Raw genomic sequence first — 576,716 nt, forward strand, 5'->3', positions numbered from 1 at the left:
AAAGCTGGACCCTCTTGCAAGTTTCTATGACTGTCTGAAATAACAGATGTGGACCTGGATTTAGAGCAGACCCAGCTCTCCTCAACTCCCTCACCCTTTCAGTTTTCTTTTACCGATAATGGAAATCCCACATTTCTCTCGGATTCTGCATCATCTCTCTCTGATTCTTCCCCGAAACACTCCTCTCCCAAAAACAACAGAAACAACTCCCTTTTCCCTCAAGAGCCTTCTGTTTGAGATCCCAGGTATTTCCAGTTAGGGGAGTCAGCTATCAAGCTAGCTCCTATCTTCCTCCCTCATTGAATCAGTTCTTACTCCAGTCTGTCAAAGAGTTCTTTAGCTGCAGGGGAGGGGGGAACAGAGTTGGGGATCATGGAGGTATGGGGACAACAGGTGTGGCGATCTGCTATGGCGCGTCTTTTTAGGTTAAAGAGCAAACCGACTAAGATGCCCAGTGATGGCAATCTTTTGATTTGTCCCCAGGGCAGAGTTCACAATTTAGAAAGCTACAAAAAGAAAGGAGTACTGATTGTTCACATCTGGGGTGAATATGGGTAAAGGTGAGGAAGCCGGGGACTGGACCAACTCCTAATAAACCAGAGGAGGAGGACCAAGATGGGGTTTGGTATTTTTAGGGGTGACAGAACACTTCCGGCCTGTTCACGCTTGAGATGTTAATTATAGGACCTGCGGATGTCAGCAAAGATCTTTTCAAAGAATAACTTCAGTGCCTAAAATCCCCCCAAGAATACAGAGCCCGTTTTAGAAATGGCCGTCAAAGACAACAAAAGCCAAATGCGCAAATGCCTTCTACGCAGAGTGGTGCCCAGCAACCAGCTCGCTCTCCAGCCTCCCCCCCCTTCCACGCTGTTGCTAGGAAACCAAAGGGCTATACTTCCATCATCTCCATATTTGCTGGGAGATTGAGTAATTGGTCTCTGGATATGCGTGTGCTGCTTCCCAAAATATCTCTTTTAAAAAGACGTGAGAGGCATGCGGAGCCAGTTGGTAGGATGGTGGAGGACGGACTGTTTCCCAAGAGGGCAAGGGGTTCCAAAAGCTAGACTGAAGCGAGGAGGTGGAGGAGGGGAGGACCCGCAGGGGGCCTGGAAATCGGGAACTGTTGACAGCTTTCCCAGCTCCGTTTCCATCCTCAGCCTTCTTATTTGGGACTGATCCCCTAAGTGGAATCTGGACGTGGGTGATGACAACTAAAATCTAAGGGAGCCATGGGGTTTGCCTTTCATTCATTCGTACTATTGACACAGCAAGGCTAGGAGAAATAGCTTACTTGAATTTTGTAGATAAGAATGCCCCCTCTTTCTTATGCTTGATTATGGAGGTTGAACCTTGCTCTGTGGGGCACAGAAGGGGGGATAAGAAGCAGAGCATGCTGCGGACACACACTCAGGCATGTGTGCACACTGACCACCGAGCTGAAAATGCCTGCTTCCACTGCAGGGAGCCAAAGAGGCAGGACATTCAAGCTCCACCTCAGAGCTGAGGGCCTCTGAAAATTAGGAAACTCCAGGGATGAGACTTGGCCTGCTCCTCACAGCTACCTGACTGTTGGTGATCCTTCGGTGCCTCTCTTTCCTCATCTGTAAGCCGACAGGGTTGAGCTAGTCCATCCCCAAAGCACACTCCATATCTGCAACGTTATCAGAGCCTCCCTCTAGTCCCCGCTTCTCCCACAGCTCAGGGACTTGTCATAGCATTTCTTTGTGGGGGGGTCTTCAGTCCTTCCCTGTAATTAATGGGACTGGTTAATTCCTGCGTTTTGTATTTGTCCAGTGTCTACTCAAATTACCTGTTGCTGGAAGTCTTGAAAAGTAGATTTCCCCAAGGGAAGTAACTGGCTTTTCAATTTTATTATTGCCCTTTTTGTTATACTTTTCATGTAGTACCGAATGTGTTCAAAAATCCACTTTGAATAGCATCATTTTAGTTTTTTCTTTCTTTCTTTTTTCCCCCACTCTCACACTTCCCCTTCCTCTCTCCGCTTCCTTCCTCCGCCTCTTCCTCCTGCCTTCCCTCTCTCCTTTCTTCTTCCCGTCTTCCTTTAGCCATGCTTCTCAACAGCTTTCTTTCTTGGATGGGGGAGAGAGTGTCTGGTTTTGCCCACCATGGTTTGCTTTAAAGAGAAATGAGACTGAGAAAGCACACACGTCATTCTTCAGGACTTAAACTTGAACTGTTACTCAGCATCCTGTCCTGTACAACCCAAGTCCTGTCCTTATGCGGGATTCTCCCTACGCGTGTTTTCCTTTTTCTTCTGAACATCTAAAATTCATTTGAATGTGAGCTCTCTCTCTCCCTCCCTCCATCCTTCCTTCTTCCCCTCGCTCACCCTTTCTCTTTCTCCTTCCTCCCTCCCTCTTTTCCTTGCTCTCTGGCATCATTTTTTTTTTTTTTAACCAAAGGAGGAGGATGGAAGGAGGCAGGGGGTTCAGGATATATTGACAATATATCTTGATCTTATAAGAACTAAGAATCTGGGGAGTGTTCCTTAAAATCCCTGGCTAGGAGTTCCCATTGTGGCACAGCAGAAACGAATCCGATTAGGAATCATGAGGTTGCAGGTTCGATCCCTGGCCTTGCTCAGTGGGTTAAGGATCTGGTGTTGCCATGAGCTGTGGTGTGGTTTGAAGACGTGGCTCGGATCTGGCGTTGCTGTGGCTGTGGTGTAGGCCGGCAGCAACAGCACTCTGACTAGACCCCTAGCTTGGGAACCTCCATGTGCCACTGGTGCAGCCCTAAAAAAAAAAAAAAAAAAAAAAAAAGGCAAAAAAACCCCAAACACACACACACACACACACAAATCCCTGGCTAGATGATTAAGTGTTCTAAAATTCTGTCAAGAATTGGGAAACTCACTATCTAGTTCTGCGTCTTTCTCCAACTCCTGGGACCATGACCAGACCCTTCTCTGTAAAACGGTAAAAGGAGGGAAAAGCCTGTGCGCCAGTCCTATGGGAATGTTAGGAAACAAAATGCCATAATGTATGTAAATGCACTCTGGAATGTGGAAAGGGTGCACAGAATGTCCTGCATTCTTTCCACTGTGTGCCTGAGAAATGTATTCATTTATTCAGCAGGCATTTTTCGGAGATGCTGCTGCCACCAGGCCCTCATTAAGCATCGATTCACGTGGTACATACCCCCGGTCAATGGCATCCATCATTTGTCCTGGCCTGCAGTTCCAGGAAGAGTGACCCTCAGTTATTACAGACAGCTGACAATTATTCTCAACAACCGCACCCCCTGGGCACCAGAACTTCTCCCAGACTGAACCTTTGGCCCAGCGGGAAAAAGGCTCTTAAAATCACTGGCGCAAGGGTCTGTGTTCTCCAACATTCCCAGTGACACAGACCTCAGACACTTTACTTCCTGTGTTAATCAATGCCAGTGCCTCATCATTGTACCAGCAGATGTTCCTTCATGAAAACAAATAAAATTAAGCCTATCTTTAGGTTAGCAAACACCCCCCGCCACTCTTGGCTGAGCAGGCAAAGAAGCAATGCTTTCCACCTGTTTTGTTTTTTTGTTTTTTTTTTTTGTCATCAGAGACGGCAAAGCTCGATGTCCAAACTCCCTCGTTTACCTTGTTTTTGAAGAGCCCCTTGGGAGGTTTGGGATGGACCTCAGGGAGCAGGGATGTGAGGAACATTAGTTGTCTTGAGATCACTGATAAATTGTTTTATCAGTGGAGAGGAGGAGACCCACCTCATTTGTAATCATTCCGATCCCATGAAAAGTTACTTTCTCCTTGTGCCAAGAATGAGCTGAAGCCTGGAGAACAGGAGCAGAAAAGTGGGACATTAGCTTTACCAGGCAGAGCTGGGTTCCTTCTCCTTTTGTCCTGGGTATTTGGCAACCATTCTAGAGTTTTCTGTACGGGGATGGATGTGGGAGGAGAGCACAAGGGAGTCCTAAAGGGATGCCAAGTAATAATGAATAAGAGTTATTCTGTGCACTCCCAGGAGATCTGAGCCCATGGGAGGCAGATGTTGGTTGAGCGGCAGGAAGTGCTTGCTAAAGAGGAGCTTTATAAAATGCAAATGGCCTGGGAGTTTGTGGTCAGGGGAGGCTGGGGTGGGGTGGGGGGAGGAGGAGGTGTTCAAATAAGCTCCTTTCACTAGGACTGGACCCCCTGGCGCGGATATCCTCAAGACCGCCCTCTGTGGCTCCTCCAGCCCCGTGGATGATGCTGAAGGAGGTCCAGGAGATGCAGTCTTGATCCATAATCACCCCTCTACCTTAATGCCAGAAAGACTATTTCTTCCCCGAATAAAGAAAGTCTTAAATCACTTGGCAAAGGGATTTTTCCAAGCCCACTATAGAAAAGTCCCCAGGGCAGGCTGATGTGAACACAGATAACTATCATCCTAAAGATGCCCCAGAATTATTTTGATGCTTTTTCATTTGCCGTAATTGCCTGATTTCCAGCAAGCTCCAAGGGCTTCCTTTCTGAAGAATAGTCCATCTCCTACTTCTGCAGATGGGGAGTCTTTTTAAAAGGGAAAATGGCTCAGGTGTGCAATTGAAAACAAAAGCCTAGCCATTCTTATTTTTACTCATGGTAGCCTTGCTTCTTCTGGAGTCTTGACAGGGGCCCCTAAACCAAATCAAGACGAAAACTCCGCAGGGCACTATTTCTAGTCACTTGTGATGGAACATGATGGAGGATAAGGTGAGGAAAAGAAAGTATATATATACGTGTGACTTGGCCACTTTGCTATACGGTAGGAAATTGACAGAACACTGCAAAGCAACTGTAATGGAAAAAATAAAAATCATTAAAAAAAAGAAGAAATCTCATTTTCCTCTCATATGGGAACATTTGGAGTCATTCATACTCATAACTTACTTTACGGTTTCAAAATATGGATTAACTCACTTGAACCTAGAGAAAAAGCCCATATTAGATATTACTATTAGTAGCCCATATTAGAAGTTATTTATAAACAATATAAACTGTCATATAAATATATTTCAATGGTTCTAAGGCTTAGGAAGGTTAAAATGACTTGCCTAGGGTCACACTCCTTATTCTCAGCATCAGTCTATCATTACTACCTGTCTAGTTTCCTGACCTCTTACCTCAAGCTCCTCAAATTCATTCATTCATTCTTCTATTCATCCACTCACTGATTTGAAAATTACTGAGCACGACTTATGTGTCAAGAGTCATTTTAGACAGTGAGTCAAAGCCTCCAAAATCTCTGCCTACGTTAAATTCATGTTCTAGTTGTAGAAAATGGCCAACAAACAAGGGCAAATAGCTAGATATTGCATCCGGCACACCTGCTGGAGTATTGTGGTTTGGGAGAGGACTCATGGGGACAGAGTCAGTAGCCGGCTGGTGTCCTCCCCAGCTCAGCTGCCCATCATTCTCTGGGATGACACATGGCAATCTCATAGGACTGAAATTAGACCCCTGAAGAGGGATCCTGACCTTTGGGCTGTGGGACTTTTAAGTTGCATGATTAAGGAAGAGCTGGCCACTCTTCTGTAGTGATCTAGTGTGGGCACTGAATAGCAATATGGCAGAATGTATCCAGCCAACTCAGTTTTCACGGTCACAGGATGGGTCCAAGCTTTCTGGTTGCTCTGCCTGTTACAGTGAGCCAATAGTAGGATTCTCTTCATTAGAATCCATGGTTGGAGAACCGCCATGTTCTTCTAGCATAATGGGGAGCTGGAGCCCCAGCCTTTCAGCTGATCAGCACTGATTGATTGATTGATAGATCAATTGCCTTCAATGATTGATTGGTTGGTTGATCGATTGCCTTCAATGGGATCGATCGCCTTCAATACTATGCCATAACTGGTTTCCAGGGAGCTTTGCAGGAAACTTATTTTCTGAGAGAACGTGTGGTTCACTACTCAACTCCTTGGATACCAGTTACCTGGTTCTCAAATCTGTCTAGTGCTCTATTTCTCATCCTTGAAAGGTCTAGGCCCTTCTCAGTCTGGCCTATTCTCTGTTGGGTCAAGTCCTAGGACTATCACCAGGTATTTCTATTTGGATGGTTGACATTCTGGGGTCGAGCTTTATCATCTTCTAGAACAATAATTCTCTCTTTTAGCTACACATTAGAAACTTCTAGAGAATTTGCACACATGCACAAACACACATGCACACACAAGACAGCCTATGTCATGCTCAACTCAGACTAACAGAAATTAATTCCTTCAGGAGAAAGCTTTGGCTTCTACATTTTTCAAAGTTCTCCAAGTGATTCTGACCTACAACAAAAACTACTCATGCCAGAAAAATAGGACATTGTAAAGAGAACCCTCATCTACATTAGGGAAGAAATTACTGAGATTTCCAGGGAAGACGGAAGGCAGAGCAATGCACAAATGCTTCCATGTTGTTCACATACAAAGGTTTGGTAAGATATAACACAATAGAAAAAGAGACAGAAAAATCTCCACAAGCCAAATGAAATTCGAAGCCCAATTAATGTCTTGTGACTCATTTTGAGTGTAGATAGCTATGATACCTAGTGGACCAAGGGTCAGGCGGTAGTGGTGGACCAGGAGGGGGCTGTAGTGTGTCTGAGGGTGTCTGTCCTAGATGCAGGGCTCTTGGCTCTGGAACCAGAGAAACTGGATTGTGATGGGCCGTGAATTAGCAGTCCTTCTCATGTTTCCTGGTATCAGTGACCCTTGGGATGCAAAGGAAAGGAAGGCACACCCAGTCCTTGCTGAGATTGATTTTTGCCCTTGCAGGGTGTGGACTTGAGTCAAAGATAGCCTGATTTAAAAGCAGTGAAGAAAGGGGTATTTGCCACACTTAGGTTGGCATCTATCAATCCATCCACAGCCTAGTACAGGAGAAGAGGCTCTCCTTATCCATAGGGGCATTGTTATAGCATCAGTGTGACCTTGAAATCAGTGTATATGATGTGATGTGTGTGTACAAGTCAAGTCTAGCCTATACACTAGAAATGACTAGACATCATGACATATTGAATGACACATAAATGTCCTATAGATGCCATTTGTGGAGCCCATGTGAGAAGAGACCTAGGTAGTTAATTTAAAATATTCTTATCTCTATCTGACAGTTTGCTAATTAGGATAAGGGACATGACAGATTTTTGTATGTATATGAAGTGACTGATTCCAAAGACAGGATTTCTTAGAGGTATTGTGCAAATGTCATCATTCCTGCAAGAAGGAGGCAGAAGAATCTGGCAAAGCCCAACTGTCCGATACCAGGAATACAATTTTCAGTGACCCAAGCTCAGGGGTCTTTCGTTGTCCTCCCTGTCACCTGATCTGAACAGAGGCCAGATGGGTTGCATCTGTGACTTGCAAGTGAGGACGAGAAAGGGAATCTCTTGGAGTTCCCATCGTGGCTCAGTGGTTAGTGAACCCAACTAGCATCCATGAGGACGCGGGTTCGATCCCTGGCCTCGCTCAGTGGGTTAAGGATCTGTGTTGCCATGAGCTGTGGTGTAGGCAGGCAGCTATAGCTCGGATTGGACCCCTAGCCTGGGAACCTACATATGCTGCAGATGTGGCCCTAAAAAGATAAAAGACCAAAAAAAAAAAAAAAAAAAGAAAAAGAAATCCTTGGCTTATGTAGCAGGCTTGGAGTCAGTAATCTTTGCTAGTTGGATGAATTGATCCACACCCTGCAGTCACAGGGAAACAGCACTCATAGAGCTCCCCTCCTGGGAGCTACCAATGGCCAGATTTGCTGAATTATTCTCACATCACCGCAAGCCTCCCTGCTAGGCAGCTGCCTCCACTGCAGCCTCCCCCTTCCCCAAGACTGGTGCATGAAGAGAAGGGGGGAGAAGGAGCCCTGGGTCTAGGAAGGCACCCCCAAGACTCTTACATGCCAGGGGGCTTTGGCTTGGTGCCAAGTTCTTAGCTTGTCCCTAATGACCAAAGTCCTCACACCCCAGGTTTAACCTTCCCAGAAACTCTCTCATTTCCTGGAACCTTGACTGTTGGCATTAGCTCCCACTGACAACCCCATCCCTCCAGGGCTGGGATGCTGAATTGCTTTTACCAGGTTCTGGGGAGCCTGGAGCCCAGATCCTAAACACCATGCCACATGGTCAGCCCAGCCCCTACCTGCAGGCTTCCAAAGCTCAGCCAGATGCTTGCATTTCTGCCCAGTTGTCTGGGGTAGGACCCCCTGAGGTCCTCCCTTGTTTGGGGGATTAAATGACTACCTCGTGGGTAAAGAGTCAGTGCTATATTCGCTGGTCAATTTCTTGTCTAAATTCTGGGCAAGTTTCTGAATGCTCAGTGCCCCAGTTTTCTCATCTGTTAGCTGAGGGCAGTAACAGTACCTGCCCCCAGGGTTGATGTAAGAGTTGGTATGTGAACATCCTACAAAGGTTTAAATGGTGGCCTCCAAAAAATAAGCCCATGTGGTCATCCCTGAAACCCATGCACATGAACTTCTAAGGACAGAGAATGAGGAAGAGTGTTTCCTGGATCATCCAGGCAGGCCTCGAATGCAATCACAGGACCCTTATAAGACACAGAGGAGACAACAGAGGAAGAGGAGGATGAGGAGGCAACGTGGCTGCCCAGGCAGGGGTTGGAATGATGCCACCACAAGCCAAGGAGCAGTTGGAGCCGCCAGAGGTTGGAACAGGCAGGGAGAAGATTCTCTCTGAGTCTTCAGAGGAAGTGTGGCCCCCCAGACATCTCCATTTCAGACTTTTAGCCCCTAGTCTGTGAGACAAGACATTTCCATTTTTTAACCCATTCCATTTGTGGTACTTTGTTACAGCAGCCACAGGAAACTAACACACAGAGTGCCCTGATGTGTAGGAAGCACTTATTTTTATGAGTCAGGTTATTCTAAAGGTTCAGATGCCTATTTGAACGAAGGAAGTTGGGTTTTTTTGTTTGTTTGTTTTTTTCTTTTAAAAGTCTCACCTGCAGCATGGGGAAGTTCCCAGGCTGGGGTCAAATCAGAACTGCAGCTGCGTCCTGTGCCACAGCCACAGCAACACCAGCTCTGAGCTGTATCTGCAACCTACCTATGCCGCAGCCTGTGGCAACACCAGATACTTAACCCACTGAGCGAGGCCAAGGATCAAACCTGCATCCTCACAGAGACAGCATCGGCTCCTTAACCTGAGGAGCCACAATGGGAACTCCAGTGAATGAGGGCATTGATCACAATACTTCAGAAGTGTTGTTTCCAGCCAAGAAATTAGGTGTTCTTAAGAGTGAACTGAAGGAGTGTATTTGATGGAGAGAATGAGATGGGATCTACAAAACAGCAGGTGAGGGCTCTGGAAAACTAGACTTTAGGTTTGCAAGTTAAAGTGGTTACTAGTTATACATGTACAAATAATGGGAACATAAAAATGTAGTCTGGGAGTTCCCTTGTGGCACCATGTGCTAAAGACCCAGCATTGGCACTGCCTTGGCTCTGGTCACTGCTGTGGCCCAGGTTCGATCCCTGGCCAGGGGACTTCTGTATGGCTTGCGTGTGGCCAAAAAATTGTAGTCTGGTAAAGGAGTGGCTTGTTAATAATTCAAATGGGTTGGTTATATCTGGCCAAGGCATCAGTGGTTTAACTTTCATTCTTTAATCCTGTTTCTTTGAGTGGGATATACACCTCCAATCCCAAAGAGACAAATGTTCATATGTGGATTTTTGGACTAGTTGTTTTTCTTCCTTACATAGCTTTGAATTCCCCAAGTCTCCGCTGAGTTTTAACCTGGTTGTATATTTTTTCGGCTGCGTCCGGGCATGTGGAAGTTCCTGGGTTAGGGATTGAACTTCCTCCTCCCACCCCCCACACCACAGAAGAAACCCAAGCTGCTGCAGTGACAATGCCAGATCCTTAACCTGCTGCACCACAAGGGAGCTCCTTAGGTTAGCTGTAGGTTTTTTTTTTTTTCTTTTTTCTTTTTTTCTTTTTAGGGATGCACCCACAGCACATGGAGGTTCCCAGGCTAGGGGTCGAATTGGAGCTGTAGCCCCCAGCCTCCACCACAGCCACAGCAACGCTGGATCCAAGCCGCATCTGTGATCTCCACTGCAACTTGTGGCAAAGCCAGATCCTTAACCCACTGAGCGAGGCCAGGGATTGAAGCTGTATCCTCAAGGACACTGTGTCAGGTCCCTAACCCACTGAACCACAACAAGAACTCCATATCCTTTTTATTTTTAGTCAAGGGAAACATATATGCATCAGTGAGAGGGGTCTTCAGGAGGCAAAGTTCCTGCAGAGCTGGTTCTGGGGACAGCCCACTGCCAACCTCTATGTCTGAGAAGCCTCCATGAGGAACCTTCCCAGATGCTGCCTGTGCCGCAGAGGAGCTGAAAGGGAGGCAGACAGAGAGTGAGGAATACCAGCTCAGCGCTATGAAGAACAAGTGTAGGTGGATGGTTCTGATCGCCAGGAAGAGGCACGCTACCAGCTTCCGGCCAAACCACCCTTCTTTTGTCACCTCTGGATTGAGGAAAACACTGGTTAGCAGAGAGGCCGAGAGGATGTGGCATTTTCTGCTTGGCTATTTCTGTGCCTGGGTCATTAGGATTCTCAAAGCTGCCCCAATCCTAGGCCTTGATACACATTTCTCTTATGGTAGCTTCCTTGGGTCTGATCTATTAGAAATCATGGTGATTTTCTGTTGTTGCACACAGGAGCCAAGAACCACGCATGCTATTTAAATATAAACTAATTGAAATGAAATCAAATTGAGAATTCAGCTCTTCCGTCACATTGAACACGTGTCACATGCCGACTAGCTGTATTGGACAGAGCAGATAGAACATTTCTCTCGGAGTTCCCATTGTGGCTCAGCAGAAACGAATCTGACTAACATCCATGAGGACGCAGGTTCGACCCCTGGCCTTGCTCAGTGGGTTAAGGATCCGGCACTGCCATGAGCTGTGGTGTAGGTCACAGACTCGGCTCAGATCCCGAGTTGCTGTGGCTGTGGTGTAAGCTTGCAGCTGTTGCTCTGATTCCATCCCTAGCCTGGGAACCTCCATATGCTGTGAGTGCTGCTCTAAAAAGCAAAAAAAAAAAAAAAAAAAAAGTCTTTCATTGCAGAAAGTTCTCTGGGACAGTGATATTCTACGTATCCAAGAAATATGTTGAAAGTGTCAGGTTATGGAGGGATCAGCCAGGGCCCTGGTACTCTCATTGTCTTCATCTGATGCCCACGGAAGAGATCTGCAGTGACCGTATCTGAAACACACACGTACATACAGTCCGACAGACAGAGAACACGCCATGCCTCGTGAACATTCTAGGAATCAGCATGTCACTTTTAGTGTCTCTTTTGGAGGATGTTATTTATTGTAAGACATCATTTTTATTAAATACACTGTAGTACAAGAGACTTTCCATGTCAGGTTGAGAGAAGCTGGTCACATGATTTACAAACAAAACTTTTTTGTTTTTGTTTTTAAACACTGAGATTCTGGTGTCACTTTGAAATCAGCCAAGATGCAGAGGGGCTTAATAAAGCAACGGACCTCAAAACAGATTGCAAAACAAGAACCAGTAAGTATCAGCACAGAAACATCACATTAAAAGGAAAGGAAAGCAAATAAAGAGAGAGTTTCAAATACCAGGTCACAATTTAAGGGGCAATATATCTTCAGAGAGATATTGAAATATGTGTGTGGATACGGCCCGGGTATATACAAACATCTCTCCATGTACAGAAGCAAATGCATAGAGTGTCCACATCTCTAGGCAGATTTGTAAGTGACAGGTCATGATCAATGAACGCAGGGAGCGAGAGTTCATAATTTGGTCATTTGTCAAGGGATTATATATTTAAAATCCACATTTAATTCAAAGACCTTGTATTGAAAACATTTCCAGCTGTTTTAATACATTTTTTTTAAAGCAGTAGTAAGATATACAAGCTGCAAGATGTAGGCCTTTACATTTCATTTTCTCCGAATTTCTTTTTTTCCAGTTCAAACCTGTGGCGATTAGCAGCTTTTATTCCGCTGGCTCCAGTATGTTGGGCCTTCAGCCAACCTTCACTCAGGATCATTTTCATTAATGCACAGACCAAAGAAATAAAACAAACACAGACCCGGCCTAGAATGCATAGACTAAAAAAATAACATCCCATGTTTTCCCATTGCGTCTCCTGAGACGTTATGTTAAGATGGCAAAAGAGTTGCTTGGTTGCTGTTGTGAAATTCACAGTGTTTTGCCTGCAACACGTATACATATATATATATATATATATTTTTTTTTTTTTTTGCTTTGCTTTGTGTTTGTGATGAATGGAGCAAAAAAATATATATGTATATAAATAAATAAATACATAAATAAATAAAGGGAAAAGGGGAAAAAAAAAAGGGAAAACTACAAAAACTAAGGATATATCGGAGAACCTTTGACTCATAGCAGCAGCGATTCATTCCAGCCCTGACCACAAGAATATACCCCTTCCTATGCTGTCATAGTTAATTACTCACCCCTCCCACCCCTAATTCTTTAGAAAACCATTGGTTGTCTTCACCTCGGAGTCTCTGCAGCCTACCATTATGGATTGTGAAGAACTTTCTTTCATGCTCCCTTCGACATCTGAGGAGTTGGGTCCCGGACCATCCTCCTTTTGGTGAGATTTTTCTGCCACAGTGATAGAGGGCCAAACAAAAGCTCAACGTTGGAAACAAAAGTCCTCGAATGGGAAAAAAAAAAAAAAAAAAAAAAAAAAAAAAAAAAAAAGGAGAGAGAGCAAGAGAATTGAGAATTGGTATGTGTGTCTGCAGTCATTTAATTGGACAGACAATTTACTGTTGTTGACATGATAGGTGGTCCCATTGACAAAAGGAAACATTAAAAAAAAAAAAAAAAAGTCTATTCCTGACCAGGGGATCCTGTGGTGGTGGCTCTTTGCAAAGAAGAGCATTTTACATCCTTGTCTCTTGCATTCTGCTAAGATACGGGAATTACCCAAGCATCGCCTGCCTTGCCATGGGGTCTCGGAATCTCATCATTGGCCTTCAGGGCCCTGGGCTCCCAACACTCCAGGTCTCTGCTGGAATACTTGGGCTCTAAATACAAGTGCAAAGGGGTCACAGTGGGACAAGATGAGTGTGATACTAATAAATGTGTGAAACGATTTTTTTTTTAATCAATTTTCCTTTTTTGGGTCTTTACACAAGGAGATCTATTTCAGGCTGCATTTCCCTTTGTAAGGAGCCAGAGAAAGGACTCGATGTCGTGGGATGGCTTTGATTCAGTTGTTTGGGGGAAGCGCATCATTTTCAATATATCTTCCCCCCGGGCGGTACTTTGCAGACTTGAAAAGTGTGACGGAGTGTTACCCACAGGGAGAATGGAAGCACTAACAGCAACATAACCTTAAAAGGTTTTGGTGATTTAGCAGATTTTTTTCCCCCTTTTTTTTTTTTTTTTTTAAGGGCCGCACCCTTGGCCTATGCAAGTTTCCAGGCTAAGGGTCACACTGGGGCTGTAGCTGCTGGTGTACCACAGCCACAGCAACCTCAGATCTGAGCATCATCTGTGACCTACACCGCAGTTCAGGGGAATGCCGGATCCTTAACCCACTGAGCAGGGATCGAACCCTCAACCTCGTGGATACCAGTCAGATTCGTTTCTGCTGCACCACAATGGGAAATTCTATTTAGCAGATTTGAAGCAAATTATTCATATTGCACCCTATGTATGATGATCTCTATTAATCTGTGTGCCTATACATTTATACATAAGCTCACACACTATACATGTGTGTTTGTCTATGTATAAATCAAGTATTTATAACACTTATGTGGATATATGGAAACACCACAGGGAGCGCCCATGGGAGCACATAATATGAATGCTGATATAATCTTTTATAGCATAGTTCAAAATGCTCTCTAAAGAAGCCTGATGATGCCAGGGTAGGGGACAAGAATTTAGCTGAAGCCGTGATCACGATTACACAGCATGACATCTCAACTGCTTGTCATCTCACATATTGCATTCTGCTCTTCCAACCTCATATTCTGCTTTAGGAATTTGTTAGCGTGCTTGCTTTCCTGGACTGTGTGTTTGTATATGTTTGAGGGTAAGAGGACCCAGATTAAGTCCCAGAGGTGCCTGGAGAGTTCTAGCATGTTTAATTTCTCTGCATCTCAATGTCCTCACCTGTAAAAAAATGGGAACGATGTGCCACCATATGTGAAAAGTGTTCGGAAAACTATTAAACAGGATATATAAATGGAAACAACTGTCAGACTGAGTTTGGGCTGGAGAGTTAGGTGTATCACCACCACTCCCGTTGTAGTTCTTAACGCATTTGATGGCAGGTCCTATCCTGTGATCTTTACATTGCAGAACAACGATGCCCCTTTTCTGAAAATTACAAGAGCATGAGGAAGAGAGGGAGTTGTGGTGGAGCAGGGATGGAGACTTGAAGATAGTCTGTGGTTCGCTCGGCTCCTTTCAAAGCGATCTGGGGTGTTTTGAATGCAAAACATCTCTGCAATCAGTGCATACGCTTGAGACAACAGAGGGGAAAAAATTAATAGTAATCAGCAATATAAATAACTATAAAACTTTGCACTTGCGTAGAACCTTTGATTTCAAGACCTTGAGGGACTTGTCAGAAGGTAGAGAATTTTTTTTTTTTTTTTTTTTTTTTTGCCTTCAGAGGAAAAGATAACACCGGGATAGGGAGTAGTCTCATTCCCTCATAAACAAATCCTTGCTCTAAAACTGCACAGTCCTCCTTGAATGTGATCCCTTAGAGTATTATCTCCTTTGCTCTCTGCGAAAACAAATAACTTGCAGCTTCTTCCCCCAGAGCAGCTGGCCCGTCGCACAGAAGGACGAACCTGCGTGGGTTTTCAGGTTGTCACTTATGGAAACGAAAAAGTTGTGTACAAATCTGCCTCTTCTTACTGCTTCACAGGGTGCCAAGGTGTTTTAGCAGTACCATGGGTCCTTAATAGGATATATACGTGCAGGTATATATCATGGAAATATGGCTTTCGTTAGATTATTATGTATACTCTGGAGGATTTTTTTTTTTCCCCACCAACCAAGGAAACAATTCAACACACATATCTCAGAGGCCAGGACAGAACTCAAAAGGACTACAGAGTTCATCTTCTTGGTCCAACCCCCTTCACTTGACAGCAGATGCGAATGGATCTCCTTTTGTTCTCTGTTAATGGACACTTTTTGTTTTTGTTTTTGTTTTTTTTTGTTTTGTTTTGTTTTGAGAACTGGCTTTCCCTGCCTAGAATGGAAACTAAGGTGCTCCAGTAATTCAGGACGCAGGCCAAACCCAAATAGAGCCATTGCACCTTCAGAAACAAATAGGAAATAAAATGACCTAAGTTGAATTCGAATCACTCCCTTTCAATCTGGCTCATGTTAGAAAGATGTCCGGTTAGCAAAATTCCCCTCACAGAGGGTAGCAAGTTTTCTTGAGGAACAGAAAAACATTGTTTCTTCCTTGGTAGAACTGATCACCCAGATAATGATAAATTTCTAGTTAAATTTACAACCTCTTTTCCCCAAACCCATGACTATGCCCAGAAGCACACCTCTAACGCTTGGTCTGGGCGTAGCCTCCCATTGGTAGGCTGTGTCTCATTTTTTTTATTTTTCCTTTTTTTAAATGGAGTGAAGAAAACAAAACAGCGGATTGACAACGGAGTACACTTGGTATGAAACCACTCTGCCAACCAGAGCCCAGAGCAAGGTCTTGGCCTGTGTACACTGAACATCGATGCAGGTGAGACCCCTTGGGGGGCGGCGAGGTTTCCTTTCCCTCCAGGGGGTTGATTTGGCCCTTCCCACAGTCCCTCAGTGGGCGAGACGTGGGCGAGGATATCCAGGTTTCAGGGTCCCTATTCGTTAAAACCCATCACCACCATATGACCCAGAGACATTTCTACTCAGCTAATGAATTCCATTAGCTTCCCCTAATTATATAAGGTATACCTTTTTATGGGATCTGCTCTACATAACAGGGGCACGACGTCTGGAGCGGTAGTTTCTGCACACAAGGTATTAAATCGACGAAGACCATGCACAATTTTGCTTGCACAGTTAAGGGGACCGGTGGGGTGGAGGGCGGGGTCGGAGGGACGCGCTATCTGAAAAGTCCAAGGTGAGAGACACTTGCCTCCCAATGGATAGCGCGTCCTACTGTTTCCAAGTCCTTGGCTTTCCCACCTGACCCTGAAATGATCGCTGGACCAGATTCCACCTATTTTTCGACGGAACCTGCCAAAGGCTCAGGGGATGACACCTGGAAAATCGAACCAGGGCCATCACCACGGCCTCCAAAGACAAGACGCTCGGAACGTGTGGTGCGCCCTCCTGCCTCCCGGAAGCCATCCTTTGGCCGTCATTCACACCAGTGTTTCCAGTGATGGGAAAGAAGAGTCCACCGTACAGAGGTCCACAGTCTTGGGACTCCTCAGAAAGGTCTCAGGGAAGGTGCTGAACACACTCCTGCCAGCCAACAGTCGCTGGCTTTTCCTTAGGTTGGGATCAACACCAGCCGATCCCAAGGGTGGTCTTTGTTCCTCCCAGACTGTGGTTTATCATAAATCCTCTCTCTCTCTCTCTCTCTCTCTGGTTTTCATCTCCCACAGATAAAAGTCTTCCCAGATGGAACACCAGTCTTCCTTGTTCATACCCAGGCTTAAGCCATCCCCAAACAAGAAGAACAGTAATAAGTATAAATAAATAGAAGTGAATCCATAGAAACGCTCGATGTCTGTACAGCAAGAAGTGACAAAGTTGAAGTCCAATATGTGTTTTCCCTTTTTTTCATCCACATCAAAGGCAGGAATACAACAAGGCATTGTTAGTTGTGGTGGGCAAACCGGCGTGTCTGCTGATATAACAAATTAGGTTTGTTAAGGCCTTTGTCTATGCAGAGTTCATAGTAATGCAGAAGCCAGATTGATTTTAAAAAAAGAAGAAGAAGAAGAAGAAGAAGAAAGGGTAAGGGCTGTGAAGCAGAGAAGACAAAAAAAGAAGGAAAGAAAAATTAGGGGATAAACCCAGGGAGATGGAAAAAGAGAAAGAGAGAATGCCAAAAAGAAGTCCAGACTGTGTCTACGGGTGGAGAACACGTTGCTTCCCTCGGAAAGCTTCTCGGTGTCTTTGCAGTTAATACTGTCAAGAGTGAAGAACAGCAGGTTGATGGCATCCAGCGGCACTTACACGACGTGCGTCCTCTCGGCCCATCTGAGGAGGTGCTTTGGGAAGGATGGGTGTGGGGAGAGGGCCCTAACCTAGAATATCCAGGTAGACGGGAGATGCCTTGGCCAAGTTCTGAAGGAGCGTGTGGATGCCCTTGATGTTTTTCCTCATGTGGGGCTCTCGCTGCCAGCACCCCAGCATCAGCTCGTAGACTTCCTGGGGGCATGTTCGAGGTCGCTGCAAGACTCGGCCCTGAGTGATGCATTCAATCACCTGGATGGACAGAGAGCAGACACAGGATCGGAATAAAAGAGGAATAAAAGTGCAGATACCATAAATGCCCGTGCCCAGAGAGCGCTGCTTTGAAGAACCTCACTCCCAGAGTTCCTGTCGTGGCTCAGCACAAACAAATCTGACTAGTACCCATGAGGACGCAGGTTCGATCCCTGGCCTCAAGCAGTGGGTTAAGGATCCAGTGTTGCCGGGAGCTGTGGTGTAGGTCGTAGATGTGGCTCGGATCCCACATTGCTGTGGCTGGGGTGTAGGCCAGTGGCTACAGCTCCAATTCAACCCCTTGCCTGGGCACCTCCATATGCCATGGGTGTGGCCCTAAAAAGACAAAAGAAGAACCATCCCAAAACAAAACAAAACAATAAAGTGAACCCCACTCCCTGTTTACTTTTTTTTTTTTTTTTTTTTTTTTTTCAGAAGGAAGAGAGCAGTTGTTCTGGGCTGATTTATCATGGTTAATGTCAGGGGTTTCTATCCATTTTTCAAGCCACACTAATGTCACCAAACTGGCGGAGAAATAATTTATCTACACGGAACACTCCCAAACCACACCCTGGAATCCCACTGTGTGTTTCGTTTTCCTGGCCTGAGATGGAACCCGGGTCACTTTTGTGTCAGGGCGCTGACTGGCCGGGGAACCCCAGGCTACAGAAATGAGCGGTCACTTTAGATGATGGAATTGAGTAAAAGACCAGGGTGAGCCTTGAGGGAATAAGGTGTCTGACCAAGACGTGACACCTTAGATGGAGACATATTTGCAAAACGATTAGAAAAGGAAAACAAAAAGGCACGAGCTAGAAGTAAATGTTCTAGTGCAATGTGCTGAGAAAAGGAGAGACCCTGGAAAACTTCTTGGAATAATACCCAAAACCCAGCTGGATGCCAAGGGCACCAGGACGCCACATCTGCTCTCAATGTCCTAGATAAGCAGCACAAAAATGATCTCTGGGTCCCTTTGCTGGAGAATCACTGGCGCGACCACCCATGCTGTGCTTTTCTTTCTAGGACACTTCTGTTTGTAGAGTGACTCTCCTTTGGCCATGACCTTTAGGTACCCGGAGGCATCCGGGCGCTACAAGTCAAGACACCATCTCACGTGGCTTCATTGGAAGCATCCCTTCCCGAGGTGTTGGTCCACGAGGGGGTCTTGTCGCCGCCTGCCACCCACCTCATTGTTGGACAGCTGGTACCAGGGCTGTTTGCCGTATGTGAAGATCTCCCACAACACGACCCCCAGGCTCCAGACGTCACTCTCTGTGGTGAACTTCCTGTACATGATGCTCTCTGGAGGCATCCAGCGGATGGGCAGCATCGTGTGGCCACCGACCTGGCGGAAAAGGGGTAAACGCGGTGTCATCAGTCACCCAGAAAGCAGGTGCCCACCGTCAAGGGGTAAAGATGTGGAAGGGACATGTGGGGAGCATTTTTTTTTAAATTACTCAATGAATTTTATTACATTTATAGTTAGACAACCACCATCACAGGGGGGAGCATTTTTTCCCACCTTTCCTTTGTTTGTATTCACTCCTTTTAACTGTTTATAAACATAAGGGAAATATGATTGGTGTCTCACCTCCAGCAAAAGAGACAGAGGCAGAGAAGGGTCATGTGATGTTTTCCACGTTATTTGCGTTATCTCTGTTTCTCAAAACTAGCCAGGGGGAGAGACGACAATTGGGTGGATGTTCGTCTTGTAAAACACAGACACGCATACTTTCTGCTGTGAGGATGACCTGATCTTCCAATGCTCATGATCACTTTGGCGAGAGTAACAAGTGAGGGTGTTGCATCCCCAATGAGCCACCGAGTGACTGCTTCCTTAGCAAGGCCACAGCTTCTTTCTCCTTTAAAGCATCAGGAGAGGAGTTCCCGTCGTGGTTCAGGGGTAACGAACTTGACTAGGATCCATGAGGACGTAGGTTCGATCCCTGGTCTCCCTCAGTGGGTTAAGTATCCGGCGTTGCTGTGAGCTGTGATGTAGGTCACAGGTGCAGCTCGGATCCCGAGGTGCTGAGGCTGTGGTAGGTCAGCAGCTGTAGCTCCAATTAGATCTCTAGCCTGGGAACTTTCATATGCCGAGGGTGCGGCCCTAAAGAAAGAAAGAAAGAAAAAAGTGTCAGGAAAGTGAGCAGAGCTCCCTGGAACTTCCTCATCACCACCCAGAAACAGTCTGGGCAGTGATGGTTATTCCCATTTTACAGAGGAGGCCCCCGAGGTTCAGGGTGGACACAAAGCAGTCAGGCCTTTGAGTCAAGACTTTTATCTACTGTAGGCCACTTCAGCAAAGTTTAAATAAATCAAGAAAATAAACAAAGTTTTGGAAAAGCCCATTTTAGTAAAAACACCCAGGGTGAGGCTCTAGATGGCAACAGCATTAGCACAGGCAAAGAAAGCTTTGACCAAAGAGACTTGTTTAGGCTTTCCCACTTCTTGGAGAAAAATCAAAGAATTCCACGAGTTCCCTGGTGGCCTGGGGATTAAGAATCCAGCACTACAAGACAAGGAAACAACCCAAATGTCCATCAACAGATGACTAGATTAGGAAGATGTGGTATATATACACAGTGGAATACTACTCAGGCATAAAAAAGAACAAAATAATGCCCTTTCCACCAACATGGATGGAACTAGAGACTCTCATACTGCAAGTCAAATACCATATGATATCACTTATATCTGGAATCTAATATACTGCACAAATGAACCTTTCCACAAAAAAGAAAATCATGGACTTGGAGAATAGACGTGTGATTGCCAAGGGGGAGAGGAGAGAGTGGGGTGGATTGGGAGCTTGGGGTTAATAGATGCAAACTATTGCCTTTGGAATGGACTAGCAATGAGATCCTGCTGTGTAGCACTGGGAACTATGTCTAGTCACTTATGACGGAGCATGATAATGGGAGAAAAAAGAATATGTACATGTATGTGAAACTGGGTCACCATGCTGTACAGTAGGAAAAAAAATTGTATTGGGGAAATAACAACTAAAAAAAAAAAAGAATCTGGCACTGTCACTGCTGTGGCTCAGGTCACTGCTGTGGCATAGGTTGGATTCCTGGGCTGGGGAATTTTGCATACAGCAGGCGAATATAATAATAATAATAATATAAAATAAATAAAAATAAAATAAACCCAATAATTCTATGAACAGGTTTATAGCCCATCAAGGCTGTCTAATTCTCAAACAAAGATTGGATTTCTGCACAGGAGCCCAGGGGGTGGCAGGTCCCACTGGTGACCCCAGCACTACCAGCCCAAATACTGTGCTGACACCAGGGCAGTGAGTGAGCACACACGACAACAGCAGGAGTAAGACTCCCCAACAACTCCCAGCCCCGGAATTCTGAGACCGATGCCACAGAGAGAGAGTTTCTGCTAAATTAGACTCCTCTGTATCCATTTCTGACTCATTAACGGAAGGAAATGGACTAATGAAAAATGCTGCTCAACTCCAGAACCCAAGGAGAGATGTTTAATGTGTTCAGTGATGTCAGATGATGCTCTTAGCATCCAAGAAAGCACGCATGGAAGGGATGGGCAATGGGGCCCTACTGTACAGCACAGAGAACTGTGTAGACCTGGGTCACTTTGCTGTACAGCAGCAATGGAAGATATATTGTAAATCAACTATACTTTAAGAAAAAATGTTGGCGTTCCCGTCGTGGCACAGCAAAGATGAATCTGACTAGGAACCATGAGGTTGCAGCTTCGATCCCTGGCCTCACTCAGTGGGTTAAGGTTCCGGCATTGCCATGAGCTATGGTGTAGGTCACAGCTGTAGCTTGGATCCCAAGTTTCTGTGGCTGTGGTGTAGGCCAGCAGCTGTAGTTCTGCTGTGACCCCTAGCCTGGGAACCTCCACATGCCTCTAGTGTGGCCCTAAAAAAAAAAAAAAAAAAAAAAAAAAAAAAGTTAAAAAAAAATAAAATAAAATAAAAAGAAAGCCTGCCTGTGAAAGAATGCTCTCCTCCCCATTCTTCTCTGTTCGAGGAATCCAAATTTGACAAGTTGAGACATAACTTGCTGGCTAACGGTTAAGGACCCCTGTCTCTTTACTTTTCAGCTTTTTTTTTTTTTTTTTTTTTTAAGGGCCGCAGATGCAGCTTGGATCCATATGGAGATTCCCAGGCTAGGGGTTGCATTGGAGCTGCAGCTGCCAGCCTATGCCTCAGCCACAGCAACTCCAAATCTGAGCCATGTCTGCTACCTACACCAGAGCTCACAGCAATGCTGGATCCTTAACCCACTGAGCAAGGCCAGGGATCGAACCCGCATCCTCATGGATCCTAGTCAGATTCATTACCACTGAGCCACAACGAAACTCCTACTCTTCAGCTTTGAATACACCAAAAGCTCATGCACTAGGTGCAGGCTCATGGCCTTCCATCAGTTTTCAGGATCCTCACTCACTCCTCGCTCTGTGGGGACAGGTAGTCACTGCTCAAGGAGCACCGATTTCCCTTACGGAGCTGTCTTGACTTGCCTGAAGGCGATGCCCATATTTACCATCAGAGTCAATATTCAAAACACAACCTGGGTGACATGGGCACTGACTGGAAAGGGCTCTGGTGGTCAAACAGACACAGCCATATGGGAATATTTCTGGCTGGCTGGACACCTGACTGGGTAACAAACCTGTAACCCCAGGTACCCAGGATTTTGGGTAAGGTGGTCTGCAACACACATGTTTTCAGATACTGACACTCAGGGCACCGAGGTGGAATGGTCCCAGGGTGCTGACAGCTACACCCCAGGACCCAGGGGAGGCTTTGTGGAAGTGCAGGGAGCTACATGATCCCGGTTACGTGGAGTGAGAGTTCTCTGCCTGGGTTTTTAGTGAAAGAGACATAATTCTTTTTTTAAAAATTTTTTTGTTGTCTTTTTAGGGCCGTACCCATGGCATATGGAGGTTCCCAGGCTAGGGGTCCAATCGGAGCTACAGCTGCTGGCCTACACCACAGCCACAGCAATGCCAAATCTGAGCCGTGTCTGTGAGCTACACCACAGCTCATGGCAACAATGGATCCTTAACCCCCTGAGCGAGGCCCAGGATCGAACCTATGTCCTCGTGGATACTAGTTGGGTTCTTAACCCACGGAGCCACAAAAAGACCTCCTATGAGTCCCTTTAATGTACAGCAGCTTAATGTGGGATCTCAATTCCCAGACCAGGGATTGAACCCCAGCCACAGTAGTCAAAATGTCGAGTCCTAACAACTAGACCACCAGGGCCCTCTCAATATAATTAATTCTTTGGTGGGAATAGCAACAATAATAATTTCAATAATGGAAATTGAAATAGTGATGTCACAATTAGAAAAATATTGAAACTAGATTGTATATCTAGAGGTATCATCAATATATAGTTGGTCTCTGGTAGTGAAGGGAAGACCAGGGTATTCTGGTGTCTTTTGGATACCAGGCCCTCAAAATCTTAAGCGCTAGCTCTCCACATGTGGTGCCCGGTCAAAGGTGTCAAATACACCATTACCTGAACCCTCTTCATTTCTTGGAGATTCTTCTTTTTTTTTTTTAATGATTTTTATTTTTTCCATTATAGTTGGTTTATAGTGTTCTGTCAATTTTCTACTGTCCAGCAAATTAACCCAGTCACACATACATGTATACATTCTTTTTCTCACATTATCCTCCATCATGTTCCATCAGAATTGACTAGATACAGTTCCCAGTGCTACACAGCAGGATCTCATTGCTTATCCATTCCAGAGGCAATAGTTTGCATCTATTAACCCCAGTCCATCCCACTCCCTCTCCCTCCCCCTTGGCAACCTCAGGTCTGTTCTTCTTGGAGATTCTTAATGCCAGAATTCCCTCGAAGGGTCTCAGGAGCTTGGCAAAAAGAAGAGATTTAACTTTAACATAGTGAATTAAATGAATTTTGTGTGTTCGTGAAGAGGGAGAGAGATGGAGAACCACTTACATATATTGGTAGAACCGGACAGTAAAAAAAACCCACTTGGGGACATGTTAACCTATGGAGGCGCCAGGCTTTCCTTATTCTTTGTGCATTTCCAGCTGCTGTGCAGTGGACAACGCTCAATTTAGAAGAGTGCCAAAGGTATACATTTCCAGTTGAAAAATAAGTAAGTCCTGGGAATGAAACGCACTGGGTGGTAACTGTGGTTAATGATACTGTATTGCATATTTGAAAGTAGATCCTAAAAGTTTTCATCACAACAAAAATATTGTAGCATGTGAGGTGACAGATGTCAACTTGTCTCAGAGATCAATTTGCAATATATATAAATATCCAATCACGTTGCATATGTGAAACAAATATAACGTTATATGTCCTTATATGTCTATTATACCTCCATTAAAAAACCCAACAGGCATTGCCATTGTAGCTCAGCTGGTTAAGAACCCAACATCGTTGCAGGTTTGATATCTGGACTCGCTCAATGGATTAAGGATCTAGTGTTGCTGCAAGCTGCGGTGTAGGTTGCAGATGCAGCTTGGATCCAGTGTTGCCTTGGCTGTGGCACAGACTGGCAGCTGCAGCTCTGATTTGACTACCCTGAGAACTTCCGTATGTCACAGGTATGGCCATAAAAAAACAAACCAAACCAAACAACAAAATTCTGCATTGCATACTCCATTGCACTATTTCCTATTTGGGTTAAACTCACTAGTTGCCAGAAGTCTCAGTGTCCTAGTTTTTCCAACAATAAACTGTGAGTAAACAATATATACCTCCCAGGGTTATCACAAGCTAAATACTCAGTGAAAGCCCTTTATGAATTTTTGTTTTTTGTTTTCCTTTTTGGGGCCACACCTGCAGCATATGGAAATTCCCAGGCCAGATCCTTAGGCCACTGAGCGGGGCCAGGGATCAAACCCACATCTTCATGGATCCTAGTCAGTTTGTTAACCTGCTGAGCCACAATGGGAACTCCCCCTTTATGAATTTTAATAAACTGAATGCTTTCTAGGTGTTGCTTCTTTCTCTGCAGACTTTATTATCTTACTTTCTTTCTTCTTCTTCTTTTTTTTTTTTTTTTTGTCTTTTTGCCTTGTTTAGGGCCGCTCCTGCAGCATATGGAGGTTCCCAGGCTAGGGGTCTAATCGGAGCTGTAGTCACCGGCCTACACCACAGCCACAGCAACACGGGATCTGAGCCACATCTGCAACCTACACCACAGCTCATGGCAATGCCGGATCCTCAACCCACTGAGCAAGGCCAGGGATCGAACCTGCAACTTCATGGTTCCTAGTTGGATTCGTTAACCACAGCGCCACGACAGGAGCTTCCTATTATCTTACTTTCTCAATGGGAAGAGTCCACCCTGTAACTCTCCCCCGCGCCTCACTCTGCAATGACAAGTACTCTGGGGGCCTCTGCTTAGAACACATCCTCTTCCTGGTCCTCTGCCTTGCAGTGCTAAAGGCCAGAGAAAAAGCCTGTGTGTCCTTTAAAGGAGGAAAAAAATAAAGATTCAAATTTGGATTTACATGTTTTCCCATCTGATCCTTTACTTTATGTTTGCAGTCTCTTTGGGACAGATTTTTCACTCTAATTCTTTCTAGAATCTCCTCCGGGGTTTCACACATGCTGTTATAAATAATGCGTTGCTTGTTCTGATGTCAAAAGGGCGAGCAGTGGGGGAATCTAATACAAGTTCAGGCAGGGTTCACAAGTTTTCTAAACCTGCTTAGAACATTTCTTTTTTAACTTTTTTTTTTTTTTCTTTTTATGGCCACTCCCAAGGTATATGGAGGTTCCCAGGCTAGGGGTTGGGAACGGCTGCCAGCCTACACCACAGCCACATCAATGCAGGCTCCGAGCCGCGTCTGGGACCTACGCCACAGCTCATAGCAACACCAGATCCTTAACCCACTGAGTGAGGCCAGGCATAGAACCTGCATCCTTATCGATACTAGTTGGGTTCCTTAGCGCTGAGCCACGGAATTCTCTAGAACGTTTCTGAATGTTTCCTTTGCAGCCCTGTCTCAGGATTTTGGAGTATGTCACAGAAGTAGACCCAAAAAGTAAAAGTAAAAAAAAAAAAAAAAGCCACCCTTGTTACAAATGACTGTCACATTCCATTCACTGGATGGTTTCTGGACCTCATGAAACCACATACTGTGCGGTGACAAACACAATGAGATATTTGTTTTGTATGGTGCCACTTGGCAATTGGCCCTGACACTCTTGCTTAAATATCTGTGAGGTGGAATGTAATCCCAAGAATGACACTGGGAGTCAGCACTGCTGCTCTAATGGCCAGCTATGCCAGGGTGCCAGCATAGATGCCACGGTGATCAACTTGGCTTGGACACATGCTCTTCACTAAATTTACCAGAAGGAACTGATGCCACCTGGGATATCTACTTAGCTGGGGAGTTAACTTGGACTCTCAATTTTTATATTCCTCAACCCAACAGACTGGTCTTCTAGCTCTGTAATGACCCACTTGCCACCATGCTGCCCCATCATCATCGGTCAACACATAGCAATTTACAAAGAATTTCTACTCAATGATCTCACGATCTCACTTGAACCCAATAATTACCCTCTTGGGTAGACATTGGCTTGCCTTCATGTTACAAAGGATGGTGCCCGAATTCCGAGTTTAAGTAGCGTATCTAAAGCCCTAACCCCCGGCCACTGGCCATCCTGTACTCTCTCTAATGGGGCACTCCGCTCCTGGCTTCTGCAGTCTCCATTCATTTCCTGCAGTCAGCCACCAAACTTAGTTGTGGCACCTCACCCACAACTTTTCCCCTTGGAAAGTTTGATCTCATTTTTTTTTTTTCTACCTACTTCTGGAAGGTCTCCCAAAGGCAAGCTCAAGTTCTGACACTTCAAGGAACTTACCTTCCCTGCCAGAGCTCAGAGACCTTTCTAAGCGCCAGGAAGCCCAGCACCGCTTGGTACAGCTCTCTTAACACTGCAGGCACCCCCTATTTTGTGCTAATGAATCACAGGCCTCAAGAAGGATGGATGCTACTCAATTATGTCTGGAGGGGCACCGAGGGGGTTGGCTGGCAGGAAGACCATGTCTTGAAGTTTCTTCTGAGTGCAGATATTTGGGGGAGAATTCTCAATGTGTTCCTTAGGAAAGACCAGCCTTCACTATCTCCTCATCCATCTTCCAATAGCTTCTCTAAATGCTTCAGAGAACCAATGTTAGATTAATTGGAAGGTAACTGGCTTACCTAGTCAATGCTACAAATAAGAATCATTTGATGGAATTAAAAACTTCTGAATAATATGCAGTCAAAGGTACTGGGGTTCACATGGAGCATAAAAGGTCTCTAGGAGTTCCCATCGTTGCTCAGCAGTTAGCAAACCCGACTAGGAACCATGAGGTTGCGGGTTCGATCCCTGGCCTTGCTCAGTGGGTTAAGATCTGGTGTTGCCATGAGCTGTGGTGTGGGTGGCAGATGCGGCTCGGATCCTGCGTTGCTGTAGCTCTGGTGCAGGCCAGGTGGCTACAGCTCTGATTAGACCCCTAGCCTGGGAACCTCCACATGCCGTGGGTGTGGCCCTAAAAGACAAACAAACAAACAAAAAAACAAAAAAAGGTCTCTAAGTTGTGTGAGAAATCCCATTCATTCCTCAGTTTATCATCCATGCAGTAGATGGGGGAGTTTATGGTGCAGCAGACTTGGAACTATTCCATCGAGGGAGAGAAGTTTAGGAAGATGTCATAATGCATGAAATGAGAGAGTAATGCTCTACAGATCGAGACTCTGAGGCTGGAAAAAAAGGACAGAGACTAACGACGAAAGTTAAACCATGAAAATGGAGAAATCTTGCTGGGCTTTGGGGCAGCTACTCATTGTGACTGACATAAATCAGCGAAGCTAATCCGAACAATGTCTGGGGCCAGTGGCCAAAAAGAAATTCCATAGTGTCTACAATAAAGCAAGTTGCGGAAAACAAGGGATTCTGTTTTTAAAATATCTCACAAAAAGGACTGTTGTTTAGCTCTTAATGTTTATTTTTCCATGACACCCCAAATGTTGATGGTGACATGTATAAGACAATTTGGTTAGAAACAAAATAACAACTGTGTTCTAATTAGGGCTGAGCAGTTCTTATTTTTATCTATTCATTTCTTTGGCTGTGCCTGTAGTATGTAGAAGTTCCTGGGCCAGGGATCAAACCCGAGCCACAGAAGCAACTGAAGCCACTGCAGTGACAATGCTCACTCTTAACCCACTGCACCACAAGGGACCTCTGGCCTGAGCATCCTTTCAATCTACCTGTTTGAAAGGTGTTAAGACAATCAATCCTGGAAAGACTACAAAAAGACCCTCGGTAAAACTTTCTTATCTCAGAAATCAAAGATTTTATTATTTTTAAATTGAATCGACACATCTAATTAGTTCAACTACAGTATTTATTTCTTACCCAAGAAATATGCTTTGGGTACATGCTATTTTTTTTTTTTTTTTTTTGCTCTTTTTTTAGGGCCGAACTCATGACACATGGAGGTTCCCGGGCTAGGGGTCTAATTGGAGCTATAGCTGCCAGCCTACACCACAGCCACAGCAACACAAGATCCTCAATCCACTGAGCAAGGCCAGGGATCAAACCCGCATCCTCGTGGATCCTAGTCGGGTTCTTTAACCACTCAGCCATGAAGGGAACTCCAGATATTTGGTCACTTGGCTATAAATTGTGACATTTTCCCATGGCTTGACAGACAGTACAGTTTATTTTTCTACATGGGGAAAAGGAGTTTTGAGGCAAGTTAAGGAACTTCCTGAGCAAGTGCAGATCCAAGTCAGAGACCAGCAGCATTAAAGACGGCTCTCTATTTGGCTCTTATTCATGCCGGGAGCCTAGGTTCTTACTCACTTTTTACAAATACACCATGCATCTTCCTCCCTGGTACCAGTTTATGAGGAAGGCACAACCCATTTTCCAGGTGCACAGGGCTTGCTCCCTCCTTTTCGTCTCTTACCACCTCACCCCTTTCCGTGTGGACTCTTCCAGTCCTGTCTCAATTCCCTTTCTTTGAAGCTCCTCTCAAATCTCACTTGTCCAGTGTCATTTCAAATACCAGCATTGCCTGTTGCCCTGCCAGATTCTCTGATCCCCCCAGACGATGATGCTCAGCTTCCCACCACTCATTCCCCATCCATGGCGTTGCCTCGTCTCCCTTCTGTGCATCTGAGAGGCACGATGGCAGGCTGGAGCCTTTCCATGGATCCAAAGCAAACACCTCGCTGACGTGGAAAACACTGATGACTTAAAGGTAGAGGAATGCTAAGCTGGGACCTTCTAAACTCAAGTGGCAAAGACCGATGATGCCTGGGAGGCCATTTGCAGTTTGTGGTATTTACTGAGTGAGTGAGTGATAACTTGTTTGGAAGCCAAACATTTTCATCCCTTAGAAACATGCAGGCCAAAGGGCAAGCCGCATTAAGAAATGATGAGCTGTCAGAGGCTTTTGGCCCCATTAAATATTAAAGAGGCTCCTAGCCCTCCTGGTCACACCCTACAACCTGCATGCTCCTATTCCTTAAAAATTCATGATAGCTGTAAAGTTGAAGACACAGCTTGACCTTATTTACTTATGTATTATGTGTGGCATCTGTAAGATGAAGTGTCAAAAAGGAGAGAGAAACAATTTATGCAAAATCCTCTCCTTGGAGAACCTAGAACCCCTGTGGTCAGACTGTGGGCACTTTAGCGCCACATCCAGGCAGATCAGAGTTCTCCCATTATAAAGAGCGATGGGGTGCTTCCATGGTGTGTGTGTCTCCTGAACCAGGGGACATTTCCTGGGAAGTAATTCAGCCCTTCCTGCCTTGTCTAGAAGCCCTGAATGAAAGGAGCTCCATGAACGCAGTCATGAACCAGATCAGGAGGAGGGCTGGTGACAGCCAGGTCACCTTCTCTTGTACAGTGGGAAATGCCTATCATCACCCCTGAAACTGCTGTTATTTGGAGCCTAGAAAATCTTCCATTATCTTTTATTTACCATTACCAGTCTGGTCATAGACGTAAGGATTGTCACTTACTAACTTCAAGGCAAGTGTTTCTGGACCAGTCGGTATGCCAGACCTTACGCCTAACAATATTTTGTATATATTTTGTTCCACTGAGAATTGATTTCGTCTTTATTCTACACCATTAAATAACAACCTAAACAATGAAAAGAATAATAATACCTCATGTATATATATATTTTTTGTTTTTTCATAGCATTTCTACCTCTATTCATTCTATAAGCATTGTCCCTACCTCAGAATAATGGTGTGAAGATGAGATGAGTTGATATTAGAAAAACTCTGAGGTTGCCATGGTGTGATGTCATTTATTTGACACCCTTGGGAAGGCAGAACTATAGGTTGAGAAAACCCATGGTTTTCAGGGTCTGGGAATTGGGGGGTAAGGGCTTTTGTCTTATAGAGGCATGGTGGAATGTTCTAAATCTTAATTGTGGTAGCAGTTCAATGCCCGTGTTTGCCAAAACTCAGGACTGTACACTAAAAAAGGTGAATTTTATGATATGTAATAAAGCTCTTGGAAGAACACCTGGTACATAACAAATATATTAGCTGTTGTTGTCAGGCTAAATGTTGGATTCCTCAGTAATCCTCTGGGGTGAGTCAGGTATCTTCTTACATCTCAGTTGAAGAGATGAGGACTTTCCAGGCCAGAGACAGAGTGACTTACCCAAGACCACACAGCTTAGAAGTGGTACCCTCTATACCTGGACCCATCTCTCCGAATGCATTCTGCCTCCAGTTGGACTCAGGATAGGAAAGGCTCTCTGCATTCTTTTGCTCGGGCTGCTATAAGAAAATACCATAGCCTGGGTGGCCAAAACAACAGACATTTATTTTCTCACGGTTCTAGAGGCCAGAAGTCCAAGATCAAGGTTTCAGCTGGTTGGGTTTCTGGTGAGAGCTCTCTTCCTGACTTATAGATGATCTTATGTAGCTTGTGTGCAGAGAGCTGGTGAGCTTATGGCATCTCTTCTTTTAAGGACACTAATCCTATTGGATTGGGGCCCCATCCTATGATCTCATTTAACTTTAATTACTTCCTTATAGTTCCTCCCATCTTTTTTCCCCACATTTCTAGATCCCAATGTGATTCTCTTTTTTTTTAAGGCTGCGCCTGTGACATATGAAAGTTCCCGGGCTAGGGGTCAAATTGGAGCTGCAGCTGCCAGCCACAGCCACAGCAAAGCTAGATCTGAGCTACATCTATGACCTACACTGCAGCTTGCAACAAAGTCAGATCCTTAACCCACTGAGCGAGGCCAGGGATCTAACCTTCATCCTCATGGATCCTAGTTGGGTTCTTAACCTGCTGAGCCACAACAGGAACTCTGAGACAACCCCCCCACCCCCAATCTTTAAATGAAGCCACCATTGGAAATTAGGGCTTCAAGATCTGAATTGGGTGTCGGTGGGTAGGGCATGGAACTAAACATTCGGTCCATAATATTCTTCTTGTCAGGGCTCCCCTTTCTGATTCCAGCACACCCCAAGGAGGAGCAAGAACAGCTCCAGATCTATGAGCTGTGCAATTCTGGTCCAGAATGCAGAATGTCAGCATTTTGAGGTCCCCAGTTGAAGGCTCAGTGCAACCATTCTCTTCCCTTCTCAGGTAACTCTTGAGGTTTCCCTAATATCAATTCATGCCAGGGCTCAGCAAATGCTATTGTTCCACAGCAGCCCCAGATTCAGCTTATTTCCACTGAAAACCTTAGTGCAATCTCAGTCCTCACTCTATCCTCCCACTCCATCCCAGCTCCCCTGGGGGGTAGCTAAGGGTGAGGAAGCAGACACTGGAACTCCCCCATTGATATGTAGATAGAAGCAGAAGAACCTCCTGAACTCCTGTCACCTCAAGTGACATCCTTTGTGGGTCCTGTTGTCCCCTGCTTGTACACTGTATAAAATTTCAAAAGCCAGGAGCCCCACTCTTAGAAGTGATTAGAGTTTTACCTTATTTTATATTTGCTCTACTCAGGAGCAACTAAGTCTTCTTTCAGGAAAGCCTAAAACTGCAATCACACTAATGTTTAAGAATCGCATCAGAGAGTTCCCGTGGTGGCCCAGAGGTAATGAACCCGACTAGGTATCCATGAGGATGTGGGTTCGGATCCCTGGCCTTGCTCAGTGGGTTAAGTATTCAGCATTGCCATGAGCTGTGGTCCTGCATTGCTTGGATCCTGCATGGCTGTGGCTGTGGCTTAGGCTCCAGCTGCAGCTCAGGCTCCAGCTGCAGCTCTGATTCGTCCCCTGCCCTGGAAATTTCCCTATGCTGCAGGTGTGGCCTTAAAAAGCAAAAAAAAAAAAAAAAAAAAAAAAAGAATCACATTGGGATCTAGAAATGAGGAGCCTTCATTTTAACAATAAAGTGAAATTAAGCAGTGACAACATCAGCCTCCCCCTGACTGACTCCCTCTCTTCACCCCATTAACTCAGCCGTTTTGATGGGGAGTTTCCCACGTGGAGCAATGGGAGGGAGAAGCATCTGGAAAGAACTAAGACAGCATGCTGCCTTGCGTGTGGTCCTGTATTCATACATCGCTCAGCAACTGGAAGTTGTCCATTCCAACAATACACATGTCATCAAGCTGCCATTCCCTTAATGTTCAATATTGCTGAGCTTTTTATGGCCTCCTGGCATTATGATTTTTAATCCAAGAGATCATCTGACTCTTCAGCATTTGAGTCCATCCTTTCAGAGTGAAAAACCATAGGGACGGACACATGACAAGCCCAGGCAATGAGGAACTTAAGAGCAGTACAGATTCGTGTCACAGTCTATGCTGAAGTGACTGCACGGTGTTGGTTTAGGATGAAAATTCCAGTGTGAAATTGTTTCTATGGAAATTTCTCAGAAAGGTTGATATTCCAGGTAGCTTTAAGGAAAGAAAGAGATCAGTGATTTGCCAACAGAGTAGGGGGGAAAGAAGGTTCTCAGTATCAGAATTCTCACTCTCCATACCAGCTCTGATGACCGTGATTCCTTTTGCCCTGGAGACGCCATGTTCAGGAAGGGAACAGATCAGGTTTCCGGAGGGACACCACTTATCTGTCCCACCATTAACCCCAGCTTCTTAGTTAACACTGAAGATCCTGCCAGAATGTGCACCCCACCATTCACCCAAGATGAGGACTTCGTATAGCAGAGCTCCTTAAACATGAACAAAGCTGCCTCTCTTCCCTGTTCATTCTGATCCCAAAACGGATGTCTGAGTCCATGTGAGTGACACATGAGTGGGAACTCTGCTCCCTCCAGGGAGCTCTGAGTGCCTACCTGGCATCATTCTGGTCCTTTACTGCTATATCTGTGATATATGGACTGTGACCTTGGTTATAAAGGGCATGATGTTTTCTGAGGATGACGGTGAGAACTGAGGCGTCCTATAATACAGGTAACTCTCAATTACTGAACACCTAGGCCATGTGCCATGTTCTGTGCTAAAGACATTACCTACCCTCAAAACTCATTTTCCCGTACCTACAGATAAAATATACCTATAGGAAGTGCACATACTACAGAGGGGACTGTTTTGCAAGGAAGAAACTGAAACTCAGTCTGGGATCAGGGGCTTTCCTCTGCAGAGTGGACCATAGCGAACCACCCTGGCAGCTCAGTGTTATGGAAACCAGGGTGCTGTCGCTGGGTGCCTCTCAAACTATTCTGCCAAAGCACCCACAATTGTGGAAGGAAAGAAAACCTCGAGAAGGAGAGGAGGAATTGGAACTGTGTCTGTGGGTCTAGCTCAAGGTGCTTGCAGCAGGTGTGGAATTTCTTTATTTTTTTATTTTTATTTTTGTCTTTTTAGGGCGCACCCGCAGCCCATGGAGGTTCCCAGGCTAGAGGTCAAATTGGAGCTGTAGCTGCCAGCCCACACCACAGCCACAGCAACTTGGGATGCTAGTTGGGTTTATTAACCACTGAGCCATGACAGGAACTCCTGGAATTTCTTTAAAGCCTTCTATTTCATCTTTAACATCTAACAAAATTGTTGTATAAGATTCCACGGAATGTTATGAAAAGTCATGATTTTTGACAAATCATGTATTAAAATTGATGCTGTAGAAACCTGGGCCATGTTGATTTGGTGGCTCATGAGTCTCTGGTCTGGACACACCCACCTGTGTTCAAAGTCCACCCAGATTCCTGTTTGAGAGGCACTTGTATCAAATCAATGACTCTCCAATGACTTCCCATAGGCTTTGGGATAAAATTAAAAGTCACTGGCATGGCTGAGAACGCCTTGGTTGATCTTGTGTCTCCCTCTCCAGCCTCCGTTTCCCCTCTTTCCTTGAAGTAACTCATCCATTCTGATCTTAAATGTCCTTAGCGCTTTCTCACCATCGGTCCCTTACACACACAGCTCTTCAATCTTTACCTGGCTAACTTCTACTTATCAGGACTAAATTTTATGTATGTATGTATGTATTGGCATCTTAGGGCCGCACCTGCAGCATAGGGAAGTTCCTGGGCTAGGGGTCGAATCAGAGCTACAGCTCCCAGCCTACGCCATGGGCACAGCAATGCCAGATCTGAGCTGTGTCTGTGACCTACACCACAGTTCATGGCAACACTGGATCCTGAACCACTGATCCAGGCCAGGGATTGAACCTGCATCCTCATGAATACTAGTTGGGTTTGTAACCCACTGAGCCACAATGGGGACTCCAAGGACTAAGTTTAAATACTGTATATCTAGCCATCAAAGGAAGTTAGACTCTCAGGGAGCATTCCTTGCCTTCCCCTCTCAGCACCAGTCAGTAGCAATGATGTGCTATGTGTGCGGTTTTGTGTTTGCTCTCTTCCTCTGCCTCTGCCTACAAACTTCAGGATGGATGTACCAGCCAGTGTTTGGATGCTCAACAGATTATTTGTCAAATAAAACAATAGCATCTGGCTGCCCAAGGGCATGGTCTTGGTGGATAGGTAATACCGCATTAAATAAATGTGGAAGAAGAAAGGACTAAAGCCCTTCTTTAGTCCCTCCTGCCAGCCCTCCTTGGGGAGCTGTCAGCACAGATCCCTTGGGGCCAGGAGGAATCAAGAGAGGGGGACCAGGTAAGGACTGACAGTAGCCAACTTGCTGTGGAGAGTGACACCCGTTTCTAATTTAAACTGTAAATAAGCAGGAGCTCCCGTTGTGGCTCAGCAGGTTAAGAACCCAACTCGTACCCATGAGGATGTGGGTTTGATCCCTGGTCTTGCTCAGTGGGTTAAAGATCTAGCAGTGCCGTGAGCTGTGGTGTAGGTTGTAGATGTGGCTCAGATCCTGTGTTGCTGTGGCTGTGGTGTAGGCCAGAAGCTGCAGCTCCGATTTGACCCCAGTTCTGGGAACTTCCATATGCTGTGGGTGCAGCCCTAAAAAGACAAAAACCAAAAACCAAAACAAAACCCTGTAAATAAGCAATGGAAACAGACATGTGTTGTACACAGAATAACCAACATATGGGATCAGTTACCAAGAAAAGTTGTCGAAGCTGAAGATTAATGAGCTGAAGTGACCTCGCTGGAGAAGAGGGTGTGGGGGTGTGGGGAGGAGTTAGAGAATAGAAGGGCTGGGTGTTCTGTCCCAGGGGTTCCTGTGTCTGTGCTTGTCCTGTGGTAGGTCCCATTGGCCTTCCCAACTTCCCATCCCACTTCTAGTGGCCCCATGTGGTCTCATCAGAACCTCCCCATGGGAGGGGTTCAGGCTGTGGGGGTGGAAGAGGCTTGTTCTGAATTGGTTTCAGGTGGCACCACCGATGCTGGAGAAGTAAAGGGGGAAGACGGAGATTCATGTCAGGGAGTCTAAAGCCCCCAAACCTTCACTCAACCTCACCTCACTTCCTGTATCAGCTATGCTCTGACTCACACCGACCACCTAGCACCACAGCCTGAGATTCTGACCAGAGAGCTTGGAGTCTCTAAGTCTGGAGAAATTTAGCTAAAAGCCAAGAACCCATCTTCAAAGGGCTATGCATTTCCATCTTCCCAGATACTAAGTAAAGCTATTTTAACATTTTTGGATCCTCAAGCCCTCGTTGCAAGAGTATAGATTAATCTCTTTCTTCAATGAGTCAGTAGTTATTTGTTTGTTTGGTGTCATTCACTCATTCAGCAAAAACATGCTGAACTGCCTCCTGGGTGCAGGGCCTCGTCCTGGGCCCTGGGGATGTGGACAGGAATCAGTTCCATGTTCTCATGAAGCTCTCATGTTAGTGAGAGATGCAAACTATACATAAATAAACATAGATGCCTGCAGGATCACACCAGATGGTGATAAATACTATGAGGAAAAGGAGGTGAGTAGGTGGAAAGGCTAGAGGGGCAGTGCTATTTCAGACAGAGGATGATCAGCAAAGCCTTTCCTAAGCAGGTGAAATCTAAGCAGAGATCTGAATAAAGCAAAAGAGGAAAACATGGCAAACATCAGGAAGATGTTCCTGGCACGGGGGTCAGCAGGTGCAAAGGCCCTGAGGTGGGAACAATCTTGATGTGTTTGGACAGTAAGGGGACCAGTGTGGCTGTAGTGACTGTAGCAGGGGGTGACAGGTAGGAGAGGATGTGGAATGCTACCTGGGGCCATCATTGCTGGGGTTTTGTGTAATGTCACAGCTGCCATGGGATGGGGGGGGGTTGTCTACAGCTGTATATCTGTATCTATATTTATATCTTAATGTATACCTAAATATAACCCAGACAGTGTTTTCATTTTTTAATCCAGAAGGTGTTTAATCTGGACAGTGATTTAAAGCTACTTTATAAGTGTCTTTTTTTTTTAATTTTCATTTTTTTTTGGCTGCCCCTGAAGCTTTTGGAAGTTCGTGGGCCAAGGATAGAATCTGTACAGGAGCTGCAACCTACACCACAGCTGCAGCAACACTGGATCCCAAACCCACAGTGCCCAGCTGGGAATTGAACCCATGCCTCCAAGGACTGTGCCATAGCAGGGAACTCCTTAATATGTCTTTTCAAACAAACATGTAATCAATGGCCTAACTATCATTACTAAGTAGAGAAACTAAGACGTAGAAACCCAAGACCGTAATCAGAATCAGGGTCTGCGGTGACAATGGAAGACCCCAAATCCACAATCTTGCTTCCTTCTCTTTGATTTTTGCCCCTCATTTAGCATCCCTTCCCCTCATCCCCCTGGCAGAATGACCAGTCGTACTGGCCAGCTAAAGCCATCATCAGCCACTTCCTCTGAGTCCCCTTCTGGAGGAAATCCCTTCTTCCCTGATCCTGACAAGTCAATGATGACATCATGGCATGCAGCAATAACCAACGCTTTCTTGTGCTGGACGTGATGGATTTAGGAGACCAAGTGAGTCTGACGATGTGGGTCCCACACTTTCTTTCAGTGGAAGGAGGAAGGGGTGGGAGAGGGATCCTATCATTTCTAGTCCCTTAAGTAGCACAGATGCATTCCTGACATTCTCAGGATGGTTAGTTACAGCCCCCTTGGTATTTAGCTTTAGGATTTATGCTGATGGTCCCTGCTTATCCCTCTCCATCAGTACCTACAGAGGAAGCTCCCTCCACATTGCTTTGCTGTTCCTTTTATCCCCCCAACATCCCATCAGTTACATGACCACTGCTGAGGTCACCCCCTGACTCCTAAAACAATTTGAGTTTCCTTTGAGGAGGAGAGCTGCCCTTGTGGTATCCCAGGGGAGAAGAGGAAAGATTCCACAGCCCCAGGGTCCTTAATGCTGGTCTATTAGACTTTTTTCTTTGTGCATCTTTCTGCCTGTTCCTCTATATCAATCCCTATGACTTTTTTTTTTTTTTTTCCTCTCGAACTTCCTCCCAAGGTCTCCATCCCTGGCAATTAGATTCTGTTGATACCAAATCATGATTTTACATACAGCTCATTGGCATTTAGGATACTATGTTCACTGGTTAATGTCAGCTTGACTCCGTTTAGGGAAATAGCTTGCAAGAAATCCATAAAGGTCTTGAGGCACTAGTGTCTACTCTCTGAACCCAGACTCAGGATAATCATTCTCTTTAGCCCTGAATTTGTCTTTGGAGATGAAGCCAAGAACGCTTCAGAGAAGGGCAAGGTTTCGACGGAACAAACAAGCTACTGCAAATAAACTGAACACTGTAGGAAAAGGCAGAAATAATTCCCAATTTAAGAACATTGAACTTTCAAACAATCTGTCCCTTTCCAAGGGCGGGGAGTCCTCTGCTGACCCCCAAGGGTAAATGTCCCTCAAAGGCCCTCCCCCTCTTGGGTCCCCTTTCCTTCCTCCAACTTCCTTGGCCCCCTAAGCAGCACCACCTTCCCCACCGAGCATCACTATTTTTGCGCAAATCTAAAAACCTAGCAGTCACCATTGAATTCTTATTCTCCTTCATCCTTCACAGCCGAGTGCTCACCAGGTTCCTTCAGCTCTGCAAAACATGCCCCGAATGCACCCACTTTCCCATTTCCAATGTTACCACTTAGTCCAAGCCATCATCGGCATGTTACCCGGACCGTTGCAGTAGCCTTCTCTGAATTCTTCTGGTTCTATCCTCCAAGTGTTGTCTGAACTCAGTGAGCAATTGACCTAGGTTCCTCTCATCCTAGCCTGGCCTGCCCTGATGTTGAGGGCATCCTTTGAAGGAAACCTTATCCTGCTCCAGAAACTCCTTCCTGGTCTCAGCAGTCTGTTCCTGCCACCTCTGCCCCCTCGGAAGGACTCACTGAATAACCTCTCTCTTTGCCCTGGGGTCATATTTTATTTTTGCCCATCACCATAACTGGATTTGAATAAAATTGTATCTTGGAGCCGTCAAATAACAAAAAGTATATGCTCAGATGGTTAGTGCTTTATGGGCTGTATTTGGTAAAACTTTTAGAAACCTGGGATTTTTTTCCTTTTCTTTTTCTTTTTAGGAATTTGTGAGAGGTTCTTTATCCATGGGCTAAACGTGTTAATGGTCACTTCATCGCCTCTCAAAATTAAATCACTCAAGATGCACCATTATTTTCAAGTGGGAAAAGTGGTTACCCCGGGAGGGAAAAAAATTAGGTTCAGCAGAAAAGGAACCCAAAGTGATCTTTATAAAGTAAAACACCATGGAGAAACAACAGCAACTAATAGCATCTGGGAAGCCCCGCACACCCACACGTCTGAGGCTCACACCAGCCGTGAACCGCAAGCCTCACGGGTCAGGCTCTTAACGATCTCTGCTAATGAAAACTCAGCCAGTCGGAACAGGTTTCATTCTGAGAGGTATCCTCTTGGGGTCTTCAGAAATTATGGCCAGGCTTGCTTTGCTTTTCTGTTGCCTGCGTCCTGGTCAGGAAAACCAGGAGCTGGCTGGGCTATGGGGGTAGGAGCTTATTCAGCTGGAGGGAAGCAGACTAAGGTGTGGCCAAACCCCGTCTTCAAGGGAGGAGGCAGGATCATCCAGAGAATCATGTCTCCACCGGCAGGTCCAGAAAAGATGAATGTGAGTTTTAGCCCAAGCAGCTCATGTTTCATATAATCAGCTGTTGGACATGAATGCCAACAGGTCATTAACTGCTTGGATGCCCGGATGAGGGCAGCTGTGAAGTTCCCCTCTCTGCATCCCTCTGATGCTCTCCACTGAGATACCCAGTGGGAGTTTCCCAGCTGTCCCCTGATTTAAAAACTGAGGCCTTCAGTTGAGGGAAGAGCTCTGGGTACTCCATATTCTAGAGAAAGTCTCTGAGTCAATCAGGGTCCAGTGCACTGTACCTGGAAGCTGGACCAGACTCCTGCCCCACAACAGAATAAGCCCTTTCAGTAACCATCCACCACCCTCAAGTCACATCCCACCCTCCTACCTCTCAGTCTGTGTAGGGAGAGAACTGGGGAGGGGAGTAAGAAAGAGTAGTCCATTGGTGAAATGCTTCTGAACAGAGGTCATTTCCTTCTCTTCTCCTCTCTGCTCCCTCCCATCCTCAACCTGAAATCAAGTAAAAGACTTCAAGAGAATTCCTCTTAAAGACTGGGAGGCTTTAAGAAGAGGGACTGGTACCTGAGTTTGCATTTGAACTTCTATCTAGGCAGCACACTGTGTGCCCTGCAAAGGAAAAGGGAAAAGGATGGAGAAAGGGAAGATGATGGTAGGTGACAAAAGAGCCTGCTCTCCCATCCTTTGGAAGGATAAAGACGTGCAAAGTTCTCAGCCATGAGTGGACATTCTTTCACACTTCTTGTCTGTACCTTAGCTGCCCATGAGTGACCCCTGCCCCCCCCCAGAGGTGTTAGCAGAGAAATAGCGATGACAAAAGAGATGGCAAATTTGAAGTAAATCCCTCCTCCCAGCCCCTAACCTTGAACTAGAGAGAAGATGAAGGGAGACATTCAACTAGTGATCTCAGAAGGAGAAGCTTTGCATCTGAAAGAAGAATGAAGTTGTATACTGGGTTCAACTGGCTTCATAACTGAAAGTGAACAGAAAGTTTTACTGTCTATCCAAGATGCTCCTAAGTGGAAGGAAATACTGGCTTCAAATGAAGCATTAGAATGCACACCATTCCACACCTACTAGAATGATGAAATCCAAAACACTGACAACACCAAATGCTGATGAAGATGTGGAGCAACAGGAACTCTCATTCACTGCTGGTGGGAATGGAAACCACAGCCATTTGGGAAGACTAGCAGTTTCTGACAAAACTAACATATCCTGATCATGTAATCTGGCAAGGATGCTTCTTGGTTTTTACTCCAGATTAGCTGAAAACTAACATCCATCGGGAAATCTACACATTGATGTTAATAGCAGCTTGATTCGCCATTTTCCAACATGGAAGCAACCAAAATATCCTTCAGTAGGTGAGTGGATAACCTGCGGTATATCTAGATGGTGAAATATTACTCAGCACTGAAAAGTCAAAGCCATGAAAAGACAAGAATCTTAAGAGCACACTGCTAAGTGAAAGAGGCCAATCTGAAAAGTTTAAAGGGTGTATGATACCAACTAAATGACATTCTGGAAAAGTCAACACTGTGGATACAGTAACAAGATCAGTGGCACAGGGGCTGGGGTGGGAGGGATGAAGAGGTAGAGCCAAGAGGATACTGAGGGCAGTGACACTACTCTGTATGATGCTAGAATGGTGGCTACGTGCCAACATACATTTATCAAAACCCATAGAATGTACAACACCAAGTGTGAATGCTCAGTGAAACGATGGACTTCAGGTGATAATGATGTGTCCAGTGTAGGTTCCTGATTGTAACAAACGTCCACGCTGGTGGGAGATTTGATTGCAGGGGCAGCTGTGCATGTGTGGGGTTAGAAGGTGTGGAAACTCTACTTTCTGCTCAATTTTGCTCTGAGCCTAAAACTACTCTAAAAGAGAATGTGTATTTAACATTTTTTATTTGCTTTTATCTCTCGCTTTTTGAAATTTAATTGAAATAGAGTTGATTTACCATGTTGTGATAATTTCTTCCATACAACAAAGTGACTCAGTTATACATGTACGCACATCCATTCTCTCTCTCTCTCTCTCTTTTTTTTTTTTGTCTTTTTAGGGCCCCACCCACAGCATATGGAGGTTCCCAGGCTAAGGGTCGAATTGGAGCCATAGCTGTCATCCAACACCACAGCCATAGCAATGTAGGGTCTGAACCTTGTCTGCGGCCTACACCACAGCTCACAGGAATGCTGGATCCTTAACCCACTGAGTGAGGCCAGAGATTGAACCCACAACCTCATGGATACTAGTCAGATTCATTTCTGCTGAGCCAGATGGAAACTCCACACAAATCCATTCTCTTTCAGATTCTTTTCCCACATAGATGATCACAGAATATGGGGTAGAATTCCCTGTGCTGTACAGCAGGGCGCTGTTAGCCAGTTATTCCACATACCACAGTGGACAATGAGGACATGGGCTGTGGCAGTGACAGAGGCTCTGTTGCTCACTTAGCACCCATGCCATCTAAAATTTCTGCAAAAGAGGTTGCCAGCCCTGCCTGGCCCTCACTTGGATCGGCTGTCATTCACTGGGGGGCAGAGGTCGTTCTGCAGGAACTGAGACCCTGAGCTGTGAACACAGAAGTGTGGCTGGGAGGAAAGCAACAGAGAGCACAGCACAGTGGAGGCTGGCGTGGAGCAGTCCACCCACCCAGCCCTGGGGCGGAAGTTGCTATGGCTGGAAATCCACTCTCCACAGGAAACAGGAAGCCGAGCTGCCCAGAAATCTTGGACCTGGGGATGCTTGGGAAATGCATGAAGGCTTGGGAAAGAGGCAAAGAGAATTTGGGGCAGGACCATTCATACGAAAATGAAATGAAGTTTCCTGGGGGCCATACACACTGTTTCCCCCACATAGAACTTGGGAGAAAAAATTCTTTTTTGGCTTAATTTTGAGAATTTGAAAGCTAAACTTGCCAAAGATGATTACAAGGATGTTGGGCATATCAGAATAACAAGGAGGCTGGGCTAGAACAAATTAGGACAAGGAAGAACTGAAGGATATTAGTGAGAAGCATCTTGAGCTGTGGTGATTTGTGCCTTAATGGCTCAGTATGTTGTCAATTTCATAAGCTGAAGATATGAGTATGATTTTCATCCTGATAGATCTCTTTTAAGGATACTGGAGTCTTTATTTTTATTTATTTATTTTTTAAAATTATTTTTATTTTTTGCATTTTAGGGCCACACCCATGGAACATGGAGGTTCTCAGACTAGGGGTCAAATCGGAGCTGCAGCTGCCAGCCTACACCGCAACCACAGCAACTCGGGATCCAAGCTGAGTCTTCAACCTATACAACAGCTCACGGCAACGCCAGATCCTAAACCCACTGAGCGAAGCCGGGATGGAACCCACATCCTCATGGATACCAGTTGGGTTTGTTACTGCTGAGTCACAAAGGGAACTCCAGATACTGGAGTCTTAACAGACAATACAAACTGGGTTTCCATAACCTCCTGATGGAGGGAGTCTCAATGCTGAACAGTGCATGTCTTATGACTATTCTGACAAGCTTCAGCAGACTTGGCGGGAGGAGGGTGGGTTGTGAAAGAGAAAACTCCTATATTGGGTTACGAAGGGTTTCCAGTAGGAGATGAATAAAACAAATGGCTGAAATGGACTTGGTGGGCTGGCTGGGTATGCAACCTTGTCCCCCCATACTTACAAATGAGTGATTGGATTCTCTAATGTGAACCAAGGAGAGGGGCCCCAGGAGACATTCAGGAAAAAAAGTACTCAAAGAAAGGACCAAGAACTCAAGGACAAAGGACAAGAGGTTCCCTGGCTGAGTGGAAAGGAAAGGCTGCTGGGGTGGTGATGGGGGGGGCTCAAAAAAAGAACAGACACACCTCAGCTATGAGGCTGAGGGTCCACTGGGGACAAACTCTCACGCACCGGGGCATCACTAAAATGATATCATCTTTGTCTGGGTTGCAGAACCTTGTCAAGGGTGACATTGTATCATGTATGAAAAAGGTCCTGCCTATAGAAAATTCCCATTTGCAGAGCTGAGCTTTGCAGATGCCTCTGGGCATCTGTTCTTTGCCCACCAGCCCATAGTCACCAGGGGGCAGCATCACTATCTCGCTCTAGCTTATACTCCTGACAAGACGCCCTATGGCTTCTTTGGTAAACTTGGTGGAGTAAGAAACCATGACGGAGGCCACTGCTGAGTCTCATCACAGTTCTGTCTGTCTAATTATTTATTAATGCCGCATTAATAAATTTCAAATGCTGAATCACCCACATTAATGGGAAGGGGGTGACATCTTTAGAAATGCTTTTTTCTCAAGGTTCATATTTCATGCTTGATCTAGTCACTCTTTTGACATTATTATGACCCGTGTCCAGCCATCTCATCTGTTCACATTAATGTTCAGATTGAGAGTGGATGATGCTCACTACACGATATAAAAAGTGCGCTCTGTGAAGTCAATATTAAGCAATCCTGTTATATTTGAGACTTGCATCCAATCAGATACCTGCCTTTGAAAGCTCTGCCTCCTTTATTTTCCCAAGATTGTAACAACTTTGAAAGGCTAGGAAGAGAATGCTGACTTCTCTGAGGATCTCCAGTGTCCATGTGTTTCTTGTCCCCTCTTAAGGGCTAATTACCTTTATACAAGGGAATGTGCTCTCTAGAGTTAAAGACTTTACGAGTCTGGAATTGTTAGCTGAAATCTGGACCGGATCTCCCGTTTTCTGTTTAGTTGGCTTGGTAAAGGTGGTATGTTCCAGTGTTGGAAACATCACCAAGGCGGGTTCCAGGCCATATGCTGGTTCTTTACAGACGTCAATTTATTTAATTCTTGCAACCATCCAGCAAGCCAGGCACTATGAGGTCCAATTCCCAGAAAAAGAAACTGGGGCTCAGAGAGGATAAAAGACTTGTTCAAGTGTATGGCACAATCACTCGAGCAGCGCCTTGACTCCGGGGCCAGCATCATCGCTCATCTGATGGAATTCTCAGGATGCCTCAGAGTTAGTTCAGAACCTACTCACTAGCTCTAGCATTTGAGATGCCTTGGAACCTGATGGGGCATAGTGAGACATAGAGGCCACCTCAATGCAAAAAAAAAAAAAAAAAAAAGAAGCAAGGGATAAGAAATGCTCTTTCCTTACATTCTACCAACATTGTAATTATTTGGGGCAGGGAGCATCTCACAGCTACTGTATTCTCGAATAAGCCTTTCTGAAGCCCAGCAGGCTTTGCACAGCTGTTCTTGCTGACAGGGGACCAGGGGCTGCCTGCATCTCAGTAGGAACCTATGGGCTGCATTTCTTAGGGAGGAATCTGCAAGGAAAAACAAAATCAAAATTTTCTAAGACTCTTCTGTTTCTAAGGACGTACATGGAATGTATCCTTCACGTTGCTATTGTTAAGATGATCTAAGGCTACCTCTCAGCCCTGACCACAATATCCGGTGCCTTTTCTCAGGGACAAGCCTCAGCTCTGGTCGGAGCATGTTGCACGCATTGTGACCGGGCCCTCGGCACACACATGCTTCTGCACGCTAGTGGTTCGTCTGGGTCTAATTTAGGCCCCAGCACACACCAGGCAGGAACTCTTCAATTCCATGTTCCCTTCAATGTTCAGCAGATTTTGTTCACTCCACAAATGTCAAATGCCAGTAATAACTAACAAATCAAGCACTATTATGAGACCATATTACATGACCATTCTGATTGCATCTTTTATTTAGAGAACAGGGAAGGAAAGCCACATACAGATTCTGTCAGCAATGCTTGAGTTTCAAAGTCTAAAACTGGGTCATCCTAAGGGGATGGAGGATACAGGATGCTGGAGAGCCTGGAAGCAGCAGTGAAATTGATAGGGAAGGAGGAGGCACAGGTAGTTATAGAAGTCCTGATAAAGGACCGTATTTAAAGAGGGAAACTTCAGGGACATTGGGAGATCACTGTAAGTTAATAAACTGCTCAAGAAAGCCATATGCATGAGGCAGGCTTGCTCCCTTAGTGGAGCCTTGAGAATTAATTGCCTCAGGGCATTGGGTGGGGGATGGGATTAAGCCTGCATTCATATTCAGACCAAGGGCAAGAGTTTGAGGACCACCCCTTCTGCGAATTTGAATACAAACCTTACCTGACACCAAGGAGGAGCTACTACTGCCAGAAAGAGGCAGGACTTTCCAACCCCCACTCCCCTTGGAGGATAAAACTGTAGCCCACTGGATCCCTGCGGCTGAGCTTCCCTGCCCACTTGCATCTCTCATGAGCTTTCTATCCTAATAAATCTGTTTCTTGCCTATCACTTTGTCGCTTGCTGAATTCCTTCTGTGCAGAGGCATAAAGAACCTGAACCTCAGTAAGTCCAGACATGAGGTGAATGAAAACGTGGGTTCAAGTTCCATTCTGGGTTTAGGCTGGGTTTGAGTCCCAATCTGGGTTTAGGCCAGGTTCAAGTTCCGGCATGTGGGTTCAAGTCCCAGTCTGTGTTCTGGCTTGGTTCAGGCTGTTAGTGCTGTCAGTTTCAAAATGATCTAAGGATGGTACTAATAAAAGGTGTCTTCTGTGAAGCTCCATGAAGGAGACAGGGTGGGAGGGTAGAAAGAGCACTGGAGGAGAACCTGCCACTGAGCCAGGGTGCTCTCTTTATTTATTTACTTTTTTTTGTCTTTTTGTCTTTTCTAGGGCCACACCTGTGGCATATGGAGATTCCCAGGCTAGGGGTCCAATCGGAGCTGTAGCCACTGGCCTACACCAGAGCCACAGCAACTCGGGATTGGAGCCACGTCTGCGACCTACACCACAGCTCACGGCAACACCGGATCCTTAACCCACTGAGCAAGGCCAGGGATCGAACCCACAATCTGATGGTTCCTAGTCAGATTTGTTAACCACTGAGCCACGAGGGGAACTCCATAGGGTGTTCTATTTAGCTGGCAGCTTCTTCTTTGTAAGACCTGGGCATCAAAGTGGGTGACACTTGAGAACAAGGTCTGCTCACTCACTTACATTATTCATTCATTGGGCACATACGCATTGGATGTCTACTCTGTATTCAGTATGGAAGAAATACTGGCAAAGATGGTCCTCATTCTTACAGAACTTAGATCCTCGTCAAATCACCTCAAAATAAGTATGAAATTCAAGTGTAAAAAACCCTGTAGAGGAGAAGTACATGATGCACAAAAATAGGAGAGAGTCAAACTATGAACAGGCACCGCCCAAAGGTAACCTACATAGAGTTTGGTGCCTGAAGGCTCCATGTGGTGCCTGCAGGCATCGCTTTAGTGGCTGAAGGACGTGGACAGGGGTGGTGGCTATTTGCCAACTTGTGGAGAAATATTTCAAATTTTGCAACTAGGGTTTTGGCTGGACACGGGCATTGCCTAAGAGCTTCTAATAGAAGGATTTGCTCTGGGCTGGAAGCCCTGGTAAAAGGCTGCCTGTGGGGGTGACATTCAAGCCAAGACCTGAAAGATATGCATTAACTTAGAGAAGAGAGAAGGAAAACTCTTCTAGGCATAGTGAGTGGAGCATGTACCAAGGCCCTGTGGCCCGTGATGGGAGGGACCAAAATGCGTCTGAGGAGCTTAAAAATGTCCGAAGAACTATTAAGAAATGGGCAGTGATTAGGGGATGGGGGTGGGGATTTGGATAAGAACTGGAACTCGCAGGATATTGCTGGTCAGTGGAAAGATTTTATTTTTTTTCCTCCTCTGAGCAATGTGAAGTCATTAAAGAGTTTAAGCTGAGAAGGACATGGCCAGATTTGCATTTTACAAAGAATGCTCATGTTGCTGTATAGAGCACGGGTGGCCTGGGGTTGGGGGGGAGTTGAAAGGCTGCTGAGGTCATCCAGGGAGAGGCTGGTGGTTCAGATCAGGATACTGCAGATAAGGGTGGAGAAAGTATAGAGTGTGTGGCTTGCTAAATTGGTAGATGAGGAGTTCCTATTGTGGCGCAGCAGTAACGAGCCTGACCAGAATCCATGAGGACGTGGGTTCGATCCCTGGCCTCGATCAGTGGGTTAAGGATCCAGTGATGCTGTGAGCTGTGGTGTAGGTCACAGACGCAGCTTGGATCCGCGTTGCTCTGGCTGTGGCGTAGGCCGGCAGCTACAGCTCCGATTGGCCCCCTAGCCTGGGACCCTCCATCTGCTACGAGTGCGGCCCTAAAAAGACAAGACAAAACAAAACAAAAAAAAGTCTGCATTGGTAGATGAGTGTTATTCACTGAGCTGGGAACCCTGCAGTAGGTCTGAGGTGTGCTGAAGCAGGGAGCCTGAGAGAGACTGCTAGAAGGGACGGAGCCGACCCTGTTCTGACGGAGGGGCTCCTGTGGTATCTGAGAGGAAGCTGGGTGCGGGAGAACGGTCTGGACTGGAGGTGCACAGTTGCAAGTCATCCTGGCGGCAGTGGTCACGGATATCAGACTGTACGAGAAGCTTGGGGAAGAGCAGCGGGCCGAAGAGGGGGCCTTGAGAAATTCCAACAGTTCAAGGCTGGCCCTCTCTCTGTGAAGACTAAGAAAGAGTATCTAGAGCAGATGGGGAAAACAAATGGTCCAGGATCTCTGGGAAGCCAAGGAGAGAGAAGATTATAAGAGGGTGTAAACCATAGGGGTCAAATAGATTGAGGACTGAAAAGGCCCATCAGCTTGATCTCCTAAGAGATTCCACGGAAGGTTTAGTGAGAGCTGCTGCATTGTTCTTTTCACCTTTCCCACTTTGAACTAAGTATTGACTCACAAAGAATTGCCAGTGGCACAGTCTTTAAGTCTTTTTAGTCTGCTGTGGCCCCCTTTGCCTGGCAAAGCAATAAAGCTACCATTTTCACCTTTAACCCCCCCCCCAAAAAAAACTCCCAAATAATCGCCACATAGTGCAGAGAGATCCCAGGGACCCTCATCCAGCTCCCCACAATGTAACTTCTCAAACGGCTACAATATCAAAATCAGGAAACTGACGTTGGCACCCTGCAATGAACTGGACAATGAACTCCACTACAGACCTTCATCTTATCACGGTAAAAGCTGCTCTGATGGAATAGTGAGGACGGAAGTCAGATTGCAGTGGGCAGGGCAGAGATGAAAAGGTGGGGGGACAGAGGCACCCTAGGAAGTAAATATTTACAGTATTCTGCTCTGCGCGGAGCACAAGACCAGATACCGGGTACAGACTGGAGCCCTGCGGAAAACTTGATCCACAGGATCTGGACAAGGAGTCAGGGGAAGAGGGATGCTGAGGGTAAAAAATTTATCCCTGGCAGTGGGCACCAATGCCAGCGGCCACAGCGGGCCAGGGAGCAGGAACCCTAGTGGTGAGTCATTGAGAAGAGGAGAAAGTACACTCGCACACAGACAGAGCATCAAGGCTCATCCTTTAGGACAGATTTTCTGGGGAGGCTGTCATCTCAATGTCTCTCAGATTTGACAACTTGTAAGAGCTATTCTGCAGCGGGGTCCAAAACATTTTATATCGCTTACATTTTCTTTTTCCTTTTCTTTCTTTTTTTTTTTTTTGTGGTGGAGGAGAGATGGGGTCAGTGATGAACAGTCTAAATATTACACACGGTTGAGGCAGGAAGGAACAAGTCTCTCAAAACGGGTGGAGTGCTTCAGTAACAAAAGTTTGTTTTTTTTTTCTTTTTAGGGCCACACTCACGTTATATGGAAGTTCCCAGGCTAGGGGTCGAATCAGAGCTGCAACTGTTGGCCTACACCACAGCCATGGCAACGCCAGACCCGAGCCTCATCTGCGACCTACACTGCAGCTCATGGCAACACCGGATCCTTAACCCACTGAGTGAGGCCAGGGATCAAACCCACATCCTCATGGATACTAGTTGGATTTGTTTCCACTGCACCACAACTGGAACTTCCACAAAAGCATTTTTTAATCTACTACACATGTCTGTCTCCCGAGCAAAGAGCGAGCTTGTTAAGGGCAGAGGAAATGTCTTATTGTCCCTGTAGATTCTTATTAGCCTTGTGCCTTACACTCCCAGTGCCTCACACTCACGGAGCCTCCGTAAATAACCAATGAATGGGTGAGTGTGACCCAGGACCAACAAGCCTGAAGCATCCTCTCCTCTCCCCAAGGCCACCTGGAACCCCACAGTTTGAAACAGAAGTCCCCCAGTGGGTCCCAGATGAGTGAGTGGGAAATGAAGGAAGGGGCTTTTGACTGCTTTCTGCATTGATGGGGCCCCTTTGGAGGACAAGTGTGACCATCACCCAAAGCACTGGGTAGAAGGGCAGTGCTCAGAACTCTGCCCCCATTGAGCTTGGCTGACTCCACCAAGGCTACTGCCACTCTCATTCTGCCCAGCAGTTTATGGGACAGAGCAGGGGACCAACTTATTTGCTTTCATTTCACAGCTTGGGGAAATGTGACCCATCTTTCAAAGAGTCCCCCAATCCCACTCTCTTCAGCATCAATACCATCACTAGGAAGGCACACACACAAAGAAGGAAAGAAAAGAAGGAAGGAAGGAAGGAAGGAAGGAAGGAAGGAAGGAAAGAAAGAAAGAAAGAAAGAAAGAAAGAAAGAAAGAAAGAAAGAAAAGAAAGAAAGGAGGGAAGAAAAGAAAGAAAGAAAGGAGGGAAGAAAAAAAGGCACATATCTTAGATTTTCTACTTGACTTTTAGAAGGAAACTTAGGTAGTGGGTTAGAGTAATGTTTTCCTAAAAAGCCCACTTACAGATCAATGCACCGAACCCCAAGATGCAGGGGAGTTCACGTCGCCCAACCACATAGCAACGTCCTTCCTAGATCTTGGAGTTCTGACCTGATGACCGTTCCATTCCATTGCTCTAGAGGTCCCTCCTTCCTGCTTTGCCCTCTCCCAAGAAACAGATTCTACTGAGTTCTGTAAGTAGTCATTGCCTCCTATGAAAGCTTGAACATTTTCTTTTCTCTAATATCACGCAAGTGGGCATCACACAGCCCAGGTATCAAACAGCCAACAATATCATAGGATGCGTGATATCTTTGTCCCTCGTCCTGGCTGATGGATGGCCAACCCACCAAAGAAATATGGATATGAATGTTTGAGGATAGAATTGACTGCTGCTCTGCATCCCAACTCCTCTCCCACGGGCGTTGTTCCCGGAAGCACTCTTCTTGGGATGGAAGGAGGCAAAGGAGAGGAAGTCAAAGGAGGAGCTGCACGTGGGATGTGGCAGCGAAACCTGGATCCCCCCAGGGCTGGGGCTGCGGTCAGCCTCATTCGGACAGGTGCGATGGGAGGTGCCTCTCGCCTGCCTCGTTCCATCTCAGCCAGCGGGACTTAAAGAGCAGTGACTGTGGCTGTGAGAGAAGCTGTAACAGGAGGTCCTGGTCCCGCATACTAATTGGCCTACTTTAATGACTTTGCATCCCCTTCGCTCCAACCACAACAATCCCCTCTTCGAAATCGGCCTGCTCCTAGTGGAGAAGGCTGCTGCCATGGCAACCAAGCCTTCCAAGGCTGGGAACCCTCACCATAGAGATGTGGGGAGAAAAATTCCACTGTTGAATTTCCCAAGAAGAAGGGCACAAAGGGGAGGGAGAAAGAGAACAAAGGTTTCAGGGGATGCTGTGACTGGAGACAGGGAGCTTTCCTGGCTAAGAGCTGGGGGGACACACTATGCAAACGCATCTCCAGACACATAGATCCATGGAGATAAGACCAGAGGGGGCCTGACTCTGGGAGATGCTCTCCACATATGCTAATGCTCAAATCACCTCACCCCTGGGGTGCCCAGGACAGAAGAGCAAACACAGGATCACGCCCGCCTGCAATGGCCTACCTTGTTAAGAAAATGCTCCCTACCCACTCAGTAAAATACAGTACAGAGTTCAAATGTGCCCTGAACAAAATGGGGACTCTGCTACAGAGCGGGTCTGCTACTGTGTTTGCTCTGCTAGAAAATCATTTTTTTAATTTAATTTTTTATTGACGTAGAGTTGATTAACGATGTTGTGCCCATTTCTGCTGTATCCAGGCATACACATATATACATTCTTTTTCTCATCATGTTCTATCCCAAGAGACTGGATATAGTTCCCCATGCAGTAGGATCTCATTGCTTACCCACTCTTTTTTTTTTTTTTTTTTTTTTTTTGCCTTTCCTAGGGCCGCACCCGCGGCATATGGAGGGTCCCAGGCTAAGGGTCCAATTGGAGCTGTAGCCACTGGCCTACGCCACAGCCACAGCAACGTGGGACCGGAGCCTCATCTGTGACCTACACCTCAGCTCATGGCAACGCCAGATCCTTAACTGAGCGAGGCCAGGGATCGAACCCGTGTCCTCATGGATACTGGTCAGATTCGTTAACCGCTGAGCCACGACAGGAACTCCTCCTGTTTATTCATTCTAAATGCTATAGTTTGCATCTACTGACCCCAAGTGCCCAGTCCATCCCACTCCCTCCCCTTCCCCTTTGAAACATATTTGAAATCATGTCTTTGCTGAAAAGAGAGGAAATCTATATGATACAATGTGTATGTAGCTGGTTTGCTTGGAGGCAGCCTGCTCCCAGACAATGTGACCCAAGACTTTTTGATGTTGCTGCAGGGAGAGAAGGCAGGCCAACAGAACTTGGAGCCTCTGCTTCCTTTTTAATAAGAGAAAAAAAAAAAAAAAAAAAGGCAACAGACTGGGGTGTTGGGTGATGCCCTCTAATGCCAGGGTCCCCCTTAGCATTGTCTGAAGATCAGTCCTTCCTGAAATACTCGCATCCACTCCCCTCTGTTCTTTAAAGCGCCCCTTCAGAATCCCTTCTCTTCCTGTGTCTAAAGCGAGGCAGTGCCGTTTGCGTCATGAGCCCCTGGCATCATTTCCGAAACACCCCAGTGTGAAGGAGCTGGCACGCACAATGTCAAAAGGGGTGTTTAGTTCTCCAAACCAAAGCAAACACACACACAAACGTTCTCTCTGGGACCAACGTGGGAGAGCGTTTCTAAAGGCTGACCACAAGCTGACTGCATTTCTGACAGTCCCTTTCTTCTCAAAGGGACAGGGCAAATTCCCCCACGCCTTTCTCTGTGCCTGACAACTTCCAGAAGCAAGCCAGGGCTGGGAGCTCGCTTCAGAGCCAAGCCCGAAAGCCTGGAGAACAGGAGAAGGCCTGCATTTGGAGAAAGAAGCATTGGAAACCACACAAAAGCAGGAGGGACTTGGTTTTCAGATGGAGCAGAGGAAAGCCTTCTTTGGTTATATTAAATAAGATACACAACCACATCCAATTTACTTTTGCCTCTCTGATGTCATTTTGGACACAAAGGCTCAGCAACATGCTTGACTCCCAAGCTCTGGCTTTCAATGTGACAGTCAATAAATCTTTCCTGCATTTCTGTTGACAAATATTTATTGAACAAACTCTGCTAGAGGCCAGAAACACAAAGATGAGTATCGTCCTGGCCTCCTTTTAGAGGGTATTGGAGATAACAGCAAACTCTTAGACTTATAGACTACTTCCAGGTTCCAAAGCACTTTGCACACAGCATCTAAATTAATCCTGGGGAACCAGCCTGGCAGAGTATAGATGAAAGCCTGGGGTAGGAGAAATGAGAGGCAGGACACTCTTGACAAAAGATGCCACCAGGGTTGGCAGGCATTATCTTGATATTACCAACTCACTTTGCACCTAGGATATTTAGGTGCTAAAAGTGCGTGTTCTCTGGGTACCGAGGTTCAAGCCTGTTCTGGGCATGAAGCATCTCTGGGCAGATTAAGTTATCATTCAAAGAAATCTTTGAGAGTGAGGACACTTTTTTTTCAGAAAGAAAATTGGCTTTACTCTCAAAGAAGACCTGCAAAGAAGATATTTTCAAAGTGATGGCTTAATGAGGTAGAAAGAATACTGAACAAGGCATTGCAGTTCTCTGGTCCTACTTGGTGGCTTTTGGAAAATGGGGAAATTGGGCCAGATTATTTCCAAACTGTAGGTCCAAAATTCTGCATGATTGATCAGACAGGTTTGCCATGACAAATGTTGTTCAGTGGTCCCTGAAAGAGGTTTGACTGAATGCAGTTTTAGAAATGATGCAATTATTGTTACTTAAATGTGTATTTATTTCATTGCTGAGACTGGTCCAATGGCAAGGTCTAAAGAGCATTTTCAAGGTCCTCTTATTTCGGGGTCTCTTGTCTCACTAACTGTAGGAAGTACGAGGATGGAAAGCAAAGTGCCTGGAACAATACAGATATTCCATCAGTATTTGCTTCATAAATACATGAAGACATAGATGAATTAATGAGTGAATGAGGACTTTGGGAGCCAAGAACAGACTTTTGTCATGGTGACAACCTGAAGAATGTGCAAGGATTTGGTTCTGAGATGTGTACCAGTGTCTTGTGCCAAAAAGAAAAAAAAAAAAAAAGCCACATAACAAGTAAACAAAATAGTGCCTTATGGGTGTGGGGGTGGGTCCCTCTGTACAAGAAGTATTAACTTTGCTACTTTAGTCCTACTATTGTTTTCTCAAGGTGAGTTTGGTGATTTAAGTAGCCTAGTTGCCTGTGTTCTCTGATCTCAGATGCCTGCATTTGGAAAATGAGGTTACTCTCATTCCAGCTCCAAGCCAACACTGTTCCGTGCAGATCCAAGCAGCAGATTTAAGTTCAGAGTCCCAGCTTATAGCAAAGAGTCTTGGATATTTGTCACTTTATATCATCTTCTGCCATCAGATAAGGCACTTTTGGTACCCTGAGCTCCCTGGCATTTTGCCTGTGGGATCACACTAACAGTGCCCCCAAGGGTATATCCTGTCTACTGTGTAGGTCCACCCTGAAGGACCTGACACCTCTAGGCATCTCGCTCTCCAAAGAACCCTTTGGCTCCAGCCATGGTGGTCTGTCTGCAGCCCCTCCTGTGCCTCCGTTTGCTGTGGCCTTGTCTCCCAGGAAATGTGCTCACTCTTCTTCTGGATCTTGTCAACTCCCTTCAACCAACACACAAGAGCATTTAGCATTTACTCTTTTTTTTTTTTTTTTTTTGCTTTTGCTTTTTAGGGCCACACTCATGGCCTATGGAGGTTTCCAGGCTTAGGGGTCCAATTGGAGCTACAGCTGCTGGCCTACACCACAGACACAGCAACGCCAGATCTGAGCTGAGTCTGCAACCTGCACCACAGCTCACCACAATGCCCGATCCTTAACCCACTGAGCGAGGCCAGGGATTGGACCCTCATTCTCATGTATCCTAGTTGGGTTCGTTAACCACTGAGCCATGACCGGAACTCCTAGCATTTACTCCTTCTGATAAAACTACTTGAATGAAACCTTGTGGTGCTATCACTTTCCATGTAACTCTTGTCTTTCCAACTAGATTAAACACGTGGAGCGTGGAAACTGTATTTGGTGCACATCTATGACCCCACGGTGCCCAAGGGCTTAAATAAGCATTTGCTGATGGATGGTGATGACAAGCTGACATTATAATCACAGTTCAGGCACCCAAAAATGGACTTAGGTGGCCATTGAGGTTTTGGTCTCAGATACGTCTCTGCACCACTGAAAACTTGAACTTCCTTTGAATGGGACTAGACCCAAGGACACCACTAGCCTTGTTCTGAACAACACCTGCTGGCAGCAGGTGTTATGATCACCAACCTTATGATCTCAAGCTTTCCTCTTGTAATCATGCAACCATTCCAGGCCCCAGCCAATCCTTAACAAGCATCCTTACTTCCTGCCAGCTCCAATTATCATTCCAATTATAATAAACATTTCATAGAACTAACTGTAACGTTTCTGTGTTTGCCTTTATAAACACCCCCCATTTTGCTGTCTGGAAAAACACAATTCAAGTGCCTCTTAAATCTGTGTCTTCCTGGAGTTCCCACTGTGGCATAGCAGAAACGAATCCCACTAGTATTCATGAGGATGTGGGTTTCATCCCTGACCTCACTTAGTGAATTAATATCGGGCATTGCTGTGAGCTGTGTAGGTCACAGATGAGGCTTGGATCCTGAGTTGCTGTGGCTTCGGACAACGGCTGCAGCTCCCATTTGACCCTAGCCCGAAAAACTTCATAAGCCATGGGCGCAGCCCTAAAAAGCAAAAAACAAAACAAAACAAGCCTTCCAGGCTACAATCCTAAAAACCCCAAATCCCAAATAAACACCTTTTTATTTCAGTCAGGTCTCATGTCTAAATTTTTGGTTAACAATGGAACAGTAAATACACTATGGAATGCATAATAAATATACAAAGGAAGTAACTATAGCATTTGAAAAGTGTCAAATTAGAAATTCATGACTTTGAAATACAGGCAAATATACAGCATTAATTATATGTGGACCAGAATTGTAAAAAAGAATTTTTTTTTTCTTTTTCGGCTGCCCTGTGGCATGTGGAGTTCCCAGACTAGGGATCATATCTGAGCCACAGCTGTGACCTATACCTCAGCTGCGGCGACACCAGATCCTTAACCCACTGTGTTGGGCTGGGGATTGAACCTGTGTCCCCTCAGCTCCAGAGACACTGCTGATCCCACTGCACCACAGCAGGAACTCCAAAAAAAATTTTTTTTTTCTTTTTAGGGCGGCATCCGTGGCATATGGAGGTTCCCAGGTTAGGGGTCTAATCAGAGCTACAGCTGCCAGGCTACGCCACAGCCACAGCAATGCCAGATCCGAGCCACGTCTGCGACCCACACCTCAGCTCATGGCAACGCCAGATCCTTAACCCACTAAGTGAGGCCAGGGATCGAACCCACAACCTCATGGTTCCTAGTCAGATTGCTTTCTGCTTCTCCATGATGGGAACGTCCAAAAAATTTTTCAGTACAATAAAAGTTCAGAAGTGCCACCATCAAAATTTTATTGTAAAAATAAAATGTCTATTTTCTGCATCATAAGCAGAATTTAGTAGTGGCAAGGTAAGGAATCAAGAAGAAATCATTTAAAGAGAAAAGAAGGAAGAGAAATATCTCTTCCCATGGGCCCTTGCCTAGTTAATGCATCTGCTCAGAAAAATAAACTTACATTGTGCAATTGGTGTTACTGCTTTTTCCGTCTTAATGCTTCTTACCCTTTGATTCCTCAAAAATGAATCATGAGCTTTGCGCATTTGTGATGCTGAGGAGGGATAGAGAGAGAAGGAAAGGAAAGGAGTTTAAATGATCAAGGAAAGAAAACTTTATTCCCTGCTATCCTCAAAGACATGTGTTTTCCTCTCTGCCAGAGCAAACAATTCTACTTGCATTTTCCTAACTGAAAAAAGAAAACAGCAGTGGGATGTCTTATCTATGTGTTTTGTAAAACTACATCACAATCTCTGTGCTGAGTCACCTAAATACAGTCACTGGGTTATTTCTCCTTCCACCCAAATCAGTTATTGACCAGATATTGATGACAGCCTACCCAATGTAAACCTGGGTGCTCTATGAACAAAAATCTGAAATAACTCCGTTTCCGCGGAGAATTATGCTGCACGGCTCAATTTCCTAACCATTTTCTTTTACTTTGGAATACATTTTGGGTCTCAAACGTTCATGTTTTCAAATAAAAAGCTAACAAGGAGTTTCTGCAGAGGCACAATGGGTTAAGAATCTGACTACAGAGGCTTGGGTTGCTACGGAGGCATGGGTTTGATCCCTGGTCCCAGGACAGTGGGTGAAAGGATCTGGTGTTGCCTCAGTTGTGGCTCAGATTCAATGCCTGGCCGAGGAACTTCCATGTGCCGAGAGTGCAGCCATTAAAAAAAAAAAAAAGATACCAAATCTATGATCTTGCTAACAGGAGAAAATGTGACTTTTCTCTCTTACTCTCATCAGAAACAGCCCCAGCTGACTTCACATTTCTTTGTGTTTTAAAACCCAGTTATCAGATAATCCCTTCTGATTTAACGATACTTTAACAGGGTATTTGAATATACCTTAGATTGTCCTTTCAGCCTTGTAGCCTAATACTCCACTGTTCTGTTTTTTAAAAAATTTTTATTAATTTTTTTTGCTTTTTAGGGCCACACCCATGAGATATGGTCAGGCTAGGGGTCTAATGGGAGCTGCAGCTGCTGGCCTGCACCACAGCCACAGCCACAGCCACATAGGATCTGAGCCACATCTGCAACCTACACCACAGCTCATGGCAACCCTGGATCCTTAACCCACTGAGTGAGGCCAGGGATCAAATCCACATCCTCATGAATCCTAGCCAGGTTCATTAACCACTGAGCCATGAAGGGAACTACCTCCACTGTCCTGTTTGGGATAGATCTTAGACTGGTCCTGAGTGGAATGGTTAAAATTGAAATCACCTTTGTAGACTGAAACACAATGATCCCAGGGATGAGGACAAGGTCTCTATGTCCCCCCTCAGTCTGCCTCTCTATCTCTTTTGCTCCTTCTCTTCAATAATGTATCAAATAGTTTCAGAAGAGCCAAAGGAATTGAGTCTCCCAACAAATGAGATGTAGACATGACTGTGAAACTTGTTAACACTGTAAGTGGAGGAAGTTTTGAGGGTGGCATAGTTTCAGTGGTGACCAGAGCAATCCCTTTAAAGATTTCTATCAGTCCGTCTGACCAAGGAGGGCTTGAGAGCCTTATCATTTGGCTTGAGGACCCTGTGGCCAAGGGCAGTCATCTCTGGCTTTCAAATAGTGGTCAATTAAGAGCTGTAATTTAACCTACTCATGCCTTACTGTCTAGCAGCCACCTTTTCAACTATGGTGGTTCCACGAAGAACACAGAGCACATTTCCCTGTAATTAAAGTTCCAGCTGCATGGATCTGCTCATTAGAAAGTCAAAGAATCCTGAAGACTGGTTTTGCCGAGCCTTCCCTGCCCCCACCACATCCTATCTTGTTTCCTCCTCTTTCCCACCCTTTCTGATTTTTAATTCATCTCTGAAACTGCAGCAGAAAAACTGCACCGCGCCTCAGAGTCTCACTTCCTAACTAAATCCAGTGCTCCTTGAAGGCGTATCCTTTTTGTCTTAACACAGAGCCTTCAAACATGTTGGCAGGATTCATGGAAGTTCCCTTTGGCCATAATGATGCTGGTGAGACTATTACTTCCATGCAAATGAATCATGCCTCTTAAAGTCTTCAAGCCTACTTTAAATTGTGCTTAATCAATTCAAGGAGGGTGGATTTTATTTTTCAAGATACCACAAAACATGTATCCATATTTATAGCAAACAGTAAGCTTAAATATTCATTAGGCATCTCTCTTAACAAGTCAGTTGCATGGCTGAAATGGCTGGCTACCCACACTGAGCTTTATGGTAAGGAGTGGTTGAGATCTTGGGCTGTGCAGTGAGCACGTAGCAGGTCCACATCCTGGCTTTCAGTATTTATGGATAGTATGAAGATCAGCTAAATCTCTCTGCATTTACAACAGAGCCCTGTGTACACACGGAGTTATTGGCCAAATTTGATGAGTAGCACCTATAAAAGACTCAGAACGGTTTGTCCTTATTAAGGCCCAATAAACTTTAGTTACCACCCAGCTGATGATGGCACGATTCTTTCTAGTAGAGATACAAATAATGGGGTTTTATTTATTCGTCTTTTTTTTTTTAGGGCCACACCCTTGGCATATGGAGGTTCCCAGGCTAGGGGTCTTATCAGAGCTACAGCTGCCGGCCTACACCACAGCCACAGCAATGGCAGATCCTGAACCCACTAAGCGAGGCCAGGGATTGAACCCAAAACCTCATGGTTCTAGTCAGATTCATTTCCGCTGCGTCATGACGGGAGCTCCAATAATGGGGTTTTGGAAAGGGCAACTTCACTCTGTTTCCGCTATAGAAAAGGGACATGAAAATAACATCCAGAGATTGGTTTGTACCTGATTGCTATTTCCCTCTGTGCCTGATTTATCTAAATAAAAATCATACATTAACAAGGGGTGTGGCTGGTGGCTGTTTCTACAAACACCCTTGCAAGAACAGATAAGAGATTTTTTATTCTCGCTCTCAATCTCTCTTTTTTTTTTTATTTTCCTAAGGAGACACAGTTTTGGACTGGTAGCTTTAGTTAAAGGCATTTCTATGACAGGAACACAAAGGCAGGCTCACAGCCCATGATAAGAGCGCAACTCTCCCATTCTGCTGGTTAACACGCTAATACTGCTGGACGTGTCACGGAGGTACATTCATTCATATGATCACAACCATCTACCGAAGACACAGAAGAAAGACAATCAAAATGAGAGGTGAAGAGGATTTTCTGTGGCAACGCAATGTATTAACGGCAACTAGGAGACTGGAACCCACGTACCTGGACTCAACACAAGCTCTTTTTAGTTTCACATGAAATACTTATTCAGGAAAGGTAGTTAATTTTTTAAAATTCGAGTACAGGCAGGAAATACTTTGTAATACCAGGTGGTGGTGGTTTGCAGCAAAAGAGTCCCTGCCCAACAATATCTGCTTTGCCTGAGAACTTGTTAGTTGTATACATTCTTGGGGTCCATAGACCATCACAGAATACTGAGACCATCACAGAATACTGAGCAGAGCTCTCTGCACTTGGATCACTGAGCTCTTCAAATGGTTGGCCCTTATTTTCTAAGGGAATAAAAATGTAATTGACTTTAAATTCCATAACTAGAACAGGCTCGAGGACACAAAGAGAGCTGTTTGTAGTCGGGCAAAGAGTGAAAACAATGGCGAAGCCCTGAGTGAGCGGAGGAAACCCCCTATGGACCTCTTGACAGCTCTCCATTGAAATACTTCTCAAAGATCAGCAAACAGGTGCTCTGTGGTTTTTGTCCTGGAATCTGTGGATGCTGATCCCAGGACAGGGCCTGTGCTGAAGAGGTTGCCTATTTCATTTAATGATGCTTCTCTCTCCATCAATCTGACCTTAGCGTCATTAAGGTTTCAGGGAGCCATGGGAACGAAACAGACTATAAGCTTAGGTCACTAAGCTTGATTATAAACTAAAAGGACAGCAATTTGGCATGACAACGCTGTCAAAGGGCAGAGAGGTAGTCATTTTTTAAGACTGGAATGGGGAACACTTAAGGGGACTTTTCCCCTTAGCTCATGCATCCACGAAACCCCTAGCAAGAACTAATTGACAAGGGTGAGAAGAGCAAGAGCCCTTTCCCACTTCCTTCACCTTGCTTCCCCCAACAAAAGTAGGGTAGAGCAAGTGGGAGACAGGAGAAAGAATTTGCCATGGCTCTAAGAAAGATAATCTCTGCAATCTACTCAACTGCAGGTTGACTCCCCTTTGACTGATAATCATACATTATTATATTTTGTTTGCACATCTTTGTGAAATGGAGATCTACTTAGGATATGTCCTATCTTTGAAATAATTCTTTTTTTTTTTTTTTTTTTTTTTTGGTCTTTTTGTCCTTTTAGGGCCACATCCACGGCATATGGAGGTTCCCAGGCTAGGGATCGAATCGGAGCTGTAGCCACCAGCTTACGCCAGAGCCACAGCAACGTGGGATTTGAGCCGTGTCTGGGACCTACACCTCAGCTCATGGCAATGCCGGATCCTGAAACCACTAAGCGAGGCCAGGGATTGAATCTACAACCTCATGGTTCCTAGTCGCATTTGTTTCTGCTGTACCACGACGGGACCTCCTGAAATCAAAGCATATAACTTGCTTCCTTGAAACCGAATGGTCATGTGAATATCAGACAAGTAGCTATGTTGTGCACTAAGAGATGTGTGTAACTCCACACTTTTATCCACCCTTTGGGGCATGTGCACAAAAAATGTACTTTTGTCATTAGCATGTTGGTTTGTAGGTAGGAGGTAAAATAAATGGAGACATTGGGCTAAAAAGAATAAGGTGGATCTGAGAAAAGCATAAGGATTTTTGTGAGGATGGCATGACATTAGGAGGCAGTGGGAGAGAGGCACTTGGCCACCATGTGGATTCTTTTTTTTTTTTTTTTGCTTTTTAGGGCCGTACCCAAGGCATATGGAGGTTCCCAGGCTAGGGGTTGAATCGGAGCTACAGTTGCCAGACTACACAATGGCCACATGGGATCTGAGCTGCAGCTATGACCTATACCACAGCTCATGGCAGTGCCAGATCCTTAATCCATTGAGCAAGGCCAGGGATAGAACCCTCGTACTCAGGGATCCTAGTCAGGTTCCTTAACTGATGAGCCACGAAGGGAACTCACACCATGTGGATTTAGATTCGATGCCCCCTTCAATATAATTTAAGGTCAAGGTCCTGCTGAGAAAGACTCCTGGTCAAAGCTTTGCTAGTCCTCAGTCAGTAAGAGCCACCAGGGAACCTGCCACGTGTCCTGGTCCTCGCAGTGTGGCCATGGATGGGTTTTCCTAAAGCCATCTTGACTAAAGACCACCAAACTCTGCTCCCTTTCCTAAACCTTTAATACTGACATCACAGAGACTTCCCGTCGTGGCTCAGTGGTTAACGAATCCAACTAGGAACCATGAGGTTGCAGGTTCGATCCCTGCTCTCGCTCAGTGGGTTAAGGATCAGGCATGGCTGTGAACTGTGGTGTAGGTCAAAGACGTGGCTCAGATCCCACATTGTTGTGGCTCTGGCGTAGGCCGGTGGCTATAGCTCCGATTGGACCCCTAGCCTAGGAACCTCCATATGCCACGGGAAGTGGCCCTAGAAAAGGCAAAAAGACAAAAAAAAAAAAAAAATACTGACATCACATACTAAAACTTTGTACCATGGGGAGTATAGTTCATAACTTAACCCAATCAAAAGGAAAAATGCTATTGTATGTAAGAATGAGAAAATGCAACAAATCACTATGCAGTTTACATCTGCACTAATCAGAATGTCTATGCAATAACAAAGGCATTAGGTAAAAATGCAGGAATCAGATCTCTTGGTTAATTATTCCACATGATGCCAATCCATCAGTCGGATTGTTATACCCCTTGCCCACTGAATTAGCTAATTTTTTTTTTTGTCTTTTTGCCTTTTCTAGGGATGCTCCCACAGCATATGGAGGTTCCCAGGCTAGGGGTCGAATCAGAGCTGTAGCCACCGGCCTACGCCACAGCCACAGCAAGGCGGGATCTGAGCCACATCTGCAACCTACACCATAGCTCAAGGCAGCACCGGAGCCTTAACCCACTGAGCAAGAGCAGGTATCGAACCCTCAACCTCATGGTTCCTAGATGGATTCATTAACCACTGCGCCACGAAGGGAACTACTGAATTAGCTAATTTTTTGACAAAGCCAATTTAATTCTTTTGGCCGCAGAGATTCCTCTTCAGACTAATCAATAAAAATCCAGAAACTATCATTTTAAAGGTTAAACTGCTACGTGATTCAAAACTAAAGCATTTCAAAACAATTTCTCCCTCTAACTCTCCTTCCTTTTTATCCTGTGGACATAATGACTGTAGCATAATGCTATTTTTAAAAAAAATATATAATTCCTCCACTTTTGGGGAAAAAAGACATTGGAGTATCATGCTTCCATGATGGACTTAAGAAAGCAATGAAAAAAATCTGTAGGTTCCAATGATTATGCAATTTGAACTGTAAGTTAAATAAATCATGTTTTGTTTCCAAAGTAAAATGGAAAACAATGGATTAGGAAAGATATTTTCTTAATTGCATATACGTGAGTAATCACACACACACACACACACACACACACATTCACATCTCAGATATTTTAAGGAATTACTCACTTTAAAGAAAAAAAACAACAAGATCTTGAAATGTAAAAAAAAGCACACAGGCAGAACATCTACATAAGAGAAAACAAGAACAGGTTTAAAAATAAAAACAAAAACCAAACTGGGGAGTGGCTGACTTTGCCATTTGTCCTTTCCAGCCTCTTTAGAAAGGTCTTTCTCTGCCTATGATGGCCATCACCTAAATTCATATAAAAGCCTGGCATGGGTAGCTGAACAATTTATTTCCATTTCTCACCCACTAAATCTTGCTTTCATCATCCCAGTTTCTTCATTACGTTTACTCTTAGGCACATGTTCGGCATGGCATGTTTGATGTCCCATCTCACACATACGACCTTAGCTGGACCTGGCATGCCCTCCTTCAGATTCATATTCACCCTCTGCCCTTTGTATGGGATGGTGGGGGAGGGACCTTCTTGGCTACTGAATTCCTGCCTTGCGCTAAAGGAAATAATCCATCAACAGCCAAAGGGCCAGAAATCATGCACCAATAACCAAAGGAATCCATATTCACACCCAGGAGACAGTGTTTTCTTTAAGATGTTGCCAAATGTTTCATTTAATCATCAGTCTTCTTGGGCTTGGATGCAACTGAGACGCCCGGAGAATAGTGGTGAGCAACATTCAAACCCTGGTATACCTTGTGCAACTGTTTTGAAAGCAGGATGACCATATAGACTGATAATCATAATGACATGAGTCTGTGAGTCCACTACTGGAACTTATCCTAAGTAAATATTCAAAAGAAGAAAAACATTCTGCATGCAGTCTTGCTCTTTGCACAGTTATTTAAAATAGTAAGAAAAGGAAAAATGTAGAAATCCAACCATAAAGAACAAGTAGGCTCATGATGGTAACTCAACTAGATGGAATACTACTTAGTTATCAAAAAGGATCACTGTGCAATGATCATTCGCTATAACAAGAAAAATGCTTGTAATAAAAGACTAAACAGGAGTTCCCGTCATGGCACAGCAGAAACAAATCCGACTAGGAACCATGAGGTTGTGGGTTCAATCCATGGCCTCACTCAGTGGGTTAAGGATCCGGCGTTGCTGTGGCTGTGGCATAGGCCGGCAGCCATAGCTCTAATTTGACCCCTAGCCTGGGAACTTCCATGTGCCGAGAGTGCTGCCCTAAAAAAGCAAAAACAAACAAACAAACAAAAAAACTAAACACAAAAACTGAATAAGAATTCAAGTTCAAAGTGATTATAGTTATATAATGTGTGTGTGTGTGTGTGTGTGTGTGTGTGTACACAATGCATATGCTATAGAGCCTCATTAATCATTGATTCCATATTTGCAAATTCGCCTCTCCCACAAAGTATCTGTAACCCCTCCAATCAATACTTGAGGTGCTTTCGTAGTCATTCACAGGCATGTGCAGAGCAGTGAAAATTTTGGGTCATCTGATGAGCATGTTCCCAGTTAAGGTGGAAAAAGGCTACCTTCTGCCTTCTTGCTTTAGTTCTCGCACTGTAAATAAGCTTCCTTTTCACTGTCTGTTGAGTGCCGTGTTTTTTGCACTTTTATGATTTTCGTTGGTGATTTCACTTGCAGATAAAATGACCTGCAAATATAACGCTGAAGTGCTGTTTACTGTTCCTCGGGGCAAGAAGTATGTGACATACCTTACAGGGAAAAAATGTGTGCAGGATAAGCTGCCTTCGGGCATGAGTTATAGTCCTGTTGGCCATGAGTTCAATGTTAACGGATTGACAATATGTATTAAACAAGGTGTCTTTAAACAGAAACACACATAAAACATGGGTATGTATTGTTCAGCTGACAAAAATGTCATGACCAGAGGTTCCCAGGAACCTACCCTGTATCCCCCCTGGGAGCAAAGGTTCAGTATTTACTAACTCAGTACTTGCAGAACATAACTATTGCTAATAAAAAGAACTGAATGTATACATCAACCATATATATAAAATACAAACCTACACATATTGCACATGCAACATAAGAGATAAGCATGTACAGATACACATATGGATAAGTATGTGGACTTAGGGATATTTTTCTCTTAATATGTTAAAGATGTTTTTATAACACTGCTCTTACCATGAAAACATTTAAAATGGACTGAAGCCAAAGAACCCCTACTGACTGATAACAGAGTTCTCTGGTCACATGTACAGGTTTCTTCGAATCAGTGCCTGACAGCCTCTGTCAAAGCACGTTGGCCACCATGGGTCCTTCATGCTCATCTCCTAGACCTGTGGCCTGAACTCAATGTTTTAGTGAGTTCCACTAAGCAGTAAGAATAATCTCCGGCCTTGCATGAATGTATACATTAAAAGCTTGCAGTAACTTTCCCAGGGAGATATTCTGATTCTCTTAGGTCTCCATCATCGCAGTCATCAGAGCACCTGTTCTAAAACATTAGCTGGTGCTCTGTGCCAGTTTTCTCTTCCAAAATTCCTAAATTGAACCCTAATCCCCAAGGGGATGGTATTAAGAGGTGGGAGCTTTGGGAGACAGTTAGAATTTGATGCAGCCATGAGTGCGGGGCCCTCATGATAGGATTAATGCCCTTATAAAAAGAGGAGGCAACACAAAACACCTCTCTCTTTCTCTCTTTCTCTTTATCTCTGTGTTCATATGCCAAGGAAGGCCATGTGAAGACATAACCCACACCAGTGAGCTGAGTGTGCTGGCACCCTGACCTTCAGACTGTGAGAAATAAGTTCCCTTCGTTTACGCCACCTGGTCTGTGGCATTTTGTCAGGATACCTGGAGCTGATTCATGCACTTGGGTTCAGTCCCCTTGACCTCAGGCTTCCCGTGGGTTCAGAGGGCAGGATATTGCATGTGGAGGCATTACAGGCTGGCTACACCCTTCTACCAAAAGTCACAGCTCCAGCCAGGTGGCCCTCTCCAGGTAGCTATCCTTCCTGGATTCAGGTAACTACTCCTTCCTCCTGTCATTTCAGACCAAAAGGCAATAGGGTCGTACACTTGTGATGTCCCTCAAGCCTATCCACATAAATCTACCCACATAAATCGTCCTTTTATTCGAATGTTTCTATTACTCAATTTCAGTTTGTTACCTATTTCTTATCTGAGCTCTGACAGGATCCAACAAAACATGGGAATTGCTAAAAAGATTGTTTTAAAAATATATATATATATATAATTCCAAACATTGTTTCAGGGAGTTCTCATCATGGCTCAGTGGTAACAGACCCAATTCGTAGCCATGAAGACTTGGTTCCATTGCTGGCCTCACTCAGTGGGTTAAGGATCCGGCGTTGCTGTGAGCTGTGGTGTAGATTGCAGACTCGATTCGGATCCTGATTGCTGGGCTGTGGTGGAGGCTGGCAACTGCAGCTCCAATTGGACCCCTCGTCTGGGAACCTCCATATGCTGTGGGTGCGGCCCTAAAAAGACAAAACAAAAACAATAAATAATAAATACACCATTATTTCACTGATAAAGAGGCTGAGACCCAAGAACTCCCAATTAACTGGTAATAACTCCTCAGAGTCGCCTGAGTCACCACGAATGGGATCACACAGGACAGTGGCTGCTGCATTGCTTATAGTAGTTGGCTTGTGATGACAACGCCAGGGTGATGGTAAGAAACGAAATCTCTTTTGGGCTTTCTAGAGCTCAGCTTATTCCTATTACATTTTTCTTCCCATACTCTGTGAGCCAGGCCTTCCTTCATCTCTGGTTCCATTTTCAGTTGGTTCCACTCGCTGAAAAGTCTCCATTGTTCTCGGGGTCAGGAAACACGGGCAGGGGGAGAGCTTGTTGAGAAGTCATTGCCTAGCAACCCATCTTCCTTATTCCAAGGACAGAGGCTATTTGCATTTTGGGAAAGAGAAAAAAGCTCCCCTTCTCATGAGTCCTGGGCTAAGAATGTCTTGCTGACCGTTCCTTAAGGGAACCTTCCTTCCTCTGAGAGCTTCCCCTGGGTGGCCTTTCTTTGCCTGCTGCCGCTGTGCGTATCCCCCTTGGGGTGGGTGCCATCTTCCAAGGTGTCCCCAGAGCTGCCTAGGGCAATGAGTGCCTCTGGCACCGCCAAGCTGCAGCCCCGGGTGGGAGAGGCAGGCAGCACCGGGCTGGGGCTCAGAACATCCTGATCTCATTCCAGTGGATGTTGCTTTCCCACACTTCTTTCCTTTGGTAAAGCTTTCTTTCTTGGAAATGTGCCCCACCCAGGGGATGTGTTTTTAACCCCAACCTGCCAGCGAGTTCCTTGAACTTGCTTAGGGGAGGATGAAGCCGGCAGGGACATGGAAAGGGGAGGCGCCACGTCCTCCACTCAAAAGCTCTTAGCCAACCTCCAGGAGGAGGGAACCAAGGGAAGAGAAACTGGTCTTCTCCTCATTTGAGAAACTGAGCTGGGTTTATAGATGGAAAAGTCATCCTTCCCAACTAGAGACCTCCTACCAAACACATCACATTCTTCATCCTGCTAGGTCTTCAAGCTGAAGGGATAAAGGATGGTTGTCTCATAAGTGAGATGTGAAGAGTGATGAGATTGGAATCTGCCTTGTTTTATGCCTTAAAGAGGTAAAGAAAATCTGGCTTCAGGTTGGGCAAGACCTTGCATCTTCTGCAGCTCAGAAATGCCATCTATAAGAACTGAGGTCTTGAAGAATTACCTTGACACCTGTTGACAATGTTTAACTTATTTGAACAGCGCACAAGGCATGTACCTTGGGGTGTACCATTTCCTGAAAACCATCTCATGTCTGTGGCTATGTTGGTTCCTGGGCCTCTCTGAGATAATCCTCTTGGGGAGAAGCCCTGGCTATCCACAGATCATGCTAATCTACAACACGATAGCAGATATGGCTGGTATGAAGAGAAATGTCAGGTTTTCCATAACTTCGCATTCCTCTGTCCATTTTATGCATTTCCTTGCATACATCCAACCCAAGACAAAGAAGCCATGCAAGTCTGCATAAGGCTAATAAATAAAGAAACTTTTTTGACCACTAGAGGGATATTCCTCCAAGAGAGAAAAGGTAGAAGAAAATACCACCTAATCAATCCTCTTATCTGTAAGGCCAGGAGATGAATGCATCCAGAAGAAAATCCTGAATGATTCATGGGAGTTGATCTATGAGAAGAAAACAAAGAAACACATTGAAAAAAAAAAAAGAGCGCTCACCAAAAATTTACCTCCTGTGCAAGAACCTAAGTGCAGCTTTGTTTATATTTATTTTCATCAGACTTGTAAGTTCTCGAAGACTTGATCTCAAGTCTTCTCTGTGCAGAAAATATTCAATTCAGTGGAAGTGACTTGAGCTTAGAATGCTAGGGCTAGGAAGACGATAGAAGTCATCTGACTCATCTCCCTCATTTCACAATCGAGGCCCACACACAGAGGCCCAAGGAGGTTGGTTCGGCTTTGCCCAGATGACATGCAGACCACACAGGTGGTACTGAATGCACAGAAATTACTCATGACACTGGGTTCTTGTAACCAGAAGCAGCTGACTTGGTTAATAATGGGAATACTATGCTTGTTAGCAAGCCAATTTTGCTTCTCATCTGAAAGGGTTTTGAGGTACATAACGTTTGGGAATGAAAAACCCAGAATGTAAAGAAAGGGGTTGACAACTAGTATCCATGAGGATGTGGGTTCGCTCCCTGGCTACGTTCAGTGGGTTAAGGATCCAGCAATGCCGCAAGCTGCAGTGTAGTTTGCAGATGTGGCTCAGATCTGGTGTTGCCATGGTTGTGGTGTAGGCTGGCAGCTGAAGCTCCAATTTGACCCCTAGCCTGGGAACTTCCATATATTGTAGTTGTGGCCATAAAAAGGAAAAAAAAAAAAAAAGCAAACAAACAAAAAAAGAAAGGGGTTAAAATAGGTCACCATATTCCTATTTTCTCATTCATTGCACTGGGAGTATTTTGGACACACTGGGTATTTTACCACTGGATGGGCCACTAAGGAAGATGGTTACAGCAAGGGTGTCCTCGGGGAAATGTCCTCTCTACTGCCAAGTTGGTGAGTTTTGCTGAGAGTCTAGAGAATAGCAATGCAGTCGTCTGGTAAAAAGTTTAATCCAACATTCTCTGGGTTTCTCAGGGATCTGCTTACCATGCTCCCTTTTTTTCTCTTTAACTACTGCCACTTCATTATTCACTTTATTCACTTTGTTATTCAGTTGTGCTTCCAAGCTGTGAACATTCGGGCATTCTCTTTTCTGTGACATGGAGAGACTTTGGGCATGATCTTAACACTATTTAATACTTATGTCATAAGTATAATGAGATACCGAGCCTCAGACTTTTTAGAATAGTCCATGCACACATAATCGATGCCCTTGAAAGCTCAGCTGAAGGTTGGCAAGTTTGTTTCTGGTTTTCGTCTTTTTTAGGGTTGCACCCAGGGCATGTGCAAGTCCCAGGCTAGGGGTCCAATCAAAGCGTTAGCCACTACCTACACCACAGTCGCAGCAACTCGGGGTCTGAGCTGCATCTGAGACCTACACCACAGTTCATGGCAATGCCAGATCCTTAACCCACTGAGCGAGGCCAGGGATAAAACCCACAACCTCATGGTTACTAGTCAGGCTCGTTTTAATGACTGAGCCACAATGGGAACTCCAAAGGTTGGCAAGTTTGAAAGAGGCAAGGCGAGTGTAGACAGAGGGCTTACTGGAGACTGCTGAGTGAGTCGGAACCATAGTTGATTCTGGCAGTAAAGAGTTTCATAAATTTCTCCCTTTATCAAGTCATATCCTTTTTGTATGAGCTCAAATAATTGCTATAAATGAGAAATATGGCCACTGATTTTGATTGTCAGGATAAACCCTTGAATTCTTTGAGTTCTAAAGAACTTAAGAAGTTTTCTACCTCACATACATTCTTAAGACAACACACCGAACATAAAAGTCACATAAAAATGCATCAGATCAGGATGAATTTACTACAAGTTAGTACATTTATGTATTAGAAATCATGCCACAAAGACAGGAAAGTTTTGCTGTTTCTCAGTGTGTTAAAATCATATATACACCCATCTGAGACTCCCAGCTTCCCTTAGTTTTTTCCTAAGGGTTAAAATGCACTTAGGAGTCATAGTTATATTCATGGTTATAACACCCACAAGCAGATAACCTTCAAATAAAGGGTTTATAGAACTAATCATGGAAGACCCTCCACCAAATCAGTGGGTTCTACAGAACACAGTTTACAAAACCCTGAGCCCTTTTCCACAGCATCGTGGAAGGTGGAAGCCTGTGCTTAGACACTTCCTTCAAGAGCCAAGGAGCTCATCTCTTGACAAGGTGGTTTATGTCCCAATTCTCCCACTCGGGCAGGTCCTCTTTACCATGGGGGCCAAATCTGTCTCATGAAACGATCCCCCCAACCATCCCCGTTCTGGCTCCTGGAAGTTCTGTGCTCATCTTTGGGGCAGAAGACAGCTGCTGAGTTTACATCTAGGTCTTCCTTTCTCTTGCCCCATGCTCCCCATTTCCTCATTGGCCCATCCTACGGCATGGCCCCAGCCTCTGTGCTCACCCTCCTCAGTGTGTTCTCTTGCTTGTTAGAGCAAGAAATATACACCCTAGAAATAGAGTCGACTTGGAGTTCCCGTCGTGGCGCAGTGGTTAACGAATCTGACTAGGAACCATGAGGTTCTGGGTTCGATCCCTGGCCTTGCTCAGTGGATTAAGGATCTGGCATTGCTGTGAGCTGTGGTGTGGGTCGAAGACGCGGCTCAAATCCCGAGTTGCTGTGGCTCTGGCGTAGGTCGGTGGCTACAGCTCTCATTAGACCCCAAGCCTGGGAACCTCCACATGCCGCGGGAGCAGCTCAAGAAAAGGCAAAAACAAAAAAAAAAAAGACCAAAAAAAAAAAAAAAAAGAAAAAGAAAAAGAAACAGCGTCGGCTTAAAATTACCTCTATGTCAACATGTACCAACCGAGTCCATTGCTCTCTGCCCAACCAGGGGAATGATGCCACTGTCTGTCCAGTTATGCAGTCAGACATCCAATCTATTTCACACCCTTGACTTCCTAGGCTTGGCACTTTCCATACCCATGCCACCACTAAGCCCTACAATTCTGCTTTTTTTTTTTTTTTTTTTTTTTTTTTTTTTTTTTGTCTTTTCTAGGATAGCCCTCACGGCATATGGAGGTTCCCAGGCTAGGGGTCAAATTGGAGCTGTAGCCGCTGGCCTACGCCAGAGCCACAGCAATGCGGGATCCAAGCCACGTCTGAGACCCACACCACAGCTCACGGCCACGCTGGATCCTTAACCCACTGAGCGAGGCCAGGGATCGAACCCTCAACCTTATGGTTCCTATTGGGATTTGTTAACCACTGAGCCATGACGGGAACTCCCCCAGACTGAATTTTAATAGCAACTCTTTAAAGATGGTTTCAAAGCCCTTGGCAAAGGAAGCACTGATGACCAGGAGCAAAGACAGGTTCATCAAGATTAAGTCATAGCTGGTGATCATCCAGTTCCTGTTAGGTGACCTTAGGAGATGGGAGATGGGAGAATGTCATGAGCATGAAGTGTATTATTTCATCAAGACCCTTGGCAAAGACCCCGGCAGTATCCTTGACAGGTAGAGAAATGCAGGTTAAACTCGCAGCTACTCAAACACCAGCATGTGCATCCCCAGCTTAACGGTGCCCTGGGCAGGGCCGATTCATTCCAATGTTATTTATTTTTGAGGTGTTCTCTTTTATTTTATTTATTCATTTATTTTTGTCTTTTTGCCATTTCTTGGGCCGCTCTTGTGGCATATGGAGGTTCCCAGGCTAGGGGTCTAATCGGAGCTATAGCCACTGACATACACCAGAGCCACAGCAACGTGGGATCCGAGCCACGTCTGCAACCTACACCACAGCTCATGGAAACGCTGGATCCTTAACCCGCTGAGCAAGGCCAGGGATCGAACCCGCAACCTCATGGTTCCTAGTCAGATTCATGAACCACTGCACCATGATGGGAACTCCCTGAGGTGTTCTCTTTTAAAATGTGCATGTATAATTATAATAATGATAACTGACACCTAAAATACCCACTATGAGGCAGGCACAGTTTAAAGTGTGTTTAATCCTTACAACAGCAATTTGGAAAGGTGTTATATGGTTGGGGCCATTTAACAGTTGAAGAGATTGAGTATTGAGAGGTTAAGTAACTGGCTCAAGATCACAGAGTTGGTAAGAGGCCGAGCTGGAATTTGAACTCAGGAAACCTGGCCCAGCATGGAAGCTCTTTATACTAACCCCAACCCCAACCCTACGTCTTTCTTCAGAGGGTCTAGAATGTTCTCAGGCAGCAGGACTTGACTGTACCTGACTGATGACCATTTCTGCGTTATTCTGCAATGTACTCAAGGAAGGGTTTTCTACCTGTAACACACAGGCCCTCGAGGGATCCATGGATAGAATCCACATAAACATGGTTTGCACCTAATTTTCACTAACCCCGCAACAAGTCAGCGTTTCCAATGATTAATACCACAACAAACCAGAGTAGATCAGTAGCATATGTGAAGCTGTCGCCCATAGAAAGCAGATATTTTCATATTACATTGTTGTTGTTGCAGAGATCTCAAAACATCATTTATGCTCCTCACTTTGAAATTACAGGGGTTATTAGATCTGCCACCACATCTCATTACCGAATGTTTCAGCAAAAACACGTGCGTTATTATGTCACATTTCAAACATGTTCTAACCGTAATGCAATGCAACTCCTGTAATGCAGTACAGTGCTCCTTTTTAGTCTTGTGTGTATTTCATTTTATGCCTTTAAAGCCTTATTGGGGGAAGGAGTTCCCTAGCCTTCACCACACTGCTAAAGGGCAGAGCTATTTGACGCTATGGAAGTCAAGTCGTGCTGCAGTGCGTGTGGTTTAGGCCATGATGACTTCCCTCTATGACTTGTGTTTCACGCTCAAGCCAATAGTTAGGACTCATAATAGCTGACAAAAGGGAAGCAGGTGCTGGACCAACCACAGAGAGACACAAGAAGCCTGTCATCCAGAATATACGATGTGCTCTCTGGGAGTTCCCGTTGTAGTGCAGTGGAAAGGAATCTGACTCTCATCCATGAGGTTGCAGGTTTGATCCCTGGCCTTGCTCAGTGCATCAGAGAATCCGACATTGCCGTGAGCTGCAGTGTAGGTCACAGACTCAGCTTGGATCCTGCGTTGCTGTGGCGGTGGTGTAGGCCGGCAGCTGCAGCTCCAGTTCGACCCCTAGCCTGGGAACCTCCATGTGTCATGGGTGTGGCCCTAAAAAAGGAAAAAAAAAAAGTGCCTTATGAAAATCATGGACATGGAGAACAGACCTGAGGTTTCCAAGGGGGAGGGGGATTGGGAATTTGGGGTTCGCAGATGCAAACTATTGCCTTTGGGATAGATTAGCAATGAGATCCTGCTGTGTAGCACTGGGAACGATGTCTAGTCACTTATGATGGAGCATGATAATGTGAGAAAAAAAGAATGTATACATGTATGTGTAACTAGGTCACCTTGCTGTACAGTAGAAAATTGACAGAACACTGAAACCAACTATAATGGAAAAAATAAAAATCATTATTATTATTACTTTTTTAAAAAGTGCTTTCCGTGATGACAGCTAAAGTTGCCTTTCAGGATAGAGGGGAAGAAACAGAGTGCAGATCAACAGGCAGAGAGGGTCAAGGAAGTCCTGCGACTTTCCCAAGACCTCAGAAACATCACTCTAGCCTGGGAGAGGTGTCGAAGAATGGCTGGAGAACACTCGTGGGAGGTACGCCATCAACACAGGAGGCAAGAACTAAAGGAAAGAGTGATGGCCTATGTCCGTGCCCCAAGGCGACACCCTGAGATCACCCCATAAAGAGCTGGCTGCTTATACTTCTAGGAACCCCTCCCAGATTCAGAGATGTTTATCTAAAGAGACCATTCCTCCAAACTCAGAAGGTAGAGCCCAACATATGTCACAGGATTCTGCAGTGTCCTGTTCACAGAGGACTAACTCAGGCATTTCCTCCACACCTTCCATGGTGGCTTCATGTCAGCACCAAGGAGCAGGCAGAACGGACTTTTTCACTGTTTCATTAGATGGTACATGAGGGGAGTTCCCATCGTGGCTCAGTGGGAATGAATCTGACCAGCATCCATTAGGTTGAGGGTTGGATCCCTGGCCTCGCTCAGTGGGTCAGGGGATCCAGCGTTGCTGGGAGCTGTGGTATAGGTCGCAGACGTGGCTCAGATCTGGAGTTGCTGTGGCTGTGGCGTAGGGCATCGGCTACAACTCTAAGTCAACCCTAGCCTGGGAACCTCCGTGAGCCACGAGAGTGGCCCTAAAAAGACCAAAAAAAAAAAAAAAAAAAAAAAAAAAGGACAGTGAGGTCAGAGAAGTGAAATGAGTTCTCAAAGCCACACACCACATACATACTGCAAGTGAGAATGGATCCGGCTCTGTTCTGTCTGCTGGTTCCATGTTTTGTGGGGCCTTTTTTTTTTTTTTTTTGCTTTTTAGGGCTGCACCTGTGGCATATGGAGGGTCCCAGGCTAGGGGTCAAATCAGAGCTGTAGCCGCCGGCCTATGCCACAGCCATAGCAATGCAGGATCCGAGCCACATCTGTGACCTACACCACAGCTCATGGCAACACCGGATCCTTAACCCACTGAATGAGCCGGGATTGAACCCACACCTCATGGATCCTGGTTGGGGTCATTATCGCTGAGCCAGGAGAGGAGCTCCTCTTTGTCTGTGTTGTTCAAAATGGCTGAGAAGGTGACATGTCAAGCTGCGATAGAAAAGGATGACAATACATGTCAAGTCTTCCTTACAAGACACAACATCCACCCTCTAAGACATCCACGGGGATTTTTTTAAGATCACATCTGTTTCCTACAATGAAACTGAATGGTTTTCCAGAAGAAACTCACCACTGGCCCTAAAGAGCTGGGAAGAATTCAAACACCGACGGTAGCCCCGGTAGCCTGAAAGCCCTGAGGGGGATGAAAATGCTGATATTGGAATTAACTCACTGTGCAACTTCACCTTGGAGTTAAATTCTCCCTCCGGGCCCTGAAACGTGGGCCACCGATCTCATCCTCCTCTGCCCTCGCAAAAGGTTTCTGTGCTCCTGCGGATTCTGAGGCAGGAGCCTCCAAGCCTCCTCAGCCTCCGCTGCCGTATTCCCGTCATCCGCAGCATGTGAATGAACCAAATTAACTCTGGGGCTGAGGGCGTGGGCCACACCACCGTCAAAGGAGCCCAGCGTCATGCTCTCCACCCCCTTAGGAGATGGCTGTGCTGTCGTAGGGCTGTGAGGGAGGAAGCCAGCCTGGAAATGCCATGTAGGGAAGAAACTGTTCCATTTCGGTGTTAGGATTCTAAAATAGCTGCTAATAAAAAGCCTTCATACTGTGACACTTCAATACAGACACCCACAAGGATACCTTGACAAGCTGTTTGACGGACTCCTCACAAGCCGTTTCTTGCTTTTCCTGCGCAGGGCCCCCACCCATCACCCACACGGATATACAACCTTGCAGTGACAGGGAAGGCCAGCAGGGGTCTGCCTAGACTGCGGGACCAGCCCGGGAGCCTGGGTGCCTCCCAGGAGGGAGGTGTCCCTGCTCGGATGTTGGCGTGTCCAGGTGCATGTCACAGCGCATGGAACCTGCTGCGTCTTCTGTCTGTCTGCCTCTCCTCCTCTTGCCTTTGTCAATACTTCCTCAGACAGGGAGCCATGCTCACCTCCTAGGACGAGCCTCAGCGAATATTTCATTTACCAATTCAGAAATGCCATACTTCAGTGAATCCGGGCTCTAAAGATAAGCAGAGTAGGATGGGACTGCATGATGGTAATTAAAATTTGAAGAGGTTTTTTTTTTTTTTTTTTTTTTCCCATCCCACTGGAAGTCCTAAAAATCTATTAATTACCAGAGCACTATCTCCATCAGGAAAGTAATGGGTCAAGTTGGAGAGAATTTTTAACAGCACCTATTCTATTTTTGAAGCTTGATAATAATTAAGATCTTTTTATATGGGTGCTATTTGAATCTTAGCACCGATGAGACCATGTTAGCTACTTTCCGTAAATGCTGTTGAGAAGGACCCGTATGAGTCTTTTTTTTTTCTTTTTTTTTTTGTGAAAGTTCCCAGGCTAGGGGGTTGAATCAGAGCTGTAGCTGCCGGCCTATACCACAGTCACAGCAATGCCAGATCTGAGCCGAGTCTGTGACCTATACCACAGCTTACTGCAATGCCGGATCTTTCACCCACTAAGCGAGGCCAGGGGTTGAACCTGCATCCTCATGGATATTAGCTGGGCTTGTTAACCACTGAGTCATGACAGGAATTCCTAATTCTATACTGGCTGTACGTCAACTCACCTAAGAAGCTTTTTAAAAATACAAATTCAGTCCCACTCTTGGGCATATATCTGGACAAAACTTTCCTTGAAAAAGACACATGCACCTGTATGTTCACTGCAGCACTGTTCACAATAGCCAAGACATGGAAACAACCTAAATGTCCATCGACAGATGGATGCATTAAGAAGACGTGGTATATATACCCAACGGAATACTACTCAGCCATTAAAAAGAACAAAATAATGCCATTTGAAGCAACATGGATGGAACTAGAGACTCTCATACTAAGTGAAGTAAGTCAGAAAGACAAATACCATATGATATCACTTATATCTGGAATCTAATATGCAGCACACATGAACCTTTCCACAGAAAAGAAAATCATAGCCTTGGAGAAAAGACTTGTGGTTGCCAAGGGGGAGGGGGAGGGAGTAGGATGGATTGGGAATTTGGGGTTCATAGATGCAAAGTATAGCCTTTGGAATGGATTAGCAATGAGATCCTGCTGTATAGCACTCGGAACTGTAGCTAGTCACTTATGATGCAGCATGATAATGTGAGAAAAAAGAATGTACATACGTATGTGTGCCTGGGTCACCTTGCTATACAGTAGAAAATTGACGGAATACTGTAAACCAGCTATAATGGAAAAAAAAATCATTATAAAAAATACAAATTCACAATTCTCATCTTCAGAGATGCTGAATCAGTATATCAAAGGCAAGGTGCAGTAATCAAGACTTTGAAGAAAGCACTTTGCTATTCAGATATATGGACTAGCTTGGGAGGCTATATAGTGGGGAACACGACGGAACCAGGTAAGGAAACTCTGCAATGCCTTTACTTGTGTGAAAAGAACTTGTCTCACAGGTGGATATCACAAAGCAACTTTATGTTTGACAATCTTTTTAGTAGAGCCCAATTTGGAGTTTTATTTATTTATTTATTTTTTTAATTTGCTAAGTAGAATTCTTCAGGTTTTAGGCCTGTACTAAGTTCCTGTGACCATTGGTGGAACTGTCACCAAGAGATCCTGCAACTATGTACAGGGACCAATTCCAGAGTTTTTTACATCTTCACATGTACACAGGATGAGGTTAGATTGTCATCCCAATCTCCTCTAGTTGTCTAATTTTTATTTATTTATTTATTTTTGTCTTTTTGCCATTTCTTGGGCTGCTTCCATGGCATATGGAGGTTCCCAGGCTAAGGGTCTAATCGGAGCTCTAGCCGTCGGCCTAGGCCAGAGCCACAGCGACGAAGGATCCGAGCCACGTCTGCAACCTACTCCACAGCTCATCGCAACGCTGATCCTTAACCCACTGAGCAAGGCCAGGGATCGAACCCGAAACTTCATGGTTCCTAGTCGGATTCGTTAACCACTGAGCCATGACGGGAACGCCTGTATAATTTTTAAAATCTGGACAAATAGACCGAAGAGGAATGTGAACTTTCTGCCAGAGGAAAGAATTCTAAGAAAGTTTTATGGAGGGTTGAGAGATGGAGGTCAAATCCAACTTGTACTCAGGAGCTATTTCTATCCTGAAGATCCACTATGGTGGATAGCATTTTCATTCTTAAAGACTTCCATGGAGAAGAGAATACAGTCTTTCTTGGACCTTCCTTTTAGGCAATTATCATAATCAGTAAAAACCCAATAAGTGCCTAGCTCTATGTGAGGCATTTGGGAAGTCAATAACAGAAGAGGCACATTCTAGCAGTTTTCTTTTGGTGCAATGGGTTAAGGCTTTGACATGGTCAGTGCAGCGGCTTGGGTTGCTGCTGTGGTGTGGGTTCGATCCCTGGCCGGGGAATCTCCACATGCTGTAGGAACAGCCAAAAAAAGAGGCACAGTCTGCCCAAGAAGCACTTGTAATGAGGTCACCTAGTCTTAACTATAACTCTATCATCTGCAATAGTTGCTAATTTTAACAACGCCTTCATCTGTTATTCCTCTTTTAAGACCCAAGTCAAATCATATTTCTACCAGAGAACTTACCAGATTTCATCCCACATCCCAATAAAAACCTACTTATCTCTATTCTTCACAACAGGTATCATATTACCTAGCATCAGAGTGATTCACTTACATTTCTTTTGCCCAGGAGATCTGTGATTTCCTTTAGGGAACAGAGCATGTCTCACTCAGAATCTACGTGTTGACAAGGCATGGCTAAGAATTATATATATATATATGGTACCACCTTGGACTAATTCAGTCATTTATCCATCCAAGGTATTTGGTCCCTGACCAAAGGACAGAGACTGCGGGAAAATGTGTAAAGTGTGGCATAGTCTTTTTTTTTTTTTTTTTTTTGTCTTTTTGCTATTTCTTTGGGCCACTTCTGCAGCATATGGAGGTTCCCAGGCTAGGGGTCTAATCGGAGCTGTAGCCACTGGCCTATGCCACAGCCACAGCAACGCGGGATCCGAGCCGCGTCTGCAACCTACACCACAGCTCACGGCAATGCCAGATCATCAACCCACTGAGCAAGAGGAGGGACCGAACCCGCAAACTTATGGTTCCTAGTCGGAGTCATTAACCACTGCGCCACGACGGGAACTCCTGGCATAGTCTTAATATTCTGCCCAAACGTCTTTTCCCAAAGCCTCCTTGAACCCGTTCACATTTTGAGCCTGAGACTCAGTCAGAGGTAACGGGGAAGCTGAGATAATTTCCCCTTGCTCAATACTCACTGGAGATGGAGAAAATCTACTCTCCTACTAAAGTAATAATCTTGTGTAGGCAGGAAAACTTTAATTGTAGAAGAAGTATTATGTAAATGTAAGTTATTTAATTAAAAAGGAAAAAAAAAACCTTCACAGGAAGTAGCTGTTCTAAAGAAGTGGGAGAACTTGTTTGCTTTGCTGCAGCTTATAAGTGGTTCACTGACTTAAAAAAAAAAAAAAGACATATTAATCAAAAGAGATGGTAACTGTCTTCTACTCTAGGCAAGGTGGAGTTGCAGGGATAAAATGTGCTTTCTCAACTGAAAACAACCAAAAAATGGCTTAAATATATGTATATGAACACTTATTTTCAAGACACTAGATAACAGGCAAGGAGGCATAATGATTCTTGAGCTATGAAACACAAAGACCATAGTGCATCTTATGGTTGTCAAGCTTAATTCATAGAAAGAGACAGAGGGCTCCAGGAGGAACCCATCATGCTCTCTGAGTTGAGAAGATGGAGCTGAGAGCCTGTGGAGATCAAGGTGACTCGAGTGGAAAGGCAGAATTCCAGAGAAGAGAGAACTGCACACAGAGAAAACCCTTGAAGATCTACAGAGGGTACCCTCAACCCCTCAAGTATTCAGGTGAGTATTTATTGGTGCATGCATGTAAGCACACTATCAATGGCTGGGGGAGAATAATCTAAAAGGATCAGTGCCCAGTGCTCACATAGGACCAAGAATACAGCCAGTTCCCATGAAGCAGAGTGAAAACATCATGATCCATGGTGAATTAGGTACTGTTCCTAGTAGATCTTGCCTCAGATGTGGGGAATGATTAGCTCTACAGGAAATACTGGTCTGGTACTGCCTAATAAATCTTAACAGCAATGCACAAAGGCATCAAACTGTTTCAAGGCAATATAACCACTTTACAGAACAAAGCCCAAAAATAGTTTTAGGAAGGCAAAATACCTAGCATCCAATAAGACAAAAGTCACAATGTCTGGTGAACAATCTAAAATTACCAGCCATACAAAGCAGTAGGAAAACGTGACCCTAGATAAGGAGAGAAATCAACCAATAGTCGTTAATCCAGGACTGACGCACATGATAGAGTTATAGACAAATACACTGAAACACTTATTATAAATGCATTCCACGTGTTTCAAAAGTTAACTAGAGGAATGGAAGGTTTAAAAAAGGGTCTATACTGAACTTTCAAGAATGAAAACTTCAATATGTGAGATGAAAAATACATTGGATGGGAATAATGCAAAATTAGACTCTGCAGAAGAAAAGACTAAGGAAGTTGAAGCTAGAGTAACAGAAACTATCCAAAGTGAAACAAAGAAAAGAGAATCCAAAAATATGAAAATAGCTCACTGAGCCATGAGACAGCTTTAAGCTGTTTAATAAAAGTGAAGTTGGAGTCCCTAACAGGTAAGTAGGGGGAACAGAAGAATATTTGAACAAATAATGGTCAAAACATTTCAGACTGATGAAAACAAATCCAGGAAATCCAATGGACCTAAGAGAAAATCTTAAAAATAGCTTAAAAAAAAAAAAAAAAGAAGCATGACATATAGAAGAATAAAGACTGCCTACTGAAAAATGCCAACACTTTAATTTTTTAGCAGTGATTATGTGCCACTTTGCTTATTTTCCTTAACAACCTTTAAGGGAAGGTTTATTGAGAATGAAGAAACAGAGGCCATGATGGTGCAAAAGGTGAGGATGGCATGGTTTTCTTGGCTCTCTCCAAAGCCATTCAGTTCATTTGCTTTTCACCTGTGGTGGAATCATAGTTTGTCTAGGTCTTCGGAAAGCCATTGATTCTGCAAGTGACTTCAGTCCTCAGTCTTGGCCCACATGTGGCTAGCGAGGTCTAAGAAGGAGATTTTACAGAGGAGGTGTTTTGGGAAAGACTTACTTCCTGACAAGAGGAAAGCATGTAGGTAGGAACTCTTTTCTTTTCTGCCATCTTGCACCCTTCCTTCTCCAACTGCAGTTTTGACACGTTCGGAGTGGTTGCAACCTTCTTTTAGCCATGAGGAAAAGATCAAGAAGATGTCAAGTGCCAATAAAGTGCTCTGACACTGGAAAGCTTCTGAACCAGTGAGAAACTGCCCACCTGTAAACACCCTGTCATGCAAACAGGAGCTGCTGTCTGCTTAGGCCACTGCTAGTAGCTAAACGCTAGATGCATTCCTAACTGATAGAACTAGAGTTAGAAAAAGGAAATCAGAGATTCAAATCTTTGCCTTTAGGACCATGATCTGATGTTCTTTCATCTATACCCAGTTAACTTTTTGTTGTCAGCTTCCTTTTTAAGGGGCTTTGGTCTCAGCCATGTAAAGATATGGACTGTCACAGGCAGGAGAAAGCTGAGGTCCGATTACTTCAAAAATGGGTGAAAAGGGGAGAAAGTATCTGCTGACAATGTTTCTCAGGACCCTGACGAATCAGAATCCTTCTGGCTCATCCGAGTCCATGGGCTATGGCCTATCTTCCTTCCCAGGGCATCTGAAAGAACACTTACTTTCCACAGGTAGTATCTCTGTGTACAGGTGGATGGCTCTTGATTTCTGGAATCAAGAGACTCAGAAGACTGGAACACAAGAGGATTTATCCCACCTCCTGCTAGCAGACTTTACTAGTTGGCAAACTGATGGGACCAGGAACCTTGGACAAAGTCAACTCTTCAGTGTGGGATCTGACCACCTTCTACAGCCCTCTTAAAAGGCCACAAGTCCCAATAACAGATTAAAGGCTCTGAGGAGTTCGACAGCAAGGAAATGATTGCTTACCTTAGTGATCATGGATCTCTTTTACTGATGAACACTCTCTGACAACTCATGGATCCAGTTTGAGAGATGCAGCTCTAGGCCTATGTACAGCAGTGGAGATGTGGGGATCTGTTGGGTGGATCTATTTTTCCAAGCTGCCAGAAGGCAATCTGACATGTCACTTTCTGGCATCAAAACTCTCATGGAGGAGTTCCCATTGTGGCGCAGTGGTTAATGAATCCGACTAGGAACCATGAGGTTGCGGGTTCGGTCCCTGCCCTTGCTCAGTGGGTTAACGATCCGGCGTTGCCGTGAGCTGTGGTGTAGGTTGCAGATGCGGCTCGGATCCTGCGTTGCTGTGGCTCTGGTGTAGGCCGGTGGCTACAGCTCTGATTCGACCCCTAGCCTGGGAACCTCCATGTGCCGAGGGAGCGGCCCAAGAAATAGCAACAACAACAACAACAACAACAAAAAAAAAAAAAAAAAAAAAAAAAACCTCTCAGTGGCTTCCCACTGACAGAAGGACAAAGTCATTAGCATGGTAAACAGGCCCCTGTGAAATCTGATAATAGCCTAAATGGCTTACCTTTTCAGCAAAGGGGTAGCCCATTCTCTGGCCACACATCTCTCTTCATATGCTACCTCCTATGCCAAGAATTCCTCCCTCCCTCCTGGTCCACAGTCTCCAATAAATTCATATCCTTTTTTTGTCTTTTGTCCTTTTAGGGCCACACCCATGGCATATGAAGGTTCCCAGGCTAGGGGTCTAATCAGAGCTACAGCCGCCAGCCACAGTCACAGCCACAGCAATGCAGGATCTAAGGTGCATCTGTGACCTACACCCACAGCTCACGGCAACGCCGGATCCTTAACCCAATGAGCAAGGCCAGGGATTGAACCCACAACCTCGTGGTTCCTAGTCGGATTTGTTTCCACTGTGCCATGGCAGGAACTCCTCAAGTTCATATGTTAAATACCAGCTCAAATGTCATGTCTTTACAAACCCTTCTCTGATATCCCCAAAGCAGACCGACAGCTTCCTCTCTGGGGTTCCCAGTACATATTTCTATTACAGAATTGATTATATTATCTTATGTCCAAAAACTCCTCCTTTATTATTTAGTATCCTCTCTGGGGTTCCCAGTACATATTTCCATTACAGCATTGATCACATAATCTTATGCCCCCAAACTCCTCCTTTATTATGTAGTACAGTATCTAGCACATAGCAGCTGCTTCATTAATGCGGGTTGAATGAATAAATGGACACTCACCCACCCTGTAGCAACTGCAAAGCATATGGAAAAGGTTCTTAAGGAGGCTTGAATACAAATGAAGCCAATTTTGAACCTTGAAACAATTTATGCAAATCTACTTTAATATAGACTTAGTCTGAACTCAATGTTCTGATTTCTCTCCAACAGACAGGTTCCTCTGAACGGCGCTCTCTCTAACTGCTATACAAGGCATACATTGAAGATGATTTTATAGAATCAACAACCTCTTATGTTTCTGGGTCTACTTTAATCAAAAGAACCCAACCCCGAAGATCTATAATTGTTCATGGGAATGTTAAGAGTCATTGTGTGAGTACACATTAAAGAGGAAAACAAGGAAATGGTATATGCAAAAGAGACTTGATGACATAGGGACATTCTTCTCTCAGGAAGGGGGTATGTCGCCTTTTAAAATGAATGCTGTGCCTGGTTTTAAGGGTTCTACACAAAACATATCGGTGGATGTTTTCCTACCAATAGTATTAATGTGAATAATAAATAATATAAATAGTTGTAGCTCTGGGCATTCTACTGAGTAAGTTTGAGATAAGGCTGTCTCAACATATCTAGCTTTACTTCCTAAAGTCAGGGCACCTAGACTCAGAGCTAGACCTATTGGAAAATCTGAATCTCTTCTGTATTCATTGACAGGGTTAAAGAGACACACTCATGAAGGTTTAAATGTATTCTGTTCAGCATACTTAGTATGTGCCGTGCATGGTGCCAGTTTGCACAGATACAAAGATGTGTAAGACCTGTCCCCTCTCTGCTTTCTTATCAGTGAGAAGATTTCCATGATGGAATGGGTTCTATGCTGTAATGCTTATTTCTGTGAAGTCTTGAGGGATCATGGATTTGGGAGCCACTGTTCTGCTTGGAGGAAGTCAGAGAGTAGGTGAAGCTAGAACAGTCTCGAGAATCAGCAGGCACCATCAGGTAGATGCAGTCCTGCTCCTCATAGCAGGAATGATCTGGCCATTTTACACAACAGTAAAAGCATCTGTGGAAGGAGCCAAGATCTATTTATCTATTCTATTTCTCTCTCCTTCTCTGTCTCCCTATTTATCTATCTAGAGATGTTCACATTATATTCAAATATTCCTTAAAAAATAAACACATTATTTTCAAGGACCAAGGTATGAAGTTAACCCTTGATTATTTCTGATGTACTTATCTAGTTCTTAAATTACCTGAGCCACCTTCTCTCCTCTATGGTTCAAGACTTTATTTTCCAGTTTATCACCCCTCCCTCCAGGGCGGACAGGGTAAGGACAAAGAACTGATTCAAAACACTTACTTGTCATATCAACTTATTAAAAAAAATCTTTTTTTCTCTCAGCTGTTCATAAACTGGATTGAGCACTAGAAGATTATTTCTGGACTTGTTGCTGATATTCTAACACTTTAGGATACTGACCATGGCCTTACTTAGTCAAGTTACATTAATTTCCTTTTTTAAATGCCCACCATTAATCAAGTTGCCTATTCTGCTTCCTTCTCTTTTCTTCTTAAGTGAAAGATGAATTAAAGGATGGGATTTCTTACCCCTTGCCACCATAAAACTAAGGCTCACCGGGGAAAAAGACTTAAAAGCTAGGATTTCAGATGTTTGGGGCTCTCTGCTCACTGATGGATCACATTCATCTGAAATACATGTTGGACTCAAATGGTAGAAAATACCAAAGTGCATATTAAAAAAAAAAATCTAGTGGATCCAGTGTGGTATAGTAATGACCAAGCAGAGTGAGATCCTAGGTTTCCAACAGGCAGACTATGACAGAAATCTGGTTCAGATGCTTCCTAAGTGCCAAGCTTTGCCAGTGGAGGGAAGGAATAAAGACGAAATAAAAGACTGGTACTGCAGAGCTGCTAATTAAAACAATTCAGAGAACATAAATGCTAGAGTAATTTTGGACCTGCCATATCAGGCTGGTTTCAATGCAAATGCAGTGTTCCGATTTCTTCCTTCTTTGGGAAGATATAATTAGCTCAGCTGCAACAGGGTGGAAGCCCTGAGGCAGCCGTTTTCTGGTGCTGCCAGCTCCCCCAGGATGGAGGAACAGCTGCCACCCGCCCCTCCTGCCATGGGTGGTGGAGAGCTGGGGCCACCCCGCAAAGCAGCTCACAAGCCACCATGAGCAGAAGGCTCAGGCTGCCAGAGGAATTGGTTCTTGCTTAAAGATAAGAGACATGCTACCCCTCAATGTAGTTAATTCCAGGCCCAGCCGCCATCTTTCTGTGTCAAAGAGCCTAGGTGAACGCCAAAATCCTCCTCTCCCATTACTGTGGTGGGAAGGAAAGGCTATTTAACCTTGGTGATGACAGCAGCTCCCCACCTTGGAGTGTGCAGGCTCTTGGAGAATCTAGGAAAGGAATTATGAAGAACATGTGCTCACAAATGAGAAACTCCCGATTCCCCAGCTACTGTGACAGAGACCATGAAGAATGCCATGATATGGGGTAGGTGGGGGGGTTCAACACTAAGATTATAGATGATCCAACCAATGGGTCATTCATGTCAAAGTGAGAGTATCCTAGGGAATAGCCACTGCTTGCAAGGGGTGCTGGGGTCCCCTACAAATCTAACTGTCCATTTGACAACCTCAACAGAGTGGCCTCTACTGATGGACTTTTGAAACCTGAATAAGCAAAGGTATTCTCCCAATGAGGTCTATGACAACAAACACTTTCATGGAACCCAAAAGTGGACCACCATTTTGAAATCTTAGAGAAAGCAAGATAAAATGCAAAATGTCTTGGTTTTCCTCAGCTACTATCAAATTGTCAAGTTCTTATATCCATCATCCACTTTCTTCCCAGCTTCCACCCATGTCCACCTACCACAGAGGCCAACATAAGGCTGGTTCTTTCTCCTCATCCTCAGTGGGTTCAAACAAGTAAGTGAACATACAAACCCTGCTGCCGCAATGAGTAGACTGGGGTTGGGGGGCGGGGTGTAAATCAATGGGGCATCCGAAGCACATTTCTTTCCTTATTTTTTTGGCTGTGCCCAGGGTATGTGGAAATTACTGGGCCAGGGATTGAATCCATGCCACCGCAGCAGTGACCCAAGCCACAGCAGTGACAACGCCAGATTTTTAAGCCACGAGGCCACCAGGGAGCTTTCTGAAGCACATTTCTTAATGACTAGGATAGTTCCATGAAAAACACATAACAAATAAAGGAACTGGGAATCATCATTTCCTCCAATCAATTCAGAAGGAACTTCTTCAGGAAAAAGTCACCGAAGTGGAGGATTTTCTTTTTAACAAATCAGAATATATGGTAGATGACCAGCCACAGTGTTTTCACAATGTGTCAATGACCAAGGCTAACTTCTTTATGTCCGAGTGATGGTCACTGTTTCGCTCGTATTTTTTAAGCTTTCTATTGAGATATAATTCATATACTATAATGCTTGTCCTTTTAAAGTACACATTCAATGGTTTTTAGTATCTGTACACATACACTAAACAACCATCACACTATACAATTATCAAGCATTTTCATCACCCCCTAAAGAAAATCCATGCCCAGGACCGATCATGCCTCATTCTCCACTACCCCTGGCTGCTGGCAATAACTAATCTATCCTCTGTCTGTGTGGATTTGCCTATTCTCAACAGTCCATAGAAATGGAGTCATATAGTATATGATCTTTTGCACTTGGCTTCTTTCACTTACCATGATGTTTTCAAGGTGCATCCACGTTGTAGCACAAAACAGTACTCAGTCCTTTTAAATGATGAGTAATACTCCATCATATGGATGATCACAATTTGTTTATTTGTTCACCAGCTGATGAATACTTGCATTGTCTCCACTTTTTTTTTTTTTTTTTTTTTTTTGCCTTTTTGCCCTTTTCTTGGGCCGCTATTGCGGCATATGGAGTTCCCAGGCTATGGGTCCAATTGGAGCTATAGCCACTGGCCTACGCCAGAGCCACAGCAACACGGGATCCGAGCCGCATCTGCAACCTACACCACAGCTCACGGCAACGCCGGATCATCAACCCACTGAGCAAGGGCAGGGACCAAACCCACAACCTCATGATTCCTAGTCGGATTCGTTAACCACTGCGCCACAACGGGAACTCCTCCACTTTTTAGCTATTATGACTAATGCTGCTATTTCATTCTTGTACAAGTTGTGTGTGTGTACATATGATTTCACTTCTCCTGGGTATATATCTAGGAGTGGAATTGCTGGGTTATATGATGACTCCTTGTTGAACAGTTTGAGGAACTGCCAAATTGTTTCCAAAGCAGCTGCACCATTTGCATTCCCACCAACCCTTTATGAGAGCTCCCATTTCCCCACATCCCTGTGAACACTTCTTATTGTCTGTTTTGCCCAGTGGAGGTGAAGTGGTACCTCTTTGCAGTTTTGATTTATATTTTCCTAATGGCTACCGACACGGAGCAACATTTTATGAGTTCATTGGCCATGTCTACCTTTTCTTTAGGGACACCCAAAGAAACTGAAATCCTCTACCTATTTGATACTTGGGTAATTTATCTTCACATTGTTGAGACTATCAGTATTTTCCCTCTGAATTATTTTTCTAGAGATGGTAGAAAAGGACCTTGAGTTCTACCTGGTTCAGTTCCAGCTTCGAGAATGAAGTGGAACTCTATCGATTTGGATAATAATAAGGTTGAAACCATTTACTGAGCCCTTATTTTGTGCCAGGCACTCTGCAACCTTTACCTTAGAGTGCAAGGGAGAGATGTTGCTTAGGCCACATGTTTCTTCCTGGGGATACTCATCAAGATCAGCAAAGGTTTTCCTTAGGGAAGTACCCATATGTTCGTTGGTCTCCTGAGAGAGAGAAAGGTCCCCACCCCTACTTCCCACCAAGGGAGCGGAGCCAACAGAAAAGCCGCATCCCTTGGTAGGTAACGTCCCACCCATGTCCCACCGTGTCTGAGCTCTCTAGAACAAACTACTCATCTCCAGACTCAGCACAGGTGCTTGGCAGCTCTGTTTTGAACTCTTGCAGTTAAGACTATGCCCGTGTTCCCTGCAAATACACCCAAGAACATCCTTTTCAGTTAGATTCCCACCCTTTCTTGCTATACCAAATGTGGACACTGCTTTTCAAGGTGAAAATGGAAAAAAAAATCCACAAAACAATCTATAGAAGACTATGCAGCAAGGTAATGGATTCACTGTCTTAGAGTAACTGTAGCAAAATCAGCTCAGATCAAGGGTAGAGGCATTGGCGGTGAGAGAGGGTGCAGGAAGAGTACAGGAGACAAACTGAGAAGGCTCCTCCTCAAACATAAACCATAAAGGGCAGAGCAAAGGCGAGGACAGGCATCTTTTTCACTGGCCCTACTCTATTACGAGCGTTAGTCCAGTTATATGTTTTCTCCTCTTAGGCTATACATTTCTAGCACATTAATTTTTTCCCTCCTATATCCTCTCCCCTTAAAAATCAAACAGAACAAGAAAAAAAAATTGGGGTTGGGGGGGGGTGAAAGAACACTACCCCAAACCTTCACTTTCACGATCATGACTTCCCGGTTTCCAGAAATGACCCTTTCCTTTCATACCCAAGTTCTGAGGTCTCGGGTTACAAATCTAACATGTCAAGGGGACCGACTCCAGATAATCAGTGGATTTACATCATTGTCTATAACTCTAGCCGTTGGTGCATCAAATAGTGGAGCCCCAGGCAGGCTCGGCAGACAGAACCCCTTACCAAGAGGGCCACCGGCCAGTCCACTTTCAACCAAGAGTGTTCTGAGCGGGAACTTCCAAGGTCTCAGTGTACTCGAATTATTTACGTGATTAGGTCAAGCCTCCAACAAAGGCTCCAGGCAGAATTTCACAGAATCCAGTCCAAACCTCAAAATCCTTTAACCTCATGCCCTCCAGGAATTTCCCTAAGACCCCAGGTTCCCCTGGCAGAACTCCCATGCTGCGAACTCTTCTCTTGGAAATATCACACAGAGCTCTGGAAAGAGCGGGATGGTGTGGGATCCACCCAACCCCACATTTATATGTAGAAGCCCTAACCCCTAGTATCCCAGAATACACCCGCACTTGGAGATAGGGCCTTTACAGAGGTGATTAAGCTGAAATGAGGTTGTTAGTCACTTTGGGCTCTCATCCAGTCGGACTGGTGTTCTTACAAGATGAGGAAATTAGACACGAGAGAGACCTGAGGGATGCGTGTGCATAGAGAAAGGAGGATGCGAGGACCCACTGGGTGGGTATTTGTGAGCCAAGCAGAGAAGCCTTAGAAGAAACCAGCCTCACCAGCCTCTTGATCTTGGACTTCTAGCCTCCAGAACTGTGACAAAATCAATTTCTATTGTGTAAGCCCCTCAGGGTCCTGGGGTCCGCTGGCAGGTGCGACCCAGTACTCACCCGGTAGTAGTCAGTGCTATACACGTCCCGGGACATGCCAAAGTCCCCGATCTTCACCAGGAGGTTCTCACCCACCAGGCAGTTCCGGGTGGCCAGGTCTCGGTGCACAAAATGCTGGGACGCCAGATAGACCATGCCCGCGGCGATCTGCTGGGCGATGTGCAGCATCTGTGACTGTGTCAGCTCCGTCGGCGGGTTGCCTTCGGCCATCAGCACGGCATCAGGTCCGTGTGCCCTGGGGAAGGACACAGAGGGCATTGCTGGAGCCTCTGCTCTTTGCCTCCAGGGAGAGGGAAGCTCTGTCCCACATCAGCGCTGGTGTGGGAAGAGGCTGCCTGACTTGGCAAAAGGAAGGATGCTCCCAGCCCAGTGTTACCTCAAAAGCCTCCAGAGCACCTGGGCTTCATTTCCCAGAAATTCTGGCATTCCCAGGGCCCTGTGGGCCTGAATGGAGCCCCCCTCAACACACAGACAGGTTTATTGAACTATGTTGGGGTCAGGCAGTGGCTAGACCCCCAGGACCCTGAAAAGCAGTGGGTGGCTGGAGCCAAACAAAAACAAAAACAAAAGCAAAAAAAACACTATACTTTAACTAAGAAAAGAAAAGAAAATAATACAAAAAACACCCAAATCGAAATAATACACTGGGGGAGAGTTTCGCTCTCCTGGCACGATGGAGGCACAGCTTCCCAGTGGGACCCCACCCTCACCCACCCAGGTAAGTCCCTCCAGACTGCAACTCTGGTCTCTCCATTCCACCTGCTCTGTAGCCTGACTTGGTTTCAACTGCCCTTATTATTCCCAAGTCCAACTCAGCCTCATCACGGGGCATCCTTGCCTTGGATCCTCGCTCCCAGTGAAAAGTACCATCTGCTTCAGCCCCGCCACGTCCCTGCCCTCCAGCTCAACACGTGCACTGGCCACCCGGCCAGAGAGCTCTTTTGAATCACAACACATTTATTCTTTTACTGGGGCAAGTTTTATTCCCTACATTACGAAGCGGAGTGGTGAAGTATGGTGTTTTATATCTTCTTTATCTCCTATCTTACACACCCAGACTTTTCCTGGCTGTGTGACAACGTAAGACATCTTAAGCCTGGCCTGTTCTTCAGGGAGGGAGGGTCCCAGTCTTAGGAAGCCATCATTGGCCCCAGCATTCCCCACCCAGAACTGGGCTTAGGGAGGCAAGATTGGAGTCATTGTACCTGACGACCTAAGGGGGCGCTGCAGGGCAAGGAGTAAAGGTGCCCTTTGCGGCTGTGCTTCTCCCTCCTCAAAGGCAAACAAGACAGTTGGAAGGACATAAACAGAGAGGATTCTAAATAAATCATAAAGTGGGTGACCCCACCAACAGGGTTCCAGAGTTTGTGTGCTTTTTCGAAAAGGGATTCGCATATGCACATGGAGGTATATGAAATGATTGGTCAGCGGGGACCTGCTGTATAGCACAGGGGACTCGACCCAATGTTCTGCGATCATCTATGTGGGAAAAGGATGGATGGTGTACAGGTATAAATGAATCACTCTGTTGTTCAGCAGAAATGATCACAACCTAGTCTATCAACTATACTTTAAAAAAAGACTTTAAAAACGAAGAAAAGAAGAAAATCAGAGGGTTGGAGTTAGCCAAGAACATCCAGGCTGTGTGGCCCCCTCCCTTCTCCCAGCCCCACCCTGGATGAGCTTTCAGAACTGTAGACACACAGCCCCTCCCATCACGGCTCCAGCCACAGTGGTTCCCCAAACACACCCTCATCATATATTCATTCTCGTATTTTCAGAGACCAAGCACTGGACAAGGAGGTGGGCTGTTTCCCAGTCCTGACAGTGTCTATCGCCATGATCTGGGGAAAACTTTTAATTGTCCAGTCTATAATTTCCCCATTAGTTGGAAATCCAAAGGGGTATTATGTTGAGCTATCATTTAGGTTCGTTTTATCACTTTTTTTTTTGCAAGTTATCTCTCTCTCTCTCTCTCTTTTTTTTTTTTTTTTTTTTTTTGCCTTTTTAGGGCTGCACCCACAGCATAGGTTCCCAGGCTAGGAGTCAAATCAGAGCTGTAGCCACCAGTATACACCACAGCCAGAGCAATGCGGGATCTGCGCCACATCTGCGACCTATACCCTGGCTCATGGCAACACTGGATCCTTAACCCACTGAGCAAGGCCAGGAATCGAACCTGTGTCCTTGTGGTCGCTAGTCGGGTTCACTAACCGCTGAGCTACGACAGAAGCTCCACAAGTTATCTTTAAATATCTGCATTTAATCATTCCTGTTTTTGCACAAGGCAAAGTCCTAACACATTTATGTCACCTCCATTCAAACCACAGCCCCTGCTGCTCACTGTCACCTGGAGGAAGATACAGGAAAAGCCTTGGGGAGGCTCTCCCTCAGCATCTCTCACTAAAATAAAAAGTCTGGCAGTGCAGTGGCCAAGGCTCTGGATTATTAGAACTGAACTGGACCTCCTTCTAACATGCTAGCTGCGACCTCAGATGGGCTACCGATGTCTCAGGGCCTGTTTCGTCATTCAGTAAAGTGGGGGAATTGACCGCATCTGCCTAATAAGCCTGCTGATGGTGGGTGATGGGGGGGTGAGACCTTGCTGGCACGTGGTGGACATTCACTGGAACACCAGAGAAAAGGTTTTGCAAACAAAGTTGACTTGACAATGAAATGGAGCGATGCGAGGTAAACAGGAGCCGTCCTCCATGCATTTCTTTCTGTGACTGGCCTGTGACGAGACTCTCAGGACCAGCCTCATCCACTTCACCAAAGGTTACTCCAAACCCAACACTTCCTAGCGCGGAGGGGGCAGAGGCAGGGATGATGTTTTTACTCAACATAGGACACAAAGCTCTATGTGACCTCAATACCAGGAGAGGGACCTAAACGTGTATGTAAATTATGGGAAATCCTGAAACACCCAGAGAATGGGGGCCAGAGTGAAATCTTCACAGGTTCGGTTCAAAGAGTGAAATAAGTCCTTGACTTGCTGCAGCCTCATGTGAGCCCCAGAAACCCAGACTCCTCTAAGTATCAGTCTGTTGCAAAGACTCCAGGAAAGAGGACAAGTTAGAGGGCAGTGCAAAAGGCCACCTCTGTGCAAAGCCCCCATCCTCCCGCCTCGCTCTCTGCAACACCAGAAAGCTGGAGGCCTCAGGGCCTGCCACACTGTCCACCATCCCTGGCCAGGGATCAGATCTGAGCCACATCCGCCACCTACACCACAGCTCATGGCAATGCTGGATCCTTAACCCACTGAGCGAGGCCAGGGATCAAATCTGCATGCTCATGAATACTAGTCAGATTCGTTTCTATTGAGCCACAACAGTACCTCCAGATAGCACCTTTCTTAATTAGGGACATAGGTTAGAACATGGGGACAAGGGGCAATTAATTTTCCTCAAAGCAGCTAGACCTCAACCAAATTCAGCTTTTCTTCCTTTCACCTTAGACAATGTATGAAAGCTCCCATTGTCCTCTCTCCTATCACCTGCGCATGTGGATTCATGAGGCTAGAGATGGTCAAAGTGACCCAGACGCTACAAACCATATGATGCCATCTGTCTGCAACTGAGTTATTCTTTAAACTGTGCAATTCCTTATTCCTTAATTCCTGAACCTTCCAGTAGCTACTGTGGTCAATTTCTGTGGAAAGCCCTCTTCGGTGCCCGCAGAAACTGGAGGAGGACCGAGCGGTCTAGATGATGCTCTAATGCAAAAGGTGTCACTTCCCTGGGATTACAGATCCCTCGCCCAAAATGAAGAGGAAAATGTGTCAAAGAAGAAGGGTTGTGGGGACACCATCTAGACATTACCTCTCATGGCAACAGTCCTGACCTTAGTTCTTGATATGGATGTTATTATACCCATTCTACAGGGGAGGAAAACTGAGGCCAGGGAGGAACCCCTTTCCTATTTCTCCTAAATCATACTATGGATCAATAAGTCATGGCCAGCAATTTGCTAATCTTTTGAAGACTAGTTATGTTTGAAAGAAAACAGCATGTAAGAGCCCGACACGACTTCAAAAGGATCTAAATCAGACCCAAAGGAAACTGAGGCAAAGTGGGCTGGGAACCCACCCAAGGGACCCAAGCAGGGGAGGCCGAATAGGAAGGAGAAGCCAGATCTTCCAGCCCTGCGTATCGAGACCTCTCACTCTCTCCATTGTTTGAGACCTTAAATGTGTGTCTGCCCCTGGTGCCTCTGCTGAATGGGAATGAACACATCACTTAGTTTCCTTCGCCAAGGAGTGTCTGGATCGGCACATATCTTCTCTCCCTTGGCGGGTTCAGGATACGAACACTCACTGTGGGCTCCAGCAAGATGATCACCAATTTCCTCCATCTCATCAAACTCAGCAATTCTTGCGACGTCTCTCACAGAGGCAGCTGGCATAGAGATCAGTCCTAGCAGAATTCAAGCTTCTGCCTGTCGCCAACTTCCCCCTCACTCCTATGCTATGAGTGTTCTACTTATTCGAATTCAGCCCCTCATGCCTACCCTCCTGGTTTGATATTCTCATCAGCACCGCTATGAGACTTGCCCAAGGTCATTCAGCTAATAAGTGCCTGAGCTGAGATTCAGCTTCAGCTGAACATCCTGTCTTCTCAAGATTCCGTTCACTTCGGGCATTATCCGCGTTGCTTCAAAGCAGTTCTACCAGGAGATATGGCTTCTCTTTCCTATTTAGCCTTACCTGCTTGGGTCCCTTGGGGGAAGCTCAGTCCAAGCTGTCTCTCACTTGCTATATCTTGTGGCCCCTCCTGGGCCCCTGAACCCAGTGACCCAAGCAAGGGGCTTCCTGAGAACCCGATTTGGCCAAAGCTAGAAATCCAAGGGACAGCCCTATTTAACAGCCCAATGACTCTCTTTTATATTCAACGTTTCCCTTTTCCTGGATTTGCCACCTATCAGCGACCCTCGCTGGCCACAAAACCCCTCCAGTTGAAGCTGGCCATCTTTTCCTGACCTCAGAAATGCAATAAGAGCCCCCGTCCTGAGCCCTCAACGACCCTGTCCAGTGTCGTTTTCCTCCTTCCTTCTAGATGATTTGCTCTTTTGATTCAGGATTCTGTCCTTTGCATTCAAGCCTTTCACCTCCTGACCTCCTGGTTCTCCTTTCTGTCCTCAGAATAAAGACTAGATTTTCCAGCTGTGCCTCCTTCTTTTGTGTGTGTGTGTGTCCTTTGTCTTTTGAGGGCCACACCCACGGCACATGGAGGGTTCCAGGCTGAGGGTCCAATTGGATCCTTAACCCACTGAGCAAGGCCAGGGATTGAACCTGCAACCTCATGGTTATTAGTCGGGTTCTTTAACCACTGAGCCACGATGGGAACTCCCTGTGCCTCCTTCTATCCTCTTATCTACCTTCCATCGACCCTATTTCTTACATTGTCCAGCATCTCCAGACTCTCCACTCTCGCCAGACTGAGACTTTCCCTGCAACAGCTCGGTGTCTGAGCTCCTCCTGTTTCTTCTGCCCCCAGATCAGTCTTCCTTCATCCACCTGCAAACTCCTACAGACCCTGAGGCCCATCTTAAGTGTCCGTGTCTTATACCATGTGAGGAGCCAACGCTCAGGAGACACAGGTGGAATGGAGTGGAATCATTGGTATTGCATCAGGTCAAGATCGTTGATTAAGGAAAAGGAGCCACAAAGTGGCCTCAGGTTCTGCCTCCGTGGCCAGTGGCGGTGTTGTCCCTGGGACAGGCTGTTTCAGAGAAAGATCCGGGGGCCCCTTGGTCCTTCCCAGGGACCCTCCATCCTCAGCCTCAGGCTGCCTGGAGCCCACCGCCCACCTGGTCCCTGGCACTCCGTGTACCTGAGGAACTTGTTGAGGTCCCCGTGCTTCATGTACTCAAAGACCATGATGAGCGGGTCGTCCTCCACGCAGACGCCATAGAACTTGACGATGTGCTCGTGCTGGAGGTTGGTGAGCAGCTCAGCCTCGCGGTGGAAGTCCTTGCGGGCGTTGTCACTGGCATCCTTCAGCGTCTGGGGACGAGGGGCAGAGAGGGGAGAAAAGCAACATATCTTACATTGAGGGCGTGAAAGGCAAGTCACGTCGAGAAGGAATTCCTTCAGTGGGCTTTGAGGTTCCTGGATGGGAAGGAAATTCATCATGTGTGTCACACTAAAGATTGACAAAGGGGTCCAGGAGTTCCCATTGGGGCTCAGTGGTTAATGAATCCGACTAGGACCCATGAGGATGCGGGTTCAATCCCTGGCCTCACTCAGTGGGTTAAGGATCCGGCATTGCTGTGAGCTGTGGTGTAGGTCGCAGACGTGGCTCAGATCCCGCATTGTCATGGATGTGGTATAGGCCAGCGGCTACAGCTCCGATTGGACCCCCAGCCTGGGAACCTCCATATGCTACGGGTGCAGCCCTAGAAAAAAAGACAAAAAGACAAAAAAAGAAAAGAAAAGAAAAAGGGGTCTAATTCCTGAGGAAATATGAGTATGTATGAATAACAGAGGAGGAGTTCCTTCTGAGTGTGCAAAGCTTTAGAGTTCAAATCTGAGCATTTGCACAGATGTTCTCTCATTAAGTGGCGGAGGTGAACTTTTTATCATTTTCATCCTTTTTAACCCTGGTCCGGTCTCAGTTATTCCCTTGGATGTCTCTCCCATGTGGGTGCCTGTTGTGCTTTCTTGGATGTTCTGTGTACCTCACCTCTGCTCATGTCAACTTTGTAAAGCTTTCTATTATGGAAATATTCAGTAGAGAGGAGAGAGTGATGAATGCTCATGTGCCCACCTTGCAGCTTTGACAATGATGGCTTTGCCTGTTCTTTATTAGGAAGCCCTTCCCAAAGCCTCCCCCACCTTGCACCCCCACACACTGCTGGCTCAGGAGATGGCCCTGCCAGCCAGCTCAGGAAGGTGAGGTCCAGCAGTGTGCCAGCCAGGGTCTGGTGCCTCTAGTTGTCTGCTCAATCCACTCGGCCACCCACATCGCAGGGCATCATAGCAGGGTCAGCTGGTCTTTGTGGATGCCACACAGTGTACTGAGTGCCTGTCCTGTGCCAGCCACTGATCAAAGGCGTGGTGGCATCAGGAAAACACTGATCCAGATCGTGGATCACTTAGACACCAGTGGGCAAATAGGAAGAGAAGTCATATACACAATTAGGTCATTATAATTCAAGCTTAAAACACAATGTTTGGAATGAACCAGCTCCCCTGCATCTTTGTCCAGCCTCGACATGCCTGTCTTAAAAACTTAGACTTCTAGAGTTCCCATTGTGGTTCAGTGGGTTAAGAACCTGACATTGTGTATGTGAGGATGTGGGGTCCATCCTGGCCTCAGTGGGTTAAGGATCTGGTGTTGCCTCAAGCTGTGGTGTAGGTCGCAGATGTGGCTCAGATCCCGCATTGGCTGTGGCATGTGCAGGCAGCTGTGGCTCCTATTCAGTCCCTAGCCTGGGAACTTCCATATGCCACAGGAGTGGCCCTAAAAAGACACACACACACACACACACACACACACACACACACACAAGTTAGATGGCATATATGAACACTCACAGTCACTTTAATTGGAGCCTGGAATAGAATGAAAGCACAAAACACTGTCACCCACGAGATGGGTGCTGAGTGCAAGGTCAGTACAGTGTCCAATGTCCAAGAACATTGCCAGGTCCCTAATGGTCCCTCCCTGTGGCAATGGATAACTTAGAGACCTCGGGACATGCCACAGGTCAAATTCCCGGGGTAGCAGACTCTGAGATGGAGACTGGCAGGCAGGACCTTTGTTAAGATATGCTCTTGGGATTAGCACCTGTGGGAGGGGTTGGGCGGAGGGTGAACCTGAGCTTGATGCTGTCGACAGATGCCTCATCTGTCCTAGAGGAGAAGCCTTCAGAATTGTCTTGAGTTGGGCCAAAGGGGCTGGGCTTTTCTAGCCCCTTAACCATCAGTCATGGGATGGGGGCTGCCCCAGGAAGGGAGTGTGAGCTTGAGTGGACTTGCTGAGCCCCTACGGTTTGCTGGCAGTGGAGGACTGTCTGTTGCAGCTTTCCCAGCAACTCGGGGAGCAAGTCCTTCATTCCCAGGGGATCCAGGTCGTTTGTCATTTTGTTTCCAGAGGATGAGCTTGCAATATGCAATGAACCCCGCCTAAGACTGCTCTCCACTCAGGCCTCAATGAATATGCCAGGCCCGCCCCATGCCAGCAACAGGAAACATTAGTCGCTGCAAGATCCCAAACATCTTTTCTGCTATAACCTTTATGGAGACCAGGATTTTCACAAACTGCCTTTAGCAGGATTTGAAGTTTTCTCCTCAATGACCTGACCTGAGACAGGAAAGCTAGAGGCAGTTGTTTCTTATGCCTCATTCTGGAGAGTCTGGAAATACTATTCCCAAAAAGGGTCTAGTAATGGGGTTCACTGTTCCCACTTTCGAATAGAGCCTTCTGAGAAGTGCCCTTAAAAGCGCCATTAGTTCTGCTTTGAAAAATGAGCAGATTTGGGCCAGTCGGTGCTCAGGGAAACCATAAAGCTTTGATGGGACCTTTGCCATGGAAACCAAATACTTCTTTTTGGTCTTTTTCAGGGCTGCACGTACAGCAAATATATGGAAGTTTCCAGGCTAGGGGTCCAATTAGGGCTGCAGCTGCCAGCCTATACCACAGCCACAGCAATGCCTACACCATAGCCACAGCAATGCCAGATCCAAGACATGTCTGTGACCCACACCACAGCTCACAGCAACTCCAGATCCTTAATCCACTGAGCGAGGCCAGGGATAGAACCTGCATCCTCATGGATACTAGTTGGGTTTGTAACTACTAAGCCACAATGGAACTCTCACACATTTCTTAGTAACAAAATGAGCCATGGCCAAAAACCTGGGGTCTAGGGCTCTGTTCTCTTGCAGCTCAGGAAACTGGGCTTGTACCCATTCAAACTAAACTCCTCTCCTCGCTGTTGCGTTGAAGGAGTGAAACACTTATCTTGGCGATTCGTTTAGGTTGCTTTTATGCAGAATGTACTCTTAGGCATTTGCTGTTGTTGTTGTTGTTTTAATTCCCCCACTATTTTGTTGTGCTGAGCTTCTAAGTGAAAAAACAGTAGCTGAGGTGACATGGAGGGATGGAAGTTGTCATCAGCTGGGTCCTACCCTTTGGGCTCAGGGCAAAACAAACACAACAGAGCATTTCTCACACCTGGACATTCATTACGATTTTGACTTCGTGTCTGTCTTCCCTATGGCCTTTGACAGCAGAAATGGTCTCTGTTCACCTGTTTCTCACTGGCTGCCTCTCCCAGCCTCGTGCAACTCAAAGAAGCCCTGACCCACGAGGTCTGTGCAAACTAGAGCCCTAAGACCACTGGAGAGGAATGAAAAGGGAAGGCACATCTGAAAAGACAGAGCCTGGAGCCAAGTAAGGAACAAAAGTGAAGGAAGGGCCAGGAAGAGCAAGCAGGTGCGGGAACGCAGGGCTGAGGGAAAGTCTGCTCAACGTGTGCTGCCTGGACAGCTGGCCCCCCGCATCTGCGCTCTCCTTGCAGTCAAAAGGCAGATCCTCACACTGCTGGTACCCCAAGGGGGAGGAGATAACTCTGAAGATCTGGGTTCAAACCCCAGCTTTGCTCTGAACCTCTCTGAACCCTGGTTTCCTCTTCTGCAGGGTTAGGGTAATAGCACATCTACCTCACAGGGACCCTGGGAGGATGAAGGGGCCTAAGTTGAGATGCCTCCTGGGGTCCCTGGCAGAAGCTGATCTTTGAGCAATTTGAATTTGCAGCTGCAATCAGGTCACATTCAGTTTGCTCACACTAGGATCCAAAAAGGCCAAAAGATGCATGGTTAAGGCACGGGGCCAGCCTGAGGCAGGAAAGAAGCAGTGCTTCTGAGGCTGCCACTCTTTCCCTCCCCAAATTCCCTGAAGCCTGCAGAGTGTTCTCAGAGATCCAGCCTTTTTTTTTTTTTTCTTTCCCTCTTTAGAGCTGCACCTGCAGCATATTTTTGGAAATTCCTGGCTAGAGGTTGAATCAGCGCTACAGCTGCGAGCCTACACCACAGTCACAGCAATGCAGTAGTCAAGCCGTGTCTGCCATCTACACCACAGCTCATGGCAACGCTGGATCCTTGACCCAACTGAGGGAGGCCAGGAATCAAACCTGAATCCTCATAGATGCTAGGCAGGTTCTTAACAGGCTGAACCACAACAGGAACTCCCAGAGATCCAGAGTTTTTACTCAGAAGCTGCTCTCAGCTACTCAGCTAACTTATTTCTAAGGCCTTAAACGAGCTGGAGAAGTCATTTGAGTCTTGCAGGTCATTGTCATAAGTCACGGACAAATTCTGCATGTAAAAATTTTTCTCGGGTTTCAGCTATGTGGGTTGATTCAAGAATGCTAGACTCTGTGTGTGTGTGTGTGTGTGTGTGTGTGTGTTGGGGGAGTGGAAATGTCAGCCAGCAGGGTAGAGGGGTAGAGCGGGAGAGAAGAGAGGATTTTCTTTGGGGGGAGACACCAAACTGAAAGAATAGCAACCATCCCCGATTTCCATTTCCCCAAAGCAAAACCTGCAGGAGGAGACTGTAATGTCAAAAGCTGTGCTTCGGTAACATTTCCGAATTTAAGAGAGGCAACTTCACTATTTGTGGGACAAATGCATTTCACAAACCTGGCCTCATCCGAGGGGCCCACCCATTTTGACATGTTGAGTTCTTTTTCTCAATTTTGATTCAGTTCTATTTTGAGCGATTCCGAAAATATGGCAGTAACAAGTTGGGCAAAATCATCTTCTGAATTTGGCACTCCAAGGACGGAATGTTTCTAAGGGCAGAACCATAGCCAGAGAGCAATCAGAAGCTGGAAAAATCCTGCTCCCAAGCCCAGTTATAAAGTTCCTCTGTGTTTGAACACCATGGCTGATTGTCATTTTCCTCAATTCAGGGAGGCGTGGCCCAGTCCCTGAGTCCCCTGGCAATGGACATGAGGTGGCAGCTTCCATCTCTGCCGATTCCCTCCACTTCAGTTTCACTTTGACAGGCATATTTGCCCCATCATTGGGCACTGCTATTTTCTTACTCCTGGTGTCTGCTCTGTAGCTTCACTTCCTCTTCTTCCCGGTGAATTTCCTGACACTCCAAAGCTGCCATCCTTTCCAAAGGCCTTCTCAAGGGAGAGGTCTTATCCAGAGCTACAGCGAGTAGCTGCCTGGAGTCTACACTTGGAAAAGTGGATTAGCGTGAAATAAACCATAGCACGTAACTAAAGAAACTAGTGATGGTAAAAGAGAATAAAAACAAAAGGAGGATGAATGTCATGCTTCAGAATAATATTCAGGCTAATGGGAAGCTGGTAGGAGAGGCAAGAGGGCTTATTTGAAATCACTGGTGTGACTGGATGTTGTGGAATGTGACAAATTGTGCATTTCAAGGTATAGGTGGCTTAGGAGACACGAGGGAAAATGAAGAGAGTGTGCTTTGTGAAATATCGATCAGGTGTTCTTCTCATGCTTTCTAGAGAGCACAGAAACAGTGACGTGAAAGATTATAAAAAGAAGAAGAGATTATGATGGCAAAACCTTACGATGCCCAATGCACACCATTGTGCTTAAAGCCTAGAGGGCCATGAGTAAACTCTCATAGGAGGTAACCAAGACAAGTGGGAATGGTTGTCAACATGCCTCAGTGCTTCTGGGTCAAGATGTGTTGCTAATGCAGACAGCTGACGCCTCTGAAATCTCCTAGGCCTGCCCTGTCCAATATGGTGGCCCAAGCCACCTGTGGCTAGTGAATATTTGATATACCAGCTGGTCCAAATTGAGATGGGCTATAAGGGTAAAATACAGATTTCGGATTGGGAAAACTGGGTGTGCCTAAAATCTCTCAAAATTTTTATGTCTATTTTTGTAAATGTGGCATGCAGAAGTTCCTGGGCCAAAGATGGAACCAGAGCCAAAGTAGAGACAACACTGAATCCTTAACCTCTAGGCCACCAGGGAACTTCCTCAATATTTTTATATTAATGATACGTTGAAAGGATAGTACTTTAGATATGTCGAGTTAAATAAAATACATTAACAAAATTTTAATTTGTTTCCTTTTTCTTTTTTAATGTGCAGACTAGGCAATTTTAAACACAAATGTGGCTTCCTTTTGTGGCTCATGTTATATTTCTCTTGGACAGATCTGTTTTATAAAAGCCATCTTAGGAGGCTACTAATGGGTCAACCTGCTTCTTGGGAATGTTGAAAAACAATGCTAAACTGAAAGAGAATAAAAGCAGACATCCTTTTTATAAGGTCCTTATAGCCAATGATTACTTTAGAGTCAGCCGAGTCACAGAGTCAAGAATGCTATGTGATTTTTTAAAATTCTTCGGCTTCTCCAAAGAAAGGTAGAGGAAGCTTCTATCAAATTCTTACAAAAGAGCACTTTGGAGGAGTATGTCCTAATAAATTCAGAGCTAGGAAAAGCTTGATAGGAATAAAATCTTAGAGACTAAGGAGAGTGCAATAGGTGGCTCCTCAATATTCCTACAAATGTAGAAGCTAATTAGATGAATGTATGAAAATACTAATGACCACCAACTCAGAAAGTGCTCACTGCACCAGAAACCATACTCTGTGCATAGTATCAGCTCAGTCATCCATACCTGGCTTTGGCCAGGACTTTGCAGTCCAAGTGATAGCCTCAAATAGAAGATTCATAGCCAGTGTGTTGTTTGTTGCTCTATTTACTTTCACAACCATGCTTTTATGGTTCCACATATAACATGTCAACTATACAATGGGAAACATGAGGCTCGTTTTTTTTTGTTTGTTTGTTTGTTTGTCTTTTTGCTATTTCTTGGGCCGCTCCCGCGGCATATGGAGGTTCCCAGGCTAGGGGTCCAATCGGAGCTGTAGCCACCGGCCTACGCCACAGCCACAGCAACGTGGGATCCGAGCCGCGTCTGCAACCTACACCACAGCTCACGGCAACGCCGGATCGTCAACCCACTGAGCAAGGGCAGGGACCGAACCCCGCAACCTCATGGTTCCTAGTCAGATTCATTAACCACTGAGCCACGACGGGAACTCCCATGAGGCTCATTTCTAATTCACATACTTGAAAATACCTGCAATCATTTGGAGGATAAAATTGATGGTTTGTGCATGCACATTACACCAAGCTGCATGTAAAAAATGCTAAGTCTTTGAAAGACAGGAAACGAATTCATAGCAACTGTCATCCTAGAGAAATATGGACTCAGAAGAGTGAATTAGAAGTTGGCCTCCAGTATGGAGAACTGCAATGTACACGCACCAACACGCAATTATCTGAGACGATTCCACTAGATATAAAGGAGCTGGTGGATCATAGTTGATCATGACTTGATGGTGAGTTGGGCTATTATGGGAAAGTCAATTAAAAAGCAGCCCATCCACCACAATGCGTATGTTCTGGAGATTCAGAGGAGTGAGATGAATACTTCAGCTATGCTTGGAATCAGAAGAGTCCTCATTAGAATAAAATGTAGAGTTCGGTTTTAGCATTTTGGAAAAGATGTAGATAAACTGGAGAAAAACCAGGGTGGGGGAAAGGGGTTAAGGAGACAAATTAATAAGACAAAAACCAGATCTACCTTCAAAGCTTAAAAGTTGAAGTCACTGGGAAAAGGACATTGATGGAGCAACTTTATAACTAGGGCCTCAGGGACTCGAGCACTCAGGGGGACTCTTACAAGGAAAATGTTACTGTGCATCCTACAGCACATGTAAGTGTGCGTGAGTACACACACACACACACACACACACACACACACACATATCAGGAAAGAATGCTCTTCCACTAAAGAACAATAGAAATCTATTAAGCAATGTTCAGAGAGTAAAGATGATTAAACCTTTTAACAAGCCACTGTTAAATGTTCTCCAATTTCTGTGCCCAGAGACATGCAGAGATGGAATCAATAGTGCTTTGTGCACCATTATGTTCTGTTGAGGAAAACAAACTATTTTTTTAGGGCAACACTGACAAACGCTCCCTTAAATACACTAGCCTCATCAACACAATTTCTATTTTGTGGGAACAGGGATTTCATGGACCACATAAATGGAGAAATCATGGGAAAAGGAAGGGATGGCCGAGGGACTTCACAATTAATCAAGGTGTGAGGGCTGATGAAGGAAGGAAATAGGGAAGAAAGAAAAGAAGGAAGGAGGAAAGGAAGGGAGGAAGGGAGGGGGAGAAGGAGAGAGGGAGGGAGGAAGGGAAGGAAGGAAGGAAAGAAAATAGTCATCTGTCTTAGAAATGAACTTGCTGGGATAGAGCACTCAAATCGATGAACTCTTGATGCTCTTTCTCATCTATTAATTGTTTTTTGTTCCAGAACAGGAGGAGAAGCTTTCCTTTTCGAGTTCTTCTACGGCCCTTCCACATACTCTGAGACAACTGGCTCCAGATGCTTCCTGCCCAAGAGTGGCCTCCTTTGTGCCATGTGACCACCTTGGATGCTGGGACCACCAGCAGGTGCCTGACATGAACACTGAGTGAAGTAACTGGACACATGGAATTTCCTTCTTAAGGAGCCTGAAGGTGAGTGATGGAGACCAGGGGAGCAGCAGCTGGCAGGAAGTAGCAGCCCCCCGCCAGCGAGCAGTGGAGGGAGAGACAGCTGCGCCATCCCAGCAGGGGCCTGGAGGAGAGCCCTGATACCTCCTGAGAGAGGATGACAAAGGGACCATCAAAAGGGCTACCTCAGACCCTAGTGAGCTTCCAGATCCTAGCTGCTCCACTCACAGTGAGGTGGTCAGTCCTGCGGGTCCTACCTGAGCTGGCCATCTTTCCCTGTGTCCTATCAAATCCCTTTCCCCCTGTTTTTTAAGGGCTGCACTCATGACATATGGAGGTTCCCAGGCTAGGGGTCCAATTGGAGCTCTAGCTGCTGGCTACACCACAGCCACAGCAACGCCCCATCCGAGCCACATCTGTGACCTACACCACAGCTCACGGCAACGCCGGGTCCTTAACCCACTGAGCAAGGCCAGGGATCAAACCCACATCCTCATGGATGCTAGTCGGGTTCGCTAACCACTGAGCCACGACAGGAACTCCTCTTTCCCTCTTATTTTGGCCACTGTACTTCTAATATTCTTTCAGGGAACTAGTGCCCTCCACCCTGTCCCTGTGTGTGGGTAGAACTGGCCTCATTTTCCATTTGCAGGGATATGCACGTGTCTGGATAATCAACATATCCTATTCCCTTGGCTGGAGGGCCTGGTGACACAACTCAAGACAAGCCAATAGGAGCTGGTCCTTTGACTTCGCCATAATTGTTGAGAAGGAGGAGCTCTCTCCGGGTTTGCAGGATGACAGCATCTAGGTCCAGGGCCAGTGCTGCCAGGTCTTTAGTGTAGTGTGGGAAGAACCTGTCTGAGAATGCAGTCAGCAGAGAAGAAAGCAGAGCCAAGGGATGGAGAGAGATGGGGAGGAGAGGGGGAGAGAGAGGGAGGGAATTGCCGCTGCCCTGGAACTAGCAGGGTCTGAAGCCAGGACAGTGGCAGCAGCAGCAAGGTTTACCAGTAGCTTGGGCAAATAAATTCCCTTTTTCTGCATAAGCCAGCTTGAGTTGGGTTTCCAATGGACATTACCCTCTTCTTATGACCAAAGGCAATTATGATATTGGACTCGTATTCCCCCAAGTCCAAAGCACTCACTCCAGAATCATTTTCCTTGTTTCCACCTGGTCTCTTGAATTACATTTCTATTCAGGAAAATGGGAAAATCTCTCTCATCATTCCATATAAATAAGCACAATGACATGCTCCTTTGTATTACTTGATAAGTGGCATTATGTTGAATTTCCTCAGTTTTTGGTTTATCAGGGCATCTGTAAAACTTGATAGGTGAAAATGTGCACAGCAAGCGTGGGGCTGGTGAGGAGGTCGGAGTTTTAGTTTGAGGTCTGATATTCAGTGACCTTGCTCAAGGGATGAAGTTTTGGATGGGTCATTTATCCTCTCTGGGTCCCATGTCTGTTACCTCATTGGAAAATGTACGAGTTAAGCTAAGGAATTTCAGTAATAGCTCTATATATCTGCATAGCGATTCAATCATTTCTAAAAAGATTTCTCATTATATATGTATGTATGTGTGTGTGTGTGTGTGTGTGTATACATATACATTGCTTTTCAGAGCCACACCCGTGGCATATGGAATTTCCCAGGCTAGGGGTTGAACTTGAGCTACAGCTGCCAGCCTATGCCACAGTCACAGCAGCTCCAGATCTGAGCCACAATGGCCACCTACACTACAGCTCACAGAAATGCTCGATCCTTAACCCACTCAGTGAGGCCAGGAATCGAACCTGCATCCTCATGGATATTAGACGGGTTTGTTTCTACTGAGCCCAAACGGGAACTCTTTATGATTTCTCTCAGCTATACAATTCTATGACTATCAATAGCTCATCAAATAATTTTCTTACCTAGAAATGCCAATTGCCAACTTTCACTTTTTTCAAAAGGCTACTCTTTCAATCATCCATCCATCCATCCAACAAACATTTATTGTCTGTTGCTACACATTAGGCAATGTCCTTAAAGGTATGGTACCCACCCTGAAGAATATGCCACTCTAATGGAGAAGAGAGACATTCATGTCATTCATTAAATACACTGAGGAATCCATGTATAAGGAACAACCCTGACAAACGCTAAAGGGCAAGCACAGATGCCTTAATAACATGGAACCGAGAGGTGTGACCTAAACAGGGGAGCCGAGGGGGAGGGTTCCTTGGAGAGGAGCAGCCTGAGCAGAGAGCTGACAGATAGGTGGGAACTCTGTGGACCCAGAGGCTGGGCTGAGCCTCTCCATGCACAGAGATGGCCACGGTGTATTGGATGCCATACTGGGCTGGCTCACAGGGTTTCAGCCAACTCTGCCAAAACCCTCGGTGGAGAAGTCATCACCATTTCCTCTGTTGACGAGCAAATATTCCGAAACATGAAAAGTAATGAAAGCCCTAAGGAGACGCTAGAGAAAGTGCCTGCTGAACTCAGATGTCACCATCTCTCATCTAGCCAAGTCTTCCTGTGCTGCCTCTCTGATGTGCTTTAACTTGCACCTTGAGGAAGTCACCGACTTCCCTGGACCTCGTTTTGTCATCTATAAAACATGAGATGTAGGACATAGATATGATTCCTAAGGTCTCTCTTATGCTCAACATTTTACATTTCTAGAAATATACCTGAGTTAGGGGAGAGGAGGAAGAGAGGTCCTGAATCCTACAAAGCCCACTTGTGGCTATATGTAAAAAAAAAAAACCCAAATCAGGGTACGTTCAGGGTACAAGGAAGTGGTGGAGGGATAGTAGCTATGGAAATGCAGGTTGGATAGAGCCAAAAATATTAATGCATCCATAGCTGATGCAGGGAAACTGCGATGAAATGTTTCCTTGGCAATTGAGTTACTTAAAGATAAAGGAACTCATTTTGATCAAAGACTGGTTTCTCTGCTTCTCTTCCTCTCTATGGTTCTTCAGCTGTAATTCAATGGAAGGGGACAAATCCATTTCACCAAAAAATAAAGGGCATCCAGAAAGATCGAGGAAAGAGCAATCCAGTTGGAAGCAAACAAGCAGATACTCCAATGCGAGAGACCTGCTCAGTCCCTTTACTCCTGGGAACGGCCTGTCCAGGCCTTAGGATCTCTTCCATCTTAAACTGCTTTCTATGGATCCCTCAAGTCTTAAATCATTTGAGGCAGGCGACACCAGAATTTACAGGAACCTGACATCTGTCAGTCTGAATGCAAACCCTCAGATTTCAAACCAGTCAGCTCCATCTAGAGAAGGAAGGACAAGAGCTGCTATTTCTTAGCATGCATAATCAATGCTGCAGGGGTTGCTAGGCAACGGGCAGGAAGAGTGTCAAACATCCCTGGGTGCCTCCAATGGAAGTAGAGCAGCCCTGGCAGCCACTCCTCAGAGGTGACAGGCTCTGGGCTCTTCAGGCCCTGGAAATCACATTTAGTCTCATTCCTTAAAAAAAAAAAAATCCCTTTATTGTGGTCAGGGTGGAACTATAGACATTTTCCTCTCAGGCCTATGAGATCGCTTTTGAATACACTTTCAATCAGCCCAGACCCCTAAAAATGAGCAGGTCAGGCTGCTGAGAGGCAGCCCTGTGAAAAGTCCACGTGTTATTCTCATCCAATTCGTCCCGGATGCCGTGAAAGATCAGACTTGTTTCTTGTGCAGCTGTGGCCTCTGGATTCTAGAAAGTGATAATGGGCCTCCTCTCTGAAGCTTGAAATCATTCTGGCAAACCTAAGCCAAGCCTCTGACTTCCACAAAAGTTCACCATCAAGGTCACTGAGATGAGTTTTCTTTTTTATCTTTAGGTGTGAGACCTTGAAGTTGAAATGAATTTTTAAGCTGTCAGGCCCTTTGTTCTGTCTACTTGAGATCAAGGGACAGATTTGTTTTGTTTTAGTTTTATTTTTTTAGTAGGGTGGATTAAAGAACAAACAGCCCTCCTGGGTCATTAATTTGCAAACACTTATTTGGCAAAGCTGGGAGGTTTACAGGGACTTGGGTTGGGATTAGGGTTATGATTGGGATTTAAACCAGAAAGAAGCCTCATTGACGGTAAGTGCTGGGGAGCATGCTGTGGGCAGGTCAACTGGCTCCACAAAGCTGCAGCTGGCTAACCCTTCGCCATTACTAGCCCAAGCGATGAAATCCTGGGTTAGCATGAGTGTGGAAGGAAACGTAAAATATGAGCAAGGATGCTCTGGATTGAGTCCTGTCTCCTTAAGAGCACTGCAAGTACAGAGGTGAGTGTACAATAAGGAATAATGCAAGGATGAAAGGCAATACCCCCTGACCAAGGTCTTTCGGCTACTCCCGCACTGTCCTCTAGGATAGATTCCCTACTCTCCCAGGCTTGTCTCATATTCAAAGATTTCACCCTGTGACTCCATGAAGTGAGTTTCCTAAGGCCTGACTTAGCTCCCTGAACGGGCTCCAAATATCAGTGGGAAACGTGGCCCAAGACATGGACCCATAGTTTTCAAGCCTCTTTGTCTATGACACAGGCTGGATCAGGATCACATGTTCCCTAAGCATCTTCCAACTCTGACACTGTCTCAGGCTATTAAGTTACAAAAATAGAGGCACCTTTGGGTCCCATTTTTCCAAAAGGGTGGGGTGGGGGGGAGATAGCAGCAAAAGAAAGCAAAGACTGCAGATATAACACTGCCAAAATGTTCTGAACATTTTGTGCTTCAAAAAAAAAAAAAATAACAAACTTTGGGAGGAAATGAAAGAAAAGAGGAAGCAATCGCAGCAGCAGGAATGAAACATCTCCAGCGACCCCGCAGGATTCTCACTCTACATCACTCACCGCACCTGACCTGGCATCTCTCCAGCATGTCCCTTCCTTCCCCCTTCTCGCCTCTGCTTCACTGTCCCCTGCCATTTGTTTATCTCAGTGAGACGATGTTTATTTGATAGGTTGTATATGCATCATCCCTAAAAAGCTCCAAAGAGGAGCTTTTTCGGAGCCTAGCTGAGAGTCTAAGAGTCTCCGTGTCACCGGCTTACTTACTTCTGATGACAAGGAAAGCAAACGCACGGTTTTTCATTTGGATGAACTTTCACAGAAACTGTGTTTAGTCTGCAAGTTGGGTAAGTTCAAGATTCATATGATTTCTCTCCCCAGGCACTCCTACCACAGATACTGATGTATTTTAACGCTAAGTGCAACAGGAACAGAATCTGCATCTCTTTGCAAAAAAATGGAAAGTGGTCCTGGTTATAACGAAAAAATAAATGCCATTCATGCAAACATGCCATGTTTGGCTAAAACAAACAAACAAAAAGGCGAAATTCGATCATCTTATCTTAAGCCAAGAAGTTACAGTTTATTATATTAGCCATGTCCAGATTCATTTCGCACTTATTTCACTTTATAAATATACACCTCTTTGGAGGGTTTTATGTGTATCATCCAATACCTTGGTGAGTCCTTTTTTTTTTTAAAATTTTGACCACGCATAGCAAAAGATCTGTGGAAGGCTTCAGTGCTGTTTTGTTAATTCTTCTGTTTTACAGGCACTCAGGGGAAATTTTAGCCCTTTCAATAATGTTTACCTTCCTGAAGACCTAGTCTCCTTTTTGACTTTATGGCTACGACAAAGGACTTGCACATTTCTCTACTTCAGCAAAACCTTGTGTCTCCTAAGGTGGTGGGATCCACCAGAGATGCCACCCACCTTGGGATGGAAGGGTGCCTTGGAGACATCGGGGAGGGATGAAATAAGGACTAACATCCATTCTTAGCACCACAGAGGCTGAGAGAAGTGAAAACCAGAGTCTCCCTGCTAGACCCTTTGAAGACGAGACAGGCCCCAGCGGAGCTTGGACAAGCGCTGAGCCATCTGAGGAGACAGGGGGGCCTCCAAGGCTTGGCTGGTTGGATTCTGCTTGGCCCCACTGACCTCCATGCAGAATTTCGTTAACATGGACTGTGAAGGGTGGCTCAGAGCCATTCCCAGCCTGCAGACTGATAGGCTGTCTCTGAGAAGAACCTCTGCCAATGGGATAGGCCCCCAAACATCCTTCCCACAGTCCGTCCAGGTAGAGGTATCTGAACCCATCCGCCAGAGCAGACGTGCTCTGCTCCCGAATCAGCCACCACAATGAAATAAAGCGACCCTCACACACATGCAGGTGGCCACAGATAATGAGACATTCTGGAGCGTTCTCTTACCTTCACGGCCACCAAGATCTTGTCCTGCTCAGGACAGAGGTTATAGCATTCAGCTAGGAACACTTTTCCAAAGGCTCCTTCGCCTAGCTCCCTTTTCAGAACAATGTTATGTCGCTTGATGTGCTGAACAACTGTAAAACAAAGACAGAATGGACATTGGAATCGAGGCATGCGGAGGTGAAGGCAAGAGGGCTGGGGAGTCAGTGGGCTGCACCCTGACCTTGCAGGCCCCAGAGTCTCTCTTTGCACACAGAGAACCAAAGGAGAAGCCCAGTGTCCTGCCGTGGGGTCCACCCCAAAGAGCTGGAAGGCGATGGCATCACTTGCTCTTCAGAGTGGAATCATTGTTTCTTTTTTTGTTTGTTTTTGTCTTTTCAGGGCAAACCCATGGCACATGGAGGTTCACAGGCTAGGGGTCCATTTGGAGCTATAGCCGCTGGCTTACGCCACTGCCACAGCCACAGCCACAGCAATACCGGATCTGAGGCCGAGTCTGCGACCGATACCATAGCTCATGGCAATGCCGGATCCCAGACCCACTGAGCAGGGCCAGGGATGGAAGCTGCATCCTCTTGGATGCTAGCTGGGTTCGTTACCCACTAAGCCACAATGGGAACTCCTGGAATCATTGTTGTTGATAGAACAAAAGTAACCGCCTTGCATTTGGCGGCAGGATGTCACTTATAAGCTTTCCAGACTAGGAAAGGGGAGAAATGAGAAGGGGATGGATGTCAATGGCAGGCCTCTCACAAGGCAGAGGCTTTTCTTGTGTTTCTCAGTTATGTGTCTAGAGGAAAAGGCAGAGAGCTAGGCTGGAATCCTTATGTCTCTGTTAAGCCCCCTCGCCTCCCAAGGCAGAAAAGATGAGAGGACACAGTGGCCAAAGGGAAGATCTCTGTGCTGCTGATTAAAGCTGTGTCCTCATAGCTGACTTTTATCCTTCTGGTGATGTGGGCACCATGGCTGAGCCTCAGTGACTCCTTTGGTTCAGACCAGAAATGCCAAGAACATCTGTGCTAAGGGCTGGCTTCCTTAGCTCCTTCCTTCCTTCCTTCCTGTCTTTCTGTCTCTTTAGGGCCGAACCCGTGGCATATGGAGGTTCCCAGGCTAGGCGTAAAATTGGAGCTCCAGCTGCCAGCCTACGCCACAGCCACAGTAACACCAGATCTGAGCCACACTGGCCACCTACACCACAGCTTGCAGCCACACCAGAACCTTAACCCACTGAGTGAGGCCAAGGATCGAACCCTCATCCTCATGGATACTAGTTGGGTTTGATACCACTGAGCCATGATGGGAACTCCCCCCAAATGACAGAATTTAAAAGACTGTGACTCCTTCTAGAGCTTGCAAGTTGTTGCCACTGATGTCTTTCCTTTGCCCCTCACCCCCCTGGAAAGCATCCTTTCCTGCCTCTATACTTGGGGAAACTGAGTCTGTAGGAATTTCAGTGATTCACATCTCGGGGGTGGAGATGCTAGGATTGGAACGTAGGTCTGCCTGAATACAGACTCCATGATTTCTTCTCTACACCACAATATTTCTCTTCAATTGCACATCTTGTTAAGCCTGACAAGAGAAATAGACATATGCAAGGAATAGAGTAAAAAGTACAAATAAGCTCCCAGCTTCCTCTCTGTTTCCTTGACTCTTCAAAGGCCAGTTCAAATTCTCAGCCATTTGGAAGTTCAAAAGAAAATACAAAGCGTCTCTCTGTAGTTTTAATCACAATAGGAAAATGAATACTCGTGACCTTACTATGACATTTAAGAAACAATGCCACTAGGGAGTTCTCCTTATGGCTCAGCGGGTCAGGAACTCGACTCGTATCCATAAGGATGTGGGTTCGATCCCTGGCCCCCCTCAGGGGGTTAAGGATCCGACATTGCGGTGAGCTGTGGTGTAGGTTGTAGATATGGCATGGATCTGGCTGTGGCATAGGCTGGCAGCTGCAGCTCTGATGAACTTCCATATGCTGCACGCGTGGCCCTAAAAAGCCAAAAAAAAAAAAAAAGTCAAACAAACACCCCCTGCAAAATACCACAATATCACTAGTACTTTTTTTTCTGTCTTTCTGTCTTTTCTAGGGCCCCACCCACAGCATATGGAGGTTCCCAGGCTAGTGGTCTAATCAGAGCTGTAGCCACCAGCCTACACCACAGCCACAGCAACACCAGATTCGAGCCACATCTGTGACCTACACCACAACTCACGGCAATGCCAGATCCTTAACCTACTGAGCAAGGCCAGGGATTGAACCTGCAACCTCATGGTTCCTAGTCGGATTCATTTCCACTGAGCCACGATGGGAACTCCTATCACCAGTACTTTTGAATCACCACTGTGTTCCTTCTTGGTTGTAACCACTCCCTGCTGACCTCCAAAGGACAGCCTGGATATTGTGTTAATCATTTCCCTTATTGGCTTCCTACAAATGACATATCCCTAATGAGAGAGTGTTGGCCTTGGCCTGTTGTGCACCTGCAAATGCATCCTACAATGTGCATCCTTCCAGGTTCTGCATCCCTCGCTCAACACTGTCCTTGAGACTGGGTTCCACTGTGTGTGTAGTAGTAATTCCTTTGCTTTGACTACTTTATAAGAGTCTGTGGAAGGTCTGTAACACCGTTTCCATATCCATTTTGTGTTGATGGATATGTTATACAGTTTCTTTTTAGACACAACTCGCTATAAAATACAAGCGATGATGAAGGGTTTGCTTTAATAGGATGTTCCCCCTGATAATTCATGTGGTTTGGAGCTATGGCTGCTTCCATGGGCCTCTGGGAACTCAGGGTGATAAAAATCAAAAGGTCTTTTATGAGCCACATTATTAATGAATGTAGGAATGTATATGAATTTCTCATGCTCCAGTAGCCATGCCTGAATTTAAGAGGGGAGAAATGTGTTCATTAGGTAGAGTGCCCATATAAAGAGACGAATGTAATTCTTGCAGAGAATTAGCTGCCCTATTTAAATCTAATATTTAACTCCATGGTTGTCATATGGTCATTGGGAATTAAACTGCCACTTGATTTACTTTACACTCTAAGCACATTTAGGCGAGTATTTAACTTTTTTTTTTTGCATTTGGTTTACACTTTTTCTTTCTCCTTTCCTCCTCTTTCTTTCCTTCTTCTTTCTTTCTTTCTTTCTTTCTTTCTTTCTTTCTTTCTTTCTTTCTTTCTTTTCTTTCTTTCTCTTTCTTTCTTGCCTCTCCTCTCCTCCTCCCTCCTTCCCCCCTCCCTCCCTCTCTCTCTTCCTTCCTTCTTTCCTTCCTTCCTTTCCAAGCAGTTAAAAAAAAAAAGTTGGTGGAAAATAAATTGACAAAGCTATGGCACAATTTCACCCTCTTCAAAACTAAAATTGATGAGACCAGTTTTCCCATGCCAACCCTGAAAACGGTAAAGGCACCTTTTCTTGAAGAAATGGGCTCTTTTGCATTAATTTGTTACTTTGGGATATAACAGATTACATTAATGGTGGTTTTTGCCCATGCACTCTCTAAATAAAGTGAATCTGTGCCACTCAGGGGCACAGATAACAGTTTTGTGTTTGTATTTACAGTCTTGCCAGGGCCTCAGAGTGTTTGCACACAGCTGGTACTATCTAAATATTTGTTGGAAAATGTGCTGAATGAGAATAAAAACAATAGCCAGATACTGTTTTGTTTATCCTTTCAGTTAACTGACAACAACCCTATTGAGCACGTAGGCCATAAAGCAGCATGATTCTCCATGTGGAGAGTAAGGGGAACAACCTTGAAGCTATCACGTTCTCGAGCTAAGAATTTTTCCTCCTCTCTTCCAGGAGAGCCTCAGCACTTATCCCAACAGGCCTCACTTCCTGTTTCCCTCAATCACCACAGGAAGTCCTCTGCACCCTCCAGAGGCATCCCTCTTTTTCTGGCCTCACACCTCCAAATTGCTCACAAAGCCATAGCTTCTTCTTGGCAGAACCAAGGCTAGCCCCTCACCTCCCTCACATGCCTTTCCTTGGTTGGGTCCCTCTGGGCTCTCTCCCATAATCCCTGATCTCTCCTTAAACTTCCCTTTACCTTCCTGACTCAAATAAAACCTTGGCTATGCCTGAGGACACCCATGCTTTCCCCCTGCAGCAACTCCTGAATGAAAGCCACACCCACTGCACCACCCCCCCCACCAGGGCCACCAAGGCCTGGGTACCTGACCTTGTGGTAATTACTCCTCTTCTCTTGCTGGAGCCCCAGCCACCTGAAAGCATCTGTCTGAGGAAGCCGTCAGCCTGTACCACTTCTGCCTAGCTATGCCCCTCACCCACTGAGCCCCTGGCTCACACTTTCCCTCTCCACTGGCCCAGCTCCATCATCCCCAGGGCTCGAGGCACAGAGGAATGGAGAAGCTTGCCCAAGCTGTACAAACATACAGTTTAAAAAATTTTTTTATTATAGTTGATTTACAATGTTCTGTCCATTTCTGCTATATAGCAAAGTGACCCAGTTATGCATGTATATACATTCTTTTTCTCATATAATCTTCTATCATGCTCTATCACAAGGGATTGGATATAGTTTCCTGTGCTGTCCAGCAGGATCTCACTGCTTATCCATTCTAAAGGCAATAGTTTGCATCTACTAACCTCATACTCTTCTGTCTTTCAATAGTTAATAGCTAAAAGACAAGGTACTGGGAGATCTGAGTTGGTTGTTTTCATGTTGGCATTAACTTAACTTTTTCTAGAAGCAAGACTTTCTTTCTTTGTTTTTATTTTGGGATGGGGGGAAGAGCACCTACAGCATATGGAAGTTCAGCAGTGACAATGCAGGATCCTGAACAGCTGAACCACTAGGGAGCTCCTAGGAGCAAGACTTTCTTAATGAAGGAAGCAATGCACTGATTCCTCTTCTGGACAATCTCATTGTTTGTTTGCTTTTGCTTTTTAGGGCCACCCTTGTGGCATATGGAAGTTCCCAGACTAGGGGTTAAATCAGAGCTTCAGCTGCTAGCCTACATCACAGCTCACGGCAATGACGGATCCTTAACCCACATAGTGAGGCCAAGGATCCGTGTCCTCACAGATACTAGTCCAGTTTGTTACTGCTGAGCCACGACAGGAACTCCCTGGACTAGCACTTTGAATAACACTGCCTTCAAGGGCCCCAGGAACCTTTGGATTCATTTGATGCAAACTATTCTGTGTGAAGTGAGTATAAGATTCCATGATAAATAATCTATCCAGGAAGCATGTTGCAATGTTTACATGCTTCCTTTCTCTGAGGTCAGTCAGTTCTCTGGCTCTTAACGTTGGAGACTCAAATAAAATAACCTCAAACCCAACCCGATAACTAATAAAAAATAAATGAGGAGTTCTCATCGTAGCTCAGTGGAAATGAATCTGACTAGTATCCATGAAGACAAAGATTCGATCCCTGGCCTTGCTCAGTGGGTTAAGGATCCAGCATTGCTGTGAGCTGTGGAGTAGGTTGAAGATGCGGCTCGGATCTGGTGTTGCTGTGGTTGTGATGTAGGCTGCCAGCTGTAGCTCTGATTTGACCCCTAGCCTAGGAACCTCCATATGTCACGGACTGGGACCTAAAAAGCCGTAAATAAATAAATAAATAAATAAATAAATAAATAAATAAATAACAAAAAATCTGAAACTCTATTTTAAATGGCTTCTTTGATTTGGAGCAAAACTTAGCCAAAAAAAAAAAAAAAAAGAAAGAAAGAAAAAGAAGAAGAAGTATCAAGACAAGGTTTAGGTGGTGTGGTGGAAATTACACCACCAAACTCCTGTGGTCTGCAGACTGATCTAGGTATGTTCATAGAGTTAAAACAAAGTGTGTGATTAGATTATTGTGCAAATAAATCTACTCTGTGGAATAAGGGAGAAAGTAACGACCAGCAATAGCAACCAAAATGAGGGTAAAAACTGTCCAGATTTTTTTTTTTTTTTTTGTCTTTCAAGGATGACAACTACAGCATATGGAGATTAACCCACTGATCAAGGCCAGGGATCAAACCTGCAACCTCATGGTTCCTAGTCAGATTTGTTTCCACTGTGCCACAACGAGAACTCCAAAACTGGATATTTTTATTGTCAATGGAATTTTCCAGAGTGGAAATTTGGTACCTTTGGTCATTTGCTTCCTGAGTACCAGAACTGACTCGATTTCTGGTTTTGTATTAGCATCACTTTACAGCCACAGAAAAATGCACTTTGTCACAAAGTAGCTGCAGTAGTTTATAGAGATGCTTGCAGTTTCAGATGGTTTAAATCAAATTCTCAGTATCAATATCTCCCAGAAATAAATAGTCTACGCATACACATAGGCTATAGTATCAATCCATGTCTATATCCCTTGATGCTCAATCTAAAACTAATAAAACAAATAAATATAACTTTACTCGCTTAAGGTTAAAAGAGAAAATATATCCTCCCATATTCTCAGTAATGGGGTTTCATAGAGACCCTTAGCCCCATGGATATATCCTGCTTGGCACATGGATTTTAACTTGAGACATTTATTGAATCTCTAATACATGCCAAATACCCAGTAATCTGCAGTTAAAAAGGAAGATATTTTAAAGTTTTGAGTAGGATGGTAAAAGTTGATATACCCTAGAAGATAATATTCCATATTGGGAGCAATTTCTCTGTTTCCCTACAGACCTAAATGGAGGGGCTGTTTTAGCAGTTCACCGTCACAGAGGATCAGATGCTGTGATGGGGGGAGAAGTTCAAGATCTCTGAGGCTGACTCCCTTATGTTTGCTTTTTTGTTTGTTTTTGTTGTTGTTGTTGTTTCTGTTTGCTTGTTTTTGTTTGTTTGTTTTTTTCTTTTTAGGGCTGCACCCTCAGCATATGGAAATTCCCAGGCTAGGGGTTGAATCAGAGCTACAGCTGCCAGCCTACACCTAGCCACAGCAATGTGGGATCTGAGCCCCATCCATTACCTATACCACAGCTCATGGCAATGCTGGATCCCTAACCCACTGAGTGAGGCAAGGGATCGAACCACATCCTCATGGAGATTAATCGGGCTTGTTATCACCGAGCCACAATGGGAACTTCCTGATTCTCTTATGTTTGACAGTCAGCCAGTGAGTCTCAGAGAGGTGAAGTGACTTCCCCAGGTACACACAGCTATAAGGTGACCAAGCTTGGACTCAGATCCCCGGACTAGGAAGAGCAACCCTTGGTCTCCATAACATAAGCCCCTATTTGAGACTACAGGAGGTGTGCATTTCTTGACAGTAATGTGAAAACAGGTATTTCATTTAGTAAATTATCTCTTCAACTAGAAATACTTGAAACATTTACGTTTATCATCTGAAATGGATCAAGCATCTCATAATGAAGAGTTTCACTAGAAAATAGCCAATAAACATAAAATATGAATGCAAAAATCAAAATGTCAAACGTATGGAAGATGCTTGACTTTACATGCAATTAACAAAATTATTTACTAAATATCTTAATGTCTATTTCACCGGGAACATATTCAAGCAAGGTGTAATCATTCACCATTCACCTTGTAAAAATAAATTTGTATGAAAGACAGGTACTATGTTTTGAATATTTCATCTCTGTTTTTATTAAGATATAACTTGGGACTAAATGGAAAGGAAAAGATGCAGTTAAAACCAGAGATGTAAAACACTCCAAGACAAGATGAAACCAAATATTCATAAATAACATTAATGATGAAATAGAACATGTAATAACATTGAGCCATTCTTAAGCACTTTTCATCAAAAAATCCCAATGTGCATTAACATCAATTAATTTTCATATCCCTCTGAATAAGGTCAATAGTCACATTTATTTTACAGATGACACCACCATTAATTGACTAACTTGTGGTCATAGAGCAACCCACTTATCCTTTCCAAGTGCAATTTCCAATGAAATGAGGAAATAGGGAGGGAAGAGAGGGGCCCGAACATGTGCTGATTGCTATTATGGGCCAGAAAATGTGCTGAGAGGTTTACAAGGGTTATCAATCTTCGTAGCAATCCAGTAGGGTATCCTTATTTCCATTTTCAGGTTTAAGTAAAAAGAAGAGGATCGTATAAGCTAAATAACTCATCCCAGTTTGTACAATTGCTAACAGGCAAAGTTTAAATTCTTTCCATTACTATATTCTACCTTTCCTTAGCCTTCTGACAGAAGAAAAGGGAAAGAGAAAGTGTGCTTGGCTTTGCCCAGCTAGCGAGTCATGGGTCAAGTTTTAGTTCAACAAACCTCTAATTAGCACCTGCTATAGCCTGGGTCCTAGTAAAAAGGATGCACAAGATAATCCTTGTCCTCAAGGAACTCACAACCTAAAAGGGCAGAAAACCACACATGATGTTACCTATCATAACTTTTATTACTTATGCCTTGGCTTCATTCACAAAAGATTCCATGTACTTTGTGTGATCATGCAAAGGAAAACAAAAAGTTCAAAAAGAATTCAAGTTAAAAACAAACAAACAAACAAACAAACAAAACAGAAAAGAAGTCTAAAACAAGAGGCTAAGTTAGAGAAAATAGAAAAGAAGGCTAAAACAAGAGGTTAAGCAAATGTGGGAGTTCTCCTCACGGCTCAAAGGTTAACGAACCCAACTAGGATCCAAGAGGATGTGGGTTCGATCCCTGGCTTTGCTCAGTGGGTTAAGGATCTGGCGTGGCCGTGAGCTGTGGAGTAGGTCACAGATGCAGCTGGGATCCGGAGTTGCTGTGGCTGTGGTGTAGTTGCTGTGGCTGTGGTGTAGGCTAGCAGCTGTAGCTCCGATTGGACCCCTAACTCGGGAACTGCCATATGCGACGGGTTCAGCCCTAAAAAGCAAAAGCCGAAAAAAAAAAAAAAAGAAAGAAAGAAAGAAAGAAAAGAAAAAAGAAAAAGAAATGCTAACATGAAGATTCTAGGGTCCGATGTGGTTATTAAACTTAAGTCATAATTTGACTCTGAGTTTCTCCGCAGCAGAAGCCAGGAGAGAAACACAATAAACATATACAATATTGATGACCCATAAGTAAGAGCACAGAAATTCCTTATGGTAAGTAAGATTCTTCACAGCATCTAGTTTGGAAAAGAATATATTGGATGGATTTTACACAGGAGATCAACGTCCTTAACAATGCCTGTAGAGTAAATAGTGTATTTCCTAAGACTATTTCTTATGATAGAACTCAATAAGAAATAAACATATGACGCAAAAGTCACCCTTTCGTTAAACATCACACAGGGAGTCCACGGCACTTATCATCATAATGGCATAAAAATCAATGGGCTTCCTCAAGAATGCTTTGGGGATGGGGTTAAAGAAGAGACGTAATTTCCCACACCCACTGCTGGGCCTGGAACATATTAGGCAATCAATACTATTTTATGAATAAATAATAACATGAACATGTAAAAATAAATGAGTGATTGAACAAGAGATGAGAATGGTGGGAAAGAGGGCTTTTAAGGTGGGGTGAGAGAAAAAATACGGATCAAGAGGAGGAAAAGTCCAGTTACCATGCTAAGTGAAGTAAATCAGAGAAAGACATACACCATATGATATCACTTATGTGTGGAATCTAAAAAAAATGATAAAAATTAACTTATCTGCAAAACAGAAATAGACACACAGATACAGAAAACAAACTTCTGATTACCAAAGGGGAAAGGAGGGGAGAGGGAAAACTTAGGAGTTTGAGATGAATATATATACACTGCCATATATAAAATAAAAGACTAACAAGGACCTACTGTATAGCACAGGGACCGACAGTCAATATCTTATAATAACCTATAATGGAAAAGAATTTGAAAAAGAATATATATGTGTGTGTGTGTGTGTGTGTGTGTGTATATATTCAGTTATATATACATAACTGAGTCACTTTGCTATACACCTGAAGCTAACACAACATTGTAAATCAACTGTACTTCAATAAAATTAAAAAAAAATGTGATTTATCTTGTTTTTTTTCCTGAAGAGAAAGAGCAGGCTACATGCAACAGAAGGAGGATGAGGGTGGATGACAGAGGGCTTTGAACACCACACTAACTAGTTTAAACAAGCTCAGGCCCTAGTAAGCATGGACTCTTGCACAAAGGACTTCCCTGACTCTTGCCTTCCTTTCATCGTCTTTAAAGGAAGGCGTCTGCTCCAGCACATACATTCCATGATAGGTGAGTCCATGGCTTTGTTTTGTAGTCTTATGTAGAAGACTGTTGAGCGTGGAAGAAAAGTGACAAGGACAGATTAGATTATTCTGCCAGTGGCCAAATTGGAGGCAGAGAGGCCAGTAACAGATGGAACTGTAGAACCTCATTCTCGCAGAGTCCCATGCTGAGCAGGGGGTGTGGGGGTGTCGGAGGGTGTGGGAGTGTGGGGGTGCCGGGGGGGGTGGCCTCCATCTAGTTACTGACCCACCTTTCTTCTCCAGTCCCTTGCGCATCAAATGCACACCGCTTAGTGTGACAGGCCCCAGGGAAGCTGAGGTCATGTCCATGACCCCAAAGGGAACAGAGGCTGTCACCAAGGATTGATCCTGATATTTTTAGGCAAGAGCAGAAAACAAGGAGCCTTAGCACAAGACCAAAATGGACAAACGAGAGAAGCAGGAGAACGGGCCATGGATGGGCATGAGGAGAGCAGAGGTCAGACTTCCTGGGGTAGAGGAGGCAGTGGGAGGTGAAGAGGTGGAGAACGTGGGTGGAGACCCCCTGAGTGGGAGGTCAAGGGCAAACGGGAGCCTGGATAGGGCAGGGACAGACAGGTCAGTCTAAGGATGGAGTAGTGACTCTAGAGAGATGGGGGCTGGGGGGATTTTGAGGAACGAGAGATCTTAGGGTGTTTGTAAGTTAAGGGGAAATGGTAAAAAGTAAGAAATTAAAAAGACATCAAAGAAGGGAAGGAAGGAAGGAAAGGGAGGGAGAGAGAGAGGGAGGGAGGGAGAGAGGGAGAGGAGAAGGAAGGAAAAGAAAATTGGTGGGACAGATTTCCAGGAAAGCCACTGAAAATGCGGTGGGGTGGGGGATGCAGAAAACTTCTGAAGCAGAGAGGAAAGGTTTTGCGCAAACCACCTTCTAAAAAAGTCACCTTTGATGCACATCACAGCAGGGGGCCACTGAAGGAGGAAGTGGATTTTGAGGGACTCCCTAGAGCCTCGGGGTGAACCTTCAGGCCAAGCCTGGCATTGGGTCGCTCCAGGGATGGACAAGATAAACTCTTGCCAGGTGACTCTGCACCGCTGGGAGGGCACCAGGCACCCACCTGGATGCACTGTACAACATCCAAGGGCAGCCAAGGACCTTTTCCTTCTCAGCCCAATTTTAATACCCAGTTTGAGGGAGAGCAGAGCAGCTATGAGGAGGTGAGGGAAGACAGGATAGGGCTACATCTAATCTGCACATCCCATGAGATAAATGACTTGCGTTCTTGGAAGTTAAAATTCCCCAAACTTCTTGCAGAAAACATCCAGGGAGGGGAGGAAAGCCCCAGAAATCTTTCAAGCTGTTAGACTGAAGGGAACACCACACTTCAAAATACACATACGGCACATCCTTCGCTTTGACAGCCCCTAACAGCCAAAATTATATCTGTTCTACACACTGGCATGTGGTAGAGTTGGATTGATTTGCCCTGACAGCCCTCCCTGCTGGAACAATACTTGTCAGTCAGCCCCGGCAATGTTTGTATTTTCAAGAATAATTATGCAGAGTGACGGTACAAGATCCTGGCAGGTGGGCCAGGCAGTCTTATCCGTCTACCTCTTCTAACCCTGTGTCCCTGAGCCCCCAAGCGCTTCCTGCTCCCGAGGAGGGAAAGCACCCCTTCAACACCCTGCTTCCCCCCTCCCAAGCTGGGTGTATCGACTTCCCTTTGAGGGTTCTAGGCTGGCTTCAGTTTTATCACCTAGGGCCCTCCACTCCCATGCCCTCTAAGCCAAAACCATCCTTCCTTCAATCATTTCAACTGGTAGACACTAGGGTCTCCTGATTGACTTCTTCAAGTCCATGGGCCTTGACCAAGGTGCTTCTGAATGAATGCTCCTGTCGTGAAAGAAATATTTGTCTTTGGTGGGGATACGTCGCAAACCACACAGGCCAGGGTGCATCAGGGGCTTTCCTAGCCCGTGTCTTAAGTTAGTAAACAGTTGATACAAGCATAAAGATCGTGAATATCTTCTGTGTGGGCACACTCTAGTGAGGGGGCGGGACTAGGTAAGAGCAACGCAGATGGAACAATAATGTGATCAGGATATGATTAAATGCTGCTGAGCCAGCAAAGTGCTCGGTAAGCGGGCCACTCAGCAAAGGCTCCGTGGAATCACCGAGACAGCTCTAGAAAAGCAGGTTGGCGTCTTGATGAGGAAAGCTCTGGACACAAGAGAAAGGAGTGAGCACTTAGCATAAGAAGCAGTGGAGAGCCAGTGGGTCCTTCATGAGGTCTAGAATTCCGTGCCAGCTTCCCTGCTGCTTTCTATGGCTGTATGCTCTGCCCCAGTTCCACAGAAAGGCAATGCTCAGTAGAGCTCATAACCAAGATATGTGGTGAATGAAAACTATAAGGGCACAGATAATATTTGGGGGAGCATCTCAAGCGTTTTCCATCCCTGGATGGCTCTCTGAACAATGAAGATACCAGGCAGAGTACAATGATAGTTCCTCTTCAATATGGTTATTTGAGAACTCGTAGGGCTAGTGTGTATTTTTAAAGGATTTTGCCATAGTTTCAGCATCTTTCAATCCAACATCTTATTTTTCTTTCTCATTTCACTGTAAAAGCATTTATGGGTAAAGAATTGTCTCTGATGCTGTGGAAGGTTCAAGGGGGGATAAGGGCAAGAGGAGGTCAATGTCATTCATGGCACATCTGCTGGGTACTTATGTCAAGCATTGTGCATGCAATCTTGTCTTCAGACATCCTGCTGGACCTAGAAAGAGACATCACTGTCTCCATGTGGAGAATGGGGTGAGTCTTGGAGATGCTACGTGATTTGCCCAAAGTCACACAGTTGGAAAGTGGGCAAGGTAAGTTAGAAGTGGCTTCAAAACCATGCAGTCTGTATGTAGAGAAAACCTTAATCCAAAAAGAGACTAGCACCTCAGTGTTCATAGCAGCTGCGCAATAGCCAAGACATGGAAGCAAACTAAATGCCCATTGACAGATAAGTGGATAAAGATGTGAATAATATATAATAGAATAAATAATATTATATATATGAATAAATATAATGGAATGAATAATATTCAGCCATAAGAAAGAATGAAAGAAGGCCATTTGCAGCAACATGGATGGATCTAGAAATTACCATATTAAGTGAAATAAGAGAGAGAAAGATAACTATTACATATCACTTAGATGTGAAGTCTAAAAAAAATGACGCAAATGAACTTAATTACAAAAGAGATTCACAGACTTTGACAACAAACTTATGGTTACCAAGAAACATAATGAGGACTGGGGGCAGAGATAAATTGGGACTTTGGGATTAACATACACACACTGCTATAACATGAAATAAGTAAACAACAAGGACCTACTGTATAGCACAGAGAACTATATCCATATCTTAAAATAACATACAATGGAAAAGCAGCTGAAAAAGAAAAAAAAAAAATATATATATATATAACATGTGTGTATAACTGACTCGCTGTACAATTGAAACTAACACAACATTGGAAAATAACTATACTTCAATTTAAAAATAAATAAATAAACATTCAAAGAATTAAAAAAAAAAATAAAACCAACCTCACAGTCTCTTCCAATAGAACACAAATCTTCACTGTAAAGGAAGTGCAGTCGAATAGGGAGATGGAGACATAAGTACACACATAACATTTGTCAAAGGCAGAATGTAAAAAACTGCCATGCCAGATGTTAAAAATAAAGGGTTGAGGATGTTTAGAAGGAAAAAGAAATTCTTTGCATACAGGGTTTGGGGGTGGAGGGTGTGCCATTTGTCTCCCGTCAGTTAAGCAGGGCTTGAAATGTCCATTGGAAAGAAGCGCAGTGTTGAATATAATGAATTATGACATTTCCAAACAGCCAGGATGTCACTGATATGATCATGAACTGGACCTTCATGTTAAGACATATCTGCATTAAAATCTAAAATCCGAAACCTAAACCAAATGAAATTTCCATTTGTGCAGGTCCAAAAGAGACAAATACATCAGCTATCTTGTATGACTCGATATTCGGTTATATCCTCACAAGCAGAACTTCTGTATGTCAGAGGAGAAGCCATCTCTTTCAATGTCCAAAAAAAAAAAAAAAAAAAAGGAAAGCAACACATGCACATGGTAACAAGCCAAGAGCCTTAATATAGAGAGATGTCCCTTTCCATACACTTCCCTGTCCTTGGTCCTACGCTCCTGGTAAACCAATGCCATACAATTTGAATCTTGGTTTTCCAGGGATTATCTCCATAACTCTAATCAATATGCTATTCCTCCTGGTCCTGTTTTCAGATGATTATTGATTCTCACTATATAAGAGGAGGATTTTGCTCATACCATCTCCCCCCTCCTCCCAGTGACTGGAGGCTATATTAATGTGTAGCTCTTCTATATATTATCTGTTATACTGTACCTCTATTTCAGCCAGTATCCTGACACTCTTCTGTATATGATGAGCATACTAGCATCTTCCCTATGTCCCATAAACACATTGGGGTATATCTTTTGAGCTTGACCTTTACCGCATCTGCATCAATATTATCGTCATGTACATTCAATTCACAATATGAAACAGTTAATTGTCTAATGTTTCTAAAAACTGAAAAGCAATAAGCAGAATTTATGTTAACATATCCACCTTAATACTGTACACTAGAAGACTAAGTGGATGCCAGGATTACATTTGCTTTTCTGCATGCCTGATGTCATGCACAGAGCTTCTGAGCTACTCGAAGGAGAAGGTTCATGGTATCAAGATCCAAAGACTTCTCTTTCCCAAGCATCGAGATTGTTCCAGCATCACAAACTCTTACATTTAGAAGGGTGAGCAATGAGGTCCTGCTGTACAGCACAGGGAACTACATCCAATCACTTGTGATAGAACATGATGGAAGATAATATGAGAAAAAGAATATATACATATAGGTCACTTTGCTGTACACCAGAAATTGACAAAACATTGTAAATCAACTACATTTTATTTATTTATTTATTTATTTATTAGTCTTTGATCTTTTTCGGGCTGCACTCGCAGCATATGGAGGTTCCCAGGCTAGGGGTCGATTCAGAGCTACAGTCGCCGGCCCACACCACAGCCACAGCAACGTGGGATCTGAGCTGCATCTTCTACCTACACCACAGATCACGATAAAGCAGGATCCTCAACCCACTGAGGGAGGCCAGGGATCGATCCTGCGTCCTCATGGCTACTAGTTGGGTTTGTTAAACACTGAGTCACAACGGGAACGCCTCAACTATATTCTTTGTTCCAGCATCAAATTCAAGTAAATATATTTTTCATTTCCTCAGGCGGCACTTAGTAGATTTCTCAAAGTGCAGTCTAGGGTGCTTCATCAACACTGAGAAATCATCTTCATTTTTTTTCTTTGATAATTGTCTCCCTACCATTTTTCTCTCTGTTCCCATTATGATTTGGAAGCCTTAATGATCATATGTCACCTCTCAGGATACAATCAAACTATACGAATTCCCTCGCATGAATTGGCCATCTCTTTCTCCCCTCTTTTCTTCTCCAGCACTGTTTCTCTCTGCCTTTTTGCTCTTTATGCTAGAAAACTTTCTTGTCTCTCTTTCAGACCTGTGATGGAAACCTTTATTTCAGCCATTATATAGTTAACTTTTGAGTTCCTTATCTTATAATTCCTTTTTCATAGCTACCTAACGTTGATTTATGGGTATAAAAATCTCACATCGAAGAATAATTTTCTTTTCCCCTTAAATTTTTTTCCTCTCCCTAAAAAATTTCTGTCCTTCTCAGGGTCAGTTTTTCTCTTTGGACCTTCTTGTTCAGGTGCTTATTGGCCTCTCATGTGGAATAAATCTTGAATCCTGTTCATATCGAAGAAAGATTGGATAGCTAGGAAGGGTTTCCTGTGTTCTTACATCAGTAATGCTGACGTCAGGTAGGAAGTTTGGTTAGGAACTGAGCCATTGGTAGAACACAATGGAAGGCCTTACTTTAGGATGAATAAGCAGAGAATGGAGCATTCAGCTGGAGTATAAACATGCCAGAGTAAGAGGACAGTACTCTGGGGTCCCACTACCCAGCCTACTACTAGCCCTCATCCTCTAGGACAACCCAGCAATTCCTGCACAAGAGCATTTTAGACTTTCTTTCCATATGAGGATCAATAATGGGCTACCTGCTTTTCTGCCCAATTGGAGGTGAGAGTACATACCACTCATGCAGTTGGCACTCTTTTATTTTAAGCCCTTTCCCATTGTTTCTTTCTACCGAACCTGCTACACTTGCTGGCCCTAAGCCTAGAGCTATTCCAAGTTCCACTGAATGGGGCCCTCCTGCCCCAACTGCAGGCCCCCCATAGCATATTCTGAGATGAAGATTCTTCCACTATGTTTCATGCATCAACACAGTAACCATGCACCATCCCTCTTCCAGAAATCTATTGAAAAATCTCAGCCATGAAAGATTCAGCCTCTTTTTCACTTCCCTCTTACCAATAAGGGGCAAACAGATAAGCTCCACTTAGGGATCTGGATGGCATGTCTTCACTATCTTACCAGGGAAGTGCTCCTTGGAGTCTTCACATAGCAGGAATGTTCACCAAGAGCTTAGCCAAGATGCCTGAAGAACTTAAAGAATCTTTTCATTTTACAAATGAGGACAGCAACGGAGTTCCCATTGTGGCTCAGCACTAATGAATCTGACTAGTATCTATGAGGACTTGGGTTCAATTCCTGGGTTCACTCAGTGGATTAAGGATCCGGCATTGCCACATTGCCATGAGCTGTGGTGCAGGTGGCAGACGTGGCTCGGATCTGGCATTGCTGTGGCTGTGATGTAGGCTGGCAGCTGCAGTTCTGATTCCACTCCAGCCCAGGAACTTTCATATGATACAGGTTTGGCCTTAAAAAAGAAAAAAGAAAAAAAAAATGAGGACAGCAAGGCATAGCAAAAGTGCTCATTTCCCAGAGCTGAGCCAGGACCCAAAACCCATTTTCTGGCCTTCAAATCCAATACTATTTTCATTATACCTCAATTGTTCTCATTACAGACTTTTATCAACCAAACACTACATTTAATTCAAAAGTGTAAGAACAGGGGAAGGCAGGGAAGATAAAGGCTATATGAAATGAGCAGAAGATCACTAAAGCCTGGACCTGAAAGTCAAATCACCCTTCTTCTGTCGCCACCAGATTTACCCCTTTTGTCCTCTGCCTATTCACATGCTCCATCTTTGAGAAGCTGCAAAGCCTTGGGTGTGAACTCATGTCAAGAAGTGTGGTGTTGAAGGCAGTTTATGAGCTGAGGGCAGATTTATAACGTGAGAGGCGTAGCTCTTGGGTTCCTTTCTTGCTGGCTTAGTCCTTAGCATAAGGACTTGTTTGGTGTGCTCCCATCAGCTGGGACACTTCCAAACTTTGGCGTCAATGCTCCAGACTCAGTTTTTTGGAGAACAGTTATAAAAAGCACACAACTAAGTCACATTTCCTAATCACAGTGCTTTAGAGAGAAGAGAGCTATTCGAACCCATTGGGCTTGGATCTTGTTGGGGTTCTTGTAGGGGGTCGGACAATTCTGGCTCCTGCTATTTCCTGAGTTATAATGAAGTCTCTTCTAGAAATTGCCTTCTCCGAAGAGAGTGTCAATGCGACTATTACAAAGGGAACTACTTATGCTGGGTGATTAAAAGTTCTGTTGTTTTATGTTAATAGGAACCATTCACAACTGGGATTAGCTTGGTCTAAAGTATTTAAATGACATTAAATATTCAGAGTAGATTATATCAAACTCATTCAAGAAAAACGATGTGACTGGCAAGGGATTAATTAAACAGTTCATACAGCTCGGTATCAAAAAAACAAAACAATACAATCGAAAAATGGGCAAAAGAAATTTCTCCAAAGACATACAGATGGCCAACAGGCTCATGAAAAGATGCTCAACATAACATTACTAATTATTAGAGAGACGCAAATCAAAACTACAAGGAGGTATCACCTCACACTGGTCAGAAGGGCCAGAATCAAAAAGTCTACAAATAATAAGTGCTAGAGGGTGTGGAGAGAAGGGAACCCTCCTACACTGTTGCAGGAATGTACATTGGTGTAGCCATTATAGAGAACAGAAAGGAGCTTCCTTTAAAAACTCAAAACAGAGTTACCATGTGATCCAGCAATTCCTCTTGTGGGCATAGATATGGAAAAGAGGAAAACTCTGATTCAAAAAAATACATGCGGTCTCCGGAGGAGACAGTTTGGGGGGTGGGGGTGTGTGCTTGGGTTATGAAATCCTCTGAAATTGGATTGTTACGATCATTATATAACTACAGATATGATCAATTCATTTGAGTAATAAAAAAAAATAAAAGTGGGTTATTGCACACACACAAAAATACATGCACCCTAATGTTCACAGCAGTGCTATTGACAATAGCCAAGAGATGGAAACAATGCAAATGCCCATCAAGAGAGGAAGGGATAAAGACCACGTGACATAGACACACAATAGAATACTACTCGGCCATAGAAAGGAATGAAACAATTCCACTTGCAGATGGATGGATCTAGAGATTATCATACCAAAGAAAGTTAGACAGAAAGAGCAAGACAAATACCATACAATATCACTTATACATCGAATCTATTAAAACTGCTGCCAATGAACTTATTTACAAAACAGAAACAGACTCACCAACATAGAAACGAAACTTATGGTTTGTTTTCCAAAGGGGAAAGGAACAGGGAATAAATTGGGAGACAGAATGAACAGATACACACTACTGTATACAAAATAGATACACAAGGACCTGCTGTATAGTACCGGTAACTATACTCGATTGTCTATTAAAAACTATAACGGAAAAGAATCTGAAAAAGTATATATATTTATATATATATGTGTGTGTGTATATATAAGTATACATAAGTATATATATATATATACATATAATTGAATCTTATTGAATCTTTGCTGTATACCTGAAACTAACACAACATTCTAAATCAAGTATACTTCAATAAAAAATTAAATAAGATGAAAATAATAAGCCAATGTTAAATCACATGTCATGCTGAAGTGAAGACACTAAGCAGCTGATGGCATTTTGTCTCCATAAGTGGGACTAAACAATGTCCAGCCCTGCCTTTTAGCCCCACCTGGGGCCTGCGTGGACAAGTCTCCAGGGAGAACCTGATCCCTCAGGAGGACTGAAATCTGCCGAGTTAAACTGATTGTTAGGACCTAACATCAGACTCAGGCCCCCTATCTGATCCCGGTTCCTCTACCTCAAAATACTTGCATGAACCAGCAGCATTTGCAAGGAACAATAAAATATTCTTAGATTACCCACCACCACCACCACCACCACTTTATGGATGTGCACAGGACGATACTGAAGGGGAGTGAGATCCCTATGAGCCCAGGTGGAACCCCCATAGCCACATAAGGAGCCAGGGAAAGCCTGGGAGGAAAATGTCCATTGAGAAAGAAAAGCGTGAAAAGAGGAAGAAAGTGTCCTCTGGTCAAGGCCCAGGGTGGTGATGGGGGAAGCGGTGAGTGAAAATGACCATAATTTGCAGGCAGGGAATTAAGAGGCAGAAAGGAAGTCTCTGTACCATCGTGGCTAATAACTACATAACTTACAGCAATTCACTTAATGGGTCTGTCCACCTTCGATTTCTCTCCTTCAGCTGGAAAATGGGAAGAGAAATGCCTGACCCCCTGCATCCTCGCGAGAACAATATGATATTCTAAATAAAAAGCACTCAGAAAAATACAATGTACTATAAATGTTACATGGTGTGACCACTGCTCTGGAGCAGTTTGACCCTCAAGATGACGCAGTGCCTTACTGACGCATTTTATGGGTTCCATTTAACATTACATATTATAGACAAAGGACAATAACAATGGGGCCTTACGGTTCATAAAGTACACTCACGCGTTATTTTATTTCGGCAGGAAAACAGCTCTGTGAAGTGGGCTGTGAACATTTCCCGAGTTCCATTTTACAGCTGAGGAAGCAGAGGCTCAGAGAGGCCGAGGGGCTCATTCAACGTTGCCGAGCTGGACAGCTATAGAACCAGACCCCAAGCTTGGCCTTTTGATTCCAAGTTCAATGTTCTTTTACAAATTTTTTTATTACAGTTGATTTACAATGCCCTGTCAATTTCTGTTGTACAGAAAAAGTGACCCAGTTATATATATATATATATATATACACACATTCTTTTCCTCACAGTATCTTTGATCATGTTGCATCACAAGTGATTGGATATAGTTCCTTATGTTACATAGCAGGAGCTCATTGCTTACCCACTCCAAATGCAGTAGTTTGCATCTACTAAGCAAGTTCAATGTTCTTTTTACCAGAGTGGTATAGTGGGCATTGTGGAGACTAATGATGATAAAAGTGAAGAATTCATGCTAGAGATAAGACTTGTTGATAAGATGCTAAGATCGATGCAAGATGCTAATGCGAGATTAGTGCCGTGCATTTGCCAATTAGATGGATAGGAACTCGAGAAGGGAGAAGACAATGTGGATAGTAATTACAGGAAAGGATTTACAGATTTAAAAAGGTCTGGGTTTCCATGTGAAAATGGTTTTCTTTGAATAGTTGGAGATAAAGGAGAAGAAGCAAAAGCATGAAGTCATGATAATGGGAAGAGAATTGCTTTGTGGTTTCTGTTTTTTTGGGTTTTTTGTTTCGTTTTGTTTTGTCTTCTTTATGGTCGCACTTGTGGCATATGGAGATTCCCAGGCTAGGGGTCAGATCAGAGCTGTAGCTGCTGGCCTATGCCACAGCCAGATCCGAGTCATGTCTGCAACCTACACCACAGCTCATGGCAATGCTGGATCCTTAGCCCACTGAGTGAGGCCAGAGACCATACCTGCATCCTCATGGTTACTAGCCATATTCGTTTCCACTGAGCCATGATGGGAACTCCAAGGATTGCTCTGTTTAATCAGGGGTGTATAAGATATGGTGGGCTAGAAGTTTCTGTAGACATTCTGATCTGGGACTGGATGGGAGAGCCCAAAATTTATGAGGGGGTCTAACTTTGATCCTACAAGCCAGGGGGAGCTATTGTTTCCTTGACAAGGGAGTGGCATTATTCTTGTAGTACATTGTCTGGTAGGGAGATGCATCATGTATTAAATGCACCCAGAAACACAGAGAGTAGCTAGGGGATTGTTGCATTAATACCAACATAATCCTGAAGTCGAGGTCACAGCAGTGACAGTGAAAATAGAAGGAAAGCTACAAATCCTAACAGCCAAATCACTGGGTCATCAGAGCTAAAGAATCATTCACTCAGTAACTATACTCTACATGAGTCTCAGAACCATAGTTTTCTTCATCATGTTTTCCCTAACCATGGTGCCAACTTAAGTGATCCAAAGTTGCCAGAGCAAAGAGTTCATTCGAAATTGCCAGAATTTGTCAAAAAGGTTCCTTATTGCATTCCCTGGTCTTCTATCCAAGAAGACTTCTCAGAAATGATATGGTTACACACATGTGCAAACACCACCGGGGTCCCCTCGAGGTCTTCCCAATGCCTTGAACTGGTGATTCATATGAATCTCTGCATCTAATGTCAGAAGATGTTGCCAAGTGTCACCTTTCATTGGACCCATTACAGCTCCAAGGAGGTGAGGTGGAGATGGGGAGAAGAAGCAGGCGCAAAGGAAGGAGCCCCAAGTGTGGAGCAGAGAAGGAGGAAGAGATGGACAGGAAGACATGGACCAGTATGATACTGTGGGTGGAGAGCCTGGATCCTAGTAGCATGGTTGCCTGGTCCAGCCAGGGCTCGGTGCTTGAGTCTGCCTTTCCAGCACCTATTACCTGAACCCTGCCCCAAAGCAAAACAGGTTAACAATTGAAATCAGTTCCCTTTCTTTGGTTGGCAGGTGGGTTCACAGATTTGGTCAGATCTGAACAATCTCCATTTTCCTGAGGGGATTTTACTAAAGACATACTTTCTCTTTAAATCTCAGCAGCACTGCTGTGTTTTCCATTCCCTCTTCATTTCAGCATGTGGGCATCACACACACACACTCACACACACACACACACGCATCTCACACACTGCACCGACAGATGCTTGCCAGTCAATGAAGTGACGTTACTCTGCCATGGGGATGTGTGAAATCAGGAGGTGGGCAGAGGCACCACGGCACAATCGATGTAAATGGGATTCTTCTCTCTCCTGTGCCTGTTTTGTTGGCTCACAGAGCATAGGAGTGAATGAGCTTCATTGGGGACAGAACCATATGTAGGAAAACCCTTTTCTTTTTATGGTCATTCTATGTTATGACTATATATATATATATATAATGACTTCATGGGACTGTCACCTTTAGAGTCATCCTGGTTGGAAGAATTGGGCTCCTTGCTCTCAGAAAAATCCAACCGAAGTGACCTTTCTCCCATAAAAATGTCAACAATGTACAAACAGCACTCCCTAGAAAAAAGCAGAGCAGAGGCCCTCCTATGGCCTCAAGGCTGGGTACAAGCTCCATCGCTGTCATGATCGCTTCAGTACCTCAAAGCAGCTCCCTTAGAGCTGATGATGACAATGCTCCATGCTAGGCAGCTGTCACTGCTGCCAAGGAACTGTCAGCCCAGCCTCCCCCCAACTCCTGGCTGCACACATATTCGTGGGTCATTCCAGCAGAATGACCAGCAGCCCAGACTCTGGCAACCCAGAAATCGATGACGTACACCAAGTACCTGAGAGCATAATTTTATGATTCCATGGGGATTTTTATCCTGCCTGGAAAGAACTTAGGAAAGACAGATGTTTATTTTGGGTCAGACACATTTACATCATGCCCGATGGTGTGTGAAAAATGATTTGTCTCACCTGACGTGGTTAGACTCCCCACAAGAACTTCCCTGACCCCAAAGTCACACCTCTTTCCAAAACCAACCAACACCAACAAGCCAGTTTCCTTGTTTAAATATGAAATGTATGGTGGAAGGCAAGTTCCAGGACACTGGGAGAGGATGAGACGCCGGAAGGCTAATTAACAGGACTGGGGAAGGGAGTGTGACAGACTCTCACACACAAGTGAGCTGGCAGCCCTAACTAATTAGCAACAATTAATTTTACAGTAGGAGCAAGAACACATGTATTATGTTCTATAAAAGCTTAATAGATGTCACCGTAAATCACTCCCATCTCTCCCCTGAAATTCAACTTGTAAGCAGACTGCCTTTTGCAACCTTCAGGAATGAACAATCTAGAGCTTCCCGCTCTCTCTTGGATCTTCCTAGGAAAGCAAGATGGCTTCTTCTCTGCCACTCGGCCCTTGGCAAATCTCAGCTGTAGTAACTGAGGTTGGCATCAGCAGGCTCCGCCCTGATCCAGCCTGGAACCAATTCTCATTAAAGAAATGAGCAGCCTGGGAGTTCCTGGGAGGATCGGGGTCCATGGCGCTGCTCCAGACCAGATGTTCCCAGAAGGAGCTTCTTGCCTGAGACAGAGAACAGATTTCTTCATCTATGTCTCCTCCTATCAATTGGAAACGCCTGCAACAGAACCCTATGCAGAGAGGCTGGGGCTTGGTGGGAAAGAGTGCTGGGAGCAACCAGTCATGTCTGCTAGGCGCTGGGACTAGAAGCACTGTTAGTTTTGTTTCTTCTGTTTTGTTTTCATTTTCCACCATTTTTTAAAATGGTGGTAAAATACACAGAACACAATATTTACCATTTTAAAGTATCCTGTTCAGCGGCATTAAGCACATCATAACGTTGTGCAACCATCAGTACCAGCTATCTAGTTCCAGATTTTTGTCTATCACCCTGAATGGAAAGTGAAGTACTCACCTCTCATCTTCCTATCCCACAGCCCCTGACAATCAATAATCTGTTTTTTCTCTCTATGGATTTACCTCTTCTGGATATTTCATATGGATGGAAGCATACAGGACATGTCCTTTTGTGCCTGGCAGCTTTTCCCTTAATGTTTTCAAGGTTTGTTGTGTTGGAGCAGGTATCAGCACTGCTGTTTTTGATCACCTTGACTAGTCAGTCCCATCTTTGGCCAGGATTCTCCTTCCATTTCCTTAACAGCATCTCAGTTCTCCTTTAAGTCAAGAACCCACTACAAAGCCCAGCCAAGTCGTTTTTTTTTTTTTTTTTTTTTTTTTTCCCTTCAGGCCAGGGGTCACACAGGCGCTGCAGCTGCCGGCCTTCATCACAGCCCACAGCAATGCCAGATCCGAGCACGTGTCCATGACCTACACCACAGTTCACAGCAAAGCCGGATCCTTAACCCACTGAGTGAGGCCAGGGATCAACCCCTCCTCCTCATGGATAGTAATTGAGTTTGTAACCTGCTGAGCCACCATGGGAACTTCCCGGCCAAGCCTTTCGAGGCCTCTTTGTCAAATGGTGGCACTTTATGTTTCATCTTCCCAGGCACTTGGTGGGACTCTGAGAGGGCGGATGAATGGAAACTAAGACTCTGCTGTTTATTATACAGCTGTTGCCACCATGCTCCACAACCAGACTGGACTCCCTTAGAATGGAGGTAGACCTGATCCATTCTTCATAATACTGCACATTGCTTTCTTACGACTGATAGGTTTCAAATGCCAAATATTAGCCAGGTGAGTTCCTCTAATCCCGAATCTACACTGGAGCAGCTTCATTAATTTTACAGAAAGCTCAAAGGAAAGCTTGAGATGTCTAGTGGTGTGGATGTGACCTCTGCTTCCAGGATGATGGAGTAGATACACTCTTCTCAACATTTCCCTCTAAGCACTACTGAGAACCCTTAACAATATATATAAAGCTGACATCAGAAGACTCAAAAGGTGGAGAAAGGGCAGATTCACTAGAAACCTTGCAATGCCATGATGATAGGTTCCTTGAATTTTTACTTTTGCTTCCTATATCCATACCCTGGAGCTGAAGAAGCCTGCAACCTGAAAACGCCAATGGACACAGACAGAAAAATCCCCAGCAAAAGGCTGCTCTCTCCTTCTAGAGGATAAGCAGAGGGACAGCCTAGCAATATGGAAAACTCATAAACAGGAACTTGTCTACGCCTGCCAAATTCCATATAGAAATTGTCATACCACCCCGAGCTGTACCAGCAAAGGCCAAGTGGGGAGCTGAGACTCTCATCCCTACCCTGCAGCAACCAAGCACTGCATTCTTCCCTGGAGGGGTGGTGTCCAGCCAAGTGAAGAGTCAGGACTTTTGCCACCACCTGTAGGAAAGAGGACACTCCTCCTGCCCTGTCTCCCAGCCCATACACAGTGGTGTCCATGAAGACATACACAAGGAGATGTAAGGAGCATTCCCACGCCTCCCAAACAAGGAGGTACCAGTGCAGGTCTACTGAGGTACTGGAACTTCCACCAATCCAACAGAAGTGAGGAGACCACCCCTTTTGGTGTTTAGTAGAGATCAAGTGAACAACCTAGATGTTTACCTTCACCTCCAGAAACAAGGCAGAGTCCCCTTCTTCTTGTTAGGGTGTTATCAGAGGAAGCTAGTTAAAACAGAAGCTTTTAAGAACTGAGTCTTAGGACAAAATACTTCAAATAGTCAGTTTTCAATCAAAAACCACTCATCACACTAAGGACCAAGAAGTTCTCAAACTAAATGTAAAAAACAATCAGTAGATGCCAATGCCAGGATGACAGTGATATTAGTTATATGACAAAGATTTTATTTATTTTTTGTCTTTTCTAGGGCTGCACCCGTGGCATATGGAGGTTCCCAGGCTAGGGGTCAAATCAGAGCTGTAACTGCCAGCCTACACCGCAGCCACAGCAATGCGGGTTCTGAGCCAAGTCTGCAAGCTATACCACAGCTCGCAGCAACACTGGATCCTTAACCCACTGAGCAAGGCCAGGGATCGAACCCGAAACCTCATGGTTCCTAGTCGGATTTGTTAACCACTGAGCCATGACGGGAACTCCTATATGACAAAGATTTTAAAGCAATCACCATTAAAAAATGCTTCAGTGGACAATTATAAACACATGTGAAATAAATGAGGGACAAAAATAAGTCACAAGAAAGACAGAGGATCCAAAGGAATATGGGAATTTTAGAACTGAATAAAGCAAAACCAAACTTAAAAACTTATTAAATGGGCTCAACTGCAGAGTGGAGGAGACAGTGAAAAAGAGTGAATAAACCTGAAGAAAGAACTACAAAATTATCAGATCTGAACAATAGTTTAAAAATTACTGAAAACAAACAAAGATAGAGCCTGAGACACTGTGTGGAACTATAACAAAAGTTGTAACACTCGTGTTATTGGAATCCCAGAAAAGGCCAAAGAAAACATGGCCAAAAAAGTAGTTGAAGAAATAATGATTGAAACTTCTCAAATCTAACAAAAGACATAAACCTGAAGCTTTAAGAAATTAACCCCAAACAGGATAAACCCAAAGATATATACATTATGAAGATTATAATCAAACTTCTGAAAACTAAAGATGAAATCTTGAAGGCAGTGAGAAAGAAACTATTTGAATGGTAATGAATTTCTCATATGAAACCATGGAGGCCAGAAGAAAGTCACACGTCCTTATTCAAGTGATCAGAGAAAGGTAAGTACCATCGACTCAGAATCATAAATCCAGTGAAAATAACCTTTAGAACAAGGGAAGAAAAAAAAAATCATTGGCAAATATAATTCATTTGCCTTCTCTTTTTTGAATTTTCTAATTTATGTTTGGTGGCAAAACAAAAATTATAACATTGTTTTACTGTAAATGTATGTATGAAAAATATTGAAGATAATTAAATTATAAATGGAAAAGGGAATGTAAGGGGGAGTAACGTTTCTACATTTCATTTGAACTGGTAAAATATCAAAACAGTAGACTATGAGAAGTTATATTAATATAATACCACGAGAAAGCACTAAAAAGGTGTACAAAGGGGCACATTCAAAAATACTATACATACATCAAAATGGAACTATAAAAAATGTTCAAGTGACATTGACCAGAAGAAGGCAGGAAGAAGAAGAAAGAGGACTAAAATCAGCAACAAAAGAGAATAAACAGAAAATAAAAAATAAAACGAGAGACTTAAACCCTAAGATATTAATAATTACCTTAAACGGAAGGCTCTAAGTATTCCAATTAAAAAAACAGAAAGGGAGATATGGATCAGAAACACGACCCAACTGTATGGCATCTATAAGAAAGTCACTTCAACTATTACAATATGGGTAAGCTGAAAATAAAAGGGTGCATGGAAGATGATCATGAAATGCATCAATTTAAAGAAAGCAGAAATGATTAAATTAATATTCGATAAAGGAAACTTCAGAGAAAGACAATTACCAGAGAGGGATATTATATAATTGATAAAATGATCAATCCACCAAAAAGGCATAGCAGTTCTAAATGTGATTGCACCAAGAGGGTGGGAAAATTTGTAAGAAAAAAGTGAGGTAAACTGAAAGGAGAAATAAACAATTTCACAATTATCACTGGAGACTTCAATATCTCTCTTTCAATAATTGATAAAACTACTAGACCGATGAAGGATGAAGACGACCTGAAAACACCATTAACCAATAGACTCTAAATGACATTGACAAGACATTCAACTCAACAACTTTCCAAGTACCCACAGAACACGTACCAGGATAGATCATGTTGAACAAATGACAACACACTTAAATGAGTTGAAATCATGTAGTGTGTATTCTCTGACCACGATGGAGTCAAAATAGAAATCACGACGGAATGAAAATATAAGACACTAGAGACATGCAAATTAAACAACATCTGTGTAAATAATCCATGGATCAACAAGGATATTTCAAGGACATTTTAAAGAAATACATTGAACTGAATGAAAATGAAAACACAACATATTAACATTTATAAACCTCAGATCAAGAAACGCCAAGAGGAAAATCTGCAGCATGAAATGTTTACATTAGGAAGAAAAAACCCCTTCAAATTAATGTGCTAAGCTGCCACAAGAAACTAGAAGTACAAAATAAGCACAAAACAAGCAAAGGCATTTTAAAGGATAAGAACAGAAAGCAATGAAATTGAAAACAAAAACGATAGAGAAAAACCCTGATCCAAAAATTTGGTTCTTTGAAAAGATCAATAAAATTGACAAGTCGCTGGGAAAAAAAAAAAAAAAAAAAAAAACTGACAAAGACAATAAGAGAAGACAGAAATTACCCAAATCAGGAATGAAACCCTATAGACACTACAGACATGGAAAGGATAATAATAGAGTATTATGAGCAGCTCTACACACATAAGATCAGTGTGGATGAGATAACACAATTCTTTGAAAAGCAGAAACTACAATTCACCCAATATAAGAGATAGAAAATTTGAACAGCCCTATGTCTTCCAAGGAAATTTAAAAACTCCTCAAAAGGAAATCTCCAGCTCCAGATGGTTTCACTGGAGACATCTACCAAACATTTAGAGATTTAATTCCAATTCCACATAATTCCTTCCAGAAAATAGATGAGAATTTCTTTCTTTCTTTCTTCCTTTCCTTTCCTTCCTTCCTCTTCCTTCTTTCCTCCCTCCCTCCCTCTCTCTCTCTCTCTCCCTCCCTCCTCCTCCCTCCCTCCCTCCCTCCCTCCCTCTCCTCTCTCTCTCTCTCTTTCTCTTTCTTTCTTTCTTTCTTCTATTTAGGGCTGCCCTGGCCGCATATGGAGGTTCCCAGGCTAGGGGTTGAATTAGAGCTGCAGCTGCAGGTCTATTCCACAGCCACAGCAATATTGGGTCCGAGCCGCATCTATCACCTACACCACAGCTCACGGCAACACCAGATCCTTAACCCACTGAGTGAGGCTGAGAATTGAACCCACATTCTCATGGATACTAGTCAGGTTCATAACCTGCTGCTCCACAAAGGGAACTCTGAAGAGAGAGTATTTCTAAATTCATTTTTAAAGCTATTATTACCCTGCTACCAAAGCAGATGAAGATAGTGCAACAAAGAAATCTACAAATAAATATCCTTCATAAATACAGAAGTAAAAATTCTTAACAAAATACTAACAAATAGAATTCTTTAATATATAAAAAGAACTATACACCATGACCAAGTAGAATTTATTTCTGGGATGGAAAATTGGTTCAATATTCAAAAGCCAATCAGTGCAATCCACTGTATTAACAGGCTTAAGAATAAAAATCACCTGATTTTTACCAACTTATGAAGAAAAAGCATTTGACAATTTTCCACACTTGTTCATGACGGATACTCTCAAAACACTGAGAACAGAGGGAAACGTCCTCAACTTGGTGTGAACATACACAAAAAACCTACAGATAACATTATACTTAATTGTAAAAAGCAATATATTTACAATGTATTTACTTCCCTTTAAGATCAGAATGAGGCAAGGATTTCGGCTCTCTCTCCTTATTCAACACAGTAGTGGACGTTCTAACCAGTGCAACAAAGCAAAAAAGGAAATAACAAGAATACATATGGGACAAGAAGAAATAAAAGTATCTCTATTTGAAAAGGCCATGACAGTCTATATATAAAATTCCACACAATCTACCAAAAAAACCCTGCCTAAAGAAAATGAGTTCAGCAAGGGTGCAGGATACAAAATAAACATGAAGTCAATTTTATTTCTCTAAGCTAACAATGAATGTGTGGACATCAACATTAAAAAGGCAATGCCAGGAGTTCCCGTCATGGCTCAGCAGTTAACAAACCTGCCTAGAATCTATGAGGATGCGGGTTTGATCCCTGGCCAGTGGGTTAAAGGATCCAGCATTGCCGTGAGCTGGGGTGTAGGTCAAAGATGTTGCTTGGATCCTGCATTGCTTTGGCTATGGCATAGGCCAGCAGCTGCAGCTCCGATTCGACCCCTCGCCTGGGAACTTCCATATGCCATGGGTGCAGCCCTAAAAACAAACAAAAAATGCACTATGATTTAAAATTGCTCCAAAGATACGCAATACTTAGGTGAACTCTAACATGATACATGTTCCGAACTTGTACGTTGAAAACGACAATGCTGATGAAAGACATTAAAGATCTAAATAAATGGAGAGAAATACTATGTTCAAGGGCCTTTGGAGGCAACAAGGCTCTGTTGACATTGCTTTCAGACTTCTGGCCTCTAGAAATATGACAGAATATGTTTCTGTTGCTTTAAACCATCACATTTGTGGTAATTTTTCATGGCAGCTGTAAGGAGCTAATACAATAGCCTTTCAGCAAATGGTACTTCAGCAGCTGGACATCCTTGGGTGAAAATCTGAACCATGACCTACGTCTCACACCTGAAACAAAAACTAACTAAGAAATAAATTAAGCTTAAATGTAAACCATAAAACTCTAGAACTCTTAAGAGACAAAGAAACATAAGACAATCTTCAGTATTTAGGGCTAGGCAAAGCATTCCTGGATTTGATTCTGAAAGCATGATACATGAAAAGAAAAATTAATAAAATTAACCTAATCAAAAGTAAAAGTTTTTACTAAAGATTCTATTAAGGGGATGAAAAGACCCCCAAAAAACACTGGAAGAAAATATTTGCAACCACATATTTGACAAAGTATCTAGAATACATACAAACTCTCAAAACTCAGTTTTTTTGTTTTTGCTTTTTTAGGGCCGCACCTACAGCATATGGAGGTTCCCAGGCTAGGGGTCAAATTGGAACTGTAGCCACAGCCACAGCAATGTCAGATCTGAGCTGCACCTGCGACCTACACTACATCTCACGGCAACACTGGATCCTTAGCCCACTGAGCAAGGCCAGGGATTGAACCTCCGTCCTCATGGATGCCAGTCAGATTCATTTCCGCAGAGCTTCAATGGGAACTCCTCAAAACTTAGTTGTTAAGAAAACAACAACCAACCCAATTAGAAGTTGGACACGAAGAGATATTTCACTGAAAAGCATCTCCAGATGGCATGGCAGATAAGGACATGAAAAGATGTTTGAGATAATTAGCCATTCAGGAAATGCAAAGTAAATCTGCAATGAGTGTCACCACACACCTATGGGAACAGCTAAAGTAAAAATCGTGACACCACCAAATGCTGACAAGGGTGAAGAACTGGGTCTCTCATACGTCGCTGATGGAAATGTAAAATGGTCCAGCCATTCTGCAAAACATGTTGGAAGTTTCTTAAAAAAAAAAAAAAAAAAAAAAAAGCAACACAAACCACAACTACATATGCGACGACCACACCACCCAGCAATTGCACTTCTGGGCATTTATCTTAGAGGAATGAAAACTTACCTTCATACAGTGTACACACATCTTTATAGCAGCTTTTGATGTAATAGCCCCAAACTGGGGACAATCCACATGTCCTTCAGCAGGGGAATGGATAAACAAGCTGTGACACATCTGTAGCGTGGACTATAACTCAGCAATAAATAGAAACTAATTGTTTTTTGGCCTCACCAGTTGCATGTGTAAGTTCTGGGGCTGGGGATTGAACCTACGCTGTAGCAGTGACAACCCCAGATCCTTAACCCACTGAGCTACCAAGGAATTTCAAAACAAATTGTTGATACACACAAAAACCTGGATGGACTTCTGGGGAATTATGCTGAGTGGAAAAAAAAAAAAACAAAAAACAGAAACTTTGAATGGTTGTATCCTTTATGACTCCATATATGCGACATTCTTGAAATGAAAAATTTGTAGAAATAGATAGCAGATGAGTGGTTGTGAAGGGGTTATGGAAGAGGGAACCCGGGACCGGGGAATGAGTGTAGCTATAAAACAGCATGGGGACAAAGGACATATCAGATATTAAACTGATAAGAACAGATATTATACTTGATCTTAGCCAAGAGGCTGGTAAGTGATCAACTCTACTTCAATAAAAACTTTAAAAAAAATGAAAAAAAAGGGGAGGGGGGAGTTCCCACTGTGGCCCAGTGGGTTAAGAACCCAGCGTAGTCTCTGTAAGGATCTGGATTCAAACCCTGGCCTTGCTCAGTTGGTTAAAGATCTGGCTTTGGCACAAGCCAAGTGTGGCTCAGATCTGGTGTTGCCATGGCTGCAGGGGAGGCCTCAGCTGCAACTCCAATTGGATCTCTAACCTGGGTAATTCCATATGCATCAGTTGCAGCCGTATAAAGAAAAAGAAAAAAAGAAAAAGAAAAGAAAGCAGGGGACAGCATGGGGAATTCTGGTGATGAAAATGCTCTACATCTTGACTGCATCCACGTCACTATTCCAGCTATGTCACTATCCCGTAGTTTTACAAGATGTTACCATTGGGAAACTGAGTAAAAGAGACATGGGCTTATCTCTAACCACTGCCTGTGAATCGACTATTCTCTCAAAGTAAAAAAGTTTAGTTTAAAAATATCAGAGGCAGGCCTCCTGGCCCTGGATAAGTTTTTAATATGGACGAAGCACTTTCCTTGCTTGTAAGGAACAGTTTGCCACTAAAAGCTACCATTCATTATGAACAGTTCTGGCTGTGGTCCCACCTGCATCATAAGTGAGCTCCTTGAGGGCCTGACTCACGCATTATTTATCCATAAATACCCCACAGCGCATAGAAAGCCCCCTGCTATGTAGTAAGTGCTCAATAAAGGTGTGTTGACTTAATGTTTTTATCAGTAATGCCCTGAGTATGTTAGTATGTGCCTGGTGCACTGTTAAAGCATCCACTGCTAAAGCATCACTTGCTGCAAATGAGGAAAACATTAAAGGAATGTGTCATGGAATAAATTAATGCCATCCTCAAAAAAGCAATTAGATCTCTCTGTGTTTTCACTAGTCTTCTGTTGATTTATTTTTCTTTGTTTTCATCAGGTTACAAACATGATCGATGCTCATCTTAGGAGAGTTTTAACGTCTAGGGAAAAAAGGCGGAGGAGTTCCCGCTGTGGCTCAGTGGGTTAAGAACTGAGGGTTGCGAAAAGGCCTTGCACTGTACTATTTTCATGAACAGACGAGTCACTTCTAACTTGACATGTTGTACTTCCCAAGTGCTTGAGCTCTAGTTTCTTGTTCATTGAGTCATCCCTTCATCAGACTTCTGCCGAGGATCTGCCAAAGGCAGGCAGGCAGACCCAGAGGTAAACTGGCTCCCTGCATTCTCCTACAAATAAAATGGACCACGCAGTTGAAGGGTCCAGTCAGAGGAAGCCTAGTTCTCTTTTCTGGTGGCTGGCATCAGAATAGCCTGTTTCCTGTATTTTGACAGCTTAAAAGGATAGTGCTCCCTGGTTAATGATATACACAGTTGAGTATTTCCCCAGTAGTAAAGGCTTCCAGAGGGCATCTCCAGGGGACAGGCGCCACAATCAATAGAGAAGGTAAGAACCAGCCAAAAGCTATCGACTGGCCTTAAATAAAAGGTTCAGAAACTGTCAACTTGGGCAAAATTCTGAATGGTTTCAAATGCATCAGAAATAGAACAAAGCAAAAAGAAACACAAGACAAGATGCTAGGAGTCCACGACCATATTATTTTATACCAAATTCATATTCTTGAAAAAACTAGGAAAAGGAAAGCAAATATTAATCGCTTTTTTTGGCTGCACCCATGGCATCATGGAAGTTTCAGGGCCAAAGATTGAATCTAAGCCGCCAATGTGACCTATGCCACAGCTACAGCAATGCTGGATTTAAAAAAAAAAATTTTTTTTATTATTTTAGGGCCCCACCTGTGGCATATGGAGGTTCCCAGGCTAGGGGTCGGTCCAATTGGAGCTCTAGCTGCAGCCAGAGCAACACCAGATCTGAGCTGCATCCGTGATCTACACCACAGCTCATAGCAGCCAGATCTTTAACCCACTGAGCAAGGCCGGGGATCGAACCTGCATCCTCATGGATCCTCGGCAGATTCATTTCTGCTGAGCCACAATGGGATCTTTAACCCACTGCTCCAGGCCAGGGATTGAACCTGCACCTCAATCAGCAACCGCAGCCCAAGCTGCGGCAGAGACAATACCAGATCCATACAGGAACGCCAGCAAGTAAGTGGTCATCTTTCAAGGGAAAAAAGTAATACCTCCAAAGACAACCAGGCCAAATCTGTTACTTTATCAGATTACTTCACAGATTTCCTGGTACTTTATTATTTTCACGCCCGCCCCCCCCCCCCAATATTTGTTGCTGGTAGAAATCTTATCTACCAGGCTGAGAAGAATTAAAGTAAAGCTTTTGCAATTTTTGCCAGACAGGTCCAAAAAAATCTGTGTGGTATTGTTTGTTCCACATTTTGAAAGCAAAGTAAACTCAGAATGTGTTTCTGTTTGTTTATTGCTCCTGTTAATAATAACGGGGATCCAAAGAACACAGACTTTTACCAAAATACTGAGTGGGATGTTAAATGCAACACGCCTTTCAGTTCATTTTCTGAAAAATATTCTGTCACTATGGAAATGGCTGCACAACTTATCCAAACGAAACCCATCCTTCCCAGATGAGGACCATCTGACTGGGTTTACCAGATGTCCTCATCTTTCACATATGACGATCTAGCAAAACCTGCATTAGAAATGGTCCTGCCAGCGACACACAGAGTGCTAGGTGTCAGGTTCACATTCATCACCACTTATTATGAGTGGTAGGTGATGCTAAATATAGGTTTTGGGTGGTTTGAAGGAGATTCTCACGTTTCAGTTCAACAAAGATTGATTCAACACTTGCTCCAGGGCTGTTGCAGGTGACCTAACCCCCATTGTATTTTACAGAAATGCTTCAAATTTCCCCCAAAACATACTGGATATTCCCAAGCCACATAACTGGTTAAGGTTTTCCTTATTTTTAAGAGAAAGAACACCCAGAGTTCCCACTGTGGCTCAGTGGGTTCAGAACCTGACATAATATCCATGAGGATGCATGTTTGATCCCTGGCCTCATTCAGTGGGTTAAGGATCCAGAGTTGCCATGAACTGCAGTGTAGGTTGCAAATGAGGTTTGGTGTTGCCATGGTTGTAGTTTAGGCCTGCAACTGCAGCTACGATTCGACCCCTAGCCCAGGAACCTCCATATGCCTTATGCGGCAGGTGTGGCTGTAAAAAGAAAAAAATAAATCAGATAAAATAAAAAATAAAAAAAGAACACACATTTAAACATTACATTTACAAAAGGAAAAAGATATAGAATAAGTCCAGGCAGGTGTCAGGAAGAGCCAGATGCCGCTGTTTATTGAATAGGTACACTTTACAAAAGAAATAAACAGACCCCATGAAAGCAAAGCAGTCTGTCCACAGGGGCGGTGTGGCAGCTGCCTACATGAGTTCTCAAGAACACCAAGGATCCTTCTGCCTGAAAATTTCCCTAAGCAGCTCTAAAAGCAGCTCTGTCGGTCCTAGGATGACCTATAGTCTTCATGGACCTGGATGTTATGTGACTGGATGGGGCTCACGATTGTTCACCAATCCTAGGCAGGGGTGGAATGGGTCCATTTAGACATACTAATATTTGAACATAGTGAGGTGTTTCCATATTGATGGAAAATACACAAGTTTAGCAAAGGCCACTGATGTAAGGGCGGCAGAAGTGGGAAGAACCAGGCAACTGGAAAAGCCGAAGCAAATCTATCTCTCTCTCTGCGTCTGCGGTTCTCATTTGCCTTAGGGCCTCACTACCAGACCACAGAGCCACAGTCCCCACCCAAGGTGGTCCCTCTGCCCATCGGAGCTGGTGAAACTGTCCTCCAAGGCTACTGATTGGCTCCATCTCTTGAATCCAGTTTTTCTCTCTGCCTTCATCTTCTTTGTCCTCTCATATTTTTTCTCCCATGACACTGGTTTTCTTGTTTCCTCTCTTCCCTATTTTCTTTTTGTTTTGGCTCTTCCTGAATTCCACACATTCCATGCCTTGAATTTTGTAATTGGTGGTCTCCCTTTTTTTCCCACCCTCGTAACACATTCTCTCCAACTACAACCAGCCATTTGTCTCAAAGCTCAAATCCTCTTCCCACACAGATCTCTCTTCATCAACATCTCTAGTCCTGTGGCTCTCTGAAGTGTGTTTCCAGGAAACTTTTCACTGAACGTCTTTCCTACTCTTCAAAGCAAAGCATTCCCATTGAAAGAACATTGTAAATCAACTATACTTTCTTTAAAAATTTTTTTTAAATTAAAAAAAAAAATTGAATGCATCTTTGGCTTCCCCAACCTGGTGCTTCCGTGTGTCCTTCATATCTCTTCTCTCACACACACAGTGATTTAGAATTTCCCCCGGTCCTCACAGTATATAGCCAATCAGTAGCTAGATCTCACCTGCCTACCTCTGTCATTTCCCCCACATCTGCCTGTCTTCATTCATTCCTTTCCCTGCCATCACCGGACAAGACCCTTCCTCCTTTAATCTGTGTTAATAATCACCCATGCAGGAGTTCCTGTCGTGGCACAGCAGAAACAAATCAGACTTGGAACCATGAGGTTGCAGGTTCGATCCCTGGCCTCACTCAGTGGCTTAAGGATCCAGTGTTGCTGTGAGCTGTGGTGTAGGTCACAGACACGGCTCAGATCTGGTGTGGCTGTGGCATAGACCAGCAGCTACAGCTCCGATTCGACCCCTCGCCTGGGAACCTCCATATGCTGTGGGTATGGCCCTAAGGAGACAAAAAGACCAAAAACAAAACAAAACTAAAAAATATCACTTATGCAGAACCCACCCACCTGACACTCCCAGTTAACTATCTTCAGGCACCAGGCAGATAAGATCATTCCCTGATTTTGATGGCAATCCAAAGAAGACATGTTTTTACATAGTACACATAAACCAGTGTTCACCTAAAATTTTATAAAGCCAATCTGCTCTCAATAAGGTAATACACTTTAAAAAAATCCAACTTAATTCAATTTGATTTTAATGTCTTTTTAAAAAGGACTAATATGAACTGAAACATGCAGTTTTGAAAGCACTGGTTTATAAGACAATTTGGTAGAAACTCCTTTTTTTTTTTTTTTTTTGGCCGCACCTGTGGCATGCAGAAGGTTAGGGATAAAACTCGAGCCACAGCAGTGACAACACCAGATCCTTAACCACTAGGCAACCAGAGAACTCCATAATTTGGTAGGAACTTGTTTTTCTCTCATCACCTCTGGTATTCTACCTTCTACCATTCAGGTGAAGCAGAAAACTTCACTGTTCTTTCATTATGCCCGACACTTTTTTTTTTAACCATGATAGATTACACACAGCACAAAATCTAGCATCTTAACCATTTCTAAGTGTACAGTTCAGTGGCCTTAAGCACATTCACACTGTTGTGCAACCACCCTCTCACCCATCTTCAAGCTCATTTCTTTCTTTTTTCTTTTTCTTTTTTTTTTTTTTTTTTGTCTTTTTGCCTTTTCTAGGGCCGATTCCATGGCATATGGAGATTCCCAGGCTAGGGGTCGAATCGGAGCTGTAGATGCCGGCCTACACCACAGCCACAGCAATGCAGGATCCGAGCCACGTCTGCAAGCTACACCACAGCTCACGGCAACGCCGGATCGTTAACCCACTGAGCAAGGCCAGGGATCGAACCCGCAACCTCATGGTTCCTAGTCGGATTCGTTAACCACTGTGCCACAACAGGAACTCCCAAGCTCGTTTCTTAAAAAACTTCGTACCCATTAAAAATAAGAACTCCCCACTCCCCTGGCCCACAGCCATTGACAACAACCATTCTATGTCTTGTCTCTATGAATTTGACTCCTGCATGTACCTCGTGTAAGGAGAACCATACAGTATTTGTCCTTTTGTGGCTGGCTTATTTCACTCAGCATATAGTCCTTCAAGTTTCTCCATGTTGTGCGTGTCAGAATTCCCTTCCTTTTTTTTTTTTTTCGTCTTTTTTAGGGCTGTACCCATGGCATATGGAGGTTCCCAGGCTAGGGGTCCAATCAGAGCTGTAGGCGCCAGCTTATATCACAGGCACAGCAACACCAGATCTGAGCTGCATCTGCGACCTACACCACAGCTCATGACAACACTGGATCCTTAACCCACTGAGCGAAGCCAGGGATCGAACCCATGTCCTCATGGATGCAAGTCAGGTTTGTTAACTGCTAAGCCATGACAGGAACTCTGAGAATGCCCTTCTTTTTTAAGGCTGACTACCAGTTCACTGTAGGTACACACATTTTGTTTGTTTATCCATCCATCGAAGGATACGTCACCTTGTACTTTGAAAGCCCTGCTTCTATGCCCATATCGTGACCCTGCACATTCCTAGGTTCTATTACACACACACACACCCCTTTGAAAACCCCGCCATGACGTTGGCACGGGGCTAACAGTGCCACCCAGTGTTTTACTTGAGGAAACTACCCTTCCCCGGACAAGTCCACCATCTCCCTTCTTCCCCTTTGCACTACCCCTCTCTATTCCCCACCTGTATTGTACCTTCGAGAATAAAGATAACTGCATTTGGAGTTCCCGTCGTGGCACAGTGGTTAACGAATCCGACTAGGAACCATGAGGTTGCGGGTTCGGTCCCTGCCCTTGCTCAGTGGGTTAACGATCCGGCGTTGCCGTGAGCTGTGGTGTAGGTTGCAGACACGGCTCGGATCCCGCGTTGCTGTGGCTCTGGCGTAGGCCGGCGGCTACAGCTCCGATTCAACCCCTAGCCTGGGAACCTCCATATGCCGCGGGAGCAGCCCAAGAAATGGCAAAAAAAAGACAAAAAAAAAAAAAAGAGCACATACATCATCCCAAGCCATATGCCTTTTTCACCTAATGCTATATAGTTACAGCACCCTCATGTCACGATCCACCTTTCTTTTTTCCTTTTCCTTAAAGGAAAAAATATATCTTTAATGCTCTTTGAGGTTGACAAGCCTTAGCAAGGCTAGGAAAATACCGCTATAAAGAAGAAGAAAAGCCAGTGATTTATAAACTAAAATGGAGATGTCTTTTCTATCTCATGGAAATATTTGGATTAAGACCAGCCTTACTTTCCATTAGTTTTCATGGCAAAACTCGAGATCTGACTTGAGGGAGATAGACATCTGCGAGTGAGCCTCATCTTCTAACCCCCACTTAGGAAATTGTTCCTGTAACAGTAGCGCTTTCAAAACGCTGGCTTTATAGTCAGCAAGCATATGTAAGAAGAGGAAACTACCTCCTTTTTCTTCACAGGCTACCTTGTGACTTAAAGTGACATCCCTAAATTTTCATCTCTGATATCCCAAGAGAAAAGAGAGCTTGAATGCAAACATTTATAGAAAATTCAGATGCCCTTTTTAGCACTGGCTTCCACTTTCTCAACAACTATGGTTGTGATAAGAGAAAATATGAGGGGGGTGGATGACAGTAGAAAACAGCCTCCGAGGTGAAGGTATGAAGAGGAGAGACAGCAAAGCATGTGATCAAACCAGAAGGTAGAAGCCATGTTTAAAGACTAAATGGCTGCCTCGCTGAGAACTTATTAAAATTCAAAGGTATTTATAAAGATTAAAAATTAAGATTGGCTGAAGTTCTACAGCTAGGCAAGTTCTCTGCAAATTCCATTAATAATTAAAGCTCTTACAGCATTCCATGTGATTCCTAGAGGAATGCATTAAAGACGTGGTGTGTCCTCTGCCCAAGGTTAGGCAAGAAGCCAACTCAATGATGAGGATTAGAATTCATGAATTCTTAGTTCAGAACACCATGTGCCCAGCGTACAGGGGAGGAGAAAATAACCCATAATAACTTCTGATTAAGAAAGGGAGGCCAGAGAAGGTATTTTGAAGTAAGGGCATTTCTAGAGTTAAGCTGTTTTGCAGCACCTATCAGATTTTGTTCTCGCTTCTTGTCTTTGGCATGGTAGGTACCATGCATCTAGATTCATTAATTCTGAACAGCCTGAAGCAGCTTCTCAGTAACAGTCAACCTGCTTAGTAATACTCTAGGGAGGGAGTTCTATAGATTCACGGATGAAGAATACCCTTGATTCAGTAAAAAAAAGACCATGGCTCCCAGGTCAGATCATGTCTTCTGGAAGGAAGGAAGGAAAGAAGGAAAAGAGGGAGGGAAGGAGAGAAGGAGGACAGAAAGAAAGATGAAAAGAAGGAAGGAAAGAAGGAAAGAAAAGAGAAATGAGCGAACAAATGGAGGTCAGGACAGACAAGGAAAGATTTTCCTGCCTACCAAGAGTACACTGCTTTGCAGTTCCCATCATGGCGCAGCAGAAATGAATCCAACTAGTATCCGTGAGGATTCGGGTTTGATCCCTGGCCTCGCTCAGTGGGTTAAGGGTCTGGTGTTGCCATGAGTTGTGGTGTAGGTCCCAGATGGGGCTCATATCTGGCATTGCTGTGGCTGTGGTGCAACAGCAGCTACAGCTCCAATTCAATCCCTGGCCTGGGAACCTCCATATGCCATGGGTCACAGCCCTAGGAAATAAAAAAGAAAAAAAAAAAAAAGAGTACACTGCTTTTTCTAACTGTCCTCTTACCCATCAGAAAAACCATGACGCATTGAGATCAAAAACTGCCCAATTTAAGAAAGAGGTAGTATTTTAGTGCTGGAATGATTATAACACGGGAATGGGAAAGACAAAGCAGTAAAAATACGAATAAGTGTAGTGGACCTCTAAACGATCGGCTCTCAATTATCTCTCCAGTCCATCCCCATAGCTTCCATCCTCAAAGTCACCTGGGTCACAACACTGACCCTGCATCTGCAGCTGCCCTCCAAGAAGCTTTACCCCAGGGGATTTGGTTTATATTTATTGGCCAGAATGCCACACACCTACAGCTGTGAGAAAGTCACAAGAGCCAACCAATAAACCTTTCACCAATAATGGAAACGGTCTCTCTGTGCTGGCCTATGTCAGAGCCATTTGAAATAAGGAACTGAAATTTTTCGTTTGATTTCATTTTAATTAATTTAACTTGAAGTAGCTGTAGGTATAGATTTTCAGCTGGACAGTCGAATAGAATCAGCATATTCCCTTGTCCCCAAGTTCCATGGTGACTGCCATGAGGAGGGCTGGGGTGAGGAAAAGGCTAAAGGATCATTGAGCTAATTTGTAAACATGTGAGGGAGTTCCCCTAGTGGCTCAGCAGTAAGGAACTCGACTAGTATCCCATGAGGATGTGGGTTTAATCCCTGGCCTTGATCAGTGGGTTAAGGATCCAGTGTTGTCATGAGCTGTGGTGTAGGTCGCAGACATGCCTCAGATCCTGGGTTGCTGTGGCTGTGGCGCAGGCCGGCAACTGCAGCTCCGATTTGACCCCTAGCCTGAGAACTTCCATAATCTGCGGGTGGGGTCCTAAAAGGAAAAAAAAAACCCAAAACAGACAAGAGGAAATATCTACTTCACTAAAGGTATGGTCCTGAGCCCCAGGCAGACCCAACATTTTCTATCACAGCATCACTTGGACAACACAAACATCTACAGGCATATGTCAGAGATACTGTGGGTTTAGGTCCAGGTCACTGTAACAAAGTGAAGATCAAAATAAAGGGAGTTACACACATTTTTTTTGTTTTGTTTTCCAGGGCGTGTAAAAGTTAGGTTTACACCCTACTGTATAGTCTATTCAGTGTGCGATAGCATTATGTCTAAAAAAAGCAATGTGCCTACCTTCAATTAAAACATTTCGTTGCTAAAAATAATAATAATCACCCTATGAGCCTTCAGTGACTCACAGGAGTCACATCAGAGATCAATGGGGGCAGATCACCATCACAAAGAGAGTACTGATGGCAAAACTTGAAATCTCGTGAGAATTACCAAAGTAAGCAAACGCTGTTGGAAAAATGGTGCCAATAGACTTGTTCAATGCAAGGTTGCCAGAGACCCTTCAATGTGTAAAAAAAAAAAAAAAGGAACACAGTAGGTTGTTGGTTCTTTTTTTTTTTTTTTTGGCTGTGCCCATGGCACGTGGAAGTTTCCAGGCAGGGGACTGAACCCAAGCCACAACAGCAACCTGAGCCACTGCCATGACAACACTGGATCCGTAACCCTCTGTGGCACAAGGCAACTCCAAAACTGCAGTATCTTTGATGCACAATAAAAGGAAGTGCAGTAGTTCCCGTTGTGGCACAGTGGTTAACGAATCTGACTAGGAACCATGAGGTTGCCAGTTCGATCCCTGCCCTTGCTCAGTGAGTTAACGATCCGGTGTTGCCGTGAGCTGTGGTGTAGCTTGCAGACGCGGCTTGGATCCTGCATTGCTGTGGCTGTGGTGTAGGCCGGCATCTACAGCTCCGATTCGACCCCTAGCCTGGGAACCTCCATATGCCGAGGGAGTGGCCCAAGAAATGACAAAAAGCCAAAAAGCCAAAAAGCCAAAAAAAAAAAAAAAAAAAACAAACAAAAAAAAAGGAAGTGCAATAAAATGTGACTGGGGTAAAATGGAGACATTCTTCTGAGACAGTGCTGGCCCTAGGAATGCCAGCTTCGAGAGAGAAGCAGACTCCCACAGGCCAGGATCAGACATCGCCCAGCCACTCTTCTGGGACTTTAACACATCGCATCAGCTACAGTGACTTCCTACTAAGGCATCCATCGGAGGCTGTCGCATTTCCATGACAGATGAATCTGTCTCATAAAGGTGGTTTTCAAAGCCAGTTGCGGCTATCACAGAAAGAATAAACAGTAGCACACAGAACCCCTCGTCTTTGATGTATGGGCTTTTCCCCTTCTGGGTTTCCCTGAAAGTCAAAGGCAGCACTGCACACAGGACAGTGAGCCTGGCCTTCTACCTCCTCCAGGGTTAGGCTGCAGTTGCCATGGCTACAAAGATAAGACCATCCCTAGGTCTTTCCCTCACTAGTCTTTTCAGTTGGCATTTTGTACATTTCGTGGATCCCCGTGTGACAGGAGTGAAATGGAATTGGCCACTGCCCCAGCTAACGGGGGTGACAACCAACCCATGTGCCATGGAACACAAGCCCCCTGAGGAAGTGGTTTGGGAAAGTGTTGACCTAGGGCCTGCTTCTGTGCCCTGCCCTTCTGGGTCCTAAGGCCCTGATCACACATGGGTTCAGGCATCGTTTGCAGCCTCATGCTGATTTTGTCCAGGGACAGGACTAGAGGGGCCAGACAAGGGACTCCTGGGCCAGAACAGGCTGTGGTGGCTGGTCTTAGAGGCTCCAGAGCAGAAGTCAGAACCACAGCATAAACACTGTCACAGCCATACTTGTAAGTACAGGGTCCTGAGGGATGTAGGGCATGGTGGTTAAGAACTTGGGCTCAAGAGTTCCCATCATGGCTCAGTGGTTAATGAATCTGACTAGGAACCATGATTGGTTGCCTGTTCGATCCCTGACCTTGCTTGGTGGGTTAAGGATCCAGTGTTGCCGTGAGCTGTGGTGTAGGTCACAGACATGGCTTGGATCCCAAGTTGCTGAGCCTCTGGTGTAGGCCAGTGGCTACAGCTCCGATTGGAGCCCTAGCCTGGGAACCTCCATGTGCTGTGGGAGCAGCCCAAGAAAATGGCAAAAAAAAAAAAAAAAAAAAAGAGATAAGAACTTGGGCTCAGAAGGGTCTTGCTCAACTCTTCTACTGGCCAAGCGTCTAGCGAGGAGAAGCCACAATCCCCCTGGGGGCTTGTTGGCCTCATGTGTGGAATGCAGATACTGGTATAAATAACAATACATCTTTCCTTTATATATGTGCCTATGACTCCAGAGTCCCAATGAGCAGCTCTAGGAACCAAGGTGGCCCCCTCACCCCCTGCATGACACCCACTCCTCCTGCTCCTAATCTCCAGCTACTGTCATGGAATTCCCGAGGGATTTTGGAGTCTTCACCAACCCACGTCTGCTCTCCTAGCCGTCATCCTGCCCACCCTTCTTAGCAGGAGCCACTCCTGGAGAATGGCAGAGGGACAAGCGTTTTGGTACCTGGGACGTCCTGATGGTGGGGCTTTAAAATACCTCATTTAAAAATTGTAATCCCACCTCCTAAAATGTATGGTAGGGGGTCATGTATGTAAAAGTATCGCCAAAAGCAATGAAGAGAAAAACAGGCATTAAAAAAAAAAAAATCAGTTTCTTTTAAGCAAGAAGACCCTTCGAATGCACTTAGGCTTTGCTACTTTCTTTTCAGAGATGTGTTCAAAGAGCTAGACAGCCCAAGATCCTGCAGGATGCTAAATCACTTTAGAGACCAACCATGGAGGCCTGACATGAAATTACTTCTTTCCTTCCAATTCTAGGGGACTCCACAAGTCATTCCAACTGGGTTAGTCTTGGGGAGGAAAATACGTGATTTCAATTCCTATCACTGCAGGCTCCATCCCAACATGTCACCGAGCACCTCCGAGGTCCCAGGCTGTGTTTCAGACACTGAGGATACACCCATAGGTAAAGGAGACCAGTCCCCAGCTTCACGGAGCTTACATTCTCATACAGTGCTTTCTGCATGGATGCATGCATGCACCTGCACCCTAGCAACCGGGTCATCCTGCTAGGTCTAAAGTAGCCGTATAATTTCTTCAACAAGCATAGCCATACACATAACCAAAGTTGCCATTGTTCAGAAAAAAAATATTAAACAAACCAACAAACTTTGAATCACTTCACAGCAAATCTATCTCAACTGGACAACAACAAAACAAAAAACAGAGAAAGAGGGCAGGGAAGGGGAGACGTTTCTGCAATTGTGGGCAGCCTAAGAATCCCAGAAAAATGCTATAAAGATGGTTGGAACCAGAGATTCTCATACTAAGTGAAGTAAATCAGAAAGAGAAAGACAAATATCATATGATGTCACTTATATGTGGAATCTAAAATATGACACAAGTGAACCTATCTACAGAACAGAAACAAACTCATGGACACAGAGAACAGACTTGTGGTTGCCAAGTAGGAGGAAGTGGGATGGATGGGGAATTTGGGGTTGTAGATGCAAATTATTGCATTTGGAGTGGATAAACAATAAGATCCTGCTGTATTGCACAGGGAACTATATCCAATCCCTTGTGATGGAACATGATAGAAGACATTAAAAAAAAAAAAGAAAGTATATATACATATGACTGGGTCACTTTGCTGTATAGCAGAAATTAGCAGAACATTGTAAATCAACTATAAGAAAAACTAAATTAAAAAGAAAGAACTCAACATAGCTTTTGAAAGAGAACTACATATCACAGCCTTTAAAAATCTCATTGAGGGAGTTCCCATCATGGCTCGGCGAAAACGAATCTGACAAGCATCCATGAGGACATGGGTTCAATCCTTGGCCTGCTCAGTGGGATAAGGATCCAGCATTGCCATGGCTGTGGTGTAGGCTGTAGACACAGCTCGGATCCTGTGTTGGTATGGCTCTGGCATAGGCCGGCCGGCTATAGCTCCAATTAGACCCCTAGCCAGGGAACTTCATATGCCACAAATGTAGCCCTAAAATGCAAAACAAACAAACAAACAAACAAAAAACCAAAAACAAAACAAACCTCATCCGATGAGTTAAAGATCTCGGGCACCATCCATCCTTTATTGTTAGATAATAATTCCCCAAAAGGTCTCCAGCCAGCAAACAAGCCTCTTATAAACAAGCTTCTCCAGCGAGGACATGTGAGAAGCAAGAAAAAGGAAACTGGCAAAGACCAGCCTTCTCAGATTTATGTTCCTTCTCTGCAATACACTATTGATTGGCTCACACTCCCCAAAGATTTGAGACATTTTATAACCATGACCATAATTGAATGCCATCAGGGGTTCAAGGGGACTTGCCTCTTTAACATTTAAAGAGGCAATAAGCATCTGCTTAAAAGCCATAAACCTTACCGAGAAGCCAAGGCAGCCCCACAGATGGACCCTGCCTGCCCACCTCTGCTTTCTTTCTTTTTTTTTTCCTTTTTTAAAATTACTATTAGAGTATAGTTGATTTACAATGCTTTGTCAAGTTCTGTTGTACAATGAAGTGACCCAATCACACACAGTTCCCTGTGCTGTACAGTAGGATCCCATTGCCATCCATTCCAGATACAACAGTTTGTATCCAAAAAACCCCCCAAAGGCCCATCCCTCCCACTCCCTCCCCTTCTGCCCACTGAACCTCAAGTCTGTTCTTCTTGGCCATGCTCTGTTTTTCGTTTGTTTGTTTGTTATTTTTTAGATAGGATCATCTGTTCCATATTTTAGACTCCACAAATAAGTGATATCATATGGTATTTGTCTTTTTCTTTCCAGCTTACTTCACTTAGTATGAGAGTCTCTAGCTCCATCCACGTTGCTGCAAATGGCATTAGTTTGTCTTTTTTATGGCTGAGTAATATTCCACGTATATATATGTACCACATCTTCTTAATCCGTTCATCTGTCAATGGACATTTAGGTTGTTTCCATGTCCTGGCTATTGTTAAGAGTGCCTCAGGAAATGAAATAAAGAGCTACCATATGATCCAGCAATTCCACTGCTGGACATTTATCCAGACAAAACTTTCATTGAAAAAGATACATGCACTGCTATGTTCTGATCTCTGCTTTCTTAACTGTGACCCGGCCACGGGCCCCAGAGACATGGAGAAAACTCTTGTCCCTCCTCTAGGATCCCAAAGTCTGACTGCCAGGACAGGACCAGGTGCAAGAGAAGAGAAGGAGAGCTGTTTGAATAATTTCCAGGGAAAAGCAATTTAAAAAGCCTTTCATCAAAAACCGCTGAGTGAATAAGACAGACAACAAATGGATCAGATGTGCCAGGCGCTCCCCAACCTAGCCACCTCTAAGCTCCCATCTAGGCAGCATCCTTGGATTCAGAGAAAGTGGAAGTCTCTGTATCAAAATCATGAACATGATGGAAGATAGTATGAGAAAAAGAATGTGTGTGTGTATATATATGTGTGTGTTTGTATATGTATGTATATATGTATATGACTGGGTCACAGCAAAAATTGACACAACACTGTCAATCAACTATACCCTCATAAAAATTCTAAAAAATTTTAAAAAATCATTGCTTCAAAGTTAGAGCTAAAAAGTTGCAAAGGATCTCCTTAAAATTGTAAAGACATTCAAAACTAGATAACAGTAACGGCTGCTCGATATTTTTTTTTTCTTGTCTTTTTGCCTTTTTTTTTTCTAGGGCCACTCCTGCGGCATATGGAGGTTCCCAGGCTAGGGGTCGAATCGGAGCTGTAGCCACCGGCCTACGCCAGAGCCACAGCAACGCCAGATCCGAGCCATGTCTGCGACCTACACCACTGCTCATGGCAACGCCGGATCCTCAATCCACTGAGCAAGGCCAGGGACTGAACCCGCAACTTCATGGTTCCTAGTTGGGTTCCTTAACCACTGAGCCACGATGGGAACTCCTCAATATTGTTGATGTATTGAAGATCACTCATGGTTAATTTTATGTTATGTGTAATTTACTGCAATAAATAAAAGCCAGTAAGTGAATGAATAAATAAATAAATAAATAAATAACAAATAAATAAAATATATTTAAAAGAGTATAAAGTCTGGGAATTCCCATCGTGGCGCAGTGGTTAATGAATCCGACTAGGAACCTTGAGGTTGCCAGTTCGATCCCTGGCCTCACTCAGTGGGTTAAGGATCCAGTGTTGCCGTGAGCTATGGTGTAGGTTGTAGCTCGGATCCCGCGTTACTGTGGCTGTGGCGTAGGCTGGCAGCTACAGCTCCTATTTGACCCCTAGCCTGGGAACCTCCATATTCCGCGGGAGCGGCCCTAGAAAAGGCAAAAAAACAAAAAAGAAAAAAAAAGAATATAAAGTCTGAGCTTCCTGTCCTTTTGTCTGTCTTAGGGCCAATCCCCTGCCATTTCCCCACCCTTCACTTCCTCCTCCACCCTGAGCTCGCACGATATTGTCTCAGTGGCCTTGTTATCTAAGCATTATATTTTCCCCATGATTCTTGGATGCACTTGAATCAGAGATCTCTCTATCTTTCTGGAATTTTATTCCAGCCAAGTTGCACATGCCGTCTGCCTTATCTTCTCTGATGCCTGTCCAATTTCCCTCTATCTATAAGCTCTGTCTGCAGCTAATTAGAGGTAAGGCTTATGCATTGTGTACCCAACTCTGCACGGTTTCATTTTGAAGTCATCATAGACAATATTTAGAGATGATTGATAGTATCTGTTGTTTTGAGGTGCATCTGGCACTTTATTAATTCGATGTCTGTCATCACTCATGTTTCCATATATTTGTAAATAAGGCTTCACGGTAAGATTTTTGTAAGGGACTATGGCCTGGATGAGACTTTTACAGGATCACAATATTTCCAGACTGGAAAACTCAAGGAAGTTTCTCACTCTTGGCCAGCCTTAAGCAAGGCACATAGAAGTTTAGATAGGATGCTATTTTGGTGGAGGTGGGGGTATACAGGGTATCTTCCTGTAACATGCTGAGGATAATCTGATTGATCCATGACATGAGATAGAAAAGAAAGGTGGAACAACTAAACTGCCATAAGCAAAAAAAAAAAAAAAAAAAAAAAAAATTACTTGACTTTGCCTTAGCTCAATAGACAATGATCCATTAAAGTACAAAGCTAAATAAAAAAATCATCTGTTGGTGGAGATAAGCTTGATAGCTGCTGGTCTGGTTATCCAAAGTGTGTCCCATGAAATGAAGCATGTGAGATGCAAAACAGAGAGAACCAGCTCACAGCTGGCACGTGATCAAGGTACTGGAGTGGCAGCTTTCTTAGATTAATGTGGGTGCATGATGCAGACTATTAAAACCCCTCCAAGGGTGGGGTCTGACCCGTGCATGTGATCGCCAGGCACCTGTAAGACCCTTCCTGTATCCAAAAAACACTGAGTGGTTCGGCCTCAGGAGCCTCCCTGCTGCACAGCCTGGCCCTCTGGATTTCACTGCCTAATGGTACCTTCTTGTGGCACTTGGATGGAGAGGCCTCCAAGGGTACATTTCATCTGGGAAGCTCCCTCTTAGTTTCTGAATGTATCACATCTACCTTGGAAAGTAGGGTGACCTCTGCCTTGCGGTCCAAAGAGTCCCATGGCTTTGGAAAAGCTGCAAAGATAACGTCAGCTCCTTTTTCTACCTTGGAGGCAGAGCAGGCAGCATCTGACTGGTTGGCCAAGAATCCTCACCCTGCTTGGGAGATAGACACAGGTCTTGCCCCCACCCTGGGTCGCATGGCATGCTTTGAGGCACATGATCTCCTCTTTGTCTGGAACAATCAGAATCAAATCAACACAGAGCTGATTCACAGACCAAAGGCAGACCCAGTGATAAACATAGTCGCTTCCAGGATTCTCAGTGTCTTGCATGGGCATGTTCTATAAATAAAGGAAACCTGCCAGGCAACCCCCATCCTCATCCACCTTCTCAAGGAGAAGCTACTGCTGCAGGCTTGGAGGGACCAAAATCAGGACACAGGGTCGACTACCTCAAAATTGCTCAGTCAAGAACGATTCCCAGAGTAGAGCAGTTGGTGGTAACTACAGGTGAGCGTAGCTGCCTCCAAAAATGACTCCCGGAGCACAAATTCGTGCTTCTATGAGGCAGCAAAAGAATCTGTGCCTTTTAGAGCACAAAGAAGATGTGCACTTCCAAGGTTTAAGGATTTTTTTTTTAAGTATTGGATAAAGAAGCCCAGCTCTCGCCCAGAATATATATGAAGCTCTAGAACAGGCAAGATATAAATAAGGCTTAAAAAGCCAGAACAGTGATTGGAGGGTGGGTGGAGGGGACTGACTGGTGATGCACAGGAGGAAATTTTATGGGGTGATGGTATCACTCTGGGTCTTGATAGAGGTTTGGTTACATGGAGTCTGTGTTTATCGCAGCTCAGAGAATGGGACATTTAGGAGCAGTGTATTTCGTTGCATGCAGCTTTCATCTCAAAGAGAGAAAAAAGGAGAAAGAGCGGGAAGAAAAATAGGAAACAAGAGAGGAAGGAAGGAAGAAAAGAAGGAAGGATGGAAGGGAGGTAGGGAGAGACAGATACTGTCTATTACTGTGTATTACAACCCAGCAGAGTTGAATGAGAGAAAGAAAGAAAGAGAAGCGAGAGCGCACGCAAACAAATACTGAACCCCAAATTATGCCTGTTGAAGTACTTAGGGCTGAAGGGTCCCGTTGGCTGCAGCTTACTTGGACATGCTTCTAAAAATGGTTGGATGAATGATAATAAAGAGATCATTTCGATTAATTACAGATGGGTATATGGGTGTTCACTGAATCATACTTTCAGCTTTTCCGTATGTTTGAAGGGTTTTATTAATAAAATACAGGAGTAGGAAGGAAGACGTTCAATTCTACTTTGTAGAAGTCAGGTTTCCAAGTTAATTTGGGGGACGTGCCAGATGGAATCTCTCACCCAGAAAGTCTTAAGATGGGAGAGGCTGGGCTAACAATGACGGCACACACAGCTCTTCTATTTTGTGTGGATTCTAGTGGTTGGGACTTCTCTCTCTCTCCCTCCCTCTCTGTCTTCCTCTCTCTCTCTCAACTCACTCAACTCTGGACTGTAAAATACAATTCTGCTTGGCAGCAGAGCTCAGATAACTTAAGCAAGAAAAATGTCCTTTGGATAATTTGCAGACTTTGACCTGAAGTGAGGGCAGATACATTTAGATATATGATTTGTTTTCTGGCTGCTGTGCTATTTCAAAGTATCCTTGTTACTGCTTGTGGTGAAAAACTCCCCCACCATCAGGGAAATGAATCAGATGCAGCTACAAAAACCTACAGCTCTCCTAGCCTATATCCATCTTACCATCATACTGACCCAAGTTCACCTCTTTACAAAAATTCTTTTAGGGTAATATATGCCAGAAAAGTTTTGTTTTGTTTTGTTTTTTAAAGCAAGATATATTGGCTGACCCAAACAAGTGAAGTTACATCCTTGGACATCTTAACAAAGCAGGGTCCTTTCTAAATTTCTGTACGTTCCCATTTATAACTCTCAATTATAAGGACTCAAAGATGAAAACAAAGACATGCCTAGCCATAAAAATTACTGGCATATATGCTATGGGATCCAGTCCTAGATGCTTACTAAGCGAGATAAATACATGAACTAACCACCTAGGCTGTATCCCACTTTCCTCCCAGATCAGCCCTCTTGCTCGGTTCCAAGATCCAACAAGACAGCCAAGAAAAAAACAAAACAAAACAAAACAAAACCCTGGAACTCCCTTTCCCAAGTGGCATGTCCATGGTAATGTGCCAAGGTGAATTAAAACCATGGAATGAATAGTACCGTCCCTTTCATCAGAGTTCATTTTACTTGACTATCTGGGAGAATATATTTTTATACTAAAATACAACACATAAGATAATCTATTGGGGGTCAGTGTTTGCAAAATCGCCATGTTGTAGTAGACGCTCACATTGGTGGCCTCAATAAACTAGGATTCCCTATTTTCATGTTCTTGTGTAAGAGCCTCACTCTTTTGGGGGGCAGGGGTGCATCCTCGGCATATGGAAGTTCCCAGGCCAGGGAGGAAATCCAACCCACTCTTCTACAGTGGGCGCTCCTGTAAGCCCCTCACATTGAATCCAGGCTGGCCCTCAGGATCTGCTTTAACAGACAGAATGTGGTGAAAGGGAGACCGTGCTGATACTAGGCCTTAAAGACTTAAGAAGGCCTTTCAGCTTTCACTGTTGTGCTTTTTAAAATAAGTTTCACTACCTTGAGTCTTTCATGCTGTGAGAGGGCACAAGTGTCCCTGCAAAGGAGTCCACGTGGATATGAACTACATCCTTGGGCTGAATTCCCAGTAGGCAATCACCAACTTCCTGCCATGGGCCAGAGACCAACGTGGACCTTTACTCAAGTCCAAGCCGACACCGTAGGAGGTAGAAAACTGCCTGGTCCACACACAGAACTGTGAGAAATGATCAGCTGTTCCTATTTAAAACTGCTAAATGTGAGGGAGGTTTATTACACAGAATTGGAAAACCAAAGTTTATGTTTAAAGTCAAATTTGTGGAGTTCCCGTCATGGCTCAGTGGTTAACGAATCTGACTAGGAACCACGAGTTACGGGTTTGATCCCTGGCCTCGCTTGGCGGGTTAAGGATCTGGTGTTGCCGTGAGCTGTGGTGTAGGTCGCAGATGCGGCTCGGATCCTGCGTTGCTTTGTGTAGCTCTGGTGTAGGCTGGTGGCTACATCTCTGATTCGACCCCTAGCCTGGGAACCCCTCCATATGCCATGGGAGCAGCCCTAGAAAAGGTGAAAAGACAATAATAATAAAGTCAAATTCATGATTTCAAAGAACTTTTACCATGGAAAAAGCATCTTACTTGGCGTTATCCCCTGAGACCTCTACTAGTAGGCAGGGTGTTTTATTCCCTTAGAATATAATTCACAAGAAGGTAATTCCCCCAGATTCAGGTATATTTCCTAGCTGCTCTATGATCAAGAAGCACCTCGTGTCCTATGTCTTTGGCAGATGATCAGAGGTAAGTATTTTTTAATCATTCCCGTTTATACCAAGGGGATTGCTAATGGGATCAATTCAAGGCATTATGGAAGTAAGAATCTCATATCAGGCACTCTCTTTGAGATTTCTTAATTAGTCTTCTGTCAAATTCCTGCTCTTGTCGCTGAGAGTCTCTAACCATATGGCCAGTTACATAGAGGGTGAAAAAAATATCAGTGAAGTCCAGTCTATATCTACCCAGGACCAAGCACCGGAAGCAAAGCCTAAGAAATGGACCCTCCCTCTAGCCGTTCATCAAATGGCCCCTCTATTGCGAGATCCTCAGCACCTTCCCACCGGATTCAATCTCTGAAGTAACATAATGAATAAGCCCTGGCCTGGGTCAGGACCTGTCACAGGAGGACGATAAGGGTCACAGCCATTAGCGCTGATCAGTCACATCCATGGATGCACTATTGCCCAGCACCAGAATCTGAGTGCCTGCGGACCTGATGCCACCCACGATGAAGATGAGAAGGAGACGGAGACACAAGAGAACAGGCCTGATATCTATGGACCACAATGAGCCGCGAACTGTGTGTTATACCGAGTGCAAGAATGCAGCAAGAATGCAGAAGAGTCAGAGCAGGTGGGCTCTATGGTCCTTATGTGGACTGAGACGATGTCAGCAAGGGACTTACTACAGCAAGCAGCTGGCTTTTAATAAGCACCCCCAAATAGTAGCCATTGGTATTTTTTACAATAACTACCAAATGAACGACATTGTCAATCTCACTTAGCAGCGTGGAAACTGAGGCTGATGGAAGTTATGTGACTTGCCCAAGGTCACACAAGAGCCACAGTGTGGGGCCAAGATTAAAGCCCAAATCTGCCTGGTGCCACTGTCTCCATACTAGTGATGGCTGTAAGGACGGTTGTTTCCTCCTGGCAATGGCTGAAAAATAATACTCTTAGACTATGCTCTAATAATATGTTAAAGTTATATACAAATTTAAAATACAGGAGTTCCCATTGGGGTGCAGTGGAAACGAGTCTGACGAGTAACCATGAGGGTGTGGGTTCGAACCCTGGCCTTGCTCACTGGGTTAAGGATCTGGTGTTGCTGTGAGCTGTGGTGTAGGTCGCAGATGCGGCTCGGACCCTGCGTTGCTATGGCTGTATGTAGGCTGGCTCCGGTAAGAGCTGGTTCCGAGCCTGAGAACCTCCATATGCAGCGGGTGCTGCCCTAATAAAAAAAAAATAAAATAAAATAAAATAAAATAAATTGCAAAAACACCCCAGGCCCTACTTCAAGCATCAAGAGTGTTTTAGATTTATAGAAAGGAAAAAAAAATGTTTTAAAAGAGCTATCTTAAAAAGTCATTGCAACCAGTAATAACAAACAAAGGAAGTTCATCCATGAGGCAATCAGCCAACAGATAAGGGCTAAGGATTTCAACCAAAGCAGATTTTGTCACCAGTGATTTGAGATTTGATGATGAACTCCATCTCCTGCTATTACGGTTGAAGTGAGTGTCTAGGGTCAGGTCAACCTCACTGTTTGTGACACTCTAAGGACGGGGGCTCCATCCCCTAGGGATTTCCAGAGGGTCATTGGCCAGGTGATGGGAGGTGGAGGCAGAAGTCTTTATGTGGCTTTGAGGAGGGAGAATCTGGGTTTCTACTTGTCTCGGCCACTTTCCACCTAGACCACGAGTCTTAAATTCTCCAAGTCTCACTTTCCTCATCCATAAGAAATTGCCCAAATGCAAACTTCAGCTGAGATAATGTATTTGGAAACACTTAGCTCATGGTAATTCTCAAAAAAAAAAAAAAAAAGTTTTCTTTCCTCTTCCCTTTCCAGAACTGGTTAAGTTCATGGCTAACATTGGAACCCAAGAATAACATTTTCTTCTGAGTTCTTTGTCCTGGCTGACTTGTGTTTGCCTTATTAACTACTTGGAAAGTAATGAGGCAGAATTCATTTTGTTTTCTGTTCTACTCTGTGGTTTGTTGAGAAGCCATGTACCTTAAAAAACGGGTTTTGTCACTTCTTATAAAATGAATTTGAATCCTAAGCAAATAGGACACAAAATAAGCTCATGTGTCCCTCTTATCTCCCATTATATCAAGAAAGTAACGCGTGACCTTGACTAACACTAATAAATAATCTTTCCCTTAAGTAAAAAAAAAAAAAAAAAATGCAGACTGAGCCCTTCTTCCAATCACAAATTAAGAGATTTTTTGTTACTGGGATCCAATCCATAAATCTATATAACAAAGCAAAGCTGAGAATGGATACCGCCGTCTTGTTGGAGATGGTTAACTAACATCCCCAGAGGCAATGCCTGGAGATGCCAGAAAGAGAAACAGCCTCTGGGACCACATTCTGGACTAGAGCTTATACATCACTGATCTATTTGGTCTGATTGGGTGAGGACCTCTGGTACAGCTTATAGTCAATATCCAGAGAGGCTGCCATTTTTGTTGTTGGCTAGCAAATGATTTTCTTCTGGAATCTCCCATCTTTGCCTCCAAGCCTTTACCAGCTGTCCTTAGTGATGCTGGAGTGCCATTTTTAAAATTCCTTTGACAACAGGAAAACATCCCCTCCAGGGGGCACTTAATTTCTGGCTCGACCCTTGGTGATGAATAGGTCTCAAGGCCTTTGGCAGCTGTTGGCCAGATTGACATCACCAGGGGCGGATACAGGGTGATGAGAGATAACCTTAAGTCAATCCTGAAAAATTCCTTCGCCTTGAAAGCTGACTTAGGGAAAGCGCCTGGCTTAAGGGGATGAGAAGAAAACGAGCAACACTTGGTTACAAAATACGTTTTGGCCTTTGCAAGAACCTCATTCATTTCTGGAACTATGATCTATTCTCCTAAAATAAAATGCATGAAGTGACACAAGTCATTGAGGTTTTGTTTTGTTTTGTTTTTTTCCACATACCTTCCGCCCAAGCAAAACTTATTCTCAGGAACAGAGTCCAAACCCACACAGAATCTTTTGTTCAAACCCCATACTTGTTTTACCCCTCAGGGAGTTAAGGCAGAAACTGATAACTAATGCTTTTCATTAAGCCAGTCAAGAAAAATTGCTTACCAGGTTTTACTCCTTCATCAGCCTGACTAATTAATTATACCCATTCACTGCTTCTTTCATACAGAGATTTCAAATTCCAACTCTCAAAGACACCCACCACCCAAGAGACATCTGCTTCCTGGCTTGCTCGGTCTCCTTATAATATTAACCAGTGAAAAATCCTTGGTGGCCCAGAAAACACCGGCTAAGCAAAAATTGGGAATTGAAAGCCAGTTTCAAGCTGGGGAAGGGTCAGGTGAAAGAGACGGTATTGAGATAAAGGAAATGAGAGACGGTGAGATTAAAAGAAGGGGTGGAATCTTCTCATTCAGCACATTCAGGGAGAGGCATTCAGCCTACAGACTTCAGGGACTGGCCTCAGATACGCCTGCCTGGCCGCAGAAGAATCAGAATGTGCACATGTTATGAAGACAAAGTTGGTCTGAAATAGCCTGGGGTACCAAGTTGGAGTGGGGGCTCCAGGGGTGGTAGTGGCATGAGGTTTGGATGCTAATAACTAAGGCTGAACTTGAACGCCAAGCCTAAGTTGTGCTCAGGTAGCAATGACATTTCTCCAAACCATCCAGTGTTGGACTTTGTAGAGGTTAGGGGTCCAAGAGCTCCACAAGTTTGGGGAGAAGTTCCCCACGGATCCATAGTCCCTACTAAAATTTCACCTTTCAAAGAAAACAGAGGGATAGAACTTCAACCTCATAAAGTTTGCGAACCTTAAAGTTCTTTGCACAGGAACTGCTTTCAGTGAGTCCTCATCAAATTCTACAAAATGATACCAAAAGGGTGACGATCCCATTTCCCATCTGTAGGGTCTTCTGAGTTCTTTGAAGACCTGTCTTTCTGGCTAAGTCATCTGTTAGTAGAAACAATGCAAAGAAGCACAGCATTTTCAAAATTGTTGTTGGAAAACCAGTTTGACTATTGAGTTTTGGAAAACCTCATAGGAAACAGGTCCCCCTGATACCTTTTTCTTTTGCAGTTGCCAAAGCTAACTGTTGTTTATGGTTTCAGCTTGGGGCTTTCTTAAGTGCATGACATAATGCTTCTCTAGATTATTAAAAGCCAAGGGGAAAAAAAAAAAAAGGATAACTTCCATGCTACCACAAGTTCATTTCACATATTCGAGTTATTACAGCACACAGAACACCAGATGTGGTTCACATTTCAATTGCATCTCTAACAGAATAGATCTAGGGCATGGAAATTGGGCATGTATGAGAGCCAAACTTCAAAGAGTGGTTTCATAGCTGAAGATCATGTTTCGAGGGCTCGACTTCACTATTTATTTATTTATCTTATTTTTTATTTATTTATTTATTTTTGCTTTTTAGGGCCACACCCACCACATATGGAGGTTCCCAGGCTGGGGGTCCAATTGGAGCTATAGCTGCTGGCCTACACCACAGCCACAGCAACTGGGGATCAGAGCCACATCTGCGACCTACACTACAGCTCATGGCAATGCCAGATCCTTAACCCAGGGAGCGAGGCTGGGGATCGAACCCACACCCTCATGGTTTCTAGTCAGATTCGTTTCCGCAGTGCCACGACGGGAACTCCCAACCTCACTATTTAGAACTTGATTCCCTTTCTATGATTTTGTCCCTTGAACCTCACTGTTAAGGGATGATCACAAAGCAAATTCTGGCCTTTCAGTCTTCCAGTTAGTGAGTTCATATAGAAAATGAATGCTTAAAAATTTTTGACCCATGAGGCTTAATTAGATCACAGATTTCTGAATGGAGGAGCTTGAAAGGGGTTCAGTGAACATCTCCACCCCAGAGGTTTGGGGTTAGTAGATGCAAACTGTTGCATTTGGAATGGATAAGCAATGAGATCCTACTGTATAGCACAGGTTTATATCTCATTTCTTGTAATGGAACAGGATGGAGGATACTGTGAAAAAAGAATGTATATAAATGTATGACTGGGTCACTTTGCTGTACAGAAGAAATTAACAGAATATTGTAAGTCAACTATAATGAAAAATTTAAGAAGAATAATATATACTATCACTACAATATGTAATATATGCAATCATATAATATAGTATATATGGTAGATAGAGTATTCCTTATATATGTATAGGTACATATATATAAATTAAACAGTTCCTGGCTACAAAAACAAAGTATTAGTTAGTACAGGTGACGCTTTTCAGGCCAGTCAATGTCCTGCTTTTTTCCACTGTCCTTGGGCTAAACTGGGAATCGAGAGAACAGGCATTCCCATCAGTGTCTTCACTTCTCAGCTGCATCTGGTACATATTTTATACATTGTATGTTTAGCTTTGTGGCCATATCTTCTACATTTAACTTTTTTTTTCTTTTTTAATGATCCTTATTTTTTCCATTATAGTTGGTTTACAGTGTTTTGTCAATTTCTACTGCATAGCAAAGTGACCCAGTCATGTATGTATGTATGTGTGTGTGTGTGTGTGTGTGTGTATATATATATATATATATATATTCTTTTTCTCACATCATCCTCCATCATGTTTCATCATAAGTGACTAGCTATAGCTCCCTGTGCTGTACAGAAGGATCTCATTGCTTATCTACTCCACATACAATAGTTTGCACCTATTAACCCCAGGCCATCCTACTCGCTCCCTCTCCCCCTTGGCAAACACAAGTCTGTTCTCCAAGTCCATGAGTTCCTTTTCATGGAAAGGTTCATTTGTGTCATATATTAGATTCCAGATATAAGTGATATCATATGGTATTTGTCTTTCTCTTTCTGACTTACTTCACTTAGTATGAGAGTCTCTAGTTCCATCCGTGTTGCTGCAAATGGCATTATTTTGGGTTTTTTTAATGGATGAGTAGTATTCCATTGGGTATATATACCACATCTTAATCCATTCAAAAATATGGAACACTTCAAGAATTTGTGTGTCATCCTTGCTCAGGGGCCATGCTAATCTTCTCTGTGTCCTTCCAATTTTAGTGTATGTGCTGCCAAAGCGAGTGCCATTTAACATTTTTGAGAAGATGCTCTGATTCTGAGAAACACAAATAATAGTGCAGTTGCGAAATACCCTGTTCTCACTGAAATAGAGCAAATAAAGGCAATATTTAAAATCACCCTTCCTGGCACTATCCACAGTAAAATTAGTGTCAAGCGTCTGGGATCAATTGTGCCTAACAAATTGCTCAAGCATCATAAGCATTATGAGAAGACCACAGTTTTATTAAACACTGAAAATTGTATTTTTCCCAGTGGTTGTACTGCAAGATAATGAACTCCCTGCGAGTGGCGGCAGAGATGCAAATTCAATTTTGCACAAGATTCACAAATACCTTGATATATTATGCTGATGGAGACACAGCCTCTGTCTAGACAAAATGAAAAAAATGTCCTCGTGTTCAGTAGATGTGGATAATTAAGAAAATATGAAAAACAGCTAATCATCAATATTGCATGCGTGTCTGTATCCGTGGTCTTGTTGTTCCAAAAAAAATTCTGTTAAAAGTCGAACCCCACTCTCCTGGGTTTCAGGTTTCAGTTTTCAAAGGGACTCTTGATATTGATGAAACCAGAAGGCACCCTAATCAGGCCCCTAAATGTTCTACCTTTTCCTTAAATTTTTGCTTTCAACCAAGTGGGATGCCTGGGTTTTAATTTATAAGAGCAGGTTATATTATACAAATAAGCAGACACTGTCTGGGGGACAAAATTGAAGCAGCTCTGATAGTTTTATTAATTTATTTGATTTACTTCTGGTTTCCCTTTACCCAATCTTATTTATGTCAAACTACGTTGAAGCAGAATTCATTACACAGTGAAATCCAATTTGAACACTTTTTATTGGGACATGGTGATTCAATCATTTCTCTCCCTAAATCCTATTATCGCTTCTCACATTATTTTGTACAGATCACATCACAGATGATGAAATTCCAAAAGAAACTTAAGAATTTGTGGAGAGGGATGAAATAATATACAAATAATTCCTTGTACTGTGAATACTAAGTTATATAACCATTAACATTCTTATCATCTTGCATTATAGTAGCATATTTTCTCTGAAGAAAATTAACTGGGTTATTTAGTGAACTTGACTTTTTTAAGTCAACTAATTGTTTTGATATAGAAACATCAGATGCACTGAATCGAATCTGACCCAGTTTGGGCACGTCGATATTTTGTTTCTTAAATGTGAATCACAAAATTTGCCAAATTTACTACCAGATCTTTTCCTCTTCAAATAGGAGAGTTTAGGAATTCTCAAAGTTTGGTAACTTTATGAAGCGTTTGTGAAAAACTACTTACCTGTTTCATTGCGTTAGCTATATTATTAGTACCTAGAGACTTCTCAGGTCATAAATGAATCTAGTCACCAAAGTCTATTTCATGCTGATTATTTAGGAGTCATTTTCTCATGAACATGTTGCACTTGTATACTTAGAATGACAAGACTATCTCCTAAATGCCTCATTTTTTTTCTTTAAAAAATTTTGAAAATTTTTACACCTGCATCTGTGGCATATGGAAGTTCCGGCTAGGAGTGAATCAGAACTGCAGTTCCCGGCCTACACCACAGCCATAGCAATGCCATGTCCAAGCCACATCTGCAACCTACACCGTAGCTCATGGCAACATTGGATCCTTAACCCAGTGAGCGATGCCAGGGATTGAACCTGAAACCTCATGGATATGGGTTCGTTACTGCTCAGCCATAATGGGAAGACCCTAAAAATGCTTTTTAAAGCCCTGTGCTACCATATGCTCCAAATCATAATTGCTATGTCTTAACCCATCATGAGTGAACTACTTCCATGTTTAGAGACGGTACGAGTTCTATGCAGACCAGAGAGGTAGCCACAGACAGCAATTCCAATGGAAAAGCTTGCCTAACTTCTCCTAACAGGATCTGAGGGGAGTTTAACTTATTAGCCAGGTCTGATGCTCGTGAAGTAGGGATGTATTCCCCCCCCCCCAAAGCTACAGGAAGACCACAAGTACAGCAAGTACAATTATCCATTCATGGATTCATTCAGCTATTCTTCATCCCAGGTTTATGATGCACCTACAATGTCCTGAATCTAGGAGCTGGAGATGCCAAAGCACATGTTTGTCTATTGAACTTACAAAACTGTCAGTAAGTATTTCCCTCTGTGATTTTCCATGTCATTCAATGACTGCTGTCACTCAGTTCCCGGGTCAGACATGACTTCCTGATGACACATTCATCATCTGCCAGAGATATACGATCACACACGCTGAGCTTAACCTGAACGTTCACTTGCATCCCCTCTATTTCTCTCCATCCTGGAATTTCTTTGTTAAAAATTCCAGATAGTGTTATTAATTGGAGATTTATTTCATTTCATTAGGAAAATTTTCCATACTGGCAAATAGCAGGTACATGCAAAACACACCCAACGCTTCTTCCAGGGTAAGCAAAAGATTCATCAAGCTCTCTTTGGAAATATTTCAACTCTACGTCTCTGAAGTCTCATCCGATTTAAGTCTCTCCAAGCTGCTCCTGGGCTGGACCTTCACCAACACCAAAGGGCTGCCTAAGCTTTGCAGCTTTGTACTGATACAGGCACTGGGGTTCAGGGGGCCTAGAAATCTCCAACAAGCAACAGTTTGATTGTATCGTATTTGTTATGATGACCTTCGAACTGCAACTGAATAATTCATACCCCAAACCTTAGTCTTTTCTAAGCAGTTGAGATAATCAAGAGAGGAGTCCCCCTTGTGGTACAGAGGAAACAAACCTGACTAGTAACCATGAGGTTGCGGGTTGGATCCCTGGCCTTGCTCAGTGGGTTAAGGATCTGGCGTTGCTATGAACTGTGAGGTAGGTTGCAGATGCGATGCTGCTCAGCTCCTGCGTTGCTGTTGCTGTGGCTGTGGTGTAGGCCAGCAGCGGTGGCGCCTGTTCTGCCTCTAGCCTGGGAACCTCCATATGCCGCAGGTGCGGCCCTAAAAAAAAAGCACACACACACACACACACACACACAAAAGAGAGACCTTCTGAAGTTGCTGATGCACAGGCTTCTCAGGGAAGAAATGTTATTTATCAGGAGTGTCCATCATGGCTCGGCAGTAACAAACCTGACTGATGTGCATAGTGATGTGGTTTCAATCCCTGGCATCAGTCAGTGGGTTAAGGATCTGGCGTTGCTGTAAGCTGTGGTATAGGTTGCAGACATGGCTGGGATTTGGCATCCCTGTGGCTAGGTTGTAGACTGGCTGCTGCAGCTCCACTTTGACCCCTAGCCTGGAAACTTCCATACACCACAGCTGCGATCCTAAAAAAAAAAAAAAAAGAGAGAGAGAGAGAGAGAAAGAAAAGAAAAAAGAAATGCCATTTATCAATGCTGATTCATGTTTTCTAAAAAGGGTCCTTAAAGGCCAAATATCTACAAGAATCTTGACCCCTTTTGAGCAGACAATTTGGGAACATGGAAAATGAAACCATGAGTCATAGCAGGTGAGCCAGAAAAGTGACCTGTCTGTCCTACAAGTTGTTCACACATGGCTGGCATTGAAGTTGGTGGCCTGTAGAAAGGTTATGGAGAAGCCATTATTAGCCTGTGTCCCCTTGGTCTCCCTGGAACAGGGTGAACCAAGAAGGTGCTGTGGGTGCATTGACCCTTGCAACATTGCTTAAGAAAACTCATCAGTGTGGGCACCTCCATTTATCCCAAAACTTGACACTTTTGAAACTTTATCTTTGGAAGACAGACATCAAGTTCACCTAGGAAAAGGGATATGTTTATCTCCAGGAAGAGAAGATGTTCAAGAAAGAGGCAGAGATTTACGGTAGAGGAATCTTTTCTAGGGTTTTGTGACATAAAACAAAAAGGCAACTTTTTAGAGGGGGTTGGAAGTGGGGTTTTACATGGTTTTAATTAGCAAAACAGAGACACAGCGTTTATTATTCATGATTATGTGGTCTTTCTGGTAATGAATGCCCTTGAGAAAACTTCACTACTGCCTCAGTGGACCCAATGTCAACCCTTACTTTAGAGACTGGGCCTGGGGTCAGTCTACTCTTGGCTCCTTTCTCCTCTAATACTAGGAAGCTCACCAGCTACCATCAGGCATTCTGCGCTGCCTTCATGGTCAAGCCCACATGAAAGGTACAATACCAACACTACAATTCCTCTGGCAGAGTTAGAAAATTGCTGGATTTTATTTTGGGAAAAGTTCAGCAGCCGCACTCAGCTGGAGAGAGCTCCAGACTTCAAGGAGGCCGACTGGGGACTGAACAGAAACTCCCACATTGGAGATGTAATTTGGGTTCATTATTTTCCCTCCTAACCTCTCTGGGCCTCGGTTTTCTCATCTATAAAACAGAGTAATAATATCTATCCTGCAGCGCTGACCGGGAATTTTTTTTTTTTTTTAAACTGTGAAAATGCAACTCACAGGGCCTGGCACATAAAAGGCATTCAATATTGGTTGTTCGAAATAATAAAAAATGCACGCATTACAAAAAAGGCCCACGACATTAAGGAGTAGGCTGAGTGCAAATGGAATATTTTAAATCTCAAAGAGTATACCTTTAATTTAGCAAATCTAATACTAAAACTCCACATGTGGGAAAATAAAGCAAAACCTAGTAATTCTTTTTTTTTTTTTGTCTTTTTAGTTTTTCTAGGGCCATACCCGCGGCATATGGAGGTTCCCAGGCTAGGGGGTCGAATAGGAGCTGTTGCTGCTGGCCTACGCCACAGCCACAGCAATGCAGGATCTGAGCCATATCTGTGACCTACACCGAAGCTCACGGCAATGCCAGATCCTTAACCCACTGAGCGAGGCCAGGGGTCAAACCCGAAACCTCAGGGTTCCTAGTCAGATTCATTAACCACTGAGCCACAATGGGAACTCCCCTAGTAATTTTATAAAAGAATTTCACTTATACTTTAACATTTTATCCAATTTTTTCCCCCAGATTAATTCTCAAATTTGCTGAGAAGGTCCCTTGACCTCCTATTTATTTCTACCGTTTAAAAAGAATCTCTCTGTGTCTCTCCTTTTCTTTTCTTTCTTTCTTTCTTTTTCTTTTTCTTTTTCTTTTTTTTTTTTTTTTTTTTTTGTGGCCATCTTCATTTCCTCACTCTGGAGAATCAATCAGATACAAAAGAAAGAAAGTCTGTAAGAAGAGATGAGAGCACAGGACTGTAGGTTCTGGGGATTCTGGGGCTGGCTGAGCCAAAGGGAGTCAGAGAAATGAACCTCCCTGGGCAGACAGGTGGGGTGAGGAGGTGGGGAGGACAATTAGACCAGGAATCCAGGAAGGGAGAGAAGACCCAGAGCTAACTGGCCCAGCAGCTAAAGTATGTAAAACAGAGCTTTGCAGAGGCCAGAGCTTTACGGACCTGAGTCCAGGCCCCAGCTAAAGTGAGAGGTGGGAGATTCTTGCCTTGCACCCCAAATTTAAGGGAACACCCCAAATTCAGTAAGTGACATAGTGTTTTCTTTCTTCCCTTTTTAATTTTTAAAAAATTGTTCTTGGCCACACCCATAGCGCGTGGAGGTTCCCAGGCAGGGATCAAATCTAAGCCACAGATGCAACCTCTGCCACAGCTGCAACAACACCAGATCCTTAACCCACTGCACCACGAGGGGACTTCCTATATTTTTTTTTATTTGAGGTATAGTTAATGTATAATATTATATGTTTCAGGTGTGCGATATAATGATTCACAAATTTTAAAGGTTATATTCCATTTATGGTCAGTATAAATATTACAAATATTAAAACATGACGAATGATACCTTCATGCAATATTTTAAACAAGAGCAATTAACAAAAACATCTGCGAAGAAAATATATTGACATTATAAATAAAGATAGGATCTGATCTTGAATCTGGAGTTCTCGCCTCACTCTAATCCCTGCCTCCTTGAGCCTGTCTTTATTAAAAAATTTGAGGAGTTCCTGTCGTGGCTCAGTGAAAATGAATCTGACCAACATCCGTAAGGACTCAGGTTCGATCCCTGTCCTCCCTCAGTGGATTAAGGATCCGGCATTGCTGTGAGCTATGGTGTAGGCTGAAGACACGGCTCTGATCCCTCATTGCTCTGGCTGTGGCTGTGGTGTAGGCCAGCAGATGCACCTCTGATTCAACTCCTAGCCTGAGAACTTCCATATGCCGCAGGTGCGGTCTTAAAAAAAAAGAGAGACAAAGATACTTTTCCATTCATTTTTGCCTTTTCCAATTCAATATTGCATTGAAATAGGAGTTACTTTGCTGGCTGAGATTGTTGATGCCCCTTTAAATCCTGCACTTTAACTAAGGGCCTCACCCTCATTGTCCTAGTCCTAGCCCTGCCAGATGCAGAGGGGGCTGGCTGAAAGTTTAATGGGAACCTTCCAGAGGGCGGTTGGTGGTGCTTTCAGGAATTCCAAGACTGAATGATGTTCTCAAGTCCATGTGAGAATAATTATCATAGGTGACAAGAAAGTAGGCAACGGAGACCATGACTCTAACACTCTTGTCTTTATTGGTGTACAAGTTTGGCTCTGAACGATCAACTACATCACAAATTCCAATACAACAGATCTCATTTCCACAAACGTGTCAGTAAAATAAAGATTCCCAAGCTCCATTTGCATTCAAACATATGTGTGGACAAGCCCTAGAGGTTCTGGACATAGTAAAAGACTGCAAGTCACATTTCAGGGCCACTCTCTTCAGATGTAAGAGAGGGAAATCAAGTTAAGCAACATGTAGCCCCATCCACAGAGACCCCCTCCCTCTCCCACCTCTGCAGATTATGGTGTAGCATCAAGGGCAAGCAGTGGAGACCAGGGCTGTGGGGCAGCAGGAGCCCAGCAGGTGCATCATGGGGAGGCAGGAAGCCCTGGGAGAGAGGACCATTCAGACACCCAGACTGGATGCCCATTCGCAGAAGAGTCTCCTTGGGGAACATCATCCATACCAATCCACACCAGCCCCATCTTTCCAAAAGTGGGAAGAGGTTTGCCATGAATTCATCCCCAACCCAACAACCCCTTCCCGTAGCTTGGCCCACACACAGAAGCTTGGCCCCTCGATATACAGATCTCTTCTAAGAGAACAAAAGAGGGTGCTGGAATATTAATGCCAAGGTCTGTACCCATGTATCTGCTATTAGACCCCAATCTGGCTCAGATCCACTTTAATTGAAAACTTTGGATGCAATGTACAGGAAATAGCAGAGTGTACACAAGCCCAGACAGATGCATGATTCAAGAAGCGAGTGACAAGGTTATTCCCTTTGCTATTTGGCCATCGTTTCCCCCACCCAAAGCTCAGGTGTTCGGGAACCCAAGGCAGAGCTCCCCATCACCAAAATCTTACTAAGAAAATGAGTGTTCTCCTCTTCCAAAACCAGTGTTGATAAGTCAAGGTAGGGCTCGAGGAGAACTAAACCTTTTATGTACACAAAGGAATTCTACTCAAAGCAAAGGCTCTTGGGAGGGAGAGAAATACCCTAAAAGTGACAGCACTTCAAGAAGAAAACGGCCTTCTAAATATGGCTTAAGTCACAATGTGGAATCATAACTGCTTCTCTGGATGTCAGGAAGTGGCATTAATGGAACTAGGCATTGGATGAACTGTCATCATTAGCATCATGGTTCCGGACCAGAATATACAGAGAAGAGGAGGGAGGATGGCAGGACGAGATGGGCAAAAGAGTTTTTGGTTATGGGTCAGAGGAAGTGTATAAACCAGGAGAGAGACAACAGTGAGACCAGCCAGTCTGGCTGGCGGGTGCTCTACTTATCCAAAAGAATGAGTTCTGTCCCCGGGTAACCAGTTGGTTTCCCTCTTTCATTAGCAACAGACTGAAGGGCCAACTCACCTATAAGAGCAAATTCTTTTTAGGAACAAGGGTGGGGATGAGGTTCGGGGATGAGGTTTGGGCATGAGGGTATAAATGGGTCTGAAAACCTATCATTCCTGCAGGAAAACAAGCCAGGTGGCTACTCAGTGGTGTCATCTCTGCTTATTTTACAAGCAGGCGTATCATGTAATCTCCTCTAATGAAGCATTCCATAACAGGGAGACAGCTCTTTTGATATAATTAGTGTATGACTGTATCCTGTCCCTCCATGTCAACCACTTATGGGAACATTAGGAATGTGGCACTTAGAGTAAATGCCATCATTATCTAATAATGACTTGGGTTCCACTTTAATGCACCCAGAAGGTCAATGGCATGTCTAAATAAATGTGCTAAATAATAGCCACAGGGTAGAAACAATGTTGACGTCTACCCATATTCATAGCATCTAGAGTAACGAGAAGAAGATCAGTGAGACCAGGCATTATTGTTTTTCTTTCTAGAATTCTCCCCCAAATGTCATCTCTTACAAATCATAGGAATCTATGCGTTCCGAACTTATTTTTAGAACCTACCAACTTGAATATTACTGTGCAAAATACCACCACTGAAATGCTCCTGAATGCTAAGTGCCCCCCCAGAACCCCAGCGAGGTCTTGATGCCTGAGACATTAAAAGAGGAAGCCTTTCAGGAGGAGAAGACTGGAGAGGACCGGGCAGCTGATCCCACCAAGTTTAGGTAAGGCTGAATGACGACGGGGAGATCCCAACTCAGCACAGGTCCTGGCCTAGCCCAGGAATCCTGGGTGGAAGAAAAGGCATCTCTGCATCTCCGCTTAGTCGGAGACATAGCAGATGTAACCAGCCTGGCTCTTTCAGATCAGCAAGTTCGGCTCTCTGAAGGGAGCTAGCTGGCCAGGGTGAAGAACTAGGAGGTAAAGAGTGATCATCTGTGCCAGCTGAGTGGTCAACTACATTTGGAGCCATCCAGAGACCCTCTCAGAGTGCTCGGCCTGCCTCGGCAGAACGGGAGCCTCTTGCTCCCACGACACAGTCCTCATCTCCCCTGGGACTCTCCCCCTGTGAATGCTGAGCTCTTCTATTTAAGGACTCTCTAAACTCGACCTGCCATGGCCAGTCAGCTCCCCAGCTCTGCCAGGGCACCACGCAGCAAATATAAAATCTGACGCTGACCATCATACACCCAGAGAGCTTCCAACAGATTTTCCAGCATAATCCACCCAAGCCAAACCATTCCTATAGACATACAACAAAGCTGAGGGCCAATAAAGGTAAGGCTGCAAATGGTCAGACTTAAGATCACAGGCAGTGAAAAAGACTACAAATGATATTATTCATAGTTACCTTGAATTGGAGTTACAGGTGAGTGAGTTTTCATTTCATCTTTGTTTTTTATGTTTTCCAATTTTCCTACTATAAACTAGATTATTTTCATTTTAAAGAATTGCATTTTAGGGCACTTGAAGGCATTTGGGTAAATAACACTTATTTCTCCCTTATTAGTAGAAATTTTCAGGTCTATACTAAAGTTTTGCCTCTGAAGAACCTCCTCAATCCTAGGAAGTCACTGTAATGCTGACATGTCTTCTTCTTTGGGGCCACAAATACTGCCTTCTAATTTTTTCCTTCCTGAGGGAGCCCAAGCATTCAGAAACACGCAGCATCCTCTCAGCCAAAGGAGGGGGCTCAGAGGGAGGGCAGCATGGGTGCAGGAACCCTCTGGGCTGCTGCCTCCATCTCAGGAGGAGGCATCTCTCCTTCCAGAGGCTAAGCCAAGGGGTGAGACTGCCTTGGCTCTTGGCTACTGGGTTGCACCCCGAAGTAGATCTCTCTTCAGTTCTTTGCCCTCTATGGTGTGGAGCAAATTCAACTTACATGCCCTTCAAGGGAAGTAACAACAACCAAGAAAAAGAGCAAACAAATAAACAATGACAACTTAGGGAGCCAGAAGGGCAGCATGGCTGCCCTCATAAGGAGGGCTGGCAGGATGACAAAGACGAGAAGATCCCCACCAAGGTGGCTTACCCTCTCTGGCTGGCAGGATTGGCAAAGACAGAGAAAATCTGCACTTCACAAGGAGACAACCTGCACTCTGTTACATTAGCTGCCACCAAGGGCTGAGCTTTGAGTGAGCATCACATCCAAGAAAAACTCCCATCACGCCATCTCTACTTAATCACGGGGAGCACTCAGTGTTCTGAGCATCTGGGTAGCAGGAGCTCCTTCGCAACATGAGGCTCCTCTGCATATGTGTTTGATGAGCTGGTCCTGGTCCCCCATCTGCTGGCACATGCAAGAGCGACCCACTGGAAATCAAAATGGGGGCACATTTGGTACCCATCTCCAATTGGGCTGGGCCTTGGGAAATACCCAGAACAAATGCAGGAGGATCCTGCCTCTGCTGGCATGCTTCCAACACATCACTGACGATCTGGTGAAATTGGACTGAACTGTCTGATGTCGGAGGGGTGCAAAATTCCCTCTTGGTTGGCCAATGACGCGGAGGTAACAGCGCAATATCACCGTGTCTCCCAGACCTAAATCCATAATTGTTTGTCCCTTTAAGCTATTAAACATAGGATTGAGTGTTTTCTCCAAGAAGTCTAGGTATCCTATACTCTGGGGGTATTTCTTTTTGATAACAAGTAATATCCCCCCAGGGTCAAATGCTAATAGAATGATGTCCTTTATTTGACTGAGTTGGAAATGGGCTTGAAACTGATTTGCTCACAAGTCTTCTCAGTGGGATTTATAACATGGCTTAAAGTCTACATGCAATTATGCAACATGCATTCATTTTCCTTTCTTTTAGGCAACTCAAGTTGCTTTTTGAAAGCATTGCGTGATAGCTTCTTACTACTTTGTCTGGAGTTGAAAGGAGAATGTAGTATCTAGCTGTTAAAGCTAGCCATGGGAGACCAGGGCACCAAGAAATGGAACTGGACTGGGACTGCAGAGTCTGAGCAATGCGCCCTGAAGACCCCCGTGAGACAAGTCATCAGCCCCCTGTGCCCTAAAGGAAGCTATTTCTAAGGATCCTAAAATAACTTCATTTTCTCAGCCCTAACACTCATGATGGGCAGAAGACACGTAGGTTATTTTTAAAGTGCAGGTCATACATAACCTTCAAAGGGACAGAAGCAGTTCCCAAAGCAGCTATTGTTTGGCCAATTAAATACCTAGGAGAAAACATATTTTTGTTTGTTTTGTTTTGGCTGCCCATCAGCATGTGGAGTTCCCGGGCCAGGGATCAGATCCAAGCCACAGTTGCAACCCAAACCACAGCTATAGCAATGCTGGGTCCTTAACCCACTGTGCCAGGCCAGGGATCGGATCAAACCTATGTCCCAGTGCTCCCAAGAGGCCGACAATCCCACTGCGCCACAGCGGGAATGCCAAGAAAACATACTTTTGAAAGACAAAATGAGTAGCCAAAGGGCACAAGAAAGTGCTAAAGCAATTATTTCTACCTGTTGGAAAACCCTATTACTTTAAAAAATGACAAAAAAAAAAAATCCAATCAAATGGACCATCAAAAATGGACCATAGGTACAGGTGGCACCGAAGTTTGAAAATAACCTCCAATGACTCTCCAGGCCTCATCTCTTCATCTAATGAGCTCCTGGGGTCTCGAATATAATTCAGAATTTTTGCTTGTGGGCACTCAAAGTAAAGCTGGAAATATGTTCAAAACCTCTGCAGTTCTGTGAAAAGTACCACCTCCATTCCCTCCCCTGGTTGGTGACACAATGACAGAGTGGGGATGGCAGTTAATGGGAGCAAGAGGAGTCCCCCGTGTGATCTTTTCAGCTACTGTTAAAACCCTCCCTCCCTTTATCGTGTTTTATTTCCTCCGTCTTAGCTGGTCTATGAATCTGTGCTTATCTATGTAGCTGCCTAATAAGCTCATAACCAATGAGAACATACACACATACACACACACTACACACAAATGTATATACACTCGAACTACAACACCTGGAGAAGTATGGCACACTCTGCAGGAAATGCATTTCATTGGCAATAGAATCCAAATGGGAAAAAGTCAGAATTCCTTATCTGCATCTGCCGCAGGGAGTTACTAGCCCTAGGGATAAATAGAGGGCATGCTCTATAAGAACAAACACATACAGTACATATTTGAGATGATTCTCATTTAATTCAGGCCCTCAGCCTAGGATTCTAGCTAATTTACAAGGTTGCTCTAGGAAAGTTGCAATTTTAAGGATAACAATCCATCTATGGCATCTGCTTTTCCTTCAAGGGAAGCTTTAACGCATTCCCACCCTTCAAGAGAACCCAAGATTGAGGATTCAGGGATTTCGCTGGTTAGAATGTTTGGGGCATTTTGTTTTTGTTTTTCCTTTCTTTCTTTTCTTTCTTTCTTTCTTTTTTTTTTTTTCCCCCCCGCTCAGAAGGTGTTTCCATTGTACCCTGTCAAAAATGTTCTCAGCAGTCAAGAAGATAGCAGCACAGCTGCTCTTGAGCCGAGTTGGTAAATCCTACTGGGAAACCACCCGATGTGGTCAGATGACGTGGTTTTCAGACACGTCTGCACAGACTAGTTGAATTAAAGACCAACTCCAGCCTTGATGTTGCTGAGGTCCTCAGCTCCATCTCGCCATCCTGATTGATCGAGGAGATGGGTCTATAGTTAAAGTGGCATACACTTTGAGGGCTTAGTCATTAAAGCCCACTGCTTTCTCTTGGGAAGGCAACTTCTTGCTTGGCTAGGTTATGGAAGCTAAGGAGTGACGTCAAGATGGTGTCTGGCCAGAATGTGCAGATAACCATAGAACTCTTCTCCTCCATCAGGCATGGATTTAGCCTCCTTTAGTTCCTGCAGTGACATAGGAGCCTCCAAATACCAAATTATTATCAGGCGATCTTGGGGGAACCTCTGGGCCCTGCAATAAAGTAGACAGACTTGCTATTGCAAAGTGCTCAGGAGCAATTCAGTCCTGTTCAGCCTGTTCTAAAACCCTGCAAACCACCTCTGGAATTTGTCAATGAAAATCTCACATAGCTCCTGAGAGTAAAAAAAGTACTTTGGGAGATAGAATTTATCATCATCCTTAAATGCTCTTACACACCATTTAAAGAAATATTATTAATCATGATTTTTGTTCACTTATTGTTTTGTTTTGGAGCAAAGATACACATGTAGGGAGGCTGTATCTCTTTGGACAAGCCACTTCTGAGCATTCTCTGTGAAATGAGGTGTTGGTTTTCATTGATTTTAAGGTCACAAACAGTTGGTGGATTGTTGATCCCATCCGGTGTTGCTGTTGTGTGTTTTTTATTTTTATTTTTTAATTTTTTATGGCCACACCTGCAGCATATCGAAGTTCCTGAGGCACAGCTGTGACCTATACCACAGCTGTGGCAACCTCATATCCTTTAACCCACTGCACTGGGCTGGGGATTGAACCTGCACCTCTGCAGTCAGATTCTTAACTCACTGTACTGCAGAGGAAATTCCAACTACCCAGCATTTTAAATCTTGTAGAAATCACATAAAATAAAAAATGCCTGCTCTCTCTGAAAAAAAATTGGAGTATCCCGTAATACATGGCCTATGTTCCTTCGCTATCTTCACTGTGTCATGCCACTGTTCTGATCCAGCCTTCTTCTCACAATGACCCGCCTGATCCCTGTAAGTTATTGAGGTTTAGATCCTTGCACTAAGTTGTCATAGTGCATTGTGATTATATGATGATGCCTTTAACCACTGGCCTTCTCAATGAGACCACTTGAGAGCAAGAACCATGCTGTCATTATCACCGAATTTCCAATTCTTAGCATTGTAGGAATATTGTAGGTAGTCAATAAATATGTAATAAATTGAACTTCACCTTCTATATGAGATTCTTACAATTCAGTGAAATAAGCTGGTCCCATTCTTTGTAAGATCACACATATATCCTAAAGTCAACATCTTTGAATAGCAGGCGGTTTTAGGAAAGAGAAGTAAACATGCTGGTTTGTGACCTAAACCTCTGATGAGTCAAGAGATTGGTGGTGCACGTGATATTTTGCTTTAGGCATATGGGAAAAGTTGTTCTATACTTTTTCTGAGAGTTTCTTAAATTTGCTTTTCAGATGTAACCTCTCCAACTTCTTGGAAGAGCCCTTTAGAGGTTCTTTAGAGGTTAGTTGTAAACATATTTGATGGGAATAATTTAACTGGAAGCTAAGCTCCCAAAATTTCATGGGTCCATAGCAGCAGATGTTTCTGTATGTCAGATCTATGCATCTTGAAATATTCTGATTTCTGAATGACCACAATTAGAATCTTCAAAGAAAGGATTTTTTACTAAAGGCTTATTTCTGCTAAAATTGCTATTTAATCTATTTAAACTGGCTAGTATGTTGTTTAAAATACATCTAACAAATAAATTACATAGGCAAGTTTAACAGTAATAGAGCCTATGTAAAAGGCTCAATGAAAATGGTCATCTTTACTTACTACAAGTCTGTTGTAATTAATATTTACATCACCATATCTGATCAATGTATGGCCAACATCAAAGGCACATCACATCCCATCCTATGAAGAAGTAGTTCAACAAGCATCATTTCTGCTCTCTAGGAGCTTACAATCTAACCTAACTAAGACTACAGAAACATACACAAGCATGGTCATACTTAGGACTTCACAAAGGGCAATGGATACACTGATGATAAAGGAAAAAATTATGGTGCAAAGAATAGAAAGACATTTAAGAAAAGGTAAAGGGAAGGAGAGAAGTAAATTGTTTCCTCACTCTTGTTTCTTTGAAAAAGGATTTATGGAGATGTGTTATTTTACATGTTTTAAAAATCATGAAAAAGCATAAGGCTTGATGCTTCAAAGAAATAAAATTTCTTCTGGCATAAGATGCTAAGTAACTGAGAACACTGGGCCGGTAAGGACAGCTGAGTGAAGATCCCAGCAAGATTTATCAGAAACAACCAAATAGTAAATGGTCTGGATCCCTCCGGTAGATGACAGACACTGAGGGGAAGATACAGATCTCCTCAACTCACTTCCAATTCCTTCCACGTGGGAAGAACATAGAATGGCTTAGCCACAAAATCAAGGACTCCTCCAAAATTACCAAATTTCTGAGTGTTGGAACCTTTGTAAAAACCCCCATGGGCTCTAGATCAAGGAAATGACCTTTGGAAATGATCTTGTGGGATATCTAAGGGAAGAAAGCACTTCCAGAAAGAAGGCAGACTAAGAAGCCATCTACTCCACATTATCCCACATGATCTCATTTGTTTGTTTGCTTTCTTGCTCATCAGTTCATTTTTTTCTTATTGGACTTGTGGGCTAATGCTATCTACTTGATTATTCAGCTTTATCTTTCCTCCATTGACAAAGAAAAGCAAATTTTTGAGTACAGGTTGATTTTAGTCAACCTCATTTTCAATGCAGCCTCAGGTTAATTGAAGCACATCATACAGCCTGGGACTGGTGGTGGTGACAGGGGTGTCAAAGTACTCTGTTCCTAGGAAGAACAGTCAAAATGATGACAGATTCTCTCATCAGGGTATCTTGCTTTGCTTTATTCAATATGTGACTGTTATACATGTAGGGCGTTTCAAGGACCTTTGGAGGATGCTTATCTCAACAAAAAATGCACATTTGAAGCAAAGCCTCTGCATATTTTTTTTATACCATAATACCTTGATTTAAATTATACCTATTATTTCAAGGAACTCAATATTCTTCACATGTCTTTCTATTTCTCTTGTCATATTACATAGTCAACTGAAATCTATGGTGCAGTTCAATCTCACACATTATAAGCTTGTAATACTATTATTCCTAATGATTACATCCAAATCTGTGGTTAACTACATCTCAGGACAAATTTAAATGAATAGGGGGAAATTACAGATGTTTCCTGATACTTTACAAGATACTCACTGTTGCATCTCCCTATCTATGAGCGTTCTCAGTGGAAAATCAGTCCCCCAAATCTAACTTTGAATTAGTCCGACCTAAACTGAAGGAGGGCAGGAGAAGAGTATTTAAGGTGGGATAAGAACAGGCAAATAGACAAAAGGTACCTAATTGTCAGTGGCAGGGAAACCCTGGAACCTGAGCCATCTTATACCATAGCCCTGATGGCCCCTTATTCAAGTGTAAGGGAGGATCAGGCATTCCAATGGCATAAACCTGTTTGTTTGTTTTTTTGTTGTCCTTTAGGCTGTGTTCCATTTTCCGTATTTGAACACTGGCTCAGAAGATAGAATTAGAGTCTCTGAGAAAAACTCAAAGCTTCTCAACAGAAGCTAATGGGTTAATCTGACTCAGAAATATAACTCGGTGTACTTAACAGGCACATCATATGTGGTGATATTTCTTCGGTATTGTGACATCACAACAAGTCTCATGCTGGGAACTAAGACTGAACAAAGAAAACAGAACTACCTAAATTGATACCACCTGTGTGCAACACAGAGCATTCCTGGTCACCATTTGGGTATATTTTAAGGACTTTCAATAAACCAAATTTTAATCCCACCAATTGCTTGTCTTGTGTAACTGATGTATATGCATTCTAATGACCCTCTGGTTTCTGTCTCTATCTTTTTCAAGATAAGCAAGCCTTGATTCCAACTTCATGTTGACAAATGGTTTCAGAAAACGGATCCCAAGAAAAGTCAGTATCTGCCCACAGTTCCAATCCCAGCAGGAGACACACCCCGAGAACCCACAATCAACAACCTAAATGATCTATTCCATGGGCTCAAAGCCCCAACAATCCTCAGACATTTCACTGCACCCTTCCCTCAATCATCCTTGTCAGGGACTGCGATAAACATGCTGCTCGAGACAGCTATGCAGCAAATGGGCCAATAAGTATAAACAGCTGTACTTACATGTGTCTGGCTTGAGCTGACTGTTGGTGATGCCAAAGTACTGGGGATTTTCAATGACAGGAATCTTGGTCATTCCAATAATGACAGCATCAGGACCGCCCTCTGAAGATGATGGGGTGTTACTCCCATTGGAGATGTGATGGAGAGGGCTGGCAGAGTCATCATCATTGCTGATAACCGAGGCTGGGCCTGGAGCGGGAAAAATACATTTTCTCCTGTAATCTTCCATGCTTTTGTTGAGCCATAATTCACATATTCATAATACAAAAAATTCACTCATTTAAATTGTAGAATTCAGTGAGTTTTTAACATATTCAAAGAGTTGTGAAACCATCAGTATGATCTAATTTTAGGACATGTTTATTATTCTCATTAGCAGTTACTCACCGTTCCCTCCACTTCCAGCCCTGGACATCTACAATTTTTTTTTTTTTTTTTTAGGACCACACCTGCGGCATATGGAGATTCCCAGGCTAGGGGTCCAACTGGAGCTACAGCTGCTGGCCTGTGCCACAGCCACAGCAACATCAGATCTGAGCTGCATCTACATCCCACACCACAGATCATGGTAATGCCAGATCCTTAACCCACTGAGAGAGGCCAAGGATCGAACCCGTAACTGATTCATTTCTGCTGCATCAAGATGGGAACTCCGGCATCCACGAATTTACTTTTAATTCTATGGATTTACCTCTTTTAGGCATTTCACATAAATAGAATCCTGTAATATGTGACTGTTGGGGGACTGGTTTCTTTGGCCCAGCAGGACATTTTTAAGGTTGATTCACATAGTAGCAAGTGTCATTACTTTCTTCCTTTTTATAGCCAAGAGATATTCCATTGTATGGATACACCACATTTCGTTGATCCACTGACCAATTGGTGGAAATCTGGGTTGTTTCAAATTTGGGGCTACTATGAATAATGCAGCTCTGAGCATTTGTGTACAAGTTTTTGTGGGGACCTCCCTTTTCATGTCACTTGGGCAGAACTGCTGGGTTATACTGTAGTTTTAATGTTTAACATTGTGAGGAATTGCCAAACTGTTTTCCAAAGAGGCTGCCCCACATATTTTATTTTGTTTTATTTATTTATTTTTTAATTGTTATTTCCCCAATACAATTTTTTTTCTCTTGTACAGCATGGTGACCCAGTCACACATACATATATACATTCTTTTTCTCCCATTATCATGCTCCATCATAAGTGACTAGACATAGTTCCCAGGACTACGCAGCAGGGTCTCATGGCTAATCCATTCCAAAGGCAATAGTTAGCATCTATTAACCCCAAACTCCCCAACCACCCCACTCCCACCCCTTCCCCTTGGCAACCACAAGTCTGTTCTCCGAGTCCGTAATTTTCTTTTCTGTGCACCACATATTTTATATCCCCACCAGCAATGCAGCTTCCAATTTCTTTACTTCCTTCTCCTATAATTTAATACACAGCTTTCCCTTCTGTTCTCTGAGCATCTTTAGAACACTCTCTCATGGAAACTCCCAGCATGCATCTAGGATTCCTGCTGTACAATGTACTGAAAGATGTCCTAGGAGTTGAAAGATCTGATCCTTTCTCTTCTCTTTGGACAAGTCACTTACCTTCTCTGTACCTCTCCCTCCACTTCCATTTGTAAAATACGCAAAAGGATATCTGCTTGTTTCTTTCTGAGACTAGAATGAAACTACCGATGTGAGATGTGCCTCATGAGTATGAGTTACTCCTAGGTGTTACTAAATAAACTTACAACTGGTCGATGAGAATTGCATTGAACTGTCCTCTTCGTGTTTCACTTTCTGTCTATCCTGTCAGCCGCTGGCACCACTTGTGCCCACAAAACACTTTCACAATAATGGAGCAATCCCATGGCAAAGTTACCTGCTTTGCCTTTAACCATGATATTATCTGTAGAGTGATTACATGGATGTCTTTATCCTAAGGCAATAGCCATAACATTTTTCAAACCAGGCTCAAACTTTCCAGTCCAGAGGCTCAGCATGTACATGCCCATAAAAACAGTCTACTGTGTCATTAGCAAACAATTGATCCATTGCCCACTCAACCCATAATGTTTATAACCCGAACTACATCCACAAAGATAAAAGTCTACATTCATCGAAAGGTTCACAACAATTAAGATCCCAGTGGCTCTCAACAGACACACCTTGCAAGAAAAGCAGACTAATAAGCCTCTTCGACATATATCTCACATGTTTCTCCAGCGTACTGAAGAGGTACTGGGTCCCACAAAAGCTTACCACTGGTCAGGGATACGGCAATAATTTAAGAGGAAGACAGGAAGAAAAGGAATGGAGGAAAGACAAAGAGAAGACAATGAGAAGGCAGAATCGGATGTGCAGCCAAGAGAGAAATGTGTACGAAGGAAATGAAAAGTCTGAATTGATGCTCCCTGAGCAAGGCCATGTGTATTTATCCAACCCCCCAGGGTGAATGTTTCAGCATCTCCATCCAGTCTCAACCTCCTCCCTCACATGTCACTGTTTCTGTAAGAAGCACACAAATTCTAGAAGCAGAAGTTTTTGTATCATACATTTTTGAATCCCCAGTGAAACAGCACAGGAATTCATCCCCCAACCTTTGAGATCCTTACATTGGGATTATCAGTTTGTCCAGATAACAATTGGCCATTCCCCAGTGAGCTGAATCTTAGACCATGCAGGATGCAGCCAACTGCTATTATAGGTAATTTTAAAAAGCATTCTCTCAAGGGGATGTGTATTTAAGTTGCCTTTAATGATACGCTCTGGCTCAATTCTGCAAGCAAGTCCTCACACAGCCAATTTAGAAGCCACAGAACACTCAAAGCGAAGGCAAGCTTACCTCCTGTGCTCATCTTGAGCCTGGCTCGTTGGTGTTAGCAAACACTGGAAATTCTGCCAAGAATAGCTATACAGACAAGTTCTTTCCAGTAACCACAACCATCCCCGCTTTCTGATTTGCCTCCTGACAGGCCTCCATCACCCGGAGCTTAAACCCAGAGATGGAAAATGGAAATGTGTTATGCTAACATTTCTGCCTCTTCTCAATAAAACCTTTCCAGCCAGGGGCTCCCTTGCTCTGGTCCCCAGGCAGCTGTCCCCCAAAGTAGGCTACGGCCCGAGCTCCCTCGGGGAGGGTGCAATCCAGGCCACACGTTTCTCAACCGATTCCAGGCTGCACGTGGACCCCCAGAAATGCAAGCATTGTCATGTTCAGACATTGCACAGGCTGTCAGAAGGCCAATGATATCTGCTTCTGGATTGCCTGCAACCATGAGAAACACACTGATCCCAGTTGCTTTGCCTCTGATTCCCTTTTGGCCCCGACAGGCCATCAACATTCCCGTGGCATTCAATCATTTTGGAGGAGGTGGATACTTAGAAGACAATATTGAAATTCCTACAGGCATCCAGGCTCTAAAACCTCTGCCCTGTACATCATGGAGCCTCACATAAGGAGTTCAACTGAGGGACTTGCTTCTGGCTCCTCCTCTGACCCAGAGGACACCCTTTCCTTCACCTGGAGTTACTAGTAAAACCTTCAACACCGAGGTAGCAGATCCCAAGGGTACAGGCTCTCTGTTTGGGGAGGGGAGTGTTTTTCAAGCCCAGAAGAGGTCGAAAGCACTGGAGGTAATTTTTCAAAAGCTTTTTCACTTTGCCAGAAGGTCACTGTTGACAAATCTGAGCAACATAGAAACCTCCACCATTGATCAAGCGGGATGTTAATTCAAGTGCTGTTTTCTTTATTACTGATGTTCCCCAAGCCTGGAAGATTGATCGGGCTGGCGAGCTTGCAGAGATGCAGCCATTTTGCTGTGAACATTTGATCTAATGGAGCATGGCGAAGTCGGGTGGGGGACAGCTCCCGGGGCGGGGGGGACGATGAATGTCTATATAATATGACAGCAGCCTGTCTGTGCATTTCATGGGCTGTGTCACTGTGTATCTGTGCACGTGCCTGAAGAAACACCACAAGAAGACAGACAGAAGGAGAGTCGGGGCGCATCACGGCAGGTAATACACTCAAAGGAGGGCTGGAAAAAAGTGTCTTCTAATATTAATGAAGTGTTTTCAATTGCTGGGTGTGTGCAGCTTGCCGAGTTTGGGGTAGACAGCTCTTAAGTACAGAGCTGACAAAGAGGAGCTATGCCTGGAAACATTTCTAGCCCATTTTTATCTGAATCTGCCTCATGTGCAAAGAGGCATTTTTCTCTCACCAGAGCTGCTCAGTAAGCATCCTGCACAGATGACTGTACAGACATTTGTCAGCCTGACTGAGACTTTGCCCCCCTGATAAGAACGGACATAGGTCATCTGGAGAAGGAGGTTTTTTCCCTCAAGACTAACAATGCCTTCAAGGTGAGAGAGCATTGTTTTTGTCATTCTTCAAGAGCTGAATTAACCATGGTTGTTTTTTGTTTTTGTTTTTTGCTTTTTTTTAGGGTCACACCCACTGCATATGGAAATTCCCAGGCTAGGGGTGGAATCGGAGATACAGCTGCCAGCCTGCGCCACAGCCACAGCAACACAGGATCTGTGACATACACCAGAGTTCACCAGATCCTTAACCCACCGATCAAGGCCAGGGATCGAACCCGCATCCTCGCGGATACTAGTCTGGTTTGTAACCCACTAAGCCACAATGGGAACTCCACCATGGCTTTTCTTTTTGGGGTTCTGATGCTTCAACATCTGGGGCCTTGGTGACATAGGAAGCCCAGTTCCTAGAGGTAAGAAAGTACTTGCCTGCCAGAGCATCTTTCATATACAGACTGACCAATCCATAGTCTACGCCCCCAACCACAGCCCCTATCGGACTCTCACACCCCATCATGGCATGATACGCCTGCCCCATCATCCCAGAGCCAAGTATTAGACCACTGGGATTGTCCCACACCCGAGCTCACCAACGATACACAACTCAACCAGTCCTAAACCTGCCCACTCTGCCTCACCCATTCCTTTCTGCAGAAACCACAACAAAGGCTCTTGTCAGAGTTACACTGTGGCTCAGCAGTAATGAACCCGACTAGTATCCAGTTCGATCCCTGGCCCTGCTCAGTGGGTAAAGGATCTGGTGTTGCCATGAGCTGTGGTATAGGTCACCGACATGGCTCAGATCTGGCACTGCTGTGGCTGTGGTGTAGGCCGGCAGCTGCAGCTCTGATTCAACCCTTAGCCTGGGAGCTTCCATAGGCTGAGGACACAGCCGTAAAAAGTGTGCGTGTGCGCGCGCGCGTGTGTGCGCGCGCGCGCGCACACACACAAAGGGCTCTTGTCTATGTTTCCCCTCACTCCTTCTGCCTTCTGATCAACCCTCAGCACTGTGGTCCCCACTGTGGTGTAGCCTACCCTTTTCCCTTGGGAACTGTGAATAACAAGCTACCCTTTTCTTTATTTGTTCTATCTTTTATCTTTCTTTCCTTTTTTCTTTTCTTTTCTTTTTTTCTTTTTTCTTTCTTTTTTTTTTTTTTTTTGTCTTTTCTAGGGCCAGACCTGCAGCATATGGAGGCTCCCAGGTTAGGGCTCTAAATGGAGCTATAGCCACCAACCTACACCACAGCCACAGCAATGTGGGATCCGAGCCATGTCTGCGACCTACACCACAGCTCACAGCAACGCCGGATCCTTAACCCACTGAGCGAGACCAGGGATCGAACCCACATCCTATGGTTCCTAGTCGGATTCATTAACCACTGTGCCACGACAGCAACTCCTCTTTCTTTTTCTTTCTTTTTTGGCAGCCCTGTGGCAAATGGAGTTCCCAGGCCATCTGGGATCAGGATCAGATTGGAACCACAGTTGCAACCTACACTGTACCAGAGGCAACGCCAGATCCTTTAACCCACTGTGCTGGGCTGGGGATCAAACCCACATCTTGGTGCCACACAGATGCTGTCAGTCTTATTGTAGAATGACAGGAACTCCTACAAATTACCTTTTCAGTGGCAATTGTGTCCTGACCTGTGGCCTTACCACACCTGAACAGTAATAATAATAAAACTTTGATTTTAAAGCAGTAGCACCCCAGATGAAATGTAGCTAAAACAATTCTGAAGAAGAATTCCCTGGGCTATAGCCTAAAGAGGTGAATCCCAGTTTTTAAAGCTTTCCAACACCAAGCGCCTCTCTGTAGAGCAAACTGGCCTGGAAAACTGTTAAGGGGTTGCACCGATTTGGTGTGTAGGGGAGAGAAGACCTTAGCTCCCAGTGCCGCTGTGGGAGAGTTTATCACTCAACTCCCCTTTCACCACCACCACACACAGAGCAAGCACAAAGCCTTGCAACAGGGCACCTTCAAGATTGCACAGGCAGGGCAATCTCTCTGCTATCTTGGCAAAGCGCCTATGATGATCAGCTGTATCTGAAATCTGCCCCTGGGGAGTGCAGACAAGTCCTGAACTGGTTGCGCTTAAAGTTCAAACTTGGCCACATTCCACTTTCTCTTTGCTGGTGAAGAGCTTTAGTCTTGGAATTCCAGGGGCTCATTAAGGGTCAGGGTGACTTTCCCATCTTCAGGCTCAGTGTCTGCCCCCTCTGGGCTCAGCCTGTGCCACAGTTTGGGTCATTGGACAGACACTGAGAAAGCCTGTCCAATAGGGAAAGGTCTGACATCAGGCTCAAAAAGGGAAAGGAGGAGTTTTCATTGTGGCTCAGTAGTAAGAAACCTGACTAGTACCCATGAGGACATGGGTTCAATCCCTAGCCCTGCTCAGTGGGTTAAGGATCTGGCATTGCTATGGCTGTGGTGTAGGCAGGCAGCTGCAGCTCCAATTCAGCCCTTAGCCTGAGAACTTCCATATGCCACACCTGTGTCCCTAAAAAAACTCCCCAAAAGGAGGGGAGGGGAATAGGCTCCTTTGTATGGATGGTATGAAGGTGTATGAGGTAAATGGCTCAGAACTGGAAGACTCTGTGACACTAGTACACTTCCCCTGTGTTACAATGTTCCCCAAAACCAATCTTGTGACCGAAATAAATACTAACCAACAGATGCTCAAGATGGGGCCAGATCTTGGAAATATCCAGGCAAGATGCAAAAAGAGTCTGCCTTTTCATGCCTTCTAAGCAATTCCTGTTTATTGTCTCTGTACCCACAGAAAATACGAAACAAATTGGAGGTCCCAAGAGATCACACCTGATTCCAATCCGAGTGATGAGCTGCATTATCTGCACTCATTTGGTGGCTACAAACTCTGCTTCTCAATTGTCAGCACAGAGTCTGAATGCAAGGAACAGAAATGCAATCAAGCGCAAATCACAGCGTCTGGACATTAGCCTTGTCTTGGAAGAGAAGCGGTCGTAAACGAATTGCTGATTTCCTAATTCAGAAGCATATTACTGTTTGGCCAGTGGAAGAAAGTTACCATTCAAACTTCTCCAGACATGGATGTATATGGAGTTGGAGGGGAGATTCATTTTATTTCCTTAACCTGCTTAAAAATGCAGCAACAAGCTAGTTCTGAGCGACAGTTAACACTTCCCCGTAGCGTTAAAAACCAGTGGGCGTCGAAAATACAAAACCATTTACTGAAGTCAATTGGCAACAGCCATGCCCTTTCTGGAAAATGCTAGGCCTCTTCCTTCAGCAAATCAGAAACCCAGAACACAGGAAAAGGATCAAGAGCTGACAAGGATCAAGCGGGTCAAAGCAGTTTCATCCTATTTAAGCAACACAAACTCATGACTTATCCAAAGAAGGAGGAACTACTTACCAACACCTTGTCTTGATTTTATTTTCCCAAATCCAAACCATGAGAAATCTGAAAACCACAACAAAACATAAAATAAACTTCGAAAGAGAAGCTTAAACCCAAGGCATTCAGCACCGTCCCTTGTGAAATAGCAAACTCCCCCAAAAAAGCTCCACCGGGGGCCAAAGCTTCCCCTCAAACACCTGGAAACGAACCCTTGGATTTTTATGTAAAGATTTATTTCTCATCCTGAGACCACTGAGGTTGGAATCAGATAAGAGACAGCAAGAAGCCTGTCTTGGAGAAAAAATGGCCCAAACCAGGGGCTCAAGGCTCTGAGCAGATTTCTTTCCTTCTCCCTCTCTCTCCTCCTCCTAAGTAGCGAAGCATCAAACAGGGAAGTGGCAGGAGTGAAAACACTCAGGGCATTTGACAAGCGCGCTGTGGTTCTCAACTGTGGACGTGTGGGAAAATAATCAAAGAAAACAGATCTTTTTCTGGAGCTAGGACAGGCCGTGCAAAAATGGAACGTGAAATCTTGTGGGAGAACAGACCCTGGGACTGGATGGGGATCCAAGAGGAAAAAAGGCGGGGGGAGACATCACAATTAGACCCGGATGGCACCACCGACTTTGCTGCGGGACAGTGGGCAGCTCCCAGCAGCTCTGCACCTCTTATAACACCAGCTCCACAAGGCACAAGTGGAGAGAGGTTTGCCAAATGTTTGGCGCTCCTCCAATGGATAAAGTCAGAGTGAAATGCCTATCTGTGCCCTGGGCCTGCCTGTTCCCTTCTAAGTAATTTCTGCACAGCAGGGAAAGCCCTGGATAAGAGGCTGATAAAAGGAACAGAGCCCAGGTAAGTAGTAACTGTTTCTCAGCTTCTTAGATTTGTGGCAATTGTTGCAGGCAGTTAACATAAAAAGCTAGAGAAGAGAAGAGCCCGTTGACAGGAAACAATGTATATGAAAACCTATGCCCAGGCAAAAACGCCTTCCAAAGTTGTTGTCATGATCTTTTTCAAGTACATTTAGCCTTGCCTTCCCTGGTCTTCTACATCTTCAGCTCTAAAGCTGATTTTCCCTTCCGATTGTACTCCTCTGAATGCTTTCTTCCAGGTTTTAAAAGCAGGATGATGGTCTGGACTCCATTCAACGCCAAATTAAGATCGTCTGCTCTGAAGACCTCATTCATTGGGTCCTCAGCCTAGCAATGCTGAGCCGGGCCTCTGGATTTCTTAGTTACAACTAATCCCTTTCAAAACAAAGTGTATTTTCCTACCAATCATTTTTTATTTCCTAGGTTTGATTTACATTGTCTTACTTAAATCATGGATTGACTATTAGCACTGCTTTTTTTCACTTGAGTATTTTTTTCTAAATCATGTTTCTATCTCACAGAGGCCATGGAAGGGCAAAGCTCTAGTGGCCCCTCACTGGTGACACATTTCAAAGGATTGTCCCTCATCCCCTATAATAACCACAACTGCAGTGAACATCTTTACACATCGTAGGTGCCCCCATCCCCATTTTCAGAAATCATTCCTCCCAGATAAATCCCAGAAATGGAATTACTGTGTCAAAAGGCGGAAATAGTGTTAAGGTTCTTAACATATGGTATCTAATTGTTCTCCCATGACGTGAGGTCTTGACTTTCACCAACAGCGTATGGGAGGGTGGAGTATATTTCCAATGGGTAAGCTAAGAGTAAGCCATTTCCTGTGTCCATTCTTGCCATTGGCATGTATCCACCTTACTGAACAGAGACCTGACAAATACTCCCCTCCCACCTGTGCTCCATGAAACCACTCACCACCCTCCACCCATATGTCCCAGGCTGAGGTGTGGCACAGGTGCGATAGGAACTGCAGGCATGAAAAGGACAGCAGAAAACATTTGTGTAGTCATCGTAATTCACCAATGGCCTCTTCCACCCCAGATACTTCTCGCCCTCAGTCCTCAGCCAAACCCTGGAATCCATCCAGGTTCATTAACCAGGGACTGAGACTCAGAGAGCCTGATGGGCTTTGTGAAGTCATCGTAGTGACTGAGGGAGACTCAGCCTTCTGATGCCAAATCCACTTTTTTTTTCATTCCTTCATGGTTGTCTCATGAATCCTCCAAAATATTTAGCCAAAATTAGCCAAGTTGACAATGCTACCTACCATCAGGATTCAATTTTATATAGAGAAAAGCACTAGAACTAGCCATCCATTCCTCATTTATTTATTCAGCAAGTAGAACAGAGGGTTCAGGGAGAAAGAGCTGCATGACCTGCCCTCAAGAAGGTTACAATCAAGGATTGACTCTCGGAGAAGTATGTCCAGGATGTACAGAAACTCAAAGAGGGGTATTGAGCTGAATCTGGGAGGTGGGGGTGGGGAAGCAGAGGAGAGAGTTCACTGGTTTCTAGATGATAGATTAAAATTAGCCAAGAATGGTAAAAAGCAGGGGGATGGGGTGGTGGGCTTCTCACCATAAATAGCCTGGTTATGGCTAGAGTGGGAAGCACCGCATTTGTCAAGGGGCTGATGCAGCTGGAAAGTGGAAAGAAGCTGGGAAACATATACAAGGGCCAGGGAAAGAGTTTGCACTTGACAATGACCATTGCAGGGAGCGCCCTACAAACCAACCCACCAACCAACCTCAGGCCAGGACCAAAAGTAACCTTAGAAAGTGGTTGCAGGATAGAAGCAGGATGAGGTAAGAGAAGGACTGAGGGCAAGAGGCTGGTTAAGGAGGCTTCTAGGGGCTGAGAGAACTGTGGTCTGACCTGGGTCATGGAGAGGGGGGACTGGACAAGGAGGGGATGGCTGTCAGGCATATTTAGGGGAATCTAGAGGATTTTGCAACAGATCGAAAGTTGAGGGGAGTAGCGGAGATGAGCAAGGAAGTTCTTGGGTTTGGACAACCAGGTACAGAGGGACACTGCCAGCAGTGTCTCCAAGGACCCTGGCAGGGAAATAGACTTAGGGGTTCAACCCTCAGCATGGGTGTGGGGCACACATCCCAAATAATGTGACCAGCTGGGGAAAATGTTAGAGGGAAACATCCAGGGTTGGGGCCTCGGGTCTGGAGCTCAGGACACAGGTCTAGCCCTTAATGTGGATCTGCTCGAGTTTAACCAGAACCTAGAGTTTAACTGAGAACAGAGGCTGGATATTGCACCTATGACACATTCCTCCTGGGAGCATAAAACACTCTTTTTTTTTGTTTGTTTGTTTTTTTTTTTTTTTTTTTTTTAAGGGCTAAACCCACAGCATATGGAAATTCCTGGGCTATGGGGTCGACCCAGAGCTGCAGCTGGCAGCCTACAACACAGCCATAGCCATATGGGTGACCTACATCTCAGTTCATGGCAATGCTGGATTCTTAACCCACTGATCGAGGCCAGGGATCAATCTCACGGTCTCATGGATACTAGTCAAGAGTTCTTAATTCACTGAGTCACAAGAGGAACTCCTAAAACACCACTTTTTTTTTTTTTTTTTTTTTTTTTTTTTGCAGGCATCACTAAAAGGGCACCCAGTTCAGGCTACCTTTTGACAAACCTATTCCTAAATTGCTAAGCTATTTCTAAGTTCTTTTTAACAGTAACACAATCATGACACAAGGAGAGAATATCACCTTTCTTGACCAAAGCCCCAAGTTCCTGGGAAATGGACCAAACCAGGCAGAGCACATCTGCCCTCCAAAAGCTGTCCCCTGTCACTTGTCCAACAATTTTCTCTTGATGGATTCAAGCAGTAGTCTTAGGACCGTAATACTAAATTTCACCCGCAAAATTTTAAGGCTCAAAAGAAACAATTTCTCAATTTCCTGCAATGTTTCACCCATTGGGAGTAGAGTCCTGCCAAACATTCTTTTATTTTCTACTTAATAAGAGACACTTTATTCACTGCAAAATAAAGGGCCCCTTCAAAAGCAAAAGTAGTTGCACTGAGCTTAAAGGAACTCCCCCTTTTGGAATCTAGACCAACAAAGACTCTACATTCTGAAATTAACCAATTAAATTCATCTCATTTCGAAGAAAGTTCAATCTTCCCCATCCAGAGAAGAGGAAAGTCAAAAAGAAAACAGCATATGAGCACATTAACAGCTCTAAAACGGGACTCAAACTAAGTAAAATAAATAGCAATAAAGATTGTTTTTCAGATGTCTCTCAAAGGAAATAAAGAAAATTTAGGGGGTTGAAAGGGAATATTTATGATGCAAGGGAGAGAATCAGAGGAAGGAGTGAGAAACAGGCAGTGTGGAAGAAATTTAATCTTCCCTCTGGTGCTGAATCGCACAAACACTAAATGTGATTGCTAGAAGAGTTCTGATCCCAAGAGAATGCCGTTTTTTTTTTTTGTTTTTTTTTAAGTTTTGGAAAAATTGTTTTAGTATGTTAGGAGAAAAAGCAGCTTTTCTAACTCGCAAGGAATTAAAATTTGCTGTGTTCTCAATTGAAATGTCTTTGTATTCTGCCTTTCTTTCTTTTTCTTTCTTCCTTTTTTTTTTTTTTTTTTTTAACTTTCTAGGGCTGTACCTGTAGCATTTGGAGGTTCCCAGACAGGGATCAGATCAGAGCTGCAGCTGCTGGCCTACACCACAGCCACAGCAACTTGGGATCCAGGCTGAGACCTACACTGCAGCTCACAGCAACTCCAGATCCCTAGCCCACTGAGCAAAGCCAGGGAGGGAACCTACATCCTCACAGATACTAGTCGGGTTCCTCATCACTGAGCCACAGTGGGAACTCCTTCTTTTAATTATTGAAATGTCTTTACATTTTAAGGCAAGACTCATCATCCTCCACCCCCAAGAAAAGCACCTCTACCACTGCGACGACGATGGAAAGCAACTGGGAAAATACGATTCATTGACAGAAATGCAGTTCACCTCCAACTGCTCTTGGCCCCACCCACCCCCTGAAGGGCAGGTGAGGGAGGCCCCTGGGCTGCAGGGAAAGTGCTCAGTCCAGGGCAGACTCCACAGTGCCTGGTTGAGCAGCCGCAGACCGCCTATGGCCTCACACAGAGAAGTAGGATGACGGGTCATCGCAGTGGAAAGGAAATGAATGCAAAGGACCGCTCTGTTGACAACATAATCATCTCTCTTTCCAACTGACACATAATCGGAGTGAGTAATAGTTTGCTTTAAATTAATTCCAGGTCCTCAGGGCACAGAACAATGCAGTTTGGGGCCAAGTTTCTACTTCAATTTCAACTTGATCTTTTATTTAAGGACACAACCTTTATATAAGTTCCATCTCCACAGACCAGGAAGAGGGCTTGCTTGGAGTGAAACTCTTTCTGGAAATCACCATTCAAAAGGTCCTGGGTTCTTCCTGACCAGCTTTCATTGGCCCCATTGCCCCCCCAATTTTCAGTGTGACTTATGTCCAATTTTCTTTTTTTTTCACTTTTTTTTTTTTTTTTTTTTTTTTTTTCCTTTTTAGGGCCGCACCCATGGCATATGGAAGTTCCCAGGCAGGGTCAAATCAGAACTGCAGCGGCCAGCCTAGGCCACAGCCATAGCCTCGCCAGATCCGAGCCACACTGGCAACCAAGACCACAGCTTGCAGCCACACCAGAACCTTAAGCCACTGAGAAAGGCCAAGGATCAAACCCTCATCCTCATGGATACTAGTCAGGCTCGTTACCACTGAGCTACAGCAGGAACTTCTGATTTCATTAGATTTTCAAATGGTGCTTCATTGCAAAACACTAAGAACTGTTGAAATACAGATAGTTTCAGAGAAAAAGATATAAAGGCATAGATACTCTGCATTTAAATTCTATTTAACTATATTCTCTATTAAGTGTTGAACCTGGGTGCCAAGAACCATCTATTATCTCTCACCTAGACTTCTACAGGAAACTTCTAACTAGTCTTCAGCTCCATTCTTTTTTTTTTTTGTCTTTTTGCCATTTTCTTGGATGGCTCCCATGGCATATGGAGGATCCCAGGCTAGGGGTTGAATCGGAGCTGTAGCTGCCGGCCTACACCACAGCCATAGCAATGCCGGATCCGAGCCGCGTCTGCGACCTACACCACAGCTCATGGCAACACCGGATCCTTAACCCACTGAGCAAGGCCAGGGATCGAACCTGCAACCTCATGGTTCCTGGTCGGATTCATTAACCACTGAGCCATTATGGGAACTCCTTCGGCTCCATTCTTGCCTCCCCCAAATCTCTTCTCCACGGAGCTGCCAGAGGCGTCATTTTCAAGTATAACTCAGATCACCACATCCCCCTGCTGAACATCCTTTAAAGGTTCCTTGTTGCATCTGGTGTAAACTTCTAATGATGGCTAGAGTCCCACATGACGTGGCCTCTCCCAGGCCACCCCTCCCCTCCATCTCCTATGAAATGGCCGCAGCCATCTCCACCCTGTTCCTGCTCACTCTGCACGTTATCTTGCTCCCTCCCAGAATCCTCTGCTCGGACTCTTTTCTCATGCCTTAACCACTTCTCATCCTTTAGATTTCAGGGAAACGACCACATCCCAGAGGGGCCCTGACCTTCTCAATTTAATCTAAGTCTCTTTCTGTCCCCCTCACTCGCTATCACCTCCTCCTCCTCAGCATGGACAAATGAAAGGCCTTACTCTTTTCAGGCATTCTTTCTGATCTGTATCTTTTGCTAGAACTTGAACTCCACAAAGTCACTGACTGTCTTAGAAGAGGCTCCCCCATCCCCCGCCCCCATCACCCTAGACTCTGGCACAAGGATTCAAGTGATGGCAGTTTATCAGGAAGGGATCCAGGAACACTAGACAGGCAGTGAGCTGGTGACCCTGGGAAGGAAGCCCACAGTGGATGTGTTATCCCGCTGGTTACTCTTTGAACAACTAGAGTTCAAATCCCTGGGACACCTGGGTGTACAATGCACCTCAGAGTCTTCCCAGCCCTAGTGTGAGGAGGTTGGGTGGCTTACCCTCTAACTTCCATCTGTCTCTGGCTGAGGGCTTCTGCTAAGGGGAAGCACTGGGGCAGAGTCAGGGCTGTTTGCAGTAGGATGCTGGGGGCAACACGGGGATGGTGGGAGCTGGGAGGATCTGCTGGGGCACCAACAGGATTTGCGTCGGGGATCTTTACTGTGTATCTGGTGTAAACTAGTACAGACCCTCCATAAATACGTGCCAAATGAATGAGTGAGAACCACTTTTTTCTTTTTTCCACAGCATGTGGAAGTTCCAAGAAAAGGCCTTACTCCCAGGTCAGGGATCAAACCTGTGCCACAGCAGTGACCCAAGCCACAGCTGTGACGAGGCCAGATCCTTAGCCCACTGAGCCGCCAGGGAACTCTGAGAACCATTTTTAAAAACATATGAAGTACAGCAAGTCTAATGAAAATTTCAACAGCCAATATACACTCAACATAAAAACCACTCTGTTTTTGCAAGGATCTCTGTTACCCTCTGGATTCATTTGTGGCCCTCCCAGTGGAACCTCGTGTTCCACAGCATTTATAGGAGAGAAATACCCAGAAGGCAGCATGCCAGGCAGGAGTGTGGGTGAAGATGCTGGGCGAGATGTCAGGAGTGGGTGCTCTCTAGACGCTGCCAGAAACCAACCGCATGGCCTTGAGCGAGTCACTTCCCCCGTGCTAGGTTCCGCTTCCTACTCCATGAAGACAGAGGTTGAGAAATGGCATTAAAAACCCATTTTGAGCTCTAGCAGTGTATACTACCAATCATTAGTCATATATAACGGAATAAATTGCCACATGGCCTTATATAGCTTTCCTGAGCCTGGGTATTTTAGGAATATGAGCTCAAAGGCACTCAGTCAACTGGCCTAGATTTCCTCCTGCTAAATAATATTTATACACTTTGGGGCCATTAGATTTTCATCTTCAGAGAAGGTCCTGTGCTTTGCAAAAGCAACTTTAAAAAAAAAAAAACCCAAAATATTACTTATTGAATACTGGCTAGATGCTAGGACACTGACTGGAGATTAGATGTTCCTTTAATTAGAAAAAATTGGTCAGCTTCTACTGCAACATTCAAATACTAAAATCAGACTAAAGTGATTTTTTAAATCCTACAGACTTAAAGTTCAGAAGCCTCGAGTGGGAAGAGATGAAATAGACTTCCTGGGAATGTGGCAAAATGTCCCCATTGCATATTTCAAACATTTAATCTTGAGGAAAAAATGTTGCCAATGACCTCCCTCTTGCATTTTGAACATGAGGAAGAGTTCAAAGAAGATTCATTTGGTCTGTATCTCAGCCATTCACACAATGAAGTGGTACAAAGTGTTGTTGTTTTACTCTATTTTAGTTTTTTTTTTCTTTTTTTTTTTTTTTGGTGCGTTTTTGGGCCGCACCAGCAGCACATGGAAGTTCCCAGGCTAGGGGTTGAATCGAAACTACAGCTGGCAGCCTATTCCACAGCCACAGCCACAGCAACGCAGGATCCAAACTGCATCTGTGACCTACACCACAGCTCACAGCATTGCCGGATCCTTAACCCACTGAGCGAGGCCAGGGATCGAACCCTCATCCTCATGGATCCAAGTTGGGATCGTTCACTGCTGAGCCACGAAGGGAACTCCTCTATTTTAAATTCTGAAGGCTTTTTCTTGAACCAAGGAGGTCACCCAATCTTCTCTGAGTGGGTAAAAAGAGGAAGAGGGAACTCCCAATGGTTGGTTTCTAACCTGGAACTTTGAGACAAGCAAAGCAGAGACAGCCTCTGTTGACTAATAAGAGTTGACAGACATGAGAGTCCCATGAAAGCTTTGCCCTCTACCCCCGTGAGAGCTCCAAACACTCTATAAACATTTTTTTTCACCTGTCACAGCTTCCAACGGGGAAGGCAGGTGATGTGTTTGCACACACAGAGTTTCCCTCATGCTGTCTTCACGTTGAGGGAAGGACTGCCTGAAATTCACCCCAAACTTCCCTGTCTCTGCAGAGCAATGCTGGTAGGCGCTGGGAGCAAGTCTTTGGGGAGGGAAATTGGCTGATTCTCAAAATCTGAGAAGTGATATCCATGGCCCCCAAAGAGAGTGACAAAGCCATAGCATCTGGCAAATGCTTTCTGTCAAATTCCCCTGAGCTTTCATTTCCATGGAAAACCTAAACAGTGACTCAGAGCCCTGAGCTGACATGCTCAGACCTGTCTGTCTCTCATGGCCGGTCACCAGGTGAGGCCAAAATGCGCCCTCTGCTTCTCTTCCCACAGGGATTGTCACCACGTGACATGCATTTGGAAATGCCTTGGCAGTTTTTGCTATAGATTCATAGTTATGTTCATGTTTATGTATATATGTGAATATATGAATATATATATATATACATATACATATATATATATATAAAACTTGCAAATATTTTTAGCTCCTCCAAACCAACATTTGCTGCAACTAATGCAAAGCACCATGCCATGGAGGAAATTGTTCTGTGGTTCTATTATGGAATTTTGCAAGGAGTAGGAGGATGACAGCATTTCCAGTCCTAACTCTCATTTTCAGATTTTTTTTTTTTTTTTTTTTTTTGCTTTTTAGGGCTGCATCCGCAGCATATGGAGATTCCCAGGTTAGGGGTCAAATTGGAGCTACAGCTGCAGGCCTATGCCACAGCCACAGCAACACAGGATCCGAGCCGAGTCTTCGACCTACACTACAGCTCACGGCAACGCCAGATCCTTAACCCACTGAGCAGGGCCAGGGATCGAACCTGAAACGTCATGGTTCCTAGTTGGATTCATTTGTGCTGAGCCATAATGGGAACTGCTTATTTTAGGATATTTTCAATTGGATTCAAATTCTTCCTGCCGAACTAGGAACGCGGTGACCTGCTTCATGTCACCCTTCAGCACCTCTGTCTTTCTTTCCAGTGACCCTCTGTCTCCCTCCCACCATCCCTCCCAACACTGTTGAATCCAGCCAAGGTCAGGACATGTGTGAGGCTGATACAAGGGCTAAGATGTTTATTTAACTGTGTTACTGCGTGCTCTTCTATTAGGAAGCTCCTATAATGGAATAGAGCATAATAGGATTATATACACTTATAAAGCTGAGTGCCGAGCAAAAATAATTGAATCAAATGACCATGAACAGAACAAAATGAAAACCCATTGTTGGAAATGCAATGCCAGTCACATGAATGGACTATTGCCCTGCTTAATACCACTGGACATGGTTCCACACTGTCAGTGGAAGAAACTCAAATTTGTAAGAAAAAAACTGCATTTCTTTCCTTCATATTTTCCCACTAAATGTTCAGGGTGATCTTTAAGATCCACAGCTCTTCTGGAAACTAATCAAAATCGACTGGCTAGGTCAGTGGTTCTCAACAGGGCCGATTCTGTCTCCCAGGGGAAGTTGGGCAAAGTCTGGACACATTTGGGATTATCACAGTGACGGGGGAGAGGACGGGGATTGCTACTAGCATGTGATGGGTAGAGGCCAGGGATGAAGATAAACAGCCAGCAAATACACAGGACAGTCTCTCCACAACCAAGAATTTAAGCTCCAAAGCATCAGTGATGCCAAGACTTAGAAACACTGGCCTAAGTCATAGCCCAGCAGAGGTGGAATTTATCTCCAAATTATTTATTTATTTACTTATTTAATTTTAGGGCCACACCTGGAGCATATGAAGGTTCCCAGGCTAGGGGCTGAATCACAGCTGTAGCCACTGACCTACACCACAGCCACAGCAATGTGGGATTTGAGCCACGTCTGTGACCTACACCACAGCTCATGGCAACATTGGATCTTTAACCCACTGAGAGAGGCCAGGGATCAAACCTGCATCCTCATGGATACTAGTCAGATCCGCTTCTGCCAAGCCACGATGGGAACTCCTCCTAAATCTTTTTTTTTTTTTTTAATAAATTTTATGGGAGTATAGGTGACTTAACATGCTATGTTAGTTTCAGGTGTACAGCAAAGTGAATCAGCTATTCTTTTTCAGATTCTTTCTCCATTTAGGTTATCACGAAGTATGGAACAGATTTCCCCAAGCTATAGAGTAGGTCCTTGTTACCAGTCAGCTTTTTTTTCAATTATAGTGTAGTTGATTCACAGTTTTGTGTCCATTTCTGCTGTATGTATGACTGGGTCCTTATCCCCAAATCTTTTATCTCTGTTAAAAAGACACTCTAGTCTGTCTCAGCTCACCATCACTGCAAGAGTTTAGTCTTCTCTCGTGTTATTCCCATGTTGTTATCACTGGTCCCTTTTTTTTCTTGGTTTCTCCTATCTCATAAGAAACAGCTACCATATCATCATTTCTGCTGCTCCCAAACACCAAAAAGTGCTGTTCTGCCCCAGAGCAGACAGACGGTGTAGTGTGAAGGGAGACAAACTACAGCTGGACTCCAAGTCTTGGTTTGGGTCTTGGATCCACCACCTCCTGCCAGACAGCCCGCAGTGACTTGATCTCTCTAAGTATCTTTCTCAGAGCAGAAATCGCCACCCTGCCCACTTGAAGAGGCTGTTGTAGGATCAAGAAGACTGATGCGTCTGTGAGAGTCCTGTAAGCACTCCCATGTTATATAAACATAGGTGTAAGGAAGTTCCTCCATGACATTCAAAACCTTGACCGTGCCCCAGCTTCATCATGTACGACTTGCCTTAAAAATACCTCCGTTTCCAGCTCAACTGTTAGTTTGCATTCCTTAAATGAACATGCCTTATTCTCCAATGCATTCGTTCAATCACTGGAAAACTGTTCTTTGACCTCTTGATAAATTCAAGACACAAGACAGTGCTGAGGATACAATGAAGAATATAATAAACACAGTCCCTGCATGTCCATATATGCAAATGCTTCCAGATTTTGCGTCTTTGCACCAGCTGTTTTCTTCTCCCAGAAATGTAACCTTCCAGCTCCATTTTTGATCTCTAAATCCCCTGTGTTCAACCAAATCCACCCTGAAAGTCACTCCATCATGAAGCATTTCTTCATTTCCCAAATCGGAAATACCCTTGTTGACATTTAGGTGGTTGGTCTCTTATGATAAATACCACAGTCTCCACTGTATCAATTATTTGTAAAATCTTATGGCTCCTATTAGACTTCCAGCACTCTGAGTTAAAACAGAAACCTTCTTATTCCATTCTCCCTCGTCTATAACCGTCACGATAGTTACAACAGTGTCAAGCAAGTACTTTAGGCATGGCAGGTACTCAGCCAATATCTCAAATGCTGATTAGGTCCAACTAGAAGGATTTGAAGACAGGGCACGAGACACCCACAGAAATAGTAGGGATTGAGTTGTAAAGCAAGAGACAGACACCTGTGGGAGCCCTCATTGCTGCTGACTACTGTTCTTGTGTTTCCAAGGTATGCTGTTCTTTGCCTGTCAAAGCTCATCTCACTCTGAGGTTTAATTATCTACTTACTTGTAACTTCTTCCCACTGGAAGTGTTTAAGTGCTTTATGAGCAACTGATATTTCTGCCTTGCCTCCTCATTGTCCTTCTAGCATTCAGTACAGTGCCTTGTACATTTTAGGTACTCAGTAAAGATGCACCTTTTCATTCTTCGATCAGGAGCCAAATTTGGTGTAACCTGGGATCACGGTTGTGTTGGACACGGCACTGCTCCCTCCCCTTCCTGGCCCAGCAGAGACCTGGAAACCACCCACCACGATCACCATCTCCAATCCGTGTTGCCTGCTTTTACCAATGAAAAAGGAGTAGGAATAATGTGCCACTTCTAGGCAGAAGATTTAATAGTCACTAGTAGGTCTTCCACTTCCTCTTCATGTTTGGATGAACTATGTTGCACATAGCACACAAGGAGAATAAGCTTCTCTGTTTTAAGGGATGCTTGTTTTGGCAACATATCCTAGCATATTCTGACTGATACATTAGTGAAGTTCCAAGTGAACCTTAAGAAAAGATAATTTTATCTATAAAAACATCAAGCTTTTATTTTATTAAAAGGACTCTGATATACTTGGTTAAGAGAATACATGCTCACATATGTACTCTCTAAAGCATATGCAGGTTTGTCATCAATATATAACATATAAATGTTAGTGAGAAAGGAATGCAACAAGTTTTTAAAACCTTACTGTTAACTCACATTATGAAATAAGAGTTATAACCTTGCAAGCAATCCCCATAGAAGGCCATGTCTTTGTTCTGAAGATACTGTCCCTGTTTGTCACATTTTCAGAGCTCACTGAAAGAGCTTGGGGAATTATCTTTAATTAATATACCAGAGTCTTTAAACTATGGAGATCTTCATTATTTGAGGGGATATTTTGATAGTTTAGCAGCCAAAGATTATCTGGAACCAAGTGTGAAGGAATGTGTGAGTGATTGAGCTGGACCACATCACCATTATTCAAAATGTCATGGGGTCTAATTCTGCAGTCTTAAGGCTCCACCTTTATTATGGAGCTTGTAACTTTGCACTAAAGGCACTTCTGAAAGATGAGTTCCAAAAAAGGCACAAGGTCTCTTTTCTGGTGATTCTCAAACTTTTTCATAGTTCTAGAATCATAACTAAATGTCAGTCTCCAGGAACTTTCTTGGCCCTTAATTCATGGCCATTAAATAGCTTCAACTTGATCGGATGTATGGCTGGGTGTTCTTCTCAGCATCCATTAGAAGCTACCTAAGCATATATACTCTCAGACTTTAAAGTCATAAAGACAGTTGATTCCTGGTAGATAAAAGCCCACCTAAATGAGGATTAATTAGAGATGCATAGCTAGGGATTTTTTTTTTTTTTTTTTTTGCCTGTTTTCTGAACTGAATTGTATACCTGCAATGTGCATACGCTGAAGGCCTAATCCCCAATTTGGCTATATCTGAGCCTGTAAAGAGGTAATTAAAGTTAGATGAGGTCATAAGGGTGGGGTTTTAGTCTTATAGGACTAGTGTCCTCTCTCTCTCCACAAGGAAAGGCCATGAGAGGACACAGAGAGAAGGTGGCTGTCCACAAGCCAGGAAGAGGGTCCTCATCAGGAACTTTATTGGCTGTACCTGATCTTGGACTTCTCGGCTCTGGAACTGTGAGCAAATAAAGTCTGCTGTTTCAGATACTCGACCAGTGATATTGTGCCATGGTATCCTGAGAAGACCATTCTGGTTTGTTTTGTTTATTTCTTGTTTTCACTGTTTGGATTGCCATCTTGTATCCACTTCTTCCTCCTCGACTAATCATGATTTTCATTTAGTTTTCCACCTACCCCCAGACAGCCAATGTGATTCACGATGGAACCAATGGCTCAGGCATAAAAAGTCAGCAACATTCCATTCCCTGCCACAGTGGTTGGCTCAAGAATGGGCACGTGACTAAAGCTGGTCTGATCAAAATCAGGTCTGGGATGTGTGTACAAAGGCTGACGTTAAGTGATGTCCTCATTCCTTCTGGACAGGCATCTTGGAAGGATTAGCATCAGGATTGGATGGAAGTCATCTTTGCAGCTGCCATGAGAGAAAAGTTTGTCTCCGAATCAAGCGATCTGAGAGAAGAGAGCCCCAGTGTTTGGGCCTTGGCTCCAGCCATATCCAGAGCTTGGTATTTATTCCCTGATGGTATATTTATTGTTCAAGACACTTGTAACTGTTAAGATGCCAAACTACTACAGGGCAGGCAATCGTAGTCTCATTGTTGGTAAGTCAGTCCCTGTAGCCCCGGAGGCTGGATTAAATGGGTGCCACATTCTGAAGTCCTTCCACGCACCCAGGTTTTATTAGCAGGAATGTTGAATCGGCCCATTATGGAGATGTAAATGTCCTCCTCTTCAAAGGCATGTTTGACGGGATGAAAAGCTTTGGGATTTCAATGACTTTGACTCCTCTGGAGACGGGAGGACAGCCTATTTTAGCAATTTCCATGGGAATGAATAGACATATACTTTAGCTATTCAAATATTTAACTAGCTCTTTTGTTGTTGTTTTGAATTCCAAGGAGCTGCAGCTGCCTGTTTGTGTCTGTTGTGCCTTTAAGGGGCTTGCTGATTCAGTGGGATCCCTTGAATGCGTTAATTAGCCTTCTCTCATTTTCCCAACCCAAGCCTATGAAGAAATGAGCATGTGGAGCCCTGTGAGTCTGGAGGGTACCAGTTAAATGGGGGCTCAGAATCGCCTGCTTTTGGATGGGCAGTTTTATGCTGGCAGCAGCTTGCATGGCAAGGTTTGTGTGGCTGCATGATGAATTTATTGGCGATCACTATTGGCAGGGCAAAAGAAACACAAGCCCTGGATTAAAGTGTAACGGGGTAGATGGGGCGTTAATCAGCTCAGGTACGTGAGTCAGAAAGAGGTAAGGATCCAGAGAAAATAAAATGTTGCAGGAGGCTGGAAAATGATTTATCATTTTTAATATATATCATCTAAACCCACTCTTTATAACTGCTTGTAGGCCTCCATGTGGTGAAGTCTTGGGCAATAAAACACTCCTTCCTTAAAACACTAAAGGGAAAGATGCTGGTGGGGAAAATAAAGAAGCATGAAGAGTGAACTGACTGTAAAAGAAAAAAATAGCATTTGGCCTAAAATTAAATTTCTACTCTTTTCTTTTTCAATGATTTAGAAATATAGCTTTTACTTGGGAAAAAACTGCATTCTATTGATCAGATGGAGAGGAAGATGAGAGGTCTGTCCAAGAGGGTCCATTTCTCAGATCATTTTTGAAATTATTATAATACAAGAGAATACAAGAGAATTATTATAGTACAAGAGAATGTACTTTCAAAGTGTAGGTGTCAGGGCAGGCTTCACTGTTAACCCAAATGATTAAATGACTGTCCACGCTGACCCCCTGAGCTTGGAAGCTTGGTTCTACACAATGAAGCATTCTCAAATATGGATGTTGGCAAGAAGAAAATCTAGCAGCTGAGTTGAGAATTCTGTGACATGCGAGATCCTGCTGGATAGCACTGGGAACTCTATCTAGTCACTTGTGATGGCGCATGATGGAGGATAATGTAAGAAAAAGAATGTATATGTGGATGTGTGACTGGGTCACTTTGCTGTCCAGTAGAAAATTGACAGAACACTGGAAACCAACAGTAATGGGAAAAATAAAAACCATTAAAAAAAAAATTCAACCTCCAGAAAAAAAAAAAAAAAAAAAAGAATTCTATGAAATGAGACATCACTTCCCCCATTAGTGGTTACTCGCCTTTCTTGGGTTTTTCAACCCCAGAAATGACAAAAAACCATTTTCGGGAAGGTTTCCCTTTCTGTAGTGGACAGGAACAAATAATAGCACATCCCTTAGCAATCTATAACACTTTATAGCTTCTAATAGCAACTGTTTATCTTACTTCCCCTTCAGAAAAGTCGAGTTTCTAGTCAACAGGCCAAGATCAGAGACCCAGGATTTGTGTACGTTACCCAGAACCATCAAAAGATGCTCAAGAGAAGAACATCAGGGGCTTGATGGTCTGCTTCCTCATTTTATCGCCTTTACAGAAATTCTCTGACCTTCTCTGACAGGCTGTGTTTATTTATTTACTTATTTTTTGCTTTGGGTCACGTTATTTATTTATTTATTTTTAGTTTTATTGACATATAGTTCATTTTCAAGGCTGTGATAATTTCTGCTGTACAACAACGCAACCCAGTCATATGTGGATAAACATAGAGCCCATTGCTTTTTCCCAAATGGTGGTCCATCTATGGCTGGACGAATAATAGCTGAAAGAGCCATGGCCGCTGCTCTGGTTCAGGCCTCACCACAGCTGCTGCCCTTGTTGGCGTCCTCTGGTCCACCCTCAATGTTACAGCTGGGTAGAACTTGCTAAAATGGGCTGCTCCGCCTCTTTTCCTCAATACTACTTAAAAATCAGTTGACAGCCCCACATCATGGCCTAACAGCCCAAATTCCTAATCTGGGTCTTGGCCTCAACTTCCTATCCAGACTCTTCTCTTCCAGTCTCTGTCTTTCTTCTTCTGCCCTAACAATTGCTGCCCTGAGGTGGCAATTGGTAGACTTATCCTTGAACTGGGCTAAGTCTTGCCTGTGTCTTGACTCTAAGTCTTTGCTAATCTCTCCCCAGTTTTTCCTATGCATCCTTTGCTATTCCAGGGTCACCTCCCTCACCAGGGTGTATGTCTCCCTGACCACTTCAGACGGGGCTAAACCTTTCTCTTCTCTGCTTACATGAAACTCTTCACAGATCTTAATTAAAATCATTACATACATTATAATGATCTTTCCATATATCTATGTCCTCAATTAGATGATAAATTCTTTGAGGAGAAGCCACTAGTCTTTCTTTCTTTCTTTCTTTTTTTTTGGCCACACCTGTGGCATATGGAAGTTCTCCAGGCCAGGGACTGAACCCATGCCACAACAGTGATCTGAGTTCTTGCAGTGATAACACTGGATCCTTAACCTGCAGTGCCAGGAGGGAACTCCAAACCTCTAGCCTTTCAAGTGTTTAATCCTACACAGTCCATGGCATACACCTTCTGCCCCCTGCAATAGGCTCACAGAGGGCTGAGGCATTGCACACCCCATAACTGGTGGCCCTGGAGCTGTTCAGCTCAGGGCAGGGACAAGCTGCATGTGGCCCTCAGTAGAGATTCACATTCTGAGTTTAGCTCTCTCCCTTCAAAAATCTCTGTGGAAAATGCAACCATCCCTGGCAATGAGAACACATCCAACCAGCACAGCCATGAAGACCAAGCACTGCTGGACTGAACTGCTGGCCAAGCTGTCACTAGGGCCCCGAGGAGTAAAGGACAATAGGAAGCCATTTTTACAGGAAGGAAAGTGAATAGTAACTATTTACAAAAGCCAAGACATGGAAACTACCCAAACCGTCATCAACAGATGATTGGTTTAGGAAGATATTTATGTATACATACACACATACACACAATGGACTATTACTCAGTTACAGAAAGAATAAACTATTGCCATTTGTAGAAACATGGATGGATCTAGAGGATATTACACTTAGTAAGTCAGACAAAGAAAGACAAACATCATATAACAAGGTCTATATGTGGAATCTAGAAAAACAAACAAACAAACAAAAATGATACAAACGAATCTATATACAAACAGAAACAGATTCACAGTTGTAGAAAACAAACATATGGTTACCACAGGGGAAAGGGTGGACAGAAGAGGTAAATTAGGAGTTTGGGATTAACCTATACAAACCACATAAAATAAACAAGCTACAAGGTTTTTCCTACATAGCACAGGAAACAATATTCAATATCTCGTAATAACTTATCATGGAAAATGCATATGTGGAATCTAAAATATGACAAATATGACACTGGTGAACTCAGCAATGAAACAGAAACAGACTCACAAACACAAAGAATAGACTTGAGGTTGCCAAGGGGGAGAAGAGTTGGGAGAAGAATGGATTTGGGAGTTTGGGTTTAGCAGAGGCAAACTCTTACATTTAGAATGGATAAACAACAAGATCTTCCTGTCTAGCACAGGAAACTATGGTCAATATCCTGGGATAAATCATAATGGAAAAGAACATGAAAAAGAATATAGATATATAAAACTGAGTCATTTTGCTACATAGCAGAAGTTAACAAAACATTGCAAACAAGCTACACTTCAATTTTAAAAAGTAAGGAAGAAAGAGGGCAAGGCTTAAATCAGGAGTGTGATGGGCAAGAGGTCACCGCTGGTGATCAAAGAAGCCCAGGACTTTTTCACAAGGAGCAGACCTGCACCCCAAAGTATGTCAACAGTGAGACTAAGATTACTCAGCCCTTTACTATGATTAAGTAGCTGGAAACCAAAACAGGAGGTGAAGTGGGATTCTAGGATCACCCACCTTGGTTGTGCCATCAAATTTCCGAGGAAAAGGATGAATAATTCCACCTGTTGCTTCGATGTTTTGTCTGTAAGACGCAGTGTGTCTGCAGTTGTAGGACTATCTGGGTCCCTAAAATTCTCACTTTCAGGAGAACGCTTTTCATCACAGAGCCCTGGCTTTGCTGTCCCCCAGATTCAACCCGGGACCTTAGGGCTCTCACTCACACATCCCACAAATATTTGTGAGGATGAAATAAAAATCCTAAGACAAGTAAACAAAATGAATGAAAACTTCTGCCACTGATACAGCTTACATTTTGTGGGGGAGACAGATGCTCGGCAACCATAAGGCACATGCAGCACATCTGCTAGTAAGGAAGAGGCTCTGGAGAGACATCGGGGAGGGGAGAGGACTGTCACCACCACGTAGAAGTAGGTTCCACAATTGGATAAATGGTTGGGGGAGTGATAGTTGAGCAAGGAGCTGAAGGACATAAAGAGAGCATTCCAGAAAGAGGGGACCACAAACACAGGCTGTGGGGAAAGAGTGTGTCCAGTGTGGGCTCTGAAACGTAAGAAGACCTGGGAAGAAACGAGGTTGTCTACAAGGGAAATCAGGACTGAGAGAGACACGGAGAAGTGGGGGCTCAGTGTTTGGGGTCTGGGAAGGTTGAAGGACTATTGGCTGGTGGCAGAGAGTGAGGTGGAAACCAGACTGGGAAGAAGGATTCTTGAGATGATGAAGCGGGAGGTTGGTAATGACAAAGTCAAGGAAATGTCCCAAGGAAGCATGACCCCAGGAGGACACATTTCTCACAAAGGACCAAAGAGAGTGGGAACAGGCTGTGTACTTTGCATAGCCAGGGAGAATAATCAATAGATTTTATTTATGACGTCTTTAAGAAGGAGGAATGGAGGGAAAGAGGGAGCGAGAGATGGAGGGATGTTGGTGGCAGAACGTAGCACTGGCAACATCGAATTTCTGAAAGCAGAGCTCAAGAAAAAGGAACCGGGAAACCCAACACCCTGTCGTTCAGAGCTTCCTTGAGTCCTTAGTCGGGACCTCTACTGAAGAGCAGCAACGTGTCTGCATGTTGCAAACACACCTGATGTCCTGGCAGCCTCCTAGCGCCTGCCCCTTAGTAGGGATTAGAGGGAAAGACGGGGGCAACAAGTGGAGAAAAGCCACAGGCTTGCTGGGACCTGGCCTGGAGAGGGAGCAGCTGGCTCTGTGCTGGCTCTGGGCTCTGACCTCAGCGCCACAGCAGAAAAACTCACGCATGGCCAAGTTCAGCCTAGAGCCAGGTGTGGAGCGAGTACTCTATGAATGGTCGGTGTGGTCCCGATGAAGGAAACTACCTCTTTCTGCAGTGAGAGTGCCTTCAGGTAAGGACTGGAAGGTGTTGAGACTCTGCTGGTGAAAGGAGACTCTATGGACACAAACCTACAGTGAACAACTGTTTTGTGCGAAGCTCTGTGCAACGAACTGGGGGGTCGCATGGAAATCCATCAGGTGATATATTTACTAAAGCAGATAAGAGAAAATAGAGGCCAAGGGAGGTGAAATTACAGTTTGTGCTCACCTGTGGTCTATATTGTTTCAGCTTTTAAAAAGTCTATTTTGCCTCTCCTGGTGAGAATTTATTAGACAAGATGATGAGAGCTACCTCAGGGTTTTACACACAAAAATCAAAATCACCCATGAGGTTGACTACCAAACCACAAATGGAGAGTAATAAATAATACATTGCATTCGTCAGAATCGGTACAAACATGGGTTAATTACTACAGTAATAAAGGAAGTGAGGTCATTTATTTTTCAAAGAGTTAATGCAATAGATGTCTCACCTGACTGGGCCCTCTTCTACACCCTGGCGTTTCCTTTGTTTCAGAAATTAAATCCAAATCTTGTAAGAAGACATTATGAAAAAAAAAATCATTAAGGCTTCTGTGCAAATTTTCTTTTCTTTCCCGTCTTTCTTTCTTTCTGGGCTGCACCCATGGTACATATAAGTTCCCAAGCTAGGGGTCAAAATCAGAGCTAGAGCTGCTGGTCTCTGTCAGAGACACAGCAACACCAGATCTGAGCTTTTGTCTGCAACCTACACCACAGCTCAGGGCAACACCAGATCCTTAACCCACTGAACGAGATGAAGAATCAAACCAGCATCCTCATGGGTACCAGTCAGGTTTTCTGCTGAGCCACAACACGAACTCCAAATTTTCAATTATTTTAAATCAATGAAGCAGAAGGTAAATATTATTGCTCTATATTCTTTTTTATTTTTTTAGAGCCACACCCTTGGCATATGGAAGTTCCCAAGTGAGGGGTCAAATTGGAGCTACAGGTGCCAGCCTACATCACAGCCACGGCAATGCCAGATCCGAGCTGTCTGTGACCTACGCCACAGCTCATGGCAACGCCGGATCCTTGATGCAATGAGCGAGGCCAGGGATCAAACCCACTTCTTCATGGATACCAGTCGGGTTCATTACTGCTGAGTCACGACGGGAACCCCTGATCTATATTCTAAAGATATCACCTGGCTGTTTTCTGTAAATAAGCCATTATTTATTTTACTTTAAATTATGTATCAGCAATAAAAGTCTACAACATAGCATACGTTATGGGAAGAAAAGTAATACTAGGTAGGTGAACCCATTCCTCTGGTATTAAATTTTTTTTCAAAAGCTTTTGAGTAACTTTTGCATAATAAAACGTCTGCTCGCCTTTTGTAGAAAATTTTAAAAGTGTAGAAAGTATCAAAAAGAAAATAAAAATCACCTATCATCCCATGTCTTATAATTATTAACATTCTGATGTTTTAATCTCTTTTTTCCATGTAAAAAATAAGTTTGAAATCGGGATAGGAGTTCCTGTCATGGCTCAGCAGTGACGAACACAACTGGCATCCATGAGGATGCAGATTTGATCCCTGGCCTCGCTCAGCGGGTTAAGGATCTGATGTTGCTCTGAACTGTGGTGTAGGTCACAGACACGGCTCATATTCTGAATTGCTATGGCTGTGATGTAGGCCAGTGGCTACAGCTCCAAATGGACCCCCAGTCTGGAACCTCCATATGCTGCAGGTGTGACCCTAAAAGACAAAAAGCAAAAAAGAAAAAAAAAAAAGAAAGAAAGAAAAGAAATCAGGATGCATAGAAAATCAACACTGAGTGTAGTGTAAGATTTTGAACTTTTGACTTTACCTGGTGAGCATACAAGTTAGCTTACTATCATTAGAATTCTGCCATCTTTTAATTAATCATTCTTTTTAAAAATATTTTTGATTAAAGTGTATTTGATTTGCAATGCTTCTTCAACCTCTGTTGCACAGCAAAGTGACCCGGTCACACACAGTTCCCATTGCTGTACAGTAAGACGCCATTGCCCATCCATTAATCATTCTTATATTATGGAACATTTATCGTTTATTTTTCCCATTCTTTCTTCTGTTCTTTCTTTTTTGCTATTATAAATTCTATGGAGATTACCAACTTTGTACACATGGCTTCCTCCCCATCTCTGCCCCCATTTGCTTCTGGATGAATTATAGGAATTACTGTTGTTGTCTTCCTACTCTGAGGAACTTTTTTTTACCACTTATATTGTCTAACATTATTGCTAACATATGGATGAGCTACTAAATAATCTGTTTGATATCCTGCCAGATTACGGAAACTTGAGATTCAATACTAAGTTTATAAATTCGTTCTCCACCATTTTTTAAGCACTCATAATATCTACAAATATTATATTTTTCCCCTTTCCTAAAATAAACCTCTTTTATCCATTTGATGTCTTACTCTATTAGCTAAAATTTCCAGAACACGATAACATCATAGTGATGATGGATGGATACTTGTGTTGCTTCAGATTTTAATGCAAACAGAACTGAAATTTCACTGCGGAATCCAATGGTGACTATATCGGATGTACATCTTTATCATACAAAGAGGGTATTCCTTCTTAATCTAGGAATTTTTTTTTTTTTTTGTCTTTTTAGGGTTGCACCCATGGCATATGGAGGTTCCCAGGCTAGGGGTCGAATCAGAACTGTAGCCACCGGCCTACACCACAGGCAAAGTAACGCCAGATCTGGGCTGAGTCTGTGACCCACACCACAGCTCACAGCAACACTGGATCCTTAACCCACTGGGCAAGGACAGGGATCGAACCTGCATCTTCTCAGATACCAGTCAGATTCATTTGTGCTGAACCACAACGGGAACTCCTAATCTAGGAATTATTAATAAGTTATTTAATTTTGTCAACACCTAAACCAAATGGAGATCACCAGATTTTCTTTGGTGACTTAGTCTCTGGATTCTTAGCTTATAATAGAAGCGTCAGAGTTATTCTTTTATTATTAGCTATTTATATTAATAAATATAAAAATCTAGTCAAGTTTTATCTTTTTACGTCTAAAAGCCTTCTCAGTTCCATCAGACAATATGCCATGCCACAAACTCTGCTCTCAGTGCCTCAGGTCTCGCTAACATTCACTGACAATCTCTTCAGTTCCAGGCAGTTTCTGAGTTTCCATCTCTAAGCAATCCTATAAGGCAGGTGTTATTGTTACTCTCATTTTATGATTGAGGACATGCAGGCACAGAGACATTAAGCCGTTTGTTTGAGCTCACATAGCCAGTGAGCCAGTGAGCGCCAGAATTAGGACTTGAACTTCAAAGTGTGCTCCCAGCTGCAGGGCCACACCCCCTAGTTGGGATCGCAGTTGTGTCATGTGCCACTCAGGTAGCTCTGACTTGTCTCAGAAGCCATGTCTTCACAGTTGCATGGCCATACCCCCTAGTTGGGATCACAGCTATGCCACGTGACACTCAGGTAGCTCTGACTTGTCTCAGAAGCCATGTCCTCATCTCTAAACTAAGAATGACAGTAGGAATAACAATACCTACCCCAGCATTGGTGTGAAGCTCTCTATGTCTGACATGGAATAGACACTCAATGAAATGACAATTTACACTTAACATGATTGCTTTTATGTTCTTAACAAATACTGACTGAATGCCGACTCTGTGCCAGACGTTACTTGGGGGATTTGAGAAATAACACCACCCTCATGGAACTTGCATCATCACAGATTCCAAAATTTGCTGAAATTACAGTATTCTGTATTACACTCTATCACAGCTCCCGATCCATTATCTGTGCTTCGGAAACCAAAACTGTTCCAAAGACCCAAAGCTAAACACATGGGGTGCTTAAGCTGGGGCCGGAACTGCTGTGAGGCTATTTGCAGACTTGACTTATGCCAGTTGGTGTGACTAGTCCTCAGTTTCACTGCAGAAATATCGTGGCATGTGACTACAAAGAGGTCCTGCAGGTCTCATTGGGGGTAGGGGTGACAGTCACTAGAGGAACCACACTGCCTTTCTAAAATTTAAAAAAGTCCCTGAATCCAAAGCATCTGGCTCCAAGGGGTAAAAAATGCGGTCCTGTAAAATCTGTGATAATATTAAATCAGGCCAGAAAAGAATCACACTACATTCGCGTAGAATCTAACAGTGTGATCCGTTTCTTCGCTCAATTAGAAGGCAAGTCCCTTGAAGACGCTGACTTTTCTTGTTCATCACACTGTCTCCCACGGTAACTCACATGCTTCCAAGTCCCTGATGGATTCTGATCATCGTTCCACTCAAATCAATTCAATCCAAGAGCCTCTTTGTTGATCCAAGATATTTCAGTTCCCTGCAGGGTTACTTCCCTCAGATAAAAATATCAACATAGCCATTGTTTCCTAGCCAACTGTGGGGAAAAGGGGCAGAGCAGACCATAAGAAGGGCTGCCCTTGACTTGTGCTTCTCTTACCTAGAGATGCTTCCTCGCCTCCTGTCAACATGTTTGGCCTTAAAGATCCTATCCGCAAGGTAGCTGTTGCATTAATAAAATGCTCAAAAGCTGTCAGCACATCTCACCAATTTTACTTCCACCATAAGGTTAACTCCACACGTTTTGGCAAAGAGCAGAACGACGGAGTTTGCTCAGCTGGAAAGGAGCTCTGTTTCTCTGAGGTTTCTGCTCAAAGATGGCCCCAAGATGTGACGGGATCCAGCGTTCCGCCTTGGCACAAGGCATGAGACATTCAATCCTGTCTTACACTCAACCACAAGGGCCTCCTTATGTTTCTGGAGCTGTTTCATCTTGTCAATTGTTTTGAGTTGCCTATTAGATTAGGATTTGCTAGCGTTGGCAGTGGAGATTCCAAAACTGCTTCAAGCAAGTTATACAGGCCATGAATAAGAACAAAGACTGGCATTATGTTTTTCAAAGTGCTTCCACATACCTGATTTCAGAAGAGGTTCCCACCAGCTGGCCTCCCCAGGTCAGCCTTCCATGGCTGTCACCCACAGAGCTATCTGTGGCGCCAATGGAGAAGGCAATGATTTTCCAGGATTTTACAACATAACTATTACAGCGGATGTGGGAGGAGGGTAGCTCTGATTTTTCGCCAACCTGATGAGTCATCTTGGGATTTCGGTAGGTTTATTGTTATCTCTATTTGAATCTCACTGTGGCAAATGCCAGAAAAATTATCCTGTGGTCCTAGTACCTGTTAGACACACTTTTTTTTTTTTTTTTTTTAATGTGGAGAAACTCACTGTTCCAAAGGCAACAAGGGCTGCCTTTCAAAGTCAGGCTAGTTTTCCCGACAGAAAATAGCTTAGCACACCCCATCTTGCAGTGCAGGGTCACACACAGATGGATGTTGAATACATCTACTGTGATGATTGATTAACGATGATGGGGCAAGCGAGGAAAGGTGCCTTGCATGGGGCCAGGTACTCAATAATGGCTGATTGATGAATGGTGACAGCTACTAAATGCCATGCTAAAAGATAGCTGCTCTTAAAGAGATATGTAGGTTAATTCAAGCTCCCAGATAAAATGCCTGGGAATGAACTGTGTAAGTCTTTCTCAACACAGGCATGTCTGGAACAGTGGGAAGAAGTGCGGAAGTAGGTTTCCCCTGCCAAAGGAATCCCACTTACCCAGGAGAGAAGACCAAGCCTAAATCTGCTACAAGGAATGTCAATTATTGCCTGAGCAAGAAAGGCCACTGATTTTAGTCTACTTTGCCTATGTTTTGCGGTATGAGCTGGACCCGCGACATAATCTGCGGTGTCTAGTACTAAATGAAATGTGGATCCCCTTGTTTATAAATTATTAAGGCTTTCAAAAATGTTGACAGCAGGGCATTAAACCAAGAATGCAGCCCTTCTGCAGGAGGGCCCTGTGTGAAGGCACAAGTTCACTCCTGAGAAGCTAGTCCTGAGGTTGGTATATCAGTTGGTGTGTGAAGTTACAGTTATCCTTCTCGTTACAGGTAATCGGTAGAAAACAGCTCAACAGGTGGGCAGACCTAATCACCTGAGTCAGGAATGATGAGGCCACCTGTCATATTGGCTCTACATGAAACACTTCGCTCAAACAAGAAACAGAAAATGGTAGGACAATCCGAGGGTTCCTGGAAGTACCAGGTTAAGGACTGACCTTGATAATAAAGGGGGAAATGTGATTAGGAGTCAGCTTCCCTCAACGGGATTAAATCGTCACTCCCACCCTCTGACAAGAGGCTCAGTGAACAGAGGCTGAGAAGTTAGCACTGGGGGAAGAAGTGTTAACCTTCTGGGACTCCTGTTTAATTACCCTGGAGGCAGGTGCCTGGGCCCCACAGGGCCTGCTAGCCTCGCAGCCTGTGATCAACGGCAGAATCACAAACCGGCCATTTACAAATTTGATGTGACTTAACTTCCTTTAAAGGTTGAATAAACACAGGAGCCCAGCTAAATTTGAATTTCAGACAATCAGGAAAGACTATTTTGTATAAGTATTTCCCAAACATTGCCTGGGACAAAATTCTAGTAAAGAAGTCATCTGTTGCTTACCTGAAATTCAGATTTACCTGGGCATCTTGCGTTTCCTTACTAAATCTGGCACCCTTATTGAAAGGTCTTGATAGGTCCTCCAACCATATTTTATAAAGTTCTATAAGAGAAGGTGAACTTCTCCGAGCTGAGCTAGAATTTGAGGGCAGTGACACCACAGGCAGAAGTGGCCACGACGATTGCAGCAAGCTGCCCCAGGGGAGGGGAAACTCAAAGGCACTAAGCTGAGGGGACAGCTCTGTGTCTTTCCTCATCTGTGTTCAGTCCCCAACCCTCCCTGCACACAGAGATCAATCACCCAGGAGTTTTAAAGACACTGACATCAAGGTTCTGTACCCCAGAAATCCTTATTTAATTGGACTGGGAGGGAGCCGGGAAAGATGGAGTTTTAAAGGTTCCCCAGGTGAGAACTATGACACTAAAACTCCAGTGGGTCACTGGATTTGGTTCATCAACAGACATCACCATTAAAATCTCAAAAATATGTGTGTGTGTGTGTGTGTGTGATATATCCTCCAAATCCAAGGATAAGAAATGGATTGGACATTCACTTTAATGTTTACAGAAGGGATCATTTCTTTCTTTCTTCTTTCCTTCCTTCCTTCCTCTTTCTCTCTATTTCTTTCCATATAAAGCATTAATAGCATAAGTATCACCTTAGAATCAGCTGGCACCCAGACCATATCCCCAGATATTTGCATTTAATCTGTTTGGGTCCCAGGCAGAAGTCTTTTTAAAAGCCCTCCAGGGATCCTAACACACAGGCTGAGCTGAGGACCAGCTCACAGAATGAAGACTCTCAAGCTTTCCTGCGGATCAGAAACCCAAGGGGAGTTTTTCTTTCTTTTCTTTTCTTTTCTTTTTTCTCTTCTCTTCTCTTCTCTTCTCTTCTCTTTTCTTCCTTCCTTCCTTCCTTCCTTCCTTCCTTCCTTCCTTCCTTCCTTCCTTCCTTCTTTCTTTCTTTCTTTCTTTCTTTCTTTCTTTCTTTCTTTCTTTCTTTCTTTCTTTCTTTCTTTCTTTCTTTCCTTTTAGGGCAGTACCCATGGCATAAGGAGGTTCCCAGGTTAGGGGTTGAATTGGAGCTGCAGCTGCTGGCCTACACCGCAGTCACAGCGACACCAGATCCAGGCTGAATCTGTCATCTATGCCATAGCTTGTGGCAATACCAGATTCTTAACCTACTAAGGCCAGGGATTGAACATCATCCTCACAGAGTCACCTCAGGTCCTTAACCTGCTGAGCCGCGATGGGAACTCCGAAGGGAGCATTTTAAACATGCAGATTCCAGAGTTCCTGTCGTGGCCTAATGGTTAACGAACCCGACTAGTATCCAAGAGGACGTGGGTCTGATCCCTGGCTTTGCTCAGTGAGTTAAGGATTGGGTGTTGCAGTGAGCCGTGGTGTGGATCACAGAGGCGACTCGGATTCCAAGTTGCCGTGGCTGTGGCGGAGGCAGCAACAGCAACAGCTCTGATTCCACCCCTAGCCTGCGAACTTCCATATATGGCCGTAAAAAGACAAAAACAAATAAATAAACATGCAGATTCCTCTCTCCCCAAACCAACACCCCACCATGAGAAGGCACTTTAACCAGCTGGTTCTGCTGCAGCCCGGGCAGTGGGTTCCTCCACCACGGGAGTCCTCCTCAGGCCAGCCTCGCCTTCATGGGGCCGACAGAGAGGTGAGGGGTGAGGGGGTCCACATGCACTCTATTTGGGGGCTGGACTTTACGGTCCAAACAAAGAAAACCAGGGATTGGGGCCAATTCCCCACATCCTTCCATGAAGCCGGAGTTGTAGATGACAGTGGGATGTTTTTAACGCATGGAAGGACAGTCCCTTATCACTCGCACAGCCTGGCCTTTGCTGTTTCTATATCTCCCCCCATATCTGAGATGTTCCCCCAGGATCCCCTCACCTCCATCACTCACATTTTATCCATCCTTCCAGGGCCGGCAGAAATGCCAGCTTCCCCATGAAGCCTTCTCTTGATCTCCACAAAGCAAGAAATTGTCTTTCTGTTCACTGTATCCCCATAGCTCTTTAAACCTCTCGAATGGGATCTGTTTTATTCTGCCTTGCTCGAATTGCTCGGTAAATTTAAAATTCCCCGAGAGGTTATGAACTTCTTGAAGCTATACTTCATAGGTCTGTATCCCTTTAAAATGCCAGCATCAAGGTGTGGCTGTCCAAGGCTTTCGGACTGAATTAAATTGAAATAGTTGATATAGTATCCCAAGCCCTAACTAAGAATCCACGAGAACCACTGCGTTTTAAGTTAAAGGGGGAGCAGCAGAGGGAACAAGAGAATACAGGAGTTTCGGGGTTCACTGAACCCATGTTCTGAAGATCAGCATGAAAGGAAAATGCACATGCCTCTTTCTATTTTTATTTAGTTCTTTTTATTTTTTTTTATTTCATTTTTTTTTAAGTCCACAGATGCAGCATATGGAAGTTCCCAGGCTAGGGGTCGAATCGGAGCCACTGCAAAGCCAGATCCAAGCCACATCTGCCACCTACACCACAGCTCACAGCAATGCTGAATTCTTAACCCACTGAGTGGGGCCAGGGATTGAACCCACATCCTTGTTGTGTTTGTTTCCACTGAGCCACAATGGGAACTCTGCCTCTATTTTTAAAACAACTCTATTTTCTGGACACAACCACAAATGCAATCTCTGAATCTTTTGGAGTTGAGCTGGATCTTACCATGAAGACTACTTCACAAGTTCTGTTTTCTGAGAATGTAAAAATCCTTTCTGTTGGAGCTTAAACAGCTTCCTTTCTTCCTGGTTTATCTTATTTTATAAGCCTGGGACCTGCACCTACCCTCCCATTTATAGAGAAGAGGCCTGTGAGAATCTAAGTTTTTTTGCTATCCTGTGAGCACCGGGGCTGACCACACATAATGTCACTGGGCCTAAGCCTCCCCAAATCACTTTTTATCCCCCTGCAGTAGTTGAAAGCTCTACTTTCAGAATGGTTGTGTGTAGACAGAGGGCCAGACTGAATTCTGCCTATGCCACTTAATAGCTCCGTGACCTCGGGTAAGTCAATGTGGCCTCCTTGGGCCTCAGTTTCCATGTCTGAAAAATGGGCGTATTAGTAGTATGTTACTATAAGTAGTATCTCCCACTAGCATCCTATCTCATAGGGGTGTTAGGAGGATTATAGGAGTTGCCAGAAGCACAACACTTAAAGTACTACCTAGTACATGGAAAGCTGCTTCTCTTGGCTGTGGGAGACTAGACACGTTGTTCTATCTTATGGGCAGTGAGTACACGTACACACACACACACACACACACACACACACACACACTTACTCTCAACCACATACAGATATGTACACAAAACAGCACACAGGAGTTCCCTTTGTGGCTCAGTGGGTAACTTACCGCACTAGTATCCATGAGGACTTGGGTTCGATCCCTGGCCTCGCTCAATGGGTTAAGGATCCGATGTTTCCCTGAGCTGCAGTGTAGGTCATAGACGTGGCTCAGATCTGGTGTTGCTGTGACTCTGGTGTAGGCCAGAGGGTACAGCTCTGATTCAACTGCTAGCCTGGGAACCTCCATATGTCGCAGGTGCAGCCCTAAAAAGCAAAACAAACAAACAAAAAAAAACAAACACACAAACAAAAAACAGCATACAACCACAAAAAAAAGCAAATATTGGGGGAAAAACTAACAAAGCTCAATGCTAACAAGAGGGTAAGAGATGAGCAGCCTGCATACCTTTGGCATGACTACAAATTAGCTAATATTGCCAGAAAGTAAATATTTCGAGGATCTTAAAAAAATCAAAACCTCGTGATTTAGGAACATTATGTCTGGAAATCAATCCTAAGGGAGGGAAAAACCCAAGAGATGAACCATAATTTAGGCACAAAGTTGCCCGTGTCGGTGTTATTTTTAATAAAGATATTAGAAATTACTTAAATGCCCACTACTCAGAACTGATTAATACACTATGGTTTACTAACAGGGTGAAATATTATGAAGCCATGAAAAGTTATATTTATGAGAAGTGTTAATTCCATGAAGAAATCTTTATAGTACACAGTTCAGCATATACAACAAGAAATTTGAAAATACATATATACAACTGAACAACACAGGATTGAACAGCAGGAGTCCACTTACACGTGAAGTCATTACAAGAGTAAATACTACGGTACTAGACAATCTGTGACTGGCTGAATCCAGGGATCGGGACCTTGGATATGGAGAGCTGACTATGCAGAGGGCAATTTTCCTCAGCACAGAGGGTGAATGTCTCCTAACCCTGCACTGTTGAAGAATCAGCTGTATTCAATAATGTAACATTTATATATATATGTCTTTTTTAAGACCATACCCTCAGCATATGGAGGTTCCCAGGCAAGGGGTCAAATGGGAACTGCGGCTGCCAGCCTACCCCACAGCCACAGCAATGCAGGAAGTGATCCATGTCTGTGACCTACACCACAGCTCATGGCAACGCTGGATCCTTAACCCACTGAGCGAGGCCAGGGATCAAACCTGCATCCTCATGGAGATTAGCTGGGTTTGTTACTGCTGAGCCATGATGGGAATTCCATATAGCACATATTTATATAGAGAATATATGTATATATTTATATGGTATTATATAAGATATATTGTTTAATAATTTTATATAATTATTGAATAATTTAATATAATTTAAACATACATATTATATATAAATATGTATTTATATAGAGTATATACATATATGCAGGGAGAGAGACAGGGAGAGAGAAAGGTATTGCGGGAAAAAAGTAAAATATTTCTGGACAGTAGGATTCTACTCTTCTTTCTTTGTAACTTGTAATTTTTTTAAAGACACAATACCAATATGATTTTAAAAATCATTGGGAAAGGACATAAACATAGACTAGGACATCAAAATTCATTCATTCATTGTATGGAAATTTCAAAAAAAATGTTTGTGATGTGGAGAAAAGCTTTAGAGATTAAACCGCTCCTGCCTGAAATAAAGTGTATTTTGGCAATAACCTACCTGATTTATTCCATGATCCTTCTCTCTTGTAGGCTAAGAACAGTTCAAAGAGAAATGAAGACAAAACCACACACACACACAAAACCCTCAGGCAGCTCAGTAAAGCCTAAGAAGGAGAATAGGGAGTAACAAGCAGCCTGGCTTGTGCAGCCTAAGAGATGCTTATTTGGGTATTGTTTCATCACTCTTTTAACCAGCATTGCCAACATATAAACATTCATAAAAACACCATATACCCTGCCTGGTTTAGATGAGACGAGGTGGCATAGAGCCTTCCAGGGGCTGGTCTTTTGCACACAGATGTGAAGGAAACCAGGGACTGGTAGGGCTCTCTCTCAGGAAGGCTTGATCCTAGACAGTAGGGCCCGGGAGAGGTTTGCGAAAGACAAGACGGGCAAGAGACACCTGTGGGGTCCGAAGGGCATCGAGCATCTCTTAACCTGCTCCAGCATCCAGAGCCACGGTGCGCTTCCATCTTCAGCATAATGTACACAAGTCCCACAATGCCTTCAATCCACCTGCAAGCCGGCTTGGCGAGGAGGGTCACGAAGTGCAGGACGGGGGCCCCTAAGCCACTTCTATTCTGGAGGAGTGACAGCACAGAGCAGCTCTGCCCCCACATGGTTTTGGGGGCATAGTCAAGAATTACTAGAGTTTTCTCTCATTGATAGATGAGAAACAAAACACCTTCAGATTCCGTGAGGAAAAAAAAAAAAAAAAATTCCCTGCTAGCTCTAGTGGAAAGGTGACGGCCATCCAGGAGTGCACAGTACAAAGGAAAAATATGAAGCCTACTGAAGAGGATTAAACCACCTCATCCGTCAAAGGCAAAAAGAGAGAGTCATAAATCCATGAACAATCCCAGAAGGCGTCCGATGGACCGCGCCATCCCATCCGTCTTGGGATGTCAGGGAGGCGTGCGTGACGGGTCTTTGAGATGCGCCCCTCATCACGGGCTCCTCTCACACTGGATCTGGAGCCCGACAGCTACCCAGTGTGCATAAGGGCAGAACGTCACCCCCAGGGAGGCCACCAGAAAGATTACTTAGCAAATCAGATCCCAAGAAGAGCTTGAGAGCAAAATGGGTCTAGTTGTTCAATGTGGAAGAAGGAAAGCCCTTCTAAACTGTTGGGAAACATGGCATAGGGCAGAGATGGCATCCGGGCGTTCACGGAATAACCCTGCCCTCAGATGTGCTTTGTTTGACTCTTACACTATTTTTAAAAATCTACACATGGTCTGCCAACGTTTTCTTTTTTGGTGGTATTGTTTTGGTTTTTTGTTTGTGTGTTTTTTTAGAGCTGCAGCATATGGAGGCTCCCAGGCTCAGGGCTGAATTGGAGCTGTAGCTGCTGGCCTCTGCTGTAGCCACAGCCACATGGGACCCGAGCCACATCTCTGACCTACACCACAGCTTGCGGCAACGCTGGATCCTTAACCCACTGAGCAAGGCCAGGGATGGAACCCTCGTCCCCACGGATGCTATGTTGGGTTCTTAACCCACTGAGCCACAAAGGGAATTCCCCTGCCAATGATTTAAAATCAGGACGTTTCATCTAGAAACACTGATTTCTGGCTTCTCTTTAAAAAATAAAATGAAATGGACAATCTTGTAGAATGGTCCACATTCTGTCAGCAGAAATGAAGAAGTCACACCCTTTTTACAGGGAATTATACTCAATATTTATAATAACCTATAAGAGAAAATAATCTGAAAAAGAACACACACACATATATATGTATACATACATACACATATATACACACACATATACATGTATACATATATATGTGTGTGTACATATATATTTATATGTGTGTGTGTATAACTGAATCACTTTGCTGTACACTAAAAACTAACACAACACTGTAAATCAACTACAGTTTAAAAAAAAAAAGAAAGGACACTCTTTAGACATGGTGTGCAATGGGGACGGGAGCCCACTGCACTGATTTATATATTTGCCTGGACCTACAAATAGCCACTGAGTCCACAGTCCCTGAGTCACAGGTGACACAAGTAAATATAACAACTAAACATCTCACTCTTCCCCAGCTCGTAGACGAGATTGACAGACAGTTTCTTCCTTCCCTTCCTTTGAACTTTACTAGCCAGAAAAAAAAAATCAACCAATAAAAAACTTTAACTTCACTTTTTTAAAGAAACAAAAGTCATACTGATTGAAAGACACAAGGGGGATAATTCTCCTTTTATTGTAGGGGGTTATTAATGAGTCCATTTGAGCTCTCTTTGGAATAGATAAGAGAATTCATCTGTTTGGAGGAGAAGATGGAAGGTGGAAAATTTGTCTTATTCGCTGGAAAATCTTTCCTCGAAGCTTGAATATCTCCCAACGACAGGCAGAATTAGGGAGCAGAAGCACATCTATGGAAATGCAAAATTTCCTTGTCATAAGAATAAATCCTAAAAGATAAATTTTTAGCTTCAACATAGAATGAAGTTATAGCTCCTTGACAAATGATGTTCTGGGTTGTCATGGCAACTGGGCCCATTGGAGGTGTACATAGAGAGGCCTGCCTATAAATCAGAATGCTTTAGGAAGGGGTTAAAACAAACATTTCTAGACTATTCCCAAGATGTAGTGCCAAAAATGTAATTATAGACATTTGTATCAGTCTGCCATAAAGCATGACAGCTCCAATTTTACAAAATGTTAATTACAAAAATCTATTAAACCCATGTCCCTCTGAGAGAAATTAATATCACACTTAGGGTTGGGCATCCGAGGCTGTGGAAATTGGGATGGCAGAGCCAGGAAGGGAGGCTTAAAGGCAGACTAACCCGGGTGAGATTCTGACCTTCCAGAGAAGAAATGCTCAGGGCCAGATGACAGTGCCGAGAGATTCCTGGAAGCTTGGGAGAACTTGAAAAGGAAAGATTTGGAGATGGATTTAGAAAGGAAAAGCTGAAAGATGAAGGTTAGCCACCTGGTACTACAGAGGTGAAGCCCCAAGGAATATTCAAACCCAGGGAACACAGACCGAACCTAACCATTAGCAACTCCCCTTGAGGCCAGGAAACATAAGAATTAGCTCAACACCAGACACTGCAAAAATGCTTCTTAAGGTCAAGGTCATGAGATCCAATTCCAAAGGTCAGAGATTGGCAGTTTGAAGGTCAGACTGAGTCAAGAGAGAAGTTCTGTCTGGCCTGCAGAGTATTCTTTTGAAAATATAGCATTTGCCAACATTTAAAAATCAGGAGGTCTGACATATAATTCTGACTTCTGCTCTTTAAAAAAGCAAATGATTTGGAGTTCCCGTTGTGGCTCAGCAGAAACGAATCTGACTAGCATCCATGAGGACACAGGCTTGATCCCTGGCCTCGCTCAGTGGGTTAAGGATCTGGCGTTGCTGTGGCTGTGGTGTAGGCTGGCAGCTACAGCTCCAATTTGACCCTTAGCCTGGGAACCTTCATGTGCCACAGGTGTGGCCCTAAAAAGACAAAAAAAAAAAAAAAAAAAAAAAAAAAAGCAACTGATTTGGCAGCAAGAGACCCAGATTCCCATGTGGCTGGTGAGGGGAGCAGGGTTCAGAGAGCATAAACTCCATGAGGACAGGGCTTCACCTGGTTCAATCCCATGGCCTGAGCACCCAGAGCAGTGTGGGGCACATAGAAGACACAGAAGGTACTGGATAAATAGTTGAAAGAATGAATGAGCAGAAGCTGCCTTCTTTAAATAAGAAACACACTCTCCTGGGGTGTCCAGAACCCAGACTGTTACCTGCTTGGGCCCTAAAGGCATTAGTTTTCCAGCTGGCACTGTAAGATTTTGTTTCATTGGGACACTCCATGTTACCTCTCTACGTGAATTCTCCCTGGAACCCACTCTCACGTCCACGTATGCAGGCCACTGAAGCAAAATGATAACGCAATTGTATTCTTTAAGGACTTGAATCATCCCCAAATGAGCTTCCTTTAAAGGCTTGGCATCATCCTTCATCCTGCAGGCACAAAGCAGTACTAAGAGACTTGCCGAGGCCTCTTCCAGTGATTGGAACAAGGCAAGTACCTCTGATAGGCTTCGGATCAGATCCTTCTTTTATTCATTCAACAAACACTGAACTACTTCTAAGCACTAGTGGCCATGTGCTATGTCTCTTTGATCTTGATGGCCAGAGATTCAAATTTTTATTAAAGGAATGAATGAGTATTGGGAATAATTCTAGACAAGAACTATATGGTAAATCTACTATATACCAGATATACATATATATATATTCTTTTTGTGCGTGTGTGTCTTTTGGGGGCTGCACCTGTGGCATATGGAAGTTCCCAGGCTAGGGGTCGAATCAGAGCTATAGCCACCGGCCTACACCATAGCCACAGAAATGCCAGATCCAAGCCACATCTGCAACCTACACCACAGCTCACAGAAACGCCGGATCCTTTAACCCACTGAGTGAGGCCAGGGATCGAACCTGCGTCCCCATAGAATCCTAGTCAAATTTGTTTCTGCTGAGCCATGACGGGAACTCCCCAGATATATACATTCGTAGCTAATTCTCACAACTGTGTGCTAGAAGTTATTGGTCCCTATTTTATGAAAAAGGAAGCTGAGAGTTAAACAGGTTAAGGAATGGGTCCAAGGCCTGGGCCAAATAGGGATTTGACTTCCCATCTACACGGCAGCCACATAACAGGCAATCCATTTTGCTCCCAAGCTCTCAGCAAAAGTCTATTTTCAAGGGGGGTGAAGGGTGGGTTCAGTAGTGGCCTCTCCAAAATGACATATGTTCAATTCTAACCCCTGAACCTGGGGAGGTGATGTCTCAGCAGATGTAATGAAGGATCTGGAGGTGAGATCACCCTGAAATCAGGGTGGGCATGAAATCCAGTGACTGTTATTCCTAGAAGAGGAAAAGAAGACAGGAGACAGAGAAAAAGACTCAGGTGATATGAAGAAGGAGGCCGAGATCAGAGTGAGAGTGTGTCTACAAGTCAAGGAGTACCAAGAATTGTCAGCAGCCACCAGAAGCCAGGGAAGGGGCCCTCAGATCCACCAGGATGAGCCAACCTTGCCAACACCTCAGCTTCAGCCATCTGACCTCCACAACAATGACAGAAGACATTTCTGCTGTCTGAAGCCAATGAAGTTTGTGGTCATTTGTTACAGCAGCCTTAGGAAACTCATACATTAGAATATTCCTGGTCCAGGGACTGGTGAAGCTCCCCAGAAGACTCTGCCTATACCACATTCAGGATCCGAAAACTTTATTGACATCCTTGACCTCAGAAGCTCCCTATTTCTGATCGAGCCCTTCAGCCTGACGTCCTGCACAGCTGTATCCAGAAACCAGCCCGGATCGCCACAAAAGTGAACTCAACTGAGAATTACCTCCACCTCCTTTGCTTCTTTGAAAGCACCGTGAGGACTTCTGTCAGGAAGGGCATGTGGTCCAGGGCTTTGGAGAAATTTAACGTAATGCAGCCAGAAAGGATCCAGGCTCTCCTCACCTGAGCTTCAACTATGGCGGGATGCTAGAGGACAGCAAAGAAGGTTTGTATTCTGTGTGGGCAATTTTGGGGAAGCTTCTGGGATAAAGGGTCTTCTGAGTCATGAAAAAGGACAAGCGTAAAGATAATCATCTTACTGAGTGACTACGTGCCACACGCTCTTCTACGGACTTGCCATAATTTTCCCATGGGATTCTCCCAGTCACCCCATGAGCTAGACCTTGTTTTCTTTCCTTTTTTTTTTGTCTTTTTGCCTTTTCTAGGGCCGCACCCACGGCATATGGAGGTTCCCAGGCTAGGGGTTCAATCAGAGCTGGAGCCATCAGCCTACAGCCACAGCAACGCGGGATCTGAGCCGCGTCTGCGACCTACACCAGAGCTCACAGCAACGGTGAATCCTTAACCCACTGAGCAAGGCCAGGGATGGAACCTAGTTGGATTCGTTAACCACTGAGCCACGACGGGAACTCCTAGACCTTGTTTTCTTGAGGAGGAATCTGAGACTTTGAGAGGTAAGTGCCAAGTTTAAGGTCACCCGGCAGCCAAGTGGAAGGACTCTTGACAGAAGAACGAGCAGGTGCGGGGGTTGAGGGGGGAGGAAGGGGCTCAAACCAGCTGGAGGGCATGGCCTGGGGGAGAGAACTAAAGGGGAGAAGGTGGCTGGAAAGCCAGACTGGAGGGAAGATGCCCTTTTGAGGAGCTTGGACTTGACCTCCTTAGCTCTGTGAGTTGCCAGAGGTGGTCCTTATAGTACAGGACCAACCAGCTCAAGTCCATATTTAGGAGGAAAAGGCTGGATTCCAGGATGGAAGCAAAGGGCTAGGAAGACCTGTTTGCACCTCTCAAATGGGAAGGGAGGGCAGGGGTGATGGGAGTGGAAGACACAGAGTGGGTTTGAAAGATCGGGGAGCAAGACTTGGCTGGATTTCAGGACAGCCTTCCAGAGGTGAGGGCAAGGAAGCTGTCCTGGCTCAGCTGGAGGTTTGGAAGGAGGGGCGGGGCATTAACCACAGCACAGGGCCCCCTCATGGTGCATTCAGTTAAAAAAAAAATAAATCTGATCTCTTTGGCCTCTGGGTCCCTCAAACTGCAGAGATGTCTGTTTAGTGGATGGTGCTACAGCTTCTGCCTTCTCTCCCTGCTTATGGTGGATTCCCTTCAAAGGCATATGATTGGAGTTGAAAGAGATATCTTGTTTGTTTTGTTTTTCTCTTTTTAGGGCCTCACCTGTGGCATATGGAAATTCCCAGGCTAGGGGTAGAATCGGAGCTACAGCTGCCGGCCTACCCCACAGCCACAGCAACACAGGATCCGAGCCACGTCTAGGACTTACACCACAGATCATGGCAACGCCAAATCCTTAACCCACTGAGAGAGGCTAGGGATCGAACCCATGTCCTCATGGATACTAGTCAGGTTCATTACCACCGACCCATGACGGGAAACTCCAAAAAAAAATGACATTTTAAACATTTCAGAATGTTGACCTGCTCAGTCTGTGTACTTTATTTGTTTTAATGAACAATTACAGTTGAAGCCCTTTCAACCAATGTGACTGATAGTAGGTCCCTAAAGGAAGCGAAAGTTCCCTTGAACACTGGTACCATGCCGGGGGTCCATCCAGGAGTGTCCAGGGTGCCATCAGAGGGGCAGTTTGTTTTACAGAGAGATGAGGAGAAGAGAAGACCCAGCACATTTCTTCAGAGGAAGACAAATAAAACAGCTCCTATTGCATGAGATCACCCTGCAACCCTCAACTTCGGGGACCATGATTGACTGAGCCCCAGCCACACCCTGAAAGCCAGCTGTACTCTGCAATCTATCCCCTCCTTTGCACAGAGTCTGCACCCAGCGACAAGGGCTAAGCAGGGTCAGGAATACAGAGGCAGACCCATCTCGGGAGCCAAGGAACTCTTCTGTGGCTCACAGACCCCACAGCTGGGCGCATGGTCCCTCTGAGAGAATGGCCCCTAGGATGCCTGGCCAGCCTTTCTTCTCTCTCCCCATCTCATTGGAGGAGGCTGGGCTTGCCCCCAGCCGGACCTTCCCACCCCCATCTTTATAGCGCCTTCTCCATCTTCTCCTCCACAAGAGTTTCTCCGGATGAAAATCCTTTCAGCTTTAATCCCCTCTTGGCATCTGCCTCTCCCCAAATCCCTACTGCCTACATTCAGAAAACTCTATCAGCTCTACACACTGATCAGAGGCTCCCAACTTCTGTGAGGTGACAGGAATCCAAAGACAGGACAAACAAAAGAACTGAAGACAAGTGAGCTTCCAGGAGCTGGCTATGGAGTTAGGAGAACAAGAGGGGAAGCGGGTGGGGAGAAGGAGGAAGAGGCAGCTTCTCTGACTGCCTCCCTTTGGACAATTTTTGGGTGAGAAAAGGGCCAGGGAGCGCTTCAAAACGCAGCCAGCTCACACCTCCAGGAAAAGCTCCCTGAGACCTTCCAGATCACCTGTCTTGCTCTGGGACACCCCCCCCCCTCCCCCCGCTGCTAAAGTGCCATCTGGGGAAGTGGTGTGCAGTTCCTTAAGGCACCGACTGCCACAGAGCCGTCTGTGGCCACAATGAGGACCACAAGGCTGGCACTCTCCACACCCCAGACCTCATCCTTTCCGACCGTGGCTTTGCGGAAAGGCAGAAAAAGGGAAGGGCGCCGCCTGCGTGAAAATGTAGAATGTGCCTTAAGAAGAAGAGAAGAAAGAAAACAGTAAGACACCCCCGGACCCCCAGACGCACACCGACAGACGCACTGACTCTGCTACGAGCGTTAATGTCAAAAGGAAGCCTTCAGGAGGGTTATTTCATCATTCACAGCAACGCAGAAAAGGGAGACAACATCAGCGGCATCGTTTATAAGCCCTGGAAAATGGAAGTTTCCAAGCTGTCATAAATAAGGATGGAAGCATTTGCCAAGTCAGAAATGTGGCCAAGTTTGAAATCCACTCAATCCTTCTATCTTGGAGCTCAGAATGGAACACCAACCTTTTGGGATTTGTAATAACTTCTTCTCAGCAAAACTTTTTGCTATTTATAAGGAAGTAGAAATAAAAAGTAAAAAAAATATATATACAATATGGGAAGTTTTTTTTAAGGAGAACTGAAGCACAGTGAGCAGTGGGGAGAGGATAACAGTATAAATGGTTTATGTACCGGGATTAACTTCCCATTTATTTGAACAGGGCTTAACATATGTGATATTCCTCGTGTGTGTGTGAATTATCGTGTCTTTCCTTACTGGTGCCTCTTTTTCCCTTGCGCCCACCCACACACACACAGTCTCATTTCTATGCACATATTCCAACCAAACAATTGCGAATTTAAAATTTAATTGTGAAAATTAAAGGAAGGATAAGAAGCATATTTGTATGTGTTGCTGTTGGGAGGGAAGGGAACCAGAGGGAAATAAGAGAGGGGAAAATAATATAATGAAAGGAAAAAAAGTACCAAGGGCAGTGATACCTTTCACCAGTTTATGCCAGTTTATACTGGGTCAAAAAGACTTGGAGCCACTAAGATGAAGAGCACAGAGCCGATGATTATTTTGGAGCTTGCAGCTGGGGATCCTCAAGGAGACAAAAAAAAACAAAAAAGGCACTGACCTCAGAGAGGCAGGGTCAGAAGCATGGATTTTATTGGCAGACAGATCTGACTTATGCGACCTTGGATAAGTTATTTAACTTTCCAAGCCTTTCCTTTTCTCGTGTATAAAGTATGCACATTAACAGTGTCAGCATTATAAATAGAACCTTAGTCCACGAGGCCAAAGATGGCATCTGTTTTGCTAACTGTGCTATCATTCCCATGCCTGGCTCATGAATGACCAATAATTGACAAATGACATTTACTGGATTTTGAACAGACTCCATGTAAGAAGGAACAAGATAAAGTATTAAATAATTTAGGGGTGTTTCCATTGTGGTTCAATGAAAATGAATCCGACTAGCATCCATGAGGATGCGGGTTTGAGGGTTTGATCCCTGGCCTTGCTCAGTGGGTTAAGGATCCGGCATTGCCATGAGGTGTGGTGTAGGTTGCAGATGTGGCTCGGATCTGGTGTTGCTGTGGCTGTGGTGTCGGCGGGCAGCTGCAGCTCCAATTCGACCCCTACCCTGGGAATCTCCCTATGCTTCAGGTGTGGCTCTAAAAAAAAAAAAAAAAAAATAGGAGAAGAATTTAGTATATACATATGTGTCTCAGTTGGGGCTGTATCAAGGAAAAAGCATTCACTCCACGTGATTGAAGTGAAGAGATGTGGGGACAACGTAGAGACATTTGGGCAGGTTACAGGGACACACAGAGATGGTGAGGCACTGGAGACTGACCACAGTGTGGGGCTGCTCCCACATCTAGGGATGAATGGACAGAGCCCACCAGCCTCCCCCAAATCCAGGAGGTAAGTCCAGAGAGGGACCTCTGAAGAGCCCGAGCACCCTAAGAGCCTGTCGCAGTTCACCTTAAAAACCTAGAACTCCCTCAAAAGGCAAAACAGCGCTGGTGACTCTGTACTTCCTCCCTGGGCTCAAGGGTCTTTAGTGAACTTGCCTGCACTTAATCTGAAGCTAAATTCTAATTCTTGAAGCAAACGCCTTACATTTTTATTTAGTGATTCAGCAAGACTGCATCTGTATGATGAGAATTAGTAGAGTCAGTAGAGAAGGATGGAGGGATGGCAAATCCACACCAAGGAGGCTCTGCCTTTCCTCTTTGAAAGCACGATCAAATTTTTTTTTTTTTTTTTTTTGCTTTTTAGGGCCGCACCCATGACATATGAAGGTTCCCAGGCTAGGGGTCAAAATCAAAGCTGTAGCTGCCAGCCTATACCACAGCCACAGCAACGCCAGATCCAAGCCACATCTATGACCTACACCAGGGCTCATGACAATGCGAGATCCTTAACCCACTGAGCAAGGCCAGGGATCGAACCTACATCCTCATGGTTCCTCGTCAGATTGGTTTCCACTGTGCCACAATGGGAACTCTACAATCAAATTTTTAACAGAAGAGAAAGGGAGAGCCTTTACCATTCATTAGGTTACAGTTGAGCAGAGATTTTAATTCAGTAAACACAGGCCCCAGGTCTTGCGGTGTGTGATATGGGACTGGACCAAATGACTGGAAAATCAGTACATGCCCTTGGCAATCTCCCTTAGTCACTGGCTGCAGACGGAACATTTGGAGACAGGAGAGTAGACAAGACCTCGCTGTTCACATGCTGCTCTGTCTTGTTGTGTTTCCAAGGCAAGTAGCCATTCAGGCATCTCCCAACACCTTGCTCCAAAGTCCAGACCCTCTCCATGAGGAAGGCTCAAGCAAACCTTTCCAGTGAGTCCCCCACTGGCACCCCCACCCCGGCAAGGCGGTTTCCCTGCCATCCCTCGTGGTCACTGGGGAGCAGGGACTGCTCCCTAGAAAAAGGAAGTTCTCCAGCTCAAGAGGGACTTGATAACAATCAAAACCAACAAATCCATCTTCAAGTACAATGGCCCAAGCATGCATGCTCTGGGTTTGTATTAGCTATCTGGCCACAAATACATATTGGATGCAACATCTCTGTTTCATAAGAAGAATTTTAGAAAGCGTGTGCCAAGTTCACTGCCATACCTCATACTGGCAAGGCAAGATTGGCAAAGGCTTTGTGAGTGGTACGAATTACTGGGGGTGGTGGGGGATTGTTTTCTGGGACAGTGGATGCCTCTCAGGCACTTCAGTTACTCTTACACTTCTACATCTTGACAACCATAATCTCTGCTCAACTGCTAGTGCTGCTAGGAGTGACCACAGGGCATTTGCATAGCCCTGGTGGTGCCATAGGCACCTCGCTGGCCTCACCCCAGTCCAGATCCTACTCAAGGGGCCAGCGCATACCCATTGTTCTGAGCCCCAGCGCTCAGAGCTAGTCTACCTGAGTTCAAATCCTGGTGTTACCACTTGTGAGCTAAGTAACCCAGAACAAGTTCCACAATCATTTGTTCCTCAGTTTCCTAACCTTTCAAATGAGGGCAATAGTAGCATCAGGGTTGTTGAGAAAATGCCAAAGCGCTTAAAACAATGCTTGGCACACAGTTGAAAATCAATTCCTGTCAACTATGACTGCCTTGTAGATCCTATAGTAAATATCGTTTAAAATGTGTTGGGGAGTTCCCTTTGTGGCTCAACAGTTAACGAGCCTGACTAGGATCCATGAGGATTCAGGTGCAAACCCTGGCTCCCTTAGTGGGTCGGGAATCCAGCAGTGCCGTGAGCTGCAGCATAGGTCATAGATGTGGCTCAGATCTGGCATTGCTGTGGCTGTGGCCGGCAGCTACAGCTCCGATGACCCCTAGCCTGGGAATTTTCATATGCCTTGGGTGTGGCCCTAAAAAGCAAAAAAAAAAAAAAAGTGAAAAGGAAAAACAAATGTGTTAGGAAGAGTGGTAACAACAGTAAAAGTTCTTTAAATTAAGTGCCGGTAATACTTCAGTGCCACTTCCTTAAAATGACTTAAGAAGAAAGCCCAAATTACAAAGTATTTTTAGATAAATGAAATTGTATTCCTTCAAATGTGACCAATCACGTGTGGCCTGCCAGTGCTATTATGAAAAATTACCTCATGAAGCAGAACAGTTATTTGTAGCCCATTGCCTGTAAACACTTGTTTCCAAGGCTTGAGAGAACTTGAAATGAGTCTTTCCTTTCAAACAATCTCTCAGCCAGTTGGTTTGTTATTTTTATTCCTAGCCAAAGATTTTTCAAATGGAGAATTCAAGTTAAAGTCAATGGAGACCCCATTCAGATGATTAAAAATTCTGAATGAGGAGTTCCCATTATGGCGCAGTGTTAACGAATCCGACTAGGAACCATGAGGTTGCGGGTTCGATCCCTGGTCTTGCTTAGTGGGTTAAGGATCCAGTGTTGCCGTGAGCTGTGGTGTAGCTCGCAGACGCGGCTGGGGTCCCATGTTGCTGTGGCTCTGGCATAGGTCAGCGGCTTCAGCTTCGATTAGACCCCCGGCCTGGGAACTTCCATATGCCGCGGGAAGTGGCCCTAGAAAAGGCAAAAAGACAAAAAAAAAAATTCTGAATGAGTAAAAGGAGAACAAAAGTGGAAGACCATCTCTGGGATGTGACCTTCAATGCTTTGCTTCCAGAATCCTCAAACTACAGAGCATCATTCAAACTCACTGAATAATCACAATACAGGCCCAAACAAACCTTATCCTCTTATTCGATCAAAATCATGACTGGAGTTCCCACTGTGGCTCAGTGGTCATCCACCCAACTCGTATCCATGAAGATGCAGGTTCGATCCCTGGCCTCGCTCAGTGGGTTAAGGATCCGGCATTGCCAAGAGCTGTGGTGTAGGTTGCAAATGCGGCTTGGATCTCATGTTGCTGTGGCTGTGGTGCAGGTCAGCAGCCGCAGCTCCCAATTCGACCCCTAGCCTGGAAGCTTCCATGTGCCTCGGGTGTGGCCTTATACAAGCAAAAAAATTAAACCAAAAAAATCAAATCTCATGGTGATCAATGTTCAGGAATCAGCTGGGCAGAGAGAGAGAGCCAGGTGCAGACTTAAGGAGATCGAGTCCTTAAGAAGGACTCCTGAGATAGCTCCAAAGCAGACTTCTCTGCTCGGACCACATCCAGAATGGCCCAGGAAGTGACGTCCCTCTGCCTTTGGACTCTGTTACCTGCACCCACGAAATTGCTGTATGACCAATACACTCAAGCGAGTCTGTGATTCGAGGGCATTTGCTGAAGCGCACCTGAGCCCGGTGCACACCTGACTCCTTCCAAGTATTTTTATGAACCTCCCTCCCCTACGCCCAATCTCAGATCTCATTTAACTGTCTCGGGAGGCCAGGGCGGCAGGCCCCATTCCCCTTTTCCTCACCGAGGGAGGAACAAAGCGATGAAGTCACTTTCCCAAGGTCATTAAGCCTGTGAGCAGAGATGGGATTTAAACCTGCATAGTCTGAGTCCAGTGCTCACCACCTCACATTCTCCTACATCTTTCAAAGAGTAGGTGAACCTGTTCTTAGCAAATTTAGAAGAGCATGTAGAAAAAAAATCACAAGTTGCCAGCGCTAAATAGGGTCCTTGAAGAGGGTCACCATCCTTAGCTCGATAGGACATCAGGTCACATCGTTTTTCCAATCCGCACAACCTCAATTGGGAGCAAAACCCTTGCCTGAGAAAAGGAAAGCAGTGTGGGATGAAATCAGAGCTGGGAACCTTGCTTTTAGGTGCTACCCTCAAAGGGGAAAATGAGGAAAAGACAGCGTGGCCAGGCAGGAAGTGGAGACCAAAGCGATGGGAAACATGGGTACCATTGTGAACAGTTAAGAGTCAGTGGTGCCTTTTCTCCACGCCCGTTTATCTTCCTGTCTCTTCCCTCCCATGAAGCACAAGACATCATGTCCACTTCACCACAGAGTCACTCAGGATGGAGAGACAGAGCACTGAGTCTACCTCCTGCAGGACCCGAGTCACCCCAGGTTTTTAAAAGACCAAAGGACACAGGAGTTCCCATTGTGGTGCAGCAGAAACGAATCCAACTAGTATCCATGAGGATGCAGGTTCGATCCTTGGCCTCGCTCAGTGGGTTAAGGATCCAGCGTTGCTGTGAGCTATGGGGTAGGTCGCAAATGCTGCCAGGATCTCTGGTTGCTATGGCTGCGGTGTAGGCTGGCAGCTATATCTCTGATTCGACCCCTGCCTAGCCTGGGTACTTCCATATGCCGAGGGTGCAGCCCCAAATAAAGCAAAATCAAATAAAAGACCAAAGGTCTTTTCCTACAGGATATGAGTGTTTTGTTTTCTTAATCCTTTTGAACGTTGTTGTTGTTGTTGTTTAGGATTGCCTTTTAGCCAAGGAAAATATATCCCATGCCAGGATCAGGAAATCATAAATGTTTAACTCACGCTGACGGAAATGGTAAAAGTCCTTTTTAAAAAGAGATGTATTCCAGAATGTACAGTGTGTTTGGGACTCCACTCAAACTCCCAGTGACATTTATCACACTTTCTTCTAACACCTTTAGTCTTAAACACCCACCAATGACACACGGGGTGATGGTATGTGTCTGAGGAAGGGAGGGAGATACACAAGGCCCTACAGAAAATGCAAGACACATGGAGATGAATTATAAAACTTTATTGGCTTGTTAAAAAAAAATGTATGAATTCAGCAAGTACATTTATGGTCTATCCACATTGTTAACACAGCACTTAAAAATAAAATAAAAAAACGATTATCCACTATTTACAGGAAATGTGAAAAAAAAAATGACTTAAGACCTGGAACATAATTGGAAAAAAAACAAAACAAAACAAAACACAGGGCATAAGAATGATTCACAGACGGCCTATATGGATTACAGCAAATGCATCTGAACGCAACATGAGTGAAACCCAAGGATTTGTCTTTCTCTGGAGTCTCTTGTTATTTTTTTCTTTTTTTTCCTTTTCAGCTCTGTTGAGGTATAATCAACAAAGGAAATTGCAAGCTATTTAAAATGTATAATGTGATGATTTGACACACTTGTACACTGTGAATAGAATCTCTGGCTATTTTATACTTGTCTCTAGAAGCTCCGTTCCTAAGTAGACTGTTTTAAAATAAAGGTGGTGAAAGTCTCGTTCTTTTCTTTGCCTCCCACACACTTCTTTTCCCATGAAAACTAAGACTCCTGACACGGCCGATGTCAACCCATCTCAGGCACTCACGAATGGCCAGCCCAGGGCTCTGAGCCACATTAGTATGAATTAAACTCAGGAGGCTCTCACTGTCAGAATCAGAAGGCTGGGAGTTTCTTTTGTCCCTGAAGACCCAAACAAAGACACGGGCTAACGTGAGTTGAAAACTGCCTTCTGCGACAACTGTTTTCATCTCACTTTCTGGATCGGGAATTCTGTTCACTTGATTCGGCCTGGCAGCACCCCGCAGAAAATTATTCTGTGCTCTCTCCCAGAGGGTCTTTAACCTTCCCAGGTGCCCTTGAACAACCCTGACGTGGTGTGCAGGCGCTGTAGGTGTGTGAACACAGCAGAAGCATTTAATAGAATGACTGCTTCTGTTCCAGTTTCTTGGGAGTCCAATTGGCTAAGTGGTATAAGCCCCGACCGGGGCGGGGAGGGGGGGTGGGCTCCACCCACCTTGACCAGACAGAAATGGCACAGCCAATGTGGCTGGATGCAGCAACCCTGTGAAGCCCCTGGATTTTACAGAATCCGTCTATATCTCGATAACTAGAGTATGGATAGAAGAAGAGGAAAGGGGAGTGGGAGGAAATTAGATGAAAAGCAAGGGAGGGGTTATAGACAGAAAGCACTAGAGCAGATGAAAGCATACACATCATCCATTCTCACGTGCAGGGAGAGAAAGAGTTAGTACCAGTCCCAGTTAGTATTTTAATTCCATTTTGCAGTGGAAAAACAAACCAAAGCAAAACAAACAAACAACAACAACAACAGAACAACAAAACCAGTGTGTGCAAAGCAACCTAATAAAGCAAATAAAAATAAACCCCCAGTTTGTCATGGAGTCAATTTAGAATGCTAGAGTGAGAGAAAAAAGTTAGGGATTTTAAGAGAATCAAGGGGAAAAAAAAAAAAAAAAGAGTGAGAAAAAGCCTCCATTATGCTGGTCCTCACCCTTGGCAGTGACCTGAATTCCTGCCTGTAGTCCTTGAGCTGTTTATTCCCCCAACTGCTGAATACTGGCGGTCTCTACTCTGTCTGAAGGGGAGCTGTAAGCCCCCCACCGCTCTGGGTGTAATTCAGGATTCCTTGCAGAGTTTGGCGCCAAAAGCGACTCTCTGGGTTCTGCACTGCAGGGCTGGGGCTGGGACTGTTCTGTCTCCTCTCTGCTGCCTACTCTTGGAAAGAAGCCTCAGTGGGTCCACGTGAAACCAGTCCCTGCTGGAGCCCAGGAGGGCAAACCGTTGCATCAGCTGTCTATAAAATACGTGGGGATTCATTTTTCCTGCTGCAAGATGGACCTTCTTTGGCTTCAGATGGATGGATCCTGTGATGACAGTGGGAGTTTCTCTCAGCTGCCTTGGAAGGTCTAGTGGGACCCAATTCAAGATAAAAAGGCCAGGATCACGCCTCTTGAAGATGGCACGTGTGTTTATTTACCAATGGCCATATCAGTATGGGTTTTTTTTGTTTCTTAACTTACTTAATTTTACTTTTTTTTTGTTTTAATTGTGGTTGATTTACTATGTTGTGCCAATTTCTGCAGTACTGCAAAGTGACCCCTGTCTGTATCAGTATGTTGAGGACACCTATGACCTGGGGCTGTGTGCTTTGTCATCTGAGGTGGACAAAGCAACACAGACACTGGTGAAAAGAAAGTCGCATCCAACAAAAGAGGAGTAGGACACACTCTCTTGACTCTGGCCACATGGAAGTGACCCCATGAGGCAGGGGGGTGGGGGTGGGGAGAGTTCCCAGGCAGGGTGGGTGTGAGAGTCAGGGTCCCAGCTAGCAGACTCACAGGAGAGCCCCATACTAAGGGACAGGCTGCAGATCCCCAGGTCGCTGAACTCAGGGGTAGTGACACTCACCAAGCGTGTTGGCCAAGGCAGGAGAGCAGGACATGGTGAGAGAACAAAGATCTTGCTTGAAGACGAAAGTAACAAACTGGCAGCCCACAGACATGTTGTGTTGGCCTACATACCGTTTTAAAAATAACTGAGCTCGACTTTTTTAAAAATAGGGACATTTCACAGAAAAATTCAGGTTTCAAGTTTCTCTTAAAGAAGCCCAAGGTTTGGAAAATCTGAGCCCACATTCCTGGGAGGCACGGGTTGCCTGGGCCCGGGGGATAGCTGTCCCTTTGCAGGGGAGGGTGTTCACTCGCCGGGCCCACGTTGTTCATTTAGGACACCTGCCTGGCATTGAAATGCTGCGTCCCTGTTGGAGGGTGACAGACTTGATTACAGCAGAATTGCCACCTCTCCCTCCGGAGGGCTGCACTTTCCAGCCCTTGAGGAGGCTGGAAAAAGATTTCTTAAAGGGGCCATCAAAAGCAAAGGATGAGGAGTTCCCCGTCGTGGCTCAGTGGTTAATGAATCCGACTAGGAACCATGAGGTTTGAAGGTTCGATCCCTGGCCTCGCTCAGTGAGTTAAGGATCTGGCGTTGCCATGAGCTGTTGTGTAGGCTACAGACGAGGCTCAGATCCCGCGTTGCTGTGGCTGTGGCAAAGGCTGGAGGCTACAGCTCTGATTCAACCCCTAGCCAGGAACCTCCATATGCCATGGGTGCGGCCCTAGAAAAGACAAAAAGACAAAAATAAAAGCAAAGGATGAGAGGAGCAGTCTGGAGCATAGAAATGAGACACCAGATTACTGATTGAGGTCTTCAGGGATTAACAACTGAAGAGCAGAGAACACAAGACCATCCAAAACCATTTTCTCATAGCCTGCTGTTTTCATGGTTCTCTAGATGTCAACCACTCCTTGACAGATTCAATTGCCTTATCTGTCCACTTTTCTCCCTTTAAACACAAAAATCTAGCCTGCAACTCTTTGAGCTGTTCAGTACCAATATCCCTTTTTTTTTTTTTTTTTTTTTTTTTAAACATTTTCTTGTAGGATCTGGGATACTTATAAAATAGTCCTGAAACAGTTCATTGCCTTTTTATGGCTCTAGGGAAAAGCACTGAAGCTTTTAAGAAAAATGTAGCAAATGGCCAAGATTTAAGAACCCTGGCCTCGGCAGGGCTCTCAGTTTGAATTTCATTTTGCTTTCAGGGGCCAGGATTTCAGCAATTAGCTGGCCTTTGTGTAAATCAACACCTTTGAGAAAGATCAAAATCTAAGTAGCGACAGGAACTGTCATTCAGCAGCAACAAGAAAAAGGGAAAATCCAGAGAATATTCAGACCTTCCTAGGCCAAGGGTCAGCTGCCCTCACACTCAAATATCTTTTGGGAAAGACAAGTTCTGAGAAGAGAACTTTATCCTTTGGAGAAACTGCACCTCTTTCGGGCATGGGTATAGACGGCTCAATCCAGTGCTGTAATCCATAGGCCTCTGTGAAATGTCTGCATCAAGCAATAACATATTTAGTGGCTAAAGTAAAAGATACAGTATAAAATATTCACCAGGGATCATCTTTTGCTCTCAAGTGGGGGCCTAAAAAGGATCCTGGTTGATGAAGATTAATGCCTTGGTTACACAGGATTCAAAACATTTCCAAACATGATGGACTAGTTTAAAAAAATCTAGAAAACCTTAAAGCTGAACTGCAAAACTTGAGTAACTATTCCCCCCCCCCCCCCCCCCCCCCCGCCAAAGGCTTTTTAAAAACGTCTGTTAAGTTTCCATCTCAGCCACAGCATCTATGTGCAGGCGTTATGAAGAGTCTGAGCCGACTGCGTTTTCAAACAATTGCTCCAAGCCCGGCTCTGAAGTTCCCCTAATGAGAAAGGTGCAAAGCGGAGCAGGGTCAGCCCAGCCTCTCTTCAGGACAGGGATCCTGCTCGCAAAGGCCACTGTGATGGCCGAGGGCGTGTCACAGGTGTCCTCGGGAAGAGTCAGGCAGGATGCTGTCGCTTTAAGGCTGCCCTCTCAGCACTGAAGCTGGACATCACAAAGCATATTTTCACGAGCGACCTGCCACCTCTGGGCTCCTGGGGTCAGGAAAAGCTGTCCGGCCCAGGAAAACCCAGCGGGAGCCTCGTATGTTGTAGGGGGACTACCCTTCTTAGACTCTCCTCTCTTGCTCACAGCAGGCCAGCCATTCTGCTCACAGGCCTTTGCAGAGTAGAAAAGCTACAGTTCTGTCATGGGAACAGCATGAGAGGCCATGGCCTCTTCACTCGGCAAACTTCTAAAAGGCAGGTGGTGGCAGAGGTCAAAGAAAAGGACATATGCACCGTATGTATATAGTTCTCTCTTTTCGTTGTTCGGAAACAGACTGTGCGAAACCTGAATCCCTAGCCCCTCATCAAATGGTTTCTTTTTTTTTTTTTTTCCGTTTCCTCTTTGTTTTGTTTTGTTTTTTTTTTTTTTTTGGCCTGCTGATCAACGTAAGGACATCGTGATGACTCTGGACCTTCATGGCCAGCGAAGGAAAGACCCGCACAGTGGCATCCACGAGTTCCCACGGCAACAGCGTATATGCCCTTAACGCTTTTAGTCACTGTGTTCTAGGTGGGAAAGGGGACCTTTCTGAATTCAGTAGCGATTAAACGGTAGCAGTGAGAAAGCTAAAATTTGTGTTCAGTGGATATTAGACTATGTTTAGTGTGTACTTATACCTGCCCCTACATTTTTTTTTTTTTTAACTTTGCAGTTCACCTTTAATACACAGAAAACAATGAAAAGCAACATATTTCCAGGATGGTCAAACTGTACACTTTTCGGAAGAGAAACACAATCCGGTGGCATTTCATTTCAACTTTGCATGTGAACGATTGTAAGATCAAAAGAGAAGTATTAAAATGTTTTCTTGAGTTTCTGCTTAGCTGCCTGTGAGCTGAGTCTGCCTTGGTGGCCCCTGTTCACAGCTCACAGCACCTGCAGGCTTCGAGCAGTACCTCCTGCAAACACCACCCACCTCTAGCAGAAAACCCCAGAGAAATGGCCTGTCCCGGGCGGGAGAAACCACGCCAGCCCCAAGAGTCCAGCTTACAAGGCAGCATCAACCAACAAGCACCACAGCCCCCTTCTCTGTCTTTTCCTTTATTTCAGTTACCCATCCAGTGGGATCTTATGAAACAAAACAAAACCTAAAAGAAACACAAAATAAAACATAAGTCATGCTCAAAAGAAAAATCAATGGACATAAACATGCAAATAACAATCACTTTTAAAAGAACATAATAAATAAACATCAAAATTAAGACACCACATGGAATATGCTTGAAAATGTAATAACAAAACAGAAATCGGGAGACAACGGGAGCCTCATTATTGAGCAACTTCCTTGTTTTGTTTTTTGGCTTTTTTTTTTTGCTTTTTAGGGCCGCACCTGAGGCATATGGAGGTTCCCAGCCTAGGGGTTGAATCAGAGCTACAGCTGCCAGCCACAGCCACAGCCACAGCCACAGCAACTCGGGATCCGAGCTGCATCTGCAACCTACACCATAGCTCACGGCAATGCCAGATCCTTAACCCACTAAGCAAGGCCAGGGATCAAACCTGTAACCTTATGGTTCTTAGTCAGATTTATTTCCGCTGTGCCATGATAGAACTCCCTGAGCAACTTCGTTTTAAACTTAAAACTGATGTTACGTGGCCCATACGATAGAGGAAAGAATCGCAAAGGATTTCTGAACCCAGCTCCACCCACAACTGTATCCGATGATTACATCTTGATTTGAGGAGGGGACATCTGTGCACAATGTAAAATGACCCCTGGATAGTTTGTATATATAAGGAAAGAAATAGAATTTAACCACAAATATCTACCTAAATCCTAATTTTCTTTTGCCACCTATATAGCCAAATTATTCCTAAAATAACTGATTAACTACTCAGCCTGATCAGACAACTGGTTGGCTTTCACTGGTGAAGTGCTAAGCCACACAAAGATGTATATTATTTTTCCAGAATCCTACTATTAAATAATTAACTTGGAGTTCCCACTGAGGTGCAGCAGAAACGAACCCGACTAGTATCCAGGAGGACGCAGGTTCATTCCCTAGCCTTGCTCAGTGGGTTAAGGATCCGGTGTTGTCATGAGCATAGGTCACATACAAGGCTTAGATCTGGCATTGCTGTGGTTGTGGTGTAGACAGGCAGCTGCAGCTCTGGTTTGATCCCTAGCCTAGGAACTTCCATATGCCATGAGTGCGGCCCTAAAAAAAATAAATAAAAAATAAAAGCAAAAAAAATTGACTGCCTAAGTTTTATTAAGTACCATACCATACTATACATATGATAAATATGTAGTATTCATTGTATAACACATGATATATATAGCACACAACGTGCACTATATTGTATGTATACTATTACATACACAATATGACATATATAGTACCTATAATGTTTAAAACATATAAAATACTTAATATCAATTAATTCTGCAAACATTTACTGAGCACTGACCAAATAGCAGACACTATAATACACGATAAATGAAAATGAAAAAAAAAAAGAAAGAAAATAGAGTTCTTTGACCTCAAATAGTTCATAGACCATAGATGCAGAATAGGTAATAGCTAATCAACTTCCAGCTGGACTGTCTTCTAAGTGCTCCATCCAAATCAGCTCTTTTAATATCACAATTCTATGAGACAGATTCTATCATTGTACCATCTTTACTGGTGAGAAAACTGAGGCCCAGAGAGTGAAGCAGCTCAGCTCAAGGTCCAATAACAGTATGGAGCTCAGATTCTGACCCAAGACCTCTGATGCCGTGGCCACCCTGCCATGTCCTTGTGCAGGGGGTCCAAACTCTCTCCGAACTTACCCATGAAAACCCAGCAGGAACAGGGCAGGCTCTATGACAGAGAGTTCCGAGCATAATTTGCAGGAACCTTCATCAGATTGATAAGTGACACAATAGATGGCGTCATAGTAGGACCCCCCCCAAAAACATTTCCGAGGGTTTTTCAAGTTCAACTGTGGGAGACGCGTCTAAACCCAACCCTCCAGACTCTTCGATCTTCCTCAACCTGGTGTCTGGTCTGCCAAGTGCTGGTGTCATCTGCCTCCAGAGCTGTAATTACCACCAGCAATCTGTATCATCCTTTACAACAACACAAAGAGTCTATGGAGCTTAATTTCCATGGCATTTCTCTCTCCTGCCCTTCCAAGTTCTCAGGAAAAGAACGGGGAACAGATGCCAAATATCGTTTATGGATTTAATCACCCACAAAACACCAAGAATTTAGGAAGAACACAGTGGTGCTATGAGGTCTCCTGCATATCTGTCTCAAGCCTCTTGCTACAAGTTCAGCCTCCAGGCAAACACACACAGGGCTAGTTTAAGAGCACACCTTGGCGAGGAGCTGGAAGACGCCAAACGAACTAACCAAACACCTCCGCTACGCTTTCAGGTTTTAAGAGGGTGGATCGCAAGTTCCTTCCCACTGAAACAAGAGGATTAATATGAGGATGTCAAGTTTGCCAATAAAAACAGGAAAAACTTGGTGATACAAATAGAAGACATCACCCCCAAACAAAAAAGATGTGTTGATTCAATATACCAGTTTCTCTGCCCATTCAATTTTGAAGGGTTTATTGGATTAAAATAACAGAACAGATGAAACTGCTGATGCAAACCTTATTTCCACAGGCTTTATGGCACAAGAACTCAAAGAGTTTACTGATGTCAGTGCTTGATCAGAATCAGGCCCCTCTTCCTTTGCTTCTATTTGCCACTTTCCTCTGCCATTCCTTCCTCGACCCCCGCCCCCCAAATACGGCTCTTTCATCATTACACTTGGGAGACACAATTTGCTTGGCTAAATGCAAACCCTTTGGACTCATCCCCATTCGCTCAGCCTGCAAGAGCATTTGCCCCCATTTAAGTTGATGCCCTGTCCCTCTTCAACCTTCTTTCGCTTTGCCTTTTGTGATGCATCCTTCTCAAGAACATAGACCTCAGCTCCACCCACGCCTGCGATAAAAGCAAGTGGAAGCCACCCTGAAAAACACACTTGATGTCTTTCTTGAGGAAAGAGCCAGCTTGTTCCAGTGATAAGGGACACCCAGTGTCTGCATTGAAGCCATCACTTACACAACCCCCTTCCCTCCAGAAGGCCTCATCTCCACACCCTTGATCTTGACATACTGTTGATACCCTTAAGAGACGCCACCATCTAGTGAAAAATTAGTCTGATTTAAAGACGACAATTTATAAGGAAATGCCACCCAGTGCCTTGTTGTTTCCAAGCAGCTGATAGTAAAATTCAATTAGGACCCCAACTTACCCACCAGGATCCTACAACTTGTGTCCCCCCCACGTTATAAGAAACTCACAAAAGGGGCCACAAAAATGATATAAAACAATAGACGATTATTTTCTCCTAGTGAGGGGGAAAGTTTTTAGACCACAACAAATGGCTGAACATCTTGTGGGTTTAGCAGCCAAACGAGCTGTCTAGCTTCGGAGCCTGAAATATAGATATTTTGACAATGTGACATTCCCAGGCATTTGCAGAATTCCGATGGTGCGCGGCAGTTATCTCGAAAACAGTTCCTTTATCAAAAACAACTCTAGAGAAATTCTGTCACCACTGCTTACACTAGCTGAGCTAAATAAGAACGAGCAAGAAGCAGGTGCTGAAGGAGCAATGTGATGGAAAGTTGAAAGCAGAGAAGAAAAAAACCCAGATGTGTCCTGAACCTTGGTCTCTGCTATTTGCTGATTCCGGATCTGCTCTGGACCTCTTCAAAGGGAAGGACTGGTTGGGGCTGAAGGTCAGTGGAGCTCTGTGCTTTTTTTACCACCCTCGGGCTTCCAACCCCTTTAGATTTCTTTACATTCAAACAGGCACACATTTTCCTCCTATTACTCAGAAGCAATCAGCCAGAAAATGGCAAGGATCTGAAGTACATTTAAATTAACAGCAATTTATCTGGAGCAAAAAGGAAAACTGCTGAGTCGATAGGAAGCGAGAGGGAGCGGAAGAAAAATGCAGCTGCTATCTAAAAAAGCAAATTTTATCACATTTGTCATTGGAGAGATCCTATAGAAAACTGCCGGCTTGGGCGTCTGCGGGGTATGGTGCCACTTTGGAGACAGAATGATGGCTAGCTGGGATGTCAGCAGAGCAGTTTACCTTCATCGGAAAGCAGAGAAAATGCTCCCAGAGCCTTCTAGAAAATGTTTAATGGGCAAAATCCTAGAATAAACTCCTGTGCTATCATAGTATTAGGTGCCTAGAAAGTGGTGAAGGCAAATGCTTTCCTTCACAAACTAGACGCTTTATTTCAAACCCTGGGCTTAAACCTGGATTGTCCTAAGGTGACATCCATGGACCATTTAGTACTTGCTGGTGGTTGGCATCGACCTTCCCTCGCTGGTCCACCTTTTCAATTTTATTTTACAGGTGACTCACTCAACCCACACAGCCTCTGGGATACGTCCAAGGTCACTTGGGGACAGTGAAAGCTGAAATCGAAACTCAGAACCTCTGGACAGTTGGTCCGTCCATCTTTTCAAATGGTACCACTTTCGCAAAGAACAGAAATTGCCCCAAAGGTAATTTAGGTCCTGGTACTTTCTTCTCTGCACTTAATCCAAAAGTTGCTTAACCATCCTTCAAACATCCTTTTGCTCCCCAAGGATGTTCTTTGCCTACACACCATCATCCCTCTGAAGACCTCTGTCCACCAAGCAAGTTCTCCTTATAGAAGCCCTTACCATTTGGGGGAGGAGGGGCACACCCACGCCATATGGAAGTTCCCAGGCTAGGAATCAAATTGGAGCCACTGCTGCCAGCCTACACCACAGCCACAGCAATGCCAGATCTGAGCCGCATCTGTGACCTATACGACAGCTCACAGCAACACCAGATACTTAACCCACTGAGCAAGGCCAGGGATTGAACCCACATGCTCATGGATACTAGTTGGGTTCTTAACCAGCTGAGCCACAACGGGACTTCCAGCCTTCACCATTCTTAGGTCCAAGGCAAAAGCTGTCCCCTATGAGTATTTAGTTTACTCTCTTTAACTTCTGTAGCATTCTATTAATTCACATATCCTTCTTTTGTACTTTTGCTAAACTAATATATCTTTTCTGCTTACTTCCTGCATCCCAGAATCGAAACCACAGAGACAGCCTGTCTTGCATCTCCTACGCCCTATGCTGCCTCACACAATACCAAGTCCGAATGCATTTTCAGTTTTGCATAGTCATGTCTAAACTCTGAGTTTTATCAGAGAATTTCAATGGGCTTGATAACAGAACAAAAATGGAGGAGAGGGGAGGAGGCAATCCAATGCCACTGCAGGATTCACTGCTTCCCATTGGCAACTGGGTTAATCAAATCGCTTTGAAGCTTCCTGTACCAAAATCACATGTTTGGTCAGCAGTACCCTGAAGGGTGCAGAGTTAGACACCAGAAAAACCTGTGGGTGCCTCCTAAAGCGTTTGAAGCTCCTGGGGGAAACGTGTTAGACTTAGTTCATGCTAATTCTCATGAGGATCCAAATTAGGGAGTGTGGGACTGGGACCAAGGAAGCTCTTGTCCATTTGTCAGCTGGAGATGAAAACCTAAAGTCAATGGCTGAGGATGGTCAGTGAGGCTTTCAAAGCTCCAATTTGACTTTGCAAAATGAAGTTTAGTGATGAGCTGAAACTTAAAGCAAGAAACACAAAGTTCTTGGCAAAGCCCGTAGGTGCAAGGAAAGCCAAAGCTATTGCACAATGAAAATTCAATGAGTCCAAGGAGGATGTGATCTGATCAGCAGCGCCTGATGAAAAGTGTCCAAGGGCCCAACCACTGCGTGTCAGAGGCTTCACTAGGAGTGGGAGCTCATCCAAAGACTGAGGCCATTGTCTCTACCTATGAAGTGACCTAAAATGCTATGAGCAGAGTAGGGGAAAACAGGTGGAGCTTGTGGTTTGAGAGGCATCAACATACTCAGAAGGTTTCTCACTGCAACCACATGGAGATACCCAAGTTCATCTGCTGTTCTCCGGCAGGTGTGTCTTGCCTTCCGGCTTACTACAATAAACTTGAAGAGAGGTACCTTATTGCAAAATCTATAGGGCACGTGGAATGGCATCTTCTTAATAACATTGTTTCACAATTCTCAAACCAGAGAGGCTTACCAATGACTCAAACATTCAGTACGTAAGAATGGCGTTATCAATTTTATGACAGAAGACTGTGTACTTGCTGCTGCCAATACACATTTGTGTCTAGATTTGTTTTTGCCAAAATACTCCAGCCAGTGATTCTTCTTAGTATATGAAGCCAGTATACTACAATCTAATGTCAAAGAGGAGACAAAGGGCAGAAACCTTTTGCTCAATTAACCTGTAACTACAGAAACCTGCAAGAACCTCAAATATACGCAAAGGAAGATGCTGGGCTCTGCTCAATAGCAGGTGAAACCCACAGACCAAAATGGGTCTGAAGATAAATTTCTAGAAAAGTAAATAAGGCAGAAAACAAGCAAGAGAAAACAAATGATGTGGGTCAACCAGAGCCAGTCTGATGATGGTGATGGTGGTGGTGGTGGTGGTGGTGGTGATGATGGTGGTGATGGTGGTGACAGTGGTGGCAATGATGATGATGGTGGTAGAGATGATGGTGGTGATGGTGGTAGCAGTGGTGGCAATGATGATGGTGGTGGTAGAGATGATGCTGGTGATGGTGGTAATGATGGTGGCAGTGGCAGTAATGAAATGGTGGTGGTGTAGATGATGCTGGTAGGCTGATGGTGCTGATGGTGGTGGTCATGATATTACTGGAAGGGGTGATGGTGGTGATGACGATGACAGTGGTGATAATGAAAATGAAAGCAAGAGAGGGAAGGAGGAAGAGCAGGAAGAAGAAGCCTCAAAGGAAAAGCAGTTATCGCTGATGCACCTGGACACCACAAGCGTGTAAAGAAAGGGACCCCAATTATTGGACAATGAATATAGAGATAAAAAGGTCTCAAAACAGGACTACAAATCCACGTCTAAGTTTAAGCTGATCCTACAAAGAAAAGAGTAGCTAAGAATAAAATTTGTCCTGGGGCACCACTTTTTCATTAGGTACTCCAAGGCATTGTTCAGAAACAGAGTTTAAAGATTGTCAATCTTTAGGATGCTACTAAGAAAGCCACATCTGGGGATCTCTGAGTGTCTAGTGTCCCTGCCTATTATTATAAAGCAGGGAAGTCAGAGCCACTAATGGTTCCAATTAGGCAGAGAGGAAGGTCAAACAAATTACCTCCACTTGAAGAGAGGTACCTTATAAATCTCACCTCCAGTTACATCAGCGAAGTACACAAGAGAGTGAAATGTCAGCTAAGCACCAAGTATTCCAGAATGCAAAACAAAGGGAGGTGGAGTTGATACTCCCCGTGAACTGACTATGAATTATCCAAATCTGCCTGAGGACGGGATCAAAACAAAGCCTCTGTGCAACGGACGTCTTGGAAAGGAGGCTGCCGTCTGATGATCTGGCACAGACAGGGTAAAAACACCAGAGGCCACATTTCGAGAACTTAACTCTGGCTTTTCAAAGAGTCTAGTTTGTGCAGTCACTCCCCAGCCCTGTTCTCTCCCTCATGTGTTGCTGCTGCATCACCTCCTCCTCACTGTCCAGCCCTAAGCACCACAGACATTACTACCCGCTGCCCAGGGTCCTGCTCCCAGACCAGATCTTCCTCCATGGCTGCCGCAGGAACAGACAGAAAGCTGCCAGGCTTCAGCGAGACCATTCTTCTCGGGTCTCAGCCTTTTCTCCAGAGAAGTGGATGTTCTCAAATTCGGAAACAGAAGATCCTGGGGCAGGAAGGGGGTTCCCCACTCCAATGCACCCTTGTTCTCTGGTTCCTTTTCTCCAGGACCCCATTAACAGAACGACTTTCCATCCAGAACGAGAAATACAATGTGTCTCTCCTCCAGAGCATCTGTGATGCGATGGGGAATATGGGGTCTGGAAGATCCTGCCTTCAGGGAGCCTGTGTGGGACATTATACGACACTTCTCTTTTATGCAATTTTTTTTTTTTCTTTCTGCTTTTTAGGGCCGCACCTCCAGCATATGGAAGTTCCCAGACTAGGGATTGAATCGGAGCTACAGCTACCGTCCTGTACCACAGCCACAGCAAAGCGGGATCCGAGCCCCATCTGTGACCTACACTACAGCTCATAGCAACGCTGGATCCTTAACCCACTGAGCGAGGCCAGGGATCAAGCCCACATCCTCATGGATACTATTCGGATTCATTTCTGCTGAGCCAAGATGGGAACTCCCTTATGCAAAAACTAAAGTGCCAGATCAAAGCCTGCAGAAGTTAATCCAATTCAGACTCCAATGGTCATCTCTAACCCTAGCAAGGTTTATAAGCTAATATCCCAGAACTGCCCATCAGTCTGAAAGAGTCCCGCCCTGCCCCCCCCCCACCTCCGGCCCATTTACACCAAGAACAAGATCCATGCTCCAAAAGTGTTTCCCCATCAGGATTCTGGTGTTAGAGCCAAACATCTGAGCATGTCTTAGGAGCAGGGGACCTATTTCAAAAGGCCTCAATAAAATGATGATCCTACTCTATTCTTAATAGAAAACTTGACAAATGCAAATCCCAGAGTCACAGCCTTATAGGCACCCAGACTGAGACCGCTGGCAGAAGCCCCAGCTTGACTTAAATTAAGCCCGGAGTTTGGAAATCTCCACTGTGGTGACGTTTTTATTTGCTCAACAAGCTCCTTTTGGAAGAAGTCCGTGCTGCTATGCCATCTCACCTAACCACCCTGACTAACCCGGCCGCAATGTCTTATGGCATCTGGACACGTGCCCGCCTCCGTGGTTTTACCTGGCAACACCCGCATCCGAGAGACGGGAAGGTTCTCTCTATTCTTTGACTCTTTCATGTTGGAACATGGACAGAAAGCCCCTTCATATTTCTTGGGTTCAGGTACAATCCATACGTGGAGGAAACTCTTAATTTTCAAGAGAGTGCATTATTACACGTACCAGATTTCACAGTTTATTTTCCTTTTAAAATAAAGTATGCATGGCATACAGGGCATATCAAATGTAACAACTTGGTTAAGAATTAGGGCAACCATGCCAAGAATCAACCAGAACCAAGACACTGGAAAAACAATGTATTCTAGGGTTTTTTGTTTTTTTTTTTTTTCTTTTAATGAAAAAGCAGTGTATCCAAACATCTGACATTATTTTAAGGAATGCTTTCCATCTTTTACGGGAAGTTCTTTGCTAATTCAAAGTGATTAGGAGGGAATGGCTATTTACCTTGTAACTCTACGCACATTCTTAGTTTAAAATAGAACTCCCCATCGAGGTTCGAACAAGAGGCCTTCGGAGGCAGACACGGGATGGACAAATGTGCTGCCTTACGTGAAAGCAGTAAAATTATTTAAATATCACACAGATCAAAGAGTAGAATTACACGGGCAGAGCAGGAATGACTGCATTATGAATTCCTTTTCCTTTCATTCTCCATCATCAGGGCTATGTACCATCCATCATTTAGCTATACAGGATCCTAGAACTTGACTTACGGCTATCATGGACACTCGAATTTTAATAAGCACACGTGCCCCACGTGGTTATCTCCTTTGTTAACTGCACAAGGCCTCAAAGAAAACCCCCTGGATGCCTGCCTAGATGGCAAGAAGCAGCTCGAAGCCAGCAGACCTGCGTTTGGCTCCTGCCCCTGTCCTCCTGAGCTGTGGAGCCCTGGCCAAGTTGGAGGAACTCTCTGAGCCTCAGATACCCACTCTAGAACAGAGATGAAACAAATCTAATAGACCCTGATGACTAGAGTTAATGTGAATGCCTCATACTCTCCAAGGCATTTACAGGTTCCACAGCTCAGGGGGCTTGCTAGAATTATGACATTTAGACAAAGTGCCAGGCCTTAGACGTTCCTAAATATTCTACTGATTTAAAAAAAAAATACAATTGGAGTTCCTGTCGTGGCACAGTGGTTAACGAATCCGACCAGGAACCATGAGGTTGCAGGTTCAATCCCTGGCCTTGCTCAGTGGGTTAAGGATCCAGTGTTGCCGTGAGCTGTGGTGTAGGTCGCAGACGCGGCTTGGATTCCGCGTTGCTGTGGCTCTGGCATAGGCTGGTGGCTACAGCTCTGTTTTGACCCCTAGCCTGGGAACCTCCATATGCCATGGGAAGCAGCCCTAGAAAAGGAAAAAAAAAAAATACAATTGGAATACTCTCTCTCCTGATGTTGGTCACTCTTCACTGAGCCCGTACAGGACTCTGTGGCAAAGGCTCATATGACTTTGAACCGATTAATGACCATACTCTTTTTTTTTTTCTTTTTTTTTAAGGGCCATACTTGCCGCATATGGAGATTCCCAGGCTAGGGGTCGAAGTGGAGATGTAAATGCTACGCCACAGCCACAGCAACGCCAGACCTGACCCACGTCGACAACCTACACCGGCTTGCAGTAACACTCGATCCTCAATCCACTGAGCAAGGCCAGGGATCAAAACTGCATCCTCATGGATACTAGTCGGGTTCTTAAACTGCAGAGCCACAGCCGGAACTCCAATGACCATATTCTTAAAGCTCTCAAGATTGGAATATATCTTCCCAAATGCTTGCCTTGTTCTAGGCTGTGTAACCAAGTGTCTTTCTCTTTCATTTCCCAATTTTCCATCTTCCTGCTTTGTTTTTCTGAGCTGCCCAATGTCTGCCTGTTTCTCTTTTTTTTTTCTCTCTCTCCCTGCCTCTCTCTCTCCAGCAGACAGGGAAGAACTGAGGCATATGTTGACATCACTATTTTTATTTATTGAGTGGAAGTTACATTCTAGATTTCAATATGATATGATTTCCTCTTCAAAGACCTACTTTAGGGAGTTCCTGTCATGGATCAGTGGATTAAAACCTGACTAGTATCCATAAGGAGGCATGTTCGATCCCTGGCCTCGCTCAGTGGGTTAATAAGGATCTGAAGTTTCCATGAGCAGAGGTGTAGGTCACAGATGCGGCTTGGATCCTGCGTTACTGTCGAATTGGCTACAGCTCCAATTTGACGCCTGGCCTGGGAACTTCCATATGGTGCGGCCCTAAAAAGCAAAACAAAAACCCAAAAAATCCCCCCAAAACCCAAGAGGAATTTAAAGTAGATGAGTCCTTGCTCCACCAACCACTAGGGAGCTGCTGGGAGGCTCCTGCACAACCCACTACAACAACCACACCTCAGTGCTTTCAGATTTCCATTCTGTCTTGAGCAGCACATGCTGACCCTATACCCTGTCCACTTGGCAGCCACCGCACAAGCCAGCTTTCCACTGCCTTTCCAATTAGAGGCCTAAGTAAATTCTTTGTGATAAGCCATAAAGTAGCAACTCACAGAAGGGAACTTTGCTCAAAACTTCCATCTTCACACTCCTTCCAAAGCATGGCCCTCTCAGTAAGCAGCCCTGGGGTGGCCGGGACAGGGCTGGGCTGGGCCACAGCTGCCCTCTCCCACTGCCCTCGCTGGGTAAGAAGATGTCTTTTGAGCCCCAAACGGTGGCCACTGGTTGGTGATTTCATTGAGTCTGAAGGCTGGCCAGGGCGAGGGCTTTAGGGATTTCACATCCACGGAGGCAAATACCTGAGAACCCCAGCCACGCAAGCTCTGCATCCAGACTTGCCTCTGAGACGCTGCTCGTTTCCTCCCATCTAGCATCTTCCAGCCGCAGCTAAATGAACCAAACCCTAACTAAATTTAACTGGCTAATTGCACCTAAATTACAGTCACAAAGCCCCTTCAGAAGATTCAGTCAATTTCTTGAGGGAGAAAGTAAATGTTTTACTATGTAATTATAAACTTAATTAACATAAAATAAATTAATTAGGGACTTGGGCTAGTAATAAACGCCATAGTTTAGCTGCCTATGGCTTTACTTTCCAGTGGAAGCTAAACCTGGAGAAGAGGGCTAACCTGTGCTTTAACCAATTTCATCTTACCTGCCCCACCCAACTGAACTGCCAGATTTCTGGTTTATACTCAGCACAGCATCTAAAATTAGACATGATTCACATGAAGAGGGTTTATGTGTGGTGTTCCTGTCATGGCTCGGCAGAAATGAATCTGACTAGTATCCACGAGGACACAGGTTCGATCCCTGGCCTTGCTCAGTGGGTTAAGCATCTGGCCTTCCCGTGATCTGTGGTGTAGGTCATGGATGCGGCTAGGATCTGGCGTTGCTGCGGCTATGGCACAGGCCAGCAGCTGGAGCTCCAAAGAGACCCCTAGCCTGGGAACCTCCATATGCTGCAAGTGCAGCTCTAAAAAGAAAAAAAAAAAAAAAGAGAGAGAGAGAGAGAGAGAGCGCGAGAGAGTTTATGTGCTAATCTCTAGGAAAAGAAAATTCCCCTCCTAAATCATCATAGCTCTAATAGTTCCTAGCTGGCAGCTCACTAAAATAACAGATGATTATCCAAAGCAATAGTTCTCTGTCCCAGGGTATAATGACAAAAACTCACCTAAAGCCGAAATAACCATCTGCCACAGATTGTTCCACATGGTTTGTTTGCTTGTTTGTTTTTTAATTCTGAGAAAGAATTCAAAAATGGTTTTGGCAAAGAAGGGTGATTTCACAAAAGTGAAATGAAATGACCCAATTTCCAGGGAGTTCCTGTTGTGGCTCAGGGGAAACGAACCCAACTAGTACCCATGAGGATACAGGCTCAGTCCCTGGTTAAAGATCTGGTGTTGCCGTGGGCTGTGGTGTAGGTCACAGAGGTGGCTCGGATCCCATGTTGCTGTGGCTGTGGTGTAGGCTGGCAGCTGCAGCTCCGATGAGACCCCTAGCCTGGGAACCTCCATATGCCTCGGGTGCGGCCCTAGAAAAAGCTAAAACAAACAAGAAAATCCATTTTCCAACCTGTATTACCTGAACTATTGTCCGAAAAAAAAAAAAAAATGTTTTCAATTGATTCAGGAGAGGAGGAGGCTGAGAAAAAGAGCCCCAAAGGTGATCTTGAACGCACAGCCGAAGTTTTTGCTGAGTGAAAAAATGTTCTGTTCTGAATTTCAAAAGCGTCCAGCATTTCCAGTAACTCCGACCAGCATCTCTCACATCCGCCCCCCTCTTAATTGCTGTGAAGAGGGAGAGCAACTGTCCTGCAGTCTGAGCCCCCCGGCGGGTAGGGAGAAGAGTGTGTGAGAGCAGAGGTCAGACACTAGAACATGTAGTGACTGTGTGACCTTGAGGAGGCTGCCTCAGTGTCCTCATCTGTGAAATGGAGCTAAAGGGCGTATTTCACTGGGGGCTCCTGTGCAGATTAAATAAGCTCATACATATCAAGTGCCTAGAAGAGGGTCTACCACATAATACACGTTTGTTAAAAATTAAAAATTAGCTATTTCCATTTCCGCCGACGCTAGCTCTCGGCTTTGTCCCTTTGAAATAACTAAAGTTTGATGTTCATAAATGTTGCAAATGATACAGATGGAATTTGTTGGACTTTCTGGTCCAGACATGCACCAAGTGGGAACCACAGTTCAGGGCTGACGCTGTAAACAGAAAGAAGCCGCACGTTTCAGATTAAGATGTGATCCATTTCATCACAGCATCAGAGAACTGGAGTGAAGAAAGGAAACTCCAAGACTCTGCAGCCCCTGCACCCCAGCCAGGCTCCTCCCCATTCAAGGGCACAGGGCCGGCCAAGGGCAAACTCGGGGCCCCCACGATGCGGGCTACAGATGCGGTGCTGGAACAAAATGTCAACGTGAGGAAAAGCTTCTCTCTTTTGGTGGAGGCCAAAGACATACACAGAGCCAATTGCTTTGTATTTGAAAAGCAATGTCCCAATGGATGGGGTCTGGGCGTTCTAAATGGATCTCTGCTAAACCACCATTTTATTTTATCTTATGTTATTTTTACCTAAACAAAAATTGATCTCCACATGGAGGGGAAGCAGAACCCAGTCACTATGTTCTGCTCTCACGGAATCACCCATGACCACGTTGGCAAACATTTTCTATAAAGAGTCAAATAGTAAATATTTTCAGCGTTGTGGGACAGACAGTCTCTGTCATGACTAGCATGTCCCTCTGCCATTGTAGCATGAAAGCAGCCATACAACATGTAAAGGAAAGATCTGTGTTCCAATAAAACTTTATTTATAAAGACAAACCGCAGGTTGCATTTGGCTCATGGGCCAATCATAGTTGGCTGACCTTTGATTAATGCAATCACCTGCCTGATATTGTTTTTACTTTAGCTCCCCTACCTTTTGCCACCTTAAGCCTCCTCCTTCCATGAATGTTCATACAGATTCAAGATTTTTATCACGATATGATCAATGTGCAGTAGAATCTAATCTACTGAGTACTAGAAAGAAAAGCCAGCGTGAATATATGAAAGCTCTAAATTATGAAATATGCTTCGAGGAATGCAGTGTTATTATTTTCCTATATGTATAGGAATTGAAATTAAGCCCATAAAGCATTTCCAGCATGTTTTGGTAAGTAGGGGGTAATTCTGCCTCACCCAAAAGAAAAGAACTTAAAATTACATAATTCATCAACTATTTTCATGAGCTTTCTCTTCAAAGGCTGAAAAAGTTGTTCCCTGAGACAGTGGAATAAGATTCCTATCACCCCATCTTACTTCCACTAATAAACTGGTAATTAATTTGGTAATTTCTTTGTTCACAGAAGATGTCCAAATACTCTACCAAACCAATTCCTCACTAAGTTAATGATCTGAATCAGCAACAGTCTTTGAACTGTCAGGAAAGCTAAACAAATTACAATCCTATAACGTTACAGACAAATACCGTCTTTTGAAAGAGTTTTACTGCTCTTTCTCCAAGGGTTTCTACCTGACCTCTGGCACGTATTGTGGGTTGGCTATTCAAATTCCATCCAGAAACCCTTTTTCCCTTGCCTCCCCTGCCTTTGAGGGAGAAAAGCCAATATTCAGGATTTCCCAGTCTCCTTTGAAGCTAAGCATGGGCAGGTGCCATCATCCTGGTCACTGAGATACAGCTAGAGGTCCAGGGCTGGGGTCTGCTCTTCTTGAATTGAAAGTTGAAAGGCCAAACCTCATTGCCTTCTTCCTTTTTTTTTTTTTTTTTTTTTTTTTTTGCTTTTTAGGGCTGCAGACTCTGCTTATGGAGGTTCCCAGGCTAGGGATCGAATCAGAGCTACAACTGCCAGCCTACCCCACAGCCACAGCAATGCCAGATATGAGCCATGTCTGCGACCTACACCACAGCTCACAGCAATGCTGGATCCTTAACCCACTGAGCGAGGCCAGGGATCCAACTTGCAACCTCATGGTTTCTAGTCAGATTCCTTTCCACCGCGCCACGATGGGAACTCTGCCTTCTTCCTTCTTTCTCCTTGGAGTGAAGATGTGATATCTGGAGGAAGCACAACCACCTTGAGAAATGAGGAAGAGGCCTCCCTGCTAAGGAGAGCAAATGGGAAAGGGAGAGAGGCCAGGGTCCCTGAAGGCAGCATTCAGCTACCTCAATAGCCTTGCATCCCAGGAATTCTGATTGGGTGAACAAATACACCACTCTTGGTGTAAGCGCTTGCTTATCTTTGCTTGCAATTCTAAATGACATGATGCAAAGAGGTTTGGGGCTTATTTCCATTATTCTCAGGGATGGGGAGAAAGGAAGAGGTAGAGAGAAAAAATGACTCTAAACTAAAAATCCCTAACTACTACCTAAGAGAGGGCATCAGCGTTTGAGTGACACCACGGCATCTGTATGTCACCTGGAACTTTCCTCAAGGACCCACGTTACCATAATGTGGGGCTGGGTGGGGAGCCACAGGGGAAATGCCCCAGGGACGGCCACCCTGTGGCCCCAGAGAGCTGGTGGGGGTTGGGGGCAGCCAAACCTCCCCCCCAGCCTCCGAAAGGGCCACAGAATTGACCCCAAGAAAGGAACAGTGCGCTCGGTGACATGATCGAGGAGACAGGGAAATTTGGGGCCACCAGGGTGGCAGAAGGTCCAGGAAAGGAAAACTGAGCGGGGACAAGATGGGTGTGAGTGTGTAACTCAGTGAGGAGGCACAAGGACCAGGCAGCCTCAGGTCGAGTCCCGGGGGTGAGGGAGAACACACAGATGCCCTGAGCCTCAGGATATGGGAGCTGCGGAGCCTGTGGTTGTTCCCGCCGTGACTTCTAGGAAACAGCTGCCCCCACTCATCTGGGTCCCCTCTTCCCAGGGTCCATGAGAGTCTGTAAGAGGGCACTGTGCTTGACCTGTGCCCACGTGTCTGATGGCTCTACAGGCCCTTCAGGTTCCCTAGAGCCAGAGGACTGAGCCATCTCACCCTTAGGTACCTGTCACCCAAGAGGGACAGAGGAGGGGCCAACGGGGTCAATGGACTTGAAGCCAGGTAAGGACAGCAGAAGGACTTGGTGTACTGGATGCTTGGGCCATGACGGGCGTGAGGATACTGGCAGCGGAGAGACTCAGCATAGAGACCAACAGCAGGGACCAAAGGCCAGGCAGATGCCGGGGGCGGGGGGGAGTTGCCAAGAGACAGGGCCCACCCCATCCTACAGATCCCTGAAGTCGCCGTGTTTACCTGAAACGACATCATTTTCACATTCTCCCCAAATACAGATTTCATGAGATCATGCTCCTGTCTCCCCATCTATCCTGACTGAGATTTTGTCGTCTCAGAACATATAGCGAGAGAAGTTCCCATTGTAGCTCAGCAAGCCAAGAACCTGACATAGTGTCCTTGAGAATGAGGGTTCAATCCCTGGCCTCGCTCAGTGGCTTAAGGATCTGGCATTTGCCGAGAACTGTGACATAGGTGGCAGATGTGGCTCGGATCCAGGGTGGCTGTGGCTGTGGTGTAGGCTGGCAGCTGCAGCTCTGATTCAACCCCTAGCCTGGGAACCTCCACATGCAGCAGGTGCAGCCCTTAAAAAAAAAATAGTGAGATGGAAACACAGCCATAAGGGTGAGATGCCTTTCAGATTGAGATACAGAAAAAAGGGATCGAGCCTCAACCTACTTAACATCTGATTCAACCTTCAATCCAGACCTCACAAGTCCCTCTACAGCAAGAATTTCCCTCCCTGAACAATACTCAGCCCTACCATGACTACAGATGAGTATGAAAGAGGGCAGACGTGATAAGGGGGAGATTAACAACCATCTTCTCATAAGCCCGATTGTACAGGTACTTTGTATACATGAACTCATTTTAAATGTGCTTTGTCTTCATATCAGAGACAAAAAAAATGAGAAGTAGCTTGATCCATCTCCAACAAACAATAAGACCCAGCTATATCCAAACTCACAGCATACTGCACTCCACTGTTTCGGTTTGGTGTTTTGTTCTTGCTGCACCATTTTGTTAGCTCATCTGGATGGTCAAATGCTGAAGGTCAAGGTGAAAATGTTCCAGGGGGAGTTCCTGTTGGGACTCAGCAGGTTAGGAACCGAACACAGTCTCCGTGAGGATGTGGGTTCGATCCCTGGCCTCCATCAGTGGGTTAAGGATCTGGCATTGCCACAAGCTACGGTGTAGGTCACAGATGCTCAGATCCCTGTGTTGCTGGGCCTGTGGCATAGGCTGGCAGCTGCAGCTCCAATTCAACCCCTAGCCTGGGAACTTCCATATGCTGCAAGTATGGCCACAAAAAGAAAAGAAAAGAAAAGAAAAAAGAAAGAAAGGAAAGGAAAGGAAAGGAAAGGAAAGGAAAGGAAAGGAAAGGAAAGGAAAGGAAAGGAAAGGAAAAGAAAGGGAAAGAAAAGAAAAGAAAAAGATCCTGAGTTTAGTCCCAGACATCAACGCCTGGGGCCACCAAGCCCCCATCCTTGCCAAACTTGCATCTCTGGTCATGGAAAGAAGGCAGCGTGAGTGAAGTCAGCTGAGGTATCTGACGCCTCCCTGCGTTCCACAGCAGGGACTGGCATGCATTTTCTGGAAAAAGCCAGACAGCAAAGATTCCAAGCCCCCTGCTGTCCCTCTGAGGCATCCAATCCATGCTGCTATTTTAGCACAAAAGCCGCCATTGACCATGACAAACAGACATGTCCATATTCCAATAAAACTTTATGCACAGACGTGGCCCACAGGTGCTCGGGCCCCGGTTCTATGGTCACTTCGGTGACACACACCACAGGAGGTGTTGGTGTCCTCTCACCCTCTGAAACAGAACAGTGTGGAAATTCTTTCCCATTCCACTATCTCTATGTGTAGAAGAGAGGCTTACCTATGTGCTGTACCTCCAACACCTTCTGGGGAAAAACAAAATCAAATTCTGATTTCATAAAATTATCCTCAGTGTTTGGGATGGGAGAAGCAAATGCCTCTGGGCAGGCAAATGGTCCTGAAGTGAGCAGCATCCACAGGACACAGTTGGGAAAGGATTCCTGGTGGCCGTGCTCGCCCTTCTCAACTTCACCGTAAGAAAGATGTTGCCTCTCGATTAGGAGCGCAGCCATAGCAGTACTTTCTATGGTACTAGTCATAGTATTGATGATAGAGTCGTCATAGTATTATGACTCATGCGCTGCAATTCAGGCCATACCCACGGCCGTCAGTAAGACTCTCCACTTAGATCCTCCCTGGCTAAGTTGAACTCCCCCCTTGACCCGCTCTGAACTGGATTTTTGTTTAAGTTGTTTGCATGTCACAGACACCTCTGTTCTTGACGGGGTCTTTTCAACCCAATTTCTCTTTGGTTTTGAAGAGAGCAAAAGGGGTGGCAGGCACATGCCAGCACTAGGCTCAAACCACTACAGTGTGTGCAAGCAGTTACTATATACAGAGCAACAATCTCTCTCTCACACACACACAGATACACACACACAGACACACACACAGAGTTGCCTTCCTTTATTATCCCATTTGCGGGTTCTGTACCCGCCCTTAAGTGAGGGCAATATTAGACCCTGATGGTGGCGCTGATGGTGATGACAGCCACACTTCATCAAGCATCTCCACGCGGTGGACACCACGGGAACCCCTTCACACGCGTTGTCCCAAACCCTCCCGCAGCTCTGCTCTCCCTGTTTACAGACCAGGACATCAAGACTCAGGCAACATATAATATCTATTTTACAGGGAGCCTATGAAACACTGAGGTCAAAAGATAGCTCAAAGTTTAAATCTGTACCTTTACTGGTTGGTGACTTTGACTTAACCTTGGGCAAGCCTAGGTGTTCTCATTTGTAAATGGGGATAAGTACCTCTTCTTTAAGACTGTGCTGGAGTTCCCGTCATGGCTCAGTGGCTAACGAAGCCGACTAGGAACCACGAGGTTGCGGGTTCGATCCCTGGCCTTGCTCAGTGGGTTGAGGATCCAGCATTGCCGTGAGCTGTGGTGTAGGTCGCAGATGCGGCTCAGATCCCGAGTTGCTGTGGCTGTGGTGTAGGCCAGCGGCTACACCCCTGATTCGACCCCTAGCCTGGGAACCTCCATATGCTGTGGGAGCGGCCCAAGAAATGGCAAAAAGACAAAAAAAAAAAAAAAAAAGACTGTGCTGAAAGAACCAGATGAGATCATATCTAGGCGCTCTTAGATGGATGCCTGAGCCCAGGCATTAGTCTGAACCAGAAGAAAAGGCTTCTATTTAACCACTGCCTTAGCCGAGGAAAGTGCTAATTTCACATGATCCAAACTGATACTTGCTCAGCAAATGGGAGTATTGTCATGATTGTTCTGGGACAATAGTAGGTGGCAAAGAAGGGATTTTCATCTAAATTTGATGGTAAAGGCCAGTGCTTTTTTACGAACTCAGGGACCTTCAGAGAAATACAGAAGGATTTTTTTATGGCGGGTTCTCTTGATAAACTGAAAGTGACATCAGGGAGCTGATTAATGACATAAAGAACAACATGGGAAAAAAGGAAAAAGAAAAACACGCATATTTTTTATTTTACTAATGGCACTTTATGAGCAGGATAAAGTCCATTTCATAATCAGCTCAGTCTATCTAAAACTTGTTTGACGTTATGAACCAAACGTCAGTGGAATAAAAATGCATCTCTCTCTTTTAATGTATGAGGGGTCAAGATCTACTGAAAATTGGGATCTGCCTCATTAAACAGTTATAATTAACTCTGCTCATAATGTCCCACAGTGGAATTGCTGCCGTGGTGGATACTTAAAAGCTAGGAGGATAATTCAAGCCGCATTCGAGGGAGGAACAATCAGAGTTTCTCTTTCTTCACATTCCATGGTGGGAATTGGGAGGGAAAATAACCTTCTCCTTCCAGGCTGGGGAATCTTAGGGTAAAGAGACTTCCCCTCACATGCCCTGTCTGCTCACTGACAACCTTAAAAGAAATAACTTCCCATCGGAAACTAAGCTATGTCTTGTTGGTTTACCGTGTTCCCAGAGGCTACGTCTGTTGAAAGCGCCTAAACATTTTTCAAGCTTGCGTGGCCTTCTTGTCCCCCATTTTTTAAAGTTTTATTGCAGTAGAGTTAATTTACAAGGTTGTGACAATTTCTGCTGTACCACAGAGTGATTCAGTTATACACATACACATGTCTGTTCTTTTTCAGATTCTTCTCCCACATAGCTGATCACAGAATCCCCACTGGCCAATCATTCCATATACCTCAGTGTGCATATGCCAACCCCAAACCCCCAGTCCATCCCTCCCCCCTTCGAGGTGCCAACTCAGAGATAATGCTAAAAAAGCCTTTCTCTCTAAAATATGAGATTCTAATCTCCAGGGTGTTTTCTCCTAAGATTGTAAAATCCAACCGAAAAGAGCAATTTCTCCATTTGCTTTTTTTCTAAATAAAGAACAAAACATCATTCTTCAGGTAATGAAGAGAGAGGAAAGACCACAGTCAAGAAGACATTTGGAAATATTTGTGTAGTATTTTTGACTGGAAACCACATTGTCTTCTCTGGAACATTTCAGGGTGTCTACCCCTGAGGTGTCCACAGTCAGGAAAACTCTGGAGAGAAACTTTTAAAATAAATGTGATCAATATTTTGCATCTGCATGGAACCAAGAATTGCTGCAGAATATTACAGAGAGAATGGTCAGTTATTTGGTGCTTTTTGTTTGCTTTTTTCTTTTTTTGGCTGATGGAGACATAAGCAAATTTAAGTAAATATGAAGGCAAAGGCAGTTAACTCTAAGTGTTAATCTACATACTCTGGTCAGAGTCTTCAAATAATGGGATGACCAAAGGGAACATATCTGCTGGAGGGATGGGGTCATAGGACAGGCCTCCTTGCATCTCTTGGTCCCCACTTTGATGATGGGTTGTGCAACCATCAAAGCCCCCTTTGCAATGTGCCAAGGGCACATCACACTTGCTCCCTGCAACAGAAGGAGTAAGATGCTTCCATTTCTCTACAGTCAGAGAATCTTTCTTCTAAAAAATCCCAACTTAGTCCATAAATACTAAACTAAATAGAATACAGTAAGACTCTATAGGCAAATCCCTAGGGGGCAATGTTACATTGCAAAGGAAAGAGCCAACTGAAATATGACACAGAAATCACTGAAAAGGTGGCACATGGATTAATAAAACCGCATCATAGCCAGTGTTCATTTTAGTAATAATAATTGCCGTATCAGTACAGACTGGCAATAAGAGAGGTTCCTCTCTCCACTCTGGAGTTTCTCTCCTGAACTAAATTAGTCTGTCAACTCCTTGAAATTGTTCTGGAAGTGGCCCTTCAGGTCCTCAGCACACAGACCCACACCCCTTCCCTCATCTCATTGACCCCACACTCAAAACTCTATCTCCCTGCACCCCAGATGCTCAAGCCTCTCAGGATGGATGCATGAGATGGTTTACAAAACTCTAAAAAAGACTAGCTGACATAGCAGACATCAACCTTGAGCGACCTTGAGAGTATCGATCAAGCTCTGTTTCTCTGTTACAGAGGGAGGGAAGTGAAGCCGTCTTCTAAATCATTCATGGATTCCTTTTCTGTCCTTCTCTTCAACCCCCCAGACCCCAAGCCAGGAATCTTCATCCTTCCATCTGAGTGGGAAAAAGCAAAGTTTCTCCTGTCAATGTGTTCGAGAAGAAAAGTTGATTTTCTTTCACCCACCACATAAAAGAGCCAAGGGAAAAGTGATCCACAATCAACTGAAGAACTGCCTTCAAAAAATGCATGTGTTTCAAAAAGATGGACTATTTTGCTTCCTTTTGTGGGCTGATGGTTAAGTCTCCCTTAGGCATGTATTAAGAAGGTAACAACAAAGAAGAGATTTTAGGCATCTAATTTGCAACTAAAAGTTTGCTTGACTTAATTTTGCTTGACTTCATTTTCCTAGTTTTCTCTGATGGAATATTGAGATCGACACATAGACCACTCATTTTTTTTCCCACTTTTTTCATTTAATATTAAGATTATAAGCATTTTAACACATCAGTAAATAACTTCCAAAATGTCATTTTAAGTGAATGCCTATCGTGATAATCATTTGGACCTACCAAAATTTTTTTTTTACCATTCCCTTATTTTTTAGCATTTAGGGTTTTTAAAAAATATTTTAGTATTAGGAATCTTTCTATAATTAAAACATTTTTTAGGTAATATCTCTATACCTCTCTGATTGGTTTCTTAAGAAAAATTCATTGAGGTGGAATTAATGGATCACTGGATGGCAATTTTAATGCATATCATTTAATTCCTTCCAAAAAAGACTGAAGAATTTTACATTCCCACCACAAGGATGTAAGTTCTATTCCCTTGAACCCCTGTTGGGACTAGATATTACTGTTTAGCCTTATCAATGTGGTAAATCAAAATAGCATCTCACAGTTGATTCCTCTGCATTTCTTTATTAGAAAGGTTGAGCTTCTTGTGAAATTTTACTGTTGGAAGAAACTGCTGGTTAGGCTATAATGTAGCTTTGCCTATAACTGAATTGTGAGTTTAGCTTTACAGACTGAGAGTATATTTATGCACTGGGGAGAAACCCACATAAAAAATGCAACCAGGGAGTTCCCGTTATGGCTCAGTGGTAACGAACCCAACTGGTATCCATGAGGATGCCAGTTCAATCCCTGGCCTCGCTCGGTGGTTTAAGGATCCAGCATTGCTGTGAGCTGTGGTGTAGGTCATAGACATAGCTTGGATCTGGCATTGCTGTGGCTGTGGTGTAGGCCGGCAGCTGTAGCTCCAATTCAACCCCTAGCCTGGGTACTTCCATATGCCTCAGGCGAAGCACTAAAAAGACAGGAAAAAAAATATTGCAACCATGTGGTCTGGGAGAAATAGAACACCATGCCCCACTACATCCACGGCCACCCTAATATACAAGCTCTTTATTCTCTATCCCCCAGATACAAGCTATGTATTATGTGTCCCTAAGATACAAACTATTTTTAATTATATATAACTAAATCAAATATCTTCCTCTGAGGAAACTGATTGGAAAATAAATATTAGTCTTAAATAAAATATTCTTTCTGATTTAAATAAAAAAATTTTTGCTAGATGAAGGGCCGAAGGGAGATAGAAATGGGAAGAGTATGAAATGTTTTTTGAATCAAGATTATCTATACTGAAGTAATTTTTTTCTAGTGCTTTTAAAGTTGTGAATAAGGAGCTCTGAGTGAAATAGAGTAATAAATAAATATATATTAGAATTTGCTTTCATTAGCTTAAAAAATAAATTAGTTTGTTTACACTAAGAGTTGACAATAGGAGTTCCTGTCCTGGCTCAGAGGTTAACGAATCCGACTAGGAATCATGAGGTTGCGGGTTCGATCCCTGGCCTCGCTCAGTGAGTTAAGGATCCAGCGTTGCTGTGGCTGTGGCTGTGGCCAGCGGCTACAGCTCCGATTAGACCCCTAGCCTGGTAACCTCCATATGCCATGCGAGCAGCCCTAGAAAAGACGAAAAAAAAAAAAAAAAAAAAAAAAAGAGTTGACACTAAAATGATAAATTGCTAAAAAAAAAAAAAAAAAAGATATAAGCTATTTTGTTAACCAACCACTTAACAAGACCCTAGGAGCCTAGGAGGAGAGTAACCAGTGCTCTTCTGAGTTGGAAGATGGAAAAGGGATAAGAAAATCTAGGGTTAGGATGAGCTCAACTGTGACCAGAGAGCAAGAAATGGCACAAGGCAAGAGGTGAAGAGAGAAGGCAGAGGCTTTGGTGGGGGGGGGGGGGGGGGGCGTAGGTCGAGAAAGTTCTCCTGGGTTTAAGTCTGCCACTCACCCCAGGCCGACCTTGGCAAGTCCAAGATCATTCTGGGCCTCAGTTTCCCCAAGGAAGCAAAGCTAGGCTGCCTCTGACCCCCATTTTCAGGTCAAACACCAGAGGTTCAATGAGGCAAACCCATCTTCCTCTGACATTCCCTAGGCCAAGTTCACAATCTCAGCACCTGACAGCTGCCTCTGGGGGCCAGGTCAGCCAGGCCTTCTGCCTCCTCGCGCTGCACGACCAATGCTCTGGACGCTCAGCTCTGGGCTACCAAGCCCTGGCACTGATACAATTAATTTGAGTTACCTCCCCGGGAACTTCTGGCTGTCCTCCAACAGCTTGGCCATTTCACAATCTGCTCGGTGGAAGCTGTTCCGACTAACGGTCACCTCTTCAGGCCACACCTGAGGAGAGGCAGCAGCTGCTCTGGGCCCAAGGCAGACACCTCAGCTTCTGCCATGTCAGAACCTAATTGTTCTTCAGCTCACTTGGCTCTTGGCCTATGGGGCCTGCCCAACCCCCATCCCCAGGCGGTGCCCCTGACTGTCACCACAAGGGCCTTTAGCGACAGTGTCTCAGTGACCTTTTGGCCAGCCTCTTCTAGCTGTCCAAGCTGAGGCCTTCAGTGCTGGTGAGCTCACCCTACATCTAAATTTCTCTACTCCCTTGATTCCTTTACACCATTTTCAGGCCTCTCCAGCCTCAGTCTGGCCCTCTCTCCCTCCCCCTCCCCCCCCCCCTCCACAGTTTCATTGTCCCCAAGGCTCCCTGTTCCTTATTATCTGGCAGCTCATTGACAACTATGCCTCTCAGTCCAGGTCTCCAATCTGTGTTCTCATTTCTCAGTTCTCCCTGATGGGAAACAGACACCCCTTCTGGAAGGACCTGAGCCCTTCACCCAACTCCCAGCAGCTTGCAAGCTGAAAAGCCCCTTCTCACCTAACATCCTTGGCAGGCTCCCCTACAGGAGCAAGGCCACCGCAGGCCACCCCACCTCCCTCTCCATCTCTGCCACCTGCACGTGGTCAGTTTACCTGGACAGCACCTGACACCTCTCTGTTCTCAAGCACCTTGAGTCTCAGGCATGCCTGCCACCATTCCCACACAGCATTCCACCCTGCTCTCATCCCTCAAGTTCAAAGCTCTGCCCAGAACCCCCTCTGCCACTCTCCTGCCTGGGGGGTCCTCTTACCTTCAAGAGACAAGTTCAAGTGCCCACTTCTATATCAAACCATCCCTGGGTCTCTGAGGCTGGCCAGAAGGGCCCCCAACTAAACCCCCAGAACTGAGGACAGAGCATGGCACACTGTTCTTTCTGACAGGCTTTTCAGCAAATTCATTCAGCAAACACCCCTCCAGGGTGAACCCCTCCTCTTTACAGCCCAGCCTATAGAACAGACACTCAACCAAATGTCTGAAAAATGGCAGATGGACTCAAAGAATCTGATCTGTATCTGCCAAATTTACATTTTTTGTTAAGTTTTTATTTTCGTCTCATTTTCTCAATTGTTAAAAATTTCAGTTTCATGTTCCTGCCAAGTATATTATTACTGGTCTCTATAAAATGCTTTAATTCCCAAAGAAAATATTATAGTATGAAATAAAAATGATTATAAGAATGAAAATTAATAATACTAATAAACTGGTTGAGTGTTATTTTTATGCTTACCATGTAAAATAAAATAGCTAATATGTGGTCTTAACAATATGGTAAATTTTCTTCTAAGTGCTTCCCTTGTATTAATTCATGTAATCGTCAAAGTAGCCTTATAAGCAGTATTATCATTATTCCCTTTTAGAGGTTAGAAAACTGAGGCCCTGAAAGTTTGAGTAATACTGCCAAACTCATTAAGTTAGGAAGTGCTGAGGCCTGAGTTCAAACCCAAGAAACTGACTCTACAGTTTCTACGGACCACCTCTCTGCACCCTATCCCACCCACCAGAAAAGGGGTTTATAGATTATTCTCTTGCTTAATCCTCACAAGAACTCTATAAAGTAAGGTAATTGTTATCACTTTTTTTTTTTTTTTTTTGCAATTAAGAAAACAGAGGCTTTGAGAGGTTAGAAATTCACCAAAGGTCACACAGCTAAGAATAGGTAGACACTGGAACTGAAAACCCAAGTTTTGCCTAACTTTTCATATTTGAGAAGATGGGACGAGGAAGGAACATACAGAGTTTAAGACCCATCAAAAAAGTCATTACTGTTTAGGCAGCAGCATCTCACCATGCCCCAGTATGCCAAATACCTGACAGATCTGTTCACATCATGCTAATTTCACTGACCAGCTCAGCCTAGGAACCATGTCCCCAGGGTCCTGAGACTCCTGAGCTGGTCCCATTCAGTTGTCTCTGAGATTCGCGCACACCTGGTCATTTTCAATATGCATTGTTTTCAGCAGCATCATTTCAAGCTCCCAGATATCTGACCGATGTGGAAATAGAACTGCTTCTCTCTTGATTCAAAAACACTAAACTTTTGGAGTTCCTGTCGTGGCATAGTGGAAACGAATCTGACTAGCATCCATGAGGACTCAGGTTTGATCCCTGGCCTCATTCAGTGGGTTAAGGATCCAGCGTTGCCATGAGCTGTGCTGTAGGACACAGACACAGCTCAGACATGATATTGCTGTGGCTATGGCATAGGCCAGCAGCTACAGTTCTGATTCGACCCCTAGCCTGGGAACCTCTATATGCCATGGGTGTGGCCCTAAAAAGACAAAAAAAAAAAAAAAAAAAAAAAAAAGACACTGAAATTTCAAAAAAAAAGGTTTAAAACTGAGAGTGAGTTTTAGATGTGTTTTTCAAGAAGCCCATGATTCCTTGTTAAAGGACGCTATTCCTAATTCCCCAGTGTACACACAGCTCCTTAGAGCAGACAAGGTGTTTGCCATCATAGATATGTGATGATCTCTGGAAACTGGAAGCCTGTTATTCAAACATAGTTAGGTAACATAAAATATTGCTCAAAAATGAGTTTCTCTCCCATTTTCCCCTTTTTTGGTTTTGAGATAGCACCTTTCTTTTCATAAAGTTTTCATTTTTCTGGCTAGATTTTATTTGACTAAAAAGATTAAAAGACTAGCCTAGAAAGATAAAGAAAACAACATATCCTCTTTTGACGAAGAACAGAAAAAGGAACCAGAATTAGAGACAGATGGATCAAAAAAAAAAAAAAAGAGGAGGGGACAAAAAAAGAATAAAAGAAATAATAATACTAATACTGAACATCACTGAAAATCTGTAACTGATTTATCTGTCCAGATCAGAATCCTGGTATCACCACTCACCAGGCTAGTTACCTCATGTCCTATGTCTCAGTTTCCTTGTCTGTACTTCCTCATCTAACTCTTGACATTATTGAGGCTATCAAATGAGACAACACATGTAAGCATGGAGTCATGTCTGGAACAGAGCAAATGCTCAAAAGTTGACAGCTCTTTTTGTGGCGGTAGATATGCTAAGGAAGACATCAATTTCACCAACATGAACATTCCTAGTGGACTCTGGGAATGTGACCCTCTTCCAAGGGATGGGATTGGCAGGGAACAACACAAAGACTGAGGGGTTCACAATGGGACTCAACATGCTCTGGTTTCCTTGGGTTTTTTGGAATTTTTAGGGTCTCGCCCATGGCATATGAAAGATCCAGGCTAGGGGCCAAATCAGAGCTGCAGCTGCTGGCCCGTGCCACAGCTGCAGTGAGACCGAGCCAAGTCTGCGACCTACACCACAGCTCACAGCAACACTGGATCCTTAACCCAATGAGTGAGGCCAGGGATCAAACCCAAATCCTCATGGATACTAGTTGGGTTCATTACCACTGAGCCACAACAGGAACTCCCAGTTTCCTTGGTTTTGTACAAAGGCATGCACAACTTCTGGAATTCTCATTTCATGCTCCTATAATATTTCTCGGTTCCTTTCAGACCAAAGTTGCAATAAATTCTGGTGCCAGGGGAGAGGCGCTCATAGCATGGCGCTTGCATGTAAGTCACCGATTTGCCTGGGAATGAAAGAAACCTCAGTTTACCCTTTGTCTGCAGTGATTAGCTTTCCCCGACTCTCCAAAATGATGTTTTAAGAACAGTCAGTCCAACAACAAATGCCTTCCAAGGACATTTTTTTTAACTTAATTTTTTTTTTTTAAATTTTAAGGGCTGTACTTGCAGCACATGGAAGTTCCCAGGCTAGGGGTCAAAACTGAGCTGCAGCCACCGGCCTACACCACAGCCACAGCAACACCAGATCTGAGCCACATCTGTAACCCACACCATAGCTCACAGCAATGCTGGATCCTTAACCCACTGAGGCCAGGATCAAACCCACATTCTCATGGATATTAGCTAGGTTTGTGACCACTGAGCCACAACGGAACTCCCCAAGGACATTTGGCTAATGTAGTTTAAGTTATTAAGGAATGAATAAAAACCCCATAGGAAAAAATAATGCACAATACACAATTTAAAAACATATGCCATAAACATAGTGCAATAAGGGATTTCTCAAACTTGAAGGTTCTGCAGGCTAGTATTGTGGAGGCCCATCTGGAAACCGGTTCCTCTGTGAAAAGCATCTTGATAGCATATGCAAGAAGTAAGCTTTCTCTTGAATGCTCTCAGCAATACCTTTGTCCCTCTTCTTGAAAATTAGTTATGTTGGCCTTAAGTCACACAGAAGCCACTTGACTGCAAGGGACTCTACTTATTTAGCCTCCTCATCAACTCCTTTCTGCATGTATACACAGAGCAGGCCCAGCACAAACACTACATGAGTCAGCAAATACACTCATTAGATTCAAAAAACAGATCCTCCATTTTCTAACCAGCATGGATGATAAACACAGCTGGACTTGGGCAGCCATCCTATTCCAGAAAGTGATTGGTTTTTGACCCGCAGAGCATGCTTTCGGTTTGGGGGTTTACCATTCCTGTTGTTGAAATGGAGTGGAAAACAGCAGAGATGTGCCTTTCTAAAATTTCTGTGATGAAATTTGCATTTTTATTAGTATTTTTTTTTCTTTTTAGGGCCACACTTGCAGCATATGGAAGTTCCCAGACCAGGGGTCGAATCAGAGCTGCAGCTGCCAGTCTGCACCACAGCCACAGCAACACCAGATCTGAGCTGCATCCACAACCTATATCATAGCTCATGGCAACGCTGGATCCTTAACCTGCTGAGTGAGGCCAGGGATGGAACCCACATCCTCATGGATATTAGTTGGGTTCGTTACTGCTGACCCACGATGGGAACTCCTGATTTGCACCTTTAAATTGCTACTAACACCATCTGTTTATAGGTCGGTAGAGAAATACAATGAGAGGATCAAGAAGGTGCCTTCTCTCATGAAATGCATGAACTCGAATTAAATGGGATTCAAGACTCTCTCGTTCCTCTCTCTACTTACCCAGCCTTCTAGAGAAAATGGATCCTTCTGTATAAATGGGTTCACCAAAAACATTTTATAAATGTTCAGCCCCCAAAGTAACCAAACTGTGAGAAGGAAAGAAATACTCAATTAAGAGCTGAAGAAAGCCCTCCAATGGTTATCATTCCCAACTGATCTCAATTAACATGTTAGTAAGGAAGATGAGTGGTGTCCTAGAATGTTGATTCATACTGGATAGTGGGCACTTTTATCATCAGATGTGAACGCCAACGAGTTGACCACCATTAATTATTAAACCCTCCGCCCCCCTTAGGAGATCTGACGGAGAGGAAGAGGGTCCTGGCCTGGGGTCTTGCACGAGGCAATCACTAAAGGAGTATTTGTTGAGTGTGTAGTATGGAAATGAAGCGTGAACGCAGCACACGGAACATACAGATCTGAATGAAGGCCCTCGGGTCTCTCCTCATGCGCATGCGCACACATAGACACACCCACGCACCTTCGAGAACAGCCATCAAATTCTACCCTTGAACACGTAGGATCTCAATTCATTCTCGCAACACACACTGAAGAAGCAGCGTCACCCCCATTGTCCAGAAGAGGAAAAAGAGGTGAGGAAACTCCCCAAAGCCGCACAGGTCGTAACCACAGCACTGCGATTTGAACCCAGACCTGGCAGACTCTGCCTGCGCCTTTGCATCCAGCCACACGCTTCCTTCAACCATGCTGCCTTTGCCCACAGCATTTTGGGACCTCGTTTTAATAATCTTACCTAGAAAACATGCTAATATTAGTCTGAATTACTCAAACTTGGTCAACTCGGACCAGTCCTACCTCTAATCCCACTCCAGTTGGAACCCACTTTTTTCACTTCCCCAAGTGTTCTTTCTACAACATATACATCGTTAGGATGCTTTCCCCTTGCAAAATCCTTTGGGATAAATGCTATCCGTAGGTACCCAAGGACCTCCAGATTGGTCTCCTCAACTCCCCTCCCGGCTCTCCACCCCATTCACTATGCCCAGTCTGCTCAGCCAAACCAAAATCCTGGCAACTGTATAAATGCCACATGTGTTCTGATACCTTCATGTCTCGGGACAGGAAACTCCTACCTGGAATCCTTCCATCCCCCTTCTCCCTGTGCTCCCCCAACTCTCACCCTCTACCAGCTCCAAAGCTCCTTCCAATGTTCATCTTTAGGACTAATTTCTAGGCAAGTTTCCAGAGTCCCCCTTGGGGCTCCCACAGCAACCTGCCATCTCTCAAAGCACTTTTCAATTTATATTTAAAGTATCTTTTTTTTTCATTTATAATGATTTTTACTTTTTCCGTTATAGCTGGTTTACAGTGTTCTGTCAATTTTCTACCGTACAGCAAGGTGACCCAGTTACACATACATGTATACATTCTTTTTTCTCACATTATCATGCTCCATCATAAGTGACTAGATATAGTTCCCAGTGCTATACAGCAGGATCTCATTGCTTATCCATTCTAAAGGCTATAGTTTGCATCTACTAACCCCAAATTCCCAATCCATCCCACTCCCTCCCCCTCCGCCCTGGCAACCACAAGTCTGTTCTCCATGTCCATGATTTTCTTTTCTGTGAAAACGTTCATGTATACCATATATTAGATTCCAGATATAAGTGATATCATATGGTATTTAATGGAAAAAATAAAAATTGTTATAAATGAAAAAAAAATAAGATAAAAAAATAAATTTAGCTGCAAACATGAAGACAAAAGTTAATGTCATCTAAGAAATAGTGCAAAAAAAAATGGGGGGGTACTTCATGGTGGTCACTGGTCCCCGGTGTGGCTTTATGTGCAGCTTACATATGTAAGGGGCTCAGTCATCTCCCCTGCTCTCCCCCTTCTGACTTCTCCTTTGTTCTTCCCTCCACCTTTCATGCTCCATGGGTAGGGCCTGGAAGTGGCTCCAGGAATAAATGTGTGCTTTATTTTTTCCTCCCCCCCAAAATAAATAGATAAATAAAATAAAGTATCCACTGACTCTCTACCTTTCCAGTAAAGTGTATGCTCCCTGGAGTTGGTACCATCCAACCCAATGCTTAATGCAGATACTTGTTTGTAAATGAATAAAGGTAGCAGGAAGAGATGACAGTAAACACTCAAAACTTTGGGGGTGAGTCTGACTCAAATAGCTGAGAATTATTCAGAGCCACATTGAGTAAATAATGGGAGTGACCAAGCTGGGTAATAGTGTTCAGGGTCCAAAACAATTTCAAAGAAGTCCATTAAGATAAAGAGTTTCATTATCAAGAACAGAAAGTCAGAGTTCCCACTGTGGCACAGTGGGTTAAGGATCCAGCATGGTCTCTGTGGCAGCATGGGTTCAACCCCCAGCCTGGTGCAGTGGGTTAAGGATCCAGTGTTGTGGCAGCTGTGGTGCAGGCTGTAGCTTCAGCTCATATGTAAGCCCTGACCCCAGAAACTTTCATATGCCACAGTGTAGGAAAAAAAAAAACCTCAATTCCTATACATATCAAATGTCCCTTCAAAAACCACTTAACATTTCCCAAATAAACATCTGCGAGAGGAAATGTCGTCAGCAGTGTTTATCGCATTATACTTTAATGGTCTTTCATATTGGGGCGTGGGGGACAGAGAGGGGTGCTCAGAGGATGACGACAGCCATGCATATCTCATCTCAGAAATTCCTGCAGGTCTCCCAGAAGCTTCTGCAAGCCTGTCCAGGACTCTCTCATACAGGATCTACCTTTTCACACGAGGGAAGTCAAATCCTATACTCCCACCCGCTTCGGGACCCAAACCAGTGGATAACCTAAGATGAAGCATCAGTGCTCGATCAAAGGCACCAGCTTTAGAAACCTAATTTCTACAGAAGTCAATTCCCACCAAGCTGTTAACAGATCTGGAAGTCCTTGCGAGTTAATCGACAACGTCAGGCTAGGCTGTTAGACTCCAGAGTATAGGCCCTTACAAATGCTGAGGCAAAGGGACGTCCCTGTCTCAGAAAATGTGGCACTTGGTGATATGACAAGCACGATGGTATTTAACGTCCTTATCCACAGCTTAATGGACACAGTCACGGCTGAAAAGGGAAAGGATGATTCAGCTTATCGAGTATGTAGAACATTATCTTTCAACACAAGATGGTCTTTGATGATTTTTTTTCACATCCAAAGCCTCCAACCAAATGGGAAAAATGCAGAAGCGGAACAAGCTACAGCTTTTCCGCTACAGCTACAGTCACAGCAAAACGAGGTATGATGAAGCAGAGACAGACTCAACAGAAGAGGCCAAGAATTTCTACCTTCTTGTTTTCTCGTTTCTTGAAGGCTCCTATAGAGGGCCCATAACTCCATACTTAACCCTTGACTTCTCTTTTCCCTATTTCCTTATAAATGATTTTACAAAGGTGTCTTCTTTCTTTTTTTTTTTTCTTTTTAGGTTGCACCTGTGGCATATTGAAGTTCCCAGGCCAGAGATCAAACTTGTGCCTCAGCAGCAGCAGCTAGAGCTTCCACAGAGATAACGCTGGATCTTTAACCACTGCACCACAGCGGGAACTCCTACAAGGTTTTCTTAGACCTAGATTTCAGGTTCAGATTAGAAATTTCCAAAAGAAAGCTTTCTATAAAAACTTGAGTCCTTGCCAAAGCAATCCTGAGGAACAAAAACCAAGCAGGAGGCATAACTCTCCCAGACTTCAGGCAATATTACAAAGCCACAGTCATCAAGACGGTGTGGTACTGGTACCAAAACAGTCATGCAGACCAATGGAACAGAATAGAGAATCCAGAAATAAACCCAGACACCTATGGTCAATTAATCTTCAACAAAGGAGGAAAGACTATAAAATGGGAAAAAGTCTTTTCAGTAAGTGGTGCTGGAAAACCTGGACAGCCACATGTAAATCAATGAAACTGGAACACACCCTCTCACGATGCACAAAAATAAACTCAAAATGGCTTAAAGACTTAAACGTAAGAGAAGACACCATCAAACTCCTAGAAGAGAACATAGGCAAAGCATTCTCTGACATCAACCTTACAAATATTTTCTCAGGTCTCCCAAAGCAACAGAAAAAAAAGCAAAAATAAACCAGTGGGACCTAATCAAACCAACAAGCTTTGCACAGCAAAGGAAACCATAAAAATCCCAAAAAGACAACTTACAGAATGGAAGAAAATAGTTTCAAATGATGCAAATGACAAGAGTTTAATCTCTAAAATATACAAACAGGAATTCCTGTTGTGGCTGAGTGGTTAATGAATCTGACTAGCATTCCTGAGGACACAAGTTCAATCCCTGGCCTTGCTTAGTGGGTTAAGGATCCAGCATTGCTATGGTGAGCTATGGTGTAGGTCACAGATGCGGCTCGGATCCTGTGTTGCTATAACTGCTTCGGCTCCAATTCGACCCCTAGCCTGCAAACCTCCGTATGCCTTATGTATGGTCCTAAAAAGATAAAAACTAAATAAATAAATAAAAATAAAAATAAAATATACAAACAATTTATACAACTCAACAGCAAAAAAAGCCAACTACCCAATAGAAAAATGGGCAAAAGACCTGAAGAGACATTTCTCCAAAAAAGATATACAGATGGCCAACAAGCACATGAAAAAATTCTCAACATCACTGATTATTAGAAAAATGCAAACCAAAACTACTGTGAGGTACTCCTTCACACCAGTCAGAATGGCCATCATTAATAAATCCACAAAAAACAAATGCTGGAGAGAGTGTGGAGAAAAGGGATCCCTCCTGCACTGTTGGTGGGCATGTAAGCTGGTACAACCACTATGGAGAACAGTAGGGAGGTACCTTAGGAAACTACACATAGAACCACCATATGACCCAGCAATTCCACTCTTGGGCATATCCAGACAAAACTTTCCTTGGAAAAGACACACGCACCCAGATGTTCACTGCAGCACTGTTCACAATAGCCAAGACATGGAAACAACCAAAATGTCCAGCAACAGATGGATGGATTAAGAAGATGTGGTACATCCACCCAATGGAATACTACTCAGCCATAAAAAAGAATGACATAATACCATTTGCAGCAATATGGATGGAACTAGAGATTCTCATACTGAGTGAAATAAGTCAGAAAGATAAAGACAAATACCATATGATAGCACTTATATCTGGAATCGAATATACAGCACACATGAACCTTTCCACAGAAAAGAAAACCATAGACTTGAAGAGACTTGTAGTTGTCAAGAGGGAGGGGGAGGGAGTGGGATGGATTGGGAATTTGGGGTTCATGGATGCAAACTATAGCCTTTAGAATGGATAAGCAATGAGATCCTGCTGTATAGCACTGGGAACTATATCTAGTCACTTATGATGGAGCATGATAATGTGAGAAAAAAGAATGTATATATGTACGTGTGACTGGATCACCTTGCTGTAGAGCAGAAAACTGACACAACACTGTAAACCAGCTGTAATGGAAAAAAATAATTAATAAAAACAAAACAAAACAAAACAAAAACCTTGACTCCTGGCAGGTCCGCATCCCTGACTTGGTAAGCATTCCCTGTTGAACTGAAGGTGGACTGGCAGGCAGTTAATGAAACAAAGGACATAAAGTTGTCATTTGGTGAAACTTCGATGCCAATCCTAGCAGGTTATCTTATAATCCTTGAAGTAATTCTCTCTTATGCAACTATTTAGTTTTAAAACACCCTCCAAGGTATTACCTAAAAGTCCTCCATTAAAAAAATCATTACAAATAGCCCTGCTATAAATGACTTATACCAGCTAAGAGATTCCCAAGTTAAAGGAAAGGCACTAAAGGAATTACCATAATAAGAGGCTAGTTAGCTCCTTGTTGAATCTTTTGATTTCAGTCAATATAAAAATGATCCCTACAACTTGAGTTATCTTCTAGTTACTGTACATCAATGGAGCATATGCTTAAAAAAAAAAAAAAGAACTTTCCAAGCTCTATCAATTTTATCCTTACATTGTCCCATGATTATACTTAATATATTTGTACCACTTGGACATGGGGTACCCCCAAATATACCCAAGTGCAAATATTTGCTAAGGTTTCCACCAGAGGGCATTCATCACTCTGAAAATAAACATTTTTCCAACTGTTTGGCTAAATTCAGGGTAAAAGAGAAAGAGTAATAGTTATCCTGAAATGGCTAAAGCACACAATTTGGTTACAAATCTGGAAATTCACACATGACAGAAAGCAAAATGGCTCAGTCTTTTAGTGGATGGTTCTTGAATTTGAGGCTTTGGATCTATGTGAAGATGTTACACGAGTCTGCGAAAGTAATTCTTATGTTCTAAGAGGGAAAATACACTAGAGAATGTTAGGAACTGTTCACTCGACAAACAAGCGTCAAGTGTCAACAAAGCATACATATCAAGAGTACCCAGCTATAACTAGAGGTTAATTTTAGGGGATATCATTGATTTTAGATTTATTTTAGGAGCTCTAACTGGTACACACTTAAAATTCTTCTACATCCTAGGAGTTCCCTTGTGGCACAGTGGGTTTAAGATCCGGCTGACACTGAAGCAGCTTGAGTTACTGCTGTGGCACGAGTTTGATCCCTGGCCCAGGAACTTCCTCATGCGGAGGGTGCAGCCAAAACAAACAAAAAAATTCTTTCACTTTCCAAACATACTAAAAGACTCCCACAAAAGCAAGGACTATCCTTCTTTTGGGGGTAGGGTGGGGCATACCCACTGCATGCTGAAGTTCCCAGACCAGGAATCAAACAAGATCCACAGCAGTGACAACACCAAAGTCTTAACCCCTAGGCCACCAGGGAACTCTAAGAATATCCTTTTTTAAAAATATCTGCGTCTCAGAGTTCACTTTGTGGCTCAGTGGTAACCTGACCAGTATCCATAAGGACTTGGGTTCGATTCCTGGCCTCACTCAGTGTGTTAAGGATCTGGCATTGCTGTGCCTGTAGCATAGGCTGGCAGATGCAGCTCCTATTCAACCCCTAGCCTAGGAACTTCCATGTGCCAAGGGTTTAGCCCTAAAAAAATTTAAAATAAATAAATTAATTAATTAATGAAAAATATCTGCATCTTAAACACTGTATTTTCTTTCTTCTGTCTGGACTACACAGTTATTTTGCATACGTAAGATTTGGACATTGGAAGCCAGAAACAGGGCTGGCCTTCCTTGGAAAAGCTATGAAAAGAGGAAGAAAAGACAATGGAATATACAAAGATCACAAAACTACCAGTTTAGACTATGAATCCTAATAGCCTTTTATAAAAAATAAAATCAGTGCAAAGCTGTAACAAACACGGCCCAAAGGGACCCTGAGACTGAATTTCGGAGAAAATCCATATTGGCATCATTCCTTTTTGTTTGCTTTTTTGTTTACCTACCAAGAAAATGTCACACAAAGTCATCTCTATCCCTGAAATTACCACCAACCCATCCAAGCCAGAAAAATTCTCATTTTTTCCTTTACCAACAGAAGAAAAAAGATTCCAAGTATAATAGTTTATATTCCTACCTTGAACCATCTGATATACTCTTAACTATAAATCAACAGATCAATAAAGACCATTAATCAGTGAGGTCAGGCACCACCCCTGACCCTGATCTTTGAATCAGCTTTGAACAGATCTCATTCTCTTTCTAAACCTCTCTAATTCTGCATACAAGGCAGAAGCATCTGTGATGGGAATCACAGATACTTAAGGTAAAGTTGCAACAGAACCTTGGGCCTCTGTATTCCTTTCAACTAGAACTTCTTTCTGCCCCCATTTCATTGTTTATACACCTGCTTAAAAGAAGTCACACCCATAACCTGTTACAAAATATGTAGAGTGCTGAATGGTGGGTTGTTGTTTTATTAGCTATTCTGCTTGTTTGTTCTTATAAGGCAGGGGTCAGCAGACTTTTTTCTGTAAAGGGTTAGATGGTTAATATTTTAGGCTTTAAGGGCCACACGGTCTCCGTCATAACTACTCAACTCTGACTCTGGAGCATGAAAGCAGCCCAGGACAATCCATAAAGGAATGGGTGGGGCTGTGTACCAATAAAACTTTATTTACAAAAACATACGATGGGCCAGATTTGACCTGTGGACCTTCATTTAACAACTTCTGTCTTAAGCTCAAATTTTGTTTTTTTTTTTTCTTCTCCTATACAGGTGGAACGCTGACTTGTACCATAGGCCAGATGGTCCCTAAAGACAAATGTATTAATTACAAATAGATTTTTAAGGGAATAATATATATATATATTTTTATATATATATAATATATATATATATAGTGAGAGAGAGAGTCCCACCTATAGTGACTAATTTTTTTTTCTTGTTTCTTTTTTGGTCTTTTTAGGGCTGAACCCACAGCATATGGAAGTTCCCAGGCTAGCAGGGATCAAATTGGAGCTGCAGCTGCTGGCCTACACCCCTGCCACAGCAACATGGGATCCAAGAGGCATCTGCGACCTACACCACAGCTCATGACAACCCCAGATCCTTAACCCACTGAGCGAGACCAGGGATCAATTCCTCATCCCCATGGTTACTAGTTGGGTTCATTATAGCGGAACCACAACAGGAACTCCCTATAGTGACTAATTTTCTATCCCCAAAATATAGTTGCTAGAGGTGCTTCTGTGACCACTAGTGGTGGAGGTTGTTGAAGCTGGTGGTCATGTCTGAAGTGTCCTGAATTCTTCTCAATCCATGTGCTGTTTGCTTTTCTCAGCCATGGACAGAAATAGAGCAGGAGGCTTCTCCAGAGAAAAAGTCCAATGTGGCATTAGGATTTAGATCCAACACACTGAAAAATTTCTTCCAACTTACACACTCTTCTCCTTTCTAACTAAATGCCTGCCCTTCCTATTCCTGAATATTTGGGGAGCAAGGAAGTCACAGGCATCTAGCTCAAAACACCGCTCACTACTGTGCTGCTCCCAAGACAGGGGCCAGAAAATATGCAGCAGACACATGGCCTGGCACAGCACACCCTTCGCAGAGAACCTTCCCCTCTTGCAAAGCAAGCAGACTCCTGAAGCTAACTTGTCTCAGTGTGTCTAGACAAAAATCTGAGACAGACAATGCAAAGCCCTCTTTTTAAAAATTTACTTCTATTTTTGCCTTCACCAAAAAGGGGAAGATGGGAGTGAGGGGGTGGGTGGAAACTGACATTGTGAACATGGCAGATGAGCTCTCTTTCAATTTGGCCTTAGCTTAAGCAGCAAATCCACGTGTTCCATCTCTTTGCTTTTTTTTTTTTTGGTCTTTTTGCCTTTTCTAGGGCCGCTCCCATGGCATATGGAGGTTCCCAGGCTAGGGGTCGAATCGGAGCTGTAGCCACCAGCCTACACCACAGCTCACGGCAACGCCAGATCCTCATCCCACTGAGCGAAGCCAGGAATTGAACTGGCAACCTCATGGTTCCTAGTCGGATTCGCTAACCACTGAGCCAGGACGGAAACTCCTCTCTTTGCTTTTTTAATGCATTCGCTTTATGCTGGAAAACAAGCCCCCTTGGAAATGGGTGCAACCTATTATTAGAAAAAAAAAAAATCAGGTTGTAATGAAAGCTCTGAATCAATGTTACTGGGTTACCAATGGACTTGATGCAGCCCCTTCAGAATGTGTACCTATGATCAGTGCGCTTTTTATTATTATTACTCATTAATGTTTTGACTCTTGTTCACGTGCCCAGAGACCTTGGCAAGATGAACATTTTATAAACCTGATAAATAATTGAAGCCTCCTGATCAATACCACCCAAGATGGAAGGAGGCACTCAAAGCTGCATTAAAAGTCAAGGTCCTCCTTTCTGGTAAATGCTGGGGGAAGAAAAGACAGGCCCTGGTAAAGCCAGAGCCCAGGACAAGTCCGGAGTGGGCTGAGCGCAGCAAGCTGGCTCTTTCTACTTGTCCCTCCGTGGCTTGGGGGAGGGGCAGTGGAAAGTCAACCAGTTCACCACATGAGGCACCACACCACGGGCACAGATGGGCCAGGAGCGGGAAACATGACCGGAGCGCCCATGAAGCCAAGTCCACCAGCGTGAGGTGGATGGTCCACACAGGAGGGTGACTTGAGCTTCTGTGGAACAGCAGTGCCTGAGCTCACACTTAAAACTCTCTGGGAAAGTGTTTCTGTCAACACAGCAGGAAAGTGCTCTGGAGAGGGAGGCCACAGAACTCTGCAGCCAAACTGAGCCCAAGGGGAATTCTCTTAAATCTCTTAAATCTCTTTAAGAGGGTTAAAGCCTCCCAAGTGCCAAGGGGATTCACCATGCTCCCAGTCCAACCACAGAGGCAGGTGCCTGGTTCCCAAATCTGTGACTCACCCTGATTGTACAGATCACCCAATTACAAGGAATCAGCACTGGCTGGTGCCAGAATAGCCTCCTGCATGTCTAGAAATATCAGGGACCATCAGACTGCACCTGCAGGCCTTTTCTATAGACGAGAAATATGCTGAGCTGGCCGCTGGCTTATTTAAAGGAGACAGAGAGCCAGGCTGGTGATACCCACAATGTAAAGGAAGATTTTAACCAAATGGAATAATGCTGTTGAAAGGAACGTCAAAAAATCATTTAGGCTACCATCCTGCCTTAAGGTCCAACTATGAACTACCAAGGACAAACAGAACACACACTGTTGCAAAAGACCTTGGAAAGAGAAGCTTCTATAAGCAAACGTGCATGATTAAACTACCTTCGCTGTCAAAAAATTGCTGATTACAACTGTTTCGCCATGGACTGCTGGAGCCAGCTCATACTGTTTGTTAAATTTTCAGGAATTTTGTGAGCCGCTGACTCTACCTTGGTAGCTTGAAATCAGTCATGGTCGGGCTATTCATACCATGGAAATCAGCAAACACTAAATCAGGTCCCAACCCATACCACTCCTTCGAGCAATCAAATATTTATCAATATAACATTGTTATATGCTTTGTAAAACTCCTCCAAACTCTTAAATTCTTTGAAAGCAGAGAAAAACTCTAGAAATCAAAGCAGAAATCTCTTTTACAATTTTCTAGAAGGTTTACCCCCTACTTTGACATTCAAAGCAAAAGGAAATCAACGACTTTGTAAAGCAACCCATTTACAGGCAACGAAAGTGTCATATTAGAAAGTTACTGGAGTTCCCATTGTGGCTCAGTGGTAACAAACCCAACTAGTATCCAGGAGGGCGCAGGTTCGATTCCTGGCCTTGCTCAATGGGTTAAGGATCTGGTGTTGCCGTGAGCTGTGGTGTAGGTCGAAGATGTGGCTGTGGCTGTGGCTGTGGCATATGGTAGCAGCTGCAGCTCTGATTCAACCCCTAGCCTGGGAACCTCCAAATGCTGCAAGTGCAGCCCTAAAAAGAAAAAAAAAATGCAGATTCCCTAGTCTCAGGGGTCCCTTCCCTGTAACACCACCTAGAATATGTGCAGGCTTCCATCCAAGCCCATCTGCAACACCCCCTTGAGATGTGGGGCAGAGAGAACTGAGGTAAAGAAACTGCACATGTTGCTTCTGGTAGAATGAGTAATAAACACCCAGGTCTCTGACCCAGGGGTCTCAGGTCTTCTATGATCATCTATGAAATCTGTGGCAAACTGGGAGTTCCTGTCATGGCTAAGTAGTTAACAAACCCAACTAGTATCCATGAGGATACGGGTTCAATCCCTGGCCTCGCTCAGTGGGTTAAGAATCACGCATTGCCGTGAGCTGTGGTGTAGGTTGCAGATGTGGCTTGGATCCCACGTTGCTGTGGCTGTGGTGCAGGTTACAGCTCTGATTCAACCCCTGGCCTGGGAACCTCCATATACCAAGGGTGCGGCCCTAAACAGACAAAAGACCAAAAAAAAAAAAAAAAGAAAAAAAAAAAGAAAGGAAATTATGGCAAACCAACTTATCGGTCTGTAAGTGGAGTAAAAATCTCAGACCTTTTACCGTTCTCAACACTTTCTACCCATAAAGCTTCTTCTTTTTGTGTGTGTGTGTGTGTGTCTTTTTTTGCTATTTCTTCGGCCGCTCCTGCGGCATGTGGAGGTTCCCAGGATAGGGGTCCAGTTGGAGCTGCAGCCACCGGCCTATGCCAGAGCCACAGCAACGCTGGATCCGAGCTGCGTCTGCAACCTACACCACAGCTCATGGCAACGCCGGATCGTTAACCCACTGAGCAAGGGCAGGGACCAAACCCACAACCTCATGGTTCCTAGTCGGATTCGTTAACCACTGCGCCACGACGGGAACTCCCCATAAAGCTTCTAAAAACAATTTACATCTATATTTGTATCTCTATCTGTCGACTTACTAAGCTGGCTAATGAGGACTAATTATGTGCTTTGGAGGTTCGCTCTAGCTCTTGTAGGCAATTATGTATAAAACAGCCCACAGTGGCTTTCTTGGGATGGGAACTGCAGAGACCAGTGCACTGTATTAAAGGTAGCCAGGTGAAACCAGATAAAATAGGCATGGGCAAAACCATGACCGACCTGAAGGTCCTGTGTGTTCTCTGAAGGAGGGCTTAGCAAACTTCCGTGAACATATAACTCATCCAGGCATCTCATTAAAATGCAGATTTGAACTGGTGAGGTCTGAGATGAGGCCCAAGATTCTCTGTTTTTAAAGAGTTTCCAAGTGATGCTGAGGATGGCAACCAAACTCCCAGGACCACATGTTCATAGCAAGGCCCTAACAGCAACTGAATATAACTTCTTTGCATGTTAACAGTCTGATATTTGCATGAACTCTGTAACTTTTTTTTTTTGTCCTTTTCGAGCTGCATCCATGGCCTGCATCCGCGGCATATGGAGGTTCCCAGGCTAAGGGTCGAATGGGAGCTGCAGCTGCCAGTCTATGCCACAGCCACAGCAATGACAGATCTGAGCAGCATCTATGACCTACATACTGTAACAGCCCATGGCAACACCGGATCCTTAACCCACTGAGGGAGGCCAGGGATCGAACCTGCGTCCTCATGGATGCTAGTCATTTGTTTCCATTGAGCCACGACAGGAACTCCTGAACTCTAACATTTTTAATAAAAATATCTCTACCAATCCAGGAAGTCCATATGAATCACAGAACTATTACACAGGTTCAGGAAAGAATACTAAAAACTTTCCCGAATACCTGGTTATGCATGCTTGTATGTGGGACATATCAATATTTATTATGCATTATTCCTCATCGTACATTATCAATACATTCTATTCAAAGACTCAGGAGCAAAGGGAACATGAGGAAGAAGAACTTCGTAGGTGATACTATCTTTTGATGCGGCAGAAGACCTTCGTGGGTGATACAGTCTTTTGACCATAGCAAGAATAAACTAAACAAGGCAAGTTACCATCTTATGGTTTATGTTGCTGATAACGATATGTCTGGATAAGCTAACACCGATGGGTTAAGCATACCAGGGAATTGGAAAATATTATGTGGATATAAGACTGACTCTGAGAAAGCAAATGTGCCATGAGGGAAAACCCAGCAGGCAGGGAGGCAGGGGCCTTGGCTGTGGTCCCCACCTGTCGCTCCCTTGCTATGGAAGCTGAAGGAAGCAGAGCTGGTCCCCACTGAGGAGTCAGGGGTAGGCGCTCTAAGACCCAGACCCTCTTGCATCATGGCCTCAGCCTCATGGACCATTTTGTAAGGCTGTCATCAGCCCAAAGAAATCAATCTTTCCGTCGATTCATATTCACTGGGGGAAAAGTTTGTGAGCCAATTTGAGAAGCACAGGACAGGGCCTCAAAACAAAAGAAAGGTGGAAATTCATTTTAGAATTGTATCCAAGAGTTCCTGTCATGGCGCAGCGGAAACAACCCGACTAGGATCCCTGAGGATGCGGGTTCAATTCCTGGCCTCCTCAGTGGGTTAAGAATCCGGCATTGCCATGAACCATGGTGTAGGTCACAGATGCAGCTCGGATCTCATGTTGCTGTGGCTGTGGTATAGGCTGGCAGCTGCAACTCCAATTAGACCCCTAGCCTGGGAACCTCCATATGCTTTAGGTATGGCCCTAAAAGGACAAAAGACAAAAAAAAAAAAAAAAAAGCATCATATCAGATGCTTTGGTAGCATGTCTGCTTTCTTCCTTTTCCTCCTTCCCGTCTCCTTTCCTTTCTTTGGTCTTCTCCTTCCTACCCTCTCCTTCTTCATTTTCTCTCTGCAAAAAGCCGAGGAGGCAGCAAAGTGGATTTCAGTACTCCACATCTTCATTTCTCATGAGTTTAGTGACTTTTTTTTTTTTTTTTTGGTCTTTTTACCATTTCTTGCGCCGCTCCTGTGGCATATGGAGGTTCCCAGGCTAGGGGTCTAATCAGAGCTGTAGCCTCCAGCCACAACCACAGCAATGCGGGATCTAAGCCATGTCTGCAACCTACACCACAGGTCAACGCAATGCTGGATCCTTAACCCACTGAGCAAGCCCAGGGATTGAACCCGAAACCTTATGGTTCCTAGTCAGATTCTTTAACCACTGAGGCACAACGGAAACTCTGTGACTTACTTTTAAAGAGATCTGGGGGCGTTTCCATTGTGGTTCAGCAGATTAAGAACCCAACATATTATCTATCCATGAGGATGTGGGTTTGATACCTGGCCTCGCTCAGTGGGTTAAGGATCTGGCTAGGCAGCAGACGTGGCTTGGATCTGGTGTGGCTGTGGCTGTGGTGTGGGCCTCAGCTGCAGCTCTGATTTGATCCCTAGTCCTGGAACTTCCACATGCTGAGGATGTGGCAGTAAAAAAAAAAAAAAAAAATAGAGAGAGAGAGAGAGATTCCTGTGGTCGCCTACAGGAATCCTGGCTGTAGGATTCCCAGCTTAGGAAATCCTGGATGAAGCAGATTCCAAGATTTCATTACTGAGGACCATCTCAAGAGAGAGGATGGTCTTTAATAGGTGATGGACACCCTTTCTGTGGGAGAGCCGTGGGGTGCTGTGTTTTCTAGATTTGATCAGCCCCGCCCCCTGGCTAGCATTCCGAGGAATTCACTCTGAGAGTTCTGGCAAGTAGGTTTTGGGTGCCCGAGCCAAGCAGCCAACTAGTTTTAACTACTTTCATCTCCAGCAGGCATCATGGCCTCAGGCAAGCCACGTAACCTCTCTAAGCCTCCAGTATCTTCTCTTCCTGTGGAAAATGGGTCAGTGACATCTAAGAGATGGTGCCATTGATAAGAATAAGGAGGCAAAGTACAAAAAGCATCCAGGCAGAGCCTCACCTCCAACCAAGCCATTCAGGGGCTTCTTGGAAAGGCATCCATGCTCCTGAAAACCTCTCTTGGACATGAGGCCACTGGCCTCCTTTCTGACTTCACCTGAGTTTCAGAACTCAAACCTGAGTGTCCCCTTCCAAGGGCCAGCCACTGGCTGTGTTCATTTGCAGTCAGTCCCAACAGATGACATTTGCCAAAGGAATGAAGGAGAGAAAGAAAACATGGAGATGGAAAAGGTCACAGGCAATAAACAAAGGCAGAAATGAGGCCAGGTCAGAGAGCACTAGGCAGGCCTGTCCAGAGGCAGCCTCAGCTTCACCTCTTGTGTGGAAGTGGCCTCAGGCAAGTGACATAGGCTCTCTGGTCTCAGCAGCTCCATTTAAAAACTAAAGATAATGGAGTTCCCAACGTGCTTCAGAGGAAACGTTTCTCACTAGCATCCATGAGGACGCAGGTTCAATCCCTGGCTTCACTCAGTGGGTTAAGGATGCGGCATGCCGTGGGCTGTGATGTGGGTCCCAGATACAGCTCAGATCTGGTGTTGCTGTGGCTGTGGTGTAGGCCAGCAGCTACAGCTCTAATTCGACGCCTAGCCTAGGAACCTCCATATGCCTCAGGTGCAGCCCTAAAAAGACAAAAAAATAAAATTAAAATTAAAAAGCTTTTAAAAATTAAAGATAAGGATGCCTTATTCTGCAGAGCTGTGCTGAAGAATTTGGGGTGATGAGCTAGGCAAAGCAATTAGTACAGAACCTAGCACAGCGTAGGAAGTCACTAAGAAAAATAACAACAAAGCGAAAAGTTCTTTTTGGAGCTAAGTGGAAAAAAGAGGTGCTGTTACTCTCAAATCCAGTTCTCTGATTTCTAGATTGGAAACAGGATATCATCATTCTTCTGAGTGAATGCCAGAAAAAGGAATACACACATGCTGTCATTCCCTACAGTGGATTTCAGATATGCCCAATGAGTACTGGTAGATATAGTTTTGTTTTATTTGGTTTTGTTTTTGTGGGGGTTTTTTTTGGCTGCTCCCACACCATGGACATTCCCAGGCCAGGAATAAAACCTGCACCACAGCTGCGACCCAAGCCATAGCAGTGACAATGCCAGATCCTTAACCCACTGTGCCACCGGGGCACTCTGTGATAGATGCGGTTTATTTCATTTTTTTTAATTTTTGTATTAGCATTTATAATGTTGTGTACATTTCTGCTGTACAGCAAAGTGACCCAGTCATACATAGATGCACATTCTTTTTCTCATACTATCTTCCATCAAGTTCTGTCCCAAATGACTGGATATAGTTCCCAGTGCTGTACAGCAGGACCTCACTGCTTAATGTGTGAGTGATTGAGCTGGGGGAGAGGGAGAGGGCTCTCTCTTATCTACTGGATGCCAAAAAAATAAAGCAATGGAAAAACAGCCTTTCAAGTGTGCTGAATAAGGACTCCACCCCCTCCTGCTCCCCTCCTCAGAGGGTCAGGTAAGGAGATTACTTCCTAAGACAGGAGGCCACTCACCTCCTCCACTCACCACTAGCTTCCTCCCACACCCTCTACATGTAACAATCCACGGTCATCTCCCACCCTTTGTGTCCTTACAGGCCCATTACAGGCTGGCCCAGAGCAGGCTCTCTGTCGGTAAGTGTTTGTGGAAGGAAGGAACAAATCCCACATTCGTTATTTAATAAGCATGGCCACTCCAGGATTTACAGTCCATTAAAACAACATGAAGACCATGAGAAACAGAAATGTTTTAGAAATTAGTAATGTTATTATAACTCAAGTTTATGAATCACTTCCAACTTTCACAGCACAGCAAGGACAAAAGTAAAAAACGTGGCAGGAGCCGGAAATCAACCTCGATGAGATCCCGCCTCACATTTGGATGTTCTAACCCCGTCTCTCAATGACTTCCTGATCCATCTCTAAATTCCATGGCTCCACTGGGACCTCAGGACTAAACCCCGCAGCACACAGGAAGGCCTTGTGCATTTCGGTCCTTGTCCGTCTCTCCATCATTATCTTCTGTCATTGTCCTCTGTATCACCCGCTCCAGCAACATCCAGAGTACCCCAGGATGAAGCTCCAAGCCCTGACCGGTATCCATGTGTGCCCTCTTACTCATCCTTCCAGACTCTACTTGAGGGCTGACAACCTTGTGATTGTCAATACCCTCTGTCAGTACCCTCTGATTTCTCTAAACAGAATAACCAGTCCCCTTGTGGGTGGGGCCATTAGATTACCTACCATTAGCTGGACAAAGAACTATCTGTACCATGCCACCTGCTGAGATGTCAATCTTCCTCTAAACTACAAATTCCTTTTTTTTTTTTTTTTTTTTTTTTATGACTGAACCCACGGCATATGGAAGTTCCCAGGCCAGGGACTGAATGTGAGCCAAGCTGCCACTTATGCCACAGCTGCAGCTACAGCAGACCCTTTAACCCACAGCACCAGACTGGGCATCAAGCCCATGCCTTGGCAGTGACCCTAGTAGCTACAGTTGGATTCTTAACCCACTGCACCACAGAGGGAATGCCACAGACCACAAACTTCTTGAAGGCAAGTAGTGATATACACATATTTATTCCTTGTTCCTGATACACTGTACACCCTCAGAAGATGCTCATGGAAAGATGAGATGAATGGATGCATGTCCACCGTTAGAAATTTCTATTCTCCCCTCGCTATCCCGCCTGGCTGATGACCTCTCAACCAATGACAAGAAACCACCAGGAAGGTTCTGGGGTAAATGCTATGGAACTTTAGAGAGCACGTCCTATCCACTGGCACTATCTCATTGACCTTTAGATGAAATCAGAGTTCCTCTCCGAAACTGGTGCTGGTATATTCATTTTACAGATAATTTAAAAACTGAAACTCAGAGAGGTTAAACCATCAAAAGAGGAACCTAGCAGGGCTGGGAGTCAAACCCGAGTCCATGTTCCCTCTGCTCCCCTATCTGGCCTCAGATGCAAATTTCATTTCCTTCTTGACCATTGCAGAAGGATGTTCTCTTCCTACCTGTCGTCCTCCATAACTCTTACCTCTTAAACCATGTCCCCAAGTAGCCCTCGGATGACATCTGCCCACCGAACTTTTCTCAGCCTATCAGACACAACCCACATTTCTCTCTCTTCCAGATCTTGCCCCAAAAGCCTGAGCAGGTGCTTCCAATGCCTTCTAGTTCTGCAGTATCTCTCCCGCCAATGTCACTTAGATAGCTTTGAAACAATTTGCAAGAACACACCACGTACACCAAAAAGACAGGAAGGTTTCTTCCATCCTTACAGTTCAGTTCAAAACACACTGAACTGTGAACTCTGACTTGTGCCAAACCGAGTGCAAGGGACACAGGGATGCTAAAACTGAGCAGTTGATCCTGAAGAGCTTCTAGGTTAATGGGAAGCCTAACAAGTAAGCATATGCTTTCCATATGGTGGGCTAAGCATCTTTATGGATGGGCTAAGTATTCTCATGGTACAAATACAAAGAGAAATCCACAAAGTATCCTTTATGGTGGGCTAAGTATCCTCATGGTACAAATACAAAGAGAAATCCACAAAAAAGGATTTCATCCATTGTAAGAATATCAGACAGAGCATCCTGGAGGAGGTCATACCTGAGCTGCATCTTTAAAGAAATAACCAGGTAAAGGTGCAGAGGAGGAGCATTTCAGAAAGAACAGCCATGGTTTGTAACAAGCGTTGACATCACCTTACGGAAACTTTAAAGGTTTATGATATGGTTTTGTATAAGTCTTGCTGAAATTGTTACATGTGTTGGGTGTGTGTCAGCAATGACTAATTCAAACAGGACCCAGCCCAGATGTTTGATGGGAGTCTGTTTTGATGACATCCAGCATCATTGCCATCATCCCTTCATTTTTTCTTTAAGGATCTCTCCTGGGAACAGATAACTCCAGTGAGATAAATTAGGGCTCTCGGAACACTATGCTCCACTCAGGGGCCTGAGAAAGTCATTTTCTAAACAGCTCCCGGGTACAATATGGTGACAGGACAGAGTGAGACCACACCAGGAGGGAGAAACGTCCCTCCTCTGCTCCTAAAACACACTCCTGATGCCTCACCATGTTTTTCACCTTCTCCGTAATTTTGTTTTTCTATGAGCCTCTCAGATTCATAGAAAATTGTCATAAGCTGGACAAAGAACTATCTGTACCCAATAAATTCATGCAACTTGACTCAAGCCCTTATTAGAAACCATTTTCAATCACTCCCATTCTGGGAAATTAATTTGGTGTTTGGTAATGCATTTTGTTATCACTGAATAAAGGGACAGTCTCCTCCCATTTTAGTAAGTCGTGAACTTTGGTGTTGGAATGCCTCACTGATAGCATCTAGAAAGAAACATTTTAATACTTCAACGAGGCAAGAGAGTCAGCAGGGCAGCAGTTGCAAAAGCTAGCTCATCAAGACCAGAAAGATTTGGGTTTGAATGGTGGTTCTGCCACTTATGAGCTCTGTGACTTGGGCGCATTAAAAAAATGTCTCTGGACTTCATTTAACTCATCCTTAAATAGTAAGATTATTATGAAAATCAAAGGAAATGTGTCAAGGAAGTGGCACACGATAGCGCCCTTCAATAAATAGCTAACGACAATCTATACCTCACTTAAAATATTGATTAAATTTTAAGACCACCTATTCTCAGACCAGAGATTAAAAATACCTTTCAATATATTGATTAAAAAAAAACATCATATAACATATTCAAGTTCTTCAAACTGCTACAGAAAATGCTGTTTTAGGTCCATTGCTCAGAAGTAGACCCAGAAAGCAGTGTTCATGGCAAGTGATTTATTAAAGGAGGGGGAACAGGAAAGGGAAGAAGAGAATCCAAGAAAGGCTGCAATTTCAGGTGAATTCCACCCCAGATCCTACAGACAACTTGTAAATTACCCCATTGAGTTGGCCCAGCCTGAAGGCAAGGGATGAGCTTTCTGCTCTTAAAACTGGCAAACAGTTGATCATCAGCAAAGGAGCAGTTGAGGGAAGAGGCTGGAGGTGTTTCCAGCTTGTGTGAGCGTGTGTGTGTGTGTGGGGGGGGGTGTGGGTGTGTGTGTGTGTGTGTGTGTGTGCGTGCACGCGCGAGTGTGCACACTGGGGTGGGGGAGGCGGCCCACTCGCTCAAGGCTGGCTGTCTGAAGGTTTCAGGGGCTACGGTCCTGAGAAGCAATCATACACAGAAATAGGGTGAGTGCCCAGGACCCGTGAAAGGAACCTGAGGGCAGCTGGGTGGAGCACAGACACCATCTGCAATGCTGATTAATACTGAGACTTTCAGGCACTCATATCGGTACTGACTCTGCCTTCTGATCACTGGAGTTGTGCAATCACACAAAGTCCGTTTTCCTGCAAATATGTTCATTTTTGTTTGGTAATGTGCAAAACTAAATTCGAAGTAAATATTTCCTAAGAGTATAAAATTTAGTTTTGAAGCTTTGCCCTCGGGCATCAAAAAAATGAGCTCTTCAACCTAATACGGTTATGGTTTTCTATGGAAGAAAGTTGTGCCTGTCACTAATGGAGGGCACAGACCCTGCTCAGACAGACACCATTGAGAAAGGGCAATGGGCAACTCCCCAAATATCAAGAAAAAAAACTAGCAGCAACCACTCCAGGGCTCTTTCATACATGCGTATCCACTGAGCCATCCATGTAACTAGAGATCCTGGGATGCTATTTTTTTTTAATTTTTATTTTTTAAATTTTTATTGGAATATAATTGACTTACGAAGTTGTCTTAATTCCAGGCATACAGCAAAGTAAGTCAGTTACACATATACATTATCCATTCCTGTTCCAATTCTGTGATTAAATTGAGCTGTGTAATCTATGCATCTGGTTAACACAGATCTATATCAAAGAGATTCAAGGTGACTTTATTCAAATAAATTCTCAAAATGTAAAAATATGCTTTCTTATACCTTCACATCCTTCTCTTTAGAAAGGATAGGCTGACTTTAAGACTTCTGGTAACAGGAACTCAATGGAAACAGCCAAGTGAATAGGTAGACTGAGTCACAAGGTCACTTGAGGATTAACTAATGTATTATTATACACGACTACAAAAACATGAAATATCAAAATAATTTTTAAATAACACCTGCAATTAATTTGGTAGGGTCATGAATGGCTCCATATACCCCCTTTTCAAAAATTTCCAACAGTTTATAATGTAGCAATTCGTAACTTAAGGCGATTTATGTCAGTGCAAATCCTGGAGAAGCAATGCATGAAAATTAAAATTCATGAAATATTTCTGAGGAGCCCAACAGACAGATAACACTGATGATAAATGGACACCTTGGGTTTCAGCACCTAGGAAGTGCTAATGATAAATAAGTAGCCAGTAACCACGATGGCTGCCACCAAAGGGCAGGGGCTATTTTCAATGTCTGGACTCTCAGAACATCTCAGGAGCTCAGGAGACGAATAGAAAATACCTATGGGTGTGGGGAGGGCGGGAGGAGGAGACAGGATATAGCCTAAAAATGAGTGTCTTCTTCAAACAGAATTCTCAACCATTATTACTGTTACAAAATATCTGCAATGACCTATCATTTTGAGGTGAAATCTTTGCTAAAGCTGGTGCTAAAACAATAGGATGGAGCTACCCAGACATGGCATCTCCCCCTCTTGGCATATTTGAACTCTAAGAATTCAGAGTCAACTATAGCTCTCTGCTTTCCCATGCACAGCTTTGGATTTGAAAAGGCTTGGAATTGATAAGAATCTGATATGCAGGATGAAATGCTGAACAGAGGGAAAAACTGAGAAGTCCAACCAAAATTCATCCCGTCCAAGAATCCATGCCAATGAATAGGATGATCCCACACTGTGGCCACTGTTTTCCATTTTAGGGTCTCAGGATGCAAGTCTGGACGTGGCAGGTGTGTCTTTTCAAATATGCCTTTTTTGTTGGTAATATCGGAGTTGGTTTCTTTGTATTTGCAAACCCATAAGCATATTAGGTGATGGGTAGGAAAACAGAATAAATACATATTACTGGGCACTTCATAAAGAGGAAGACCTACATGACAATCATGAAGACTTCAGAGGAACCCAATGCCCAGATATTATGGAAGAAGGATGCAGAGGATTTTGTTCCAGACCACCCTGGCCAGAGGAAAGGGACGGCGGTTTGGGGAAAGAAAGAAGAGGACAGGTTCCCAGATGTAATGGTCAGTCAAATACTTCCCAAAGAGAGAGACTAAGAAGAGAGTGAAGCATAGAGATAGAAAAATACATTTAAGGAGATCTGGTCATAGAAGAATTAAATTCTACCAACTGCACCTCCCTTGATGATTTAAGAAAGAAGACTAAATCCAGACCACAACAGGGTAAAGGGCTATCCGTAATCTCTTGGGAGGATAATAAGCAGGAAAATCAAGTGCTCTCTTTTCGTCTCTGGAAATGCACAGCTTTAAAAGGCTGCAGCCTGACCTGAAGTCCTCGCCTGTGTTTCAAGCCAAAAGAAACACCATGCAGAGAACAAGGGTTCCACTTAATGCTTAATCATCATGATAAGGAAAAACAGAAGTATCCCTTCAATGTCTCTGCTCACTCTGAAAAGGATTTTGAGTTTTAAAACAGTTGACACTTTTCTTTCAATAGCAACCAAGATCTCAAAAAGAGAGCATTTACTCAAATTATATCAGCCATGAAATTAGAGTATAATGACTCAGCCCTTGGAGTGACTGGGCTGCATAAAAGGAATCAGAGTGCAGATGACAAGAATTATAAGAAAATGCAACAGATAACTCAAAGCAAGGGTCCTACCCCTTTTCATTTCTACCCCTTCTCAAGTGGCTATGGTCTTATGAAAACTAACAACCATATAGAACTACCATATGATCCAGCAATCCCACTCCTGGGCATATACCCAGACAGAACTTTCATTCAAAAAGATACATTCACCCCTATGTTCACTGAAGCACTATTTGCAACAGCCAAGAGATAGGAACAACCTAAATGTCCATCAACAGATGAATGGATTAAGAAGTTGTGGTACATATACACATGGAATACTACTCAGCTATGAAAAAGAATAAAATCATGCCATTTGCAGCAACATGGACGCAACTAGAGATTCTCATATTAAGTGAAGTAAGACAGAAAGAGAAAGATACCATATGATATAACTTATATGTGGAACCTAAAATATGGCACAAATGAATCTGTCTACAAAACAGAAATACACTCAGACATAGAGAACAGATTTGTGGTTACCAAGGGGGAAGGGGGGAATGGGATGATTGGGGAGTTTGGGGTTTGTAGATGCAAACTGTTACATTTAGAATAGATAAGCAATGAGGTTCTACTGTATAGCATAGGAAATTCTATCCAATCTCTTGGGAAAGATCATGATGGAAGATAATATGAAAAAAAAAAGAATGTAAACGTGTGTGTGTTTGTGTGTGTGTGGCTAGGTCACTATGCTGTACAGCAGAAATTGACTCAACAGTATAACTCCTTTAACTACTTAAAAATTGCAAAACTCTCACTATCCTCTTCCTACTCTGTTTCACTTTATTCATAGCATCTGAAATTACCTATAGATTACATCTCTATATCTTTCTCTGTATTTTGTCTCTCTCCTACCCTCAATTAGAATTTAAGCTCCATGAAGCAGTAACTTGGTTCTGTCAGTATTAAATTTCCAATGCCTTAAATAGTCCTACTCAAATATTCATTTTAAATTGAAACTGAAGTTATTTGCTTAACACTTTTCTTTATTTCATATTTTTTAAGCTTAAGCCTTATCCTAAGCAATAATCATGAAACTAAGGGAATGATGTATCCAGCACATTTTTTTCTAAGAAATATTAAAATAGATATAGATCTATCAAAGTTAAAGGCATTAGCTCCAAGTGTCTCCTAAAACCGTCTTGATACCACTGATGATACATGTCCCCAGCTTTGTCATCAAATGGGAATACATACCAGTAGCAATCCGTCCTAGTAACATTCAATGGCAGTACATAAAAATTAGCAAATTTGGCATGGACATAAGATTTGTTTATTCTTATAATGTTTCTTAGTCTCAAGCACAAAACAGTAAAGCTGGAGTCATGAAGCCTGGCTTCCTGCCCTGGATCCACTACAAACCAGCTGTGTAACCTTAGGCAAATCACTTAAGCTCTCTGGGCCCCAATGTCCTCAACTCTGTAATAAGCACTTGGGATGATTCCTAAATTCACTGGCAGCTCTCATGGTCTTTGATTCTACCAGCAACCAAAAAGTTGCAGGAGAGAATCCTAAAGTGATTAAGTTTATTATACCCACTTAATGTTTCATCATCATGAAAAGGAAAATTAGAAGAATTTTCAAAAAGTTCCATGACTTTTAGAAGCACAAAATAAATAATATTTATACAAAATAAAGTGATATTTTGGATATAGTACAACTGTAACTATAAATCGTTCCTGTAACCCCATGACCCTCCCCAGTATAGGCAGCTGGATACCTGACATCCCTGGTCTGAGAATGGTTAACCAGGATCTAGGTAGGACTAAAATTAAATAGCAGCCAAGATCAGAATGTTCTCTTTTTTTTTGCAACCTTTAGAAATTAAATAATTGTTTCAGGAAAGAATCCAAGCTGGATATTAAACCTATTGTGTTCAAGTTTGGGGGAAAAGACATTTGCTAGATATCAAACTATCACTCTACAAATTATCTACCAATTCCAAAGGGAAACCTATATTTACAAAGAAAGGATATGGTGGTTACCATTTTTAAAAAGTGATCCAACTTAACAGTAATAGTGTATCAACCTGACATGTTTCTAACTGTGATATACTGTGAAGTGTACAGCATCTCTGTGATGGTCCTCTTCCCCAGGACATTTCACTTGCACCTAATCAAGCCTTCAGTAGTTAAGTTCCAAGTCACAGGAAACATGGGATAAATGACAAAGAATCCCACAAGGAAACTATCAGAAACCACTGGAAAAGACATTCTATGAACAATGGCTGGTCTCTTCAAAAAGTCAATACCCAGAGAGAGAAAAAAATGGAGGCAATACTGTAGACAGAAGAAGACTAAAGAAACACAATGAGCGAAGGCAATGCATAAACTCTGAGTCATTCTTGGTTTCAAACATAAAGAGCTATAAAAGGCATTGTTGAATAACGGGAAATTTGAAGCTAAACTAAGTAGTATCTGATATTACAGAGTTGTTTTAACTTTCTTGGGTACAGTACTAGTGGTGCTGGGGTTGTGCTTTGAGGAGATGCATTCCAGAGAGTTTAGGAGTGAAGGGATATGATATGGAAAACTCATCATCAACAGTAACAAAGAAACAGGTTGAATCTCGCTGTTGAGTATACAGATACAATATTCTTTCACCTTTCCTCATGTTGAAAGTGTCGTAATAAAAAGCTGGAGAAAAAAAATGAGACTCACATACATGAAAAAAAAATATTTGGAAGAAGATGAAGTCAGAAAAAAACTGCTTTTTCTAGTCTCTCTGTCCCCAGGGAAAACAGGAAGAGACAAAGGGGAGGAAAGTAAGTTAGATGCCGAAGGGAAGAAGCCTGTAACCTGACCCCAGTCAAGTATGGGGGCTGGGGGACCACAGAATCACTCTTCAGGTTTCAAGATAAGAGGAACTCCCTTTGGGGGTACCTGCAAAGGTAGCCCAGAAGTCAGGCCAACATCAAGCCCATAATGGCAGAAATGGGAGACCATCCTGTGTCCAACCAAAGAGAGACTGAGTCAGCCTCCCAGCATTTCCTGTGTCCCCAGAGCTTCAAGGACATCCTGGCTGGGAGGTGTGTGAAAGTGGTACACACCTTGGTTAGGGACACAGGGTATACAGCTGAGACCTGCAACCCCTGTAGCCAAGGTCAGGGGAACACCACCACAGCCACCAACACAAAGAAATGGCCAGTAGTGGCCAGAGAAATGTCCCCTCCCAGTGGCACTTTGGAATGCCTGAAGCACACCCTCTACCTGAGGAAGTAAAAATGAGAGTGAGTGAACCAGACTTGAAAGGACGAACCCTGAATTTTCCCACAATTGCCTGAGATTATCCAGAATGGCAGGAAATTAAATTTCTGTTACTTAGTGCAAAAAGGGCAAAATATATATATATATTTTAAATTGAAGTATAGTTGATTTACAAGGTCGTGTAGTTTCAGGTATACAGCACAGTGATTCAGATATACACACACACATATATATAAAGTAAAGATATTGGATCCATATCTAAAATATTGATATTTAATTGAACTATAGAAAAAATTAAGTCACATATCTTACAGTCTGTGCCTGAGATAAATGCCTGCCCCATTCTCTATCCCATCCTAGTCATTTTAATATTTCTCCACTCACTGTCACAGCATCCCAGGGAACCAGGACATAATGGAAGAAATACATCATCATGGGATATGCCCATAAATACACATCTGAAATCATCTTGCAGTGGTCCACACTCATGGCTACATGTAATACAACAAAGAAATAATTTACGGTCTTTGCAATATGGATAAATCTAACGTTCCAAAGATTTATTTCAAGCAAAGTCATGTTGTGAAGTCTGACACAAAAGAGTTGGAAAACAGACCAGCTGTTGATGTGCTCCATGAAAAATCAACACCAAACCAGGAAGTGAGAGCTAGGCAGAGCTGCCTCTCTTTGCCAACTTGGCATGTCAAAGGTGCCCCTGCTAGGATACAGGCTACATGCAAAGTAACAATAAACAGGGTGATCAGGAATGTCCACCAAAGAAATAGCTCAGTTTAGAACTCACAAGCAATATTTTTGTGAGATGCGTATAAGTTTGAAAACATATCCAGGATTATTTAGTATTGACCATATAGACACAAAAATCCGTATGTTAATAATGGATCGTGGGGAGTACCTGTCATGGCTCAGCGGTAATGAATCCAACTAGGATCCATGAGGATCCTGGTGGATTAAGGATCCTGCACTGCTGTGGCTGTGGTATAGGCTGGCAGCTGCAGCCCTGATTCGACCCCTAGCTTGGGAACTTCCATGTGCCTCGGCAGTGGCCCTGAAAAAAAAAAAAAAAAGCAAAAAACAGAAACAAAAACAAAAAAAAAATGGATTGTGGTTTCACAGTGAAGAAAAAAAAAAAAAGACTACATCAGTACACACCATAATAATAAAGGACATTAGAATTGCATGGCAGACTCTTTTAGTGAGTGTGTGATTGTTTTCAATGGCTTCGGAACAGGATGGTAGATATTAAAGCTGGGGACTCTCAGATGCCTTTTGGTTCCTGTACTGTTATTTATGGTCTTTACACAATTTGCTTTTATAGAGGATCCAGGAAGTAAGTGCAGGATTGGCTCAGTTGGGTGGTTGACTCTCCTCAAGTCTTGCCAGAACTACTAAAGTTGACACATGACTGTAAATAGAAACACCACCTCATTCCCAGCATTCTCCCCTCCCACACCACTCCTACCCTTCCTTCCTTCCACTGGCACTAGTTAGAGTCGAGATGACACCTCTGCCTTGGATTCAGAATATTAATCTCTTCCTAAAGACTCAAAGAGTTAAGACGGATCCTCTCTCTTTCTCTCTCTGTCCTCAAACCACTAAAGCTCCTAGGTGATCACAGAAGAAATCCATGGAATTCTATTTGTGCTGATGTCTTGATAAAAACAAAGATCTTTCACCACCATTTGACTGCCCAAGACTTGGCTTCTCTCACAGGAAATATGGCACCTTGGTCTGTGGTTATATCGCATGACAATCAACTGCATAAGGGAGAGTTTATTTTCTACTGAATCTCTCTTTTCATCTCTAGGAGGCTGTAAGCACATCAAAAATTGAAGCCTATTTCTGTTAAAAGACATCATTTTAGCGGTTGCAATTCCTCCCCCTTGCAAAAGGGAGGCACATTAGAATAGGAAGCTCCCTAAGCTTGGGTTTCTAGACTTCAGCTGATGGTTACTGAGGGGAGAGGGGCTCCCTTCCCCAGACCACCCTGTCTGTTCTTTCTGCCCCTTGCCTACAGTTAATGCTCCTCCTAAAAGAAACTAATAAAACCTACATACCAAATCAGTCAATAAGCAAAACAGATTTCTCATAAACCCTGTGATAATCTAAACAGATGAATTGTTCAGAGGATAATAAAATTAAGAATTTGCAACAATTCGTACACAGTATCTTTCAGTGCCAAAAGGCTTAAACATATGTCTCAACAACTTTACATTCATAATACATACCCATAAAATATAGACACATTAAACTTACATTTTTTCCCTATAAACTCGACAAATAAACCTTAAATATACACTGTATGCATCTGGGGCATGTTTCTGCATTTCTGATTCAATATAAATTCAGGCAGGACTCTCCCCATATTCTTTTTTTTAATGAGCTATTACTAAAACATAAAGTTGAACAATAATTGCCTTTTCTAGCATGAGTTCAACAAACCAGGCACTGAACTAAGCACTGTTTTAATTCTTATAATCACTTGAGAGATGGGTATTATTCCCTCTACCAAAGAGGAATCTAAGATTTACAGAGTTTAAACATTAGCTCCACGTTATGGTTAGCAGATGGAGATTGGAAATTTGAACCCCAGCTTGTCTGATTTGTAAGTCTCCAACAGACACTCCTAGTTTTGAAGACTTAAGGGTTAACAACCTACACACTATACACTCCTAGTTTTGAAGACATAAGAGTTAACAAGTTACAAACATGAAGGATGTGCCGTATCCAAACAGGCTGTCTTTTGAGTTACCACGTGACAGTTCCGCTGATTTAGAGCTAAATTTATTCCTCTCGTCATTCAGTATTCTTGCCCAAAATAAAGTGGGATAAAATCAGAGCATATGTTAGAATTGAAGCCAAGTTATTATGTCTTCTTCATAAATTCCGAAAAGCTTGTCCACTAAAATCAGATGCAAGGAGCGAGAAGAAAGAAAACCAAAAGAGGGAGGGAAGAATGTAAAAGCAGGAAACACAGAGGTGTGGAAGGACAACATGGCAGGGAAAAAAAAAGGAACAGGGGGGAAAAAGGAGAAACGCAAGGGAAAAGGAAGAAGACAAGGGGCCGATTTTCTGATGTGGGAAGTCCTTGCTCAAGTGTACCGTGATCTGTGTAAGGAGGTCGAAATGAGTTGACCACAGAATTTATGGAGGACCAAAGAGGGGGTAACAAGTTCTCCTGACTTTTAAGCATAAAAATCTTTTTTTTTTTTTTTTTTTGGCCTTTTCTAGGCATATGGAGCTTCCCAGGCTAGGGGTCTAATCAGAGCTGGCCTATGCCACAGCCACAGGAACACGGGATCCGAGCTGTGTCTGCAACCTACACCATAGCTCACAGCAACGCTGGATCCTTAACCCACTGAGGGAGGCCAGGGATGGAATCCACGCCCTCATGGTTCCTAGTAGGATTCGTTAACCATTGAGCCACGTGGGGAACTCCCTAAAATCTAATTTCATAGACGATCCTTTAGCTTTTCATGAAACTTGTGTGGGAAGTCCCTAACAATACAGCTGCACTTTCTATGTTCCAAGCAAACCTGGGTTCTTCCCTGAAGCACACTGGGCTTATGGGATGTCCATGGAAGGCAGGTTAATTTTAAAAGGTCAAGGTAGTGCACTTGCAAAGCTAATGGCAAAAATGCTGCTGCTTCTGCTTCCTGTCTTGCCCAAGCAAGCCAGTTCCTGAAAATTTGAGGCCCATTTTCAATATGCCACAAAGAAAAAGCATGTTCTGCCCTCATAAACACATAACCCAAATGGTGACCCTACAAGAAGTAAGAGACTTTAGAAAGTAGGTCTTGACCTCACAAACACAAGGGGCAAAGCTTTATACAATGTTGCCAACAGATAAGAAAAGAGCTGACTCTTTTCTTTTGATGAATTTCCGCTTTGTCAGATGAGACAAGAATTGTTTCAGCTGAATGTCTTTTAATGACATTTCCAAGGACTTGAGCATTATTGACAAATTTTGTTCTCTACTAAGAGAATGCTAAAATACACTGAAGTTGGGGAGGGCAGTTAAAAAATAAACAAACAAAAAATAACCTATATTCTCTGATACAGTTTGTGAGAATAAAATAAGAGAGCCAACAAAGTTTATTACTTTAAAAAAAGTTAATCACTAAGCTTTCAAAATTTCTTTTTAATAATGACTTTCTGACTCTAGAAAGTTCAAATAATACTGCTTATCTCTCTGAAAAGGTCATAAAATTATCTTTTTTTGTTGTTTCTTTAGCCATGCCAATGGTATGCAAAAGTTATGGGGCCAGGTATTGAACCCGTGCCACATCAGTGACAGTGCTGGATCCTTAACCTGCAGAGTTATCACAGAACTCCTATTTTAAGTATCTCTGGAAAAAAAAAAAAAAAGAGTATTTCCCATCAAGTTAAAAATAAAAAAGAATTTACAAAAGATTAAAGAGCAACTTAAAAAACATACACACGTGAAATAAAACTAGTGAAAGAAATATTAAAAATATGTTTACAATGTCGGGGAGGGGAAGATTTCTTCAGGAAAAAAAAAAACTTAGATGGAAAAGATGGACAGATTTGCTTCGATAAAAAAAAGAAGTAAATCCTTTTGTTCGCCAAAAGACACTATTTTAAAAAGTCAAAAGATTGAAAGAAAATGTGAGCAACATATATAACTAATAAAAGATAAATACATATAATTTATAAGGTAATTCTGTAAGTCAACAGTTAAAAAATAAATATTTCTTTCTATTCTTCACATGATAAAGATGCTTAATCTCATTAGTAATCAGAATATCATTTTAACTGGATTGGCAAAAATATAAAAGTTTGAACAGATATGATATGGGTGAAGCACAAACAAAACGATGCCTTCATCTACTGGTGGTGGGAGTGTAAACTGATAAAGCATTCCTACAAGACAATCTATCAACATTTAAAATATACAAACCTTTTCGCTCTACAATTCATTTCCAATTCATTTCTTTATATGCGAGATATTACTTTAAATACTTTCCTAAAAACATGGTAAAAATGTAAATTTTTTTACATTTCCCCATTCATTAATAATAATAATAAAATTGCAGTAAATATTTGTATAATAATTACTAAATGCCAGGACTTTTCCAAGGGCTTCACATGCATGAACTTGGTTTGTCTTACAACTACCCTCTGTGGTGGGTACAATTACGGAGCCATTACGGACGGAAATGCTGAGGCAAGAGAGGATGAGGGATTTGCTCAAAGTCACACACTTGTAATGGGCAGAGCCCAGGTTTCAGATGCAGGTAACCTGACCCCAGAGTTCTCAGAAATACTGCTGAATAGAATGCAGTAAATTCCTAGGAACTGACTTGGAAAGATCTACAAGGCAAAGCGTTACCTTAAAAAGGATGCAGAACAAGATTGGCATTATAATTTCTTTATGCAACCAAACCGGAATATATTTGAGTATCTATATAATGAATGAAGCTCTGGACCTTATTACTGACATAATAGATACACTGGGGATGGTTAAAGTTTATCCCTAGGAGTGGAAATGGTAAAGGGAGAGGGGAGTGAAAATGACCTTCCCCTTTCAGTTCTATGTACTGCTAAAGTGCTTGAAACTTTGAAAAAAAGAATGCATCTGTGTGTTACTGTTATAATATTTTAATGTTATTTGTCTTTAAAAAATCATGGCGGGGGGGTCATATGGAAAACAGTTTATTCTTACAGATGTTTCTATAACTGTGTTTCTGGCTTTCCATCACATTTTTCCTTCTTTTAAAAGCTGATCCAAATATCTGCTAAACTCAACCTCCTAAATTTTCCAGAATTGTTTTCAGCTCATATAAGAGGCTTTAACCTTCAACCTCTTTAGCTTTGGCCCCACTATGTTTATGACTATTTTCTGAAGAACTAAAATTTTGGTTGCTGTTGAAAGACATTTAGAAGATCATTTATAAGGGGAGAAATGTAAACTGGGGACCTTGAATCTGGAGCTGAAACCTGGCTCTGCGTTCGCAGGCAGTGTAGCTTTTCGCTCTGCGTTCGCAGGCAGTGTAGCTTTTCAGTCAATTGTGAATTGGAAATACCTACTGCTCAAACAGCAGGAATAAATGCATATGGGCTGTTTCGTGCAAAGAAATCTGCAGGCTCTCAACTCTGAATAAGAAAAAGATTTCCTATTCTAGTTCCTCCCGTGGGACCTCTTCAAGTGACTTTGACATTTACTCTAGAAGGACAAAGGATACATCAGTATTTAGGGATTAAATATCTTATGTGGACTTCCATCAGGAAATGCAAATCACAGAAAGCCAATGACCACAACCATTATTCCCCAGTGTGATAAGTGCCAACCCCCTCCACCCTTCTGGCTCTGTTATTTTTTTTTCCAACCATGTACACCATCAATGCCATCAGGCAGGGCTCCAGTATGGAGCTTTCTTGGAAGATGTGTCAGCTCGTGCCCCTAGATGCTTCCATCTCCCCTTTATGAGCACTTCTACATTTCCAAGGAAGAAAGGGAGCCAGGAAGCAATGTGAGAACTAAACATGAGATTTGGTCACAACAAAAAATGAGAGCATTCAAAGGCCTGGTTGCCTGTTCCTTTGGCAACAGAGCTGCTCTGGAAAGGTCCTTGAGCCGTATTTCAATGAAAAGTAAAATAAATCACAGGCAGTTTTCAAAGGAAAAGGATAAAATTATGCATTTACCAATGGGGTACTGACCCAGATTTAGATAGATGGGTTATATAGTTGACGCATCCATATTAAACACACATTTGAATAATCCCTGCCCAGATGGCCAAGCAGGAACAGAGGAGCTTTATTCAGGACTCTGCAATTATGGCAACTAGATATTCAACCCCAAACCAAAAGGATGGTGTCAAGGCATGGAGAAATGGAGTGGGGCAAATTGTACCTCTTGACATCCTTACAGAAACAGGGCTGGTCGTCTACTGGACCCTAGCAACAAGAGGCTTGAAACATATCAAGCGATAATGAAACATAATGTCTAGGTTAACACCAATATGAGAGCCGCCATCCGCTTCTGCCAGCTTCACAGCTGGACAAAGACATTCTGAGGCCATACCCTCAGAGGCAGAGTGGCAGAAATTCAAGAAGCTCAGTGCAAAATAGGAAGCCAAAGTGAATCCTCGAAACTTAACAATCATTGTTTAAACAAGTGTGTGAAAACCTACATATCCTAAGACAAAAACGACTTCCTGTTCATGGCCATTACTTATCTGGAATAATTTTATTGGAGCTATGTTCCAAATATTAACTATTTTCCAATTACCAAGATAAAGTGGATGAAGTTGAAAATTTTCTGAGATCTTTCATTCCATCAACTACATTTATTAATTACCACCTTTGGCCTTGGCCCTGGGAAAGTCCTGATGAGCAAGACCAGTATGAACTCTGTTGATGTGGACTTCACAGCCTGGCCTCTATGTTCTAAACTGCACTATCAGGATTTGGTTGCAGTAAACTGACAGAACAGATTTTAAAAAACCTATGAGGCTTACAGGCTGATAAATCCATCTCCAAAGAACACAGCACTGTTGTATTCAAAGATTTGGGTTTAACTCCCTGGTTTGGAATTTAGGGATCACCTACCCATGGAGGGCATTGCCAACAAGGAGGTTTGGGTTCTAGGGTCGATCCATAAAGCATGAATTGTCCTACACGTAGCTGCAGTGTGATTTTAAGAAATTTCTGGTTTGGGTTACCCTGGGATCATCAAATCCACAGTATTGAGCTATAATTTACAACCCCAATGATGCTACTATAGACTGAAACAGTGGATGCTGACGGGTGCAATTTTGGAGATGGGCAAAAACCTGAAAAAGCCTATGGGTGGGCTGGCCGCCATTTTTCAGTCCCAATCTGTCTCCAGGACAAGGTGATATGAAGGGGGGTCAAATCTCCCCAAAGGTGATTTTGAGGGCAAGAGTTACACTTGGAATAGCTCCTGTGCACATCAGCCACTGGCCTCTCTCCCGGAACCAAGCCATGGCCAGGGCTACGCACAGTTCATGCCATGGTTACTCAGTAATCACAACTGACATGTTTTCTGGTTATTTCTGGAAGTATAATAGCATCTTTAAATATTCTCCCCTTTTTAAGACTTATTTTTTTCGATAGAAATCCCAGATCTAATAGTATTTAAAGTACATCAATTTACATTATGTATTTTTATTGAAGTACAATTGATTTACAAGGTTTCAATCACAAAGTACCACAAAGTGATTCACATTTTATATAGATATACACACATATATGTGAATATTTGTGTATGCACACGAATGTATTTGGTTATGTATATATATATATACATAAAGAAATATATATATTCTTTTTCTGATTCTTTTCCAGTATAGGTTATTACAAGATATTAAATATAGGTCCCTGTTTTATACAAGAGGTCCCTTTAACTTACAATAATCGTTAAATGCCACTTTTTCTGCAGTTTCATGCACACTCATTCCATAAGCCTCATCCTCTCCTCTAGATGCCCCGAATTACAACTCAGCAGCTGACTTGTAAAACAATAACCTCAGCTCAGCCCACTTTGTTCAAACCATGGCGCAGACAGATGTGTAGCTAAAAATGGAAAAAGAAGCTGTTCTAAACCAGGACGTGAGTCCCCAAGACAAATTTTTAAAACCATTTTATTTATGTCTAAAAATAAGGGAGTAAGACAGAAGCTAGAGTAGTTACTGCCTGAAGGAAGTCATTTACAGGCTCTGTGACAAGGTTAAGCAAAATCTTTCTTACAACTCGTTAAGGATTCCCTTTGGTTACACTTTGGTTAAATGCAGATGCTTCAGTGGCGGTCACCCCAAAGTATCCAAATAAAAACTGCTTTGGCCTTAGTGCCAGAGTCGCTACACGAAATACAATCTTCTCTGAAACAAAAGCATCTGCTTTTTAATCCCCCTCCATCACTACGCTGCAGAGAGCGTGTTGCGTGCACATTTACAGATCATTCTGCTCACTGTTTGCTTAACACAAAGTGGGGATGGGACGTGGCCCCCAAATGTTGCACCCAAGGTTCCCAAAGCCTTTCTGAGCTCCCTAAAGGACCTGGACGTACCATTTCTCTGAAGAGCCCAGGAGATGAGTTTCTAACTCAACCCTCAAGACAAGAAAGTGATAGAGCTGGCACCTGGCCCTGGCCAGCAAAATTTCTGCTTGGAGGCATCTACCCCAAGGACCTCTAAGGAAAGAAAGCATCTGATCAGAATGATGAGAACGAAATCTCACAGCAGGTGGCTGACACCCAGAGAGAAGCAGCACAGCCCAGACCCGATCACCAGCTGAACATGAGGACCCAGAAAGGTTTTCAAAGCCAATGGGTAGTTTGGTTTGCAATGCCCCTCCCACGTCATGTCACTTTCAGAAAGAGACCCTGAAGCCCATGTTTATCCCACAGAGGTGATTGTCTGAGGATGCCTGGGAAAGAGCAACATCAGCTCCCCTGGAAACTCTCAGAAATGCCCACCTTCCAGTCCATGGCAGAACTATTAACTCAGAAAATCCTGGGGTAGCCCAGAAATCTGTGTTTTTTTACAAGCCCTCCAGGCAAAACAGCTAAGGCAAAGTTTGCAAACCTCCACCACAGGATAAATTAAAATTACCATAATATATAGTTCCTCACCCCAGCCTTATTCATAATTGGAGAACAAGAGATCTTTATTCTTTCACAAGAAATGTCAAAGGCCAGCACGACAAAGTGAGGGAGTCTGGAGGAGGTTGAAGGGGGGTGTTTAAGGCCAACTTTACCACTCCTCCTCATTCATTTCAGGTTTGGGAATCTCAGTCTTGGACTCCAATCAAGGGAGAAAAGAAAGCATCAGAAATGGATCTGGGAGTTCCCGTCATGGCGCAGTGGTTAAGGAATCCGACTAGGAACCATGAGGTTGGGTGTTCGATCCCTGGCCTTGCTCAGTGGGTTAAGGATCCGGCGTTGCTGTGAGCTCTGGTGTAGGTTGCAGACATGGCTTCGATCCCACGTGGCTGTGGCTGTGGTGTAGGCCGGCGGCTATGGCTCCGATTCGACCCCTAGCCTGGGAACCTCCATATGCTGCAGGAGTGGCCCTAGAAAATTAAAAAAAAAAAAAAAAAAAAAAGAAAGAAATGGATCTGATCCACCCTAGAGCCCAGCGTGCCCTGGACCACTTCCTGCTACTTAACTACCACTTCTGAGCAAGCAAACAATAACAGTAATTACAGTGAACCATACAGATCAAGAAGATCCCCACCCCACCCCACCCCCGACTATCTTCCCAACACAATTAAGACACCACTAAACTGTCATCACAGCTTTCCCAAGCTAGTGGCTATTTCTAAGGGTCCACACAAAATTCTACATCAACATATGAGTCAAGACATCACGTTTAAACTTCAGAGCAAGTGCTTTCCAATCATTTGAAACTCTTGGCTACTTATATCACGAGAGCATTTAAGTAAGTTCCTCCCCCTATGAAATGAATTTTCAGTCTTCTAAAAGAAACCAATGGCCTACTGTGGGGCAACCTAGACCCTAATTTTTAATCAAGCATGAGGAACTTCTCCAGTGAAATAAAAAGCCACTTGACCACAAAGTACACAAGGTACAACAATGGCTGTTCTTAAGTTGCTTCCCAACGCTTTCAATTTCAAAACATAAGAATCTGAAAAAGCAGCAACACCACCAAAAGCATACCATGGAAGTTCTGGACGTTATGTGTACAATAGAAAGGACCTTTAGACACAAAATACCTGTGTCCATAACTAGTCTCCTGCCACCCAGCCTTGCCTGCTCTCTGACACAAAAGTAGAAATCGGGCACTCTTTGCATATATCATTTTTAGTCACTTGAAACTCAAGAAACCAGCTCTGTGTCTTCTGGGACAACTATCCTCATTGGAAAGTGGGTAGTGCTGAGACATCAACATTATTTTGAGCTGTCTTGATGTTCAGTATTGTAGTTGTATTGCTCTTTTCTCAGCCTTCAACCCTAGTCATCCTAAATCTAGCTGCTTCCTTTCTTTGTGGTAATTAGCATTAGTCACAAGCCAAAAATGATTCCACATACGAAGGAAAATAAACACAACCCGTCTTACCTTTCATGCCAAACTTGGAGTGTCTTGCCAACTTCAGCAGAAACAGCATTACCAGCAGACAAAACCCCACTACCGATGCAATTACTACCACAGCGTAGACCTAGAAAGGAAGAGAGGGCAGTTAGGACCTGGATCATTAGTTTCCTCTACCCAGATGATGATAGGGAGACAGTTAATACCTATGGCCTACTCACTGCTTGCTTTTCTAAGAGCTTTATGGATATCAAGTCACTGAATCCTCAACAACCCTAAAACTATGCAGGTCTCATTACTATCCATAGAGGAAAAAAACATAAGTTAGAGCTTATAAAAATGGGTATCTAACTGACATTATATAGAGCAATATATACGAATGCACCATATATTATTGCATAAGATATGGATAGACGGATATTTTATTTTTTATTACAGTTGATTTATAACATTGTGCCAATTTCTGCTGAGATGGACGGATTTTTTTTTTTTTTTTAATCTCTCCACCTATGTACCTACCTACCTATCAATCTAGAGAGAGAGAGAATGAGAGAGTATGGAACGTACACAGATAAAATACTCATGATTTTGGACACGGGTGAAAGATACAACGGAATCCATTCTGCTAGTCTCTCTACCACTGTACATGTTTGGAAATTGTCCGTAATAAGATTTTTTTTAAAAAAGTCAGCTACTCCTGCTCTTGGAAAGCAGGGTGCAATGGAGCAGTGAGTAGGTCTGAAAAGGAACAGGAAGCACGTGTGGGTGAGCCCAGCTTGTGAACACTCATGGGGTTGTAGACACATGAACTTTTCTGCATGTATGAGAAAGATCAATACAAGGTTCTTTTTTAGATTTAAAACTGTAATTGCAAGATGTAGAGCATACAAATAGAGAGAGCAAATGCAGATCTTTGTGACTCCTGTCACAGCCCCAAGCTGGAGATTGATTGCAGGGACCCAGACACATAATGCTACCTACGTACACACGAACAATCTAGAAAAAAGATGGACCCTGGGCTATGCATCCTCTTCACGTCTGCTGTTTTACTCCAAGGCCCCACTTCCCCAAAAAGTTTGTTTCTATAAACTAGGAGTTGGCAAACTTTTACTATAAAGGGTCAGAGAGTCAATCTTTTAGGCTTTGGCAGCCTCTGCTGCAACTCCTCGATTCCACAGATATAGGGTGAATACAGCCACAGACAAAGGAAGCAAACAATCGTGGCTGTGTTCCAATAAAACTTTATTTACAACAGACAGACAGACAGCTAGCTGGATTGGGGTATAGTTCATCGATTCCTGCTCTAAACCATCTTAGATGCCCATACTGAGCCAACCTCTTAAGTTTCCTTGTTTCATTGAATCTGCAGAACAATCCTTAAGACAGGTGATGACTGTCTTACCCATTAGTGTTGTTTCCCAAACATGTCTGTGTTTCTCTGTGTCTCTCTTTATGGAATTCACTTCCTGGCTTCTTTGTGGTGAGATGGTTTCGTGAGATTAGTTCTGGCCAATGGGTTGAGACGTGTACCACTGCCAGGGGAGGACTACACCGCTACTGGGACATCTTAGACCAAGGCTGTGCTTCACAACCAGGGATAATGTTGCACCCAGAGGATGTGTGGCAATTTGGAGTTGTCACAACTGGGAAAACTGGAACAACTAGGAGTAGGGTGGTTACCCCCTAAGGCCAAGGGTGCTGCTAAACATCCCACAGTGCCCAGGACAGCCCACCCACAACAAAGAATTATTCATCGATAATAATAATGTTAATAATACCAGGGATGGTGCTCTCCTTTTCTGGGTCAAAATAAGTGCTAACGTTCCCAAAGGGGGCTTCCTGGTCAACCTCATCTTGGAAAGAGCCTGAGGCTGATGATAGAGCACCCAGCCAATACAAGTAATGAAGCAAGAAATAAACCTTAGTTGTTTTAAGCCACTCGGATCTGGGGATTTTTGTTCCTGCAGCCTAGATTATTCTGAGTGATAGCCCCAGCTCATAGTAGGAGACAGGGTAGGGTGGATATTAAGAATATGGATTCTTCCTAAGTTTGAAATTTAGAGTAACCACTTATTAACTACATGGCTTTCAGGCTCCTTAACCTCACAGCATATCACAATCCTCATGTATAAAATAGGGAATATAATAATTCTACTTTGTAGGTGGTTATAAATCTTCAGTCAGTTAATGCAGATAATGAGTTTCAATCAGTGCCTACTCTAATAAATAATAAATTATATTGGTCAGAGTTACCATTGTGGTTAAGCTGTAATGAACCCCAACTTGTATCCATGAGGACCCGGGTCCAATCCCTGGCCTCACTCAGTGGGTTAAGGATCTAGTGTTGCCCTGAGTTGTGGTATAGGTCACAGACATAGCTCGGATCCCATACTGCTGTGACTGTGGTATAGGCTGGCAGCTGCAGCTCCGATTCAACCCCTAGCCTGGGCACTTCCATATGCCATGGGTGTGGCCCCCAAAAGACACTAATTAATTAATTTAAAAATTATATTGGCTATAATGATGAGGACAAAATTGAGATTTAGGAAAAAAAATGTACAGCCCAAGATCACACCTTTCAAGCTTGGGACTGGCATCAAAGTCTGCCCAAGCATAAACTCTGTGATTTATGTGTGATATATTCATTCTATTGCCTTCCCAAACCATGTGACCGAGAATGATGGCAGGCTAATAAAAGCATAGGGTCAATACCCTACCCCCAGCATCTTCTGATGGGGTCAGATGGGGACAGCATTAATTAAGCCACAAAGCATGCAAAAGAGCACATGCCAAACACTTGGCTAGGATGGAGCAAAGGTGTGATAATTTTCTCCTCTGGTGCTTCGGCTGTGAGCGGAGCTCCCAGAGAAGGCTGCTGCAGATGTCTGAGAACAGACTTAGCTCTGTCTCTGTGGCCTGTACACCAACAGAATGGTAGCGATTCCTCAAAGACTAGTTATGAATCAACCGGTTCTAACCAAAATCATTCTGTCCAATTTACCTAATGATTTGGGATTTTTTTTTAATCTTTATTTCTAACATTTTCATGGGAAAGACATCACAGGATTTTAGGTATAAGTTTCTGTGCTCTATTATTACATCCTAGACTTCTTCAGATAAAAGAATATATGGGGGAAAAAAAACCACCACATTTAAAGCTCCGTGTTAAGGAACCTGGGAATAGAGAAAGATTGGAGGATTTGCCTTACATCCCAGGATCTCCCCCACAGAACCACAGTTCCATCTTACCCACTTTGGGAAGTACTCAACTGGCTTTCTTCGGTTCCCAGGACACCTTGCCTTTAGCTGTGAGAGCTAACAGATGCTGCATTCTCCAAGCCTCTGTTTCCTCATTTGTGCATGGGGATTATAATACCCACCCTGCATCCTCTACATCATTATAGAAGGTTTAAGTCAACCCAGAACATGGAAAGGGGTTCTACTCCTAAAAAGTAGCTTATCATCTGCTAACAAATATTGAAACCTATTGCTGCAGTTCAACATGTAAAGAATCCTTTAGTAAAGACTCTTGTGACTGTGAGAAGAGTCGTTTCCTTGAAAACAAATTATTTGATAAATACAGAGTTTGATGGACGGTGTGTGTGTAGGGGGTGTGTTGTTTGGGTGGTTGGTTGTTTTTTTATCTGAGGCTATCTCTCAGCATAGTGCAAGGAGCTGCTCTCCTCTGAAAAAGTTCAGCGAAGGTTCATGAGAAGCATCTATTGGACCAGAATGGTAAGCGTTTGAGGCTGTCTTCCAAATGCACTGAAAACACCTTTAACTTTTGTATCAACTCGCTGAATCTGAAGTTCTTCTTCTAATCTAATGATCTTCCCTGTCATCAGAAACTTTAGGCATCAAATATTGGATCCACACATAATTTTTAGATTTTATTTATTAAAATTCTACAGAACATTGCAATTCTCATGCAGATGGAGTCAAAATATATAGACTTTCAGAGTTCCCGCTGTGATACAATGGAATCAGTGACATCTGGGGAACGCTGGGTCAAAGGTTCCATCCCTGGCCCAGCACAGTGGATTAAGGATCTGGTGTTGCTACAGCTACGCCTTGGGTCACAACTATGGCTCAGATCTGATCCTTAGCCTGGGAACTCCATATGCTGTTGGGCAGCCAAAAAATATATATATATTCAAAAAAATTTTCGGAAAAGATTATTTTCATTGATCTTACCTTCCAGGGACCCCAACATATACAGTGCAAACATCAAGGTATGCCAACTAGGGGCCTAAATTTATCATTTGAATTCAAAAGAGAAAACTAAGGTTGGCATATAATTTTTAGTAACTGGGATACATACACATCTGTAGGCTTAACACCTGCTCCCTGGATTCCCTCCCATACACAAACAACTTTCTCCAAAACCAAGGAACAGTAAGCAGTTTGGCATGAGAATAAAAACTGAAATGGTTGCATGAGGCAGGAATTAGAAAACATCTGCAATTGATTTACCACAGCAGTTTTCCTTGTTATTTCAAGGTAATGCATATAGTCATCTGTGGAAATTATGTGTGTGTATGTGTGTGTGTGTGTGTCTCCAAACACTGGATGGGAATGTTTTGAGTTGCAGCTGAGTTGCATCTATTTATGAGCCTCCCAGTCCCACTGCCACAGCCCTGGTTTAAATATACATCACATCTCTTTATTATCGCACCAGCCCACTAAATCATTATCCAACTTCCAATCCCTCTAATCTGCAACCCATGCTAGAGTGTTCATCAATAGTCTAACCACCTCCTAGCTGCCAGGCACTATCCTAAGGACTAGGGATACAGCTGTGAAAATCCCTGACCTGTTGCCTATACTGCGAATCTCTGAAGAATCTAGGGAAGGGAAAAAGATATCAAACATGTAAGTAAATAACCAAAGTAACTATACACAATAGTAACTGCTCAGAAGAAAATGAAACAGGGTAATGGCTGTCTGTTAGTCCCTCTCGCTAAAGCCATATGATGGTCATTGGGAAGAGCATGCCTTCCAGAGGGAACAGCAAATGTGAAGGCTGTGAGACAAGAGTAAGCCTGGAGCATGCAAGAGAGGGATTTAAAAAAACAAACAAACAAAAAACATTTGGCAAGCCATGAGGAGTTGGGAGATGAAGCCAGAGAAACAGACAAGGGCTCTGTTAACCATGATGAGGAGTTGGACTTTTATAAAAGTTTTATTCCTTTGTGTTGGGAAAACTCTGAGAAGAATAAGAATAAGAGTGATCTGATTTGTGCTTTAAAAAGGTCACTCGGGGTAGAAGGTTCATGATGGTGGTGTAAGAAGATCCTAAATTCATCTCCTACCATGCACACAGCAAATCTGCAACTAAATGTGAAGTACATCCCTCAGAAAGAAACCTGAAAACTAGATGAACAGAGCCTCTGCAGCAAAGGATAAAAGGAGAGCATGAAGACAGGTAGGAGAGGCAGAGATTCAGGCTCACCATGGGTAAGACCACACCCCAGTGGCAATCCACATCAGGAGGCATCAGAAAGGTACAGATCTTTACCCTGAAACACGAGGGATTCAAGCTTCATACCAGGTACCCCAACCTCTAGATCCTGCACAAGAGGGATGAGCCCCCTAAAACAACTGACTTTGAAAACCTGTGGAGGATACATCCAGGAACTACTATAGAACTGCAGGAAACATATGACCCACTCTTAAAGGGCTCCTGCACAGCCTCACTCAATCTGAAAACCAGCACAAAACACCAAGTTGAAAAATGCGTGAACCATTGGTGAAGGGGTCCACTTACTCATCATGAACCACCTGCCAGAGAGGCAAGAACCAGTTGGGATGCTCCCTGGGGCCTAAGACACTGGCAGGAGCCATTACTGCAATCTCAGGCTACCTTCCAAACACACTGTACCAAAACCAGACAAGGACACTACCAAAAAAAAAAAAAAAATTATAGAACAATATTCTTGATGAACACAGATGCAAAAGTCCTTGACAAATACTAGCAAAACATATCCAATGGTATATTAAAATGATTATACACCACAATGAAACAGAATTTATTCCAGGGATGCAAGGATGGTTCAATATCTGCAACCCAGTCAATATGACATATCACATTGACAAAATGAAGAATAAACAATCACATAATTTTCTCAATAAATAAAGAAAAAACATTTGACAAAATTCAACGTCAACTTATGATAAAAACTCAACAAAGTTCCTTCTAACATGAGTATAAAGGAACATACTTCAACATAATAAAGGCCACAGACGACAAACCCACAGCTAACATCATACTCAGAAGTGAAATACTGAAAGCTTCTCCTCTAAGATCAGAAACTAGACAAGAAGGCCCACTCTCACCACTTTTATTCAATTTTGGAAGTCCTAGCCACACAATTAGGCAATAAAAAAGATATAAAAGGCATCCAAATCAGAAAAGAAGAAGTAAAACTGTTCCAATTTGCATATGGCATAATACCGCATAGAGAAAGTCCTAAAGACTCCACCAAAAAAAAAAAAAAAAAAAAAAAAACAATTAGAACTAATAAATGAATTCAGTAAAGTCCCAGGATACAAAATCAACCTACAGAAATCTATGGCATTCTTATACATTAATAATTTCTATCAGAAAGAGAAATTAAGGGAGTTCCTGCCATCACACAGCAGGTTAATAAGAATCAGACTGCAGCAGCTTGGGTCGCTGTGGAGGTGTAAGTTTGATCTCTAGCCCAGTGCAGTGGGTTAAAGGATCCAGCATTGCCACAACTGCAGCATAGGTTGGAGCTATGGCTTAGATTCAGTCCTTGTCCTGGAACTTCCATATGCTATAGGTATGGCCATAAAATTAAAAAAAAAAAGAAGAAGAAGAAGAAGAAGAAAAGAAAGATAAATTAAGGAAAAAAATCCCATTTACAATTGCATCAAAAGAATAAAATACCTAGAAATAAATTTAACTGAAGGTGCAAGATCTACACACTGAAAACTATAAGTCACTGATGAGAGAAATTGAAAAAGAAGCAAATAAATGGAAAGGCATTCCCTATTCATGAACTGGAAGAATTAATATTGTTAAAATGTCCATAGAACCAAAAGCAATCTGGATCTACAGATTCAATGTAATCCCTGTCAAAATTCTAATGGCATATTTCATAGAACAAATAATCCTAAAATTTTTATGGAACCACAAAGGAACCCTAAAGGTCAAAACAATCTTGAGAAAGAAAAAGAAATCTGGAGGCACCACACTCTCTGATTTCAAACTATACTAGAAAACTATAGTAATCAAGAGTATGGTATTTGACACACAGATCAGGAAAACAGAAGTGAGAGCCCAGAAAAACTCATATATATATTCAATTAATTTACAATATAGGAGCAAAGAACATTCATGCCATATACAATAATTAATTCAAAATAGATTAAAGACTTAATGTAAAATCAGAAACCAAAAAATTCTTAGAAGAAAACATAGGCAGTAACCTCACTGACATTCATCTCAGCAATGTTTTTTTGCGGATCTGAATCCAAAGGCAAAAGAAATAAAAATAAAAATAAACAAATGGGATTACACCAAACTAACTAGCTCCTGCACAGTGAAAGAAATCACCATCAAAACAAAAATTCGGGAGTTCCCGTCGTGGCGCAGTGGTTAACGAATCCGACTAGGAACCATGAGGTTGCGGGTTCGGTCCCTGCCCTTGCTTAGTGGGTTAACGATCCAGCGTTGCCGTGAGCTGTGGTGTAGGTTGCAGACGCGGCTCGGATCCCGCGTTGCTGTGGCTCTGGCGTAGGCCAGTGGCTACAGCTCTGATTTGACCCCTAGCCTGGGAACCTCCATATGCCGTGGGAGCGGCCCAAAGAAATAGCAAAAAGACAAAAAAGAAAAAAAAAAATTCAACCTACTGAATGGAAAAAGATCTTTGCAAATCACATATCTGATAAGGGGTTAATATTCAAAAATATGTAAAGAACTCATATGACTCAACAACATAAAAACAACCAGATTAAAAATGTACAGAAGATCTGAAGAGACATTTTTCAAAGACATACAAGTGTCCAACAAGCACATGAAAAGATGTTCAACATCATTAATGATTAGGGAAATGTAAATCAAAACCATAATGAGCTATCACCCCACATCTGTTAGAATGGCTATTGTTGGAAAGCAGGAAATAACAAATATTGGCAAGAATGCTGGGAAAAGGGAATCCTCATACACCGTTGGTGAGGCTGTAAATTGGTATTTCTGTGAAAGAACAGTATGGAGGTTCCTCAAAAAATTAAGAACAGAATTACTATATGAACCAGCTATTCCACTTCTGGATATTTATATAAGAAAATGAAAACACTAATTCAAGAGGATATTCACATCCATATGTTCAATGCAGCATTATGTACAACAGCTAAGATGTGGAAACAACCCAGGTGTCCATCAATAGATGAATGGGCAAAGGAGATGTGGTACATATACACAATGGAATACTACTCAGCCATAAAAAAGAACAAAATAATGCCATTTGCAGCAACACGGATGGGACTAGAGATTCTCACACTAAGTGAAGCAGGTCAGAAAGAGAAAGACAAATACCATACGATATCACTTATATCTGGAATCTAACATACAGCACAAATGAACTGATCAACAAAAAAGAAATAAACTCATGGACATGGAGAACAGACTTGTGGTTGCCAAGGGGTAAGGGAGAAGGAGTGGGATGGACTGGGGAGTTTGGGGTTGGTAGATGCACACTATTGCATCTGGAGTGGATAAGCAATGAGATCCTGCTATATAACACAGAGAACCATATCCCATCACTTGTGATGGAACATGATGGAAGATAATGTGAGAAAAAGAACGTATATATGTATATGTGTAACTGGATCACTTTTCTGTACAACAGAAATTGACAGAACACTATAAATCAACTATAATAAAAAAAAATTTTTAATGTAAAAACTATTCTTAGCCTGCATATTGCACAAAACCAGGCATAAGCCAGACTTGGCCCTAGGGCCACAGTGTGTCAACCTCTGGGTGAGCCTATGGCTGTTGGAAGGTGGAGAGATACGGATGAGCTTGGACTTTATAAGGAGGCAAAACTCACCACGTTTGACTGGGTGCACATGACAGATGAGGAAAAGAAAACAGAGGAGTCTGCTGGGTTTTGAACTGAGTGGCTGACAGACCAGCCTGGCCCCCGAGTCCTGGGGAGACGCCACCCTCCTGCTCACGTACCCCCTTCGGTGCCCTTACATCTATCTGGCACTGTCGTTCACGACCTCGTGGGCTTGCACAATCAACCTCCCAAACTTGCTGCCAACCTCTGCCCTAGGCACACGTATCTTCCAATCAGGAATGTTTCTGGTCTGCAGGCTCTTGTTCACACACCCAAAACTCTTCCCGTGGTTTCCTCTATGTACAAATTCAAGTGCCCCTGCACAGCCCATGGACAAGGCCACCTGTCCCACAAGACTCCTCTGGCTCTGCCAGCAGGAAGGAACAGAGCACCTGCCCTCTGCTTCTACATCCCCCATGACCTTGCTCAGCCTCCGTTTGTAGTGTACATGCTGATATTCACATCTCAGGTCTCTGACTTAAGTATAATCTGTTTCATTCATATTTTTATATCCTCCCACTGCCAGTCCCTTCCAGAACCTACTGGATTTCTTACGTTTGATGGGCACTGAAATTTTTATTAAAATACTTAAGGAGACAGGGGTGAAGGTATGGAGACATTAATAAATATCCACATCCTGGAATGAGAAAGCTGATTTCTTGTTCTAGTAAAAACCCTTTAAAGGACCGATATTTAAAACAGGAACCACTAGCAGCTATATAGCACCTTTCTACTTCTCTTAAACTTTTCTACCAGTTCCTCCAAACATCAACACCCTATTTACAACCTATTTACAAACAATACAAATATCTCGTTGAATGACTGTCACTGAAGCACCTCCAGTCCACCAACATGCGCCCATCCAAAATGCTGAGAATGGGGGCATTACAGGAAGGAGTGGGGATAAATTAGGAGCTTGGGGTTAACAGATACACACTACTGTATATACAATATATAAATAATAAGGTCCTACAGTATACCACAGGGAACTCTACTTAATATCTCGTAATTAACTACAATGGATAAGACTCTCAAAAAGAATATATAAATACAGACACAAACACACACACATTCAGTCATATATAGCACAACTGAATCACTTTGCTGCACACCAGAAACTAGCACAACACTGTAAATCAACTCTACTTCCATTTATAAAAACCAAAGAAGGAACTGTTCAGAACCCATCTAGGAAACAGGCAAGTAACCTACTCACCGAGAGATGTTCTCGACCAGTTTTGTCAGCAACATCTGTGGAAGGGATTTCATTGCTTCTGTTGGTGGTGTCCCCAATATCATTCGCTGCAGTCCCATAATCTTTGATAGGAAAAGAGGGAAAGAGAAGGAAACATGAAGCTGTCATTAGGCTGCCAACAAATACGAGGCCACAGCACATCCCAGAACGAAGCCAGACAAAGCACAAGATTCCAAACCACTGACAGCGTGGCTGGGGAGACGCATGACCCGGCCATTGGGTTAAATCCATTGTAGCTTTGGGACTGTGTGATGCCAAAACTGTATTCAACCCAGGTCTTTACATCATTGTTTTGTCGGTCAAATTTTAAAACATGTCTAGGATTTTTCTTTGCACACAGGAATATATTCATTTTCTGATAAAGTATTTAACATAGTATTATATAAGTAATATTATTAAAGTAGTTAATATAATAGTATTTAATATAAGATATATTTTATTAAAGAATATAATATAATATTAATATAAATACAAAAGAGGTTCAATCAAATAAGAGTCATAGATCTATAGAGCTGGAAGAGTGTTTAGAAACTAGGTCTAACCACCAGTTCACAGTTGAAGAATGACAGCTGAGGAATTTTAAATGACTAGTTCTAAGGCCAACGGGCAAGAAGGTGACAGAGCCTAGACATGAATCAGACTTGAAATTGGCGACAGTGATTTCCAAGGCAGAAGAGTCTTCCTTGAGTAAGAGGCAGCCACTCAAGACAGACGAGGGCATTGGCACCAATAGGGAAGTTGGTCCACATTTGGAAGAATTCTGAATTGCCAATATTTCGGTTTCAGAGTTAGTACACAGGAAATGTACCAAAACCACATTTAGAATTGGGAGGACATGTGCCCATACGGATGGGCCATATCTCAAAGGCAGTTGCTCTTCTGAATCCATTTTAGTCTACATAGATCAGGATGGAAACGAATGACTGATTTTTTGTAGGCAAAGGTTTTATAAATGATATCACATATAAAAATCATAAAAAGTTTTTAGTAGGCTTATTGCAGACAATGTTGTTTATAAATGTTGTGTATCTTTATTCTGAATAGATGTGGTGCCTCTGATTTCCATCCTGAACAAACAGCCTCATTAAATTAGACTCAGCTAATCTTCTCTTGGTAGAATTATCATGCTGGCCCCGAGGCAGCCAATTTAAACTATATTTTTATTAGCAGAGTGTTCCTTTGAATGTGAATGAAAACGAACAAAAAAAGCATCTCTTGCCTGTCTGTTGCTGTTTTATTCTTCACTCCCAAACTACATTCTCACCATTTTCATTTTGAATATATTAACTTATTAATTTCAATCAAACAGTAGGAGATAACCATTCCTGTGCTTATTTTCCTTCTTCATATTATATCCAACCACTCAGGGAAATTAAATTATTAAATTATCTATAGTGTAATATGATATTTTGGCCCAAAGAGCCAAAGCAGGATCTGAGGCCAGTGGAAAGATGCCATTATTTTAAGGTCTTAGAAGTTACCGGAAAGGAGTCCAAAGCAGAATTTTTAAATGGAAAATCACAACTCAAACCCGTTTCTCTGCTACTCAATTTGAGGTATTCTTTCTTTAAGCCATATCAGAACAAATAAAAGTAAAAACATACAAATCACATGCACAAAATCATCCAAACCACAGCTCGGCAGAAATACAGCCACACGTGCAAAAACACAGGTAAAGACAATATAATCCCCTAGTTAACATTAGCTCAAGTTAAATACACATACATGTAATAAACATACAGAGAATCATTTTATATTAAAAATAAAATGTCAAGAGGTACATAGTAAATTAAAGAATAGAAGATTTATGGAATAAATACATAACTGCAACATTTTAATCAATGTCACTTTTCATCAATCTTAAATTTCAAGCCAAGTCTTGAAATTTAGCCTGCTACTTCCTCAAACAGAAGACTCCTGATCATGAAGGTGGTTTGAAAAGCTGTCAAAGATGGATTTTCACACCTAGTAAAATAGCCTCAGAATTCAATTAAAATAGCCAAGTAAGGGGGAGATATTTGGTAGGCTAGTATAGTGGACCTTTTGGTTTCTTCTCCTCCACATTCTTAAGAGAACCCCAGTTTTATTCAAGGGGATGGAACACAACTTCTGGAAAAGCTGATCTAAACTCCAGCGGTGGGTCTAGTTCGTCAAAGGTAATCCAGCCCCCTTAGCAGTACTGGAGTCCAAAAGGGACCAGGACCCAACTGGATCTGACTCAGACACAAGGAGGGATGGGTGGAGGGAAGAAGTCTCTGGGAAAATTCTCTTTCTTCGGGAACACTGTCAGAAGCTCTTCCCTTTCCCATCAAGGTGAATGGTTCATCTTAAAAATCATAGGAGAAACCAGCCTTCAGTGAAGCTAGCACAATGAATGGGCAGTTGAGTGTGGCGATGGAAAAAAAAAAAAAAAAAAGAAAAGAAAAAACCTCGGATCCCTGTTGCATGGTTCAGCTCCTGGTTGCAGCCCTCTTAAACCATGTCCCACCTTTGAGGTTCCAGTCTGTGGGCTGACTTGCCTCATGACATAAGAAACATAATTTTGAATTGCATTTACTGTCCTAGCCAGGAACTGATACACCTCCCTCTTCTTGGTAGTCATGGCTTTTCAACAGGTAATTAGTTCCCAATTATGGAAACAAAATGTCTGTTATAGCAGAATGGATTTCCTACTTCCAAGAACAAGCATGAGAGAGAAAGTGCTATTTACAGGCACTGTAAATATCCAGGGAAAAGAGCCATCAATACCGAATGATTTTTGAAATATTATTTTGGCCTATGTCGTGCTTGAAGTGTATATTTAACTGAGCTTAAAGGTCTTCTAGCTGACGTATGTCATTTGAGATGAACATTTTGAAAAAATACAAAGTACAGACAACATGATAGCTACCTTCATAAATTACATCAGGATAATTTGGGTTTGCACCTGGAAAGCAAAACAAAACAAAGATATCGTGTTAGGTATGCATTCAAAGTTTTTTAAAAAGTACTAACTTATACCCCCTAAATTCAGCTAAATATAACATCGGAGCTTTTATAACAGAATAGGTTGTTTTACAGGACAGGTAAATAAAATCTGAACTTCTAAGAGGGCTTTGCTTCCTGTTAATCCTGTTGCTCTCCCCTAGCCCACAACCCCCATTCCTTTGCAGAAATGAAAAGAAGAGGATAAACAGAAATCACAAATCACTCTAGCAGGAAAACCTTCAGCAATCCATGAATTACGACCACTTCCTTTTGTTTGTTGGTTTCCTGTTTCTATTAATCACTTGGTCACTTTAATTGCAAATTGGGTATTTTTATTCCAGAAACAGATCACTTCTGTACCACTTTGGTTATTCTCTGATGATTTGGGGGTTACCTTCAAACTATGTTTTGGCGGGTCTATTTGCATTCACGAATGTGTTGTTAAGCAGCATGTATAATTCTACCTGAGGCACAATTTTGCTCTCCCCTTGGGGTCTTCAAGAATAAACCCTGTTTTTTGCCCCAATACAACACAGAAAGATAAATGTACTTTCTCTACTAAGATCATAAATAAATGTTACATCAGAGGAAAATGCAAAAGTACACCCATCTAATTTTTTGGATGAGTCTTCAGCCACCAAAATGTTCAGAATATTCCTGAGAGAATTTGCAAAAAATTTTTTTTTAATTTTTAAATCACTGTCAATAAGAATGGGTGACAAAAACATTTGCTACTTACTCGTCCATTAAAACTGACTGGTGTCCATATGAAAATCTACTTGGAATTAAAATTAAATTTTTTCTGTATAGTCCTGGGAACTATATCTAGTCACTTATGATGGAGCATGATAATGTGAGAAGAAAGAATGTATATACATATGTGTGACTGGGTCACCTTGCTCTACAGTAGAAAATTGACAGAACACCAGAAACCAGCTATACTGGAAAAAATATAAATCATTAAAATTAATTAATTTATTTATTAATTGCCTTTTTTTGTCTTTTGGGTTTTTAGGACCACACCTGAGGCACATGGAGGTTCCCAGACTAGGGGTCCAATTAGAGCTACAGCTGCTGGCCACAGCCATAGCAACTCGGGATCCAAGCCTCGTCTGTGACCTATATATCACAGCTCACGGCAATGCGGGATCCTTAACCCACTGAGCAAGGCCAGGGATTGAACCTGCATCCTCGTGGATACTAGTCAGTTTCTTTAACCAATGAGCCACGATGGGAATTTCTAAAATTAAATTTTGTTACAACATTTTAAGTAATTATGAAATGAATTTTCAAAGCCACTTCTTAAGCTTTTAGTCTTTACTTACTATGTGAAAAAGTAAAACATGTAAGCCATCAAGCTTACTTGGTTTTTTCATTTCATTTCCGAACCCTTAGCAAAAAAAAAAAACTTCAAATAAGTGATACTTGAGCCAATTTTCTGTTCATGTATTCTCCAGTGAATGAATACTCCAGGTTAGTCTAAACGAAGAACCAAATAAAAGTGGTCCTGATGTTCAAATGAGAATTTCAACACAGTTCAACTAGCAGGGTGGGGGGGGTGGAATTTAAGTGCATGGTTCTGCACTTCAATTTGGGGATGCTTCGTATGGCTGTGCAGCCCATGCTTTGTACAACTCTAGGGGGCGTTGTTAAGACTATAGTCTGTGTTAGTGGCATCACCCGAAATTGTGCAGTTCACAACCTACATGTACAGCCACTTGTGATGACCCTGCGTCAGTTCATGAAAAATCAATTCCAGTCAATTTCAATTGTATTTTGAGTTTTATCATCCCAAACACCATTTCAAAATAGCTTTGAGTTGGAGTTCCTGCTGTGGCGCAACTGGATCAGCGATGTCTTGGGAGCACTGGGAAGCTGGTTTGATCCCTGGGTCAGTGGGTTAAGAATCCACCATTGCTACAACTACAGTTTGGATCAAATCCCTTGCCCTGGAACTCCATGTGCCACAGGGTGGCCAAAAAAGAGAGAGAGGAAAAAAAAAAAAACAAAAAAAAACAAAAAACAACAACAACAAAAAAAACAGTAGCTTAAAAAAAATGTTAAGATGCATGGTCAGAATTATTTGTAGCTGGTATCACATTACTGAGCAGGGTCTTTGAAAGTTGTTCTGCAGGTTGAGGGGTAATTTAGTGAAGAAAGCAGCAGAATATCCCAGTGGCAGCCCTGGTGATGTCATCTGCAAGACACCTACCCATCTCCTGAAGTCCCACCATTAGGTCCCTGGATCTGATGGTGTCCTCTCACTATGAGGATTTTCTCTCCCTGCTGAAGGAAATGTTCCATCATCCTAAGCGAGCAAGTCATTCTCTGAACTGTTCACTAACCCACTACATTATTCCACCCTGGTCCCCTTCTCACCATGCCTGCAACAAACAGTCTGAATTTGCAAGGCACCTGCCCACTTGATGCTTCTTGTTAAGATCTCACTCCAGGTCCCCAGGACCCAGAATTTCCTTATCATAGGCCCCAAAGACACCTCCTAGGACTAGTCAGCCTGTCTACCACATCTGTCAGCTCTGGGTGGCTATGACCAGCGTGGGTGCCCTCTGACTCAAGACCCAGGGGAGGAGCGAGGACGGGGTGGTGAGGTGTCCACACACACACTCATTTCCTCACCGTGTATCAGGAGGCACAGCACAGGGGCCATGGTCTGGGGATCAGCTCCACCAAAGCCCCTCTGTTCCAGCCTGGAACTACAAGAGTTGAGAATTCCACCTTCACACCCAGCCTTCCAGGTCATTGCAAACATGTATTTCCCAAGGTAAAAGAATAGAATTTCTTTTATTTCACGACTCATTAACTATATATTCTGGTTTTTTACCAATGGCCCCACACCCACAGCATATGGAAGTTCTTGGGCCAGGGATTGAATCCGAGCCATAGCTGTGATCTACGCCACACACCGCAGCTACACACAGCACTAGATCCTTCACTGCACTCTGAGGATCAAACCCACACCTCCACAGTGACCCAAGCCACTGCAGTCAGATTCTTAACCCACGGTGCTATGGCAGGAACTCCCTGATTTACAGCTTTAAGTATTTAGACAGAAGCATGTGGATCCTGGAGCTCCCGTCGTGGCGCAGTGGTTAAGGAATCCAACTAGGAACCATGAGGTTGAGGGTTCGGTCCCTGGCCTTGCTCAGTGGGTTAAGGATCCGGCGTTGCCATGAGCTGTGGTGTAGATTGCAGACTCGGCTTGGATCCCACGTGGCTGTGGCTGTGGTGTAGGCCGGCAGCTATAGCTCCGATTCGACCCCCAGCCTGGGAACCTCCATATGCCGCGGGAGTGGCCCTAGAAATGGCAAAAAGAAAAGAAAAGAAAAAAAAAAAAGTACGTGGATCCTCACTGTACTAGGTTAACCAACTATCCAAGATTGCCTGAGAACATGGGGATTCCTGAGACACTGGACTAAAATTTTAAAACTGGGCAAGTTCCAGACAAACCCCTGTGATCCAGGACGAGGACTTTTCTTAAACATAGGATTTTGCATCCTAAAACTGGGACAAGTAGGTCACCCCAATTTATTCTCATGCCTTCAGTGACCCCACAGGCAGCCACAATCTGCTTCTATATATACGATTCCGTAAGAAAGTGAAAAATCTCTGAGGATTCGGAGCCAGATTTATCTCAAGCACACATGCAAGGGCTTCATGACTATGACTGACATATAGGTGCAGTCGGCTTCGCCACAGAAAAAGAACACCCAAACATATGACTCACACAGAGCCCCCGTGAGATCCAAAACATTGAGTCAACGCGATATAGCAAATGGCAGGTATGGAAAAATGGGATGGGGGGGGGGAGAATCCAAAGCAAACAGGTAAACTCAGAATCTGGAAAACAGGTCCTTTTCCAGACTTTTGACTCATATCCATGCATGCCTACCACGTTCACCATCCAAACCATTAGGTCATGTCTACAACTCTCTGAAAAGCATTAGATTTCCCTAATTTCATTGTCCCAGATGTATGAGAAGGATTGTCACTTTACCTTCATTGTCGGGAACAGCCAAATTTAGTGCAAGATTATGAAACTCGCAGAAAGACAACGCGGGAGGAACAATGATGGGTTTTTTTTTCCTCCCTACCATTCTGTACTATGTCTGATGAGGATCTACTCACCAAAAGAAAGAAATGCCTCTTCTTGTACAAAGGCTGAGGAAGGCTGGCACGTGGGACCGTGCACAGACCCAGACTTTGTGAAAACCGGAGTCAGTTACTCCAGCTGACCCCAGCTCATCAAGCAGAGTATTTTGCTTCTAGCGGCTTCTCAGTCAAGCTCAATGCTACTGATGTTTTCAACGCCAATAGGGAGGTAGTCATGAACAGCATTTTAATAAATGCAGACAGGAAAAAAAAAATCAGCACTTCCTTTTGTAGACTTTTGGCAACACATTTTGAAAATATCCTGCCATTTTAAGGGTTAATTTCTCACTAGTTCCTTTTCCTTAGTTTAAATCCATTCGTTACATATCGTTCTATGCTAAAGGTAGGAAGGTCTGTTGGAGATATTTCAGATTAAAAGGTGAGTGACAAAAGACCAACGCTGGCTATGAGGCGGGGAAGGCACATGAGAAGACAAGGCATGAAAGATAAATGAGGGGCATCCAGCTTGAGTAACACCCTTGTCCAGGAACACTACTACCCCAGTAGCTCTCATCCAGTGAGAAATCTCAGAGGCATGCAGCAGAGACTGCCTCAAGCCCTAATGCTTCAGGTTGGGAATCTCCAGAAAAAAACATGGACATCCTGGGAGTGCCCTCTGTGGCATAACAGGATTGGCGGGGTCTCCGAAGCACCAGGAGCAGGTTCAGTCCCCAGCCCTGCGCAGTGGGTTAAAGCATCTGGCATTTCGGCACCTGTGGCATAGATCACAACTGCAGCTCGGATCCAATTCCTGGCCTGGGAACTCTGTATGCCACAGGGCAGCCAGAAAAAGAAAAAAGAAAAAAAAAAAAAAAAGCCATCCTGGAAGTCCATTAACCCCACTGGCATTCCAAACAAGCAGCACACCTTTCTCGACCGCCACAGCCCACTGAAGTGAAGAAGCTGCAACTCCTTCCCAACCCAAGGGAGATGAGTGCCAGCATCTGCTTGTCTGATGTTCAAGTGCTGTCTTCTGAAGGGTCTGTGGAATGACTCCAGGTGCTCCACTCACTAGCCCTTCATTCTTGACCTAAGGCATGTTGTCAGGAACAATGGGACTCGTAGGTCCAGACCGTAGCCTGAAACACCTTGAGTCAAAGGAACGACCAAAACTGTCTTCTTTTCTTATTTTTTGGCCTTTTTGTCTTTTTAGGGCTGCACTCTTGGCATAAGAAGGTTCCCAGACTAGGAGTGAAATCGGAGCTGCAGCTGCTGGCCTACACCACAGCCACGCGACATGGGATCCAAGGTGCGTCTGCGACCTATACCATAGCTCATGGCAACCCCAGATCCTTAACTCACTGAGCATGGCCAGGGACTGAACGTGAGTCCTCATGGATACTAGTTGGGTTCGTTAACCACTGAGCCACAATAGGAGCTCTGAACAACCTAGTCGTATAACCACACACCCACACCCACTCCTGACAAATCTCCCAAGTAAGCATGCTATGTCTGCACCTCCAAGAGACAAACCCTTAGGGCATTTAGGCTTCTGAAGAGAGATGATAAAATCACTTATCAGGAGTTCCCATTGGGACGCAGTGGTTAACAAATCTGACTAGGAACCATGAGGTTGCAGGTTTGGTCCCTGGCCTTACTCAGTGGGTTAAGGATCCGGCGTTGCCGTGAGCTGTGGTGTAGGTCAAAGACGTGGCTCAGATCCCACGTTGCTGTGGCTCTGGCATAGGCCAGTGGCCACAGCTCCAATTAGACCCCTAGCCTGGGAACCTCCATATGCTGCAGGAGTGGCCCTAGAAAACGCAAAAAGACAAAAAAAAAAAAAAAAAAAAGGCAACAAAAAAACCGCTTATCATCAAACCAAACACTATCAAACAAAGCACTCCACCATCCTCTTAATTCCATGCTAAATGCCTTAATATGAGGACCTACTGACTTCCATCTTCTCATCTCATTTATAGCTCGCGAGTAAATCTTAGGACTTTATATAAATCTTCATGAGTAAATCTTTATGACTTTTTAGCTGTAAAACTCCACAGTAAAAGGAAAAACCCATTTGTAGGTTTAAAAAAAATTGCAGGAAGATAGGGTAGTCTGACCAGAGGGTTCACTTTCCATTCTGCTCTGAAGATAAAAATAATAGTGGAGGCCAGAAGACACATCTGTTTCTTGCCTTAAAGCTTTTAGTCTCTTGCTCATGCGCTAAAGAAAAACTTTTTTAGGAGACCTTTCTTTCAATTCTTTTTGCAGACTCTTTCTAGTGTGATCTTGAAAAAAAAAATATTTCAAAGACTCTTGTATGATAAAGGGATAGCAAAACACTTGTTCTTTTCAAATAAACCATCCTTGCTTTATCAACAGTGTTTCACAGCTCATGGCAGTCCACCTTTTGATTTCCAGATCCTTCTGCTCTTCCCCTCTGAATGGCAGGCTGAACTCAGGACCTGAAAACCTCAGGGGTTCAGGATGTCTGCGGGGAAACCTCTTCCCTTTTTCTGCAACAAAGGAGTCTCCCACCCGCCAGGAGAGGATAATAGCATTGGCTTGGCACCTCCTCAGGAGCTTCCAGAGGCATAATTAATTAACATTAGTACTCTGGAGACGTAAAGAGCTATTTAAGTAAAAATCTTAATTACCATGATTATTAGGAGTCTATAGCCAAACCATAACCTTCTCTGTTTGGTTTTTTTTTGTTTTTTTTTTTTGCTTTTTAGGGCCGCACCTGCAGCATATGGAGGTTCCCAGGCTAGAGGGTCTAATCGGAGCTTAGCCGCCGGCCTACACCACAGCCACAGCAATGTGGGATCCAAGCCACATCTTCGACCGACACCACAGCTCAACACAACACAGGATCCTTAACCCACTAATCAAGGCCAGGGACCGAACCCCCAACCTCATGGTTCCTAGTTGGATTTGTTTCTGCTGTACCATGACAGGAACTCCGACCCTGCTTTGTTTTTAGGGCAGAAAAGCAGGTAAAACTTTCTGCCCTTTCACACCTGGGACACAGGACCTGGGTCCTAACAAATGGCCTTGGAACAAGTGGCGGGGAGGCTTTATATTTTCTTAATGTGTCCCATTTAGGGAAACTTCCTCACCTTACATTCTTTGGCCAAAGTAACCAAGTCTAAATCTGCCCACTGGAGGGCACGTCTCAGGGCTGTGGAGCGCTCCAGTTTGTCCAGATGTCATGAATCTTTGGTTATAGCAGCGCAAATGAAAAGCTGTGGGGAAAACGCTTCCAATATTTATAGTTTGTTCCTGATACGTGTTTTGCATAGGACACAACGGCTCCTGAATTAGGAAGCCTAAGTCACTACCTCCCACTGCGTGTGTGAATGAGCATCCTTGAGCTGAGACAGTCTTCCTGAATGAGTGGGCCATAGAGGCACTCTTTATGTACTGCCTAACAGAATGGGAAGCTTCAAAACCGGGTATTTTATCATCCAGCGCTATGGCTAGGTTTTGCTCCAAGCCTCAGGTATGAATCACTTGGGTAACGAGTTTGACAAAGAGAATCCCCTCTGAAAAAAAAAATCAACGCGCTCACACGTCCAGTAACATCTGACCTGGAACAGTCTTGGGACGGGTGTTACCTAAGGAGAAGACGTCAGCAAAGGCTCCAGGGTTCTTCCTTGTGATGCTCAACGTGCAGTCTCCTTGCAGGGAACTTCTGCTTAGAATTCGGCTTGAAAAGGCACCGTCACCACCTCTAACCTTCACTCAGCCTCCACACTCACGTTCGCATTCGTGAAAGGGCTTTTCTCTATGGGGGATTGAATTCCTGTGACCTAATGGATCAGTTTCATCTTAGACAAGTCTTATTTTGGACCTGTAAGCTAAATAGGATACAGCGGATTCTTGGATGTATCCTCAGATAACCCCACGCCTTCTATGTGTGCGTCTGCATGGCCGTCTCTATGCACTCTCTCAAGCCTCCTTAAGCCATCTTTGCAAGCTCGATTAGAGTATCTCTGTGCACCACCCATTCCACATGTTCATTATTATTGCTAGTTAATATCCTTGGAGAGTCAGTGAGGTAACCTTGATGGATGCCTTGGACTCACCCCTCCCCAGGCTCTGAAGAGTAGAAGTAAACTATTCCTTACTACTCAAATGTGGTCCAGCACCAACTGGGAGCTTATCAGAAAGGCAGATGCAGAGTTCCCATTGCGGCTCAGTGGATTAAGAACCCAACCAGTATCCATGAGAATGCAGGTTCAATCCTTGGCCCTGCTCAGTGGGGTAAGGATCCAGCGTTGCCATGAGCTGTGGTGTCAGTAGCAGACGTGGCTCAGATCTCAAGTTGCTGTGCTATGGCTATGCCACAGGCGCAGCAGATGAAGCTCCGACTCAACCCCTAGCCTGGGAATTTCCATATGCCCCAGTGCAGTCCTAAAAAGAAGAAAAAAAAAAAAAAAAGAAAGAAAGAAAGGCAGATGGCTTAGGCCCTGCTCCAGCCCCCATAGGATCAGAATCTGCATTTAACAGAATCCCCAGGAGATCTAATTGCTCATTTAAGTTTGAGAAACCCTGGTTTAAAACTCTGTGGCATGTGTGACCAAACTCAAAGGCCCCAGGGGACAAAATGGATATTAATTTTTCAGTAAAACATAAACTAAATTTGAAACAAGCATACCCAAAGATTGAGGGGGTGGACAGGGGCTTCAAAAAAAAAAAAAAAAAGTTAGGGATAAGGGCAACAGATGTGTTTTGTTCCCAGTGGCACAGCTCTGAGCTCACTCCAAACAGGGAGGGGAGAACGAGCTTGAACTCCTAAGAGAACTTATATTCAAGCCCTGCCTCTAGGAACCCATCGCTGACTTAGCTTTCTCCTAAAAGGACCAAGACTAGAATAGAAAGTTCATGTCGGCAGGTGGCAAAGTCCGGAAGTCCTCTTTGGGCAAGACCAAGCCTTCAGATGATAGAGCACAAAGCCAGAGCTGAGGGGAAAGTGGCTCTGAGAAAAAAAAAAAAGTCTTCCTAATGGCTACAGAGCACAAGCACCCAAGGAGGTGAGGGATGGGCACCTGGTCATTATGCCCTCACGCCTCCCTCAGGAGAGGAGGGATGAGGGACCAGGAGGGAACTCCCAGACACCCTCATCTGCACAACCACCTTCTAAGTCAGTGCCAGAACCCTGCATTTTCTAGAGCGGGAGAGCTACGTTCAGAGGTGGTAAGAAAGTTGCTCAAAGCCACACAGGTCCTGAAAGATGGGACTCCTGTGCATCAGAATGGAGTCCTAAACCCAACCCCTTTCCACGGGGCCAAGCTTCCCTTTGAATAATGGGGAGGGTGGGCGATAACTCCCCTTAAAACTCTAAGTTCAGAACACTGAATGAGTCATTCAGATCAACAGCCATAGATAGGAGTTTAACTCCTTAAAAGTAAAGGGGTTACTTTTCTACCTATTCCACTTAGTTTTTCTGTTCAATGACCACCACAAAAAGAGAATATTCAAAGGGATGCTTAATTCTCTACTGCCTATAATTTCTCCATCTTTTCAGCTGAATAGGCTTCCTTCCACAAGCAGGTCCTGCCTAATAGCAGGACAGGAACACCCCGAAGAATTAGAAGTCAGGATGAAGGCAACCACAAAGAGAAGCAGGGGACAGAAACCAAAGCGCAGGTGTTGCTTCATCTTTTATCATTTTTTAAGTTTGATTGGAGCATAGTTAATTTACAAGACTGTGAAAATTCTGCTGTTACAACAAAGTGACCCAGTCATACATATCCACACATCCATTCTCTTTCAGATTCTTCTCCCACATAGATTATGAATGACTGGCCAACGGGGACCTCCTGTATAGCGCAGAGAACTCTACTGTCTTTTATCATTTTATGGGTGGTTGAAGTGTTTTCTATTTATTGAGAGAAAGGACTGTATCTTATCGCCTGTTGGTGGGTATCCTGGCACCCTCTGTTTGTCAAAGCCTCAGAGAGATCTGGCAAATTGTTTGAAATCCAAGGACTCTAGCATAACTGAATGTTCAGCAAGACTCTTCCCGCCTTAGTAACCAATGCCAAAGTGAACGTGAGACACTCAGGGGTGGGATTCACCAAGGAGGTGGCTGAGAACTGAATCCATGTCCTTTGAAACCTCCAATTCATGCTGAGACTCCAAGAGGTCCCCAAGAGGAGAGGAAAAGGAAGTCTGTGGAGGGAGGCTAGAAGACTAGGGGGGACCCCAAAAGCACAAAGCTGCATTCTAGGGTGCCTAGAAAGGAGCCGCTTCCAGCAGCCAGGATAGAGATTTATTTACGTCGTGGGAACTGCAGAAAAGGGGGCACCAGAGAGAAGAATCCCCCTCAAACCCCATAAAAGTCTCCAGGAAAGAAGAGTATAAATGGGCATTGAACACACCCAGGTCCCAAGAGCACAAAGCCACCAGCCCTGCCCTCCATTCCCCATCTGCCCCTTCCCCTTGGACAGCACAGGAGCTGACAGCTCATTAGGGAGCTCCAGCCCCCACCCCCATGCTGCCAGCCCGAACTGGGAGGGGAGAGGAGACAGACCCTGAAATCAAGTCCAGAGTTGACTTCCAACTCAGAAGGGGCATCCTGTCTCTCAGCTGAGACTTCCTCTGCAACCTCAAGTCTGTCACTCAACAACAAGCAGAAAAATCTGACCCAGGTCAAAGCTCCCACTCAAACTGGCGATTCTCGGCCTTGGTTGCACTTTGGGGTCACTGGGGAATCTCAAAAACGAAAAAATGTCAAAACCCAAGTCGCATCCTGGAACCACAGAATCAGAATTGATAGGGATGGGCCCCAGGAATGTGTCTTTAAAGTGAAATAAAATAAGATAAAATAACAATTAAAACGCACCAGTTGATTCTAAGGTGCAGTAAAGAGTAGGATGCTACTGTTCTACAAGCCAGACAATTCTCCTGGTGAATAAATCATCAAGGGCCCATGGAAAAGCAACATGAAATGAAATGAATTTGACTGTCACACGGTGTGCCCTTATGGGCGCTAGGAAGATAAACACCATGGCTCTCAAGATTGCTTTTTTTTTTTTTTTTTTTTTTTGTCTTTTTGCCATTTTCTTGGGCTGCTCCTGCGGCATACGGAGGTTCCCAGGCTAGGGGTCCAATCGGAGCTGCAGCTGCCAGCCTACACCAGAGCCACAGCAACGCCGGATCCGAGCTGCGTCTGCAACCTACACCACAGCTCACAGCAACACTGGATCCTTAACCCACTGAGCGAGGCCAGGGATCAAACCCGCAACCGCATGGTTCCTAGTTGGATTCGTTAGCCACTGAGCCATGACGGGAACTCCTCAAGATTGCATTTTGAAGCTGAAAGTTGTCTGTCGTGGCAAAACTGACCAGAGCTGAGTTCAGTTCTAAACACGGGATCCAGAATGATCAATCTAGTGTTTGGACTTTGGCAAAGTCTTTCCTCCCTTTCTCAGTTGCTGGCCAGGTTGCCAGTGCTGATGTGGCCTGGTACCCGGGGCCTTCTGGCATCTAAAGACCTGATAACACCTGCCCCTCCTCACCAGCCCCCTCACCGGCTGGGGCTGGTGTCCAGTGGCGGAGTCTGCAAGGTGCCAGCGCTCTGGAGAGGCCTTATGGGGGGATCTTTGCTGCTTGCCTCATATCCTCGCACCCCACTGATGGCACCCCCTTGGCCTGGCTGGTGCGGGCTCAGGGTCTCTCCACCTCACCCTCCTCCAAGTGCAAAAGCAGAGCATCCGCCATCACATCCAGGGTCTCCCACACCGTGCGGTGTGGGAGGCAGTAGGGACCATCAGGGCATCAGTGATGCTCTTTCAACCATTTGCGTTTTAACGAGGACTTTCTGTTTATTTGTTCTGATTTCTGTTTTAATTTTTTTCAACATGCTTCATTCTCTGTCTCCAAACAGAGGGTGCATTCCTAAGCCATGGGACCATTTCACGGAAATCTCAGTTCTGAACTGCAAGAGGAACACATGTTCCCAAAGACCAAAGGAGCTGCCATTTGAATGCTTCCAATGATGCAGCCGGCTGCACAGTGACCCCAGGCCGCCTGCTTCCTGGTAAGTCCAGAAACTCGCAGTTTCTGGAAAAGGGGGGAATTTCATCAAAACAACTAGGGGAAAAAGTAGCTGAAACGTCTCATCTTAAAGATTTGTGAGAGCTAAACATCTTCGGCAATTACTAGAGGATGACAGCAGAAATACTCAAGGAATATAAACCCAAACGTGACCTGTTGTCCTTAACATGGAATGTATATTTAGGCCAGCAGGGAAATTACCTATGTATACATATACACACACACACACACACACACACACACACACACACATATATGCTTTATTTTTTTCTAGTTTGAAGGAGGGTTAAGAGGGAAAGAAAGCCATTCAAAGAAAAGCCATTATCTGTAGGCTAGGGTTACAAATCTCCTAAGTACCCACAAAGATTCTATCACACAGGCCAAGTGAGGTCAGTCTCTAATTGGGCACATGGGTTTATGGCCCACGAGGACCATTTATATCCACTGTCACCCTGGGCCAAGTCTCTTTCACTTATGACTCCTTGAGAGCTAGTCCTTGAGTAAACACTTAAGTAAAAAAAAAAAGAAAACAAGTCTTTTCTAAAAGTTGTATTTATATTAAGGAGCTGATAAAAAGGAATCAATGAATCAGAAAATGGAAAGAAAAGGGGGGAGAGAACATCTCTATAAAATTTGGCTTCGTTTTTGGTTTAGATCAATAAATGACAGGGAGTTTGGGGTTTGTACATGCAAACTTGCATTTGGAGTGGATAAGCAATGAGGTACATTGCTTATCCACTCCATGCATATATAATTAAGTCACGTTGCTATACGGCAAAAATTGACAGAACATTGTAAATCAACTGTAATAAAATTTTTTTTAAAATAAATAAAATTAAATAAATGAGTCTGTCCTTTTAAGGGACTATTGAGAGACTCCAAGTTATTCTTATGCAAGAAAACCATTCTTTCCTATCACCCGCTGCATTAAAACTAGCAAAAGCGATCAATAAAGATGAGGCCACACGGATAAGAGGAGTTAAACTCTACCAAATATTGGTATCACACAGAAATGTTCAAAAGAAAATACATCAAAATCCTATCTAAAATAGAAGCTCCTGGGTTTATACCGACAGAACAGTGGTCATCTCAAAGCACAAAGACCACTTCTGAAACTTTGAAATGCCAGACCTTCACCCTGGAATCAAATTCACCTCCAACAGTTTCAAAAAGTCAGTTGTTGGTGAAATTCACATCAAGCCTGAAGTTTAGTTAAGAGCCCTGTACCAATACCAGTTTCTTTGTTTTGACAGATGTTAAGTCGTGCAAGATGTCAGTAATGGGGAAACTGGTGTGGGGTATGTGGGAACTCTAGAGAGCATTTTTGCAACTTTCCTACATACTTAAAATTAAATAAAAATGTACTTTAAAACAGAGAGAGAAAAAAAAACACAACAGTTGTCCCCAAAGCAGAGTCTCTGAATTTAACTCTAAAGCTGTTATTCCTCCAAACATGCAGCAAGAAAAGGAACACAGTAATCTAGCGATTTACTACAGCAAATGCAGCCAATTAAGAGGAAGATTTAATGAAACAGGCAACAACTGCCAGGGTGTCTGGGTAAGGCATCCAAACATAGCTTGTTTTATGTGCTCCTGAAAGGCTGTTTGTAAATCAAAGTTATATAATTCAGATCACATTTTGAGCTCGCTGAGGAAGCCTGTGCATTGAAAAAGCTGTTGAATCAATACTGGGATAACAGGAAGACGTACTGTGTAATGAGCATCACTGCCTTCTTGTTGACTGTTCGGTGCAGGTGGATTTGCAGTCGTCACCTTTGTCATGAGGCTGCCCAGCGAGCCACACTAGTACAGGCTGTCCAAGCAGCCCCCTGCCCCACAGGCCTCCAAGTTTCTAATTTCCCTCTCCCTCTGCCAAGCCAGCTTGAGTGGCTTTGATTAACTCGGGGCCATTATGGTGAGGAATTCTATTCGAGCATAGGTCCTGATATTCAAATGCAGGGCTCGGCCTCCACAATGGTAGCAGGTGTTTGGGCGAGCAAGGAAGGACACGTCACTGAATAAGAGTGCCCAATGCAGGTAAATCCACAATGACTGTCCCTGCTGTTACTGGGGCTCACACTGAAATTCTCTTGCTGGCCACAGAATGGACACCTGATGCCAGCCATCCATTTCCCAACCCAAACCACTGGTCGGATGGGAACTATTACCACTCCTAGAAAAACAAGGCAGGGTCCCATCAAAGGATGCAACTCAATCATCCCAGGTAAGCAAAACATTGCCATGACCTGGTGTCTCATCCCTGGATGAGAGAGCAGGATTCTGAATCCCAAATGAGTAACAAGGAGTTAGAAAGTATATCTTGTATAGTTCATGAGCCAACCCAACCTAGTTCACCTGCTCACAGATCTGCATGGGTTTTGCCACTGTGACACTTGAGAGAAAAATCATGTGTGTTTATCAGAACAATGCTTGAAATTATTCCTCTGAGAGTTCTCATTCTGGCTCAGTGGTTAACAAACCCAACTAGTATCCGTGAGGACACAGGTTCAATCCCTGGCCTTGCTCAGTGGGTTAAGGATCCAGCATTGCTGTTAGCTATGGTGTAGGTTGCAGACGTGTCTCGGATCCCACATTGCTGTGGCTGTGACACAGGCCAACAGCTGTAGCTCCAATTCGACCCCTAGCCTGGGAACCTCCACATGACTCGGGTGTGGCCCTAAAAAGACCAAAAAAAAAAAAAAAAAAAAAGAGAGAAAGACAGAAATTATTCCTCCCCATCCCACCACCCCAGGAGAAATATGAGTCCCTGTTCCTGGACTTGGCTTTGGCCCTATGACTTGATATGGCCAATGGCATCTAAGCTAAAGAAACTGTGTGCCAATCCTGAATGCAGGTCTTAAGAAGCCCTGTGCAATTTTTGTTGCCCTTGTGTGTTCTGCACTCATCCTAAGAAGCACATCTCCTGTGTGGCCATTGCTTCTTCACCTTGCACCCCAAACCAAAGACACATGGAACAAAACTCCCCAAGCTGACCTACAGACCCATGGGCAAGACTAAATAACTGTGCTGTAAGCCCCTGGGTCTGGGGAGCGGTTTGTCAGATGCATGATTTTGTCAATGGTTGCGTGATGGAGCTTATCTTCTCTCCAGATGGAAAAACATGGGTACTCACCGTCATCGATTCCAGGCCAGCCCATGAAGTGAGCAGAAATCTGTTTCTCATCCTTCCCATACTCATTCTTGGCCACTAACTTGTAGTCCCCATTGTTCATGTGAGTAGGATTATCCAGCTGGAGGCAGCCGTGGTACTCCGTGTGATTGGTAACATGGATTTTAGTACAGATGTATTTGGACTCATTCAAAATTGCCCCGTTATAGAACCACTGAAGCGCTGGTTTGGGGTTGCCTTTCACAGTGAATGGAATGCACCAGTGGTGGTCTGAGGTTGGAGATTCGAGAAATGTGATAGTTGGAGCAACTAAATTGAAAAAGAGAGAGTTAATAGCATCAGAAAGCTCAGAATTCTCCCCATCTCCAGATTTCTGTGTCATCGATAGGGGATTTTATTCAACCACTGTTTGGGTTAAGAAAACACGTGACCGGCAACTCTGGAATCCATCATTCTTTTGTATCATCATCAAGGTTGATTTAACTCCCTACAGAGAGCTTCAGAGAGATTCCTTTCCCTACTGTGCTTAAGACCCAGGCATCAGAGTCATTTTTACATCTAGTCAGTGTGAGAACCAGCTCCAAACAGATCCCAGAGATTTCCAACAGTGCAAAGGGTTCATCTGAAGTGGGCTCTGGTTTCTAATATATATGCCTTGATACTTTGGAGATTAACCATCAAAACACTGAGGGCCACTATTTTCACAGTACTTCACTAAACAATACAAAGAATGACTTTGGAAATCTTGCCTGAAGCCCTGATCTCACATTCCTCATCTAAAACAAATAAAACTGGTCCATGCAATGTTGCTACCGATGTTAATCGATTATTATAGTAAGATCTGATAAACTCACACATTTTTCACAGATTGTCAACAGTAAATTCTCTGTAAATGCATCATTTTTTTTATAGTACAGTCCAGGTTTGCTACAATTCCAGATGCCAATGTTTTGATCATTTAAATGTCTGAGGTCTTAGCTAAACCTGAACAAACTAGAGATTATTTTAACATTAAATACAGAGCACTTCATGCTTAGAGGGAACAAACATTATCAAGTAGCATCTTTAAACAGAGTACTTATCCTAAGTGAAGACATTTGAAATCCCTCCTAAGGGTTTATTTTGATGTGGTCTGACTTGGAGAATTATAAAATCAAGGACTAGAAAAGATCTTGGAGACCTCATAGCATTATTTTTTTTTTTCAGATGAAGAAATCCAAGTGCAATGAGGTTAAATGACTTGGTCAAGGTTACGGAGGGAGGAAAATCTAGAACAAGAATCCAGATCTCCTAGTGCCTAATTCAGTAGTCCTTCCCCTCAGGCATGGCTCCTGCTTGTTCGTGGACATCACACAAGGGGAGGGGTGGTGGGAGAGGGGATCACAGCCTGCTAACAAATACATTCGGAGTGGGGTCACTGCAACCTCTCAGTTGTTCCTACTCTTTCTCACTTATTCTTTCTACTTGGAATCTAAACGTTGAGAGAGACCAATTCTCCAGACCCTGGTGACTACATAGATATTAACCTCAACTAAGAAAATTTTGAGTTGGGGTGCCCTTATTTGTAGGTCTGTGTTACAAACACAGGAGCCATGGTGGGGCAGGAACAAGACCCCCGCCTTCCTCCCACCAGCCCAGGTCCTCACACCCAGATCCCTACGTTTTCCTGCCATCATGCTCAAATGATCTTTTTAGGTGGTGTTAATTTAAGGACATAACCTTGGAAGCTGGTTGCATGTCTGTGGGGATAACATTGACATCAAGCTTCCCAGTGGGTCAAAATGAGGAGAAATTATGAGTCCAGGACCCATTGGGCATCGGGGTAGTACTGAGAGTGACCCAAGGTGGATGATTTCAATCACTCCGACAATTACATCCCAAATGTGTGTTAGGAATGACTGGTAACCACTGTGTCAATATCTTGTCATGTGTGTGATGAATACCCATATTTACACACATGCACACTCATGTTTTTCCCATCCAAATCCTAATCCAAATAGAGTAAAACCTCATTAATTTATACCATGGCAGAATGTGCAACGATGTGAAGACGATGTATTTTTTTACACCATTCACACTGAATGCCACAATCTGGAATGTTAAGATATACGTTGTATTGTTTATAATACTGGAAATAATGCACACATGCTGAAGAAACATTAATATCCTATATCTTAGTTTTAGTAGATAGAAATGTAAAACGACTATAATAATCAAAGATTTGAAGGTAATAATTTTCAATAACTTAAGTAAGGACTCCTCCAACTCCCCACAGAAGCTTGATGTCAAACTAATGAGGTTTTTGTTTTGGTGTCTTTTTAGGGCCATACCTGTGGCATATGGAGGTTCAGGCTAGGGGGTTTAATCGGAGCTACAGCTATGCCAGAGCCACAGCAATGCCAGATCTGAGATGAATCAGTGACCTATGCTGCAGCTTGTGGCAAAGCCAGATCCTAAACCCACTGAGCAATGACAGGGATCAAACCCACATCCTCATGGACACTATGTCAGGTTCTTAACCTTCTGAACCACAATGGGAACTCCTCCTTTTTTTTTTTTTCATATTAGCAGTACAATTAGGTGTTTGTGAAGAGCCAGCCCCATACTTTAGGTATCACAACTTTAAAGCTCCCCATTGCTTCTACAGAGAAAAAAATTTAGAAACTGGTTTATAAGAATTTAAACTACAACTTATTAACATGAGGAGGATAACCAGCTCAAAATTCGTTCTATCAAACAAAAAGACAGGGGAAGGCACAGGAGAACAAGCTTAAGATGGAAAAAGAAGCTTAAAGACAACACAGGAACAAGAGAGATTAGCAGAAATAGGACAAGTGAAAGGGGCTGATAACATTTCTTCATTACATACACACGAAATACTGCATATGTATTTTTAACGCACTAAAGCAGCACCCAGAGCACCCAGAGCACCCCGACCACAAAGTTAAGTGTGCCCACGATCATTCGCTATTAAAAATACATGCCGGTCTGATTACGTACAATGTACAGTGAGGTTGACAGAATCTTGATCTTCTCCTACGAGATTTTCTGCCACACAAGAGATTTGCTTTCCACTGTCATCAGATGAAATGTTAGTTATCCTTAAGGAGCCCTGTGTGTAGCTTGTTTCATTCTACAAAAGAATCAACAGACAAAAATAATCTCGATTAGGACTGAACCCAAAGTGACAAGATTTGGGGTTTCTTCCAGTAACTAGAGAAAACCGGGTCCAACATGAGAAAAAAGTTTCCAGCCTAATCGGGCTCAGGCAAAGGAGTAAGTCGGAAGTTATTCTAGTTCTTGAGGTTCCAATTATTTAACGCGTGAAATGGATATAATCCTGGAGTTCCTCCAAGGGAAAAGACTAGGAGAGTCACTCGCTTTGCTCACGATGACACAAAAAGCCCACCAGAGACCTAGAGACTTTCTGATCTATTGGGCATGCAGAACTAATATGCAACCTGCATCAGTCTTTGTTAAGAAAGAACAGAAACTAAATGTACTCTACACAGACGTGTGGTTGCCAAGGGGGCGAGGGGAAGAAGTGGGATGGGTGGGGAGTCTGGGGTTGGTAGATGCCAACTATTACATTCATAATGGATAAGCAATGAGGTCCTGCTGTATAGCACAGGGAACTAGAGCCAGTCTCTTAAGACAGACCATAATAAAAAGTAAACATAATTTTAAAAATTTCAAAAATAAGGAAAAATATAAAAAAGAAGACAAAAAGTAAATGCACAGCAAAACTCACTGTAAATCTACGTGGCCCTATAAAATATTCGATGCCATCACTAGGTGAATACAATCTCAAGTTCTGAGACACTGTCATCTCTATGAATGCACAGCCTAACACAAGACTTACCAGCCAAACACAAGACTTACCATGTGCTTGGAAACCAGATTACCGACATCCCAGTACAAATTCGGAACTGGATCACCTGCAACACTACAAGATAGCGTGATAGACTTTCCCTCCTCCACGGTGAGGTTTGGGGCGGCCAAATTTGCTGACGGCAAACCTATGGAGCAAGAAAAGTAAAGGGAGACACAGAGAAATAGTTAAATGCGTTGTCCAAACAACAGCAACAGATTGAAAACTCATTCTGCTTCAAAGTCAATAATTTTCGACTTTCTGAGACTGATTCATATTGATCTGAAAAAGTGCCAGGTTGATAAGCTTTATGGATTTGATATGAACCAAAAGATGTGAGATCTGAAATCAAATTTTGCACATTTCTTAAAAATATCATTGCAGAAATGTTGTAAAATTGCGTGTGATGATAATTGTACAACTACAAATATAAAAACATTCATTGAGTTTGAAAAAAGCACTGCAGAATTATCTTTTATTTTTAAAAAACCCACTCATTTACAGAACTATGTCATCCATCTCTTTTTCAGTTCTGCAGTTATTCATCCAGTTTTTGGCACATAAGTAGTCATTGTATCTGCAGATCATCTTATTTCCCCCCCCCCGGTTTCCTCTCTTTCACTTTTTTTTATAGTCTGAGACAAAAGAGTGGGAAATATCCACAATATTTGCATAAATCCATTTTTAATTAAACAACTCATAAGTCTAACCCTTTCCTAGAACTAGATTTTGAAAGGGTCTAACTATGGAAGTCGGTTTCAAAGCATTTTTTCAAAGACATGAAGCTTAAACATAACAGCATTAGAATGTTTCAAAGCTAAAGAAATCACAGTTAAGTATCATAGGTAAAATTGATCATGCTTTTTAGAATACAACAGAAAAAGTTCTATGGATCATTATTCCAATGAAAAGTTCTCTTTTGGAAAAATGCTGAGAAAGTACTCATCATCAGATTAAATATCAAAGATCAGAAACGTTTTTAAATATTTCAGGACAGTATTGTTTTTATACTTTTCTATTTAAAAAGCTGGCATTTCTTTATTTTTTTATTTTTATTATTTTTGTGTTTTGCTTTTTAGGGCCATACCCATGGCATATGGAGGTTCCCAGGCTAGGGGTCTACTTGGAGCTACAGCAATGCCAGAGCCACAGCAATGCCAAATCCGAGCCACATCTGCAACCTACACCACAGCTCATGGCAACACCGGATCCCTAACCCACTGTTCGAGGCCAGGGATTAAATCCGCAACCTCATAGTTTCTAGTCAGATTCATTTCCACTGCACCACAACAGGACCTCCTGGCATTTCTTTATTAATGCTATCACTTCATTAAGCTATTATACCACTTGGATGTTTATATGGCTTTTAATCACACTATTTTTAACTCGAAGGGGGTCTCAGAATGTCAGGTCCTGCCCATCAGGTGAGCTCCTCACTTGGTATCAGAAACTCTGCTGTAGACGCCATTCACCCTAACAGCTGTGTCCCACAGAACCAGGGTGCATCATTAACTCAGGAATAACCCAGAGGTCAGATAAGGCAATTCATCTCCAACAGCTGGTAAATGGCAACTAAGCCGCCCACCTAGTGGTATCTGACCCATCAGCTCCACAATACTACATAAACTTTTCTCTTAGGATGTAGTCCTTCCTGACAAAACCATTATTATTTATTACTGAAACCAGATGACCACAAGATTTATACAGCATGTGTCTCACGGCATTCCTCCCATTTTAGAGGACTTCTCAACAAAATCTGGCTTTCAGGGGCTGGTGAAAAGAACTGTCTTCAGAACCCTTCCTTTCTGTCTGCACCCAATAGAGAGCAATGCTGTATCATTCACGAGGTTCACAACCCCCTAATACTCTGAGTTATTCAGGGCAATGAAGCAAATGGATGATAGAGAAGCAGTGCCATAACCCAGAATAAACACTGGGTCAGGAGTTAGGACCCCCAGACCCTAACCCTGGCACATACCATGTGAACTTGGGTGTGTCATTTCCTCTCTCTGTTTTCTTCTCTACAAAGTTATACTGTTCATTTAGAAGATGTAGCTCTAAGGTGTTCCTAGCTATAATACTGGATGGCAACATCCACGACAATTAAGCTTCCCAATGTATTAAGAAGAGTGTCACGGCAAGATATAAGAAATGGTTTTATCTTTTAAAAAAATCTCCTTGGACCCAGTGGTATGATCTAGGTGACTTTTTTTAAATATGAATTTTTTTAATCAAAATATATAGTCACATAGTTTGAAGAGTCTTTAACTCTATAAAACTTGTTATAAAAAACACTCATCTAGGAGTTCCTATTATGGCTCAGCAGAAACAAACCTAACTAGTATCCATGAGGATGTAGGTTCAATCCCTGGCCTTGCTCAGTGGGTTATGGATCTGACATTGCTTTGAGCTGTGGTGTAGGTCACAGACAGGGCTCAGATCTGGCATTGCTGTGGCTGTGGTATAGGCTGGCAGCTGTAGCTCTGATTCGATCCCTAGCCTGAGAACTTCCATATGCCACAAGCGCACCCCTAAAGAGAACAAAACAAAAAACAAAAAACAAAAAACAAAAAAAAACACTAATTGGCACAACATTATAAGTCAACTATACTTTAATAAAAAAAAAAAGAAAGAAAGGAAAATATACAAACTACCACTAAGATCAGGAACAAGACACTCCCACCGCTTTTATTCAACTTATTCTTGGAAGTCCTAGCCACAACAATCAGACAAGGAACATAAATAAAAGGAATCCAAATTGGAAAGGAAGAAGCAAAACCATCACCGACCATGACAGAATACAATATGTAGAAAATCCTAAAGATGCCACCAAACAACTACTAGAGCTCATCAGTGAATTTGATAAAGTTGCAGGATACAAAATTAATATACAGAAATCTGTTGCACTTCTATGCACAATGAACTATCAGAAAAAGAAATTTTAAAAATATTCCACTTACGATTGCATCAAAAAGAATAAAATACCTAAAAATGAATCTAAGGAGGTTAAAGACTTGTACTTGGAAAACTATAAGACACTAATGAACGAAACTGAAGACAACACAAATAGATGGAAAGATATATGATGCTCATGAATTTGAAGAGTTAATATTGTTAAAATGACCACACTGCAGGTAAACTACAGATTCATGCAATCTCTAACAAAATACAAATAGCATTTTTCATAGAACTAGAACAAATGATTCTAAAATTTGTATGGAAACACAAAGGACCCCAAATAGCCAAAATGGTCTTGAGAAAGAAGAAAAAAGCTGGACGTATCAGGCTCCCTAATTTCAAACTATACTACAAAGCTAGAGTAATCAAAAAAGTGTGGTCAGGTACAAAACAGACACATACATCAATGGAACTGAACAGAGAGCTGAGAAATGAATCCATACTTACACATACAGTTAATCTACAACAAAGGAAGCAAGAATACATAGCATAGAAAAGACAGCTTTGAAGAATAAATGGTGTTGGACAGCTACATGCAGAAGAATCAAACTGGACTCCTTTCTCACACCATGAAAAAAAAAATTCAAAGTGGATTAAAGGCTTAAAAGTAAGACCAGAAACCATAAAACTTCTAGATGAAAACATAAGCAATACGTTATTTGACACCAGTCTTAGCAATTGTTTTAGGGTCCTGAGTAATTTTTTTTTTACTTTTTCAGGTAAGGAAAACAAAAGCAAAAATAAAGAAATGTGGAGTTCCCGTCATGGCGCAGCAGAAACGAATCCGACTAGGAACCATGAGGTTGTGGGTTTGATCCCTGGCCTTGCTCAGTGGGTTAAGGATCCAGTGTTGCTGTGAGCTGTGGTGTAGGTCACAGATGTGGCTCAGATCTGGCACTGCTGCAGCTCCTATTCGACCCCTAGCCTGGGAACCCCCATATGCTGCGAGTGTGGCCCTAAAAAGAACAAAAAACAAACTAACAAAAAAATGTAACTATGACCAACTAGGAAGCTTTTGCACAGCAAAGGGAACTATAAACACAGTGAAAAGGGCTGCCTACTGAATGGGAGAAATGTTTGCAAACTATATATCTGATAAGGGGTTAGAATCTAAAATATACAAGAACTTACACAACTCGACATTTAAAAAACCAATTAAGAAACTGGCAGAGGATAGAATATAATGGAAAACAGTATGAAAAAAGAAATATATATATATGTATGACTGGGTCACTATGTTGTAATTGTGAATTACAATTGTGAATTGCAGAATTTGACACAACCCTGTAAAAAAGTGGGCAGATGATCTAAACAGACATTTTCCAAAGAAGACATGCAGATGACCAACAGGAATGGGAAGATGCTCAACATCTCTAATCACCAGGAAAATGCAAATCAAAACCACAGTGAGATATCTCACCCCTTTCATGATGGCTATTATCAAAAAGACAACAAACAAGTGTTGGCAAGGATATGGAGAAAACGGAACCCTCATGCTCTGTTGGTAAGAAAGTAAACTGGTGCAGCGATTATGGAAAAGAGTATGGAGATCCCTCAAAAAATCAAAAATAGGTCCAGCAATTCCACTACTGGGTATTTATCCAAAGAAAATAAAAACACTAATCAGAAAAAATACCTGTGCGCCCTTGTTCATTGCAGCACTACCCACAACAGCCAAGATATGGAAGCAACCTAAGTGCCCATCAGTGGATGAACAGATAAATAATATGGAATATGGAATATTCCATTCCATGTAAAATGGAATATTAGCCATAAAATAGAATGAAATCTTAACAGGTGCGACAATATGGATGGAGCTGGAGGGTATTATGCTACGGGAAATAAAGCAGAGAAAGACAAACACCATATGATTTCCCATTTACCTGGAATCTAAAAACCAAAATAAGTGACAAACATAAAACAGAAACAGAGTTACTGATACAGAGAACAATTAGGTGGTTGCCAGAGAGGAATGGAGTTGGAGGAGGAAAGAAAGAGGTGAGAGAGATTAATTGCAAAACACACACACACACACACACACACACACAGCCCTGTGAAATGTATAAAATGTACAGTGTGGGGAATATAGTCAATAACAATGTAGTATCTTTGTTCAGCGTCATGTTAAAACTGGGCTTAGCATGGTCATCATTTTGAAATGTACAGAATATTGAATCACCATGTCGTATATCTGGAACTAATAGAGTATTGTAGTTCAATTATACTTCAAAAACAAACTAACTAGAAAACTCAGAAAAAGAGACCAGATTTTTGGTTACCAGAGGTTGAGGGTGGAGTGGGTGGAAGGAGGGGAAATTAGATGAAGGCAGTCAAAACATACAGACTTGCAACTATAAGTAGATACTAGCGACATACAACACAAGGAAAATTTCCCATTTCTTTAACTATGTATCTACATGAGATGATGGATGTTCACTGGTCTTATTACAATCATCAGTTCATGATGTATGTAAGTCAAATCATTACGCTGTATACCTTAAACTTATACGGTGCTGTATGCCAATTACACCTCAATAAAACTGGAAAAAAAATAAAATTACAAACTCAGAAAAAAAAAAATTCAAACGGCTGTGCGAAAAATAGTACCTATGTGCCACTACTTTCTATTCCCCAGAGGCACTCATTTCATCTCCTTTAGCTTCTTCTTTGGGTATTGATCTCTGTATTACTAAACAGTATGCTTATACGGTTACTACTTTGTTTTTCTGTTTACATTATCTACTGACCTCCCACCACTGAAGATGAAAACTAAGCTCACATTCACATGGAAAAGCCAGCCCTCCCCACGTGCCTATACCATGCTCAAACTACACTGTCTTCATACCACATGCTATGAACCTTTGCTGTCTAAATATAAATATGACCTTTACTAGAAATACATAAACCCTATGGACAGGTGAACGATTGTGTGTAAAGTTAACATATTTTATCAAATGTAAATACGGGGGATCCCTATGTCCATATTTGGTAGTATGTGTATCCGTCTTTCTCTCTGTGGTTCTCACAGGCTCACCTCCCCTTGGAGTGCCTTGGGATCTTTGTTTTATCCTCTTTAGAAAATAAATTTCTACTTTATACACCTAGGATGGATGGAACAAAAACCTTTCAACCACTCTTCTGCATTCACGTGACCTGTACTTTCACTTTCTGAGCCTTGCATTAGTGTTGCCATATCAACAGGGCTCTTCTCTTGGCTTTCCCCACTGCCAACTTGGTAAGCAGCATTCTCAGCCTTTAAGGCAGTCACCACTCATCCAACTACTTTTCAGTGTGCAACCACAAAAACAAAAAGTTTTGGAGTTCCCTGTTGGCTCAGCCAGTTAAGGATCCAGTGTCGTCACTGCTGTGGCTCAGGTCACTGCTGTGACAGAGGTTCAATCCCTGGCCCAGGAACTTCCATGTGCCATGGGTGCAGCCAAAAACAAAAACCAAACAACAACAAAAGCATAGCTTTATTGACTCCTCTCCCATATACGTGTATTAATGGATTTATCTGCTGAGTTTGGAGTAGCCATGGAGCCAGGACTTGTCATAATCTTTGAGGCATGACCTCCTCCACCAGCATGTGCCACCAACAGAGCCACACGCTTCTTGGCACCCACAAGTATAAATTTCCTACCTTTCATAAATGCGTCTAATAGTTTGGAAATTCTGAGCAGGAAAAAGAGTAAAATAAAGAGATTCTCATTAGAGAATGCTATGTCATAATCCTAATTTCCCCCATACAACCTAATGTCTTTTTTTCCCCTTCAAGCTTAACTTTACATAATTAACAATGCTAAAACTGTCTGCTTAATTATAGTATTAGCAATAGCATTTACTGGGCATTCAAAGAACCAGAAATTCTTGTCTAGTACTTTAAATTTGTGTTTTGTTTCATTTAATCCTTACAACCAAGCTTGAAGTTAAGTATCTGTCCTCATGCAATTCATGAAGAATGTGAGTTTTAAAAAACTCAAATACACCTTCCAAAGTTGCCCAAGAACCTGAGATTTGAACTCAAAGATCAAGGTGATCGACACTACAAGAAACTACCCTCCCCAGACTGCACGTACCTATTTTCACATGGACTATAAATACCAACACATATCCATAATCTAGGAATTTGGTGCATTTAAAAAATAATTCCGTGTCTATTTGTGAGAGAAGAGTGAGTCTCCTTTATTTATAGAGAAATTGTATCACCCTGTCATAGCAATTTCCAAAGGAGTCTGTGCAAAATTGGCCAAGTCTAGATCTTTTAAATGTAAAGTCTTCCACAAATGAGTAAGCATCTGACTCACGTTAATTCTACAGCATTAATATGCTGGCCAAAGATTCAATAATGGAAAAAACAATCTGTACTTGAAATATCACTTGAGGTTTAATTAGCACAATAAAAATGAATTGGGAGGCATGAATAGCCAAGGAAGGATAAACCATTTGCCAGGCACTACTTCCTGGCTTAATAAGATTTGAAATCGGCACAAGTACAGAGCAAAGCTCAGCATCGCTTCCAAGAGCTTCTAGCACTACTGTAATGGGATCTTGATTTAAACTTCCGGGCTGTCTTCCTTTACACTCTGAGAAACCTCACTGGAGATAAGAGATGACCAGCTGCCCAGGCAAACAGACACCTCTGGGTCAATGGTTGTGGACCTGGATGTGGTCAGAAAGGACACACCAGCCAGTAGCTCTCAGCAGAAAATCATCCAGCCTCCAGCAAAAAGGCTGCCTTTCTTTAGACCAAAGCTTCCTAAACTTAGGTGCCAATGAAGCGCCAGCAGATCTTGTTAAAAATATTTTATCTTTTCCAGTAGGTCTGGGTTGGGGTCTGAGAATCTACATTTCTAACACATTCTCTGTTCCAAGGACCACACTTCCAGTAGCAAGGATTGAGACAATGGGTGTGGGACATGAATTATTCATTGGGTTTTTGTTTGGACAACTATTCTTAAACCTGGCAGGGCCCTGAGCAATCATCTAGTCCATCAAACTTTCCCCACTGTGTGTTCTGTGGAGCTCAAATTCCTTGAGAGGCTCTGTGTAGGAGGAAAAAAAAAAAAATCCAAGATTAAAAAAATAATAATAAACTGTAAGAAATTCTGTAACTCTGGATGTTCACCATGCCCCTTACCATATTAAAAGTTTTAAGAATTCTATGGAGTTCCCATCGAGGCTCAGTGATAATGAGCCCAACTAGTATCCATGAGGACACGGGTTCAATCCCTGGCCTTGTTCAGTGGGTTAAGGATCCGGCGTTGCCATGAGCTGTGGTGTAGGTCTCAGATGTGGCTCGGATCTGGTGTTGCTGTGGCTGTGGTGTAGGCGGGCAGCTCCGATTCAATCCCTAGCCTGGGAATGCCATACACATTCCAGAAGCGGCCCTAAAAAGACAAAATAAAATACAAAAAACAAAACATTTCTAAGAATTCCTGCTTGAAAACAACCATTTAACTTCCATTGATCTTATTTTCCCCAAGCCTGAGTACATACCTTTTCTTGGTAATATCACACCGTTGCTTTGTTACTTTTATTTGAAGTAATTTGACAAAATATCAGGTACATACTTAATTCAAATGTAAAATATATTTAAAGCTAAATATTCATATTGATAGTGGTGATAACTTTAATAGGTAATATTTATGAAGGACTTAATACACACTAGCCTTCTGAAATATTTTCCCTATTATCTTATCAGCCATCCTAAAAGCTGTAGAAAACAGATGTCATCGGGATCCCTATTTACAGCTGAGGAGGTAAAAGCTGATGAAGCATCACAAGTAAACAGCTAAGGGAGGAGGGGTTGGCCCTGACCCACATCTGTCTGTCTGGGGCCTTAACCAATACATTGATCAGCTGCCTCCTTTGCAGGGCTCTCCCACACACACCTCAGCTCCCATCCACTGGTGCACACTTCTTTTTTTTTTTTTTTTTTTGTCTTTTTGCCATTTCTTGGGCCGCTCCCGTGGCATATGGAGGTTCCCAGGATAGGGATCAAATCAGAGCTGTAGCTGCCAGCCTACGCCAGAGCCACAGCAATGCGGATCCGAGCCGCGTCTGCCACCCACACCACAGCTCACAGCAATGCCAGATCCCTAACCCACTGAGCAAGGCCAGGGATCGAACAAGCAACCTCATGGTTCCTAGTCGGATTCGTTAACCACTGAGCCAGGGCGGGAACTCCTGGTGCACACTTCTTGAAAATCAACCATATGGACCAGGCCCTTTGATCATCAAATTAAAGTAGGCACGTTCTCGCTTGCTAATCATTGAAGAAAACTAACCTCTAAGCATTCTAGAAATAATAACTGGGCTTTGCCATAACTGAGACGGGCCAAGTTTGGGTTTTATTTTTCAAGATCCATCTCTAGGTCTGAATTGTGTTCTTTTTCACCTCATTTCAGTGAGCTCATTTCATAAGCCTCGGTTCATTTTGCCTCGGGTCATCGCTCTGTGTGCATAAAAATATTCAAGTAAATGATGGCTTTTGTCAGCTCTCTGTCTTCTCTCCAACTCACTTTCTATCTATCTTCCTGGCATATCGTCCAACTTCTGTGTCCCCTAAATATACATATTTCACTACCAGGAGTGAAGCCAGAATCAGCCTGACCTATTTAGAAGTGGCTGCTTTACACCTGCTTGCAAAAATGGCAGAAAATTAGCAGAGTGACTTTCCAAGCTCAAATGGGAAACTGTGCTTCTAGGCTTGTGTGAGCTGTGTCATGACAGTGACAGCAACCACAAAACTTCTAAACACCAAAATCTAAACAGCAGCTGAAAGCTTAGAAAAAACAGTTTTATTTGCTATTCTAAAAAGATAAAGAAAAGCAATGGCCCACTGTGTGGCTTGCTGTGTTTTAGTAGATAAAACCTGATCTCTAATAAAAGGAAGCTAAGCAGTACACTAGACTTTGTAAACATTTTTAAGAAAATAAAAAAAAAATCAATCTGGCTAAGATGCCAAGAAAATAATGCTTTTTTACCAATCTAACTTACACATGGAGTATTAAAATAGCGTTTCCTTTTCATCTTCTGTGAATGCTAAGAACATGGAATTACTACCAATCTATTTTCCTGGTTTAAAACAAACAAAAGATGGAGTATGTACAAATATGCGAAACAGACATGCATACTACAAATTGTAGTGGAAAGCAAAAGTAAATCTTGAAAATAAATCATTAAAATCAGTTTACCACAAGAAAACGGGCCTCTCCTCCTGGGCAGCTATGAACTGACCTTTCTCAACGTAAATAATATTTTGTTGCTGTGTCTTCAAGAGACTCTACACTTAAAGTTTCAAGGTTGGAAAAGTGGAAAATTGAAATTGTCATCGCAAATAACAAAGAAACCGAAGGGAAGGCTGATTTCCATCCATGGGACTGTTAAGGGTGTTTTATACAGTAACTATGGAGTCATTCAACCCTCAGCTGAATTACCGTCTTCAGCTCACTGTGGGGCTAGCATGTTGTATGGTAACTAGTTTCTAGTAAAATGGGTGGTGGAGGAATTCTTTTTTTTTTTTTTTTTTTTTTTTTTTGTCTTTTCTAGGGCTACTCGCGTGGCATATGGAGGTTCCCAGGCTAGGGGTCTAATCGGAGCTGTAGCTGCCGACCTACACCACAGCCACAGCCACAGCCACAGCAACACAGGATCCCAGCTGCCTGTGCGACCTACACCACAGTTCACGGCAACGCTGGATCCTTAACCCACTGAGCGAGGCCAGGGATCAAACCCGCAACCTCATGGTTCCTAGTCGGATTCGTTTCTGCTGCACCACGACGGGAACTCCCGGGTGGAGGAATTCTTTTGATTTGACCCAAAAAAATACTGCCTTTCTTAAATATATGTGTTGCCTACTTAGACCAGAGCCTTTCACCCACTAGCAAAACTTCCTGAAAGAATACTCTTTCATAGATTTAAACCATGATTATAGTATAAAAAGAATTAAAGCATAAACAACACTGTCTTTTAAGGATTCCATTTAGCCACAGAAAATGACGGAAAGGTCTGTACTGCAAAACTCACTGTGAAGACCAACCAAGGATATAAAAATCTAGATTATACAATGTTATATAAAATGTCATTGAAAAACCCTAAAAGAAGCAGCAGGAACGTTTTTATTTGGAGTGATATCAGCACAGCCTGGGAAAATAACCACTCTTCATTAGTTCCTGTGATTCAGTCTCTATCTTCAGAACCAGTGCTTACAAAACCTCTTTTTTTCCCCCCGACTAACGTGGAAATTTTGCATGCATATATTTTGTTGCATTGCAATTAATACAGTTTTTCTAAGGTTAAAAAGGCCCTTGTGGAGAAACAGACCACAACATGTTTCACAGCGGGAATAAATTTACAGTAATTCACCGCAGGAGGGGTTGTTAGAAAAATATTGTGAGACGTTTTGACTGTGCTGTGAATGGGAACAGGAATGGTGCAGTTACATTTCTCAGCCCTGCCTACTGTGCCCGCTCAATCACTAAGGGCAGAGAAAAAAGAAGAAAGGAGAGTCTTTTGAAATGCAATGATGACAGAAATTTCCAAGGGAACTACAAAATGCTAAAATATGGAAGAATTTGGCTAGAATAATATAAATATTTAAGATATCTTTACTTAGCTGAAATAGCTGGACTATTATATTAAAAACCTGGTCCAATCTGATCATTAATATAATATAGTTCCCGCATTTATTGCTTGCTCAATCAGCAAATATTATTCAAATGCCGTTATGTTCAAGGGATAAATCAGGGTCCAAGAAGGATGTATTTGTTTATAAAACATAGAGGAGTTCCTTCCCGTCGTGGCTCAGGGGTTAATGAACCCAACTAGCATCCATGAGAATGTAGGTTTGATCCCTGGCCTCAATCAGTGGGTTAAGGATCCAACGTTGCTGTGAGCTGTGGTTTAGGTTGAGCTGCAGCTCGGATCTGGCATTGCTGTGGCTCTGGCATAGACTAGCAGCTACAGCTCTGATTTGACTGCTAGCCTGAGAGCCTCTGTATGCCACGGGTGCAGCCCTAAAAAGACCAAAAAAAAAAAAAAAATGTAGAGAATTAGTTCATCAGATAACACTTACACGATGAAATACTAAAAAGGGATTTTTTTAAAGAAAGCCCATTTTATAAAGGAATAAATCCCAACACTTCTTTTTAACTGAAATTAAAATATTACCAGTTGCAAACTAAATGCAATGGCCATAGTTATTGACAAATTGTTGAGTTTATAATCTTGAAATATGCAAGACCATACTCCTACAAATTACTTTTAGAGTTAGCTAACAAGTTTCATCCAAAAAAAAAAAAAAAAAAACAGGTGGAAATAAGATGAACTCCATGAATTTGTGACCTAATTAAACATAGCGGATATTGTTTTAAAAGTTTGCTGAGTGCAAGACCTAAAAGAAAAGCCAGCTGACCATTAATCCGTGTTTTAAACAAGACATCAAACTTGGAGATTTGGGGATATTACCCAATTTCTCCAACATGGAATTTCAGAGACAAAATTCAAATTCAACAATCTAGTATAATTTACTGCTCAATCTAACTTCTCTTAAAGAACCAAAGTTGGGAAACCGTCACGAGGAAAATTAATACATGACTAAGCCCCAAACTGAAGTCTCCGCTTCTCACCTCAAATCTCTAGAAATTATGTTAATTTTTTTCTATCACAATTTTTTAATTTTGTTTTTTCATTTTTTTATTATAGTTGATTTGCAATGTTCTGTCAATTTCTGCTGTACAGCAAAGTAACCCAGTCATACATACATACATACATATATATATATAATATATATATTCTTTTTCTCATATTATCTTCTATCATGTTCTATCACAAGTGATTGGATATAGAGTTCCCTGTGCTATGCAGCAGGACCTCATTGCTTCTCCATTCTAAATGTAATAGTTTGCATCTACTAACCCCAAACTCCCTGTCCATCCCACTCCCAGCTTAATTTTTTTTTTTAATTGAGAATCATGTTGGAAAATGAGAAAGCATACTGTTAGTGGATAAGAACTATGATAAACTCTCAAATTAGAGAAAGTGGGAAAATGAAAGAAAAATTGCACAGTAGTTCCAGACACATGAGTATATGCTGCACAAAACAGAGAGGCTCTAGGCTGGCCTGAGACTAGGGGTGGTCCACAGGGCACAGTGTGGCCTCCCCCTACACCACCACAGGGTAATGGGGTTAAGAAAACCAATAACCTGTGCATGTCCCACCCTTGCTCCCCAACCCTGTGCATAACATCCAACAACAGGAGCACCCACCCCCGAGTAGAAGCAATGAGTGTAGGAAGTTTGCAGGAGAAAATCAGTCATGCTAGGTACTGGGATACCCTGGAGATGTGGTGAACCCCAAGACAGGAAAGGATGTTTCAGTCATTTAAAAAAAAAATCACTGGCGATTTCAAAAATTAAAAATTGATTGGCAGAAGGGAAAATTCAGTAGCTGGAGAAATAGCTGAAGGGCAAAGCAGTGAGTAAACAATTCTCCCATTAGGCAGTACAAAAGGACAAGCAGATGGAAAGTATTACAGAAAGGTTGAGAGGTAAGGAGAGAGGAGCCAGAAGTGTAAATAACCATCTAAATAAATTAGAAAATTCTTCCAGAACTGAAGATGTGAACACTCATATTGAAAAGGTACATTGCATGTCAAACAAAATAATTTTTAAACACACACACACACACACACATCTAGTTATACTGCAGTAAAATTTAAGAATAATAAAGATAATGAGAAAATACTAAAAGCTTCTAGAGGAAGAAGAAAAGCATAGATAACCTATCAAGAAATAAGTAATGAGGTCCTCCTGTACAGCACAGGGAACCAGATCTAATCTCTGGGTAAAACATGATGGAAGATCATATGAGAAAAAGAATGTATAGATATATGTATGAGTGGCTTACTATGCTATACAGCAGAAATTGACACAACACTGTGAATCAACCATACTCTAATAAAAAAAAAAAAAAGATGTAAGCATCAGACTGGCCTCGGGTTTCTCATTAACCACACTGAACACAAGGAGAACGCGGTACAATATCTGAAAAATTCTAAGAGGAGGTTATCTTGAATCTAGAATTTTACACACAGCTAATTCCAATGAGAGGAAAAAAATACAGGCTGACTTTCCACTGGAAGAGAACTTGAAGATTATATATTTTTAATTTCTCTAAAAGAAATATTAGAGGATATACTCCAGCAAAAAGAAAAACCACTCCAAAAGGAAGTAGCAGAAGACAAGTCTCAAGGAAACAGTAAATCTTCAAAAATGTCAAGTAACAATCCAAAAATAAAATCCCCAGATGATAACAATCTGAGAGAAGGGAGCAGAAAGCAAAGAGAAGTAAAAGTATCTTTTCTCATCTTGTCAGGGGTTCCCTCTAGATACTTACAGAAAGTACCTCTAAATGTGTTAAGTATGTGTGGTGAATATTTTGGCATCGTATGTTTATAAACATAATGGAAACATAATGTATAACCTTCAAATAACTGAGAAAAAATAAAACAAAGAACTCTTATCACTAGAAGAAAAGGAAGGAAAAGGAATAACCTTACAGAAAAATAGTCTGAAGATATAAACTGGCAATTCACTGAAGCATAATCACAGTGTCTAAAGAACAGAGAAGATATCAAGTAGCAATCAAGAAAATGCAAACTAAAAAGCAATGACATACATTTATTAGAGAAAAAATATGAAGTTTGCTAATATCAAGGTATTATCTTGCTGGAGTAGTTATTAGTTGGCATGGCTACTGTTAAATGTGCAAAAACCACATTAACCAAAAATTCTGCTTCTCACTATGTACTCTAGAAAGACCTTTGCATCTGTACAGATGCCCAAAGACCATATATAAGGATGCTTATTGAACCATTTTCGTAGTAAAAAGGAAAATATCCATCACTATGAAAGATTTAGCATAATTAAGATATAGTCTACCATGAATGTCATGCAATGATTAAAAAGAATATGATGGAACCATGGCTACTGACCTGAAATGGCCACAAACAAGAAAAAGACAAGCTTTATGTGTAAATGTAGGAAATTATTTTTGCCACAAAACGTATCAGTAGTGTTTGTGCAATTACATATTAGTTTAAAAAAAAGACCCTTGGGAAAGAAAATAAAAATTAGCAGAGAAAGAACAAGACAGTTTAAGAACATAAAAAAGTCTATCAGTTCACCTTTTCTAAGGCTGCTTTTTGAAAAGCATCGTCGACATTGAAATTCACTGTGAATGTTATGTTACCATAAATGTAATCACTCAGGCCTAATCAATCAAACACATGCCCTCTGACAGTGGATTTTAAGCCTCGCTTTCATGCACACAAATTCATTGACTAATTTGTAGAAAACAAATACTACAATAGTGAAGCTCGACAGACCAGTCAGGAAAAATTAGAATCGGTTCACTCCTGCCCCTCCCTGGCCCCAATCACAATGGCCTATCAACCACCCATTAGGTGGGTGTATTACAGGAATGATGTCAGGACCATGTGGCCAAAAATTAAAATTAAAAAAAAAATTGAATTGGTTTCAGGCAAGGGCAAAGCAGGCATCTATTAAGAGCACTCTCTCTTGTTTCCTCTCAGTGGTGGCTGGAACAATATGGTCACAACAGCCATGGGGACTTGTGAGTTGGCCAGGCGGCCAGGTGACTCAACATTGAATTTCTTCCCTATAGGCATTTTCTCTCAGCGGTATAAATTTATGCCAGAACGGAGAACAGTTATCCTCTCATCCATCAGGAAAAGATAGATATTAAAAGTGGTGTTTTTTTTTTAAGAACTGGTTGACAAAGAAAGCCCAAGGAAGTTAACCAGGGAAAAAAGCCAGATTCCCCCATGATGAAAACAAAGGACTCCAGTACAACCCAAATCGGTATGAAGGGGAACTGCTGTCTTCTAAGCCCCTTCAGGGGAAGAAACAAACACTTATCCTTCCTTGATTCCAATCTCATTAAAAATGAGCAGCAGAGAGTTCCCGCTGTGGCTCTGCAGTAACGAACCCGACTAGTATCCATCAGGATGTGGGTTTGATCTCTGGCCTCACTCAGTGGGTTAGGGATCCGGCATTGCCATGAGCTGCGGTGTAGGTCACAGATGCAGCTCAGATCTAGTGTTGCTGTGGCTGTGGTGTAGGACGGCAGGTGCAGCACCAATTCAACCCCTAGCCTGGGAACTCCCATACTCTGCAGGTGCAGCCCTAAAGAGGGAAAAGGCAGGGGAGGGCAGCAGCTATATTCTCCTTAAATAAAAATTCTCACCAAACAATAGGCTCTTCTGAAAACAAAGACCTGGAAGTTGATGGTGAATATACAGATTCCTCTCAGACAAGAAGGAAGTATTGAGTGGCTTTCTGCTGTATCACCAGCCAGTAGGGCAGAAGATCAAATGTAGTTATCAACTGATGAACCGGTTGACTAACTGATTAAAATTTCGACAGAGGAATAATATACATATGTGAGTACTGCAGAGATAGGTCACAAGAGCCCTGGGCCCGTAAAAACCTAACCAGAACACTTGGAGTCTCCTTTCTGGTAAACACACTGGCACGCAGGAGCTGTCGTTTTATCATACAGTGCCCTTTTTATTTATTTATTTATTTATTTATTTGTTTGTTTTCATTTTACAGCTGCACCCTCAGCATATGGAAGCTCCCAGGCTAGGGGTCGAATCAGAGCTGCAGCAGCTGGCCTACCTCACAACCAGAGCAATGCCAGATTTAAGTCGCCTCTGTGACCCACACCACAGCTCACAGCGACACCAGATCCTTAACCCACTTCCTCATGGACACTAGTCGACTTCATTACCACTGAGCCAAGGGGAACCCCATGGTGCCATTTTAAATTCTGGAAGTACAATCCCTGAGGGAGTAGGGGGACAGGAGTAAAGGAGGTGATGGTGACCCCAGACACAGGGAAAAGCGTGTCTAAGGGCAGATGTGAGGTGCCCCCTCAAGAGACTGTGACCTCTGGCAGCAAGACAAGTTTAAGGGAACATTCTGGATTGAACTGAGTGTCCTCGTGTTGCCTGGACAGTTTATCCTCCAGGATCCCCCCTCTACATGGCCTGGGTGCCAACCAAGTATATATGTGGCCAGTGAAGAACCACACTCTCAGCAGCCACTTTTTGGATGGATGGATAGTTGGATGGATGGATGGATGGATGGATGGATGGATGGATGGATGGATGAACAAAGGAACAAAGAAAGCAAGGAATAAACAGTGTGCTTTTTCCCCCTGTGCACTTTAAAGTCCTCTGTTCAGAATTAATATCCTACTGGACTTCCCATTATGGCTCAGTGGTTAACGAATCCGACTAGGAACCATGAGGTTACAAGTTCAATCCCTGGCCTCGCTCAGTGGGTTAAGGATCCAGCATTTCCCTGAGCTGTGGTGTAGGCTGCAGACGCGGCTCGGATCCCGCGTTGCTGTGGCTGTGGCATAGGCCAGAGGCTACAGCTCTGATTAGACCCCTTAGCCTTGGAACCTCCATGTGCCACAGGTGCAGCCCTAGAAAAGGCAAAAAAAAAAAAAAAAAAAAAAAAAAAAAAAAAGAAGAATTAATATTCAACTTGCAGAAAGAGCACACCCAACTCAGTGGAGACATGGAGTCCACATCGCATAAAACCTGGGTGGTGGTAACCTTGCCAGATGCTCTACCACACCAAAGCAATTAGAATCATTCATAGCACGGAGAACTCATGGATTTAATAAATTACCACAATTGGGTATCTGCAGGTTTGCCAGGGAAATATTCTTGCTGTTTTCATCCAGGCAGTACAAATCCTGAGTTTCTAGACTGGGCTTAGTTTCCTGAAGAGTCTTGATCCACATAATGTCACAGGAGCATCTAAATGGATTGCCCACCAGGATCCTATGTGGAAGAAAAATGAAATGCAATCAGGCTTCTCTTTTTGCAGTTTTAACTACAGAATTGTTTATGACACGCTAACAACAATCTGAATTCCTTCTAGCAGGCTATCTTTGAAATTCACATCCATCTTGACTGCATAACAGTACTTATCATTTGTTCATTCACCTAATACTTACTGATATTCTGCTATGTGCAAACACGCCTGTAGAAGCTAAAGGATGCAAAGTGATGGAAGATCTTTCAGACTCATAGGGAAAGGAGATAAGAGCAGAAATAACCATAGTGTAGGATAGGGAGTTCCTGTTGTGGCTCAGCGGTAACAAATCCAACAAGTAACCATGAGATGCAGGTTCGATCCCTGGCCTTGACCAGTGGGTCAGGGATCCAGTGTTGCCATGAGCTGCGGTGTAGGTCACAGACATGGCTCGGATCTGGTATTGATCCCAATTCTACCCCTCGCCTGGGAACTTCCATATGCCGCACACGTGGGCCCTAAAAAGCAAAAAAATAAAATTTAGATTTAAAAAACCTCCAATGTAGGATAGACAAGGATGTCTTACGGCAAAAAATAAGATGCTGCAACAACTTTATCACAGTTATTACACAGTCATAAAGAAGAGTTTAAGTAAAGAAGCCAACATTATGTTTTCAGAAACCCTAACAGATTTATTTCTAACTAGGCTAGAGATTCAAGTGGCACCACTTAATAAGTTCAAGTTTCAGTGGAGGGCAGAGAAATTGCATCTGAACTGAAAATGACCCTGGGAATACAATGCTAAGACTGAAGTGTGAGAGCTAGCAGGGTGGCACTCCCAGTTTTCCGAATTACACAATCACAGCTCTGTACGATGGATGCGAGAAAGTTGGAGTAAAGGTGAGGGACAGAACCTGGACGGGAACTCTTGAACCTCCTACACATACACTCACACACAGGCACACAACACACACCCGCTTGGGAGCACGCGCCAAGTTCAGGGTTTCTGAGAGCAAGGGCAACGGAGATCTAGATTGAGCTCCTCAGCCCGTTGTGGGAAGGGCTGCAAAGAGAAAGCCACCGTTCGACCACATTGCCTGGGCTCCTGTGGCCTGTGATTGGTGAAAGAGGAAGTAGTCAAGAGGAAAATAAAAACCACGAGAAAAAAAAAATCTTTAAATGCTTATTTATAATACTCAGTGGCCCATTTAAGATGAATTCCATTTATGGTAATGAGCCTTTAAATGATGCCATTTAAAATCATTACATAGGCTCTGCCTGGCATTAACCACAATACTTAAGATTTCCGTGAGGACAGGACCTGGGCTTGGCAACATCATTGACTCCTGTGGTTTTTCTGGTTGGGTTCTAAGATTCTCAGGGATCCCTGGAGACTTTTCCAGGAGTTTCTTTGGGGGAAATGTGGTCATGGCAGACTCATTTAATTTGTGTTTGCTTGATCGCCTCCAAACAGCCTTAAGACACCAATAAAAAAAAAAAAAAAAAAAAAAAAGAGTTGATGCTCCTAGAGAGAGACTATAATATGGGAGATATTCACAACGTTTAAGCCCAACCAATCCAAGATGTTTCCTGGCGTTCTGAGTAGCTGAAAAACTAAGAAATCTTTTATTTTATTTTATTTTATTTACTTATTTTTTTTTAGGGCCACACCTGTGACATATGGAAGTTCCCAGACCAGGGGTCGTTGAATTAGAGCTGCACCTGCTGGCCTACGCCACAGCCACCGCAAAGCCAGATCTGAGCCACATCAGCACCCTATACTGCAGCTTCTGGCAATGCTGGATCCTTAACCCAAGGAGTGAGGCCAGGGATTGAACCCACATCCTCATGAATAGGAGTCGGGTTTGTTCCTGCTGAACCACAACAGGAACTCCAGAAATCTTTTTAAAACAAAGGTGTGCCTGAATCCACAGAAGGGATAAGGAAGCCAAGGGATCTTGAGTGAGGAAGACAGCAATGTTCACAGGACCACACAGCGCAGGCAGACAGCCGGATTCCTCCTCTCACGCAGAGGACACACGCCTTTGGCAGTGACTCTTAAAGCACCTTATACTTAATGTGTTCAGGCCTTTCCCTCTCCCACTGGATAGCCAAATCCTGGAATACAGAAACTGGGCTCCTTACACCCCCATGGGTTCATTAGCACTGCGGGTTCGTTAGCACTGCGCCACAACAGGAACTCCTGGATTTGCTATCTGTTAGGGCCTGGATATAACAAGGACCCTTGTAGAAGATGTGTGGCCACCTTTTTTTTACACAAAACCCCTATCTTCTCTTTTTCCTTCTTTTAGAAAACAAGTTTTAACAGGGAACTATATCCAATCACTTGCAATAGAACATGGTATAAGATAATAAAAGAAAAAAATGTACATTTAGGTATTTAAAATGGAAAAATAAATAAAATAATATTATAAAAGAAAACAAGTTTGGGAGTTCCCGTCATGGCTCAGCGGAAACGAATCTGACTAGTATCCATGAGGACGTAGGTTTGATCCCTGGCCTCGCTCAGTGGGTTAAGACTCCAGTGTTGCTATGAGCTGTGGTGTAGGTTGCAGACTCAGCTTGGAACCCACATTGCCGTGGCTGTGGTGTAGGTCGGAGGCAGCTCCAATTCAGCCCCTAGCCTGGAACCTCCATATGCCGCAGTGAGGCCCTAAAAAAACAAAAAACAAAAAAAAAACTTTTTATGGAAAAGTACTATTTAAATGCATCATAAATGATATATTACTATCGAAGAGTTCTATTAATTTTTTACTGTTGAATCACATTTTCATGAGGGGATAAAAGAACAAATGGCCAAAAATTAAATCTTTTTTCATGAATGTTGATATAAAAATAAATCTGCAGCATTATTTATTTTAAAAACCACTTAATTACATTGTCCTTTGAAATTTTTCCCCCAAATGCCACGCAAAATCATTACTTACAGCTCAGACAAATCAAGGTGACGAAAATGTTTCCTAGACAAAATCGTCAGTTTATTTCGGGTAAAATTGCTGAAAGAAATCAAAAACATTAAATGTGAATTGCGAGTATACATTTTAGGAATAAAGTATGCAAATATAATTTTTTTCAAAATATAATTTTATTTGTTCATGGTTCATGCCTTACTTAGATGAAATAATCTCTTTCACCTAGAGTGATAGCTTAATTTTTCCTGCCTCTTTTACAATTCTTGCTTGAGTGTGGGCTTGGAGGTACATATATTTATAATCTCTATTTTTAATCTCTTTTTTTACCCCTGAGTTTATTTTTCATACTCAAAGCCAAGTTATATACCTCCTAGAGATATCTGACCTTCTGAACAATTAATAGGAGGATTAAATTAAACTAAATTAAATTTAAACCATAAGCTCACTAGGGGGAAAGATACTTTAAAGCTAAAGAGCATCATGAATATTTTGAAAATACATGACACACAAAACTCTGAATATCAACTGAAATTATCATATCCTAATAGGAAAGATAACACCTACTGATTGATAAAATTCTGCTGAGAGTACTAAAATATGACTTCCAAACAATTGGATAATTTCACAATGAGAACAATAACAGCAAAATATCAGCTAGCAAAGAAAATGTCAGATTTTTATCTGGAAATAGTCTCGTAACATATCAAGATTTGGACCAACCAGATAATGAAAAGATGTCCTATTTGTGACTGAAAAAACACTAATGAATTTACTGACGTGTTCCAAATACGTAGTTTTATTCCAGGGAATAGGATTTTCTGTTTCCAATGATCAGCGTCATGAGTGAGACCTTCAGCTGGAAAATTTGGAGCCGTAATCCCAGCAGCTGACTCACTCTGTGAATTTGTTTACCAGTCAAATTTATTTTAAAAGCGTGCAATGCTTCAGCCACTAGATATGTGTTTAAGAAGTAACAGGAATGTAAAGCAAACAGCAACTTTTACAAAACAGCTGAGCCCTCAACACTCTGCCAGGAGCTTTTCAGTATCTGATTCTAGTTCAGGAAAGTGAGCCCTCGGCCGAGAGTCAAGTACCTGCAGGAGATCTGAGGTGAGAGCAATCCTGGCCCCGCTGAGGCTAGTCTGTTGTGTCTACCCCCTAAAATCATAAGTCAAAGTCTTCTAGTATGCCCAGCCAGTCACGTTCAAAGGAGATAGATTAAAGACCAGGAGGAGCTAATACATATACTAAGACCAGTTAGTTGATGGATAAAGAAATGCAGCTTCAGCATCTTATAATTCAAGAAGGTGTGTGGCCTAAACTTCAAATGCGTCAATCTTGAGATTTGCACTGTGGGCCTATATATGATATTTTCTTAGATATTTTCCTTTTAGGTGGATACGAAAGATGCTTCCTATATTTTCTTATTAATACAGCTGTAATAGACATATGTTAACATGTTAAAAGAAGGAGGAGGAGAAGGAGGAGGAGAATGATGAGAAGAAAGAGAGGAAGGAGGAGGAGAAGGAGGAGTAGGAGGAGGAGAAAGAGGAGGAGAAGAAGGAAGAGAAGGAAGAGGAGGGGGAGGAGGAGGAGGGGGAGGAGAAGATGCAGATGACAACCACTAGGATGAAGTCTAAGACAAAGACATGTGGCCACTCCCAGCTTAATTCTCTATTGAGATTTTCTCTGCACACTGAGGTATATGGAGCAATTGGCCAACGGGGACTTGCCGTGTAGCACAGAGAATTCTACCCTGTATTCTATGATAATCTATGAGGGAAAAGAATCTGAGAGAGAATGGGTGTGTGTGTATGTATGGCTGGGTCATGTTGCTGTACAGCAGAAATGATCACAGCCTTGTAAATCAACTCTAATTCAATGACATATTAAAAAAAAAAAAAAAAGATTAGGGAGGTCCTGTTGTTGTGCATTGGAGACAAACCCGACTAGTATCCATAAGGACCCAGGTTCGATCCCTGGCTTCACTCAGGCTCAGATCTCATGTTGCTGTGGCTGTGGTGTAGGCCGGCAGCTGCAGCTCCAATTCAACCCCTAGCCTGGGAACCGCCACATGCTGTGGGTTCGGCCCTAAAAAGCAAAAAAAAAAAAAAAAAAGATTAAAAAAAAAAGAGATTTCCTCTCATCCACCCCCTCACCTACACGAAGGTACCCTCTTCCTTTTACACTTGCATTTTCTCTCTTCATGCTAAGTGTAAACTGCTCACCCACATAAAAAAAATAATCCAGCGGGAAGTTGTAAAATGTGCCCACATAAATCTTTTCTTTTGGAATGTGAATGAAGAATGGGTTTCCCTGGAGTCCAATACATTGACAAGTCACCCTGCCTGTCTTCACCACAGCCTTGGAGGAACAAATGTTTTCATCTTCATCAGAAACCCCCTTCCTTCTGAAGACAAAAAACCAAAACCAAAAACCAAAACCAAAAGACGCTACTCTTCCTCCCAAGAAGAATGAGGAGCGAGGAGGCAAAGAAAGCGGACGATGTCAAGGTTCCCAGGCAGCTGGCAAGCCCCCCACCCCACCCCCCAGGGCAGCTAGCGAACCCCCCCTCCTCCCGGCCCCCCGGGCAGCTAGCGAGCCCCCAGCCCCTCACTCCCCAGGCAGCTGCCCTGTGGGACTGCCAGTCACGCAGCCCACAGCCCAAAGAACAAGATGAGTTTTATAAACCATACTTATTATTGCGGCCAAAAGCCAAAAAGGGGGAGGAGGGGAGGAAAAAAAAAGAAAAATCAACAATCCTCTTACTGTTTGATTATAGAACTTTGCAAAAGAGCTAATTAGCACCTCTGCAAAGCCTCTGGAAAACACGAATCCCAGCTTTTCTCACAGTTTCTGGGTTCTCAGGGGCTGGGCAGGAATGAAAGGCACCAAGAAATAAACGCAGGGACCAGTCCGAAGGGCTCTGGACCACGGGATGCTTAATATGCACAAGAGAGGGGAGGGGTGATGAAAGTGACCAACAGGATCCAATCTGAATTTGCCTAAAAGGCAAAAGGAAATAGATGCTCTTGCGCACATTTTTGTATTGCTGGGCAAACTCAGAGAGATAACCAGTATCTCCCAGGGGTCGAAAGAAACAGCTTCCACACGCGTTTCTTTATCAGCTTCCCCGCAGCCATGGTGCAGAGTCTGGTAAGATGCCCTTTGCTAAGTACGGGGAATCAGGGAGCACACACCAGCGCCCGCCACACACAGAGGCCATGAGCAGAGGCTGAGAGACCCAGGTCTGGAAAGGAGGACACCTGACTTACTTCCCTCCTCCCTGCCATTCCCTAAAGTCAACCACTTAATTGAATGTTCATTTGGGCAATGAGGAGGCTCTTTCATCAGGTGAATGTATGAAGCTTACTGACTTTGTGACTTTTTCCTAACTGTCTGAATACTAGCTAGACTGCGTGCCTTTTTACCATTTGACAATGGCTTTGTTTTTTCAGTCTGATCAATATTTGGCCTTTTCAGTCTGATCAATATTTGGGCTTTTTCAGTTTTTTCAGTCTGATCAATATTTGGCTTCCCGACTGTTGGCTTTTAAAGAAACTATAGATGTCCATCTCCTTGGTTTCCTACTTTCAAGTGACACCTCTTTGGCAGACTGGGACAAATACTTGGCTTTATGTATTTGGAATATGACTATAATTTTTCTACCATATATCAGCCTGCAAAAAAAAAAAATGCAAAAAGGGGTTTTGGTTTTCATATAATCAGCTTGGAACAAGGAAACTAGGGAAAATACAAGAGGTATGGTAAGAGGTATAGCCCAGTTGTAAATAGGTCTATTTCTAAAACCCAAACCCATGGCTGTATGCAAGCCACAGGCCACCATATAGATCACAACATGAGGGAAAGTGATGCAGTGAAACATCCAGGAAAATGTGGCTGTTGAGTCATTCGGATCCACAATGAGCAGTAATGAAAATACCAGAACTTAACCACTGAGGTCATTAATTATACTAAGTGATTGCATTAGAGCGTTCTGCCTTTTTCTCCTGTCCAACTTCTGTCTTGTTTATGCTATCAAGGCCTACGCAAGACATCAGATTCATGCAGGCAAACCAACTACAGAGACGGTGCCAAAAAGCCTCTAAATGCAATGTGTTCACAAAGTTCCTTGGAGTTGTCATCCCCTTTTTGCCAAACATGTTATACCTTAATTCTACGGACCTTATTTTTAAATTGACTGCATCTTTCATGCCCCCTATGAAATATGAAGTCACCACACTGGCTTGATGAAATGAAGGGTTTATCAAAAGGGCAACGACTCTCCTTAGAAAAGAATGCTTTCTTTTATTTTTGTTTTATTTATTTATTTATTTATTTATTTTGCTTTTTTAGGGCCACACCTGGGGCATATGATGAGGTTCCCAGGCTAGGGGCCATATTGGAGCTGCAGCTGCCAGCCTACACCACAGCCACAGCCACGGCCACATGGGATCTGAGCCATGTCTGCAACCTACACCACAGCTCATGGCCATGCCAGATCCTTAACCCACTGAGCGAGGCTGGGGATTGAACCCGCATCCTCATGGATACTAGTTGGGTGCATTATCACTGAGCCACAACAGGAATCTCTCTACTTTCTTTTATAACTAGCCTGGAAATCAGTCAGGGAACTGGTCTCCCCAAGAAGAAGAAAGAGGGCAAATGGTACAAGAAGGGCTATTCTCTCATTACAAGAGCAGCACACATTCCGCGTTCTGCCCATGAGCTGAAAGAATGGCCCGCAGGGAGCCTGGGAGTGAAAATTCTGCCCCTTTCCATCTGTGCCCCTTTCCATCTCATTTTACATTTACGAAATGGAAATCAAACAAATCCTCCCTACCCACTGTCAGACAAATCAAATGTGATAAAGCCAGTTAGAGTCCTGGAGGTAGAGTACAGACTCTGAAACACATAAAGTGTCGTTGCAGAGAGTGTGCAAAGCCCAAAAGTGCCGATGGTTGCAAGCCACATCCTCCCACAGAAGTCCCTACTGAAAACTTGGGGTGTGAGGGGCACAAGGCTGAGCTTAGGGGTGGGGGATTCTCAGTTTCATAAGGAAACATTACGGAGAGTTCCCGTCGTGGCACAGTGGAAATGAATCCGACTAGGAACCATGAGGTTGCAGGTTCGATCCCTGGCCTTGCTCAGTGGGTTAAGGATCTGGCGTTGCTATGAGCTGTGGTGTGGGCCACAGACATGGCTCGTATCCGGCATTGCTGTGGCTGTGGGTAGGCTGGAGGCTACAGCTCCGACTGGACCCCTAGCCTAGGAACCTCCATATGCTGCAGATGTGGCCCTAAGAAGACAAAAAGACAAAAAAAAAAGAAAAGAAAAGAAAAGAAACGTCACAGGAAGGCCACTCCTTCTTGACCAAGTACCATCATCTAACAAAATTTTGCAGCAAACAATCTAAGAGCTCCCTCTTGGCACAGTTTCATTTGGCTTCAGTTGACATCCACCTTGGACTTCAGTGGAAGCATCTGCTATTGTTACAGTGGTCTGAACCTTTGGTGCGTCCCATGATTGATTTTTCTCCACTTTTATCAATCATGACAGACAGCTTTTGGAAAACGAAGGTTCAAAAGAGGACCCACTGTGGGAAGAAGAGCCTGAGCAGTTTTTAGTTCCCTAAAAAGGCCAAGGCCAAGTCAGTTTCTTTCAATGCCACTTGTTTGATGTCTTCCAGGGAACATGTCATGATTCCAAGGAAAAGAACTGAGGAGGCTGTACCAGGACATAGTTTTTACCTCGGACTCCTTGCTGTTGGCCTCTTGCTCTGTCCAAGATGGAAATGGCCCAGAAATTCATGAAAGGAAATAGCAGGCTGTTCTAAGCAACCCTCTGAAGCTATTCAGAAATCAAAGCTAATGTTTCTAAGCTATTGTCAAAGCTATACTTACTTTTTAAAAAGGAGGTTTAGAGTTGGAAAAGAAGGAAAATAAACAGAGGGGGAAATAATGAAGAAATTGGGTCCTGGGAAGCAAAACGATCAACTTTTACTTACATGTGCTGTAAGTTGCTATTTTTCAGAAATGCTTTATGAGCCACAGATTTTAATCCGGAATCCACAATGGTCCTAAGAAAGCACATAATTGCATGCATGTTAGAGCGAATGGATGACCATTCCTCTGACAAAAATAGAGCATAAGAAAAAGTTATGAGATAAGTTATTGCAAGTCCTGAGTACTCACAGATTTTTCAGTCCTGCATAAGCTTCAACATCATCTTCATTGATGATTTCTAATCTTTTCTGATTTGCAATATAACTGCAAAAAGAAAGAAAAAAAAAAAAAGCAGAGAGTAAAAACTAGTGACTCAGGATGCAAGGAGTCCATAAAGAAATGGGTAACTTCCATCCAGCCCACCAGGCTGCTCAAAGTGATCCTTCCCCACCCACATAGCCCCACCATTGATTTTTAAAACAGCATGGGGGTGTAAGGAGTTCCCATCGTGGCTCAACAGAAACGGATCTGACTAGGAACCATGAGGTTGCAGGTTCGATCCCTGGCCACGCTCAGTGGGTTAAGGATAAAGTGTTGCTGTGTAAGCTGTGGTATGGGTCACTGATGCGGCTCGGATCCTATGTTGCTGTGGCTGCACTGCGTTGTACAGGCTGGCAGCTGGAGCTCTGATTAGACTCTCAGCCTGGGAACCTCCATATTCCCTGGGTGCAACCCAAAAAAAAAAAAAAAAAACAGCAAGGGGTGCAAAATTGAGTGTGACTGAGGAGAAGCCATGACCGAGCAGGTTTCATAGTCAATGATAGATTCACCATTTTCATTTTTTCTTAACCTTTTATCACTCTTTCAGCTAGCATATTCAATCTGCCATCCCACTCAAAGTGTCCCCTGTGTATAAAAGTGAGAATAACTTGCAAATGCATCCACTACCTCTCAAAAGTATTTCACCCTAATGGTGACAGCCACAGGGACACTGGTGTCACCACACACAGGACAAATCATGTTTTGCTTCATGTTCCAAGAGAAGCAGCCACTCCTTCCTTTTACCTCCTGAAACATGGAAGCAGCATTGCCTCCCTCTCTCTCTCTCCCTCCCTTCCTCCAGCTCTCTTTTCCCGGCCCAGGATCCCCTCTGTCTGCTTTTGTCAGTAAATAAAAGCAATTTTTCTGTTCAGGAGCATCATTTCACAAACCCCATGTCCCCCTAGTGCCCTCTCTGAAGAAACTGTCCTCTACCCTCAAATGCAGGAGTAAACTGTAACTCTGGCTGGACCCAGAGTTCCATCCCCTTGGCCAGGACAACTGGCCTAGAGATGGGCACGTGACCTCACCTGAGCCAATGAGAAGCATCCCTAGAATTAAATAAGTAAATAAATGCTGCAGCAGAGTCTCTCTCCTTCCCTGGGATCAGAGCTGAAAGATTACACAGGCCTGAGGTTTCCAAGGGAAGTATTTCTGCCACATGGAAAGAGACCGTCCAAGAATGCAGTCAGCACACAGAAGGAAAGAAAGCTAAGAAATAAAAAGAGATACAGAGACAGAAGCCTGAAAATGCCCCTTAAGCCTCTGGATACAATCATCTCTGAGGTTAATTGTCATTCACAGAAGTTTGATCTGAATTCATGTCTCGCTTGTAACCAATAAACTCCCTGGGAATACAAACATAAAACCATTAAACCTACTCCCATGGAATTTCCCTGTGCTGCCTTTATCTGAGCACCTGCTCTATTCACTTTTCTTAGGTCACAGTCTCTTTTTGGAGACAACTGGATCCTGGTTTATAACTCCTAACATGCACCGCAGCATCCAGCAAAGCAACTTGTGCAAACCAAGTCCTCAAGGATGAAGGATGGATGGATGGATAGATGGACAACACCTAGAGTTCCAAAGGCACTCAATAAAGTTCTATTAAGATGGATTTTTCCCTTTTCTTTTCCAAAAAAGAATATGATATTCCAATTAAGACACTAAAAACAAATATTTAGCCTTACATTAACAACATGAGTTAAAATGGAAAAAAAAAAAAAGTCACCAATGAGAGAGAAGATACAGTGTCTACAGATCCCTAATCCAAAAAAAGGAAAAATAAATGATGTCAAAATACACGGTAAGGGAAGTTCCCTTGTGGCGCAGCAGGTTAAGGATTCGGGGTTGCCACAGCTGTGGCGTGGTCACAGGTTTGATCCTTGGCCCAGTAACTTCCACATGTCATGGGTGCAGCCAAAATAATAAGAAGAAGAAGAATAAACGGTAAGTGTTAGGGCACTCATTTTTAGAAAATAAATTTTAGAAATAAAGCAAAATAAGTAAATCTCCAGGGAAAAAACATCAAAGAGAATTTTTTTTTTTTTGCTTTTTAAGGCCACACTGAGGCATATGGAGGTTCCCAGGCTAGGGGTCCAATCTGAGCTGTAGCCACCAGCCTACACCACAGCCACAGCAAAGCCAGATCCGAACGGCATCTTCAACCTACACCACAGCTCATGGCAATGCTGGATCCTTGATCCACTGAATAAGGCCAGGGATCGAACCTGTGTCCTCATGGATGCTAGTCAGATTCATTTCCACTGAGCCACAATGGGAACGCTAGGAAATAATTTTAAAATAACTCCCATAAACACTGGGCACCTTCTGCTCAAAGATTTAGGTTCTCCCTGATCCCCGGGGCCTAGTACTAGACACAGAGCAAGGATCCATCCCCTTGTTTCCCTCTATCACACACAGAAGGAAATAGTTGATGCCTCCAATCTAATGATCAATTGATCTAAAGATCAATCTAATGATCTTACTGTTGAAATGATCAAATTTCAAGGGTAAGAATTTTTACAAAACGTTTCAAAATGATCACACTTTACATTCGTCCAAGATTTTCAATCTACTAATATTTTCAGGAAAACCCATAGGGACCTCCCTTTTCTAAAGTACCTCCCAAGAATGGCATTTCGGAGAGCCCTACCTTGTCATGTTTTTGTTTTGTTTTTCATGCAACTGGCAGGAAAAAAAAAAAAAGAAGAAGAAGAAGAAGACAAATGATGTGGACAAGGTTTCTTCTGGGTCACCACCAGGATTCCAGAGAGGCTTGGCCACTCCTTACAGCGGAGCTGGCATGGTGGCTTGTCACCACTCCAAAAGCTCCCGAGAGATTCTTCAGCTCTCTCTGCCTGGCTCATCACAGCATCCTCTGTGCTCATGACAGGGCCTGACACTCAGGAGGTACTTGACCCACATCTGTGGCACAAAGCATTTATTTTTTTAACTTTTCCCTTAGCTTTTTAGGCCCTTTATTTTATGGTTATTTTCATTTTCATCAGACTTTTGATTTATAAACTACCCAATTGTGTTCAACGAAACACGAGCTAACATACATAAAAATGAATGGCGTAGACAAGAGAGAAGCAAGAGCAGGGAGTTTCCCTGGTGGTCAAGAGGTTAGGACTTGGTACTTTCATGGCTGCAGCCCAGGTTCGATCCCTGGCCTGGGAACGGAGATCCCACATGGAGCCACCGCCAAAAAAAAGCACAGCCAAAAAAGAAAAAAAGAAAAGCAAGAGCAGAGATATCAGGGAAGCTAGGGATGGGGTTGAAAATGCATATACTTGCTGGGAAAGGGCCCCCAGCTTATCGCTAAGCTTTCTAGTGCCACACCCAAGAAAAGGAGACATACATTTAGTCAGCGGTAGATTCACAGGGATCATGAGATGAAAATAAGTCAGATGTTAAGCAAAGTGTAACTGTTCTTGAATTTAAAACCAGTTAGGTTAATCTATCTGGGAAAAGAATCTGAAAGAGAAGGGATATGTGTATATATGACTGATTCACATTGTGGTACAGCAGAAACTATCACAACTTTGTAAACTGACTATGCTTCAATAACACTTAAAATAAACAAACAAACAATTAAAACCAGCCAGGAGATTCTGTTGAAAACTACCAAAAGAAGCATGTGAAATTACAAAAAAAAAAAAAAAGATGACTAGTGAATACTCTTCCACTGTGAAGGCAGGAATGCCCTGGACGAAGACTGAATTCTTCTCCTGGTCAAAACGGAAAAAACCAACAGAAGAGCTGGATTAAAAGGTCGGCAAGTGACCCTCCGGATGCCAAGAATTCCCTTTCATAAGTCACCATCTGCAGCGATTCTTACAACAAAGCTGCAGGCTATAAATTGCTTCTAAAACCAACCCCTTAAGAAACGCCCTTTAGATACCATGAAGCGAGGAATCATAGGGTTAGAATGGAAGCCAGTAAAGTTAATGGCAAACAATCCACAAAGGGGAAACCTCAATGCCAAGAAACATATGAAAAGCCGTTTTCACCCTTAAGGAATCTGAGATGCAAACTAAAACAACATGGACATACCATTCCTCTCCCACTAGCTGGATGAAATTAATGAAAGTCTGACAATGCACACTGTTGGAGGGAGTGTGAATTGGCACAACCCCATGAAGAGTAATTTACCTGTAGCCTGGAAAATTACCAATCACGCACTTTACAGAGTCCAGCAATTCCATCTCTAAGTGTTCACCTTAGATAAGCGCTCACTCGTGCACACAAGGAGACAGACGAAAGAATATTCACTGTCATACAGTAAGAATCAAAAAGTGGAAACAACCGAGTGTCTGTCAATTAAGAAACAGAATAAATAAGTTGGATTGAACCAGATCTTTTTTTTTTTTTTTTCTCCTTGCTTTTTAGGGCCATACCTGTGGCATATGGAGGTTTCCAGGCTAGGGGTCAAATCGGAACTACAGCTGCCAGCCTACATCACAGCCACAGCCACACCAGATCCCCCGACCCACTGAGCAGGGCCAGGGATCAAACCCGCAACCTCATGGTTACTTGTCAGATTTGTTTCCGCTGTGCCACAACAGGAACTCCTGAACCAGATCTTTCTATCTGAGCAGAAAAGAAATCTTCATGCTAAGTGAGAAAGAAAAATAAAATTTCATACTGACATGTACACATAACATCAAACGATTGATGTGAACTTTTAAAAAGACTCAAATCACAATACCGCATCATGTTCACAGCCAAAGATATTTGTAAAGGATAGAAAAAAAGTTGCGAGGCAGGTCATCATGGGAAAGGAGAATGGGTCTGGGATAAAGACATGGAACTTCTTAAAGGATTTTATTAAACATCTAAATGATTCCTTAAAAAAAAAAAAAAAAAAAAAAAGCCTTGTAACAAAAAAAAAAAAAAAAAAGACGAAAACGTTGGTTCAGCTCTGAATATAAGTTCCTGACATTATTGTTATGTCATTGTATTTTTAAGAATTTTTAAATGTGTGAATCAAGAAGAAAGAAGGAGGGAAAGTAGGGAGAGAGGAAAAGAGGGAGGGGAGAAAGGGGAGAGACAGAGGAAGCCACAAAGGAAATGACCCCAGGGAAGCTGGACCCCAGGGCTTCTCAGTTACGAGGTGACCAAACACACCTGGGCTCTGGTCCTTGGTGTTTTGGACCATGGGATAGGCACACAATCTAAAAGTCTTCAGCTCCCTGCCCCAGAGTTCCTGGACAGGACCAGAAGGCTAAGGCGCATGCTGGGCTGCCCCCTACTGGTGATTTCCAAATGCCTCCCCAAGGATGTTTGTTTCCATTGGTGTACAGCTGACTTACACTGTTGTATTAGTGACAGGGGCACAGAAAAGTGAATCAGTCACACATACAATCTCTCCATTCTCTTTTCCCATAGAGGTTATTACACATGATTGAGTAGGTCTTCCTGTGCTCTACAGAAGGTTCTCATGAATCATCTATTTTATACAGAAGTGTATATATGTTGTTCCCATCTTTCCAATTCCCTTCCCCCAACAGTTGGTTTCATCTATGGTAACCAAAGAATGGTTTTAAAATCTGAGAGTTTGTTGCTGTTGTATAAAAAGTTCTTTTGTATCATGTTTTAGAAGTACCATTTTATTAGAGACCACATATAAGTGATATCATATGATATTTGTCTTTCTCTGTCTGCTCTGCTTTGGTCAGGATGATAATCTCTAGGTCCACCCAGGTTGCTGCAAATAGCATTACTTCATTCTTTTTTTATGGCTGAACAATATTCCATTGTGTATAGATGGAGAGAAAGGGAGAGAATCTTTGCAGACAAAGTAAGGGACTAATCTCCAAAATATACAGATATCTCATGGAGCTCCCCAAGGATCTTGACAACACCAAGTCTTCTGAGCTCTTCCATCTCATCTCTGCCACTGATTAGAAAAGCAGCAGCTGCAGAGACCAGCCCAGGGTTAGGAAGGAGAGAGGAAAGGCCAGGCCAGGGCAGACAGCTGAAAGATGGGTGGCCCTGTGATGCAGCAGGCTTTCCCCCACAGCAAAGCCCTTCCTGTCACTCAGGTCAAAGAGCTGACCACCTCTAAGGGGCCTTGACTGAGTCAAGCTTTGCTTAACTAAACACAATCTCCAAGAAGGGTTTCACTTCCAGGGAAGCAGAGGAAAGCCCAGCATTTTGGCACAGACCTTTCCCTCCATGACAACCCCAAACGCCTCTGACCCACGGTCACTGTTCTGGAAAGCATAGGCCCCAGGGCTTTCAGGCACAAGCCCACCCCCTGGAACCCAGGCCCCGGTACCCATGTAAGTTCAGCTGAGCTTTCAAGCTTTGGCCCCTCCAATCTTCAGACGCTGCCTTCATTCTCCTTAAGGAAAGTCAGCAGCCTTGCAATAGTGACAAAGAGACCTGGCGGATTTGGATTTTTTTACTTGGATGCTCCATAAGAATTTCTCTCCCTTACCTCCTTGTCCTCATGGTCCCTCTGGCCCACCCCTCCATCCACAATCTGTGTGGAGTCACTGCTGGCCTTCAACCTTCCTGTTTGGCCCAACCATGCCTGCTTCCTTTCTCAAATCCATATTTAAGACACTTGCTTGAATCTCATATCATGAGGGTTGTGTTTTTTCATTGCTGCTTTGCACCTGCACTACATTCCAGGACCACTCTCGACTCCCCTCCAAGTTGGGGCGTCTCAGTGAATTCATCGAAAGCCATGCTGGGTCCCTGCACTATCTGAGATACTGCTTGATCTACAGGCCACACCAAAAAGACTTTTTTCAGAACATTTCTATTCCATCAATTGGCAAACATTTTTTTTTTTTTTTTAGTGTTTATTTTACTTCTTAGCTTTACAATTCAGAATTTGAGAGTGGAGGTACTCTTTGCACCCCCCATTAAATTCGTTCTGTTCATGCATCTGATGCCCTACTGAACTGTGAACTCCTCCAACAGAGGAGTCTTACTCATCAAACTGCAGGTCCACTTCCTAGCACAGAGCTGAGGTTCATGGAAGACTGGCTGACTTAACGTAATCAACCTGATCCAAGGATTCTTCACTTGGAGTTTTTATTATCCCACCGGAAAGACCAGACATAGATATAGCATAAGTACTAAATGGAGTTTTCCCCTGTGGTGCAACGGGATCAGCAGTGTCTCCAGAGTGCTGGGAAGCAGGCTCAACCCCAGGCCCACCAAAGTGGGTTAGGGATCTGGCATTGCCAAAAGTGTGCCTCAGATCTGATCCCTGGCCCGGGAACTCCATATGCCACAAGGAGGTGAAAAAAAAATATGAAATGAAGATTGTGATAATAGAAAATAACTTCGTTTATCATCTAGAAAACAAGGAAACAAAGTAAAGACAATAAGAGAGGAGAATGGGAGTTCCCATTGTGGCTCAGCAGTAACAAACCTGACTAGTATCCATGAGGAGGCAGGTTCAATCCCTGGCCCCACTCAGTGGGTTAAGGATCCGGCGTTGCCATGAGCTGTGGTGTAGGTCACAGACACAGCTCGGATCCCGAGTTGCTGTGGCTGTGATGTAGGCAGGCAGCTGCAGCTCCGATTTGACTCCTAGCCTGGGAACTTCCATATGCCGCAGGTCTGGTCCTAAAAAGAAAAAAATAATAACAACAACAGAGGAGAATGGAGAGCCAATCTTGACAAGGAAATTTGTCCAATCTAGAAGCAAATTTTGATCACGAGCCTACAACAGATTCAGTCCAAATACTCATTTTTCATAAATGGTAAAAACTAACTGCCCTCACAAGATAAGCATTTATTTTCCAACTCAGTCTCAGAAATGTTAAAGCTGGAAAGAATCTTCTGAGCCAGCTGTTCTTGACCTTGAGGGGGTGAGGTTTCTGGAGGCCAGTGCTCACTGCCACAGGGTTTGATGAGCAGAAGAGAGAAGTTTTCTAGCAGAGGAAGGAACTACAAGATATGATTGGGCAGGTGAGCGGAGGCTTATGTACGTTGAGATCAGTCCTTAAAGAGTGACCAGAAAGTCAACAAATAAAGAATGTGAACCTTAGCCAAGTCTGCACTATTTGCCATTTTATTCTGTGTTGTCTTCAAGCTTCTCCAGCCTCAGTGTGACACCCAGGGCCTTCGCTATGACATTTTCTTGAGAGTAAAGAATTTCCTCCCCTTAGACTTACCAAAAAACTCATAGGTGGCTTTTTTTGGGGGAAAAAAAAGAAGAAGAAGAAAAAGAGGTAATTTTAGGAAAAATTCACAGAAACATTTTTGAATTACAGATTCCTAGAAATGATACTCATTCCATTTGAAAAGATTTCACATTGGCTTTAACAACCTATCAAATAACTCCTCCAGGCAATCTTTCCAAGTAACAAAGAGTGGCTGCTAAGGCATCTTTTCTTCTTGCATATTAGCTTAATAGCAGTATTGCTCAAAAGTAAAATTTCCCTTTACCTTAGACTTTATTACCTGAACTGTACTTCGGCAGAATATCGGAAAGAACTGAAACAGGAGGGACGATGTCTAATGGTCACTCTTCAGTATGGAATCACTTCCCAGGACCCTGTCCCCGCATCTCTACCTCCACCACATAAATAAATAATTACGCTAATAAAAGTCAAGAGAACTCAAAGGCCAGGAGATTGCGGTAGGTGCTCCGGCTTATATCCACGGGGGGTGAGGCATTTCAACTCTGACAGGATCCTCTCTGCCATAAGAGTTCCGTCATAGGGAATAGGATAATCCTTTAAAAATTGTTTTGCCCTTGTTCCTGAATCTGCAACCAGGTAGCATCTGTTTCTCAGCAAAATGCTAAAAAAGACTGTTGAAAATCAATCCATGACAGACCAAAGCAGGACTCAAAATAGGAATCTCTCAATCTTCTCTCTCCATTCCTTTCTCTATTTTTATCTTCTTAGGGCCACACCCACAGCATATGGAAGTTCCCAGGCTAGGGGCCTAATTGGAGCTGTAGCTGCTGGCCTACACCACAGCCATAGCAACGTGAGATCCAAGCCGCATCTGAGACCTACACCACAGCTCATGGCAAGGCCAGACTTTGAATCCACTGAGTGAGGCCAGGGATCGAACCTGCGTCCTCATGGATGCTGGTCAGATTGGTTTGCGCTGAGCCACGATGGGGACTCCTATCTCTTCATTCTTAAGTGAGGGTATACATCACCGCACCTATGACAACATGAAGGCAGAGAACACCAAATAAGCAGACTGAGAACCTGAATTCCAGCAGCCAGCCAAGGGGCACAGGCTGCTTAGCATCAGCACTTCCATCTTCTTTTCGGCCAAGGACGCAGAAGTAGCCCCAGTAATTCCATTTGAGAAAGTGCTCACCGTGCACCAGGCTGGGGCTCCCAGGGGTAGTCTCCCTGAACACAACAAAGCTACCAGGAGTACACTATGACTGCTTCCACTTTACAAAAGGGGAATCTGAGGCACAACCATGCCAGGTCACTTCCCCAGGGTCACATAGCTGCCCAAACAGGATCTGAACCCAAATCTACCTGCCTCTGAATTCTGAGTTCATAGCCACCGTACCATACCCCAGACTGTGGACTTGTAAATCTTACACCCACAATAAGGAATAATTTCTAAAATTTCTGTAAAAATGGACCCTCACAAATAGTCATGGCCTGGAAACGACAGTCAATGCAAAAAAAAAAAAAAAAAAAAATGAGGACATGTTATAGGATCCTTTCATGTATTATCTCAACATAGAGATAAAAGGAAATAAATAAAAAATCTCAGGTTCTTATACAATGCCAAGCTCCGAGAACTGCAGCTCCTAGAATAGCCAAAATACCTTAGGAACTTAAGACTTCAAATGCCTGTGGAGAAGGTGTAGAGAAAATGGAACCCTTCTCCTACACTCCTGGGGGAATGTGAATTGGTGTAGCCACTCTATTATCCCGCAATCCCACTCCTAGGCACAAATCTGGAAGAGATAAAAGATCCACAGAGTTCCTGTTGTGGCTCAGTGGTTAAACGAATATGACTAGGAACCATGAGGTTGTGGGTTCTATCCTTGGCCTTGCTCAGTGGGTTAAGGATCCGGCGTTGCCATGAGCTGTGGTGTAGGTCGAAGATGAGGCTCGGATCCTGGGTTGCTGTGGCTGTGGCGTGGACTGGCAGCTACGGGCTCCAATTCGACCCCTAGCCTGGGAACCTCCATATGCCTCGGGAGTGGCCCTAGAAAAGACCAAAAAAAAAAAAATCTAAAAGATACATGCACCCCAATGTTCATGGCAGCATTATTTACAACTGCCATGACATGGAGGCAACCTAAGGGTCCATCAACAGACGAATGGCTAAATAAGAGGTGGTATATATGAAACGAAATACTATTCAGCTCTAAAAAAGAATGAAATAATGCCATCTGCAACAACACGAACGGACCAAGAGATTTTCATACTAAGTGAGGTAAGTCAGAAAGAGAAAGGCAAATATTATATGAAATCAGTTACACGTGGAAACAGTACAAATGAACTTATTTACAAGAAATAAACAGACTCACGGACATAGAAAACAGACTTATGGCTACAAAAGGGGAAAGGGTAGGGGGAGGGATAAATTCAGAGCATGGGATGATTAACAGAAACACACTACTATATACGAAATAGATAATCAAGAAGGATTTACTGTATAGCATAGGGAATGACATTCAATATCTTGTAATAAACTCTAATGGAAAATAATCAATATAAGAATATGTATAAACCTATACGTATAACCGAATCATGGTGGTAAATACCTAAAACTAACACCATATTGTAAATCAAGCATTCTTCAATAAAAAAACAAAAAGACTTCAAGTGCCTGGAAAATGATAAATAGGGTAGGGTGAGAGATAAACACAAACCACTAGCTTTACTCTAACCAGTTACGGGACCCTGGGCAAATCCCTATGCCTCAGTTTCCTTGTCTGCAAAATGGGGTAATAATAGCACCTGACTCTGGAGTTCCCATCATGGCGCAGCAGGAATGAATCCAACTAGGAACCATGAGGTTGTGAGTTCGAGCCCTGCCTTTGCTCAGTCGGTTAAGGATCCAGGGTGGCTGTGGCTGTGATGTAGGTCGGCAGCTCTCGCTCCAATTAGACCCCTAGCCTGAGAACCTCCACATGCTTCGAGTGCAGCCCTAAAAAGCAAAAAATTTAAAAAAAAATAGTAATTGACTCGGAGAGATGTTGGAAACATTAGAAAACTGTCCTCACACATGAGGACCTCAATTAATGCTAATTATTAACAACGAGCAGAAGCCTGGGGTTCAAGGACAGGTGTGGTCACTAACTAGCCAGGGAACTTAATCTCAGCCTGCTTCTCATTCTCACCTCTGTGAAAGAGGAAATCGGGGGCTTGATAATGTCTCAGTTCCCTCCAGCACACATGTCACAAGAAAACTTCAGCAATGCAGTTTGAAGAAAAAAAAAATTACACTCTGGGTTTCTGAGTATTTATATAGCATTTCTCTCATCCACCTCTATCAACGAGGTGGTTCCCAAAAAGAAACACTGCTCTGTGTGACCAGAAAAAATGAATGATGAAAAAAACCCTAAACGTTGGCTTTCTACCTAAAACCCATCGGTCTCGACCAGGAAAATATGTCGTTTAATTTGACTTAAACTAAAGAATAGCCTCCCACGAAAATGTAGGATTGGATCCCAGCCTACAAATAAAGGTGACACATAAACCTTATACAGGAAGTCGGGGGCGAGTGAGTGGATGTCAGTGTATTTTAAACAAATAAATTTTCCTTTCAGCGGCTAACTTTTCAAAATGGGAATAGATCCCATTTTATTTTCTTGAAGATTTTTATTTTTTCTATGATAGGGGATATACAATGTTCTGTCAATTTCTGCTGTACAGCAAAGTAACCCAGTCATATATATATATACATACACATATATTTTTTTTCATATTGTCTTATCCACTCTAAATGTTAATAGTTGGCATCTACTAACCCCAAATTCCCAGTCCATCCCCCTCCCCCTCCCCTCCTCCCCTTGGCAACCACAAATCTGTTCTCCAAGTGCATGAGTTTGTTTCTTTTCTGTAATAGGTTCATTTGTGCTGCATATTAGATTATATATTAGATCTCATTTAAAAAATCTGAATTTCCATATTCGTTTACAAAGTCATAAGGGCCTCCAAACTGGACTAGCATTTCTTCCTGGTATCAGGGCGCACAGACTAACATCACCCCTGGGAGTCCGAGACACATTTCCAACTGGTCACATTTCCCCTGGGCTGTTTCACTGGCCCATGGAAAGATTTTATGATACCAGATTTAATTCGTGCTTCAAATTTCCTCTGATACTTCACCGCCCCAACTTTTCTCATACCTTGATATGTCATCCCCAAAATGAGTCTCATCAGATAAAATGATACAGAGACCACAATAAAAATACCTCCCTTTTTTTAAGGAGTTACTTCTATCAGTTCCAGAACCTTGGGAAACCTCTCCTGTTGTTAAAAACAAAAACTGACAGACATTGCCAAGTATAATTCTACACTTGGTACGGAGGTAGTTTATTCTCAAGAGGAGCAAGGGATTTTTTTTTCCTGAACAACGACAAAAAACTTGTTTCCTTCCCACTTATTTCTTTGATATTTTACATGAGATCTCAAATCTTTCAATAGATCAAAATAACCTGCTGTGGCAAATGGAAAAACAGTTATTGAAACGTGTACCACGGCACAGGTTTCACCACATTCGATGAAGAGCCCCAGGAAAGAAGTGGTCTTGACAGCCAACCACCATCAAGAAGGGCAATTAGGGAGTTCTCATTGTGGCACAGCAGAAACGAATCTGACTAGGAAGTGTGAGGTTTCGGGTTCGATCCCTGGCATCGCTCAGTGGGTTAAGGATCTGGCGTTGCAGTGAGCTATAGTGTAGGCCGGCAGCCGTAGCTCCGATTTGACCCCTAGCCTGGGAACCTCCGTATACCACGGGTGCAGCCCTACAAAGCCAAAAAAAAAAAAAAAAAAAAAAAGGGCAATTAGGAGTTCCTGTTGTGGCCCATCAGGTTAAGAACCTGACTAGTATCCATGAGGATGCAGGTTTGATCCCTGGCCTCACTCAGTGAGTTAAGGATCTGGCATTGCAATGAGCTGTGGTGTAGGTTGCAGAAAAGACTCAGATCCCCTGTTGCTGTGGCTGTGGTGTAGGCCTACAGCTGCAGCTCCAACTGGACTCCTAGCCCAGGAACCTCCATATGACACAGGTGTGGCCCTAACAGAAAAATTTTGAAAATAGGTAATTATGGGGGGTTTCCTGGTGGTCTAGTCATTAGGAGTCAGCGCTCTCAGCACTGTGGCCTAGATTCGGTCCCTGGTCTGGAAACTCAGATCCCACATCAAGCCGTGCATACTTCAGCCAAAAAAAAAATTTTTCTTGAGGACTTAATAAGTGATGTTTGAGCCAAAATTTTTATCTTGGCCAAGTGTACTCTAGCATCTGTCGATACGAAACCACCAGAAATACAATCAACTCATTGGGTGGCTCGGGGTACATTCTGCAGCTAATTTATCCTGGCAGAACCACAAACGCCACCACTCTCCATGGCGGGGGTGCCCCAGGAGCCTGAGAGGGCTTCTCCTCCGGCTGGGCAGCCGTCTGGCCACACCTGCTCCTAACAGCTTCTAGGCTAAAACCATCTCTGCTGTGCCCTGTGGGTGGATTTCTGTGGTGTCAATCAAGTATCTGTCCACACTCTGGGGAAGTCAGAGCACTGCTTGCCCAGGCGAGCCTAGATCTGCCTGCTGGTACCTCCGCAGCTCATCTCGTCCGTGGATGGGGTGACCTGGGTGGGCACGAGAGCCAAGGCTGCTTGGTCTTTGTATAAGGGTGTTGGCCCTGCCACCTGCTCGTCTGGCTTCCAAAGAGAACGGATCTGGCCTTAACCAGGAACAGAGAGGAAACATTTCCAGGCTCTTGTCAGAAAGGACAGCTTCTAATCATCTGCCATGCAGCTTCTAGCAAAGCCTGGCTCAGCAACGGCTCTGAGGAGACGGGTGATTAAGATCCCGCACAGTCTCCGTTTTATAATGACAGCACCTGGAGATGACATGCTTGGACCAGTTTAGCATCCTTGCAGGATTGATGGGCTTGTCACTTGCCCCAACTTTCAGTGGCTTTCTCAGTAAGAAGAAAATGAAATCTACTTCTGCATTTGTCATAAAAGCTGTGAATTACATCACTCGTGTGCCTTGCAAAAGAAACTCTTTTCAGAACAGAATGCCAGATAAAGCTATGTTCCTGTGGAATTAGCAGGCATGCTCCTCCCTAATAATGAGCTTCTCTTTTCGCTGCCAGGAAATTGAGAACAAATGTTGTGCTCAGTTACAGCCACTGTGTCAACTGTTAAGAGTTAGTTGAGTTCTTGTCTCGTATTGTATTTCTGACTCCTCCTTCTCACTTTTACCATATTAACCTTATTGTGTAAAATAATTATCAGCAGTGATTCAAGTACTAATGATACATTGATTAATTGTGACATTTCTTATCTTCTTTCAACACAAAATGTGGCCATAATGATCACTAGATGGATACCAGACGATCATCTTACAGTTATTTTCAAGAAATGAGTCAGAAAACCATTTAATACACAAGGTTTCGTGTGTTTCACTGTTTATGAAAAGTGAAATCCTGCAACTCCAATCCAACACAAATTATCTTTAAAAAAAAAAAAAAATCTTTTCCTCTTTCTCCACTATTTCAGGTCAATCTAGGTTTCATGGACAATGAGGGAAGAAAACCTTGCAATGATTAGCCCAGGCCTTAAGAGTTCTAAGAAGCACTCAAGTCAGCACAAACCACAGGACAGCACACTTTTGAAAGCTCTTGGCCTCGAATCAGGCCAAATCATTCCATAGGAAGAGAAAGTGGGGAACTAATATTTCTGCTCCAAATTCAGTCTACCTCAAGCACAGCACAGAGAAAAATGACCATAAGGCATAATGCTCATTATGAATGATTCAAGTGGTAAAATTTTAGGATCCCTGTGAAGGTCTGTTTGGATTCTGGCACAATTTCTTGGCCCACATTTATAGGCTGTGGGAGTAAGGAGAGCAAGAGCATGTGAGGAGCCCTTCCAATTTTGTCTTCACATGTTAACCTTTAGTGGCTTTTATAAAAGGTTAGAGATTATTTTCTTTGGAATGAAACTGCAAAGATATTGGTGGAAAAGGATGCCAGTCCTAAGCGGTCCTACGAGGCCACCACAAGAGAGAAAAGCTATTTTGCAGAAAAGAAATGTGGGTGCATTTTTAAAAATCCCAAACAAATCTCTTAGAAAAACTTTAAATTCAAGGAATATGTTATTGCAAGAAAAGATGTCTACTTTAGAGGTTCCTAGAGGAGTCGAATTCAGAGAGACAGAAAGTAGAATAGAAATTACAGGGGGGAGGGGAGTTGTCACTTAATGCATACAGAGTTTCAATTTTGCAGATGAAAAGAGTTGTGGAGATGGACGACAGTGTTGGTTGCAAAGCAATGTGAATGTCCTCAGTGATACAAGCTGTACATTTAAAAATGGTTATGAGGAGGAGGTCCCATTGTGGCGCGGCAGAAATGAATCTGACTAGTAACCAGGAGGTTCTGGGTTCAATCCCTGGCCTCGCTCAGTGAGTTAAGGATCCGGCGTTGCCGTGAGCTGGGGTGTAGGTCACAGATGCGGCTCGGATCCCGAGTTGCTGTGGCTGTGGTGTAGGCCAGCAGCTGTAGGTCCAATTCGACCCCTAGCCTGGGAACATCCGAATGCCACAAGTGTGGCCCTAAAAAATAAAAAAGCAAAAAAAAAAAAAAAATGGTTATGAGAAAAAGAATGTGTGTATATATATATATATACACACACACACATATATATATACATAGGTATGTACAGAAGAAAGTGACTCAACACTACCCTAATAAAAAATAAATTTAAATTTTTAAAAAATAAAAATGGTTAAGACGGCAAATTCCATTACGTACTTTTTTTTCCTTACTTTTTGTCTTTTTGCCATTTCTTGGGCCGCTTCCCGTGGCATATGGAGGTTCCCAGGCTAGAGGTCGAATCGGAGCTGTAGCCACCAGCCCACACCACAGCCACAGCAACGAGAGATCCGAGCCACGTCTGCAACCTACACCACAGCTCACGGCAACGCCGGATCGTTAACCCACTGAGCAAGGGCAGGGATCAAACCCACAACCTCATGGTTCCTAGTCGGATTCGTTAACCACTGAGCCAAGACAGGACCTCCCATTACATACATTTTTATCAGGATTTAAAAAGACAGAGATATTTGTAAAGGCTTTGCAATTAAAGAATGAGAAAGACAGGGCCAGGAAAGTACACACTGACCCACAACCTCCAGAGTCCAGGGGAACTGTTGTAAACAACCTAATAAATAAAACAGACCAGGATTAGGGAAGAAAACAACATTGCAGAACAAAGATCATGACCCAAGTCTCAGCGGCTGAATCTGACCCATCCCTGCTCAGCAGGCTAGTGGTCAATATCCCAACCAGCTGAGCTTACCGGATCCCCAACATGAGAGTAATACGCAAACCAGGGAAGGTTTCAACAATGACAACCAGCGCCCTTGTACATCTATCCTCTTAACCCCAGCTCCTGCCTGGTGCCAACACTCTAGACAGATTCTTTTGCTTTTCCGAGTTCCCCCAGCTCTACAGAGTTGACTCTCCTTTAAAACACAGTTGAGGATAGCCATGCAGTAAAAATAAGAACAGCCAAGGGAGTTCCTGTTGTGGCTCAGTGGTAACAAACCCGACTAGTATCCATGAGGATGAAGGTTTGATTCCTGGCCCCGCTCAGTGGATTAAGGATCAAGTGTTGCCATGACCTGTGGTGTGTGTAGGTCACAGACGTGGCTGTGGCGCAGGCCAGCAGCTGCAGCCCCGATTGGACCCCTAGCCTGGGAACTTACCTATGCCGAGTGTGTGGCCCTAGAAAAGACAAAAAGAAGGAAAGAAAGAAAGAAAGAAGGAAAGAAAGAAAGAAAGAAAGAAAGAAAGAAAGAAAGAAAGGGCTGAGCTCTATGTGTCAAGCATTGGTACAACCATTTTACAGGCATCAGCTCACTTTAACCTCACAGAAACCCAATGAGAAAGGTTCTACTATTGTCCCCTTTTATAGATGGGGAAACTGAGGCACAGAGACACTAATTTATTAACTGGTCCAAAGTGCCAGGGGCAGACCAACTTCAACCCTCCAAGCCATTCTGCCTCATAACCTGAATTGCCCCCTGGAACAAATTCCCAAAGAAAATGAAAAATTAGTTTGTTGCTTCACCTATGCACAGCAATTGACAGACTCGGTGATTTTTCAAAGTAGGAAAAAAAACAATGAGGAAAGGAACTTTTGAGGCACAGTTTTCACAATCCTGGGATCTTCCTAGAGTGCCGGTAAAAAAAGTTATTCAGTCAGAAGGAGCAGATTCTTAAAATATTACATTCTGATCAAGAGCTTTCAGGGCAGTAATAAAATCTGTATGGCGACAAGAGAAAGGAGGAAACAGGGAGCTACTGATGTTTAACAAGGCCCATTAACTTCTGGGGACCAATGACACTTGGCTGGTCTGTCCATGCCTACGTTATCACAAAGCTTCTTGCAACACAAGTCAGGGGCGGAGTCTTGCATAGCCGTCCTTGGAAACATGCACCCCCATGCTTGTGAAGTCCCCTGAAGAGAGGGGGGCACTGCAATGTGGTGGGGGGAGCAGTCTGGAGAGCCTGGCCACTGCACTACATGCTCCCGTGATAAGCCCTGCACCTCTTCTATTCCAGGAGCATCATTGTGGCTCAGAACTGCCATAATGCAGAGGTCAAGGCCACCAGGCAGAGGCCCAAACAGCCTTGTCCCCAGTGCCCTTAGCTCTGGGCACTGGGCCCAGGCATTTCAGAGGCCCTCACTCTGGTACTGCTCTAACCAAGCCCCCTCCATATGAGGCAGAAAGTCTACAGAGGCAACAGGATGCTCCCACCTAGAAATCACACCTTCCTTGCTTGCTAGTGGGATCTCAGAATTCCCCACCCAGAGACCCTAAGCCCATTCCCAGGGCCTGAGCAGGCCTTTTCTGTGTGTCTCGCCTCCTGTTATAGATGTGCGTGCTCCTAGGTGCAACTCGGGGCCGGGGGGAGGGAGGCAGGGGGCTGTGGGGGAGAATCCAAGGCTGCTGTCTATGGTGCTGTGGATAGAGTCCCAGCAAGTAGGCTAAATTGTCCAGACTGCTGAGAAAGACAAAGGGAGTCAGGTAAGTGAGCGGATGGGGGACCTTTGCTGATGCCCTACAATAAGCCATGTCAACGGCAGGAGCTGGCCTAGGTCTTATTATCCAGGATCCAGAAAACTACCTGCAGGGAGGGCATATTCAAAATATATTTGTTGATTGACTACTTGACTAAATGCCTGAATGAATGGATCAACACTAATCAATGAATATATGCACATGTAAACAACTCGTGTCCTCTATTTCAGCTGTGGGAAAGGATGACGATGTCCACAGAACATCTGTCACACTCTGAACTATCTACATAAATACATATACATACAAACATCTATATAAACAATGTATATATCTATATATACTATCCATCTACATACACATAGATGTAAGTTACAATGAAAGGAGTAATGACAGAGTGGACCCAAGAATAGACTGAGGTACATAAATGGCTTTTAATTCAACAGACAATTAGGCTCCAGAAACCCCCCCTTTTTGTTGTTGTTGAGAGAGCAATTCTCTGAAAAACTAAATGAGATGGCAAAGAAGTTAAGCCCCAGAAGGCCACCAAGGCTTACCATGAAAGCCAACGGCTCGACCAAAAATAAGACTTTTCTCTTTAAATAAGAGTTAAACATTATATGTTGGTTCCTGAATGCCCTTTGCTTTTTAAATTTAAATTTCAAAATGCACATGGAGTCTGAACTATTTTCATTTGTGTGTGTGTGTTTGTATATATATATATATATATATATTTACATTATATATATATAATGAACATACTGCATGGTGTAAACATAAATAAGTGGATGTTATTTATCTCAAGGGAGGATTATCTTTTTGGATTATTCAACACAATCTGTTCACCTATATACTTCATCACTCTATTTTTAAAAGCCTTCCTGTCTCATATGTCTATCAGTTGTTTTATGATCAGTTTTGCAAACAGCTATCAAAATTTCTAAGATGCCTGAGAGTGTTAATTACTCTAAATATAAAGGAAGCCCCATGAAACATGATAGGATCAGCCCAATGCACCTTGACTGCAAAAGTACCAAAGCATATGCATCAGATGGTTCATTAAACTGAGCCTGACACACTGTCTGTTTATACTCCTGATGTCTGCAGTTCTTTAAGAAAAATGCCCAGCCTCTACCATCCATAATACAAAAAGGATAAATCACATCTGAAATCTTACACTAGAATCACTTTTTAAATGAAGCACCAAAAATGCAGTGGCAGGGAAAACTGCAATTGATCCACCAGAATACCCATTATTAGCTATTACATAACAGAAAAGGCACAAATCTTTCCCATTAGACCCATTTGTTTGCTGGAGATCAGCTGTTCCTGGATTTGGCTTTGTTGAGGAGCTGGCCTGTTCTGCATTTTCATCTGCTGACATTCACCCTCCGTCTCTTCCCTCTCTCCTTCCTATTAGATACATACTCAGCCTCCCCCATCAAAGCCTTGCCTTTCTTCCTTTCCAGCTATGTGGTCTCTACAATGAATTGATTTCTTACTGAGTATGAACCAGCCTTGTGCTCTTTAATTCCATGAAGGTTATTTATTTAAACAAACATCTTAACCTGATGGCTCTATAAAAGTCATGCCTAGAAATTTATACACTGACAGCCTGAAGAACAATGTATAAATACTCTAATTTGGAAGTCTAAATGACAGATTTGCAGGGAGGTGAATACACTTGTGTCTGTTTATAACATGAAGATCTAAGGACCTTGTGCTGAGGAAGAGCAATAAACAAGACCCACGGTGTCCCTGTCTTAGTGCAGTTTCTATTCTAAGGGGATGTACAGACAGGTAGGTACCCAGACATGCATTTATGGTACTAAGTGACTTAACGGTAGAACTGGGACTCACTGGATGTTGGCCTACAGAGCACACAGAGGAGACACATAGCCCAGAGGTAGCAAGGCAGAGGAAGTTAACCAGAGCCAGAAAGCATGAAAATGGTGTTCCTGGCAGAAAAGTCAGCCAGTGTGAAGCCTGGGAGGTAAGTGAGAGGAGAGCTTTATAGGGGAATTTAAAACCCAGAAAGGCTGTACCATTCTACTGAAGAAAGGGAGAGGCAAAAAATGAGGCCAGAGAAATGGGCTTGAATTAGAGGAGGCAGGGCTTTTATGACTTTTAGGAAATTCTGAAATTTTAATATGTAAATATAATGCTATCTTAATTTAAAACATCAATATAATGTGGGGGTGCTAGGCAAGCAGTTCCTAAAATTCATATGGAAAAATTTACCCTGCGAGAATAATCCTGAAAATTCTGAAAGTGGTGATTTAGACTAATACATCAGCATGTTCCCTTCATGGCTTGTCAGTTAATGAATGCGACTAGGATCCATGAGGACGTGGGTTCGATCCCCAGCCTCGCTCAGTGGGTTAAGGATCTGGCGTTGCCAGGAGCTGGGGTGTAGATCGCAGACACGGCTTGGATCCCGAGTTGCTGTGGCTGTGGTTTAGGCAGACAGCTGTGGCTCTGATTCGACCCCTAGCTTGGGAACTTTCATATTCACAGGTGCAGCCCTAAAAAAAAAAAAAGGCAAAAAAAAGAAAAGACTAATACTTCAAGTAGAGAAAACACATATATATGAAACTTTAGGAGATGAAAATTTAGTGCCAGCACAGCACATAAACAGACAAACTTATTAACAAACAAGGATATATCTTAAAATATGGCACAAATGATCCTATCTACAAAATAGAAACAGATCAGGAACATGGAGAACAGACTTGTGGTTGAGGGGGGAAGGGAGGAGGGTTGGGTTGGGAGCTTGGGGTTGGTAGATGCAAACTATTGCCTTTGGAGTGGCTAAGCAATGAGATCCTGCTGTATAGCACAGGGAACTATATCTAATCACTTGTGATGGAACATGACGGAGGATAATGTGAGAGAAAGAATGTATGTATTTGTATAACTGGGTCACTTTGCTATGTAGCAGAAATCAACAGAACACTGTAAAGCAATTATAATTTTAAAATAAATAAAATAGATAAGCAATGGGGTCCTACTGTACAGCACAGGGAACTATGTTCAGTCTTCTGGGGTAGAACATGATGGAAGATAATACGAGAAAATAAATGTATAGAGACGTATGACTGGGTTGCTTTTCTATATAGCAAAAATTGCCAGAACACTGTGAATCAACTATCCTTTAATTAAAAAATGTTAAAAAGAAAATAGGCCAAAATACAAAGATGACTTTTATACTGAACCAAACTGTATACGGGGAAAGGCTGACTTATATAATCAACGATGTCAAGAGACCCGATGGGCTGATTAGCTACCTTGAAAAAATATAAAGCAATTTTTTTGGCTAGCTCACTCCTTATATTTAAAAATCCTGGGAGTTCCTATTGTGGCTCAGCAGGTTACCAGCCCAACAAGTGGATGTGGGTTCAATCCCTAGCCATTATCCCGCATTGCCCTGAGCTGTGGTGTAGGTCACAGACACAGCTCGGATCCCACACTGCTGTGGCTGTGGCATAGACCAGAGGCTGCACCTCTGATTCCACCTCTAGCCTGGGAACTCCCATATGCCACATGTGTGGCTCTAAAAAGCAATAATAATAATAATAATAATAATAATAATAATAATAATTACAAAAATAAAAATCCAGGCAGAGAAAAGCTTGAAATACAAAATACAAAACAGTCAAAGTAGTAGAAGAAAATATAGGAGACTTATTTTATACTCTTATCAAAGGAAAGACTCCTTTTAGCCCCATTTACCACATGGAAGCCATAAAGGAAATAATAAATTTTACTACAAAAACATTTAATTTTTTACAACTATAATCAACATCAGAAGACAAGCAAAACATAAACTTTCTTATTGCTAAATAGGTTTGATGAATTCTTTTTTTTTTTTTAAGAGATCACCAATCCAATAGGAAAAGAAAGTGGAGTTCCCTTTATGGCCCAGTGATAACGAACACAACTAGTATCCAGCAGCATGCTGGTTAGATCCCTGGCCCTGCTCAGTGGGTTAAGGATCCAGTGTTGCCATGAGCTGTGATGTAGGCCAGCAGGCACAGCTCCAATTCTACCCCTAGCCTGGGAACTCCCATATGCCCCAGGTGTGGCCCTCGAAAGGCAAAAAAAAAGAAGAAAAAAGAAAGAAAGAAAAGAAAATGGCTAAGGGAATATTACAACAGAGTTCACGGAAAGAGAAATACAAATGACTTACATACAAAGAAAAAGGTTTTGGGTTTTTTTTTTTTTCTTTCTTTAGGGCCGAACCCTAGGCTTACGGAGATTCCCAGGCTAGGGGTCGAATCAGAGCTATAGCCACTGGCTTATGCCACAGCCACAGCCACGCTAGATCTGAGCTTCATCTGCAACCTACACCACAGCTCACGGCAACACCAGATCCTTAACCCACTGAGAGAGGCCAGGGATCGAACCTGTGTCCTCATGGTTATGCATCAGATTCGTTTCCGCTGAACCTCAACAGGAACTCCAAAAAAAGATTTTTAACCTGAATCATAATTACAGGACGGTGAAATAAAACAATGATGAGATACCATCTCCCAGGAATCTGACTGACAAAGGTCAAAAGGTTTTGCTAACAAACAGTATTGGCATGGCTGTGGAAAAATTATGCAAGATCACTTTAAAGACTCAGAAAGGCTCCCAGGCTTAAGCAAGTCTTGGCTAAAGGCACTAATCTTTCTAAAGAAAGAATGTGTCAATCAGAATTGGTGCCGGGCAGTGAATGAAGGAGAGAGAAAGGAGTGTCCATCCAGAGGACAGAGGTCCGGGCCAAAGTACTTCAAGTTCTGCATTCCCTTTTGTGAAGGCTCTCCCATTATGGAGATGGATGCCTCAGGCAAGCTTAGCTTAATGCCATTTAACATTTTAAATGCAGAATTAAGTGCCCCTGCTCGAATTCCAAGATCACCAAGCAGGCTTCCAGTTATAATTTGTTCTCCTTTATAGATCTGTGGACAAGGAAAGCAATCTTTATGCTGATCTTTGCGTTCGGGTCTGGGCTGATCTGTGCGTTCGGGTCTGTGTGATAGTTATATGCTTCATTATATAGCAACATAGTGACAATCTGGTTTGGTTTGGTTTTAACCTAAAAAAAAACCCAAAAAAACAAAAAACTGTAGACTTTATTCTAAGAGACATGGGCAGCCATAGGGTAATCAGAAGCAATGACGTTCACATCAGCATTTTAGAAAGACCACTTCACTCCAGCACAGTGTGGCATATGGATAGAGTGGGGGCAAGACTGGAGGCCAGATGCCACATAAGAAGCAGTTACAGCATTTTAGGCAAAAATGATGGTGGAATGAATTATTTTTGATGTCCGTTTCCCCTCCCAGACTGCAAGCTTGGTAAGGAGAAGAAAGAAGAAAACCAAGTCAATCTTTTTTTTTTTTTTTTTGCTTTTTTAGGGCCGCATAGCAGCATGTGGAGGTTCCCAGGCTAGGGGTCCAATCAGAGCTGCAGCTGCCAGCCTACGCCCCTGCCACAGCAACGTGGGATCCGAGCCACGACTGTGCCCTAGACCACAGCTCACAGCAATGCCGGATCCTTAACCCACTGAGCAAGGACAGGGATCGAACCCGCAACCTCATGGTTCCTAGTCGGATTCATTTCCCCTGCGCCACAATGGGAACTCCAATCTTTCTTACTACCAGATCCCAAGTACTTAGCATGAGACAGAGCAGATCCCAGTTAATAACTATTGGAAGAAAGTATAAATAAGTGAATGAATGTGGGCAGTAGGATTCTTAAAATTTGGACAGAGTTAAGAAATATTTAGAAAAGTGAACTGGTAAGACAATGAATAACTACAGGGCTAAAGGGGAGGAGCCAAGGTTTGGGGCATGCAAAACCTTTGGACCGAGTGGTCAGTGGTGCCATCCATTAAGACTGGGGACACTGGAGTTGGGTTTGGGGCCACAATGATGCATTTATTTTTTTTATTTATTTTTATTTTTATTGTCTTTTTTTGCCTTTTCTAGGGCCACTTCCCACAGCATATGGAGGCTCCCAGGCTAGGGGTCTAATCAGAGCTGTAGCCACCAGCCTACACCACAGCCACAGCAACGGGGGATCCAAGCCAAATCTGCGACCTACACCACAGCTCACAGCTCACAGCAACGCTGGATCTTTAACCCACTGAGCAAGGTCAGGGATTGAACCCGAAACCTCATAGTTCCTAGTCAGATTAGTTAACCACTGCACCACGACGGGAACTCCGACAATGATGCATTTAATGTGGAGATGTCAAGTGTGATGCACTATGACACATCTGTGAGAGATGTTCAGTAGGAAGCTGGGCATATGAACCCAAAGGTCATCATTGAAAGCTGGTGGGGACAATGGGTAGGACCCCAGCAGCATGCAGAAAGCAAAAGAAGTCACAGATAAGGGTGATGCAGCCCAGGAAGAGAAGCAACTCTAGGACAGAGGCCAAAAGAATATCAGCTTTTAGGAAAAGAGGAAAGAAAAGGAAGCCCCTCATTAAGACTAAGAAGCAGCATCCAGAGAGCGGTAGGGAGAAAACAAGGAAAGAGCATTGACACCGAGGCCAACGAAAAGGGGATGCTTCAGGACGGGGTGAGAAATGAGGCCACGTTCTGCTAAGAAGCACATAAGAAAAGGACAGAGAAATCCACCTTGGATTCTGTCCCATGAAGGTCCTTAGGGGCTGTGAAGATCAAGTTTGATGAAGCAGTAGGTTGAGACTGGATTCTGAGGTGAAGCAACAGACATAGTGAGTACAGATCAGACTTCTAAGAATAGGGGTGGAAAGGAGAGAGGAAAAGACAGGACTAAAGACACATGGAACGAGACAGGCTAAAGGAAAACTTTCCTAAATGGAAGGGACCTGGTCCTGCTTGAATCCTGATGTTGACGACAGAAAGAGACTGAAAATACAGACAAAACGGGGAAAGTCATCAACAGAGAGAAGTTTAAGAGGACGGGAGATCTGTACTCCAACTGGAGCAATTCGTTTTGGCCAAAAGGCACTCCAGCCCTTGCCCTGTCCTGGAGAGGGAAGGCTGGTTTCAGATCCAGGCAGCTTGCTCAAATGGCATAAGAGCGGGTGAGGCCACAGAACATCACAAATATTGACGAGAATGTGTGCCATCCGAGGAAGTAGGGATGGGACTTGCTCACAACCAGTCTACACATCTATGCCTCCCACTATTAACAGCAAAACGTATGCACTTTGGGGAGGAAGCATCGTTTTGTAATTGGCCCCACGTCTGGATGAAGCTGAAACAATCAACATGGGAGACTGAGCTTTAGCCTCCTGTTCGCTGACTGTCCCTATCACATTATGTTAAAATTAGATCTGTCTCCAAAAGAAACAAACTCAAGGACTTGGAGAAAAGTCCAAGGGTGGGGGGATGTGAAAAGTAACATAGTGTCTTTTCTGTCAAAGGAAATCTTGGTTACTCCATTTTGCTGAAAGGCCTTCCTGAAAACCCACTCCTCTTTCCTTCTTCTCCCCAGTAACAATTTGTTTCAAATTAGCCAACGGGGAAGAATGCGCCCCATGACCTGACCCATGGGAAGGGGACAGGTACATCACCTGCATTGGGGATAAATATGGGAGGGTCCTTTGTTCAGGGCACCTGCTTTTTGGAGTACCCATGCCCTTCTGCAGAAGTGAAGAGCCTTGTCGAGATTTATCCTTGTCCACGTGTCTCACTTTCCGACACTGGCGATCAGAGCCAGAGTTACCTAATTTCCAACAGGGGGAAAAGGGATGGATTGGGAGTCTGGCCTTAGTAGATGCAAACTTTACATTTAAAGCAGATAAACGGGTTCACCTTGGGCAGGGGCTGGCGCGCGGGGCCCGGTGGGGGGGGGATTATTTCCCAAAGTGAAACCTCCTCCAATTTCCATCCAGGGCCAGGCCCTCCAGCAGCCTCTGGCCTCCCCCAGTTTTCCCCACTCACCCCACTTCTTCCCAGGGGGGGTGGTGGGAAGCCAGCAAGAGAGATGGGATTAAGATGGTGGAATAGAAGGACTGGAGCTCACTTTCTCTCATAAGAACAACAAAATTACAACCAAATGCTGAACAACCTTCAACCAAATGGACTGGAAACTTTCAAAAAAGATGTTCTACTCCAGAAGACAAAGAGGAGGCCACATCAAGACCGTAAGGAGGGGCGATTACGCAATATAAGCAACCCATACCTCCTGGGTGGGAAGCCCACAGACTGGAAAGGAACTATTATCACAGAGACTCACCTACAGGAGTGAGAGTTCTGAGCCCCACATCGGGTCCCCACGCCTGGGGATCTGGCACTGGGAGAAAGAGCCCCCGGAACATCTGGCATTGAAGGCCAATGGGGCTTGCGCGCAGGAGTTCCACGGGACTGGGGAAAACGGAGACCCCATTTTTGAAAGGCGCACACAAGCTTTCATGTGCACAGGGTCCCAGAGCAAAGCAGAGGCTCCACAGAAATCTGGGTCGGACCTAACTGTGGCTCCTTGTAGGGGAAGGACATTGGCAGCAAAAGTCTCGGGAGTGTTCGGCGGCGGCGTGTGTTCCTCTAGAGGCAGCCATCTTGGGAAAACCCGGCCCCGCCCATCAGGGCTGAGAAGCCCCAGAACAAACAATAATCGAGGTGGGATCACAGCCCCACCCCTCAGTAAACAGGCTGCCTAAAGACGCCCCCAGGCACACAGCCGCCTCTAATCTCACCCCAGACCAAGCCCCACCCACCAGAGGGATAAGAAGCAGCTCCACCTACCAGTGGGCTACCACCACCAGTCCCTCCCATCAGGAAGCCTACAGCAAACCCCCCTACCAACTTTCAGCCACACGGGGAGCAGACACCAGAAGAGAGGCTACAACTCTATTGTCTGCAAAAAGGAGACCACACCAAAAACCTATAAAAATGAAAAGACAGACAACTATATCTGATAAGGGAGAAAGAGTGGATAAACAATAAGGTCCTACTGTATGGCAGAGGGAACTATGTCTAGTCACTTGTGGTGGAACTTGATGGAGGATCATGTGAAAGAATGTGTATGTATATATATCTATGACTGGGTCACTTTGCTGTACAGCAGAAATGGACAGAACATTCATTGTAAATCAACTATAATAGAAAAAAATTAAAGTCTTACAAAAAAAAAAAAAAAATAGATCGGTCTCTCCCACCAGCTATTAAGCTACTCACCCGGGGGCTTCTTGCCTCCATAAAGTACCTTACTAGTCTTTGGCATCCTAGTGTCCTCAACTAACACGAGCGGAACTGAACTTAGGTTTGTGTCAAGTTTGAGTGAGATGGCTGGCAGCCCACGGAACAATGGGGAAACACATGGAACACTATTCCAGCCAGCAGGAAGGGAGGACTTGAGGGTGAGAGAAAGGGGAGATTTGAAGTCATTGCAAGTTCCCACTTTGGGGGTCACAGAAGGTGAAGATGGCAAAGAGGCAATCCAGTTCAAGATCCCTCAGAGCACCACCCACAAAAATGGACCAAGAGTTGGCTGAAAAGGTCAGGACACGGTGCAAGTGTGCAGGTCAGATGTGAACATACAGAGCAGCAGATAAAATCGCCTAAAAGCGCAGGTAAATGGTAGATGTGAAGAAAACTATCTCTAGGGAATTCCCTTCATGGCTCAGTGGTTAACAAACCTGACTAGGATACATGAGGATGCGGGTTCAATCCCTGGCCTTGCTCAGTGGGTTAAGGATCCGGTGTTGTCTTGTGCTGTGGTGTAGGTCACAGACACAGCTTGGATTCCACATTGCTGTGGCTGTGGCGAAGGCCGGCAGCTGTAGTTCCAATTAGACCCCTAGCGGGGGAATCTCCATATGCCGCAGACGTGGCCCTAAAAAGACAAAAAGCAAAACAAAACAAAACCCTATCTCTGTGCAAACTATTACATTTAGAATGGATAAGCAGTGGGGTCCTACTGTACAACACAGGGAACTGTGTCCAGTGTCTTGGAAGAGAAGATGATGGAAGATCGTATGAAAAAAAAAGAATGCATATACATATGAATGTATGTATATATGGCTGGGTCACTTTGCAGTACAGCAGAAATTGAGGAAGGTTGTAAATCAACTTGTACTTTAATAAAAAAATTTTTTTTAAAAAAGAAAACTACTTCTAGGGGAAAAAAAATGTTTGTTCCAATGAGTGTGAAACCTTGGGAGCAGGGCCACTCAGACACCCAGGAGGGCAGGGAGCAGGTGACCTGCAAAGCCATCTACCCTGAACTAGAGAGGTGGACTTAAAGGACCCCCCCCCCCCCCCCGCCAGATGGGACTCTGTTGCCTAAGCCACGAAGAGAACTAAAGCAAGCTCAGCTCGGCATCGGTCTCCGGGGGGAGGAGGCGAGGGTGAATTTCAGAACAGAAAAGACAAGGTCGTGGCTGACTGATTCAGAACCACAGACGCTTTCAGGGATCAGCATCCTTCTCAACCCCAAACTCCAGTTTCAGGATTAGGAAACTGCCTGGTGAGATTAAATGGCTCACCCAGGATCCCAGGTTCTGCTACGGTGAGAGTGTAGACAGGAACCCCAACTCCCATCTCCCCAGCCAGGGCCCCTTCAGTTACCCCAGGTTCCTTTATGTTGTTGTCCCTCTGACTGTGTTAAAGTTATCAGGTCAGGGTCACAAAGGCCAACCAGGATGGTCAACCCACAGGTCCTGCAACAAAAGATTTCTTTACAACCCATGAAAGGGGCTTTGCAATCAAGCACCTGCCTCTGTGTGTGTGTGTGTGTGTGTGTGTGTGTGTGTGTGTCTGTGTGTGTGTGAATGTTTTCTGTGTGTATGTGTATTTGTGTGTTTTGTGTGCATATGTGTATCTGTATGTGTGTGTTTGTGTGTGTGTGTGTGTGTGTGTGTGTTGGGGGCAGTGGGGAGGAAGATAAGACACACCACTAGAAACAGAGTAAGGAGACTAAAAGGTCACAAAGGGAAAAGGCCGGACCCAGGAATGCAAAGGCAACAGGCCAGGAGCAAAATCCAACCATGACACTCAGCGTCCAGGGGGGCAGCTGCAGGATTCTGAAGTGAAGCTGAGAGGCAACCAACAGTGTGTGGCTTGGGCTGGTTGGGTTTTGCGGAGCGAGGTGCCTGTTTTTCCACCATACCTTGCCGAGGGCTTAGAGGCCATTGTGTTGAGCTCTCTTACCCACCCACCCACCCCCAATCCCTGCACACACTCTGCACGATGAGTAAGCGGAGGCCTAAGGAAGGAAGCAGGCTGTCCCCACCGTGAGCCACAGGGAACTTGTGCCCAGACACCCCCCCGCCCCCGGCAGCCACCTCACAGCTGAGGACTGCGGGGCACAGGAAATAGAAATAAACTTGGGGAGTTCCCGTTGCAGCACAGCAGAAAAGAATCTGGCCAGGACCCATGAGGTTGCAGGTTCAATCCCTGGCCTCCCTCAGTGGGTTAAGGATCTAGCATTGCTGTGAGCTGTGGTGTAGGTCACAGATGTAGCTTGAATCCTGTGTTGCTATGGCTGTGGCACAGGCCTGGGGCTATAGCTCCAATTGGACCCCTAGGCTGGGAACCTCCATATGCCACAGGTGCAGCCCTAAAAAGCAAAAAAGAAAAAAAAGAAATAACTGGTAACAAAGATTAAAGCTTAGAGGAACCCATCTTTGTAGATTGCACCATGTTACGGAGGTTAGAAAAAAGAATTCTACTATCTTCTGGTTTGAGTGACACTATTGTAGAATTGTTCAAAAACACCTCACTGATCACTGTGTGTGTTTGCTTCTGCTGAGAACCCATCAACGAGGCCACATTCTGAGTAGCCAGGATGGCTACCAGAGGCACTGCTCTAAAGCTCATGCACTTCACTCAGAGAAGACCTCTTGCTCGGTCCTTATGGAGAGAAATCTAGAACGACTGAAACCAAATTTAAAACTTGGGAAGGGCATTTATAAGGAAAATAGAATGCGCTTGGAGTTGTCTTGTGGCACAGCCAGTTAAGGATCGGCAGCAGCCCTGGTGGATGCCAGGGCTCAGGTTCCATCCCTGGCCCAGGAACTTCCACATGCTGCACATGTAGCCAAAGCAAATAAATTATATGTGTGTGTGTGTGTGTGTGTATAAACACACACACATACATATATACATATACATAATGTGCAGCATGATGCCTATAACCAATAATACTGTATTATAGGAGTTTCCGTCGTGGCTCAGTGGTTAACGAATCCGACTAGGAACCATGAGGTTGCAGGTTCGATCCCTGGCCTTTCTCAGTGGGTTAAGGGTCCAGCGTTGCCATGAGCTGTGGTGTAGGTCGAAGATGAGGCTCGGATCCCGCGTTGCTGTGGCTGTGGTGTAGGCCAGCGGCTACAGCTCCGATTCAACCCCTAGCCCGGGAACCTCCATATGCCACAGATGTGGCCCTAGAAAAGGCAAAAAGACCAAAAATAAAAACCAAAAAAAACTAAGAAAAAATAATACTGTAGTATATATTTGAAAGTTGCTAAGAGATCTTCAAAGTTCTTATCACAAGAAAAAAAAATGTGCTAACTATGGGTGGTGATGGATGTTAATGAGACTTATTGGGTGATCATTTTGCAATATATATACCAATATTGAATCACTATGTTGTATGCCTGAAATGAATATAATATTATATGTCAATTATATCTCAGGCTTTAAAAAAAAAAAATCTGGGTGGTTGAAGTAAGTCCTCAATGGTTAGAAAAATTCTATAATTCCAGATAATGAAGTCTGAAAAGACCACACCTAGAAGAGTTTTATACATATGTTTATAGATTCATAGACACATTGTACACACACAAATAGACTTCTGGGGTGTGTGTGTGTATCTGTCTGTCCAGGAAATGATGGGGAGATGAAGATTACAGGAAAGGGTGGGGTTCTAAGTAACAGCAGGCCATTCTTTGCAAGAAAAAAAGGGAACTCTTAAATGATGTGCGATTACATCATTTAAAATGTTTAAAATGTTTATTATGTTTAAATGATTAAAATGTTTATTCTATGCTAGAAGATGCCACATTCCCAAGGGCACACGACTCCTTTATCTCTAAAGGGTACAAAGGAGGGAGGGATGGCCTCAGTCTCCTCCTCCCCACTGCCATCCTGTTTAACTTGGGAACATATATTTGAATCTCTACACTTCTCCTAAAATTGCCTGTACTCTTAAGGCCCAACTTGGGCAAGTGGGACTGAGTAGACAAAGCCCGGAGCAAGACACTGGAGCGAATTCTATCTTGAATTACGCTCAGCTTGACCAGAGAGCCTCGGGCAAGCCAATCAACCTGACAATCCCTCTGAGGTTGTCAGGACCTCCCCACTTACTTCAGAGTGAGGTTTTAAACCTAAATAAGCAGATGTCTGTAAAGTGCTTTCCAGACCCCTTGGGGAGATGCCCTGCATGAAGCCAGAGGTATGTCTCCAAAGTGTGCTCATCCTGGAAAAGCCATAGCACAGGCTGTGGACAACATGCAAAATGGTAGCAGAATGGATCCTGGATGTGAGTCAACAGCCCTCAGGCTTGCTCCCTGGCTCAGCCACCAGTCTTGGGGCAATGAGAAGGGGGAGAAGGAGGAAGTGGGATGGACAGTAGTTTGGGGTTTTAGGGTGCAAACTGGCATATTTGGAATGGATGGGCAAAGGGCCCCCACAGAGAACTGTGTGTGACTGGGTCACTTTGCTGTACCACAGAAATTGAAGAAACATGGTACATCAACTATACCTTAAATTTAAATTTAAAAAAAAAAAAAAAAGAAGGCTGGAAAAAACAGTACTCTCTGGCCATGGGTCTCTCATGGGAGCTAAGACAGACTTTGTATAAAGAGCTGTGGGTTCCTCCATTTACATAATCACTGCTGACTGTGGCACTGACTCCCGGGCAGCAGCCTTCATTCCACTCTGTCTGCCCTGCCCTCCCTCCAAGTCCAGCCCTCCAAGATGGTCCAGCAGGTTCAAGGTCAGCGTCCCTCACTGCTGCCAACTCACGAAAGCTTTTCTCTGACTTTTGTGTGTGCGTCACTTAGAGGAGAGACTTCAAACCAATAAACAAACACACAGTCAACTAAACCAAAAAAAAAAAAAAAAAAAAAATGGCTCTCTTCTTAGGTAAAGATCGGGTCATTGCTTTGGGATCAGTAGCTCATCAACTTTTAAGCCTTTAGGCTAGTAGAGATGGGTTGCAAAGACTTAGCCAGACTAAGCTTGTCTTCACATCTCTGATGCTTCGAAAATGGTGGGCTGGAGTCAAGTTCAATCCAAAGACACAGAACAGAGGGGAGGCATGCTAAAGTAAAGGCCTTGGCACTTCCTTTGGATACTAAGAGAAAGTTTCCAGGATCTGAATGTCCTAAACACATCAGTGCTTTAAAAGCCACTCTCCTCACCACCCCTCATTCACACAGAGGGGCATGGAGCAGGGCATTTCTAAGCCCCCTGCTCTTTGCATGGTCCTGATTTTAAGGGACTCTGTGACCTTGGACCCATTGGCCCAAGCACACACATGCCACCAGTCTTATTAAGCAGCTCACACTGAAAAAGATATGAATGGTTTGGAGAATTCAGAGCAGCCCCTGCAAACATGCACATGGAGGAGTTCCCTTGTGGTGCAGTGGGTTAAAGATCTGGCATTGTCACCGCAATGGCTTGGGTTCAATCCCTGGCTCAGGAACTTCGGCATGCCGCAGGTACAGCCGAAAAAGTAAAAAGAAAACATGCACTTGAGACCCAATGACACCAAAGGTCCTCAGATTCTAGCACTGCTGGGCTCTGAGCACCCAGGACCAATCTCTTCTTCGTAGCTGATGTATGAACTGCACTTTCTCCACTACCAAAGCTTGCGGAGCTTCAGAACCAGAGCACGGAATTCAGCTGACAAACTCAGGCCCAGAGACACGAGGGGCTGCTTCAAGATCAGGAAACTCCTGACTCCAGCTTTCTATAACATATATATGTTTTTTTTTTTTTAATATGTAAACATAGCACCTATGTGTTATTTTTCTTCCCAGGTTTATAGCAATCACAAGCATTCACTCCTTCATCTCCAAGATCAATATTTACAACTTGCTAGTCCTCTGGACAGCCCAGAGAGCAAAGTGAGTGGTGACAAGCCATCCCGATTATGAGGGATCTTTCGCTTTCTTTAATAGTGATCAATCAGAAATCAAATACGGAGCTAAGATTATCAAGCCACTGCAGGGGGGTAGTGTGTGTTTTCAAAACTTAGACCAAATACATTATGAAAATGATCAATCAACTATTAGCAACCCAAGGTTCAGATATTTTTTCTCTCCCTTTCTTTCTCTCACACACATCAAATGAGAAAAAAAAATTGCCCTGTCTAAATAACCTGTCACCCAAATTATCCAATTGATTTGTAAACATCATAAAGAACCAAAAATCAGCATTGCTCCGAGGAGCAGCAGGTTCAAAGTCACAGTTCAACCTATAGTTTCTGAACCTACAAGAAGTTCTCTGGAGAAGTGGTCAGGTTCTTCTGAGGGATGATGGCAGTGCATGATATTCAATAATGGCTTGATTATGTTCCTTTTCCTAACAGGCAAATGAGCAATGAGTTAAAACTGGCGGCATTTGCTTGGTACCAAAGGCAAAGAGCAAAAAAAAAAAAAAAAAAAAAGAAAGATAAAGAAACCAAAAACAGAAAAAGAAAAGAAATTTAATTCCTTTTCCCCAGCTAAACGAAAACTCTAGGTTTTGTATCCTTAGGACCTGGAGATAATCAAAGACATCATACCGAATGTTCTGGAGGAGAAAGAGACCTCAACGCTCAGCTGCCAACTTTTGAGTTTAGAAACAGTGAAAGATCTTCAAACAGAACTAAACTCTGCGCTGGGGAGCTCTGACCGCACCATCCCAACTTCCCATTCCTTGCCTGCAATAACACATAGCCCAGGCTCTTCTCTTAACTCTAGGGCTCTGAATTCCCATCAGGAAATATCACTTTTCAGAGAAGAAGGGGGAAAAAAAAATCAAACACATGTTCCTGTAGAGTCAATGAGAAGTGATGGAGAGGGAGAGGTGGGGGAATGTAGGGTCAGAGGGTCATGGGCCTTTTCAATTGTTTTACCCAATGTAATAAAAACTTCCATGATGCAGAGATAGAAGATGTGAAACGAAGACGATTTTGGTGGTTGGGCTGAGCTGAATTCTGTAAATACCTTCACCAGGAAGACGGCGCGTTTTCAACTCCAGCTCGGAAGCTGTATTAAATAATGAATGTAAATAAGACTGCCTTATTTATTAACAAGTCCAGTGTGGCTTATCCCATCACACTCACAACTTTGGGGTTCTCAAATGTGCATAAAACACAATCCAAAGTTCTAAAGCCCCCAACAGAGGGGCTGAGCAGTAAATATCAGAGTAATAAGTACGGCTGCCTTTCACTGAATCCTTATAAGTGCCAGGATTTTTTTTTAGTACGATTAATTGCAGTGGAAAAGCTTACTAAGGTGAGAGAGCCAAAATCAATGTATTAATGACATAACATTACAGCTGCTTAACCAAGCCAACAATAAATTGCACACAGAGGCTCTGGCAGCAGAAGCTACAAATTCCATTTATGTGGTACTAAGAGGAAAACTATGAGACCAGTCTCCAAAGATTAATCCCAAATCAGTGAATGTCACCTGAGAAATTTAGAAAGACAAGGTCTTTGCTGGTCTTCAAAAAATATGTGCAATATAAAAATACATTCCCCTTCACAACCATGTGAATATATTTAACGCTACTGAACGGTACACTTAAAAGATAGTTAACACGGTAAGCTTTATGTCATGTGTTCCTGACCACAATTTTTAAAAAATTCATGACCTATTTTATACTTCAACCTTTCCTTTTACCATGGAATGAGACGGAACCTGTCCTTTTTTGCAAAACATTTTGCCACTTGCCACATCTAAGACTTAAATGGCTGGTTGCATAATTCCAACAATAGACTTTACTCTAGAATCACATTTATATGTGACAACAGTATTGTTTTTGAATTTAACTTAGCACTGCTCTGGTATGAGCATCTCCAAACAACAGAAGCTGGCACGTATGGGCAGTGTGATGCTGGACAGGTATGATGTGTGTCTACACACAGTTGTAGATATAGACCTGGGTCACATATGTGAGTAAAGGATGTGAGATGGACACTGTGATGGGAAGATTTTTAATCAAACAGATTCAAATAATGACTGAAAACGAAATGTCAGCCTGGCTTAACATATGCCTGAAGAATCGAGAAATAAAATCCTCTCTCTTAAGTACTCCATCCATGTATTTTGAAAAAGTTTTACCATGGGCTCTCTCTGAACCCATGGTGGTTTTGCTTTTCCCCCCAGTATATAGATATTAAAAGAGTGACTCTTTCTAAACGATATAGTAAATTGTGTTTTCAGCAAACTCTAAGCATGATTTTAGCTACATTAGCCCTGTTTTTTTTTCTTTTTTTTTAAAGAGAAACATGTAATTTCAGCAAAAACCCATTAAACTAGAACTTTCAAACAGGTTATTGCAAGAATACCATTGGGTCTAATAACAAAGTTTAAAAAAAAAAGTGTAATTTGGTTCCAACTGCAGCTGGTATCCACTGGTCAAGAATTTAAAAGCTGTTCAAGCAAATATTAATATGTAGGAAAGCACAAATGGTGTCATATAAGGATGAAAGTGAAACAAGCCCATCTACTCATGTCATTTGGCGATCAAAGCAGTAGAATTCAAAATAATCATACAAAGTGCTTTCCAAAAAAGAATTTCAAAACATTTTACAAATAAAGACACTGGAGCACAAATTGCCTGAGCTCAAATGAAGCTGAGGGACTGGGCAGAGATAGGTACTTTAGCTCAGAGCTCACCTCGATCAGCCTCGTGTTTCTCACCTAATTCCCCACACTGAACACTTTGGGCTACACACTTCTCCCCTTCTCTCCATCTCAGTGGGTTTTCCAAATCGAAAGTATACATGAGTAGAAATTAGGAGTCATGATTAGCTGTTATTGAATGAATAACTGTGACAAATGCTTTGATCGATGAAAAAAAAAATTAATCCTGAAACTAGGAAAATACCATCAGATAAAAAAGAAACAACACCAACTCTGAGAACTGATATATGAAAGCTCTACTCAAATCTATGAATTTCAAATATATCAGGCAGCTAAGAACACTAAGGTGTTAAATAAGGGGTTTTTTTTAATTTAAAGAAAAGTTTTATTTTTCCCCCAATTATAGCCTGAAAAAACACTAGAGTGAAAAAAATAATTAGCCCTATGTTTCCTCCTTCATTATATAGTTATCACTGAAGAGAGAATTTTAAAACAGTCACACACGGACACACAGACACACGTGCACGCACACACACACACATGCACGCATACACAAACACATGCACGCACACACACACACACACACACACACCATCTAACTCTATACAGGTACTCCCCATGGTCTCAAAATAGTCTGAAGGCCTCTGAATTCCATATGGCTTCTTCCATCTGACTACTGACTGACACCCATCTCACGAAAAAGACACAGATGCTGACAAAAGGCCACGGACATGTTGACCAGCCTGGCGAGCCTGGACCAGCCCAAGCCAGGACCAGTGAGATCTGGGCCCTACCCACCCTTCCTCTGAGCCCTGCCTGCTGCTCTGCTTGCCAAAACGATTGCCATCCGAGCATCCCCAATCCAGCCTGACAGTTGGCGGCTCCCGGCACGTCTCAGCAGTGCTGGGCCGGCACGTCTCTCCTCGGTTCTGTTGTCATTTCCTCCTGCCTGAGCCTTCTAACTCGAGCATCACCCGCAGAAAAAAAAACAACAGACTGGGAAGGTCTCTTACTTACATTAAAAACAGGTTATCTCGGTCAACTACGTTGGCACAACCAGGGTGTGCTGTTTTCCGTGGGGGAGGGGGAAATGCATGCGCACTCGCCGACCGGAAGGCCACAGCCCAAGCCCTACTTTCACGGCTGCCTATCCTGGCGTCAAACACCCTCAAGGAAAGCAGGAGAAGAAACTTTGCCTCACAATCTTCTCTATGGACGCCTAAAATCCTACATTAAGGAAACGTATACAATGGCAAAGCCCCCATACAAAGATGAGAGGGGAATGCTAGAGAAAGGGCCAGAGAATTCCTTCTTGGTAATGGATTTGTCACAAGGCATCAGAAGTGGAGGACAGAAATACACAATTCTGTCTCTCCATCGGATCAGGACAAGCTCAAACATTTCCAGGGACCGCGGGGTCCGAGGCTAAAGGCAGCACTCAACAGAGTCCTACACACTGCTTTATCATCCAACCTCGTCCCGGGGAATAATCCAATGGGCAATTAAGATTTATAATCCAAATGGTCTCCAAATTATATCTCTGGGAAGTCAAGTCCAAATTAAATCAGACCAGGCTTTTAGGCTTCCAACGATCACATTTTCTCTTTTGAGCCAGTGCATTTCAACACTCAGAACTTCTCTTCTTACAGATCATTTTCAAGGCCATCTCTGGATGCACTCTCCTAAGCAAAATCTGATATATAAAATGAAAAGGGAAATTGGTGAACTCCAGACCTCAGAGAAAGATGTTAAGGGGGAGACTCGAACTTCCTTCAACAGTTGTTTCGTTTTTCTTCAAAAATTACTTTAACTTCTTTTCTAGCAAATATTACTGGAGCTTCTCCTAACACAACATACACATAGCAAGCACCTTATGAAACAAACATGTCCAGAACTAAGTTACTGCATATGGGAAGCTTAAAGCACACCCAACAGGGCTTTGACATATAAAGTGCATAGGACTATAATAGACATGTATTATTCAAAATATTTTAAATTGTCACACTTCTCCTTATGTTCACAGCCCCAAGGCAGTGACACAGGTAACTGACAGATGGTCCAGCTCTGCATCTCTCATCTCTGACTTCTCCCCAGACTTCAAACAACATTCACCAGCAGGACGACGAACCTGCCTGTCCAGCCCAGGCCCTAGGGGCGAGGAGAAAAGGAAGGAAGGAAGGAGCATAAGGAACACTCACATTTCGGTGATGTTCTCAGGGTCTGCAGTGGAAGGCTCCAACCTCGGGAATGCCACGATGCCAGGAGAAGGGTCGCTGCACCAGATCCGAGAGGCGCTGCATTTGCAGGATGTGGGACAGGCAAGAGCGGCCCTCCAGAAGCCCACAATCAGCCAGCAGAAGCCCCAGAGCCGCGCCATGGCAGGCCCATGCCACCTCGTCCAGGACGACATTCCTAGCCACCAGTGCCAGCTCGAGTCAGACTGAGTACGTGTCCCTGAACCGCACCGGCCGGCCTCCCCTGCCGGTGCTGGGCGGCCTTTGCTGCGCCTGCCGCTCTCTCTCCACTCGGTGCTCCTCGCAGGCGCGCAGAGCCGAGCGTGTCCGGAGCTGAGCGCGTCCTGGCGGGTTCACAGTGGCAGGGGCATTTCGGGCCTCCTCACAGGGGGCGCTACCGTCTCTGGGAGCTGCGCCTCGGCCGCCGCTGCATGGCCGGGGAGCCGAGCACCGGGCGGCCGCGCTCCTGGGACGCTCTGGGACGCAGGCTCCTTCCTAGACGCGCACTGGGATCCGGGACGCACCTCGGGGCTAAGGACAAACAGACACGCATGAGACTGAGCCGCGGACCCCAGACACCACGAATTGGGGTACACTCCCTCCGCGCTCGTGTCACCCCCCGACCCCGAGCCCAGCCGGGAGACTGTGGATGGACCAGTGCCCAGCTCTGACCCCAGAAATGAACTTGCCCCTCGATGACACTGTCGCCGCGGGGGCACCAGCGTGCCCACCCTCTCTCGGAGCCCGAGGTTGTGGGGAAATAGGGCAAAGGGCCTCGAGATAGGATTCCATGGCACCAGCCAGGTGTAGGACCCATTAAAGGGGGACGCGGAGACTGCCAGGGGCGATGGTTCCGCGACGGGGCACCCGAATGATGCTGCAGAATCCGCCAGGGCCCCTGGGCGAAGGGGGCGCGGGCAGGTGGTGCGGCGCGTTCCACCTGGGGAGCCGCCGCGGCCGCCCCAGGGGGGACAGTGAGGCCGAGATGACAGAAGGCACTGTCCGCGCTGCTCACCCGGGCTCCGGCGCCTACCGCCCGCCAGCGGCGCCTGGGTCCAGGCTCCTCCTGCCGCTGGGCACGGAGCTCGGAGAGCGCGAGCTAAGGAGCGAGCGAGGCTCCTGCTCCAACCCAATTCCGGGAGCCGCCGCCGCCGCCGCCGCCGCCGCCTCTGCTACTGCTGGCGAAGTGACGTGAGGGCTGACGCAGAGCAGGGGCAGAAACTCCAGAAAATTAGTCTGAAATCCAAAAACACACACGCTCATACACACACAAACCCATAACACCCTCCAGACAAAAGCAACGGGGAGGGGAGGGGAATCTGGGGGCGTGCAGGGAGGAGGGAGGCGTCGGTGCCACTGGCCAGAAGCAGACAGCAGCAGCAGCATGTGGGAGTTCACACACGCGCACACCCGCACACAGCCTGTCCGTGTAGACGCGCGCGCCTGTGTCTGCGTGTGTGTGCGTGCATTTAGATCCAGGTACCTCTGAGATGGACTGTTCCTCCTCTATGACGCCTCCCAGTCCCTAATTCACACCGCGGTCTCTTGTAAAATCGGGATAGAGGCAGTCTCCTTTTTGGAAATGGAAACCCGTCTCGGTTCAGCTCTGAAAAATGCGCTGATTCTTATTATAGGAATCCTCCCTTCTTTCTCCCTCCCCGCTGCATTCTCCTTTCCCATCCTGCCTAAAAGGGAGGAAGAGCTATCCTAAAAATAAATAAATATTGTAAACACAAAAACGTGTCCAGCATTGGTAACCAAGGATAACCGCCCCCTTTCCGGACCATCTATTTGGGGAACGGTGGTTTTAGGGGGTCTTCCTGTTGGTGCTTTTGCAGAGGGAGAGGAGTCTCCAAACGCAACTCTGACTCTCTAAGTGGGTCTTTTTCCTGCCGTTTTCTGGCATCACACGCCCGGGAAATAGAGACATGTGAGGGGAAGGGAGCGCGCCTGACGCGTATTGGGTCCCCTAAATGCGCGGCAGCCACCCTGGCCTGTCTAATGAGTGGCGCCGCGTCATTTTCTCTCATCCTTCAACCTGGCGGGATGCAGCCATTCCCAGACTGTAGCTTCACTCCCCGCGATGCCCACCCCCGCTCGGGGCACCCAGAGCCCTTTCTCCCCTGCCGTACCTTGCGCGTTTTCGTGTGTGCGCGGGTGTGCGCGAACGCGTGCCCTGCGCCCGCGCTGCCCAGAGCACGACATGCATCCAGCTATTGAGAAGCCCGGCGCGGGCAGAGCCTCGGGGTCTCACTAGGGACAAACGAGGCGATCCGGGAGGGTCGAGTGACAAACCGTAACTGCTCTGCGGGCGCAGTTAAATGATGGCCGCGGGGCATCCGCAAGCCTTGTCTGAGAATCCGTCTTCCCATTTGCGACTCGGAGAGTCTGTTTTTCCGCAGTCATTTAAAAGGGAACTGGGAAAATGCACCGCAGTGCCTGACACTTCCGAGGGCTTTGGTGCCCCCGCGCGGGGAGAGAGAACCCGGCACGCTTGGAAGCACCAACCCACGGCCGCGGCCTCGCCGGGCACTGCGCGGGAGGGGCGCGCTCTGGCTCCAGATGCGCAACCGGCGGCGCTGGACGCGTGCGCGCCCCTTCCCGACCCTCGCGCGGCTTGCCAGTTCTCGCCTAGCTTCCGCCCGGCAAAAGGCGGGCCGCTCTCCGCGCGAAAATGTGCGAGGGGATGGGATCGCATCCTAAGATGAGACTGGTTATAGATCTGTCCGAGATGCTGGGGGTGGGAAGGATGGAGAATCCCGAAGGCCAAAGAGATGCTCACATCTCGCCTACGCCTTAAATATTACAGGGGAACCGAAAGCATTTAGTAGGGCTTTTGTACAGACCCTGGGCTCTGAGTGTAAGCGGGAATCCTCGCACAGCATCCAAAAATCTCGTTTCAGGGGCAGGAAGATAAGGCCAGCAGGCCTTCCTCTCTCCACCGTTACTCAGCTGTGACATGCACTGGTGCTGAATGACCTGGCTGAAGTTCATTTCTCCTTTCGACCCCCTGGCAAGTGAGGATGTGCCAAGGTAGGGAAGCCAAGGGCAAAAAAGTCTTGGTACAGGTCATACTGTAACACTCCTCTGCCTGTCTCACCAGTGTTCTTAATGGCGCTGCCCCTTCGGAACACTTGGGGGAAGGGTGTGTACATAAATATTCGCATCTCTCTCACACCTCCTTTTTCAACTCATTTTTCCCAGAAAGGGCCCACTTGCACCCTAGTGGCTGCAAAGTGTCAATGCAAGATCCAAAGGAGGGACAGTTTAGAGTAATTTGTAGACCAGAACATTCTAATTATGTTGGAATATTTTTAGAAGTTGTATTACAATAGATATTTGATGCCATCATATTTAATTCCAAATATGCCCCACCAAATATCTCTCACTTAAAATTGGTGGCCCCACTTCCCTTCCTCCCCTGTTTCTTCTTTTAACAGATGGTTTATTTATGATATTTATTATTTATTGTATCTCTCCCAGTAGAATGTAAGCTCCATGAAAGCAAGGGTCTTTATTTTTTTCATTAGTACATCTCAAAGACATCGTAGGTATTAAAGTATATATGCACGTGTGTTTAATAAAATATACTGAAGTTGAGATTCCTCATCTATAGTCTCACTCTCTTAACCTCTCACCCTGGCAAGTCCATCTAAATGATTCTCCCCAGGCACCCTTCTTCCTATCTCCACAGTCTTCCCCATGCTATGAATTTTCATAGCATTTTTGTTGCCTTACTTTCTGCCTCCTCTAGTCTCCAGGTATGTTCTGGCACAAGGCCAGGGAGGACCTCCCTCTGCTCTGGTTCATGCTACTATCTCAACATTTTCTTTCATGCACAGTGCCCGAAACACACTGGGCAATCAATATTTATTAACTGATAGAATTATGACTCTATCTCAGTGTTAAGACCTACAATATATTTCACAGAGATATCAGGGATGCTCAGACCATGGCTTTGTAGGAGCCTTTTTCAGATGGACAAAATGAAAGATAAATTTTCCCAGATCATATGACCCTTCAAGGCAGAGATGGAGACTAAGCATTGCAGACTCTGGCCTGTACTGGACCATGGTACACCTAAAACAGGGTTTCTCAAACTATTTTCACCATGACTTACACTAAGAAATGCCTTTTCTATCACAAGCCGATGCACCCATACATCTATGCATATAACTAAAAAAAGTTTCACTAAACATATTTTCTCTTAATACATGGAACATGGTTATATTTTATTTTCTAGTGTATACCATTTCATTTTCTAATGCTTGTAATAACACAATACGTTGATATTAACATTCCATACTGGGCTATTAAAGACAAAAACACTGACAGTTTCTGCTCCTAAGAGGGAGCCGTGGGGACCATATTTAACTTCCCGGTCAAACCAACAGGACACTGAAGAAAACACCTGAAACGACAATTTTCAGGACAGTGACCACAGGATGAAGGCTGTGGCTCAGGGTACGGGAACCCAGGCAGAGTGCAGCTCCGTGATTTAAGGGGATAGAGCCGAGAGTTCAGGGAGACCAAGGAGCACAGAGTTCATAGGACAGATCAGCAGGGGAGAGAGGGATGTAGAGAGAACACCCGGGAAGTCTGCAGAGGGTCCATCTCAGGTATTCAGCGAGGTACTGATGAGCACACTCGGTGATGGAACTGACTGAAGCCAGGGAAAGAAAGGAGAAACGGAAGAGGGTCAAAGAGACACTCAAAAGGAAAACTGAAAATACAACATAGCAAAAATTTGTGCTCCATAAAGCTGAGGGGAAAAGGCAGACTTTAAACAGTTTTTGTTTTTGTTTTTAAGAAAAAGAATTTGGGAGTTCCCATCTTGGCCCAGCGGAAATGAGTCTGACTAGGAACCATGAGGTTTCGGGTTTGATCCCTGGCCTTGCTCAGTGGGTCAAGGATCCAGCATTGCCGTGAGCTGTGGTGTAGGTCGCAGGCGCGGCTTGGATCCAGCGTTGCTGTGGCTGTGGCATAGGCCAGAGGCTACAGCTCCAATTCAACCCCTAGCCTGGGAACTTCCATATGCCTTGGGTGTGGCCCTAAAAAGAGAAAAAGACAAAAAAAAAAAAAGAAAAAAAAGAAAGAAAAGAAAAAGAAAAAAATTTGTATAACAACATTGTAAATCAACTCTATTTCAACACATTAAAAAAAAAAAAAAAAAAAGAATTCGTGGGATACCACTAAAGCAGCTTCAAGTTTTCAGGAGGAATTTTTACCGCACTAAATGCCTATATCTGAAAAGAAAAAAGATCTCTAACCTCTGACCTCAATTTCCACCTTAAGAAACCAGAAAAAGAAGAACAAATGAAACACAAAGGAAACAGAAGTGAGGAAATAATAAAGATCAGAATGGAAAATAAAGCAATTCCAAAAGCTGATTCTTCGAGAAGATGAGTAAAATTGATAAACCTCTAGCCAGACTGACAAGGAATAAATGAGAGAAGACACAAATTATCAATAACAGGAATGAGAGCAATTATAACACTAGAGAATCTACTGATATTAAAGGAATAATAAGGCAATATTGTGAACAACTCTATGCAGATAAAGTTGACAGTTTAAATGAAATTAGTGTATTTTTTTGAGAAAGCTAGCAAAGCCAGGAGTTCCCTCATGGCTCAGTGGGTTAAGGATCTGGCATTGTCACTGCTAGGACTCTGGTTACAGCTGTGGCTTGGGTTTGATCCCGGACTCAGGAACTTCCACGTGCTGCAGATGTGGCCAAAAAACAAGCAAAAAAAACCCTCACCATAGAAGGAACAGACTACCCAAATAGTCCTGGATTTATTTCAGAAGTTGAATTTATAGTTTAAAATCTTCCCATAAAAAAACTCCAGGTCCAGATGGCTTCACTGGTGAATTGTACAAAATAATTAAGGAAAGATAATACCAGAAAATGAATAGTACCAAAATATACCAGGAAAATAAAGAGGAAGGAACACTTTCCAACTCATTCTGTGAGGCCAAGCATTGTCTAATACCAAAACCAGACAAAGACATCATTAGAAAACAGCAAATCAATATCCCCCCATGAATACGAATGCTAAAATTCTTAACAACATTTCATCAAATTGAATCCAACGCAACCTCATACATCCAAAAACGCCATGACCAAGGGAATGCATTTTAGGTTAATATTTAAAATGCATCAATGTGATTTGCCTTAGTTACAAACAAAAATCTAAAATTATGTGATCATCTATTCCTGAAAACTCTTGGCAAACTAGAAATAAAAGGTAATACCCTCAATCATAAATAGGATCTACAAAAAAGCCTACAGCTAATGTAATGCTTAAAGTGAAGACAGAATGCTTTTTCCTAAATATCAAGGAGACAAGGATACCCACTTTCACAGTTTCTATCCAGCACTGTACTGGAGATTCTAGTCAGTACAATAAGAAATATATAAACAGATTGGAAAAGAAGAATAAAAGTACATTTGCAAACAAACAACATGATCTCCTACGTAGAAAATCCAATAGAATCTACAAAAAAGCTACTCATACTAATAAGTGAGTTATCAAGGATGCAGGATTCAAGTTAAATATTGACAAGTTAGTTGTATCTATATCCTAGTAACAAAAAAAAATCAGGAATTAAACTTTTTTTTTCTGCTTTTTAGGGCCGCACACAGCATATGGAAGTCCCAGGCTAGGGAACCAAGCCACGTCTGTGACCTACACCCCAGCTCATGGCAACACCAGATCCTTAACCCACTGAGAGAGGCCAGGGATCAAACCCACATCCTCATGGATGCTAGTCGGATTTGTTTCTACTGAGCCACAACAGGAACTCCCAGGATTTAAAATTTTAAATAATACTAATTACAATAGCATAAAAATAAAATACTTAGAGATAAAGCTCAATAAATAAAAGTAAAATGGATAAACTGGATTTTATGGAAATTAATAATTTCTGCTCTTCAAAAGACATTTTTAAGAAAATAAGAAAAACCAAAAGCTGGGAGACCTATTTGCAAATCATAAAAGGCTTGTAGAGAGTTTATAAAGAACTCTCAAAACTCGATAATAATGAACAACTGAAAAAGTGTGCAAATAATTTCAGTATATAATCTACCAAAGAAGCTATACAGGTGGCAAATAAGCACATGAAAAGATGTTCAACCTCATTAGTCATTGGGAAAATGCAAATTAAAACTATAATGGGGAGTTCCCTTCATGGCTCAGCAGTTAACAAACCTGACTCGGATCCATGAGGATACAAGTTTGATCCCTGACCCTGCTCAGTGGGTTAAGGATCTGGCATTGCTGCACCTGTAGTGTAGGCCGGCAGCTGTAGCTCCAATTTGACCCCAGCCTGGGAACTTCCATATGCTGCAGGTGCAGCCATAAAAGAAAAAAAAAAAAAAACATAATGGGATATCTCCATACCGATTGAAATGGCTAAAATTAAAATGACACCACATCAAGTGTTGCTCAGAATAAGAAGCAACTGGAACTCTCATACACTGCCGATGAGCGTGTAAAATGACACAACTACTTTGGAAAAGTAGAACTGTTCCTTTAAAAAGTGAAGCGTACACCTGCCATGTGATCCAGCCACTCTGTTTCCATGCATTTACCCAAGAGAAATGTCCACACAAAGACTTAACGTGAGTGCAGAAAGTATTCACACAGCTTTTTTTATATCGCCCCAAAGCCCCAAACTGGAAATAATTCAAATGTTCATCAATAGGCAAATGAATAAATACATTCATGGCTTATCTATGCAATGAAACACTACTCAGCAATGAAGAGCAATGAACTACTGATACCTGCAACGATATGGCTGCATCTCAGAATAATTATGCTACGTGAAAGAAGCCAGGAAAAAAGAGAATATCCTGTGATAGCCTGTTTTTATGAAACTGTAGAAAACATAGACTATGATGACATAAAGTAAATCAGTGATTTGCAGTGAACATGCAAGGTGTGGGCCGGCAAGAACCAGAAGGAGGAATGACACAGAGGCATAAGGAAGTTTTGAGGATGATGGATGCATTCCTTATCTTCACTGTGGTGATGGTTTCAATATTATCAAATTGTAGGTTTAAATATATGCAGTTTATTATATGTCAATTACACCTCCATAAAGCTATTTTTATTTTTATTTTTGGCCACACCCATGACACGTGGAAGTTCCTGCACCAGGAATCAAACCCATGCCACAGTTGCAACCTGTGCCACAGCTGGTGAACAGCAAAAGAGGGGGTTGGGGTAAGAGGGAGTGTGATAATCATATCACACTCAAATCCACAGCTAGGTCCTTAACCCACTGTGCCACAGGGAACTTCCTTTGTAAAGTTTTTGTTTTCTTTTTATGGCCACACCTGTGGCAAATGGGAGTTCCCAGGCTAGGGGTCCAAATCAGAGCTGCAGCTGCTCACCTACGCCGCAGCCACAGCAAAGCCAGATCCAAGCCAAACCTGCGACCTAATGAACAGCTTAAAGCAACGCTGGATCTTTAACCGACTGAAGCAGGCCAGGGATTAAGCCTGCATCCTCAGAGAGACAATGTCAGGTCCTTAACCCACTGAGCCGCAGTGGGAACTCCCACGGAGCTCTGTTTTAAAGCAAGAAAGAAACACTGTCCTACATGTCTCAGCATCAGTTTCTTGTTCCCACTGAAGTTTGATTGAATCTCTAAGGAAGCAGTTATAAAGTTTGAGGATTTTGAAAAATAAACTCAGATTCAGTAATGTTCTACTGTTAGGGGAAACTACTTTGTTGTAGTTTGTACATTTTTGAAAAAAAAAAAAGTTTAAAAGATAGAAGAGGGAATTCCCATCATGGCGCAGTGGAAACGAATCCGACTAGGAACGTTGAGGTTGCAGGTTCAATCCCTGGCCTTGCTCGGTGGGTTAAGGATCTGGCGTTGCCGTGAGCTGTGGCGTAGGCTGGCAGCTGTAGCTCCGATTGGATCCCTAGCCTGGGAACCTCCATATGCCATGGGTGTAACCCTAAAAAGCAGGAAAAAAAAGAAAAAAGAAAAGAAAGATAGACGAGATAGTGGCCTACACCCTAAAATAGCCTAAATGCCCATTAAGAGCAGAGAAATTTGGTAAATTACAATACTTTCATTCTTTATAATATTATACACTTAATTAGGATGTTATAACTATCAACATCAACCTGAAGGCATGGCCATAGTATATTAAGTGAATGATGCAAGTTGCACGGCAATATAGCGCCTGATCCTACAAAGAAAGCCAATGTTTGTGAATGAATGTGTTTTGTTGGTGTGTGCCTAAGGAGAAAGGCAGAGAATTTTTGACGCCAAAAGTAATATTGGTAACCTCAAAAGTTCAGGGATGCTCTTCACTGGAAGAAGAGGACAGATCAGAAAACCTGTGAAATATTTCTCTGGCACTAGTCATCTCTTTACTCATCACCTGCCTTCTTTCCTTTTTCACTTTTTCCCCTTTGGTGCCTCTTTTCCCCTCAGATCCTGTATTACCTTCTTGCTAGAGTCCCCTCCCTTTGGTGGAAAGGACTGAATCTACAGCATGTTTACAACCTAAATAATGTTTGCCACTGGATATTTCACTCTCCCAAGAATGTCTGTATGTTAGTAGAAAACACTAGGGCGAAGACAAAACCCAAAGGAATTTCAGGTACCGTGGCCTCCATAAATGGGAATTATTGGGTATCAGAGGCCCCTAACGCTGGAGCCAGAGGCCCATAGGATTAGCACATGCCCTTTCACCCCAAACTCCCCTTTTGTTGTCAGAAAGTTGCCAAACTCTTGTCTACCTCACCCACGCCAACGCTGAGTTAGGGTCTCACGTTTTCCCGTCTCTGCCCACAGAGACCGTGAACTCCACGCTGCCCCGCCAGTCACACCCATGACCTCATCCCACTTCCTTTTTCCCTGTGTCCAAACCTTCCACTTTTAACTCTTAGTTGTACACTTAACACACACTAAGTCAACACACTTAGGGAGCTTTCCCAAACGTCTCAAGGGAAGAGCATATGGAGAAAAGTGGACAGAGCCCCAGGAAATTGAAGTCAACGTATAACTGGGTGACCCTAAAAGCTTAAGTTTGCACCGTCTATCTGACTAGGTCTCGTGGTAAACTCTAGACTGTTTTCCAAGTCTATGTCAATAGTCTTATATCAACACCCTTTCTGCCCCTGCGTTGTCCTATGTTATCAAGAGCTATCTTATCACGCCATCAGAGAACTCCATTTTTTTTTTTTTTACAAGAGAGTTTACTTATTCCTCAATAAACAGTCATGGACTATCTTTTCTGTGCCACCCAGCCCAGATTTATTGAGGCAGTCGTGTTCCTGCTTGCAACTCAATGGACAAGTACAGTCCGTGCAAAGAGCACTGTTTCTAGCCATAAAACCCTTAACGTTAAAAAGGTATAAGCATTCAATTATATCAGACCTCGACAGATAATTAACTGAAAAGTTCTCCCAGCTGAAGTCACAACCCATTAAGAAATCAGTTTAGTGGGTTGTGATGAGGATATTTCTAGTGAAAGAGACTCAACTGTACTAGAAAAGAAAATACCACGGTATATCAAACATCCAAAGGGAGTATTATTATTCCATGAAATGTTCATTATTGGCTGCACTGGATCTTGTGGTAAACATATTTCTTATTGTGATTCGAAGTCAAACAAGTTTGAGATCCACTGGCAGGAGTTCCCATCGTGGCTCAGCAGTTAACAAACCTGACTAGCATCCATGAGGACACAGGTTTGATCCCTGGCCTCACTCAGTGGGTTAAGAATCCCGCATTGCTGTGAGCTGTGGTGTAGGTGGCAAATGAGGCTTGGATCCTGCACTGCTGTGGCTGTGGTGTAGGCCAGCTGCTATGGCTCCGACTGGACCCTTAGCCTGGGAACCTCCATATGCCGCAGGTGTGACCCCCCCAAAAAAGACAAAAAGAGATCCACTGGCAGGCACAACGTCTCAGTCACTTGCAGAAATCTTCTCTGTGAGGGGATACAATTCTAGGTAAGCTTGAACACTCCCAGCAACCCTCCTTAATCAGCAGATGAGTGATACACATTGTACAGATTCTGTTAGTCATGCAACTACCATCAACTCTTCGAGGGCAGGAATTCTCTTATTTGTCTAGTCTTTTCTTCCGTGTGCCATCTCTGCCCAAGTATTACTGTGAGTTGTTCCTTGGTCACATAAGTAAGCCCAGCAGTGACCTTGATCATCTTTGCAGCCATTTAAAAATATTATGTTAAAAAATATGGAGTTCCCGTTGTGGCTCAGTGGTTAACGAATCCGACTAGGAACCATGAGGCTGAGGGTTCGATCCCTGCCTTGCTCAGTGGGTTGAGGATCCAGCGTTGCTGTGGCTGTGGTGTAGGCCGGCGGCTACAGCTCCAATTAGACCTCTAGCCTGGGAACCTCCATATGCCAAGGGAGCAGCCCTAGAAAAGGCAAAAAGACAAAATAAAATAAAATAAATAGAATAAAAAAATAAAAATACCATGTTAAAAAATGTGATGATAGCTCTTTCAGGTTTCCCATAACTAAGATGTCAAATCCTTGTTAATCACGTTACCTCTACCATGTCTAACGTAAAGATCCTTTTTTCTTAACCAGAGAAGGACACAGAATAGCAGGTGAATAATACTGTGTTGTCTCTATGATCGGTTAAAATCTCACCATCTGCCCCAGCTCTGAGCTTATCTCTTCATTCTTCTTCTTACTCTAAGCCTGATTCAAATAGTCCTCTTTTGCCGCTCTCTGTACTTTTTGGGCTTTTTTTTTAACAGCCCTCATGGGTTCTGGGCTTCAGTCCTTCTGCCATGTTTTTCACAGATTGGTAAAGCTTTGCTGTGTTCAAAACGTGGCTATATACCTCCCTTCCATCTTGTTCCACATCAAAATCCACAGCCTAGTTACATAAAGTCTCATTTCTTCCTCGTGGGGACCATTCATGCCTCTGTGGTCAGAATTTTATATTTTAGAGCTTTCCTTCTCTCTCAAATCAATACTCTCTTTAAGAGGCAGATAGTCAAAGAATGTCATCTATTTTTTTTTCTCAAAACAGAAATTTGTTCCCTGAAGTCTAGATCCATAACAATCTTCTCAACATCCCCTCCTCAGCCAGGATGAGCTCTATCTAGTGCTGCAGCCAGGTCAGTCTTGTGGGAGCCCATGGGTCTGTGGTGAGTGTCCTTCCCTCCCCATCCACTAAACCCTAGGGACCCCTATAAGATCCAAGCACCATCCAGGACAACGATTCCCTCCCTGACTGAACTGGAAGCACCCCAAAAGAAAAGAGGATCAAGGCGGCAGAATCTGGCTGAACCAGGGTTGCCTGACACACCTTTCTAATTAGAGATTCTCTTTGTGAGGCTCAAATGCTGTGCTGGAAATAGAAGGCAAATAATTTCTTTCTAAGGAAATGATGTGGAAGTTGTATATCACTCCCACTTAACATTTCTCTGCTAAGAACTTAGCCAAGTGGCCATCCCTTTTCTGCAAAGGAGGCTGGGAAACATAATCACTTAACTGCATCTGATCAAATGTCCTGAGAACTTTGAAAAGGGAGGTTCTGTCACTCAGGAGAAGAGAAGGAGAACAGACACTGGGGGCCAATTAATAGCATTTGTTGTTGTTTCTTAAATAGAACCTCAGTAAGATACAGTCTAGACGTTTCCTGACTATATAATCTTTGTTAAAACAGAATGTAATAGACAATTGGAACTTCAGGTAACACCTTGACACCTTCTCTTTCTGTCCATGAGGAAAGACAGTCTTTCTGCCATGTGGCTCCCTCCAGCCAACTCTAAAGTCAGCCTCTTACACAGGACTTCATTATTAAATAGATGCATAATACCCTAAGGGGCAAACTCTACTGCTGTAATTTTTATCTCTGAGCATAGCTCTGAATTTTGATCATTAGAGTTCCCTTAGTGGTTCAGTGGTTAACAACCCCGACTAGTATCCATGAGGATGTGGGTTCAGTCCCTGGCCTTGCTCAGTGGGTTAAGGATCTGACATTGCCATGAGCTGTGGTGTACGTCGCAGACGCAGCTCGGATACCACATTGGTCCCTTTCTGTACCAATATTCTAGAATTTTATGAGAAAGAAATGGAAGTATAGCTACCTTATTTTCACTGGCCACGAAATCTTCTCTGTGTCTCTTACATTTCTCTTTGCAGATCCTTACCAGTATCTCATAATTCATTAATTAATCGTCCATCAGTAAAGTGATTGCTCTCCAACAAATGGGTAACTTCTGTAATGATATGAACAGCAATAATCGCTTATTGCTTGTGAAGGCAATATTTTATATAACCTTGGATTTTTTTTTTTTTTTTTTTTTTTTTGCCTTTTGAGGGCCGCACCCACGGCATATGGAGGTTCCCAGGCTAGAGGTCGAATCGGAGCTGCAGCTGCCAGCCTCCACCACAGCCACAGCAACATCAGATCCAAGCCATATCTGAGACCTACACCACAGCTCCCGGCTATGCCAGATCCTTAATCGACTGAGCAAGGCCAGGTAGCGAACCTGCAACCTCATGGTTACTAGTCAGGTTCATTAACCACTGAGCAATGACAGGAACTCAAATTTTTATTATAGTTGATTTACAGTGTTGTGCCAATTTCTTCTGTACAGCAAAGTCACCCAGTTATACATATATATACATTCGTTTTCTCAAATTATTTTCCATCATGTTCTATCTCAAGAGTTTGGATATACTTCCCTGTGCTACCCAGTAGGATCCTATTGCTTATCCATTCTAAATGTGATAGTTTGCATCTACTCACCCCAAACGCCCAGTCCATCCCACTCCCTCCCCACTCCCCCTTGGCAAAGAGAAGCCTGTTCTTTTTTTTTTTTTTTTTTTAATCTTTTGTCCTTTTAGGGCCACATCCACAGCATGTGGAGGTTCCCAGGCTAGGGGTTGAATCAGAGCTGTAGCCGCCGGCCTATACCACAGCCAAAGCAACACCAGATCCGAGCCATGTCTGAGACCTACACCACAGCTCCTGGCAATGCTGGATGCTTAACCCACTGAGCGAGGCCAGGGATCAAACCCTCAACCTCATGGTTCCTAGTCGGATTCACTTCCGCTGCATCAAGATGGGAACTCCAGAGAAGTCTGTTCTTTATGTCTGTTTCTCTTTTGTAGATAAGTTCATTTGTGCCCTATTTTAGATTCCGTGTATAAATGATATCATTGCAGCACTATTCACAATACCCAAGACATGGAAACAATGCAATTGTCCATCTACAGATGAATGGATTCAGAAGATGTGGCTTCTCTATACAATGGGATACTACTCGGCCATAAAAAAGAACAAAATAATGCCATCTGCAGCAACATGGATGCAACTAGAGAGTCTCATACTAAGTGAAGTAACTCAGAAAGAGAAAGACAAATAAGCTTGGAACTTTTGAAGGCCCTCCGAGACCACCTTACAACCAGCAGCATCTATAAGCCAGTGGAGAGCTACCAACACCAGCTCTCATACCCTGACTGCAAGGGGGATATTTGGGAATGGTGGGTCCTTAGCCATCAGACCTTCAATTCTTTTCAATGATAGATACTGCTTAGCGCTAGAAATATAAAGAGATATAAGTCACAATCCCTGTGTTCTAAGAGCTTTGTTGTCCTATGGGAAGACGAGCAAAGGAGATCATTTCAATTAACGTGATTTAAGACTGAAGATATGCTGGGAGCAATAGGAGACACGAGAGGGACAGAATGCCCCTTCACAGATACAGGTAAGGCTTCAGGGAGGCAGTGACCCTTGAGCTGAATCTTAAAAGATGCACTTGATTTCTCCAGAAGAGATGACCCTGAGGATGTTGGAAACAGCATGGCCTGTGGGTGGAACCACATGCCGCTGGAGTGGTGGTCACTGCCCACACCTTTCTTCTACTCTCCCTGCAGAATTAGCACCAACTGTGTCCACTGGCCTCTTGCCCCCAAGTCTAGGCTCCAAGAGAATATGGTGACTGCTTTCTTACTACTCCCTTTTGCTCTGATCAGAGTCTGCCCTATGGCCCGTCCATGCTTGGCAAAGCAGCAGCCAGTCTAAAGGAGTAGTTTGGTGGTTCCTGCCAAGACCTGAAACTTTTCCAAGTTATATCCTGCCTGTACATCTCCTATTATGCTTCCTTCCTTCTACCAGGGGACCCTAGCCCTTGGCATATACTACCTTAGAACAGCTCTGTCGTGAATCTGATAAATAGAAAGCCTTACCAACACAAAACCTGTATCATAATTGCACTTCTGAGGTCATCCCAGGAAAGAGAAAACAGAAAATAGTTTATTCTGTAGAACAAAATCTACCTGTTCTTGAGAGTCTGTTTGTCCCTATGTAGTTGTTTTTTTTGTTTGTTTTTTTGGTTTTTTTTTTTTATGCTTTGTAGGGCTGCACTCACAGCACATAGATGTTCCCAGGCTATGGATCGAATCAGAGCTGCAGCTGCCAGCCTATGCTGTGAGGGATGCAAGCCGTGTCTGCAACCTACACCACAGCTCACGGCAATGTTGGATTCCCCAGGCCACTGAGCAAGGCCAGGGATCAAACCTGCATCCTCATGGATACTAGTCGGATTCATTTCTGCTGTGCCACGAAGGGAACTCCCTGGTTCCTCTCTCTGAAAGGATTTTCAAGGTCAGTTTACTGACCTCGTGCCTTACAATAATGTACTCTTTTGTGTCAGAGGCCTTGGAGAAGGCCCTTTATAGAAACTGCAGCTTTTGCTTTTACTCTGTTGCCTTTCAACAGCTCCAGTGTACCTTCTCTACCGCCGGAGGACTTCACCTGTGCACAGAGTAAGATTTCTGGTAGATTAAGAGAGAGGGTCCTGGAGTTTCCAGCATGGCTCAGCAGTTAATGAACCCAGCTAGCATCCATGAGGACTCTGGTTCAATCCCTGGCCTCCCTCAGTGGGTTAAGGATCCAGCATTGCTGTGAGCTGTGGTGTAGGTCGCAGAGGCAGCTCAGATCCCACGCTGCTGTGGCTGTGGCGTAGGCTGGCGGCTACAGCTTCCATTAGACCCCTAGCCTGGGAACCTCCATATGCTATGGGTGTGGCTCTGAAAAAAAAAAAAAGAGAGAGAGAGAGAGAGAGGCTCCTGGAGATGGAAGAAGTTCCCTTGTTCCCATCTCCTCTTATCCTCACAAGTATGCAAAGTAGAAGAGAAGATTCTGTCCCCCGTGGATAATTCAACTTCTGAGAGTAAAGCTAATCCTGGGTTTTCTGCACTCCAAGATATCTCTAAAGATCTTCAAAGAGTGTTACCAGATCCTTAAAACTCAGTTTTAAAAAATCAGTTCTTGGAGTTCCTGTCCTGGCGCAGTGGTTAACGAATCTCACCAAGAACCATGAGGTTGCAGGTTCAATCCCTTGCCTTGCTCAGTGGGTTAATGATCCAGTGTTGCCCTGAGCTGTGGTGTAGGTAGCAGATGTGGCTCAGATCCCGAGTTGCTGTGGCTGTGGAGTAGGCCGGCGGTTACAGCTCCGATTAGACCCCTAGCCTGGGAACCTTCATATGCCGCGGGAGTGGCCCTAGAAAAGACAAAAAAATAATAAATTAATTTAAAAAATAAAAAAATAAAAATAAAAATAAAAAAATCAATTCTTTTTACCTTCAACTAGAAAAAAATTTGCCACTCAATACTTTTAGATTAGGAGGGGACCTCCATCCCCTGTAATCTCACAACCCCAAAGATATTATCAGCCGCACAGTCTTTGGTTCTGTTTCTCCAGCATCCTCTGAACTCTTTGTTCTCTAAATAACTGAACAAAGGATATTCAAGGAAAGATCACAAGATTGTTTATGGAGCGAACACCTAGTGTGGTTTTTAAGTTCTCAACTTGCCTTTCTGTGCCTGCGACTTCACATTTCACCAGCGGGGATGATGTTCTCACACATCCGCCATCTCACAAGGTTCTTGGATGAGAAATCAGATGTTGTTTTTGAGTGTCTGAAACTTTAAGTCTGAAACTTTCTTCATGTGAGGAACATCACCTCCCAAAGTGGCGGCAGTGCTTTTATGAACCTCATTTTGTACTTGAAAAAAGTCCCACCACAGAGGCAGCGCATCACTTCAACAGGGACTGAACATGTTGAGGAAGCCCACACTTTGCAGGATGGAAGAAACAGCCGTCATCGGAGAAGCCACTTCTCTGCCTCTGAAGCAGAGAGAAGAAGAAGTGGCCAGGCACAGAATGGTCACAACTCAGCCCAGAAGCAGCAGCCTGCTGGCTTCCTTTGCCTTGGGGGTTTTGACACAGTTCTGGGCTGGCTGTAAGGACCAAGCGTTCTCCATGCCGCCTGTGCTGTCTTGAGCATCTCGTTAGCGAATGCCAGAGAGTTTCTTGGTAAGTAAGACTTTCCTCTTCTTTCATCCTTTCGTCTTGGGAGATGATTTTCTTGGCAGAAAGGAGGGAGTTCCAGAGCAGTTCTTTTTCACTTCATTTCGGATTTCAGTGGCTATAGGTCGAAAGAGAGGGAAAGAGAGGGTCTTACACTCCTCTTTTTAATATCCACCTATGAGTGGTACCCCATCTAAATGCTTGCAAGTGTTTGGCATATTTCTTTGCATAAAGAAGTTATTTCTCACTTCTTTCTTTTCTTTTCTTTTTAGGGCCGCACCTCTGGCAAATGGAAGCTCCCAGGGGTTGAATCAGAGCTGCAGCTGCTGGCCTACCCCACAGCCACAGCAACATAGAATCCGAGCCGCGACTGCAAGCTACCCCACAGCTCACAGCAACATCAGATCCTCCACCCACTGAGCGAGGCCAGGGATCGAACCTGCATCCTCATGGATACTAGTTGGGTTTGTAACTCACTGAGCCACAAGGAGAACTCCTCCTTATTTTCATAAGAACGTTGAAAAGAGGTCGTCATCATCTAGCCCAGGACCCCCTCCATCCCAGGACCAGGCCCCTTTGCCTGCCTCCTCCCTGACATGTAAGGTCTCCACCCTCTTCTTCATCCCCTGTACTTGCCTGGAGTCTTTCCTCTAGAAGAGCCAGAACACATACATGAGACCCGAGCCCACGTGTATTTAGCAGACTCAAGATGATGAGTGGAGCCACTTGTAAAACAAAGCCAAATGCGGCACGAAAATAAACCCTTGTGTTTATTCTCGTCTCTTTCCTTCCCTCATCATCCTTCTTGATTGCTATTTATTTTTCAGTATTTCTCAGCAACACAAGCAGTTTAGTTCCTACTCTGTTTCCTATCCCTTTTCTCCAGACAGCCGTGGGGAGCCAAGCAGACGTTAAGACTGCCATCGTGTGCTCAAGACGGTTCTCATCGTTTCTTTGGAAATGAAAAGTGATTTGTGGGATTGGAGGGAAGGCCTTGGAGGCCAGGTCTGCTGTTCTCTGACCTAGGTTTTCCCAGAAGCTTTTGACATTTCCCATCCTTTGGCATTACTTTCTCTTGGCCTTCTCTCTCCAGGATGCCATGAGTCACACCTTGGTTGAAAGCCTTTTTTTTCTCCCCTCAAATGACTCCAAGTGTTCCTTGGAATAATTATAGTTGAGATGCCACCACCTATGCTTCTGTGACTGAGCTCAGGGGCTCCACAAGGGAAAGAGAGATTTAATAATGACGGTCCTTTAAAACCAAGGACCCAGTGAGCAGTCTCCACACCCGACCACGGTCTCTACACTGGAAACTGACACACACAACTGGCTGTGTAAGTAAGTCACAAAAGCCAAGTGCTCCATGCCAGGCCCTTGGCCGGAGGTCCCACGAGGTAAAGATCCCACCGGACCTAGGAACCCCCAGACAGGCCACTCTCAGGGGACATTTTAGTGCCAATCACTGTTGAAAGTGGATTTAAATCAATAACCTGAAAAAGACAGAGCAAAGGAGGGGGAGGGATTGAAGGAAAGGAAAGAACCACAAGCCAAGAAGAGAAACGTAAAGAGGCCACAAATACAATGATCTAAAGTGAATGAAAAGAGCTCCATAGAGGAATAAGCCCTGGACAACTGAAACGACAATGCCTGCTGGGAAAACAATAAAGAGGGGAAGTGACCCTGAGAAGGCCTCCCCCTCTCCAGGTGGAGGAGTCCACAGGGATTGTCATGACCCGGAAAGGGTTACGATTCATGCAAAAAACACTTCAACTCAAGAACACAGTCGTCTAGGAGGAATGTGGCTCGATCATACTGAATCTTCTGATTTTTGAACTGAATCCATAAATTTACATTTATACATGAAATTGTTACTTTTCTTAGAGTTGGCTCAAATGAAAAAATAAATAAATAAACAACCACTGTGTGGGACAAACATGTATTCAAGCCAGAATCACCTGTGGCTGCTGGTTTAAGACCCTCCCCATGCCTGACACAAAGTTGTATTGACACATGGGTACATAGCTAGATACAATAGCTGTACATCCAGGCTGTCCCCCATCTCTCATTCAAGAAAGTTTGTGAAAACAGAACTAAGGTAATATCATGGGTGGTATGACTGACCTCATTTATATTCAAAAAGCATTTCCACAGGAGTTCCCATCATGGTGCAGCAGAAACGAATCTGACTAGGAACCATGAGGTTCCTATTGCAGGTTCGATCCCTGGCCTGGCTCAGTGGATTGAGGCTCTGGCATTGCTGTGGCTGTGGTGTAGGCTGGTGGCTACAGCTCTGATTAGACCCCTAGCCTGGGAATCTCCATAGACCACTAGTGGTGCGGCCCTAGAAAAGGACAAAAAAAAAAAAAAAAAAAGACCAAAAAAATAAAATAAAGACAATGGGCCAAGACATGAACAGATATTTCACCAAAGAGAAAATACAGATACTCCAAGTAGTAAATAAATACTCCAAAAAAGTTTAAAATCATTAACTATTAGAAAAAGGCAAATTAAAAACATAATGGAAATATCATTACACACCTGTCTGAATTGCTGAAATTAAAAATGGTGATAACACGGAATGCTGACAAGGTTCACTCCTTCCTTGGTGGTGGGAATATAAAATGGTACAGCCACTCTGGAATACAGTTTGGCAGTTTCCTCTAAAACTAAAAATGTACCTTACCATATGACCCAACAATTGCACTTTGGGGCATTTATTCAAGGGAAATTAAAACCTATGTTCACACAAAAGCCATAAATAGCAGCTTTATTCATAATAGCCAAAAATTCCTTCAGTGAGTTAATGGAAGGATAAACAATCTGTGGTGTATGTACACCGTGGACTACTACTCAGCAATGAAAAGGATAAACTATGAATACACACATCTTGGATGAACCTCAAGGGAATTACGCTAGGTGACAAAAATCAGTCTCGAAAAAGTCAATTACTATACGATTCCATTTGTATATTAGTCTCAAAATAACAGAACATTAGTGGATATGGAGAACAAATTATTGGTTCTCAAGGGTTAAAGATTAGTAGAGGGAAGAATACTAAGGATTGAAGGTGGGTGTAGTTAGAAGAAGTGAGCAGGAAGGAGCTTTGTGGTACTGGTACAGTTCTACGTCTTAATTACTTACGAATGGTAGTTACATAAGCTATACTTGTGATGTAATGCATGCAAGCACACACACACACATACACACACACCAGACATGCCCACAGATAAGTGCAGGTATAACTGGTGAAACCTGAATCTGCTCTGTAGATTGTACCAGCGTTAGTGTCCTGGTTTTGATATCGTTCCATAAGATATCGACCCCAGGGGTAGGAAGATTGGTCAAGAGGCTCATGGAACCTCTTTGCACATTTCTTAGTTTCCTCTGAGTCTGTAATTATACCAGAATAATAAGTTTTAAAAATTCACAAATTCCAGCCCATCAACTATAATTAATACCACGTCACTTGTGCTGCACTTGGCAAGAGAACATAGCACACTGTGTGCATCGCTGCACCTGAACTGACTAGCCAGGCCCTTCTCCTTCCCTCTAAAATGCATTGTACTTAAACGACCTCATCCAGGGGCTTTCACCGTTCCTGTCTCATCCAGTGGCCTCAGAAAAAAGGAAATCAAACATCCCAGGAACAAAAGTGTCTTTGTCATTCTCCCCAATCCCATTGGTTCAGGACTTTCCCTCATGTTAAGTGAACTGTGAGTCACCTGCTTTAGAGATTAGCTGATGAATAATGAATGCTCCCATTGACAGTGGAGTGAGCAGCTCCGTGTATAAGCCAGGACAAGCTAAAACCTCTAAGAAATAACCCCTGATTCCAAGTGGTCTAACACAATAGACGTTTATTACTCACTAGGCCAAGTCCTAATTAGAGGGCGCACCTCCCACAGTGACTCAGGGGATCCAGGTTCCTTCATGCTTGTCTGTTCTGTCTTCAATACATGTTTGCTCTGGTATCATCCAACTGCAAAGAGTAGGGAAGAGGAGGTGTATTGAAAGGAACAGGATGATTTCCTTCCAGGTCCCCCTCGAGCTGCATGTATCACTTCCTCCAGCACAACTCACGTGACTCCCCCTGCAAGCTGGTGGGCTGGGGATGCCGTTGAGCTGAACACCCTGGAAGATAAAATGGGTTTGGTGAGCAAAGAGCAAGTCTCAGCCACAGGGACCTCTGTAGAGGCATTTTTCCTGAAAGTGGAAGTTAGCTGTTAAAGGACTGAAGAGGAGCCGGGGTAGGAGGCCTTAAAGGATTAAAGTAGCTGGAGTGTGGGACACAAAACGTTCATGTGGAAGCTCTATTTGCAGGAATGACCAGAAAGCTGTCACTTGGCATTCAGAGGGATCCTGAAATTTCTACATGATTAGAAATTGCTCTCACAGCTGCTGGGGTGTTGCCAGTTATTTTTTTAATTACTTACGCTGATAGTGTCCTGAAAATTTTTCACTGCACCTAAGAGTGAGGCCTTGCAAATTATTCAGACCACGATACTCCCCTTCCATTTCTTAAAGGTGAAATAATCAACTAAGTAGAGCCGCAGAAAGAGGAAAACTCTCCCACTAAATTCCTTTCTCATCAGAAGCCAAAGCTGTAGAATGTCCATAGCTTCCAGATAATGAAATTTTCTAGTCATTTTGCTTTTCGGCACTAGAAACTGCTGGAACTTACAAATACGAATCTCAGTTACATCACAAGGAGAGTAGACCTTGCAAGGCATCTTTTCCTTGGCCACACCCCCAACTGGGCTATTATGGCCTCTTGGTGGCACAGGTGGGTTATAAAAAGGCTTAGTCATCATAAAAATGCCCTTTGTGCCTTAGCAGTAACAAACTCAACTAGTATCCATGAGGATGCAGGTTGGATCCCAGGCCTCACTTGGTAGATTAAGGACCTGGTATTACCGTGAGCTATGGTTTAGGTTGCAGACACAGCTCAGGTCCCATGTTGCTGTGGCTATGACGTAGGCCAGCAGCTGCAGCTCTGATTCAACCCCTAGCTTGGGAACTTCCATATGCCTCAGGTGCATATGGAAGTATTTTTTAAAAAAGCCAAATAAAATAAAATAAAATAGAATAGAATGCTCTGAATGTGACACAAACCCTCTGAATATTTGTGAAAGATCCATTTCTAACACAAGATGGGGAACATGATTTATTTCTACCCAACGTCCCCACCGAATGCCCCATGGAAATGTTTCCCTGGCCCTGAGCTCCCATGACGTCATTGCAGGTACCCACAGAGCTCATCCTAAGCAAATACTGCTCCCACCTGCTCCTGGCACAGACTTCTGGAGTGGTCTCGTCTTTTAATGGTGTCACCATGAATCTGAGGTAGAAACTGAGTCATTCTTACATCCCTCTTTCTCTTTCACTAGCATAATGAGAAGATCAACAGGCTACTTGGGAGAAGATGCAAGCCACTTCCTTAAATCACAACTTCATTAGATGTGTTTTACCAAAGCCACAATAATGACCATTTTCTGTATTCCCTGTACTAGCTGACAAAGAAAAATAATGAAAGCTAAGCTCCTACCAGAGCTTTACTCACCAAACCATGTCAACATAAGTTATTGGTGCACTTTGCCATTTCTGCATCATCTACAGCATCCAACAGAGAAGAATGCAAGGAAGATCCATGTATATTCCATTGGCTGTAAACTCTAGACCAGAGGATGAGTTGACACACATTGGAAGGTTTTGGCAATGATGAATAAAATAACTAGGGTTCTGGTTAACTGGAATAATTTCGCAAATGCTCCCATTCATGGATGCTTTTACTGCAATTTGGAGAAGCTGGTCTCTTGGAGATTAGAAGCACAGTGGAAAGCATTTACCAAGGTGCTGTGGTCCTAAAATTCAAGTACAAAGGAGGTTAGTTGCTCAACGATACAGGCATGGGGGATGCTCAACGATACAGGCATGTATAGCACAGAGAATGCTACCCAAAAGTCCATGATAATCCATATGGGAAAGGAGTCTGAAAGAGAATGGATATGTGAGAGTTCCTGTTGTGACTCAGTGGATTATGCCCGACTAGTATCCATGAGGATGCGGGTTCAATCCCTAGCCTCACTCAGTAGGTTAAGGATCCAGCATTGTCATAAGCTGCAGTATAGGTTGCAGATTCAGCTCAGATCTGGCTTTGCTGTGGCTGTGGCATAGGTCAGCAGCTGTAGCTCCAATTTGACCCCTAGCCTGGGAACTTCCATATGCTGCAAATGCAGCTCTAAAAAAAAAAAAAAAAAAGAAAGCAAAAACAAAAACAAAAAAAAGAGCAGGCAGACAGAAGGTCAAAAATGACATGAAGGAAAGAGAAATAGGATGGTTCTTTGTAGGGCATCACATATAATGGGACACACGAAAGATAGAAGTTAAAAAAGAGTAGCAGACTCTGAAAACAGCAGCCAATGTCCTCAACCAAGATGCTATAAGTCCTATAGTGTGGACAGGAGGGGGGTCATTCAGTCGCCTCATTGGCCCATACCCTCCTCCGTGCAGAGCGACCACAACAGAGACACACATTCTGGTGAGAGTAGATAAGTCAGTGGGCAGAGAGACCCTTTGGGAACGAAACTGGGATACGAAATGAATTTAATAGGAATGGCAATGGAAAAAAGACTAATACGATGGCAGTGACAGAAAAAGAATAAGCTCCTCTCCTTTAGCAACCGAGGGTTTTGGGGTTTTTTTTTTTTTTAATTTTTATTGTAGGTGATAAATCAATGTTTTGTCAATTTCTGTTGTACGTCAAAATGACCCAGTTATACATTTATATACATTCTTCTTCTCACATTATCCTCCATCATCTTCCATCACAAGTGATTGGATACAGTCCCCTGTGCTATCCAGCAGGCCCTCATTGCTTATCCACACCAAATGCAAAAGTTTGCATCTACTAATCCCAAACTCCAAGTCCATCCCACTCCCTCTCGCTCCCTTTCCAATAAGATCTTTAAAATGTACTCAGTTGAATTTTGCCTTTTTTTTTTTCTTTTTAGGGCCACACCCATGGCATAGGAAGTTCCCAGGCTAGGAGTCAAATTGGAGTTGCAGCTGCCAGCCTACACCACAGCCACAGCAATGTGTGATCCAAGCCACATCTGTGACCTACACCACAGCTCACATGGCAGCACTGCATCCTCAACCCACTGAGCAAGGCCAGGGATTGAACCCACATCCTCATGGATACTAGTCAGGCTCATTACCGCTGAGCCACAATGGAACTCTCCAATTTTGCCTTTTAACAATACTTATATAATTTGATTAACTTTATCCTTTCACATGCAATAACTTGCACGTGCAATAAGCCACTTCTTTTTTTTTTTTTTTTTTTTTTTTTTGTCTTTTTGCCTTTTCTAGTGCCGCTCCCATGGCATATGAAGGTTCCCAGGCTAGGGGTCAAATTGGAGCTGTAGCCACTGGTCTATGTCAGAGCCACAGTAACGCGGGATCCGAGCCGCGTCTGCAACCTACACCACAGCTCACGGCAACGCCAGATCCTTAACCCACTGAGCAAGGCCAGGGATCGAACCTGTAACCTCATGGTTCCTAGTCGGATTTGTTAACCACTGAGTCACCACAGGAACTCCTGCAATAAGCCACTTCTTTTTTTTTTTTTTTTTTTGTCTTTTTGTCCTTTGTCTTTTGTTGTTGTTGTTGCTATCTCTTGGGCCGCTTCCCGGGCATATGGAGGTTCCCAGGCTAGGGGTTGAATCGGAGCTGTAGCCACCAGCCTACGCCAGAGCCACAGCAACGAGGGATCCGAGCCGCATCTGCAACCTACACCACAGCTCACGGCAACGCCGGATCGTTAACCCACTGAGCAAGGGCAGGGACCGAACCCGCGACCTCATGGTTCCTAGTCGGATTCGTTAACCACTGCGCCACGACGGGAACTCCAATAAGCCACTTCTTAAACTGTATTTTCAACATATAGCTGAACCAGAAGTGAGGTGGTTACAAAGCATTATAGATGAAAAAGCATTATAGCCCAGAGAAGGTTCAAGATTTCACCCCAAGCCATCTTCACTGTAAATGTGTAAGCCTGTACATGGCTAAGCGAAGGAGGCCCTGTGTAGGGATGTGAATGCAGAGCTCTGACCCTTATTCAAGAAAGGACTGGCCCTGAGGCTTCCAGGAGCCCAAGCCTCCAGAGAGAAACTCTTGCAAAGGTTTGCTTCAGCTTTTCTGCCAGGTCAGCCTCCTCTGGGGCATCCCCAGACAATGACCTTGCTAGGCAGTGGTACAGGGCTTGGCACAGGGCCCCAGTGTGGGGCTTGCCTAAAGGGCATCAGCTCTTCCCAGGGAACCAGTTGAGACCTCATAGTGTCTGCATCAGGGTCTGATGGCTTCCTCTACCTACCCTTGCTTCCCCCGCTTATCCTTCCACGGGTGTTACACCCCATAGACCAGCTGCACCCCCAACTCTGTCTCAGCACCTGCTTCCCTGAGCCAGACTTGCACAGTATCTTTTCCAAACTTCATTAGACCAGTGGTATAAGAACCTTGACCACACTAGCCCCATGCAGAAAAATCCCCCCAGAGGAAATTTTTAGTGTTTCTTTTCTTTTCTTTTCAATGGTTACACTCATGGCATATGGAAGTTCCCAGGAAAGGGATTGAATCTGAGCTGCAGCTGCGACCTACACCACAGCTACAGAAACACTAGATCCCTTACAACCTCCTGCACTGGGCCGGAGATCAAACTTGTGCCTCTGCAGTGACCCCAGCCACTGCAGGGATTCTTAACCCACTGCACCACACTGGGAACTCCAGTGGTTCATTTCTTAAACATTTCAAATGTGCTCTGGAAACTAATACAACATTGTTAAGTCAACCAAACGCCAATAAAATGTTTTCAGAAACCTGCTAAAAAAAATAAATGAATGAAATTCACTAAAGCAAAAAAATAAAATGTGCTCTGAATAAGAAAGCAATTGCGTTCTTTATAAGAAACTCAAATATGACAGAAATTCATAATGTACAGAGCAGGTGTCTCCTGTAACCCCAAACCTTTTAACCACCAGGTGTTTATCCATCCAGGCTTTCTTCATATGCACATACTAATATGTATGGATGTTATATTACAATGTAGAATCAGACTATACTCTTTTGTAGTTTACTTTAAAAATACATAATAGGATGGCATTCCCATCGTGGCTCAGCAGAAATGAATATGACTAGCATCCACGAGGATGCAGGTTCGATCCCTGGCTTTGCTCAGTGGGTTAAAGGATCTGTCACTGCTGTGAGCCATGGTGTAGGTCACAGACACAGCTCAGATCTGGAGTTGTGGCTATGGCGTAGGCAGGCGACTATAGCTCTTGATTCAACCCCTAGCCTGGGAACCTCCATATGCTTCGGGTGCAGCCCAAAAAAGAAAAAGAAAAAAAAAAGACAATAAATAAATAAATAAAATAAAAATTCACGTTAGGAGTTCTCTGGTAGCCTAGCTATTTAGGATTCAGCATTGTAATTGCTGTGGCTCAGATTTGATCTGGCCCAGGGAACTTCTCCATGCCATGGATGCAACCAAAAATAAAATTTCTAAGCTAGATATGATCTATGTCTATACATATAGAGATACCTCATTTGATTACCAGCTACATGAATTTCCATTTTATGAATATTCAACAATTTATTTAAACATTCCCACCCAAATGGGCATTTGTGTTATATCTAGTTTTTCATGATTGTAACAGAGGTTTCACTGCTTAGTTTAAGTTTACAAATAGAAATGTTTGTGAAAGCATGTATATGAGCTTCATCTTTATTTTTCTCATCTATGTTGGAATCAGGGGTATAAAACAGGATTCCAGGGACTGACTGCACTCATAATGTTGGACCTTCACATAGTAAGGGTTTGTGAATCATTTTTGGCTGAGTTTTCCCTGTAGTGGGGAGGGGTTCCCACCCTCCAACCATCCTATTTCTCTCACTTGCCTTGTGGCCTTAAGAGCAGGTTAATGAGGGTTTGGTGGGAGGTCAAAGGATACTAACTTGTAGGACAGTCCCAGTCACTAACCATGTAAATGGAACCTCCCTTTCAGATCTTGAGGGCTCTGTGCTTACAAAGACCTCCTACAAACATTGACCGTGTGCAGTAACATTCCAGATTCTAATCTTCATTCTAGATACTGCAACATTCTAGATAATGTGTACTGTGACATTCTAAAACACACATGTTCAAATATGGCCTAAAATTTTTTTTTGCTTTTAAGAACTCCTGTTGTATAAAAACCCTCTTTTGTCAAACTTTTAAAAAAGAAAACAGTGACAAAAGATCAGGACGGTAAAGCTAGAAGCCCAATCAATGTTTGCATTACTGCAGTTTGAGTTTGGCCAGCGGGTCAAATGATTTTGCCAAGATGAATTCACCCCGTCAGACATTCCCCTGATCTTAGAGGCAGCTTATGAGCCAGTGTACAGTTTCTGCCAGTGCTTCCTTAGCAAAAATGTCCTTGGCTAACAAATATCTATGCATTTGTTTGGTTAAGGGACCCAGATAACCTCTGAGAGGCAGCAGGAGAGGTGTCCCAGGTGAGTATGGAGGACTAAAATGACATGGTACATATATACAGTGGAATACTACTCAGCCATTAAAAAGAATTAAACAATGCCAATTTGCAGCAAAGTGGGCGGACCTAGAAATTGTCATATTAAGTGAAGCTAATCAGATAGTAAAAGACAAACATCAGATGATATATCACTTATGTGGAATCTTAAAAAAGGATATAAAGGAACTTATTTGTAGAACTGCTTTAGAAACAGACTCACAGCCTTTTAAATGGTTACCAAAAGGGACAGGATGGGGGGCTGGGAGGGATGGACTAGGGGTTGGGGTTGGCATATGCACACTGTAATATATGGAATGACTGGCCAACAGATAATTCTACCCAGTATTCTGTGTGATAATCTATGTGAGACAAGAATCAGAAAGAGAATGGATGTGTGTATATGTATGACTGAATCACTTTGTTGTACAGCAGAAATTATCACAGGCTTGTAAATCAACCATACTTCAATGAAACTTTTAAAAATGAAAGGAGGAGTTCCTGTCATGGCTCAGTGGTTAATGAATCCGACTAGGAACCATGAGGTTGCATGTTTGATCCCTGGCCTTGCTCAGTGGATTAAGGATCCAGCGTTGCCATGAGCTGTGGTGTAGGTAGCAGATGGGGCTTGGATCCCACGTTGCTGTGGCTCTGGCGTAGGCTGGTGGCTACAGCTCCACTTAGACCCCTAGCCTGGGAACCTCCATATGCCTTGGGTTCAGCCCTAGAAAAGACAAAAAGACAAAAAGACAAAAAAAAAAAAAGAAGGAAAAAACCATATCGTATAAACACCAATAAACGGAGATCAGGATGTTGATAGAATATACCCATCAATGACTCATAAATAGCCTAATTTTCTTTCAACAGCTCTTTGAAAATAATGAGAGGCATTTAAATGTCTGCTTTTAGAAAAGAAAATACACTAGAATTTTTTTTTTCCTGTTTGAATCAGGAAAGTCACAGTTGAGTTCCTAAATTTTTCAATTTATATACCCACGAAGCCAGACAGGGAAGGTCTACATGAGGTGAAAAACTACACCGAAGGAGCAGTCTTCCACCAAGACGCTCCCCAAAATGGCAAACTCTTTGATCCATTTGCCAGAATTCAGGTTTAGAACATTGAAGGCAGGGCCCAGAGAGTTGCATTTTAATCACCTCTGGTGATTCCCATGCAGGGGACAGGGAAACCACACTTTGGACTGGCTGAACACTGGCCCAAAGCCTGCAAGACTTCTTCTTCTATCCGTAGTCTGTCAGTGAGTTTCAACTGAGCTTTGGAACAAGTCACATTCATTGTGTCCCAATTTCAGTCTATAATGTGGGGTTGATCATATTTGCCACCTACCTCATTACCCTCACATGTAAATTCATGAGCTAATGCCTGTGAAGTCATTTAAATTCCTCAGTAGAAAGGCGCTATATTTCAAGTATCATCAAGCATTTATTTCCAGTATTACAGTGACACTTTGGTTTTTAGGGACCCACAAAAAAGTGGTACCATTCCTGTGAAAATGTCAATAAGACTAATACACTACAGGTTCAATCAAATGACATAACTTGTGCACTGAAGGAGAATGGGCTTCTGTGCCTCAGCTTTGACTTACTGACTTGACTGGCATCATGGTTAATGTCATTTTTCAAGTATAGACTGTAATTTGACATTCTATCAATTGGGTTCTACCAGAGAAACAGAACCAGTAGAAGATGTATCTATATCTACAAATACATATATACATATTTGCACTGCATATATGTATAAATACATATTTGTATATGTATATGAGATATATGTACATAAAAATAATACATATATATTTACATATACATTGAAGTTTGATTGACTATAGGAACTACAATCTAGCCAAGCTGACACGTAAAACTAGCCATCACACGCAACTTCATGGCATTTTTCAATGATTGCCAATTAAATGACTTGTTTGCATTGGGATGGAAACAAGTTATATCCCTAGAACTTAATAACTGCACTGGTGAAGTAAAAAACTTACCTTCAATTTATTCTTTTTATTACTGAGAAGCAAACTAGTTAATCATTAGATTTCCCCTGAGCCTGAGAAGACCTTATACCTATTTCCCAGGTTGTAACATGGCCTTTCCTTGTAAAGTCTTGATATTTTAATTTAAAAGGCATAAAAGTACTGAGCCTAGAGTAAATGCCTATTGTTTTTGCTTACTTTGATTCCTTCTTTTGATGCCAGCCCCCAGATTTATCTTTGGGACCATTTCTTCCTCCTCCTCGATCCACCTCCCCTTCCCGGAGGAGGCCTGGCCAATCAGATGACTGCCCATAATGATGGGTTCAGGGATGGATGGATGACTCAACCAGACTGACAGACACAGTTCTGGAAATCTTGCTGGCTCCCGTAGGAAAGGGGTGCTGTCTTTTTGCTGTGGTTATTAACCTGGTAGAAAATAATCCTGGAACTGTTAGTTACTACCTTGCCATGCTAGGAACACCTGCAAAAGTAGAGCAGAGATGGAGAGACAGATTCTGAAGCCATTCAGATTTGAGGTTGTGGAGCTTTCTCTATGCTTAAACCAATTTGAGTCCTGTGCCTTGAACCTGTCGCTAAAAGCTTCTGACTACACTAGATACAGATCCCCACTTCACACTTAGGATGGTGTGAGCCATGAGTCTGCTCTGCAGAGAACAAGAAAGAGGAGCATTGCTTCTGATTCCCAACTTCAGGCTTGATGTGAGAGCCTGCATTCCATGGTCCCAGGATTACAGGTCCTCAGGTGGCAGCCAAAGTCATCCCAGGTTCATCCACTGGGGAAAGTGAGGGCACCTCTCTCAAGGAGTACTCCCACTCCTGCTGGCATCTTCTTATGAGCCATCACTCCTTCTCTGGGTTCAAGGGCAGGCACAATGACGTAGAAGGACAAAAACTTCCACAATGTGGACCATCCTCTGTTCACATCCAGATCAGCACCAGCTGCCCTCAAAGTGGGGTTAGAAGAGAGGGAAAGAGGAAGGAGGGAAGGAAGGAAGGAAGGAGAAAAGTTTGAAAAGAAACTTTTGCTAAGCTCCCACTATGTGCCACATACTTTCCACATATCTTATCTCACCAGCTCCTCACTATGCTTTGATGTTCTATGAAATAGTTCTCTGAAGCTCTTATTACCATCTTCATTCTAACTGATGAGAAAATAGATCCATAGAGATTATACAACTTGCCCATATACTTACTTAGTCAGTGCAGAGCTGAAATTTAGACCTGTTTGAGTCCAGCACCTGTGTGTGTGGGAGTTCCCGTCTTTGAGAACATTTCTTATAAGGAAATTCAAGATATACATGAACGATGGCCCACCTGCTCAACTTCTTCTTCCCGGCTTCATGGAAGACCCCACAGCTTCATCTTGAAAATGTGGGACTTTAAGAGCACGGTTTGAAAAGCACAGACAGGTCTGATGGAAAAACCTCTCGACCGGTTAGGACTCAGCTCAGACACCAGCTCCTCCTATGACGAGAAGTATGAGGGAGTAAAGCAGATGAATAAATAAACAATAAACAAATAAAGTTGCTTCCAAACCCCCTGCTGTTCCAGTACCTACATAAAACCAGATACCTCATAAGTGCTGAATAAATATGCCTCACAACAAGGTGGGATCCAAGCCGCGTCTGCAACCTACCCCACAGCTCACAGCAAGGCCGGATCCTTAACCCACTGAGCCAGGCCAGGGATCGAACTAGCATCCTCATGGATACTAGCCGGACTCACTGCCACTGAGCCACAGTGGGAATTTGCAATAACACCTAGCTGTTAATTGACTACTTATAGTAAAGATAAGGTGGAAAGTTTGCCTCCTGGTTTTATTCCTCCTTGCAATAGCAACGTCCCTCCCAGTTCTGCATTGGATCATGTTCTCTAAGCTGAAGTTTTAGTGGCAGTTTGCTGGCAGACTGCCTGAGAAAATATGGTAGACATATTATCTACCACTTGATCTCTGCTCTTCCATCAGAGAGGATGTGGAAGGCTTCTAGGATCACTGGAGGAATATGAGAGGAGGAAGTGAAGGAAATGCTGAATAGAAAGTAAGATAAGGATGTACTTTCTTGCAATTCTAATGATGACATCTCTCACCTGTTAAAAGAAGTTCTCCAAAGCCATTCTAGTTTGCACAATTCTGAAAAAGATGTTTCAGAATGGCATTGTGTGCCTTCCAATACAAGAACAGGCCTGAATGTAGCATTCGTTGAGTGTCTCACATGGGCCAGGCACTAAAGCGGAGAGTAGCTTCTGGTGCCCTGCATCCACTTATGATTATCTCCAGAAGGGTAAGCATCCTGATGTTAGCTTCCAGGGAAACACCCCATCTCCACTCTCAACCCCCATGCTTCAGGCAATATTGGCTCCACCCCTGATTCCTGCTTATGATTTCTGCCTGGCCAATAAGAGCAAGCAATTTCCTCAGCCACGGTGATTGGTTGGAGGAAGGACACGTGACCCAGACCAAGCCAATTGGAGCTAATCAGAACTCATTCCTGCTCATTCCCAAAGCCCTTGATTTCCATTTGGGTTTGAATCTGAAAGTTCTGAGGTTGGAGCCATCTTGCTTTCACATGAAACCTGAGAATGAAGTCAATATAAAGAACAGAGCAAAACAGAATTGAAAAGTGGGGAAACAACAAAACCAACAATATAGATCACTCCATTTGGCTGTGAATTCAGCCTAAGGTTTACCCTGTGACTTGTCAGTTACAAAAGCAAAGTGTTCCCAGTTCCTTGCTTAAACCAATTTATTTATTTATTTATTTATTTATTTATTTATTTATCTTTTTAGGGCTGTATCCTAAAAACCTGTGGAGGTTGCCAGGCTAGGGGTCTAATTGGAGCTACACCTGCCGGCCTATGCCAGAGCCACAAACCATTATTTATTTATTTATTTATTTTAGGGCCACACCCACGGCATATGGAGGTTCCCAGGCTAGGGTCCACTCAGAGCTACACTACTGGCATTCACCACAGCCACAGCAATGGAGGATACAAGCCGTTTTGGTGACCTACACCATCGCTCATGACAACACTGGATCCTTAATGCACTGAGCAAGGTCAGGGATTGAACCCACAACCTCATGGTTACCAGTCGGATTCATTTCCACTGCGCCGCAATAGGAACTCTGCTTAAACCAATTTAAATCGGAATTTTAGTCACTGACAACTGAAAGAATCCCAACTAATAAAGGTGTTTAATACATTCCTCTTCCTGGATGTCCCTAACAGCCCTATAAAGACATTATTATTATGACTTCGAATAAGAAAGACAAGTCTTAGAAAGGTTAATTTACTTGTCCAAATCCACACAGAGGGCATCAACTGCTATTTTAGAGAATGAGGATTATTCTCAATATCTGTGACTATTTAAAATCATGCACAAGTTTCTGTCATAACTATTAAAAAAGAACAATCTGCTGAAAATTTAAGGATGAATAATTGCCTTTTAGGTCTCTTCAACATTGTGTGTGTTCAATGTCAGAAGATGGTCTGTGTAACAGTTAAGAGCTTGGATTCTGGAGATAAACTCCCTGGTTCCATCTCAGCTCTTCCTATATTAACTGTGTGACCTTGGACAAATTAATCTCTCTGTGCCTCAGTTTCCTCATTTGAAAATTGGGATGAGGATAATGAAAGGAATTGCCTTGTGGGTTTGTAGGATTGGGTGAGTTAACACATGAGAAGGTGTCAGAGAGGGGGGAAACTTCCCCACACCCTTCTAGGTTCTTTTGGCTGATCTAATTATTAAGTTGACACAATAGAAATAAATTAATTCACACATACAGAGGTCTTATAGAGGTAGAACCCTCAAAATGACCAAAGCAGGGTATTGATATATCATTTTTAGACAGAGAAACAATTATTTGTGAATATTTAACAAAACAAAAGAGCTTGTGCTTGGGGTTGAAAGTTAATAAACAAGTAACTAAGTTTGTCTATACAGCTTTCTTAGCCTTGAATTCCCAAACTCTGGTGATGGGATATTTTCTATCTTCCAGATATAGGGAGGCTACCCTCTTATGGAAGATTTCTTTTCTGCTTTCAAGGGGAAAGAGGAGAGTGCCAGAATTTTTTTTAAATACTTTTTTCCCACTGGCTATTTCTCAAGTAACTTTAATTCAAATAATCAATATGTGCAGCACTATTCACAACAGCCAAGACATGGAAACAACCCAGATGTCCATTGACAGTTGAATGGATTAAGAAGATGTGGTATATATATGCAGTGTACTACTCCTCAGCCATAAAAAAGAACAAAATAATGCCATTTGCATCTACATGGATGGAACTAGAGATTCTCATACTAAGTGAAGTAAGTCAGAAAGAGAAACACAAATACCATATGATATCACTTACATCTGGAATCTAATATACAGCATAAATGAACCTTTCCACAGAAAAGAAACTCATGGACTTGGAGAACAGACTTGTGTTTGCCAAGGGGGAGGGGGAGGGAGTGGGATGGACTGGGAGTCTGGGGTTAATAGATGCAAACTATTGCCTTTGGAATGGATAAGCAATGAGATCCTGCTGTATAGCACTGGGAACCATATCTAGTCACTTATGATGGAGCATGAGGGAGGATAATGTGAGAAAAAAAATGTATGTGTGACTGGGTCACTTTGCTGTACAGTAGAAAATTGACAGAACACTGTAAACCAACTATAATAGAAAAAAAATAGTCATTTAAAAAATAATCGATGTGTTTCTTTGTCATATTTTGGGGTGGCCAGCCCTCAGCCCCAGCAAAAGTATCTAGCATATAGTCAGTGCTGCTATGAATACAGGTATAATTATATGTAATGTTTCCCATATACCCCAAATTTTAAAATATGAATTACTTTTATTCCTTGTTTGTTTATGCTGTTTCTGCTTCCCTAAAAAATGCACTGAAGTACACACGAGCCAATCACCTCTTCCCAAGTGCTGTCTTTCAATAAAATCCTCATACACCAAATATGGCTAAGCCAGAGCAGTAAAAAGTTGCCCAAGTTGCAAAAGACTCTGAGGGTATATTATCATGATTCAAAAATTAGTAACATTTTTACAAGCGCAGCATCAGCATCTAAGCAGTTGTTTCAGTGCCAAGTCACAAAAGATACCATCACATTCATGAGGAGGAAGTGGCTACATCCTGACCCAGAGGGGGAGCAATAAGATCCCTCACTATCAGCACAAGGAATTGCAAATTCTTCACTGTAACTACCACCTCTTTGCATTTTGCAATTTTCCTGGTCCTGTCATTCATGGACCTTAATTCCAGGCAGTCTTTGAAGCTCCCTTAGTTTCTAGATACACTTAGCAGAGCTGGCTGGTCTCAAGGGGAAACTGGTCTGTTTTCAAAAAGCAAAGGGAATTTTGCCCCAAAGCATCTGTCTTGCCCCTATGATCCTCATTATCATCACCCATTCTCCCTCCAGACAAAAAGAAATGGAATCAGGCCTCCCAGCATCACCCAGACCCTTCTAGTAATCTGCTGTAATACAAGGGACAGGCCCTATCAAATTCTTAACTTACACAACATGGGAAGGAATAATCCAGGACCTACCATTCTCGGATGGAAATAGCAAAGGCACCTGGAAATGGCAGATGATGAGACTCAGAAGCACCTTAGAATAGCGAAAAGTCTTCTCCTGTTCATCTGCCACAATTCAAAGGAATCAGCTAGGCAAAGAATGTGGGGGAAAGTGTCCAAGCAGAGTGAGTGCTTCCACTATTGTCCAGACAGGACTTCTCTGGTCTGATCTGGTCTGCTAGTCACAAAAGGATGGAACCATTAAGTAGGCTTTGCTTTTCTCTGACTCACGCTGTGTAAAGTCCACTGGGAGTCACTTGGTACCAGATGAATCAACTACAATTAGGTTTAGCTGCAGGTGAGAGAAAACCCACATTAGCAATAGTTTAAATTAGCTAAAAGTACATTTTTTTTCTTGTCTAAACCAAAACGGGACCAATATTGCTCTCCATGGGCTTAAGGATCCAGGCTCACTCTCTTTACTCCGTCATGGTCCACCTCCTGGTCCAAGATGGCTACTGGGTTTCCAGTCATTATATAAATTTCAGTCAACAGAAAGGAGATAAGCCAGAAGAAGGGACAAAGATTGCATGTCAGCATTTTCACAAAGCAATTTCCTGGAGCATGCCCCAATCTTCTTTAGTAAAAGTGTTACCAGATACTGCAGTGAATAGATATCAGGTCCAGCGGACCCTACACAAACACACACACTTAATTACAGTCTAGATCCTGGTCCCCAGAGCAGGCAGAATGGGCAAGCATCATCTCTCACTGAGAAGAGCACCTCAGTCAGACATCTCTCTGCCAGACCTACTACACAAATAGATTGCCAGCCTCTCTAGAGCATGTATGAAAGTTAGCATTTTCCATTTCCCTCCCTCTCTCTCTTTTTACTGGCTTGCATATCAAAATTGATTTTGGAACATTGAAAAAACTTGAGTATTCTTTTTTTGAGGCTATTACCTTATCTTTCTAATATTAACATTTTTAAAATCACTATCAAAATATTCTTAAACTATAACCCTATTAGAAACCAAGATATTTAGACCACTCATCCTTGACATTGACATAAGCTTTCAGACTCAGTCTTGCCATAGATTACCCACTGCTTTGGTTCCCCACCTCTTTCCCAAATCTGCCATCCTGGAAGGATTGGCAGCATTTTCTATGGCTCTTGAATAAGACAGATGAAGATCCAAATAAACTCCAGGACACTACTTATCCATTTTCTTTTCCTACTATTTAATCCTTAAGATAGAGTTCCATGAAGCTATGCTGTGTGTGTGTGTGTGTGTGTGTGTGTGTGTGTGTGTGTGTTAAGGTGTTGTTTTTTAGGAAGCAAAAGATCCTGGTCCATGCCTGGGAAGAGTAATACAAGCACTTACTGACAATATTCACATTTTACTGACCTCTTTAGAGCTAGTTTCCTTTTAGTGTAAAGAGAATAGCAGAACCAAGCAGATGTTCTGGCCACTCTGCATCTGCTTGATTTACAATGTGACACCAAATTTATGAAATCAGCTGGGGGACTCCATGGCATCCTAAGGTTTCAGAAAGGGAAATTCACGGGTTTGAGTCAATCCAGGTTCCATGTTGTCAAGGGCTTGCTTTATAATGGGAAGTTGCTCTGAGTTTCCCAAAGGATAGCCAAGGATGCTGGGGGAGGGTAAAGAATGAACATAAAGCAATGTGCTCCTTTCCTTCACAGGACCAGTGGGAGGGACAGGAGGAGGAGGAAGCACGGAGAGAGATCCCAAGAAGAAAGGAAAGAATCCCCATTTTTCAAACTGATACCTTCCCCTAAGCTTGTCTCTCAACTCCCACTTCAGCATGAGGAGGGTTCAGGAAGTGTATCCACCACCACGAGGGAACACCTGCTCTGGGGTTTGTGCAGAAGGTTGCCCCCATTCCCTCCACATGCCTCCCACTCTTGTTGCGTTCACAATAAAAAATGGGGTCTCTGAAGGCTGAAAAGAGATCTGGTTTGGAGATTAGTGAACCAAACCGAATACAGTTGGACAACATCAGGGTTGAGAAACCTATCTGGAGGAAAGCCACTTTGTAATTTGTCATGATGTTTCAGTGCAGGGACTTTGCAAAGACACAATCTTAACAATCTATTGTTTTCTCCGTCTAAGGGGAGTGCATGATCATCGCATTTAAAAAGATGTCTTTGAACTTCTCTCTTGCCTGAAAAAAAAAATGACAAAATCATGGGTCCAACCTGGTGATAAAAGCAAAAACAAAATCAATTGTCCCCTAGGCACTGCAACATATGTTGAATAAATGAGTGAATGAATGGTCAAGAGGAAAAGGTAGTTGGAAGAATGGTGGCAAATGCAGTTTTAGATGTGTTGGGTTTGGGATGCTAATTGAAACATCTTATACCAGATGGAGAGATTTGACTACTTAAAATTTTAAAATTCTATATGACCAAGGACACCACAAATAACACTGCAAGACAAGCAACACATTGGATGAAAGTATATACAACATACTAAATGAAAGACTATTATCCAAAATATGTACATTTCCTAAAAATCTTTGAGATCCATATCTCAACAGTTAAATGAGCAAAGGCTATGAACAGGCAATTTGCAGAAAAATGACAAATGTCAATAAACAGATGGTGAAATGTCATCAAAAAGATAGAGATCTGTGTTAATAAAAAAAGAAATGCACATAAGCCACCAGATATCAGTTTTTGCCCATCATTTTGGCCCAAAATAAAAATATTTCTGATTTTAAGTACTGAAATGCTATAAAGAATCAAGCATTCACTTTCAATGTGGAAGAACTATATGTTTTAAAGTATTTTGTGTGTAGGGGGGAGCAATCTGGCAAGAGCTGTCACAATTTCAAATGTGCCTACCCTTTTAGCAGTTTAATTGCTACTAACCTATCCTAGAGAAAAAACACATGTGCCCGAAGAGCGTGAACTAAGATGTTTCTTGGCCTCTTTGTAATATTCAAAACTGGACAATCCCAACATCCATCAGTAGTGGAGTGATTACCTGTATTATGGTACACCCCGCTAAAGAAATATTATACTGCTGTTTAAAAAAGAAGGTAGCATATTTTTATATGCTGATATGGGAAGATCTCCACATCAAGAAGCAAGGCAATTGGTAAAGTACAGAACATGGAAATTACATGGAAAGAGAGCTGGAAAGATATCCACCACACTGTTAAGGTCAGTTTCCTTTGGAATAAATGATGGTTATGAGAAAGGTGGAGGGGTTACTTTTACATTTTACTTCAACCATTTCCATATCTTCTCTATCACAAGGAATTTTAGCAGACAGGAAATTGATGGCATTTAACACAAGAGAATCCATTTGATTCTGTTGCTTAGAGAGGCAGAACAGTATAGTAGCTAGGATCATGGGCTCTAGAACCTGACAGTCCCTTCTGCTCTGCTTAATACCGTGTGAACTTTGGGCAAAGTTCTTAATCCCTTGGGCCTCTGCATCCTCATCTTCAAAGTGGGATTGACAGATTCCACATGGAAATGATATCCCATTGTATTTGTCCTTCTCTGTCTGACATCTCACAAATACTGTAAGCTAGCTCTTCTATGTGGGATCTAAAACTCCAGACTCATTAAAACAGAGTAGAATGGTGGTTACCAGAGGCTGGGATGAGGGTGATGGAGGAGATGTTGTTTAAGGGTACAAACTAGCAACTAGTAGATAAATAAGTCCTGGAGCTCTAATGCAAAGCATAGTGATTATCGTCAACAATACTGTATCATAAAGTTCACAGTTGCTAAGAGACTAAATCTTAATTGTTCCCGCTGCAAAAAAAGAAAGGATAATTATATGATGTGATGGAGATGTAAGCTAAGGCTGCAATGGAAATCATCTTGCAATATATGAATGTATCAAATCGACACATTGCACATCTTAAACTTAGTTTTATATGTCAATTATATCTCTATTAAAACAAACTTTATAAATAAATAAAGTGGAACTGCTAGTGCTCCATACATACTAGTGATATTATTAATAATTGCTTCTAATGACAGGAGGTTAGGTTCTATTTCCTTCTCCCAGTGTCTCATCGCAATAATCAGTCTGGCAATAAATAACATTACATAATAAAATATTATAAATTCAAAAAAAAAATTTTGTTCCTAGGGCTGCACCCATGGCATATGGACGTTCCCAGGCTAGGGGTCGAATCAGAGCTGCAGCTGCTGGCCTACACCACAGCCACAGCAACGCCAGATCTGAGCAACGTCTGTGACTTACACCACAGCTCGCAGCAACATCAGATCCCCGACCCACAGAGCGAGGCTGGGGATCAAACCCACATCCTCATGGATACTAGTCGGATTCATTTCCGCCGCGCCACAATGGGAACTCTCAAAATATTATAAATTTTGATAGTTATTAATTTTAAGAATGAACATATGGACAATGCATGAAATGACGAATCATATTTGTGGAACAGAAACCAAATGTTAACATTGACACTATGAAATTAATGGCTGTTAAAGTTATATAAATAACCAAAAGAAGAATTAAAAAGAATAGCTAATTTTAAAAATTGGAAAGGGAGGACTTACATTTGTTAATTTAGGTTGGTAGAGTTAAAGCATTTCATAATAGAGAATACTAGATCTTATCTAAAGCTGGTACGTAAAGAAATAAAGGTATGTGCACTTTCTTTGAGCATGGAGCCAGACATCCGAAACACTAAAAAATAAAGGGTTCAAAGAATTTTCTTCAAAAAGAATCATCAGAGAGCCTTTTATTTTGAAATTGAGGTCTTCCCATACAATTTGAATTTTATATTATAATGCACTGAATTCATGATACTCATACAGTAGGTACCCTCACCGTAATGAGGCCATGGTATGTTTGCCGTGAACGTATTGATTGTATACAAATTCAACAGATGGAAAGGTTATGCCCCCAAATCTGATAGCAGTTGTGGTTCGTAGGGAAGGAAAATGGTGGCTGAGGGAAAGGAGTAAGTAAGATGAGTACTTTTCACTCAATTCCTTGTGGGCCTTTTACATTTTGTGCACTGTACCTGTATCACCTACCCACCAAATAATAATTTTGTAAAGCCTCTGCCTTTCCATGGGATTTCCATTACTTTCCATGCCTTTCCTCTGCCTTTACACAGCATGGCCCTATCCAAAGGGTAGAACCTTAAACTTCCAAATGAAAGTGTTACCTAGGCTTGTACCATTCTCCCAAGTTCCTGTGCCAACACTCACTGTTCCTTCTCCATCAGCCCCACCTGAAGCCTCACTCCCAGCCACCTCCAGAATTCTGAAACAACAGGTGAACCCCCCCGAGAAAGGGCTGTGAATTCATATTTGCACTGTCTAGTTTTGCAAGCATTACCAAACAATAAAAACAACTCACTTCCAGGGTTCCCACTGTGGCTCAGCAGTAACAAATCCCACTAGTACCCATGAGGATCCCTGGCCTCGCTCAGAGGGTCAAGGATCCGGCATTGCCTTGAGCTGTGGTGTAGGTCGCAGAGGTGGCTTGAATCCCAAGTTTCTGTGGCTGTGGTGTAGGCAGCTGCAGCTCTGATTTGAGCCCTAGCCTGGGAACTTCCACATGCCTTGTGAGCGGCCCTAAAAAGACAAAAGAAAAAAAAAGAAAAGAAAAGAACTTGCTTTTGTCCACGTTTTGGTCATTCAACAACTGTGGATAGAGAATAAGGCAAAGTAATGTCTGTGACTGGTGACAAGGTGAGAAAGCAGGGATTTCGTGGGCTGGGACCTGAACCATGGCTGGGACCAGAGTTGCCTTGATAACTGTTCAGCTTTGTCAAACATGTACCTATAGACAGAAAGGCCATAGTTACTACATGCAATCTAGCATGACTAATGACAACCATAATTTCAAAGTAATGAGGAGCATGAATAGCATTTCAGTATAACTGTAACAAATGCAATAATAAATAGAGGTACTGTTGCTTTATTTTTTTGCTGGCATAGTCCCAGGGTCATGGGTACTGCTAATATTAATGGGGTTTGTTGCCCACATTCACAATTGGAAAAAATGCTGTGCTTCGGTTAGAAGTTAGTAAAATAAATATGTAACGCACCCCACTCCTGTCTAAGAGCATGGACACCTTGAATTTTATCTTTGGACCTGAGACAAGGACCCTAATTTATGCCCACATGTTCCAGAATCATGAATCCCATTTAAGATGGACTGGTTGGTCTGCAGTGAGGCTTAAAGCTTTAGACACATTTTGAGAGCAGACAGAAGCCACATGTCAGACACTAAAGAGAATTCCCTGTTGACTCAAAGTCATATATATTACAATTCAAAAGAAGAAATCCAGACTGTTCAATGGATTATCTGGGATGTGTAACATAGTTCACAGGTTTGAGAAAGCAGAATTGTCCTCATTCACTTTATTTCCCCAGGCTGATGAGAGATGATTAAATAAATCACAAGCTGAAGATATTTTGAGCTTTTGATGAAACTTTATTCCTCTAGCTGAATGGCTTACTTTATGCTATGTGCACAGGGGTGTCAATTAACGTGCCAGTTTGTATCAGTTTTAAAATGTGACCTGAAGTTTTTTTGACTTTCTTCCCATCAAGAACCCCATCAAGTGGGGTTCTATGTTCCCTCCCCTTAAATCAAGGTTGACTTGTGACTTTTGAGCAGTAGTGTACCATAGAAGTGATGCCACATGGCTTCCAAGGCTAAGTCATAAAAGGTTGTGATAGGAGCTTCTGACTTGTTTGCTAAAAATACTCACTCTTGGAGTCTTGAGCCACCATGTAAGAAGTCTGACTATCCTGAGGCTGCCATGCTGTGAGGAGGCTCAAACCACACAAGAAGGCTATGTATAAGCACCCGAGCTGACAGCTCCAAATAGCCCAGGCTTCATTTACATGACTGAAAGAACCACCAGATGATCCCATCCCCCAGCTATTTGAGTAAGTCCCTAGATGTTCAAGCCTTGCCAGCTGAGCCCCAGTCACAGAGAGGCAGGACCGAGTTATCCCTGCTATGCTGGCCCAAATTCCTGACTCACAGAATCCATGAGCATAATAAAATAACTGGGTGGTTTTTTTTAATAGTTATTTCCCCAGTACAACCTTTTTTCTACTGTACAGCATGGTGACCCAGTTACACATACATGTACACATTCTATTTTCTCACATTATCCTGCTCCATCATAAGTGACTAGACATAGTTTCCAGCCCTACCCAGCAGGATCTCATTGCTAATCCGTTCCAAAGGCAATAGTTTGTATCTATTAACCCAAGCTCCCCAACCACCCCACTCCCTCCTTCTCCCCCTTGGTAATCACAAGTCTATTCTCCAAGTATAACTGGGTGTTTTCATGCTATGAGACTTTTTGCCGTTCCAAAGGCAATAGTTTGTATCTATTAACCCAAGCTCCCCAACCACCCCACTCCCTCCTTCTCCCCCTTGGTAATCACAAGTCTATTCTCCAAGTATAACTGGGTGTTTTCATGCTATGAGACTTTGGAGTAGTCTGTTACATGGTCAAAGATAACAAAAAATAAAGTCCAGTATCTAAACAAGAGGAAGCTGGTGAAAAATCAGATGTGGTCAATATGAAGACATAGTGACAAGACACAGATATACCCTTTATATTCATTAAATTTTTGTTCTAAAGCAATGCTTTAGCCTTACGCCAGGGTTCAAATAACCAGTTGCCACAAACATTTCTTATGGTATGCCAAGGTGGCAAAAAAGCTGACATTTCCTCACCTTCTTTTCCCCATCCACCAGTTGCATGCATACTCCTCCAAGGCTTAGATGGCTGAGCCATGAGATAGGAGGAATCTGACTCCCTGAATGATTGTGTAGAGAAAGGCTATCCACTTCCAGAGACACTAGCATTAGATTGTTACAGGGTTAATGTGATACATTTCTATAAATTATTGAGGCACTGGAATGTCTGGGTTCATTTGTTTTAGCATCTAGCATTTTCCTAACTGATACAGTAATGATAAATAGCAACTCACACTTGACCTCCATGTCAAGAGAATAATAAGCAGTGGTAAAGCCTATGGAGAATCTAATAATATCAGTCACATCCCGCCCCCAGCTGATTTTTGTCATGTGGAAATGTGAAACCAGCTGCCAGATGTTCCTACCTCTTTGAGAAAATCTAGAAATCATATTTTTATATGTAGTCTTCTACTTTTTAATGATTTGCTCCTTAAAAAAAAAAAAAAAAAAAACTCAATGAAGCCAAGAAAAACACACCTTCAAGTCCATTTCATGACATTGTACCCCTCTGGGCTTTAGGCCAAGATTGGTGGGATCTCTTTATAATGCTGGTATTAGTAAAAAGAGCTAACCACTATTGAGCATTAACCATGTCATCAGACATTTATTCTATATGTTACACCTTCATTAGAATTGCAATCTCAGAACAGCTCATCTCTTTCTCAAAAAAAAAAAAAAAAAAAAAAAGCCTTCCAGGTCAACGTAATAAAGTTCCTTTTAGCTCAGTATTCAAGGCTCTCCATAATCTGGCTCTAGCCTAATCTCCTACAGTAGTATCTTTCTTCTGCTGCTTATCTTCCAGTTACACCTTTTTCTCATGCTGTTCCATAGGACAATTCAACCTCATTGTCCAAGTTTCAGCTATTGGACAACACAGAGGAAGAAGTAAGAAACTTGTGGAATTAGGAGTTCCCATTGTGGCTCAGTGATAACAAACCTGGCTAGCATCCATGAGGATGTAGTTTCAACCCCTGGCCCCGCTCAGTGGGTTAAGGATCTGGTGTTGCCCTGAGCTGTGGTGTAGGTTGCAAATGTGACTCGAATCTGGCTGTGGCACAGGCTGGAGGCTGCAGTTCTGATTTGACTCCTAGCTTGGGAACTTCCAAATGCCACAGGTGCAACGAAGGAAGGAAGGAAGGAAGGAAGGAAGGAAGGAAGGAAGGAAGGAAGGAAGGAAGAAAGAAAGAAAGAAAGAAAGAAAGAAAGAAAGAAAGAAAGAAAGAAAGAAGAAAGAAAGAAAGAAAGAAAGAAAGAAAGAAAGAAAGAAAGAAAGAAAGAAAGAAAGAAAGAAAGAGAAGAAAGAAAGAAAGAGAGAGAGAAAGAAAGAAAAAGAACTTGTGGAATTAAATCTCAGCTAAAATTGGAGTTAGGACAGGCCTGTAGGGGGAGCTCTCACACCCCCACCATACACCTGTCAATTACTCTAAACAGGACGAGAGAAAGTCCTACATCCTTAACAGGAAGAAAAAAACTTTCTGGCAGGAAGAAAACTTTCAGCCTCTGGACAGCCCAGCCAATTGGAGAAGGTAGCAGGCCAACCAATGAGAAGTCTTTATACTTTGGATGCCCACTTCCTCCAATGGGCTCTTTGGTTCTTACAGCCCTTCCCAACTCCACTCTTTTCCCTATAAAAGCAAGTTCCCCTTACCTTGTTCTCTGATTTTCTCTGATCTGCCATGATTTGCACATCTCAAATTGCAATTTCTCTGCTCTTCCCAAATAAACTCACGTCTGGTGGTAAAATAAGTGGCTATTATGTCATTAACTTGACAAAACAACTAGATCTGCCCTCAGAAGCTGTGACACTTGCTGAGTAGCCTTAGCCAAGTCACCTGCACTTCTCTAAGTAGCCCACCATAGAGGCTAAGAATGTCAGGTCCTCCCAGCCATCTATTCTGCTAGTTCAAGGGTCAGAACACTCTTCCTGTAAAGAGTCAGATAGTAAATATTTTCAGTAAATAGTAAATATTCTCTATTAAGTGGCCTCAGCCACTGTACAGTGAAAACAGCTTTAGTCAATGTATAATCAATTGGGCACAGCTGTATTCCAGGAACACTTTATTTATGGACACTGAATTTTAAATTGCATTTAATTTTCATTTGATGAAATATTATTCTTCTTTTGAATTTTTTTCAACTCTTTTTAAAAATGTAAAAACCAGAGTTCCCTGGTGGCTCAGTGGGTTAAGAATCCAGCATTGTCACTGCTGCGGCTTGGGTCTCTCCTGTGATGTGGATTTGATCCCTGGCCTGGAAATTTCTGCATGCTGTGGCATGGCCCCCTGAAAAATGTAAAAATCATTCTTAGCTTGTGGGCTTAACCATAATAGGTGGCTGGCTAGGTTTGTCCCATGGGATAGGGTCCTTTGCTAACCCCTGAACTAGTTTATGTCCAGTGTGACCCAATCCTGAACGATGGAATCTCTGGGAAAGTTTTCTGGCCCCCCTGGAAAGAGACGCTTGGAGGAAATATGCTTCTTCTTGGGCCAGACATTTTCTTATCTCTACCTAATGATCCCTTAGGTCATGAGAGGCATGCCTGATGACATTGCCAGGATGTTGAGAGTAGTGACAAACAGAAAGATACTGAATTTTTCTTGATATGATTTAGCTGTCAAAGCAACCCTGAAACTATCTGAAGCATGACTTTATTTCACGAGAAAATGAACTTTCCTCATTGTTTAGCCAGTGTTTTGCAGTGGGTACCAATAGGGGGAGCAGTGGAGCCAATCTGCCTTGGGTTTAGACCATCATGGAGTGTGTGGTCTGCAGAGAATTTAAAAGCAGTAATAAAACCAATGAAAATCCATCTGCTTTTTATTATCACTATGCACCAGCAATTCTAAACCATGTCAGTGATAAAATACTAAACCTTGCCCAGGCCTACTCCTCTCACTGCTCCCCAATCTTGGTGCCCAACTAAAATTTTGTATCCTACAGCCAAGAGCTTCTTAACTAATAGGCAGGCCCCAGGACCCAGCCTAGTGTCTTGCCTTTATAAACATTTCGCCAAAATGTTGAAGGACCCGTGATCCACACACATGCCCCCAAGGATACAAATGAACCCATGCAGTAGTGAGGCATGTTATAATTGCATTCTACTAGCTGAAGAAAAAGAAGAGTATTCTTGACATTTCTTCAACCCACAGTGGAATTATGAGAACACCATTTATTGTGGCCTCACATAGCTTTATGATCACTTCTCAAGGCCTGGCTGTGGTTATCAGGACAGCCCAAAGGGTGCATTTGACTGAAGTAAAAAAAGAAGAATCCAAATAAACTTCAAATAACTCATGTGAATTTACTCAAGAAATACACAGTGTCTCCAAATAAGAAAATTAGACCAATCTAGAAAAATGTAGCCAAAGCACCCAGGATCCAGAACCATCTAAAGTGGTGGTGCTTGGGAGCTCCCACTGTGGCACAATAGGATCAATGGTGTCTTGGGAGCCCTGGGACATGGGTTTAATCCCTGGCTGGCACAGTGGGTTAAGTATGCAGCATTGATACAACTGTGGCTTAAGTCGAGGCGGCGGCTCAGATCTGATCCCTGGCCCAGGGCTCCAATATGCTTTGGGGCAGCCAAAAAATGAAAAATAAAATAAAATAAATAAATAAAATTAAAAAAAAATAAAATAAAAAGTGGTGGTGCTTGGGCCATGGCTCACTTCCCCTGGCTCTGCTCTGGGAACCCAAACCAATTAATCAGGATGATGCATACCCTACAACCATTTTCTATAGAAAATGTGTGCACACAGTTTAAACATCAGGCTTTCATTTTTAGCAAGGTTCTATTCTTTCTCAGCTGCATGTTCGCTGTGCTATAAAATCACACACATATGCACCCACATGTACAATTCATACATGTGCACATACATGCACACGAAAACATATGTTGACAAACGTGTACAGATGTGCACACAAATGCATAAAGGTATAGAGACACGCAGCACACACAAACACACACACATAGGCAAAGACACACTTGCATACACAAGCGGTACACATGCACATCAACACATACTATGAACACAAGGCACATACATGCACACATTCATGTACAACACAAATATATGCCCATATTCACATCCCTGGGCGCTGGACATTAGATTCTTTTGGTTTAGCTTAGCAGAGTAAATTAAGAGCAGCTCAAGGGAGTTCCCGTCATGGCTCAGCAGAAATGAATCTGACTAATATCAGTGAGGACACAGGTTCAACCCCTGGCCTCACTCAACGGGTTAAGGAACTGGTGTTGCCATGAGCTGTGGTATATGTGGCAGATGCGGCTTGGATCTGGCGTGGTAGGCCAGCAGCTGCAGCTCTGATTTGACCCCTAGCTTGGGAACTTCCATATGCCACGGGTAAAGCTCTAAAAAAAAAAAAAAAAAAAAAAAAAAAAAGGAGGCAGCTCAAAACTCAGACAAAATTGGTCTGAAACCCTGCCCCAACTCTTTCCAGCTATATGATTTTGGACAAGTTATTTAACTTCTCTGCACCTTGGTTCTCCAGTATAAAATGAGAACAACATAGGTCCCTCCCAGACAGAACTGTTGCAAGGGTTAAAGGAGATGATGTTTGGAAATGCTCAGCACAAGTCCTGTCACTTAAGTACTGAATATATGTTATTTTTATCATCATCATTTTCATCATTCTCTATTCAGTCACATCTGGGCAACCATATGCAGTAATCAGGAGCCAGATTTGAGGCAGTGCATGTGGTTACCTGATACAAAGGTGAAAAGAACCAAAGGGCTGGATGTGGTCCCATCCACCAGAAGTAGGTAAGGACATGCTAGCCCATTGGCTCTGACACCTGCCGTTACCCCCAACCCTCCACCCCCCTCCCCACCCTGCCAGGCCTGTTCAGCCTCCTGTCTGCTCAGACACATGCACCAACAGAGGTGCTGCTCTGGTTGGGCCTGGGCTGGGGTCCAGATGGCCTGGCTTCCATCCACAGGCCCATCTCCTTGCCCAAGGGTTCTGTTAATGTGCATTTCCAGGAAACAGAGTAAGTGATTCTGACTTTAGAAGGTGGAAATCCCTTGACCTGAAGGTTGGATTAATGCTAAACCAGAAGTCCTCCAGGCTCCAGAAGGGTAGCCAGGCAGGAGGAGATGTGGGTACCAGCTCACCTGAGGCTTGAGGTTTCAAGGGGAAGATGCTGACATCAGCATAAAAGCACACCCCGGACCCTAGCAGGGTGCACACCTGGGAAAGAAACCAAAGAGATGAGAGAGGAAGTGGTGAAAATCGGAACAGGGAGTGATGGTGGAGAGGCGACAAGGACATTTTCCAGGCCATGTCTTAGAGCTGGCCTAGCACTTGACCAGAACCATCTACTATCAACTGAGTCTCTCGCTCTCTCTCCCTAAGAGCTCATTCAAAAAGTTGCTGTATTTTCCTATTACTTTGTGAACTAAAATTAAAAATAGGTTAAAGAATGGTTTATTATTAACTGAGCCAAAACATCTGCACTTTAAGCCCAGTTCTACAATAAACAGTCTGCTGCTGTCTTGCCCTGCAGAAGAGCTGTTGTCTAAAAGTGCAGACAGATGTACACCAAAATAATAAATAAAGAAAATCAACAACATAAAACTCAATGAGACAAACTCCAGAATGAATTTGTTCCATTTGGCCTTGCAAAGGGCAGTAAGATGGTTGCTGTTTTGAAATTGCCTCAGTGCTTTCTGCTTATCCAAGATCACTGGTTTCCCAGAAAAATTTGCAACCCATTTCATGTTTAACACGTATGGATAAAATGTTAAAAAAACCCCACAGTAAAGTAGTTTTTTAAAATTGACGTCTCATTGCTGTACAATATTATATGTTACAGGTGTACAATATGGTGGCTCATAATTTTTAAAGGTTATGCTCCACTTAGAGTTATTATAAAATATTGACTATATCCCCATGTTGTACAATATATCCTTGTAGCTTCTTTTAATGCTTAATAGTTTGTACCTCTTAATTCCATACCTCTATTTTCTCCACCCACTTCTGTCTCCACACTGGTAACCACTCACTTGTACTCCATATCTGCGAGTCTACCTAATTTTTGTTATATTCTCTAGTTCACTGTATTTTTTAGATCCCATGTGTAAGTGGTATCATACAGTATTTGTCTTTCACTGGCTTATTTCACTTAGAATAATAACCTCCAAGTCCATCATGTTCTTGCAAATGGAAAAACTTCCTTCTTTTTATGGCTTAATAATATTCCACTATATGTTAATACCACATTTCCTTTACCCATTCATCTGCTGGTGGACACTTAGATTGCTTCCATATCTTAACAATTGTAAATAATCATAGTAAAGTAGTTTTATTTATTTTTTTATTTTTTGTCTTTTTGCCATTTCTTGGGCCGCTGCCTCGGCATATGGAGGTTCCAGGCTAAGGGTCTAATCAGAGCCGTAGCCACCGGCCTATGCCAGAGCCACAGCAATGTGGGATCCGAGTTGTGTCTGCGACCTACACAACAGCTCACAGCAATGCCGGATCCTTAACCCACTAAGCAAGGCCAGGGATCGAACCTGCGTCCTCATGGAGACAACATTGGGTCCTTAACCTGCTGAGCCACAGTGGGAAATCCCCCCCAAAATAGCATTTTTAAAGCAAGAAAACTGACACTCTGGTTATCGAGTTATACACTCGCTCTAACATGACTAAAAGGCCTCCTTAGAGTCCTGTAGGACCCTGATTTGAGGCCTGGCTTGGTTTTATGACAATTCTCTCTCCTGACCCTAATGCAGCCAAAGGGTAGAGAGATGGTCTAAGATGAAGGCCATGGTGTGAGCAAGTTGACCAGGGGGGAGGAAGGTTTCAAAAAGGCTTTAGAGAATTTTTCTTTCTTTTTTTTTTTTTTTTGAAAAATAGTGTTCAGTCTCTCAAGCTTTGTCTAGTATGACATAGGTTTTTCCCCTTCATTTAAACCCTGATTTTTTTTTCCCAAGGAAATGTAATTTAAACAATGTGCAATTATAATTAAATAAAGGACACGGCAATACAAATACCAAAATGCTTGCTTGAAAATAAATCTTTCCTGGCTTCCAGGACTGCCAGGGAATTTGTAAAAGAACTGTGGCAGCTTTGAGCTACAAGTTTTCACAGAGCCAGGGTGAGAAAATTCACCAGAGATTCATCATCTGAATGTGTTGTGTGGCACCTGAGGTGGGATGAAACTCCTCTCCTTACCCTCATGTACTGGGGCATATAGAAGTTCCCAGGCTAGGATTCGAATCGGAGCTGCAGCTGCCGGCCTACACCACAGCCACAGTAACACAGGATCCAAGCTGAGTCTGACCTACACTGCAGCTTGTGGCAACACTGGATCCTTAACCCACTAAGCAAGGCCAAGAATCGAACCTGCATCCTCATGGACACTAAGTCAGGCTCCTAACCTACTGAGCCACACCGGGAACTCCTCCTCATGTATTCTGACTACCAGCATAGATGAAGCAGTGACACATCTGAGAAAACTCAGACACCTCATTTGCAGCAAGTTCACAGCACAGTGGACCATGTTTATTAAAGAGCAACCCACTGTCCTGTAAATCCTCACACGCAGTAAACACCACATGAAGAAACTTGTGGGAGCTTCAGCTGCGTTAATTTATCACCAGCCATGCTTCATCCCAGCTACTGACAACCAAAATGATCGGTTGAGGGTTCTTTTCCTGGAAAAATGTGAAGTTTTAAATGGAAACGCGGAACAGAATGAGGATGCTTGCAGATAATTGAAAAACAATGAAGACCATCTCAACAGCAAGGGACTGGATGACTTCCTGGGAGAAGGGCTGACAAATCACCTTCCAGGGCACCAGGAAATGCCTGATGATGTTCTGGATTACGTCAGCACTGCTCCTGTGAACATGGGGTTGTTTGCTAGATGCTCATCCAAGGTCAAAGAATCCACACCAGTGTCTAGTTCCAATTAGGCATAAGAGTCCAGTGGGGGAGTTCCCGTCGTGGTTCAGTGGTTAACGAATCCAACTAGGAACCATGAGGTTGTGGGTTCGATCCCTGGCCTTGCTCAGTGGGTTAAGGATCTGGCGTTGTTCTGAGCTGTGGTGTAGGTTGCAGACGCGGCTCGGATCCCGCGTTGCTGTGGCTCTGGTGTAGGCCGGTGGCTATAGCTCCGATTAGACCCCTAGCCTGGGAACCTCCATATGCCGTGGGAGCGGCTCAAGAAAAGGCAAAAAGACAAAAAAAAAAAAAAAAAAAAAGAATCCAATGGGTCAGCCTTGGACAAGGCCACCCCCAAATACTGTCAATGGTGAGGCCAGTAGAGATGTGGAAAAAGAGAAGGGAGCTAAGGCCATAAGGGGCAATGTTGTTGAAAAGCAAACTTCGAGAGTTCCCATTGTGGCCCAGCAGATTATGAACCCAACTAGTATCCATGAGGATGTGGGTTCCATTCCTGGCCCTGCTCAGTGGGTTAAGGACCTGGCATTGCTGTGAGCTATGGTGCAGGCCAGAAGCGGCAGCTCTGATTGGACTCCTAGCCTGGAAACTTCCATATACCATAGGTGTGGCCCTAAAAAAAAAAAAGCAAACATAGTTCCCTTTCCTTCTTTGGATAATCATAATCCACCTGCACAGCTGAATGTTCTCTTCTAAGGCCACGTCATTTCCCACCCTGACACTGATGATGCTACCCCCATTTATTTCATCTCAATACTAAAGCCTGAGGAATTGGTGAAAAGCCTGCTTGTAGGGCAGAGGACAAGGGTCCTACCTCATCACTCTTCACTAATCAGGGAAGGTGTCCAGTCCTGGTGGCCCCGGGAGAGGAGCGTGTGGAAGGGAAGTGTCATATCCCAGAAAGACCATTCCAGTCATGGGCAGGAAAGCCAGTCAAGCAAAGTTATCAGCCTCTAGCAGGGTATGGAATCTAAATGAAGATAAGCTAAAAGTGCAGTTCAGAAGAGCGAGAAGTGGGCAGACCAAAAGGGATTGGGTAAAATCTGAGTGCTGTTTACCAAAAGATGGGTAATAATGAATGAAATGGGCTCAGTTAAAAGACCTGTGTAGGCACAGAGATGGCCATATACTCAGTCTGCAACAATAATCCTCGGTAATATTAACTAAGCACTTACTCTGTGCCAGACACGTTTCTAAGGGCTTCATGTATATTATCTCCTGTCATCCTCACAGCACAGCTCCCTGAAGCAGGTACAGTAATCCTCATCCTCCTTTTGTAGGTGAGGAAATCAGGGCATGGAGAGTGGAGTAATTTGCTAAGTCACCCTGCTAGCAAGTAGAAAAGCTGAGATTCAAAACCCAAGCAGTTTGATTCCATGGCCCATGAGCTGTAATCAACAAGCTGGTGGGCTCTTCAGGGTCTATTGCCCAGCAAGTGTCTGTATCCAGAACTCACAAGATATTCTGAGGCTCAGACAATACGCCCGCACAGGTGGTAGACTTACTTTAGAGATGTGTTAGTGTTCAATCTTGAGAGTAGAACTCACCCTGTCTCCCCAGCACAGTAGATCCCAGAGCCCAAGAGACAAGCCATGCTCAGAAGCAGGCTCACCAGGAAGTTTCTACCCTGGAAGAATCAGAAGCTGCAACTGTGGGTATGAGGAGCCCCCTATTTCCTCTTAGACTCCGCAGACCAGGATATAATATCCTCATACTTACAGTGTTCAGTAAAACCCAATTTTGGAGTCAGTATTAACTAGCAATGCTTTCAAAGAAAAATCAAATGGAAGAGTTATTTAAGGCATTAAAAGATAAGTGGATTGAGCATGAAAGTAAAGACTTCTCATAAAATTGTTAATTAGAAAAGTATTTAAAACATTGTAAATATTTACACTTTGAACATCCCAAATAGTTGCATAACTTTATTCTAAGAGAAATCTTAACAAAGATTTTCAAGTGTTCAAAGGCTATAAAAAGACTCGGGTATTGTTTTCCATTTACTTGTTTTTGGAGAAGAGCTCAGGAATTGTCTGGCAAACCCATAATGAGCCACATTTTCCCTCAGTAAATGTACCAAGATCTGTCCTCATTTCTGGTCTAAATTTCCTGCTCTTGTTTTTTGGGTTTGTTTGTTTGTTTGTTTGTTTTAGCATACTCATTACCTCCTTTTCATCCAAGTGTGTACTGAGCCCCAAATGGACACTGCATTAGGGGTCAAGCATGCAAAGGGCAACACATAATACCCTCTACTCATGGAGCTTGCATTCTACTGGGCCAGGCAGGCATTAAACAAATGAACAGCTGGAACATTTGCAGGCTGTGGTTAACAGTATGAGGGAAATACATGGGAGCAGATGATGGAAAATAATAGGAAGAAAGGCTGACTCAAGATGGATAGCAAAGACAGCTTCTCTCAGGGTGTGAAATCTCAAACAAAACCAAAAACTGGTTTTTCTTAAGATAAACAAAATTGGTGAAGCCATAGCTAGACGAAGAGAAGGCAAAGAAGATTTAAATAAATAAAATAAAAAATTAAAGAGGAGATATTACAATTTACATTGCAGAAATACAAAAGATCATAAGAGACTACTATGAATAATCATACAATAAATTAGATAACCTAGAAGAAATAAATAAATCCCTAGAAATATACAACCTACAAAGACTAAATCAGGAAAAACAGAAACTGAACATACCAATAACATTAGTAAAGAGACTGGATCAGTAATCAAAAACCTCTCAACCACAAAAAAGCCCAGAACTAGATCGTTTCATTAGTGAATTCTACTGAACATTTAAAGAATAATTAACACCAATCCTTCTCAAACTCTTCCAAAAAAACTGAAAAGGAGTAACATTCCCAAATTCATTTTGCAGGGCCAGCATAACCCTGACACCAAAGCCAGATAAGCACACCACGAAATAAAAATTTTTTTAAAAAATTTAAAAAAAAACTAACAGACTAATACTCCTGATGAATATAGATGCAAAAATCCTCAACAAAAGATAAACAAACTGAATTCAACAGCATAGCTATACTCAAAAGACTATGGTGCTGGCATAAAAATAAGACACACAGACACATGGAACAGAATTGAGCCCAGAAATAAACACTCAAACATATGGTCAACTAATATTTGACGAGGAAGCCAAGAATATTTAATGGGAAAAGCATAGTGTCATTAATAAAAGGTGCTGGGAATATTGGATTAACATGCATAAGAGTAAAATTGGGCCCCTATCTTGTGCTACTCACAAATTACCTCGAAATCAATGAAAGACTTAAACCTAAGAACTGGAACAATAAAACTCCTAGAAGAAAAAATAGGGGAAAAGCTCTCTGACATAGATTTTGGCAATGGTTTTTCTTTTTGGATGTGACACCAAAAGCACAAGCCACAAAGGCAAAAATCAATAAGTAGGACTACATCAAACAAAAAAGCTTCTGTACAGCAAAAGACGTGACCAACAAAATGAAAAGGCCACCTACAGAATGGGAGGAAATACTTGCAAATCATATATCTCATAAGGGGTTATTTCTCAAAATATACAGGGAGTGGACTCAATATCAAAAAAATTAAATAACCCAATTTAAAAATGGGTGAAGAACCTAAATAGGCATTTTTCCAAAGATGATATACACTTGGCCAACAGGTATATGACAAGGTATTCAACATCACAGTCATATCATCAGGGGCATCAGGGAAGTGCAAATCAAAGCCACAACGAGATAGCATCTCACACTAGTTAGGCTGCCTATAATCAAAAAGACAAGAGAAAAAAAAAGTGTTGGTGAGGATGTGAAGCAGAGGGAACCCTAGTGCTCTGTTGGTGGGAATATGAATTGGTACTGTCATTATGGAAAACTGCAAAAAATCTCCTCAAAAAATTAAAAATAGAACTCCCATAAGGATCCAATAATCCCACTTCTGGGTGTGTATCCAAAGCAAATAAAAACAAGATTTTGAAGAGATATCTGTATTCCCATGTTCTTTGCAACCGTATTCACAACAGCCAAGAAGTGGAAACCATCTAAGTGCCTGTCAGCAGATGGAAGGGATAAAGAAAATGTGATGCCTCTCAATGGACTATTATTGATATATAGAAAGATTCTATATCTCTATTGATACATAGATTCATGAGAAAGAACGAAGTCCTGCCCTGGGAGTTTGAGATCAATAGATACAAACTATTGCATTTGGAGTGGATAAGCAATGAGATCCTGCTGTATAGCACAGGGAACTGTATCTAGCCACTTGTGATGGAGCATGATGGAGGATAATGCAGAAAAAGAATACATGTATATGACTGGGTCACTTTGCTGTACAGTAGAAATTGACAGAATACTGTAAATCAACTATAATGGAAAAAATAAAAATCATAAAAAAAAAGAAGTCCGGCCATTTGTGACATGGACCTATCTTGAGGGCATTATGCTAAGGGAAATAAGTCAGACAGAGAAAGACAAACACTGCATGATGTCACTTTTATGTAGAATCTAAAAAACAGAGAAAAAAAAAAACATACTTACAGAAATAAAAAGTAGAATGGTAGTTGCCAGGGACTGGGAGGTGGGATAAATGGGGAGAAGTTGGTCCAAGGGTACAAACTGACAGTTACAAGATGAATAAGTTTGGGGATCTAATGTACTAGCCCAGTGACTATTGTGAATAATACTATATTATATGTTCGAAAGTTGCTAAGAAAGTACATCTGAAATGTTCTCATCACAAGAAAGAAATTGTATGTAATGTGACAGGGGTAGGAGCTAACCCTCTGATGGTAATCATTCCTCAATAAAAAAGTGCATCAAATTGACACACTGTACACCTTAAACTCACACAATGCTGTATGTCAATTACATCTCAATAAAGCTGAGGAGAAAAAAAGGGGGGGGGAGGACTCTATTGTAGAAAATGTCAGAGAAGACCTAGACCTTGAGGTTTTCCTATTGCATGAGATTTACAGCCTACAAACAATGGTCCAGGTAAATCAATGTTTATGACTTTTTATAGAAATTCTGCAACCCCATTGTTGTCCTCAACCTACCCTTCTAAACTTAGCACTTTTCCTCCACACAAACCTATTTTGAACTTCTGGGCTCCTGGGAACTCCCTAGACAAGCTACATCTATCTATTCTTTCTTCCTCTTTGTCTTCTCCCATGTATTCTCTCCATTAGGATTGCTTTTTGCCCTTTTTTTGTCCAAGTCTAGCTGATGTCATCTGTTGATGACGCCTTCCCTGGTTACCTTTACTACAAGTGACTGGTGAACACCTGCAACCCTCAGTGCACCATCACTCACTTGATGCTTGGTATTTACTGCCCTAATTGTGAGCTAACTTTTCAATATTTATATCTAGTCTATCCAAATAAGCCATGCTGGAGTTCCTATTGTGGCTCCATGGTAACAAACCCAAATAGAATCCATGAGGATGAAGGTTCAATCCCTGGCCTCGCTCAGTGGGTTAAGGATCCAGTGTTGCCATGAGTTGTGGTGTAGGTTGCAGATGCAGCTCAGATCTGGCGTTGCTGTGGCTGTGGTGCAGGGCAGCAGCTGCAGTTCCAATTCGACTGCTAGCCTGGGAACTTCCATATGGCGCCGGTGTAGCCCTAAAAAGAAAAAGAAAAAAAAAAGCCATGTACAACTGGAGGTCATATGTTTCTTTGCTGACACCCAGTGACTAGTCAGGTGCCCCTATAGTCTCTTACAACATTTGGCCCATCATACTGGATTTGGCAATTTACTCGACTTTCTCCTAAACAACTCTTGCCTCCACTTAAGCATGAAGTCCTACTGTGTCTCTTACCATCATCTCTTCCACCCCTACTCCAGTTCAACCAACCATTATTTCCCACTCGCATTAGTGGGATGACCTCCCAACTGGTATTCTGCCTCCATCACTGCCCCTACAAACCATTCAATGTGCAGGGCACGAGTGGTCTTTCTAAACTGAGTATCTGATTACGTCCCTCTGCTGATGAAACGTCCTCCATGCCTGCCCATTACAATTCACATGGAGACTAAAATTATCTCCTGGTCTCCAAAGCCCTCCCTGGTGAGGCCCTGCCCACTTCTCCTCCTCTTCTGGGCCGCTCTTCACCTGATACCTGCAATAGTCTCTTTGGCAGCAAAACTCTAATTTCTCCCTGTACACCCCGCATCTGTGTCTCCATCATATTTATGCCAGCTCATCCTTCAGAACACAGCTCACAGGTGAACTTCCTCAGGATATGATGGGTCCCATCATCACCTCATGGCATTATGGGCTTATCCCTTGTGCTTCTGACGGAAAGTATGAGTCTACAAATAATTATGCGATGTGAGATTTTATGTCAGTCTCCCTGATGACATCTGTATTCCCAAGAATAGAAACTTTTATTTTCTCTTCACTCCTTTATCCTGAGCTCCTAGCACCATGCCTGGATTCAAATAAACCTTAAGAAAGTCTTTTATTTATTTATTTATTTTGTCTTTTTAGGGCCGTACCCACAGCACATGGAAGTTCCCAGGCTAGGGGTCCAACTGGAGCTACAGCTCCCGGCCTACACCCACAGCCACAGCAACGCCAGATCCGAGCCGCCTCTGCGACCTATACCACAGCTGATGGCAACGTCGGATCCTTAACCCACTGAACGAGGCCAGGGATCGAACCCGCAACCTCATGGTTCCTAATCGGATTTATTTCCTCTGCACCACGATGGGAACTCCAAGAAAGTCTTTTAAATAAATTCACGGTTTAAGTGTAAGCTCTTAAAGGCATGAAACATGGCTTATGTACCATTTTATCCCCTGTATTTAGCATGAGGTCTTTCACATTATGGGCCTCAAATACATATTTTTTGAATAAATGGCTCTATCTCATGGAGTTAGCTTTGTATTTTACAAAAATTGAAGGATAATAAGAAAGTCGTAAGTACAGAAGTTTGAAAGAAGAAAGCCCAAATGAGAGAATTTTTTAAAAGCTCAACTTTCAATGCTGATTGATTTAGGTCAAGCGCAGAACTTGTACTTACCTCTGCTGCCTAGAGAGCCAAAGCCTGGATTTGCATGTGAGGCTGGGATCGTCAAGTTACCAATCTTGAAATAAAATATGACTCTGACCTAAAGCTTAGACATCCTCCATGAATCCAGATAGGAGCAATTTCCTATGTTGAACATGGCTTGAAGGTCATTCCTTGTTTGGTTTTGAATTATGTGTTCTTACATTGTTGCGCTTATAAAAATAAGCAGAGCATTTGTTTTGAGTTATCGGAGAATTTGAATCTTGGCAGCTTCCACCTCTGCTGTCTGGCGTGCCAGGGTCTCTCAGACATAAGCCACTCTCTTAGACATTTCCTAAAGCTGCATTAACTGCTTCAGGCAAGTTGAAAAACATGCCAAGCACAAATGGAGATGCATTGGTAAGAACGAGCATGGGGCAGTGATAAACCTCAGACACTAACCTCCAGTGTCTTGCACACCCACAAAGGGAAAGTTCTGGTGGGTGCTGCTAATGTGTAACAGTCATGCTACTACCTTCATCGTGAGACCTAAACCGGCCATGAGGCGCAGGACACCCTGAAAGTTTCCCAAACTGCAGTTCTAACCTGCATGCCTAGTGATAGAATGTGTGTTGGTAAAGAGACTGGTTTGCTGAGGTTAAGTGTGAAAATTAGTCTTGTTGCTTGCTGCTCTAGAGCAGTGATTCAGGGAATGTGTTCTTTGGAGCACCCACATAGGATGACAAGGAGGAAGGCTGTTCTATAATCCCACCTGGACATTCGCCATGCGTGCAAGCACATGAGAAGCCCTGTAGTAAAGAAATCTGTTCAACCTGGCATGTCTCAAAGTTAATTGAATATGGAGCCTTTTTCTATGTAGCATCCTGTTGTCATTTATCTTTTTTTTTTTTTTTTTTTGGCTGCCAGGGATCTGAAGCACCTTCCTACATTGAGGGTATTCCCAGTTCCCAGCTGTGTGAGTCTTCCTGGGAGGCAAGGCCCATCTCTCATTCCAGAAGGTAAAAAAAAAAAAAGGCAAATTGTCTTACCCTACCTCACTTCATGGGAACTGGGGCCAGTTGGCTGTTTCCCCTGGGGCTTTGACTCTGGAGGCGGCGACAGAGAAGCAAGAGCAGTAGAGATTCTTTCTGATGTCTCTGAAAGGCAAGAAGTTCAAAGCTTGGCGCCATCAATGAGGCAAGGACAGTGTTGCGTCTACAGGTGGTGGCAGTGGTGACCCACCAGGCTGCACTGTGGTCTGATTTGTGTTGTGATTCTGACCGCCTTTCTCTCCCATGGCTCCGACCATCCTCTCAACCTGTTCTTCGGTTTTGCCATCATGACTGTGAATTGACGCATTCATTCAATTCACTCTTCTTTTTTTATTTAAGTCATCCAGGGTCGGCTTCTGTAGCCTGTAAATGAGAATTTTGTTAATTTAATTTTTTTGTCTTTTTGTCTTTTTTTAGGGCCTCACCTGTGGCATATGGAAGTTCCCAGGCTAGGGGTCAAACCAGAGGGGCAGCCAACCAGCCTACACCACAACCACAGCAACACCAGATCTGAACCTCATCTGCGACCTACACCATAGCTCATAGCAAAGCAGATTCTTAACCCACTGAGGGAGGCTATGGATCAAACCTGTGTTCCCATGGATACTAGTCAGTTCCTTAACCCCAAGTGAACTCCCAAGAATTTTGTTAAATTTGTTTAACAACTGGCAGAACTGCTTTAGAACAGGCTGCATTCATATGTTAAGCTGGATGCTAAGATGAAAATGTGGTCAATCCATGGGCCTCCACTACCTTGGTGAGCTGACACCAATACAACTTACAAAAGCAATTTACCACTAGGTATGCAGTTTATGAGAAAGAAAAAAAAAAAGCTCTCTAAAAAAAAATTTATCTCTGAGCTCACTCCCAGATAATTTAATGTCTCTTTTTTTTTAATTTAATTTTACTGGCATATCATAGACTTACAATGTTGTATTAGTTTCAGGAGTACAGCAAAGTGAATCAGTCGTGTATATAAATATGTTCTTTCTTCTCTTCCCATAGAGGTTATTACACACTATTGAGTAGATTTTCCTGTGCTGTACAGTAGGTTCTCGTTAATCATCTCTTTTATACAGTAGCGTGTACCTGTTAGGCACTATCTAATTGCCTCTGATTTGACCATGACCCCTCTCCCTGCCCTCCCCCCCACCACAATGATCTCGTATTGACCACTCCCTTTGTCCTTAAATGTAATCTAACTCCTCTATCTCAGTGCGAAGCAGTGTGAGTTTTGTTTTGATTATGTGGATTGCAAAACTTAAAAAGACGGTAATTGTGCAAGACAGAGATGGTTCAGCCAACACAAGATTTTAAGCTGATATTAAATCTTTAAAATGCTGAAATTCCAAAGTTTTCTAGACGCAAGAACCAAGTTCAAATGGGTCATTGGAGTAGCAATAGGTGTTGGAATCCTCCGGTGTCCCTGGCAAGGGGCTGAGGATTACAAGCATCCACATAAATACAATCGTTCGCCCTGGAGATGTATTTTTTCCTCCTTGCCTTTTTGGTGAAAACAGTCTCATAGGTTTCTACTTAATAATGTGCTAGCATGGAGTTCCCGTCGTGGTGCAGTAGAAACGAATCCGACTAGTATCCAGGAGGACATGGGTTGAATCCCTGGCCTCGCTCAGTGGGTTAAGGATCCAGCGTTGCCATGAGCTTGGTGTAGGTCGCAGACGAGGCTCAGATCCCGCAATGCTGTGGCTGTGGCGTAGGCCGGTGGCTGCAGCTCCCATTTGACCCCTAGCCTGGGAACCTTCATATTCCATGGGTGCAGCCCTAAAAAGCAAAATAAATATATAGGTAAATAATATCCTAGCATGAGAGTAGATATGACATATTTCTTCCTAATGGGAGGACCTCTGGACTTCTGCTTGAAATACACCATCATCAAATCTTCAGTCATGTTATTGTTTATTTTGTCACCTTGATCTAGCATTCCTAGACCAAGAATGGCAGATAATGAATGAAATGGCATTTTCTCTCTGTAAGTAAGGAAAGTCTTGATTTCTGAGCATAGACCCTGTCATCAGTACACACTGGGTAACTTCAGCTGATCCTGTGTATTCCCCTACATATCTTATTGGGTCTTATAAGAAAATAAGAATGTCTATACTATGCCTTTTTAAAAGCTTTGACAAATACAAATGATCCCTAGCAAGTTCTTAGTTTATTTTTTTACTTTGCATTTAAAATGTATCCAGTCTTGGGAGTTCCCACTGTGGCTCAGCGGGTTAAGAATCCCACTAGGGGATTTGGGTCGGATCCTTGGCCTTGTTCAGTGGGTTAAGGATCAGGTGTTGCCACAAACTGCAGCATAGGTCACATGTGGCTCGGATTCCAAGTTGCTGTGGCTCTGGTGTAGGCCTCAGCTGCAGCTCTGATTTGACCCCTAGCCCAGGAATTTCCATATGCTGAGGGTCCTGCCCTAAAAAGAAAAAAAAAAAAAAAAACTAATAAACATTAAAATTTTTTTTTAAATATATATATCCAGTCGAAGAACTTGGCTTGTTTCCAGAGATGATACACGGAGACATTAGCCAGGAATTTTTTTTTTTCTTTTCCCCATCATACCTCTCTTGACTGCAAACATACACCTATCATTTTTCTGTGGGGTGGAAGAAGGGTTTAGAGCATCAGAAAGAAAGTGGAACAGAGGCAACCAATTCTTGAGTATTAAAGCTCAAATACTAAGGGCGTTCCCATCGTGGCTCAGTGGAAAGGAATCCGACTAGTATCCATGAGGACACAGGTTCGATTCTCTGGCCTCATTCAGTGGGTTAAGGATCCAGCATTGCCATGAGCTGTGGTGTAAATCACAGACTTGGCTCGGATCTGGCATTGCTGTGGCTGTGATCTGGCATTGCAGCAGCTACAGATCTGACTCGACCCCTAGCCTGGGAAGCTCCACATGCCACCGGTGCGGCCCTAAAAACAAAACAAAACAAAAAAAACACCACGCAACACTAGGGGTTCAGGTATAAAAAAGAGAACTAAAAACTAGATGTATGGGTTAGCACTAGAGTCACCCTTCAACTCTCCACCTGGGTTCTGAAAAGCACAAGGTTACGGCCCAGCAGGCCGCTGGGCAGAAGTGGCCAACCTAAGGGACAGGTAAAACAAGGTATAAGGTACATCTCAAGGGCTGGCAGCAGAAAATACTACAGAATAGAGACCAAGGAGTGACTTAATAACATTTGAGTAAACAGCCCCCTTCCTGAAGCTTGACACCAACCTGAGAAGCAATGAAGTTTATTTATTTATTTATTTATTTATTTATTTATTTTAGGGCCACACCCTCGGCATATGGAGGTTCCCAGGCTAGGGGTCCAATGGGAGCTGTAGCCACCAGCCTATGCCAGAGCCACAGCAACGAGGGATCGGAGCCACACCTGCAACCTACACCACAGCTTACGTCCACGCTGGATCCTTAACCCACTGAGCAAGGCCAGGGATCAAACCCTAAACCTCATAGTTCCTAGTTGGATTCATTAACCACTGTGCCTGGACAGGAACTCCTATTTTTAAAAGGGGGAAAAAAAAGTAGCAATTTTTTTAACCTGAAGTGATTGAGAAATTACAAAAGCTGACAGAATTTACCTTAAAGTCATGAGATCCCTTTTTCTGTATCTGAAAGAGTGGCAGCTCAAGACCAGAAATAAACGTTATGCACATTGAGGTACATGGAACGCCTGGCCAATGGGGACCTGCTGTAGAGCCCAGAGAACTCTACCCAATGAGTGTTCTGTGATCATCAATGTGGGAAAAGAATCTAAATGAGAATGGATGTGTGTGTACGTATGACTGAGTCACTTTGTTGTCGAGAAGAAATGATCACAACAATGTAACTCAACTCTACTTCAATAAAACTTACAAAAAAGGATGTAAAAAATGTCATTCCCCCCAGGAGACTCCATTCTATATTTCTGAGCTTAAGGACTGTGAAGTCTATATCCACTTTACTTGGATTTGCTTAAAGGACTTAAGCCTGAGGGCTATCCAGTTGGAACTGACCTTCCTGGCCAACCTGAATTTCTCGAGTTGTCCAAAACTGTTGAACTGGGAAGAGAGGCGAGATGGCAAGAGATGCTGTGCAACGAGGCAGCACCTGGAAAGGTTATGAGAAGTCCAAGTCCAAGTCGGAAATGAGGGGAGGAGGCAAACGGGAAGCACGTGAAGAAGGATGTGTCATCACCTGTCTCCTCTTCAGTCCCGGTAGGGACAGGTTCCTTGCGCATCACTTATGCAGACTTGAGGCAGCCCAAGAGGGGAAAGGTCAGGAGTTTCAGGCAAGCGGACGAGGTCTGCGGATGATGTGGAAGAAATGGAGGCAATGCAGGCTTTGGCAGGATGCACCTAGCTTGGAAATAGCGATTTTGAGAAATGCAAAAATAAAACATTTTCATGCATAATAGTATAAGGAATATACATATACACTATTCTTTACACTATTAGGGGCATAATACTATATGCCCCTCGTAGTATATGTATATACACTATTCCTTACACTATTTCATGCATAATAGTATAAGGAATATTTTATATACACACACACACACACACACACACACACACACACACACACACACTAGTCCTTATACTATTAGGGGCAATGAAACTAACCTGCATACTCCTTTACACTGGAGCTGACAGACTGATATTATTATCTCCTTGCCCTGAAAGTCTGAGAGCTCACTCACATCCTGTATTGTGGCCCAATTCCAATGCAGGCAATGACACGCTTACCTAACTCCTCCTGGAACATCTATTAGGTATGTTTCCCATCCCTTCTTCTGGCCCCTGGTTATTCCGTATTCTAAATCTCTGGTACCCAAGAGGTGTCATATACCTTGAGATCTCCGAATGAGAAGTGCTATAAGAGTGCAAATTGATCTTCTTTAGGAAGAGCAGGCCGGCGTTCCTTAGTCAGCCCAGATCCTTCCCCCTTACACATATCCCCCCTCCTTATTTGCAAATACTTCCCATTTCTCTTGATCCTTTCCCATTTCCTTAACTGTAAGCATCTGAAGAACAAGGAGTTCGTCTTCCCTTTCAGGGGTAGCTTCCACATGATTATATTTTTATATATACATTTTTTTTTTTGGTCTTTTTTTTTGCCATTTCTTTGGCCGCTCCCACGGCATATGGAGGTTCCCAGGCTAGGAGTCGAATTGGAGCTGTAGCTGCCGGCCTACGCCAGAGCCACAGCAACGAGGGATCTGAGTAGCATCTGCAACCTACACCACAGCTCACGGCAACACTGGATCCTTAACCCACTGAGCAAGGGCAGTGATCGAACCCGCAACCTCATGGTTCCTAGTCGGATTGGTTAACCACAGAGCCATGATGGGAACTCACCAATGAATTATAAATACATCATGAAGCTTTGGTGACAGACGAACTTAATCACATGTTTACAAAGCCATAGTGGAGTCTTCCTCCTAAGGCCTGTCATAAACTTTTACCCCAGAACCCTCCTTACTAATTCTGCTTTTCGGTCTATCTAAATGAAAATAATTGTTAAAAATCATTTTTCAGGAGTTCCCGTTGTGGCACAGCAGGTTAAGAATCTGCCTAATATCCATGAGGATGTGGGTTCGATCCCTGGCCTCGCTCAGTGGGTTAAGGATCCAACATTGCCTGGCTACAGTGGGTTGCAGATGTGGCTTGGGTCCCGCATTGCTGTGGCTATGGTGTTAAGAGGGGAGCTGCAGTTCTGATTCAACTCCCTGGCCCAGGCACTTCCATATGCCAGGGATGCAGCCATAAAAAGGAAACAAAACGGGAGTTCCTGGTCATGGTTCAGAGGAAACAAATCTGACTAGTATCCATGAGGATGAAGGTTCGATCCCTGGCCTCGATCAGTGGGTTAAGGATCCGGTGTTGCCATGAGCTGTGCTGTAGGCCAGCAGCTGTAGCTCCGATACAACCCCTAGCCTGGGAACCTCCATATGCCATGGGTGAGGCCCTAAAAAGACAACAGAAAAAAAACAAAACAAACAAACAAACAAAACCAAAAACCATCCCCGAACAGGCACTTACACCCAGGAATGAATGACATGATCGATTGAGAGAGCTGTGTACTTAAGGCCCTTTGTGCTTGCAGTGAAAGCTAACCAGTTAGAGCCAGAGCAGAAGAGGAAATTCCTTGGGTCTCAGTTGAGAATGTAGGGAAAGTCACATGGCAAGGTCGCACTCAGGGCAGGGGTCAGCAGCTGGGCCTCAGGAGCAAAGGCAACCGAACGCACTCGGACCACTTCTCAACTCTATTTGCCTCCGCATATCAGTTTCCTTCTTTTTTCTTTTGTTGACTCTCTAGGCAAGGTCTCTAAGAGTTCCCAAAAATGATACTGATACTCCATTGCCCAGCTGGAGAGAGACAGATCCTAAAATGAGCCCAAGTCCAAATGACCTTGGAAGACCCTTCTTGGTCCAGCTGGGGCCAGGCATCCACTCCCGGACTATTGGCCAGGAGATCGTGAAGGAGGGATACAGGCTGGGGGAGCTACTGGATGCACAATCCCAAAGGTCAAGCAAAGAGCTAAGACTGGACTAAAAGGTGACAAGACTATACAGAATTGGGTGCATTTTAGCCTAAATATCTGGTCATGTTAGATGAACTAAAGACATGTCAATGGCTTGAACCTGTCTCCGGCTCCTCTATAAAGCCACCCATCATGCTAGATGGGGTGCACTGAGGCTCCAGCCTGCTCCCCAGCCGTGGCCATCAACAGCCTCTGAGGGATGCTGGGGGACCTCCATGGCTCACCCAAGGGCTTCCCAGGAGCTCAGATTTGTGCTCATGCCCATAAAAGCCTATCTCCCGGTCTCGTGTGCCTCAACATGAGATGATGAGTGAAGGAGAGAGGAAACAATAGACAGAGGGATAGGGAATAAACAGGAGGACAATGGGGGCGGGGGGGGGGGTTGCAACAGGGTGTTGACAAGAAAGGTTAGATTCACTGCCAGCCCAGGAAAAGATCACATTTGCCCCTGACAACTCCCACACCTTTTTGGAACTTTGAAGCCTTGGCTCCAAGACATGCCACTCTGCCATAGGGATGCAGTGAAATGACCAGGAAGGCTCTGGGTTTTTGCCCTGCTCTCAGCAAGTCACTTACATCCTTAGCATCAATGTCCCCTTTGTACAATTGTGGCCTGGTCCACGTGCTTGTCATGGTCATGGTTTCGTCTATCTTAGCAGCTCTAGATTTTACCCCTGCGAAAATAGCCGACCTAAGAAGGAGGAAAGATCAATAAATTAACAGGTAACATTGCAGCAAGGGACAAGCAAGAAGGGAAGCAATTTTTTCAACATCTTTCAAGGTCCCATTAAAATCTAGGGCTCCTGCCTCTGGCTAGCACATTCTGACCGCATTTCACCATCATCGCATCCATGTGACTATCTTACCTCAGTGAATCAAGAATTTTGAGCCCTTTACAAAAACACTGCAATGATTTCAGTTGCACAAGCTGAGGCATAAAAGGCCTTGGTCCCACAGTGATTAACTGGGGTTTTATAGATAGTGTTTCAAACCAGCACAGTGCCGCGTGTATTCTGTTACTGTGGTTATGATTTCATTAGCTTCTCTGATAAATAATGCAGTGACTTTAATGATGCATTTCCTCTTTAAAAAGAAATAAAAAAAAAAACCACAATGGAAACTCCATTTCATAAAGCAAGGAAGACCAATGACTTCTGTTTAATTTTTATTACTTTTAAATGAATCTGTAAGGTGTAAGTGAAAACCACCTTCTGAGGGAAAAAAAATTGTAAAGGAAAGAAAAAGGTTAACCTGTTTAAAAAGTACAATCATTTCTGGGTGAATGCAGAATGAATATAGGTCAAGAAGCAGCATGAAAGCCCCACCTTCTTCAATTGAGCCCTTTCTAGATCACAGAAGGAAAATGGTCTGCCAAATTAAAACCCTCCATAACAATAAAACCTGATTTAATGCAGTCATTATTTTTCCATTAAATCTGAATATCATCTAATGCGTGGATGTTATTTTAAACCTACCACACTAATGCAAATCCAGCATTCCTTATAAATCAGACCTAAACGTTCCATCAGTTGTCATTATTGCTATTGACAATCACAATACTTCATCCCCAAGGACACCAGCCCCTCAACCTCTGACTCCAAAGATGGAGGAGGAAAGAATAAAGGAGCCGTATTCTAATTTCCAACTGAGAGCTGCTTACCAAAGTGTAGAGGTTGGGTCAGTAACACCCAGAGGTCTCAGCTGAATTTGGTTCAACATGTAACCCTTGCTTATCCAGGCCACACTAGGCTGGGAAAGAAAAAAAAAAATTCAAGGTTGGGGAGAGGAATAACTAGGAAAAGAGAGAACACCCTAAGTTTTTAAACCAGAGGAAATCCAGTGCTGGGTATTGATGACGCAGGGAGTGGAAGAGAAGGGAAGAGCTGAGAAGCCAGAGAGAGACAGTGGTGCAACCCACAGATGGGCAACTGCAGGGAGATGTTGCCACATCTTAGCAAGAGGGTCCAGCTCAAGTGGTACCAGGGATGCTGGGATCGGAGCCGTGGACTCTGAGGAGACGGTACCGCTGCTGGATGCTGCCGGAAGCACACAGTGGGGAGAAACGAGTTGGCTTTTTCCTTTTTCCTTCCTTCCCAGTCCCTGCCAGCGCCTCCCATCAGCAAATCCCGCTAGAATCCTAGTGACCTCGGGGCCTGGGAAGGACAGTCTCTGGACATCCGGCCCCTGCCAGGGCAGGAAAAGGATGCGGAGAGATGGTGAGGACCACCAGGTCCAGAGCTGGCAGAGGTTACATCTATGTTGGGATTCCAGGTCTGCCTGCTCCAACGCCTGCCTCAAACCCCACCACAGACCCACTGCTGAGAGCTACAGAAGTCTGGAGAGCTTTGCCCTGCAAGGTGCCAGTTCTTTTTTCTTTTTCTCTTTCTCTCTCTTTCTTTCTTTCTTTCTTTCTTTCTTTCTCTTTCTTTCTTTCTTTCTTTCTTTCTTTCTTTCTTTCTTTCTTTCTTTCTTCCTTCCTTCCTTCCTTCCTTCCTTCCTTTCTTTCCCTTCCTTCCTTCCTTCCTTCCTTCCTTCCTGGCTGCCCTATGGTATATGAAGTTCCCAGGCCAGGGATCAGATGCGATCTGCAGCTGAGACCTAACCTGCAGCTGTGGCAACACTGTATCCTTTAACCCACGGCGCCAGGCGAGGGATTGAACCTACGTCCTGGTGGTACAGAGACACCGTCACTGAGCCCGTCTGCACCACAGCAGGAACTTCTCTTTTAATCAAATTTAAATAACCAGTGCCTTCAACCCAGCATCTGTGAGATGGTGGGCATCACAGTCCACTCCCCAGCACTGAGCCCACCCTCTCTGGAGAAGCCAGACAGTCTGGGAAGGCTTATCTCTACTCCTGGCTCCATCACAGGACAGGTTCAGAGACAGACACACACATCCCTGGACCTGGGTCCGGGCAGACCAGAGCACAGCATCACCCTCCTCAAGGGAGCTGATTCAGAGTGAACTGGGATTCTACTTGAGCCTCTATTCTGCCAGTGGTGGGTAGAGAAACTCTGGGTGTGGCCCCAGGAACCAACAGCAGAGACTTGGCTACCAGCCTGAGGACAACATAGCCACCCAGAGGAGGCGGAGCTGAGAGTCAGAGAGAAAACAAGCCACAGCCTGAGGACAGTGTGACAGTGGAGAACAAACCAACCCCCACCTCAGGGCTTTATGGTTTTAGGGGACAACACATTCTTCTTTGGTTCTGTGAGCTGGAAATGAACACGTGCCATCTCTTGCCATCTGCCTCTGCACAACTGAATCATGGGCCACTGCACCTGCTGACCCGCAGTAACGCCCCCTGAGTGGAGCTCAGGGTGAAGATCGGGTGTGAGGCGCTCTGCGCTCTGGGAAAACAGGCAGAGAGGTCTTCAGATCATTAGATAATTTTAGGAGAAGATTTTATGAGCCCAGTTCTTGCATCTCTTCATGATCTAGAAAAGCACTAAAATCCATCAGGGCAACTGATGTCTGCTCCTCATGACTAGTAGAAAGCTTCGCAAAACCAGCAGCAAATGTCCGTGAAATGTGTGCAAGGCTGCCCGTGAGCCCTGAGGGAACTCAGGAAGGAAAGGAAGAATACCTGCCATCCAGCAGCCCTCAGACTGCAGCCACTCCTAACGGGAAGCCCTGAGTAAACAAACTCAGGCTGTGAAAACACAGGCTATGGGCCCCGGATAACTGAGGTGCATGTCAAAGGAATGACTTCAGTGAGTCCAGACCTTCACATCTTCCCATAGAAAAGCACTAGATTCCTTAACTTGAGATATCTGGTTTTCTGTAATCTTTTGTTCCTATTTCATGCCCTGGGTTGCAAAATTCTTGATATCCTAGCTCCCCACTCATCTCCTCTATCAGTTTTCTTAAGGTTTCTTGAAATGCTGCCTCCCAGGCTCAAGGCCCCATTTTGCTCCAAATAAAACTTAACTCTCAAATTTTAAGTTGTGCATTTCTTTTTACGGCCGTACCTGCGGCATATGGAAGTTCCCAGACTAAGGACTGAATCTGAGCTGCAGCTGCCGGCCTACACCACAGCCACAGTAACACAGAATCCAAGCCACGTCTGTGACCTACACCACAGCTCACAGCACTGTGCGAGGGCAGGGATCGAACACACGTCCTCATGGATACTAGTTGGGTTGGTTACCTCTGAGCCACAACAGGAACTCCCAAGGTTGTGCATTTTTTTAAGTTGACAGTTTAAACCATTTGAGGTTTTTCTTGCTTATAATGGGTCCTAACTGAGAGAGAGAACCAGTTGCTTCTTCAAAGGTCTGGCACATGGTAGATTTAAATGAACTATGCTTGCAGTTGTTCTCTTGTACAGCTTTTGAGATATTAATTAATTAATTTTGTCTCTTTAGGGCCTTATCCATAGCATCTGGAGATTCCCAGGCTAGGGGTCAAATCCGAGATGTAGCTGCCAGCCTACACCACAGTCATAGCAACGTGGGATCTGAGTTGCGTCTGCAACCCACACCACAGCTCACAGCAACGCCGGATCCTTAGCCCACTGAGCAAGGCCAGGGATCGAACCTGTGTGCTCATGGATACTCATCAGTTTCGTTAACCACTGAGCCACGATGGGAACTCCTGACACTCAAAATTTATGACCTGCACTAGACCTGACTCCAACACAAGGCACACATCCCCCCAGCCCTCTAGACCTCAGCTGTGTTTTCTAACCCATCTTGCCACACTACACCACCTCTCTACCCTGAAGATCTGAAGCCTCCATTTTTCTCTGTTGTTTCTCTGTGTGGATTTTACTTTATTTATCCCACTTGCGATGTACTGGGCTCCCCAAAATGGAGAAGTGGTGTTTTCACTTCTCGAAGCACTAAGCCATTTTTGGCCTAGAATGTTCTATCCTTTAATCTCGCTTCTCTCCTTCTTGAATTTTCTTTAAACATATGTTAAGCTTGTTTCATGTTTTCCATTGCTTTGTCTTTTTTTTTCTGTATTCTATAGAATTCCTTCAGCTCAATCTCTTTTTCCATAATCATATTTAAACTTAGGAATGGAAAATGAGACCTGACCCCAGGTACAGACAAAAACAATCATGAGAGAATATTCTGTGAAAATGGATGGCAATGAGTTTGACAAGTTAAATAAAATGGATCATCGTGTAGCAAAATGTCATTTCAAAACTTGATTAGAGTGGTTACAATAGTTTTAACACAAGAAAGCACAGCAACTTGTAGGCTAAAAAAATACACAGAGGCTTCTGGACAATTCCAAAGTATACAGCTCTAGAAGAGCAGTGACCTCAACACTCTCCAGCTAAACACTGTGTAAGTTCAATATGAGGGTAATTGAGCCTCAGATGACATCACATTGAATCCTACTGGGAGCTCTGGATTCTAAAGCTAGCTCAGGGGAAGATGAATTGAAAGATACTGAGAAATGGAGTTCCTGTTGTGGCTCAGTGAGAGTGAACCCAACTAGTATCCACAAGGATGCAGGTTTGATCCCTGGCCTTGGTCAGTGGGTTGGGGATCTGGCATTGCCGTGAGCTGATGTGGACATGCCTTGGATCCCACATTGCTGTGACTATGGTGTACGCCGGCAGCTATAGTTTGGATTTGACCCCTAGCCTGGGAACTTCCGTAAGCCATGGGTATGGTCCTGAAAAGACAAAAAAAGGAAAGAAAGATGCTGAGAAAATAACAACCTAGAAGATGCTGAGTCCCTTTGGAACCAGGATGCCGGACAGGTTTATAAATAACTTTCAGATCAATCCATGAGGTTGGGCCCTCTTGGTTCCAGTGTCTCAGAAGGAAATTCTAACAGTTTCTCAAGATGTGCAAATCATCAAATTCAGCCTTTCCAAATCTACATTCCTGAGCTCTTTTTGGTATTGGCCATTTCTCGTGAAAGTGTCAACATCATGTTCATGTGATTACTGTTCAGATGGAAACATTTAAAAACTCATGAAAAGGAAAAATTACTGATGATGCAGTCTCCAAGGTCAGAGTCATGCATTTCAGTGAAAGTTTACCTCCTTCCAAAACAAACAAAAAAGTGACACTAAACCATGGTTTCAGGAGGGTTGGGGGGAGGTGGGGAGCAGGGGCGGTGACAGGAGGAAATTCACAAGTATATTCATCAAAATGAACTGCAGAGTTTATATATTATAGGGGTTTTTTAAACTATTGTCTCACCATTGAACTATGAAAATTGTACGATTGTTTTTTGCAGCAAGGTGACAACCTAAAGCAGAGACTCCAACTAAGTGATGCCTGGAGCCCTGACCCATAGAAACTGTGAGATGATGAATATATGTGTCATTTTAAGCTGCTAAATTTGTGGCGATTTGTTATGCAGCAACAGAAAACAAATACGCACCCCTCTAACCCTCTGCTCACACTCTTCTCACTGCCTCCACGGCCTCCCACCCACGCCCATCCGTCTCTGGACAAATAATTCCTACTCTCCTTTTAAGCCTCAATTTCTACCTCATCTCTTTCCATAACCCTTCTCTTCACACTCCCCTCCTCCCCTGTTCTCAAGCTCCATAATACCCAGAGATATCTATTATTATTATTATTTTATGATTATTATGATTATGATTATGTTTTTTTAGGGCCACACCTGTGGCATATTGGAGGTTCCCAGGCTAAGGGTTGAATCGGAGCTGTAGCTGCAGGCCTACACCACAGCCACAGCAATCAGGGATCTGAGCCGAGTCTTTAACCTCCACCACAGCTCACAGCAATGCCAGATCCTTAACCCACTGAGCGAGGCCAGGGATCGAACCTGTGTTCTCATGGATGCTAGTCAGATTCATTAACTGCTGAGCCACAACAGGAATGCCAGAGATACCTATTGTAATCCATATAAATTAATCTATATTTGAAGCATCCTCATCTTATATGTCTGCCCCTTTGACTGGCTGTGTGCATCTTTGAAGGCTACGTCTTAGTCATTTTCATGCTCTCAGTGTCAAGTGAGATGCCTGCCTCATAGCAAACACTCGATAAATGCTTGTTTGGTGGGTATGCACCTAAGACCAAAAATCCTTATTTTAATTAATAGACTTTATTTTTTAGAACAGTTTTAGAATTATAGGAAAACTGAGCCAATAGTACAAAAACTCCTAATTTTAAATAAGTCAATACAATTACCATCTTTAAGGCCCTTCTTCACCAGACTGGCAGGTGAAAGTCATCCAAAAGTTCAAGGTCTTACACTATCCCTTATGGGTAGGTGTCTCCGTCACCTGTCCACCCTCATTGCTGCTAAGATATTGTCCCTGTCTACAGCTTCTTTTCTCTTTTCTAAAACTAATGCTGACTGGTTTAAATTTCACCAACTGTAGGACACTCTTTTTTCTCTCCCTCTTTTTTTTTTCTTATGGCCATACCTGCAGCATATGGAAATTCCTCGGTCAGGAGTTGAACCAGAGCTGCAGCTTCAACCCATGCCACAGCCATAGCAACACTGAATCTGAGCTGCAGCCTATGCTGCAGCTTGTGGCAATGCAAGATCCTTAACCTGCTGAGCAAGGCCAGGGATCGAACCCGCATCCTCATGGAGACAACATAGGGTCCTTAACCTGCTGGGCCACAACAGGAACTCCTGTGGGACACGTTTTATAAGCCCACTTGATTTTAGCATGGTGCAGCTGGATGGCTCTAAGCATGCTGCCAGCTTTGCATCTTGAGTTTCTCATCTCAGAGTTCTCCTGTGGCACAGTGGGTTAAGAGTCTTGCACTGTGGTCACTGCTGTATGCAGGTTCTATTCCTGGCCTGGTAATTTTTGTGTGCCATGGGCACAGCCAAAAGAAAAAAATAAGAGTCTCATGTCATGGACCTCTCTGCTTTTCTGCCTCCAGCCTTGCTCCTAAGGCTTGAAAGACCACTTCAAGGCTCTCCCAGGACAAGGGAGAAGTTAATACCCACTAAGGCAGCCTTCTGACAAGGAGTTAATGGATAAATGTCCCAGGCTCCTAATTCTTAGAAGGACAGTTCCAACAGGGTCTGGATACATTGCCTCACAGGCCCCCAGAGGACAGAACCTTGGTTGCCCACAGTGGTGACCAGCTCAACTGCACATTCCCTATTGGCTCTTCCTGCTTCTCCATTTCACTTCTCACTCCCATACTCTGGCTTCAAGAAACCACTCCCAAATAAATGAACACAATACAGGGCACCTTTTCTGGAGAAGGTGCTAATGAAGAGTGACAAACCCAAGCGGTAAGGTCTAGACTGAGCAGAGGGGATAGGGAGGTGAGGTAGGAAGAGATCCAAAATAAGAAAATTGGATAATCACCTACAGAGCTGCCACAATGAAGGAGCGGTAAATTGGCCTGCCAAGGTTCATCTGTGCACTGTCTGGACCAAGTTCAAGAGGAGGCGCATGCTGCTTCCAGGATCAGAGTATTGAAAGATTGCTGAGCACAGGTGGATGGAAAGAGTGCTAGCTCAGGCTCTGACAGCATGGCTTGAGCAATGCAAACCCTGATGCGCCAGCCACACCGTGACCTCATCTTTAGCCTCACAAAAACAGGACAGTGAGAGGAGAGGAGTGCTTAGACAGCTCTCTGGGAAGAGGCATGGTGCCAACATAAACTGAGAGATGGAAGCAATGAGGCTGCGGGGAAAGATTAGAGCATCTAGAGCAAGTCAATGAGGTCACAGTCAAGGAAAGGGAGAGAAAGGGAGGAATGAAGCCAGGCATTTCCAGAGCTGCTCCAGGGTCCTCAGTACTGGGCTACGAGCTGGAGTTGTATAATGTGGCTTTCCTCAGCCACACCAGTCCAGGGTTAAATCGGGGCATATATTGCTTCAAAAGGTAGGTTTTATTATTATGTGGGGGTGGGAGGCCAATACACTAGGAGACGATTGCCACTGACAAAAGTGCTTGCTATGCACAGTTTCCAAGAGGAGAGGGAAGGCCATGCAAGGCCACATGGAGAAGCACCAGGATCAGGCGGAAGTGAGGGAAGATGATGGGCAAGAGCTTCACTGTGCTATCCAACAGTTCTTTATAAAATAAGGGGGGAAAAAAAGCATTGGTCCCTTTAACCAACTTGCAGCATGGCTTCCTGGCCAAGCATAGGGTTGTTTCCAGTGTTCTATAACTTTGTGTGTGTGTCTTTTGTGTGTGTGTGTGTGTGTCTTTTTTTTTTTTCCCCACTGTACAGCAAGGGGGTCAGGTTATCCTTATATGTATACATTACAATTACAGTTTTTCCCCCACCCTTTCTTCTGTTGCAACATGAGTATCTAGACATAGTTCTCTATGCTATTCAGCAGGATCTCCTTGTAAATCTATTCTAAGTTGTGTCTGATAAGCCCAAGCTCCCGATCCCTCCCACTCCCTCCCCCTCCCATCAGGCAGCCACAAGTCTCTTCTCCAAGTCCATGATTTTCTTTTCTGAGGAGATGTTCATTTGTGCTGGATATTAGATTCCAGTTATAAGTGATATCATATGATATTTGTCTTTGTCTTTCTGGCTCATTTCACTCAGTATGAGAGTCTCTAGTTTCATCCATGTTGCTGCAAATGGCATGATGTCATCCTTTTTTATGGCTGAGTAGTATTCCATTGTGTATATATACCACCTCTTCCGAATCCAATCCTCTGTCGATGGACATTTGGATTGTTTCCATGTCCTGGCTATTGTGAATAGGGCTGCAATGAACATGCGGGTGCATGTGTCTCTTTTAAGTAGAGCTTTGTCCGGATAGATGCCCAAGAGTGGGATTGCAGGGTCATATGGAAGTTCTATGTATAGATTTCTAAGGTATCTCCAAACTGTTCTCCATAGTGGCTGTACCAGTTGACATTCCCACCAGCAGTGCAGGAGGGTTCCCTTTTCTCCACAGCCCCTCGAGCACTTGTTATTTGTGGATTTATTAATGATGGCCATTCTGACTGGTGTGAGGTGGTATCTCATGGTAGTTTTGATTTGCATTTCTCTTATAATCAGCGATGTTGAGCATTTTTTCATGTGTTTGTTGGCCATCTGTATATCTTCTTTGGAGAAATGTCTATTCAGGTCTTTTGCCCATTTTTCCATTGATTGATTGGTTTTTTTGCTGTTGAGTTGTATAAGTTGCTTATATATTCTAGAGATTAAGCCCTTGTTAGTGCACAGTGTTCTGTAACTTTTTCGGTGAAATAGCAGTAGCTGGAACATGACAGAGCTATACCTTTTGCAGTCTCTAAGGGGATGCCTTACAAAGTCAGTCAGGGAAATAATCAGGGAATTCACCTGTTCTCTGCTTCTCCTGGCCTAAGAATGTCCCATCCCCAGCCCTGTCCAGCCAGAACCCTAAAGAAAACAGGGCTGTCCCTGCTGTCCCTTGCCTTCGCCTCTCACATCTAATCTTGATCAATCACTAGCAAGTCTGTGGGGTTCTTTCCTAAAGAGTCTATGAGATCGCAAAGTAAGAAAATAAACATTGGAGCTTTATTGAACTTGCCATTAGTTTGGATCCCTCAGGGGAGGGTCTGGTAGCCTGAGATCTTCCAAAGGAACATGCCCAATGCTGGCACCTTTTTTCCTGTCTTTTGGCCAACCTACATTCTTCTCTGAAGTCCCCTTTCCCAAGTACATCCAAGGTCTGGGGCCACTTCCTTGAGATTCTCTGTCCCTCCTCATTTCTTCTTGCTATGATCTTGCAAACCTCATGTTAATGAGCCTTTTCTCTGCTCTGTCACGGAATCTGGAGAGGACGCCTGTGTGTTCAGGGCACAGGATGAAGCCCAACGTAGCAAATGCTGAATTTCAGTCTCCCCATCAGCAAAGGCTGCATCTATTTCCTCACTCACTCAGCTCACCAAGGGGAGCATAACTGTTCTCAGATTCAGCCCCATCTAGCCTAGTATGAGGGGAGCTCATCATCTGAACAGCAGGGCTGTGACTATTCGTGAATAAATGACCCTTTCCTTCTCGGCTGAGGATCATTTTGCCATCTCAGGTCAGACTGAGAACCACCAGCCCCAATAGAATGAGTCTCCCTTGTACATCCTGGACAAGTGACTGACTTGGTTCTGTAAGAGAGAGGCAGATGGGCTGCAGGAAGGAGGTTTTGCCACTCATCCTAACCCCTCCATCTTCCAGCTCCTATTTCCAGGCTGGGCCAGGAGACAAGTAGGCTGCAGACTCCATGCTGCTCTTCAACAGGCCCAGAGTCCTGGGCTAACTCATCTGCCTAATTCTCCTTGACTTCAGGCTGCCTTCTCTCTAGGGCTGCTCCTTATCTCCTCATGCAGATAGATGCCCAGAGGCCTTGAGTGAATATGCAAATTTTCTTGCAAAGGTCTTTTAGGGTTCTTTCCTAAAGAGTCTATGAGACCTCAAAGTAAGAAAACAAACATTGGAAGGTAGAAAATGGATCTTTTGCTTTAATATGGCTGCTTTGCAGCAGGTTGTTTTTAACCATGTTGAAGTTCATACACCAAGCATCCCCCCAAGGGCTGTGTGTGTATGTGACTTTCTCCAAAGCCTCAAGAACTCTGTGGGTCAGTCTTACCATTGGCCATCTTCTTGGTCTCACAAAACAGTTGTGAACTTCTGGATCTAGGAGGTTACAAACTGACCCAGGGTCCCCCAGCCAGAAACAGACCCCTGTGCTTCAGAGCCACTTAGGAGCACATGCCTGCTGCCTGCACCAGGGGTGACAGGATCGCTGCAATCCTTCCTGACGTGGCTTTAAAAACACCACTGGTGTCAGTCACCCTATAAGGAGTGGATCAAGAGCACAGTTTTTACGGAAGCCAGAGAACACACTGCTTCCATTATAAAAATATCTGTGTTGGCTAAATGCTAAATCAAATGACAGCGACTAACAGCACAGCCCTGACTTTGCCCTTTTGGTGTGTCATCACATGTAAATCTGAATGTCTTTAACCTCACAGGCATTCCATTGCCCCCTTTAAGTTCTTCCTGGAGATGCAATCTCTTGCCATCTGTGTGAGCAAAGAAGATGCAAGCACCGTCTCACAATCAGCAATCAGCAAGGATAAATTCACATGGATTTCAGCAGCTTCTCCCTGCTGTGATGGCTGTGCCCCAAAACAACACAGCTTGACTCATAAATACCCTCACCCAAGATGACTCTCCAAGCCATACAGAGAAAGGTTGGAAGTAATACTTCACTTGGAGGTTTCTTTCTTTCTTCTTCTTCTTCTTTTTTTTTTTTTTTTTTTTTCACCAGACAGGTGTACTTAGCTTTACGGGAGAAGCATTCCTAAAGAATTGGCTATACAGTAAATTTTGTCAAGCAAATCTCGTTTTAACATTGATTTCCATTATGTCAGAGATGTTTTCCCCAGTCTTTTGCTCTGACTGCTTAGTTGTGATGACTGTGCAGACATGGAGAGAGGGGAGGGGTGAGCTTCTTCGGGGCCAGCTAGAAAGGATGGTCTAGCAAACAGGGAGCTTCCAGCTGCGAGAAGGTTTCTGAAACACTCCTGAGATCTGACCCAAGGCCCGTTCCATGCAACCTCCAACTCCATGAATTTGATGGTGAGCACAGGGAGGCAGAGACCCGAGCACAGAGAGCTACCAAACCAAGGCACGTTTTGGCTTCAACAGAGGTGCGAGAGCTGGAGGTGCCTCAGCAGGGCAGGAAGGTCACTGGCGGAGGTGACCTGGTTTGGTTAGGAAGGTGGAGAGGTGCAGTGAAAGCTCTTGGGACTTCAGTCATCGACTAGATGGAGGGCAGATGGGGGTTGCATTCAAGCCTGGCATGCTCATCCTCAGGCAAGTCAAGCCATGTTTTGGGAGCCTCTTTCCCCATTTGTAGAAGAAGCATAGTCATCCTCACCTGGCAGTTGCTTGTGAGAGTCAAACATAATCTGAAAGGTCACATAATGAAGGTTTTAGGCTTTGCATACAGACTCTGTCCCAACTCTGCCCATGTAGCATGAAAACAGGCTTAGACGATACTTAATGTAGGTTATGGCTGTGTTCCAATAAAATTTTATTTATAAAAACAGGCAGCGGGCAGGATTTGCAGGCTCCTCATTTAAAATGTGCCTGGTACCACGCCGGGGTCTACGTGCTCTCAAAAACGATTTAAAAATAGGCAGAAGACCTGTATAGACATTTCTCCAAAGAGGACACGCATATGGCCAACAGGCACATGAAAAGATGTTCAGCATCCCTAATCGTCAGGGAAATGCACGTCAAAATCATAGTGAGTTATCGCCTCACACCTGTTAGGAGGGCTATCAGGAAAAATCACACACATATGCTGTACAGCACAGGGAACTGTGTCTGGTCTCCTGGGTTAGAATAAGATGGAAAAGAAAAAAGAAAAAAAAGAGGAATAAGAAGGAGTGTGTATGGGTGGCTGGGTCACTTTGCTGTACAGCAGCAATTTAAAGAACACTGTAAATCAACTTTAACTTACAACAATTTTAAAAAGAAGAAAAGAAAAGGAATACAAATAACAAATGTTGGCAAGGATAGGGAGCAAAGGGAACCCTTGTGCCCTATTGGTGGGAATGTAAATCGGTGCAGCCACTGTGGAAAACAGTATGGAGGTTTCTTAGAAACTAAAAACTAAAAACCAACTAACTACATAAAAATAGAACGACCATTTGCCATTTTTGTGTGCCCCTCCCTGGATCCCAGAGGAGTGACCTCTGCAAAGTGTAAATCTTAGCCTCCTTTGCCAGCCACCTTCTGGATGGATTTGGCCAGTAGGGGGAGTGGGTGGGAGTTTGGAGGCAGGTTACCCTCTGTTCACCTGTGAATCACCTGGCAGCATCTGTCCTACTAGACAGCCTGTCCCTCTGCAGTCCCGCCATCTCCTTAAGTTTTCCTGCACCTGCTTCAGCCTGGTCTTGGCTAATCTCTGGGATGCCCCACCATCACCATCCTTTGCTAAATTTCTAGCTCTCCTGGTCTTTTTTTTTTTTTTTTTTTCCTCTTTAGGGCCGCTCTTGCGGCATATGGAGGTTCCCAGGCTAGGTCTAATCAGAGCTAAAGCTGCCAACCTCCGCCAGAAGAAGAAGAAGAATGGGTTTTTATGGGTGGCTGGGTCACTTTGCTGTACAGCAGAAACTGATGGAACATTGCAAATCAACTTTAACTTAAAACAATTTTAAAAAGAAGAAAAGAAAAGGAATACAAATAACAAATGTTGGCAAGGATAGGGAGCAAAGGGAACTCTTGTGCCCTATTGGTGGAAATGTAAATCGGTGCAGCCACTGTGGAAAACAGCATGGAGGTTTCTCAGAAACTAAAAACTAAAAACCAACTAAATAAATAAAAATAGAATGGACCATTTGCCATTTTTGTGTGCTCCTCCCTGGATCCCAGAGGACGGTCACCCCACAGTCACAATCAGAGGCCAGGCTCTGATATCTTCACCATTGCTCTTTTGTCTTTGTTATTTGGGAACCATGACTGTCTTTGCAGCAGGCAAATGAGTGTGTGTCTTTTGACCTCATCACAGGGACAGCAATAAAAGAAGCTGGGATGGCCAGCACACGTGCGGGGTGGGGGGGATGCAGGGGGAGAGGATAAAGGAGCAAAGCCTCAGCAAGCCTGACAGAGCAGCCCTAATATCTGAGTCTCTAATAATCCCCAGCTACATGGTCCAGGCTGCACTGAGATAGAGAAGAAAACAGCTCTCTGATCTACTTGGGTTAGCACTCGAAACTGCTCAGCAAGAAGCATCTCCCAAGACATCAAAAGCCAGTGCCGCCGGGACTGCAGGGAGGCGGCGAGGCGCACCTGTGTCCCCAGGCCGGCTCTTGGCAGTTGTTTTTATGGCAGAACAGCGGGGCTGCCTCTGCCGCGGCGGAGCCCGAATCAGAGTGGACCCGCGGGCTTTCACGCTGCAGTGGTTGTTCACGTTCTGTGCTTCTCTGAGGCTTTCCCCCATGTGGCCGACAACCTCCAGCTGCCATTTAGACTTCATGGGGGTTCTCAGTTCTCAGCAGGGAGAAAGGAAAGCCCTGGAAACCCCCAGCTTTGAGACGGCGCTCTCAGGCTGGGAGACGAATGATGCGGAGACAAGCCCTGGACGCCTGAGCAGGGCGGGCTGGATGGAGGAAGCAGAAGGCCAGTCAGTGTCCCTACGGTGTTATCTGCCTACCTGTCCCAGCCCAACAGCCAGAGCAAGGTCACTGAAGATCACTGTCATTAACCAAAGTGGTTTCACCTCCAGGGTCCAAGTCAGGTTCCATTTCTGCAGCTACATATCTCTTTGTTCAGATTTCCTCTCCTAAAACAACTATATTATCCAAATTTTTGCACAACCGAATCTTTTCTCTGAATGGTTTATTTTCTTTGCCATTAAGGTCTGGTTGAAAACTCAGAAGTTTCGCTTGAATTACCATCAAACTAAGTCTTAGAAAGACATAAGGGGCTGACAGTTTTCCATTTATGGATTAGCTACTCGCTATGTTTCTGGCTTTTAACAGCTTTGCAGTCTAACTCGTCCTTCCAATCTTCTTCCCATTCCAAGATGACAATGCAAATTGGGCCCAAAGCATGCACTTACAGCTGCCCTTCCAGAAAGCCTAAGTACCTAATGGTTTGTGAGGTTATTGGCTTCTTGTTTTTGTTTTTCAAGTAGATTCTTTTCAAAATTCCAGTAAATTGGTTACGTTCGTGTCTTAAAGAGGAAAAAAAAAAGTCCATGTCTTTAACTGCTCTCTCTCTTCTCTCAGGGGGTCCTCCGCCAGTGGGAATGGGCACCATCGGACGTGACTGAGGGTCTGACATCCTCTGTCTTCCTCTAATGTGCCCAGTGTTCCTTCCCTCTTCCTTTTGTCAAAGTCCTCTGTCATCAGGAGCCTGACCTTGAACGCTTCATTCAGAAGCAATGACTAAGAAGGCTCTACCCATCTCTACTCTGGATGCACCAGTGTTCATCCTTCAATTCCAGATTCTTCCCTTCTTCAAAGCATGCAAAAAGAGCTTCCATTGTGGGCTCAGCAGTTTAAGAACCCGCCATAGTGTCTGTGAGGATTCGGGTTTGATCCCTGGCCTTCCTCAGTGGGCCAAGGATCCGGTGTTGCTGTGAGCTGTGGTGTAGGTCACAGACACCGGCTCAGATCCCGAGTTGCTTGGCTGTGGCATAAGCTGGCAGCTGCAGCTCTGATTCAACCCCTAGCTTGGGAACTTCCATATGCTGCCAGTGTGGCCCTAAAAAGACAAAAAAAAAAGAAAAAAAGACTCAAAAAAGTTTAGCAACAGTCCTCTCTAATTGGTGGGATTTGGGGAGATTTTAATTCTCTTCTTCTTTACCTATTTTTTCTAATTCTATCATGTATTTCCCAGGGAATAAAGGAACGGTTATCATTACTTGTGTGATAATTATCCCCTAGCACTTTGTTCTGAGTTTGTCATACTCGGACATCTCTAAGCAATGCATGTTTTTAGTTTCTATTGTTTTGAAATTTCACATAAAAATAATCTGACATTTTTCAAAAGTTTATGAAATAAAAGACAAAAATGTGATGATGCAGAAGGAAGCTGTCTAGAACTACACCATCCGATATACAAACCACCAATCACACGTGACTGGGTGAGTACAGGAAATGTGACCAGTCCAAACTGAGATGAGCAGGAAGTGCCAAATGCAGACCAGATTTTGAAAACATGTTTTCGTATGAGAAAAGGCATGTGAAATGTCTCATTAATACTTCTATATTGATTCCTTGTTGAAATGTCAATATTTCAGAATCTTGTTTTAAATAAAATATATTATCCACATTAATGTCACTGGTTTCTCTTTATTTTTAAAATGCAGCTACCGAAAAACTTTAAATTACACGTGGCCTGCATTATATTTCCATTGCGTGACACGGAATGCCTTACGTTCAAAATTCCCACAAAAGTTCTAAACACTTTGGGGTGCCTATTGGACATATGTCCCAAACCACGCATTTTGCTGTTGTTTTCTTTTTGATGTCGCCGTAGTTTAATTCATAGCACAAAGCTCCTCCTGCTCCCCCTGCTTGTCTCCCACTACTCCTCTGTCCACCAGCCAAAATGAACACAGTGCCAATTGCCCAAGGCCCCGACTAATGGTCGGTCAGTGCCGTCATCCTCCAGTTCCTTTGATCCTCCCTTCTTTCTCCTGCACAGCTATTCTGCTCACACCAGCCCTTCATTCCTGTGCCTTGGGTCCTGGTCCCCGACCCCCCCCACCTCATCTTCTCATCAAAGACATCCCATAGCTTTGGCTTACATGTGAATGATCATTACAGCATCACTCAAAACTATGTCATCATTGCAAGAAGACCTTACTCTCTCCTGAAATAAAAGGCTGCACATCTCTTTATATGTGTGTGTGTGTGTGTATACACACGTATATATATAATTGACACATGACATATATCACATTATATTAATTTCAGGTGCACTACACACTGATTCGATCTTCATATATATTGGGAAATGATCACTGCAGTAGGTCGAGGTACCATCCATCACTACAGAGAGCTACACATTTTTTTTTCTTGTGATGAAAGTTTTTAAGTTCTACTCTGTTAGCCACTTTCAAATATATGATACAGCATTAATTATAGCCTGTCCTGTACATACATCCTCAGGGTTTATTTATTTTATAGCTGGAAATTTGTACTTTTAACCCACTTTGCCCATTTTACCTGCCCCCACTTTTTAATTTTTTAATTTTTATTTTTTGTTTTTTTCTTTGGCTGCCACGTGCAGCAGCTTGTTGTGGGATCTCAGTTCCCAGACCAGGGTTTGAACCCAGGTCATAGCAGAGAAAGTGCCAAGTCCTAGCCACTAGACCACCAAGGAACTCCCACACGCCCACCTTTTTAAGGCCTTATATATTAAAACACAACAAAACATCTTGTCATCATCTCTGCTCTATAGTAGTTTCTTTCTTTCTTCCTTTTATTAGAGTATAGTTGATTTACAGTGTTGTGTCAATTTCTGTTGCACAGCATAGGGACCCAGTCATATATATGTGTACACACACGTATACACATTTATTTTTCACATACCATCTTCCATCATGTTCTACCCCCAAGAGGCTGGACATAGCTCCCTGTGCTATAGAGTAGGACTCCACTGCTTATTCATTACAAATATAATAGCTTGCATCTACCAACCCCAAACTCCCTGTCCATCCCACTTCCTTACAATAGCCAAGACATGGAAACAACATAAATGTCCATTGACAGATGAATGGATTAAGAAGATGTGGTACATATATACAATGGAATACTACTCAGCCACAAAAAGGAAAAAATAATGCCACAATCTCTAGTTGGATGCAACTGGAGAGTCTCACACTGAGTAAATTAAGTAAGAAAGAGAAAGACAAATACCATAAGATATCACTCATATGTGGAACCTAAAATATGGCATTGGAGTTCCTGTCGTGGTGCAGTGGTTAACGAAACCAACTAGGAACCACAAGGTTTCGGGTTCGATCCCTAGCCTCGTTCAGTGGGTTAAGGATCTGGCATTGTCATGAGCTGTGGTGTAGGCTGCAGACACGACTCGGATCCAGCATCGCTGTGGCTTTGGTGTAGGCCAGCGGCTACAGCTCCAATTAGACCCCTAGCCTGGGAACCTCCATACGCCACGGGTGCGGCCCTAGAAAAGACGAAAGACAAAAAAAAAAAAAAAAAGGCACAAAACAGAAACAGATCTCCAACAGGGAGAGCAGACTTGTGGTTGCCAGGAGGAAAGGGGGAGGAAGTGGTATAGCAAGTTCTTTGAAGAGACAGGAGGTCCTTCTTGGTGAACCTGATACCATGATATCTGATATGACATACGGGAGAAGCACTGGATTTAGAAGCATAACCCCTGCTTACACTTGTGACTTTGAACAACTTGTTTCTCCTCCCAGCAGCAGAGAGTCCTCATCTGTGAAGGAGACTTGTACACAGTGGTCCCCAGGATCCCCTTGGGTGATAACATTCTCTAGTAGGAAGCTGGTTGTGTGGTCCCTCAAATCTATGTCTCACTTTCCTCCTCGGCAAAAGCAGAACCACAGTGGTAACAGACCTTGTGAATAAAGCTCAGCACAGGCCTGGATACTTACTCCTTCTGACAAGCATGCTGGTTTGTGCAAAGACCAGCAACAGCCCCTTGGGAAGCATATTACACTCATTTTCACGTATCCTTAAACTCCACAGTTATTACTTTAGAAAACTATGCTGAATTTATTTTTACTTCCTAGGATCAGGCCTCCTCTCGGTTTCCTCTCTTTCTGGCTGGTTCAAATCTGTTGCCAATGGCAACATGGAGGGTGGAATCCTAGCCCCTGCAGGACTCTTTTTAGCTCTCCTCCATCTCCCATTCCTTCTCTGCCCAATATCAGTCCAGATGTTTTCTCATCAGATCCAACATAAGTGAAAACAGAATCTTTTTTTTTTTTTTTTGCTTTTTTTTTGGGCCACCCCTGAGGGACATGGAAGGTCCCAGGCTAGGGGTCAAATCGGAGCTGCAGCTGCTGGCCTACACTATAGAGCTCATGGCAATGCTTCATACTTAACCCCCTGAGCAAGGCCAGAGATCAAACCCGCATCTTCATGAACACTGATGGGTTCGTAACTGCTGAGCCACAGTGGGAACTCCCAAACACAGAATCTTAAATCATCCTCTTGCTTGCTTTGGAGACATTGCCTCAAACTCTTCCTCCCTCAAATCAGGAGTCCTACCATTTTCTGGGGTCCTTTTCCACCTCATCAGAGACCCTATAACTGCACAGTCAAATGTGGCAGCCACTAGCCACATGTGACCATTAAGGGGGGCTACTCCAAATGAAGATGTGCTGACGGTTTAAAATGTCCCCAGATTTAGAAGAGTAAGTGCAAAAATTAAAACAAAATGTAAAATATCTCATTAAAAAGTTTTTAATATTGATTACCCATTGAACTGATAACATTTCTGTATATATTAGGTCCAGTAAAAATATATCACTAAAATTAATTTCACCTGTTTGACTTCTTTAATATGGTTATCAGAAATTTTTTAAAGTTTTTGTTTTTTCTTTAGGGCTGTACCTGTGGCATATGGAAGTTCTTGGGCACCAGATCCAAGCTGCATCTTTGACCTTCACTGCAGTTGGTGGCAACACTGGATCCTTCACCCACTGAGTGAGGCCAGGAATCGAACCTGCATCCTCATGGATATTAGTCAGGTTCTTAACCTGCTGAGTCACAATGGGAACTCTAGTCACCGGAAAATTTTAAGTCATATATACAATTTATAATTTGCATTATATTTCTACTGGCTAGTGCTGCATTTACAATGGGCAGCCTTTGCAGCTTACTTCTCCGGAGTGATAGCACAGAGCCTTCCTTGTAAACTACTGGACTGCAGTCAGCAAAGTAAACAAATGGACATCTTGGGTGCAAGAATAAAGCAGCTTATTTTCTTCTCCCATTGTCTTTTAACTCTCCCAGGAGGGCTAGGCTGGTTTTTCTCTGCCCCTCAATGAAAACCTGTCTCTTGGGTCACTCTGAAGTATTAGAAAATCTCAGCGTCATTTCAAGCATACATCCTAGTGAAAGCTACTAACTTCATTCAAAGTTTGGAGGAGTCACCTTCCCTTAGGTAGATTCGCTGTGAAAAAACAACAATAACAACAAAAAACAAACAAACCAAAAAACCCACTTGGGAGTTCCCATCGTGGTTCAGCGGTAATGAACGTAACCAGTACCCATGAGGATGTGGGTTCAATCCCTGGCCTCGCTCGGTAGGTTAAGGATCCAGCGATGCTGTGAGCTGTGGTGTAGGTCGCAGACCTGGCTCACATCCTGAGTTGCTGTGGCTGTGGCCGGCAGCTGTAGCTCCAATTCAACCCCTAACCTGGAAACTTCTCTTGGGTCTAAAGAAGAGATGAGGACTACTCTAAAACAGGAAATAAGGAAGAACGGTCTAAAACTCATTTTCATTTCTGCATAGATCAGAGAGCTGTGAAGACCTTGGTATAGCATCTCTCTGGTCCTTATCAGGATTATGATACATGCCAAGGTCATTCTTTTCAATTTTCCATGTTTTATGTAAAGGAATATCACTGCTTCAAAAAACTCAGATGATCTTCTTCACCGAATATGCATTTTTCCAAGCAGATTCAGTTAAAACTCTACAGTCCCTAAAAGACCTGGTACGTGGGTATAGTGTATATAGTCCTTTGAACGTGCAAGAACCGTCATAGTAGTTTGATGTCTGTTTTTTAAGCAAAATAAAAGATCTCACAGTCATCTGCCTCTACCACTGACTTACATGTTTCTCTAAAGCTTGCCACCCTCCTCAACTTCTTAGGGCTGGCTCTCAGACAATGCAATCTGCAGATGCAGCAGAATAGCTGAGCAAACAATGAAAAGGGTGTTACTGGAGCAGACAGGATGCGATGCTTGGCATCTGATTCAGGACAGAGAATGTGTTATGAGCCTGCCCGGACCACTTGAGAATCTCATACATGTTTGTTTGTTTTTTTCTGTTTTTTTCTTAATTTGTAATATTTTTTAAAGTTGAAGTATAGGAGTTCCTCTTGTGGCTCAGTGGGTAACAAACCAGACTTGAATCCATGAAGATGCAGGTTTGATCCCTGGCCTCTGTCAGTGGGTTAAGAATCTGGCATCGCCATAGCTGCGGTACAGGTCACAGATGTGGCTTGGATCTGGTGTTACTGTGGTATAAGCTGGCAGCTGCAGCTCCAGTTCGTCCCCTAGCTGGGTGGGGAACCTCCATATGTAGCAAATGAGGGCCTAAAAAGCAAAAAAAAAAGAAAAAAGAAAGAAAAGAAAATTGAAGTATAGTTGATTTATCATGTTAGTTTTCTGTGCACAGCATAGCAATTGCACACACAGCAATTCAGTTGTGTGTGTGTGTGTGTGTGTTTGTTGTGTGTGAATCCTTCATCAGATTCTCTTCCATTATAGGCTATAGGTTGATACAAAATATTGGAGTTCCCATTGTGATTCAGCAGGTTAAGGACCCAATCTAGTCTCTGTCAGGACGTGGGTTCCATCCTTGGCCTCGCTCAGTGGGTTAAGGAGCTGGCATTGCCACAGGCTTGCCACAGGTTGCCAGTGTGGCTCAGATCAAGTGTTGCTGTGGCTGTGGTACAAGCCTGCAGCTGCAGCTCCAATATGCCATAGGTGTGGTTGTGAAAAAGAAAAAAAAAATATATGTATATATTGAGTAGAGTTCCCTGTGCTATACAGTAGGTCCTTGGTGGTTATCTATTTCACATATAGTAGCCGCACAAGTTTTCTGAAGTTCATGCCTGGATAATTCCACTGTCACAGAAAAAATGGTGGCTGTGCCTGGTCTATTCTGACAGCTCAGTATGAATGTCAACTTGGGAAAATTCTGCACGGGAGAACTCTGTCTTCAGTCATGGACCCTGGCCAGAGAGCATGCAATGTGTGGGATTAGTTTAAAAGGGGACCAGAAAAAAAGCACTAAATGGTCATATGACCCCTTCTCTCAGGTGGAGAAACAACTCCCTCTGAGTCCCGCTGACAGTGGGGCATCTCGGGAGGGGACCACCCCATGGTGTGGGGAGGTGTTGACGGTCCTGTGAGGGTCTTTTCCATCATGTTCGCACACCCAGCTACTGGGTTTCATCAGCTGCACCATCAGGAATATGAAAGGTCAGACATATAATAGAAACCAAAGGGTTCCTGTGGCTGAGAGAGAGGTGACTGAAAAGCCGGGCAGAGTTGCTTCTTCTCTGGGCCAGTGGCTTACTGTGTTGGACAGAAAAGGCACATGCCTGCTACTATTTGTAGGACATAAAACAGGAGCAATAAAAGCTGTGTTCAGTACCAAAGGACCCCCTTGCTATAAAATACTACAAAATATCCCTGTTCGTTCTTGTAGTTTATAGAAGCTCCCTAGTGGAAGCGGCAGCCTTGCCCTTTGTTTTTTTTTGTTTTTGTTTTTTGCCATCAGATGTAGTTCCTAGGCTCCTGCCTGTCAATCAGAGGGGCAAGGAGAGCTCACTTGGCTGCATTCTTGCCCTCTGTACCCAGGGAAGTAGCCTGTGCTGACGTGTGCATGCAGAAAACACCTATGGAAAGGCCCTCTTCCCACTCTGACTCAACTTTAGTTTCACAGTTTGTGTTCCATGAGGAGAAAGAGGCGATGCACTTTAGCAAAACAGGAGACCCTTCCAAAACACACACACACACACACACACACACACACACTAGCCTTGGCCTTAAACCCCCAAGGCATTAGAGAACATTTCCAAGCCTAGCCAGCCACTGACTAAAAGTAATTTTTTAATTAAAACTAACTCAATTTCAGACTTCACACAATGATGTAATGGCCGATCATTGTGGAAGACTGTGCGACACGCAGCAACACGTGTGAAATGGAGGTAAAAGGAAAGATTAAATGAAAGCACATATTTGGGTGGGTTATTAGGAACAATAACATTCCCAGCAATGGGTCACTTGGGGAAGCAGTTGATTTGGCTGGGGATAAAGAGCGCCTCATTCGTGTGCCCCGAGAAGAAACGATCCGAACTTAATTTTAACATCTGAAGATTGTAATAAGAACTGGGTTATTTTAAGTCACTGCCAAAGAGAAGGGAGCAAACATAAGCCAGTCCCCAGAGGATGAACAGTTAGATGCTTGTGTGGCCCTTGAGGTCAGGAGGAGAGACAGAGACTAGTTCAATATGGGAAAGCTAATTTCTACTGGTCTCTGCAAATGCTCTAGCGAGGGGAACCCCCTGGTTATACAGTTCTCTGCCACAAAGGGCACACAGGAGGGCGTTTCTGAGCTCGGCGCTAATGCAGGGAGCAGAAAGGAGAGAAAAGATTCCTGCCGTAGAGAGCTCTCTACCAGCTAAGGGTTTAGGTGCGATGTTTGTAATCCAACACTTTGGGTCTTAATCTTCCCATTTGTAGGCTGATTTTACAAGGCTGGACATTCACTTCGTTCCTCCCAGACTTTCTGCAAAAGAATGAATGCATCTGCAAGAAATGGCACGCCAATCCTTTCAGCCCAGCCTATAATTTGAATATCAAACAGCCGATACTCTCTTCTTTAGATAATGAAAACACAGATTTGGTGCTTTTACTTGGCATTCCACTAAGAAAGTGCACATGTGGGCAGATCTGAAGTGTGCAAAGTGTAGAAACTGGAAGGTCAGGGGCAGGGTCAGCAGGATTGGGCACAAGAGAAGCCATTTCCTGAGACCGTGCTGGGGAGGGCAGCTCAGGGCAGTGCTTGGAAATGAAGCATCTGCAGCTAACAGTCCCTTAGGTATAAACCTGAGATCAAAGAAAGCTAATGAAAGAGTGATTTTTACCCTCTGTGTCAGAATCAACCGAAATTAACTAGGCTTTTAATTTTACATATTATCATAAAGTCTACAGATAAAGCATGTCAGGTGCTAAGCTTCCCAGAGATTAAAACTGATGGTATGAATCCCTCTTTAAAGCATCCTTATATTTTTCTGGAACACAAAAGCAAACGCTATGAGTCACAAAAGTATGCAATTTCAAGGTCAATTGATACCGTGTCACTCCAGGCTTCCCAGATACCAAATAAAAATTCCATTACTTTGTGCATGTCTTTCTATCTTGCTCCGTTTGTCTGACTACAACTCAATGACCTTCAAATGCAATATCTATTGTTGCAGTAACTTTCATCTTTACCTGAGTGAAGCAGAATCAATGCACTTGACCAGCAATTCCAATTAAGCCACTATAGACCATCCTGCTGAATCTGCAAGCTTTGGATTTATATTGAATTAATGAAAGCTGAAAGGGGTTCCCATATTACAGCCACACTTAATGCATCCTTGTCAAAGAGAAATGTAATTACAATATTGCACGTACATAGTAGGTTCATCAACTTATGCAAGGTGACAACCATGAATTGATCATGTAGGAGTATCAATAAAAATCCCAGTAGCTATTATATAATATGCCACTTTTAGATTATTTAATTCCCTATCGCCTAGATGGTTCAGATGATTGGTAAAGAGATATACATTTAGAGTCACTTATTTTTGTGTCCATGATTTAAGTAGACTGGTAGGCAGTATCAAACGCATCTGCTCCAGATCAATTAGTTTTTATTATTTAGATAAAACTCAGGTCTTAGACTAACAATTTATTTCCATATGGGTAAATCCAAGAAAAAAAATTTTTTTGGCCATGTGCATGGCATTCAGAAGTTCCCAGGCCAGGGATCAAACTCAAGCCATAGCAGTAACCAGAGCCACAACAGTGACAACGCTAAGTCCTTAACTGCTAGACCACTGGGGAACTCCAGAAACCTCTTTTTTTTAAACATTTACTGTTAATCTTTGGAGTTAAAAAAAAAAAAATCCTGAAAAAAAAAAAAAAAGCAAAGGAGTGGATAAAATAGAAGAAATATTTATATCTACTTGTCTAAGAATCTCTGATTTAGGCATCAGACACACCTTAAAGCATTAACTTTGCTAATTGCCTTTAATATTAGCTTTTGGCTTGGTAGAAGAGACAAAGAATCTAAGCTCTAAAATGGTTTAAAGAGTGCTATAAAAAAAGAAATACAATAAAAATAATTTAAAAATAAAATGGTTCAAAGAGAAAGAAAGTTATTGCAATCGGTTAACCTATGTAGTAATGCTGGCATGATGATTGATAAACCTGACTATCTTTTTCCATCAAGAATAGTATTATGTTGGGAGTTCCCTGGTGGTCTAGAGGTTAGGATTCGGTGCTTTCAGGGCTTCGGCCCAGATGCAATGCCTGGTCTGGGAATAAAGATCCCATGTTAAGCTACTGAAAAAAAAAAAAAAAAAAAAAAAAAAAAAAAAAACAAGGAAAATGAGGAGCACCACAACCCTGTACCACAGTTTATGAAGAAGCACTGCTGAATGGACTAGAAACTCTGCCCAGGGAAAGGAAGACTCAGAAAGAAAGAGATTCCAGGTTCTCCAGACTAGACAGCCCACCAGAGGAGTCAGCCCAGCTGCCTTGATTGGATCAGCAAGGCCAGGGAGGGTGGACTAGCCAGGCGAACTTCCCACAGAGAGAAAGAGGATCTATTTTTGCAAGAAGTAGGCTGTCAGTAAGACTGGACCTAGAATAAACCCAGGCACAGGTTCAGCACCTGCAGATAGTAACATTTAAACTGCCAAACAAGAACCACTGTCCAAGGAACCAGAGTGAGTACCCCCACCTGAGGGCAGAACATACCAACCAGGCAGCGCACTGTGAAGTGTTCAGAGGCCACAGAGCAAAAGCTTCTGCTACCCTGGTTTAGCCCAGCTTATTTCTACACTTTTGTCCTACAAATAGCTAATTCAGGAAAACGTCCACCATCCAACGACAGACACCAGTGTGGAATTTATACGCATACTGTAAGAAATGAGACAAGGTAAGTGAAAAATACACATCGGAACATTAGACCACAGTGGAGTGACTGGCCAATGGGGACCTGCTGTACAGCACAGGGAACTCTGCCCAATATTCTGTGATCATCTACATGGGAAAGAAATGTAAGAAAGAATGGTTGTGTGTACACGTATAACTGAATCACTTTGTCGTACGGCAGAAATTATTACATTGTAAATCAACTGTACTTCAAGAAAACTTTAAGAAATGAAATACATAACGATACCACAAATCAGTTTGAGAGTATGATCAAACATCTTCAGGAAAATTAAAGAAAGCAACTGAAATATGGCTTCGGAGAAAGAAAAAAAAGGAACAGAAAGAAAAAACCATCAGGCTCATAAAAGAAAAACATAAGAGAAAATGTTTTGGTTTTTAAAAGACTTGAAAGAATAAAAGTTTTAAAAAATGAAAAAAGAAAAAAACAAAAGACATGAATGAAAATATAAACATAGCAAAAGTAAAGGTCATATTAGAAATAGAAATGACTGGAAAGAGTTAGCAACATAGGAAATGCTTTAGACAATGTCAGCACTTGGAAAAGGAAATAAAGCTTTTTAAAAAAAGTGATTAAAGGAGTTCCCATCATGGCTCAGTGGTTAAGGAATCTGACTTAGCATCCACGAGGATGCAGGTTCCATCCCTGGCCTTGCTCAGTGGGTTAAGGATCCGGTGTTGCCGTGAGCTGTGATGTAGGTCACAGATGTGGCTCAGATCCTCCATTGCTGTGGCTGTGGTGTAGGCCGGCAGCCACAGCTCCGATTTGACCCCTAGCTTGGGAACCTCCATATGCTAAGGGTGCAGCCATAGAAAAGGCAAAAACAACAACCACAACAAAAAGTGACTAAAAGGTAAGTGTTAATTATGGAAGAGAGTTAGAGGAGAGCAGTCACTGCGTCTTAAAGAAGGTGACCAAAAATTAAGCAGAAAACAATTCAAACATAAAAGACTCTTACGACTTTAATTAATTAATGAAACAGAATGAAGAATCATACTAAGTCCCAGGAAAATAATTTGATACAAGACAGCTCAGATAAACCTTTCTAGAAAAAATTCTACAATTTTAACCATCTGAGAAAAAAAAATAAAGTATATCCTTAGGAATGACAGTGACCACTGAATCAATATAAATACAGAAGTAAGTCTAAACATGCATGAAAATTACTGTTACATTTCACAATATTCAACATAATAATTAACAAGAATGACAAAAGAAATCATAATCTAATTAACAAAACAAGAAGAAAAGTTAGAAAAACAGTAAAAGGAAGTATTTGAAGAAATAATGGTAGAAAATTTTCCAGGATTAAAGAAAAACATTTTTCCAAGATTGAAAGGCCCTCTGAACCTCAAAGAGGATGAGTTAAACATAAATTAGCCCTAACAACAAAGGGCAGGAAAAGCCAAGACTCTATTAAAGAAAAAGTAGGGTAGAGTATTGGCCTTGCAAGATATAGAAATTTTTTTATGGTATTATTGACACAGAAGTAGATAAACTGCTAATGAAGCAGAAAAAAGAGCAACCATAAGCAAAATATAGAGAAACTTGATATATGACAAATTTTCCACCCATATCAATGGAGAAAGTAGAGACTATTCAATAAATGGTTTGGGGACAACCTTTTATTCATATAAAAAAAGTGAAAAATGAAGCTTTACCTCTCATAATTCCCAACTATCAATTCAGGAATTAAATGTGAAAAGCAAAACTTTCAAACTCTTTTTTTGTCTTTTTAGGGACACATCCACAGCATATATGGAGGTTCCCGGGCTAAGGGTCAAATTGGAGCTGTAGCCACTGGCTTACGCCACAGACACAGCCACAGCAACGTGGGATCTGAGCCGCATTGCAACCTAAACCACAGCTCACTGAAATGCTGGTTCCCTAACCCAAGAATTGTAGGACAATTTCAAAAAGAGAAACCTATGTGACGGCGGAATATAAGGAGAAAAAAGAGGTATTAGAACAGAAGAATTTGAAATAATAATGGCTGAGAATTTTCCAAAATTAGTGACAGACACAAAACCATAGATAAAAGAAACTCAAAAAACACCAAATAAGATAAATACCCTGCCAAAAAAAATCTACTCCTGGGCATGTTATGTTCAAACTTCATAAAATCAAAGACAAAGAGAAAACCTTGAAAGCAACCAGAGAGAAAACCACACTGAACCTATAGAGAAACAAATAAAAATTACACAAGACTTCGAACACTATGCAAACAAGAAGACAATGGAACAAAGAATTTGGTGTTGGAAAAAAAAAAAACCCACCAACATGAATTCTTTGTGAAAGTATCCTTCAAAAGTAAAGGAAAATGAAGAATTTTTCAGTCAAACAAACACAGGGGCTTTACCACCAGCAAACCTGGCCTACAAAAAATATTAAAAGTTCTCGGGCCGCCATGGAGCTCCTGTGGAAATGAATCTGACCAGCATCCATGAGGATGCAGGTTTGATCCCTGGCCTCACTCATTGGGTTAAGGATCTGGTGTTGCTATGAGCTATGGTGGAAGTTGCAGTCGAGGCTCAGATTCCTCGTTGCATGGTGTAGGTGTAGGTGTAGGTGTAGGTGTAGGTGTAGGTGTAGGTGTAGGCTGTGGTGTAGGCCAGTGGCTATAGCTCTGATTCAACCCCTAGCCTGGGAACCTCCATATGCCATGGGTGAGGCCCTAGAAAAGACAAAAAGACAAAAAAAAAAAAAAAAAAACCAAACAATAAAAAAAAAAATAAATAAAAAGGCAAAAAGACACACACACACAAAATTCTTGGGCCTCCATAAATTTAAGCTTTGTTCCTCTGTTCCTTCCCTGAAATGTAACACTTTGCACTGCTTCTTCCGGTTATAATAGTGCCCTTCAATAAAGTCGTGCCTTATTAATTAATTCTTAAGGGAGAAGGAAAATTGCATAGTTCAGAAACTCAGATCTACATAGAGAAAAGAGAGGTGACAAAGAAGAAACAATGGAAGTAACAAAACATTGTATTTTCCATATTCTTAATCGATCTGATAGATAGCAGTTTTGTTTGAAATAATAACAGTAACTGTATATTGGTTTTATTTGTTTGTTTGTTTTATGGCCACACCTGTGGTATATGGAAGTTCTCAGGCCAGGGATTGAATCCAAGCCACTGCAACCCGTGCCACAGCTGTGGCAATGAAGGATTTTTAACCCACTATGCCAGACCAGGGATCAAACTCATATCTCCACAACAACCTAAGCCACTGCAGTCAGGTTCTCAACCCACTGCACCACAGCAGGAACTCCAGGAACAATATATCAGATAAGTGAAATGAAATAATGGAAATAATGGAAATGTTATAAGGGATGGAAGGGGAAAATTGGAAGTATTCTCTTATAAGATATCTGTACCAACCATAAAGTGTTATTTGAAAGTAGACCAAGATTAGTTTAAAATGTATATTGAAATTCTTAGAAAACCAATTTAAAATTTTTAGGTATAATTAATATACTAGAGAGGAGAGAAAATGGAATTATATAAAATGTTCAATTAAAATCAGAGAAGGCAGAAAAAGGGCGAAAGATTAAATGCAAGAGCACATACAATAAATAAAAAGTTACAAAAATTGAAGATATTAATTCATGTATATCAATAATCACCTTAAACATCAATAGGGGCTCAGAAGGTTTTTTGTTTTTTGTTTTATCAAATGACGGACTCTGAAGTTAAAGCTTTATTACCTTCACAGTAAATGTACCTCTGTACTCTGTTTTGTTTTGTTTCATTTTTTTAAACAGGAGTTCCCATTGTAGCTCAGTAGGTTAATACCTGACCTAGTGTCCATGAGGATGTAAGTTTGATCCTGGCTTCATTCAGTGGGTTAAGGATCCAGCACTGCCCAGGAACTTTCATATATTGCAAGTGTGGCCTTATTTTTAAAAAAGAAAGAAAAAGAAACCAAAAACTAATCCACAGAAAAAGACTGAAAGGAAGTTCCATGAAAACATTGACGAAGTTTTTTGGTGTTAGAAGTGTAAGCGGACTTTATTTTTTCTGCCAACTTTTCTATACTATCAAAACTTTCTTTAAATCACCATCTTTTGCTTTAGCGCTAAACTAGTTTAAGAGATTCTTCTGACTTCAACTGTTCAACAGGCTATAATCTCTTGATTTACTTTTAATCCAGATAAGGGTCACGAAAAGTTCTTTAGTTCCCAGGGAATTTCAGCCCTTTGGTAAGATGTTTCTAGCCTCGTGAAATGTTTAGGCACAAGTTATAACTGCTCAACCTAATCTTCTCTAAAACACTATATAGATGCATATATAAAACCACCATGCTAACGACTTCACTGATAACCAATAACATCCAATAACCAAGGAAAAACGTAGCTGCCAAATTGTCATTAATTCTTACCAACTATGTAACAAACATACATGCAAAACTTTTTCCTCTGGCATATGCATAAAATGTTTTACAAGAGTCAAAAATGCTCTCAATTTTTATTAATGAAACATAGTCATTCATCCTAAACTACATTTGCCAAAGACCTTATGGATAAATCTAAGAATTTTATTCAATCTTAGAATGAATTTTGTCTTGTGCTTTCCATTTAAGGCCTGTTGCTTAATCAGTGTAAAGATGCTACACATTCCCACCAGGAATAAAACAATAAAACCTAGACAAGTCTGTATGTGGTCATCATTGGTTGACAAATTTAGGGCAAATTTTCCAAAATAGTATTTCACAGAACATACTTCCAAACGGTATTTAAAGATATGGTATGAAAAAAAAAATCTCTTACCAAAATATTGGTAACCTTGAGTTACACAAATGGTGTGTGTGTGTGTGTGTGTGTGTGTGTGTGTGTGTGTGTGAGAGAGAGAGACTTTGATAATTGTTGCTGTTATTATTATGACTACCAGACCATTAACTTTAGCTGGTAATAAGTATCATAAATTGTCAAAAGAGAGTATGCTGCATTTTACAAAACTATTTTGATTATGGAACACATTTTTTCTTTCTAGAGCTTTGAAAGTCTCAAAATGAACATTTTGCGAACAATCATTTGGGAGAAGGTTGACTTAGGTTCCGATGTTCGTTCCATGATGTGTGTTCTATGAAGTGTGAGGTAGGGTATCAGTGAAAATGTGGGTCATCTGTCAACACTGAAAACTAAACCAAACATGGCTACTGAAGAAGTAGTTTACCTTTGCTGGAAAGCAAATTCCATTTTTCTACTTTTACCATAATTCAGTCTGGAACAGTGCAACACAGGAAAAAAAATTAACCACCCCAGGGTAGTCACTGTGGAAACTTATTTATTTTTTAATGGGATGGGGGAGAAAGAGAGAGATTGTGTAAAAGAATTATTAAAATATTCAAGATGGAGTTCCCTTCGTGGCTCAGCGGTTAACGAACCCAACTAGGATCCACGAGGATGTGGGTTCCATCCCTGGCCTCGTTCAGGGGGTTAAGGATCTGGCGTTGCCATGAGCTGTAGTGTAGGTCCCAAACATGGCTCAGGTCACATGTTGCTGTGGCATAGGCCAGCAGCTATAGCTCCCCTTCAACCCTTAGCCTGGGAACTTCCATATGCCACCGGTCCAGCCCTAAAATAGAAAAAAAAAAAAAATTCAAGATAAAATTGTAAAAGCTGAGTTCACAAATGTATTCAGTTAATTGCATTTCTACAGTTACCTCTCTCTGTCAAGTAAAGAGCAAGGCATCATAAAGGAAAGCCGGGGTGGGGAAAAAGATTTCACATTTTCTTTCTCCAGGTTTTGCTAGAAATGTAGAATTCAACGAAGTAAAGGATGTATTCCAAGTCTGCCACTTTGTTGAGTAACACAAAATACTGTCGTCAACATCAGTGTAAGTTTAAGAAAACGTTACGAAACTCTCAAATGAAAAGAAAAAAGAAACTCCATCATTCCACCATAACTCCAAAAACATAGAGAGAAATTAAGGTAGCCACAAAGTCCACCAAATTACAAGACTGAGTGTCACGCCAAACACATGGACCAAAAAAATGGCATGTATGTGGTTGACAGAACAGGTTTGGAAAGGCAGACAAATACCAGGTGACGGCAAGATAACCAAAATTCCCACGGAAAAAGGAAAGATGGAAAACATACAAGTGCCATAAGACTATTTTTGAAAACCACTTACAATTTTCAAAATTCAAGTTCAACACCCTCTTCAAAATAATATCCCTATAGTAGGAGCCACTTATCTTTATAGGCTGCAGATCAAAGAATTTATAGACAGGCTTTGTCATCTGTCCCTCAGATCTGCTCTCTGCAGCAGCTGTTGGCTGTCGGGGGCCAGGCAAGGCTCAAGGCAACACTTCAAATTTGTGGCTGTTGCCCACTGGAGACTTCTTTGGACTGACAATTCTTGGAACTTTGAGAATCCAATTTCAAAATCGTTGCCAAATAATTGGAATACAAATATTGATGTCCTATTTTATGCGATACTCACACAATTGTCACCCAGTGGTATCCTGGAGACAACCTTATAGGTTGCTCTTCCCAATGTCAAATTCAGTGATATCAAAGCAGTGATAGCTTGAAATCTGCTGCAGTGGGAGTATTGACACTATAGATATTTGCAAATACTATTTATCATGGCTTTTTTCTTTTCAGAAAGTCAATTGTTTGACACTTGCCAGCACACCTCTATTAATATATACCAGTATTCTGCAATTTTCTCCATTATTTTTCATTTATTTATTTTTGCCTTTTAGGGCTGCACCTGTGGCATATGGAAGTTCCCAGGGTAGGGGCCGAATCAAAGCTACAGCTGCTGGCTTATGCCACAACCACAGCAATGCAGGATCCAGGAGTCATATCTGTGACCTATACCACAGCTCAAGACAACATCAGATCCCTAACCCACTGACCATGGCCAGGGATCAAACCCTCGACCTCCTTGCTACTAGTCAGATTCATTTCTGCTGCACCACAACAGGATCTCCATGCAATTCTCTCCATTATTGATTGCTACTATCAGCCTCTATTAAAATATGAGATTGTTCTGCTGCTTCTACTTATGTTTGCATTTGGGGTATAAAATAAAGGGATAAAAGATATGATCAAATATCTGGGCTCCTTCCAGAGTCCTGCCTAAAGCACAGAATATAATCTGCTGCAAGAAGTACCAAACTTCTCTGACCAGAGCCCAAATGCCAGGGGGATTCTGACTAGCAGTGCACACACAGGGAGAGGAAAAACTCTGCATTAGTGTATGGAAACGAGGCTTTTTGGTAAGCATTGTGAAAGTGCCATCAGGAAGCTGTGCTAACTGTAGTTGATGAGCACCAACTATTAGTAACGGGGATTTCGTTTCTGTCATGGCGCAGGGGTGAGCAGTGGCTGAAATGCCATCTGCCGCCACCTGCAGGCTTCAGGGCTGCAGCCACCTGGGCACCTTGTAATTTCTACAAAGAAGCAGTATGTGATGAGGACTATGCTGACAGTAAACAGCCAGTCACAGGTAAAAATAAAAGATGGAGAACTGGAGGTCATTCACATATGAGACAAACTAGTATCCATGAGGATGTGGGTTCAATCCCTGGCCTCGCTCAGTGGATTAAAGGATCTGTCATTGCCACAAGCTGCAGCTTAGGTCATAGATGCGGCTCACATCCTGTGTGGCTGTGGCGTAGGCCAGCAGCTGCTGCTCTGATTCAACCCCTAGTCTAGGAACTTCGATATGCTACAAGTATGGCCCTAGAAAGAAAGATAAAACAAATAAACCACAAAACACCAATTAGACTGGTCCTTTTCAAAGGGTTCCTCCTAAGATCAGGGACAATCAGGATACTTTAAAAATTATGCGAGAGAATTCCAGCCAGGACAGCTCTGTAACATCAAGTTCTGACACACACATAAGAGTAATAGATTTGTTTTTTAAGAAGACAAAGAAGTCATAGCCAGACTCCAACACAAGACAAACATGCCTGTGGACAGGAAATGGAAGAGAACTACAAGCTGATGAGCAGAGAGGGAGCCGTGGCAAAGGCGTTGGCAAGATGGGGAGAGAAAGATCGAAAGATTAAAGGAGAGAGAGAGGAATGGGGGAGGCTGAGAGGGTGGACCTGTGGATGGATTTTGGATGCAGATGGGGCCAAAGGTAAAACCAAAACTCTAGACAAAATAACAAGATGAGCTGACAGTCCCTGAGTTGTTCCAGCACGTGGAGGTTCTGTTACCTACGGCAGGGGGAAGAAGAGATCCGAGAAAACTTGCCATACTGTTAGAAAGCTATATTGTTCAATGTGTATGTTACAATGTTAAGGGGAACCACTGAAAGGAGGGAAATGCAATCTCAGCTTCCAAACTGACAGAGGAGTCAAAAGGGAACACAGGAAAGTTTAGTAGTCTATCAGACACAGCGAAGGAACAAGGTAGAAGAATGTGAGTGAACACGAAATAAGGTGGCCAAAAGGGACTCCAGCTCAGCAGTGCTCACAGTGCAACTTGCTATTAAAAGATAGCATTTATCTGAATGTATTAAAAACAAAAACATCTCTGAGTTCCCTGATGGCTCCGTGGGTTAAGGATCCAGAGTGGTCTCTGCTATGGTTCAGTTCCATCCCTCGCTCAGTAACTTCCACATGCCATGGGCCCAGCAAAAAAATAAAATAAAATATCTGTACCAGTTACAAAAAAGCATATCTAAAACAAAACTACACAGAAAGGCATAAAATGAGGTGACAGATAAAGATATATATATCATGTAATATAAATAATACATAAATGTGTATTTTATAATATAAATGTGGTTTTTTTGTCACCTCTTTTTTCTTTTTAACTTTTTAATAGAGTCTAGTTGATTTACAATGTTGTGCCAATTCCTGTTCAGCAAATTGACACAGTCATAGACACATATCCATTCCCTTTCTTATATTATTTTCCATCATAGTCTACCCCAAGAGACTGGATATAGTTCCCTATGCTATACAGCAGGACCTCATTGCTTATTCATTCTAAATGTTAGAGTTGGCATCTACTAACCCCAGACTCCCAGACCATCCCACTTCCTCCCCCTCCCCTTTCGCAACCACAAGTCTGTTCTCTATGTCTGTACCATCTTTTTTTATATCTATCTATAATTATATCTATATCTATATAATGATAGATGATAGAAAGATGACAGATAATCAGGCAAAATTTAGCCTAAACAAAGCTGGTATACCCATATTTGCATTAGATATATAAAAGCTAAGGGAAAAAATATTGAGAGATCATTTGGTACCCCAAATAATAGTGATTAGAACAATCTATCAAGAAAATATAAAAATCATGAGTATCATTATATAACTGACAGCAGAGCCAAATATATATATATATATATATATATATATATATATATATATATAGCAAAACTAAGAGAATGGCAAAAAGAATTTAGCAAATATGTCATCATGGTGGGTGAATTTAACATCTTCTAACAGAAGCTGATAGACCCAGCAGAACAAAGTTCCGTAAAGATATAGAAGATTTAAACAGTTAACTAGCTTGATCTAATGGATATATATAACCCAGAACCAGCAGAGAACATAAAATCTCTTCAAGTAAACATGGAATATTTACAGAAACAGACCATGTGCTGGGTCACAGAGAAGGCCTCAGCACATCCAAAGAATAGATTTCACATAGGCCATGTTCTCCAACAGTAAAGCAATTAAGTTAGAAATCAGAGGATATTTTTCAAAAGAAGAAGAATCGTTTCTAGAACAGGAAGAACAAATGGACCAAGAACTCTGTGAGATATGCATGGAAATCCCAGGTTCAACACAGGCCTGCTGAGTGCCCTTGAATAAGGCACTTAACCTCTCTGGGCCTTGGTTTCTGCACCTGTTGTATAGGTATAGTAATACCTCTCTCACAAAATGCTCATGCAAATAAATGAAGTATCTTAAAATAACCTAAGTACAGTACCTGGCGGAAACTCAAATACCAGTGTTCGCCCTTTCACATAGTATATGTTCAATAAACCTGGATGGAATTAATAGCTGCATAAATGAATACCAAGTAGAGATAAATACACATTCTTTTGTGAATGGAATTTAGAATAGAATCTAATTAATCAAGAAGGTCCTGTTTTAAATGGAGACAAGAAAAACCATGGCACATTCTATGTTTTTCATCATCCTCAGATTCAAAAAGAAAGAAAAGATCTTGTCAGGACCTCTGGAAAATCTGATGCCACATCCTGTTTGTCCCTCTCATATTAATTTTCATAATTGGCTCAGATCTTGAGGTCACTTTATCGAAATAAAAAGAGGCTTTGCTTGTGAAAGAAGAGAAGCTTGGAGAACAATGTCCGATATCTTTCAGCCTGCAGTGCAGAGAAGAGCAAGCTGCGGACACTAGTTTTCAGAGTAAACCCAACTACATTCAACGAGTATGCCAGCTAGATATGACAGTCTCCTCACAATAAAGGCTGCCACTCCATCATATCAGGCAGGGATCTGTGTGATCTCCTTCCAAGTCTGATGTTTCCAGACGTCCTGAACTCAATACAGGCTATGCTACACACTGAGATCCACCCAACTTGGGGCCACCATAGTTAATGAGATGTGTGCAATTATGCGACCCAAAGACAGCTCTCATCCCTCTAACCCCTCTCATTGGCTCTCTCTCCTAAAGGCTTTGCAACTTGCCTTTGGCTAGTTATTTGGCCAGTTATTTGTTTGGCTGCTTATTTTCTATGAGACTCAGAAGAAAACATTTTGCTCCTTTTATTTTTTCACTGGGGCCAAGAACTTGTTAATTTAATTGTTATATGGGAGCATGAGGCCACATCCAGGCTCTGGTCAAAGAAGAAAACTTTTCCAAATCTCGGAAAAAGGTAGCCTTGGTGACAAAGCTGACAAGGACAGGACAGACAGTCCAGGAATTCAGCACTGCTGCTGGGAAAACAGCACATGATCCTTTTGCTATGAATGGTCTGTGACTTCCTTTTCACCTGAAAAGTACAATGTTTTAGCTTTTCTATTGTTAAAAATACTAAACATTTCTGGAGTTCCCAATGTGGCTCAGTGGTAACAAACCCACCTAGTATCCATGAGGATGCAGTTTCGATCCCTGGCCTTGCTCATTGGGTTAAGGATCTGGCATTGTCATGAGCTATGGTGTAGGTTGCAAACAAGGCTCAGATCTCATATTGTTGTGGCTGTAGTTGTGGTGTAGGCCAGCAGCTTCAGCTCCAATTCACCCCTAGCCTGGGAACTTTCATATGCTGTGGGTGTAGCCCTAAAATGACCAAAAAAAAAAAAAAATACTAAACATTTCCAAAGCACCATAAAATATGGATTAATTAGGGAAAAATTAATTGGATCAGCTTTAGGTCCTATACCAAAATAAGTTCCAGGTAAGTTACAATTTTTAGGGTAAATTAATAGAGGCATATGCTTTTATAATTCTAATGTGGAGATCTTGAGATCAACTGCAAAAACTAAAGGGAAAGACTGACATAGTCTAGATGTTTGTATGATTAGAAACATCATAAATAAAGTCAAAGACAACACACAAAAAAAGCCTCAGCATCAGTGACAAAGGTCACATTCTAAGTATTTAAAAAAAAAAAAAAAAGTACTGTCAAAAACAATGAAAAATGGGAAATGGTTGTAATCAGTCACTTCCCAAAGGAAGAAATACAAGTGACTCAGATCTGGTGTTGCAATGGCTCTGGTGTAGGCCAGCAGCTGCAGCTCTGATTCCACCCGTAGCCTGGGAACTTCCCCTAGCCTGCTGCACATGTGACCCTAAAAAGCAATAAATAAATAAATAAATAAAATTAGTACATCTTATTGATTGCTGTGGGGGAAAAAATTCTAGTTTACCTCAATTATACTGACACCCAACACTGTTTATGGACACTTGTTCTGTCACCTTGTGATGGCAGCTTCTGCAACAATGCATGGTTTGAGACATGTGGTCTGACAACCAGGGATCTGTTTACATGGGCAGAAGTTAGCAAGCCAGAAAATCCAGACCATACACATACCTTTAACTACATTCAATGAATGATATGTGTAAATAATATATGAATCTATGGGATAGAGAGTGTCTTTCAACTGGTCAGTGTATGTGAACATTATTTGAGAGGTTAACTAAGTTATGCCTTCCCGGCTGCTTATTTAATTAATGTCAAATGTCTTCATTAGGCCAGTTAACCTGACAAAATGATAGATTATCCTTACATTTGTTCTTCTTTAAGACAAATATATATAGTTTTGTTTTGTTTTGTTTTTCCTTTTTAGGGCCTCACCCACAGCATATGGAGGTTCCCAGGCTAGAGGTCGAATCAGAGCTACAGCTACCGGCCTACACCACAGCCACAGCAATGAAGGGTCCAAGCCACATCTGCAACCTACACCACAGGTCACCACATCGTCAGATCCTTAACCCACCAAGGAGGCCAGGGATCGAAACCGCAACCCTCATGGTTCCTAGTTGGATTAGTTTCCGATGTGCCACAATAGGAATTCTTAAAATTATTTTCACATTTTTTAAAGCTCCTAGGAGACTATTATGAAAACTATTATTAGAGAAATACTGTATCAATTTGCTGATTGTCGATGGGAATAATCACAATGACCCATATAGTTTGAAAGTATACGCACATTCTAATGCAAAATAAACATCATGGCCCATTTCTCTAAACAAGAGTGCATATTTGCAAAACCACAGGAGAGCCCTGTCTAGATGTGAACTAGGAAACAATGTGTAAAAGTGCCTACATCTTAGGTCATCTTATGGGTTCAATGAGTTTATGCTGGTTACTATGCTTAAAATAGTGCCTGGCACATGGTAAATGCTATATAAATGCCACTTGTGGTGCTGGCTTTTAAGATGAAGTTAACTGTTCAAAGTCTTTTGAAAAGCCCATCAGAGGTTTTAGCTAATGCTTATTTTTTTATATGAGGTATGTTTTAGTTTTTAAATGTAAAATCTATGGATTAATCATCATGAATTAAAACCCACTACCATTTGTTCTTATCTATGGTTTGTTTGGGTTTTTTTCCTACAACCGTGTGGGTGTTGGCCTGGAACCAAATCTGTGCCTAAACACGATCCACTGTTCCCTCTTATTCTAGCCGGTATGACCTGTTTTAACATGACAAATATGCACACACAGCTACGCTGTGTTCCTAAATATGAACTCTGAGCAATCATAACAACTATATGAAACCTTGAGTATGCAAAACATGTGAAATAAGTTTGGTCAGTTACAACATAAACCGTCTCTCTATTGTACTCAATAAGTCATTGATGCTTCCAGAGAAGCTGAATAAAGTTCAATGGACATTAAAGGAGAGCAAGATATGTCTTTCGAGATTCAGGGAGCTGAGCTGGATGTGGCAATAGGGCAGGTACTGTCAGCACGTTTCATGTTGGGGGGGAACTGTCTGAGCCTGTCCGATAAACCTACAGGGTGCGGTTATGCAGAAAAGTCTGTTCCACAAAGGCCTACAAAGTTTTATGGGAAGGGATTCTTAAGAAAGGGATCTTGACACAACTTTGAACTGGCAGAAAAGCCTAGCATTGTGTTACAAACATATGCCTGCAAACCTGAATCAGTGTTTGAATTTTATGTAGGTGTGTGAATGTGTGGGTGGGGAGGGAAGAGTCAAAAAAGAGTAAACATCCCAGATGCCATTCCACCCGAGTGCTAAGACCTGGAGATACGAGGCACACTGGTTTGATACTCTGATTTGGAGCTACAGCTGCTGGCCTGCATCACAGCCACAGCAAGGCAGGATGCTGACGTCTTTTAACCTAAGGAAGTCAGATTTCCTTTCCTACCTCTCCGCAGAATACCATCCCATTGAGTGTCTGTACAGAAGGAGGGGAGGAGTGGGGAAATGTATCTGACCAGCATCCATGAGGACGCAGGTTTAATCCCTGGCCTTGCTCAGTGGGTTAAGGATCCGGCATTGCCATAAGCTGTGGTGTAGGCCGCAGACACCACTCGGATTCTGCGTTGCTGTGGCTGTGGTGTAGGCTGGCAGCTACAGCTCTGATTGGATCCTTGGTCTGGGAACTTCCCTATGCCACAGGTGTGGCCCTAAAAAGACCAAAAAAAAAAAAAATCAGTAATAAGTGATCATCATTAAAATACTAACAAGGAGAGGAACGTTCAGGGGAGGAAGGATCAGAACACTGGATTCTCTCCATCACTGCCCCCCCCATCCGCCCCCTGCATCTTCTGCTCCTTTGTCCATCCCAACCCCCTCCTCTCAGCCAGGTCTGTGTAAGGCTAAGGCCGCCCAGCCCATGCACAGAATTCTTCCACATTCTCCTGACCTAGGAACCACAGAACACGTCCTCCTTAATTCCACTAAGATATAGAGTTTTTCTAACTATATCTTAGTAGAATTAAACTATTACATTTAGAACAAATAAGTAATGGGGTCCAACTGTACAGCACAGGGAACCATGTCCATTCTTTTGGGTTAGAACATGAAGGAAGATTCTATAAAAAAAAAAAAAAAAAAAGAAGAATGTATATATGTGTATGGCTGGGTCACTTTGCTGTACAGCAGAAATTGAAGGAATATTGATCAACTAGACTTGAATAAAAAAAAATTTTTTTTCAATATTGCTGTCTGCAAGATAAGTCTGGCTGTTGTCATGAGTTGCACTTCCTAACTAATGTTAAGTTCACAAAATTTAACTTTAATAAAGTCACTAACATCTTTCCAACGAAAAAGGGAGAGAGAGAGAAAAGAAAAGAAGTAGAATTTTTCAAAGTAATGATTTACTCTAAAACCAAAGGAAAACAGCTTGTGGGTGACATGGCTCAGATGTAGGTACAAAGTGCCAGAAACAACAGAACTCGGTGGTGTGAATGGCTACCCAGGTGAGTCTGCTAGTTAGTGCTTCCACTGACACTTCTTTTTTTTTTTTTTTTTTTTTTTTTTTTAAGTATAAGGCTAGAGTGAAGTGTGTGGATTTCAAAATCAGTATTCAGGAGTTCCCTGGAGGCCTAGCAGTTAAGGATTCAGCATTGTCAGTGCTGTGGCTCAGTTTGATCCCTGGTCCAGGAACTTCCATGAGCTGTGGGTGTGGCCAAAAAATAAATAAAATAAAATCAGTATTCATTTAAGTTAAGGGTTTAAACTACTTTGGATATGGAGGCAAAGCCAGAAATATAAAGGAGTTGGGAAGGGAACCTCTACTGACAGCTTCCCAAATTCCATTACTCGCCAACCATGAGCCAACAAAGGTATACATACCAGTTCGCATTTGAACTCTATCAAAAAAAGAGGATTCTTGGAGTTCCCATTGTGGCACAGTGGTTAACGAATCCAACTGGGAACCATGAGGTGGTGGATTCGATCCCTGGCCTCACCCAGTGGGTTAAGGATCCGGCATTGCCCTGAGCTGTGGTGTAGGTAGCAGACGTGGCTTGGATTCCATGTTGCTGTGGCTCTGGTGTGGGCCAGTGGCTACAGCTCCAATTAGACCTGTAGCCTGGGAACCTCCATATGCCCCAGGAGCAGCCCTAGAAAATGCAAAAAGACAAAAAAAAAAAAAAAAAGAGGATTCTAACAGTAACCGAATTAGAAGGAAAGAATCTAAACAGCTGTTTGCAGCAGATTCACTAATTACCTTCATTTTATATTGTTTCCACAGCTCTCTGACATGACTGTTTTTAACCAATAAGTAAACAAAAAAAGTGAAAACAGAAAAGATTTTGTAAAAAGGACAAAGGCATATCTGCAACAACTGTCACACATGGTACTTGCTATTAGGTGGTAACTGAACAAAATGAAACACAGAGCTGCAAGACAGGAATAGCTGGAGCAACTGTGAAATTCTAACAACATAACTGTGTCTTTCCTGTTTCTTACTCCATCACCAACCTGTGCTAAAAATAGAAACTACCCCTTTCCCTGTATAACTAGCTGCTCCCTAAGCCCCAGGGTGCCTGAGTTCTCTCTGCTCAGTGCTCCCGGCCACTCTGTTGGTGGATAAACCTGCTTGAGATCTCACTGTTCCCCTCTCTGCCTCCCCCTTTCCTCGGCATTTCTGACACTTCCTATGAGGATCTGTCTAAATCAGAAAATCATGATCATTGCTCTTTCCCTTTAAAGCTCCCTTCCTCCAAGCCATCTCAACCATAAAGTGGTTCTTTCCTTCTTTATTTTGTTTCAGATTTGTTACAACCCAGCTCCCTTGCCCTACTTAAAATGCTTCTTGTCTGAGTGTTTTTACAAGCTTATCTGCCAGTGTTCCTCTTGAACTGACAGCACAGGAGGAATTTAGGATTAGTGATAAAAGACAGTGGAAAATAAAAAATTGCTGTATCCTAAGGGGAAAAAAGCTCTACACACCTGTCCTGATGGTGTGTTAAAATTCTCTGTCTTTGAAATCATTTCTTTTTTGAAAAAGGTCACAATATACGAGGTATTCGAAAGGTGTACATTTAAAAAATGTATTTGCATATACATACGTTTACAGTTTATATATATAAAATTTAGTCCACTGCAGCATGCTGTTTCCCAGTCTGAATGGGGTCCATTGCCCTCAGCCAATGAGCTAATATGACACAGATCCTATTGGTGCCTTGACCAATGATTGTTAGTGTCCCAAAACGTGAGCTCTCCCAGCCACTGAACACACGCTCTTAATATCCAGAGTTGTGTGTGTTTTGTCACATGTGGTGTTTACTTTCCCGTCTTCCTTTCTTTCATTGACATGTATTCTCAATAATTTCTGTCCACTCCGGCTGATAAAATTGTGCAAGTCATTCAAGATGTGAAAATGCAAATATCAAGGAATCGTTTCAAGAAAATGGTCAAGAAAACATTAGAAAACAAGATTTCAAGACCCATCAAGGTCTTTTCAAGACTTAAAAACAAGGTTTAACTTTTATTGTAAAAGCAAAGCCACAAAAGCAGATATGCATTCCCAAGTCAGATATTCACTGTCCTGGATCAAAATAGGAAAACGTTCTTCTGGCTAGGGACTGCAAAAAAAGTAGCTGCATAATTGCCAACTACAATTCTAATTTAGGAGACTGAGAGTGTGAAATCACAGAATTTTCCCTTGATCAGCTCCATCTGATTACCAAATCCTCCTGCTCTGTGTGTGTTGTGTTCTGTGATTGCAGCAGCACCACTTATACAGATGGCCCTAAGTAATATCTTTTTGGCAAGATGTGTGCATTGGGCTTGCTCACTGAGTTAATCAACAATTGTGTTTTCTTCATTTTTTTGAATTTAATTAAACTTGGATTTCGGAGCATTTTTTTTTTTTTTTTTTGGCCATGCCAATGGCATTTGAAAGTTCCCAGGCAGGGGATTGAACACGCACCACAGCATTGACAACACCAAATCCTTAACCTCTAGCCCACCAGGGAACTCCAATATTTCACTTAGATATTTGCACATGCTAGCAAATCAAACCTAAAGAAGTAGATATTACTTTTTTCCTTTCTAACTGCTTATTTAACACCTTTCTCTTCTTGCACTAAGTATCGTTAACACAGAAAAACACATCTAGGCGTTAAAAATGCACCAAAAATACTTTAAAAGGAACTAGTATTATAATTTGCCAAAGTTTTCTCTGTCCCCTTATAATGAAGAAAGCAAAACAACAAACACTTCCCATTTGCTTCTAAATGGGAGCAAGTCAGCCAGCACAACTTAGCTATGAAAGATTAATTGAGTAGCCTGTTGTTTAGACAGTCTCTCAAGGTCATTAACGACTTCACCTTTAGCAAATCCTTTTCTCTGACCTCAATTTTTCTTTGACCTCTGAAGCACTGGATGGTTCTTAAATATCCCTTCTCATCTGCCTGACCCTGCAGTTTTCTGGTTCCTTTTCAACATCTCCATCTGCTCTTTCTGAGTCTTCTTCATGAGCGTCTCTTTTTCTACCAGCATCTTAACTCTAGATGCTTCTGGAAAAAGAATGTGTAAATGGCCTGATCATTCACCCCCACCTTGTATTCACACTATTTGCCATGTGTCTTTGACGGTCTTCTCAGGGAAAATAACTAAGGCTATTTCCCTTAGCCTCAACATAGGATCCAGGCACATGACTTGTTTGGACAAACTGAAGGTTAAGGGACATGACATGGGACCCTTGAGTGATGGGCTTGACCTCCTGTGCCTGGGCTGTTGCCATGAGAAGAAGATACCTAGGCTAGCCCTGGTCCCCGAGGAGTCAACCTGCCGATGCCAAGAGAAGGGTAACAGATACTAGAAAGAGAGCTCAGCCAACGTCAGCTGACCACAGATCGATGGGGAATAAATGATCATTGCCTTAGCCATTAGGGATTGAGGTGGTTTATTATAGAGCTGTTGCCGGGTAGTTAACTGAGAGACTCCATGAGATTCTAGTGTCCTGGCTCATTCGTGATGGTCTAGGTGCTATGCTGACCTATTACCTGATAATAATAAATGATAAAATCCCATGGTAAATATTATAATCATTAACAGTAAAAATAAATAACAATACATGATATAATATATATTAAAACAATACATGAAGAGCTACCTTTTTTTTTTTTTTTTTTTGTCTTTTTGCCATTTCTTGGGCCGCTCCCGCGGCATATGGAGGTTCCCAGGCTAGGGGTCGAATGGGAGCTGTAGCCACCGGCCTACGCCAGAGCCACAGCAACTCGGGATCCGAGCCATGTCTGCAACCTACACCACAGCTCACGGCAACGCCGGATCGTTAACCCACTGAAGAGCTACCATTTTTAAAGCTCCTATTATATTTCTAGGGTCCTGTTAAGAGCTATACATGTGTGTGTCTGAAAAGTCATGATTTTCCAGAAATAAAAGACAGGATTATGCTTAATTATAAAAGTATAAGCTGAGGCACTTAGTGACTTGCCCAAGCCCTCAATATAGGGATTATTTCTCCCCCAGAGCTGTCAGAGAGAGCATGATCCTGCAAATACCTCTGTTGTGTACTTTAGCCTCCAGAATTGTGAGACAATAAATTCTGTTTTTGTATTCCTAGTTAGTGATATTTTGTTACAGTAGCCCTAGGAAAGGAGTACACAGGGCTAAAGTCACATTAAAAAAATTTTTTTAATTTAAATAAAAATAAATGAGTTCCCATTATGGCTCAGCAGAAATGAACCCAACTAGAATCCATGAGGATGCAGGCTTGATCCCTGGCCTCACTCACTGGGTTAAGGATCCGGCATTGCTGTGAGCTTCGGTGTAGGTCACAGATGCAGCTCGGATCCTGCATTGCTATGGCTGTGGCATGGCCTCAGCTGCAGCTTCAATTTGACCCCTAGCCCAGGAACTTCTATATGCCACAGGGGTGGCCCTAAAAGGGCAAAAAATAGAAAAATAAAATAAATTGTGCTAAACTCCTTTGGGGGAATCTAGGGTAGAACCTATCCCTTTCTTTTCCAGGTTTGAGAGGCTGCCTGCACTTCTTGGCTCAAGGCCACATCATTCTGACGTCTGCTTTCATTGCCACATCACTTGATCTCACTCCCCTGCCTCTCCCCACCCCCTTATACAGACTCTTGTGATTACACTAGACTTATTTGGACAACCCAAAATTCTTAATTTATAATGTTTTATTTATTTATTTATTTATTTTTTGTCTTTTTTGCTATTTCTTTGGGCCGCTCCCGCGGCATATGGAGGTTCCCAGGCTAGGGGTCCAATTGGAGCTGTAGCCACTGGCCTACGCCAGAGCCACAGCAACGCGGGATCCGAGCCACATCTGCGACCTACACCACAGCTCACAGTAACGCCGGATCCTTAACCCACTGAGCAAGGGCAGGGACCGAACCCGCAACCTCATGGTTCCTAGTCGGATTCGTTAACCACTGCGCCACGACGGGAACTCCAAGATTCTTAATTTAATCACATCTGCAAAGTTCCTTTGCCATGTAAGGTAATATGGCCTCAGTTTCCAGGCATTCAGACATGGCCAGTTTAAGAGTGTATTAGCAGGAGTTCCCTTGTGGCTCAGCAGGTTAAGGAGCCAGCAGTTTTCACTGCTGCTGCTCAGGTCACTGATGTGGCACAGGTTCAGTCCCTGGCCTGCGAACTTTTGCATGCTGCAGGCATGGCTACAAAATATATATATATATTGGGATCAGCAGCCTTTCTGGAGCAGTGGGACACAGTTTTAACCCACAGTTTGGCACAGTGGGTAAAGGATCTGGTGTTGCCACAGCTGCGGCATAAGTTACAATTGGAGCTCTGATCTGATCCCTGGCCCCAGAATTCCATGTGCTGGGGGCAGCCAATAAGAAGAAGGAGGAGGAGGAGTGGGGGAGGGGAAGGAAGAAGAAAAGGAGGAGAAAAATAAGAAGAGGAGGAGGAAGAGGAAGAAGAAGAAGGAGGAGAAATTAGAAGAATCATAACTGGGAGCAACAGGGTGTAGATTTTTCCAGGACCTCCTGATTTACCCACCAAATGCATCCAGAAGTGCCTTCCTCAGCAATGGGAAGCTGGGACATTTATTCCCTGGCCTTCTCCCCCGTTTAACTGAGGCCTGTGTATGGGAGCACTGGTTTCCCCACACTTGCAGGCTGTGTTTTCATGTTGGCCCAACAAGCTATCATGACACTAAGGAAAGCCTAGGCTTGGGGTAGGGCATTTCAAGCTTATCCAGAACCATCCTCTGAAGCCGTGGGTAAAATCAGAGACAAGCCAAGGGTATGTGATGCAGGACACAGGAGGCATCTGCTTCAAGGTGAGTGCTTAATGTTGCTTGCCAAAAATCCACATGCTAGCCAGCACACATATTCTTGGCAATTGCTTAGACTTTAAGGTTCCGTTGTAAGTAACACATTAGCTATTTCTAATCTGCTACCCCCAAATTATGTGTTTCTTGTTCAACAATTAGGCTTATAATAAGAGTTGTTACCTAATGTGACTGTCTTTTTGAAGGCACAGGGCAAGTCTTGCCATGTAGCTCAGGGGCAACGTTGCTCTCAAGTGGATATTACTAAGGTCAATCATTAAGCAGCAAAGAGTTTTCTGTGATCACGGAGACGGTCACAGAGGCAGAAATAGCGGCTCTTGGCCACTGGCAAATGGGAAAAAATTTGCCAGGTAGACGGTAGACCAGAAGGTCATTCTAAGTAAGGTTATATTGGGCTGAGAATTGCATCTCATTTCATACAAAATTCTGGTTTATGGAAACTCTGTCAAAGAATTCAGTCTAATAAAAGCCAAGATTTAAACCCAGATTCCCTCATTACAAATCCTATCCTCTTTCCCCTTCTCCAGAATGTTATCACCTGGCAATGAGAGTCAAGATGGAGTTCCCACTGCAGCACAATGGGTTAAAAATCCAACTGCAGCAACTCAGGTCAGATTCAATTCCCAGCCCAAGAACTTCTATATGCTGCTGGTGTGGCCATGAAATTTTTTAAAAAATAAAATGAGGGTCAAGAGGAGAATGTTTAGATTTTCCAAGGATAGGTAGGGAGGGCTCTTCCCTCTATAGTCTGCTATCGTCAGGAGAAGGGCAGACAGGTTTCCAGTTGTACCAAAGGTTCTCCTTGGAGAAGAAGGTACCAGAGGGAGAGAAAGGGCTCCCAGGACTAGGAGAAGAACATGGACCAGATGAACAGATGTAGATGGACTTTTCTGAGGGCTCAACATTGTCCTGCATTGTGTGCTTGCTCCAGGTTCCCTCTGATGCAGGGTCCTGGTGATTGAGCTCTCTAAGATGACACTGGGCTGTCCTTGCTCCATTCTTCGGAGAGTGTGTGCCTCGCTATCTCTCCTTCTCCCAGTTTCTGCAGGTCTCTGTGGATATTTTCCCACTCAAAGGCTGTGATCTTTTTTTCTCCCAACTCCACAGATCAAGATCCAAAGCTATTTATTTTTCTGTGTGGGTCCCAAACAGAAGCTTCTGTTCTTTTGCTCATACTTTGGGTGTTTTGACAGCCTTTCCTGACAGCTAGTTTATCACAAAGGTTCAGTGCTCTGCCCTCCCCCGACCCTGCCTGACCCTATCTCTCACTAAAACTTTGGCTATTTGGAATAAGTCATGCAGCCAAAGAGTTCAAGTCTAGCACCGAGGCAGCCACCTTTGCTTAGCCGTTCTCTGGAGCCCCCTGACTGCTGTTTCACCGACTACCCTCCTTTTCCAACCTTTTGGAAACTAGCCCAAATCCAAGGGTCCTAGCCTCCAGTGATGGGAAGGTCATTCTGTTTTGTACAAAATTCTGGTGTGTCGAAATTTTGTAAAGGAATCTTCATAGGGGTCTAATAGCCGTTGTGCACCATCAATTTTCCTCCAGCCGCGAACACTAGTTTGGTCTCATAGAAACAGACTGCAAGGAAATAGCTTTCCCCCAAGATTTTTGCTTTCCTTAAGTGCAGTGGAAAATCATCATTTTGGATCCCCCCTCTACCACTCTGTCTCAGCATCAGCTCATGGTTGATTCTTGCCATTCATCTCACAATGCAAACGCCACTTCCTCAGAGTGTCTTTCCTTGAACACCAATCAAATGTAGCCACGCCATCACTCTATCACGTGACCTTGTTTTATTCTCTCCATATCATTCATCAAGTTCTGAAACTGACCCTATTTGTTATTTAGTAAGATTTTTGTTTCTATCTTTGTTTTGTCAGTCTCCATCTTCCATGGACATAAACTCTACGAGAATAGGGACCTGATTCTTTTCCCTGGTTGGAGAAGTACCAGGGCTGGTCCCACATTTTCAGTTTCTTCCATCTCCACATGTAGGAGTATATGTCCCCTTTCTAACTGAAGTTTGGCACAGCCATGTGATTTGTTTTGGCCAATGAAATGTAAGCCAGAGTACTCTGTGTTTCTTCCGGGAGGACGATATACAAACTATTTACCATGTAAAGATGAAGTGGTTATAGAAGCACATGTCATGATGGTGCCTCCATCACCCTGGGTTACTGGCTGACAACGATAAACAGAGCCCCCAGGTGGCCCTTTCTGGCCCAGTAGTGTGCATAAGAAATAAGCCCTTGCTGTGATAAGTCAACGGGATTTGGAGATTGTTTGTTACTGCATCATACTGTAACTATCCTGACTCTTTTTTTTCCTATTGCTGCTGTAACAAATTACCACCTACCTTGGGACAGAAAACAACACAAATTTATCCTCTTACAATACTGAAAGTCAGATATCCAAAATGAGTTTTATGGGGCTAAAATCAAGGCTGAGGCAAGGTTATGTTTATTCTAAAGTAGAATCTGCTTTCTTGCTTTACCAGATTCTAGAGGCTACCTGCACTCCTTAGCTAGTGGACCCTTCCTTCATCTCCAAAGCAGATTACTGTCTAACCTCTGCTTCCACATTACATCTCCGCTGTGGCTCTGACTCGCGTCCCTTCCTCTTATAAACACTCATGATTACAATAGGCCCAACTAGATAATCCAGGGTAATCCCCCCTCTCAAGATCCTTATCTGTTTTATACCTGAAAAGACCCCTCTCCATGTCAGGGGACACATTTGCAGGTCTCGGGATTCGGATATAAACATCTTTTTGTGTGTTGCAGGGGGAGGAAGGGAGGTCATTGTTCCATTTATCACACTGATTAGTAAGTAGGATAATGAATCCATCACACCTGGGATAGTACCCACCCTAATAAAGTCACTCAGTTAATACTTCGGGAATGAATAAATGAATGAACAGACCAGAATAACATAATGTAGCATACAGGCCAGCACACCATAACATAGAATAGACTGTAAATAGAATTTTTCTTTTTTAGTAAATATTATTTGGAGTATGACTGCAGCTTTAAAAAGATGGGTCTAGGAGTTCTTTGGTGGCCTAGCGGGTTAAGGATCTGGCATTGTCACTGCTGTGGCTCAGGTCATTGTTGTGGCTCAGGTTTGATCTTTAGCCCAGGAACTTCCGCATGCCACAGGTGAGGCTGAAAATAAGTAAGTAAGTAAATAAATAAATAAATAAATAGGTGGGTCTCAAACATCTCTTTATTTCAAGTTTACCTTTCTTTGCCTAAAAATGATATTGTCAGAGTCTAACTTCAATTTTAAAAAGAAAGTACTGGTTAAGATTAGCCAGGAGTGGAGTGTCTGTTGTGGCTCAGCAGGTTAAGAATCCAACTAGTGTCCATGAGGTTGTGGGTTCGATCCCTGGCCTCACTTAGTGGGTTAAAGGATCCAGCATTGCCGTGAGCTGTGGTGTAGGTTGCAGGGGCATCTGGGATCTGGCATGGCTGTGGCTGTGGCATAGGATGGCAGCTGCAGCTCCAATTCAACCCCTAGGCTGGGAACTTCCATATGCCACGGGTGCAGCCCTACAAAGACAAAAAGAAAAAAAAAAAAAAAAAAGATTAGCCAGGAGCATTACTTTTCTAAGTTATTTTCTTTCTGTGCCTCAGTTCCCATAACTATAAAGGGAGGAGAGATATACATAGTACCTCATGCTGTTGCTGAAACAATGCCACAGGTAATACACCTAAAACTCTCTCATAACGTCTAGCACAAAGCAGCCACTTTATAAATGTCAGCGTCCTTCTTCCCCCTTCTTACCATCCAGCTTCCCACCCTCCTTGCAACACAAAGTTTGCCAAACATTATTTGAAACTTCCCCTTCCCCAGCTGTCTACACCTGAGAAGTGAAAAACAATGGCTTTTCTTCTGGAGGAATGAAAGTTTTGGCCCTTGGATGAAAACTCTAATTTGAAAAAATATATGCATCCCGATGTTCATTGCAGCACTATTTACAATAGACAAGACATGGAACCAACCTAAGTGCCCATCAGCAGATGAATGGATAAAGATTTCGTGTGTGTGTGTGTGTGTGTGTGTGTGTACACACACACAACGGAATAATACTCAGCCATGAAAAGAATATGAAATGCTATTTGCAGCAGCATGGATGAACCTAGAGATCATCACTAGCTGAGGTAAATCAGACAAAGACAAATATCATATAATATCACTTAAACGTGGTAGCTAAAAAAAGGATACAAATGAACACATTTACAAAATAGACAAGAAAACAAACTTATGGTTACTAAAGGGGAAAAGGGGAGGGATAAATTAGAAGTTGGGGATTAGAAGGTACACACTACTGTATAAGAAATAGATAAGCAACAAGGACCTCCTGTATAACACAGGAAACTATAGTCAATATCTTGAAATAACTATAATGGAAAAGAATCTGAAACATACATACATATATATATATATGTGTGTGTGTGTGTGTGTGTGTGTGTGTGTGTGTGTGTGTGTGTGTATGAATCCCATTGCTGTACTCTCAAAACTAATACATTTTAAATCAACTATACTTCAATAAAAAGTTGTTTAAAAAAAAAAAAAAAAAACTCTGGCCATCTGTAAGCATCATTATCATCACCACAGCTAACATTTTTTCAAGAATTTGTAGGCGTTCCCGTCGTGGCGCAGTGGTTAATGAATCCAACTAGGAACCATGAGGTTGCGGGTTCGATCCCTGCCCTTGCTCAATGGGTTAAGGATCCGGCGTTACTGTGAGCTGTGGTGTAGGTCGCAGATGCGGCTCGGATTCTGCGCTGCTGTGGCTCTGGTGTAGGCTGGCAGCTACAGCTCCAATTAGACCCCTAGCCTTGGGAACCTCCACATGCCGTGGAAGCAGCCCAAGAAATGGCAAAAAAAAAAAAAAAAATTGTAGCAAGAACTGTTCTGAAGCACCCTATACCTCACTATTCTCTTAGCACTCACAACCCTGTGAATAAGTTAAGAAGTTTTAGGTTAAAGTTAAGAAGTTTTGCCATTAAGAAGTTAAGGCTCACAAGTCATACAGCTAAGAGTCAGGTGGAAACGTAATCTGATTTTGGAGCCACCGTTCCCCATCACCATGCTAAACCCAGTGTACCTATGATATCCTGTGGACCAGGGAAGATGTCTCCTTCGTAAATCACAGAAGAATCAAAAGCCAGATTGAGTTAGTAGTCTGGGGTTCTTATGTATGGCTTCTCCACAGTCTTGCCAACTGCCCACAAACAAAGCAATGGGTAAGAGGCTCACAGATACCATGAGGGTTAAAGTCAGATCAAGGGGGAAGTGTTTTTAGCATTAATGTGTCTTTTACATTCATCCAGAGAAGCTAATTATGTGACACTTAAGCACATTTCCTGAAAAATCAGAAAAACAAATTAGAAGAGAGACAAAACACCAAGTTGGAGCTTGAACCCAGCCCTCCGGGGTGAGACTGTGGTTATCCTAGAATTAAGAAACTGTGCCTTTGAACTTGAGTTCTATTATATAATTCATATATTCCAAGATGATTTCTTCTTACCTTATATTTTTTAATAAAGTCTTTTTTTAGATGATGTTAACCTGCCTTGGCTGACCTGAAGAATACAGAGGGAAAAGACTGGACCATGAAAGAAGGAATATGATTCCTTGTTGGCTGAATGTGGTGGCAGCAGGAGGAATGGGAATGAGAGACATGAAGCTAGGATGCCTGTGGCCACTGCTTCTGGGAAGTGCCTTTCTGAAGCCCTTCTCATGGCCCAACCAGTGATGGTAGGAGAAGGCTTGTTGAAATAAGGGGGTGTTATCCCCTTATAACCTGTTGTAACTGCAGTTAATGGACATTGTCCTCTTGGTGGGTCTATTTAGTAATAGTCTCTATAAGCCCATGTGGTTTCTGGCTAATGCCAGTGCCACAGCCTCTTAAGTTTGTGGGTAACAAAGGCATGGAAATAGCCACTGGCCAATGACCCTAGCCAAGTAACACTTAACACTGACAAGTAAAACAACAGCTGGTTTCATTCTGTGAGTTCCCAACGTGCTTCCCAAGGATAATAGGTAATGAGGGTGGAAAATTTCAAAGGCCCTATAATTATTTCAGTGCCATCCATACGTTAGTGGCTCCATGAATTACAGACCCTTCCAAGACCAAGGACGGTACCCGGCAGCATGAAGACTCATAAATGTACTCTAACCCACAGCCCGCAGAACAAGGACCTTTCCAAAGCTCCTTTGGTGACATCTTACTTGGATCACTCCTTGACTCCACATTCTCTCAGCAAGTTGTGACCATAAGTTGCACTGGAGGCTCTTACGAGTGTTCGCCAGAAGTCGTGCAAATGCTTTCTTTCTAATCATTCCAGTGATTTTTGGTGCAAACGCTGTGATCAGTTAAAGATTATTTACGCATTATTTACGCTTCCTACTTTTGAGTTGTAGCGTCCAATTCTTCTCCCCTTGAATCTCGGCTGAACTTGATGTCATGTTTGACTAACAGGATATGTTGTTCAAGGGGTGTTCTGGGAACTCTGAGTCTTGATCACAAGGAGATTTACAATATCCACCTGGATTTCTTGAAATATAGTCTTAGGAGCCCCATCCCACCATGCAAATGGCCATCCTCCCTGAGGCTGCCTTGCTAGAAAGATCTCAGATAGGTAGGTGCTCTGGAAGACAGTCCTAGTTACACCCTGCTTTCTAGATATGCTTCCATGGGTGCTTGACTAGTGAGCAAAGCCTTTTTGGCACTTCCAGACCAACCCATCACGAGCTGAATACTACCAAGTAACATCATTGACAGGCCCATGGAGGTGGAAAATTACCATCCATACCCTGTCCAAATTCCTGACCCACAAAATCACATGGTATAATAAAGTGGTTGCTCCTTAAGCTATTGAGTTTTGGGGTGGTTGTCTACACAGGTATAATAAACAGAGCAACTATCTCATCAGCTATAAATTCCTGGAAATTAATGGATTTTACTTTCTTTTATTTTTATTATAACTGTTCTTTCCCCATACTTTATTGTTACCCACCAAATACCTTGCTCTGCACTAAAGATAAACCTAGTCAAGTTTTCTGAACTAAGTGTACTTTAGTCTCTCTCTTCCTGTTTTATTAAACATCTAGGAAGATCCTTCCTTCTTACAATGGACAGATTCACTTTAGGCATCAGAACAATTCTGATTTAATTTCCCAATTTCCAATGTATTTTAAAGAGGATCAGTTCATGGATTTAATATCACCTCACAAGGACTTCCTACAAAAAAGACATGTGCCTTTTATATAGGCTCTACTTCATTTACATTATTATCTGGGACCATTTGAAAGCCAAGTCTGGGAGCTGACCACAATCCAATAAATGAGGAAATCAACAACAAAAAGATAGTGAATGTGGCCAAAGTAACATCTGCTTTGGAGAATTTAATAAGATTTCCTTAGGGTCCAATATTTGGACCACTACTCAGCACCTTGTAAACACTCAGTAAGTGTTAGCAACTATTGGTATTAAAGGCCTGTATAAGTTTCAAACCCAGTTTTAGCTCAGCGGGTGATAACTTAGGCTACTCTGTTGAGTTCAAAAACTCAGAGCCAAAATGCCAAGCAATGCAATGCTTTGCTCAGCCTGTGTACCCTCATTAGAAAGTAGGTAATGTTTCTGCTCATCTCTGAAATATTAGAAATGATAGAATTATCCACTGGGAATCAATGATATGCACTCAGTCTTTTACTTGCAAATGAGGAAAGCAAATTCCAAAGGATAATACTTTCAGGACTCTATCCATTCATGCTGCCTCTCTTGAAACAAACCAGAATGAACCTGTTGTTTAGAAAACAAAGAAAGGGAAGGGGGGAAAAATTCTCCTGAATTCTGCTGTTTAGTCTTAGGGACGATGGCAGAGCACCAGGATAGACTTTGTACTTGACTTGTACAAGGTACCAGATCAACAACTCAGAGTATATATTTTAGAAACTATAGGAACATTCTGTAAGATTTCTTCAGGCTATGCCTTTAGACATCCAGAAAATACTGGAGGCCTGGGCCTCCTATGAATATCTTCTCTTATAGGAAATGTAATTTATGAAAAGAAAATATGAACTGGAATTTTTTTTTTCCTTTTTAGGGCTGCATCTGAGGCATGTGGAAGTTCCTAGGTTGAATCAGAGCCACAGCTGCCAGCCTATGTCACAGCCACAGCAATGCCAGATCCAAACCATGTCATCAACCTACAGCACAGCTTACAGCAATGCCGGATCCTTAACCCACTGAGTGAGGCTAGGGATTGAACCCCTATCCTCATGGATACTAGTCATTACTGCTGAGCCACAACAGGAACATCTGAACTGGCATTTTATACTGGTTATATCTTAAGCCCTAGATATAGGCACCACACCAATATACTTTTATTCTGTACTTACAGAGTAATATCCTAAAGCATCAATATTTACAATTTTAGGGGTTCTTTTGTGTTCAGCAGACTAAGGATCCAGTGTTGTCACTGAAGCAGCTCAGGTTGTTGTCATGGCATGAGTTTAATCCTGGCCCCAGAACCTCTATATGTTGTTGGCATGGCCAAAAAAAAAAAAAAAAAAGAACAAAATCATTATGTTGAGAGAGAAGCCAGATACTAAGGAAACATACTATGTAATTACATGTATATGTTGTTCTAGAAAGGGAAATGTTAATTTGTAGTAACAGCAAGCAAACGGCACCCTGGAATGGATGGACTGACCATAACAGAGACTAAGGGAACTTCGGAGGATGATAAAAACTTTCTATTGCTTGATTGTGTCAGTGGTTACACAAGTGCTTGCATTTGTCGAAGCTCACCAAATTGTACACACACTTAAAGTGTTTGCATTTTGTTTTGTATAAACTATACCTCAATAAAGATGATTTTTGAAAATACTCTAAGGGAATACAGATAATCCTTAAGGTAATAATTGTAAGTTTGACAGTGCTAAACTAATACATTTCGATTTACCAAAAAATAAAAAATAAAAGTGCTCTAAGGGAGGAAGATTCTGTGTGGCCGTAAGTTAAGGATCTGGCATTGTGGCAGCTGTGGCTAAGGCTGAAAGTGTGGCCCGGAAACTTCCACGTGCTGCATGTGTGGCAAAAACAAAAGAAAGGATTGTGATGATCATTATACAACTACAGATGTGATAAATTCATTGAATAATAAAAATAAATAAATAAATAATAAAATAAAATAAAAATAAAAAACAAAAGAAAGGGACCATATTGTAGTGATCACAAATATATGCTAGAAGGATGAATGGGGGAAAAAAGTTCTAATATTACAAAAATAGTGCTTTGGATTTAGGATAAAATTATCTGTGGCAACATTATAGACGAATTCCAAAAGCTTGTTCTCTAAATAACTTTAATAAAAATGAATATACTGTATTGTGAAAACTGTGTGACTGGACCAAAATAAAACGGCTATTTTAAGGACAAAAGCATGAATGTAATGACCTTGAATCAATGTGTATAGGGAAACACATTTCTAAATTAACATGTAATTCCTAACATGTGATGTGAAAATTTTACCATATTGCTCAGAATCTAATTAGAAGCAGAAAGCCCTTAAACAGTTAAGTCAGACTCTTTAATGCTGGGATTGATGGCACAGTGAAGAAAGCCGGGACAGAAGGAGATAAGGAGGCCAAAAGAAAATGAGAGAATGGAGTTCCCGTCGTGGCTCAGCGGAAACGAATCTGACTAGTATCCCTGAGGACACAGGTTTGATCCCTGGCCTTGCTCAGTGGGTTAGGGATCTGGTGTTGCCAGGCGATGGGGTATAGGCCAGTGGCTACAACTCCAATTCGACCCCTAGCCTGAGAACCTCCATATGCCACAGGTATGGCCCTAAAAAGACAAAAAGAAAAAGAAAATGAGATAATGACAGGGAGTTGAGTTGTTTGCATTTCCCCTGTCACTGAATAATATTACAGAGCCCACTCAGCCCTCGCTAACATGGGGGAGAAACAAGGACTTCAACTAGCCATGTTCACTGTATACATGACAGAAAGAAGCAAAATCCAAAGATAAATGCTTGCAGGCCACAAGGTGGTCTGGGTCAGAGTGGACAAGCAGGTGTCAGCACCACCAGGGTAGGCAGGATCCAAGTGAATGTGCCTCTAGTGACAGCTGGACTCCATCCTCAGCCTCTCCAGAGGGACACCCTGGCCCCCAACTCTCCTGATTTTGAAGGAACAGATGGAGTTGAACTTCAGAAACTAATTGCAGTGGTGCACACTGGCTGGCCTTCACCAGATCCGAGGCCCAGGAGTCTGTGGTTTAACTGGTTAATAATAATTTAAAAAGAAGAGGAGGAGCGCCCATTGTGGCTCAGTGAACAAACCCGATCCATGAGGAAGGCAGGTTCATTCCCTGGCCTCACTCAGTTAAGGATCCAGTGTTGCTGTGAGTTATAGCATAGGTTGCAGAAACAGCTCAGATCCTGTGCTGCTGTGACGGTGGTGTAGGAAGACACCTGCAGCTCTGATTCAGCCCCTAGCCTGGAAACTTCCGTAGGCTGCAGGTGCAGCCCTGAAAAGCAAAATAATAATAATTATTATCATTATTTTAAAATTTAAAAAAATAATAATAGAAATTCAAAAAAATAACTGAAAGAAATTTTATATTGAAATCCAGATTTCTAACTTCCTCAGCCAACTCAGAAGATCTGGAACTGAGGAACAACCACCCCTTTTCAACAAGGAATGCCTTCTCTGGTTGCTGCTGTCCCCATCATTCTCAGCAGTTACATCATGCCTACCTCATTTACATGACTTGGCCCCCTCTCCCGGCCCCTGATATATAGCTCTGGACACCCTCTATCTTCTGAACTTTTTTAGTAAGACAGGTTAGGGATGTACAGATTGCTCTGTTACCAGCCAACCAAACTTTCTAGCAAATCTCAGAATGGTTGATACCAGCCTCTCAGTCCTTCCACTCATCCCTTCCCACCAATGAAGATGACTCACTCTCTCTTCTCATCGTCAAAGTCCTTGGAACACGGTTCCAATGTCAGAGAAACATGAGTGAGTCTGACATAGGAAAGCCCCTTCCTGGCCCCAGGCACACCTTTGTCCTTGTGCCTCTGCAGGCATAGCTGTGCCTTCAGAAGTTAGCTCTCAGCTTGGCCTCTTAAATCAGCTGTGAGCAGGCCGAACACTAAGTTCTATGGACATGCACTTTAATGCAGCATTTCTGAGCAAGACCAAATGCAAATGATTGGCAAAGCAAAAGACCTTTGGATGACACCCTCTAAATCCCAAAAGCCAAGATGGAAGAGGAGATGCTGTGTTTCAAATTTGTCAGGATGAGGCAAAGAACATGACTTTCCAATCAGGGAGGAGTTTTTCTATCTCTGAGAGTTTCCCCTGCAAGGATTTGTGGTAAATACACTTTATGAGTTTCCCTCTACGATGAGTTCCTAATCTAGTTGCCAAAATCCTTGAGGCAAATACAGATGTTGTGCAGAAAACCAGGCAATAGACTTGGGAAAAGGCAGGATCTGAGTTCATTTCTGGGGTGCTCTGCCTCTCGTCTCCTGAAGTGGCCTTGGGGCAGAAGCTCTCAGCCCTGGTTCAGCCCACAGACCTGGAATCAGAGTTGGGGCCCCTATTGGGCTTGGAGGGAGCACAGCAGGAAGGATATACAATTCCTAGCTCTGCACCAGAATTTCTGGACTGAACCAAGCCTTCTCCTACCTTCATCCTAAAAGTTCTTAGCAGCCTGTCTACATTCAGCCAAAAAAGTTTTCATCTGTACCAAATAAGTATATAGTATATATGGAATATATAGTATATAGTATTGCTATTTCCAAATACTGGGTGTCATTCTCAGCAAGGTGAGAAGAATAGCTTTATCTAATATTTTAACCACCCAGGAATGGATTAAATTCATTCTGTCCAGCTAGCAAGACAAGAAGTTCAGTTGAATAAGTAACTCAGGATCCCTAACACCAGGCACTAAACTAATTAAAAAGGGAGCATCATTAAAACTTGCTAATACCAAATCTGATTTATTTATCCTGTGGACCACCAGGGTGCTGGGACCCCCTCCAAGCAACTCCCTTAAACCTTTTCAAACTGTTGTGGGAAATTCTGCTTGTTAGAAATGCAGAATCGCATCTGTTACCTCCAACCCACTGAATTACGTGAGATGAACTAAAGGCGTCAGTGGGATGAAAAAGAGAAGCGGATACAAGACAATTAAGGATGCAAAATTCATAAATTTGGTTTCAATGGGATGCAGGAAAAGGTGACATCAAAAATGATGCCTGTATCTGGCTTGGATGCCCAGGTAATGATCACCAAGACTGTGGACACCAGAGGAGGAACAGGGCTTCTCAAATGTTCCTCTTCTGTCTCCATGTAGTTTCTCCATCCCTAAATTGTGTTGTTCCCTGGGATTCCTTTTTGACCTGTGTTGCTTCTCTTTTGAGACTTCTGCTCTCAAAGGTGTCATCCCTACACACACACACACACACACACACACACACACACACACACACACGTCAACAGTCTGCTCAGGGTCCCAAAGCACATAAGACTCTTTTTATGACCCTTCTCTTAAAGTGTGCTCAATCTTCCAGTTAATAGAATCCAATCTGTCTATCTGTTCACTAAGAGGAACAGTCTGGATGTCACCAGAGAGTTTAGCCTCTCTCTTTATTTTCAATCTTTTTCTTTTTAGGGCTGCACAAGTGGCATATGGAAGTTCCCAGGCTAAGGATAGATAGGCACAGCAAACACAGGATCCAAACCGTGTCTGTGACCTACACCATAGCTCATGGCAATGCAGGATCATTAACCCACTGAGTTATGAGGCCAGGGATTGAACTAGTGGATCCTCATGGATACTAGTCAGATCTTAACTTGATAAGTCATGATGGGAACCCAGCCTCTCTCTTGAGGCTCCACATGAAGTCAACCACCAAGTCCTACTTTTCCACCATCACATCTCTAACATCTGCCCCCTCCTCGCTCACCTCTCTGCTTCTACATTTTACAGCATCATTGTTCACCTAAGCTGTCGACCTGAATCTTCCCTCTCCCCATCACCGCTCCTGTAAGTCTACCTCTTCCTGCCCCCCACCCCATGCCCTCCACCTGCTGCATTTAAAGAGCTACTTCTAAAACACAAATCTGATCATGTCCTTCTCCTGTTTAATACACTTCAGTGGCTCTTTGGCATGCTTTTTAAGACCTTCCATGGCTCCTCCCCTGCCCACCTGTCCAACCTCATCTCCTGATGCTTGCCCATCACCCTCTGCATTCTTGTGACCTGCCAACTTTGCCACTCTGAATAAAAAATATGGACCAAACAGTAATCTCAGGCATCCTCTACTGCTTTGAGTTCACTGGGAAGTGAATTTGATGACAAGGTCAAAGCTTCTTGTAGGGTTCCCAACGTCTTCACGATTGAAGGGGATGAAATTCTTCATCAGCAAAGGTTTGTTGAGTGCATTTCCTGTGGACAGTATTTTCTAGATGCTCTGAGCAGTTTCCAGAATAAGACAAATTTCCCTTATTGGAAGGCCCAGGAAATACCCTTAATGTCTTATTCCTTAAATTCTCGTAGCCCGCAAGTAGAAAAGACCATTGAGTCCTATATTAGGAGCAATGTTTATCTATATGGTGTTAAGTAGTTCCAACTAAAGGCTCAGAAATAGCTACCATTTACTGAGTACCTGCCATTTCATTTCCTCCTCACCTGGAACCCAAGAGTTTGGTAAGGAACAAGGGTTGCATGCATTTGATTTACGCCCATTAGAGGCAACTGTAGACTCCACAGGTCAGTAAATTTTATGCATTTAGTTTATTCCTGGAACATGGTGCTCAAACAAGTGTGTCTTGGATGAGCAAGTGGAGTGAAGCAAATAGCTGGTGAGTGGTAGAGCTGGTATCAAGACCAGGTGATCTGACCACAGGAGGGCTTCTTACCCTCATAACAGGAAACCCAGTGTAGGAAAATATCCAGCTGATGAGAGGTCTGACCAAGTGCCTCTCAGTCCATTTTTTCTGCACTTTCTGTATGTGGTTTGAAAAGAGTAGGAGGGAAAGCATCTACTACATTTAGAATGGATAAGTAATGAGGTCCTACTGTATATCATAGGGAACTATATCCAATCTCTTGGGATAGACCATGATGGAAGATAATATGAGAAAAGCAATGTATATATATGTATGACTGGGTCACTTTGCTAGACAGCAGAAATTGGCACTTCGTAAATCAAACATACTTTAATTAAAAATAAATAAATAACCTGACCCATCTAATAATGGTGCTGAAAGGCAATTTAAGAAACATCTTGTGTTCCCATTGTGGCTCAGCGAGTTAAGAATCCCACTTGTCTTAGTGAGGATATGGGTTCGAGCCTTGGCCTCACTCAGTGGGTTCAGGATCCAGCATTGCCGAGAATTCTGTTGTAGGTTACAGAAGCGGCTCAGATCTGGTGTTGCTGCAGCTGTGGTGTAGGCCAGCAGCTGCAGCTCTGATTTGACCCTTTGCCTGGGAACTTTCATATGCCACAGGTGTAGCCATAAAAAGAAAAAGAGAAAGAAATATTTTATGAAAACTTGTCCTAAGTCCTAAGTACTATAAAGTAATCAAATGTGATTCTTAACATCAGCATTTAAGGTTCTACTGTTTCTTTACGGATGATGAATGTTATACATTCTTTTCTAGGATTAAGGGAACAAATGAGTGACATATCCTGTTTCATTTTGCATCATTCTTACCATTTCATGTCACCCTTCCCATCAGGGTTGAAATGGGGGTGTGAATGATTCTTATGTAACCTTCAGAGGCATTTTACAAGGTCACAGAGATCCATACAAGGTCCAATAGATTTACATCGAACACCCCTTGTGGGAAAAATACATTAACTAAAATGAGGTGAATTAGGTCCAGGTTTAGACATTGCCTATTAAACAAAATCTATTACACTGTCAAGGACACTAAATTGTTTAACTCAACATTTTAAATGTGAGGAGTTAATGTTGGCGGAAGAGTTAAGCACATTATACACGTATCATCCTAAAGACAGAGATATGAAAACGTCTAAAGCATTAACCACGTAAAGCTTCAAATGCTTTTTTCCTGTAACTTTACATTGGTTAAATTATGAGACTACAATTTAGAATCATTATCCTCGCAGGTGGCAAGTAGATGCAGAAACCCCAAGAAGTAGACAGCTTAGCTCAGTAATATATCACCTCACAGCCTGAGGCTGTCTGAACAGTGACAAACTCACCAGTTTTACATCCCGCTAATACCATTCATAACATATCAAAGAATAGTTCAAGGCAATGCGCAAAGAAAAATTTCAAGATCCCAGTCCAAACCCATGCCCATCTAAAACAGGAAGAGAAAATACTCCAGAAGTGATTTTTTTTTTTAATGTCCAAGTGAACATGGATGACATTAAATTCTAGAGCCGCTCCCTCAGCATATGGAGGTTCCCAGGCTAAGGGTCGAATTAGAGCTGTAGCCGGCAGCCTACACCAGAGCCACAGTAACTCGGGATCCAAGCCGCATCTGTGACCTACACCACAGCTCACAGCAACGCCAGATACTTAACCCACTGAGGAAGGCCAGGGATCAAACCCGCAACCTCATGGTTCCTAGTCAGATTCGTTAACCACTGAGCCATGATGGGAACTCCCAATTAATTTTTTTATATTTATCCTTGTACAAGCATCATCACAACCTAGTTTTAGAATATTTCCATCCCAAATCCCCAGCCCACCCTACACCCTACCCCCCCCACCTATCCCCATTGGTAACTATAGTTTTTCAAAGACTGTGAATCTGTTTCTTTTCTGCAAATAGGTTCATCTGTATCCCCTTTTTTAGATCATATAACATTTGTCTCTCACTGTCTAACTTAGTATGATAATCTCTAGGTCAATCCATGTTGCTGCAAATGCATTATTTCATTCTTTTTTATGGCTAAATACATGTACTGCATCTTCTTTATCCATTCCTCTGTCAGTGGACTTTTGGGGTTGCTTCCATGTCTTGGCTATAGTACATAGTGCTGCAATGAACATTGGGGTGTGTGTATCTTTTTGAATCCTGTTTTCCTACAGATAGATGCCCAGGAGTGGGACTGCTGGATCATATGATACTTCTACCTTTAGTTTTTTGAAGAGCCTCCATACTGTTTTCCATAGTGGTTGCACAAAGGTACCTTCCCCCAACAGTGTAGGAGGCTTCCCTTTACTCCACACCCTCCCCAGCATTTATTGTTTATAGACTTTTTGATAATGGCCATTCTGGTTGGTGTAAGTGATACCTCATAGTAGTTTTGATTTGCATTTCTCTAATAATTAATGATGTTCAGCATCTTCTCATGTGCTTTTTGGCCATTCGTATGTTATCTCTGGAGAAATGTCTATTTAGATCATCTGACCTTTTTTTTTGTCTTTTTGTCTTTTTTTGTGTGTGTGTCTTTTTACCTTTTCTACAGCTGCTCCTGTGGCATGTGGAGGTTCCCAGGCTAGGGGTCTAATTGGAGCTGTAGCCACAGGCCTACGCCAGAGCCACAGCAATGCAGGATCTGAGCCGTGTCTACAACCTACACCACAGCTCATGGCAACGCCGGATCCTTAACCTACTGAGCAAGGCCAGGGATCGAACCCACAACCTCATGGTTCCTAGTTGGATTCGTTAACCACTGAGCCACAACAGGAACTCCTGTCTTTTTGTCTTTTTAAGGCCACACCTTCGGCATATGGAGGTTCCCAGGCTCGTTGTTGAATCAGAGCTGTTGTTGCCAGCCTACATCACAGCCACAGCTATGAGGAACCCAAGCCATGTCTGTGACCTACACCACAGCTCATGGCAATGCCAGATCCTTAACCCACTGAGCAGGGCCAGGGATAGAACCTGCATCTACATGGATACTAGTCAGGTTTGTTACCGCTGAGCCATGATGGGAACTCCCATCTGCCCATTTTTTGATGAGGTTGTTTGTTTGTTTTTTTTTTATTATTGAACTACAAGAGGTGTTTATATATTTTGGAGATTAATCCTTTGTCAGTCACTTCATTTGCAAATATTTTCTCCCACTCTGTGGGTTATCTTTTTGTTTTCTGTTTTTTTTTCTTTTTATGGTTTCCTTTGCTGTGCAAAACATTTTTAAGTTTAATTAGGTCCCATTTATTTATTTTTGTTTTTATTGTCATTACTCTAGGAGGTGGATCTGAGAAGATATTGCTGCGGATTATGTCAAAGCATATGACCTATGTTTTCCTCTAAGAGTTTTACAGCATCTAGTCTTACATTTAGATTTTTAATGCATTTTGAGACTATCTTTTTGTATGCTGTTAGAGAGTGTTCTAATTTCATTCTTTTACAAGTAGCTGTCCAGTTTTCTGAGCACCACTTATTGAAGAGACGGTCTTTTCTCTATCCTATATTCTTTCCTCCTTTGCCATAGACAAGTTGACCATAAGCGCTTGGGTATATTTCTGTTTTTGTGCCAGTACCATACTGCTTTCTTTTCTTTTTTTCTTTTTTGGCCACCTTCAGCGTATGGAGTTCCCAGGCCAGGGACTGGATCCAAGCCATAGTTGTGACCTATGTCACACCTGTGGCAACACCAGATCCTTAACCCACTATGCTGGGCCATAGATCAAACCTGCATTCCAGTGCTCCCAAGCCACCACCAATCCCTTTGCCCCATAGCGAGAATTCCAGTACCATACTGTTTTGATGACTGTGGCTTTGTAGTATAGTCTGAAGTGAGGGAGTCTGATTCTTTCAGCTCCATTTTTCTTTCTCAGAATTGCTTAGCTATTCAGCATATTTTGTGTTTCCATACATATTTTAAAATATTTTTATTTCTGTGAAAACTGCCATTGGTAATTTGATCGGGATTACATTGAATCTATAGATTGCCTTGGGTGGTGTAGTCATTTTGACAATATTGATTCTTCTAATCCAAGAGCATAGTTTATCTTTCCATATTTTTTTTTGTCTTTTTGCATTCTAGGGCCACTCCCACGGCATATGGAGATTCCCAGGCTAGGGGTCTAATCAGAGCCATAGCCGCAGGCCTACGCCAGAGCCACAGCAACGTGGGATCCAAGCCTCGTCTGTGACCTACGCCACAGCTCACAGCAACAACAGATCCTTAACCCACTGAGTGAAGCCAGGGATTGAACCCGCAACCTCATGGTTCCTAGTCGGATTTGTTAACCACTGAGCCACAACAGGAACTCCTATTTTCCATCTGTTTATGTCATCTTTGATTTATTTCATTAGTGTCTTATAATTTTCAGAGTACAGGTCTTTTGTCTCTTTAGGTAGGTTTATTCCTAGGTATTTTAGTTTTTTGATGTGATGGTAAATGCAATTATTTCCCTAATATCTCTTTCTGATCTTTCATTAGTATATAGAAATACAATCAATTTCTATTATAAATTTAGTATCCTACAGATTTACCAAATTCACTGATGAGCTCTAACTGTTTTCTGGTAGCATCTTTAGGATTTTCTAGATACAGTATCATGTCATCTGCAAACAGTGATAGTTGTACTTCTTCTTTTCCAATCTGGATTCCTTTTATTTCTTTTTCTTCTCTGATTGCCATGGTCAGGACTTACAAAACTATGTTGAATAAAAGTGTTGAGAGCAGACATCCTTGTCTTGTTCCTGATCTTAGAGGGAATTCTTTCAGCTTTTCACTTTTGAGAATGATGTTAGCGGGTTTGCCATATATGGCCTTTATTATGTTGAGGTAGTTTCCCTCTGTGCCCACTTTCTGGAGAGTTTATATCAGAAATGAGTGTTGGATTTTGTCAAAAGCTTTTTCTACATCAATTGAAATGAACATATGGTTTTTATTCTTCAGTTTGTTAATGCGGTGTATCACACTGATTGATTTATGGTTACTGAAAATCAGTTGGCCACGGCATGTAGCAGTTTGATATGGGATCTCAGTTCCCAGACCAGGGATTGAACCTGGTCATAGTGGTGAAAGCACCGAATCCTAACCACTAGACCACCAGGGAACTCCCGTAGAGCATTTTAAAAATACTCACACCTGAGGCCAGTCCCAAATTCTCTGATTTGATTGGTGAAGCCTAGGCATCAAGATTTTTAAAACTCCTCCAATAATGCTAAAGTACAACCAAAGCTGAGGCCCTTAGACCTTCTTTCTCAAGCTTTTCATTGTCTTATTTCCCCCATAAGGAGACTTTTTAGACATTTTCCCTCCAAATATCCCTGATAAATTTTAATATCACATTACAGTTTATGTATTCTATGCATACCTGTGTTTTATACATAAAAGGAGGATTTTTCCATTCTCTCAGGAGCAATTTTCCTGCCCTTAGGGTTGTATCACCCCCTCTGAGAAGGCATGCTTTAGACTATGCCTGAAGACCTGGATGTGTCCTAGCACCACACGTAAGCCTCCAAGACAAATCCCTCCAAGTGGAAGCTGTTAATCTCATGCACAAAGGGCCAGGCTGGAGAGAGATGACAGGATCAGATCAAGTGCACCCCCACCTTTGCATCCTAAGCCATGGCTGGCTGCCTGGCCTGAAACCCCATGTGCTTTCTACCACTTTGTTACCCTGCAACCACAAAGGACAGTATGTGTCCTGCTCAGTTAAAGTAAGTAAGCTCCAGCACGTGCCAGTATATCCCTGCTCATGTTCACAAGCTAAGCCTCCCTTTCACAACCACAACATCTGCTTGGAAACAAACAGGCTCTCCCTCACCACATAAAGCAAAATGTCTACTGGAGACTTTTTAAGGCATGTGCTAATTCCTAACACCAGCTCAAGTTACACTATAACTTGTGTAAATTGTGCAGGAGGGGTAGGTCACTGCTAGCAGGGGAAAACAGCAGTGCATTCTAAGGACAGAGGAAACTGGACTCCAGTCCGGGTATAAAGTCCTGGCTATAGGGAAGGCAGGTGGGAATGCAGTAACAGAAAAAGGAAGGAGGAGTTCCCTGGTGACTCAGCAGGTTAAGGATCCAGCATTGTCACCGCTGTGGCTCTGGTTACTGCTGTGGCTCAGGTTCGATCCCTGGCCTGAGAATTTATGCTTGCTGAGGGCACAGCAAAACAAACAAAAAACAGGCAGGGAGGTGAGGAGGATGAAAGAAAAGAAAAAGAAACTAACATCTTGTGTCTATTTGTGCCAGGTGGTATATGAACATGATTTCATTTAATTATCCATCACGCGTCTAGGAGCAGGGTCTCATTCTCTCATTCCACAGACAAGAGCCAGGGATTCTGAAACTGCCTAAGGTCTACTCCTAGTTAGTAGAGGAGCCAGCATATACACCCTTGTCTGTCTGGCTCCAAATCCAGTGTGCTTTCCAGTTAATCATGTTGCTCTCCAAGCCCTATGACAGTAACACAAAAATGAAGCACTGTCAAGACAGCCCACCCTATTTTAAACCAAGAAGATCAGGAAGACTTTGCCATGACAGCAGGAACTCTGATTCCTGCAGCAGCTCCAGGATATAAATCCAAGGCTAAAATGGATATTCAAAATCAGCAAAGAGGAGTTCCCACTGTGGTGCAATGGGATCAGCAGTATCTTGGGAGTGCTGGGATGCAGGTTTGATCCCCAACCTGGCACTGTGGGTTAAGGATCTGGCATAGCTGCAGCTGTGGTTTAGGTCGCAATGATGACTGATCTGATCCCTGGCCCAGGAACTCCATTTGCCATGTAACGCCCAAAAAAGAAGCAAAAAAAAAAAAAAAATTAGCAAGAAAGCATCTGCAATAGGGACCACAAGGAGCATGGATTCAAGTGTCTGGACCCCACAAAGCACCAGAGATTCTGAGGACCAAGGAGTAGGAGGAAGAGAGAAGCAGAGATGGGCCAGGGCTAGCCCACATTTAGCCTTAAATAGCAGGAAAAATGAGGCCCTGAGTTTTCTGAAGATACAAAGACACCAGAAATTATGGAGGAGAGAGGGAAGGGGAGGTGATGTGGTAAGAATTCCAGGATGTGGGGAAAGGACTAGAAGAGGGATGGCCCCAGAAGAGAAGTAACTTACCTTCCTTGAAAACATGGGGCCCTGAGCCAATAGCCCTCTCCTTCACCTGGGCCATTCCAACCTCAATGCAGGGAACAGGGGAAGGAAAACCGAGTTGAGCAACATCCCCAAGCCCAAGTCCAAAAATGAGATTCACTCCTCTAAGAAAGATGAGTGATCATCCCCATTCTCCACCCAGACCCAAATCATGACCTCACATGGACACAGGGACACAGAACCAGTGATAAAATGGACCATTAGTATCTGCTTTCATCCAGGAGAGAATCTCTTGCCTTCTCATGGGCTCTCTTTCCCTCTCTGTCTACACTGGATAGCCAGAAACCCACCCAGAACCATGACAGACCACCCCCCAAGGGAATTATAGGGCTAGCCCATCCGTGTCTCTAAGAGAGTTCAGAGGACATTCCAGGGGTGAACCCTTTGTCTTACCATCACCAATTCTGCTACTGACCACAGCCCCCTCCCTTCCTAGCAACACTGAAGTGTAAGCTCCCCCATGAGGGAGACCACTTCCTGTGGACATCAACAATGAGTCACTTTTCTGAATAACACATTTATGGTAAAAGGGAAAACTCCTGAATAATACACTGAAACCAAAGGCCCCTCAACAATTTCCACCCATAACCCTCCAGAGCTGGAAATCACCAGGGAAGTAAGAGCTGCTTCAGGCAGGGAAAAGTCATGAACACCCACAACTCACTCTCCCTTACAGCTGTAACAACCTCATTGTGCCTGAAGGGCTAAGAATGGTGTGGGAGGCCTACTGGAGGCCCTTGTCATAGGACGAAAATTAAAGAACCACCATGTAAAAGTTATCTCTTTGAAGAATTGTTCAGATCATTGCCCCATATTTTTCGGTTGAGGGGGCACACCTGCAGCATATGGAAGTTCCCAGGCTAGGGGTCAGATTGGAGCTACGGCTGCCAGCCTACGCCACAGTCACAGCAACACCAGATCCAAGCCAGGTATGTGAACTACACCACAGCTCACGGCAACACTGGATCCTTAACCCACTGAGCAAGGCCAGGGATTGAATGTGCATCTTCATGTATACTAGTTGGATTCATTTCTGCTGAACCACAGTAGGAACTCCCAGCCGCCATATTTTTAAATGGCTGAAAAGACTAAGAGCAGATGTATCTTCATGCACCTCCCCCTCCCCAGAGTCAGATGTCTGGCATGTTCCTATCAGGTGAAACCCATCCATAGGGCAGAGAGAAAGGAGTTGTCCCTGTTTACCAGAACGAGGGAGAGAGCTTGTGCCACCTTCCTCTTCTTGCTACATGTTCCTAAATTTGTTTAGCTCCATAAACTAACCAGTTGGTTTCTACTCAACATGTTTATTAAAACACTGAATAAGAATTGGCAGTGTCGGCTAATGCTGGCCTGGCAGGAGAATCCCCACATGGTGTTTTGACAAGAGCAGTTCAAAAGGCCCCTCTGAACTGGCATCACAGAGGTTTGCATTCCCAGGAGTCGTGAAGCAGAAATAATTTGATTATTTGCTGAGTATTTACCCAAGCACAATTACACTTGATGGCCAGATTAACTCCGAGAGGCATCCTTTACTTTGAATCTCTCACTAAAGCTGACAAGAGTGTATCTACACATTTTGATGGGAGACAACCTGCCAGCAGAGGCTCATCTCTGTTGGGCATAAGGAGTACTGTGCAGTGAGACCAGATTTGGGGAGTTGCTCAATGAGAGCCTTATGTCTCAGCAACGAAGATCAAGATCAACAATATCTGTGCAGATCAAGAGAGGAGCAAATAAAACTATTATATATAGAAGAGATAAACAAGGTCCCACTGCATAGCACAGGAAACTATATTCATCATCATGGAAAAGAATACATATATGTACAATCACTTTGCTGTACACCAGAAGCTAGATTGTTACATCAACTATACTTCAATATGATAAATCACTTTAAAAGAAAAAAGGATAGTAGCAAATACCTGCAGAATGTAATTACTCCCAAATAAAGAAAGAGAGGGGAGAGTGGAGAAAAAAGAAGAAAAGGAGGGAGGGAAGGAAGGAGGAAAAATGAAATAAATAAGAAAGAGAAGTCCAATACATTCTTTCTCTAGTCTGAACTCATAGAGATTCCTTGGATTCACAGCTCTATAAATTCACTGAGTAATTTGTGCGAATTCCCTGGATAGCGGTCAGGTACTTTTTACCTTCCCCTTTCCATCCCCTATGGAAAGACTCATTCAATTAAAAGAGCAGTATTGGACATTATGATTGTTTGTAGAAGAGCTAGGCGTAAGAATGTATATTAGGTTGTATTTTCATGCCCCCCACCATGTGCCAATCTGGAAATATACACAAGTGACAGTGGTTACTGGGGTGGGATGCAGGACAGCTGAGGGTGGGGGTGGGGACAAGACAAGGGTAGGAGGGAGATTCTTCCATAGGTACCTTTCTGTGCTCTTTCATGTTTGAACCATGTGTATGTGTTGCCCATATACAAAAATTAAATGAAAGAATGAGATGTAAAAGGAGTTTCCCTTGTGGTACAGCAGAAACGAATCTGACTAGGAACCATGAGGTTACAGGTTCAATCCCTGGCCTTGCTCAGTGGGTTAAGGATCTGGTGTTGACAGGAGCTGTGGTGAAGGTCACAGACATGGCTTGGATCCTGCGTTGCTGTGGCTCTGGCGTAGGCCGGCAGCTGCAGCTCTGATTAGACCCCTAGACTGGGACCCTCCATGTGCCGCCCAAGTGCAGCTCTGAAAAGACAAAAAGACACACACACACAAAAAAGAATGAGAATATAAAAAACAAATTATATAAATAGCAGCCAGCAGAAGCTCTGGGACAATATATTAAAAAGGAAGAGAAAGAGGGAACACCCAACTAGTATTCCCTCTCCCCTCCACTCCCACACCTGGGAATCTATCTCGCAAGCCACTGGGACATCTCAGGGCTCAGCAGAAGTTTAGACTATGATGGCTTCATGCCTGGTCCTTGGAGCTACAATAGAAAAGTCCCAAACCTAACCTGAAACCTAAAGCAGAGAAAGTCTAAACATCTCAATCAAAATAAGCAACGAGTTTCTACTAAAAACACAGGGAACTCTATCCATTCTCTTGAGCTAAAACACAATGGAAGACAGTACAAAAATAAGAATGTGTATATATGTATGATTGGGTCACTATGCTGTGCAGCAGAAATTGACACAACACTGTAAATCAACTATACTGTGATACAAATAAAATTTTTAAAAATTTAAAAAAAGACTAGGAATAGGAGCATGTGGCAGGGAGAAGTGCCAGAGAATCCGTGATGAGCCGCAGTTAGGAGTATCTGCGCTGTGGTCAGAAACTTAGGGGTGATGCTTCTCTTCCTCCAGCCCTGGTTTCCTCCTCTGTGAAGCTAGTGTGGTGAAGATTCAAATGTGGGATGCAGGGGCAGCCCCCACCACAGATCCAGAGAGGGAGAGCAGAGCTTAGGGTGTGGGCAGCCACTGACCCGCTTAAGCACACCCTGTGACTGCTGCTCGAAGCAGCCTTCGGTCCTGACCCTGGAGCAAAAGAGCAGCAGGCACAAGACCAAGATCTCCAGCCTCAATAGACAATCTGAGATGATGAGTCTCTGCTCTTTAGAAGTAGCACAATGAAGATGCTTTGAAACCAGAAAGATAGGCCTCACTCCCAACTCTTTCTACGTAGTAACTGTGTCCCTTCAAGCAAATTGCTTAAGCTCTCCGCTCCGCAGTTTCTTCTCTGCCAATAGGATGACTGCAGGATCTACCTTATGAGGACTGTATGTGTGTGATACAAAGCCTAGCACAGACTCAGCGCCCAAAAACAGGAACTGTTCACTGAAATAGAAATGCAGGGATGAGTGGGCCAGACTAGGATCCAAGTGAATGAGTAGCTTCTTCCACCCAAAATTGTGTTAGTGTTACTATTAATAATTTTTCATTTAATTCTTTGCCTGAATACAGAAGCTGGGATTTGTTTTTTTGTTTTTGTCTTCTTAGGGCCACCCCTGTGCATATGGAGGTTCCCAGGCTAGGGGTCGAATCAGAGCTATGGCCACAGCCACAGCCACGCCAGATCTGAGCCACATCTGCAACCTACACCGTAGCTCAGGGCAACACCGGATCCTTGACCCACTGAACAAGGTCAGGGATTGAACCTGCGTCCTCATGGATCCTAGTCAGATGCGTTTCTGCTGAGCCACAATGGGAACTCCTAGGATATGCTGTTTTTATTGCTTGTACTTTTTGTTGTTTGTAAATGTGCTTAAGGCATCATATTTGCAATAATGCTGAAAAGAATGCCACATGGCCAGTGTTGAAGGTGTCTTACTCACTCCGTCATGGTGAAAACAGGGTTAACCATCAGCATTATTACTTTGAATCTGCAGGACCTTGAGACCCCTCTCACAGAGAACTTTGTATATTTGACATGTGACACAGATCACTTAACACCCTCTCCTCCTCACAATTATTTTCAGCTGTATTCACGTTGTATGAATAATAACCATTATTTTTGACATATTTATCCTTTACCTGTAAAACAATTAATTTAAAAAGAAGTTTCAAAAAAATAAAAATAAATTTAAAAATAAAAATAAGTGGAGTTCCTGTCATGGCTCAGTGGTTAACGAATCCTACTAGGAACCATGAAGTTGAGGGTTCGATCCCTGGCCTTGCTCAGTGGGTTAAGGATCTGGCGTTGCCGTGAGCTGTGGTGTAGGTCACAGACACGGTTCGGATCCTGCGTTGCTGTGGCTCCAGCGTAGGCCAGCAGCTACAGCTCCAATTAGACCCCTAGCCTGGGAACCTCCATATGCTGCGGGAGCAGCTCTAGAAAAGGCAAAAAGACAAAAAAAATAAAAATAAAATAAAAAAATAAAAAGACATTTCTACCTTAAGGATGTTACTGAAAATTTAGAAAAGTATTTCATTTATGAACTAACGTTTGCACTGATCAAACAAACAAAAAAAAAACTTTGCAATTATAGTTTTAAATTTTAAATACAAAATCTCCAGGGGTCACATAAGGTGACAAAATGAAAATAACTCAGGCCCTGAGTCTTTGTCTTTATTCACTGGAACATCATGGTTGATTTCAAATCTGCTATTTAAACACAGAATCTGAAGTACTGAGGGATTTGGAAAACATACTATACGCAAAGCAAGCTTGAACAATTCCAGACCCTTACATATTTAAGCTCAAAATCTGGAGGTTTCCCAACAGGAAGTTGTCCAAATTAACTTCCATGTAGAATGCAGTTTTTATTAAGGAATAATAAAATTTAACTTGAGGCTGACATGACTATTATCAAATCTCCACAGTAACTTTAACAATTGTTTAGAATTACAGCCAACAAAAAGATTTTTCAGGGTATGAGTATTTTATCACTGACATAGTTTAGAATTGCCCACACATGGTGATAATAAAAAGCAAACCAACTTTTAGTTGGTTTTATTGTTTTTAATCTCTCTACAGATATTGCCTCTACCCAGGACAGACCACTCCCATCCTCAGACCTCTGCATGTGGGCCCCTCACTCACTCATCAGTCTAGCTGCGCCATGGTTCCCAACTCCCAACCTGAGCACATTTAAAGTGGAGATTCATATTACCCCCCCCCACAAAAAAATAAACAAATAAAAAAAATTGACATAGCTACTCCTACAGTCCTCTTTTCATGTCAGACCATTTGACCTTGAGATGGATTCATCTTTGGTCTAACACATTTTTGTTGAAGTTTGAAAATAGGGTGTTTTTAGGGGAAAGCTGAGACAGGAGAGGGCCTCAACTCAGGAGATGCTACACTGGGGAGTTTACTGCAGATCAAGTTTATTCCAGAGCCTTGCAGATCTGGAAACTGGGCTTTTCTACTGCTCCCAGATGCTCCAAGCTTGAAACCAATGAATAATACAGACTAGTCAGTGTATTCATTGACAGTGGGGAACCTGGCATGCCCAGGACAAGGGGGCTACCTACCTCTTCCATCTGGCTCTTCACTGTAGGGGACCTTTTTTTTTTTTTTTCTTGCTTTTTAGGGCTGCAATTAAAAAGTCCCCAGGCAAGGAGTCCAAATGAAGCTGCAACCGCTGGCCACAGCCACAGCAACATCAGATAGAAGCCTTGTCTCCAACCTACACTGCAGCTTTCAGTAACACCAGATCCTTAACCCACTGAGTGAGGCCAGGGATCAAACCCACATCCTCATGGATGCTAGTTGGGTTCTTAACCTGTTGAGCCACAATAGGAATTCCACTATTTCTATATTCAGGAATTTTGCCAAAATCTCCAAAGGACCCCATGAGTAACTCCCAAGGTAGAGTCAGAGAGCATGATTTCCTGACTCCCTGGATGCTAAGAAAATCCATGTGGACCTAGATTTTTCCAATCAGACACACCCATGTGAGATTTTTGACCTCGCCCTGCAAAATCAGAATTTTTCGAGGATGGTGGGTAAGGCGTTTTCATAGTGGCCAATGAGTGGGTGTCTGCTCTCCAGCACATCTTTGAACAGTGGTGGCGGGAGTGGGATTGTCCCTGGAGTCCTCCCACTGTGAGGTCTGCTCCAGGCTGCAGAGCATACAAGCATAACTCCCCCAGCCCTCCCAGAGGGTTTGTGAGCTGTCCAAAATCCTGTAGTAAACTTCATTCCAGCTTAACTTGGCTAGAATGGGCTTTGTTACTTCCAGTTTCCAGGAAGCCACATTAGTAATTAGAAAGTTATATGAAGACCATGTAGTATAGGTAGTTATAACAAGGGATGTTTTATGCAAGCCAAGATAATAACTTTATAAGAAAGCACCTTTCCAATACTTCACCCCCTTCCCAGATGAGTGTCCTACCCCATGTAGTGATGTGCGTGCACTGGAAGACTTGCCTCTCTTCAATCCACCTTATATGCTATAATAAAGACATTCTTTCTTGTACTATATTAATATCATTGGTTCAGTTACAAGTCAAAGAGCTATTCCCATAGGCTGACACCACCTATTTAATTTTATTTAAGTGTTCTAATTTATTTCTACTTAATTTGGCAATCTTATTTCCAGACTCCCATGAGCCGACTCCTCCCATTTCATTTTAATTAGTCTAATTTATTTCCATTTAATTAATCCACCTTATTTCTAGGTGGGCATCTCATTGCTACCTTCATATATCACCTACAGTTGACACAGTTCTTAGAATTCTGGTTTTTTTCCTCAAGATTTCTAAAAATAGACTCATTGAACTCATTGCAATGTGAATTAAGGACTTCACTCAGGCAAATTTCCCCATACTCTCTACCAAATTTCACTATAAGTTGTTCTGTATTATAGGAAATTCATCTATTTGAACACTTTAAAGGCTGCCATTTTTGTTTCAAAATAGCAGGCCAAACCACAGATCAAAAGTAAGACTCTAAGGAGTTCCCTGGTGGCTCAGTAGGCTAAGGATCTGGAGCTATCACTGCTATGGCTTGAATTCACTTGTGGCACAGGTTCAGTTCCTGGCCTGGGAACTTCTGCATGCTATGGGTGCAGCCAAATAATAATAATAATAAGGCTTTATGACACCAGGTAAAAATTACTCATCCATTTCCAAAGTTGATATGACATATACCTAAACATTAACAGATGAGAGGTTGAACTGAGAAAAAAAAGCTCACAGCTGGTTAATCAGTTCTTATAACTCTTGGGTGATTTTCAAGCAGCCCTGGCAAAGTTGCCCCTTGAATTCCACAGATTCCAAAGTTGCAGAATTCTATAAGATCAGACTCCTATGGGACCTCTGGAAGCCAGGATGTATTTAAATTATTTTTGCCACCTTATGAAGAATTATTTCCAGGTAAGGTAACTGTGTCGACAATGTAGAATACTGATTTTTCAATATAGCTTTCTTTCCTGCCAATATTGTTTTGTTTGTTGCATTGTCTTTGTTCTATTTTAGCTTCACAAGGTGAACTAAAGTTTACGTAGAAAGATGCTTTTGATAAGTTCATTGCATTTAGATTTGTCAGCTGTCAAAAATTTACCCTGGGCTTTCAAACATCCTAATTTACTTTTGACAAGAAAATGTTCACTAAGCCATTTAAATCATTCACCAGAAGTAAGCCAGAAGTTTTAAAGGGATTATTCCATACTAAGCACTTCCTTGAAAAAGAAAAATAATACACTTAGGCTGGAAATGAGTTTTTTGTATTCATTCTCAAGAAGGAAATTTTGAATGAAAACTAAATGGTCATTCAATTTTGACATAGCAGAATGCTTAAAAACTGAAATTTTCTAGCCATTATTTTTTCAAGAGATACTGATTTAAAATTTCAAACTCTTGGAGTTCCCATTGTGGCTCAGCAGGTTACGAAGCCAACTAGTATCCCTGAGAACACAGGTTCTATCCCTGGCCTTGCTCAGTGAATTAAGGATCTGGTGTTGGCTGTTGCCATGAACTGTGGTGTAGGTCACAGACTCGGCTCAGATCTGGCGTTGCTGTGGCTGTGGCATAAGCAGGCAACCACAGCACCAATTCGACCCCTAGCCTGGGGTGCGGCCCTAAAAAAGAAAATAAATAAATAAATAAATAAGCGTCTTCTGTGAGGACCGGCTCACAGCATGGCAGGGTGAGAGGAAGTTGCGGCCATGACTCTGGCCCAACTCAAAGCGAGCTTACAAATGCAGGCTCCTTAACCACCTGATTTACTCCATTTCTGTGTTTTATAATTAAAGTCTAAGAGAGATCGGTCCAGCTTGACAAAGCTGGCTGTGAGTATAGGATGGCAGGGAAGATGGTCAAATGACAGCAACCAGAGATGGCGGTCCTGGGGGAGGGGTGTGGAAGAATGCACCCAGCGAGTTAGAGAACCATGAAATAATCGAACCAGTGAGGAAACCCATCTTCCAAGAAGACTGCAGATGTTCCTCGATGAGAATCTGGCCCTCCACTTGAAAGCTTCATTTTATCTGAACTAACCTTTTTTCCAAAGGGTCAATCCAATTACTTGGGACAAATACCAGTGGCTCTCTGGTCTGCCCATCAATCCTCAGAGGATGTATCTGAAAGGGGGCGAGGGGAAGAAGCAGAGTGTGTTTCATGGGAGGTTCAGGTGGCTGTTCTGCATGGATTGTAGTTTAGAATTACAGTTCAATGGCTCCTGGATAAAATTAGTTCATAAAGTCCACAGGGAGATTCCTGGACTTCTTACTTCTCTGTTTTGGGAGGCCTGTGAAGGACTATTAGGGTTCTGCTACCAATTTTCCTTAAAACCATAGTCCTTTTTTTGTCTTTCTTTTATTTTCTCCCTCTTTTTTTTTTTTTTTCTTTTTCTTTTTCCTTTTAATGGCTGAAGCTGCAGCATACAGAAGTTCCCAGGCCAGGCATCAAATCAGAGCGGCAGCTGCCAACCTAGGCCACAGCCACAGCAGCATTGGATCTGAGCCGCACTCCACAGCTTTTGGCAATGCTGGGTCCTTAACCCACTGAGCAAGGCCAGGGATTGAACCTGCATCCCCACACACACCACACTGAGTCCTTAACCCACTGAGCCACAACAGGAACTCCTCCTTAAAACTCTTTTCATTTCTTAAATGCCAGGTGTGTATAAATTTAGCCAATGACCAATAACATCAGGCTTTTGTTTTTGTTTTTGTTTTATAATTCCAACTTGCTCCAAGTTCCCGGAGAAAGAGGACAAATGTGTATCAGCTCTTTCCTAGGAGCCAGTATGATACAGGTCCACAATTCCTTATCCAAAATTACAGAATCCCAAAGCTCTGAAAATCAGAAATTTCATAAGATAGGTACACAATCATTTGGCAGCCGGACAATGAGGCTGTTTATACTTTGTCTTTATCCTATTTAGTTTCAACGTTGATCTGTTTCACTGTTAAAATATTAATGGGCTTGGTGGGGTGCTGCTCTAGACCCCACTGGGAGTATTAAGTGAAATACGGACCATGTATCACGCCTCCATTCTGTACCCTATTGAATTGCAAAACACATCTGACTCCAAACTTTTTGATAAGGAATCATGGACTTGTTAAATAGAAAAATCTAGACTTTGGGCTCAGACAGACAGACTTGAACTTGAAACTTCTCTCTGAACATCAGTTTCTTCCTCTGTAGCTTGGAAGTAACAATCATAACTACCTCATAGTGCAGGGTGAGGGGTGCGGGCGGGGAAGTTGGGGTTCGTTGAGACAAGTTGCATGATGAGTCTGACACCCTCTCTGCTACTGGAGAATATTCTTTTCTCCCCCTTACAACTCCCCTCCCTTTCCATAGACTCCAGGCACAGTGCTATGAAAATCAAAACACAGAAAGAAGAGAAAGGGAAAAACTCAATAAAAGGAGGGCACAAAAGACTGACTGACAGGATAATTTGCCAGAAATGTCATCCTGCTAATAAAAAGTCAGGTGCTCAGATGTGACTGGGAACGAAGACCAATAATAACAAAGATCTACTCTTATATGTATCTCTTTAGGCTTCTCTCAAGATTGATTTTTTTATGGCCTATTAACAAATTCCAGCAATTGGTTGCAATTATGTGGGCGGGTGGGTAATTTCCTTTCTCCATTGTTTCTGTCATCCTGGTAACTGACTGGTTGTAAACAGTGCCAGTATTATTGACCATATCGACTTCCAAAATCCCACCCTTCGCTTTATTATTGGCCCCCCTTTTGAGATGATTTCTTTATTTAAAGACTTCACCACACTTCAGTCAACTGCAAAGGCCATAAGACACTGAGATACTTTTTTTCTTCATGTGACTGCTACGTACATAAAAAACACAGGAACATGTGTAAGGGTTTAATGAGCTTGGCTTAAACCTTAGAAGAAAGTCAGGAAGCAGTTGTATACAGACTTTTGACTTCTATTTTAACAATATTTTTAATAAATTGAAGTGTCAAGAAAGAGTCTTTATGCTTGTAGCTTCCTCTCAAGGACAAAATATGATTGATTGCTAGTTTCTATTTGTAGTTCAAACACAGTATGAGGCAGCATCTCCAGTCCCCAGAAAAAGTGCTTGGATCTGTTAGCCATGCCTTCTGTGGGCACAGAACTGGGAGATGGCAGCACATATGCCCCAATTTTGCAAATCCCACTTCATATTTTCCAAGCCTTTCTCTCCATCCATCCATCCATCCATCCATCCATCCATCCATGTCTTCTCTCTATCAAGCTGTGAACTAACCTCAGGTGCAAAGATGAATACGACACAGCCCCCACTGAGTGAGACACATGTGCTTATTCTTTGAGTCCATGATGAACTAAAATAATGTTCCCTTGTAATATTAAAAACCTCAAAAACACCACAGCAGTTCAAATCCTGCCCCTTGAGGAAGATGAGATCTGATGGCTAGGGGATCTTTTTCTACTGAGAAAGTTGAGAGTGCCATGTAGATCTGCAGGGCTCCATGTCAAGGCTGAGAAACAATGAACTTATGTAATAAAGGGATGGAAAACATGAGGCTTCCCAGAGAAATAGGAAAAGGGAGATGCACACCAGCAAAAGTGAGTTCTGGATGGAGGCGAGTTCTGAGACCTGGAATGGCTCAAGGCTGGGCAGGAAAGGGGAGTTTCCAGGAAGGGGGCCATGGGCATCTGGAGCCAGAAAAGATCTCACAGGGAAAGCGGCCCTCAGACAATGGTTTAAGAGGTTCCATTTACCATTGTTGTGCAGTGAGGCACCCGAAAACGTAATCGCTTAAAACAACAATTATTTCATTATTGCCCACAGCTGGTGCATGTCAGGAATTCAGGAAGAACTTGAGCAGTGGCTTTGGATCAGGATCAGATAATGGATGAAGCTGGAGGAGTGTAGGTTGGTGGGGAGGGACTGGGAGCAACTGGAAAATGGCCCCACGTCAATCTCTCTCTTTCTCTCTCTTCATGCAGTCTTGGAGCTTCTCCATGTGGTCTCTCCAAGAGGGCCAGTTTGAAGCTTCTCACAACATGGCAGCTACAAGGCACTTGGACTCCTTATAAGGTAATTCTGGGCTCCAAAACCAGTCAACCATTCCAGGGCACAGGATGTAAGCAGCATTGCTTTTCATTATCAAACCTTGAAATTATGCCACATCACTTTCATCACATCCTATTGGTTACAGGGGAGTCCTAAGCTTGCCTAGGTTTAAGGCGAAGGGAATTAGCCCTCACTGCGAGATGGATGGGGGTGGTGGTGGGGCCAGTAGTAGGGATCCAAAGAGCAAGAGGGATGGGCGCTTTCAGTGTGGCCACCTTTGAAAATACAGTCTGTCACAAAGAGTGCTTGAGATGGGTGGTTGAGAAAGCTGGCTCCACATGAATCCTGAAGTGCTAACTGTTTCTTCAATCAGCCAAAAAGCCCTCCCCTAGTCCTGCTAAATGAGAAATCAGAGAGAACCAAACAGCCACCCCCTTTTCAGTGCGTACCTGGTGCCACATCAACAGACCATCTCACCTCCCGGCATCTGAGTCTTCACTGCCCACCTGTAGGCCAAGTTCTCTTTTTTCTTTTCTTTTTTTTTTTTTTCCTTGGTCTTTTTGCCTTTTCTAGGGCTACTTCCTGTGGCATATGGAGGTTCCCAGGCTAGGGGTCTAATTGGAGCTGTAGTCACCAGCCTACGCCAGAGCCACAGCAACGCAGGATCTGAGCCGTTTACAACCTACACCACAGCTCACGGCAACGCCGGATTCTTAACCTACTGAGCAAAGCCAGGGATCGAACCCGAAACCTCATGATTCCTAGTCAGATTCGTTAACCACTGCGCCACGACGGGAACTCCATAGGCCAAGTTCTGCTCACCTTCTCCCTCTGCTCTGACCCTGAAGCCAATGGCTCTTTGCTCACTGTCCTCATTTCCTAGGCTGCCACACCAACATGGCAAATTGAGTGGCTTATAACAATAGAAGTTTATTCTCTCACAGTTTGGAGGCCAGAGGTCTGAAATCCATGTGGTAGGCAGGGCCATATCCCCCCAACCCCCACATCCCCAAGCTTCCAAGGAAGAATCCTCCCATGCTTCTTCCTAGCCTCTGGTGGCTGCCAGAAATCCTTGACACTCTTGACAGCATCATTCCAATCTCCATCTCTATCACCACACGGTCCCCTTCCCTCTTTTGCATAAGGATGGGAGTTACCGAATTAGAGCCATGTTCTTCCAACAGGATCTCATCTTAACTTGATTACAAATGCAAAGACCCCATTTCTAAATAAGGTCACATTCACAGGTACCTTGAATGGGGCTAGGACTTGAACATATCTTTTGGGGAGACGGACACCGTATGATTCACAAGACTTGCCATGGGATCACTAAAGTTCTCCAGTCACCTCAAGGCTTCAGGACTGTTACCTCTTCCCAACCTCAGCCCCTTTCTTGCCTTTGAAGCAAAGCCACAACGTCCCACCCAGAGGACAGGTCTTTCCATCTTTTTAACTTAACTCAGTCACACAGTTTGGCAAGAACTACATCCATCTCTCTGCCACTGTCTCTACTCTATGCCAACACCCTCTCGCAGCCCTGGTGTGTAGATTGACACATGTTCAATAAAGCCACCTGATTCCTGACCACAGAGATGCTTGGAGCCACACAGGCTGTGTGGCTCTGATTACTGACTTTTCTCTTCTCTGGGCTTTTCATTAGTGCCCACAGTTTCCTTTGTCCTCATGGCTTCCTTGAACTAGCTTTTTTCAGAGTGAGATTTGTTAGCAGAGGCAAGGCTCTTCTTTGGTGCTCACGAAATCCAACAGAGCTCTCTGGAACCCCAGATCATCTGACATCATTTTTAGGACGATCAGTCCAGAATGCCCTTCCTTCATGGGTCCAGAAATGTTCCACACAGACCTCTTCCTAACAGGCCTCTTCCATTTCAATAAAGAGGTAGTCTGCAGCTACAAGACTAACCTGCATTTTGCAAGTTCCACCTGAGAGGGAAATGGAAACCCAGTTTGTAAGAGTCCCTGTGTTAATCAATGTGAAATTCACTAACATTGTGAGAAACTAGTCTTTTGTTTTTTTGGGTCTTTTTAGAGCCACACCTGCGGTATATGGAAGTTCCCAGGCTAGGGAGCTATAGCGGCCAGCCGACACCACAGCCATAGCAATGTGGGATCCTTAACCCACTGAGCAAGGCCTAGGGACTGAACCCGCATTCTCATGGATAGTAGTCAGGCTCATTACCACTGAGCCACGACGGGAACTCCTGAGACTAGTCTTTAAAAGGCCACACTCTGACCCTTTTACCTGGGGAACTCTGCCTGTTCTTATCCTTTTCAGCCTTGAGATATGAGTAAAATGAAAAATCATCCATGGAGTTCCTGCTTTGGTGAAGTGGATTAAGAATCCAACAGTAGTGGCTTGGGTTGCTGCAGAGGTATGGGTTTGATCCCTGGCCCAGTGCAATGGGTTAAAGGATCTGGTGTTGCCACTGCTAAGGTTTAGATCACATCTGTGGCTTAGATTCAGTCGCTGGACCACGATCTTCCATATGCCATGGGTATAGCCATAAAATAAAAAAAATTTTTTTAAGTAAATTTGAAAAAAAATCATTCACATGTCAACTTGTTCCTAATCAAGATCAAACCACATGATCCCACCAGAAGGGACTCAGCATTCTTCTAATTATATAATATATATAATTCTAATTCATATTCTGACTCCATTATATATATATGTGGATATAATATGGGTACTTAAATTCATACACACATTGTGACTGATATAAATAAACACACACTATGGCCGAAATAAATTCATTACAGCATGTTTTTTCCCACAAATGAAATGACTGTATCATCCCAAATGTAGAAAAGTAGTTTTCTTCATGGGTGGAGAATTTGCTGTTTGCCTAGATAGTCTTACATGCAGTAAAGAGGAAGGCGCCCTCCTTCCCTAACTGCAAAGTGAATTCAAATCATGACTGATCTAAAGAGAAATATAGAAAAACCACTGTCAAACCAGAACCCAACCATGACAACAGGCCCCAACTCCTCTGACTGAAAAAAAAAAAGAGGGTGTCATCGATCACGGGATCTTAGGAAGAGGAGTGTTACTGGCCGCCACCCTCCACCCCCATCCCCCCCAGTTCTGTGCTGCCTTTTCATTTACAGGTGGCTCTGAAGTCTGGAGCCACATGCATTGCATGCATCTAAGGAATATTCCTAATGCCCTTTGCCCTGGTCTGTGACCTCCCATGACCTTCGGAGAGTGGCTTGTAACACAGAGGGAGAGAACAACCCAGACCTCCTAAAATAGGGTTATCAGGCTTTTTTTTTTTTTGGTCTATTTTGTTTTGGGGCAAAGCCACGAGTGCTTTCAAAATCCCTGAATGGAGATGGGTGGAATAAATATCTTACCCAAGTGGGAAGTATTTCTAGCCTTCTTCCAAAGCCAACAAACCCAAATCACCTTCAACTGGGTTTTAATATTTAATTTGTTGTATGTGCTGTCAGAGAAAACATGACACCCACAGTTCTGATCAGCCTCGCCCTCGCTTGCTGACATGTTGCTGGATTGGGAAAGGATTTTTTTCAATGGCTCTCCCATTTTGAATGAGGCCATTGAAGGTCTTATGAGCATGTTTTTGCCCAGATGGACTCTAACACACATGTTCAATCACATACTGAAAAGCTGGACAAGCTTATGTGTAAAAGCTTATGGAATGAGCCAGAATTGGGTTTGAATTTCAGTTCCTCCTCCTTATAGCTGTGTGATTTTCAGTGACCTTAACCTCTGGAAGATCAGTTCCCTCCATGGTAAGAATAAGAAATGACTGCTTCCTATGGATAATGTAAAAATTAAATGAGACGAAATGTGTGACTTGTACTAGTCGATCAGGTAACAACTGTAAAATCTCAGTGACCTAACAGCGTGAAGCTTGGTCCTGCCTCCTGCTCCACATCCAGCTCAGGCTGAGGGGAGCCCCAGTCCCTGCCCTCCTCCCTTCAGGACCAAGCTGACAAACCAGCATTGCCTGGACCTCACACCTCACCACTGTGGTTCCCCCAGTGACATCCTTTGTTTTGCTTTTTCCACTTTAACATCTGTGAACAAAGCCAACTTCAAAGCTGTAAAGTCTCGCGATAACTCTGAGAGTCTTCCAGCTGGACGTGACACGTGTCCCTGCCACTCACCATTCACTGGCCAAGCCCCAAGTCTATGGCCACACCTATCTTCAGGAGATAAGGATGTACAATCTGACGCTTCGCCCCAAAGGAAGAAAATCAGTACCTCAGTACCTTGAGGGCAGCATTGATGTCGGCCACATGCTGAGTGGGGGGGCGGGGAGAGCCTCAAGTGAACAGAGTATTTAGATCCTGTTGCTTTTCTCTTATAATTTTGACTCACTGGACATGGAATCTGATCCGTGGAAAATGTTGGCTGGCGTGAACAACTGCAAACATTTAAATGCAGAATTCGTCCAAACCAGTATTTGGTGAGCCTCCTTGCATGCCAAGCTCTCTTTGAAACACAGGACAAAGCAGTGACCCAAACTCTGGAGCTGACAATCTTGTCTAGGAAGTAAACAAATAAATAGATATCATTGGGAACTGGAGTTTGGCACTTGCTACCACTAGCCATCTGCCTCTGCATGAATTGAATCGTGAACCCCTGCAGCTGCCCACTCCAGCACCCCCTGAGCAGAGCTCACGGTGGAGATCAGGAGTGAGGCACTAGTGCTGAACTCTGGGAAAACTGGAAGATCAGATCTTCAGATAGTCAGATATTTTTTAGGGGAAGATTTTATGTACCCAATTCTTACATCCCCTCCCATCTAGGAAAAAAAAACAAAACAACAAAAAAACCAGCACTAAAATACTTCGTGGTGATGTCTGCTCCTCATGACTCTCATGATTAGTATAGTAGTAACCTTCACAAGACCAGCAACAAACTTCTGTGAAATGTGTGCACGGCTGCATGCACCTCCCCCTTCACCTTCATCATATACACTTGATGTTATTGCCCTGTGCCTTTGGGGGCAGTATTTCAGACCGGAAATATTTCAGCCACCTGGGGCTGTGGTTAAGTGGGCAAAACAAAGGATGTCACAGCCATCTGTGAATAAAGCCAATTTCAAAGGTGAGCCAGAGGGGCAAGGGGCGTCCTGAGGGAACTCGGGCTGTGAAAACACAGGATACTGGCCCTGGTAGCTGAGCTGCATATCAAAGGAATAATTTTAGTGAGCCCAGACCTTTTTTGTTCCTACTACCTGTTCTTTGTTGAAAAAAAAAAAAAAAAGAAAGAAAGAAAGGAAAAAAACCTCCTTTATATTCTGACTCACCCTTTGTCTCCTCAGAGCCAAGAGGTTTCTAAGAGCTACCTGGGATGCTGTCTCCCAGGCTCAAGTCCTAATTTTGTCTCAAATAAAACTTAACTCTCAACTTTCAGTTAGTGCAATTCTTTCTTTCTTTCTTTTTAATGGCCACACCTGTGGCATATGGAAGTCCCCAGGCTTGGATTAGAGCTACAACTGTGACCTGCACTGCAGCTTGTGGCAATGCCGGATCCTTAACCCATTGAGCCAAGTATCACACCCACATCCTCATGGATACTAGTAGAGTTCTTAACCTGCTGAGCCACAACAGGAACTCCAGGTTGTGAAAATGTTTAAGTTGATATCACAATGTTAGGAAGTAATACTTAACTATGAGAAAACACAAGGCAGGGTAAAAGGGTAGAGAGTGAGTGGAGTGACATTTGAGCAGAGGCCACCAGGAAGTGACAGAGTGAGGAAGGTGACAGCTGTGGGAAGAACTTTCCAGGCAGAGGAAATGTCACAGCCCAAGGCTCAAGGAGCACATGCTTGGCACGTGGGAGGAAGGACAAGAAGGCCAGTGTGGCTGGAGCACAGTGATGGAGCTGGGTGGAGGAGATGAGGGTGCTGGGGCCAAGGTCATGGCAAGCACTTGGGGACTCGAGCTGATGCCTGACACCGCGAGGCCTGCTGTACCACAAGGAGGCCTGCATTGTGCAAACATTCACACATTTTCTGGAAGAGAGCATTTTAGGAGTAAACTCCATGAAGTCAATTTAATTCCCGAATTAGTTAAATGACACCCAATTGTTTTCCACTTTCATTTCTATTTTAATAAATGTGTTTTCCAGAAACAGACTCATAGACATAGAAAACAAACTTATGGTTACCAAAGGGGAGAGAGGGCTGGAGAGGGTACAAATTAGGGGTATGGGATTAATAGATACAAGCAGCTCTGCACAAAATAGATCAGCAAAAAGGATTTACTACAGAGCACAGGGAATTATACCCAATATCTTGAAATAGCATATAATGGAATATAATCTGCAAAAAAAAAAAAAATCAGTATGCTACACAACCTGAAATTAACACAATGTTGTAAATCAACCATACTTCAATATTAAAAAACAAAACATGTTTTCATTAGGATTAATCCTTTTCTTTGTAAAATTTATACCATAATTTTTTTTTGTTTGATCTTTTTGTCTTTTTAGGGCTTCACCAAGGTATATGGAGGTTCCCAGGCTAGGAGTAGAATCAGAGCTATAGCCACTGGCCCACACCACAGCCACAGCAACATAGGATCTGAGCCACATCTGTGACCTATACCACAGCTCATGGCAATGCTGGATCCTAAACCCTCTGAGCAAGGCCAGGGATTGAACCTACATCCTCATGGATACTGGTCAGGTTTGTTAAACACTGAGCCAGGACAGGAACTCCTACAGCATAAATTTAATTCATTGATTAGTTTTATGACCATATCAAATTTTACAAAACCTGCCACTGCCAGGTATTTTATTTATTTATTTATTTATTTATTTATTCATTTATTTTTTTAGGGCTGCACCCAGGCTAGGGGTCAAATTGGAGCTGTAGCTGCCAGCCTACACCACAGCCACAGCAACACCATAGCTCATGGCTATTCTGGATCCTTAACCCACTGAGTGAGGCCAGGGATGGAACCTGCATCCTCAGGGATACTAGTCAGGTTCATTACCTCTGAGCCACATGGGGAACTCCACTTATTTTGTGTTGTCTTTCTGAGGCCAGTATTTTTGATAAATCCAATTTTTCTCAACCCAGCTTTGCAGATCTAAATTTTATTCAAAAATATCTGATTTTTCCATCATAAATTGCAATTAAGAATTACTATGTACAAAGAGAAAAAAAGGAAAAAAAAAATTTAAAAAGGGAGTTCCTGCTGTACGGGATCAGCAGCATCTCTGCAGCTCCAGGACACAGGTTCAATCCCCATTTGGCAGAGTGGGTTAAAGGATCCGGTTTAGCTGCAGCTATGGAATAGATCACAGCTGAAGCTTGGATCTGATCCCTGGCCTGGGAACTCCATATGCCAAGAGGACAGACAAAAAAAGAAGAAAATTACTATGTACAATTCTAGCCATTGCCTTGTCTATTTTGTGTTAATTATTTCTAATCACTACCCAGGCGAATCTTCCCCAGGTCACTTTTTTACAGTTTTCTATGTAACCACCAAGACTTAAATTAGTCAGCATTTTGTCAGGTGATTGTTCTGTTTTGTTTTGCATTGCTTATATCTACCAGTAATATTACAAATTGGATTTTTTAAAAAAGTTTGTATCAGTCTCTGTCTAAATCTGATCAGGCTGCTATGACAAAAATATCACAGACTGGGAGGCTTATAACCAACAGAAATCTATTTCTCACAGCTCTGGAGGCTGGAAGTTCAAGATCAGGGAGCAGGCATGGTCGGGGTCTAGTAAAAGCGCTTTCTTGTGTTACAGACTGCCACCTTCTCACTATGTCCTCACGTGGTGGCAGGGACTAGGGAGCTCTCTAAAGCCTCTTATATAAGGGCACTAATCCCATCCATGAGGGCTCCACCCTCATGACCTAATCGCCTTCCAAACCCATCTCCAGGAGCTCCCGTTGTGGCTCAGCAGAAACAAACCTAACATCCGTGAGGACACAGGTTCGATCCCTGGTCTCTCTCAGTGGGTTAAGAATCCCGTGCTGTCATGAGCTATGGTGTAGGTTGCAGACACAGCTTGGTTCTGGTGTTGCTGTGCTGTGGTGTAGGCTGGCAGCTACAGCTCCAATGGACTCCTAGCTTGGGAACCTCCATATGCCCCAGGTTCAGCCCTAAAAAGCGAAAAGAAAAAAAACAAAACAAAAAAAACCCCACCAAACTCACCTCCAAATACAACCACCTTTGGTGGTTAGGATTTCAACTTAATGAATTTTAGAGGAAACAAATGCTCAGACCATAGCAGTTTCTAAGAGCAGAGACTGAAGTATGAAGTCTGGATAAACCCAAAGATCAAAACAATGGAGCCCAAGCTTCCTGTTCTTACCACATACAAACTGCTCCCAGAAACAAGAGTCCTTATCGTCCCCAGTTACAGACGAAGACTACACACCTGAAACCCCATTTATTCACTCCCAAGTGGAGATCTGTATTTACATTTTTATTGTAAAAGGCAAGCATTATTAGCCCAAGTAGGATTCCATGTCTTAATTTGACAGCATCTCTGACACAAAAAGCAAGATGTGAATAATCAAATTTACCTGTAGATATTACTTTACTTGCATTCACAGATACAAACAATTTCACTTACAGCCTTATCAACCATACCTCTAATGAAACTACCCAACATTCTTTCTTGGTACAGAAAACATTAAGAGTTCTGTCTTAAACCTGTGGTCATCACCCTGCTCTTCAAATCTGCCAAGAGATTTCTGAACCTATAGAGCTGGAAGCTAGCCGACAATTCTGCTTCTTCTCCAGAAGTACAGGGGAGGAAAAACTGAAATTACTTAGCACTTTTTCTGGTATTTTGTCTGTATCAAATCTTCTACTCTTTAAAACATACTTATGAGGCAGGAATTTCCTCCTTATTTTAGAGGCAAGGAAACTGACCTTCTGAGAAGTTAAATAACTTGCCCTAGGTCACGTGGCGGGTACATAAGTGGTAGAGCCTGGAAAATAAGGTCGGCCTGCCTCGAAGCTCATGCATTTTAATCCCATTTAAACCAGCTTCATAAAAGGTCTATATTTCATAGCACCAGAATTTTCGAGCACCAGAGGGTACCTTTTCCTCAGAGACTCTGCAAGCATTTCCTTCTGCACATTTTTGACCCCCACATCTCCCTTCCAGCTTCAGGAAGCATTCTTCTGAAGAGACAGTGTACAGTGTTGAACTAATGCAGGTTACCTGTGATCAGCATTGGCAATCTGAGGCATGTCTCTCACAGCACCCTCCTCAGGCAATGTACTCTACGAGAGCATTCCAGACACACTCTTATACTTCACAATGTGCCACTCTGAGGGTAGTATCCAGAGCCACCCTGTTCCAAACGTGCATTTCAAGAAAATAAATCCTGGAGTTCCCGTAGTGGCACAGTGGAAATGAATCCAACTGGGAACCATGAGGTTTCGGGTTCGATTCCTAGCCTTGCTCAGTGGGTTGAGGATCTGACACTGCCATGAGCTGTGGTGTAGGTTGCAGACATGGCTCGGATCCCAAGCTTCTATAACTGTGGTGTAGGCCAGCAGCTGTAGCTCTGATTAGACCCCTGGCCTGGGAACCTCCATATGCCATGGGTGCAGCCCTAAAAAGACAAAAACAAAAAAGAACGAACGAAAGCAAGCAAGCAAGCAAGCAAGCAAGCAAGCCAGCCCTATTTCTCTGGCTCTGTCACATACGTACCACATCATGCAACCAGGAGCCTCCTATTTCGTGTGGCTTGTTACACACCTTACAAATCAAGTTCAGTTCCTTTGTCAAAGTAAGTCATTCCTTTGAAATGAACTTCAATCATCATTTTTTTTTTTTTTTGTCTTTTGTCTTTTTAGGGCCACACCCATGGCATATGAAGGTTCCCAGGCTAGGGGTCGAATTGGAGCTGTAGCTGTCGGCCTACACCACAGCCACAGCAACGCAGGATCCGAGCCGCATCTGTGGCCTATACCACAGCTCATGGCAACACTAGATCCTTAACCCACTGAGTGAGGCCAGGGATCGAACACGCATCCTTATGGATCCTAGTCAGGTTCATTAACCACTGAGCCATGATGGAAACTTTGTTTTTGAAGTACATATAACAAGGAACCTTTTTATTTTCCTGACTCCTTATCTAACCAGAGATGTCTATTTTATTTTATTTTATTTTATTTATTTATTTATTTTTCAGGGCTGCACCCATGGCACATGGCAGTTCCCAGACTAGGGGTCGAATCAGGGCTACAGCTGCCGGCCTACGCCACAGCCACAGCAACTCAGGATCTGAGCCGCATCTGTGACATACACCACAGTTCACGGCATTGCTGGATCCTTAACCCACTGAGTCAAGCCAGGGATCTAACCCGCATCCTTGTGGATTCTAGTCAGGTTCTTAACCTGCTGATCCAAAACAGAAAGTCCAGAGATGTCTATTTTAAACAGTCACTCAAAAATGTATTAATAATAAAGGCCAACACGTGTGCTTTCTCTGACTTTATGCTCTGAAAAGCTCCCAGTTCATGGCAGTCACTGGTTTTCAGCCTTCCTCGCTGCTAGATAGTGACACGGACTATCAAGGGCTGAGCCCTGCCTGCCTGACTTATTGTTACCATGGTATGCTGTCAGTTACTCATAAACACTGCAAATGCTGAAGCATTACGTGAATGGGAACACCACACTAAATTATAGATGGCCAGCGTGGTGAAGTGTAATATACAAGGTCCCATCAGCACAACATGGAGAGCTCCCCTTCAGATAAAAGCCTCTGCTTTAATGAGCACCAAAGGCCCTTCCACATTAAGCATATGAACTTGAGAAAAATAAATCAGAGGATGGCCATTTACGATCCAAAAGGGGTACATCAAGTTTGGGTGGAAACTAATTGCTGAGTTAAGGAAGCAAAGCCATTCAGCACGTTAATAGCCCCGAATACCACATAATACCTAGCTAAACATCCTCAAGAAGGCTTTACACTTGTCTAAAAGCCCAATACCAATAGAGTATATTAGGAATGAGTAAGCTGAAGAACAGTGCCTTGGGTGCATTCCCTAAGGCACAAAACTAAATTATTTTTCCCCAACCTGGAGCAGAATGAAGGAGGGGTAGGGAGTGGAGCAATCGGAAAAGCAATTCTGGGACCTCTTTGCACTGTGTGTATAAATCATTAAACAGCAGACAAATGATTTAACACGAATACAAACAAGGGTTCCCAGAGAATTAAATTTCCCTTCCCACAAATGAGTCAGAGTAAAAGTGAATTGGACACATCATCCTCTTACCAAATGCCAGGAAATATGATGCCAGGACAAAATACATCTTGGAGGGATTGGATGTGACTGTATTTGAAACCATCCGTGCCCCCATGAAGTTCCTCCATCCATGCAGGGTCTATCCTAAATAGACGAATGAAGTCAGTTCTCATCTGTCTAATACACACACAGGGTTCCCAAAGGCCAGTTCCCTGACCTGAGGCTCACCAGGAAGCTTTTTAAAACAGTACAGAGCAAAAGTATAGGTGGAAGATGACCTATACTTCTTAGGAAGGAACCCCCTTTATTCTGAGATTATGCCCTTCCCAGTAACAGGTATAAAAATTCTTTTTCTTTTTAAAAAGATGACAATCATGTAACTTTTAGTCTAAAGTTCTTAATTTTGCAAAATAAAAAGTTAACAACTCTCTGTGGAACCCAGTCTTTTTCATTTACCAGTCCATAAAATCTACAAATCTAAAAATCATCATCTGGGAGTTCCTGTTGGGGCTGAGTGGTAATGAACCTGACTAGTATACATGAGGATGCGGGTTCGATCCCTGGCCTCACTTAGTGGGTTAAGGATCTGGTGTTGCTGTGAGCTGTGGTATAGGTTGAAGATAAGGCTCAGATCCCTTGTTGCTGTGGCTGTGGCGTAGGCCAATAGCTGTAGCTCCAAATCAACCCCTAACCTGGGAACCTCCATATGCCTCAGGTATGGCCCTAAAAAGCAAAAATTTCATATGCCACACCTGCATATGAAATTTCCCAGGTCAGGGGTTGGTCAAATCAGAGCTGCAGCTTTGACTTATACCTCAGCTTGCAGCAACACCAGATCCTTAATCCACTGAGCCAGGCCAGAGATTGAACCTCCAGCCTCACAGAGACAACATCGGATCCTTAACCCACTGAGCCACAGTGAGAACTCCTAAAAAAATCATCATCTTATATTCTCAGGTAGCCCAAATTTATAAATTGGCATATCCAGATAAAAATCAAGGAATTCCTGTTCTGCTTGTTTTGCTGCTCAAATGTGATTGGAGGAGAGAGCCATACAGTATCACCTAATTCAAGTGGCTGGTCCTAGCCTCTAATACAGTGAATCATGTAGTCTCTAAGTGTACACAGTTGACCAAATTGGGATCATCTGGATTGCTAAGGTGGCCTATGCTGCATTTTCCACTTGAACTTAAAATCTCACACAAGCTAAGGATTCTTTCCATATGCTGCGCTGACAGGTTCTTGACCCTTACATTAATTTCTGCTCCACATCAGCTACTGTGATGAGCAGTGAATCTCATTTCCTTTTTTTTTTTTTCTTCTTTTTGCTTTTTAGGGCCACACTCGAAGCATATGGAGGTTCCCAGGCTAGGGGTCGAATCGGAGCTATAGCCACTGGCCTACACCACAGCCACTGCAACTCCAGATCTGAGCCACATCTGCAACCTACACCACAGCTCATGGTAATGTCGGATCCCCAACCCACTGATCGATGCCAGGGATTGAACCTGAGTCCTCTTGGATAGTAGTCAGATAGTAGTTGAACCACGATGGGAATGTCGAATCTCATTCTCACTTGTAGGATGGAACTACCCTTTTCTTTGCTCTTATAGAGATGGGGGAAACCCAGTCACTGAGAAGTAATGACTGAGCATGGCACTTCCCCAGGCTTGGTCAACTAAAGAGGGCTTAGAAGTGAACCTCACATTCCAGAAAATGAATTTCTGATGGATTTCTTGTATAACATGGAACCTATATTATGGTAGTAGGAATCTTGAGTCTCTCATGCTCAGGTCTACTGCGTGGTGAGATAGCTGGTTCTTTTTAGAAACTTAAGGAGTCAAAGGAAAATATTAAAAACAAAAAAAAAATGAAGAAAAGTAATCTTCAAACCAGGAGATGGACCTAGAAATTATCATGCTAGGTAAAGTTAGTCAGACAGTGAGACAACAACATCATATGCTATCACTTACACGTGGAATCTAAAAAAAGGATACAATGAACTTCTTGCAGAACAGATACTGACTCACAGATTTTGAAAAACTTATGGTTTCCAAAGGAAACAGGTTGGGGAGCAAGGGAATGGGCTGGGATGGAAATGCTATAAAGTTGGGTTGTGACGATTGCTCTACAATTATAAATGTAATAAAATTGAGTAATTAAAAAAAAAAAACAGGAGCACAGTCCTTGCTAGGGGTCAAGGGGACTTCAAAGTCACAAGAGGAGCCTACCCCTGAGAACATGCCTGTCTTTACTCAGTCACTCCTCTGCCTCCCTCCCTTACTCCATTCTAGAAGTTCAAATCCTCCCCATTCTCCAAGACGCAGGAACCTTTTCTTACAATAAGCCCTCCTGCCCCTTGGTGACAAGTCCCCTCTCCTTCCTCAGGGCAACCACAGCAACGAACTAGACCCCTCTTCTGAGCGTTAACACCTATCATTTCCTACTTTGTAGTATTGGTTTTATGCTAAGAGGACTATTTCTCTTGTTATTTTGAAAGAATCGCAAAAGCAAATCCATGTTTGATTCAACTTTACATACAGTTGATGTTTAACAATTACTTGCTAGATAGAAAGACAAACCAATGAATGAATAGGGAGTTCCCATTGTGACTCAGTGGGTTACGAACCTGACTAGTATCCATGAGGATGTGGGTTCCATCCCTGGCCTTGCTCAGTGGGTTAAGGATCCGGTGTTTCCATGAGCTTTGGAACTTGGTCACAGACATAGCTCGGACCCAAGGTGCTGTGGCTGAGGTGTAGGCCAGCGGCTATAGCTCTGATTCAATCCCAACCCATAGCCTGGGAACTTCCATATGCCTCAGGTGAGGACCTAAAAAGAAAAAACAAACAACAACAACAAACAAACAAAAAAAAAAAAAACAGAGAGACATTTGGGTGATTGAGCCCATTGTAGCAGCAGTACACCAGCTAATCTTGGGACACCTGCACCCTGGGAAGCCTGCAGAAATCTGTGCCTTCAAGTCACCAAGCAGGAAAGGCAGCAAATGGCTCTGCAAAGCCACAAAGACAGACTGGCCTGGTGCTGTGACAGGGAACAGTGACAAGGAAGAAGGGGTCACGATCTAATGAGCACCTGCTTTGTGCCAAGAATGTCACTGGGTGTTTTATATACATTGTCTCACTGGAAATTGCTACCTTCCTGTTAGAACAGAGAAAACACGCTTCAAAGTTCAGGTTGCTCGCCCAAGCTTACTCAGCTTGCAGAGACCATAGCAGCCAAGAGGCAAATTCCAGTTTGTTTGAAGCCTAAACCCATGTTGTCTCCACCCCTCCACTTGGTTTGCTGAAGGGCCCCTAGATTCCATATACAAATCAGTTCTCCCCTTTTTTTGGCTGCACCTGCAGCATGCAGAATTTCCCAAGCCTGGGATCAAACCCACACCTAGCAGTGATCAGGGTCCATCCTTAATCCGCTGAGCCACCAGGAATTCCTGTTCTCCAGTTTTGAGAGCAGCATTTTGCCTATACTTGAGCATGTAGCGCTCCTATTCCAGCTCATTGGGCAGGTAAGTGTCCAATAAAATAGGTCCCATGGAAGGCCGGCACTCTTCAGTCTGCACATTTGCTCCCCCATCTTTCCTCCTTCTCTACCTCTTTATTTTCCCTCTGACTTCCTGTCCCTTTCTGCCTATGTCTTGGGCTTGCAATGACAGCCCTGTGACCCTCAAAACAAAAACATGTGCCAAGCCCTGGTGCTAAACAGTTTAATTTAATTAGGTCCTGGGGTGGCCAAGTTCACTGCTGACATCATTTCTCAGAATCCAGCAGGGCATAACCCTGTTGTCTAAGGACACAGTGTTAGGGTCCAGATCCAGGAGCTGACCTTGACCTCCAGGAGGTGAGGCTCCAGTAGGGCTGGCCCTCCCTCCACGGGCACTAGAAGTCCTCTCTAGAAAGCTGAGTGAGCTCTCTGGGTGCAAAGCAGCAGAGATGTGATAAGGCAGTGGGCATCACGTGGATCTAATCAAGGTGGGGGAGTCCTATTGATGTGAACCAACAATGGTTAGAAACTGGATAGTGGACAGAGCTTCAAGACCAGCCAGGTCAGCCTCAGGGATGTCTGTCATTAGGCAATAGGAACCAATCCACAGGGCTGGTCCTCAAAGCCAAGACTTGGCAGGAGCAAGGCCAAGTCTTGGTGCAAAGGCTGGCATCTGGCCAAGTTAACAAAACCTGGATGTGGGCAAGAGGTTCAGGCATCAGAACTAGAGCTCAGGGTGGGGACCACATCTAGGGACAGAAGCAACCAATTCTAATTCTCTGACACCACATGTGTATCCTACAATTCAAGTCAATTCTGCCAGGAGCTGGCATCAACATCAGACTCCGCAGGTTGAGGGCTCAGTCCCACAAGATCTGGCCACGAAGTCAGGGGCTCCTTGAACCTCCCTCCCCTTCATTTTGATAATTTGCTAGGCAACACACAGAACTCAAGAAAATGCTGTAGTTAAAAAAAAAAAAAAAAAGAAAGAAAGAAAGAAAGAAAAGAAAAGAAAAAAGAAAAAACATAATGCTGTACTTACTATTGAGGTAGGAGGTAGATGGGCCCCTGGGCTGAGAACAGCTGGAACTTGTCAGGCTGAGTAAATTGGGCCTAGTTTCTCTTTGACACATCAAGGAAAAAGTTAATTGCAGGAGCTGAGCTCTGCTGGAGTAAAAAGATAAGATGACTGCTTCAATCACTCCTGGGATCAAGGCGATTTCCCCAATTACACCTGCGCAGTGAGGCTCCTGGGATGAAAAGGGAGGGGGCGCCAGGCCATAATAAGTCCTGATACCATCCCGGCACCCTTTGGTCTGAAATCCATCTTGGCCAAAAGATGTACACGCATATCGGGGATGGTCCTGTGCTCAGTCAGGTGTGAGAAATAAAACAAGATAATTGGCCAAAGGAACACAAAGACCCAGAAGAACTGGGCTATATAAGTGATTTAAATCACCTCGCTGGTGCCCTCCTCTTTTTTTTTTTTTTTTTTTTTGTCTTTTTGCCATTTCCAGGGCCGCTCCCGCGGCATATGGAGGTTCCCAGGCTAGGGGTCGAATCGGAGCTGTAGCCTCTGGCCTACGCCAGAGCCACAGCAACGAGGGATCCGAGCCACGTCTGCAACCTACACCACAGCTCACGGCAACGCCGGATCGTTAACCCACTGAGAAAGGGCAGGGACCAAACCCACAAACTCATGGTTCCTAGTCGGATTCGTTAACCACTGCGCCATGACAGGAACTCCTGTGCCCTCCTCTTTAGGGTGTATATTTCTGCCTTGCTTCTGACTTAAATAAACTACTTCTCTGTGTGCCCCCCAAAAGGTTGTACTGTGACCCTAACAATAAGCTTAATACCTGTTTTCACAGTTTTGGGGTCCTTGAAACATTCTTGCTTTCAACAGGGGGTGAGACTCAGGGCAATTCTGCTTTTAGCCTTTAGTCTAGTGGCTAGGATTCCTGATTTTCACCCAGGCTGCCCAGGTTCAATTCCTGAGCAAAGAATTAAGATCTCACTTTAAGCCATCACGCACTGCTGCCTCTCCAAAATTACTATGACAGTTTCCTACAAAAGTGCATGTGAACAGCCAGCTGAAAAGGTACTAGGATGGGGTCTGAAAGAGTCTGAAGCACAGGACCCTCTGTCCCCGTGGAGTTGGAGTGCCTATCCACCCAGCCCATGGATAGGCTCACCAACTCAGAAGCTCCTTGAACTCTGTCACTTAGGGGTTTCTTGGAGGTTTTGTTAAACATGATTGAATAGTTGTTAGTGACTAGCTCAATCCTAGAGGCTGGGAAGTGGGGCTGAAATTTTCAAGTTTCTAATTATGGCTGCTTCTCTGGCATCCAGCCCCCATCCTGAAGCTAGGTGGGCGCCTCCACCAAGAGTCATCTCATCAGCACACAGATGTTCTTATCACTCAGGAGATTCCAAGGGTTTTAGGAGCTGTGTATCAGAAATAGGGGACCTCTGTCCCTGTTTTTTTGGCCATGGCTACAGAATGTGGAAGTTCCCATGTAAGGGATCAAAGAGGTGACACAGTTGCAATCTGCACCACAGTTGTGGCAACACTGGATCCTTAACCCACTGCACTACATAGGAACTTCCAAGACCAAATATTTTTAATTGAACCACAGAGACAAGCATTCAGCTATCAGGATAGAGGCCAGAGCTACACCAGTAGCAAGCATGACCTACAGGTCAATTTATCATATTGAGCAGAGCCCGAGAAATTCCTCCTGTCAAGAGTTAGGACCTGCTCTAGGGAAAAGGGTAAAGACGAGCCTATAAACATGAGGCCCCAGGTGATGCAGAAAGATGTAGGAGCTTGACCATCAATGCGAGACCAAGAAGAGGTATCTGGGAAAGCCCTCTGCTGAGTTCCTACACAGCCTTGATCACCACCATGGCTTCTCTGCTTTCCCCAGATATTTTTAAAAATCAACTGAAAAAAAAAAAAAAAGATTAACTCATAGAAACAGAGAGGAGAAAAGTGTTTGTCAGGGGCTGGGAGAATAGGCAAAATGGGGAGAGGTTAGTAAAAAGGTACAAACATTCACCTATAAAATGAATTAGGTCTGAGGATCTAATGTGTAACATGGTAACTATATTGCTAACATGATACAGTATAATTGAAAGTTGCAAGAAAGTAGAACTTAAATGTTCCCATAAAAGAGAGACAGAGAGAAAGGTAAATATGTGAGGTGATACGTTCACCAACCTGGAAGCTCTCTGAACCCCATCCTTTTGGGTTTTTACTGAGGCTTCATTACATGGGCAGGATTGATTAAATCATTATTCATTGCTTGAGTGAGTGAATGACTGGTGATTGATTCAACCTCCAGCTCCTCTCCCTTCTCTGCAGGCCAGGGGGTGGGACTAAAAGTTCCAACCTTCCAATCATATGTCTGGTTCCCCTGGAAACCAGTCCCCATCCTTAGGTGTTTTCCAAAAGTCATCTCATTAATATAACAAAAGAAATCTTTATCACTCTCATCACTTAAGAATTCCAAAGGTTTTAGGCGCTTTGTGCTAGGAATGGGGTTAAAGACCAAACATTTACTTCTTACCGTAAGTCACAATATCACAACACTCAACAAGGAAGTAAGTCTGCCTAAAACTGAAGGTGTCTACATTTTGAGAAATAAAAAATGGAAGAGCTGGAAAGCTAGCAGAAAGAGTTAATTCATTAGAGAGTGTAGAACATTTGACAACAGATTTTTGAGCAGATGAGTTGCTGCACATCATGACGATGGATTTTTGATCAGATGAATGCTATAATATCCGTGCTAGGAAGATAAATTTGGCATCAGTAGTTGGGAAGGACAGGGAAGAAGCTCTGGGAAGAATTTTGGAATGAGGAGGTAAGGAAGTTAACTAGTCTGGTAACAGGAAGACCTCAGAGAAAAAGTTGTACGGTAGACATCTTAAGAGATACAGCGACTAGTTGGATTCCAAGATTCACTGATTTCCAAAATTTTGCACTTGGATAATTTGTACTTACAATTTTGTAATTGGCATCCAGAGAAATTTGAAGAGGTAGGACTGGTTTGGAGAAGATGAGTTCCTTCAGAAATGTTGAATTTAGGAGTTCCCGTCGTGGCTCAGTGGTTAATGAATCCAACCTGGAACCATGAGGTTGCAGGTTCGATCCCTGGCCTCCTCAGTAAGTTAAGGATCCAGTGTTGCCGTGAGCTGTGGTGTAGGTCACAGACGCGGCTCAGATCCTGCGTTGCTGTGGCTCTGGCGTAGGAGCAGCTACGGCTTCAATTCGACCCCTAGCCTGGGAACCTCCGTATGCCGTGGGAGCAGCCCTAGAAGAGGCAGAAAGACAAAAAAGAAAAGAAATGTTGAGTAAGGCAATAGTAAAATATCCTAACAAAAATGATTGGTAAGCAGCTGGAGATGTGAGACTAAGACTTAATTGAAAGAGCAAGTCAAGGTACAGAGTCAAGAGTCATCACTATTGTGGTGATAAGCAGTAAACAAAATGAATGAGCTTTCCATCCCCTGGACCAAATGACTGATTAAATGGTATGAAAAAAGGCAAAAAATGACAGATGACTATTCGTTCAAGATCATGGGTGCCTATCATGAGCTAGGTACTATTCCAGGTGCTATGAATGCAGAGCAAAGCCCTGTTAGTTCAACAGAACCACAGACTGATCCTGGAGCAAAAAGTTCCAACTTGTTGGTCCCATCACCCAACAATGGACAAACTACTGGGCAATTTCCACCAGCTTGTGCCTTTTTGCATCCAGGCCACTGGCAAAGTTAGAAGATGGGTAATTTCTTTCTCCTAGAACTCACTTCCCCTATAAAGTCCATGTTTCTTGACCTCCATGGAGTCCTGTGAGTGATATATTTTTGATTTACTTATGCCTCTCAAAAAGGCATAGTTCTCTCCCCCAATCCCATCTCCCCTATTTTTCTTATGCATTGGATTTTATCCAATGTTTTTTAGTTCCTTTTTCTAAAAAAAGAATTTTGTAAAAAAAAAAAAAAATTACCTTTAAAGAAATGCCCTTCAGAGGAATATGTACATTTCAATGTTTAAAATAATTATAGATATAGCAAACAGCTTGTCTGTTTGAATAAGGTAGAGACCAGTTTGAATGTCCTCTCTCTCATGTGATCACATGTGATGGAGCCACATCCTGGCCCTGGTCTATGACGAATTAGAAATTGTAAAGAAGGAGTTCCCATCATGGCGCAGCAGAAATGAATCCGACTAGGAACCTTGAGGTTGCAGGTTCGATCCCTGGCCTCACTTAGTGGGTTAAGGATCTGGCGTTGCCATGAGCTGTAGTGTAGGCTGCAGATGCGGCTTGGATCCTGTGTTGCTGTGGCTGGGGTGTAGGCTGACAGCTGTAGCTCCAATTTGACCCCTAGCCTGGGAACCTCCACATGCTATGAGTGTGGCCCTAAAAAGAAAAAAAAGAAAAGAAAAGAAATTGTAAAGATAACAATCATAAAAAGAAAAGAAGAAAAAGAACTGATCCTTCAGTGTTGGTTAGATTGCATACCCTGATACAGTCAGGGGCTTCCAGAATTTCAAAATACCTGCATTAAACTTTCACAGAAGCTCAAAAATGAAAAATAATTCAATGAAGTCTTTATTTCTAGTGAAACTTAGAAGCTGAAAATTTTAAAACCATAATAGTAAAGAGCAGAGTTCCCATAATGGCTCAGTGGTTAATGAACCTGACTAGTACCCTTGAGGACTCCAGGTTGATTCCTGATCTTATTCAGTGGGTTAAGGATCTGGCGTGGCTGTGAGCTGTGGTGTAGGTTGCAGACGTGGCTCAGATCCTGAGTTGCTGTGGCTGAGGTGTAGGCCCGCAGCTACAGCTCCAGTTTGACCCCTAGCCTGGGAACCTTTATATGCCATGGGTGTGGCCCTAAAAAGACAAAAGACAAAAAAAAAAAAAAAAAAAGAGTAAAGAGAGATTTTGTGTTGCTCCAATGTTTTTTTTCTTTGTAGAAATTTTTAGGGAGTAAAGATATAGTCTTATATTACACTGTATATAAAATAAGGTAAAATAAATTGTGTAGGGAAAAACAATGTATTCCCAAAGGAACTCATAGCAGCCTTGTTTGTAATAGCATAAAACCGGAAACAACCTAAATGCCATCAAGGAGAGTCTGGTTCATTTGAGTGTGACACTGTCACACAACAATTTATTTGTTTGGTTTGGTTTTTTGCTTTTGGCTGCCCAAAATGGAGTCCCTGGGCCAGAAATCAGATCTGAGGAGCTAAAATTGTAACCTATACCATTGCTGTGCCAACATGGGATCCCTTAATCCACTGTGCAGGGTTGAGGATCAAACATGTACTGGTGCTGCAGAGATGCCGCCGATCCCATTGTGCCACAGCAGGAACTCCAACAAAATATTTTATAGTTGTTAGAAAAAATGAGACATCTCTACATGTCTGGATATGTCACATTTTTCCTTTTTTCTTTTTGTCTTTTTAGGGCTGCACCCACAGCATATGGAGGTTCCCAGGCTTGGGGTGGAATCAAAGCTATAGCCGCTAGCCTAGACCACAGCCACAGCAACACCAGATCTGTGCTGTGTTTGCAACCTACACCACAGCTCATGGCAATGCCAGATCTCTAATGCGCTGAGTAAGGCCAGGGGTCAAACGTGCATCATCGTGGATGCCAGTCAGATTCGTTTCCACTGAGCCATGACAGGAACTCCCACATTTTTCAAGACATATTATCAAGTTGAAAAAGAACAGTTGGTATGGCACATTTGTAAAATGGTAAGAACACACACATGCACACATACACATGTTTAAATGCATGGATAACACTGGGAGGAAAGAGGAGCTGCCTCCAGGGATGTGAACCGGGTACCTGGTAGATAAGGAGAGGGAAACTGTCTTACTTTTCACCTTTGCCCTTTGGTGTCTTTCAAATTGTGTTCTGTGTACAAGTAATAGCTATTCTCAATAGCATATTAAAAATAATAATTTAAAATAGCAAAAACAAAAGTAAGAAATAAATTATTCATGTTTGACCATACCCATAACTAAAATGACGTCGGCCCTTAAATCTCCCTATGGGTCTGGCACAGTGCCTTCCATTCAATATTTGTTAAATTGTTGAACTAAAAGTAATAGCTCATACAGAATTAAACGTACCAAAAAAAAAAAAAAAAAAAGACCATTCAATATTTATCTTTTAAACTTGATATGTTTCAAAGAACTAAATCATTTTAGCCAAAACGAACAAACTGCATTATAGAAACAGATTAAACCTCTCAAGCTGCTAAAAAGAGTCTGGAATCAACTTCAGTATCAAAAGCTTCCTGCAGTGGGATAATTTACTCTGATCAATTTCATCAGTAAGTTAAGAAAATCATGCATTTATAATTACATTGTCATTTGACTGGAGAAGATGGGAATTAAATACCATCCATGGGCTTGTTCTTCAACCTTTCATCAAATTGCCATGATTCACAGATTCAGCAAGGCTATTCTATATTTGTTTAGGTTGAACCTGAGAAAATAGCATTGTGTTGGATGAAAATGAAGATAACAATGAGAAAGGAAATAGCAGGGAATCGGCTATTAGGAGTTCTCTGAGAAGTGCAGGACTATGTGAGTCAGAATACAAGACATGAAAACATTACACTGAAACTGTTCTAGGCCACCCATATTAGCCTGAGCTATTTCTCTATTT

At 43.4% G+C, this 576,716-nt stretch overlaps 1 protein-coding gene and 4 long non-coding RNA genes across 13 annotated transcripts; all 5 read right to left on the bottom strand.

The window, feature by feature from the left end:
• Nucleotides 11,276-411,164, bottom strand: NTRK2 (neurotrophic receptor tyrosine kinase 2). 9 transcript variants are annotated; one of them, XM_021064642.1, is made up of 21 exons: nt 410,763-411,063; nt 410,114-410,236; nt 409,646-409,866; nt 408,595-409,161; nt 370,319-370,393; nt 370,132-370,203; nt 364,140-364,208; nt 361,063-361,217; nt 343,389-343,525; nt 342,507-342,639; nt 339,510-339,815; nt 324,129-324,164; nt 321,200-321,300; nt 310,919-311,018; nt 192,468-192,515; nt 184,751-184,939; nt 109,601-109,731; nt 94,704-94,876; nt 88,873-89,107; nt 18,613-18,771; nt 11,276-17,426 (listed from the first exon to the last, which is right to left on the bottom strand). In XM_021064642.1, the coding sequence occupies exons 4-21, from the start codon at nt 408,804-408,806 to the stop codon at nt 17,241-17,243; spliced, it is 2,517 nt and encodes an 838-aa protein (XP_020920301.1). In that variant the 5' UTR covers nt 408,807-409,161; nt 409,646-409,866; nt 410,114-410,236; nt 410,763-411,063; the 3' UTR covers nt 11,276-17,240. The 9 variants fall into 9 exon arrangements, with proteins under 9 accessions (XP_020920301.1, XP_020920303.1, XP_020920305.1 ...); XM_021064644.1 differs by having other exon boundaries at nt 409,571-409,866; XM_021064646.1 differs by lacking the exon at nt 192,468-192,515 and having other exon boundaries at nt 410,763-411,103.
• LOC110255666 lies at nt 78,624-81,961 on the bottom strand. Its single transcript, XR_002336305.1, has 2 exons — nt 81,714-81,961; nt 78,624-81,414 (listed from the first exon to the last, which is right to left on the bottom strand). It is a non-coding gene; the product is annotated as an uncharacterized LOC110255666 (long non-coding RNA).
• On the bottom strand, nt 425,259-431,983 carry LOC102167084. The gene is made up of 3 exons (XR_002336152.1): nt 431,523-431,983; nt 429,831-430,093; nt 425,259-426,080 (listed from the first exon to the last, which is right to left on the bottom strand). It is a non-coding gene; the product is annotated as an uncharacterized LOC102167084 (long non-coding RNA).
• LOC110255667 lies at nt 437,317-468,178 on the bottom strand. The gene is made up of 3 exons (XR_002336306.1): nt 467,961-468,178; nt 467,773-467,875; nt 437,317-440,006 (listed from the first exon to the last, which is right to left on the bottom strand). It is a non-coding gene; the product is annotated as an uncharacterized LOC110255667 (long non-coding RNA).
• Nucleotides 471,345-476,069, bottom strand: LOC102167241. Its single transcript, XR_002336153.1, has 3 exons — nt 475,979-476,069; nt 474,895-475,009; nt 471,345-472,129 (listed from the first exon to the last, which is right to left on the bottom strand). It is a non-coding gene; the product is annotated as an uncharacterized LOC102167241 (long non-coding RNA).

This window comes from Sus scrofa, chromosome 10 (assembly GCF_000003025.6).
Source record: "Sus scrofa isolate TJ Tabasco breed Duroc chromosome 10, Sscrofa11.1, whole genome shotgun sequence".
Classification (NCBI taxonomy): domain Eukaryota; kingdom Metazoa; phylum Chordata; class Mammalia; order Artiodactyla; family Suidae; genus Sus; species Sus scrofa.

Bases quoted from the DNA above. Each gene is read 5' to 3' on its own strand.
- NTRK2 (XM_021064643.1), bottom strand. From the start codon at position 408,806: ATGTCGTCCTGGACGAGGTGGCATGGGCCTGCCATGGCGCGGCTCTGG. The intron at 311,019-321,199 runs GTGAGTAGGTTA...CTTCCTTTCTAG, and splicing joins CTGGTCGAGAACATCTCTCG to GTCTACGCTGTGGTAGTAAT. The intron at 17,427-18,612 runs GTGGGTGGCAGG...CTGTCCATCCAG, and splicing joins ACCAGCTGTCCAACAATGAG to GTGATTGAATGCATCACTCA.